Source organism: Rhinoraja longicauda, chromosome 8 (genome assembly GCF_053455715.1).
Source record: "Rhinoraja longicauda isolate Sanriku21f chromosome 8, sRhiLon1.1, whole genome shotgun sequence".
NCBI lineage: Eukaryota > Metazoa > Chordata > Chondrichthyes > Rajiformes > Arhynchobatidae > Rhinoraja > Rhinoraja longicauda.
The window spans coordinates 65263905-65840620 of record NC_135960.1 but is presented as its reverse complement, the minus strand read 5'-3'; the positions used below and the strand labels follow the sequence as shown (position 1 = coordinate 65840620).

General features: G+C 41.4%; 9 protein-coding genes across 19 annotated transcripts; 7 read left to right on the top strand and 2 right to left on the bottom strand.

Moving 5' to 3' along the window:
- The first annotated feature begins 41145 nt into the window (after positions 1–41145).
- Positions 41146–108261, top strand: LOC144596329 (protein boule-like). Its single transcript, XM_078404576.1, has 11 exons — positions 41146–41163; positions 50962–51114; positions 51217–51308; positions 60077–60131; positions 69814–69889; positions 73420–73547; positions 79134–79214; positions 94329–94376; positions 101074–101202; positions 101962–102060; positions 108103–108261. The coding sequence occupies exons 1-11, from the start codon at positions 41146–41148 to the stop codon at positions 108259–108261; spliced, it is 1038 nt and encodes a 345-aa protein (XP_078260702.1).
- A 16648-nt stretch (positions 108262–124909) lies between these two features.
- Positions 124910–167986, top strand: rftn2 (raftlin family member 2). Its single transcript, XM_078404156.1, has 9 exons — positions 124910–125051; positions 136713–136896; positions 141317–141428; positions 146003–146357; positions 147741–147944; positions 162355–162476; positions 163431–163534; positions 164712–164796; positions 167726–167986. The coding sequence occupies exons 1-9, from the start codon at positions 124910–124912 to the stop codon at positions 167984–167986; spliced, it is 1569 nt and encodes a 522-aa protein (XP_078260282.1).
- On the top strand, positions 156267–204583 carry hspd1 (heat shock 60 protein 1). 2 transcript variants are annotated; one of them, XM_078404153.1, is made up of 12 exons: positions 156267–156270; positions 181091–181279; positions 187587–187839; positions 193499–193581; positions 195413–195508; positions 197143–197236; positions 198020–198188; positions 199117–199216; positions 199405–199650; positions 202189–202363; positions 203278–203456; positions 203977–204583. In XM_078404153.1, exons 2-12 carry the CDS (start codon positions 181094–181096, stop codon positions 204130–204132), a joined length of 1737 nt encoding a protein of 578 aa, XP_078260279.1. In that variant the 5' UTR covers positions 156267–156270; positions 181091–181093; the 3' UTR covers positions 204133–204583. The 2 variants fall into 2 exon arrangements, with proteins under 2 accessions (XP_078260279.1, XP_078260278.1); XM_078404152.1 differs by lacking the exon at positions 156267–156270 and adding an exon at positions 180475–180590.
- Positions 177476–180278, bottom strand: hspe1 (heat shock 10 protein 1). Its single transcript, XM_078404155.1, has 5 exons — positions 180150–180278; positions 179813–179951; positions 178751–178915; positions 177755–177844; positions 177476–177653 (listed from the first exon to the last, which is right to left on the bottom strand). Exons 2-5 carry the CDS (start codon positions 179813–179815, stop codon positions 177603–177605), a joined length of 309 nt encoding a protein of 102 aa, XP_078260281.1. The 5' UTR covers positions 179816–179951; positions 180150–180278; the 3' UTR covers positions 177476–177602.
- coq10b (coenzyme Q10B) lies at positions 204313–220721 on the bottom strand. Its single transcript, XM_078404154.1, has 5 exons — positions 220563–220721; positions 212038–212184; positions 211758–211950; positions 208857–208958; positions 204313–206073 (listed from the first exon to the last, which is right to left on the bottom strand). The coding sequence occupies exons 1-5, from the start codon at positions 220658–220660 to the stop codon at positions 205906–205908; spliced, it is 708 nt and encodes a 235-aa protein (XP_078260280.1). The 5' UTR covers positions 220661–220721; the 3' UTR covers positions 204313–205905.
- A 648-nt stretch (positions 220722–221369) lies between these two features.
- On the top strand, positions 221370–273038 carry sf3b1 (splicing factor 3b, subunit 1). 2 transcript variants are annotated; one of them, XM_078404150.1, is made up of 26 exons: positions 221370–221495; positions 240649–240814; positions 243676–243851; positions 244766–244867; positions 245319–245433; positions 248247–248326; positions 249037–249201; positions 253690–253999; positions 254186–254401; positions 258649–258770; positions 260222–260419; positions 261564–261665; positions 261760–261939; positions 263346–263432; positions 263581–263851; positions 263998–264143; positions 265129–265275; positions 266017–266142; positions 267007–267228; positions 267485–267667; positions 267780–267891; positions 267989–268109; positions 268417–268548; positions 268870–269142; positions 270662–270878; positions 271510–273038. In XM_078404150.1, exons 2-26 carry the CDS (start codon positions 240787–240789, stop codon positions 271666–271668), a joined length of 3990 nt encoding a protein of 1329 aa, XP_078260276.1. In that variant the 5' UTR covers positions 221370–221495; positions 240649–240786; the 3' UTR covers positions 271669–273038. The 2 variants fall into 2 exon arrangements, with proteins under 2 accessions (XP_078260276.1, XP_078260277.1); XM_078404151.1 differs by lacking the exons at positions 221370–221495; positions 240649–240814; positions 243676–243851; positions 244766–244867; positions 245319–245433 and adding an exon at positions 245474–247878.
- A 27227-nt stretch (positions 273039–300265) lies between these two features.
- LOC144596051 (serine/threonine-protein phosphatase 6 regulatory ankyrin repeat subunit C-like) lies at positions 300266–443514 on the top strand. 8 transcript variants are annotated; one of them, XR_013547562.1, is made up of 29 exons: positions 300266–300490; positions 338794–338877; positions 341594–341672; positions 343349–343419; positions 351164–351364; positions 356489–356576; positions 362481–362623; positions 366078–366290; positions 367005–367083; positions 372672–372786; positions 373633–373715; positions 374419–374536; positions 375368–375436; positions 375851–375991; positions 376463–376546; positions 381424–381535; positions 397829–397900; positions 398012–398213; positions 401955–402042; positions 405988–406105; positions 410188–410404; positions 410505–410592; positions 417619–417702; positions 418748–418893; positions 425324–425406; positions 426975–427057; positions 430996–431087; positions 440328–440586; positions 440963–443514. XR_013547562.1 is itself a non-coding variant. In XM_078404144.1 (29 exons), exons 1-29 carry the CDS (start codon positions 300431–300433, stop codon positions 435095–435097), a joined length of 3225 nt encoding a protein of 1074 aa, XP_078260270.1. In that variant the 5' UTR covers positions 300266–300430; the 3' UTR covers positions 435098–435734. The 8 variants fall into 8 exon arrangements, 7 of the variants coding, with proteins under 7 accessions (XP_078260270.1, XP_078260271.1, XP_078260273.1 ...); XM_078404144.1 differs by lacking the exons at positions 440328–440586; positions 440963–443514 and adding exons at positions 431337–431510; positions 435060–435734; XM_078404145.1 differs by lacking the exons at positions 440328–440586; positions 440963–443514 and adding exons at positions 431337–431510; positions 432309–435734.
- Positions 443515–444370: 856 nt separating this feature from the next.
- pgap1 (post-GPI attachment to proteins inositol deacylase 1) lies at positions 444371–558137 on the top strand. Of its 2 annotated transcripts, XM_078404139.1 has the most exons (28): positions 444371–444529; positions 448645–448798; positions 452742–452917; positions 457109–457280; positions 461780–461940; positions 465413–465465; positions 466573–466639; positions 468518–468623; positions 468702–468760; positions 468845–468940; positions 469219–469268; positions 474440–474505; positions 477177–477228; positions 479364–479444; positions 484289–484364; positions 484463–484536; positions 484630–484681; positions 488420–488486; positions 494327–494435; positions 503443–503481; positions 526236–526329; positions 529862–529952; positions 530048–530245; positions 534606–534738; positions 539963–540013; positions 549037–549290; positions 549472–549576; positions 553408–558137. In XM_078404139.1, the coding sequence occupies exons 1-28, from the start codon at positions 444371–444373 to the stop codon at positions 553544–553546; spliced, it is 2934 nt and encodes a 977-aa protein (XP_078260265.1). In that variant the 3' UTR covers positions 553547–558137. The 2 variants fall into 2 exon arrangements, with proteins under 2 accessions (XP_078260265.1, XP_078260266.1); XM_078404140.1 differs by lacking the exon at positions 474440–474505.
- Positions 558138–573792: 15655 nt separating this feature from the next.
- Positions 573793–576418, top strand: c16h2orf66 (chromosome 16 C2orf66 homolog). Its single transcript, XM_078404141.1, has 3 exons — positions 573793–573839; positions 573929–574058; positions 576063–576418. Exons 2-3 carry the CDS (start codon positions 573936–573938, stop codon positions 576249–576251), a joined length of 312 nt encoding a protein of 103 aa, XP_078260267.1. The 5' UTR covers positions 573793–573839; positions 573929–573935; the 3' UTR covers positions 576252–576418.
- The last annotated feature ends 298 nt before the right edge of the window (positions 576419–576716 follow it).

Here is a 576716-nt window from a genome sequence, read left to right as displayed (position 1 = left end):
GAATGCATCCACTTGTGCAGGCATATTCCACCCACTGTCGGTTGCAAGGGTTCGGAAGTCAATGGCATAGTCTATCACTGGGCGAGTGTTCTGTTTTAGCTGCAGTAAGACTCGGGAAGCTTCCTTAGCAGAGGAAGTGTGATCAAAAATACTGCTAAATGTTCTTTGGAAGAGGTCTAGATCCTGGCAGACTGTGGAGCCCCGAGACCACTCCGCAGTGGCCCATGCTGCGGCTCGTCCTATCAAATGGGACACAATAAATGCTACCCTGGCCTGGTCTGAGGGGAAGTGTGCAGGGTTATGCTTGAAGTGGAGATCACATTGTACAAGGAATGATCTACAATTCACCGAGTCTCCAGAGAACTTATCTGGTGAAGCCAGGCGTAGAATCAGCGTGGGGTTCACAGGTGTGGCCGGAACAGCAGGCGGATGGCCGGCTGAAGGTTCAACGTGAGCCAGTGGAGAAGCTGCCGAGGTTGGGTCGAGACGAGCCAGAACCTGATGGAGTTGTACAGCGAGGTGGTTAATCTGGGTCGTCACTGATGACTGGAACTCGCCTTGTCTATCGTTCAGCTCGCGCACCCCGTGACTGACTGAGCGCAGCTGCTCCTCCTGGTGCTGGATCTTAGTGCCCTGGTTGGCAAGGGCTGATTTCCAAATCTTAGAGTCGGCTGAGTCCATATTATGGCCAGTTCGTTCTGTTATGCTCTGGGGCACACAGGAACTGGACTCAAACGCACGACTCACACATAAGAGTCAATTTGGAGAAAATAAAGGCGTTCTTTAATTTTCACATTAAAGAACACTGCGATTCGAACCAAAAACTCTAAACTTACTCAGCTACAAAAACATTAGTTACAAAAATTACTTACTAGCTATACTACGACTGAGAGCACATGAATCACAATACGAACTGGCACAGGACAAAGGGAGGCGTGGACTATATATACATGAGGTAAGGGCACACAGGTGGAAACAATCAAGGCGGGGCTAACAATTACAATGGCAGGAAGTCAAAGGACCTGAAATGAGAATCTAAACACAGAACATGACACAAGACTAACAGATCTGACGGGACATTACAACATCTTATGTATGAATAGTCATTTTATTACATCTTATATCTTCCTGCTGTACATCCGACATTGGATGTACAGCAGGAAGACATAAGATGTAATAAAATGACTAGTCTATAAAAATTCGCAGTCAAATTTTCCCATTAAGCACATTTCACCCAGAAATGACCACTAGTCGAATCTAATCTGAATGTTGACAGATGAAACCGCTGTTGGAGCCTTGAGCAAAACACAAAATGCTGGAGCATCTTAGCGGGTCAAGCAGCATCCATGGAGGGAATGGAGTCTTAAGAAGGGTCCTGATCTGAAATGCTGTGTGCCAATTTCCTCTATATATACTCCCTGACCCACTGTGTAACTCCATCACTTTGTGTTTTGCTAATCAAATGTTAATATAAAAACTCTATGATTATAAATTTTCTAAATAAATAATGATAGCAAATCATGTATTTGTCCATGCAACATATATACAGCAACTGCTCATTGCCTTCAAATGGCAACAGATAACTTCATAGTTTATGTATTTAGCAACCAGGTGGTTGCATCAGAATATATGTGGAGATCCCCAAACTTTTTTTGTATAGGTGAACAAACTTATTCTGCATTAATGTTCATAAATTAAAATTGAAAACAAATTACATTGCAAGCAAATCTCAATGAATATTACTTTTTGAAACTAACACAATATGTAACATGATATCAGATCATAGTTTCAGATTTCTGAGATGTATGTTGTCCTTAGAAATGATGTAGATGTATACCAGTAATGTCCAGGATAGAGGCAAGCTACAGGTTCTATTGTATGCACAGTTTATGATTCAACAGTTCTTAATGCTTCCCTTAATTTGCTTTTTTTTTTTTTTTTTTTTGGAAAAGCATATGTACAAATAGAAATAAAAGACACATTTGTTACAAAGTTCTTACATAGCTTCAATTTTTAAAATTTTAAAGAGAGAAAATAAAAAATAAAGAAGAAAGGAAAAAACTATAAACTATTGGGAAGAGAGAATAAAAGGATTAAAAAAAAGATATAACTATAAAAATTAAAGGGAGTAGATCCGGGAGACAATAACCACAGTTGTACATCCAACCCTTAACTCAAGTTTCAACTTTTAATTTAAAATTTTTATTTTAGTCCTGTGCCAAACCCATTTACTTTTCTAAAAATTCAATAAATGGAGACCATATTTTAAAAAATAACTCAGGTTTGTCAATTAAGGCAAATCTTATTTTTTCCAAATGCAGGTCTCTGTCATTTCCGTAGTCCACATTTTAATTGTGGGGGTTATTGTTTTTTTCCAAAATTTAAGTATTAATTTTTTCACAGTTATTAGACTGTAATCAAGAAAATGTACCTGACTTGTTGTAAAGTTTGTAGTATGTTCTGATAATCCTAATATAATTAATTTTGGATCCGTATCCAATTGCTTGTTGATAACTTTAGAAACTATTTTAAAAATCTCCAACCAGAAGTTTTGCATTTTTATACAAGTTACGAAAATATGAGTTAAATTAGCTTCTTGAAATTGACATTTATCACAAATAGGAGAGATACTATTTAATTTGCTTTATAAAGAACCATATCCTGCTTCCCCTAACTGTACCATCAAAGTGTTATGAATCCAGAAAATAACAAAATAAAAATATGCTAAGGAAAAGTCAGAAAGCCCTTCTACATTTGGCAACGTGCCAGTGGCCCCTGCTTAAAATATATGCAAGCAGTTTAGAAAGGATTGTATTAAATTTGGCTGTGATTTGTCTTATTTCCATCCATTTAAGTTGTGAATTGCAACAAAGGATGGGTATTATCAACTTTCTGGAACTCCTTTCATAAGTCATTACTTCCAGGAAAAGGAAAATGCTCATCTACAACAAGATATTATCATTAGATTTGCTTCCAAGTGGAGGCTGTTGATCTCTAAAACTTGCTAAGTGGTGTAATTCAAACAGATTTTAATAAAAACAACTGACATGGCCAACACATTTGAACCATTTCAATGGTTACTTTTAAATACTAGTTAGTTATGAACAATTTTACTACAAAAACATTTTTACACCAGAGAAATACAAAATTTCCATTTCCCATTATCGATCACTTTTTATTTGGGTCAGAACATAAGAAATAGGAGTTGGCCATTTAGCTTCTAGCCCTGGTTCCCATCATAAGGTCATGGTTGATCCGTAGACCTCAGCTTCAGTTTCCTGCAGTCACCCATTACATTTGATTAATATCTAAAACTATATTGATCTCTGCCTTGAACATACTCAGTGTCTGAGCCTCCTTTAGTAGAAAATTTCAAACATTTGTTATCCTCTGAGTGAAGAATTGTATTTTCATCTCAGTCCTGAGTTGCCAACCCCTTACTTGTGAGTGTATCCTGAGTAATCCAAGCTAGGGCTAACACCATCCCCACATCTACCCTGTCAAGCTCCACATGCTTTGCACATTTCAATAAGAATACCACTTGTTCTTCTCAATTCAAGAGAGTGCGAGGCCAGTCTGCTTAACCTTTGCTCCTCGGACAAAAGCTCCCCTCCCAGGAATCAATCTAGTAAACCATCATCACATCTATCACAAAAAAACATTAAAAACCCACCCACCTGCACTTTATTATCTGGCATGCTCTGGTAAGTAGCACCTCTAGGTCTCTCAACCAAGCATGAAGCCAACATTAGAAATAAGATCAGCAGTAGGCCATCCTGCCTCATGCTCCTGCTTCACCATTCATCAATATCCTGCCTGATTTCTTACCTTAGCAACATTTCCCTGCTGTGTTCCCATATGTTTTTATCTTTAAGATCCAGCAATCTACAAATCTGTTTTGAATAAGTTCCCACAGCCCACTAGATGTGCAACTTCACGGATTTGCTATCTTTTCAGTGAAAAATCTTTGCTGCTCTCATTGACATAGTGAGTGGGTTAGATAGAACAATGAAATTCTTATTTGCAGCAGCACAACATAATATGTGAACATAGTACCCTGTAGACAATATAATAAATGAGAAAAGAAAGTTCAGTGTGTGTATATATATATATTAAAAAACAAACAATAATAGTGCAATAATAACAATAATAGTCTGTAGTTCAGAGCTCATTGGAGATTGTAGTGTTTAATAGCCTGATGGATACAGGGAAGAAGCTGTTCCTGAACCTGGACATTATAGTTTTCAGGCTCCCGGACCTTCTTCCCGATGGCAGAGATGAAATGAGTGTGCGGCCAGGGTGGTGTGGGTCTCTGATGATGCTGGCTGCCTCTTTGAGGCAGCCACTCCTGTAAATCCCTTCAATGGTGGGAACGTCAGAACCCATGGTGGACTGGGCAGTGTTCACAACTCTTTGCAGTCTTCTTCGCTCCCGGACATTCAAGTTGCCGAACCAGGCCGTGATCTAACCAGTCAATACGCTCACTAGTGTACACCTGCCGAAGCTCAAGAGAATCCTTCCTGACAGACCGAATCTCCGCAATCTTCTTGGGAAGTAGAGGTGTTGATGGGCTATCTTTATAAATTGCATTAGTGTGCTGGGTCTAGGAAAGATCTTCAGAAATAGGGACAACCAGGAACTTAAAGCTTTTGACTTTCTCCACCATCTCTCGTTGTGGGCGGCACGGTAGCGCAGCGGTAGAGTTGCTGCTTTACAGCGAATGCAGCGCCGGAGACTCAGGTTCGATCCTGACTACGGGTGCTGCACTGTAAGGAGTTTGTACGTTCTCCCCGTGACCTGCGTGGGTTTTCTCCGAGATCTTCGGTTTCCTCCCACACTCCAAAGACGTACAGGTATGTAGGTTAATTGGCTGGGTAAATGTAAAAATTGTCCCTAGTGGGTGTAGGTTAGTGTTAATGTACAGGGATCGCTGGGCGGCACGGACTTGGTGGGCCGAAAAAAGGCCTGTTTCCGGCTGTATATATATGATATGATATGATGATGATACAGACTGGTTTGTGGGTCCTCATCCTTCCCCTTCCAAAGTCTACAATCAGTTCCTTGGTCTTACTTACATTGAGAGCCAAGTTGTTGTGCTGGCACCATTTGGTTTGTCGATCGATCTCACTTCTATACTCTGACTCATCATCATCTGTAATTCATCCAACAATGGTGTCATCGGCGAACTTGAAGATGGAGTTCATACTGTGTCCGGCTACATAGTCATGTGTGAGTAGAGTCGGGGGCTGAGCATACAGCCTTGAGCACCCGTGCTGACCGTTATTGAAGAAGAAGTGTTTTTGCCAATTCACACAGACTGATCAAGAGTCAAGAGAGAGAGTCAAAAGTGTTTTATTGTCATATGTCCCAGATAGAACAATGAAATTGTTACTTGCTGCAGTGCAGCAGAATATGTAAACATAGTACTGTAAGCAATATAATAAACGAGAGAGGAAAACAAAAGTTCAGTGTAAATATACACATACTCACAAGTACACACACACACACATATATATATAAGAAAATAACTGCAGATGCTGGTACAAATCGATTTATTCACAAAATGCTGGAGTAACTCAGTGGGTCAGGCAGCATCTCGGGAGAGAAGGAATGGGTGACGTTTCGGGTCGAGACCCTTCTTCAGACTGATGATATGTGTGTGTATGTGTATATATATAATTTATATATATATAAACACATATACACATACACGCACACACACACACAAAAAACAAACAATAGTAGCGGAGGAACAGGGAAGGGGAGAGGGTGTGACTGAGTGAGCCCTGGACCCAAAACCTCTCCTGTATTGGTGTAGCACCCTCAATTCCTCCCCCCCCCCACTCAATCCCCCTTATCCCCCCTCCTCCCCCCACTGACTCACTCCATCCCCCCTACCCCACCCCACTTGCCCCTCCCCAGCCCTGCCTCCACCCCATTCTCCCCACCCCTATTCCCCCCTTCCCCTCCCCTCACTCCCATTCGCCCCCACCTCCCTCCCCCACCCCCTACTCTCCCCTCCACCCCACCCCTCTCCTGCCCCCCACTGTCCCCCACCCCCACTCTCTTCCTCCACCCCACAGTCCCCCTTCCCCCCCACTCACCCCGACCCCCCACCCCCTCTCTCCCTCCTCCCCCCACCCCCACTCTCTCCTCCCCACTCCCACCCTCCCCTCCACCCACTCGGCCACCACGCCCACTCCCCTCCGTGGAGCCGTTGGTGGCGAAAGCTACTTACCAGTGCCCGTGGGTTCAACGCTGACTGCCAACGTGCGAGTCTCCCCCGGGGCCGGGTTGGGAGCTATGGTGTACCGTTTTGGCTGTGCAAAGCACTAAAGTTATGGTGCACACATACACACAGAGAGTTATAGACAGACAGACAGACAGACAGACAGACAGACAGACAGACAGACAGACAGACAGACAGACAGACAGACAGACAGACAGACAGACAGACAGACAGACAGACACAGACACAGACAGACAGACAGGCAGACAGACAGACAGACAGACAGACAGACAGACAGACAGACAGACAGACAGACAGACAGACAGACAGACAGACAGACAGACAGACAGACAGACAGACAGACAGACAGACAGACAGATAATAATAATAGTCTACTGTAGTTCAGAGCTTATTTGAGGTTGTAGTCTTTAATAGCCTGATGGTTGTAGGGAAGAAGCTGTTCCATAACCTGGATGTTACAGTTTTCACGCTCCTGTACCTTCTTCCCGATGGCAGGGGTGAAATGAGTGTGTGGCCAGGATGATGATGGCTGCCTTTTTGAGGCAGTGACTCTAATAAATCCCTTCGATGGTGGGGAGGTCAGAGCCAGTCATTGAAACATAGAAAATAGGTGCAGGAGGCCATTTGGCCCCTTGAGCCAGCACCACCATTCATTGTGATCATGGCTGATCATCCACAATCAGTAACTCGTGCCTGCCTTCTCCCCATGTCCCATGATTCCGCTAGCCCCTGGAGCTCTATCTAACTCTCTTTTAAATTCATTCAGTGAATGGCGTCCACTGCCTTCTGTGGCACATTCGTGTGCCCTGAAAGCAAAGCAGTGGCTAAAGAGGTGTTCTAGCACTTTGTGTCTTTTTTTGTGTTTTCGGTGGTGCTGAGCTGCAGAACTCACTCACCTCTTTCTGGGAGATGGACTAGGCACAATTTTTTGCAGTCTTTTCCACTCCTGGGCATTTAAGTTGCCGAACCAGGCCATGATGCAACCAGTCAATGTGCTCTCTACTGTACACCTGTAGAAGTTCAAGAGAATCCTCTCTGACATACCGAATCTCCGTAATCTCAGAAAGTAGAGGCATTGATGATTTTTAGATTTAGATTTAGAGATACAGCGCAGAAACAGGCCATTCGGCCCACCGGGTCCGCGCCGCCCAGCGAACCCCGCACACTAACACTATCCTACACCCACTAGGGACAATTTTTACATTTGCCCAGCCAATTAACCTACATACCTGTGCGTCTTTGGAGTGTGGGAGGAAACCGAAGATCTCGGAGAAAACCCACGCAGGTCACGGGGAGAACGTGCAAACTCCGTACAGACGGCGCCCGTAGTCAGGATCGAACCTGAGTCTCCGGCGCTGCATTCGCTGTAAGGCAGCAACTCTACCGCTGCGCCACCGTGCCGGCCTATGTGCTTTATTTATAATTGCATCAGGGCGCTGGGTCCAGGAAAGATCTTCGGAAATATGCACACCCAAGAATTTGAAGTTTTTGACTCTCTCCACCATCATCCTGTTGATATAAACAGGATTGTGGGTCCTCCTTCCTCTTCCAAAGTCCACAATCAGCTCATTGGTCTTACTGATATTGAGAGCCAGGTTGTTGTGCCGGCACCATTTGGTCAATCGGTCGCTCTCACTTCTATACTCTGACTCATCACCATCTGTAATTCGTCCAACAACGGTGGTGTCGTCGGCGAACTTGAAGATGGAGTTCGCACTGTGTCCAGCTACACAGTCATGAGTATAGAGTGGGTAGAGCAGGGGGCTGAGCACGCAGCCTTGAGGTGCTCCAATGCTGATTGCCAATGAGGAAGTATTTCTGCCGATTCGAAAAGACTGTGGTCTGTGGATGAGGAAGTCGAGGATCCGATTGCAGAGGGATGCGCAGAGACCCAGTTCTGTAAGCTTGGTAACCAGCTTTTTATTTTGTTTGTTTTTTTTGTTTTATTAATCAAAAATATTTATTCAAAGATTAAAATAATATTTACAATACAATAAAACAAAACAGAACCCACCACCATAATACAAGACGGCACGGTGGCGCAGCGGTAGAGTTGCTGCTTTACAGCGAATGCAGCGCCGGAGACTCAGGTTCGATCCTGACTATGGGTGCTGCACTGTAAGGAGTTTGTACGTTCTCCCCGTGACCTGCGTGGGTTTTCTCCGAGATCTTCGGTTTCCTCCCACACTCCAAAGACGTACAGGTATGTAGGTTAATTGGCTGGGTAAATGTAAAAATTGTCCCTAGTGGGTGTAGGATAGTGTTAATGTGCGGGGATCACTGGGCGGCACGGACTTGGAGGGCCGAAAAGGCCTGTTTCCGGCTGTATATATATGATATGATATGATAAGACAAACAATAAACTACTATACAACTATCTTACAAGACCTTGTCGAGGATGCATTCCACCCCCGCGGTACCCAGCGGTCCCGGAAATCCCCCAGAGTACCCGTGGACAGTGCGTAGTCGCTCTCTAACACCACCCGGGCACAGATGTAACCCCGGAAAAGGGGCAGGCAGCTGCCTCGGGCAGAGCCCTCTTCCGCCTGGCGCCGTGACTCACGAATGGCCAGCTTGGCCAGGCCCAGGAGCAACCCAACCAGGACATCTTCGGCCCTACCCTCTCCCCTACGCACAGGGTGTCCAAGAAGAGGATGGTGGGTGAGAAATGCAGCCAGAAGGCAAGGAGCAGTCCCTTTAGATAATGGAACAGAGGCTGCAACCTTGCACACTCCATGTGCACGTGGTACACAGACTCACTCCATATACACGTGGTACACAGACTCACACACTCCATATACACGTGGTACACAGACTCTTCCAGCCCACAAAACTGGCAGGCGGCATCACCGCAGACGTTGGTTCCACTGGTCGATAGTCGTTGAGGTACGTCACCTTACTCTTCTTGGGCACCCGTATTATTGATGCCCTCTTAAAGCAGGTGGGAACCTCAGACCTCATTAATGAGAGGTCGAAAATATCTGCAAAAGCTCCAGCCAGTTGGGCTGCACAGGTTTTGAGAACACGACCATACCATCAAGTCCAGACACTTTCCGAGGATTCACCCCCCTGAAGGATCTTCTGACGTCGGCCTCTGTGACTGTGACTGTAATACCATCAGGGCGTATGGGGGCTCGGGAAGGCACATCAGTGTTCTCCCTATAAAAGCCTGCGTAGAACGCATTGAGCTCGTCAGGGAGTGATGCTTGGCTGTCGCTTGAACTGCCTCATGATTTCGCCTTGGAGGAGGTGATGGCATTCAAGCCCTGCCACAGTTGCCGAACATCCGCCCCATTCTCCAGCTTGGAGCAAAAGTCCCTTTTGGCCTTTTTGATGACCTTATCAAGGTCATATCTGGACTTTTGTATATTTCTGCATTGCCAGACTTGAATGCCCGGGATCTGGTCCTCAGAAGAATGCAGATCACCTGGTTTATCCAAGGCTTCTGGTTAGGAAACACTCGGATGGTTTTTGTAGGGACACAGTCCTCCACACATTTCCTTATGAAGTCTCTAACGACGGTGGGGTACTGATTCAGGTCCGTTGCCGAGTCTTTGAACATTGCCCAGTCTACTGACTCCAAGCAGTCCCGGAGTCACTCCTCTGCCTCCCCTGGCCAGCTCTGTGCAGTCCTCACCGCTAGGAGTGCGCTCTTCAATTGCTGCCTGTGTGCAGGGGGAAAAGGCACAGCTGAATGGTCGGGTTTCCCGAAGTGAGGCGAGGGATGGAGCGATAGTAATCTCTGATGGTCATTCAGCAAGAGGTCAAGGGTGTTTAATTCTCTGGTGCTGCAGGAGACATGTTGGTGGTAGTTTGGGAGTGATTTCTTTAGGCTGGCGTTATTGAGGTCCCCGGCTATAATGGTAAAGGCTTCGGGGTACGCTGGCTGGTGTTTGTTGACCACAGTGTGCGGCTCCCCAGGTGCTAGACGGACGTCTGCCTGGGGTGGGATGTAGACTTGTAGACTGCAGTCAGGATGATGGAGCTGAATTCCCTTCGGGAGGTAGAAGGGGCGGCACTTCACTGCCAGATGTTCCAGGTCTGGAGAGCAGGAGTTAGACCGAACTGTCACCACAAAAGGTTGACCATGAGACAGACGCCCCCGCCTCTTCCTTTCCTTGATGGAGAAACCTTCAGGCTGGATGTCTGAGTCTGGGGAGGAGCCATGCCTCTGTGAAACAGAGCACACAGTATTCCCTCAGCCCCCTTTGATAAAGCAGCCTTGATACTTCAGTCCTCCACTTTATTTTCCAGTGGCTGAACATTGGCTAGTAAAATGGTTTGGAGTGAGGGTCGTGGTCCCCTGTGCTTCAGTCTGATGTAGTCCTGCCCGTCGGCCACATTTCTGGACACACTGGAGGCCTCCCCGGTGTTTCCAGGTACTGTACTCACTGTTCCTGCAATCCTCCACGAGGTCGGGGATTCACTTGCGATCGGGAATTCCCTCAAAGTTGGCTGCTCCATGCCGTTGGTAGATCGCAATAGTGCAAATGCATTTAAATGCATGCGCAGCTTGTTAGTTACAGCATTGATTTGTGCTGTTTCTTTTACACAGGTAAGCTCAAAACTACAATATTTGATTATTTTCTGCGGAGCCGTTGGCAACATGTCGCCACAGACAGGCGGCATCTTCGGCAAAATTGTGTTATAAACAATTCAAAATAGTGTTCCCTAATTCATCATATAATATTCAATTCCCGTTATGGAAACGTGTTAAACTTTAACAGTGCAGCACAGGTATAGGACCTTCGGCACACAATGTCTGCGAAACATGATGCCAAGATCATTGCCTGCACATAATCCATATCCCACCATTCCCTGCATATCCATGTGCCAATCCAAAACTCTCTTAAATGCCAGTAATGTCTATGCACCACTACCTCAGGAGTGCATTTTCAGCATTCACCATACTCTGGGTAAAAAAAAATTGCACGTACACTTCCTTTAAACTTGGCCCTTTCATCTTAAAGCTATGCCCTCTACTTTGAAGATAGACACAAAAAGCTGGAGTAACTTTGGAATGGGTGATGTTTCGGGTCGAAACCCTTCTTCAGATTGGTTAGGAATAAGGGAAATGATATGGATGGTGATGTGGAGAGATACTGTAGATAACAATGAATTAAAGATATTCAAAAAAGTAATGATGATAAAGGAAACAGGCCATTATTAGGCGTTTGTAGGGTGAAATCGAGAAGCTAGCGTGATTTGGGTGGGGGAGGGATAGAGAGAGAAGGAATGTCGGGGCTACCTGAAGTGAGATTCTTTGTTTTGCATATCGAAGGTGTGAAAAGAGTCGCCACATCGAGGGCCCCAAAGTAGTCAAAGTTACAAAGGATTTCATTTCGTCCCGCAGGGTTCCAGTTTGCTCTCGCGGCCCCCCACAGCCGGTCCATCTGTGTTCACGGCGGTGCGTACAGCACCCACATGGCCCATCTGACCTCCACCAACCTCTGCCAGTCTGTCCTCGACTGCCTGACCCCATCCTCCTCCTCGACCGCCTGTCCCCGTCCACCATCTCCCGTCCTCCTCGAACGCCGGTCCCCGTCCTTGACCGCCGCCCCCGTCCCCGACTGCCAACCCCCGTCCTCTTCCTCGACTGCCGGCCCCAGTCCTCAACCGCTGGCCCCCATCCTCCTTGACCTCCGGCCCACGTCTTTGACCTCCGGCCCCCGTCCTCGACCGCCGGCTCACGTTTTCCTCCTCGACTGCCGGCCCCCATCCACAACCGTCGGCCCCCGTCTTTGACTGCCGGCCCAACCAACATCTACAGATGTGCCATAGAAAGCACTTTATCAGGATTCATCGTTCCACTCCGTCTCCTCCAGCACCCGCTTTAACCGACGGCGTCATCGCCGCCGCGCTGCCCCGCCGGGAGGTGCAGTCCCCGCTCCCGCCCGGCCCCAGCGCCACGGATCATCACCGGACTACAACCCCCAGCGGGCAGCGCAGCACACACACACACACACACACATATACTCACACACATCTTTTGCAGGGGAGGCGGATGTGGGGGATCTGACTGATGCCCGAGTTAAGGGGGGATGGGGTAGGTGAGTAGGTGCAGGGGGGGGGGGGAGGTGGGTAAAGGTGGGGTTGAGGGGGTGGAGTGGGTGAGTGAGGGGGGGAGGGGAAGGGGAGGGGATGAGGGTGGATAAGGGGGGTTGAGGGGGGATGGAGTGGGGAGGGGAGGGTGCTACACCAATGCAGGAGAGCTTTGGGGGAGTTTTAAGGGGATTGAGTGGGTGAGGGGAGGAGGGGGGGAAAAGAGGGTTGAGGGGGGGATGGAGTGGGTGAGTGAGGGGAGGGTGCTAGACACATGCAAAAAACGTGATTTTCATTGAGAGTTACTTTTTTTTAAAAAAAATAACGCCTTTTATTTTCAAGAAAAAACACGATTTTCCCAAGTCACAATGGGAACCCAACGAGGTTTGGGCTCAACGTGTGACTCTTTACTAGTAATAAACTGAACTAAACTTATTTTCATCAATTTCTAAAGTGTTCTAGATCACCTATCCACAGGCACATTGTTATTTCTGGCAAATTTGGTTCTTTCCTAATGCTAACTCTGCCACTGATGAAACTACTTTCCTGAAAGGAGTTTTTTTGCAATGTAAGCATTATATCTTAAAGTGTTATCTGTTATCTATCAACCATCAAACTTTGCAACATATTTTTTTCCAGATTTTCTACAGTTGCCAAATGGCTCAAGATGGCAAACTCAAGGAAGTGCAATAAGGTACAAATTAATTCCAACATGACATTAAAAAAATGCTCTCTCTATTTCCATGACCTGCAACAGACACTGATTAATCTGCAAATTCAATTAAATAAAACATGTCTAGTGTGGCACTTTTGGATGACAGGGCGTTTATATTTCCTTCCTTTTTTGATGGTACTGTGGGCAGCGGGAGAGTTGCTGCCTTACGGAGCTTGCAGCGCCAGAGACTTGGGTTCGATCCCGACTACGGGTGCACTGTACAGAGTTTGTTTGTTCTCCCCGTGACCTGCGTGGGTTTTCTCCGAGATCTTCGGTTTCCTCACACACACACCTAAGACGTACAGGTATGCAAGTAAATTGGCTTGGTAAATGTAAAACAAAATTGTGCCTACTGTGTGCAGGATAATAATAAACTATACTAAACTCATTTTCATCAATTTCTCAATTCTCCTAAGGTGTTCTAAAACACCTATCCACAGGCACAATGTTATTTCTGGCAAATTTGTTTCTTTCCAAATAGGTATGTAGGTAAATTGGCTTGGTAAATGTTTAAAAAAATGTCCCTGGTGATCACTGGTCGGCGCAGACCTGGTGGGCCGAAGGGCCTGTTTCCATGTTGTATCTCGAAACTAAACTAAACTCAACTAAAAAGGTAGAGAGGCCAAGCCTGTATACAATATTGGGATGACATCTCACCAACCCTATATAATTGCAGTAACTTGCTCCTTGATCAAAGTAAACCTGCTCAAAGTGAACAGTCAATTAAATTCAGATAGCTTACGACCAAACCCCTGCCAGAGATGTTTGGTACGGCAAGAAAATTAGAAGTAAACACGCGGAAGTCCTCCTCCTCGACCGTTGGTGCCTTTCCTTGATCTCTGGCCCCATTCCTCTATCTCCCGTCCTTCTCATCCGTCGGCCCCGTCCTCGACCGCTGGCCCCTGTTCTCCTCCTCGTCCGATGGCCCTCGTCCTTGATCTCCAGCCCCCATCCTTGACCGCCAGACCCCGTCCTCGACTGCCGGCCCCCGTCCTTAACAGCCGGCCTCCGTCCTCCTCCTCGACCACCAGCCCCCGTCCTCGACTCCCGGCCCCCATCCTTGACCGCCAGCCCCTGTCCTTGACCACCGGCTCAACCAACTTTTACAGATGCGTCATAGAAAGTACTTTATCCGGATGCATCACAGCATGTTTTGGGAACAACGCCATCCAAGACCACAAAATATTACAGAGAGTTGCGGACATAGCCCAGACCATTACACAAACCAGCCTCTTTTCCATTGACTCTATCAACATTTCATGCTGCTTCAGCTGAACGGTCCTCTCATGAGATAGAATGTGGTCCTGACCTCCCATCTACGTCATTGGAGACCTTTGAACTATCTTTAATCGGACTTTATCTTGTACTAAATGTTGTACCCTGTATCCTTTATCTGTGCACTGTGGACAGCTTGATTGTAATCAAGTATAGTCTTTTCTTTGATTGGATGGCACGCAAACAAAAACTGCTCATGGTACCTTGGTACACATGACAATAATAAATTAAACTAAACTTATTTTCATCAATTTCCTAATTCTCCTGAGGTGTTCTAAAACACCTATCCACAGGCACATTGTTATTTCTGGCAAATTTGTTTCTTTCCTTATGCTAACTCTGCCACTGATTAAACTATTTTCCTTGAAGGAGTTTTTTTGCAATGTATGCATTATTTCTTAAAGTGTTATCTGTTATCTGTCAACCATCAAACTTAGCGGTGTATTTTTTGCCAGATTTTCTGCAGTTGCCAAATGTTTCAGGTATGTAGATAAATTGGCTTGCTAAATGTTTTTTAAAAATTGTCCCGAGTGCGTGTAGGATAGCCTTAACGTGAGCTGATCACCTGTCGGAGTGGACCCGGTGGGCCAAAGGGCCTGTTTCCATGTTGTACCTCGAAACTAAACTCAACTAAAAAGGTAGAGAGGCCAAGCCTGTATACAATATTGGGATGACATCTCACCAACCCTATATAATTGCAGTAACTTACTCCTTGTTCAAAGTACACCTGCTAAAAGTGAACAGTCAAATAAATTCAGATAGCTTACGACCAAACCCCTGCCAGAGAGGTTTGGTAAGGCAAGAAAATTAGAAGTAAACACGTGGAAGTCCTCCTCCTCGACCGTCGGCGCCCATCCTTGATCTCCGGCCCCAATCCTCCATCTCCCGTCCTTCTCATCCACCAGCGTCCGTCCTCGACCTGTCCTCCTCCTGCGTGGGTTTTCTCTGAGATCTTCGGTTCCCTCCCACACACCAAAGATACAGGTAAGTAGCTAAATTGGCTTGGTAAATATGAAAAAAAAAGTGTCCCTAGTGTGTGTAGAATAGTGTCAATGTGCAGTGATCACTGGTCGGCGCAGGCCTGGTGGGCCAAAGGACCTGTTTTCGTGTTGTATCTCGAAACTAAACTAAACTAAAATGGTTGCGAGGCCAAGCCTGTACACAAAGTTCGGATAACATCTCACCAACCCAATATAATTGCAGTAACTCTGCTCCTTGTTCAAAGTAAACCTGCTAAAAGTGAACAGTCAATTAAATTTGGATAGCTTACGACCAAACCCCTGCCAGAGAAGTTTGGAAAGGCAAGAAAATTAAAAGTAAACACTTTTAAGAGAAACAACCATGAAATTATACTACAAAATAATAAGCTAGATTCACCAACTCGTCACTCCCAGAGGTACGGGAGGGCAGGATCTGTCAGGGAATTGTACAGCACAGAAACAGGCCCTTCAAATTCATGCCGACTATCAAATATCTATCTATAGTAATCCTATTTACCAGCACATGGTCTGTAGCCTTCAATGCCTTGGATATCAAGTGCTTGTCCAAATAGTTACTAAATGTTCTAATATTACCTGCCTTTGACACCCTCTCAATCAATGTGTTCCAGACTGTAACCACCTCTTGGGTAAAACAAAATCCCTTAAATGGCCTTTACCCTTCTTACTCTTCACATTGAATGTTTGTTCTTTGGTGTTAGATGTCATCTGGTATGATGAAAAGTTTCACACTATCCACCCTGTCTCGGCTCTTCATAATTTTGTTTACCTCTGAAAATTAGAGAAATTGGGCATGCGCATTCTTAACAATATCATCCATTTAAAGCCATTTCTATCCAAAAATTTGAAAAGAACATCAGCCCTTAAGGCACATTCACCATCGAAGCCAGATACCTGCAGAATACATGATGGTTTCCATGGAGGAGAAAGGGAGAGAGGGAAAATGAGAGAAAGGATAAAAGACTTATGAAAGAAACTTTACATTCTTAAGGTTGAGAAAATGCTAACTAAGAATGATTTTTGGTATATTCACAAAATGCTGGAGTAACTCAGCAGGTCAGGCAGCATCTCGGGAGAGAAGGAATGGGTGACGTTTCGGGTCGAGACCCTTCTTCTGATTTTTGGTATGATGGGGTAGTGGTTGGGGTAAGAGACATCATAGGAAGAACCTGACAGGAGATGGCACTTACTGTCTCTTCCAGATATGGGAATTGCCACCCCTTTGAGGAATGCAAAAGTAAATTCATATTCTCACCTGACATACCAAAGTGCTTGCACATTCCTTCAATAAGTAACTCAGACATCCTTTGATTGATGTGATTAGTGCAGTTAGTTCTGCAATGGAAAATCTGTTAAATATTGTGTTATCTGGAGTGTCTCAGCTGAACATTGACGACCTATTTTAGAGTTAAAATGAATGGTGTGGAGACCATTATTTTGTTTCGACAATGATGTTGGAAACAATGATTTTGCAGGCTATTTATGAAAAGCATTTCTACAAGTGAGAACATTGCTACCATACAGTCAATTCTTCCCTCTTTTGCCCTGCTGAGAGATAAGACTGGTGGTATTCTATTCATAAGTGATAGGAGCAGCATTATGCCTTTCGGCCCATCAAGTCTACTCCTCCATTCAATCATGGCTGATCTAACTCTCCCTCTCAACCCCATTCTACTGCCTTCTCCCCATAACCCATGATACCCGGACTAATCAGGAATCTATCTCTGCCTTAAATAATATCCATTGACTTGGTCTCCACAGCCTTCTGTCAGGACTTGCCCTGATAAAGTTAATTGACCTGCTGTTTCATTTGATCTTTCTGTTCTTCAGACTGCATTTCAAATCACTCAGTTTCTAGATCTGCACATTGCTCTTCCACTGGACCCTGATGAAACTGCGACTGGAATATTGTGTAAAGGTCAGGTCTCCTTGTCTAAGGAAGAATATACTTACAAAAAAAAGGAATACAATTAAATTTACCAGACTGTTTCATAGAATGCCAGGGTTTTGCCCAATGAGGAGACTGCAGCTGGACTATCTTGAGGTTAGAAGAATGAAATGTATATATTTTTAATAGGCTTCACAAAGTAATTGTGAGAACATTAATTTATTAAAATCGTTGAAAACATTAGCGATGCAGTAGTGCTGGTTTCCGACGGGCACAGTGACGTATGCACCACACATCCCTGTCCTCCATAGGAGAACATGTGAGAACAATGTTTCCTCAAACATGTCTTCCTCATCCTGTGTAGTGTCTCAGGTCTGAGTGGTGCAGTGCCTTGAATGGCACACTGATAAACCCCACTCTTCATAAACCGCCAAAACCTTGACCACCAGCAAAGCTCTATCCTCGAAACACAGCTGTCAAAGGTTTAAAGAGCTCTAAATATCTCTGACTTACATAAAATTCTAAAGAGTTAAATGGTGCAGTTACAAATAATTATTTTAAATATAAAAATACCTCCCAAAACTTTAAACAAAACCAAAACAATTTACAAAAGGAACCTACCTTTCTATTCTTTCTTATCTGCAACTCTATAATCTCCATTGAAAGCAACGAAAAACACAAATCCTGTACCTGTTCTAACAAGATCCGAGAGAGAACTTTACAGCATAAATGGTTGGAAATCTCAGCGCATGGCTGAACTCAATGGAGAGTCCAGTGGAGTCTCTTCTTGCCAGATATACCATTTAATTTTGCTAAGTCCATACTTCTGTGTTGACAATGAGTGCACATATACCAAACTTGCTCTCATTTACATGATATATTGGAGGCAATAAACTCTACTTAATTTATGAGCTACAGTGGCACCTTCTGGTAAATTGCTGTATTTACAGGTAAAGATATCAATCTCAGACATCCATTGCTGCAAAAAAGAAAAGTAAATTTCAATTATACCAGACCAAGTTGGGCCCAAATCTCTCCTGTGGGCCTCTGCTGGGGAAAACCTCCCCCAACTGACGATCCTGCAGGCCCGGCAACCCTCTCCAGCTGACGAAGCCTGTTGCCGGACGGGGAGTGTCTCCCGGGGCCGTGGGCAGGCAAGGGGGGACAGGGAAGGGGAGAGGGTGCCACTCACCTCGGCCCCATGCCGCCAGCGCTGCAGCCAGAGCGAAGCGTGGACCCAAAGCCTCTCCTACATTGGTCTAGCACCCTCCCCTCCCCCAAACCCTCTCCCCTCCCCCCCACTCCTCCCTCCCCTCCCCCTAACCCCCACTCCCCCTCGCCCCTCCCCCCCACTCCCCCTCCACTCCCTCTACCCCCCCACTCTCCCCTCCCCTCCTCCCCTCGGGCCCAGCAACCCTACCAATCCATGCACCCGTTAGCGAGCGGGGAGCGTCCCCCGGGGCCGTGACGGGGGCAACAACCCTACCGATCCGTGGACCCGTTGGCGGCGAAAGCCACTTACCTGTCCCCCGAGCGTGTAGCGCTGATCGGCGGCAAGCGGTGGGCAACGACGGCAACGGCGAATTGCAATGGCGACCATCTTATTGAACCCTCCACGCTTGCCACGTGGAACCCAGACCAATCGGGCGTCGAACTGGATTGAAAGCCTTTTTCTTTTAAATGGGCGGCGCTACCCCCACGTGGGACCACGACCAATCAGGCGTCGAGCGCTATTGAAGGACTTTTTTTTGAAAGAATGAAATAAACAAAACTTTTTTTTCCTCTTTGAGCTAAATTGTTTTTTAAATGAGAAAATTCTACCCCTCCCCCTCATTGGCCGCCACTACCGTCACTCTGGCGCGTCCTGCCCCCTCCGTCATTGGTCGTGCCCCCCCCCCCCTCCCATCGTGACGTCACACGTTGAACCTTGCCAAGCTTCAGTTTAATAAGGACATTTTTTTACTTTAAAATCTCTCGAACTTTACAAATATAAGATCAATTTGAATGAAACTTGGATGAAAGGGTCCCCAGTGCAAAGGTGAGTAAGGTGGTCCTAAAATTGTCACGCTACGAGTGACTTTTAAGTACAAATACGGTTATATCACAGACGGCCAAAATAACAAACTAACAAACGTCAGCAATAACATCCCTCACAGGAACCGAGAGTTTTAGTAATGTTGAGAGTTTTAGTAATGTTGTTTTAGTAAAATTGTTGCGCTATCGTGTACCGCTTTGGCTGTAGTTCAGGAACAAACAAACAAACGAGAGTTCTGGTATATAGATATAGATAGATAGATATTAGATATATCGCCAAATGCTTTTAATTTATATATCACTTGCTTCAACAAATTGCTTTAATATTCAGAACCATATCCAGAAATCACTGATGTAAATTTATAACTCTGCATTCAGGCATTAAAAATAATTGATAATTTATTCTCAATTTATGACTTTAATCCAGATTAGAAAAAAGAACATCACTAATGAGATACATTAAACCGGCACTCTGCAAAGTCATTGTTATTACTAATTATCAATACTTACATTTGAACACGTTCATTCACCAATTGCAATAAAAATTCTTTTGCATTAATCAAAAAATAGCAAGAAAGTGCAAATTTTATTAATAATTTAACCAATTAGTTACTTTGTAACACTATTTTATTCAAAACACACAAAAATGAATCTTAACTGTTCGTATGCTATTTGCATGCATATGAATATACTGTCTATTTGAAATTCTTGCTTAGAATTCTGATAAACGTTTTAGACAATGTTTATCGTATAAATAAATTCCAGATTTCAGAAATATTAAGAATAAAATGAACCTAATGAACTTGGATGGAAACAACCAAACAAATAGCTTAAAAGTAAAAAAACAACAAAAAATTATCAACATTCAAATCACAGTAGCCACAAAGTCCAATATTCATTAAAGAATCAAAGTAAAAAAATAATCTGTCTTGATCCTCTGATGGCTCAGCAGGTAAAAGCAATCTCACAGTGTTTTGAAGACGGATACATTTATGGATTTTTCTGAATAAGGAAATGTAGTCTTGGTCTTTGTTTCTGAACAATATTAAACAATCTAGTGAAAGTGTCCATTTAAATTGAGGGTAAGACAAGAATGTTTCGCTCTTTCATTCACACACAGTTGACATTTGCAGGTCCTCCCTCAGCTAGTGAGCACCTGACTTAGGCACAGTCAGTACATAAAAGTGGGGCACACCATTTTAAAAATTGGTCTGTGAGATTATGGCCTGGTGCTCATCTGTGGGACCATTGTCCAAGGGTGGGTGCTTGGAGATCAGCAGCATGGATTTGCCAGCTATTGCAGGATCGGTGGGAACACGCTTCGCAGCCGCTTTCCCAACTTGAGAATTGCTCGCATCGCGAAGAGTTTACAGGAATGGAAGGAACCTACTGAAACCTGAAAGGCACCTGTATTATTTTAATTCATTCACAGAGAACTGACATTTGTGCGAATTAACAACGAGGGAGAATATGACAACTGTGGAAGTTCCACTATCAGAAGAATAGAAGAAGAGAAAGCTTGCAAGTTTTTTTGATTATAATTAGTGATTCTAGATATGGGTATCAGTAGCAACTTTCAGCAAATTGTTATCTTTTTTGTCTGTCATTTTTTAACTGTCATTGCTCTCATTTACTCACCAACTTTTTTCATTGTTCTCCTAAATATACTGACTCTTTGCTGTTGCATTGTTTACAAACAGTGGCCATCAAAAATGAAATCTAAACTTTCTGATGTATTTTCAACTATTCCTGTGCAATTTAATGGCAGTTGAAAGTGAGAAATGTGGCATAAAGCTCATTACTTTGGGGATTTTCAGTTGGGACATTTGAATTAGATTATGTTAGGTTTATTATTGTCACGCGTGCCAAAGGTAAAATGAAAAGCTTTGTTTTTCAATCTATCCCATCATATCCGATAAATACCCCGACGTGGCAACTACAACAGCCTGACCGCGGGAGAAGACGGCAGGGGAAGAGAAAAAGACATTCTGGCCTTCCATCACAGTGAGGAGGGACTGGAGGAGACTCACTGTGATGGATGTTTCTTTTGTTTGGTGTTAGTTTATGATTGTATGTGTTTTTATTGATTATTCTTATTGGTCTTATTGTTGAACTGCGGGTAATGTTTAATTTCACTACACATTTATGTGTATGTGACAAATAAATGACAATTGACTATTGACTATTGAATATTACACATAAATATAGTCAACACAAACTAAAGTACAATAGGTAGCGCAAAGGGGAAGATACCGATACCAGCAAATAGTTCTCAACATTGCAGCGTATCAGTTCCATAAACAAAGTCCAATGTCCACAACAGGGTAGAGGTGAATCGGACTGTACTCTGGCTTATGGAAGGACTATTCAGAAGTCTTTTAACAGGGTCCCGAGTCTGGACTCAGTGGGTCAGATAGCATCTATGGAGTGGACAGATGAGGTTTTGGGTTGGGATCCTTCAGAAAGATGGAGTAGAGGGAAGAAGGGTGGAAAAGGGAGGAGCAGTGTGGCAAAGCAAATAAAGTGATAGGTGGATACAGGTGAGAGGAGTGATTGTTGAATGGGTGAAGTAAATGGTAAACGGTGGAGTTCAAATGATTAACAACCGGGAGCTCCAACAGCCCTTTAGTATTTAAGCCAACTTCAACTTGGTTATTAAACTTCAAAACCATTGTCTAATTGTCCTAGTATAGAATGGTTGGTGGCAAAATGTGATCCCCCACTGATCTTTCATGATTCACAGCAGATCAGTAAACCTAATGTCGGGTGTCAGTAAACTATTCATCCAAGAGGTCATTATAGGTTAAATACTCCTAATTTAATTTTCCAATGATGCCTACACATACATAAATACAGCAGAATGTGTGGCTAGTAATTGGGACTGGTGAAATTATTTATGCTTTTTGCTTCTCTACTCCAAGAATAATTGAAATATCCAACCACCAGTTCAACTGCAGTCGATTATCTCAGCCTCTCAGTGAGATCTTACTGGTTTATATTGTCTCAGTGACCCACTGCATTGGCCATCAAATGAAATGCAAAAACTCGACATGATTTAATTTGAAAAGATCTAATATGCAGAAATGCCTCTTCTGGACCACTGGATCTTAACAGCTTAAAAAAAGATATATCTAAGTTGGGCCACTTACCTATGAGCTGAGCTGTGTAATAATATTAAGAGTCATGGATGTCTAGGTCTTGGTGAGCTTTTTATTTTTCATCCCCATGAGCCAGACAAATGCATCAATGGTGGGCCGCAAACAATCAACATAATTACACTGATGCTGGTAGACTTGAGATTTTTGGAGCCTTAATGTCAACATATGCATTTTCAACAGAAGCTACAAAACAATCAGATGCATGAACAAAGAACTATTTACACTTCACTCACTCAAAGGTGTTGAGGTTTACCATTTATTGGAGTCTTGATGTCACCTTCGCAAAGCATTCTCAACTCAAGTCTACAAATAAATGCAAATAAATTTATGACTTTGGGGGCTTAATGCATATTGCGAAAACATCAAGAATCTAAGAAGAGCCATAATTATATAAAATCTATTCTAAGTAGTAGAAAGTAAAAATGACTTTTTCAGTGACTTTCAGAAACAACTGAGAGATGAACAAGAATATTAATAGGTGAATGTGCCATTTTGTGCAAGCATTTACTGTCATTGATGGGCCTGTTTGCTAACCTGGAAGTTTCACTGAAACAAATAAATAACTATTTTGCAATTACAGTGTATTTTATCTTATCACAAAAAATGTCTTAAAATACTTAAAATAAATGATATTGTGCTATTGTTGATATTTGGCCATAGTACACAGGAAATATTCAGGAAAATCAGAAATATTCAGAAAAACAAATTGCTAAAATCCATTTAAAATAACTGTGATAACAATCTGGTCAACCAGAATACAAATGGTCATGAGCAAAGTTCAGCTTTTTAATAGCATAAATTGGAACAGTGAGTTGTATTTTGATAATATATTAGACAATAATGTGCACACACAGCAGTCTTGAAGGATTGGATATGTGTTAAAGGTCCATTTTCATAAAGTCAAGTCCTGTTCCTTCAAGGCAGTTAGCTTTTAATGTGCTGAATGGCCTTTTTAAACTGACTCTAAGTCAGTTAAGCCAGATATCAGCTGGTGTGATTAAAACACTTGTGCTAAGCAACCAGACATAACGCTTAATTACACATAGGCCAACATTACCAGATAAAATATCAGATGAATGCATATAACTTTGAAAAAGCTAGCTTATAATTTTATAGAAGTTTTATTTATACTTAGAGGAATAAACTTTAAATATTAAAGCAAAATGGTATTTTTTCAACATAGTAGGTAAATAGCCTAAGGGATTTATTAACAGCATAATCCGACTAAATTTGACATTGATTTGTAGATTACATGGGGTGATTAAAAGCTTAGTCAAAGATGGATTTTACAGGAGTTTTTAAAGAAGCCCGAAGAGATGAAAAAGCAGAGAGTTTAGTGAGATCTGGATATGACATTCAGGAGTTAATGTCTGGACAACTGAAAGCTTGGCCAGCAGTGAAGGGACAAAGACTGTGAGAAATCAATGAGCCCAATGAAAGGAAGCACAGTTTTAGAACACAATAAATGGAAATAGGAAAAGATCATAAGGCCTTTCAATCTTTTTCCACCATTAAAAAGATTAAGGCTAATTCTTTATCTTGTGCATTTTCATACACAACCACATCCCTGACTTCTCCTAGTCTCCAAAAATGTAGCAAGCCAGCAGTAATTGTATCCAAAGTCTGCATAGTCACAACCTTCTGAACTTGGGAATGTCAAAGTGATTTAATCCTCTGAGTAAAGATGTCCTCTCTCCTATGCCTCTGACCCCTGTACTGAGATCATATTTCAGCCCGAAGAAACTGCTACCCAGCTTCTACTAGCCCAATCCTTACATAATTTCATATATTTCAATGTGATCACCTCATTCTTCGAAGCCCTAATAGGTTTAGACCAGTCTTATTTCGCCACTTCTTAAAGGTTAAGTCTCTCCTCCCAGGAAACAATCGAGCAAATCTATCTGCACAACTTCTAAGGCATCTATTTCCTTTTGTGGGTGTGCAAAACACCATACAGAAGGCTCACCAAATCCCTGAACATTGAGGGAATGTTTTTTTTGTACTCCACCACTCTGCAAGGGCATTAAGCAGGACCTCACTGCCTGTCAAGCCACTGTTGACATTTTGGCACCAAACATCAAAAGTGTGAAAGGCCAGTAAGATCAAGCAGCTAGATACTATCCACAGAATCTGAAGAAAAGTTCACTTGATTGACACCCTGTTCATCAATTTACTCTCTTTCATTATCAGCTGCTCATGGTAGTAAAATCATTATATATTATCTGCTATCAAGATACGTTGCAATAATTTATCATATATCCTTCAAAAGATTCTCCCAAATGTGCCTTTTTAATATTTAGAAAGGCATGGATAACAGGTACATGGGAATAATACAATTTGCAAATTTCCCTCAAGCCATTCATCTTCCTGGCCTGAAATTCATTTGTTGCTACAAAGTAATATAAGCCAGGACTCCTTATTTACAGCGCAGCTATAACCTCCCAGTCGCCCGTACCTAGCCACGCCCTGAGTTTGTCCACCTCACCTGTTCAAGCCTCTCATACTAAACTAAATATAATTCAATCCACCAGCCCTTCCTCGCTCCCTGCCGTGCCCTGCCTATTCTGTTCACTGAACTTTCTTTCATCACTTTCATACCGACTTCCAGTCTCTCATCTGCCTCAGTCCAGCATTTTACCCCACCCCCTGCCAAACCACCTGAGTAACACTCGCAAACCTGCTTGGCAGGATATTAGTTCCCCTCTAATTTAGTTGCAACCTGCCCCTCTTGTACAGGTCACCTCTGCCCCAGAAGGGATCCTAATCATCCAAAAATCTGAATCCTTGCCATCTGCACCAGCCCCTCATCCAGGCATTAATCTGTCCTATCTTCCTGTTCCTACCTTCACTGGCAGGTACCATGAGGAGTAATCCAGAGATCACTACCCTGGAAGTCCTGCTTTTTGACCTTTTGCCTAATTCCCAACATCCACTTTGCAGAACCTCAACACTCCTACCCAAATCATATGTGCCAACATGCACACGACTTCTGCCTGTTCACCCTCCCCCTTGAGAATATCGTGCCGCCGCTCCTAGACTTGGACGTTGGCACCAGGAAGGCAACACGCCATCTGAGAGTCTCAATTGCTGTTGCAGAGTCTGCTGTCTGCCCCTCGAACTGACAAATCTCCTACCACCATGGATGATATTACCCTTCCCTGCTCCGTCTCAGAACCAGGTTTGATGCCTTACATCTGACTGTTACTGCTGCTCACCCATAATGGGTCAACCCCCACCCCACCCCAATAGTATCCGAAAGGGTATACCTATTTTGAAAGGGAATGGCCTCAGGGATCACCTGTTATCTCTGCCTAGTCTATTTCCTCGTGGTCACCCATATGTACCTGTACCTTAGGCGTGACCACCTCTCTATAATTCCTATCTACGAAGCTCTCATTTCCCCAGACAACCCTGAGGTCATCCAGCCGCAACTCCAGTTTCCTAACTCAGTCTGATAGGCACAAAATGCTGGAGTAACTCAGCGGGTCAGGCAGCATCTCTGGAGAAAATAGATAGGTGGCGCTTTGGGTCAGGACCCTTCCTTAGACTGATAGTGGAGGGGGAACTATGCGCGGACCCGTTGGGTTCCCATAGTGACTTCAAACACGGAGGTAGCCAATCAGGACACGCTGGACCCCATTAGGGGGGAGGTAAGCCAATCGAATTTATTAAAGTTTAAAAAGTGATTTTTTAAAGTTAAAAAAGTTAATAACTTTAAAAATATAACAACCATTTGAACCGCAGGCCAATGGTGAATAAGGTGGGCCTAAAATTATTGCGCTATCGTGTACCGTTATGGCTGTATATCGGGTACGCACAAGCACACAAGATAAGAGTTTTGGTAATATATATATAGATGAGGTGCTCAAAGATGGGTTGAGTGAATCTTTTCCAACCTGCATGAACTCAATGGGCCAAATGGCTTTTCATCCATGATGTAAATTTTCCATGATTCTCATAATTTATTTAAGTTTGTTAGGATAGTAGGTATTGGATAAACATAGTTATATAAAGACATTTCTTAGAATATAAAATGCTTCCACAGAGAAAGACTGAGCCAAAGACCTTGCATATTTTAACAAAATAGGGTACAAATATTTGAAACTGTAAAAGATACAAAAAAGAGGGCAATAAAGTGGGATATATTATTAAATTATTCTTAGAAAATCTGGCACTGAGATCAGATCTTTGTTCTGAGCCATAAACTTAGGTTGACACAACACATTGTTTGAGTGATAAAAGTTAAAACAAATGTCACATCTTATCTGCTGGGGAATGTTTGAACAGGTAGCTAGCTTTGCGTTCCAGGTGTGGACCACCCACTGCCAGGGGAGAGCTAGCAGACGAAACTTCATCTTTCACCAGGTTAAGGGGATCTTACTCAAAATCTTCATTGCACATATATCTTCATTGCACATATATCAAATAATTTTATCCAGAAGTGCAACAGAAGCACAATTTACCTCTTGCAAAATCCACAGGGACTCGCCAATTTGCTAGTGTAACTTCAGCGTAAACTCGAGAAGCGTGGCATAATTGGGATTTTTGCAGATCTTTAACAAAACTGAAATTATTTAAAACTTACATCAGCCAAATTCCTGGTGAGAAGTTTACTTCTGAAGAAGTACAGCAGCCCATCACTGATAAGTCATTTGCGGATAAAAAAAGCAACCTCAAAAACGAAGAGAGTACAATGTTTCACAATGCAACAACAAACTAAGGCCAGGACTTTCCTCGAAAAGAAACATCCATCTTTGGATGGTATTGCAGTAGGCTCTCAAAAAAAATGCCGACGCTCTCAGTCAAAACTCTATCCTATGAAATACCAATGATGATATTTTTCTCTTGGATCGTGATATTCTGTTTCATCACCCAGTTCATTCATCAACCCTCTAATTGCTGGCCTACACTGGCTCCAGGTTAAAGATTGCCTCCATTTTTTAATTCTCATGGTTTTCAAATTTTCTCCGTAATCTGCCCCACTTACCTCTTTTTTCCATTTCAAAAAGAAACTTTATTCATTAAAAAAAGTGTATGGCTTTCTTCACACAGTGCCATGCAATAAATACATTTAGTGTTATCATTTAGCTACTTCCCTACCTATCTAATTTGCTCCAAACCTATAAACTGCAATGGCTGCACTCCTCCAATTCAAATCTAAATAATTGCCTCAAAGAATGTAGTGGAAGGAATCTCAATACTTAGAAGGACAGAGAAGAGATTCTATAACTGTGAACAAGACTCGAGGATTGTATGTTGCCTCCCTGGTGCCATGGTCATAGATGTATCTGAACGGTTACAGAATATTCTAAAGGGGGAGGGTGAGCAACCAGAGGTCAATGTACCAACAACATGGATAAAAAAAAGAGGATGTCTTGCAGAGTAAATATAGGGAGATAGGCAGAAGGTTAAAAAGCAGGACCTCACAGGCTATTATCCCTGGATTATACCTAGTGGCATGTATTAGTGAGGGTAGGAATAAGAAGATAGGTCAGATTGAATGTGCGGCTGAGGAGTTGGTGCAGGAGGTTCTTGTTTCTTGGACTATTAGAATCCCTTCTGGGAAAGAAGTAATAGTACATGAGGGACATATTGCACCTGAACAAAAGGAGGACCAATATCCTGGTGGGGAGATTTGCTATTGCTATTTGGAGGGTTTAAACGAGACTAGTCTGTCAGGGAGGTGGGACCAAAACCAGTAGTGTGGCAGATGGGCACGTTGAGGCAAATAAAAATGGTAAAGTAAACAAGTTCAATGGGCAAGCAGGGGCAAGATTGGGAGCAAGGAAGGTATGAAAGACTGAACAGCATTTATTTTGATGCAAAAAGCCTGCATCAAAAAGTCGGCCCGTTGCGGACGTTGCGGACATTTCACCGTCCGGCGCAGCCTGGAACATGGCAACGACAACAGCCTGACCGCAGGAGAAGACGGCAGGGGAAGAGAAAAGACATTCTGGCCTTCCATCACAGTGAGGAGGGGACTGGAGGAGACTCACTGTGATGGATGTTTCTTTTTGGGGGGTTTTGTGTTGGTTGGGGTTGTGTAATTTGCTTATTTTATTGCTCTTATTGTTGGACTGTGGGTGACGAAATTTCGTCCAAAAAACTTGTTTTTTGGATGACAAATAAAGATATCTTGAATCTTGAATCTTGAATCTTGACAGGTAAGGCAAATGGACTCAGGGCATGTATTGATATATGGGACTAGAATATTAAAGGCTTAACTGAAACACAGTCGAGAGAAGGACAGGACTGTCAGCTCAGTGTTCAATGGATATTTATTGTTACATATGCAAGTAAGCATTACACAGTGAAATTCATTTTGCAGATAATGCCAGGGCCGCCATGTTTGGCACCATTTCATCAAGTTCACAGACCTAGCCTGGCCAAGGGTAGCCATGTGGTCCTCTGCCGCTGCTCCAATGCTGTAGAAGTGCCCCAGGCTGGCGCAGGGCCTCCAGCGGCCTGCTCCACTGTCGAGGCAGAACACTCCCTCCCGCAGTCAGTCTGCTTACCGGCCCTCCATCCAACTCTTTGGCGGGTGAGCCAGGCCTCCAGGTGTGTTCCCGGACCGCGGTGCGGGTCCTCGATCTGTTGCGGGTGCGCTGGGCCTGCCCGGGCTAGTTCCAGTCTGCGACTTGGGTCCTCCGTCCATGGTGGGCAAATCCTTCATCTGCGGCGGGCAAGTATCGGTACATGGCCGGCTCCTCGGGCCTACCGGGCAGATCCTCAGCCATGGGGCTGTGCCACCTCGGGATACTCCCGCTGCACACGTGGCTCCTCTGTTCCAGAAAGATAAGCTACGTGCCTGATAGAGATAGAAGTAAGAGAGATGGGGAAGTTCATTGCTGATAGGGGAGAATGTCAAGAAGACCAGAGACTGGGAGGAGGGAGCCAGTGTCAATGACGGAATAGAAGCGAGGCCAGTAGGAGAGGAAAGGAAATCGAGGTCTGGCCCACCACACCATCATGGTCGGCCACGGGAGGCACTCTCAGGGAACAAAGGTGGATGGGCGAGGAGAGGGATGTGGAGCATCCAACGAAGAACTGGTGCATGGACTTTGAAAATGGTGCCAAAGCACGGTGCCTCTTGCATGCGGGCTCAGTAGACTATTTATTTGAACTTGCTAATCGAGGTTTGGGGTTATGGCAATACTCTACTGGACTATTTGTAAAAAAAAGAATTTCACTGTGTTACCACTTCGCTCATGTGAGAATAAAAGCACTATTGAGGAACCGCTGGATGTCATAAACCATTTTAAGTTGGATAAATTCCTGGGTTCTGTATCCTAGGACATTGTGGGAAGATGGGGAAGAAATTGCAAGGGTCCTAGCAGAGATATTTGTATACGTTTAGGCATGGGGGAAGTACCGGAAGAATGGGGGCAAGCTAATGTTGTACTTTTATTTAAGAAAGGCAGCAAGGACAAACTAGGGAACTAGCAGGGGGTGAGCATAACATCAGCGGTAGGGAAGTTACTTGAGTGGGTGCTGAGAGACAGCTCTTTGGAAAAAAGTCAAGAACTAATCAGGGATTGTGAGTGGGTTTCACAATATGCTGGAGTAACAGCGGGTCAGGCAGCATCTCAGGAGAGAAGGAATGGGTGACGTTTCGGGTCAAGACCCTTCTTCAGACTCAACATTGCTTTGTACATGTGAAACTGTGTCTCACAAATTTGATTATGAAGAGGATTGATGAGGGCATGACAAAGGGTGTTGTTTACATGGACTTTATCAAGGCCTCTGATAAGGTCCTACATGATGAACTAGTCTGGACAGTTGGATCACATGGTATCCAAGGTAGGCTAACCAATTGGATACAAAATTGACCTGGTAAAAAGAGTCAGAGGGTGCAAATGGAGGGTGGCATGGTGGCACAGTGGTAGAGTTGCCACTGCCTTACAGCGCCAGAGACCCAAGTTCAATCCTGACTACGGGTGGTGTCTGTAAGGAATTTGTACGTTCTCCCCGTGACCTGCATAGGTTTTCTCCGGGTGAGCCAGCATCTGCAGTTCCTTCCTACCAAAGTCTGTAGTTTCTTTTTTGCTCTGGTTTATTTTCACCCACATGTTTAGACCGTAATGATGTATCCTTATTGTTTTGATGTGTTTATGCTTTATTCTTAATTGTTAACTGTATGTTTGTGTTGTCATTTATGAGCAGAGCACCAAGGCACATTCCTTGTATATGCATACTTGGCCAATAAACGTATTCATTCACTCATTCAATGATATTTGTCATCTGTATCAATGATTGTTGTTGTTACCGTTTAAGTTTGTGGATGACATCAAAATTGATGGTGTGGTGGACAGTGAAGAGGATTATCTAAGATTACAACAGGCTCTTAATGAACTAGTAAATTGTGCCAAGGAATGGCAGGTGAATTCAACTCTGACAAGTGTAAGATGCACCAGGGCAGGATTTACACACTAAATGGCAAGGCCCTGTAGAAGAGAGAGATCTGGGGGTACAGATACATAGTTCCCTATAAGTGGCAACACAAGTTGACAGAAAGGTTGAAGAAGGCATTTGACACAATGCTTTCATCTGTCCAGGCATTGGGTACAGAGGTTGGAACATTATGTTGCAACTGTACAAGTCACTGGCAAGACCATACTTGGGAGTATTGCGCACAGTTCTGATCACCCAGCTATAAGAAGAATGTATTTAGCTAGAAAGGATACAGAAAAGAATCATGAGGATGCTACCAGGATTACCAACGTTTATCTGAATCGGGATTACTGACCTAAGATTAGAATAGAGGTATGTAAAACTATTTTTTGCTTATTTTGATTTTAACATCTGAGTTATTCCTTTATGTTTGATACATACTAATTCACCTGCTAATTTTCTTCTTTCAAAATTCTTCTTAACATTCATAAGTTTCTAAATATCATGAACAATCAGAAACCCATAAAAAAATACAGGTGCAGGAGACACGGCTGCCCCACTCAAAAGCTGTCAGAATGCGACCAGGGCAGTCACCAGGTAACTTTACGATGAGGCACTTTCAAGTGTTAATGGTCAGCTTTATTGTCCCTTCACATCCAGCCCATATTTGTGTAGGCCATGAACAGTCAGTCTCGGCAGTAGGCCACACCGTACAGATGAGCTCACTGTCTTTGTAACATAGCTGAATTTAAACCAAACTGATCTCCCGGTTGCTGGACACTTTAATTCTCCTTCCCATTCCTACACAGACCTTTCTTTCCGTGGTCTTCTCCATTGTCAGAGTGAGGCTAAACGCAAATTGGAGGAACAGCATCTCATATTTCGCTTGAGCAGCTTACAGCCCAGTGGTATGAATATTGATTTCTCTCACTTCAGGTAGCCCCGGCATTCCCTCTCTCTCTATCCCTCCCCCACCCAAGTCGCACTAGCTTCTCATTTTCACTCAAAAAACAGCTTACAATGGCCTATTTCCATTGACATCGTTACTTTTTGCATATCTTTCATTCAATGTTCTTTATCTCTCCAAATCACTGTCTATATCTCTCGTTTCCCTTATCCCTAACCAGTCTGAAGGGTCTCGACCCGAAACATCACCCATTCCTTCTCTCCATATATGCTGCCTGTCCCGATGAGTTACTTCAGCTTTTTGTGTCTATCTTCTGCAAAATGCTTATTTTATTTTATTTTAGAGATACAGTGAGGAAACAGGCCCTTCGGCCCACTGAGTCCATGCCGACCAGCGATCCCCGCACAGTAACTCTTTCCTACGCACACTAGGGACAATTTTACAATTTTACCAAGCCAATTAACCTACAAACCTGTACATCATTGGAGTCTGGGAGGAAACCGGAGCTCCCGAAGAAAACCCATGCAGGTCATGCGGAGAACGTACAAACTCCGTACAGACAGCATCCGTATTCCGGATCGAACTCGGGTCTTTGGCTTTGTTAGGCAGCAACTCTACCGCTGCGCCACCATGCCCATGTGTTGTTGTATAAACAAACAAACAAGTAGCATGCAGAAGCATAAGTAACTAGGAAAGTTCTCTTTTACTGCAAGAAGACAGGTAAACAAAATTATGGAGATGTAGAAATATTTTACACGACTCTGGGGAGATCACATCTGAAGTGCTACAAGTTTTAATTTCCATACATACTGTGCTTGCTGTGGAGCCAGTGCTGAGAAGGTTCGCTGGGTTGATTCCTGGCAGGGTTACTGTATGAAGATGAGTTATTGGGTTGGGCTTTATATTATATACTCACTGAATTTTAGAAAAAATGAAAGATGATTTTACTGAAATATGTAAGATTTGGAGGGGACGACAGTTGGTTGGAATTCTCTCCTGCAGAAAACTGTGGAGGAAAATCATTGAATATATTCATGGCAGAGATTTACAGACATTTAAACAACAAGGGAGTCAGGGATATTTGGACTGAGAGGGGGGTGATGTTGAGGACAAGATTAGATCAGCCATAATCTTTTTGCAATTAATACAATATGGAGGATGCATTAAGCATAGACTTAAGCATTGAGCACAGGCTCATTTACTCATGCTCCTGTTTTTATGTTCGAATCATGTAATTGTTGGAAGCCCGTATGACCATGAACATATCCCCAGTACTTTAATTAAGGGGTTATATTTCTTGAATGGCCTAACGTTGATTGCTAACAACTAATTAATTTATGCATGTAATGCATAGTTCCCATGAAGTCAATAATCCTGAACAGGTGTTCAAACCCAGACAAAAAACGTGACAAAGTATTTGATATGGGGACCGCCTTTGCTGGCGATACATATTTTTGGCATCAAAGAACACAGAAAACTGTAAATCATTTACACAACCTCCATAATTTGATCATAAATTGATGCAACCTACCTAGCACCTAATTGTCTTGTGTTGAATAGGTTGAAGAGGTATAAGGTGTCTGGCTGGAATATGTACCATTACACAGTTGATAATCACCAATCACTTGTATCAAATATGTTATTCTCTATCTAAGCCAGTCATGATCCATTTCTTTTTTTCAGACACTTCTTATATCCTCTCTGGAAGAGGACAGCTTTAAATATTAATCTCCCAACAACATAATGGATGGAACTTTGGATCAATTTTCATAGCTCTTTAATTTTAAAGTACTGCAACAAAAATCAAAGAACTGAATCAAAGAGCAACAGACAATAGACAATAGGTGCAGGAGTAGGCCATTCGGCCCTTCGAGCCAGCACCGCCATTCAATGTGATCATGGCTGATCATTCTCAATCAGTACCCCGTTCCTGCTTTCTCCCCATACCCACTGACTCCGCTATCCTTAAGAGCTCTATCTAGCTCTCTCTTGAATGTATTCAGAGAATTGGCCTCCACTGCCCTCTGAGGCAGAGAATTCCACAGATTCACAACTCTCTGACTAAAAAAGTTTTTCCTTATCTCTGTTCTAAATGGCCTACCCCTTATTCTTAAACTGTGGCCCCTGGTTCTGGACTCCCCCAACATTGGGAACATGTTTCCTGCCTCTAACATGTCCAACCCCTTAATAATCTTATACGTTTCGATAAGATCCCCTCTCATCCTTCTAAATTCCAGTGTATACAAACCTAGTCGCTCCAGTCTTTCAACATAGGACAGTCCCGCCATTCCGGGAATTAACCTAGTAAACCTACGCTGCACGCCCTCAATAGCAAGAATATCCTTCCTCAAATTTGGAGACCAAAACTGCACACAGTACTCCAGGTGCGGTCTCACTAGGGCCCTGTACAACTGCAGAAGGACCTCTTTGCTCCTATGCTCAACTTCTCTTGTTATGAATGCCAACATTCCATTGGCTTTCTTCACTGCCTGCTGTACCTGCATGCTTCCTGCAGACTAATGTTCATAGACTACAGCTTGGCATTCAACATGATTATTCCCTCCAAACTGGTTACCAAGCTCACAGAACTAAGTCTCTGCACATCCCTCTGCAACTGGTTCCTTGACTTCCTCATCAACAGAAACACAATCAGTGCAAATTGGAAGCAACACTTCCTCTTCGATAACCATCAGCACAGGAGCACCCCAAGGCTATGTGCTCAGCCCCCCTGCTCTACTTACTCTATAGTATACAAATTTCCAACTCCATCTTCAAATTCGCCGAAGACAGCCCCGTTGTTGGATGAATTACGTCCGAATGATGATAATAATGATGATAAGTCAGATAAGTCAGAGTATAGGAGGGAGATCGATTGGCTAACCGAATGATGCTAGAACAAGCTTGCTCTCAATGTCTGTAAAACCAATGAACTGGTTGTTGACTTAGAAGAGGAAGGCAGAGGACCACAAACCTGTCTTTATCAACGGAACGGTGATGGGAAGAGTCAAATTCCTGAGCATACATACCACTGAAGATCTGTCCTGGACACAGCACATTGAATCATAAATAAAGCTTTAAAACGCCACTATTTCCTTAGAAGATTGAGGATATTTGGTATGTTGACTTAATACTCTCCAAATCGCAGAAGGTTCGACCAGCTCCGACCCGGGTCCGATCGCCCGGCGCGGGGAAGGTGAGATTCCCCCCCAATGCAGGAGCTTGATCGCCCCGACACGAAGGGTCCGATCGCTTTTGCGGGAGAACAAAGAAGGGCCCCCGACCGAAGGAGAACAAAGAAGGGAAGTAGATTGAACTTTTTTTCGCCTTCCATCACAGTGAGGAATGTGGAGGAATCACTGTGGTGGATGTTCATGTTAAAATGTATTTTGTGTGTTCTGTTGCTTTTTATTGATATGACTGTATGGCAAATGAAATTCCTTGTATGTTGCAAAACATACTTGGCTAATAAAGTATGATTATGATTATTATGATTATGATTAAACTCCTATAGTACTGTAGAGAGCATATTGACTGGTTGCATCTCACCTGGTTTAGCAATTCGAATGCCCAGGAACGAAGAAGATTGCAAAAAATGGTGAACACTGCCCAGTCCACCACGGGTATTGACCTTCCCACTGTCAAAGGGATCTACAGGAGTCATTGCCTCAAAAAGGTGGCCAGCATCATCAGAGACCCACACCACCCTGGCCACACTCTCATTTCACTCCTACCATCGGGAAGAAGATACAGGAGCCTGAAAACTGTAAGGTTTTCCAACAACCATCAGGCTACGACCACCAAACATGCTCCAAACTATATAGACTTGGGGGACATTGTCTTTGTCTTTGCCCTATTATTTTTTTACATGTACCGAACATCTATTTTGATGTTTATTATGGTATTTAATTTACAGAGTACTATGTTTACATATATGTTGTGCTGCTGCAAGTAGGAATTTCATTGTTCCACTTTATGACATGACAATAAAACACTCTTTGCGTTGTGAGAATCAAAAGGATTGGGTGTTAACTTGGAATACTGGAGTTTGGCAACTGTATGAATTGTAATGTGAATTGCTAAAAGGGGTACTTCCCAATCTTATCTCCAGCATGACAGCTGCAGAAACTAGGTAAAATATTATTTCTAGCATTTTCCTGGGTCACTGCAACTTTTTGGCTGTAGGTAAGCCAGAAAAGTGGGGAAAAACTCAGTGGAAATTCAAGCCCTGGCAAAGTACGTTTGGACCAATTGCAATCAGACACTAGGCTGGCTACAAATTATCTGTACTAAGATTGTCTCGTCGCCAGCACTCTTTCAATTGAGTCAGAAGGTTGTGGATTTAAGTCGCAACCTGAACATAAAATGACATGAACATAAAATCTCAGCTGAAATGTGAATGCACCATCAATGAACAATGTACTGTTAAGTTGGGCCTTCCACCTCTGGGAAATGCATAAATACATTTATATGCCTGTTTGCCACCATTGAATTATCCATTATGCCCTCGAACTATAAATATTTCTTATCAGCATACTTACCATGTACATTTTCTTTTCATATATTCCCCAGATTTCTTATTCTATATGGTGCCAAGCTGCTTATAAGATAATTCTCCCTCTATATATTTGGGATCTGTGGGAGACACAAAGTACACCCATATTAGGAGGTTGCACTCTTGAATCAGAAGATCTAAATCAGCAATGACTAAGTACTTTCCAAATTATTAGGATGTCTCCATAAAGTGGTAAAGTAGGAGAGGATGTGTACCTATGAAATAGATGGCATAGGCTTGTAGCCTACTGGTAGACATATTTTTTTTTCTTTTACAAAATGCTGCAGTCCTGAAAGATGTTGCAGACAGTAATAATTCACCATTTTCATGGACTTTCAGCTACCTTGTCCAATTTGATGAGGATAATTAAAATGTTTCTGCCAGTGAACTGTTGTGTTCAAGTAAGAGTTGCTATTGATTACGAAAGCTACTTCCCTCCAGTGTGCATGCAGGTTATTAAACGTTATCTATAACAATAAGATAACTACCACATTTTTTGAGAATCCTAAGGCCCGGGATTCTCCATACCATTTTTCTCCTTCTGCCATCACTTTCTGCCTTCATATGTAATACAGTGCCCTCCATAATGTTTGGGACAAAGACCCATCATTTATGTATTTGCCTCTGTACTCCACAATTTGAGATTTGTACTAGAAAAAAGTCACATGTGGTTAAAGTGCACATTGTCAGATTTTATTAAAGGCCATTTTTATACATTTTGGTTTCACCATGTAGAAATTACAGCTGTGTTTATACATAGATCTCCCATTTCAGGGCACCAAAATATTTGGGACACATGGCTTCACAGACGTTTGTAATTGCTCAGATGTTTAATTGCCACCTTAATGCAGGTATAAGAGAGCTCTCAGCACCTAGTCTTTCCATCACCTTTGGAAACTTTTAGTGCTGTTTATCAACATGAGGACCAAAGTTGTGCCAATGAAAGTATAAGAAGCCATTATGAGACTGAGAAACAAGAATAAAACTGTTAGACACATCAGCCAAACTTTAGGCTTACCAAAATCAACTGTTTGGAACATCATTAAGAAGAAAGAGCGCACTGGTGAGCTTACTAATCGCAAAGGGACTGGCAGGCCAAGGAAGACCTCCACAGCTGATGACAGAAGAATTCTCTCTATAATAAAGAAAAATCCCCAAACACCTGTCCGACAGATCAGAAACACTCTTCAGGAGTCAGGTATGGATTTGTCAATGACCACTGTCTGCAGAAGACTTCATGAACAGAAATAGAGAGGCTACACTGCAAGATGCAAACCACTGGTTAGCCACAAAAATAGGATGGCCAGGTTACAGTTTGCCAAGAAGTACTTAAAAGAGCAACCACAGTTCTGGAAAAAGGTCTTGTGGACAGATGAGATGAAGATTAACTTATATCAGAGTGATGGCAAGAGCAATGTATGGAGGAGAGAAGGAACTGCCCAAGATTCAAAGCAAACCACCTCATCTGTGAAACACGGTGGTGGGGGTGTTATGGCCTGGGCATGTATGGCTGTTGAAGGTACTGGCTACTTATCTTCATTGATGATACAACTGCTGATGGTAGTAGCATAATGAATGCTGAAGTGTATAGACACATCCTATTTGCTCAAGTTCAAACAAATGCCTCAAAACTCATTGGCCAGCGGTTCATTCTAGTGCAAGACAATGATCCCAAACATTCTGCTAAAGCAACAAAGGAGTTTTTCAAAGCTAAAAAATGGTCAATTCATAAGTGGCCAAGTCAATCACCCGATCTGAATCCAATTGAGCATGCATTTTATATGATGAAGAGAAAACTGAAGGGAACTAGCCCCCAAAACAAGCATAAACTAAAGATGGCTGCAATACAGGCCTGGCAGAGCAACACCAGAGAAGACACCCAGGTGATGTCCATGAATCGCAGACTTCAAGCAGTCATTGCATGCAAAGGATATGCAACAAAATACTAAACAAGACTACTTTCATGTTCAATAGATTTGCTTCGGACATTTCTAGCACCTCTGAACCAGTTCGATGTAGGGTCAGTTGATGCAAGTTGTGATCTTTCATTTATCTATCACAGAGAAAGGTAGTACTAAAATGGCAAAATAATTAAGATTTACAGCAATGCCACAAATACACAGAAGAAGGTGGAAGTCTTCTATGCAACGTATATATTTATCAACCTGGAAGAATATATAATTTAATTACATCTAGCTCATGGATTAACTTTGCCACTATATGAATTAATGAACAGTAACAAACTATGTGAACTACCTGTGAAAAGATGGCTGGATCCAATTCGTCTCTGGTCTATTGTGGCACAATCAAAATTAATTCAAATTTTACTGAGAGTGTGTAAAGATTGGCTACCCTTTATATACATCGCCTAATTTTGGGTAAAATTTACCAGCTGGACACACTATATAAAAAGCACAGGACATTCTATCACAGGACATTCTATCGTTCAAGTAAAAATAATAGCAAAATTCCTGTTCCTTCAGCGAATAATCAACATTCACCTACTTAGATGAAGATTATTGTGGGAAATAACAATTCCCTAAAAATAAATCGAAACTTCAACGGGATTAAAATAAATTGGAGGAGTGATAACCATGCATCAGAATCAATGATTTGCACCCTAAATCAAGTGAGGGGAAAGAAGGGTTTTAAATAGAAACTATAAAGTATATGGCTTAAATGTTTGAAAAAGAATACACCAATGGGAAAAACATAGTAATTTCCCATGTGTCCACCATACAGAAAGTACCATGGCACTACAATTTTGCAGATTGTAAGAGAATGTAAATTCATGATGTCTTGAGCTGTCAGTTACCCACCCTATCCATGCAAGTGTTGAATGTAGAGGATTTCTAATTGTCTTTTGCCTTTCCTTCCTAGATCCCGCACTTTCTGCTCACAAAATGGATTTGAAGTTAAATCGGTTCTGCACATCAATAGGTCAACATTTTGTTTGCAGCAAGCTAAAGAATTTTTTGTTATGTGCTATATGTTGGTCTTCAAAGCAAAGCTGAATGTCTTTCCCTTTTTCCTATTTCCATCTGGTGGGTTCAAAGATGTGTTTAAAAACACATTTCTATAAGATTTTAGTAAAAAGGAACTTGTTTTCAATTTGTTTGTTACTTAAAGCATAGAATAATTTGAGATTGAACAGATAAAATATCCCTGAACAGTAATAAAATATCATTGATTTTTAAGATCGCTTGATCTTTAACAACTGCATTGCCACTGTAGATATCTGCATGCTGGAGAAAACAATGGCACAAGCTGGTAGAGTTGCAGCCTCACAGCTCCAGCGATTCTGTTCAATACTGACTTCTGGTGCTGTCCATATAGAGTTTGCACATGGTCACTGCAACTGCAAGGGGTTTCCTCCCAGATGCCCTAGCTTTTTCCTCATCCCAAAGATGTGTGGGTTGATAGGTTGATTTGCCACTATGCAATGCATCCAGTGTGAAGGTGAATGGTAGAATTGGGGGGGGGGGGGGGGGGGAGGGTTGAAGAAGGCGATCAGTTGATGGGGATATGAGGAGAATAAAGGTGGGAATAGGGTAACATCAGTATAAATGGGTAGTTTAATGATCAGTGTAGAATCAGTGGGTGTATCCGAGCTGTGTGAATGCCAGACAAATAAAGGTAGGGGAGAGGAATTTGTTAAGAGCCAGCAGGAAAGTTTTCTGAAGCAATATGCTGATAGCCTTATAAGAGGCCGCAACTGACTTTGTGTGTGGTGTAGTTCCTTGAGCATTATTGGAGCTGTAATCTAAATGGATAAAATCACAAAAAATTGGCATAATTCTGGAAATTGCATGTTATCATTTGAATGATTTGTACCATCTTCACTTTTTTCCAAAGTACTTTAATTTTTAAGGCAAACGGTAGAAAACAGCACAATATAAAGGTCTACGTCTCTATTTTCAACTGATTTTTTAATTTCAAAGTGATCATGAAAACATACAATCATGATCATGTGAAAACGCTGGATTCTCTGTTTTTTACTCGTCAATGAGGTCAGTCAAAATTGCATTTTGCATTTAAAAACAAACAATTTAATTGTGTACTGCATGGGCCAGTCGGATGCATGTTACATATGAATAATTAATAAATAAAGAAGATGCATTATGTAAGTGTTTGTTTTTCCAAACAGTTTGATGCCTCCAAGTGAGACGTCGTTTCAATTTCCCACTGAAGGGTTGTGTGACAACTGATACTTAAAGAGGAATGCTGGGCTCGGGAACTCAGAGCCCTCCAATATGAGAGCAAAAGTTTAATGACGCGCTCCCCCTCGCAGGGGCAAACTGCACCACCCTCCGCTGACGAGCCCTCGAAGCAAACTGTGGCAATGAACTTCTGGGTAGGTGGCTGCTTTCTTTCTTCAACACAATCGTTGTGACAAACGCCTAATCCAACACGAGACCGCGTATTGAATTCACGGCCGGCCTCGTCATTCGCCCTGACTCTGAACTAGCTGAGAGATGATTGACAACAGCAACAGTCGCACGGAGCCTTCAGGGAAACAGTTTCTGAAATGAAAAATTGCAGAACGCAGAAACTTTTTTTTTTTGCTGGCAATGGGGAAACAAATAGTACTAGTTGGATGCAAAGTTTCCTATTGTTAAAGCTTGTTTTTTTTTTAATGGGAGGGGTTGGGGGTGCAGGCGCTGGCACTGCATGTTGGTTCACATTTATAAGGGATTTGATTGGTCTCGTGAGTTGGAGCTGGTCGGGGGTTTCTGCCGCCCCTGGTCGCTGGCTCGACGTGGTACAACCCGGCAATTTAAGGTGCTGCCAATTGCCCACTAACCCAACTACGCAGACAACCGGCTGGAGTTTTTTTTTTTTGCGCTTGAATAAAATTGGTACCACCCCCCTAACACCTAACAGAGAGAGAGAGAGAAAAAAAAAAACCCGCCTGAGGCTGACCCGACTGAGCAGATGGACAGCGAAGGAGCGGTGAGTACTTGGGTCTGGGGAGGGCGGCAGGGATAAGGAGGGATGGCTCCAACCTGTTTTCCACGCACTTTGCGAGCGATTGCAGGCGTCGATCTCGGCTGTGCACTCATCACCAGTGCGTGTCCGCAGGATCTGATGTGCAAATTATTTATCACTTTGGGGGGAAAAGGCGAGATGCTGGGCGAGGTTGACAAGGCGGCGTGCGGGCGGGCGGGCGGCCACGCTGCGGCTTCAGCTCGACGCCGAGACCGAGCGCGGCCTTTGGGACCTCCATCGCCCCGAGTGTTTTCTTTTAATGATAACGATACGATGTTTATGTTTCTCTTTGTGCGGAGGGAGGGGACTTGAGTGACCTCCGATCCTAGTGTTTTCATTGAACATTTTGCACTTGAAAGCGGGTCGGCGACGCCGGCCGTCGATTAAAGTCCAGGGGAGGAACGATATTCAGCCACAGTTGAATTGAATAAATTCACCCGACTAATTTTGTAGATTTGAACAAAGTGATCATTCGAGGGACGTCGATGTAGATATAATTCAGTCCTCGGCTTTTTGATTTGCCCATGTTGGTTGAACGTGAGGGTGGTGGTGTTATTTGTGGTATAATTTGATAACTTACGTTGCTGGCGAGATATATACGGTGGGGTATAGACTTAAACGGTCGAAATGAAGGCATCGGAGGCGGCTGTGTTGCGAGAGTTATGTTTAGTCGGCGGTGCGGGCTTGGCCCCGGGGAGGGGGGGGGGGGGAAGAGGCTGAGGCGGCGGGCGTCGCCTCCCTGCAGCTTCCCGCCAAAAGCCGTTGCGCTGGCGCACTGGTTCCAGTTCTCGCCAGTTTGCTCGGGCACCAAGCGCCAGCGGCGACTCACTGTAAAATTGCCCGCCCCTTCCCCCGACTCCGACTCTTCTCGCTCGTCTGGCGCCGGGAGGCAAAAACAGGCGGACAGAATAACGGGCGGCGGGGACGGGGGCGGGCGGGGAGGGGGTGGGGGAGCGGAAGAGAAGGAAAACAAAATCAAACAGGTGTGCCTGAAATGGCGGGGCGGGTTGCAGGGTGTCTACTCTAGCTTTATCGTCTGCTGTTGTAAAACGGGTGTGAAGATGGGATTGGGGGGGGGGGCGCGAAATAAATTAGAACGTGGAAGGGGTTTAAGGGAAGGAACGGACGGACGGGCGGCGTCTTTAATATTTTTGTGAATTGAACACTTTCTGGGCGTCAAGGGTGCGGCTCCTCCGGGCGTCGTGTTGCTGCGGTTTGTGGGGTGGGGTGGGGGGGGGGGGGAGAGGAGCCGCGAGCGCCCAGTAACGGCCCGCGGGCGCGTGCCCGGCCCGGCTCCAGGTGGTTTGAAAGTCAATTAAAACCCCAACCCCGCCGCGATAGCTGGAAGTGCAAAGGTGGCAGTGGGATTTTGCACGCTGAGCAATGATTTTCCTGTTGTGTGATCGTCGTTAATTTATTTAATCACTGTTTTTTGTTGCTTTTTCAGTTTTGGGGCGGGCGGGGGTAGTGTTAAGTATAAATAAGTACCGAACAAGCTTTAGCTTCCCTCCAACTACTAGGATTTCCTCCAACTACCGCGTTTTCCAACTACTAGGATTTCTTGGAGAATGTTTTTAAGTGTGTTATGAAACTGAAAATCATGGATTCACTTTGGAAATGAACCATGCATGGTTGTTGACAGTATAGATAAGAAAGAGCATGCTGGAAAGGTTCGTCGAAATTAGGCAGGCAGAAGATGGAAAATAACGATGCTGTAAAACAACAATCCCAAATCTTCATTCGAAAAGTTGAAGAGCAGAATTGAAAATAAACTTTAAACTTCAAGCCATTCCCATACTAGATAACCTCACTGACTCTCCATTGCCCCTTTTTTGTTCATCTTGTCAACCAAGGTTTCCTAATCTTCAAGAAGGGTCTTGACCCGAAACATCACCCATTCCTTCTCTCCAGAGATGCTGCCCGACCCGCTGAGTTAATCCTGCATTTTGTGTCTACCTTTCCTAATCTTCGCGCTTATGAGAAACATACTGGCCTCTCAATGTGTTCCACAATTCTAAAATATTCCCTTTTGCAGGTTGCCTATTGTATTCAATTTTTGAGAGTTCCTGCCTTTACCCAATTTCAGACTGTTATCAGAGGATCATAGTTTTTTCCATAAATATTTTGAAACTAATAAAAGTATGTTCAGTGGCCCCAAACTGCATCCACACGAGCACATCAACCACTTTTCCACATCAACCTAGCCTCATTTCCTAAGAGCAGGTTGAGTGTAGCCCCTCCTTAAGTAGGGCTATCAGCATATTGCTTCAAAACTTTGAAGAACAGGCATAACAAATTCTGCTCCATCTAATTCCCCAAGGCAGTCCCAGTCAATATCACCTGCTATTATAATCCTATATCCTACACCTATCTGTGATCTCATACCATAATTGCTGCTCTAATTCCCGATGACTATTTGGGATCCTTTACTCCCACTTATTTTTAAATACGCTCATACAGCCTTGATGGAAGTCGTCACCCCCCCGCCCCCCTCAGAATATCCTTTCTTTTGTTATGTGGCCAGTGTAGTTAGAAGTAACAAGTTAGGAAACTGAAAAGTGTAATTTGCAGTAAGGGTGGATTTCACTGTTAGTAAACATCAGATTCGTTCAGAGGTGTAGGAAAATAACTGCAGATGCTGGTACAAATCGAAGGTACAAAAAGAATAATCAGTCTGAAGAAGGGTCTCGACCCGAAACGTCACCCATTCCTTTTCTCCTGAGATGCTGCCCGATCTGCTGAGTTACTCCAGCATTTTGTGATACCTTAGATTGGTTCAGAAAATGAGAAGCAACAAATTCAACAGTTGAGCTAAACTCAATAAAGGGTGAAGAAATTCTCATTCCTGTAAAAGGTTTCTTATTTTCATAGTGATTTTTGTTATAAATGTTTAATAGAAATGCAAAGTTGTAAATTGTTCACTGATGTAACTAAACAAAAAAACATTGAGAAGATGTAGCGGTAGCGGCACGGTAGCGCAGCGGTAGAGTTGCTGCTTTACAGCGAATGCACCGCCGGAGACACAGGTTCGATCCTGACTACGGGTGCTGCACTGTAAGGAGTTTGTACGTTCGACCTGCGTAGGTTTTCTCTGAGATCTTCGGTTTCCTCCCACACTCCAAAGACGTACAGGTATGTAGGTTAATTGGCTGGGTAAATGTAAAAAATTGTCCCTAGTGGGTGTAGGATAGTGTTAATGTACGGGGATCGCTGGGCGGCACGGACTTGGAGGGCCGAAAAGGCCTGTTTCCGGCTGTAGATACATGATATGATAAGTGCAAAGATTCTATAATCAAAGTTTCAAAGAACAGTTTTCTGTTCATTGGCATGGTTATGCAGACTTATGACAATGTCCAATCTTGGAACTGAACCTTGTAATCTTCGTTGCGCACAGACCGTTCCCTCTGTAACTCCCTAGTCCACTCGTCCCTTCCTACCCAAACCACCCCATCCCCGCCGCAGGAGACGCAACACCTGTCCCTTTACCTCCCCCTCAACTCCATCCAAGGACCCAAACAGTCTTTCCAGGTGAGACAGAGGTTCACCTGCACCTCCTCCAACCTCGTCTATTGTAACCACTGCTCTAGATGTCAGCTTCTTTACATCGGCGAAACCAAAAGCAGGCTCGGCGATCGTTTCGCTCAACACCTTCCCTCGGTCTGCCTTAACCAACCTGATCTCAAAAATAGCTGAGCACTTCAACTCTCCCTCCCACTCCCAGTCTGACCTTTCTGTCATGGGCCTCCTCCAGTGCTATAGTGAGGCCCACTGGAAATTGGAGGAATAGTACCTCGTATTTCGCTTGGGCAGCTTGCAGCCCAGTGGTATGAACATTGACTTCTCCAACTTTAGGTAGTTCCTCTGTCCCTCTCTTCCCCTCCCCCTTCTCAGTTCCCCCTCTATCTTCCTGTCTCCACCTATATCCTTCCTTTGTCCCGCTCCCCTGATGTCAGTCTGAAGAAGGGTCTCGACCCGAAACGTCACCAATTCATTCTCCTGAGATGCTGCCTGACCTGCTGAGTTACTCCAGCACTTCGTGATACCTTGTAATAGGACTAGCTGGTGAAAGGTTTGAGAACTTCAAGAGTTCATTGACCCCAGTCTGCCATACTTGTGTTTAGTGAGATAGTTGATTCTGTCGTGATAAATATCCTAGGAAGTGTCTGGAGCATGTATTCTATCCAAGTTTATGAGATTTTCCTGATGTTGATACATGCTCATGGATCCTTGCACAGCAGGATCTCTGGGTGTGGCTTAGAGTGACTGGCTACTGGGCAAAATTGCAAAAGATCGCAATCTTTATTTCATTCAGTTGTATTGTCAGACCTGGTAATTGTGAATGACAATTTCAAGTCGTTTCCAGCTGAACATTGCCTGACTTCCCAGCTGATGAATGTACAGGTAGCTCAGCCATAACACATGTTACTATAATGCTAATTGAATAAAATGTGTGTTAATTAGGGAACACAATTTGAGAACCGGGAGGAGGTGGCTGATCTGGCGCTCTGGTGTCAGGACAGCAGCCTCCTCTTGAATGTCACAAAAATTAAGGAACTGATTGGGGACTTTAGAAGGGCTCAACATCTGAGAACGTACATGCCACTGGAGATAAATGGGATTACTGTGGATAGGGTGAGCAGCTTTAAATACCTGGGAGTCCACATCACAGAGGATCTGACATGGACAACACACATTACCGCACTGGTGAGTAAGGCAAGGCAGTGCCTTTACCACCTCAGAAAGCTGAGGAAATTCAGAGTCTCTCTGAGGATCCTCAGTGCTTCTACTCTGGGGCTGTAGAAAGCATCTTGTCCGGTAACATCTCAATCTGGTTAGGGAACAGCTCTGCCCAGGACAGGAAGGCTCTGCGGAGAGTAGTGCGTTCGGCTGAACGCATTATGGGAACTACGCTTGCCCCCCTGCAGGACCTATACATCAGGAGGTGCAGATCCAGAGCCAGCAACATTATGGGGGACCCCTACCACCCTAGCAACGGACCGTTCCAGCTGCTACGGTCAGGCAAACGCCTCCGCTGTCACGCTGTGAAAACAGAGGATGAGACGGAGTTTCTTCCCACAGGCCATCAGGACTGTTAACTCTTGTATCATCAGGGACTAATTTACTGTATTAATTAATTTTTTTGTGTTGTGTCTTTAAAAAAAATAAATATTCTGTTTTGTAGTTTTAGCGCAATCCGCAGGCATTGCCACTTTCATTTCACTGCACATCTTGTATGTGTATGTGACAAATAAAGTTGACTTGACTTGTATTAAGCCGGGCGAATTGCTTATAACATGATATCGATTGGGAATTAGAGGCCAATTTAGGGAGGGGGGAAAAGGTCCAGGAGAAATATACTGTTTCCATGTATTGTAAGAAAATAACTGCAGATGCTGGTACAAATCGAAGGTATTTATTTCACAAAATGCTAGAGTAACTCAGCAGGTCAGGCAGCATCTCAGGAGGGAAGGAATGGGTGACGTTTCAGGTCGAGACCCTTCTTCAGACTGATGTTAGGTGGGCGGGACAAAGGAAGGATATAGGTGGAGACAGGAAGATAGAGGGAGAACTGGGAAGGGGGAGGGGAAGAGAGGGACAGAGGAACTCTCTGTTGGAGAAGTCAATGTTCATACCGCTGGGCTGCATGCTGCCCAAACGAAATATGAGGTGCTGTTCCTCCAATTTCCGGTGGGCCTCACTATAGCACTGGAGGAGGCCCATGACAGAAAGGTCAGACTGGGAGTGGGAGGGGGAGTTGAAGTGCTCAGCCACCGGGAGATCAGGTTGGTTGAGGCAGGCTGAGCGAAGGTGTTGAGCGAAACGATCGCCGAGCCTGCGTTTGGTTTCGCCAATGTAAATAAGTTGACATCAAGAGCAGCGGATACAATAGATGAGGTTGGAGGAGGTACATGTTTCTATGTAATGTCCCGGCAGTAATCAGACTCCATTGTCCTTTAAGAATGCAGGCTACTAGTTTTGCCACATTTCATTATTGAAATTGACAAGTAATCGTTTCTATTGATTGACACTTGTGCAATAATACACAGCCTTCAGTATTTTTAGTTTGCAGTGACAAAAATTGTTGCTTTTAGGGGGAAAAGGCTTTATTTTTAAAAATCCTGTGGGGAAAAAAACTAACTTTGTTATTGCGATTCTGAAACTCTAGCCCGGAACATCTTTTCCCCATTCACAAAATTTTGTGTAATGCAAGATTTCTTATGATCGCAACAATCGTGTTATGTCAGAGCTAGCCATATGGTTTGTACATTCACACAAGTGTTTGGGAGATTGACAGTATGGATTTTTGAACTGCTGCATGTCCACAGGCATTTTCTGCATGTGGGAACTCAGTTTGCGGCCACGTTTTGACCTGCAAACTGTTTGAGCTACGAACAGTATACAGAGAAAAAAACTGCTGGAATTGGGGATCATATAATAAACGTTAGAAGACTTTTGGCGGAGGAGAGCCATCGTTGAAATAATAATAATCCTGAGCAGATCTTATCTTTTCATTTCCTTTCAGAAATGAAGAAATATTGAAAAGTAGTCCCAGAATGTAGAATCAAAATATTTAATTTATTTTATTTTTTAAGAAGATAAATATTAGAAAGGGATAGATACAAAATGCCGGAATAACAGCAGGATGGCAGCATCTCTGGAGAGAAGGAACGAGTGACGTTTCGGGTCGAGACCCTTCTTCAGACACTGAAGGGTTTCGACCCAAAATGTCACTCATTCCTTCTCTCCAGATATGCTGCCCTCCAGCATTTTGTGTCTATCTTTGGTGTAAACCAGTATGTGCAGTTCCTTCCTGCACAATGTAGGGATATAAGTGTGTGATGTGAACAATAAAATTGTTGAGAGAAGTATAATGCAAGATTCAAAAACCGAAAAGGAAATTTGCTGTTCAGCAGGATATGGACGACTATATGGTGAAAAACAAGTCAATTGAAGAAAAGCACATTTCAATGCAATGAAAGCATCAATATGCAATATAAGTAGGCAAAAATCTAATTGAATAATGTGAACCTTTAAATTAGAGGCCTTTTAGTAGATTTGTTTGGACTGCAATATTGAAATTTATAGGTGACGCATTTGTGGGGAGTGGATTGGAGAGGTACTGAGGATTTTGGTAACAGATTTCTTGGAGGTACAAAAAGGCGATTAGAATGAGCAGACATGAAATTTGATGCTGAGAAATATAAAGTAATGCATTTTCATAGAAAGAATGAGAAATTGGTTGTCGACTGAAAAAGTGATTGCAAGAAGATCTGAGAAAAACATTTATAATAAGGATAGACTCAGTAGACGGAGAGAAGCTGTGAAGTGGTGATGTAGAATCAAGATGATTGGCAAAGAAACTAAAAATGACATTTTTATAAAACATGGTTAGGATTTGGTCTCGAATGCACAGCTTGGACTGAAATACGAGGCTGATTCAATTGTTGCATGCAAGAAGAAACTTGCTAAGTATTTGAAAGGATGTATTGGCAGATCGGAAACAAAGCAGGTGTGTTGAACTAGCTGAACTACTCATACATGGGGCATTATAAACAGCACAAAAAGTAAGGACATTTGTGTTTGGTAGATTATTTCTTTGTTGTAACAATGCTTCTTGGCAATAAATCTTATACTGTTGGAAAGCCTGTTTATTTCCCTTTTAAATGGTGCCACATTTGTAAGGAACATGCATTTGTGGGATGAGCAGCAGAGCTGAGTATATGGGTTGCGCCCATGAAAAATTTGCCAAATCTTCTCTGCCAATGCCAAACAGCTTATTCTGCTGTTGCTATTGACTCTTGTTTTGAGCTTCTGGTACCCCCAGGTGCTGACTATCAGGTGCCTGATTGGCACCTGATTGGCAGCATCTGTGAGCATGGGCCCTGCTACAGTGGTCAGTAGGTGTCTGCTCCAAGAATCGGCATGCCACGTTTGACTGATCTGGATAGGGCCCGAGCGATAGGGCAACTTCAAGCTGGTGTTCCGCAAAACCAATTTGCGGCATTATTTGGAGTGAGCCCTAGTACCATCTCCAAAGTGAAGGCCAAGTTCCATATAACGGGGGATGTCAGAGACAGGCCGCGAAGTGGGCGTCCCAAGAAGACGACACCCGAAGAAGACCGTTTCCTCACCCTGTCAGCACTTAGGAACCGTAGGCTGTCTTCTACAGATTTGCAGTCAAGGTTTGCAGGACGATATGGCCGATGGCTCTCTGCCCAGACAATTCGGCACAGAATGCACGCAGCCGATCTATGGTCTCATAGGGCTGCCAGGAGGCCTGCCATGACTGCCCTTCACCGTCAGGCCCGTTTGCGCTGGTGTCGGCAACACGTGCACTGGAACCTGAACATGTGGAGGAACGTTATGTTCAGCGATGAGTCCAGATTCTGCCTACGGCAGTTGGATCATAGGGTCAAAGTGTGGAGAAGACGCGGAGAACGCTATGCTGATTGCTGCACCGATAGAGTAACATCTTTTGGTGGAGGCAGTGTGATGGTGTGGGGCGGCATCTTCCTCACTGGAAGAACGAGGCTTGTCATCATTGGAGGCAATCTCAATGCAGAGAGATATCGAAATGAGATTCTGCAACCAGTGGCAATCTCATATCTCCACAGTCTGGGACCGAACTCTATCCTCCAAGATGACAATGCTCGCCCCCACAGAGCAGGGTTTCTCAGAGACTACCTCCAGAATTTGGGAGTGGAGAGGATGGAATGGCCTGCCAGCAGTCCTGACCTCAACCCGATTGAACACTTGTGGGATCAGCTTGGGCGTGCTGTTCGTGCCAGAGTGACCAACACAACCACGTTGGCTGACTTGCGACAAATGCTGGTTGAAGAATGGGATGCCATCCCACAACAGTGTGTGACCAGGCTGGTGACCAGCATGAGGAATAGGTGCCAGGCTGTTGTGGCTGTGTATGGTTCTTCCACACGCTACTGAGGTTCCTGTTTGTTAAATGAATAAATTGTTAAATTGCCAATATGTCTTGTTTCTTCAGACTTCAATCATCCAATCCACCAAACAACACTGAACAAGAGTCAATGGCAGAATAAGCTGTTTGGCATTGGCAGAGTAGATTTGGCAGATTTTTCATGGGCGCAACCCACATACTCAGCTCTGCTGCTCATCCCACAAATGCATGTTCCTTACAAATGTGGCACCATTTAAAAGGGAAATAAACAGGCTTTCCAACGGTATAAGATTTATTGCCAAGAAGCATTGTTACAACAAAGAAATAATCCACCAAACACAAATTTCCTTACTTTTTGTGCTATGTTTAGATGAGACAAGCTGAGTAAGAATTCTGGGACTGAACAATTGCATGCTTAGATCTGTATAACATTTCTAATTACAATTTAGTTACATTAATAATGTAAACCTGGAGAGGTACAAGTGTTTTTCTAGAACAGTGGTTTCAAAGACAGCAATGCTAATAATACAATATCAGTTACCAGGCCAATAAAGGAAAATTAATGCAGGCAATGGACTACCCTGCTGATTTGCAGAATTGCATTAAGTATTAAATCCTTGTAGTAGTTGGAAAGTAGTAGGATTTTATAACGGTTAAAAAATGTTTGGAGTTTGATGGAAATAACGGTGTTATCCATCTTCCAAATATCCAACCCTCTTCCAAATATTCACTTTTGAAACAATGGGGTTATGAATACGGTTTTGCAAGATTGATTCCATGAATTGGTTAATTAGAGCATATTTTAAATTCGTGGTGAGCTGATTTTTAAAAAAACTTCTCTTTTACAGCAGCAAAGTACTAATCTGCCACAAATGGATTCGTCATCTCCGTCTCCAAATCCAGTTTCACCAGTGCCACTGAATAATAGCAATCCAACCAGTGCCCCAAGATTTGGAACAGTCATTCCTAATCGGATCTTTGTAGGAGGAATCGATTTTAAAGTTAGTTTTGAATGTGCTTGTTGCCTTAATTTATTTTCATCAAGTAGAAGATTTCAAATTCAAGACCATTTGTGGTTCAGGATACTTTACTTTATTTTTCAGACAAATGAAAATGATCTAAGAAAGTTTTTTGCACAATATGGAACTGTTAAGGAAGTCAAAATAGTAAATGACAGAGCTGGAGTTTCTAAAGGGTGAGTATAAAACAACATTGAATAAGACTTTGTATTTATTTCAAACTGGTTTAGGTAAGCAGTTGGTGCTTTGTGTGCCTGGGAGATCAGAAATGGACATGACAATAAACAAAATGATTTGGGTTTCTCAACAGTTTTGACCTTATTTTTTGTTATATCTACAATTGAGGGAAAGAAAAAAATCTAATGTAAACTGAATGTGAATGGAATGAGCTGCCGACCCATTCCGGCTCGCACCAGTTCCACGACCGTTTAGAACCCTGGCTTCTGACGCCACTCCCGACTTACAAGGTGCATCACCAAGCCCTTCTTGACCCACTGAAAGGATGCAAACTGCTGGAGTAATTCAGCAGGTCAGGATGTCTGGAGAACATAAGTGACATCGGGACACTTCCTCAGACTCATTCAGCCGGTTGTGTTACTCCGGCGCTTTGCGTTTCAGTGTGCCCCCTCGGTCCCTATGGGACTTCCTTCCGCTTGCCTGCTGTCGCTTCCAGGGTGGAATATATCAGCGACTCCGAGGAAGAAGGAAGAGGCGGCGGCAGAAGGGGGAAGAGTTGGTGTGGGGAGCCCCGGCTTCTGAACTTGGCCACAGTGTCCTTAAATATGGACGGATGCTGACTCAAAACATTAGCGAAGGATTTTGTCTGTTTCCCTGACCAGTGCTCCTTGACATTTTGTATTAGATCCTCCCACCTCAATTTCTGCTTGTGAACAGGAAGTAGAATCCCAGGCAAGTGGTTAGTTTTTTTTCAAAGTGTGATCAGGGGATTATGTGATTGGTGTGATTGATGTAGCAGTGGCCGAGGGTGTTTGGTTCTCTGGTTGAACATGAGATTTGCTGATAGTACTTTGGTAGTACAGTCTTGGAAGCTGGTCTGATTGAAGTCCCCAGCTACTATGGAGAAAGCCTTGGAATACTTTGTTTCAAGGCTGTTTTTGTAACATTGTGTAGTTCCTCGTGTAAACTTTGCTTCAGCATGGGGTGGGATGTTGGCTACTGTCAGGACAGCTTGTGAATTCCTAAGGTAGATAGCAGGGACGGTGCTCACCATAAGATATTCCAGGTCTGGGAAGCAACAGCTTGTCATGTATCTGAGCACCACAAGTCGTTATTAGGAAGTAGGCCCCTAACCTTGCCCGAAGGAATTGTATGGTCCATGCAACTGTACCTGCACTCCTAGATCCCTCTGCTCTACCACTCTCCCCATAGCCCTGCCATTTACTGGGTAGGTCCTGCCCTGGTTTGACTTCCCAAAATGTAACACCTCGCACTTCTCTGTATTAAATTCTATTAGCCATTCCTCAGCCCACCTGCCTATCCGATCAAGATCTTGCTGGAATTTTGATAATCATCTTCGGTATCTCTTTATTAATTGGCTGCACAATTGAATGGACTCCTTTCTGAATTATAAAAATCTTGCGATATATCTTGCGAAGTAACATTGATGAATAGTTGTAAAAAGAGTTCTGTATCATTGATCCAGAGATAATTAAAATCTCAAAAGTGGTAGCCAGAAATGTTAAATTCAAGTATTTGGAATTAAACCTGATCTCAGTAATACTGACAATGTATCTACCGATAGTCATTAAAAACCGAACAATTTTACTAATGTGCTATCCTTACCTGAACTGCCTTGGGTCATTTGGGATGGCTAATGAGCTCTGCTATTCCCAGTGATATCTCGGAATGAATAAATACAATGTGAAGAGGATCCATGCAGAGAAGTAAACTACCTGGCATTGTCATAATTTTGAAGTTGGAAATTGACATCTGCAGCAGTCTTGCTCAAGGAGTCTGCAATTAAAGCCCAGTCTTCCGAAGTAACAGCCTGGGTACATTCTTTGACTGCCAATGGATTGGCAGCAACCTGCTGCTTATCCTGAGGCGCTTGTGATGCTTCTTCTGAGTTTGCTGTGTGAACATAGTGCATTTTACTCACTGCAATGTGCAAGTAGACTGGCCCAATAATGTATATAGTGTAGAGGTTCACGTGTTGTATAAGCACTCCGTTTAATATTTAATCGATACAGCTCAACAATTAGTACAAGAGGGCAAGTTGTGTTAACGCATTGACTGTGAGGTGAAGACTAGCTCTGTCATCCGCTGCACACTGCCAGCAGACCACCCAGGTTGGCGTTGATTGGTCGGCCCAGATCACGCCAGGTCCATGCGAGTGCTCGAGCTCGACGGTTCAAGACCAGAGTGGCTCAGCCTGCCACATGACCCCCCCCCCCCAAGAACCGGAGTATTAGAGGCGGTTAGGCTGTCGAGTGAGGCAGCCTGATCTTGTGTACGTGTCTCCTGTGTTCAGGGTTGCAGCAGGTTGAGTTGAGGGCGGGTTTGGTTGGGATGGTGGATGCCCTCTGCGGCGGGGTTGTCACCTGCACCAGTTGGTCAATGTCCAAGTGTGCCGGCTTAAGACTGTCCACGGAGACAGTCTAGTGTCTGCCGCCCGTGTCGATGATGAATATTGTGTCGTTTTGCTGTACTCTGAAGGGTCCCTCGTAAGGCTTTTGCAGTGGTGTACGGTGGGAATCTCGGTGAAGGAAGACATACTGGTGGTCGTGTGGGAGACTGTGTTGGGACTGGAGAGAGCATACCCACCTTCTCACGGAGGTGTGTCAGCAAGGTCGTGGGCAGTTCTTGATGTCCACGCGCTGCCGGGATGAAGTTCCCTGGGACCGTAAGCGGGGTACCATACACCAGCTCGGCCGAGGAATTTGCCAGGTCCTCCTTCCGGTCGGTGTGGATGTGGTCGAAACGCCGGTGTGTCAGAGTGAAGTTCTACAACGGCGCCTTGATGTGTCGCTGAATCTTGGCGGTTTGACAGGGGATGCACGCTCTGGCCCAGTTGCCGACCTGTTTGCGCAACCCCTGCTACATGAATTTGGCTGCCATCAGGTGCCTTTGTTGTCCGGATGAAAGGGTGAGCTAGGTCATGAACCATGTTGAAAATCTTGCGGCGCCAGGCAGCGGGGATGATGGGTCTTGGCTGTCCAGTAGACACGTTGCAGAGGAGTGTGGTGTCATCAGGCCCAAATCGCTCCAACCGCAGGTCTGAGATGGCGGTGCGGTAGGCAAGCATCTTTTCATCCTCTCGCTGGGCGGCTGCCATGGCCTTGTAGTCGACACCTTGGGCCGTGGCGGTGCGGGACAACACATCTGTGACCTGATTGCTCTTGCCTGCAGTGTGCACAAGTCGTGTATTCTGAGATGTAGGTCTGGTGGCGCTGCTGTCGGGCTGACCAAGGCTCGTACACTTTGGCGAAGGCAAACACGAGTGGCTTGTGGTCGGTGAAAGCTGTGAAATCCCTGCCCTCGGAAGTAGTGGACATGCCGGCTGGCCAGGTAGAGAGCGAGGAGCTCCTGGTCGAAAGTGCTGTATTTCTGCTCCGGTAGGGGGGGTCTAGGTTCGTATACACTGGAATTTAGAAGGATGAGAGGGGATCTTATCGAAACGTATAAAATTATTAAGGGGTTGGACACGTTAGAGGCAGGAAACATGTTCCCAATGTTGGGGGAGTCCAGAACCAGGGGCCACAGTTTAAGAATAAGGGGTAGGCCATTTAGAACGGAGATGAGGTAAAACTTTTTCAGTCAGAGAGTTGTAAATCTGTGGAATTCTCTGCCTCAGAAGGCAGTGGAGACCAATTCTCTGAATGCATTCAAGAGAGAACTAGATAGAGCTCTTAAGGATAGTGGAGTCAGGGGGTATGGGGAGAAGGCAGGAACGGGGTACTGATTGAGAATGATCAGCCATGATCACATTGAATGGTGGTGCTGGCTCGAAGGGCCGAATGGCCTTCTCCTGCACCTATTTTCTATTGTCTATTGTCTCGGGTGACGACTGAAAAAGGTGAGGGGCTGCCAGCTACCATTGATCAGTTGTTCCAGCACTCCGCCCATGGCTGTGCCAGATGCGTCGACCATGAGAGCTGTTGGTGCGTTGGCCTGTAGTTGTACCAGCATCATTGCCTTTGTCAGGGCCTCCTTGGAATTATTGAACGCGGTTGCGGCTGCGTTATCACAAATGAGCTCTTTCGGCTTGTTGGCCTGCGCCTTGAACAGCAGTTGCATGATCCTGGCACCTGCTGGCACGAAACGGTGGTAGAAGTTGACCATGCCAACTAACTCTTGGAGTCCCTTCACGGTAGAGGGTTTGGCAACTTGCGAATAGCCTCAACCTTGGTCGGGAACAGGACCGTTCCATGCTGGTTAATGTGGCCGAGGAAGTTGGTGGAAGTGAGGTCAAACTGGCACTTGGAAAGGTTGATGGCCAGGCCATGCTCGTTAAGCCTCTGGCAGTGCTGCCAGCTGGCGTCGAGGATGTCGTCGAGGTAGATGAATACTAAGTCCAGTCTGCGAGCCGTTGGAATGCTTGGGCGGCGTTCTTGAGGCCGAAAGGCTTGCGCTGGAACTCAGAGCCCCAACCGGGTGATGAGGGCCGTCTTGGGGATGTCGTCTGGGTGGACCGGAATCTGATGGCAGTCGCACCAGGTGATACAAGGAAAATACCTTGGCACTGTCCAGGTTTGCCATGAAGTCTTGGATGTGAGGGACAGGGTACCGGTCGGCTGTTGTGACCTCGTTGAGACGGCGGTTGTCCCCAAGCTGCCCAAGCGAAATATGAGGTGTTTTAACCCAACACCTTCGCTCAGTCCACCTTAACCGCAGGCTCGGCGATCTTTTCGCTTAACACCTTCGCTCAGTCCGCCTTAACCAACCTGATCTCCCGGTGGCTGAGCACTTCAACTCCCCCTCCCACTCCCAGTCTGACCTTTCTGTCATGGGCCTCCTCCAGTGCCATAGTGAGGCCCAACGGAAATTGGAGGAGCAGCATCTCATATTTCGCTTGGGCAGCTTGCAGCCCAGCAGTATGAACATTGACTTCTCCAACTTTAGATAGTTCTTCTGTCCATCTCTTCCCCTCCCCTTCCCAGTTCTCCCTCTATCTTCCTGTCTCCACCTATATCCTTCCTTTGTACCGTCCGCCTGACATCAGTCTGAAGAAGGGTCTCGACCCGAAATGTCACCATTCTTTCTCTCCTGAGATGCTGCCTGACCTGCTGAGTTACTCCAACATTTTGTGAAATAAATACCTTCGATTTGTACCAGCATCTGCAGTTATTTTCTTACACTATAAACAGTATGCTATAAACACCATAATAAATAACAAAAGAGTTCTGTACATATACATTAAAAACAAACAAACACTAATTGCCAGAACAAAAATAATGCCCACAAAATCTATGCAGTTTGGAGCTTATTTGGAGGTTGTGATGTTTAATAGCCTGATGGAGGGAAGAAGCTGTGCCTGAGCCTAGACGTTACTGTTTTCAGGCTCCTTTACCTTCTTCCCAATGGCAGGAATGAAATGAGAGAGTTGCCACAGTGGGTCCCTGATGCTGGCTGCCTATTTGAGGCAGTGACTCCTATAGATCCCTTTGGTGGGGAGCTTAGTACCCGTGATGGACTGTATTCACCACCTTTTGCATTGTTGTTCTTCCGTCAGCATTTGAGTTGCTGAACCAGGCCATGATGCAACCTGTCATATATGCTCTCTACTGCACACCTGTAGAAGTTCAAGAGAGTACTTGTTGGCATACTGAATCTTCTAAAGAAATAGTAGCATTGATGGGCTTTCTTAAGATTACATCATTGTGCTGGGTCCAGGATAGATCTTCAGAGATATGCATGCCCAAGAATTTGAAGTTTTTGTCTCGACAGATGAAGATGGGTTTATGAGATCTTCAATCTTCCTCTTCCAAAGTCAACAATCAGTTCCTTGGTTTTACTGACATCGAGAGCAAAGTTTTACTGCCACCCTTTGGTCAGTCCATCAATCTCCCTCCTATACTCTGACTCATTGTCATCTGTAATTTGTCCAACAACGGTGGTGTTGGACTCATTCACTGTACCACTGTGTATAGTATAATTACTTTATTGTCACATATACTTGGATACAGGGAAATGGTTGGCATACAATCCAGTAAAATCATACTGTACCTAAGCACAATCAACATAAGTAAATCAACGATTATAATGTTTAAAAAAAAATAGATTTCTTCTGAGGCAGTCCACAAAGAGTCACCGTATTTTCAGGGCCATCAAGTATTAAGATCTTAAAAATATCTACTCTTATCTTGGCCTCAAATGCCCGTTGTTCTGGTGTAGGCACTAGATCAGTGATGGAGGAATCGACTGGCCTAGTGATGCCTTTGGTACTTTCTATCGTGTTCCGTGAAGTAGCTGCATGCCACATACAATCTGCTCACTTGTCTGCCTTCTGTGGAGCCTCCAACAACATTTGAGCTACACAGTCCTCCAGCTGCTGTGGGCCTCCAACAGCCTACTTCACCAACACCTCGGCCTGCGATCACCTCTGAGGGCTTGTAAAGCCTCGCAATACCACAACCACAGTGGTGTAGCTAGTTGAGTTGCTGTCTCACAGTGCCAAAATCTTCGTTTATATCCTCAAACCTGTGACCATCTGTGGACTTGGAAATCCTCAGTATATCACATTGACGGTGGCGTAACTGGTAGAGTTGCTTCCTCACAACACTGGAATCTTAGGTTCAGTCCTCACAGCAGTGGTTGCAGGGTTGGACTTGTAAATTCTCAATATTCCGCAATCACAGTGGCTTAGCTGGTAGAGTTGCAGTGTTAGAGCACCAGAAGCTTGGGTTAAATCCTCAACCCAGAGGATGTCACTGGAGTTTGCATGTTCCCCCTGTGACCACATGTGGAGTCTAGTCTGTCTTGCTCCCAGGTTAGTAGGTTAATTGGCCACAGTAATTTGTGAGTGTGTAGGTGAGTGGTGGATTCTGGAGAATTATTTTTTTTCGTATAGTGTCTCCGTCCACACTGCGACCTAACATTGAGGAGCTGGCGGCCTCTGCTGGAGACTGCTTTCGGGAGCTCCAACCGCGGGAGCCTGCAGACTTTAACATCATGGAGCTCGCAGTCCCTTGTTAGAGACCGACTTCGGGAGCTCCGACCACAAGAGCTTTGATCGCCCCGACACGGGAGCTTCGATCGTTGGCTGTGGGAGCTTCGATTGCCCCGACTGCGGATGGTTCGACTGCCCCGACTGCGGGAGAATAAAGAGGGAAGAAGATGGACTTTATTGCCTTCCATCAAAGTGAGGAATGTGGGGAATCCGCTGTGGTGCATGTTTACGTTAACTTTTATGTAGTGTCTTGTTGCTTTTTAAAAATATATATACTTTTTATTATGGCTGTCTGGTAAATCCAATATCACTGTGCCTTAATTGGTATACGTGACAATAAAAGACCTTCAACCCTTGAACCTTGATGTTCAATGGTTCAATGGTCCTTTATTGTCACGTGTACCAAGGTACAGTGAAATTTGATTTACCTTAGTCATACCAAAAAAGCAACAAGATAGAAATATACATAATGATTAAACATAAACAACCACCACAGCGGCGTGTGAGAATCCCTAGGACACGCGGAGACCCGCAGCCATCAGTTCAATGTTCAGGCCACACACGCGCTCCTTCACTGTGATGTGACCAGAGTTGTACCGACTGCTGTCACTCTCTCTACAGTCCCTGTCCACCCAAACAGTCAGAAAGCTGTCCACACTCGCACCAGACTCCAGGATGTTTTCATGGTGCGATGTCCCCGCAAACACCCAGATCACTGCACTCGTGGCAATCCCTCCACGAGTCCCCACCAGCGCAGGCAGCACGTCCATCTTGTTTTTTGGCAACCTCACATTCCTCACTGATGGAAGGCAAATAACTTTTACCTTCATCCTTTTCTCCCGCGGTCGGGGCGATCGAGGCTCCCGCGATTGGGACGGTCGAAGCTCCTGCGGTTGGAGTTCCCAAAGTCGATCCATAACAAAGGAACTGCCATCTCCACGATGTTAGGCCGCCGTGCGGATGGGGATACAATACGGAAAAAATTGCATCTCTGTCGAGGGAAGAGATTAAAGTTCATGAGAATGTTGGATGAGTGTGGTTGATCAACGTGGACTCAGTGGACCAAAGGGATGGTTTCCTTACTGTATTTTTCTGTGACTCTAATTCAATTTCTAACCACAAACATACTTGCATAGTTATCTTGGGCTTGAGAGAAGGGGATAAATCCATACTTTATGGAATAGTTGCCCACCGTGGGAATTCATTTTTCCTTTTTCCTGTGAAAATGGAATTAACAAAATGTGCTACTTAGTATTCCAATGTAAATTAGAGAATATATTAATGTAGATTAATTAGCAATTAAAATGAATGGAAAATTCCATGTCGTGTTTTTACACTGCTGTGTTTTTTATCCATCTTGAACAAGTGACACTGTTGCAGTAAGTAGGAATATGAAAGATGGCATGACCACTGATTTCTGTTACAGTATGCTTAAATATGTCCCAAGTGATTGACTTTGTTTTGTGACAGAATAGTGTTCAAACATGTTGCACAGGAAATGAAGACTATGGGTGTGTTAGCCCTTCAAGGAACAATGGGGTGAAGAATCGTAGAGCTGAGATAAGAAGTTTTAAAATCGTATCACCTTGTATGTCGTTTGATTATTTTTCTGCTGAAGCAATTGTTCAGCCTACAAATTGTATTTTTTGTAATCAGCCATACTTTTCAACTTGTATAGCTATAAAAGGACAAAACTAAACTTAAAATATTGAAATGTTTTAAATTATCAGACACCAAAAAATAATCATTTTTATTATATTTCCTTAAATTTGTCAAGTACATTTAAATTAATGTGTTGCCTATACTTTTCTTTAGGTATGGCTTTATTACCTTTGAAACCCAAGAAGATGCTCAAAAAATTTTACAAGAGGTAGGAGCCAATAATTTTTATTTTATTAATGGTGACATCACTTCACTTCTCCACCGACTCTAGCTCCGTGTTAAAAACAATTGGCCAAAGAAGAGAGAATTTGGCGCACATCGCTTATTAAAACAAAACAAGCTAGGTACAAAACTGATGAATAACTTCCTTATTGCTCAATTTTTTTGATATTCTGCATTGTTCATCCAGTTTCTCTCACACCTAATCGAGTTGCACTGTGGCCAGCTTTACTGTGCTTACCTACTTTTGAGATCATCAAAATAAGTAACAACCAAATTAATAGCAGGATCAATAAAGACACAAAGTGCTAGAATAACTCAGCAAGTCAGTTAGCATCTCTGGAGAGCATGGATAGGTGATGTTTTGGGTCAAGACCCTTCTTCAGACTGCACAGTCCAATAGCTGGATATTTGAATGAATAATGTATTGTAAGGTATATCATCCTAAAATGTCAAGGAATTGTAGTGTTTAGATGTGATGTAGTTTTTTGTGGTGTACTATGTAGGGGGGGGGGGGACTGTAAAATTGTCTCTTCCGAACAGAGACGCGACCTTTTTTCTGGGTCGTGTCTTTGTTCCCGCTGCAGCCTACCATCGGCCAAACACCTGGAGCTGGCGGCCTCCAGCTGGGACCACCTGGGCTCTGGTTCTGCGGAGCTGGCTGTCTTCGAAGGCTGTGGTGGCGCTGCGAGTGCGACTCGCCTTTGGAGGCTCCGAAGGCTTCTTCGGCGCGGGCCGCATGGACGTCGAAAGCTCACAGGCCCCTGGGTGGGGGCCGACATCGGGAGCTCCGGCAGCAGCAGTGTCTTCGCCCGCCCTGAATCGCGGGGCTTGGGTCGGCCCGCCTTGGACCTTTCACCGTCTGGCGCGGCCTGAACCCACAGTCCAGCGATAGAGCAATAAAAATAAACAATTTCACACACAATCACAGCCAACACACAAAAAAAAAGAAGAAACATCCATCACAGTGAGTCTCCTCCAGTCACCTCCTCACTGTGATGGAAGGCCAGAATGTCTTTTCTCTTCCCCTGCCGTCTTCTCCCACGGTCAGGCTGTTGAAGTTCCCACATTCCAGGCCGCGCCGGACGGTGAAAGGTCTGCAGCGGGCCGACCCAAGCCCTGCAGTTCGGGGCGGGCGAAGACGCTGTCGCAGCACCTGACATTGAAGCCCCCGCCGGGCGGAGAAAATCCCGTGGCCTTTCATTTCACTGCACATCTTGTATGTGTATGTGACAAATAAACTTGACTTGAGAAGGTTATGCCATAAAGTTCAAGAGTTTCTTAATGTTTATCCAAAGTATTCTCTAAAATTGTGAAATTATGAGAAGGGCATGGTGGACAGTAAGTTCAGTTTGGGGAAGACTAATATGCTAGAGCAGTTTGAGACCAAAAAGGACGTGGTGTTTGGGCTCTTTGAAGACTGAAACCCCAGGGCCTGTTGGAATCTATCCGGGTTATTAAATTGGAAAAAAAGGTTGCATGGTCCTTGTATCTTGGTATCTTCTCTAGCCACAGACGAGATGCAGGAAGACTGGAGAGCAAATAATATTGTTCCTTTGTCCAAGAAAGGAAGCAGAGATAATCCAGGAAATTGTAGGCCAGTGAGCCTCATGCCAGTGGTTCTGAAGATATTGGAGAGGATTCTTTGGGATATGATTTATTCTCATTTGGAGAAGAATGAGCTAATTAGGGACAGTCAACATAGCTTTGTCTGGCAGGCCATATTTTATGACAATCTTGATGTGAGTTCTTTGAGGAGGTGAAGTTGGTGATTGATGAGGGAGGATCCGCATGGATTTTATTAAGGCATTTCAGAAAGTCCTTCATGCTGGAAGGAGTCAGAAGATTAAGATGCATGGAATCCACACCCACTTGTGTTTTGGGTTCAGACTAGCTTGCTCATAGAAGACAGGGTTGTGATGGCTGAAGGTCTATCAGTGGAACTCCTCGGATCTGTGCTGGGACCTTTGTTGTTAGTGATATTTGTTGTAGGTTAATTGGCTGGGTAAATGTAAAAATTGGCCCTAGTGGGTGTAGGATAGTGTTGGTGTAGGATAGTGTTAATGTACGGGGATCGCTGGGCGGTGCGGACTTGGTGGGCCGAAAAGGCCTGTTTCCGCGCTGTATATATACGATATGATATGATATGATATATAAATGACTTGGACCTAAATATTCATTGATTGGTTGTTAAGTTTCCAGACATCACCAAAATTGGAGGAGCTGCAGACAGTGAGGAAGATTGTCAAAGTATACAGCAGGATTATATGTCACCTACTGAAATGGGCGGAAAAATAGTTGCACTTTGGGAGGTTGAATGGAAGGGGAAGTAAGCACTTAATGATACACCCTTAACAACATTGATGTGCAGAGGGATCTTGGGGTCAAAGCCCATAGCTCCCTGAATGTGGCAACCCAAGTAGATAGCGAGGTAAAGAAGGCATCATCAGTTAGTTTCATAGTTAAGTGGTATTATTTGAAGTATTGGGTGCGGTTCTGGTCACTTCAATACAGGAAGGAAATGGAAGCTTTGGAGAGGATGTAGAAGTTTACCATTGCTGCCTGGATTGGTGGGTACAAGATGTTGGACAAACATTGATTGTCACAGGGGAGAGCTGAAGTATATAAAATTATGGGAGGCATTAATAGGGTAGACAGCCAGACCCTCTTTCCAAGAATGGTAATGTAAAGGACTAGAGGGCACAGCTTTAAGGTGAGAAGGGTGAATTTTAAATGAGGGCAATTTGTTTTTACTAGAATAGTGGATGCATGGAACATTCTGCCGGGGGAGGCAAATACGGTAGAAGCATTTAAGATGCTTTTAGATTAAGCATGTGAGGCTTTTAGGCACATGGGATATGGATCACATGCAGGCAGAGATTAGTTTAACTTGGCATCGTTGGGCATGGATATTTTGGGCTGAAGGGCCTGTTCCTGTGCTGAACTATTCTACATTCTATTTGCTAAGATCATTCTAGTCATAAATAATCAGGATTATTGCCTCAAATTTTCAGTTCTGCGCAGTCTTGTTACCATTTAAGGGGATATGGTAACAAGACTTTTATTGAGCAGTTCCTAAGATTTTGATAGTTTGAACAACGATTGTGATATTTAGACTTTAATATTGTTTGCTTAAAATGGCATTTAAAAGATTTTACAAGAAGCTGAGTACCATGATGTTAATGGTAGATAATGGAAGAATAGATAGCACACGCTCCAATGTTACATCCATCACATGCTACAGGACCTCATTCTTTCTCCAAGTAGCTATTAATGCCACTGGCAGTTTCTAATTTGTGCAAAAGAAATTCTTAACGAGAAGGAAATTGGGGGGGTTGGGGGAGCCTTTCGTGCTTTCATGGATATTCCAATGCATTTTGAAGTTGAAATGTGGTTAGTTACAGTGGAGGAATCGTCTGATCTGTTTGGATAGCATGCAAAACAAAGCTTTTCAACGCTTCTCGTATTCATGACAATAATAAGCCAAACAATCACTACACACAGCAAAGTTCTGGAAACAACGTGGCACAGAGCAGATAATTTGTTTAGGTGGCGTGAAAACTTGTGTAAGAGGCCAAACAGCTTATAGCAATCCTAAAATATAAGCTACTTGGTGACCTGCACCATCCTAAATTTTTATAGTATTGCACAGAGCATTTTTCAAGGATAGCACATTATAATTGGCTTCAGGAACTTGCACTGCACCTCGCGGCTCGTATCACATTTTGAGTAAAAATAACTTGTCAGGCATTGACAATGGTGACAATGTCCAATAGTAATCAGCGCAAAGAGCCTGAATAAGCTTGACCTTTCTCTGGGGGGAAACATTTATTTCGTACTGGAAAGAAATAATATAAATTCTATGAAATATGTTTAATGCCTGCTACCTAGCTTTTCAGCACCCAAATGCCCACCATTTATTTCCACCTCTGAAAGGAGAATAGTGTCTCTCAGAAATTCATGTTAATATTTCATGTGTCAGGTCAAAAAATTTGGATGATGAAAGGGAAGAGTTAAATGCACAGATGTTACCACAGTTGTATGGGAAGAGTCATAGAGTCATACTACGGCTTCTTTTATATCCTGCAGCTCCGCTCTTGCCCCCCCCCTCCCCCCATTCGTGACAAGGATAGAGTCCCCCTTGTCCTCACCTTCCACCCAATCAGGCAGCGTATACAACAAATTATCCTCCAACATTTCCGTCACATCCAATGGGATCCCACTGCTGGCCACATCTCCTCCCCTCCTCTCCACATCTCCTCCCCTTTCCGCAGAGACCGTTCCCTCCGTAACTCCCTGGTCCACTCGTCCCTTCCTACCCAAACCACCCCTTCCCCAGGCACTTTCCCCTGCAACCACAGGAGATGCAACACCTGTCCCTTTACCTCCCCCTCGACTCCATCCAAGGACCCAAACAGTCTTTCCAGGTGAGGCAGAGGTTTATCTGCACCTCCTCCAACCTCATCTATTGTATCCACTGTTCCAGATGTCAACTTCTCTACATCAGCGAGACCAAACACAGGCTCGGCGATCGTTTCGCTCAGTCCGCCTTATCCAACCTGATCTCCCGGTGGCTGAGCACTTCAACTCCCCCTCCCACTCCCATTCTGACCTTTCTGTCATGGGCCTCCTCCAGTGACATAGTGAGGCCCACCGCAAATTGGAGGAACAGCACCTCATATTTCACTTGGGCAGCTTACAGCCCAGCGGTATGAACATTGACTTCTGTAACTTTAGATAGCTCCTCTGTCCCTCTCTTCCCCTCCCATTCCCAGTTCTCCCACTGTCTTCCTGTCTCCACCTATATCCTTTCTTTGTTCCGCCCCCCTGACATCAGTCTGAAGAAGGGTCTCGACCCGAAACGTCACCTATTCTCTCCTGAGATGCTGCCTGACCCGCTGAGTTATTCCAGCATTTTGTGATACCATAGTCATACAATGTGGAAACAGGCCGTCCGCCCCAACTTGCCCACACTGATCAACATGTCCCATCTATACTAGTCCCACTAGCCTGCATTTGGTCAATATCCCTGTCCCATCTATGTACCTGGCTAATTGCTTGTTAAACGTCACGATAGGCCCTGCCTCAACTACCTGCTCCAGCTGTTTGTTCTATACACCCACCACCCTTTGTGTGACAAGGTTACCACTCACATTCCTCTAAAATCTTTCTCCCTTCACCTTAAACCTATGCCCTCTGATTCTCGATTTCCCCCACCCTGGGCATCCATCTGATCTATTCCTCTCATGATTTTATACACTTCCATAAGATCACCCATCAATCTCCTGTGCTCCAGGGAATAGAGTCCCAGCCTGCTCAACATCTCTATAGCTCAGACCCTTGAGTCCTGGCAACATCCTTGTAAATCTTCTCCATACCATTTCCAACTTAACTTATTTCCTACAACTCCAAAGACGTACAGGTATGTAGGTTAATTGGCTGGGTAAATGTAAAAATTGTCCCTAGTGGGTGTAGGATAGTGTTAATGTACGGGGATCACTGGGCGGCACGGACTTGGAGGGCCGAAAAGGCCTGTTTCCGGCTGTAGATATATGATATGATATGATATGGTGCCCAGAACTGAACACAATACTCTCAATGGGGCCTGCAACATGACCTCTCAGCTTCTATAGACTAGTTTTGAGAAAAAGAGTGCTTGGTAATTACGGAATAGAGTATTGAAGAAATGGTCTCTTCAGAATGCCAAATGGGGATGATTGCATTGGAATCATAGTGGAAATTATAGTGATGGTGGAGGCTGTTGGAGTGGAATCCGTGCACAAGGAGCACCATGTCCAGGGTGAGAGCGAAATTGCAGGATATAGGAAACGTGATTGAGAGTCTGACAACTAAGGTGGAAGGAAAACCTTGGTTAAGGAGAAAGTCACCTTGGATCTTGGTAAGGGAAATCTCATCAAAGCAGATCCAACAGAGATGAAGAAACAAGAATAATGTAATCAATTCCTTAAAGTAGCAGTTAAGAGAATTATCTGTGTCGGTGGTATTAGAAGCCAACCTCTCCCCTGAGATGGAGATAGTTATCAAGTAAGGACAACAAATTGGCTCCATGGAAGGAAGCAGAGGGTGATGGTGGAAAGTTGCTTCTCAGACTGGAGGCTTGTGGTGTGCCTCAGGGTTCGGTGCTGGGCCCATTGCTGTTTGTCATCTACATCAATGATTTGGATGAGAACATACAGGGCAAGATTAGCAAGTTTGCTGATGATACAAAACTGGGTGGTTTTGCAAATAGTGAAGATGTGAAAGATTGCAGTAGGACCTGGATCGATTGGCCAGGAATGGTGGTTGGAATTTAATACAGAGAAGTGTGAGGTGTTGCATTTTGGGACTTCTAAAGGGCAGGACCTACACAGTGAATAGTAGGCCTCTGGGGAGTGTTGTAGAGCAGAGGGATCCTTGAAGGTTGAGTCGCAGGTAGATAAGGTGGTCAAAATGGCTTTTGGCACATTGTCCTTCATCAATCAGAGTATAGAAGTTGGGAGGTAATGTTGCACTTGTATAAGACGTTGGTGAGACCGCATTTAGAATACTGTGTTCAGTTCTGGGCACATGTTATAGTAAAGATATTGTCAAGCTTGAAAGGGTCATGTGAAGATTTATGAGGATGGTGCCAGGGCTAGACGTGAGCTATAGGGCGAGGTTAAGTAGGCTGGGTCTCTATTGCTTGGAGCGCAGGAGGATGAGGGGTGATGTACAAAATTATGAGAGGAATAGATCAGGTAGATGCACAGTCTCTTTCCCAGAGTAGGGGAATCTAGGACCAGAGGACATAGGTTCACGGTGAAGTGGAAAAGATTTAATAGGAACTTGAGGGGTAACTTAAATTTCCTGGAATTCAAAGTATATTGCAAGTAATGAAAGTTGATGGAACAAAACCAATGTTTCTTACTCAAAGTGATGCCCCCCCCCCCCCCTTAATTTTCTCCCTTTCCCACTGGATCTAAATTTCACTATTGCCCGTGTGGCTCAGAATAAAGGACCATTGTACAGACAACATTAGAGCCTGGATGTGCATCAAGTATCCCACGGCATTCAACACACTTTTGAATGCCACTTGAAGATTTTTTTTCGGCACACTGCTTGGGAGACTTCAAAATGTCACGCAGACTCTTGTGGCACAGGCAAAATATACAGAAATAAAAGTCTTTTCTGTAGGCTTCTTTCATAGTGATAGACAGCAGGAGCTTTGTGCCCTGCTGAATTTTCCAGCAACAGCTAGGTTTTCATTGGCCCACCCACCACCTGCTTACAGATCAGGCATTTGTTTTCCTCAGGTTTGTGTTCTCCACTTGTGTAGCAAGCAGTACCTTTGTTACCAGCTCTTGAAATTTAATGAATATATCAGCAAAATCCCCCACTATCTTGGGGGTAATCATCAACTAGTAATCCAACTAGACTTGCCACATTAATTTCATGGGTATAAGAGCAAGTCAGATGCTGAGCATCCTGTGGCAAGTGACCCGCCTCCAAATACTCCACGGTCTTCCTATTATTTGCAAATAAAGAGTGCAATGGAATATTCTCCAGTTGGGTGCATGAGTACAGTGCTGAAAACTCTTAGGAAGCTTGACACTATCTGGGGAAAAGCAGCTCATTTAATAGCACCACACCAACAATCTTAAATGTAAATTCCCTCCACCAGCACATCGTGTTGCAATGTGTATCATCTGCAGTTACTCACCCAGGCTACATGAATATGCAGAGAATGGATGGATGTGGATCAGATGCAGGCAGAGGAGATTAGTTTAACTTGAAATGATTGGCAAAGACATTGTGGGCCAGAGGGCTTGTTTTTGTGTTGCACTGTTCTATGTATTCTTTATGTACCACCCAAACCTGCATACCATCCCATTAAGAAGAATGGGTGGCAGCCTCATGGGAACACCACCATCCACATACACACCATCCTTGCGTGAATGTATATCACAAGCCCTTCATCGCCATTGGGTTTAACTTCTGGAACATTCTCCAAAACAATATTGGAAGCAGCTTCACCAAAAGATTACAGCAGTACAAGAAGGAGACTCCATTACCATCACAAAAGCATTTAGGAATGATTAATAAATGCATCCTTTGCCAGCAACACTTGAGAGTCTAAAAATGAATGTCAGAAAAAGGGAAGAGAAAACACGTGTGTGGAAGGAGATAAGGGCTAAGTATCCATATAAACACTTTGTCCTTTGCTCTCACGTTCAAAATTTCAGAACCAGAATTCAGTGTGTTAGTGTGACTATAAACTGTTCATTACTGACGGCGAGCTGATTTTTGGACAATGATTGGTAGTTTAGCAAATAGACAATAGACAATAGGTGCAGGAGGAGGCCATTCGGCCCTTCGAGCCAGCACCACCATTCAATGTGATCATGGCTGATCATTCTCAATCAGTACCCCGTTCCTGCCTTCTCCCCATATCCCCTGACTCCGCTATCATTAAGAGCTCGATCTAGCTCTCTCTTGAATGCATTCAGAGAATTGGCCTCAACTGCCTTCTGAGGCAGAGAATTCCACAGATTCACAACTCTCTGACTGAAAAAGTTTTTCCTCATCTCAGTTCTAAATGGCCTACCCCTTATTCAAACTAGATCTGTATAAAATGCTGTTCCCTCTGCAACTCCCTTGTTAACACATCACTTCCCACCCAATCTTCCCCTGGTACCACCTCCTCAACTCCGTCTAAAGATCCCAACAGTACTTTCAGGTGAGACAAAGGTTCATTTGCATCACCTCCAACCTCATCTACTGTATCCGCTGTTCCTGGTGCAGACTCCCATATATCAGCGAGACCAAGCACAGACTCGCCGATCGTTTCGCCGAACACCTGCTCTTAGTTTGCATGGGCCTACCTGATCTCCCGGTTGCCAAACACTTTAGCTCCCCCTCACATTCCCATATTGACCTTTTGGTCTTGGACTTCCTCAACTGTCTGAGTAAGGACCAACGCAAAACACAAGTTTTCACACCTTGCCCTTCCATATCTCTAGACTTCCTCGCCCCTGACTCTTAAGTCTGAAGAAGAGTCTCGACCAAAACATCACCTATTCCTTCTCTCCAGGGATGCTGCCTGTCCCGCTGAGTTACTCCAGCATTTTGTGTCTGCATTTAACATTCTTTATTTCAGGAAAGTTTTCAACAGGTTTTTTTCATGACATAACAGGGGGTGAGCAAAGTTCCAGGTATTACCTGAAGATTAAATCAACCTGAGCTCATTAGCCATTGTCTTATCTTGTCCATTCTCCTCCAGAAAGTTTTGATACTGATTATCCTGATCCGAAATTCTTGTTTGGAAATGGTGTTGATTTTACGCAAGTTCCTGTTCATTGCCTTCAGAGACTTAACAGTGCAATCTTCATACGATTCAAGAAGCATTGAAAGTTAGACTACCATAATTTTTTTATTTACTTTGTTCAAATTGAATCATCCCCAGTTACTGTTTTCCCCTTAAGATTCTTAGGACTGTAAAAAGTCTGTAATTTAGAATGAATATAGTATCTTAACAAAATTTGAAGAGCACTACTTTGAATCTTAAGTTATGCTCAAGCTTTTGTGCTGGGTGAAGGTAAATTTTACTTCCCGAATTTAATTTAAATTATGATTTTTCTGTTGCTATTTCTTAAATTTAACACAGGTTACATTTTGTACATTTATCTTTTCAGGCAGAAAAGTTGAATTATAAGGATAAAAAACTGAATATTGGTCCTGCAATAAGAAAGCAGCAAGTGGGGATACCACGTATGTATGCGATGGATAGCTGTTAATTCAGGGAAAAAATATATAGTTGATTGTGTTTAATGACAGCAATAATAAATAGCATTAAACCAAAGTGTTCCATGGTAACGTTTTAATAAAACATTTGGGAACAATGCAGAGCTTTGAATGAAGCTCCTTGGCTTCATTGTTACTCTTTTGTACTTTGAGATAAATTTCACATGAGGACCACAAATCAGCGCATTGCCTGAATAGCTTCAGAGAATAATAATATGGTAAGCACATTACGTTCAATGGGGAGATTCTAAGTGAGCAGTGAAATTTACCCATTTTGACAAGCGTATGGCAGGACATGACAAATGCTTGAATTTGTATTCATTTAACTTTGTAAATTGTTTTTTCATTACTTAATAGCAAATGTTAATGTGTCCTGCCTGTCCAAGTTTTGTCCCATTTTATAAGCATGGAAAAGGTGTTTCTTTGGAATGATGTAACACGTCATCATAGTTCAGAGATTTAAAAATCACAGAAAAACAAAGTACCAAATATAAAACATTAAAATGAAGTCTTCTCAGAAGTTATTTATAATATCAGAATTGACTTGAATAGAAATTGAAAATATTGATAAAGTTCAATGGACCCAACACCTGAAAAAGGAGTCAAGAGTTCAATTTTATTCAATATTATTTACCTGAAATTTTGACTATTCTCTGCTGTCTTTCTGTTCTTCATGTGTCTTTTTTTTAAAATGTTGCTTCAAACACTGTTGCTTTATTTCTCTTAATTTATTTCAGATCAAAATATAATTGCCATAGGTTTAATGCCTTAACAATCTCAATAAGTGAATTTAATGCCATAACATAGAAAATAGGTGCAGGAGGCCATTTGGCCCTTCGATCATTGTGATCATGGCTGATCATCCACAATCAGTAACCCGTGCCTGCCTTCTCCCCATATCCCTTGATTCCACTAGCCCCTAGAGCTCTATCTAACTCTCTCTTAAATCCATCCAGTGATTTGGCCTCCACTGCCCTCTGTGGCAGAGAATTCCACAAATTCACAACTCTGAGTGAAAAAGTCCCTTCTCAGTTTTAAATGGCCTCCCCTTTATTCTAAGACTGTGGCCCCTGGTTCTGGACTCCCCCAACATTGAGAAGATTTTTCCTTCATCTAGCTTTTCAATCTTTCCTCATATGACAGTCCCGCCATCCCAGGGATCAATCTCGTGAACCTACGCTGCACTGCCTCAATTACAAGGATGACCTTCCTCAAATTAGGAGACCAAAACTGTACACAATACTTCAGATGAGGTCTCACCAGGGCCCTATACAACTGCAGAAGAACCTCTTTACTCCTATACTGAAATCCTCTCTTTATGAAGGCCAACATGCCATTAGCTTTCTTCACTGCCTGCTGTACCTGCATGCTTACATTCAGTGACTGGTGTACAAGGACACCCAGGTCTCGCTGCACTTCCCCCTTGCCTAACCTGACACCATTGAGATAATAATCTGCCTCCTTGTTTTTGCCGCCAAAGTGGATAACCTCACATTTATCTACATTATACTGCATCTGCCATGCATCTACCCACTCACTCAACCTGTCCAGGTCACCCTGCAACATCCAAACATCCTCTTTGCAGATCACACTGCTGCCAAGGTTTGTGTCATCTGCAAACTTGCTGGTGTTACTTCTAATTCCTTCATCCAAATCATTAATATATATGGTAAATAAACATAGCACAAAAAGTAAGGAAATTTGTGTTTGATAGATTATTTCTTTGTTGTAACAATGCTTCTTGGCAATAAATCTTATACCGTTGGAAAGCCTGTTTATTTCCCTTTTAAATGGTGCCACATTTGTAAGGAACATGCATTTGTGGGATGAGCAGCAGAGCTGAGTATATGGGTTGCGCCCATGAAAAATTTGCCAAATCTTCTCTGCCAATGCCAAATAGCTTATTCTGCTGTTGCTATTGACTCTTGTTTTGAGCTTCTGGTACCCCCAGGTGCTGACAAGAATGGGATGCCATCCCACAACAGTGTGTGACCAGGCTGGTGACCAGCATGAGGAGGAGGTGCCAGGCTGTTATGGCTGTGTATGGTTCTTCCACACGCTACTGTGGCTCCTGTTCATTAAATGAATAAATTGTAAAATTGCCAATATGTCTTGTTTCTTCATACTTCAATCATCCAATCCACCAAACAACACCGAACAAGAGTCAATGGCAGAATAAGCTGTTTGGCATTGGCAGAGAAGATTTGGCAAATTTTTCATGGGCGCAACCCATATACTCAGCTCTGCTGCTCATCCCACAAATGCATGTTCCTTACAAATGTGGCACCATTTAAAAGGGAAATAAACAAGCTTTCCAACGGTATAAGATTTATTGCCAAGAAGCATTTTTACAACAAAGAAATAATCTACCAAACACAAATTTCCTTACTTTTTGTGCTATGTTTAGTTGCGGCCCCAACACCGAGCCTTGCGGCACTCCACTCGCCACTTCCTGCCATTCTGAAAAGGACCCGTTTACTCCTCCTCTTTGCTTCCTGTCTGCCAGCCAATTCTCGATTCATGTCAACACTCTACCCCCAATACCAGGTGCGGTGCGGCGGCCGATGATGGTGCCAACGAACGAACACATGACATAATACATCAAAAGTACCTCAATAATAAAGTTTCTCTTGCAACGCTTCCACCTCCATGAATGCAGAATTGTGTTGATGCTGCTACCATCTTTAATGAGTATTTGAGTAATTGAGTAAATGTGAGGTGTTGTACTTTTGGAAGTCGAAAGACAGGGAAAGTACACAGCAAAATGCTTTAACAACATTGACATACAGAGGGATCTTGGGGTCCAAGTCCATACCTCTCTAAAAGTGGCAATACAAGTAGATAGAGTGATAAAGGAAGTGTATGGTATGTTTGCCTTCATCGGATGGAGCATTGAGTATAAGAGTCAGGAAGTCATATTGCAGCATTATAAGACTTTATTAAGAGTATCTTGTGCAATTTTGGTTGTTCCATTACAGGAAGAAAGTGGAGGATGCAGAAGAGGGTTTACCACAATGCTGCCTGGATAAGAGGGTATTAGCTATAATGCAAAATTGGATTAACTTGGATTTATTTTCTCTGGAATGACAGTTGAGGGGAGACGTAACAAGTATATAAAATCATGAGGCAAAGATAGAAAAGACAGGAGATATGCGGGGCAAGTTTTTTACGGAGTGTGGTGGGTGCCTGAAACACACTGCCAGGAGGATTAGTGGAGGCAGATTCGAAAGTGGCAATTAAAAGGCTTTTAGATAGGCACATAAATATGCTGAGAATGAAGGGGTAGAAGATTTGTTTAACTTGGGATTATGTTCAGCATTGACATTGTGGGGCGAAAGGCTTGTTCCTGTGCTGTACTGTTCTATGTTCTTTGAAATCTCTCAGCTGATATTAGCCATAGCGTAATTTTCAGTAGATGACTACATATAAAGTTTGATGTATATATTTTCAGTAAATTCACAATATTTGTAACTGAATCCATTTCTTCTGTTGAATAGGAACAAGCTTAATGCCAGCAGCTGGGACAATGTACTTAACCACTTCAACAGGATACCCATACACATACCACAATGGAGTAGCTTATTTCCACAGCCCAGAAATTGCCTCTGTTCCACAACCTTGGCCTGTGAGTAAATACATGGATGTAATTTTTAATTTTCCAGGAACTAGCAGTGAGAAACTGCTTAAAGAGGGCGATCGATTAAAACAGAAAAATCAAGTAATATCAAAGCAAACAGCAAGAATTTCTACAGACATAAAAAAGGAGGGTCGCTCATGTGAGACCACGAGAGGGTGAGACTAGGGAATTATTAACAGGAAACAAGGACACGATAGCTGCATGAAATCAATACTTTACATTAGTTTTTATGTTGGAATACACTCCAAGTATCCCAGAGAATTGAAAAACTAACAGGACCAAAGTCACCAGGACTGATAGCCTGCACCCGGGAGATTTCAGGGAAGTAGATATCAAGATAATAGACAATAGACAATAGACAATAGGTGCAGGAGTAGGCCATTCAGCCCTTCGAGCCAGCACCGCCATTCAATGCGATCATGGCTGATCACTATCAATCAGTACCCCGTTCCTGCCTTCTCCCCATACCCCCTCACTCCGCTATCCTTAAGAGCTCTATCCAGCTCTCTCTTGAAAGCATCCAACGAACTGGCCTCCACTGCCTTCTGAGGCAGAGAATTCCACACCTTCACCACTCTCTGACTGAAAAAGTTCTTCCTCATCTCCGTTCTAAATGGCCTACCCCTTATTCTTAAACTGTGGCCTCTTGTTCTGGACTCCCCCAACATTGGGAACATGTTTCCTGCCTCTAATGTGTCCAATCCCCTAATTATCTTATATGTTTCAATAAGATCCCCCCTCATCCTTCTAAATTCCAGTGTATACAAGCCTAATTGCTCCAGCCTTTTAACATACGACAGTCCCGCCATTCCGGGAATTAACCTAGTGAACCTACGCTGCACGCCCTCAATAGCAAGAATATCCTTCCTCAAATTTGGAGACCAAAACTGCACACAGTACTCCAGGTGCGGTCTCACCAGGGCCCGGTACAACTGTAGAAGGACCTCTTTGCTCCTATACTCAACTCCTCTTGTTATGAAGGCCAACATTCCATTTGCTTTCTTCACTGCCTGCTGTACCTGCATGCTTCCTTAATGCAACTATTGGTTGAATTTTTCCAAAACTTGCCTCAGTTGCAAGAAGGTGCCAGCAGATTTGAAAATCACAGATGTGACTCCCTTGTTCAAGGTAGGAAGAAAAACAAAAATTGGGTAACTATAGGTCTGTGATTTTAACATTTGTTGTCAGGGAGGTAGTTGTGTCTATAATCTATATCTATCTATAGATATATATATATATATTTATTCTATACTAAAACGCAGATCTTATATATATATATATATATATATCTCTCTGAGGGATATGTGGACCTGCAGCCAAAACGGTAAACCATAGCGCCACAATTTTTGCGCCACCTTAATCACCACTCTCCTGGCGACTGTTAAAGACAAGTTTTATTTAAATTGATCCTATATTTTAAAAGTTAGAGAGATTTTAAAGTGTAAAACTTTCATTTCTTCAAAGTGCTGTGCGTATGACGTCACCATTGGGCACGCACGGCCTCTCTCTTCACTCGCATAAACAAGATGGACGCCATTAGTGGAGCCGTCCGCCCGCAATCAGGGGCTCCCCTCTCCTCTCCCTTCGCTTCTCTCCTCCCTCCGCTCGCTTCTCTCCTCTCTCCCCTCACTCTCCCACACCCGGGGGACACTCCGAGCAGGAGGGAGATGGTCGGACTGATGGTCCACTCATCCTTGCCTTCCGCCCTTTCAACCCACGGCGTCCTCGAGTCCCCGCTATCGCCCGGGCCCAGCGCCCTGCACCGTCACACCACACAACTCGCAGCGGGCAGCTTATTCTCCTCCTCCTTCAGCGGCTGCTGCCACCGACGGCCCCGTTACGACTTCCCAAAGATGGGCGGCCGCTCTCCTCCTCCTCACGCTCCACCATCTTGTGCGCGCCACCAGCCTCGAGTAGTTCCAGTCCCTGCCGCGCTATCCGCCTCCCACCTCTGCTGGGTCTCACCGCGATGTCCGCCTCCAGTAGTCCCCGGGCCGCCGCCGTCCTCGAGTACTCCTATCTCGGCCAGGCCACAGCCGCCGGAGCTCCCTCCTCCTCCCTCCACGCATGGATAGTGGTAAGTGGCTTTCGCTTCCAATGGGCCCGCGGAGGGGAGTGGGCGTGGGGGCCGAGTGGGTGGAGGGGAGGCTGGGGGTCGGAGGGAAGAGGAGAGAGTGGGGAAGGAGGGGTGGGGGAAGGAGAGAGTGGGAGTGAGTGGGAAAGGAGGGCGAGTGGGGGTGGGGGAGAGTGAGGGGGAGGGGTGGGGGCAGGAGAGAGTGGGGGCTGGGGAGGGTGGGGTTGAGTGGGGCTGGGGTGGGGAGGAGGGAAAGTGGGGATAGGGGAGGGTGGGGGGAAGAGGGAGCTCGGCCAGGCCACAGCCGACGCACTGCCCGCCTCGAGTAGTCCCAGCTTGGCCGGGCCGCTGATGCTCTGCCGGCCTCGAGTAGTCTGGCGCTCCCTCCTCCTCCCTGCACGCTCGGTAAGTGGCTCTCACTGCCAATGGCTCCACGGAGGGGTGGGCGTGGGGCCAAGTGGGTGGAGGGAAGGAAGGGGGTAGGAGAGAGTGGGGAGGTGGGGGAGGAGAGAGGGGGGTAGTGGTGAAGGGGGGTGGGGGAGAGTGAGAGTGGGGCTTGGGGAGGAGAGAATGGGAGGATGGGGGAGGAGAGTGGGGAAAGGGGGGGTGGGGGAGAGAGAGTGGGGATGGGAGGGTGGGAAGGAGAAAGTGGGGGTGGGAGAGAGTGGGACTGGGGAGGGTGGGGAGGAGGGAAGAGTGGGGGTGGGGAGGAGGAGGGGTGGGGGAAGGGAGACAGCGGGGGTGGGGGGAAGAGAGAGTGGGGGTGGGGGGAAGGGGGTCAGGGGAGAGTGGGGGTGGGGAAGAGGGGGGAGAGAGTGGGGGTGGGGGGAAAGGGGGCAGTAAGAGTGGGTGGGGAGGAGAGAGTGCGGAAGGAGGGGAGGAGAATGGGGCTGGGGAAGAGGGAATAGTGGGGTGCTGAATGGGGGAGGGGGGAATAGGGGTGGGGAGGGGGGAATGGTGCTGAAGGCAGGGCTGGGGGGTGGGGGCACGGGAGGGGCAAGTGGGGGTGCGTAGGGGGGATGGAGTGGGTAAGTGGGGGGAGATGGGGGGGGTGATAAGGGGGATTGAGTGGGGGGGTTGAGAGTGCTACACCAATACAGGAGAGGCTTTGGGTCCAGGGCTCACTCAGTCACACCCTCTCCTCTTCCCTGACCCCCCCCCCCTCTACGAGGAATGGGCCCAACGGGTCCACTTGGTCTAGTAAATTACTAAAACTGTGTCGCAGTGACTTGTTTGTTTGGCTGATGTTTGCAGGTTAGTCGTTTGTTTGGCTGTTAACCGTGATTGTGCCCCTGCCATGCATAGCATCCGACGTACGCAACAATTTTAGGCCCTCCTTACTCACCTTTGCACTGGGGACCCTTTCATCCAAGTTTCATTCAAATTGGTCATACATTTTTAAAAATAGAGAGATCTTAAATTTTAAAAATTCACTTCATAAACTGAAGCTTGGCAAGGTTCAGCGTGTGACGTCACAATGAGAGGGGAGGGGGCGAGACCTGCCAGAGTGACGGTAGTGGCGGCAAATGAGGGAAAGGGTAAAACTTTCTCATTAAAAAAAGGTTTATCTCAAAGAGGAAAAGCTTAGTTTATACTCATTCTTTCAACAACAAAAAGTCCTTCAATAGCACTTGCGTGGGGGGAGCGTCGCACATTAAAAAAAATAACGACCTTCCATCCAGCTCGATGCACGATTGGTCCGACTCCCATGTGGTGAGCGCAATTGAAAAAATAAACATTCCATTTGTTTCATAGAGTAGACTTTAAAAACAGCCGTTTAAAAAAGTTAAGACCGGGGGGGAAAAACGTTCCCATTTTTAAAAGAACGTTAAGAAAACCCGTTTGTTTCACGGAGTAGACTTTTTAAAAAGCCGTTAAAAGTTGGGGAGGGTGAGTGGGAGAGGGTGGGCGGAAGGGGGAATGGAGTGGGTGAGGCGGAAGGGGGTGGAGTGGGGGGGAGGGGGGATGGAGTGGGTGAGGCAGAAGGGGGTGGGGGGATGGAGTGGGAAAGGCGGGGGGGTGGAGTTGGTGAGGCGGGGGGATGGAGTGGGTGAGGCGGGGGGGATGGAGTGGGAAAGGAGGGAGGGGGAATGGAGTGGGTGAGTGGGAGGGAGGATGGGGGATGGAGTAGGGAGGGAGGGGGGATGGAATGTGTGAGTGGGGGGGAGGAAGGTGGATTGAGTGGGGGAGGGAGGGGGGATGGAGTGGGGGGGAGGGAGTGGGTGAGGGGGGATTGAGTGGGGGGAGGGAGGGGATGGAGTGGGGGGAGCAAGGGGGGGATGGGGGTTCAGGGGAGGGGAGGGGAGGGTGCTACACCACTGCAGGAGAGTTTTGGGCCCAACGGATGGCTGCCGAATTCGCGTGGTTGGGGGTGGGTTGCCATTTTGTGTTCAGCTCCGACCGTGCGCTCGACGTCCGATTGGTCCGGGTCCGACATGGGGGGGGGGGGGGGTCGCTGGCACTCCCCGCTCTGATTGGTTGCTGGCGCATCCTGATTTGCTCCTGCCGCTCACTCCCACGTGGGGTTCATTGATTGGCTACGACCTGCCGCACGACACCCGATTGGTCCGGCTCCCACGTTGGGGACGCTCCCCGCTCTGATTGGTTGCCAGCAAGTCCTGATTTACTCCTGCTGTTTAACCCCACGTCAAGTCCATTGATTGGCTCCAACCTCCAACTCGACGCCCGATTGGTCCGGGTCTCCACGTCGGGTCGAATGATTGGCTCCGACCTCCCGCTCGACGCCCGATTGGTCTGGGTCCTACATGGGGGAACGTTTTCTTCCCGCTCAAAGCAACTGTCTTCGCAGTCGAGCTGACGCTGCTGCTGAATGAGGGCACAGTCTCGAGGATCTCCAAGAGAGGATTTTAACCATAAAAAGCAAAAACATTCCAGATGAGATTTATTTTATTTTAAAGGAAAAAAATCCATTCATTTTAAAGAACAAACGCGATTTTGCCATGTCATGATGGGAACCCAAAGAGGAATGGGCCCAACGGGTCCACTTGGTCTAGTATATTACTAAAACTCTCATCTTGAAAAGCATTTGACAAAATGTCATGTGCAAGATAACAACTTATCGTATTGGGAAAAATATGTTAACAGGTTGAAGATTGCTTATCATGCAGTAAAGATTCAGAATACACTGGTCTTTTTCAAGGTGGAAGGATGTTACTTGTGGAGTCCTCCAAAGATTACATCGTGGCCCTCAATTATTTATATTAAAGAACCGGAAAAGGTAGCAAACTGCGAGGTATTCAGTTTTGCCGATGACACAAAAATACGTGAAAGGGCGTTTTCGATATATGATACGATAGAACTTTATCTACCAGCAGTCATAAAAACACAAAATACATGAAACAATGTTTCAATTAGACATTTGGATTGCTGTAATTTGCTCAGTATGGGGAGGTAAACACATCTTTTGGAGGGATTCAGATTATATGAAATCTGCAAAACATGTTATTTGTGACATCTTTAAAAAATCTGTTTTCCAACAGCCTCGCTCTATTTCTAGCTCACCTGTAATGGTGGCTCATCAAGCTCAGCCAATTTACCAGCAGCCAGCATACCATTATCAGGTAGGAACCTATGTTAACAAATGGTACTCTGTCTACATAGTCAAGCTATAAATGAAAATGTTAATGTTTAAAAAAATCAGATTTTATATATTCTTGCTCCCAGTAAGATGCTCTGGAAGGAATATCTGTCAAATGCAAAGATCAGATAGTACAATCTAATGCATTTCTATTTCCTAATTTTAATGATAAATAATCCTATGTGTCCTATCTTAAAATATCATGATTATGAATTTCAGTTCTGTAACACCCATTGTTTGGGCACCCTGCAGTATTTTGAGAAACATCGTTGCACGTGTGACATTTCCACTTGTCAGATATATGCTAACACTGATTTGATGCCAGTGCTGCCAACTTGAAGCATAATCATTCAGCTAATATCGTGCACTTGTACAAAGATCCATTGTTTAACAGCTCCCAATTTCTCTTCTTATAGTATTTGAAAGGATCACTCCCAAATTTGCTGTGATATAAATTATATATTAAGTCCAAAAAAATTTGCTCGATCATGTAACAGTTCTGGAAGTCAACTTTGACTGATTTTATGGACATGAGTGATGGTGAATGTTTACTTCAGGCTTCAACAGCTGCTGTTAAAGCTAAATTTGGGTGTCATGATGATAATTCCAATTGGAGTGCATCACATTTTTAGATTTTTTAAATTTTTTTTATATGAGCATCACTGAGAAAGTACCTGTTGCCCATCCCTATCACCACCATCTTGAACAGAAGGTACTCCAAACACTGCTGACTGGTTGGGAATTCTAAGATAGACACAAAATGCTGGAGTAACTCAGCGGGACAGGCAGCACCTCTGGAGGGATGGAATGGGTGATGTTTGGGGTCGAGACCCTTCTTTAAGAATTATAGCAAAGGAACAACATAATGAAATTTAAACTAATTTCATCTACCTGCACTCCATTCCCTGCATTTTCATGTGCCTATCTGAAAGCTTCTTAAATGCCGCTATCTCATCTGCCTCCATCATCACCGCTAGCAGCACGTTCCAGGTACCCATCAAAAAACATGCCCCGAACATCGCCGTTAAATTTTGCCCCATTACTTTAAACCTACGCCCTTTCAGTCTTTTGATATTTCATTTCCGCTGTCTCCTAAGGAAGTAGAGGTGTTAGTGTACTTTTTTTATTTGTAAATAAAAGCTTCAATTCGGTTGGTTCGGGGCAGGTTGTTGGTAATATTTATGCCAAGGAATGTGAAGCTCAACCATTTTTACTTCGAGTTGGGGCACATACTGAATCACGCTTCCTGAAATCAATAATTAGCTCTTTCATCTTGCTGACGTTGAGGGAGAGGTTGTTATCCAAACATCATGTTACTCTCCGACCTTCACAGTGTGGAAACAGGCCCAAACTGTTCGCACAGACCATCAAGTCCTATCTACACTAGTCCTACCTGCCTGCGTTTGGGCTATATCCCTCTAAACCTATCATATCCATGACCCGTCTAAATGTTTCTTCAGCATTGTGATAGTACCTGCCTCAACTACTTCCTCCGGCAGCGCGTTCATATGTCCACCACCCTTTGTGTAACAAAAGGTACCCTCTAATTTAGAGATACAGTGCAGAAACAGGCCCTTCAGCCCACCGAGACCATGTCGACCATGTGATCCCTGCACACTAACACTATCACTGGGGACAATTTTACCAAGCCAATTAACCTATAAACCTCTGTTTTTGGAGTGTGGGTGGAAACTGGACATTCTGGAGAAAACCCATGCAGGTCACAGGGACAACTCCATACAGACAGCACCCGTAATCAGGATCAAATGGGGGTATCTGGCAATGTAATGCAACAACTCTACTGCTGCGCCACCATGCCGCCCTTGGGTTCCCATGAAATCAGTCCCCACTCATCTTAAATTTATGTCCTAGACAATAGGTGCAGGAGTAGGCCATTCAGCCCTTCGAGCCAGCACCGCCATTCAATGCGATCATGGCTGATCACTCTCAATCAGTACCCCGTTCCTGTCTTCTCCCCATACCCCCTCACTCCGCTATCCTTAAGAGCTCTATCCAGCTCTCTCTTGAAAGCATCCAACGAACTGGCCTCCACTGCCTTCTGAGGCAGAGAATTCCACACCTTCACCACTCTCTGACTGAAAAAGTTCTTCCTCATCTCCGTTCTAAATGGCCTACCCCTTATTCTTAAACTGTGGCCCCTTGTTCTGGACTCCCCCAACATTGGGAACATGTTTCCTGCCTCTAATGTGTCCAATCCCCTAATTATCTTATATGTTTCAATAAGATCCCCCCTCATCCTTCTAAATTCCAGTGTATACAAGCCCAATCGCTCCAGCCTTTCAACATACGACAGTCCCGCCATTCCGGGAATTAACCTAGTGAACCTACGCTGCACGCCCTCCATAGCAAGAATATCCTTCCTCAAATTTGGAGACCAAAACTGCACACAGTACTCCAGGTGCGGTCTCACCAGGGCCCGGTACAACGGTAGAAGGACCTCTTTGCTCCTATACTCAACTCCTCTTGTTACTCCTCTGGTTCTCGATTCCAAGAGATTCTGCCTGTTTACCTGATGTAATCGTCTCACGATTTTGTATGCTTCAAGATCATCCCTCATCCTCGAATGTGGGTGTATAGCAAGTACAGGTGCTCCTCAGCTTACGATGGGGTTCTGTTCCGAGAAACCCATCGCAAACCGAAAATATTGTAAGTTGAAATGCATTTAATACACCTGATCACGTGGCCGGAAGTGAGCTGCAGCTCGCTAAGGGTCGCTGCCGTTTGCATCATCGCAAAGTTGAAATATCGCAAGTCGAAGCATCCTAAGCCGGCGAGCACCTTTATAGTTTGTGACTAAATATCCATCTTTGTGGGGCACCAGTGTTGAGAATTATTGTGGAGGATGAGTACTGACCTATTCTCACTAATTGTGGTCTATGGGTCAGAAAGTCAAGGATACAGTGGCAGAGGGGGTGCTGACTCTTACGTCCATGAATCGCAATGGGATTGTGGAGTTGAAGGTGGCTATTCTCAATAAATAGATGTCCATAAGACATAGGAACAGAATTAGACCATTCGGCCCATCAAGCCTACTCTGCCATTCAGTCATGGATGATTTATTTTGCCTGTTTCTCCTGCCTTCTCCCAGTACCCCTTGATACCCTAACTAACACAAACCTATCAATCTCTGCCTTAGAAACACCTAGTATCTTGGCCTCCACAGCCGTCTGTAGCAATGAATTCCACAGATTCACCACCCTCTGGCTAAATAAATTCCTCGTATCCGTTCTGAAAGTATGTTCTTTTATTCTGAGGCTGTGCCCTCTGGGCCCCCATTACTGGAAACATCCTTTCCACATTCACTCTGTCTAGGTCTTTCATTATCCAATAGGTTTCAATGAGATCCCCACTCATCCTTCCAAACTCCAACAAGTAAAGCCCCAAATACTCCTCAAAAGTTAACTCAAAATCATTCCTGGGATCATTTTTCTAACCCTCTTCTGGACCCCCTCCCACTGCAGCACATCCTTCCTCAAAACATGGGACTCAAAACTGCTCACACTATTCCAAATCATCCATGAGCAAATGTGGCTCGACCAGCTCGACCAGCGGTTTATAAATCCTCAGCATTACATGCTTGTATTCTAGTCTCCTTGAAATGAATGCTAGCATTGCATGTGCCTTCCTGACCACCCATTCAACTTGCATATTATCCTTTTGGAAATCCTGCACCAGCACTCCCAAATCCATTTGCACCTCTGATTTCTGAATTTTCTCATTAATTAGAAAGTAGTCTCTGCCTTTATTCCTTCTACCAAAGTGCATGACCATACACTTTGCTAGCTGTATTCCATTTGCCACTTTACCCATTTTCCCAACCAGTCCAAGTTAATCTGCAAATTCTTTGCTTCCTCAACACTACCTGCCCCTCCACCTATCTTCCTATCATCTGTAAACCTGGTCACAAAGCCATCAACTCTATCATCCAGGTATTTATTTCACAAAATGCTGGAGTAACTCAGCAGGTCAGGCAGCATCTCAGGAGAGAAGGAATGGGTGACGTTTCGGGTCGAGACCCTTCTTCAGACTGATGTAAGGGGGGCGGGACAAAGGAGGGATATAGGTGGAGACAGGAAGATAGAGGGAGAACTGGGAAGGGGGAGGGGAAGAGAGGGACAGAGGAACTATCTAAAGTTGGAGAAGTCAATGTTCATACCGCTGGGCTGCAAGCTGCCCAAGCGAAATATGAGGTGCTGTTCCTCCAATTTCCGGTGGGCCTCACTATGGCACTGGAGGAGGCCCATGACAGAAAGGTCAGAGTGGGAGGGGGAGTTGAAGTACTCAGCCATCTGGAGATCAGGTTGGTTAAGGCGGACTGAGCGAAGGTGTTGAGCGAAACGATCGCCGAGCCTGCGGTTAAGGCGGACTGAGCGAAGGTGTTGGGTTAAAGTACCTCATATTTCGCATGGGCAAAAAAGGCGGACTGAGCGAAGGTGCTGGGTTATAGCACCTCATATTTCGCTCTCCCCTTAACAAAGTTATACTGACTTCGGTCTATTTTATCATATGTTTCCAAGTACCCCGAAACCTCATCCTCAATAATGGACTAAAATTTTACCAACCACGTCAGACTAACTGGCCTATAATTTTCTTTTACCTGGCTCCCTTAAACAGTGGAGTTACTTTTGTGATTTTCCAGTCATCAGTAACCATTCCCGACTCGTGATTCTTGAAAGATCACGACTAATGCCTCCACAATCTCAACAGCTACCGCATTCAGGGTGTAACTCATCTGGTCCAGGTTATGTATCCTCATTAAGACCTTTCAGCTTCCCAAACACGTTCTCCTTAGTAATGTCCTTGTTGTCTAGGTGTTCCATAGATGAGCTATGGGCTAGGGTGTCTTCTATGGACCTGTTGCAACAACAGGCAAACTGCAGAGGATCAAGGCTGTCTGGGAGGCTGGAGTTAATGTGTACCATCACTAGTCTCTTGAAGCACTTCAGGTTGATGTCAGAGCCACAGGATGGTAGTCATTAGAGCATACTACCATGCTTCTCTTTGGCATCAGGATGATAGTGGTCTTGAAGCTGTTGGGGACCTCAGAATGGAGTAGTGAGAGGTTAAAGCTACCTGTGAATACTCTTGCAAGCTAGTTTATGCAGACCTTGAGCCGGTTACTTTTTCGTGGATTCACTCTTAGGAAGGCCAATCTTAAATCTGCTACAGTGACCATTTGTTCAGCCAAATCCGAAGCTGACAGGATGGATGACATTTCATTCAAAGCAAAGATAGCATTGAGCCCATCGGGGAGGGACACGTCAAACTGCCTGACTTCACTCTACAGCCCATTAAAACATTGCAAGCCTTTTCACACAAAAGGGTGGTGGGTGTATGGAGCAAATTGCCAGAGGAGGTAGTTGAGGCTGGAACTATCCCTACGTTTAAGAAGCAGTTAGACAGGTACATGGATAGGACAGGTTTGGAGGGAAATGGACCAAACGCAGGCAAGTGAGACTAGTGTAGCTGGGACATATAGTCCGGTGTGGGCAAGTTGGGCCGAAGGGCCTGTTTCCACACTGTATGCTGATACACGGGGAGATAGTGCGAGCAGGGGATGGGTTGGGAGGTCTGTCGCTATATCCAACATCTGTTATAAGGGGGTCGTTAGAACGAAGGTTTAATGTATTTTTCTGTGAATTAGTTAGGAGAGAAGATTGAGAGCATAGTTGATTCTTTTCAATGAAGGGACAGGACCGGAAAGAGCGTTCGCCACTCACAATGCCCTCTGTGGCCACTCATGGAATTTCAACTGGGCTCATAATTTTGTCCGGATTATAGGGGTGAGCGGATCATCAGTTGCTGGAAAATCGGTGTTCAACCTGTATAATGGGTAGCACCAGGGAATGCATTATTACCCGTTGCGTATTACTGCACTGAATAATAGCACATGAATGAATGAATCCCATCTCCAAATATTTAAAAGATTTGCTACATTAAATAAATGATTTTATTGATAAATGACACCTCACCTAAAGTACTCACACCATTGCCTAAGAAACATTTTTAGTGATGCTTTCCATTCTGCAAATTTGAACAGTGGTATATGAATCACTTTGATATACTTTGGGTGGCACAGCTGGTAGAACCACTGCATCACAGTGCCAGACACCCTGGTTGAATCCAGGCATCAGGTGCTGTCTGTTTGGAGTTTACACGTTCTATCTGTGGCTCTATGGTGTTCCCCCAGGTGCTCCGGTTTCCTTCCACATCCCAAAGACGTGTGTTTTTTTAGGTCAAGTGGTCTGTAAATTGCCCTTGGCTTAGAGTGCATGGAATGAATGCAAAAAAGGGGTTAACATAGAACTTGTGAGAACAGGTGATTGATGGTCGTCAGGGACTCAGTGGGCCAAAGGACTGGCTGTATACTATTCCAGCCTGAATACTAAAGGAAACTTTGGAGAGATCATGATACTTCTGTTAACATTGCAGCATTGTGAAGAAATTCCTTAACTCTTCTTATGGTGACTAATTGAATCTTTTAGTTTCCAGCTATCCCTTATTTATAAGACCTTATTCCTGAAATTTGTTTGTGGATAACAGCATGTATTTATGATTGTGGGAATTGACCGGCACTGCACTGTCTCCCCCATGTTTGCCATGTGTTGTGCTGACCCCTTTGAATGCCGTACAACAAAATCTTAAGAGATGTACATAATTGGGATGTGATCCTGCTGGATATCTCACTGTTATCATTTTAGCACTTGTTTCTAGTAACAAACCATCCTAATGCTCATTCAAACTAGATTTTGACCAAATTTGCTTTTTTTTGTGGAAGACTCAGCATTTGTCAGCATTACTCTTCGCCACATTTGGACACAAAGAGTGGGTGCAATTCCATTTCTCGGCACCTGTCTCTACATCTCAGAACATTATATTCCAGTGTCAAATCCAAAAATAGTTGCGTATCAAAATGGCAGGGTGTGAACCTATTGCAGTTTGCAGCAGATAACCTGCTTTACTTTGTTAGAATTAACATTTCAGGTCAAAAATCTTTCAAACGAAAGAACAACTTTTATTGAGTTGCAGAGGGCACAAAGGTGGAGAGGAGAAAGAATTAGAACCCATCTGAACCCATCATTAGAACCCATCTGTCACTAAGGTTTAAAAGGTATTAGGACATTTTCCAGTAATATCACATGGTTCTACACTAGCTAGAAGCTTCACTAGATAGCACCACTAGGGATATTGGTGTGGTGAGCTCCAAATAGACTGTTTATTCTGCAATCCCATGTGTTACAAAATGACTATTGTACCTCAAACCTCTCAACTCTTTACTATGCAAAATAGCTGTATGGTTTTATCTTGATTTTTTATTTTGTAACAAAATCATCATTATTTGTGCTAAGGTACTGCAATTTGATATCTCACCAATGCAGTTTACCCAGATCAGAAAATCTATTGTCATTAAGTCAGTGATTCCGTCAAACAACAACTTTACAGCAAAGCTCTCAGTGAGAATGTTGTAGAAAGGAACTGGAGATGCTGGTTTAAACGTAAGATAGACACAAAATGTTGGAATAACTCAGGGGGACAGGCAGCATCTCTGGATAGGAATAGGTGACGTTTCAGGTTGAGACTTCTTCAGAGTCTTTGCAGGAAGCAGGATGGGAAGAAGTGTAGTTTAGATAGTTGTGGGAGTCGGTAGGTTTAGAATAGACCAGTCAAAGCACGATACAACAAAAATAAGGAACATATCATTGGGAGAGAACTAAAAATAGGAAAAATTCAAAGAAAACATTTTTTTAAAACCTAATTAGCCATATGGAAAAATGAAATTGAATATGTAAATGTTTACATTGTTAGCATATTTAGGTTTAGTTGCATTCAGTAACTTTAAAATGGTAGCTCAGTTTAATTAAAAAATAACATGCCAATCCTGCAAATTATTGAAAATATGGGGAACCAACAGCAGAGTAATGCATAGGAAAGAACTGCAGAGTCTGAAGATGGGTCTTGACCCGAAACATCACCCATTCCTTCTATCCAGAGATGCTGCCTGTCCCTCTGAGTTACTCCAGCATTTTGTCTGTCTCTCTTAGTGAGAATGTCTATGCCACATTTTAATTGTACTGTTGAAACAATTGTAATACTTATTATACAGTGAAATTTCAGTTACTACATGAAACAGTAATTAGAGCCTTCATCATGCTGTGCCAAAGGATTGCTTGTTGTATGATAGCTTGGTGAATGATAGATGGCCATGGTGATAAAGCTTCAATGCAAAAGCACTTGGATCATTTCATTGGAAGGAACATTTTTTAAGACTGAAGACTAAAAGTCTTCCCATACAGTGAGTCCAGCGCACCATGGAATTCTACAATGAAGAGGACTGCCACACTCCATTTGGAGTTTCACCTGAGTGTCGTAGCCATTCATGCTAGCAAAAATAAACTTTGAATGGTGAGTCAAATGGTCCAGCCATTTAGTTGCACTCCTACGCCTAATGCTTTTGTAAGTCAAGACCAACTGTTTTGTGGTCAAAGTACATAAGTAATCATGACTTTCATTGTTATTCAGAGAATTGCTGGCATTGCCTTGCTGTACAATCACTAAGTATTAAAGGTAGCCTTGAATAAAATATACCATGTTTAGCTTTTTCAATTGGTGCAATCATCTAAAGCCACCATGAATTTTAGAGGCATGGATAAATCAAGAATCAACATGATAAGAAAGTGAAGTGTTAGTTCTAGTCCTCCTGAAGCCAAGATTAGATAGCACACTTTTTGCTGAAGAAGCGTCAGATGAGATCTTTGATATGGCAGACTACAGAAATAGGCTGCTGGGAACAAACATCCAAAGATTGGTAAAGTAGAAAGTCCACATGCAGTGTCAAGTAGTATGAAGGAAACCAGCTACACCTTGGAAAAGAGCTTTCAGCATTCTTTTCCAGTGTAGAACACAATCTCCATATGCACACATTGTCAGTCCTGTCATACAGTAACATCTGATGATTAAGACCAAAGCTGCTAGAAGTCCGAATGCTGCATACCCCTTGTGGTTTTGCAAGTCACCGTTAAAAGGGCTTCCATGTCTTTATACCCATTGATTGGTCTGCACTGTGGGATTGAAGTTGGCAGTATCTTTTCTGTGCATGTGTTTCAGCCACCAGTGTATTATGGAGCAACACCAGGAATGACAAAACGACAGAGAAATATAAAAGGGTAATTAATTTCATTTGCACTGAAATAAGTGAATTAGAAAATTGGATTTTAATGTGCTTTTTAATGTAGTTGGAAAGAGGTCAATGTGACACTGGTAAGGCAGATTTTCTCGGATTGTTAGGAAATGGGGATGTGTGGCTAGGATTACAAATTTTGCCAATGGATAATGTGGCTGGAGTTCAGTGTCCATGAGTAATTGCCAAAATAAAATTCAGGCAGAAGGAAGTTGATTGTGCTGTCACTTCATTTCCTTTCCCATTATTTTGCTCGTCTTCATGCACCAGTTCCACAGATTCTAATCTGGTACGGTTGCTTGATTGTGCAGATTATATTGATTATACCTCGTGAAATGCTACAGTTTGGGAATTGTGGGGAGGAAAACTTGTCATTGACTTAATGAAGTATCTTGGGCAGCAGAAAATGGTTTTGGAATGGAATACTTTATTGTCACATGTGACAAGGCACAGTGAAATTCTTTGCTGGTATACCCAAGTTATACAAGTAGCAGCCACCTGTGGCACTGACAAAGTCAGCTGTACCCCCTGCCCTCGGTTCCCCCCCTTTCCCACCCCCATAGCGGTTCCCCCACGCCGGGTCCTCCATTGTTCTCACCCCTCCCTCTCCATTGTTCTTCCCCCTCCCACACGGTACCCCCACGCCGGGTCCATTGTTCTCCCCCCACCCACGGTGGTTCCCCCACACTCTCCTCGAACGCGAGTTGACCTGCGAGGCTTCACCACCGCCAAGGTTTCACTGCCGCCACTAAAGCGGAACATACTGCAAGAATTCCTCTGAGAAGTGTTCCAAGCCAAACCATCTTCAGCCACGTAAATGTAGTATTGAAAAGGGGATTTTTGCTAGTGAGTATACAATATTCCATTCCAAGTTCAGCTCCTTGTCTATTGAGCAGTCCATGTCTATATGCAATAAGATGTAAACAATGTTCAGGCATGAATTTGTCAGCGACAAGTAAGATTGTATCTAATTGCCAAACCTCAACAGCTTTCATTCAATGGCTTTACCATTTGTGAATTCTCTGAAAGTAACAGCACAAGTAGATAGTGGTAAAGGCTTTGGAGTGGGTGCAGAAAAGGATTACCAGATGCTTTCTGGATTTAGAGGGAGTTATAAGAAAAGGTTGGAGTTATAAGGTTAAACTTGGGATTGTTTTCTTCAGAGCTTTGAAGGCTGAGATTTATGAAATTATGAGCGACATAGAACGGGTAAACAGTCTTTTTTCCCAGAGTGAAAAGACCAAATGCTAGAGAGCATATCTAGAGGGGGAAAGTTAAAAGAGATGTTTGTGACCAAGTTTTTTTATGGAGTTGCAGGTGCCTGGAATGCACTGCCAGGTATGATCGTGGTGCAAACAGATACGACAGTAAATAGCATTTAAGAGATTTCGATGGACACCTGAATATGCAGGGAATGGGGGGGTTGGTTTATGGGAGAAGTCATTTGGCATCATATTCAGCACAGACATCATGGGCTAAAGGGCCTTTTCTGTTGCTGTAATGTTCTATGTTCTACAAATCTGCCATCATCAACATCTTGAGGGGTTACCATCGACTGGAAATTTAACTGGAACAGTTGCATAATGCTGCAAGAGCAGGTTAGAGACTGGATACAAGAACCAGCTCGCATGCTACCCTGCTGATAAATCTGCACCATTTGCAAGTCTGGAATGTGCTAAAAATATTCAATATGTAACTCCCAACAAAACGTGAAACTCATCACTAAATTAGTCATATCACCAGTGACCTAACCTAGTCCCTTCACATTGCTGCCAGGAGAAAGTGCATCAGTGTATTTACTTCCTTGGACATCTGAGGAGATTTGGCATGTCTAGAAGGATTCTCTCAAACTACTGATGCACTATTGAAAGTACTCCAACAGAATGCATCTAGCCTGGAATGGCAATTTCTCTGTTCTTGACCGCCTGAACCTGCCAAGATTGGTAGTCACAACCAGTCCATTACAAGCTTGTTTCTTTCCATCCAGTCCATATTCATGGTGCGTTGCATCAAGAAGCCTGGAAGGTTTGTCAAGGATGCAGTCACTGGCCATTTCCATTTCTCTGTTTTACCTAATGGGAGAAGATTGAAGCTTGAAACCTGAGATATCTTGACTTAAGAACAGCTTCTGCCCCGCTGCTATTTGATTCCTTAACCAATTACGTCTTCCTGGAGGTACTGCCACGCCCTTTACTAATCACTCTATCTCATTTCATTATTCCATTATTGCACTTTAGTATTTTTATTTGCAATACTTCAGATTGCAAAACATCCTTTGCACCATGCTACTCTTGTTGAGTTGAACATTACTGTGAATACTGTTTACTTCATGTGAATTTCATTGCACCCTGGTGTATATGACTGTAAATTAATCTAAATCTAAAGCACTCCTATCTACTACTTTCAACATTTGCATCTTCCAGTGATGCACAGTGGTTGTAATCTACATCATTTACAAAATAAGGAACAGCTTGTCACCCGTGTCTTCTAAACCTCAACCCTGGAACCACACGGCAAAAGGAAAGCCACAAAAAGCTGGAGTAACTCAGCGGGATAGGCAGCATCTCTGGAGAGAAGGAATGGGTGACGTTTCGGGTCAAGGCCCTTCTTCTGACTCGACCCAAAATGTCACCCATTCCTTCTCTCCAGAGATGATGCCTGTCCCGCTGAGTTACTCCAGCTTTGTGTCTATCTCCAGTTTAAACCAGCATCTGCAGTTCCTTCCGACACAAAAAGAAAGCCACATTCTTCTTAGAAATATATTGCCATTCCTTCATCATTGCCAGTGTCTAATTCTGAATTCCTGGTCCAATAACACTGCAATAGCAGCTTCACAAGATTTACAGCAATTCAAGTAGATGGTAATCAGAGGTGAATAATGTTAGCTTTGTCAGAGATGCCCACATTGTGAATTTTTTTTTTTAAAGAAGTACCACAGGCATTAATACCCAAACACATTCTGCAGCATTGTCACCTCCAGAATAATAAAGCACACACTTGCATATTGTGCTCATCAGTTGCTCATTGAAAAAGTCAAATTCCTCAGTCACTTTCAGGAACTGAATATTCATACAGCAATGAATATGCAGTCAGTGGTTCTGTGTGCCAAGAGAAAGCTTACGGCTTGTGTACAACTTTGTGCTCATTCCTTGTTAATCTTGTAGGTCTCTGATATGAAAGAATGAGATGAGTTTTTCATCAGATGGCATTTTCCAATCATCCTCCTTGTTTAGCAATTTAATGCAAATTTATTTCAGCAGCAGCCTACAAAGCAAAAACTACACAAGCCATGGTCACATTAACAATCAGGATCAATGCTGACCATGTCCAGGAGTTATAGAAATTGGCAGATTTTGGTGATAAATCTCTTTTGTAAAGAAAATGCCATATCATAGATCGTTTAAGTTGAAGATGGAGAATTATTCCCTGAAATCCTTCAGAACATTCAGGCATAAAAAATCCCTTAACACAGCTCCAAATGCACAGTAGATGGACACAAAATGCTAGAGTAACTCAGCAGGACGGGTAGCATCTCTGGAGAGAAGGAATGGGTGACGTTTCAGGTCGAGACCCTTCAGACTGAAAGTCACGGGAAAGGGACACGAGATATAAACGATAATGTGGAGAGATATAGAATAAATGAATGAAAGATATGCTAAAAAGTAATAATGATAAAGGAAACAGGCAATTGTTAGCTGCAAGAAGGAACTGCAGATGCTGGTTTAAACCAAAGATAGACAAAAAAGCTGGAGTAACTCAGCGAGACAGGCATCATCTCTGGAGAGAAGGAATGGGTGATGTTTTGGGTCGAGACCCTTCTTCAGACTGGTTAGGGATTAGCCTCACTCTGAAAATGGAGGAGACTGGGGTCCCTGGACAGGGTCAACACCTTCTCCCTCACAACACTTGTCGCTATACCTCCTCCCTCGACTCTGTCCAGGGATCCCAACAGTCCTTTCATGTGAGGCAGAGGTTCACTTGCACCTCCTCCAACCTCGTCTACTGTATCCGTTGTTCAAGATGTGGACTCTTGTACGTCGGCGAGACCAAACACAGACTGTCAGCCCGCATGAACCAACCTGATCTCCAGTTTGCTGGACACTTTAATTGTCCTTCCCATTCCTTCACAGACCTTTCTGTCCTAAGTCTCCTCCATTGTCAGTGAGGCTAAACACAAATTGGAGGAACAGCATCTCATATTTCGCTTGGGCAGCTTTCAGTCCAGTGGTATGAGTTTTGATTTCTCTCATGTCAGGTAGCCCCGGCATTCCCTCTCTCTCTATCCCTCCCCCACCCAATTCGCACGAGCTTCTCATTTTCACCCTGCAAACAGTTAAGAATGGCCTGTTTCCTTTATCATTGTTACTTTTTTGCATATCTTTCATTCATTGGTCTTTATCTCGCCACATCAGTCTATATCTTTCGTCTCCCTTATCCCTAACCAGTCTGAAGAAGGGTCTCGCCCTGAAACGTCACCCATTCCTTCTCTCCAGAGATGCTGCCTGTCCCGCTGAGATACTCCAGCTTTTTGTGTCTATCATTTTTAGCTGTAGTTAGGTGAGAATGAAAGATGGTGCGACTTGGGTGGGGGTGGGATTGAGAGAGGGAAGGCAGGGTACTTGAAGTTAGAGAAATCATAATCATATCCCTCGATTGTATGCTGCCCAAACGAAATATGAGATGCTGTTCTTTCAATTTGTGTTTAGCCTCATTCTGACAGTGGAGGGGGCCTTGGACGGAAAGGTCAGTGGGAATGGGAAGGGGAATTAAAGTGTTAAATAACCAGGGAGATCAGGTAGGTCCAGGTGGGCTGAGCAAAGGTGTTCAGCGTCACGACCGCCCTACCGACGTTTGATCTCGCCGATGTATAAGAATCCACACCTTGAACAATGGATACAGTAGATGAAGTTGGAGGAGGTGCAAGTGAACCTCTGCCTAACCTGTCCGGGTCCCTGGACAGATTCGAGGGAGGAGGTATAGGGACAGGTGTTGCATCTCCTGCGGTTTTATAAGGTACCAGGGGAGGGGGTGGTTTGGGTGGGAAGAGATAAGTTAACCAGAGAGTTTTGGAGGGAACGGTCTCTGCAGAAGGCGGAAAGGGGTGGAGATGGGAAGATGTGACTAGTGGGATGCTGTTGGAGGTGGCAAAAATATCGGAGGATTATGTTTTGTATGCAACAGCTGATGGGGTAAAAGGTAAGGACTAGGGATTGGGGAGTAAGTGAGGAGCTGCGGGGTGCAGAGTAGATGCGTGTGAGGGCTTCATCTGTGATGGAAGAGGAGAACCCCCGTTCCCGAAAGAATGAGGACATTTCAGATTTCCGGGTATGGAACTCCTAATCCTGGGTGCAGGGTGTACATGGAGGAATTTGGGAGTAGGGGAAAAGAGTGCAGGAAGCAGAGTGGGGAGGAGTGTAGTCTAGATAGTTGTGGGAATCAGTGGGTTTGTGATAGACGTCAGCCAATAGACTATCTCCTGTGATGGAGACGGTGAGATCAAGAAGGGGGATGGAGGAAGCTGGAAATTTGCTTAACCATTGCACCAGGTATTTTACCAGATATCGGGCAATTCAACTTCTGACTTTTTGCCGGGATTTCTGTTTTCCCATTATGGAAATGCTAGCATTATGGATGTTTCACTTTGAGAAGTGCCCTGTAAAGATCACACCAGTTTGTCTAAATAAGTTATGAGAATTTGTAAAAATCATAAGGGGGAATGTCAGTTTCAATATGTTGCACAGAAAAACTGACGATATAGTCCAGTGAATCTTGCCATTAAAATTCTCTTTTTATGACATTCACTAACAGCAATGTTACTGTAATACCAATAAAATAAAGTGGATCTTTTCAGGCCAATATTGTAAATTAGTAAGTATTTGATTACTCTTTTGTTTGCAGGCACCTGCTCATTGTCTTGCAGGGCAGTGGCAGTGGGGATTACCACAGGTAAAGGCTTTCATTTGTTTCAATTTCCAAACATGGTCGTTCACCAATGGTGACATTGATGTTTTGATTCTGCTCTGCTGTTTGGTGAAGTAAATCAATTGAATATTTGTTGCAAGTCTTTAGATAAAGGTGTTTGATAAAGTTGTTCTCAACAGGTCAGACAGCTATTGTGGAGTCAAAAACACAACTGACAAAAGTTCATTGAACTGAAAACACACTGTGTGCATCTCTCCCTTGAAGTTTCCTGACATGCTATTTCCTGTTTTCAGCATCTGCAGAATTTTGCTTTTGCATGTAATTTTTATTTCATGACTTTATAAACCAATTCTGCAACTATTTAGCTGCTTATTAAAATTAATCAAACTATTAATAGTTCTAACAAAAACATTGAAAACTATTTAGTCTTTGTAAAATCATTTTCAATTTTTTTAAATCGACAGCTATGTGTAAAAATGCCTGTTTCATAAGGATTCATAAGGAATAGGAGTAAAATTTGGCCATTCGGCCCATCAAGTCTACTCCGCCATTCAATCATGGCTGATCTATTTCTCCTTCCTAACCCCATTCTCCTGCCTTCTCCCACAGCTTTCCCACTAGTGGAAACATCCTCTCCCCATCCACTCTATCCAAGCCTTTCACTCTTCCGTATGTTTCAATGAGGTCCGTCTTCCTCCCCCCCCCATTCTTCTAAACTTAAGTGAGTACAGGCCCAGTGCCGACAAACGCTTATCATAACTAACCTCATTCCTGGGATCATTCTTGTAAACCACCTCTGGACCCTCTTGAGAGCCTGCAGATACTTCCTCAGATATGGTGCACAAAATTGCTCTAAAGCCACCTTTTTCAGAACTCTAGGGCGCAGTCCAACCAGGCCCAGGTGACTTATCCACCTTCAGCCTTTTCAGCTTCCCAAGCACCTTCTCCCTGGGAAGAGCCACTCCACTAACTTCCACCCCCTGACTCTCCTGAATTTCAAGCACATTGCTGGTGTCTCCCACTGTGAAGACTGATGCAAAAAAAGTCATTCTACTCCTCTGCCAATTCTTTATTCCCCATTATCACTTCTCCTGCATCATTCTCCAGTGCTCCCACGTCCACTCTTGCCCCTCTCTTGCTCATTATATAACTGAAGAAATTCTTGCTATCGTCTTATATTATTGGTTAGCTTACCTTCGTATTTCATCTTTTCTCCCTGTATTTTTAGTTATCCTCTGGTGTTCTTTAAAAGCTTCCCAATCCTTTGGCTTCCCACAAATCTTTGCGATGTTATATGCCTTCTCCTTTAGTTTTATACTGTCCTTGATTTCCCTTATCAGCCTCGGTCGCCTCTTTCTCCCCTTAGAATCTCTTTTTCTCTTTGTAATGAAAAGATCTTGCATCTTCTAGATTATTCCCAGAAATTCCTGCCATTGCTGTTCCACCGTCATCCCTGCTTGGTCCCTTTCCAGTCAACTTTGGCCAGCTCCTCCCTCATGCCTTTGTAGTCCCCTTTCTCCAGCTGCAAGACCGACACATCCGATTTCACCTTCACCCTCTCAAATTACAGATTAAAGATTAAAGGAACTCCTAATGGTTCCTTTACCTTGAGTTCCCTTTATCAAATCCGGTTCATTAGACAGAAACATAGAAAATAGGTGCAGGAGGAGGCCATTCGGCCCTTCGACCATTTATTGTGATCATGACTGATCATCCACACTCAGTAACCCGTGCCTGCCTTCTCCCCATACCCCTTGATTCCGCTAGCCCCAAGAGCTCTATCTAACTCTCTTTTAAATTCATTCAGTGAATTGGCCTTCACTGCTTTCTGTGGCAGAGAATTCCACAAATTCACAACTCTCTGGGTGAAAATAAAAATTCTCATCGCAGTTTTAAATGGCCTCCCCTTTATTCTTAGACTGTAGCCCTTGGTTCTGGACTCCCACAACATTGGAAACATTTTTCCTGCAACTAACTTGTCCAGTCCTTTTATAATTTTATATGTTTATTCTGTAAGATCTGCTCTCATCCTTCTAAATTCCAATGAATACGTCCAGTCTTTCCAATCTTTTCTTATATGACAGTCCTGCCATCCCGGGGATTAACCTTGTGAACCTACGCTGCACTCCCTCAATAGCAAGGATGTCCTTCCTCAGATTAGGAGACCAAAACTGCATATAATATTCCAGATGTGGACTCACCAGGGCCATGTACAACTGCAGAAGGTCCTCTTTACTCCTATACTCAAATCCTCTCGTTATGAAGGCCAACATGCCATTAGCTTCACTGCTTGCTGTACATGCACACTTACTTTCAGTGACTTGTGTACAAGGACACCAAGGTCTCATTGCACTTCCCCTTTACCTAATCTGACACCTTTAAGATAATAATCTGCCTCCTTATTTTTGCTGCCAAAGTGGATAACCTAACATTTATCCACTGTACTGCCTCTGCCCACTTACTCAACCTGTCCAAGTCACCCTGCAACGTCCTAGTATCCTCTTCGCAGTTCACACTGCCGCCCAGCTTTGTGTCATCTTCAAATTTGCTAGTGTTACTTTTAATTCCATCTTCTACATCATTAATATACATTGTAAATATTTGCGGTCCCAGCACCGAGCTTTGTGGCACTCCACTCGCCACTGCCTGCCATTCTGACAGGGACCTGTTTATTCCTACTCTTCATTTCCTGTCTGCCACCCAATTTTCTATCCATGTCAATACCAATTGGAGGAACAGCACCTCATATTTCGCCTGGGCAGCTTGCAGCCCAGCGATATGAACATTGACTTCTCCAACTTTAGATAGTTCCTCTGTCCCTCTCTTCCCCTCCCCCTTCCCAGATCTCCCACTGTCTTCCTGTCTCCACCTATATCCTTCCTTTGTCCAGCCCCCCTGACATCAGTCTGAAGAAGGGTCTCGACCCGAAACGTCACCCATTCCTTCTCTCCCAAGATGCTGCCTGACCTGCTGAGTTACTCCAGCATTTTGTGAATAAATGCCTTCAATTTGTACCAGCATCTGCAGTTATTTTCTTACCCTACGCCCAATATCATGTGCTCTAATTTTGCACACTAATCTCTGGTGTGGGACCTTATCAAAGGCTTTCTGAAAGTCCAGATACACTACATCCACTGGCTCTCCTTCATCCATTTTACTTGTCACATGCTCAAACAATTCCAGAAGATTAGTCAAGCAGTATTTCGCTTCATAAATCCATGCTGACTTGGACCAATCATTTTACTGCTATCCAAATGCGCCGTTATTCCTTCTTTAATAATTGACTCCAGCATCTTCCCCACCACCGATGTCAGGCTAATTGGTCTATAATTCCCCGTTTTCTCTCTCGCTCCTTTCTTGAAAAGTGGGATCATATTAGCTACCCTCCAATCCACGGGAACTGATCCTGAATCCATAGAACATTGGAAAATGATCACCAATGCGTCCACGCTTTCTAGAGCCTCCTCGTTGAGTACCCTGGGATGCAGACCATCAGGCCTTGGGGATTTATCAACCCTCAGTCTCATCAGTCTACCCAATACTATTTCTCGCCTAATGCAAATTTATTTGGAGTTACTCCAGCACTTTGTGAATAAAGCAAATTTATTTCAGTTCCTCTGTCTCCCCAGATCCTCTGTCCTCTAGTACATCTTGGAGATTGTGTCTTAGTGAAGACAGAACCAAAGTACCTGTTCAACTCTTTTGCCATTTCCTTGTTCCCCACAATAATTTCACCTGTTTCTGCTTTCAAGGGACCCACATTTGTCTTTACTAATCTTTTTCTCTTAACATATCTAAAGAAGCTTTTACTGTCCTTTATATTCTTGGTGAGCTTACCTTCGTACTTCATCTTTTCACCCCGTATTGCCTTTTTGTTACCTTCTGATGTCCTTTGAAAGTTTCCCAATCCTCTGGCTTCCCGCTACTCTTTGCTATGTTATGTACCTTTCCTTTTAGTTTTATACCGTCCCTAACTTCCCTTGTCAGCCACGGTTGCCTCTTATCTCCCTTTAGAATCTTTCTTCCTCTTTGGAATGAAATGATCCTGCCTCTTCTGGATTATGCCCAGAAATTCCTGCCATTGCTGGTCCACCGTCATTCCTGATAGGACCTTTTTCCAGTCGACCTTGGCCACCTCCTCTCTCATACCTTCATAGTCCCCTTTGTTCAACTGCAACACTGACACTTCTGATTTTACCTTCTCTCTCTCAAATTGCAGATTAAAACATCATATTATGGTCACTGCCTCCTAGCAGTTCCTTTACCTTGAGTTCCCTTGTTAAATCTGGTTCATTACACAACACTAAATCCAGAATTGGGTAGGCTTCTGGCTCTGGTAGGCTTCAATACAAGCTGCTCTTAAGAATCCATCTCGGAAGCACTCTACAAACTCCCTTTCTTGGGGTCCAGAACCAACCTGATTTTCCCAGTCTACTTTCATATTGAAATCCCCCATAACCACAGCGACATTACCTTTGTTACATGCCAATTTTAATTCCTGCTGCAACTTGCACCCCATATCCAGGCTACTGTTTGGGGACCAGTAGATAACTCCCATTAGTGTCTTCTTACCGTTACAATTCTACAATTCTATCCACAGCGACTCTACATTGTTAGTCCCTATGTCACCCCTAGCAAGAGACTGAATTTCATCCCTCGCCAACAGAGCAACCCCACCTCCTCTGCCCACCTGCCTGTCCTTTCTATTGGACGTATAACCCTGAATATTCAGTTCTCAGCCCAGAGCCTCCTGCAGCCATGTCTCCCCCACAATGTCATATCTACCAATCTCTAACTGATCCTCAAGCTCATCCACTTTACTTCTTTTCTTCACGCATTCATATATAATACTTTTAATCCATTACTCGCCTCACCTTTCACATCGATTCCTATTTCACTTGGCCATACTCTTCTGTCCCTTCGTGAGCTTTCTGTCCTGTTAATTCTTGTGTCTTTCTTAACTTTTCCTTTTCTCTCTTTCCCTTTGACTCCATCCTTGTATTTCCAATTTGTCTCTCCCACCCCCCCCCCCCCATTTCGTTTAAACCCATCTGTGTAGCAGTAGCAAACCTGCCTGCCAGAATGTTGGTTCCCCCACCTGTTGAGGTGCAACCCTTCCCTTTTGTACAATTCACCCTAACCCCAAAACAGATCCCAGTGTTCTAAGAGTCTAAATCCCTGCCCCCTGCTCCAGCTCCTCAGCCACACATTCAGATCCCCTATCTCCCTGTTCCTGCCCTCACCAGCTCAAGGAACTGGAAGTAAACCGGAGATAACCACACTGGAGGTCCAGCTTTTCGGCCTTCTTCTGAGCTCTCTAAAGTCACGTTCCAGAATCTCTTTCCTCTTCTTCCCAATGTCATTTGTGCCAACATGCACTACCACTTCCGGCTTCCCCCTTGAGGATGCCCTGCAATCAGTCCGTGATGTCCTGGACCCTGGCACCAGGGAGGCAACACACCATTCTTGAATCCTGCCTGTGGCGCAGAAACTCCTGTCTGTACCTCGCACTATGGAGTCCCCTACTACCAGGGCTCTCCACCTGACGTCTGTCTCTTTGGCTTTGCTTCAGCGCTACGTTTTGTCTCGTAGACCTGTCCGCCCTTCAGACTGGCAGTTTCTTCTGTCCCGACAGCTTCCAAGAGGGTGTACCTGTTTTCAAGAGGTACAACCCTTGGGGTCTCCTGTACTCCCAAGTTTCCTAGCCTTCCTCATCATCACCCACCTTCTCTCTTCCGGTAACTTTGGTGTAATGATCTCGCTGAAGATCCTGTCAAGGAAACACTCGTTTTCCCGGATGATCCTGAGGTCATCCAGTTGCCTCTCCAGTTCCCTAACATGGTCATTCAGGAATTGAACCTCGACGCACTTTCCACAGTTGTAGCACTAGCAGTGTCCCTGACCTCCCACATCCTGCATGCATCACACTAAATCAGCTTGCCTGTCATTTCTTCACTACGTCTCACCCACTCCAACTTTTGGCGTTGTCTCCTCGTTGAAGACTCTCAAGCCAAAGACTTGCACTTTTCTCACAAGGCACTCGAGTAAAAGACTCGCACTTTTTTCACAAGGCACTTCCCTCGACAAGGCCGCTCCCCAGCAGGCCATGCCCCTAGAGCAAACCTTGCTTATATTAGCTGATAAATTGACTAATTCATTAATTAGCTAACTTACAGATTTGCTAATTAAATTCTTCAGCCAATCCCCGCACTCATTGTTCACCTGCCGCTCCTCTGCCAACCTTGACATTACACTAAATCCAAAATTGCCTTTTCCCTGTTAGGCTCCACTACAAGCTGCTCTAAGAATCCATCTCGGGCTCTAAGAATCCATCTTTGCATATTTTCTTTTTATAATGGATAATATTTGGTTGAAAAAAAGCTTATTTATTTGAGATAATATTTATTTCAGGCAATAAGGAATTTACATTAGCTTTCCTGGCTTCAAGTCACCAGTGAAAGTGAAGTATCCCTCAAGACTGACTAAATTTCTGTTCAGAAGTGATTTACTGAGTTTTGATGAAACATTACACCAGGCATTGATGAGTTTTACATGCTGATGATATAATAGGAGCCTAATTCTGTTTTACTGCATTGCCTCATTCAGCAACATTTTCTAAAATTTGTTCAAATGAACTGGTATTTAAACTGAAGCAAATCTGATGCTAGTTACATCAAATACTTTGTGTGCTGCTTACAGTGCTATTTTTTTATTTTATTAGTCACCAGCCTCCACAGCTTCTGTGTTATATTTACAACCATCTGAGATAATATATCAACCAGTGGAAATGCCTCAAGATGGGGGATGTGCACCACCTCCACTTCCAGTGATGGAAGCTTCAATGCCAGAGGTAAAAATACTAAATTAGTTAAGCCAAAGGAAAAACATTTATGTTTCATGCCAATTTTGTACTGTACACACTATAACTTTTCATATTTATTATGATCTGTTCATGAACAACTATATTGATTGAAAGTAAATGTGATTTCTTGTTGCTTGTCTCATGCTTTTTCCGGGCTACCATTTGCTTTGTCTCTCATATTTTCATCTTTTATCAGCAAGGCAATGGCACATATAATTACACTGTCCCAACATTGTGATGGGGAGTTAAAAATAATACCAATAGATGTTTCGGTGCATATTGCAAAATTTATGAAAATTAGAATTGAGATAGATTACCTTGAGATTGAGAAAAATATCAAAAATATCTTTCTTTCTGTTGTCTCTCAGTCTGTCTTATATTCATTATTGCACTGTTCCAAATATCTGACAACTTCAGAAATATTAATTGACTTGGGACAGGGGTTGTGTACAGGACAATAATACGAGCTATGACACTGCGTTACAATTCATATGTAAAGAAAATATGAATTTGCTTGTCTCCTGTTCATTAATTTTTCAAACTCGTATTGTTGCTTTGCTGCTCATATTTTATCTGTAAAGCTATGGCATACACAATTGCACTTACAACGTTACCTTCAGCTTGATTTATTAAATACAGAAGTAATTTTTGCAGAGCTACTTTTTTGGTATTATAGACATCTGTGATTCTTAGATTAAAACGTAGTAGTAACTATCTGGATAACTAACTGGGTTTTTTTCCCTCTAGGCCTACGCAGATCACAGTGTTCAAGCACCATACCATCAGGTGTATACTCAAAGTCCCATGGCAGTCGCAGCCCCCGTCATGCAGCAGGAACAGGTGAAGGTAGGAAACATTACCGCTTGTGTAGGAAGGAACTGCAGTTCCTGGTTTAAACCAAAGATAGACTCAAAAAGTGGAAGTAACAGCAGGTCAAACAGCATCTCTGGAGAAAAGGAATCGGTGACGTTTCGGGTCAAGACCTGTCTTCAGACTGAGAGTCGGGAAAGGGAAATGAGAGAGATAGATGGTGATGTAGGAGATATAGAACAAATGAATGAAAGATATGCAGGAAAGTAACAATGATAAAGGTTAGCTATGTGCCAGGCGAAAACGAGTACAGGCGACTTTGAAGCTGGTACGACTTGGGTGGGGAGGGATGGAGAGAGGGTTATTTGAAATTAGAGAAATCAATATCATATCACTGGGTTGTAAGCTACTCAAGCGAAATATGAGATGCTGTTCCTCCAATTTGCATTTGGCCTCAATCTGACAATGGAGGAGGCCCAGGACAGAAAATTCAGCATGGGAAAGGGAAATAGTGTTTGACAACCAGGAGATCAGGTTGAGCTTAAACAAAGGTGTTGAGCGACACGATCACCCAGTCTACTTTTGGTCTCACCGATGTACAAGAGTCCCCACCTTGAACAAAGGATACAGTAGATGAGGTTGGTGGAGGTGCAAGTGAACCTCTGCCTAACCTGAAAAGACTGTCAGGGTCCCTGGACAGAGTGGATGGAGGAGATAGAGGGACAAGTATTGCATCTCCTGCGAAGATACCGGGTGAGGGAGTGGTTTGGGTGGGAAGGATGAGTTAACCAGGGAGTTGTGGAGGGAACGGTTTCTACAGAAGGCGGAAAGGGGTGGAGGTGGGAAGATGTGACTAGTGGTGGGATCCCGTTGGAGGTGGCGAAATGTGTTGTATGCGTTGGCTGATGTGAAAGGTAAGGACTATAGTGACTCTGTCCCTGTTGCGACCAGGGGTTGGGGGAGCAAGTGCGGAGCTGCAGGGGACCAATGAGACATGTGAGGGCCTCATCTATGATGGAAGTGGGGAGCCCCCGTCCCCTAAAGAATGAGGACATCTCTAATGTCCTGGTATGGAACTCCTCATCCTGGGCGCAGATGCGGCGTACACGGAGGAATTGGGAGTAGGGGATGAGAGTCTGCAGGAAGCAGGGTGGGAAAAAGTGTAGTCTAAATAGTTGTGGGAGTCGGTAGGTTTAGAATAGACCAGTCAAAGCATGATACACAAAAATAAGGAGCATATCATTGGAAGAGAACTAAAAATAGGAAAATTTCAAAGAAAACATTTTTTTTTTAATCTGTTAATTAGCCACATGGAAAAATGAAATTGAATATATAAATTTTTACATTGTTAGTGTATTTGGGTTTAGTGCATTCAGTAACTTTAAAAGGGTAGTTCAGTTTAATGAAAAATTAACGTGCTAATCCGACAAATTATTGAAAATAGGGAAGCCAACACCAAAGTAATGTATAGGAAAGAACTGCAGAGTCTGAAGAAGGGTCTCGACCCAAAACATCACCCATTCTTTCCTTCCTGAAATGCTGCCTGTCCCCAGATGCTGAGTTACTCCAGCATTTTGTGCCTACAGCAGAGTAATGTAAATTGATGCGCCTTCAGGAAATTTGCAACATTTCGCATTTCTCCCCTTTAGTTGAACTTATTTATTAGCCATTAACCAATCCGTTATATTTTACACAGAGTGGTGGATGCCAGAAAAATGCTGCCAGTGGTGGAGCTTGTGGCAGATATGATAGTGGCATTCAGAAACATAGAAAAATAGGTGCAGAAGTAGGCCGTTCGAGCCAGCACCGCCATTCAATATGATCATGGCTAATCATCTAAAATCAGTACCCCGTTCCTGCTTTCTCCACGTATCCCTTGATTCCTTTAGCAATAATGTCCTTCCTTAAATTAGGAGACCAAAATTGCACACAATACTGCAGTTGCGGTCTCACCAGGGCCCTGTACAACTACAGTAGGACCTCCTTATTCCTAAACTCAAATCCTCTCGCAGTGAAGGCCAACATGCCATTGGCTTTCTTCACTGCCTGCTGTACCTGCATGCTTACTTTCAGTGACTGATGTACAAGCACGCCCTTGTCTCGTTGCGGCACCCCTTTTCCTAATCTGACACCATTCAGAAAATAATCTGCCTTCCTGTTCTAGCCACCAAAGTGGATAACCTCACATTTATCCACATTATACTGCATCTGCCCACTCACCCAACCTATCCAAGTCACCCTGCAGCCTCATAGCATCCTCATCGCAGCTCACACTGCCACCCAGCTTTGTGTCATCCGCAAACTTGGAGATGTCACATTTAATTCCCTTATCTAGATCGTTAATAGGTATTGTAAATAACCGGGGTTAACTTGCGGCACCCCTCTAGTCGCTGTCTGCCCGTTAATTCCTACTCTTTGCTTCCTGTCTGCTAACCAGTTCTCTATCCATGTCAATACCTTACCCCCAATACCATGTGCTCTAATTTTGCACACTAATCTCTTGTGTGGGACCTTGTCAAAGGCTTTTTGAAAGTCCAGATACACCACATCCACTGGCTCTCCCTTATCCATTCTACTTGTTATATCCTCAAAAAATTCCAGATGATTAGTCAAGCAACGTTTGGATAGGCACATCGATATGGAGGGATGTGGATCATATACATGCAACGGAAATTAGTTTAACTTGGAATCATATTCGGCATGGCCTTTGTGGGCCGAAGAGTCTGTTCCTATGCTGTACTGTTCCATGTTAAAGCAAAACCTTAGATATGAAAATGAGGTTGGAACCACAATTGTGTACATTTTAGAACATTAAAAAGGTTGAAGTGAGAAAAATAAAAACTTCACATTTCAGATAGCCTTGTACTTTTTGTTGATTAAAAAGCTAATGATGGAACTCAAGGTCAAGTTGAGTAGATCGCCGAGTGAATGCCAGTTGTAAGAGAAAATACAAATGAGGCTATGATTCAAAAGGGGTTATTTTGGCTACATTACTTTTGATTCTATGTCAAACAATTTAAAAAGTTATTAAAGAGTAAATACATATAGAAAAAAATATAGAAAGCTCCAATCATGCAGGATGGATAGTAAAGTATTACAAAGAGATTAGGGGCTGCAAGCATTGCCTAATGGTTGATTAATTAATCCGAATAGCACTATAGTGTTCGGCCTTATGAATGATTTCTCTAACAATAGGCATCGCAAAAATTGGTAAATTGAGAATGTGGGATGAGAATGTCACATCCTCATTTTGGTGTTGGAAACAAAATCGTTAAAGGGTTTCCAAAAGGAATTTGATAACTTGATACAGAAAGAGGCCAAAAGGAATGAGGAAGTGAAAGAGCATTAATTTGATCTGCTGGTAATGGTATTCAAAGGACTAGTTTGCTTCTTGGGCTGCATGATTCTAAATTGATGTTTTTTTGTCTCTTTTAATAAAATAAATGTTTTGTGCGTCTCTCTGGTATTCCAATTGGAGGTCCTCCCAGGTTGAGACAGGATTCCATTCCTGTGAATAGTTTGTAACCCAAAGAGCTGGCAAGTCATAAATCTAGCTCAGGCCAATAGTTATATATAAATAAAAATATAGATCAACTAAGGCCCAGATATTGCAGTGAACCAAATTCTCACAAGGCAGAAAATGACTGCAACCCCACAGCGGCCAGCCATTCTGTCGTTCCGGTCTCCCAAATACTCAATCATATGGGCTGTACATAATTTGGGCATTTTGAAACCCATAGTGGGCAATGCTAATAGCTTCATCTTACAACAAATTTTTCTTTACCAAACCACAGCATAGCACTTTAGAAACAAAAAGGAAATGTATTCATATTCTAGGTTTAAGTTTATTATTTTACATGGTCCAATGTACAGTGGAAAGCTTTGTTTTGCATGCTACCCAAACCGATCAGATATGGTGGTCTGCAGCACAGAGGTTCCGCAGGGAACAGTGCTAGCACCATTCTTGTTCACCCTGTACACTGCGGACTTCAGGCACAGCTCTGCAAACTCCTATCTACAGAAGTTCTCTGACGACTCTGCCATCGTCAGCCTCATAGGTGACGATGACAGGGCGTACAGAGAACTGCTCAAGGAGTTTGTGGACTGGTGCCAGTGGAACTGCCTCTGGATCAACGCGGGGAAAACCAGGGAGATGGTGGTAGATTTTCGCAGGCGCAGCCAGGTCCCCCCGACACCGGTGAACATCCAGGGAATGGAAATCGGGAGGGTGGACTCTTATAAGTGCATGGGTGTTTACCTCAATAATAAATTGGACTGGACTGAAAACACCGATGCACTATACAAAAAGGGCCAGAGCAGACTTTATCTGCTGAGGAGACTCAGGTCCTTTGGAGTGCAGAGGGCACTCCTAAGGATCTTCTACAACACGGTGGTTGCATCAGCCATTTTCTATGGAGTGGTCTGCTGGAGCAGCAGCATCTCAGCGGCAGAAGGGAAGAGACTTGACAAACTGGTCAGGAAGGCCAGCTCTGTCCTGGGTTGCCACCTTGACTCAGTGCAGGTGGTGGGAGAGAAGAGGATAATAGCAAAACTACCATCGCTGCTGGACAACGACTCCCACCCCATGCAGGACACTGTCACTGCACTGAGTAACTCCTTCAGTGGCAGACTCCTTCACCCCAAGTGAGTGAAGGAGAGATATAGGAGGTCCTTCCTTCCCGCTGCTGTGAGACTGCACAACCAGCACTGCTCCCAGCAGACGAGTCAACAATAACAGTTAAGGAATACACAATAAACTGATGACAATTTATCCTTGTCTTTACTTTTATTTATAATGAATGATCTCTTGCTATGCACTTTGCTGCTGTAACACAAAGACGTACAGGTATGTAGGTTAATTGACTGGGTAAATGTAAAAGATTGTCCCTAGTGGGTGTAGGATAGTGTTAATGTGCGGGGATCGCTGGGCGGCGCGGACTTGGTGGGCCGAAAAGGCCTGTTTCCGCGCTGTATATATATGATATGATATGATAACACTATGAATTTCCCCAGTGTGGGACAAATAAAGGAATATATTATTATTATTATTATTATATTATGACATACATAGATACAATCAGTTTTGGAGCAATGGGGACAATACAGAATGCAGAATATAATTCTCTGCATTGTAGCACATCAGTTCTTCAGCCAAAACTCAATATCCTCAATGAGGCAGAGGTGAAGCAAACAGTATCCTAGCTTATGGAAGGACCGTTCAGAAGCCTGATAACGGATGGAAAGAAGCTGTTCCCGAGTCTGAGTATGGCACTTTCAAGCTTCTGTACCTTTTGCCAGACGGAGCAGCGATAAGAAGGAATGACCAGGTTGTGACAAGTCTTTGATTGCATTACTATTTTTCCGAAGCAGTGCTGTGTAGATAAAGTCGATGGTGGGAAGTCTTGTCTGTGTGATAGACTCGGTTTTGGAAAAAACAATGCTGTTAGAAATGGATTACAACAAAATAAATTATTATGTGTTTTTTACGTAAATGTAGGTTTGATTGTCAGATGGATTTACAGAACTCTTAAGTGACTTTATCATGTACAAGGGATATGAAAAATCAAATTCTGTGGAAATAAGTTTACCTATTTGAAATAAGATAAAACAATTCTGAAACTGCTTGGAGGAATTCAGCAGTGTCACAACCCAAAATGTCAACTATACCATTGCTCCTCAGATGTTGCTTAACCGGCTAAGTTCCTCAATCTTATTTTTGCTCCAGCTATTAACATCTACAGTTCCTTGTGTCTCTAAAACTGAAAATTATTGGATCAAGCAGCATCCATAAGATAGAAACATTCAAAGTTTTACATTGGCGACCTATCATCGGAATTTCATTTCAAAATCTGCGATAATTAGATTTTAGAGGAAATATTACAATTAGTGATGCATTTTTTAATAAATTATTTGAAGGTATTTTTGACAATAGTAATTATTCGTCTTACGATATTCTGTGAACTTTGCTGTGACATGGTTGTTGTATTAGTTTAGACCACCACTGGTGCTGCATGTATCATTTTCACTGAAGGTAATAAGCATGATTGTCAATGAACTTTTCGTATGTTTTTTCTCCAGGAATCTAGGTTGCATCCTGTCAGACGGAATTTTTCTCAGCCTCCACCAGTTGGAATTAAACCCCGTTACACACGCAGTCCACATTACCATATGAGAAAGGAGTATAGGGCAGAAGATTCTATTCTTACTCCACCTTCTTCAACTGAATCTGTTAAGTAAACAAATTTGTAAAACCATTGTTAAATGAAAATACATACATATGAAAGAAGGCATATACAAGTCTTAATTCTCAAAAATGCACATAACAAGTGATTCTTAAAGATCTAAAAATGTAATTGGTTAAATGGTGTAGGTTTAAATACACTATACTGTAAATCAGAAGAAAGTTATTGTTATCGAACATGCCACAGTTAATATGTCTAAATATGTCTGCATTTTATACTTCAAACTGAAGAGATCTTGCAGTGTAAGTTAAACCAGAATATTTTTAAGAATCATGGCAACAATGTGAATTCTTAGAAGTTGCAAATAATCCAGACCAGGCATAATATGTGGCTGTTGGGTACAGTACAGTAGTTATGCTGATTTTGAGAAACAGCAGGAGGTAAAAAGAAGAGATTTATTTAATAGGAAGAAGAAAATAAGCCACAGTTTTGAGCTTGAATGAGGCACCTCTAATTTTAAAAGAATTTTAATGTTTACAAGTTTTTACACGCTCCTTTGTATTATTTGCCTTTTCCATCAACCTGTTTGGGATTTTTTTTAACCATTTGTGTTATGTGTCTTATTTATAGCAAATTTCATTTATATTATTTATGTGAAAAAGTTTAAATTATAATATGTTAATTTACAATAGATTATTTTACCCTTTCTTACAAAGTACCTTAGAATTTACTTAATGTGTAAGTCTTGAGTAAAAGCTGTGAGTTTTGGACCACTTTTGCACACAGTATCTTTTTATTGTGTTGCCTTTATACATATCCTTCTAAAATGTCAAATTTTTACATAGATAAACAATTAATGTAGTATAATGTTGAGGTATTGCTGTTTTATTGTAGTTTGGGTTGTTTATTGTAGCTTAGGTATAGTTAAATAATTATTAGAGTTCTAGATGTAAGGTAAATTGGTGCATCCTAAATAATCAACTGGCATTGTAACATTTCAGTGCCTTAATATTTCATCGCAAGAGGAGGCATCTGTGAGTGCATGTGTTCTATTCAAAATAGTTCTTCAATTCCATTTGACAATGTAAGCATTCATGTCAAGATGTTTTGTTAAAAATTGGCGATATTCAATCTTTTCGATGTAATAATTAGAATACTCTGAGACCATGGAGTTGATTGTAACTGTTCCTGCAAGACAGGAAATGGCAGCAATTAGTAGATCATCTGATTTACACACCAACCAAATTTCCTTTCTAGTAAAAGTCAAATGGAATGCAAAATAGGCTATGGTGTTATTAGGTAGCTAATGTTACTGGGTTTTCCATTTTTTCCCACCCATCCCCAAAATGATATTTTTTTGACACAAATCTTTGAACGACATTCTGCATGGCTGCTGCGAAACAGAGTCCCAAACATTTTGTTGTGTTTCCTAGGTTAAATTCATTATTGGTCTAGTATTCCACAGAACCAAATGCTGGTGAGTTCATTTTAGGAAGGTATCACAGTGGTGGGAGATTTTGAAATCATATTTGTAGCTTTTGAATTACTCTTGGGTGTATTTGCAATTTGAAGCATAAAACTCAACACACATTATAAATATTAGTATTGCAGATCAATCTATATAATACTGAGTAGTTGGTTTCTTTATGTAGAAGAATCTTTCTTTGTTCTAATTATTTTTGTTCCTTGCAATGCTGTAAAAATTGTTTTATAACAATTGAAACCGATGCCTTTGAAACAAACTTAGATCTGCCATTGCGATCTCGCAACTTGAAGACTGAAACTTATACAAATGTAATTATCCACTGATTCCTAGACATATAACATTCCTGCAATTATTGTTGAACTTTGCACATATTTCCGGCCGAAGACCCCCAACCCCTGCTCCTGCAAAACATGCTGAACCTAAATCTTGGCATTTCAGTGCACACTAATCATCTATATTTATTGGAGTCTAACTTTCATCAACTGGAGCATTCCAGCCTACTATCCACAAAGCAAAAAGAAAGAACAATATTGACAAAAACGTCTGCAAGGAACTCTTAGGTTTAATCAGTTTGTCAGCTGATCTCAGCAGAGATATAGTCACAACTGGATTGTAACTAGGCATAGTAAAACATCAAACCATGGCTCCCTCAGTTCATTTCTACTGAGCAAATGGTAAAACATTTATAATGATTGTTTAAATGAGATACTAGATAGCATCTGTATCCCAATGCTGCCTTCTGGAAAGGGAGTAAAAAATGAGAACTCGGGGGTGGTGGAAGGCATTTCAAAATAATATATACCGTATAAGATCATATCATACCTTGGATGTACTTCCTTTTTGTTATTCTATATATATTTATAGATTCATTTAGCTATTGCAACCATTTTGCAAATATTTTTTGCATTATAACTATCAAAAGGTACAATTTGTAACCTCTGTGATGATTGAGCGGAAAAAAATCTAGGTTTAAATCCATAAATTATAGTCATAACTCATATCAACCATAGTTGTCTATGTAAGTGCTGTGAAACAAGTAATCCCAAATTTCAGCTGACAAGATGAAAATGACATAATATTATATCATGTCCATCAGTTAAACTTTGTAAAACACCTATTCTGTGGTCAACTGGATGATCTTTCATTATGCCCCTGTTCAACTATGTGTAGTTGTTAAACCACATTCTTTCAGGGATAATAACATGTTGTATTCTTTAAGTAGCGCTACTAAATTATCCATAAAAACTAAACTTGTTTCTGTTGATATTTGAAATAGTGTTATTCAGACTAACAAAGGCAATGCAAAAAACACTGAGAATATTGGAGCTTTTTTTTTCTTCTGTGAACTTGAGCCAGCATCTATATGATCTTTTGTGCACTAAAATTTATGCTCTATATGTCTGTGTGACAATGAATAGAATATTAAAATAATCCAGTGGTTTGTTATTACATCCTTGAGAGTAATGAAAGATAATTATGATAAATAAGCATATAATTAGGTTGTATAGAAATCAACCAATTTACTATAAAATAAATTGTGGAGATTTGTTAGACAACAAACCAATTCTTATTTTGTAGATGAAGGCCTTATTGCCATAGTTTATTCTCTCCACTCTGTTCTCTGAATAGGCACCTCATGAAGTACTTTGTTATACAAAAAGAGGGTAATCCACTCAAATGTAACTTTATTCATATAACTATTAGCTTACCAACATTTGGGATTTCATCAGATTTTTAAAAACTTTATTCTCCAATTTTAACTGTTTCTGATAATTTTGTGGAAGTTAGAAAACAGAAGAACTTTGAAGGCTATTTTGACTGGTATCACTTGGGATTTTGCATAATGTAGCTTCTCAACTAATCTTTTTCACGTATCTGTTGCAAAGTAAGCATTTAAGTTGTCCTGTCAATGGTGTTTAGTCTCCCTCTCTTGTGATACATATTTGAGGGTATTACTACATCTTTCAGGTTTCAGGACCCACAAGTGTACGGGTAGAATTTATGTGCCAGTGCAAATGATCTTGCTACCTCATGTAAAAGTTATGGACTGAAGTTTTGCATCAGTGCAACATATACATTTTGTTTTTACAATAGGTGTGTGTACAACCATGAATGTTGGAATAAAAAATATAAGTAAGTTTAATGTTAATTTGAACCCATTTATAACTCTCCCCTTAATTGTGACATTAATTTGTTTTGTTGGGGGTAATTTTCAGCATTATTGCTCCAGCAGTAATTGTAACAGTAGGCCTTTACCTATCATAGAAAACACTCCATTTTCACACCTTTAGTTAATAAAATATGAAAATTAGGTAATCTGGTCAATTGAATTGAAAATTAGTCCTATTGCCTCTCAATTTATTTCTTAATCTAGACTGAATTTTGATTGTATTTATTTATCTTTAAGGTACCACTGTTCACTGGTGTCCAATATTGGCAGCAATCAGAATATCATTTATGTGCATAGTTGCAAAAATATTCTACAAGCAATATATTGCATGTCAATGCAATTAATCTATGATCCATATTCTGTCATTAGCAATGATAATTGTGTCATGCTTGCAGCAATTTATGCCTTCTAGAATTCTGAAGTATTATTTGACTATTTAATAACTTTATAGTAGCTCTGTGTACACTTTGTTCTCTATCTCAAAGCTGAAAATTTATACATGATGGTCATATGACCCAAGATTACCAAATGTCCACTGCATATCAAATGTCATGTGCATGGAGCAGCCTACTTTTTCATTGTGCAGTCAGTAGAGTCTCATGTTTTAATTTAAATCAAAGCATTCAGTAGTTAAAATACACCTGGATTTGGATTTGAAGGAATGCTCAAACATAAAAGATTAAGTAACTACAGCAGTTTAAAAAAAAATACAAATATCCTTATTAAGGTAAAATAATCCCTTTCATAGTTCCCCTTCCACTGAACTGAAATACAGCATTTTCCACGTTGAAATTACAAAGAATCCATTACATTCTCAAACTGTCATGGTTTTTTAACACAGATCTGGTTTACTCGTGTCGGAATTTCTAGAACAATAACCAATACAGTACTATTAACTATGTTTAAAAGTAATTAGCTGGCAGCAAAAGGCTTTAGGTCTCTCTGAAAATGTGAACGGTAAATATATACCATTTTTACTTCCAAACCCACTATGGCCTGTTGGATAAACTTCCTCTCATGATCTCTCAATTTTTAAGCCGATTTCCTCTGTGGTCTCCATCCTGAAGATGACAATAAAATATAAAGAGTGACAGACGTGTTAACTGTTCAGTTAACCAGGTTCAATATATTATTAATAGTCTATATAAAATTAATGTGGAGATGTCTGAATATTCTGATTCAAAGGGTGGGCACAAATTTATGGAAAGCTGCCTTAACTGTAAAAATTGATCTGTATTACAATTAGCAAGGTTTTAAAGCAACATCCTTTCAAAAGACAATGGTTTTAGTTAAATTTCCAGTAATAATTGATTAAAAGTACCTTCTGAAACAGAACCTGATGGTCAAGCAGACTGCTTATAGGCATACAACTTGGAACTTAATGTTACTGCTTTTGTTACTTTTTTTAGAAGTCAATAACCAAGTTTTATCAGGTAGCATACAGTAAATCTAGTGTTGAGTAATTATTGGTGGTATATTATTGCTCAAAATGCAATATCAAAACTTCCCCAATCAAAACTATTAAGTAATAGGACACACAATTACAGGTTTGCCTGTTGTAATTAAAGCACATTAAGCACATGTAAAATGTAACTTCTGAAGATGTACCATTGTTATTCATAATTTGCTACAAATGTTTCAACTGAAAGTAACTATGTAATTGTGAACAAACTAAACTCAGTTCAGTGCATCACATCTAACATTTCTCTGTTCATTGTTTCCTGATTACATTCTTATCCATGTAAAGCTCTTTTACAAAAAGTAAATTTCACATGGATTGTGTAGAAATGAGGTGTCAAATTTTACATGCAGGTTTTTTTTTTAGGTTTTAGTTGTAATATTTAATTTGAAACAACTACAAGGAAAATGTTTATTATCACAAACTTTCCTTATTGTTCTGTTGTATACAACTTCTACTATACTCATGTAAAAATAAGAAATTATGTCCAAAAGACTGTTTTGTGAATTATTTAAGTCCAATGCCTACGTAGAGCAGCTATGTTTGAGCTTTTTTTGTGAAGCTGAAGTAGCATGGTCTAATTGTTCTAACATAACCATATTTTTGATAAAATTCCTAATAAGGACTAAAGTGTTTTTTAATGTGATGCAGATTTGAGTTTCGTTTGGTACCAAGCTATATAGCTAAAATGTAGCTGTGTATCAGTTAAATATTAAAGTAGGGCAATAACTTGTTAAAAATAGTAAAAGAAAAAATTACCAAATTTGACCAGTAATATTGTTAAAATATAGCAAAATCTAAGGCTTACAAATTAGGCATAACCAGCAACTCAAAAATGATTGTAATATCTTAAGATTGTCTTGTTTATGTAAGCCCTATTGTAAATAAACAGTTCATTATTATGGTTCAATGTTTCTGAGTATAACTAAGCAGTGTGCATTGTTACAATCATCCTTGGATTTAATCATTTGTGATTTGATTTCCTCAATTTATATTTAGATGAGTATCAGATGTAGTTTAATTCCAAGATCAGTGGTCGGCCTAGATTTGGTGGGTTGAAGGGCTTGTTTTCATGCAGTTTTTCCAAGGTAAACTAAACTAGCCTATAATAAGTTTTGGGAACAGAAGCCAAGATGAAAATAAACATCAAATACTGAAGAATTCTCCGTGCAGGCAAAGGTGAAGTGATCCAAGTTTGCAAAGAAATAAATAATCAATGGTTTAAAAATTAAATAGGAAAGACAAAAGAAAGCATGGGAACTGAGGCGAAGGTAGCACAGAAATCAATGGATCGAAAAGGAGCACAGCAAAATATCACCTGATGAGCAAGGAATGGGAGGGACTAGGGGCCCATGAATTGGAGCTCACTGAGGAAACTCAGACCCTTATGAGTCAGAAGGGAACATAGGATGCGCAGCCCTAGCGAATCACATGCTGAAACATCAGGATTCATGAATAGGTAAATAAAGTTTTATTATATCATGGATTTGGGAATTTCACTTACAATGAGACAATTTGGACTACGTAACTTGAATTAAGGTAGGAAAAGTGCTGAAAATGGTGATCAAGAAGCTAAGAAACGTATTAAGTGCCCTGAAGTATGCAAAGGAGGAGATTAGAAGAAACATTTGCACACAAATTTATCAGAATTTGAATCCACAATTAAGATTTTTGCATTCAAAGTACACCAAAGCATTACTCAAAAGTATATAAAGAAATTGGAGGAAACAAATGGGATTCATATAGAAAGTTCATTTCTAAAGAGCTCTGAAACAATCTAAATGGAAAAGATGGTTTGTAGACAGCTTAATGGATACACAGCTGATCGAAATGTATAAACCACCAAGGTTTTTCATTGACTCAAAACTTGTGCTGCACTGGGCCAAAGTAATCCTCTTGTATAATTTGGTTCATTATTTGACCATGGCATTGTCCAATACGTTTTTGGTATTATATGGATCTGAATTGAAAACATTGACTTAAAATACTTTACACTTTCCTAGAATTTGCTCAATATGCATGCATACATCTTAGGGTTTCATATAAATTCCCTTATTGATAGAAGGAGTACATAGAGATATTGTAGAGTGTTACGCAACAAGAAGCAGCAACTAAGGGTATTATGAAAGATACTCAAAACAATGGGGAAACAATCTTTCTGTGGAACTGTACATACAGGTAGTTTTGCTATAACAAGATAGTTGTGATCCTAAGAAACAGAAATTCACATTATAAAGACAATTGTGTCAATGGAGGAAAGGGGGTTCAGAACTATAAAGTTTCAGACTGGCAATAACAGAACAGTACAGCGCAGACAGGCCCTTCAGCTCATTGAGTCTGCCTGCACGTGATCCACATTCTTCCATCCTTGCCTGTCAAAAGCCTCTATTGTATTGATTTTTAAAAAACATGTCCTGTGCTTCTCTTAAAAACTTTCCTGCTGTGACCTTAAAGCTATGGCCTCTAGCTTTTGACAATTCTACCCCAGAGGAGAAAAGGTTCAGGCTATCTACCATATCTACTATGCCTTTCAAAATTTTGTATCCAATCTCCCCACAGCCTCCCAACATTACAGAGGAAACATTAAGTTTGTCCAACTCTCCCTATTACTCGTATCCCTTAATTCAGCCAGCATCCTGGTAATCCACTCCAAAGCCTCCATATCCTCCAATAGAGTGACCAGAACTGCATATAATACTCCACATGCAGCCTAACCAAACTTATAAAGTTGTTACATGACTTCCTGACACTTATACTCAATGCCCCAGTAGGTTTTTTTTCTGCAGGATTTTCAAAAAATGGGTGGTTGAGGGTCCATGTTGACTTGGGTTGAAGATTATTTAAAATAATCTAAACTCGCTAAAAATATTGTGGCTTATTACTGACAACTGAAAGGCAAGGACAGAAAAACAGGCTTACAATAACCATAGTAACTGAAATACACACTGATTTTGATGCAACTAACATTATACCTCCACAAAATACAGTATTGCCATCAGATAATGGTAAACCAAGACCAAACGTAGCAGCCAACCAGGAAATTAAAATCCATGTCCCTTTCTCAAGTTCTGCTAAATTTAATCCCTCCGCAGTGAAGCCAGATTTAAGAATTACCTGACAGTGCCACATCCCAACAATGTTGCAATGCCAAATAATTCCAGGATCTCCTTTCTAGTAATGCTAAAGCCCAGTTTTCAATACAGTTAACTGCCACTGCTCTTGTTATACTTCTAAATATTCAAATTGAAGTATGTTGGATACCATTAACAAAAGATGCATATTCAATATGGGCATTTAGGGTTTTCACGGTCATAGAATTTATATCATAGCCCCACTTGATACAAATGAAATTTGTCTCTTGTCACTGACCTGCAAGCCCAACATCTGGACGTAGATATCTTCGGAGGGATATTTCAGCATTGTGACTTTACTGAGATTTCAACACTGCCATTTAGATAAACGCTGTGAAGACGAGGCCTGTGTGTTGGATAGCCAGGAGAGGATTTAATTACTTTACAGCTTGTTTATTGAAAGGAGCTTGAATTTAAAGCAAAGATAGACACAAAAAGCTGGAGTAACAGACAGTTGCTGAATGTAAGGAGGTGTCATATCAAATAGTTAAATCAATGTAATTTTGAAAGTGTAACTGGGTACTTACTGTATGTCTGAAATAAAAAACAAAAATGTAAGGATTCAGCAGCATCAATGGAAAGATTAACAGGTGGATGAATTCCCATCAGAACGATTAGGATGCATTTTGTATGAGCTGGCCGAACAAGTCAGAATGGGTTAAAATAACCATTGGATGATGCTTTGAATGGAGAAGCCATGCTAGCAATTTTCAGCAATGGAACTGGAATTTTAAAAACGTGCTGAAAGGAATTATTTTCTGGCTATTAGAACTGTTCAGACCTAATTTAATCAGATTTTACTTTTTTGCATATTTCCCTGTATAGGTTATTCTCTGAGAATTCCATGTTATCAAAAGGTGAAAGGTTGCTAAGATGGTAACCACACCATAAATTCCATATGCATATATATGTCACTTGTAGGTCATGTGGAAGCTATATCTGCGAGTTAACTGGTACAGTGGTTTCGTGATTAATTCCTGGAGAGCATCCAGAGCTCTAGACTATTTGTCCAGAGACAAAAAATTAAATCACAACCATGAACTGCCAGCCCTATAAATTTAGTTCACAAATGTTCTTCAGGGAAGGAAATCTGGCATTCCTACCTGGTCTGAACTACAGTGCCCTCCATAATGTTTGGGACAAAGACGCATCATCATTTATTTATTTGCCTCTGTACTCCACAATTTGAGATTTGTAATATGAAAAAATCATATGTGGTTAAAGTGCACATTGTCAGATTTTAATAAAGGCAATTTTTATACATTTTGGTTTCATGTAGAAATTACAGCAGTGTTTATACATTTCAGGGCAGCAATGTCATGTAAATGAAAGTACTCATGTTTAATATTTTGTTGCATATCCTTTGCATGCAATGACTGCTGGAAGTCTGCGATTCATGGACATCAGTTGCTGGGTGTCATCTCTGGTAATGCTCTGCCAGGCTTGTATTGCAGCCATCTTTAGCTTATGCTTGTTTTGGGGGCTAGTCCCCTTCAGTTTTCTCTTTAGCCTATAAAAGGCATGCTCAATTGGGTTCAGATCGGGTGATTGACTTGGCCATTCAAGAATTGACCCTTTTTTAGTTTTGAAAAACTCCATTGTTGCTTTAGCAGTATGTTTGGGATCATTATCTTGCTGTAGAATGAACCGCCGGCCAATGGGTTTTGAGGCAGTTGTTTGAATTTGAGAGGTAGGATGTGTCTATACGCTTCAAAATTCATTATGCTACTATCATCAGCAGTTGTATCATCAATGAAGATAAGTGAGCCAGTACCTTCAGCAGCCATACATGCCCACCCACCACTGTCACAGATGAGGTGGTATGCTTTGGATCTTATGCAGTTCCTTCTCTCCTCCATACTTTGCTCTTGCCATCACTGATATAAGTTAATCTTCATCTCATCTGTCCACAAGACCTTTTTCTGGAACTGCGGTTACTCTTTTAAGTACTTGGCAAACTAACTCTGCCATCCTATTTTTGTAGCTAACCAGTGATTTGCATCTTGCCTCTGTATTTCTGTTCATGAAGTCTTCTGCAGACAGTGGCCATTGACAAATCACACCTGACTCCTGAATAGTGTTTCTGATCTGTCAGGTGTTTGGGGATTTTTCTTTATTATAGAGAGAATTCTTCTGTCATCAGCTGTGGAGGTCTTCCTTGGCCTGCCAGTCCCTTTGCGATTAGTAAGCTCACCAGTGTTCTCTTCTTAATGACGTTCCAAACAGTTGATTTTGGTAAGGCTAAGGTTTGGCTGATGTCTGTAACAGTTTTATTCTTGTTTCTCAGACTCATAATGGCTTATTTGACCTTCATTGGCACAACTTTGGTCCTCATGTTGAGAAACAGCAATAAAAGTTTCCAAATGTGATGGAAAGACTGGGTGCTGAGAGCTCTCTTATACCTGCATTAAGGAGGTAATTATACACACCTGAGCAATTACAAACGCCTGTGAAGCCATGTGTCCCAAACATTACAGTGCCCTGAAATGGGGGACTATGTATAAACACTGCTGTAATTTCTACATGGTGAAACCAAAATGTATAAAAATGGCCTTTATTAAAATCTGACAATGTGCACTTTAATCACGTGATTTTTTTTCTATTACAAATCTCAAATTGTGGAGTACAGAGGCAAGTAAATAAATGATGGGTCTTTGTCCCAAACATTATGGAGGGCACTGCACATATGAATGCAGGTCTGCAAATGTAGTTGGTTCTTTATTGCCTTCTCTTCCTTAAACCAGGGACAAATTAGGGATGAATAATAGATTCTGGCTTTGCCATGACATTCATAAGCCTGGGAATGAGTAAATAAAGTTTAGCTTGGAGCCATAGTTTAAAATTTTGAACAAGACCTTACAAGAGTGAAGTCAACAACTGTTCAAGCACAAAGAGTGGTACAAGATTATAAATTCTTCAGAAATGGTTCTGAAGAAAATGAAAAGTTAACACTAACCAATCTCAGGTTTTAAATTATTAAGGGATTAGAGGGTCCAATGGGAGTATGGTCATAGATTTGGCATGATTTCATTAAGTGATGAAACAGGCATGAAGCAGAGGCTAAACAAAAATATTTCCTTACTCTCACATACCTGTTTTTTTTTATTTATCTCATTGGCACCTCTGCCCTGGGAGAAAGACTGACCATCCGCCTTCTCTGTGGCTCTCATGATTTTTGATCTTCTATAAGGTCACCCTTCAATCTCCTTTGCTCCAGGAAAAAGAGTCCCAGCCTACCCTTTATTCTTATAATGCAAGCCCTCCAGTCCTGATAACATCTTTGTAAACTTTTTCTGCACTCTGGCTCAATTACATCCAAGAGTATGATCAGAATTGTACACAACATTCCAGGTGCAGTCTCACCAACATCTTGTACAGCTGTAACATGACATCTTAGCTTTTGTGCTCAGCGCCATGTCTGATGAAGCAAGCATAGGAAGGTAATCTTCATTACCTTGTCTCTGTATGCCATCGCCTTCAGGGAATTATATAATTGTACTTCTTGCTCTCGTACAACATTCCCCAGGGCCCTTTTATTCACTGCATGCCCTGTCATGGTTTTAGAGTCTCAACAGATTTATTTTCCTAAAGGGTGATATTGAACCAAATTATTTTTTTAAGACAAGCAAGCAGTTTCAAGCCGACTTTACTCATTCTAACTATTTAAATTCCAGATTTATCCAATTAACTGAATTTAAAATGTGTAGTTGTTGTAGTTGGCATTGAACTCATGATTGAGAATCCTTTGTGTAAGCCTCTGGATGCCTAAATAAAGAGTTATTACCAGCGTGTTACCATAACTACTCCACTATTGCACCTCTCACATTCTCTGCAGCTAATTTCTTGCTCTTGCTCACCCAGATAAACCCCAAATTATTTACATTGTCAAATAATGTTGTAAAGCCATTAATTTGTTTAATTTAGAGATACAGCATGGAAACGGGCCCTTCAACCCACTGAGTTCACAAAGACCCTCAATACCTATTCACACTGGTTCTATGTTATCCCACTTTCTCGCCCACTTGCTACACACTGGGGGCAATTTACAGAGGCCAATTAACCCACACGTTTTTGGGATGTAGGAGGAAATCGGAGCACCCGGAGGAAATCCATGCAGGGAGAACATATATACTCCACACAGACACCACCCAAGGCCAGGATTGAACCCAGGTCTCTGGCGCTGTGAGGTAGCAGCTCTACCCGCTGCACCACTGCGACAGTAAATCATTATCTCAAATCTTAGTTATTTCTTCATTCCAACTTTTCCTAATTCTGCACATCAACGAGGATTCTGCTATTCATTTGCAAAGTCGGTACTAAGGTACCAGGTCACTCATGTATTGGCAGTTCACTTTTTATCAGTAAGATTTTGGCTTCCATTTTTGTTTCTGAAAACAGGACTTAGAAGCCTATGTCACGGTAACCAGTTTTGTTCACTCTTTTATAAATGGGAATAATAAAATAGCAGAATATGTACATGTATTTATTCTCTGTTACTGTCTTCACAAAGGAGGACACAAATAACCTCTCAAACATGCCAGCGAGCAAAGATTTTTAGAAAGAGGGAGAAACTGAGGGAAGTCAGTTTTAGTAAAGTAATAAGGCTATGGCAGTTAACGGGGCTAAATACTGACAATCTATGTCCCAGAGTACCAAAGACGGTAGCACTGAAAACTGGATGCATTGCTGGTCATGTTACAAAATTATTTAGACTCTGGCACTGTTCCTACACACTGGAGAATAATGTAATCCTACTATTTAAAAGAGGAGGAAGAAGAAAAAAAAACAGAATTGCAGACCAACCTAATGTAAGTATCAGGAAAAATGTTAAAATCAAACATAAAAATGCAACAACAGAATAATTGGAGACTATTGATGGTATTGGACAAGGTCAGTCCGCATGGCTTTGTGAAGGGGAAATCCTTGGAATACCCATTGAAGTTTGTGAAGTAAAATGAGTAATGTGCATGCAATGTTTTTGACCTTGCAGAAAGGTTAGTTTGCAAAATTAAATACATGGGATTGAAGTAATACACTGGAATGGTTTAAGTATTGATTGACAGAAAGCAGAGGGTAGAAATAAACAAGTATTTTATCGGTGGAACACAATGAATAGTGAGATGCTGCAGAGATTCGTGATTGAGACCCAGCTATTCAGTAATATATCTGATTTGGATGGCAGTGCTTAGTATAAAATTTCGAAGTTTGCAGCTGACTGAGTTTGAGAAGAATACAAGGGGGCTCAAATGTGAGTTGAACAAGAAGGGTGAATAGGAAAATGTATGGCAAATATAGATTGTAAATAAATATGAGGTGGTCCACTTTGATTCTAAAGATAAAAAATACATTATCTGTCTTCTTAGATTAGGAATACAGAATGTTCAATGAGACTTGGATGTGATTGGACATTGAAAACAAGAGTTCAGTTACAGCAAGCGGTTAGGAAGGCTAATGATATGTCTTATTAGAATTGCAAGAAGATTTGAATACAGAACCAAAGATCCCTTTCTACAGGTGTACAATGCCTTGGTGAGACCCCTTTTGGAATTTTGTGTACAGTTTCGGTCCCTGTATCTGAAGGATGTTTTTTTCTATGGAAGGAGCATAACAACAATATTCTGCATCAGCCTGAAGAAGGGTCTCGACCCGAAACATCACCCATTCCTTCTCTCCCGAGATGCTGCCTGACCCACTGAGTTACTCCAGTATTTTGTGTCTACCTTCGATTTAAACCAGCATCTGCAGTTCTTTTTTCGTAGAACAATATACTGGACTGGTACTAAGATGATAGAATTTATGCAAGACATTAGGTCTATATTCACTGGAGTTTAGAAGAATGAGAGGGGATTTCATGGAAACCAACAAATTCTAACACGAGTGAACAGAGATAATGCTCTCAAAGGCTGGAGTATCTAAAACCAGGGACCTCATCCTCAGGATGTGGATATACCATTTAGAGAGGATGAAGATAAATTTCTTCAACTAGAGCATGATGAACCTATGGTATTCTGCACCACAGAAGGCAGTGCAGGCTGGATCAATGACCATATTCAAAAAGAGAATAGATAGATTTCTTAATGCCAAAAGGATATGGGAAAATGCAGGAACGGCACCTTGGTGGATGTTCAGCCATAAATGTGTTGAATAAATAGCTTGCTCCCCTTATTTTCCATGTATCTAAAATAACTTACCATGTTCTGTCTCTTTCTGGAAGTGTGTACAACATATTCATGAATTTGAAAAGCTAAAAGTATACATACAGCCAAACTGTCAACACCTTTTTTGTGTTCTAGTCAAGTAAGCAGAACTGTTTTGAGGGCAGTGTTGCTTTATTAATGGTTCTTTATTATCACATGTTCCGAGGGACAGTGAAATTCATTTTTTGCATACAGTTCAGTAAATTATTACCATACGTAAAATATAATCCCAGATTAAGTGCAAAGTGTATAGAAATAGCCCACTGAGACAATATACAAGAATCAACAGTTTTTGGCGCCATTTTCGAAGTCCAAGCTAGCCATCATGCTCCTTTGCAGCCAAACTCTTCCAACGAATGAGATGGCAAAGTCCAAACAAGATCACATAGAAATGATGGAAAGAGTGCCTATTTTGCACAATATTTCTGTGAGTTTGGTACACATCGAAAATATGGATTGGTAAATGAAAAGCATGGTCAACTTGGAAAATACATAATATTTCATAAAGTACATACCATTCTTCCAAATTTTAGAGTTTCCTTTTCATTTTTAGGATCTGATAACTACTCACTATCCCAATTAGCTTCAAATTCACCCTTGAGGTAACCTGGCAACTTCATTACTCCATCTCATAAAATTAGGTCCACCAGAAGGTTTGTGTGCTTCTCCCAAATACCTACAGTATATCTAGATAGTTTTGGATGCATGTGTGCAGTTCTGCTATACCTTTCACTGTTATAGTGAAACACCAGTTTAATAGGAGGCAGCAACCTTTTAACTGCCTTAGGACATTTGTACATGTCATGCTGCTGGCAGAATACCATAATCTCAATTGTCTTGTGTAAGGAAAGTATTAAAATGTAACAAGCAAGATTGGTACCAGCAACTCTCTGCTACCAGCACAGGTTGATCAAATCAGGACACTAGTTTTTAACTAAGGCAAATCTCGACTATTACTGCAATCCATCTACGGTCAGCAGCACTTGTGCATAAGTAAGGGCGGCATAGTGGCGCAGCGGTCGAGTTGCTGCCTTACAGGTTGTTGGCTAATTGCCTTGGTATAAATGTAAATTGTCTCTAGTGTGTGTAGGATAGTGTTAATGTGCGAGGATCACTGGTCAGTGCGGACTCGGTGGGCCGAAGGGCCTGTTTCCACACTGTAACTAAACTAAGTATACATTTGATTAATTCTGGAAAAAAACAGTTTAAAAATAAAATTCAAGCTACATTTAATTATTGTAACATGATGCAAGTATATTAATACTGCAGCAAATATTTATATAAACCGTGTTTTGAATTCCAGATGTATTTGTACAATTACAGCAGTCTGAAGGGAATGATTTTGTTTATGATGATTCAGAAATTGCATCAGCATATCTCCCTTCTCTGATCAATTTGAATATCTGAAAGTAAAAATGTTTAATTTTCTCAAATACTTTAGTCATCTTAAAATGCTTTCAGATCTTTATTCAGTCTATTCAAGTCAATTTTAGTTGTTCCTATAAAACTAGGACAAAAGTGTTAAAATGTTTTCACATTTTAATGCAGTATGATCAATTTTGTGGCAATTGCATTTGGCAAATTAGTTTCCTGAAACAAATTCTTGATTTATTGTGATTTCCAATGTATCCAGGAACTATACTTTAATCTGAAAGGGAATGGCTTCAGCGAAATCTGAAGCTCTCAGTGCGTTAACCATTCCTCTCAGATGCCAGAAACAGTTTCCTCTCAGGGATTTTACTTCCTTTCTGGAAATGATTTTAGTCTACAACCATTTTGGAGCTTTCTACTTCAGACAGAGTTTCCATTTGCCTGGTTCCAGAGCGCCTCTTCTCATCGCAGGTAATGCCATCCAAGTTTTATTCGTGCCTTTTGTTTACTTGTTAATTACCCAGTTTAAGTCTGTGGGGGAGGACAAGGCTTGTGTCTACTATTAAACTATTAAGGGCCTTAGTGCAGACTGACGTGGCATGAAAGGCTGTGATAAATTAAGCTGTATGTGTGCAGTATTAATGGATGTAACTACATGAATGCAGGGACTATGCCTAAAATATTTTTAAAAATCAAATTAGTGGGCAGGAGTTAATACTATATGTGGAGAAACAGCTGAGTTTTTGTGAGTTCAGGGGCCCTGTTTCACTTTTAACTGACTTCAGGATTTATGGAGGCCAGAGGCATAACAGAAATTATAACTGCTCTTTGTTAAAATCACAGTCACTGGACTCACGAGCAGTTCTTGAATCTGTTTGCAGATCCTGCCATGGGTTGTGGGCTACGAAAGCTGGAAGAGCCTGATGATAGCAGTCCTGGCAAAATATTTTCTACTCTGAAGAGACCGCAAGTGGAAACAAAGACTGATATTTCATATGAATACCTTTTGCTGGATTTTACTTTGGACATCAGTGAGTCCTTTTGCTTTATTGCCGTTTCTGTCGGAACCTTCCTTAATGTTGCTTGGTTTTATGGCTTTTAACATTGATTTGATCAAGAATCAGATAGTTGTTTGAGCAGTTGCTTATTCACATTTCAGTCAATTCTCTTCGGTTTAATCAAGTATATAATTGTTATTTGACATTAACATCTGTCAGCGCCAAACACATGTTGACAGCAATCGGAGTTTAAGTCTGCTTTTGTTAAACAAAGCCACTTCAGAAATGCACCCAAAGTTAAACACAGAATTCAGTTTCACAAAATAAATCGCAAGGATCCTAAATGTTATTGTAGGGTGCTCAGTTTCTATTTCATTTAGAATGCAACCAGCAGACTTCTCCCATAGGTGCTGGTTTGTGCAGTTAGCACCCTGGCTTGAACTGTGTCCATAGGCAAATAAACAACTCCAGATGGTAGCATTTTGGAAACAGAATATCCAGTCAGTGTTCAGTTGAGGTTTGAATACAGATCGCAATCTAAAGCAGTCATGTTATAATTCATTTGAAGATTTCCAGTTACTCAGCACATTGTCAATCAGATGTTGTTTGCTAATTTGTTCAAAATAATGTTATCATATTTGATGAAAGTTAGATGACTGAAGAAGGTAGAATGAATTTTTTTACTGTATTTGTTTACCATTTTGGATATTTCCTTCTGCTCTACTTCCCCCACCACCGTTTCCCGCCGACCCACCCTCACCACCAGCTTTTTATAGATAAACTAAAGCAGTGTCAATGATATTTTAACCTTTGCAAGCATTAGCACTGAACTTATTCCGTATTACACCCTGGTATAAAAGCACTTTGTAGTAAAAATGACTGCTTCACAACCATCACTGCTTATGCTTTGTCCATTTGAAGAACATAAACTAATTGCAGCAATGCCATTGAAACTTGAATTGACACTAGAACCAGTGAATTGAAGGAAAATGGGGAAATCAAATTTGAAAACTTAGATGCAAAGAGAAGAACATTTTAAAGGAGCTTATTTTCTACATTTACTTCCTGCAAACTTACATTTTTTTTTGTTGGGATCATGCAGAAACGTGGAAGAAGTAACCATTCGGCCATCATGCATTCAAGGAACTATATGGCCTGTGATTTCTAATGTTTTTTAAAAGTTGAGAGAGGGATTGAATCTACAGTTTTGTTTCTTCTACATGTCAGAATCTGAAATTGTGTCAAAAATGGATTGAGACGAGCGAGGCTGCTTCAGAAGATAATCACTTTAAAAATAACTGTGTGATGTCAACATCACAAATTAATGAAATCCTCGCATTTGTCTGGGACATTGACAAAAAGGCATGTTTGCTTGCTGCCATAGAAAATATTTTTGACTTGCTTTTTTAAAAAAATACTCTGGACAAGAAGATTTATTGAGGAAAACTAAAAATGCCAGAAAAATACAGTAGTTTCCACAGAATCCGGAATGTAAATCTGGGAACTGAGTGAAATATAGATTCTTTAATAGCGCTGAACAAAGTAAGATGTTGGCTGAAAAGGTAAAAATAAAAAATAAAAAATTGTTCTCTTTCACAAAGAGGAGCTAATTGACTAGATGTTTTAAATCATTTAACCTCCAAAATCATGGGTTAAAAGGGAAATCAGGAATGGCGCTTACTGCTCCATCCCTCCTCTAGGTGCAGTTATAAATGTTCTTTCCTCCATCACTTCAGAGATCCTCATGTTGCAAGCTTCCCAGCTCAACCAATTTGTGAAAGAATGGGTCGACTGGGCTTGTATTCGCTGGAATTTAGAAAGATGAGAGGGGATCTTATAGAAACATATAAAATTCTTAGAGGATTGATGCAGGAAAAATGTTCCTGGTTTTGGGGGGGGGGGGGGGGGGGGGTCCAGAACCAGGGGTCACAGATTAAGAATAAGGGGTAGGCCATTTAGGACTGAGATGAGAAAAAAAAGTTTCACCCAGAGACTTGTGAATCTGGAATTCTCAGCCACATAAGGCAGTGGAACCAATTCACTGGATGTTTTCAAGAGAGATTTAGATTTAGGGGATCAAGGGATATGGGGAAAAAGCTAGAACGGGTTACTGATCTTTGATGATCAGCCATGATCATATTGAATGGCGGTGCTGGCTCGAAGCACCGATTTTCTATGTCTATGTTTCTATGAATGACACTCAGACGAGTGTGCCTCATTTTGGGCTCCGTCACTCACTTTAAAAGTTGATCATGTTGTGGCAAAAAGATCTCGATTAATATTAAGGCATTTTCATCCCTTTAACTGTGCCTTATGCTCTTTTTGATGCTGCAGTGGCTGACCACTATAGCATAATCGACATTTATTTCCTCTACAGTGGCAGTTTCCCTTTGTTGACACAGTTGCCTCCGGGTGCCTACTCAGTGCTCAAAATGACCTAAGGCCGAGGATAAAAGGACTGCATTGATAGAGGGCCAAATGTAAGACTCGCTATGAACAAAATGATAGATTTTCTAACGACGTGGAATGAACCAAGTACTGTTCGATGATGGATATAAAGTTTACTTTTGGGAGCCAACTAGATTTTTAAAAGTAACTTTATGAAACATTGAAGAGTCAAAGATGCATTTAACAAAATAATTAAAGATAAAGTTGCAAGTGCAGGAAAGTCATGGTAAAACAAAACTATTCAGAAGGTCTGTCAGTATCAAACTAGAAATAAAAGACCAAAATTGTTCTTTTCCACCAAAGGGATTATGCCCAAAAATCACATTTCCTTTTCCTCCCAATTTTTGTAAGAACCCAACAGACTATCAACTCTGTGTAGGAAGGAACTGCAGATGCTGGTTTAAACCAAAGATAGACACAAAAAGCTGGAATAACTCAGCGGGTCAGATAGCATCTCTGGAGAAAAGGATTAGGTGACATTTTGGGTTGAGATCCTTCTCGACCCAAAACGTCATTTATTCATGAATGAATAATTGAATGAATGAATAAATGAATGAATACTTCATTGTCACAGTGAAATTCTTTGCTTGCATACCCAAGGTATGCAATAGTCGCCACATAAAGGGCGCCGACAAAGTTACAACGTATCCCGCGCCAGGCCCAACTTTGTTCTCCCCCCCCCCCCCCCTCCTCTCCCCCCACTGAGTTTTCCCAGCATTTTGTGTTTATCTTCAGACTATGAACCCTCGCATCTTCCAAACAAATCAGTGAGGGAGCTACGTTGTGAAATTGCTCAAATCATTATGTGGAGAACTGCAAGAGAAAAACTTAAAATAATGCAAGAACTCAAAGATGACAATGAACTTTCGAAATTCAGGGACGGAACAGTGCTTTGAGCAAAGTTATTCGACAAGGTTACACCTTGAATAGCAAAATCTTGGATGCTATGCCAGTAAATTGCAGTCTCAGACAGTTGAGGCAGCTGGGTTGTGGACAGTGACAGGAAGAAATAAATGGGCAGAAGTTGCATTTTAGTTTGAGTTGAGTTTATTGTCAAATGTGCCGAGGTACAGTGAAAAGCTGTTGTCGCTTGCAAACCAGTCAGCGGAAGACAATAAATGATTACAATCGAGCCATCCGCAGTGTACAGATAAATGGTGAAGGGAATATTGTGAAAAAGTGCAAGATACAATCAGTAAAGTCCAATCAAAGATAGTCTGAGGGTTTCCAATGATAGTAGTTCAGGACTACTCTCTAGTTGTTGGTTGGATGGTTCAGTTGCCTGACAACAGCAGGGAAGAAACTGAGGGAGTGGCCAGGGTGTGATTCGTACTTGATAATGCTGGTGGCCTTGCCGAGGCAGCGTGAGGTTTAAATGGAGTCAATGGAAGGGAGTGTGGTTTGTGTGATGTTCTGGGCTGCGTCCACAATTCTCTGCAATTTCTTGCGGTCTTGAAAGGAGCTGTTCCTAAGCATTATGCTGTGATGCTTCCCGATAAAATGCTTTCTATGGTGCATCTAGAAATCAGTGAAAGGTGTTGGGAACATGCCGAACCTTCTAAGGAAGTAGAGTTGTTGGTGGTGCTTTCTTGGCCATTGCTTCAATATGGGTGGACCAGGAGATGTTGTTGGTGATATTTACTCCTGGGAATTTAAAGCTTTCAACCATCTCTACTTCGGCACCGTCAATGCAATCTAGGGTATGTGCACTGCTTTGCTTCCTGAAGTCCATCACTATCTCCTTTGTCTTGCTGACATTGCGAGAAAGGTTGTTGTCTCGACACCAGGTCACGAGGTTCTCAATCTTCCTGTGCTGCGTCTCATCATTATTTGATAACGGCCCACAACAGTTGTGTCGTGTGCGAATTTGTAAATTGAATTAGATTTGTACATGGCTGCACAGTCATGGGTGCACAAGGAGTAAAGAAGGGGGCTGAGAACGCATCTTTGCAGAGCAGCAGTGTTGAGGATTATCGCAGAGGATGATTTGTCCCCTATCCTCGCTGACTGGGGTCTGTTGGTCAGGAAGTTGAGGATCGAATTACAGAGATGACTCCTTAAGTCCCGCGAGTTTGGTGATGAGCTTGGATGGGATAATGGGGTTAAAAGCTGTGCTTTAGTTTATGAATAGGAGTCTGACAAAGGTGTCTCTCTTATCCAGGTGTTCCAGGGATGAGTGTAGGGCCAGGGAGATGGCATCGTCCGTGGACCTGTTGTGGTGGTAGGCGAACTGCAGCGGGTCAAGGTTGCTGATGGCAGACGATTTAATGTGTTCCATAACGAGCCTCCCAAAGCAATTCATGATGATGGATGTCAAGGCCACTGGACCATAGTCATTAAGGCATGGGATCTTGCTTTTCTTCATCACCGTGATGAGGGTAGTCTTCTTGAAACAGGTGGGTACATCTGAACGGAGTAGGGTGAGATTATGGATGCCCGTGAATACTCCCGCTAGCTGATCCGCATAGCTACCAAGGATGCCGCCAGGAACTCCATCTGGGCCAGTTGCTTTCTGTGGGTTCACCCTCAGGAAAGCCGTTCTAACCTCTGCAACAGTGATCCTGGGAAGAGGCGCACTTTAGTCTGAAGTCCCTTTGGCCTTCTGCTTGCAGCGAGCGTAGAAAGCATTCGGTTCATCAGGTCGGGCCGCAATGCCACCAGTGATGTTGCCTGACCTCATTTTGCAGCCAATTATCTTATTCAGACCTTGCTGCATGTATCCGAGTGTTTATACTGGGACTCAAGTTTGTCCCGCTACTGTCTGTTTGAATGCTTGATAGCTTTGCGGAGATCATAACAAGTCTTCTTGTACCACTCGGGATCGCTTGACTTGAAGGCAGTGGACTTGGCCTTCACTAGGGCGGCACGGTGGCGCAGCGGTAGAGTTGCTGCCTTACAGCGAATGCAGCGCCGGAGACTCAGGTTCGATCCTGACTACGGGCGCCGTCTGTACGGAGTTTGTACGTTCTCCCCGTGACCTGCGTGGGTTTTCTCCGAGATCTTCGGTTTCCTCCCACACTCCAAAGATGTAGGTTAATTGGCTGGGCAAATGTAAAAATTGTCCCCAGTGGGTGGAGGATAGTGTTAGTGTGCGGGGATCGCTGGGCGGCGCGGACCCGGTGGGCCGAAGGGCCTGTTTCTGCGCTGTAGCTCTAAATCTAAATCTAAACCTGTGAATGTACCTCACGGTTCATCCATGGATTCCAGTTGGGCAACACGCGGATTGTCTTTGTCGGCACACAGTGTTCCATGCACTTGCTGATGAAGTCAGTCACAGCTGTGGCGTACTCATTCAGGCTAGCTGCAGAATCTCTGAATATGGACCAGCCCACTGAATCGAAGCAGTTGAAAAGCAGTTGTCATCCATGTCCGCTGACCAGCATTCAACAGCGCGCTGCATCGGATCCTCCTGCTTCAGTTTGTGTTTGTAGGCAGGGAGTAGAAGTACAGCTAGATGATCAAATTTCTCTAAATGTGGCTAGAGTGACAGAGTGGTAGGTGTTTCTTATTGATGTGTAGCAGTGGTCAAGGGTGTTCTGGCCTCTGTTGGGACAAGAAACATGCAGGTAGTACGCCCCTGAGGTTGGCTTGATTGAGGTTTCTGGCTGTAACGACCAGAGCCTCAGAGTGGTGTAAGAAAATAACTGCAGATGCTGGTACAAATCGAAGGTATTTATTCACAAAATGCTGGAGTAACTCAGCAGGTCAGGCTGAAGAAGGGTCTCGACCCGAAACGTCACCCATTCCTTCTCTCCTGAGATGCTGCCTGACCTGCTGAGTTACCCCAGCATTTTGTGAATAAGAGCCTCAGAGTGTTTTGTCTTGTGGCTGTTGATAGTTGAATACAGTTTGTTCAGAGCAAGCTTGACATCCGCATGGGAGCTATGGGGGGGATGTAGACTGCTGTCAGGACAGCTGAGGTGAATTCCCTCGGCAGGTAGTGGGGCGGCACTTTACAGTCAGATATTCCAGGTCCGGGGAGCAAGAACTCGCCAGGACTGCCACGCCTGAGCATCACAAGGTATTGGTTAGAATGCAGACACCGCCGCCTCTAACCTTGACCGAAGGCACTACAGTCCATCCGGTGAAGGGTGAAGTCCTCGGGCTGAATGACACAGTCAGGTATGACAGGTGTGAGCCATGTCTCTGTGAAACAACACAGAGCAGTCTCTCACTTCTTTGATGTAAGTCATTCTAGCTTTAGGCTGATCCAGCTTGTTTTCCATATTTTGTACACAAGTATGGGGAAATGGTCAGGAAAGTGCGGATGGAAGTTGGGGTGGTCAATCAATGTATAAGTGTGTCCGGTAGTGAGACATGGAAGAGGTATGGCTCAAGTTGTGCTGAAAATGTGTTGTAAATCATGAATAATCATTAACATATCCATAAACTCAGGGATGAAAATTCTGACTTAGGAGGGAGTATGTTAGCATTGTTGGAAGATAGACGATGGGAAAGCATGGGAAATAAGCTAAGGTCAAAGACAACGTGGGTCAGGGACTACGCACCACAACTGAGGAAAGCCACAGATGAGGTAAAAGCTGCAATAAAGAAAGTGATCAGAGCTAATAAACAGGAAATGGAGAAGCCGGAGAAAAGGCCGAGACCATGAAAGTTGTTCTAGAATCCAGCACTGGAAGTTGTGGGGTGGAACAACTGTCAAACAATGACGCTGCACTAACCTCGGTCGAAATCCGAGGGTAGCCATTCTTAATAGTGTTGGTCAGGATTTAGGCAATTGTCAAATGTGCCTGAAAGTTGAGAAAAAATTGTGAGGAGGTGATGCTTATTGTCTATATCTTGAGGTGCAACAGCTCATACAGCAGAACTACAGGGTTAAACTCTCTAGTCCGATATTCTGTGACATGGCAACTCTGAATCTATAATACAGGTCGATTCTAATTCATTCTAACTAAGATCTAAAATTAACTAAACTCTATACTGATCTGTAGCTAATTAACCTGCATGCAACTTCTGCAATCTCAGCTAACTGCAGTCTCAGTGACAGCGTTTCCATTACGGATTACAAACAGTTCTCAGAACCCTTGCGTAATCCGGGGAGTGTCTATCCTTAAAAAGAAACATTCTCCTGCTCAGAAAGATAACTGGGGGGAAATTTATGTGGTTGGGACTTTCTGTGTTCTGGCACCAGTCAGATTCCAAAAGTGCAGGACTTGAGAGTTTTAACCTACATGTATTAATCAGAGATGAATACATACATAGAGCCAAGATTTAATAAGAACTTGAAGGGCAGTTTTTTCACTCAGAGGGTGGTGAGTATATGGAACAAGCTGCCAGAGAAGTACTATAACAGCATTTAAAAGACACTTGGACAGGTACATGGATAAGAAAGGTTTAAGGGATATGGGCCAAACACTGCAAATGGGCTAGATTAGATAGGACATCTTGGTCAACATGGATGGGTTGAGCCTAAGGGCCTGTTTCTATGCTGTGTGACTCGATGACTAATACATAAAGGACAAAATACATCTGAAAAAGTCAGAAAGGGGGAGCACAGTGGTAAAACTGTGACTTTTCAGTTATGAAATTCCTGATTTATTTTGATTGCAATACATTGAGAATGTGATTGAAAGAAACAGCAGAGAAACAGGGCCTTCAGCCCAGCGAGTCCGTGCCAACCATCGATCACCCATTCACACTAGTTCTACGTTAACTCACTTTCACATCCACTCCCTGCACACGAGGGACAATTTGCAGAGGCCAATTAACTTGCAAACGCACTCATTTTTGGGAAGATGGAGGAAACCGGAGCACCAGGAGTAAAACCACGCAGTCACAGAGAGAACATGTAAACTCCATACAGATAGCATCTGTCAGCATCATTCAAGATCGAACCCGGGCCTCTGGCGCCATGAGGGGACAGTTCTACCAGCTGGCTCAAAGGGCCAAATGGCCTCCTCCTGCACCTATTTTCTATTTTCTCTGCTCTTCTGTTGCCGCCACAGTTCATCTTTTGTTGGAAATTTAAATTTATAACGGACTTTGAATCGCAGTTGGCTTTGATTAGTATGATGGGTTTTCTGAAGTAGTGTGGATGTGGACCATCTAGCTTATCACAGGATAGGATTTCCATTCATATTGAAATTCTCTCCCATTGATTTATGACACCGCCGTGTCCTCCTTGTATTTAGACTCCTTAATCAGTCTGAAGAAGGGTCTCGACCCGAAACGTCGCCCGTTCCTTCTCTCCTGAGATGCTGCCTGACCTGCTGAGTTACTCCAGCATTTTGTGAATAAATACCTTCGATTTGTACCAGCATCTGCAGTTATTTTCTTATACTACCTTAATGTAAATGAATCGTTAACTTTTCACTGGCCCTTGATTTCTAGGCCGCTGGCTGACATGGGGGGAGGAAATGTAGCTGAGTCCTCAGAAAATATCTGAACTCATGAACACAATTTTCAGCGCACTAGTGATTTATTCACAGAATTCATCAAGTTGTGGACCTCACCATGCTCAATAATCCCTTTGATCATTTTAATGACCATTGGTCCCACTTGGTCCAACAAGCCATTTCTTTTCCTGGATCACAAAGGACCATTGTCAGTCATTTTGTTTTTATTTTCATCTCTAGTATCACTTATATCTGTTTTTAAAGAGTTAACATTCCTCATGATTTTAAATGTCCAAAATGTTTGAGTTGATCTTGGCATCTCTTGTCAGTTTATTGACAAGCATCATTATTAATTTACTCAATTTCTTTAATTAGCATTTCTGCTATTTCAGAAAGGTGAGATAGAAATTTTAAAAATCATAACCTTGTATCTATATAGACTGTAATTAAGGGAAAGATCTCTGAATTGCTTGAAAATTTTGAGCTAAGCATGCCTAATGAACCTGATTATTATTATTTTTTTACAGTGAATGTCTCCTGGTGTTATTTATTTAAACTTACAAAGCTATTTTGAAGACCCTCATAAGAAACAGCAATGAAGCTCACAAAAGTGAAAGTAAACTGTTGATGTGATTAATAAATTGGTTGTAAGGATAGCCACACAGAGCAGGGAATCAAACTCTGCAAGTATTAGTCAGGATGTAGTCCTGATTTTCCACCCTCCATCATTATGGATTTTGCATTTTCTTCTCTGTAACCATGACACTATAATGCTGTATGATAACACTATATCATACACTCTGGTATTTTTCTCTTCAAACTACCTGTTGTACGTGTGGATGGGTTGATTGTACTCATTTGTAGTATGATTTGATCTGATTGGATAGCATGCAAACATACGCTGCACCTCAGTACACGTTATAATAATTTTTAAAATAGCATTAGTCCGTGAGGAAAACATACCTCGAAAAAGATGGTCTCCCAGAATTTCCCAGCATTGCCCCAAAGACATGTCCATTAAGTAAAAATATAGGCCTCAGCTCTCTGGCTATGACTTGTTTCATTTTGCCAGGTTCACAGTGTTTGTAGTGTTTGCCACTGGACTCCAGCTTTGTACAACGAATGTCAAAATTTGCATTGCACACCGTTTTCATTAGCATAAGAAAAAAGAGCAAGAATCATCCACAAAGCTCCTTGGACCTGCTCCACAATTCCAGGACAATGACTGATCCAATCTTGGCCTTAGCCCCACTTTCTTGCTTGCATCCATACCTCTGGGCTCCTCCACAGTTTGCAATTGAATTTCTAGGCCATCATTGGCTCTTTGTGATGAATATAGTGTGAATACCTAATAGCACTGTGGTAGTTAAAGCCTTCTAGAGAAATTCCCAACTAAAATCTACTTGTTTAGTTCCTGCAGCCAAAGCTTTAGCTTTATCCATTGCTTCCTAGATCTTTTTAATATCGGATTTATTATTTTGTACATGTATCTGCTCTGTTGCAGCCGAGAGTCACAATGGCTTCCTTGGTTTGCAAATTTGCTGATTTGCTTTACTGACAGGATATTTTCTGGCCTTGAATTTCTAATATGTCCAAATGGGCAGGCGAAGTGGTCATAGCAATACATCAGCATTGATTCCAGATTTGCGTCCAATTGCCTCGACCAACAAGTTACAAAAAAACAGATATTGCAATAATAATGATTAAGGTTTGAATGTTCTTACAAAGTTGTCACTTCTGAGGCTCAGAATCAGGCAACAGGTTGGTAGCAGCCTTTCAAATTCCTAAACTATAATCAACCCTAAATTTTGACAAAGATTAACTCTTTGTTTAAACTTTTATCTACAGGGGACAAAGTTCCATGAGATTACTGAGAGATCCTCACCCACAAACAGTTTGTGGATTTACAACATTGGCATTCTGTGGAGACTCTAAAGGAAATTCACTTTTTATGGGTAGTTGCACCATCCAAAATGCATTCCATTAAAGCCATCACTGAACTTGCCTTTTGAACTCTTCTTCACAGCCTCCTTTCTCTGCCACTTAAAACTTGTTTTATTTGTACTTTTACCCAATTCTGATGAAAAGTCATTGACCTGAAAAGTTAACTTTGTTTCCCTATCCACAAGTGCAGCCTAACTGTTGTTCAGCCAAGCTTGCTGAAGCTTGTAAATTATTGCTTCCAAGGTAGATCAATTATATAGTTTGAAATCCTGATGCCCATTTGTGCATACCCTAAAAACCCTGAGAAATGCCTCCAATGTAATTAAAGTATTATTCAAACACTTTCTCTGCAGAAAATAAAAACAATCTATTCAATAGACACCTGTGTCCTGGCATAATAATGATGCCTCCTTTCTCCAAGCATGTCATAAGGTTTGCTTGGCCAACCTCTCTACTTATATATCTTCCATCTATTCAACTAGAACATTTACCACTGAAATACTAAACTTAGGTGGGTTTGAATCTGAAGAACTGTCACGTGCCGAAATGTGGCCGGTCTATTTCTTTCCACAGATGCTGCCTGACCCGCTGAGGTCTTCCGGCCATTTGGTTTTTGCTCTAAACCTTTGTGCTTTTCAGTGTCCGATAATTCTGGACTCCTAGTGATGACATCAAGGCCCATTAGTATCGACGGATTAATATCTGACATGAAAACACAGAAAGATTACATCCATTAACTTACAAAAGTGTTCTTAATTTCACTGCAATGCTTTACATTCAATGTGCTCTATAACAATGACTTTGTAATTACATAATAGTGACATTGTGGAAGGTTGCATCTACAATTTGCTATTTAGAAATCCTCATATTTTATATTATAGGAATCAGGGCATAAAATCATCTTTAAAGAGAGCTCATTCTTTGTCTTTTATTCATTACATTCTAGGTTCAACAAATCCAGACGTTATCTGGATCTCTTCTCCCTTGGATCTTAATTCTAAGCTGGAAGCGTACTACAGGAAGGGATATGTTGTTGCCACCATTCACCCTACAATTCTTTCTGTGGGGCGAAGGAAACGATCACCCTTAAGTTACATCTATAGAGTTATATTAACTAAAATAAAGTCAAGGTAAGTTAAACTCATATACTTTTTTTTTTGTTTAAACTTCAATTCATGAGCTCAAAAGTTCTAATTCAGAAAAAAAAAAATGTTTTTTTGAAAACTGTTAGTTTGAAAATTCTAAACTGCTTCAGACTACAGTTGCCTTTGAGGGTTGTAGTAATTGTTATAAAGGTTTAAAGCTGTTAGTATTTTAATTTAACCAAAGATCAGCCAAGATCAAAATTAATTTTGGAGCAGACCTTTGGCAGTGCAGGCTGATTGACCTACTCCCACTCGTGATTCATTGTTTGGTTGTTAGTTTTGTTGCTTTGTTTGGAAAGAAAATCCAGTTTTGAGTCCAGGAAGTTGAAATCAGAATATGATCAACAAGAATATAATTTAAGATAGACACAACAAGCTGGAGTAACTCAGCGGGTCAGGCAGCATCTCTGGAGAAAAGGAATAGGTGACGTTTCGGGTCGAGACCTTTCTTCAGACTGAGTCAGTCCCTCAGTTCGACCTAGTCCGACATGCCTGACCCGCTGAGTTACTCCAGATTTTTGTGTCTATCTTCGGTTTAAACCAGCATCTACAGTTCCTTCCTACACAAGAATATAAATTATATCTGCAAATGGTTCCAGGTTAAAATTTGATGATGAGGAGGCAATTGTATGTGAAGTTGTGGTTTAAAGAGCGAAGTAACAAGCAAAAACCTGATTATCTGCTAAATGGCACAAAAAAGGCTGACACATCATGTGGGGGATCCATCAGGCTGAATTATAACTGAGGGACAGGAGGCCAACCATGAGAATTAAAATGCTTCCATTCTCAGGGCACCTTTCTTTGCCTTTGCAGGATACGCAACAACTATATTTTTACATCTTCCCTTTCCACCTCCAGGCCCTCAAATACTCCCTGCAGGTGAAGCAGCATTTGTAGTTCTTCCGAAATGTGGACTCCTCTCCATTGGAGAAACTAAATGCCGGTTGGGAGACCATTTTGCAAAACACTTCCATTCAGTGCATAAGGCTCACCCTGACTTTGCAGCTCCCTATCACTTGAATGATCCATCCCACTCTGATCTTTGGACAGTTACACTTCCAATGAAATACAATGGAAGATCAAAGAGCAACATCTCAGCCCATTCAATTGATTCAATTGCCTTCCAGTTTGTATCAGAACTAGTCATTTCTGGTGAATAGTCATTAACCTACAAAGTTGATTATTTTATTGCCCACTTCTCAGATGCTTCCTGGACTACTAGATATTTCCTGCAATTTTCTTCTATTTCAGATTTCCAGCATCTGCACTGTTTTATAACTCACAGTTCATACATTGTTTTCTTTTCATTTTCACCCTATCCTCATTTAACTCCTAATTTCATCACCTCTGGACAGTTCAGCCATGATTAAGAGGCCTTCACCACTTCCTTCATCACACACCAACATAACTTAGGTCGTTTATTCTCTTTTGGTTTCCAATTTATCACAGGCACTCCTTCAGCTCCTCCTCTTGCAACTTCAGAGAGTTTGAGTTTCTACCTTTTCTAATCTGGTTATTTATGTTTTTCTTTCAGAAAAAAAAAATCTAATGTCCAAAGCAAGAAAAGATTATTGAATTTAAATGTTTTAACACTGCTATCTGACAATGAAAATCAGTTGCTCTGCCGAGAAACGCAGCTTAACCCACTGAGCTTTCCAGCATTTTATTGATATTTCTGATTGATAGCTACAATATTTTTGTTTTGTGTTTCTGTGCACGGGAACTGCATAAGATTTAGAAAATTAATATGTCCAAAAGTTCTGTTTTCCCAATTGTGGGATGTATTTCCTTTAACTGGCATTTAACTTGTCACTTTGACATTTATGCATTGCTATTCCCATTTGTGCCATTTATTTTCTCTTGCTTTTCCATTGTTTACTTACAGATACTGCTTTACCCGGTCTCTAAATTAGGTGGCACTGTTGTCCATTTACCTTTCAAACCTTACAGCGTGTAACTTTGTAGGCATTGTACCAGGGCTTACCATATTTCCAAATAAATGTTTTAATGTTTTAGAGCAATGACTCGCCTACAGATTTAAATTTAACCATCTTTGCATGTTTCTCCACTCATCCTCAGTTTTGCCTGTACTGTAATTAGGTTTGGGGCTTTCTGGTTGTGTTTTCTAACCTGGCTCAATTCATTATCATTCTGCAATTCCCATTCCAACCTGGTCTCTAAGCTAAGTGAAATTTGTTTGAGGAACTCGGTGGGTCAGGCAGCATCTGGGGCGGCACGGTAGCGCAGCGGTAGAGTTGCTGCTTTACAGCGAATGCAGCGCCGGAGACTCAGGTTCGATCCTGACTACGGGTGCTGCACTGTAAGGAGTTTGTACGTTCTCCCCGTGACCTGCGTGGGTTTTCTCCGAGATCTTCGGTTTCCTCCCACACTCCAAAGACGTACAGGTATGTAGGTTAATTGGCTGGGTAAATGTAAAAATTGTCCCTAGTGGGTGTAGGATAGTGTTAATGTGCGGGGATCGCTGGGCGGCACGGACTTGGAGGGCCGGAAAGGCCTGTTTCCGGCTGTATATATATGATATGATATGATATGACTTGGACAGATGATACAATACAATACAATACAATACAATACAATACAATATATCTTTATTGTCATTGTACCCAGGGATACAATGAGATTGGGAATGCGCCTCCCATACGATGCAATAATTTAATTAATTTAACCAACAACAACCCAACGAAACAATTGTAACAGTTTTAAGACAAAATAAAGTGCAAGTAGATCTGTGCCGGTTCACTGTGCGATGTGACCATCCGGCTCAGCAGGACCGGTTCATAGCAGCTACGGCCCTGGGGATGAAACTGTTCCTGAGACTGGAGGTGCGGGCGTAGAAGGCCTTGTATCGTCTGCCCGATGGAAGGAGTTCGAACAGACTGTTGCAGGGGTGTGAAGAGTCTTTGTGGATGCTGGTGGCTTTTCTGAGGCATCGTGTGTTGTAGATGCCCATCAAGTCTGGTAGCTGTGTTCCGATGGTCCTCTGAGCTCTATGGACTACCCGCTGAAGAGCTTTCTTTTCTGCCTCTGTGCAGCTGAGGTACCACACAGGGATGCCACAGGGAAACCATGTTTCTGGTTGAGACCCTTCTTCAGACTAAAGGTCCTGACCCGGAATGTCATTTGTCCATTTCCATCCACATTCAGGTGCTGCCTGACTTTTTGAGTTCCTTTAGCAGTTTGTTTTTTTTGTTCAAGATTCCTGAACCTTGAACCTCGTGTGCCTCCTTCTTGAAGTTGCTTGTTATGTTATTTTCTGTTCATAGAAACCAGCTTAATCAGGGATGTGGAAATAGGCATGTGATTGGGTAGTAAAGGGATGAAATAGGAACCAATCATGGAGGCTGCAGAAGAAAATTGGGATAATCGGAGGGGTAGGGGTGCTGACGTGAAAAGCATGTTGGCATTCTGCACGAAGGCTTTGCCCCGAAAGATGGGGAACCATATTTAGAGACAGGTGTACAAAGAGTACGTCAAAAATCATTATCAACTTAAGAGCAATTTTGTCCAATAGATCTAATGGTTTACAACACTGAGCCTAACTTTAATATTTAATGTCCTACTAATCATTGGCAAACAGATTATGCAAATGTTTAATTAAAAACATCTTATTGTACAACATAAATCTCGGCATTGTGGCGCGTCGAAAGAGGCCCGAAATAAAGGCGAGGAGCCGGGTATTTCGGGACGTTCGGTTTTATTACACAATTATCAGACCGGTCAAGTCTGCTGGAATGACTTTGCGCCCAAAACCTCGTCCTTATATCCGTAGCAAAGGACCACCCCCCTGGACCGGTCCATTCCCGTGCCGAGGGGTCGGTAGTGGTATGGCCCGACCCTTGGGAGCCGCCACAGGACCCCCCCCCCCCCAGAACCGGAGGCACGAAACGCACTGGTGGTCGCACAACCCAACCGGACCGCGTACGAAAATCGGTCGACAGAGGGGCCGGCGAAGGCACAGTTGGAGGGACAGGTGGTGGGACAGGTGGTGAGACAGGTGGTGGGACCCGCAAAGGGGGGCGACCTCGTGGCCGAGGCTGGGCAACCCGCACCGGAGGAGCTTAGATAATGCTGTCTCAGCTTGCATCCGGTGACCTCTGCTGAACAAAAAATGGGGCATTTGCTTTGATTTTTTTAATATATATGGAAAATGTAAACTTACCTGATGCAAAACCTGAAAAAATGGTATTTTTCCTTCAATCTCATCATATATTAACCTTTTCCAAACTAAATCTTACTCACCATATCTGAATATTTTTGGTAATATCAAATCTAATGTGAACAAAAATGTAATTGATTAGGTCCTGAAAAAATTCTTATTGCTCTCATGATTAGGAAAATTGTTTATGGCTCTGATATAGTTTCTGTTTATTTTTCTTCAATACAGTGTAAAGAAGTCAGAGCACCGAGAACAAAAGCACAGCAAGCTAGTTGTTGAAGAATGGTCTGTCAGTAATCAAATGCTTTCCAGTGATGTTTTGAAAGGGCTGTTGGACAAGGTACTCTCTCATAACGCTTGCCTTTCAGAGCAGCCTGTTGAGCCACTGACAGAATCAGGAATGGGTTCATGGAAGTCATGAATTGAGTCATGGGCGGCACGGTAGCGCAGCGGTAGAGTTGCTGCTTTACAGCGAATGCAGCGCCGGAGACTCAGGTTCGATCCTGACTACGGGTGCTGCACTGTAAGGAGTTTGTACGTTCTCCCCGTGACCTGCGTGGGTTTTCTCCGAGATCATCGGTTTCCTCCCACACTCCAGAGACGTACAGGTATGTAGGTTAATTGACTGGGTAAATGTAAAAAATTGTCCCTAGTGGGTGTAGGATAGTGTTAATGTGCGGGGATCGCTGGGCGGCGCGGACTTGGTGGGCCGAAAAGGCCTGTTTCCGCGCTGTATATATATGATATGATATGATATATGATATATGAATTGAGCACTGTGTTAGTGAATTAGGTCCTTGAGGAGCACCTGAGTATATACTCAGCATATGCATTAATGATCAGTTTTCCATCTGAATAATGGGCCTGAAATTTGGCTTGTTTTGAGTGATTTTGTAGTTTCACCCTTGGGACTTGCAGTGTTATAGTCCCCCTGTATAATATCTACTGGATACATGTAAGATGCATTATTCACATTCGTGACCAGACTTGAGATACAGTGCAGAAACAGGTCCATTGGTCCGAGTTACCCAATATCAGTTACCCTAAAATTAGTGTTAAATTTGCATCACCTCTTCGGAATTACAACTCTAGGAAAATATATTTCTTGTGTTTGAAATACATTTGTTTATTTGTTATATAAAAGTGTAAAAATAAATCAATCCATTTGAAAACCTACAACTTCTATTAAACATTTATTGTAATAATTAGGCACTATGTAATGTTTTAGAATTTAATTGCTTCAACTAAAGTTTATTAACATATAAATAAACCTAAACAAAAAAAAAGGTTAATTTTCATCAGATCTTAGTAATGACAATGAACTTACTTTGCTCATAAACTATAAAACCTATGTAACAGATTCCCTGATATATTCAGATGGCAAAAGTGGTTTAGTTTAGGCTCAGACCTTCAGAAGAACATTTTCTTCCACAAGGCTATCAGACACTGAACCAGTCGTCTCCTTCACACCCCCTTCCTGGAGGTGCTGCCACGTAGTCTGACAAATAATTCTATCTCATTTGGTCATTTTGCGGTTGTACTTTAATATTTTTTGTTTTTTTTGCACTACAATCCTGCACCATTCTGCTGTTTTGCACTGCTCATTGTATTTATCATCCTGTTTACTCTGAGCTTCATCGGCCACAAAATCATGAGTGTACAAGGAGTGGAGCTACGGACTTAGCACACAACCCTGAGGAGCACCAATGTTGCGGGTCAGGATGGAGGAGATGTTATGACCAATTCAAACTGACTGAACCGGCAGGTCAGGACGCAAGTTGCAGATGGAGGCCCCCAGGTCAAGGTTCAGAAGTTGAAGAATGAGCTTAAAACACAAATTGCTGGAATAACTCAGTGGGTTAGGCAGTATTTACGGAGGACATGGATTGGCAACATTCTAGGTCAGGAGCCTTTCTCAGACCTGAAAGTCCGGTGTCTGAAGAAGGGTCCCTACCCGAAACGTCACTTATTCACGTCCTCCACAGATGCTGCCTGACCCGCTGAATTGTTCCAGCACTTTGTCTTCTAAGATTCCAGCATCTGCAGTTCCTTGTGTCTCTTGAGGGATGGGCATGTTTGTTATTATGGTGTTGAAGGCTGCACTGTAGTTAGTGAAAAGCATCCTGACATAGGTGTTTGTCTTATCAAGATGATTCAGATCTGAATGTAGTGCAAGAGAGCTTCATTCTCCATAGACTTATTTTTCCTGTATGCAAATTGCAAGGGGTCCAGATTGTACAGAAGACTGGTTTAGTTGTGGGCCATTTCCATTCTTTCAAAGTGTTTTATTATAGTCGATGTTAGACCTACTGGGCAGCAGTTATTGCGACAGGTCAAGTTTTTCTTACGGACTGGAAAAATTGAGGTTTCATTGAAGCAGATAGGTACAGCAGACTATTAAAGTTGGAGGTTCAAGATGATTGGCATATTGGGCTGGCTCAACGGTCGAGTTGCTGCCTTCCAGCGCCAGAGACCCAGGTTTGATCCTGACTACGGGTGCTGATTTTACGGAGTTTGTACGTTCTCCCTGTGACCACGTGGATTTTCTCTGGGTGCTCCGGTTTCCACCCACACTCCAAAGGTCTGTAGGTTAATTGGCTTTTGTAAATATTGTTCCTAGTGTGTAGGTTAGGGTGTGGGTGATCACTAGTCGACACAGACTCGGACCAATGGGCCTGTTTCTGCACTGTATCTCAAGTTTAAAGACACATGATTACAGAACCCATCCAGGGGCTCCATCCAGGCTAGCACTTTCCAAGAGTATATCCTCATGTAAGTGGATCTGACTGCTGCCACTGAAATGTGTGGGACAGTATCAGCAGGAGGTGGGGGGGACGTGCCTGGGTAGAACTTTTTTTGCCTGTTCAAATGGGCATTGAACTCCTCTGGTAAAGGTGTGTAAATTGCCAGCGATCGACCGATTTTGGCTTGTAACCCGTGATGATATTCACGCCCTGCCACAGTCACCTGGCATCTGCTTGGTTGAATTGATCCTCTAGCATGTTTTGGAATTTTGTCTTGTCATCCCTGATAGCCTTGTGGAGATAATACACAGTCTTCTTGTACAGTGCAGGCTCATCCTTCTTGAAAGCTTTGGATCTGGACTTTAGCAGAGAGTGAATTTACTCATTCATCCAAGGTTTTTGTATTCAGATAGTGCACAGGAGCACTAATGAACTCAGTAAGCACCAGTTATCGCAGATTCCTGAAATGGGCACTCTTCCTTGGCAAGAAATGTCCAACAGAGTAGAAAAATGCTTCATGGTGTTACCAAATTCTCATTGAGTGAGAATGTTATAGTCTTCCTATTCATGGGAATCCCTGACCGGCGACCACTCAAAACAGAGATGGAGCATCCCGGAAGACACAAATAACCCCCAGGTCTCTCTCAGAATACATGGAAGCCCAGAAGAATGGCAGAAGGAGCATGGAACCTCGCAGTCACCTCAGGCAACCATTCCAAGCACCTCATACCCAATCTTTGGCAGTTCCAGATCCTATGCTGATATATACGATATTTACGATATACATTAATGACTTAGATGAAGGGATTAAAAGTACCATTAGCAAATTTGCAGATGATACTAAGCTGGGGGGTAGTGTGAATTGTGAGGAAGATGCAATAAGGCTGCAGGGTGACTTGGACAGGTTGTGTGAGTGGGCGGATACATGGCAGATGCAGTTTAATGTAGATAAGTGTGAGGTTATTCACTTTGGAAGTAAGAATAGAAAGGCAGATTATTATCTGAATGGTGTCAAGTTAGGAAGAGGGGATGTTCAACGAGATCTGGGTGTCCTAGTGCATCAGTCAATGAAAGGAAGCATGCAGGTACAGCAGGCAGTGAAGAAAGCCAATGGAATGTTGGCCTTCGTAACAAGAGGAGTTGAGCATAGGAGCAAAGAGGTCCTTCTACAGTTGTACCGGGCCCTGGTGAGACCGCACCTGGAGTACTGTGTGCAGTTTTGGTCTCCAAATTTGAGGAAGGATATTCTTGCTATTGAGGGCGTGCAGCGTAGGTTCACTAGGTTGATTCCCGGAATGGCGGGACTGTCGTATGTTGAAAGGCTGGAGCAATTAGGCTTGTATACACTGGAATTTAGAAGGATGAGGGGGGATCTTATTGAAACATATAAGATAATTAGGGGATTGGACACATTAGAGGCAGGAAACATGTTCCCAATGTTGGGGGAGTCCAGAACAAGTGGCCACAGTTTAAGAATAAGGGGTAGGCCATTTAGAACGGAGATGAGGAAGAACTTTTTCAGTCAGAGAGTGGTGAAGGTGTGGAATTCTCTGCCTCAGAAGGCAGTGGAGGCCAGTTCGTTGGATGCTTTCAAGAGAGAGCTGGATAGAGCTCTTAAGGATAGCAGAGTGAGGGGGTATGGGGAGAAGGCAGGAACGGGGTACTGATTGAGAGTGATCAGCCATGATCGCATTGAATGGCGGTGCTGGCTCGAAGGGCTGAATGGCCTACTCCTGCACCTATTGTCTATTGTCTATTGTCTATATCAGCCACCTCAGAAGCACAGGACTGGATACCCCCTAAGATATCCTCAACTTCGAGAGAAATAGTGGAGAAGGCTTCCAGCACACCCTACAGATTGCACTGATGTTTCCAGGATGCATTAGATGAGATATTTTTCAACCTCCTTGTTTTTAGATTTTTTTGGAACTTTAAGAAGCAACGGAAGGAACTTAGTCCTCATTCCGGAGATCTGCTTTGCATAATGGCACAGAGCATTGATCTCCACAGCTGAGGTGCAGTATGACAATTCACCCCCCCCCCCCCCCCTTTACAGATCTGTGTTTGGGAATAAACTTTATGTCCTTTGTCCTTTCCATAGAACCACAACTTGCTCGACAGGCCTCTTAAGATATTGCTGATTAACCCAAATATAACTCTTATCTTCTAGGTTAACGATTCAGCTAAGAAAGGAATGAAGTTCATTGGCTTTTTAAACCAGTTCCATGCGCAATCAAAGGCCTGCAATGGCACAAATTTATCAACAGAGCCAGATGTGAATTTGGCTCAGGTCGCCACCTTTCAATTGACAGATCAAAGCAAGCATAATCCTGACAATAACTCTGTTAAAGAACATGAGGGAACTTTGAACATGAAGCCTCTGGAATCTACATTAGAAGGAGAACATTGGTGCAATAAAACCACCAATGTATCAGAGAATGGTCCATCTCCAGAAGAAGATATTTTGCATGGAAGAGGAACGGGAATTGGAAAAGAAAGCTTTGCTTCTGCTCATCGAAAGGAAGGTTTGTGTGATGGTTATATATTTTTAAAATTACTTCTTTCATAAGTATGGTTTAAAATCTTGTTTATTTAGAGTTTATACAATGAAACAGATTGGTGTACTATAAAAGCCATATATTTTATCTAACCTTCATTATAGTACAACATCTGGTAATGTGCACATACTTAAACAATATGGGGTGTAACATGAAAAATTATGTCACAGTTCTGTATGTTGTAAATGAAAAGAATGCACTGTTGGTTTCTGAATCACCACTTCCAATCCTATAATAAAAGTCATTTTATTTAAACCATGTAATAGGAACTGACATGATTGCTTTTCCATCTGTTTTACATCACCACGCACTGACAGGATTGTTCAGGCCACCTGCTTTTCAAAGGTTTCAAAGGTCTTTTATTGTCACGTGTACCAATTAAGGTACAGTGATATTCGATGTACCATACAGCCATACTAAAAAAAAAAGCAACAAGGCACACAACTACATAAAAGTTAACAGAAACATCTACTACAGCGGATTCCCCACATTCCTCACTGTGAGGGAAGGCAATAAAGTCTAATCTACTTCCCTCTTTATTCTCCCGGTCTGGGCAGTCAAACTATCCGCAGTCGGGGCAATCAAAGCTCCAGCAGCCGGCGATTGAAGCCCCCGCGTCAGGACAATCGAAGCTCCCGCAGCCGGCGATTGAAGCCCCCGCGTCAGGGCAATCGAAGCTCCAGCGGTCGGGGCAGTCGAAGCCCCCGCAGTCGGGGCGATCGAAGCTCCTGCGGCTTGGAACTCCTGAAGTCGATCTCTAACCAGGGACCGCGAGCTCCACAATGTTAAGTCCGCAGACTCCCGCGAGTTGGACCTCTGAGGTCGATCCCTGGCAAAGGGATCACCAGCTCCACGATGGTAAGTCCTGCAGGCTCCCAAAGTCGATCTCCAGCAGAGGCAGCCAGCTCCTCAATGTTAGGCCGCAGTGCAGACGGAGATGCGGTACAGAAAAAAAATCGCATCTCCGTCGAGGTGAGAGATTTTTTAAAAAAGTTTCCCCCAACCCCCCCACCCGCTGCACAATAAAACAAGCTAAAGAATACTAAAACGTACATTTAACACATACTATAAAGCACCAAAGAAGGAAGGGACCGACAGACTGTTGGCGAGGCAGCCATTGCTGGTGGTCATAATCTGATGTGGCCGGCTTGGCTGACTGTTTCATACCCCAGTTCTCAGCCTCAGCAGAGTGATTCAACTAGATATACTTTCCAAAGAGAAGTAAAATCAATTGCCTGGATAACTAATCAAGCCATCATAGGTCAGAATTTCATTGTTCTTCTGAAATGTCTGTTGCAGGTCATCAAGAAAGGGATACATGAATGTTTTTTTTTTGTACTTTCAATTTAGATTTGAAATTGTTTGCTGTTTTCAACGTGACTGATGAAGATTTCAGTAAGCGCTCCTACCATGAAGGCAATTTATCTCTCAGAGTAACAAGGAAAGGCCAAACCGTCTGCACCCTGGAAGCAGATTGGCTGGAAATTACAACAGCTTACTATAAAAGAGGAATGTCCTTGATTGATTCATTCGTAGACTGGGAAACAATGAAGGGTAAATACATATTTTTGTCAAAATTCAACAAGGTACTAAACAGCAGCTTCTCCAAGTACAGCAAAATATATATTAGAAAGAATACATTTAATTCTTTCAGGAAAAATGTTTAAAGGTTATTATATTAGAAAACTGATTTGAAAATATCTTGTCATTAGATAATGTACATATAGTGGTCGTAAATGATTTAATGTATAATAGCCCTCATCAGATAAATTAAAGATTTATACCTGGTTGGAGACTGAGAGCATGCATAGGATCAAGTACATGGTGCAAATGAATGTGATCTCTTGCATTAAAAGAACTCGACAGGATATTAGAAAGTAGTAATTCAGTAAAGCACAAGAGAATGCCACAGAGCAGAATATCAAGATCATGGAACAATAACCAGTGGATCATCCATACAAAGATATCTGAAACTGAAGAGTTCCAAATGTGTGTGTGGAACACTCAGAAGGAATTGGAGGCAATAATCCCGATGGATCATCAATTCTGGTAAGCTCCTTGAAATGCATCTTTAAATATGAAACTATTTGTTAAAGCACAATATACAAAAAATAAATAAATCTCGACAAAAAAGTAATAGATTTTTTTAATTGATTTAAAAATACGTTTAAAATGTATGTTGTAATGTTTTTGTGTTGGGAGGGTAATTTGGGAAATTGTACATTTAAGACTGTTGAGCTTTACACACATAGGTTTCCTTCATTTTGTCAGTGTTTCTGTTCATCATCTATGTCTCAGCGTCAGTTTATTTTGTTTGAGTGTTGCACAGCTGTCGAATTGAGTTAGCTGGATACCACAAAGTCCTTGCACCTAAATATTCCTCCCATGTTAACAGCTGGCATTATCTCATTCAGAATGTGCTTAAAACATGTTCATGCCACATTACCACAATCTTCATCAGCACAATGGTCCCTTTTGTGGCATTGAGCAGAGGAATTTCTAAAATATAATTTCCTAAAAATTAAATGAAGTGTTTAAACACTAAATTATCATTTTGGCAACTGTAAATAACCTAACTATGGAATAAAGTGATTAAACGCTATTTAGGGATATATAGAACAGTATTTCTATTTAGGGGTATATAGCACAAGAATAGGCCCTTCAGCCCACAATGTAAGTGCTGAACACAATGCCAAGACCAACTCTTATCTGCCTGCATATCGCTCCATTCCCTTCATATCCATCTGCCTATCCAAATGTCTCTTAAATGCCTTGTATCTGCCTCCCCCACAACCCCCTGGCAGTGCATTCCAGCTAATCACCACCCTCCGTGTAAAAAAAACCTGCCCCACACATCTCCTTTAAACTTTGTCCCCCTTGCCTTAAAGCTATGCTCTATAATTGATATTTCCATCCCTGGGGAAAAGGTGCAGACTGTCTACCCTATCTATGCCTCTCAAAATTGTATATGTTTCTATCAGGTCTCCCCGCAACCTCCTGCATTCCAGAGAAAACAAACCAAGTCTGTCCAACCTCTCCTGCAGCTAATACCCCATTCTTCATTCTGGTAAACCTTCTCTTTACATTCAACCACCCAAAGTGTATCATCTCACAATCGCTCAGATTAAAATCTATCTGCCATTTCTCTGCCTATTTCTGTAGCTGATCTATATCCTGCTGATAGCATTCCTCACTGTCCGTGACTCTAGCAATCTTGGTGCCGTCTGCAAACTTTCATTCCAGAAATTCCACTGTGCACATCTCAGTGTCATTTAAAGTTGCAGATCCAATTTGTGCCTGATTTGTGGCATAACAGGGGGACTCAGAACAAGATGTCCCAAAAGTGACACTGTTGGGCACTTCAACGCAACTAAGTTTTCTCAGTGATGTGTACATTGGGGCCCCATTGAGGCAATTGCCTTGTTTACCTTATTCTTCATCACTATTCTCATGTCATTAGAAACCCATCGCCAGCCCCCACTTTAACAACCACTGGCTTCCTTTCAAATCTCTGGTCTCCTCCCATCACCACAATCCTCTGATCGCCCAAAATCCACAATTCTCTAAAGTGCAAATTAACTCCATTTCACCCTTCCCACCAACTACCCAGCCTCTGCCTTGTTTTCCACCACCCCCCATTCTCAGTCCTGATCTTGTTTGCTGACATCCGCATAGAACATAACATACAGCTTAGAAACAGACCCTTCAGCACACGATGTTTGTGCAGATGCTAACTTAAACTAACCCCTTCTCCATATTCCTCTGCTCCCTGCATATTCGTTTGTCTCACCCAGCCACCTACCAAATTGCCCAAATTCAAGATTCAAGATATCTTTATTTGTCATCCAAAAAAACAAGTTTTTTGGACGAAATTTAGTCACCCACAGTCCAACAATAAAAGCAATAAAACAAGCAAATTACACAACCCCATCCAACACACAAAAAAAAGAAACATCCATCACAGTGAGTTTCCTCCAGTCCCCTCCTCACTGTGATGGAAGGCCAGAATGTCTTTTCCCTTCCCCTGCTGTCTTCTCCCGCGGTCAGGCTGGTGTCGTTGCCACGTTCTAGGCCGCGCCGGACGGTGAAAGGTCCGCAGCGGGCCGACCCAAGCCCCGCAATCCGGGGCGGGCGAACACACTGTCGCTGCCGCTGTTGCTGCACGTCGGGGCGGTCGTGGTCAAGTCTATGACCACTATTATTCTTACCCCGGTCTCCTATCCCCATCCTAGCCTTTACCAAAGCCTAAGGGATTGTTTATATGTTTGAAGCCTGGAACACTCTGGGCCCTCAGATTATGTTGAAGTGTGCAGCACCAAGACAAGCGACCAGATTTGGCTATGACCATCTGTTGGACCATCAGGGCACAGAAGAATTTCTAAGTCAATATTTTTAAATTGGCCCCAAATACCTACTCTGCTTCATTATAAGGTATCCCCCCCTGTACTAAAATCATAGTGCAATGCATCAATTTTACATCTGATACATAAAATAATTCTACCGTAATAATTAGTCATGATACTTTAAATAATTCTAATCACTTCTCTATTTAGCTGAGTAGTGAACTAGAAAGTAAGTGGACAGGTTGGTTGTAAATTTGCAGATTGCACCAAGGTTACTTGGGTCACATACTGTGAGGAAGGTCATCAAAGTAGACTGCAGAGTGTGTGTATTTAGATATAGATATATAAATTCATCTTCATTGCCTCTTCAAAAAACTCACTCAAGTTAGTAAGACATGACCTGCCATGTACAAAGCCATGTTTATTGTCCCTAATCTCTAAATCTAAAAAAAAATCTAAATCTAATTGACCAATTTTCTTCCATATGGGAGATAATCCTATCCCGAAGAAACCTCTCCAATATTAAAGTCTCTTTCAATAAATCACATGCTCAGATAACTGGCTTGTATCCCAGTGCGTGCAATTTACACTCTATTGAATAATTTTTTTGTCATCTGAAAGCAATTTCTTAGGGAATGATCTACACAATGATCCCCATTATTAACAAAAGTTTTTTTTCATACTCTTGAAAAAAAATGCCAAATGAAAGCTTTTTTAAAAATGGATTCATTGGAATAGTCTACTGCTTTCATGGAAGTTGAACAGTGATCAAACCGTTAGCATTCATTGCAATGAAACGGATAGCAATTTTCGAAGTACCTACTTACAGAATAAAGTCAGAAATCCAATGTGCTTTCAGCGAGTCACTGCTTGTCCTCGGAACACCATGTTTTGTAATCTGTAGCCTGCAGATTGCTGGAAACTTTAGGTATTTACCTAACTTGAAAGATTAACATCCAGCATAATTTACACTGCCATATCAACTCTGAATGAGCTTTACCTCATTGTGCATTTGCAATTTAGGGAACTACTACTCCATGTACTGAATTTCCAGAATTGCATGATTTAGCCAGAAGTATGTTAAAATCTTTCTTAACTCTGGGAAACATTGACTTACATACGTGGAACACTGCAAAAGGTAGCAAGTGTGATTGGTTTTCTGATAAATTGATTTAAAAACAATCTTCCCCTTTTTCATTTTTTATCTTATTGCTGTTTCTTAAATCATATCTTAAACAAATGCTTTGCAAAATGTTAAAATATGAGTTAAAATGTACTTTTTAATATCCTGATTCATTGTTGACGAGAATCTTTTCATTTGCTTGGCTATTTATACTGATACTACATGGGCCTCCTCCAGTGCCATAGTGAGGCCCACCGGAAATTGGAGGAACAGCACCTCATATTTTGCCTGGGCAGCTTGCAGCCCAGTGGTATGAACATTGGCTTCTCCAACTTTAGATAGTTCCTCTGTCCCTCTCTTCCCCTCCCCCTTCCCAGATCTCCCTCCATCTTCCTGTCTCCACCAGTATCCTTCCTTTGTCCCGCCCCCCTGACATCAGTCTGAAGAAGGGTCTCGACCCGAAATGTCGCCCATTTCTTCTCTCCTGAGATGCTGCCTGACCTGCTGAGTTACTCCAGCATTTTGTGAATAAATACCTTTGATTTGTACCAGCATCTGCAGTTATTTTCTTATACTACATTATTGGGAAGCCAGTATTCCCTTTTATCTTGGCTAATCATTCTAACCAACATCAAAAAAGGAGACATTTTTTGCCACAGAAACGACTAAATCTTTTTAGGCAAATTTGTAAGCATCAACATATCATAACTGTCTGAAAAATCCAGTGTAATAAATAACTTTATATAAAGGTGTTGAACACAAGTTGGGCACAGGGTGAGAGCAACAACATATTCTTAAGGGCTTCCCAGGTCCCACTGTTTTCGTGAGACATGATAGATATCAGATTATGTGAAAAGAGACACAAAGTGCTGGAGTAACTCAGCGGACCAGGCAGCATCTCTGAATAACATAGACACGTGACTTTCAGGTCAGAACCCTTCTTCAGACTGATTGTAAGTGAGGGAGGACAAAGCTTGGCGAGTGATAGGTGGATATAGATGAAGGGGTGTTTTGATAGGCGAAGGGTTGGATAAAAGCCGGAGATGAAAAGACAAACGATGTGAGATAAGGATAGAAGAGGGGTGAATTTTGAAGCCGGATGAAGGAATATAGATGGAAGGGAAGAAATGGGTGCAAGTCCACGTGGAGCAGGTCAGAGAAGCTGAAAAGGAAAAAAACGGGTTAGTAACCTAAAATTGGAAAATGTGAAATTTTGAATTCTTGAACATTGAACTCTAAATTGCAGCTTTTGGTCAAGTCAAGTCGAATTTTGGTATCATATGCACAAGTACGATGAGGTACAGAGACAATAAAATTCTTTTTTGCAGCAGCACAACAGGTTTATAAGCACAATACTCAATTGATAACTTAATAAACAAACAAAAAAAGTTGAATAAATTAAAAGACAATAAATAAAGAATAAAATATAAACTCAGACAACTAAACAAGAAGTAAATTGTACAGGCCAGTGAGAAAAAAGTTTCAAAATAAGAACAAGACATTAGTGCAAAGACAAAGGTTCAAAGGTGCTTTTATTGTCATATGTACAAAAGCACAGTGAAATTATTTTCTTACATCCATGAAAGTATTGCCATACCTAAGCACATCCCTGATTAGCAAAGTGTACAGAAATAGTCCACGTAGCCCAGGTTATGCCGCCATTTTCAAATTATAATCTGCGCTCTAGGTCTAATAAGCGTCGCTCGGTCCAGGCAAGCCTTAGGCTGCTGCAGGCCATCAGCCATTGCCTTCCTACATTTTAATTGACCAGTCAACTGACGTCCCTCCCCTCACCCGTCCAACTTCGTGCCCTGGGGGGACCTCTCGCAGCCAATCCTGAGTACGCAGTAGGCCAGTTCCCTCTCCTTGCCCTTTGGGTCCATCATCATTGTCCTCCAGAGGACAAGCAGGGGCTAGCTCGGCACCTTCCCCTACCTTCCCCTTGCAGGCAGCAGTCTACTGGGTCCTGTGTTTGGACGTAGGGGGTGAGCAGGGGCCGGCTCAGCAGTTCCTCCCTCTTGCGGGCGATGGTGCACCAAGGACGAGCAGGGGTCAGCTCGGCAGCTTCTTACCCCTGCGGGCTGCGGTGGTCTGGGAGCTTTCACTACCAGGCGGACTGGGAACCACCTGCTGCACGGTGGAATTCTCTGCCTCAGAGTGGAATTCTCTGCCTCAGAAGGCAGTGGAGGCCAATTCTCTGAATACATTCAAGAGAGAGCTAGATAGAGCTCTTAAGGATAGCAGAGCAGGGGGTATGGGGAGAAGGCAGGAACGGGGTACTGATTGAGAATGATCAGCCATGATCACATTGAATGGCGGTGCTGGCTCGAAGGGCTGACTGGCCTCCTCCTGCACCTATTGTCTATTGTCTATAAATTAGAAAACAAGTCCATATTAACATGTCCACAAGTTCAAGAGGTCCGTGATGTTCCACTGCTGAGGTAGGATTAGGGTTGTGTAGGTCAGTTCAAGAACCTGATGGTTGTAGGAAAGTACCTGATGGTGTGGAACATTAGGCTTCCGTACCTCCTGCCTGATGGTAGCAGCAAGAAGAGAGCAAACTCTGCAATATTGGTATCCTTGATGATAGATGCCACCTTCTAGAGGCAGCACCTTAAATAAATGATTTTGATGGTGGGGCAGTGGGGCAGTGCCCGTGACGCATGGTGCTGAATCCACCACTCTCTATCGTATCCACACACTTACTCCCACGTACAGTTAACACCAGGAGAATATCCTTAAGCATGGTGACATTAAATCATATATGCTCTATTGAATTTTCTAATTAAGGAAATTTATAGATTGAAGCAGAAAATCTGCTGTTAGTTTAGGTTAGGTTCCCTCAACCAAATAATTTCTGAAGGATCAGAAATGTATTTGCTACTCTGCATCCTTTTACACCCTGCCTGTAACTTCACCAGATTAAGAGGTATAAAAGACTGATGGATTATACATTGATTGGTCGGCTCTTTGCATCATCATTTGAATGTAATTATAATTTTATTTACAACTAGACCAAGTGAACCCGTTGTGCCCCAAACTCTCCTGCATTGGTACAGCTCCCCCTCCCTCCCCTTCCCCCCTTCCTCCCCCTTCTCCCCCTTCCCCTCTCCCCCCTCCCTCCCCCTCCCCCTCCCTCCTCCCCTCCCCCCACCATCTCTCCTCCCCTTCCCCCACCCCCACCCCCCCTCCTCTCCCTCCCCTCCCTCCTCCCCTCCTCTATCCACCCCCTCCCCCCTTCCCCCTCCCCCACTCCACCCCCCTCAATCCCCCTTATCCTCCCTCCTTCCCTGCCTCCCTAGGAGATAGATTTAAACTTTAAAATGTGAATAACTTTAAAAATATAACACCGATTTCAATGAAACGTCTTCCATAAGCACCAAAGGGACGACGGTGAGTAAGGTGGGCCTAAAATTGTCGCGCTATCGTGCACCGTTTTGGCTGTAGTTCGGGAACAAACAAACAAATAAACGAGAGTTTTAGTATATAGATGTATCTCCATGCCGATGACATTTGGCCTTCTCTGGGTGGATGAATCTAAAGCACTAGGAACTGCCCCCCTCTTGCAATCCAGGACCTGTGGGGCAGGGATCAATGGTCGAAGGTGTGATGTGCTAACACAGTGAAATTATTTTTCTTATAAACAGTCCAGTAGAGTATTGCCCTACCCCCAATCCTTGGTTAGCAAGTGTACAGAAATAGTCTACTGAGGCCACATGCAAGAAACGCCGTGTTTTGGCACCATTTTCAAAGTCCACGCTCTAGTTTTATGAGTGGTGCCTGTTCCAGGCATGTCCCAGATTGTGCGGGCCTCCAGATTGGGGTCACCTTTGGGAAAGGCCACATCATGGGCACAGTTGTTTAGAAACTTTTGTTGGAAACTATCTTTTATTCTAAACTTGTCCTTGCAATCTACGTTCACAGTGGAATTGTTCAATCCTTGTGTTGTATTTATAGGACAGATCAAGTTAAACCTTTTTCCTATGTAGGAAACAAGCCTCCAGCCAAATAGATCATCTTCCAACTGTAATTATGAGTTATTGAAGCTCTGATTCTACGTTATTTGTTTATTGCAGTCCACTGCTTTAATGATGGGCTTTGTTTAAATATAGATCTCTGAAGCATGCAGCTTGTTAAATTATTGAAACAACTTATTAATCAAACAGATTGGTCATTGGTCCTAGTGCAAGATCTCAACCCAAAATATCAATCAGCCCTTTACTTCCACAGATGCTGCTTGACCCACAAACCAGCAGTTTTTAACTCCAGATTCCAGCATCTGCAGTCTCTTGTGTCTCCAAGTTGTACTTTTTATCTCATTTTATTTCATATGATCAGTTCTGCTGCTGTATGAAATCTGATTGGCTTCGACATTTTTCCTCTCTCTTATTATGGATTGATTCCTGGAGAATTATGGACAAAAGGTTCTTCCAAGAGCAATGGAAGAGCATGAAATGAAAAACATCAAGCCCTGTTACTGCAAATAAATTGTAGCATGCTAGTAAATGACTCTTATTTTACATTATTGGACTTTCAGCCAATTGTCACCTTCTGCCATCTCCAGATAGCATTTTGAAATAAATCAATATGTTTTTCATGCGGCCCCTTTAGTGTTTGTTCAGACATCCCTGTCTTCCCCAACAGCTCCCCCTGCTAAGACTTCTAAATACACTATGAATGTGTTGTTCCCTAATAATCCAGGAATATATCCTTGGAACATTGTCGTAACTTGATCTGTAACTTCTGCTGACAGAAATATGTCTTTTTATATATTTGTCTATTTTATTAAAGAGAAGACAGTACGTTCAACCAATGCACAAATTTGGTTAACACCAAAGAAGATCAACCATTATATCAGTGAACAAAGTGCAATATAAATGTCAACACAAGAGTAGGTAGACTTATAGATAATTTACAGACAGATGGCTATTGTGCCTCGGCAAATCAATGAAACAGGTATAAAATTCAATTATTCTTCATAGAATTGCAAATGTTTCCCTTTGAAGTTTAATTCCCATTCCCTTTTTAAAGTAAGTGTTGAATCTAATTCCACCATACCTCCAGGTAATGTCACAGATAGACAATAGGTGCAGGAGTAGGCCATTCGGCCCTTTGAGCCAGCACCGCCATTCAATGTGATCATGGCTGAACCTATGTAATATACAGTTGGTCTTAAAATAATTTACAATTTCCCACACCATTATGTCTCCAGTAAAGAGTTAAACCGCTCTTAGAGTTCTGAATGTGGTGCTGGCCACCGTATCAAAGAGAAGATTTCATAGTTCTTGGTGGGGGAGGGGCAAGGGGTTGCAGGGGAGATTTTCCAGTATATTATCAAGGCTGTTAATTATGATGAAAGATTGGCTATGTTAGGTTTATTTTCTTTGGAAAAAAAAGAATGGTGAGTGGAGATTAAATCCATAGTATAAAATGATGAGAAGCCTGGACAGGATGAACCGAAAGGACCTATTTCTCTTCACGGAAAAGAGACATCATCTCAGGGTAATTGATAAAAGTACAAAAGAGGAGTTGAAAGAAAAAATGTTCTCCCAATGAGTACGTGGAGGTCTTGAACTCGCTGCTTGAAAGAGTGATGGAAGCAGAGACTCTCTACATTTATGAATTAACTGGAGGAATATCTGAAAGTCCAAGACATTCAGGATACCAGACGGAGAATGAAAAGTGGAATTTCTTAATAAATTCATTTTTGGGGGGCCAAGGGAGCCAAATAGCAGCTAAACACACTCTTGTTATTTTTAAATTCCATGTCTTGCAGGTCGGTCAACATAACATCAAACTAAATCCAACCTGACAATGCCCTCAAATATTAACGCTTTTTCCTTTTTCACAGATGCTGTCTGGCCTGCTGAATGTTTCCAATAATTTCTGATGTTAAACCAAATCCAGTGATTTGAAGAATTTCTCAGTTCTAGAGCTTCAGTAAAGATGAATAAAATGAAGAAAGCTCAATGCCATTTCCAAATGTGAAAGACCAACCAACATTCAAGGTCATAAATTAGCTTAAGAAATCTCAAATTTGAAAGACAGCTTGCTGGTCCGACAAATATTCATAATATGAAAAGACATTGTTTGGATTAGCCAGTCTCACCTTCACATGCAGAGCGAGCAGTCAAAGAGATCAAAGAGACAGAAATGCTTTTTGACACTCGTGAAACAATGGTCACCAATGAAAATGGCATTATATCCTTTTGTCACTAAAACCGGCAAAACTAGTTGAGCTTGTTGGGCCTTTTTTTAGTTTGCCAGTTCTCTGTTCATCTCAGAAATGTTAGAACATAACATATAGGGGTAGAGTTAGGCTATTAGGCCCTTTGTGCCTGCACCACCATTAATCTTCAAACTCTGTGCCTTTTCCAGCACTATCCAAATAATCTTTATCTCTTGATCTCTTTTGAATCAACATGATAACTAACCCTCCACACCATTAACCATCCACACCATGCAGAGCACAGAATTCCAAAGTGTCACACAGATTGATAAAGATTATAAAGAAATGTCTCCTCACAATCCTAAAAGGCCTATCCTTATTCTAAGATTGTAATACCTGCTTCCAGACTTACAAATTCTCCTGTCTCCGGTTTGTCAAGCACTTAGACTTTTATAAGTTTCAATTAGTTCTCTTATTTGCCTGCACACTGGAGAATATAGGCCAAGTCTACTCAATCTCCCCTCATATGTCAAACCTTATTTTCTCTGGAACCAGTCTAGTGAACCTTTACTTCATCTTTTTTATTGGTGAGTAAACATAAACTGTCTGCAATGCCCAGATACAATCTCACCAAAGCTCCGTATAATTTACTCTTATATTCAAATCCTCCTGTTATAGAGACTAGGGTTCCATTTGCTTTCCTATTTACTTGCAGTATTGAAATGTTGGTTTCAGATGTTTCTACCTTTTGGCCCTTGGTCCCTTTGGTCTCAATCTCTCATCATGTAAGGTACACCTTGCTTTTCTCTTTTGTATAGTAAAGTATTATTTCCATACTTTCAGATTTTCCGCATTATATTCAGGTCTACAATGTTCTTGTACACCTTTTCATCTTGTTGATGTTCCCTTGAACCTCTTTACATCCTTCTTTCTCCTCACAATTCTACCTCATTTTGTATCATCAGCAAACATGGAAATATATCAGTGATTCCCTCAGCCGCATCATTGATACAGATCATCGTAGCTGGGACCCAAGCACCGATCTCTGCGGCACTCCAATGGTCATGGTCTCCACAACTGCGAAAGATCCACGTATTCCCACTATTTTCTTCCTATCTGATAACCAAATCTCAATCCATGCCAGTATGGTATCCCCAAATCCATATGTTCTAATGTTACTGACCAGTGTCCACTGTGTGGCGTTGTTGAAAGCCTTCTGAAAATCTAAATACTGGTCCCCATTACCTTACAAATGCCCGATTTATGTGCAGCCCATTAATACAAACGAGTGTTTGGGAGACCAGTGGTGAGGATTTGCTGGCCTCTGTGGGACTGCAGGCATCTTCTCCCATGCGGGTATGTGATTTGAGGTCGCATTTCTGGCGTGAATTATTCAGGTTTATGAGCAGTTCAGAGGAATGGAACCTTGGGAAGAACCTGTACACTGGTTCCGTCTTATTTATTTTACTAGTTATGTCCTCAAATAGTTCCAACACCCTGCCACCACTGGCAATAGACTTTTACAGGTCAGTTCTTTCATGTTTTCATTCTCCTGCCTTTCTTAAACATTGGGCTCATAGTTATTGCCCTGCAATCCACAGTAATAATTCCAATATGTATGGAATTTTGGTGTAAGAGAACTATCTCTCCAACCAACTATTCAAAAACTCTGGAAAGTAGTTATATATATATATATATTTTTTTTTTTAGAGATACAGCGCGGAAACAGGCCCTTCGGCCCACCGAGTCCGCGCCGCCCAGCGATCCCTGCACATTAACACTATCCTACACACACTAGGGACAGTTTTTACATTTTACCCAGCCAATTAACCTACATACCTGTACGTCTTTGGAGTGTAGGAGGAAACCGAAGATCTCGGAGAAAACCCACGCAGGTCACGCGGAGAACGTACAAACTCCGTACAGACGGCGCCCGTAGTCAGGATTGAACCTGAGTCTCCGGCGCTGCATTCGCTGTAAGGCAGCAACTCTACCGTTGCGCCACCATGCCGCCCCAACTTTTAAGTCTCTTATTTTTTATCATTACTACTTATTTCCATCGTACCATATTGTCACAGGACCCCTAAATCTCCGGGGGTTATTTCTGGAATTTTTTGGTTCCTTTTTCTCTGAAAAGAGACACAAGGTAATTATTTATTCGTCTGCTTTTTCCTTATAATTACTTTTATAATCTCTGGCTCACATTTACCCTCACCAGTTTTTTTCCTTTTTTTACATGCTTCATTTTTTTAATAAGATCTCCTTGGAATCATCCATCACTCATCCTTGTGAGTTTGTTTAAATATTTGCAACTACAACTAATCTGCCCAGCTACGTCACGATGATGTTCTGGAGATCTCTGATCATGTTGACTTTTCCCAGAGGGTTTCAACAAAAATGAATTAAAGCAAATTGTTATATATTAAAATAATTTATTTACTACTCTAATTAAAAATGACAAATAAAAAGTTTCCATTTTCACTTCTGTGTCAAACTTGTTTTATTTACTCATACATAAAAGAGCAAGTGATGAATTAAGAATATATTGATAGTGACAGGTAATGAGCTTGGTATGGTTCATTTTTACCATTGAGTCTATGCTCTGATTTTCTATTCTTGCATCTTCTGGTTAGTGGGCCATAATATAAACTTTTGATTTGCACTTGTCATGTAGAGGTCCTGATCAAAATAGTTATGTCTTGTGGAGTTTCATGTGTTATATATTCATTATTATTTCTCTACAAAGTAGAATATGTGACAGTTGTCACTATTAAAACATTTAATTGTTACTGCAGTTCCATTCCGATCAATGATAATTTAAATTCCAACATTTTTTCATTGTCACAGGTTAACACACAACAATTTATTGTAACAAATGTGTGACTATCAGAAGAATGTTGTAAATCTTATTTCAAAGGTTCACAGTGTGTTTTGCTGGTAATAAAGCTACTGTTTGGAGATTTGAAATAATAGAGGAAAAACAATTGTATTTGCTTCATATTTCCTTTCCTTTCCCTTTCCTAATCCCAGTTTTATTTCCATCTCTTTAATTTGGTTTTTACACATACTTTGTTAGCTCAGACTTTGCTGTGCTGATGGAGGAGCTGTTAGTGCTCAGACCTCAAACTCCAACCAAAATTAAGATGAAGGAATGAGATTCCCCACACATTAAAAAGTTTTCTGTCTCAAAGAGGCTGCTTCAAAGGGATTCTAATGTAATTAGAATTTAATAATCCAGAAATTGCAGTCAGTGAATACATTTTCATCCATTGGATACTGTTGCCATGTTTGCTGATGGAACTGGCACAGATCTGCACTAGGAGCTAAATACCACTATCATCGGTCCTTTTTCAGTCAAATGTGACTTTCATGTAAAGGTGGGCCATAATTATTGCTGAATACATTTTCTAGTCTTGGAAAAAATAATTAGAAACATGGAGACACTTTCACTGAAGAAAATGAATGGTTGGAGTTTTTAAAAAGATAGACTACATAATTTCTTGTGTTTTTTCACTTGGCTTTCTTCCTTAATTCCATATGTATATTCCTATCTTTTTCAATTTTGGCACAGTATCTTAAATGTAATTTTAATTTCTTGTTTATTTAACTCATGTTTTGCCATCTATCAGGACTTTTTTAACTGATTGATTAAACAGCTCACCTGCTACTTGTTCTGTTCATAGACTCCACTGTTTCTATGTACAAGGCACTGATTTCAAAACATCATAAGGAAAAGGGATGTCAGTCTTTGTTGCTTTGCTGGGATCCCAAGATCTGGGTTATTATAACTGACACTTCTTAGTTCAGATTTTGCTCGGCTCTGTAAAGGTTTATCAATTTGACCTGTAAAGGAGCTGCACAATTGCTCATTCTCTTCAAACGGGTTCCAGAAAATCCTGTAGAAGATGTGCAGATGCTGGTTCAAATCGAAGGTAGACACAAGATGCTGGAGTAACTCAGCAGGACACGCAGCATCTCTGGAGAGAAGGAATGGGTGACGTTTCGGGTCGAAACCCTTCTTCAGACTGATCTGAAGACGGGTCTCGACCCGAAACGTCACCCATTCCTTCTCTCCAGAGATGCTGCCTGTTACGCTGAGTTACTCCAGCATCTTGTGTCTAACATCCTGCAGAAGGTGTTGCATGAAGTGTTTGTTCAATCACAGTAAGCGGCACAGATCTGCACTCAGAGCTAAATACCACTATCATCGGTCCTTTTTCAGTCAAATGTGACAAAAACATTGAAAGTATGTGGGCAAATGCAAGTGAAATAAATCTAAACACAGTTACCTTTGACCACATTGCTTGATATATACATTTTCCATTCCAGGGGACTATTTATCCAAGGCTGTGGATGGAATGTTTATATATGAAGAACATCATTTGGACACGGTTAAGTCAAACAAGATGCCACATGATGCGATAGTTGTTGAACAGTGGACTGTCATTGAGGTAAGCTACGTTCCAATTTGTTTAGAGCTTGCATTAGGAGTGACTTACTACCCGTAGTTCAGTATAAAAACCAGGGGCATATTCTTAATTAACAGATGGATTAGAGAGGAGATTTAAAAAATATTTTTACTCAAAAGCCGTTAGAGATCTGAAGCAATGGTAGGAGCAGAAACCTTCATCACATTTTTAAAGTGCTTGTGTGCTGTACACAATAATGCATTAGGTGCTAAAAGGTGAGATTAGGCTAGGTAAGATTTTTTTCTATTTGCACACAACATTGTTTGCGAAATAATCTCCTGTGTTGTAAATTGTACATGATTTAACCAGAATATTTCGCAGGAGATGATCAGGGAGAGGAGGATTGTCGCTAAGAGATGAAAGGTAAAGTAAGTGATATTCCCTGGGAGACTCCATCTAACAAAGTGCTTAGAGGATCAGGTCGTCTCCCAGTATTCCATTGAGTGGGGAAATGATGTCGACTTACCAGCACTGAAAATTGCTGCCATGTTTGCTTTTATAATGACTTCGCAATTTTTCCAGTTGAGAAAAAAATGTAATGAATTTGTTGGTATTCAAAATTATGAGGGCTTTTGATGGTGCGAATAAGAAATGTTTCATTGCAGAGCAGAAATCTTTAGCAACAGTAAGATAATTGAAAGAAGAAAATTGAGAAATTATTTTTATATGCAGCAAATTGAAATATCTGTTGCCTGAAACCCTGATGGTAAATGAATCAGTAGTACAATATAAAAGAGAATTGGATGATCCTTAAAGAATTACCGTGTCTATAAAACATGAGCAGCAAAACAGACTCTTTCAATGAGTGGACTTGTTCAAAGAGCCAGTAACATGTAAAGGACTAAATGGCTTTCGCCAGTAAATTAAAATTCCTTAATATTATTTGCAATTTGAATTACATGAATAATTGAATTTGTTAATCTTTTTTTTTTTCAGGGTTGTGAAGTAAAGACTGATTATGGTCCTTTGCTACATACACTGGCAGAATTTGGATGGCTGGTTACTTGTGTGCTAGCCACACCAATCTTTCGCCATGACAGGTACATATATTGATTGAAAATTGTTTGACTATCTTGCTGAAGTACTTTTTACAAATCACGTGAGAAATATTTAAGATAAAGAACACCAATATTTTGAAAGAGAACATCTTTTGACTTTAAATATTACATGACAATTCCGGGTAAGAAGTACACTGTCGCATTCCCAAGTAAATATAGTAAGCATAAATAAATGAGTGGAAATAACATATTCTCCTAGGGAAGTATAATTCAAGATTCAAGATAGCTTTATTTGTCATCCAATATTGGACGAAATTCAGTCTTAAGTAATGATTGGGAATACATACTTAAGATAAGTTGTAGAAGAATCAGAGGGGAATTGAAGTATTATCTCAAAAAGTGATGAAGATCTAGAACTCACTGTCTGAAAGTTCAGTGGAGCACAACCCTCGTTTTGAAAGCACCAGGTGGACATTGGATGTGTGGTAACAGATGGATTGAATCTAAATAGCTCTTTTAACAATTACGCAAACATGAGGGGTCTTCTTCAGTACTATAAATTCTTATGATTCACTTGTAGAAGGCCCAAGCAACAAACAGGTTATTTTCAAGCAATAACAGTTATTATTTCAAGAACAGATTAGACAGAATGCATGTCGATTATGTTAAAAAGAACATAATAATAAATAGCATGTTAAAAAAGATGATTTTTAAAAGTGACGTTTATTCGTCCATTACATCTTTTGTCTTATGATTATGGAATTATGTTAGTTCTCCAATACGGAGAAGTGATTGCCTTTATCATTTTCTTGTTGTCTTCTCATCACCTGCATGGGTCAGGAAAATGAACAAGGAGGCTGTTTTATTTTAGTCTTTCTGTGCCTTCCACATTGAACCTATAAAGCAGCCGTGAAGTCTCGGTATGATGGAACACTTCATCTGGAGAGATTAGCAATTGCAGTGCAAGCTAACGCCCCCCTGACATCAGTCTGAAGAAGGGTCTCGACCCGAAACGTCGCCCATTCCTTCTCTCCTGAGATGCTGCCTGACCTGCTGAGTTACTCCAGCATTTTGTGAATAAAGAGAGAATAGAGGTTTACTTGTTCCTTTTCTCTTTCAAATGGGTAATGCTTTGAAAGACCCTTTGTGCCTAATACTAGATTCATTGTTATAATCGTTCCAGATCTTATATACAATGTCATTTATTTCATGTTTACAGTGAAGGAAATTTAGCAACAAAACAAGTAATATTCTTACAGAGATCTGCCATAGCAAGCCATGATCTGTGTCTGGAAACAGCGGAGGTAGGTTAAGTCAAAGGACACCCTAATATTTTGTTTACTATTGCTATTTATTGTGATTATTTTTTTAACACTCATGCGAATTGTATTTTCCAAAGCAAGATAGAAAGTAGAAAATCTTCATGTTAATTCCAATATTTGCAATGTCCAAGAAATAAATAAGAATTTGTATGTTACATCCACATTGGAGTTCAATGGGTGAAGGAATTGGAGGTTTTTAATTAATTCACAGGATATGAATGTGGTTGGCAAATGCAACTTTTCTTAGCCAACCAAAATTGCTTTGACACTGAATGGCCACCTTGAAGGCATTTCAGAGTACAGTTAAGAGACAGCAACATTATTGTGTAACTGGAGTCATTTACAAGAGAAGAATGACACATTTTCCGTCCCTAGTGGACATTGATGAACCGGATGGGTTTTTACTTGTACGCAGGGATCCATTACAACTTTGTTTAATTAATACATTTAAATTCCTCTGCTGCTTAGTGAGATGTGAACCTTGGATCATTAGTCAGAATATTTAGATTGGAACAGTCCGTAAATTAGAGAGTTCTCTGTTATGGAGCTGTTCGGGATAAACCATGACAAAGGCCCCTTGCATCATTTTCCAGACTCTCATTGCAAATCCACACTCTGCAAAGAGGTGGGCAACTGTCTCCTCTCCAGACCAGCCATCCTGAGAGCAGCATGCTAAGTAAGATTCTAACGGTGCAGGAAGGATCTGACTGGGTGGGCCCCTCTCACTTTGTCAGCCAAGCCAGGTCTTGGTGCTTGTTGGTGAGTTCTGGCGATGAGGCATTTCGCCAGACAAGCTGCTCTGGGCAGTCTGGTTGGGGAATCACGCCACAGGATCCATCAAGTCCTGCAGTGCCTGCAGGATGTTCCATGCAGACCACTGCCCGATAGATTGTGGCTGAAGGTCTGGTTGCGAAAGAACCTTTCCTCAAAGGATAGATGGTACGGTAATGTCCAGCTGACCAGCATTGCCAGGATATCCTTTGCAACATCGGGTACAGGTAGAACCTCAGCTGGTAATGACACTTAATGTCCAGGTGCTTTGGCTCTATTTGCAGCCTGATGCAGCCACACACGAGGATGGCCTGAACAGTCATGTCACAGTGGCTGTTTGAAAATTGTTACTGATGTAAAGCAGTTCTTGATGCCCGAAGGAGCCCTCTTCCTCTGCATCAGAGAGAGGTGGTCTGTTAGTGGAGTTGATATCTCCAACTAAAAATAGATAGCTGTCACTCTATGGATCCTTCATCCATACCATGGCTCTGTTCGCTTAGATGTAGCTCCTTCACAATTCCTTAAAATATGTTAAGAATCTTCAAAAGGGAACATCTTATTCATTACCATATCGCACATTAACCTGGAATGGAGCTCAGCGTAAATAAAGGTTTTGAATTACGGAGAAAACCTACAATCACTAATGTTGAGTGTTTGTGGGTAATACCACACATCTCCTTTAATGTACTGTACCTTTGTTTTTGACTTGTGAAGTAACTGGGAAAGTTAACAGATTGGCAGCCACTATGTCCCTGGGACATCAGTATGGTAACATACCTTCTGTGTCTCCTTAAAGACTATTCAAGAAAAGTGATGGTCTCCTTCTAGCTTCTAGTCTGAAATATGACGGTTAAATAATCTTCCCAGGGCCTCCATTAGGGCTAAGGTCTGGACATCCTACTTCCAGCTCTCCACTTCTGTATCCTCCTTCAAGATTCTCTATAATTACCTTCCTTGTTGATCAAATGTTTAGTTGTCCATCAATCAGATTTTATTTGACAAAATTTCTGTGATGTACCTTGGTATATTTTACAATGTGAAAAGTGGCCAATACAAATTGTTGATAAGGTATTCCCAGTTCATAGACTTAAATCTAATGAATTCACACCAGCAGCATTATTCCAAAACAGTCCTGTTTTTTGCAGATCTTCTACCATAAAATTAACTATGGTATCATACCTGCCCTACATTTTTTCGGCCACTTGAATCTCTCTCTGCTGTTCATTTGAAGGCCAGAAAGTATGCCTGCATATCACCACCATACTCATCTTTTGCGATACCAAGATAGATCTGATAAGCTGTGGTTTGGTTCCTAGGATTAGTAGCCAAGTGATCATGGAAGCAAACGCAAAGCATTTTAAAACAAGTGGTGCTTCTTTCCTTGTCTTAAAAGTGCAGACCAATATCAATTCCTCCATCTTCACTTCTGCTGCTCTCTACCCTGCAGATCCGAGTTATCACAGTTCAAAATCCTTATTGATCCAGATCACCTGGAAGCATCATTGTTTTGTTTTGGTTGTTCTGATATTATTTTACTGTTTTTTTAATTTCAGAAAATATAGAATTTTCAAAAGACCATAGTGTACATTTTAATTTTCTCTCACTGTGTAATTATATTCTAATTACCTATGTCATGTATTTTTATATTCATTTTTTAAATTCTCTATTAAATGGTTTTATTGATCAGTGCTTCTTAAACTATTTCAGTGTCATTCACCCTTGAGTCTTTATCACAAAATGTCATTCACTCGACTAAATTTTCTTATGTTTTTTGGTAATTTTCACCTTATTCTCCCTTATGTAAAATTTTATATATTAAGTCATTCACCCCTCTAGTATCATTCACCCCAAAATAATTTCATTCACCCTTGGGTGAACCATTCACCAGTTCAAGAAGCACTGTTATAGATGACAGCCGAGCACATTTACTTTCAATAAACTCAAGTAAAGTGATAGTAACTGAAGTTAATAAAATGACATTAACAATGAACTAGATTAACGAGAAGAGGAATAAATTAACAGTGAATGAGGAAAAGTGATTTAAGTGCTTATGTTGAAAATTACCTTTAAATGGGCTCAATAAAACAAAAATGTGCCCTTTCCATTTCTACAAGCCAATTTATTAAGAGTTACTTTACAGAAAAAATCTACTCAGCAGCCAAAAACCAATGAAAAAAACAGAACTTGGAATCGAAACGTGGGTGTGAACACCGGTAAAAATAAGCCTTCAGAATCTGCTGAACATTGCTGTGCTACCCCTGAGAAACCCTTCTGGGTCAAAGAAACATCCAATCAACATGAATGCTTTTCAGGGATGCCCAGCAGCGAGAGTGTTCTCAAAGACCTGGTTGACGGGCAGCTCGATCAAGAGGAAGAAACGCCCCAAGTTACCTGCATATGATACACACTATTCTGCTATTATTTACAAAAGGTAACCGTATAAAGTTAAATAGAATTTCTAAATCGTATTTTGATAAGATCTGATGGCTTTGGCTGAAACAAGAAGAATCCTGTTTTCAACAGAAAACTATGTTGGAAAATATATCTTTTTTTCAAATCTTTTTTTACTTTTCTATAATTTTACAGCAAACATGTTGACAAATAGTTCAGTCTGTCAGAATCTAAGCTCAGATCCAGGTTTTCAACAAATCAATTACAATTTATCTTGAGAAAGAACTTCAACTCATGGTTTAAACTGCTTTCTACTTATTTAGTAAAACCTTTCACAGGATAGGGAATATTTACATATCCACAAATATTTATATTTTATTTTACAATTTTCAAGTGATATTTTTGTTATTTGTTCAAGTTATAATATGCGTGCAGATAGGTCATCTCTTCCTTTCATTTCTGTTTGTACAATTCTTTAATTTTTTTATATTCCTTTCTTTCAAGAATATGTTCATACAAAATTATATTATCACTGATTTATTGAAATTAATCTGGAGCACTGTTCATCAAAAAAAACAATGGCAGATACTTTGAGTAATGTACAAGTCGTTATGAATTGTACAAAAAAAATGTAGCTCTGTCCCATTGATATTAGCTAAATCTACTGATGGAATTATTAACTTTGAACGCATTGAGAGGTATTTTATAGGAATCAGTCTGGCACTGGTGTCAATCCAATATTCCATCGGTTAACTTATTCATTTCTATTGTTCATTAGGAGAATAACTGAAACTATTGTCGTTGCCATGTATAAAGAATCTTTGTAACATTGTGTATACTGAGTACGATATCAGTTTCAGCACTCAGCTGAATCATGTACTTAATGTGGATCACAGTGATTTTTTCCATTTATTGCTCTGCACAATTACCAGTTATATATTATAACATTGAAGAATATGTGCACAATAGTAATCGATCATTTAGGACAATGATTTTGAAGTCATTATAAACATGACTGCATGCTTTGTCACACTTACATTATTCATATGATGCTGACATTCATATGATGCTGAAGTATTTGTAGTCATACTTGTATTATTTGTACAATGCTGAAGTGGAATGCATCCATGGTTCCAGCAGTGAATTAAAACTCTTTCTTTAACTTAAAAATTAAAACTTTTCGATTGGATGAAAAATTGGGCATGCAGTTACATTTGGATGGCTGCAATTTGCACCTTTAGTATCTATTTGGCAAATTTCCTTTTGTCCAGACACACAAAGGTGAAAAGAAACAAAGAAAAAGTTATAAAATCTCCCGTTTGAAATGATACAATCCTTACAATAACATTTTTTGTGGAATAAAACCAATGTCTACATTTTTGGTGTCTAAATGTTAATTATCTCTGAATTCTGTAAACTTTTAAACTATATTACTGTTCAGAAGCGAGGTTTGATGGGTGCTTATTAACGTTTATCATTTTGTTAGTGTGAAAGGTTAGAATGGGAGAGAGTAAATGGAGCTGAGGTTCTTAGATTTTTTGCAGACACAAAAGATTGCGGATGCTGGAATCTGGAGCAAAAAAACCCAGATTGCTGGAGCAACAGCAGATCAGACAATATTGGTGGAGAGAAATGGACAGTGAACAAGCAAGGGTCTTGACTCAAAATGTGGACTGTCCATTTCTGTCCATTTCTTTCAGAAGTCTTTTTTGCTTCTTTGATTTTGTGTTGTTTAATGTTATAGAGGGAAACAATTTATTAATATCCAACCATGTAATATGCATTACGGGTATTTGTGAATGTGCTAAAGCTGGAATTAGCATTGGGAATCTAATCGGATGATTAGATATAAGTCTTGCAATTAAATTGCAACCTGCCATAATCTTTGACACGTTCATAGTGGTTTTAATGAAATTAAAATTACACACTTTACAGAATGTCGAAAGTTTGATATCATCACTGCAGAGTGACAATCTCATCAACTGATAGACAGAAGTGTTTAGTAAAAAAAATCATCTTGCAGTAAAGCATATTATAATGCTGATATGGCCATAGTTATTAGAATAATGTATTATGATCTTGTATTTTTAAATAATAATATGCTGCACAGTATGTTGTTAACTTTAAAGGCACATTACTTGTCTTATTTTGTGTTTTTAAACAAAATTCCTGTTTTTTCATGTTATGTTAGTTTTACAGTGTTATTTTCATGTTATGTTTTTTTACACAATATTTTTGAGTTACATGTTCAAAGTTGCAAAAAGCTATATTAAAGTCCAAATAAAATGTTGACTTTTAAAAACAGGAATCTTTAATAACTTGAACAGAAATTATAAAACAAACAAATTAGAAATCCAGACACAAGCGACTGCAGATGCTGAAATATAATAAAACAAATTGGTGGAGGAACTCAACAGGTCAGGCATCATCTGAGGAAGTAAATGGACAGATGACATTTTGGGTTGGGACCATCTTTCAGACAGATTGGATAGTGGGAACATAGCTGGGAGAGAGAGGTGGGGGAAGGGTGAAGCAAGAGCTAGTGAATGCAGGTAAGGAGTAGTGGAATGGCAGATGAGTCCGGTAAAGGGGTGAAGGGGTGAAGGGTAGAGATAGCAACTAAGGCTGGAGGTGGAGAAGACGAATGGGTGCAAATGGTGGAATCTTCGAAGGAAGCAAGGTGGAGAGTGAAATGTAAACTAGAGAGAGGAATGGTAGGTAAACCAAAATTGGCGGGGAGGGTTGAAAAATAGGGGGTCCAGAATAGAGAGCAGTGGGAGGTGACCAGGTGGAGAGGGTGAGGGGGGAGTGGAACTGGGTGACAGGAGCGGGGCTGTGGAAATAAATTTGTGTGCATGTGGGTGAGGACAGAAAGCTGGGTGATGAAAAGGATGGAGGGATTTACCTGAAATTGTAGAGCTCAATGTTCATGCTTATTGAGTTGTAGGCTACCCAAGCAGAATATGAGGTGCTGCTTCTTCAGTTTGCGTGTGGCCCTTACTCTGGCAATGGAGAAGTCCAAGGACAGAAAGGTCTGCCTGGGAATAGGTAGTGGGACTTTTAAGTGGCTCGCAACAAGGAGCTCCAGCTGGCACTAACAGACTGAGCATAAGCGTTTAGTGCAGCAGTCACCTAGTCTACACTTGGTCTCATTGATATAGAGGAGGCCTCATTGAGAGCAATACAAGAAACAAGATTAGAAGAGATGCACCTAAACCACTGTCTTACCTGGAACGGCTTTTAGGATCCCTGAATGGAGGTGGGAGAAGAGGGGTAGAAATACTTGTTGATCTCTGCAGTGACAAGGGAGAGTTGCTGGGAGGGACAGGGATGAGTGAAGGTGATAAGCAAACAGTCACTGAGAGTGGACTCTGCGGAAAGCAGGAAGATGTCCGGGGCAAGGGGATGTAACTGATGGTGGGATCGCATTGAAGCTGACGGAGATAATGTGTTGGATGTGGAAGTAGGTGGGGTGAAAGGTGAGGACCAGGGCAACTCTGTCCCTGTTCCGTCTGGGGAGATGAATAGCGAGACTAGAGGTGCAAAACACAATGGGCATGCAGGTGACGACTCCATCCACATGTGCAGAGGGTGGAAACATAGTCTCTGACCCTCCCCCTCCCCTCCCCCCACCCCTTCCCCCCACTCCTCCTCCCTCAACCCCCCTTATCCTCCCTCCTTCCCCCACAGCAAGGAGAATGGACAATGGGGATGGGGGGAACAAAGGACAATGGGGACCCGGCTGTGGGAATGGGGGAACTGTTGGGGGGGATGACAAAAGAGGGAGCCGGCGTGCTTTGTAACTTTGTCAGGGCTGTAAGTGGTTACTATTTGTATACATTGCATATGCAAGCAAAGAATCTCACTGTCCCTTGCCACGTGACAATAAAGTATTCCTATTCCTATGCGGTCAAGTCGCGAGAAGATAGAATAGTCGCAGAGCCATTTGTTTGGGAGAGAAGGACTTGCCACCCTTTGGCCCAGTCATTGAATAAAGCACGTGGGAATGAGCAGTCTTGATAATGAATAGGATATAGACTCAGCTCTGTGTTGAACAATATTCCAACATTGTGAATGGTTTGGTTTCGCCTGCTGAATAGGCTGTGCATAAGTGGGAAGCTGTTACTGTTTGTGGAGGGCTACAGATCAATTGGGCCTGCTGATGGTGAAAGGAAGGCAGTTAAGTAATCCAGTCCTGAGGTCAACCAGGCAGCTTGAGAGCATGGAGAAAGCTGAGTAACAGAATAAAATCTTTAAAACCCTTTAAACTATTCAATTAAATATATCCAGAAAACTGTTAGAAATTGAATAATCGTTTATCTGTGTAAATTACGTATGTGTCCTTCAGATCTGGAATGAAAAACATTCCATAAACTGTAAAGCAGCTCAAGGATTTAAATACAAAGTGTTATCACTGAGGTCAGGACAAACATATCTTTCCTCTGTCATTCTTTATGCATCTGACATTTTAAGGCCATAATTGAAATTAATGCTGGTGATTTTATTTACCCCTTCCTATCTAACCCCTTCATAATCTTTGCTGTGAAAATAAAAACATACCCTTCTCAAATATTTAGGATGCCAGGAATAATAAGCATGTAATTAGCAGTTTAGATTCTGAAGCTGAGTTACATGATTTTTAATTCTGAAGATAGACAAAAAAAAGCTGGAGTAACTCAGCGGAACAGGCAATAGCTCTGGATAGACCCTTTTTCAGACTCTGCCTGATTTGCGTAAGTTAGCCATGGGAATATTTATTTCAACAGCAAATAAATGGAATAAATCTTTCCATATTTGGTCAAATTTTTAAAATTTTACAAAGTTTTTATTGTATACTAGACCAAGTGGAACCGTTGGGCCCAAACCTCTCCTGCATTGGTGCAGCACCCTCTGCTCACACCCCCTCCATCTCTTCCCCTCCCCCCAACTCCATCCCCCTTAACCCCACTTATCCTCCCTCCACCCCCCTCCCTCCCTAGGAGATAGATTTAAACTTTAAAATGGGAATAACTTAAAAAATATAACACCGATTTCAATGAAACTTCTTCCATTAGCACCAAACTTTTACAAAGTTTTTATTATATACTAGACCAAGTGGTGAGTGAGGTGGGCCTAAATTTATAGCGCTATCGTGTATCATTTTGGCTGTAGTTTAGGAACAAACAAACAAACGAGAGTTTTAGTATATAGATGTCTTTTCTTATTACTGTACATTTTTGCAGTTTTTTAAGAAAGCAGTAAATAAACTTGCATATGAATTTTTTAAGTGATACTTACCGTTGAAAGAATAAACTGATATGCTATCAAATCAATAAATGACCTGTGTAATCAGTGCACATGTGCTCCTACTTCTATGTTTACACATTCTCTTTACATGGTGCTCTCCCAAGAATGCTGGCACCAAAGTGGTGGAGGAAACAAACATCCAAGCTGGCAATCATCAGCCACAGAAGCATTTCTTTTAAGGTAATTAAACAAAGAATCAAACAAGTGAACATGTACGACTCAGTTCTATTGTCAGCCGATGAGAGTAGCATATAACTCCTCCGGGTTTACTTTAAAAAAAATGTTGTCTATGCAAAAATGTGCAAGTGTTCAATTCATCTGATTTATCGAATCCTATATCACAGTTTGGAAGGGTGAGATCAACAGTGGATTTGCAGTCTTTGGATTGATAATCCTTTTGTATCATTTTCTTGTGCAGTTTACATTTTGCATTGCATTCTCAACTCAACCTTCCAATCCAATTTGAACTAAATATGGGGAATTTTAGTGTTAAGAACTGGGAAATAGTTTGCGATTTCCCCCCAATCTTTTGCAAAATGCAGATTTTCAGCATACAACTGGTTATACCTTTGCCTCCTTATCAATAGTGAAGTTTAATAATTTTGTGTTGGATGAAGTGAAGATGCAGCTGGGATTGAAGGCTATTGAAATTGTAACGTTTCACATTAATTGCCAAAATGCAGCATGCACAGAAAATTACACTCACATTTCAGTGTCAAGGCAATGCAAAAGACACCTGATGTTAAAAGATACTGCAGAATCATTGTCCTGTTAAAACTGTGAATGGAGTCAATAAAGCGTTGCAATGTTTATCTAGAAATAACATTTTTTCCCTTCCGTCTCGGATAAAAATGTTTGAATTGACCGACGCTGTTAATTAACTACAGAGAAATTGCAGAGGGAACTTGGAAGGCAATTGGATCGTTGGTATTTACTTCAAGTAGATGAATTGCAAAACAAAGGAAGCCTTGCTACGAATATAACACTCCTTGACTACTGCGTGTAATTTTGATGGGACCTATGTTAATGAAGGTTCACTGGTGTGCTCTTGTGAGTTGAGTTTTTAGTTTTTTGTCACGTGTACCGAGGTACAGTGAAAAGCTTCTGTTGCATGCTAACCAGTCCACTGGCAGTGAGTTATGAGGAAAGGCTGTGCAGATTGGACTTATTGGAGTTCAGAAGAATGAGAGGGGTTTTTTATTAAAACATAAAATAATTTATTAAAAGATAATTTATGTTTTAATAAGGGTGTGAGGACAAATTTAGAAGCAAGTGTGGGCAGTCATGGTGGCGCAGCGGTAGAGTTGCTGCCTTACAGTGAATGCAGCGCCAGAGACCCGGGTTCGATCCTGAGTACGGGCGCTGTCTGTGCGGAGTTTGTACGTTCTCCCTGTGACCTGTGTGGGTTTTCTCTGAGATCTTCGGTTTCCTCCCACACTCCAAAGACGTACAGGTTTGTAGGTTAAATGGCTTGGTAAATGTAAAAATTGTCCCTAGTGGGTATAGGATAGTGTTAATGTCTGGGGATCGCTGGTCGGTGCGGACCCAGTGGGCCAAAGGGCCTGTTTTTGCGCGGTATCTCTAAACTAAACTAAACTAAACAAAAGAAGGTATTTCTCTTTTGGACAAATCCAGAATTAGGAGACATATTTTCAGATAAGGGGTCACACATTTAGGCTGGAAATTAATCTCTTTGGCCCAAATGCTTCTATATTTTGCCTATTCAGTGTCTGTCCAAAAGCCTCTTAAAAATAGTGATTGTTTGTGATTCCAATACCCCCCCCGGCAGTGAGTTCCAGATATCAATTACATTGTGCATAATCTTTCTCCTCAGATCCCCTTTAAAAGTCCTTCCTAGTGGCGCCATCTACAATAGTGGCATTTGATCGGCTCATGGAAGTGCAGGGAATAGAGGGATATGGATCATGTACAGGCAGATGAGATCAGTTTAACGAGGCATCATGTTTTCGGCACAGACATTGTGGGCCAAAGGCACTTTCCTGTTCTATATTCTATGGTAATAGGGATGATAGAGTGTCAAAATGTATGAATCGTATCTGGAAACAGAACTTCGACAGAAAGCTTGCTTGGCAGAGGCAAGTGAGTTAAGATGCAGATTGTAACCGCTGTTATTGTGTTGTTTCTTACTTGGACAAGGCATAAGAATATCTTTAGACACAAGTAACTTAGCGGGTCATAAGAATGAGTATCTTTGCCTACTTCCATTAAGGACTGAACAACCAAAGGATGAGTGTTTTAAAGGTGACAGGAAGGTGGAACAAGAGACTGGCACAAATGAAAGACAGATTCAATAGGAATCAAGCTAGGTGCCGATGTAGTGCAAGGGTACACAATTCAAAAGACCGCACAGGAGTAAGGGGAGATGCAAGATATTTCCTGATAGGAGTCAAGATGGTATTTTAAGCATGCCAAATACTGTGTTTTCCTAGTAACCACATACATTATTTCCGATATCCCGACAAAGTGTGGGTTGGCAAGTTAATTGGCCACTGTAAATAACCCATAGCATATAAATGAGCGGTGGAATTTACAAGCAATTTAAAATGTTTGGGGGGGATGGGATTAATGCAGGATTAGAATAGGCCATTTAATGGATGACGCTAACTTTGTTAGTCAACAGGCCTGCTTTTTGCTGTACGACTCTTACAGCCGATTTAAGGTATGACAGGCATGGAGTAGTTCATTTGCTGTGCAATGCAGTTGAACATTCATCAGCCATGACAGTGCTGGCTCGAAGGACCAAATGGTCTACTTGTGCACCTATTTTCTATGCTTCTATTGTGCGTTCAATGAACATTCTCACTTCTGACTGTATGACAGTGGTCATTGACAAAGCAGCTGAAAATATTTGGGAGAGGACACTGCTCTCAGAAACTCCTGTGGTGTTAACCTGGGGCGGGATTGATCACACTCCACCATCACACACATCGTCCTTTTGTATAAGGTAGACACAAAATGCTGGAGTAACTTAGCGGGTCAGGCAGCATCTCGGGAGAGAAGGAACGGGTGACGTTTCAGGTCGAGACCCTTCTTCAGACTGAAGGGTCTCGACCCGAAACGTCACCCATTCCTTCTCTCCTGCGATGCTGCCTGACCCGTTGAGTTACTCCAGCATTTTGTGTCTACCATCCAATTTCAGACACTGCAGTATTTCCCATGGATGTCCAGTGACTTGTTTTATAAAGCATGGCATGATGCAACACTCATTCAAATGTCAGTTTCTGTCTCAGGCATTCAGGTCCTCACTTCCTATTGAGACAGCTGCACAAACCAACCTGATCGGGTTATGGATGAGTAGATTTGTGAACTGGCATTTAGCCAGATTACATTTGACTTGCTTTTTTGTGGAAATAACATGACTGAGCAATTATTCAATCAGCTATATGTCAAATTTGTGACTGTTCTGGAACAGCTAGTTCTGGAGCATGACTTCAATATTCCAGCTGAGACATTATCTCATCCATAACATTTCCTGGCCGTACATGGAATGAATTAGCTCAGGCTGATTTCCGCAAGAGTGGGGATCTCAAGCGGAAATGAAGATGAATCCGTAAAAGACATTGGGACACTTACTTATGTGGATAGGAAAGATTTAGAGGGTTATGGGTCAAACATGGTCAAATGTGACTAGGATTTTGGATGACTTCGATGAATTGGGCCAAAGGGCAACTGCTGTATGTGGTTATTTACGGGACAGATCTGGCTGAAAATGGTGCAGATACTTAGGCCTCATCTTTTTTAAGTCATGGGCAGGGAACAGGAACAGTTGCCTCCTGCTAGTTTCTTCAAAAAAGGTCCACTATCATTTACAACCAGATATGATATGACTGTGGAGCTTTTATCACATTATAATTAGCTACTTGCTGATTCAGAATTAAAATATATTGATGTTTTACAATTAACCCCTTTGTGATAAAAATCCACCTTACTACATGCAAAGAGGAATAAAGTGAACTGTATTTAAACGTACATTTCACTGGCACCCGTACAAATTATATTTAGTCTCCACAGTTATTAAGCAACTGGGCTGGTCGACGTATCCAGGTGGCAAGGGCACACCTCGCACTTTTATTTTTAAACTACTGCGTTTGTGAAAATCTTAAAATATTAACAATAAATACTTCAAGTTAGGATTCATTCATTCACTTTTTCAGATGTAATTGCAACTCCACAAAATAGGATACACAAACTATGGGTTTGATGTTTTTTTATTGGATTGTACCAAAGCTCAAAAAAAAAACAGTATTTACAGACTGCAACAGAAAGACAGATACTTCACGGGATGGTCAGTCCATAAAACTGACAGCAGCATCCAACGTCTACTCTGTGTACTTTCCAAGAATATCTCCATCCCTGAACAAGTAATAATCCTGTGGGAGAGAAAAAGGAAAAAGATGCAGATTATTGGGGGAAAAAAGGGGGACGGACGGACGGGACTACTTACATTCAAAATATGGATGATGGTACTAACCTTTTCATCTAAAACAACTTTTGTTCCTCCATATTCTGGCAGTAGAACTGTGTCACCAACTTTTACATTAACTGGATGGATATCACCAGTCTGGAAAATAAATGCAAATTAATCTCTGAACACTGTTACTCCATTTTGTAACAACCATCCTCAGTTACTGAGAAGCCCATATTCTAAAGAAGGAACTGCAGATGCTGGTTCAAACCGAAGATAGATACAAAAGACTGGAGTAACTCAGCGGGTCAGACAGGAATAGGTAACCCTTCTTCAGAAGGGTCTCGACCCAAAACATCACCTATTCCTTTTCTCCAGAGATGCTGTCTGACCCGCTGAGTTACACTCCAGCTTTTTGTGTCTATCTTCAGCCCATATTTTAAATAATTTTATAGATAATTTTCCTCATTGAACACATAGGACGTGTTCTTTTGAATGTGTTTCAACACAAGAGTAAAAAGAGCACCAAAAACAAATAGGGGCTCCAGATTTTTAAAAAAAATAAATACTACTACATTAACACTTGTGTTGAGAGACTTTGCATACATACTTTGCATCTTCCATTCGAGTTACCTTATGAACATTGACTTCTCCAACTTCAGATTGTTCCTCTTTCCCTACCCCCTTCCCAGTTCTCCCAGTCTTCCTGACTCCTACTACATCCTAACTTTGTCCTGCCTCCTCCCCTGGCATCAGTCTTTAGGGTCTTGACCTGAAACGTCCCCCATTCCTTCTCTCCTGAGATGCTGCCTGACCCACTGAGTTACTCCAGCATTTGTGTCTACCTTCCTCAGTATTGTAATATGTCCGATTTTTACCAAATCTCGAGTTGTGGAGAATAGCAAAGTCCTTTCTCTAACTATCAGAAAACTTCGCCTGGCTTTACAACTCAGTTTAAAGTTTAAAACTGTGGGACTTCCTGCCACATTGATTTGGGGAAGGCAATGTTCATATAAGAGAAGAATGTGGTTAAATGCGATTGGACACTACTTCGAAACAAACCTTCACTCGGCTGCCAGGTCCAATTGCTATGACTGTTGCTTGCAGCACTTTTCCCTGAGATTTCTCAGGAAGCATGATGCCACCTTTTGTCACTGTTTCTGCTGCAACTCTTTCCACCAGAACACGATCGAAGAGAGGAAGAAACTTTCTGAATGCTTGACCTGCCTGCCGAAATATTTTTTAAAAAACACATTTAGTAACTTATTAACCAAAAGATTACAGATCACATTTTCTTCTAAGTTATTCTATCATTGCTTGACATGAATTTATTGGTATTGATTTATAAATAATGGCCAACATCATTTTGAAAACCTGTAATTACAAAATGAGTTAAGACAAACTCACCATATTTGTAGTTTATTTTACCTTGTAACGCAGTTAAACACTTTCTGTTTATAACAATAAAAATAGATGGTATTCAAGATACATTTTCCCATTACACGTACTGGTTCAATAGTAACACGTTTCGACGAAAATCGTCTTAAGTGTTATGAAGGGAAAATTACAAAAGGTATTTTACAGAGAAATTTCAGAATAAAATAGTAAACATTTTAATACTACTTTGCCTTGAACCAATCGCCCCTCCCCACATAGTAAATGTGGCTCATTTGACCTTGCGGACATTCCCAATCTTACACAAGGTCGTTTACATAAATGCACGTAACAATATTAGTTGTTCATTTCCATTCAAGTATCAATGCGGGATACAGAATAGCAAATATGTAGCAACTTCAATCGACAACGGATATGTTACAATCTGGTTTCTGATACCAACGCAGAGATCAGGAGGAAAAAAAAAAACTACCGGTTCATTTATGATCTTAAGCACGATTATGGCGGTGAATGGCTTCAAGCAAATTACTGGGGAATTTCATTTTTGTTTTTAAAATTCTACAAAAAGCACAAAAGGTATTGTCTGCATCACGCAAGCAAAAAAAAATCCTTGCAGCTTCCCCCACGTTCTGGCGTACAACGCTTTTTTTAATCACCAGAGCAGAGTTAATTGCCTCGCAATGCGACACATGCATGGAGAAAACATGAAAGTGTCTTTTTTCCGCTTACCATTCCTGCTCAGTGTTGGAGAAAGTGCTGGCAAGGAGACTGCTTGCTGCTTGCGGCTTGCTCGCTGCTCGCTCTCTGCAGCGGCGACGATGGCAGCCCTTCCACGTGAGGAGATGACCTTCGAACCCGGCGGCGCGACCTAGAACGTCAGGGGAACGTTACAGCGGGTTCCAGAACCTCGCCTCCCCATTCACAAAAACCAGCGCGACGCGTACGGCGGCCGCCGCGCCCCAACCCGCGCAACCCCCGGCGCGGCGCGACCCGACCCCGTGTACGGTGTACGGCGGCCGCCGCGCCCCAACCCGCGCAACGGCCCAGAAAACCAATCCACACTCACACACCAGCTTCAACGGCGCGCACTTTGACCTCGCCCGCGCGAAGCGTCTGGAACTTTCTGGAACCCGCACCCCTGAGCGAGCATACGGGATAAAACACAGGGCTCTACACGGGCTTTAACCCTCTCTGGGCGGGGTTTGTTCTGGTGTTTTCCTGCTGCTGAACCTCAGAGATCCTTTCATTGCTGCAACTCAACTGGAAGTTGTCGGCGGGACGCCAGGTTGCTGGGCGGCCATGTTATAGGGAGGTGGTTGTGGACTATGCAGGGTCCGGGGTGCGAGGTGCGGGGCCGGCTGTGCGACCACGTGTTCACCGCAGCGGCAAAGGGATCTGGGATCGTGCAGCCTGCGTGCAGTTGCTCACCGCTCTTGTCGCAGGGCGTTTGCTGTTTCGCTCTCTACCCTCGCTTACACACGCACGCACGCACACACGAGGAGAATTAGTAAGTACGGCAGGTGTGCAACGGGTTCGCTAAATTAATTATTGCTTTGGAAATAGTTTGCAAAAATAAGTGCAAATACGCAGCAAAATGAGCCAATGAATGAATCAATCGGCGATTGCAATTATGTTGCGTTTTAATGGGACCTGCAGTCGGACAATTGCAGTTTGTAAATGTTAATGTTCTTTAAGTGGGTTGTTTGTGAACAGTTTTTGCATTTCTTTGTGTGTTTTTGGGGCTCTTTGGTATTTGACCTTGTGATGTGCGACATGTGCGGAGCCTGTGGCCCGGGGTTGCGGCGCATCTCTGCCTCGCCCTCCCTCCCTCCCTCCCTCCCCACTACTCGCCAGGTTATGTAATTGGTGGTATAAGGTCTGAAGAAGGGTCTCGACCCGAAACGTCACCCATCTCTTCTCTCCTGAGATGCTGCCTGACCCGCTGAGTTACTCCAGCATTTTGTGATTAAGTAATTGGTGAATCATTGCTGTCTTGTCCTCCTGCAGACGATGCTCCGTTTAGCGACCGCTTTGCGCCAAGTGCGACCTGCTTCACGGCTACTGACGCCCCGGCTCAGCCTCAGCCTCAGCCGAGCCTACGCCAAGGATGTGAAGTTCGGCTCCGAAGCCCGGGCTCTCATGCTGAAAGGTGTCGACCTTCTCGCCGATGCTGTCGCCGTGACCATGGGGCCAAAGGTAGTTAAAGTTCAGGCTTGTTATCATTGGTAATGTTCGACCAGTTTAATCACAAGTAAACTAAGACTACACGTTTGATGATTGAACTAAGTTTGTAGTTGCCCATCACATCCATGTCCACCTTTTTTGCCCATCTACACGTCTCCTGAACATGGAGACATGGTGACTGTACATGATTTCACCATCTCTTCTGGCAGCAAGTTCCAGATATGCAGGAGGGCTGGTGCAGCCAATGTTTCAGACATAGATTTGCTCAGGTAAATTGTTACAGCTTAAGGATAAGGGGGAAGTCTTTTAGGACCGAGATGAGAAAACATTTCTTCACGCAGAGAGTGGTGAGTCTGTGGAATTCTCTGCCACAGAAGGTAGTTGAGGCCAGTTCATTGGCTATATTTAAGAGGGAGTTAGATGTGGCCCTTGTGGCTAAAGGGATCAGGGGGGTATGGAGAGCAGGCATGTACAGGTTACTGAGCTGGATGATCAGCCATGATCATATTGAATGGCAGGCTCGAATGGCCTACTCCTGCACCTATTTTCTATGTTAATGGAACTGCTGAAGGGAACTTGGAGCCGTGTGATTGTGGCAGCAAAACACGATCTCAAAAGGGGGGTAAATGGAGGGTAATGGCAGTGAAGGTTGAGTAATTGGTGGTACAAGGTCTGAAGAAGGGTCTCGACAAGAAACGTCACCCATTCCTTCTCTCCTGAGATGCTGCCTGACCCGCTGAGTTACTCCAGCATTTTGTGATTAAGTAATTGGCGAATCATTTGAATCTGCAACATTGTCTCTTTCTGCAGTTCAGTCAGCATGTGCTCACATTCACAAGTGGGCTCTGAACTCTGTTGGCCAGGGGTCCAATGTTCAGTTGTAATATAACAACTGAAGCAGTGTGCTTTTTTTTTTTTACTACTACTTGAAGTAGTGAGTTATTTTTTTAACCTGAGGGTGAAACTTTGTTCAATTTTCTAAATCAAGATTACTGGGATATTCCTGTGAATAGCTTCTCTGTCATATAGCACGTGAACAAAGCCATCAAGTGAAAATCACTACTTCAGCTTCCTCCACTTCTGAAGCAGTTTTCTGCCTCAGTTTTGAGCTCACGGTTTTTATTGTGGGTAAAAATGCCAAGATTTGGGAGTCTCGTGGCTAATTCGTGAGAAGGGGGATTGAAAACTTGACAAATGGTGGATGAATCAATATCAGTGGTTTTCTCCTTGCTGTTAAGACTTATGCAGACTTGAATAATGCCACTTTAGAATCAAATCCAGCATGGAGTTTTCCTTGCATAGATGACAAACATCTGTCTACAAATTTTTAAAAAAGAGGTATAAATAGGGTAGATACTAAGAATACATTTCCCATGGTTATAGATATCAAAAACAAGAGCATGGTGATTTGAGGAGAAAGTATCATTTTACATAGAATGGTTATATCTACATCTTGCTGCCAGGGAGATGGTAGAATCAGTTACAGTCACTGTAGATGGGCAATATGGATGTTTTTGGCCAAAGGGCTTGTTTCAGTGCTTTACAAACTTGCGCCATATTAACCTCTGAATCATTGATATCTTCAAGACCCTAAAACTCTTTGAGATTCTCCTCTGAATATTGATCAGTGTCTTCTGATGCCGATTCCTTGGCTTGTAAAAGATGGCAGCACTTTAGTATTGGTTTAGTTGGCACTAATCTCTTTTTTAATTTGCACGAATCTTCCTAGTTAAGTATCCAGCACAGTCATTGGTCACTTGCTGCTTTATCATTAACTGTAGTGTTATTCAGTACAGTCAGATTTTTAGTGGAAGTTCATTGGAGATTTTTAATTCACCACGTTTAATACACTGCTTGGATGGATTCAGTTATGGGCAATGGTTTGGGGTGAGAAGCTTTTCAGGTTTTTAAGAGCACCAAAACTCTTCCTGACATTAATCCTGTCCAGTATGTTTGACAATAAAATTATATTGTGGAAAACTGATTCGTGAGCTTGAATTGAATGCAAACCGAGGATAATATAATCATAATTACCTTTGGAGAGAAATGTCATATTTCCAAAGAAATATCAAGGACAATTAATTTGTCATTTTTTTCTCTAATTCCCAAGTGACTAGCAGAAATCTCAACTTCAGGTAAGTGACCCCATGAATGGTCAATCGGGCTACATTGCTATCTTGACTCAGTAATTTTTATTAAGTGGCTGTCTAAGCTCTGCCAAACCTTGCAAACGACTTCAAACGATGCTGTTCAAGGTCCATTTCAGCGTAAATGTAATTTCTCTTTGGCCTTCGTGCTGTTCCAGTAGTGCTCCAGCAACAGAATCTGACCGTGAAATTCCTTCGTCAGTGGCACAGTTAGTGGAGTCGCTGCCTCGCAGCATCAGTGACCTGGGCTAAATCATGACCTTGGCTGTTGTCTGTTGAGTTTGCACTTTCTCTATGCTGCTGCGTGGGTTGCCTCCGGGTGCTCCCGTTTCCTCTTGCATCTAAAAGGTGTGTGGATTGGTAGGTTAATTGGCCAATAATTTGCCCCCTGGTGTGGGTGAGGAGCAGAATATGAGGAGAGTTGATGGTGGAGGCAGAATAAAAATGTGAATTGGTGGTGCAGGTTCAGTGAGCCGAAGGACCTGTTTCCATGCTGTATCTCTTACTGACTAGTGATCTAGATTGTGTCTGTCTGTTTCCAAGGGCAAATTGTGTTGAGTGGGAAAACATTGTTATATTCCAAGGCAGATAAACATAAGTAAGATGAGTGTTATTTACAGAAGCTGTGCATCACTAATATCTATATCACATTTTTGGAACATTCTGAAGATCTTTTTCAGTACACCATTTGGCTCTTTATCTATTTATACAGCAGGCTCTGAAAGTTTCACATAAACCAGATTGCCAGGTTATTATCACCTGAATGCAACCAATGTTCATTTGAGCAGTTCAGCCCTTTTGTTTTGTCTAAGAGCTTTTCTGTCTGCGTTTTACAAAGAAAATGGCCTGTGAAAATTGATGTTAGTCTTTTAAAGTTGGAGCTGAGAGCATTTGCAACAGGAAGCAAAGACAAGGCAAAAAAAATCAAACCAGAAATTGTGGTTCTGTCTTTGTGGAAGAGACCCAAATAACCATTCGGAAATGCTCAGGATCCAAGAACCGAATCAAATGGAGGAAAATAGTATGCCTACTTTTAAAATAAAAAAGACATTCGAGAAATGAACAGTCTGATAACTTTCCATCGCCTGATAATTTGTTTGAACTTGTGGGATTCTGGACAAGAAACCTGTTTGGGCCAAGTCACTGAATATGTTGAAGACATAGATAGTTTTCCAGGCATATTAAAGGATGTAGAAAGAGCAGAAAATGGTCTTGCAATAGTGGGGAGAGAGTAAAATGTTGGAGTAACTCAGTGGGTCAGTGAACATCTCTGGAGGACATTAATAGGTGGAGTTTCCAGTTGAGATTCTTCGACAGACTGATTTTGGGGGGGGGGGGGGGTGGGGGTGAGGAAAACTGGGAGAGAGGAGGGGCAGGACATAATGTGTAAGAAACAACTGCAGATCGACCCAAAATGAAGGGTCTTGACCCGAAATGTCACCCGTTCCTTCTCTCCAGAGATGCTGCCTGTCTCATAGAAACATAGAAAGAAACAGAAAATAGGTGCAGGAAGAAGCCATTCGGCCATCCGAGCCAGCACCACCATTCATTGTGATCATGGCTGATCGTCCACAATCAATAACCCGTGCCTGTCTTCTCCCCATATCCCTTGATTCCACTACCCCCTAGAGCTCTATCTAACTTAAATCCATCCAGTGATTTGGCCCCCACTGCCCTCTGTGGCAGAGAGTTCCCCAAATTCACAACTCTGGGTGAAAAAGTTCCTTATCACCTCAGTTTTAAATGGCCTCCCCTTTATTCTGAGACTGTGGCCCCTGGTTCTGGACTCGCCCAACATTTGGAGCATTTTTCCTGCATCTAGCTTGTCCAGTCCTTTTATAATTTTATATGTTTCTATAAGATCCCCCCTCATCCTTCTAAACTCCAGTGAATACAAGCCTAGTCTTTTCAATCTTTCCTCATATGACAGTCCCGCCAACCCAGGGATCAATCTCGTGAACCTACGCTGCACTGCCTCAATTACAAGGATGTCCTTCCTCAAATTAGGAGACCAAAACTGTACACAATACTCCAGATGTGGTCTTACCAGGGCCCTATACAACTGCAGAAGAGTCCCGCTGAGCTATTCCAGCATGTTGTGGAGGACAGAGACTGGCAAGTAATATAAGTGAAGGAGGGGGGGTGGTTGATAGGCAGATGATTGGGAACACGCCAGTGATGAAAAGACCGAGTGTGATATAAAAGGATTGAAGTGTTGTGAATTGTGAACCTAGAGGAATGAATGTAGGTTTTGGGGGGGGGGGGGGGGGCATAAGTGTGAGTCCAGATAAGGCACAGAGGAAGGGGGTTGGTAATTGCCCCAAAATTGGAGAATACAATGAATGTACCTTTGGGTTTTAAAGTACCCGAGCGGAATATGAGGTACTGGTCCTCCAGTTTGCTTGTGGCCTCACTCTGGCAATGGAGGTTAGGCCCAGGACAAAGGGAACATCATGGAGTTAAAATGGTTCGCAACCAGGAGATCCAGTTGGCCTTGGCATACTGAGCGCAGGTGTTTGGCGAAGCAGATGCCAAGTCCACCCTTGGTCTTGCCACATTGGGAGATGGTTCCAAGGACCACTTGGAACAAACACCATTTGACATAAAGAGGCAAAGCTGGAGCCCCTGCAATAGTGGGTCAGCGATGATTGAATGGCGGACAGGTCCAAAGAACAGAATGATCCGTTCTTGTGTCTTTCCGGTACATTTTCAGTCCCTTCTGTTGGAAAATGGTCAAAGAACTCCAAACTGCCAAACAGTTTTCAGTGAAAATGTTCTGTTCCCAACTGAGAGGAACATTCATTCAGGTTCAGTCAGCTATTCAGGTTATTTTTCTAGAGTGAATACATGTTCTTTTGTTCCTTGGATAGCAACCATTAGCAATTTATGACCTGATGGTTGAGATTGCTGTCTCAAATTGACTAGTGTATCATATCATATCATATATCTACAGCCGGAAACAGGCCTTTTCGGCCCTCCAAGTCCGTGCCGCCCAGTGATCCCCGTACATTAACACTATCCTACACCCACTAGGGACAATTTTTACATTTACCCAGCCAATTAACCTACATACCTGTACGTCTTTGGAGTGTGGGGGGAAACCGAAGATCTCGGAGAAAACCCACGCAGGTCACGGGGAGAACGTACAAACTCCTTACAGTGCAGCACCCGTAGTCAGGATCGAACCTGTGTCTCCGGCGCTGCATTCGCTGTAAAGCAGCAACTCTACTGCTGCGCTACCGTACGGATGAGCATTTTGCAAGAGGAGGGGTTATGGAAATGTCAGCAACTGCGCTGCCCTGCAGCAAAGGTTGGCACAGTTGAGGAGACATTTCTTTAGTCTGTGGGTGCTGAATCTGTGGAATTCTGCCACACAAGGCTGTGGAGCCCAAGTCAGTTGATATTTTTATGGCAGAGATAGATAGATTCTTGGTTCGTATGGGTGTCAAGAGATTTTGGGGGGAAGGCAGGAGCATGGGGTTGGGAGGGAGCGTTAGATCAACCATGATTGAGTGGCAGTGCAGACATGGGGCCGAATGGCCTGATTCTACTATCACTTATGACCTTGTGGTGACACCACTGCTTTAGCCCCAGGATCCAGGGTTCAAAGCTGACCTTCGGTGCTGCTGTCTGTGCAGACAGAGTGGGGTTTCCTCCAGGTCCTCTACATTACAAAACTCTACAGGTTGGTGAGTCATTGAAAAATTCAATCACCATGGGTAAAAGGGGTTGGAGGGGAGAATTGGTGGAAATATGGGGAAAATAAAATGGATGCTTAATGATTTCAATGCAGTATAGCTTCAATTCTGTGAAACGTCGGTGCCTTCTGGTAAGTGCATAATCAACCATGATTAGTTTTAGAGATACAGTGCGGAAACAGGCCCACTGGGTCCACGCCGACCAGCGATCCCCGCACACTAACACTATCCTACACCCACTGGGGACTATTTTTACATTTACCAAGCCAATTAACCTACAAGCCTGTACGTCTTTGGAGTGTGGGAGGAAACCGAAGATCTCGGAGAAAACCCACGCAGGTCACGGCGAGAACGTACAAACTCCGTACAGATAGCACCCGTAGTCGGGATTGAACCCGAGTCTCCGGCGCTGCATTCGCTGTAAGGCAGCAACTCTACCGCTGCCACCCTTAATTGTTTGTTCATTTTATCTAGGGTCGAACAGTCATTCTAGAACAGAGTTGGGGAAGTCCTAAAGTAACAAAAGATGGCGTGACAGTGGCTAAAGCAATCGAATTAAAAGACAGGTTCCAAAATATTGGTGCCAGGCTTGTACAAGACGTTGCCAACAACACAAACGAAGAAGCAGGTGATGGGACAACCACCGCAACAGTCCTTGCAAGAACGATCGCGAAGGAAGGGTTTGAAAAAATCAGCAAAGGAGCTAACCCAGTGGAGATTAGACGAGGTTGGTTGAGATGACTTTGCTTTGATTGCCAAATGCTTTACAATCTTTCAACAACATTTTTTCCAGCCTAGGAACTCTATGCAAAATTAGATCAGCAAATAAAATATTGCATGTTTTCCACAAATGAGTCTCTAATATATTAAAATATGGCAAACATTGTCCCACAAACTAAAGTGAAACAAATGAAAAAAATAATGTTTTTATGGCCTTCAATAGGTGCGAAATTGCACCTCAAACTTATGGAAATCTTTGCACCAAAAGTACCCAATAAATCTTTTTTGGTGACATTTGCTCGCATTATATTTAAATTAAAAATCACCTTTCAATGGGATTTTTAAATATTGCTCTCATTTTAAATAATTGCTACTTCTGTTTTCCACCTTTTATTATAAGGTAAACGGCTACATTTTGAAATAAATTTGTTACAAATTAGAATATTAGCTGTATAGGAAAATAACTGCGGATGCTGGTTCAAATCGAAGGTAGACACAAAATGCTGGAGTAACTCGGTCTGAAGAAGGGTCTCGACCCGAAAGATCAGTCTGAAGAAGGGTCTTAGACAATAGACAATAGGTGCAGGAGTAGGCCATTCAGCCCTTCGAGCCAGCACCGCCATTCAATGCGATCATGGCTGATCACTCTCAATCAGTACCCCGTTCCTGCCTTCTCCCCATACCCCCTCACTCCGCTATCCTTAAGAGCTCTATCCAGCTCTCTCTTGAAAGCATCCAACGAACTGGCCTCCACTGCCTTCTGAGGCAGAGAATTCCACACCTTCACCACCCTCTGACTGAAAAAGTTCTTCCTCATCTCCGTTCTAAATGGCCTACCCCTTATTCTCAAACTGTGGCCCCTTGTTCTGGACTCCCCCAACATTGGGAACATGTTATCTGCCTCTAATGTGTCCAATCCCCTAATTATCTTATATGTTTCAATAAGATCCCCCCTCATCACATCACCCATTCCTTCTCCAGAGATGCTGCCTGACCTGCTGAGTTACTCCAGCATTTTGTGTCAACCTTGTATGAGCTGTAACTATGTAAGAAAAGCAATCCAAGATTGCTCAAAACAAAATGCTTACTTAAAATCATTAATAGTAAAAAGGAACTTAGAAACCAAAGTAAACTTGTAAGAACAAAGTAGGTAATTGGGAAGGAGAAAGTTCTAAAATTGCTAACTCTTTAGTGAACTTGGTTCTCCCCTCCTCCCAGCTCCTTGCCTTTCACCCCAACAGCTTCTGCAATCAACACATCATTCTCACAAATCTAAAAAAGAAACTGCAGGTGCGAACAATCTGAAATAGAGGGTGAAGATGTGGGAAACATTCAACGGGTCAGGCAGCATCTTTGGAACGGGACATTTAACTATCACGAGCCAAAAATCATTAATTGCTGTCCTTTCGCTGGCAATTCTCCTTGCCTTTTTTCCTCCGTCTGGAAGTCTTCTCTCTTCCTCCCTTGCTGTTGGCTTCAAAGCATGCATTTGCTGATGACTTCCTTTGGCAAATGCACAGGAAATATATTGATGTGAACTAAAACACATTGCCTGCCTGAATTTGTGTAACTCAATAGACAATAGGTGCAAGAGGAGGCCATACGGCCCTTCGAGCCATTCAATGTGATCATGGCTGATCATTCACAATCGGTGCCCCGTTCCTGCCTTCTCCCCATACCCCCTGACTCTGCTAACATTAAGAGCTCTATCTAACTCTCTTGAAAGCATCCAGAGAATTGGCCTCCACTGCCCTCTGAGGCAGCGAATTCTACAGATTTATAACTCTTGAGTGAAAACATTTTTCCTCATCTCCGTTCTAAATGGCCTACCCCTTTCTCTTAAACTGTGGCCTCTGGTTCTGGACTCCCCCAACATTGGGAACATGTTTCCTGTCTCTAGCGGGTCCAATTCCTTAATAATCTTATGTTTCAATAAGATCCCCTCTCATCCTTCTAAATTCCAGTGTATACAAGCCTAGTCGCTCCAGTCTTTCAACATATGACAGTCCCGCCATTCCGGGAATTAGCCTAGTGAACCTATGCTACACTGCCTCAATAGCAAGAATATCCTTCCTCAAATTTGGAGACCAAAACTGCACAGTACTCCAGGTGCGGTCTCACTAGGGCCCTGTACAACTGCAGAAGGACCTCTTTGCTCCTATACTCAACTCCTCTTGTCATAAAGGCCAACATGCCATTAGCTTTCTTCACTGCCTGCTGTACCTGCATGCTAACTTTAAGTGATTGATGAACAAGGACACCCAGATCTCTTTGTACTTCCCCATTTCCTAACTTGACTGGTAAGCATGGAAGCATAATGGCATGGGCGAGTTGGGCCGAAGGGCCACTTTCCTTGCTGTCTGACTTATTGGCTTTACAGATAGTCTGGTGTTTCTTAAAAATTACGCGATAAATTACCAGTTGAGGAATAACATTTAAATTAAGAGCCATGCTGGTTAATACACAAGGACACCAAGTGCTGGAGAAACTCAGCAGGTCAGGCAGCATCTCTGGGGAACTTATACATGTGTAACGTTTCAGGTCAGGTCCCTTCAGTCCTGACCCAAAAAATCACCTGTCCATGTTCTCCAGAGATGCTGCCCGACTCGTTGAGTTACTCCAGCGTTTTGTGAATTTTTAAATGAACTCAGTAAAGGCACTGATCTTGTGAGGAAGATGGCCATTCATTTGTGTTTTGTGATGACACCCAGGTAATAAGTACAGTTAAATTATTACGACTTAATATTTTAAAGTTTTGTCTGATATCAACCAAAATAATAACTGTTACACCTGCCCATTTGTGCTCCATGCGGTTAAGGTGAATGTAAAGTGAGATTAAATCCGAGCAGTGATTATTGCAGGAAGATTTTGCATTGTGGACATTGAGCAAAGGCAAGATCCCATTGAATTGGAAAGTGAAAAGACGACAGATGCTGGAAATATGCAGCAGATCAGGCAGCATAAATGGAAATGGTTCACATTTCTAAGATCATACGTGATAGGAGCAGAATTAGGTCATGCGGCCCATCATGTCTACTCCGCCATTCAATTATGGCTGATCTATCTCTCCCTCCTAACCCCATTCTCCTGCCTTCTCCCCATAATCTCTGACACCCGTACTAATCAAAAATCTATCTATCTCTGCCTTAAATAGATCCACCAAATAGATCCATCTTCAAAACTGGGAACGTGAAAAGATTAGTTAGATTTGTCTGCAGAGGCCGTGGGAGGGAATGGATTGGACAACAGGGGTAACTGATGGTGTGGTCAGCATTGCCCGGGTGGTTGCTATGAAAATCAGGATCCTCCGATTCCCTCGTGGTTTTTATCCGGTTGACTTTTATTGAATTTGGTTGAATTTTAGTGATCTTTGCTGGCGTGTTCATGATAAATAAATCTTTTAAAAAAGAGAGTCTGAAGGATCGGAACCGGAAAAGTCACCCATTCCTTATCTCCAGAGATGCTGTCTGTCCCGCTGAGTTACTCCAGTTTTTTGTGTCTATCGTATCTTTTAAACCCTGTTTCCCACTTCCCATTAATATTCTAGAACCAGTTAAAATGTAAACCCCTTGAATTAGTGCCAAAATTCTGAGCCAAAATTTGTTTTCCTTGCAACTCCATCCTTCGACACTAGGTGTCAGTGTTGTGCCTCTTCGGTATACACGCCATTCTTGAATTTTCTTTTGGCCTGGTTATCAAAATTGAAACATGATTTAGACTCAGTCAGCAGACACTGTACAGCTTCGCCATGAGAATTCCACGATTGACTCATCGGTCATTTGATTTCATCTTTTACTTGGTTTATCGCTGTTGGCAGCCCTTCCCTGCACAAACTCCTTCTTGTGGTTGGATCCCTTATAAATTGATTTGCTTTCTTCAGAGAGTGCTTGCAGTGTTTTTTCACCAAGCTGTCTTCCATTGAATTCCATTTGTCCAGTTTCCAGATTCTCTCGTATTTGGAGATCTGTGGCTGCATTTCCTCTGTCTGAAACCCTCTCGCTAGATATCTCTGAACGTTTGGGTTTATAGTTAACTCCCCTTGAATAGCAAGGAATACATATCACTACGTTCTGGGTGCCTCCGTGAAGTGTTCTTCCTCCTGTTCCCATTCCTCCTGTTGCCTGTGCCATTCCAATTCGGGATGCACATCAATTACCCGTTAAATCCTGACCTCCCATTTTCCCTGTGATCACGTGGGCTTCCACTGGACACTGATGCCAGTGTTAACGAGGACATGTGAGAGAGGAGCCCCGTGACAATATCAATGGAGGAATGCAGTTGGTGGGGTTGCTGTGAACACTGGAATTAACTCAATGAGCCAAGTAACCTCCTTTGTTAAAAGACAATGTGAAAATCCCTTAAATGTGCCCAGATCTTGTACCAAGTTCAGATAGTTGTCAGAGTCTGGGGCACTTGAAGATTTTTGTGAAATAGAAGGATGGTGATAAAACACAGGAAGGAGATGTAATTGTTCGGGTAACGCAATCATTTTTATTGCAAAATAGACATTTATGAACAATTTTCCAAATTTTAGAATTTGTAATTTGGAAAGTGCTTTGATAAATATTTGATTCTGTGGGCATGATGGAATTGATCCAAGGTTTTTTGTTCACCATTTATTTTGGTGCATTCAGTTGTCCCTCTTAAAGTCTTTTGTGTAAAGTGGGTAGAACACGTGCTGAGTTTTATTGCAAAATCTTGCATCAGTCAAGTTTTTGAACGTGCCAATTACTGTGCTACATTTGGAATGGGAATTGCAGCAATTGGCTGGAGCTGTGACAGTAAAATATATCCAGACATAGCACCATCTAGTGCTGGAAGGGAATACTACAAAGATTTCTACTGTGACTTTGCACCAAAAATACCCATTGATTTTCTTGGTGATCTTTGCTAGCAATATATTTAAATTAAAAATCACCTTTCCATTGGATCTTGGGCACTTTCCCCTGCAACCGCAGGAGATGCAACATTATATGCAACACCAACATTAGATGCAACACCTGTCCCTTTACCTCCCCCCTCTACTCCATCCAAGGACCCAAACAGTCTTTCCAGGTGAGACAGAGGTTCACCTGCACCTCCTCCAATCTCATCTATTGTATCCGCTGCTCTAGATGTCAACTTCTTTACATCTGCGAAACCAAACGCAGGCGCGGCGATCGTTTCGTTCAACACCTTCGCTCAGTCCGCCTTAACCAACCTGATCTCCCGGTGGCTGAGCACTTCAACTCCCACTCCCAGTCTGACCTTTCTGTCATGGGCCTCCTCCAGTGCCATAGTGAGGCCCACCGGAAATTGGAGGAACAGCACCTCATATTTCGTTTGGACAGCTTGCAGCCCAGCGGTATGAACATTGACTTCTCCAACTTTAGATAGTTCCTCTGTCCCTCTCTTCCCCTCCCCCTTCCCAGTTCTCCCTCTATCTTCCTGTCTCCACCTATATCCTTCCTTTGTCCCGCCCCCCTGACATCAGTCTGAAGAAGGGTCTCGACCCGAAACGTCACCCATTCCTTCTCTCCTGAGATGCTGCCTGACCTGCTGAGTTATTCCAGCATTTTGTGAATAAATACCTTCGATTTGTACCAGCATCTGCACTTATTTTCCTACAGTATGGTGTAGATATTTTAGTGACTACAAAAATACAATGATTTGTGCTCCTCTTACAGGTGTAATGCTGGCTGTAGATACCGTAATTAATGAGCTGAAAAAAATGTCCAAGCCAGTTACAACTCCAGAAGAAATTGCTCAGGTATGTTTTGAGTGAGAAATACATAGTGCCTCTCAGAATTGTTTGGGAATTAAGGTTCTTTTTTTTTGTACCCTGAATGTTAAATTAGCTTTTTTAAGTTGCTGCTTCAAATATTACTACATAAATAGCACTCGCCATTCCTAACATTGATGTAAGATATGGCACAGGCATTCAGCTGAACGGTGGGGCATTGATAGGACTTTGAAGGGGCTTTACAGGGTAAATGTTTGCAGGCTGCTTCTGTCAACAAAAGCTCTGAAATTATGGGTGAGATAAGACACTTGTTATTTGCAACTAAGATGAAATTTTCCATGGTTGAGAAATCTAACACTCTTCACCCAGTGGGCTTGTGTAGTTTGATATTGAATATATTCCAAATTGAGATTAAACTTTGAGGAATTGAGTGGATGGGTATAGAGTGGGATACCAATCAAGAACCTATCTCTGCCTTGATGTCCATTGACATGGCCTCCTCATCTCCTTTTAAAGGAACGTCCTTTAATTCTGAGACTATGACCACAAGTCTTAGACTCTCCCACTAGTGCATAGACTTAATTACATAACTATAATAACTTGCATGTAAACATTTGTGTGATTCAATGCATGCATGTATTTTGCTTCACACATAGAATTTTCATGTCAGTTACTTTAGCATTGTAATCAAGTCTACATCGGAAACAATGACCCATCTTTGGTAAGTGAACACGGTAAAATTACATGTGGCCCCATTTTGTCTGTTGTATCAAAATATCTTTGCTTTAGTTTTCCCTGCATACGTTTGGAGAGACTGACTTCAAATATTTGCTGTATTCATGGGACTTTTTAAGTAAACTTATGAGGTCATCACAAGCTACCCATTTCTGATGGAAGAAAATACAATAAATGTGAACACAAGCCTAATAGTGTATGTTGGAATTGGGAATGGGGGTAACCTCCCATATCCCTATATTATCTTTTCACCTCCTTTGTTATCAAGTGGCTTTCTATCTCTGCCTTAAAACAATTCAAAAACTCTTCTTCCACGGGCCTTTGAAGAGAATTCAGTCAACTCTCAGCCCACAAGGAAATCTTATCTCGTCTGTCTTAAATGGGTGACCACTTATTCTTAAACAATAGTCCCTTGTTCTAGTCTCTTCCCACATCAGCCTCCTCCAGCTGTCTCACTGGTTGTCATGTTTTACACAAGTTCGATCTCACTCTTTTAAACTGCGGTTTGCAAGACTTTTGCTCAAGCCAATCTGCCCATTGCTAGGCCTGATGAAAAGTTATTGACTTGAATGCGGATTACCTTGGACGTTGCTCGATTTTGCCAAATATTTTGAGTGTTTTCTGTTTTTATATCTGATATGAAGCTTACTAGGAAAAAAAGTGAAATGCACTCCGAAGCTTTGGTTTTAAACTTCCCCTACAGTTAAAGCATTCACAATCTTATAAAATGCCTTCCTGTCTAATTCCCAATTCACCATCTTCACCACTGGCATTCTGTGTACCAAGTTCAAAAGCCTCTCATTGTCTCCAGTATTGACCTGCGATTCCTTTGGCACTGGTGCTGTTCAATAACGGAACTTTAGGACCCTGTTTGGCTCCATAAATGGGGCCACTGGCAAAGTTGCAGTGTTGGCTCCCAAGCAATTTTAGACCAGTAATTTTAAAGTGTGGATCCTTTCTATCTCCATTGTAGTTAAAACACGTTTGTTTACAGTAGTAATGCAGCTTAATTTGACTTGTTAGTACATCTGTTATACATGAAATCCTGAGCGACTAAAATATTAGAAATTGTGTCTGTAAACATCTTAAAACTCAACACGGTCACCTTGACTCTCTTTCTTAGGTGGCTACGATTTCCGCCAATGGAGATAAGGATATAGGCGACCTTATCTCTGATGCAATGAAAAAGGTTGGCCGCAAGGGTGTCATCACCGTCAAGGCAAGTTCCTGAGAGTTCTATTAGTTTTTAAATCGTTATGGAAAAGGGAAACCGATTTACAAGTTAAATTTGAAATTGAGCCACAGTGAATTTTGGTGGTGTTAGATAGGAACTTGCAAAGATTATTTGAAGTGGGTCGTTTGCGGGCAAAAGGGGGACCGGTGAATGGGAGGGTTTAGATAGTGAGAGTATCTGTGCGTGTTCATGTGACAGGGAAGGGCAGGGCAGGGCAGCCAGGAGTCGCAAACTAGGTGACAGAAGATATTGAGGATCCGGCCAAAGAAATGGAGGAGTGGGTCAGATAGAAGCAGCTGGAATCCCTGGAGGGGTGCAGGAGTTATACTGAGGAAATGAGGCATGAGCTAGTTTTGGCAGAGAAGATTAAGAAGAATCCGAAGAGATTTTATGTGTGTTGTGGAGAAAAGAAGAACTCGGGAGAATAGTGACCCTCGAAGACCAAAGTGGGCGTTTTTGTGTGGAGTCGTAGGAGATGAGCAAGGTCATCAAGAATAGTTCTCCCAGGTTTTTACCATGGATATGATTACATAGGAACTGGGGGGTGGGGTAAATGGGGACTTTTTGTTGCGATCGTCCGCATTGCCGTCGGGGTGGTGCTGAATGTTTTAAAATGTAAGAAGGTAGATGAATTTCACTATCCTGATCAGATCTATACAAGAACACTGGGAAAGCTAGAGGAGAAATTGTAGGAACAAGGAACTGCTGATGCTGGTTTACAAAGAAAAGACACTAGTGTTCTAGAGTAACTAAGCGGGTCTGGCAGAATCTCTGGAAAACTTGGATCGGTAACGTTTTGGGCCAGGACACTTACAGGATTTTTAGCTGAGATATATGCATCACAGGTGATCACTGAGGGTGGCTAATGTGGCTTTATTTAAGAAGGACTGCAAAGAAAAGCCTGGTAACTTTAGACCAGTAAGCTTAATAAGATAAGCAACTTGAGGGGGTTTCTGAGGGATGCATTTGGAAAGACGGGAGATTGTCTCTCAAATTAACTGCGTCGTTTGAAGTAACCAAGAGCTGATGAGGGCAGTGCTGTAAATATAGTCTATATGGACTTAAACAAGACCTTTGATAATATTTCACATGGTCGGCTGCTCTGGAAAGTTAGATTGCATGAGTTCCAGGGAGAGCTAGCTAATTGAATACATTATCAATTGATGGTTGGATGATCATGATGGAAGGTTGTCTTTCGGACTTGTAGGGGACTGTCACCTGTGGGTGTCTCAGGTCATGAATGGCAGAGATCTGGTGTAGCAAATCCTTTTCCTTGGGTTGTAGAATCAAAAATTAGAGAGCAGAGGTTTAAAATGAGAGGGAAAAGATTTAGTGGAACTCATCACACAGGGTGGTATGTTTATGGAATGAACTGCCAGAAGTGGCCGAGGCATGTAAAATAACAAAGTTTATAAAGAACATTTTGACAGATATATAAATAGGAATGGTTTGGAGGAATGTGATTGAATGCAGGCAAATGGGACAAGTTTGGAAAGACATTTACGAGTTGGGCCAAGGTGCTGTTTGACTCTTAAGTGTACAGTTGAAATATTTAAACATTGCGGGGACAATTCTCTTGAAGAATATTTAACAGTTTTGTTACATGTTCTGTAAAACAGGATGGCAAAACACTTCACGATGAGCTTGAATTAATTGAAGGGATGAAATTTGACCGAGGCTATATCTCTCCTTACTTCATCAACACGGCTAAAGGTATATGTTTCAGGCCTGTTATTGGCTTCTGCTTTATTCTTAGAGTTTGCTGCAAAAGTACCCAGGAAAAGAAGCTGCACAGAAACTCAATAACATTGATTGTTGAGTGGCATAATGCGCACGTTTTTCATGCCATGCCACTATTCATTCGTAATCCCTTGAGATAAATCCTCGTGCTCTATATATAAAACATTGAGAGCCATTATGTGAACTGCAGTGGCACTACATGAGGATAACTGGGAATGAATAATGCTAGTTTTGTTGGTAACACCCATATCTTCAGAATGAATATGTAGGAAGGAACTGCAGATGCTGGTTTACACCGAAGACAGACACAAAATGGTGGAGTAACTCAGTGGGACAGGCAGCATCCCTGGACTTCTCTCCAGAGGTGCTGCCTGTCCCTCCGAGTTACTCCAGCATATTGTGTCTTATCTTCAGAATGAATGTCCTTTGTGTGAGCTTAGTGAGTCTCTGTAGAGGGTTGAACCATGAAGCCTTCACCTTATCCAAACTGCATGTCTCACCACTGTTTTAAATGCGATACAATTGTCTTCTCAATCTTGCCAACTAGGGATAAGTCCTTGTGTCACCATTTTGCCACTGTTCGTATCAACATTTGGATTGGTTTGATCCCTTGATCACATTTGATTCTTTTGATAACATGAGGGAACTATCTTGCTGATGTTTGTACTTGATATTAGAATTTGAACACACCACTGTTTCCCAGCTGCCGAATTGATCAAATTTTGAGAACATAAATATATGTTTTCAATTTAACAGGCCAGAAATGTGAATTCCAAGATGCATACCTTCTACTTAGCGAAAAGAAGATCTCAAATGTGCAGTCCATTGTGCCAGCCTTGGAGATTGCAAATACACACCGTAAACCACTGGTTATCATTGCTGAAGATATTGATGGAGAAGCACTCAGCACATTGGTGCTGAATAGGTCAGTTTACGAGCCTTAACTTAAGCTGCGATTTGCACAACTGCGCATTTTGATTATTTTTTTTGTTGGTACTTTGAGGGCGAGACCATTTAAAAAAAAAAAAAAAGCCATGCTTGGATTTAAGCACTGAACTGGGCCGAAGCTTGGGGTTGCTGAAGCCAGGTGGGACGGTTGGTCCTGGGACAAAGACCAACCCTTCCAGATGGATGGTGGGGTCCAGACTTCCTCGGATACCCCAGCTCCCATATTGGGAACTCTGCCCACAGAACCTGTGCTGGGTTGACCTGCCGTTAATACTGTAGTCTAGTGGAAGTGAATAGGAAGGAACAGTCAACTTATTTGATATAATCCTGTTTGTTCATATAATTTGGGATTTTAAAGGCATTCTGGAAATATTTTCAATGTTTGTGTCGGGTCTTCATAAACAATTGGAGCGACAGCTTTGAAGGTCAGTGGTGTGGGGTGGAATCCCTGCAGTTGTCAAAGCCCCTGTGGGGGTGTAGTTGGCCACTTGTACTCAGTGGACTACTCTTACTTTATATATTGCAGGCTGACTGCCTGCCTTCCAGAGAATAATTGTGCGCAGGGCCACGTTGAATTAAAAAGAACTCCCATTAATTCATAAATCGCCAATGTGAGCAAAGTAATTGTGGATTAATAGAATATCATTTTATTTATTTTTTTTACAATCAAAGTTGATGCTTAAGCAGAATAATGGTTAATCTTGGATAAATTGGGCATGATGTGTTTTTGTGGCGAAGCTAGCACAAAGCTAGCTTCTCCACAAAAGAGAAGCTTAGCTTTGTTTTCTTAGTTTTCTGCTTCTGAGAGAAATTGTTGTGGTTAATCTATGAGTTTTAATTTAATTGTGATTAATACCAGTTAATTGAATCCATGAAACTTAAGTTTTCTCGCTTTTAATCTTCAGGCTGAAGGTTGGCTTGCAAGTTGTTGCTGTTAAAGCACCTGGATTTGGTGACAACAGGAAGAACCAACTAAAGGACATGGCCATTGCCACCGGTGGTACAGTAAGTAGTCCCACCATTTGTTTCTGCAAAAATAACTGCACTTGTATAGGGGCCACTGCTTTTAACTATATTCACAGTTAATCCTAAAATTCCTTTGAATTTGCAAAACTATTTTTGTGCACCTCGGGAGCATTTGTGAATGGGTAGGTTTTAGTATAGCCAGATTTTTCAAATTGTGGTCTTTGTAGGTATTTGGGGATGAGGCAATTGGTCTGAACGTGGAAGACGTGCAGGCTCACGACTTTGGTAAAGTTGGTGAGGTGGTCGTGACCAAAGATGACACCATGCTCCTGAAAGGAAAGGGTGACAAGGCTGCAATCGAAAAGCGCATTGACGAAATTACAGAAACATTGGACGTTACCACAAGTGACTACGAGAAGGAAAAGCTCAATGAAAGGTTGGCTAAGCTATCGGATGGTGTGGCAGTGTTGAAGGTAAAATATTTAATTATAATTAATATCTATTAAATTTAATTTATTAGCCAATTATGTAAACACACATGGAATTTGATTTGCCAACCGTCATACAAAAAAGCAACAAGATACATAACCACATAAAAATTAAAGGTAGACTTAAACAGCCACCACAACGGCGTGTGAGAATCCTCAGGGCACACAGCATAAGCAGAGACCCACAGCCATCAGTTCAATGTCCGGGCCACACACACGCTCCCTCACCGTGATGTGACCAGAGTTGCACCGACCGCTGCCACTCTCTAGTCACTGTCCACCCAGGCAGTCAGAAAGCCGTCCACACTCGCACTAGACTCTCCGACATGAAGCCGTGTCCCCGCAAAACACCGAGATCACTGCACTCCCTCCGAGTCCTCACCAGGGGGGGCAGCATGTCCATCTTGTTTCTTCGGCGGCCTGGCATTCCCCACTGTTATGGAAGGCAAATAACTTGTACCTCCTTTTCTCCCGCGGTCGGGGCAATCGAAACTTCCGCAGTCGGGGTGGTCGAAGCTCCTGCAGTTAACAAAGGGGGCCGCCACTTCCACGATGTTATGGCCGCAGTGCGGACGGAGATACGATGAAAAAGTCGCATCTCTGTCGAGGAAAGAGTTAAAAAAAGGTTTCCCCCCCCAACCCCACATAATTTAAAAAAAAAACTAAAAGTACACTTAAAAACATACAAATAAACACACACCAAAACAGCCAAAGAAGAAAAAGTTGAGACCGGCTGTTGGTGAGGCTGCCATTATGGCGCCACCCGGTGGAAAATCTATTTAGTGCACTCTGGTGGATGAATATATATTCATACAATTGTCATGTGATGACAATTGATGCCCATTACTGTGGGATTAATGGTTGAAAGGGATAGAGGTTTCAGTCCCCTCAGCCAGGACTTGTGGCTGAATAGGGGTTTACCATAAATCTCAATCCAAAATTCCAAATACATTTCCCAAACCTTGGTTCTAGGTTACAAATTCAAACAGTGTTGGGCAGTTCCTAAATAACTTGTATTGACCACTTTTGAGTTCTAATAATTGGCATAAACTGCAGCTTTCTGCAGAGTGCTTATTTTAGAGATGCAGTATGGAAACAGACCCTTCAGCTCACCAGGTCTGCACTGACCATCAATCACCCATTCTCACCAGTTCTATGTCATCTTACTTTCTTATCCACTCCCGACACATGAGAGGGGATTTACAGTAGCCGATGAACCTACAGAACTGCACATCTTTGTGATGTGGGAGGAAACCAGAGCATCTAGAGGAAACCCACACGATCACGGGGTTCATACTCCATACAGACAGCACCCAGGGCCAGAATCTAACCTGGGACTCTTGAGGCAGCAGCTCTACCAGCTTTTTGAAGCTATATTTCCAGTTAATTGTCCAATGTGATTTATATTTTTAAACTTTCTACCACATAGCACTTTGTTTTGACAATGCCATTCCTACTGAATCATCAGTTAGTTCCATGCATGCCATTCTTACTGAGTCATCAATTGGTTTCATGTATGCTTTGGAAATAATGTAAAACTGGCCAGTATATGTTGCTAAACAAAGAGATTGTGGGTTCCTTGTAGTTGATGTTCTGCAGGTGCGGCAAACAGTCATGAAGTTCAGTAGCTTCGCCTACATTGCAAACAAGTTGGTATTCAAGAATATCTTGTTACCATTATGTAGTGTCTTGAAGCCATTGACTACTAAAGTAAATATTCCCATTAATACACCAACCCATTTGTTCAAGATAGACACAAAATGCTGGAGTAACAGCGGGACAGGCAGCATCTCTGGAGAAAAGGAATGGGTGACGTTTCAAGTTGAGACCATTCTTCAGACTTTTCATTTATCTTTTTAGATATTACTTAGTAGTAAAATAAAATATCCAATTAACCAGATTTGTTTAAGTTGAAGATAAGAACAAGATTTCCAAATAATGGGATTGTGAACTGTCGTGGTCTTTCACTCAAGGGGAGAAATCTAATTTGGGGTTTGGTATTATTGAATTAAGGGTGGCAGAGTGGTGCAGCTGGTACAGTTGCTGCCTCACAGCTCCAGAGACCCAGGTTTGATCCTGACCTCGAGTGCTCTCTGTGAGGTTTGAGTCTTCTCTCGGTGGCTGCGTGGGTTTCCTACCACATCACCCAAAAAATTGGGTTTGTAGGTTTATTGACCCTTGTAAAATTGGCCCAAAATGTGGATGCAAAAGTGGATCAATTAACCTATAAGCCCACACGTCCATGAGATGTGGGAGGAACCTGGAGAAAGCCACTTGGTCACGAGGTCCAGGTCGTACCCGGGTGTCTCGTGCTGTGAGGCAGCAGCTTTGCTAGCTGTGCCACTGTTCAGACTTGCACGATAGAAAATTCAATTTATTTGAGTAATTCAAAGTTGATATTTTGATTTGGAACAAAGGAAAAGGGGCTTATGACATCAGGAAAATGATTTTCACTCAATCATGATCTATTCAAGCTAGAGTAGTGTAATTTTATACCTTAACCCATTTAACGTTGTGATTTAGATTGGTGGTACCAGTGATGTGGAGGTGAATGAGAAGAAAGACCGAGTAACTGATGCACTCAATGCCACTCGAGCTGCTGTGGAAGAAGGGATTGTTCTTGGCGGTGGATGTGCTTTGCTGCGGTGTATTCCAGCATTGGATGCTCTCACGGCAATCAATGAAGATCAAAAAATTGGTGAGTGATGTAATTCACTATCGAAACCATCAGGAATATTCCAAGTCATAGCCATAAAGCATGAAAACTGCCCTTTTGGCCTAACAGATTCATGCCCAATGTAATCTTGTCGCATTTGGGCCCATATCCCTCCAAAGCTTTCCTATCCATATACCTATCCAAATGTCTTTTAAATGGTATTGTAACTACCTCACCTGGCAGCTTGTTCCATATATCCACTGCCCTCTGGGTGAAAGAAATTAACCCTGGCCTCCATTAAATCTTTTCCATCTCACCTCAAACCTACTTGAATACTCAATGTTTTGGGGGAAATACTGTGCATTTACCCAACGTATCCCCCTCGTCAGTTTGCACACCATTGTCTGTACGATCATCTCTCTGCCCTCTAAGGAAGTCTTGGGCTTTCCAACCTCTCCCTGCATCTCAGGCCCTCAAGTCCTGTTTGTTGCAGGTTGTATTAAAACCACTGAAGCTGTGGCCCAAGATTTTGTGAGATGCACCTTATGAATTGAGCTCAACACTTGATTTGGTCAAACTGACGATCAACTGGACGCCTCCATAGCTCTGAAAACATTCAATAGAAATTTAGGTGGTGCACATTTGTTTGCACTAGCTGTTAAAAATAGATGTGTATCGACTGATATATTTATCTTTCTATGGGAGGCACACAAGTGATTAGCTGTCACTGAAAAATGTACAGGTCTGCCCTTTAAGCTGTGTTGGATCATTTTTGCTTCAAGCAAGCTCATGCTTGGAACGAATGGTTTGCATTTAACACTTCCCAATAAACTGTTTCAAATGCAGGCCAGTTTTTATGCATGTTGCAATACTGGAATTTGTCATCTTTTTGTGATCTATCGCCTTGCAGGAATCATGAAAAAGTAATGAGGGTTTTTTAAACATTGTTTCAACAGGAATTGAAATTATTGCAAAGGCTCTGAAAATACCTGCCATTACAATTGTCAAAAATGCTGGAGTTGAAGGGAGCTTGATTGTAGAGAAAATCCTGCAGAGTCCACCAGACATTGGCTATGATGTAATGGCTGGGGAATTTGTTAAGATGGTGGAGAAAGGAATTATTGATCCCACTAAGGTATGGCTGGATCATGGCATATATTGTTTAACTATGATTTTTGCACTCGGCTCCCACATTTTATTATGCCCTGGTTAAAAGTGCTAACATGGTCAATGAAACTCCATTGTCACATGTACCTAGGTCCAGTGAAATGCATTCCTTTGCATACAACCCAATTTAAACTCACACAGCTGACCTCACCTAGGCAGTGCACGTTGCCACTGGAACTGACAAAGTTACAAAAATCACCAAATAGTCCTATCTGCTGCAGGTTGCCCCTCCTCCCCAGCTGGGTCCCCTCTTTGCTCTTGGTAACCCCCCCGGCCATGTCCCCTCTTTCACTTCTGAGCTGGTTGCATCCGTCAGTACATTTGTAGATCCACATTATTTTGGATGCTACTGAATTTCCCATTTCCCCCCTCAAATTTTCCATGAGTCTGAGCTGCATTGAGCTCTGTTTTTACCAGAAGGGAAGTAACTCGTCTTGTTTAAATGGTCTGGGGTAGAGACTGATCCCTGTAATTATTTTTACTTGCAGGTTGTAAGGACTGCCTTGATGGATGCAGCTGGAGTTGCCTCCCTCCTCGCCACAGCCGAAGGTGTAGTTACAGAGCTTCCAAAAGATGAGAAGGCACAAGGAATGGGGGGTATGGGTGGCATGCCTGGTGGTGGTATGGGAGGTGATATGTTTTAATTCCCTTGCTGCAAGGTTTACTCTGACCTGAGGTGACTGCTTGTATGGTCTCGGTGGAATGGCTGCTCCGATGGAAGACTACAAGAGAGACATGACTGTGAACCAAGCTTTACAGAAACTCATCATTTAAATATATGTAATTAAGTTGATCTCAGTTGGACTGTGCTGGATCTCAAATAACTTGTTTCCTGCCCTCATTGTCAGTGCTAAGAATTGTAATTTATTTTGTATTCTGAATAAAATCAACATTTGTACATTCCTAAAAGTACTGAATGTGAAGATGTTACTTATTGATTTTATTGTAACAGTATTGTGCTGACATTTTTTTTAAAGGCACAGGTAACAAATGATCAAGGGAGGTTTTCTGTGAAAAACAAGACTGATCTATCTACCATCCAGTACAGTACAAAAATCATGTAACATTGCCTTAAAATAAAAGCAGATCATTACCTTTATGTTTTGTGACTTCACTCACGGGGAATTAACTACACCTGTCAATTTGATTCCCCAACTCTTATTGGATTAATTTGCATGATTCTAAAGACTACAGTAACAAATACTTTACAGGGCGGCACGGTAGCGCAGCGGTAGAGTTGCTGCTTTACAGCGAATGCAGCGCCGGAGACTCGGGTTCGATCCTGACTACGGGTGCTGCACTGTAAGGAGTTTGTACGTTCTCCCCGTGACCTGCGTGGGTTTTCTCCGAGATATTCGGTTTCCTCCCACACTCCAAAGACGTACAGGTTTGTAGGTTAATTGGCTGGGTAAATGTAAAAATTGTCCCTAGTGGGTGTAGGATAGTGTAAATGTACGGGGATCGCTGGGCGGCACGGACTTGGAGGGCCGAAAAGGCCTGTTTCCGCTGTATATATATGATGATGATGATATGATGAGAACAGATAATCATGCATGGTTTCAATGTGACCTGAACAAGTTTCAATGAGTTTACTATTTGAAGAGTATATATGCCCTCCCTACACCATGATGAGAATCATTAGTGAAAGAACTTTCTCAGTCTCTTCAAAGTTGAATTGAGGCTGATAATTTAATTCAACCAATTATGAATCTCACTGTAGGAGTGCAAAAGGCTCTTTTTATACCTGTATATTATCACAGGCTCTTAGCTCTTTCTTACAGAGCAAAGCAAATTCTCAGCTGACTACACCAGAATTGATAGGAATATGAAAACCTCTTATACTTAAAAGGCCTTTTAATTTAAACAATGACTTTATTTGATGCCTTATGATTTGACAAATCATTGATTATCATTTTCCAACTATTGAAATTCTGATGGCTCCATCTCAGCTGAGAAGGATTAAGATAAATAAAGGTACTTTTTTTTTAAAATCCTTATGAAAATATTTCCACTTGTTTGCCTTTAGAGTGTATATTTAGACAAATAGGAGTTAGTGTCTAACACTAAAATCACTACTCACATTACCCAAATGGGCAAACACACAAGACATGATTGCCTACTCCATCTGCACAAATTATTGCAGTCAGTCCAGCTTAACAATGCACATGTGGAAAAATTACATTTAGTTACAACTGAATAATTTGCACTTTATATACATGTATACTTGCATGTTTTGCATGTAACACTGTCAAAAAGCCTTTCCAATAAAGTTACAGTGCTATGTTATAAAATCAAGTGTTACAAGTAGGTAATGAAAGTCACTCCCACATTTGCAGAAGTGAAAATGTGCCACACTAATAAATAAATCTATACAACTTTCAAGAAGGGGACCTACAACGGTTCCTTCCAGCTTTTATTTACGTGTGATGCACCTCATGAAGCATAAGTTCTCGTGGGATGTTGGTTTCTGGACCATACAATGTTTTTGCTCTTCTTTCAAATGCTGCTACCATCTGTTTAACAACCTCATCAAAAAACACAGTGGCAAGCTGAGAGTGCAGCAAAGAACGGAATTCAAAAGCAATCTGTGGGTAGTAAAAGTACAGAATAAAATTAAAATCTTAACTATATACTAAAACTCGTTATCTTGTTTGTGACAACTTCAGCCAAAATGGTACACGATAGCGTGACAACTTTAGGCCCACCTTACTCACCCTTGTCACTTTAGTGATAATGCAAGTAGTTTTATTGAAATCGGTGTTATATTTTTTTAAGTTATTCACATTTTTAAGTTTGGGGGGGGGGGGGGGGGATGGTGCTGCACAGATGCAGGAGAGGTTTGGGCCCAACGGGTTCACTTGGTCTAGTACCAATTAAAAATAAATTACATTTGAAAGTTACCAAGGGAGTGTGTCCAGACCTCAGGGTACTATAGTTTTTACAGATATTTTTAAAAGGTGATTTACTGCTGTTGGAAAAGCTGCAGCCAGCGTGTGCTCAGTGAATGCTGAACTCACAGCTTCATTACAAACCTACATCGCCTCCTACTTCTATATCTTGAGCAAATTGTGCCTCAATGACAGTATACAGCATTAATCTGAAAATATAGGTTGCTTCTCAGAGTTGGAAGATAATTTCAATTACAGATAATCATCTTCAACTAATTTGACCAGTGAGGAGCAGGATGGAAAGTGCGGCTGATTTCACCGATTGCTCGGACAATATTGGAAATACCTGGAAAATGTGCAGCTGGCATATTATCCTGGGGATTAACCCACAGGTCATAGAATCAACAACCTAAGGTTTAAACAATTTAAGGTTCTAGAATCTGAATATACTAAGAGAACCAAAAAACCCTCCTTAAAATTAATTCTGTCCCATACTGAATGTTGTACTTATGTTGATTTGATCCCAGGGACACAATACATCTTTCAGCATTCTGGCTTTTTGAATTTGGTCCTACAGTAATGATAGACACAAAATGCCGGAGTAACTCAGCAGGATAGGCAGCATATAGTCATAGAGTGATACAGTGTGGAAACAGGCCCTTTGGCCCAACTCTCCCACACCGCCAACAATGTCCCAGCTACACTAGTCCCACTTGCCTGCGCTTGGTCCATATCCCTCCAAACCTGTTCTATCCATGTACCTGTCTAACTGTTTCTTAAACGATGGGATAGTCCCTGCCTCAACTACCTCCTCTGGCAGCTTGTTCCATACACCTACCACCCTATGTGTGAAAAGATTACCCTTTGGATTCCTATTAAATCTTTTCCCCTTCACCTTGAACCCCTGTCCTCTGGTCCTCGATTCCCCTTCTCTGGGCAAGAGACTCTGCATCTACCCGATCTATCCCTCTCATGATTTTGTATATCTCAATAAGATCACCCCTCATCCTCCACTCCATGGAATAGAGACCCTGCCTGCTCAACCTCTCCCTATAGCTCACACCTGAGTGAAGGTTAGATCGAGTCTAAATTGGGATAATACATAAAATGGTATTATGTATAATACCACTTTATACATAATAGTATATAAGGCCAAATGCCAAATAGTGTATATGGCCAAATGCTTTCAAATAACATAGGTAGACTGATGGTTGAAAATCGTTCACAGCCATTTTCCTCTGAAACAACCTGCCAATGAATGTTTAATGATTTCAAACTCAATGGGCTGAGTAACAATTAAAAATGATGCCAGTGCATGCATTTAGCCTTGAGTCACATCAGTCTTCTTCGAATTAAAGAAAAGTTTTTTGGGGGTTCAAAATTGAGTCATAACCTTCTGAAATCTATTTGGGTGGGTTTTTAATTCTTCTTATAGATTAATTCATAAAAAGTTTATGAATTAAATTATAAGTAATGTTCTTTGTAGGTGGATTTGGAAAATAAAGTGATTATGTAGCATTGGATAAATGCGATCAAATAACATTCGTAGACAAAGATTTTCATGGCGCAACAGCTTTCTCAGAGCCATTTTCCTCTGGAACAGCCTTTAGTTTAGTGTCACGTGTACTGAGATACAGTGAAAAGCTTTTGTTGCATGCTATCAAGTCAGCAGAAAGACCTGCCTAAGAATGTTTGCAATCGCAAACTCAATGGTCTGAATAGCCTGCTAGCTTGAAATTTAACCTGGTTGGCACAATTAACAATGGTTCCAGTACATACATCTAGCCTTGAGTCACATCAGTCTTCTCGGGCAGAAATCAGATCACTCACATTAAAGAGGAAAGGAGCATGTGTAGGAAGGAACTGCAGATCCTGGTTTACACTGAAGATAGACACAAAATGCTGGAGTAACTCAGCAGGACAGGCAGCATCTCTGAATAGAAGGAACAGGTGATGTTTCGGGTTGAGACCCTTCTTCAGACTGAAGGGTCTCGACCGGAAACGTCACCCGTTCCTTCCATCCAGAGATGCTGTCGGTCCCGCAGAGTTACTCCAGCATTTTGTGTCTATCTAAAGGAGAAAGGATATTTGAGGTGATTAAAAATTTATCGTCATAAACTACTGAAATGTATTTCTTTTCCTTAAAGTCTAAAGTAATTTTCCATTTTGCCCTACACTCAACTGCTAATGCGATTGCTTGATTATGACTAAAATTGGATCTTACCGATTGGTGTGATGGGTTTTTTCCTGTTCTTATTACAGGTAAAGTCATTACATTCTCTTTGATTGTCCAGTCAAGCAAATATTCAAAGGAATGAATATCAAAGAACATATTCTGATGGGACATCTAAGAAACAATCACACTGGGTTGAGTTCAGCAGCTATAGTGCTCGAAATTTAGATGGAAACCAACAACTGCTTTACTTGGTAAAAATTAACAACAATCTCCAGTTAAAGGCAGCAATTGTCGTGTGGCCTACCGAAAAATCCACAGTGCAGGTCCTTGGATATCCGGGAACTCCAGGGCTGAATCGCCAATTTGTCTCCAAATGATTAAATAGTCTCCCATCTGTACAAGAGGCCTATAATAAATGTTTCAACAAGAATGTTAATTGTATTATGAAAACATTGAACACTACAATTCACTTTATTTGTTTAAACAAGTTATGCAATTAAGTTCTACTATTTTGTGGGTTAGTACTTCTAGCCTGCATTATCACCATTCAATGCAATACCATTGCATACAGCAGCTGCAGTTTCCATATTCTTTTCCATTTATATGGATCCCAACTGCAAGCTAAAATCTGCAAAATGTATTTTTTGTTCATAAAAATGGGATACGGAATATTCAGCAATAAAAAAAAATCATGACCCTGTTGAATGTGACCTGATAACTAAAAAGCAGTGGAAGGAAATACGTGACAGGTCAAAATGACAGGACAGAGTTCCAGAGGATAAAGTTTCAGCTGTATATAAAGTACGAACAGATCTGATGTCTGCCTGCAAAGGAGATTAAATAAGCAAGTCCACGCAATAGATCTCGAGCTCCATTTGGCAGCTATTTTATAAGTGGGTTTGGCAGAAACCTAGAAGCAGGTCACAAGCCATTGCTGTTGGCAGATAACAGGCGACGGGAACTACAAATCCAAATCAAAACTTGTAAACGTTTACCGTTTCCAGCTATAGCGCACAAGATATCCACAAGTACTTGCCAATTTGAAAAGAGACATATGAGCCGTCATGGTCTCAACTTCCACTGCTTCGCCGATGATATCCAGCTCCTCATCTCCACCAAGTCAATCTCCACCACCATACACTCTACACTGACAAACTGCATCACTGAAATAAAATCTTGGTTTCAATCAAATTTCCTCAAACTCAACTGCAACAAATCTGAAATCATCATCATTGGTCCAAAAACACTCAGCAAATCCACCCAAAACTTCATCCTCAATATTGATGGTCTCCCAGTATCCACCTCCCCTCACATCCAGAATCTTGGAATCATCTTTGATCAAACCCTCTCCTTCGACAAACACATCAAACACATCACAAAGACAGCCTTCTTCCACCTCGAAAACATTGCCCGTCTCCGTCCATCCCTCTCCTCCATAGCTGCAGAAACCCTCATCCACGCCTTCATCACCTCCCGTCTGGACTACTGCAACAGCCTCCTCTATGGCTCACCCTCAAAAATCATCAGTAAACCTCAATACATTCAAAACTCCGCTGCCCGTCTACTCACCCACTCCCCGATCCGTGACCATATCACCCCCGTCCTTTACAAACTCCACTGGCTCCCCATCCCCCAGAGAATCCAGTACAAAATCCTCCTCTTGACCTACAAAGCCCTCCACAACCTGTCCCCATCCTACCTGACTGACCTCCTCCACAGGCACACTCCCACCTGCACCCTCCGCTCTGCTGCTGCCAATCTCCTGTCCCCGTCCCCCCATCCGGACCAAACTCAGATCCTGGGGGGACAGGGCTTTCTCCAACGCTGCTCCCACCCTATGGAACTCACTACCCCAAACCGTCAGAGACTCCTCCTCACTCACCACATTCAAAACATCACTGAAGTCTCACCTGTTCAGCACTGCCTTCAACCACTGACCGTCACCTCACCTTCTGTCTCCTTTTTCTGTTCGTTTACTTATTTATCTATTTATTCACTTCTCTATGTTCTAGTAATCCCTGTAAAGCGTCTTTGAGTGTTTGAAAAGCGCTATATAAATGTAATGCATTATTATTATTATTATGAGAAAAATTACAATGCAAATAAATGACATTCCCAGAATGACTCAGATGGTAATGGGAAAAGCAGGACTAGCCGTTTGTTAGTTATACAGGCCACAATCTAGCATTACAGAGATCTGTGTTTTTCTTTTCTAGGTCCCGTTCAGTGGATTTTGTTAAGACCAAGGATGGTGTGGGAGGTACCAGAAAGATACTTTTCTTGAATAGTTATCAAACCCTTGCTGTGAAAGATAAAATAAATGGACATTTTCTAAAGTTTACAAGGGAATGGACAAAACGCATCCTTTCCAAAATGACGAGGGAAGTGCATACACCAAAATTAGAATGAAAGAGTTATGCCCAATGTGAATTTTAAGGAAGGAAGAAAATGCATTTCAAACAGGAATATCTGACTGCTGAATTCAACTCTCTCCACTATATTTTAGTCTATTGAAATTGAAAGTTTTTAAAACAATTGAAGTATTGTTTTTGCAAATTGGGTAATGAGACTTCAAAATATATCACAGTGAAAAATAAACTGACTAACAACATATAATAATCATTTTTTAATTCCTTTTACAAATTGGATAAAATGAACTAAAAATACTGGATCACACAGAAATATTTTTTTTGCCTGTTATAATTCAGTTTTTGTTTTATACATTATAAAACTGATAGTTATAAGATGCCATGAGCTTTATCCAATGGACAGCAAAGTGATATAAACCCGGAAAGTTCTGAATGGGATCACTCATCTGTGCTAAGTGAGTTGAACACTGAAAGACGATACAATTAGCTCCATTATCCTTAGGAAATGGTTGTGGGGAAAAGGATAACTCAGCCACATCCCAATCCACCTCAAACAGCACCATATAAAATTTCAAGTATTTTGTTAGTCAGTGTTGCTTTTCACTGCGATATCTTTGGAAGTCTCATTACCAAGGTGCACAAGAATACTGGCCACCTTGGCCAGCTAGTCATAGCTGAACAGTATCCATTTCAACAAGTGATCAATATCTTTGGGAGAAACAGGAAAAAGGAGAAAATCGAGAGGCAAAACACATTTGCAGATAAAAATCCAGCCACAAAATGCCAATGATATTAACTACAAAAATATACCACCGGATTATAAAATGGAAATTTACCTTAACTAAATGTGGTCGTACCAGGGTCACAACTGATGTATACCGTTCAACTATTGGTGGAAATCCGACTTCTAGTTGAGCTTTGGCATATCCTGAACGTTTAGATATCACATCCGATTTCTTGCACCACGGCACAAAATGTTTGTAGTCAGCAATACCGGAGACAACGTTGTACATTTCCAACATGGAAAACCTAAATATACGTAGAAATTCAATTAAGGCTTAATGTCAAACCTACTAAATGCAAACAAAAAATGTAGATAAAATGAAAGTGACCAACCCTATTACTCGTCTCTCAGAATACTCTTTCTTCTTGTTTATTAGAGAGCCAGCAATGTTGAAGAAATTCCGTTGTTGTGCAAGGCAATGTCTTGGTGTCTTGAGCGTAGGAACTCTGTTCATTAGAATCCCACAAGAAGCCAGATACCTATTATTAGAATTTTAGTTATTAAACATGAAAATATGTATTCCAGCATTTAAACAAGTTCACTGCTACATATCAATTTATCTTATTTCATTCTAGCTTCCATTAAAGCTCAAAAATCTCGCACATTTGCCATTTCACCTAGGATGACATACAAATAGATCTCATCCTACATACAAACTTATGAATTAAGACTAAAAGACCACCATCTGGATACTCAGGCCTGGTCTGATATTCAGTGGCATCATGGCTGATTAGATTGTAACTTTGTAACTGCATTCCTGATTAACTCAAACCACCTTTTCTGTAACTTGTTCATAAATATACTTCCAAGGTGAATAGTAGAAACAGCACTCTAGCATTTTGCATCCTTCTAAGGTGGATAGTTGCGGCTTGCTGCTCAACCACCTTTTGAATCCCATTTGGGCATGAAATAACCTGACAGTACCATGCTAACAATACGGAAACACAATAGCTTGCCAACATCATATCAACTGAATAACCTTGTTCCCCACCCGGGGCTTTCCTTGTGTTCATTCCAACCCTCCCACTGTCTGCAACTTAACACTCTTGCTTAATTACTTGTTCAGTTCTGAAGAACCAGTTAGAGATGCTTGAATTTGCTTCTCCTTCCATCGATGCTGCCCGTCTTGCTGAGTATTTCCAACATTTTTTTTAAACTTCAGATTTAAGTTATCTGCAGTTTGTCTGATTTTCAGTTACTGCTCATAGGCAGTCTACACAAAATTATAACATGAATACATGGTATCATGTATGTACGCATGCGCGTGTAGAAATGGTCAACATTTTAGGCTGAAACGCTGCATGAGGACATTCAACAATTTCTCCCTCCTCCTCAAGCAAATGCTGCCTGATCCTCCAGCAGATTTTTTTGTTGCTCCAGGATCTAGCATCTGCATTCTCTTGTGTCTCCAGCTAAGTATTGAATATAATCCCAAATACAATGCCTTTTAATGAATGCTCCAAAATTTTCTGGATAAAATATTAAACGTCAAGTTAATTCTTCAAATCACTATTGCATCAGACTGTAATTAAGTCAGACCGAAATTAAGTCATGGAAAATGAAAATGTTAAACTAAAGCAATGTCAATTTCATGTGTTTGCCAAGTAAAGTTTGTATCAAGGTTAAAGTCATCATTTAAATCACTACTGAGTTACTAACTAGTCACGTTGCACAAATAAAATAAATGCAGCAATCTTTGACGTCTATGGTACTTTGTAACATAGCAATAGAACCCAGGACAAACAAAAGGAGCTAGTTTGCTCCTGAACTGCACAGAAATGTGAAATCACTTCAGTGCCGCAAAACATCAATATATTTTTTGCAAATTGACATTGGTCTGAGATTCCAACGAGTCAAGAAGATGTTTATGGAGATCATCTGAAGACATTATGAAAGCGAAAGGTTTCCCACCTCCTGCCTCAACCACTTCATCTCTTGTTGTCATCAAGAATCCTCAGAAATGTACACAAGATCTTTGCACTTCTCACAGATGACATTGCACTATTATAAACATCAAAAGGAATCTTTGATGATTCTGCACGAATGAAGAGCTACAGTGCATAACATTAGTTATGAAATACCTGCAGAAATACTGTGTGCAGTTGTGGTCACCATAACAAATATAGAACGCGATTGCACTGGAGAGGGCACAGGAAAGATTCACTGGGACGTTGCTTGGGATGCTTCAGCTATGAAGATATACTGGAAAGACTAATTTTTGTTTTACTTTGGAACGGGGAAAGCCGAGGGGATCCAAATGAGGTGAACAAAACTATGAGAGGTGTAGATGGGGTAGATAATAAGAATTTTTTTCTCATGGCAGAGAAATCTGTAACCAGAGGGCACGGGTTTAAGGAGGAGAAGATTTAGAGAGTAGAAGCAGCCCTTTCACAATATTTAAGTAGTTCTTCAATAACAACAAAGCAGAATAGAAGACCACCGGTCAGTGCTGGAAATTGGAACTGGTGTAGACATTGAAGGCTGGCATGATATCGTGAGCCAACATCCATGCTACATGCCTCTTCAAGGTCAGATTCCACGTGTATGTTCATGACATCCAACCTGGATTTATTACTCCTGGCCCGTCTGTTGTCTCCTGATATCTATTCCTGAAGCAGCAGACATTCCTCCTAATAGGAAAGACCAATACTATTGTTTCCACACTGCCATGAGCTTTGCTCCTTGAACACCTCCAAAGCCAATATCTCAGCTGGAACAAAATATCACAATACCAAGCTATATGGTTGGGAAGATCATCTACTTCAATATGTTTTGGGCTTCCATCTTTTTTGCTTCAGTCCAGCTGTACTGAAACTCCCCTCCATGCTGTGAAATCTCTCCCGATTAAAATAATTCAACAGCTGCCATTTCCACATCATTCAAAGCTGTCACCTGTATTTTAACTTGCAAGCCAACATGGTAATAGTTGATGTCTGGCCAACTTACTTGAATTCTTTAAAGAGATAACAAGAGGCTCAATAAGGTTGACGCATGCAATAGAGTCTGCATGGATTTTAGCAAGATGTTTGACATGGTCCTGCAATATGTGCTGATTAAAAAAGTATAATCCCACGGAATCCAAGGGATATGGGAACCAGTTGGGTTGCTACCCGTGTGGTTCCAAGAGGCTCAGTAATAGGTCCCTTCCTTTTTTTTCGTAAATCATCAAAATGTATTACTGATGACACAATAACATTTGCAGATGGCACAAAACTTGTGCTGGCAGGAAGGAAGAAAGCTTTTGACGTCATAAAATGATTTGGTATAAGAAAACCTTAAATGGACTTTCTTAAACCTTAAAGGGCCTTAGAGTGCATGTCCACAGATCCTTAAAGACAGCATGGCTGGATAATAAGTAGTTTAATTGAATGCTTTATTTTAAGTAGCCAAGCGACAGAATAGAAGTATGTTTGTGCTAATTGGACCATAGCCAGAGTACTGCATATAGCTCTGATCATCACATTACAGAAACAATTTGGTGTTCTGTAGAGGGTGTAGAGCAGTTGAGACAGATGTTAGCAAGATTGGAAATTGTAGCCAAGACTGGATAATCTAGGGCCATTTTCTATGGAACAGAGGAGCCCAAAGGAAAACCACTGCAATATTACTGTAGGAAAGAACCAGGGGTCAAAAATCATGCGACATACATCTAAGTTTATTGATAGTTCTTCACAGAAGAGAGACACAACAAGTCCTTCGGCCATAATCTGTGCCAACCATCCATTTACACCGACTCATTTTGTGTATTCCCAACATTCTCTCCCCTGATTCTATCACTCACTTGCACGTTAGAGGAGATTTATTGTGACCAATTAACCAACCAACCTATACATCTTTAGGATGCGGGAGGAAACTGAAGCACCTATTCGGTCACAGGGAGAATGTGCACACTTCACACAGAAAGCACTCAACATCAGGATTGAACCCGGGTCTCTGGCATTGTGAGGAGGCAGCTCTACTAGTTGCGCAACTGTGGCATCCTACTTCACCTTCTTTCTAATCCTGATGTCTGAAAAAAGTGATAGAGAGAGAAAGCCCAGACAAGTTAAACTGTACTTCAGTAAAACACAAAGTGCTGTAGAAATTCAGCAGGTCAGGCAGCATCTGTGGAGGGAATTAACATTCCACATTTCAGGTCGGGTCCCTTCTGCAGACTGAAACATGAAGATTCTCGAGCATCACCTCCCAAAGGAGGTAATTCAGCAGGTAGGACTAAGACTAGTTGCATGGGAACACCATCAGTAAAAACAAGTCTATCAAGTTGTAGAACAACCTGGCTTACAAATGTTCATTCCTTTTCTTTAAATTCATCAGGTTTAAATCCTCAGACATATAAAGAAGATCATGGGTATACTTTCACCAAACAATGCAAAAACATTCCTATTTTCATGCTTATAACAAAGGGAGGTTCAAAGAGGTCGTAACTCAGGACGCTGAACCAAAACAAAAAAATAGCCTGCTATCGTATCCATGGGCGGAGAAAGAAATAGCTTTCAATAATCACAATCTTTGAGTCAAGTATGATGCCACTTCACTTTTAATCTGAGTTCTTGAAACCACTCTTAAGTCACTTCAACACTAGAATTCAGTCCTTATTATAATCGTAATAAGTGTTTGATTAGGATTGAGGCTGCAGTGTATTCTGGAGTGGAGTGATCCTGGCAGAACATAAATTGGGCACTGGTGAGGTTATCAACAAGTGCCAATTGTCAACAATATGTTCCATTATTTTGTTGATAATTGATAGGAAATTAATATAACATATAACAATATAACATATAACAACTACAGCATGGAAACAGGCCTGTCCGGCCCTACCAGTCCACGCCGACCATTCTCCCTGACCTAGTCTCATCTACCTGCACTCAGACCATAACCCTCCAATCCCCTCCTATCCATATACCTATCCAATTTTCTCTTAAATAATAAAATCGAGCCAGCCTCCACCACTTCCACCGGAAGCCCATTCCATACAGCCACAACCCTCTGAGTAAAGAAGTTCCCCCTCATGTTACCCCTAAACCTTTGTCCCTCAATTCTGAAGCTATGTCCCCTTGTTGGAATCTTCCCCACTCTCAAAGGGAAAAGCCTACCCACGTCACCTCTGTCCGTCTCTCTCATAATTTAAAAAACCTCTATCAAGTCCCCCCTCAACCTTCTACGCTCCATATAACAGCTGTTGGCAGTCAGGTTTGTTCTGCTTTATCTTTGGATAAATCTAACCTGGGTAATTTTCTACTTTTCCAACTAGTGGCTGGTTCTGGAGTGCAAGTTATCAATATTTCAGCAAGAATATTTCATCTGAAGGAGGATCCCATCCAGCAACATCATCTGCCCATTCCCTGCATAGATGCTGCCTGACCCGCTGAGTTCATCCAGCAGCTTGTTCTTTTTGCTCAAGATTCCAGCATCTGCAGCCCTCTTGTGTCTCCACAGCAAGAACATTGCTGGGTGCCTTTAAACATTTTTGTATCAAGTGTGTTCAACTGTTGCTTATTATCAAGTGGCATAAACTGAACTGGTTATAAACTGGCATCTTTCACTGTGGGCCATTGGGAATGCACGCATCAGTTAGTAGTAGTGCAGCCAAACACTTTGAGATTGTCATGGAAGACCCCAAGCTTCAGCGCACAAATATAGAAATACTCTTGCATTTTTGATTTGGTAGAACATCATGATGACAATAGAGGGAATATTCCTGGCAGGTCACCTAGTGACACTATCTTGGTGGAATTGAGAAATACGGAGGGTCACTTTGATGGGATTGCATCATTGGATCCTAATGATCGTGAGAATTAAAGGAGGAAGATCACACACCGCTACAAGAATAATGGGGTTGCAATAGTGGGAGGTTTTAATTTTCAATTTTAAAAATCAACTGGGGCTGCCATAGTGCCAAGGGCTTGATTGGGGTGGATTTTGTTAAATGTGTTCAGAAAAAAATTCTCAATCAATACAGGGTGATGTTCCTACTAGAGAAATAGCAAAATGCAATATTCTCCTGGGAAATGTGACAGGGCAGTTTCACTGAAATGTTATTGTGGATCAAAGTGATTAAAATTCTCATGGGTTAAAGATAATTGTGGAAAAGGACAAGACTGGTTCAAATGTTGAAGTGCTAAATTGGGTCAAGGGCAATATTGGTGGTGTTCAGATAGGAACTCCCAAAAGTTGATTGGGGGATTTATTCACAAAATGCTGGAGTAACTCAGCAGGTCGGGCAGCATCTCGGGAGAGAAGGAATGGGTGACGTTTCGGGTCGAGACCCTTCTTCAGTTGATTGGGGGAGGTTGCTTGCAGGTAAAGTGAGAGGCTTTTAAACTCAAGACAGCGAGAATTCTGGGCCAGAATGTTCCGGTTGGAATGAAGGGGGATGTTTGTAGGTTGGTTAACTAAAATTGGAAAATTCATACCATTGGGTTGTAAGCAGAATGTGTAGGAAAATAACTGCTGATGCTGGTACAAATCAAAGGTACCCAAAAAGCTGGAGTAACTCAGCAGGTCAAGCAGCATCTCTGGAGAGAAGAAAGCAGAATGTGTTGTGCTGTTCCTCCAATTTACCTCACTCTAGCAATGGAGGAAGCCCAGGACAGCGAGGTCCATATGGGAAAGGGAGTGGGAATTAAAACAATTAGCAACTGGGAGATCCAGTAGGCGTTGGGAGACCGCACACAAGTGTTTGATAAAACGACTAGATGGCTCAACTCCTTGTCTCACACTTTTTGTCTTTTCATCTTTGGCCTTTGTCCAACCATCTGCGTATCAACACCCCCCCTCCCCTCCCCTCATCTGTATCCACCTATCATTTGCCAGGCTTTGTCCCATCTCCATCTTTCTCCCCCCAATTACCTTCAGCCTGAAGAAGGGCCCCGACACAATAAGTCACGTATCCATGTTCTTCAGCGATACTGCCTGACCTGCTAAGTTACTCCAGCACTTTGTCTTTTTTGGGTCGTAGACGACCGTTGCTTTTCAACTGCCATAGGAATTTGTGCTGGGTCCATGGTTGTTCATTATTTGTATTGATTATTTAGATGCAAGATTAAGTGGCATGGTTGGTAATTTGCAGATCACATTAAATGTGATGGCATAATAGACAGTGAAAATAGTTACCCAAGGTTTAAATAGGATTGTGATCAACTGGGCCAACGAACGGCAGATGGAGTTTAATTCTGATAAATGCAAGGGTTGCATTTTAACAAGCAAACCATGGCAGAATTTGCACAATAAATGTTAGGATCCTGGGAGGCGTTCTAGTACAGATCTGGGGGTGCATGATACAAAGAAGACAGGGTGGTAAAGGAAATGTTTGGAGGGGAGAAGTTAGGTTCTTGTGTTACAACTCTGGATATTGGTACAGCCACATTTGGAGTACTGTGCAGTTCTGATCACCTTGCTCTTTGAAGGTTGTCATTAAACTGGAAAGGATTGGAGGAAACCTATGGTGGATATCGTCAAGATTTGAGGAGAGGCAGGTTCTTTTTCCACACAGTGTAGGAGACTATGTGGTGACTTTAGAGATTTGTAAAATCATGAGGGGCATAAATAATGTGAACAAGATAAATAACCATAAGATAGGAGAGGCTAAAACTAGAGTTAGGTTGAAGGGCCTGTTTCCATGTTATCTGGCTCTGACTCCACACTGACTGGCTGCATCGAGATCATGAATAATTCTCAATTTCTTGAAGGGTAGATATTAGCAAATGCAGGATTCTGTTCTAGACCAATTTTTACTGGCTCTTCCAACTATTTTACATTTTCTATGGGTACTGTCTCCCTAGTCAAAAATATGCCTGCATGTTCATTCACAATAAGTAAAGAATATCTAGAAAGTGTTCTGTTGTCATATGTCCAAGATAGAACAATGAAATATTTACTGGATTGGTTACCTTTGTACTCTAGGAACCATAATTAACCATAACTTATTAGTGCTGAATAGCTAAAATCAAATTTAACTGAAGAAATTCAATTACTAGTGCACCCAAAAGGAAAAACTACTTTTCTCCACCATGCCCTTCCAACAAAACTCAATTGGTCAATTTAAACAGTTGCTGAGGTTGTAGCTTGCCTCCCCAAGCATACTCCAGGGAAGCACAATAAATTTTGATTGCCCGTCTCCAATTTACAGCTTGAGACACTGTTGCTCTTTACAAACTCAGTGACATAAAGAGATAGGAATAATTTAATGAAAATAACAATGCCCAAAAGTGAATCATGTTTACATTTTACTTAGAACTGATCCAGATGAGAGCCAAAGTACAATTATATCACGAAAACATTTAAATAAATTGTATGTGGCAATGCAGCTTTTCGACATCCTTCATCGTTTGGTCTATCATGACATTAATAAATTGTCGATCCCTCCTTGACAAGTGATAAATTTTAAAATTATTCGTTCTTTAAAATCCTCCACCCCACAACTTACAATGTAATCACTTATGCAAAACAAAAAGGTGTCTTTATAGCATTATTTGAATCATGCTTGAAATGAACTGAAGTACAACTTGCTGTGTGTTACGTTAGGTAATCTTTGGCCGGAATGTCTCAGGATGATCAGAGTGACAGCGATGCTGAACCCGTGAGCAACCAGGGAGTCGCCACAGGCTGATTGCAGTCACACGAAACTATTGCTGGAGTTTAAACGCCGCGCTGTCCCTCCCTGATCCCCAGCTGCAGTCGCAGGGCCGCGCTCCCACCCGCCGCCGCCGCGCTCACTCACTCAGGGAAAGAAAGGAAAGCCTTTGGCGTCGAGTAGAAAGGCAGCGACCCCCAAACTTTCCAAGGTCGGCGGCTCGGAAGCCGGCGGGGGGGGGACTGGGGTGGATTGTCAACGGTTAACGGGGAAAAAACAGGCTACCTTACGGTGTGCTTGGCCTGCCGCTCCCGGGCTAGCGTGAGCGGGAACTGCAGCGCATCGCAAAGCGCTTTCCTGAAAGGCCGACCGCTCCTCGCCATTGCGCCTTCGCTTTCCTTCCCTTCGCCGAGAAAGGCCACACGTCTACGTCAGTCGCCGCTCTGGCCCCGCCCCCCGCTCACGTCAGCCGCGGCTCTGTCCTGGCCCCGCCCCTGGTTTACGTCTGCCGCCGCTCTGGCCCCGCCCCCTCACATCAGCCACGGCTCTGTCCTGGCCCCGCCCCTGTTTTACGTCACCCGCCGCTCTGGCCCCGCCCCCCGCTTACGTCAGCCGCAGCTGTCCTGGCCCCGCCCCGGATTTACGTCCGCCGCCGCTCTGGCCCCGCCCCCGCCCACATCAGCCACGGCTCTGTCCTGGCCCCGCCCCTCTTCTACATCAGCCGCCGCTCTGCCCCCGCCACCCGCCCAGCTGATTGGCCGCGCCCGTTCGCCTACGTCAGCCACGGCTCTAACCCCGCCCCTCCCGCGGACGTCCACTACGGCTCTGGTCGCGCCCCCCGTCCACGTCATCCGCTGCTGTCCCGGCCCTTCCCTCCTCCCAGCTGAATGGCCGCGCCCTCCCGACTACGTCAGCCACGGCTCTCGTCCCGCCCGATTATCTGATTGCCCGAACTAGCCCTCTTACGCCAACCACGGTCCCTCCCTCCTCCATGCTGATTGGCCGCACCCAGCCGCCCGCTGACGGCAGCCCACTGATTGGCCGCGACGCCGCGTTCTCCCGCGCGTGGGCGGTGGCTGGTCGCTCGGCAACGCCTGACGTCGTGGCAGTGACGTCACAGAGCGCCCGGTGGAAGGTTGTGTAACGGTTCGTGACGGGATTCGGCGGTGATGCTGGCGGTCGGATTACCCCGAGGCCACCGAGCCCTGGACACACATGGTAACTGCTTTTAAAAATACCCTGCAAATGCCATCCTCCTTTACCTTCACAAACCCCTGCCGTGAAGGTAAACCTTTCAGTTGTACGTCATACAAAATCAGTTGCTCAAATTGTCACATGCCCTTTCCAAAGAGTCGACAAACTTTTTTTTAAAATTTACTTAATGACCTTGAAGTTTGCAACATTTTAAGCAAAACGCTAGTCGGAGCGAATAATGGTCAAAGTTGCAAGTGTTACGGCAACTGCACATTTTTTATTAGATATGTTTTCAATTACGCTTTTGATGAGGATGTTTTATTGTATATACTGGAATTCCACAATTGGCAACACTGGAAATGTAAAGTAGGAACTCTGTACATACTTTTTTGGATATTGGTTGTGCTGTTAGGATCTCCTGGTTTAGAGACACCTGTAGTGTGATTCAATAGACAATAGACAATAGGTGCAGGAGGAGTAGGCCATTCGGCCCTTCGAGCCAGCACCACCATTCAATGTGATCATGGCTGATCATTCTCAATCAGTACCCCGTTCCTGCCTTCTCCCCATACCCCCTGACTCCGCTATTAAGAGCTATATCGAGCTCTCTCTTGAATGCACTCAGAGACTTGGCCTTCTGAGGTAGAGAATTTCACAGATTTACAACTCTCTGACTGAAAACGTTTTTCCTCATCTCCGTTCTAAATGGCCTACCCCTTATTCTTAAACTGTGGATCCTGGTTCTGGACTCCCCCAACATTGGGAACATGTTTCCTGCCTCTAACCTGTCCAACCCCTTAATAATCTTATATGTTTCGATAAGATCCCCTCTCGTCCTTCTAAATTCCAGTGTATACAAGCCTAGTTGCTCCAGTCTTTCAACATACGACAGAGTCCCGCCATTCCGGGAATTAACCTAGAAAGCCTACCCTCAATAGCAAAAATATCCTTCCTCAAGTTTGGAGACTAAAACTGCACACATTACTCCAGGTGCAGTCTCACTAGGGCCCTGTACAACTGCAGAAGGACCTCTTTGCTCCTATACTCAACTCCTCTTGGTATGAGATGCCAAATAAGCCAACAGTTTTCCTTTATTTTTGTCGCTGTGATCAATTGTCTGTCCATTTGCTTGTCCAAAAGTAAATCGATTTCTTGGATGCAAAACTACATAATGGATGTGCTCCATCTTCAGATCAGTCCTAATCGCACCTGATTTGACTATGCTGACGCATTATAGTATTAACATCCTTAAAAATAGATTTCGAGGTTGTTGGAATTACGTACATGGATAACTTTCCCATCGTTTTAGGCTTATAACTAAAAAATAATCAAGAAAGTTGAGAGATTTGAAATAATAACTGAACTCTTCCAGATCTCTAATCCATATTTTTTACCTCAAAAATATAGAATGTTCCATTTTAGATAACTTAATTTTAGCTGCCAATGGTTTCATCGACGCCTACTTTGTTTTCCCTCTTGTTTCCTATTTAGATAACTAACATCATCACACACAGACACATTAAACATAATTTGCCCTCTAACCATTAATTATGATATCATTATCTCAATGTATTTTGTAAATAATGGATCCATCCATATACATTACATGATTATGAACTATAACCCCAAGACAGCGAGTTAGAAGTTGTGTGGGAAAGAAAACTGCAGATGCTGGTTTAAATCGAAGGTAGACACAAAATGCTGGAGTAACTCAGTGGATCAGGCTGCATCTCTGGAGAGAATGAATATCTGTGGAGGGAAATAGACAGACAATGTTTCAGATCAGAACCCATTTTCAGACTGATCACTTGAAGTACAACCTGTCTCTTTCTATCCACAGATGCTACCTGATGCTCAAATTAAAACAATCACATGAACATTTTAGGGAATTCCTCCTTCACAGTATTATTGCCAATTTGACTTTATTGATGGATCCATTAATAGTACAACATACATCAGTACAGCACTAGAACAGGTCCTTCAGCCCTTAATGTCTGTGCTGAACATGATGCCAAGACTGCTTCTTATCTGCCTGCACATAATTCACAAACCTATCCAAAAGTCTCTGAAATACCACTATCGTATCTTCCCAACCAGCACATTCCAGGCACACTCCACCCTCTAAGTAAAACAACTTCCCTGCACATCTGCTTTAAATTTTGCCACTCTCACCTTAAAGCTATGTCCTCTAGTATTTGATTTTTCCATCCTGGGAAAAAGTTTCTGATGGTCTACCCTATCTTTGTCTCTCATAATTTTATACACTTCTATCAGGTCTCCAGCAATCCAGAGAAAACAAACCAAATCTTTCCAAACACTCGTTAATGCCCCTAATCCAGGCACCATTCCGGTAAACCTCCTCTGCACCCTTTTCAAAGCCTCCAAATGTCAATGCTGCTCAGTACTGCAACGTGCTTTCACTTGTGGTATGGGTGTCCATCTGTTTGAGAGAGAGGGGAGGAGCGATAGATAAGCACGTGAGACGTTGCCAAAAACTACTCTGTGCGGAGATAGGCCAATTACGCTGAATTCCTGAAATGTTCATGTAATTGTTTTATTTAGAGCATCTCAGCAGGTCAGGTCGCATCTATGGATGGAAATAGGCAGGCTGTATTTCAAGTCGAGGCCCTTCTTCATCAGTCTGAAAATGGATTCTGACCTGAAACATTGACTATTTCGGTGAGCAGCGCATTATCATGAGGGCCAGTGGAAGCTCCTCTGGCCTCTTTAGTACAGTGTCCTCGCACAATTTGGTCCATTTATTTTTCAGGACTCTATTCTGACATTCGGCCGCTTCATTCAATTTTGGGTGGAGCGGACAAGTGAAGTGATGTTTATACTGCAAAGATTTCATTAATTGCAGTACCACCTTGCCTGTGAAATGTGGGCTGTTGTCAATGTGGGCCATCAAGGGCTGCTGTTATTTATCTTCTCATGAACTCAAAACCTCGGGATGAATTCTCATAATAGAAGTTTAGCAATAGTTGCAGCATCATCTCTGCGAGTTGGATAGGCTTCTATCCAGCGAGAAAACAAACACAATAATAAGTTCATAATTATAACTGATCCATTTAGGTAATTCTATAAAGTCCATTTGGAGATGCACACAAATTGAGTTTAGTTTGGTTTAGAGATACAGCGAGGAAACAGGCCCTTCGGCCCACCGAGTCCACGCTGACCAGCAATCCCCACACACTAACATTATCCTACACACACTACGGACAATTTACAATTGTACCAAGCCAATGAACCTACAAAACTGTACGTCTTTGGAGTCTTTTGAGCACTGACCCTTCCGTAAACACAACATCAGAGGTCATGTTGTAGCGCCCGTGAGAATTTGGTCGGGCTTTCTATGCAGCCCTGGGGCAATCGGGTCCAGCTATATTGTCGTCCTTTGTCAGTGAAGGTAAATGGGTATTGGCTGCCAAAGTGGATGGGCACGGAAAAAAGATGCACTGCCCAGATTTATAGTGTAATGAGTGGAGTTTGGAAGTATACAAGTAGGTATAGTCCCTGGATTAGGCATTACAGAGTAAGTTGGAATCACACAGTTGTTTACAGCGCAAATGTCTTGAACGAATCTCCAAGCAATTTTATGCGGCTTTTTAACCGGTAAGACAGGGACTGATGGTCAGGACAATTAACCCTAGGTCACTAAATTCCTTAATTACCGAGGCTTTGCCTCAGGGCTAAATGGAAATTGGGATTTTCATGGCAGAGCTTTAGATGTGTTCACTGTGACTTTAAGTTATGGCTGAGTGTATGCAACTAATAGAATACTTACCCCAGAAGTGTGTGGGTACCTGAGCCATCCGATCTTCCTGTAATGTCATTTGAAGCAAGGGTTCTGCTCGAACGCGGTGTTCAAAAACAGTCATATTCAGCAGATTGATTTCTCTAACTTCAGGTAGCCCCGGCATTCCCTCTCTCTCTATCCCTCCCCCACCCAAGTCGCACTAGCTTCTCGTTTTCACCCAAAAAACAGCTAACAATGGCCTGTTTCCTTTGTCATCGTTACTTTTTTGCATATCTTTCATTCATTGTTCTTTATCTCTCTACATCATCATCTATATCTCTCGTTTCCCTTATCCCTAACCAGTCTGAAGAAGGGTTTTGACCCGAAACGTCACCCACTCCTTCTCTCCAGAGATGCTGCTTGTCCCGCTGAGTTACTCCAGCTTTTTGTGTCTATCTTCGGTTTAAACCAGCATCTGCAGTTCCTTCAATGTGAGTTTCTAATTGGAAGGCATTCACATCAACAGCAGCTATCTTTGAGGGCCGTATGCCTTAATAGTTTTACACATTTTGTTTTTCCGATTCTATTGACCATCCTAGAGGACTCATCAAGAAAATGTTTAAAGTAATATCATTTTCCTTAACAGTTTGTCTACCATTTTGTTTTGGCACAAATGGGATCATTTGCTCTCCACGCTTGACACTTGTGTTCTCCAGTGTAATTAAGAACATCTGCAAAGATGATTACATTATGATTACATTTAATGATTACATTAAAACAATTTTTTCGAAAAAACACCAAAATCTCAAAAATTCCAAAATCTCACGTGAAACTTTTTAAGCTTCTGGAAAAGAAAAACATTCTTGTTCACAAAACTTTTAAGATTTCTCCCTGTAATGGCAGTTTCTTTACCATCTCAAAGTCCCACTTCGATAGCCATCAACACGGTCATCCCCACCAAGCTCATCACCAAACTCCACCAGCTAGGCCTCAGCTCGTCATTATGTGACTGGATCCTGGACTTCCTGCTGGAACGACCGCAGGCAGTGAGAATGGGCCCGCACCTGTCCTCCACTATCACCCTGAGTACCGGCACACCACAGGGCTGTGTTCTGAGCCCCATGCTCTACTCCCTCTTCACACACGACTGTGTTCTTGCATTCGACACCAACACCATTGTCAAGTTTGCAGACGACACAACGGTGATCGGGCTTATCACCAATGGGGATGAAACAAACTATAGAGCGGAGGTGCAGAACCTGGCGGACTGGTGCTCGGATAACAACCTGTCCCTAAATACCACCAAGACCAAGGAGCTGATCATCAACTTCCGTAGGTCACATAACGGGGAATATGCCCCTATCTCTATCAACGGGGACAGTGTGGAGAGAGTGTCCAGCTTCAAGTTTCTGGGCACTCACATTTCGGAGGACCTAACATGGTCCAATAACACTGCTGCGCTGGTCAAGAAGGCACAACAAAGACTGTTCTACTTAAGAACACTGAAAAAGTCTGGTCTACCCCAACAGCTGCTGACGACCTTCTACCGCTGCACCATAGAGAGCATCCTAACGCATGGCATCCCTGTGTGGTACCTCAGCTGCACGGAGGCAGAAAGGAAAGCTCTACAGCGGGTAGTCCATAGAGCTCAGAGAGCCATCGGAACACAGCTACCAGACTTGGAGGGCATCTACAACACACGATGCCTCAGAAAAGCCACCAGCATCCACAAAGACTCTTCACACCCCTGCAACAGTCTGTTCGAACTCCTTCCATCGGGCAGACGATACAAGGCCTTCTACGCCCGCACCTCCAGACTCAGGAACAGCTTCATCCCCAGGGCCATAGCTGCTATGAACCGGTCCTGCTGAGCCGGATGGCCACAACGCATAGATCAACTTGCACTTTACCCTGTCTAAAAAACTGTTACAATTGTTTCGTTTCGTTGGGTTGCTGTTAATTACTTAAATTATTGCATCGTATGGGAGGCGCATTCCCAATCTCGTTGTACCCCTGGGTACAATGACAATAAAGATATATTGTATTGTATTGTATTGTATTACTGCTCGGGGATGAAATGTAGGTATAGCTTACGCACACGTCGCATCCTGATATGACAAAACGAATCTTCCAAACTTCTTTTCTTCATTAATTGTTTTTTATTAGAATAGCACAAATCAAAGAGTAATTCATCACTTCCCATACATTATCAACTGTTTCTTCAAACAATATCTTACAAATCTTGTAGTTATTACCATATGGTTCTTACAAATATAGCTGGTGCGAGCGCATGATAAAGAACTATGCTCACCATCCTCCGAGTCTAAACTGACCCACAACCTCCTCCCATGTAGACACTCCCTATTACGTACTAAGTCACACCCATAAGCATGCAGGAAAGACATAAACTAGAAATATTAAAACATAGCCATAACACAATGACAATATCTGAATTAAGCATAAATGGCTCCTACATTCCGGCCCCTAATTGTTCTGCATATGTGACGAAGCAATTACTAATAGATATCAAAGGACCTATAAAAGCTTAATATTCATCAAAAAACAAAACAATATGCATTATATATACATTGGCGCACAAATTTCTTTTGCAATTCTTCAATCTCACATTGTTGAGACTTTGTAGTAATAACTTGATCTAGTTCTGCTATTCTGGATTTAGCTGCTTGCAGCTGTGCATTCAGATCAGTAACTAATTGTGTCTTTTCATTTTCTGCATGTTCCGTTTCATTTCTAACATTTTGTAAACTATTAGTCAGCTTTTCTACCTCTGCTCTCAGCGATGACAATTGGCCTTCCTTTTCTTCATTCTGTTGAACAGACATCTTCAAATTTGACTCGAGCTCTTTCATTTTGTTGTTGTGCTGCACAAATTTTATTTCTGTTCTTTTCTTCCATTCTGCTAACTTGTTTTTATATTGATCTCCCTGTCCAAGAGCGGACTTGGTGGGCCAAAGGGGCCTGTTTCCGCGCTGTATCTCTAAATCTAAAATCTAAAAAATCTATTTGGTCCAGCAGCTTTTGTTGTTCCAATTGATGTTGTTCGTTGAGCAAGGATATAGCTTCTTTATCTACAACGATATCATGGTGCTCAAGTTGCAACTTTAAACTCCTTATATCTTCCTCGCAACTTAAGATGTTTGATTCTTTTTGCTTCAGCTGTTGAGTTCTGTTTTACAATGTTCAATGTGTACCTGCTTCTCTTTCAAAAGCTGTTTGCTGAGTTTGCTATCTTGTTGAAGTGTGTCACGCTCTGCACTAATGATTTGTAATTCTGCTTGTAAGGCCTTAATATCCTGCTCTTTATTTTGCAGTTGTAGTGTGATATGCTGCACTGAATCCTTTAATAAGACATTTTGGTTTATCAACTCATGAACATGAATTTCTAAATCACGAATTTCACAGATCCCTTTCATAAATGCCTTTTTTATCTTCTCAAATTGAGTTTGGTAAACTTTAAGTCGCTCGCTAAGGTTGTTGATTTTATCAAAACAGAAAGAAGTAAATTTATTCACAAAATGCTGGAGTAACTCAGCAGGTCGGGCAGCATCTCGGGAGAGAAGGAATGGGTAATGAGAAGTAAATTTATTGATTCGCAACTCTATTTTTCCATCTGCTTCATTAAAACAATTAAGTTCACAAATCCTCTCCTGGCTTTGTCCATGTGTGTTTTTCAACTCACAGTGTTTTCTAACTCTGTTCTTGCCAGTAAAGTTTGACTAGCAATCTCTTCAAGTGTTTCTAATCTAGTTTTCAGGATTATTTCACTTTCCAACAAAGCACTAACCTGGCAAGATGCTTCTTGGAGCTGTTGCATTCCTTCTGCTCTTGAAGCAACTTCTCCTGTAAGCTCTTCTACTTTGCTAGATAGTTTGACCTTATCATTATTTGAAGCTTCCAGGTAAAGTTTCAATTTTGTGACTTCCTGTTCCTTTTCTTGAATCTCGTTCTCATGTTTTTCTTTTAGTTCTTCCATCTGCTGGGCTAATCTATTCATCAAACTTTGATTCAGTTCTGCAACCTCTATTTTGTGCATCTCATTAAGACTTTCCAGTTGTTTCTGACTAGATTCCAACTGAACTACTGTTTCATAATCATGCCTTTTCTCTATTCCTTTTTGAATATATTCATCATCTTCCTTGGACTTCGATCGAGACAATTCAATGCTTTCCTTTGTTTTGGATCGAGAGCCATCAACGCTTTTCTTGTATTTTGACAAGGAGCTTTCAGATTCTTTTCTCTTTACTATTTTCTTCTCCCTTGATTTATCTTCTTGCAAACCTTCCTTGGATCTTGACCGTGAATTTTCAAAGTTCTTCTGTTTATCTTTATTTCGAGCATCCTCCTGTACAGTTTCCTTTGAATTTGACCGAGAGCTTCCAGATTCATTTTGATTCTCTCTAACTTTTTCATGATTTCTTGTGTCATCATGCAATTTCTCTCTGGATTTAGTTCGACCATGTTCAGATTCATTTTTCTTTTCTCTGCTTTTAGCATCTTCATTATGCTTTCCTTAAATTTGGAGCAAGGGTTTTCAGAATCATTTTTTTTCTGTTTCCATTTTTCACTGGATTTCACATCATCTTGTGAGTTTTCTTTGAACTTTGGCTGCATGCATTCAGATTCATTTCTTTTTTCTTTGTTTTTCTCATGACCCTTTGTATCTTCCTGTGTATTCTCCTTAGACTTTGGCCAGGAGCTTTCAGCGGTATATATTTTTTCTTTCCCGAACATTTCTTCTGATTCCTTGCCGGCTCTTTCATTGAAGTCGTGATTATATTGCTTAGTCAACAACTCCTCTAGATATTTACGATAGATATCCGATTAACGGCAGCAGCGGTATAATTATTCCTTTTCCTTTATTATTCTTTCTCAAGGAGACATAGATAACCCATCTGAGTATGGTTCTCACGGCAAATGGTCCATCGTCTTGACTGGTAATAACCTCTCTAGGTTCTAATGCCTCCAAAACATTTGTTCCGATAAGTAGGTTGATACCAGAATTTTTTGGGGGTAATTTGACCTCCTTCAAGTAAGGCCATTTTTCCAAGTCTTTCTGCTTATGTATATTTGGATGAGAGACGGGCACAGTCTCTTGTGTAAACACATCAGATACTTGTATAAAATTGGCTTCCTCCAGACTAGATATTTCCATATTTGCAATATGATAACTATCGTGGTATTTCGGACCATTTATGGTGTTCAAGAGAAGTTTAACCTTTTCTCCTGTAATGTCCAGCCTCCTCATCAAGCTTTCTGTGCAAAAGGTAGCTGATCTTCCACTGTCCAAAAATGCATATGTTTTCAGCACTGTATTCCCCTCGTTGCTCCTTACCTGTACCGGTAAGATGGGAAAAACACGGGTTTCTACCCCGGCCCCAATATGCGCATTTAGCTGATGAAGTAGAACAACATCACTCGTAGCTGTCTTCTCCTTTTGTTCCACTTGCTCCGGCTTCTCGTCCGTATTCCTCTGTTCAATGTGAAACAATTCAGGATGATCTTGCTTACATATATTACAAATTATCTTATTCCTGCAGTCTTTGACCATGTGTCCTTTCTTCAGACATCCATAGCAGATTCCTTTCTCCTTCAAGAAGTCAATCTTGAAGTCTTTATAATCCCTTTTCTGGAATTTTCGACACCATCTTATAGTGTGGCCAACTTCATTACATAAAAAACAAAACCCTTGTGGTTTAACGGTAGATACCTCTTCTTTCACTCCGCCCTTGTTTTCTACGGGTATTACGGTGGCAGCAAAACTGCTTTCCCTGGCTTCTGATCTTCCCTTTGCTTTAGTAAAGATAGAGCCTTTGACAGTTGCTGATTTGGGTCTTGAATATTCCCATAGCGTAGGTCTGACATTAACCGTACTTCTCTTTCCATAAACTTCACTCGGTCTGGAAGCATTGCCCCCTGGTTTCGACCTCCCGTATCAGGCCTGCTTTGTCTCTCCATCTTTCTCTAAGCCTATAGGGCAGTTTTAGCATGATAGCCTTCATATTACGAACAACGTTCATCTCTTCCATGTGGCTGCTATTTCTCATGGAATTACAACAACCACTAAGAAACATCGCAAACTCACGCAACGCCTTCACATCTTCCGCCTTAATAACTGGCCAAGCAAAGGCCTTTCTCGTGTATGCATTGGCAATCTTCTGTTTGTCTCCAAAATGCCCATCAAGCAATCTTCTTGCCTTTCGATAGCCCTCATCCGCAGGCAAATATCGGCAACTCTTAACAAGCTGCTTCACGTATCCACTCGTGTATTGCTCCAGAAATCGTAGGCGATCTCTGTGACTCGTAGTTTTCATTTCCACTCCTTCTTCGAACACCACTATGAAAGTCTCATATTGTAAGGGATCACCATCATAATTAGGAATTTCCATTGGGGGTAAGGTAGCAGAAAGATTTTGTTGAACCATGAGCTCGCTGAGTCTCGTTTGGTTCCTTACTAATTCATAAAATTCATTTTGAGATCCCTGGCTTGGTTCAGGACAATCCTGGTAAACTGTCATGAGCCCCATAGTCATTTGGTTGTCTCTGTCTGGGTGAAGATAGCTGACGAGCAGGCCTCTGAAAAGAGTACTGGGTTGGCTCATCTCGAGCCATAACAGGCATTCCAAAGGTAGGTTGCTTCGGTCTAGCACCCGGTTGTTTTGGGGAAGTTTTGTCAACCATCCACTTACACAGTGCCAGTTCGGCATCACGAGACCAGGCCGGCCCTGGCTGTGGGTTGGCTTCAACTGTTGTTTCCAGTTTAGTAGCTCCTTCTTGGATCAAGGAACTCCTCTTCTGAGAAACTCTCAAGCTGCCTTTTGATCTTCGGCCTCCCAGTACGTCCCTCCTTGCCTCTGCATCTGCCAGCTTCGTGGCTATTTCCAGCCATTCCTTCTCTTTCTTCAGCTGTTCTGCTCGTTCCTCATCCTGTTCTTCTCGTTTCTTAGCCTCTCTCTTCAGCTGTCTTTCCTGTTCCTTAAGCTGGTATTTCTTCTCTAAGGCGGCAGCTTCTAGTGAGAGAGCAGCCATCTCAGCTTCAGCTTCAATTTGAGCAGAGACTCTCATAGCTGAACTGGCTACAGAACTGGACTTGCGTCTAGATCTTCGCGTTGAAACATTTGAGACACTATCCTGAGGTGTAATCTCTTCTTCCACCTCAACGCCTCATTGCATCGCACCTTCCACTGTAGAGTGCGATGTTTGAGCCATGGTTTCAGACATCCATTTTTCCACGTCAGCCACGAAACCATCAAACATCTTTTCCCTCTCTTGGAACCACTGAGTGTGCCATTCAAGTTGCTCTTTTGGTAGTTGCAAACACAATATCGAATGTTGTTTTTCTCCAACCTCTTGGCGAAGGTTAAGTAGGTGATCCATATTAGATTGCACAGTGTTCGCATTCCCATCTGATTCCCATCAGTTCCTTCTGATATTCAATCGATTTGATGACCTTCCTCCACAGCTTGTCTCTCTCCTTCTGGCATCTTTCCAGATAGGCCATCTGTCCGTTCTCCGTAAGTTGAATGTCTCTTTTTTCATATCTTCTTGATGGAAGATCCATGATAATTGGTGCTTATCGCTATGTTCCAGAAACACCAGAAGAATTCAAAACAAAATTAGCATTTTTTTCAAAACTCATCATTAATTTCAAGGCTGAAAGTCTTCGGCCAGCACCTATGGTAAGCAATCGCTGGCTGAGCACTTTATCTTGCGGAAGTTCATAACATCATTAATTCTCAAGGTCGTGCTCTGCGACTTGGGTTTCCTTATCTCATCGTAGCAAAAACAAGCTTCTTGTATCAAATGTTACTTCTGCAGAGAAGTTAAGTTTTTTAAACTTCTTAACTTCAAATTACGACTAAACAGTCGACTACTCACGGTACCCGGTCAATGAAGTCTTCAATCTTCAATCTTCTGACGATCCAGGTGTAGACTGTGTCAATTTGTCTTCGACCGGCAGGTTCTTTGTTCCAGGATTTCAGCTCCAATCTCTGGCGCAGAGATTCAGCTTCTTCTTCAATTCCACTGTAGAATTGGATTTTGCTTGTAGAACAAGTCTTTCTTAAATTCTTTTTACTTTAGTCCATTCAGAGCAGCTCTTTACTCTAATTCCTTCAGAGCAAGATCTTTACTCTAATTCCTTCAGAGCAAGTTCTTTACTCTAATGTAATGGCAGTTTCTTTACCATCTCAAAGTCCCACTTCGATAGCCATTACTGCTCGGGGATGAAATGTAGGTATAGCTTACGCACACGTCGCACCCTGATATGACAAAACAAATCTTCCAAACTTCTTTTCTTCATTAATTGGTTTTTATTAGAATAGCACAAATCAAAGAGTAATTCATCACTTCCCATACATTATCAACTGTTTCTTCTTCAAACAATATCTTAGAATTCTTATAGTTATTACCATATGGTTACAAATATAGCTGGTGCGAGCGCATGATAAATAACTATGCTCACCATCCTCCGAGTCTAAACTGACCCACAACCTCTGTCGCCACGCTAGCCTCCTTCCACCTAGACACTCCCCATTACGTATTAAGTCACACCCATAAGCATGCAAGCAAGACATAAACTAGAAATATTAAAACATAGCCATAACACAATTACAATAACTGAATTAAGCATAAATGGCTCCAACAAGCCCCAATTGTTCCAATCACTTAAAATATCAATTTCAAATTCCCAACTTAAATATTCCCCAATCATCATTTTCTCACACATCTAATGCCTTAACCTGGATTCCACATGACCAGTGCAGCATCCTGGTCTCTCAAATCATTTTCAAAAGAAACAATAAAAAACAGACAGGACACGACAAAACTCTGTGCTTTTAATTATCTTTCCTTAGAACCTTCACTAATAACTGGAAAACCGTAGAATAAACAATTAATTTCCACAGTGAAAACTTCCACGCAATCCAAAGAATAAAGGAAAATAAAAGATTGATGTGTGGCTCCACTGCCACACAACTCACACGAGTTCTTTAAAAGAGACGCTGCCTATTAAAACAGAGGAGCAGAATTTTTGAAATACATCCTATTCCGTTTGGAGCATAAGATTCATTCAACATTCTCTCAATACAGATTTAACAAACACGTAATTCTCTCATGCAAAGCGAAATGATGTCAAGTGCCACACCTTTCAGTTTAGTTTCGAGATACAGTGTGGAAAAAGGCCCTTCGGCCCACCGATTCCACATCAACCAGCGATCACTGGTTCTATTCTACCACTAGGGACAATTTACAGAAGTTAATCAGTCTACAAACCTGCATATTTTTGGAATGTGGGAGGAAATCAGAGCACACAGAGGAAACCCAAGTGGTCACAGGGAGAATTGATTGGAAAGAGACCCCAGCAGGAATGACAGTGGAACAGCAATGGCAGCAATTTCTGGGAATAATTTGTAAGATGCAGGATCTTTTCATCCCGAAGAGGCAGAAAAATTCTAAGGGGAGAATGAGGCGACCATGCTTGACAAGGGAAGTCAAAGACAGCATAAAACTAAAAGAGAAGGCATATAACATTGCAAGCTAGCGGATAGGGAAACTTTAAAAAAACAACAGAAGGTAACTAAAATGGCAATACGGGGAGAAAAAATGAAACGTGAAAGTAAGCTAGCCAATATTATAAAAGAGGATAGCAAAAGTTTCTTCAGATATAGAAAGAGGCAAGAGTGGATGTTGGACCGCTTGAAAATGATGCAAGGGAAGTGATAATGGGGAATAATGAAATGGCCGACGAATTGAATAAAATATTTGCATTAGTCTTCACTGTGGAAGACAGCAGCAATGTGCCTGAAATTCAAGAGAGTTCAGAGGGTGGAGATTAGTGGGGAAGCTGAAAGGGCTGAAGCTGGATGTCACCCGGACCGAATGGACTACACCCCAGGGTTCTGAAAGAGGTGGCTTTAGAGATTAAGTAGGCATGAGTAGTGATCTTTAAAGAATAACTAGATTCAGGAGTGGTGTCAGACGATTGGAAATTTGCATATATTACTCTGCTATTCAAGAAGGGAGCGAAGCAGAAGAGTGGAAACTATAGGCAGGGTATCCTGACCTCAGTGGTTGGGATGATTTTAGAGTCCATTATAAAAGACGAGGTATCTGAGTACTTAGAAGCACATGATAAAACAGGCCTAAGTCTGCATGGTTTTGTGAAAGGGAGATTTTGCCTGATGAATCTGTTGGAATTCTTTAAGGAAGTAAATAGCTGGATAGACAAAAGAGAGTCAATGGATGTTGTTTACCTGTATTTTCAGAAAGCCTTTGATTAGGTGCCACACATGAGGCTGCTAAAGAAGATAAGAGCCCATGGTATCAGAGGGAAGATACTAGCAGGATACTACGCAAAGATTGGCAATAAAGGGGGCTTTTTCTGGTTGGCTGCCAATGACTAGCGGTGTTCTGCAGAGGTCAGTGCTGGGGCCGCTACTCCATGTTGTATATCAATGATTTGGATGAGGGAATTGAAGACTTTGTGGCCAAGTTTGCAGATGATAGTCTGAAGAAGGGTCTCAACCCGAAACGTCACCCATTCCTTCTCTCCTGAGATGCTGCCTGACCTGCTGAGTTACTCCAGCATTTTGTGAATAAATACCTTCGATTTCTACCAGCATCTGCAGTTATTTTCTTATGCAGATGATAGGGAGATTGGTGGCATGACTGGTAGTGAAGAGAAAGCAGGGACTCTGCAGAGGATGTGGACAAGGTGGGAGAATGGGCAAAGAAGTGGCAGATGGAATACAGCCTAGCAAAGTGTGGAGTCAAGCATTTTGGTAGTAGGAATATAAGGGAAGACCATTTTCTAAATAGGGAAATAATTCAGAAATTCGAGGTGCAAAGGGACTTGGGAGTGCTGGTACAGGATTCCCAAAAAGTTAATTTGCAAGTTGAATCGGTAGTAAGGAAGGCAAATGCAATGCTAGCTATGAGGTGCTGTTCCTCCAATTTGCGTGGGGCCTCACTCCGCCAATGGAGGTGGCCCAGGACAGAAAGGTCATGAGAATGAGAAGGGGAGTTGAAATGGTTGGCAATGGGGAGATCCCTAGGCCTAGGCGAGCTGAGTGTAAGTGTTCAAAGAAACGGTTGCCGAGTCTACAATACCCAGAAGGTATTGAATCATTGGAATTCTTCATCCCAGCTGGTTGTGGATGTGGTCATTGAATTTATGCAAGGTGGATAGACACAAAATGCTGGAGTAACTCAGCGGGACAGGCAACATCTCTGGAGAGAAGGAATGGGTGACGTTTCAGGCCAACACCCTTCTTTTGGGTCATGACCCTTACTTTACCCATTCCTTCTTTCCAGAGATGTTGCCTGACCCGCTGAGTTACTCCAGCATTTTGTGTCTATCTTTGGTGTAAACCAGCATCTGCAGTTCCTTCCTACACATTTGCAAGGTGAAGTTTGGCACACATTTAAATTGCAAGGGAACCAAAACGTATCGGAAGAGTGGGTGAAAGTGATATTGAGGTCAAGATTGAATCAGCCATGATCTTACTGAATGGCTGAGCAGGCTTGAGGGGTTAACAGGCCTTCTCCTGGTCCTTTTTTTATGGATGAAAAAGACTGTCCAACCAATATTATTTGATCCATTCAAAACTTACATTGCTCCATTCTATTTTGTCTTAAAGCATCATTTTTATTCTGTTTCCAATATGCTATTCCTTTCTGGCATAACTCCATGAAGAAATCATGAATCCTGGACACAGTAGTCTCTTCCTGCAAAGCTCCAATCTGTTAAAGCAGAAACTCTCCCTTGCTTCCTTCTAATTTTAAATAATTATTTTAATCCTGCAATGTTGTGCAGTTATTCTGGATTGTTTGATGCTTCTTTGCTAGTAATCCATCAGTCCATGGGGTAATCTAGCCCACATTTTGAGCCCCAATTAAATTTCATCCAGCATAAATACTTCACTCTTCTGTGCCAATGCCTATATTTCTGAGCGTTTCTAGCCCACATTCCAAATGTTGATCATTGTATAGCTTTTGCAACTCGTAAAGTTGTCTTACCAGATTTAACTAATGCCTACGCTTTCTGCCTCATGAATTGAAATGTTATTTCAGATGTAACCATTCAATGTTACATTATATACTGTACCTTTGTAAGACTCTCTTTCATATTTCCCGTGAATAATCTTATTTGGAAGTAGGCTGCTTTGCTCAACCATCCAGCTTTCATTTTTTCCCTCTTACAAACTCTGGCTCTAATTCCATGTTTTAATGAAAGCTCATCAAATTGAAACTTTAATGCTATTTCCCCCTCCATTTTTGCTGCTCGAACCTGTTTTCAGTAATATCGCCATTTTCATTTGTATCTAATTTCTTGTGGCCGTGCTGTTGGCATATCCATTCATCTTCCTTTCTTTCCAGCATCTTTCTAACGCTTAACATGAGAGATTCATTTCTACAAGAGCTCACGTGTTTGTGATTTACCGAACAGAATCGGATAATGTACTCAAAAGTACATTTTGATGGGAAGACTGTCAACTTTAATCATTACTTCCTTTGACTCGTTTTCAGAAGTTATGGTTAGACGGGGATTTTGTTGTTATTTGTTCTGAGCTGTAACGCTATTGCAATACCATTATTTTGAAATAGAAGAACAGTGAGGGAAAACGCTCAGAAATATATGCATTGGCACAGAAGAGTGAAGTATTTATGCTGGATGAAATTTAATTGGGGCTCAAAATTCTTTGTTGAAAAGTATTTGAGCTGGGAAAGAAAATTTTGAAGAGGACAGAAAATGTAAAAGGGAAGGTCTGGGTAAGGGTGGAAGGAAGGATCACGTAATTGCAAAATGGGTGATGGTGCAAGTCACAGATAAAGTGATAAGTAAAGAAATGAAAGATGGGTCCAGTAAAAGGGGATGTTTGTTGGCAGAAGGGGAGGGAAGCATAGCGAATGTAGCAAAGTCACACTGCAAGTGTGGCAAAAAAATGATGTGTTTGTTGCAGAAGTGTCGGACACATGAATGTCATCTGCCTTTCCCGGGGGCCAGGTGAATGTAATTGGGGCCTGCAGGCTGGTGATGTTGGCCTGTGACAGGAGCCCCTATTGTGGAGCCCTCGTTGGTTTGTCTCTGGTGACTTCAGATATCTGCTCTGATGGCTCATATCATATCATATCATATCATCATATCTATACAGCCGGAAACAGGCCTATTCGGCCCTCCAAGTCCGTGCCGCCCAGTAATCCCCGTACATTAACACTATCCTACACCCACTAGGGACAATTTTTACATTTACCCAGCCAATTAACCTACATACCTGTACGTCTTTGGAGTGTGGGAGGAAACCGAAGATCTCGGAGAAAACCCACGCAGGTCACGGGGAGAACGTACAAACTCCTTACAGTGCAGCACCCGTAGTCAGGATCGAACCTGAGTCTCCGGCGCTGCATTCGCTGTAAAGCAGCAACTCTACCGCTGCGCTACCGTGCCGCCCTATATATATCTATGAACACAATTTATAGCAAGATTTATTTTCATTCTACTTTTCACGTGCCTGCAATAAATTTCATGTACCATTCAAATGCATACAGGCTGTCCCCGGTTTACGGAATGGATGTGTTTTACAGATGCCCATGTTTAGATTTTGCCCTTAAGTCACAAAATGCACAAAATCACTTGATACGATGACAATGGTTATCATAAGGAGGTGGGGCAGGATAAAGCGCGGCAAGTTTTAGGTGGATACAGTTGAGGTGGGTTTTTGAGGGGCAGATGGCCAGAGATGAAAAGAGAAATGGTATCCTTGTCCTCGCCATTAACAACTTCTCTTTTGACTCCTCTCACAGTCTTCAACTTAAAGCTGTAGCCATGGGCACTTGCATGGGCCCCAGCTATGCCTGCCTTTTTGTTGGTTATGTTGAACAGTCCTTTTTCCCCCTGCTCCCAGAAGGAACAAGGATATAGGTCGCCTGGTGCCTACCTTTCACCCAAATCTACCTCCGCATCCAGCACATCATTCTCTGACATCTCCACCACCTTCAACATGATCCCACCACCAGACACATCCTCCCATCCCCACCACTTTATGCCTTCTGCAGAGATCGCTCCCTCCGCAACTTCTTGGTTCACTCATCCCTTTCCACCCAAACCAACCCCACCCTAGGTTCTTTCCTCTGCAACCACAGGAGATGTCACACCTGTCTCTGTACCTTCTCCCTCATATCCATCCGTGGACTCCAGCAATCCTTCCTGGTAAGACAGTGGTTCATGACCACCGTCTCTAACCTTATCTAGTAGTGTCTAGTGATCCCAACGGGGCCTCCTATGTTCAACCATCTGCCAATCACTCCCCCCCCCTCAGCTGCATCAATCTATTACCTGCCAGGCTTTGTCCTGCCCCTCCTTTCTTCCAGATTTCTTCTCTCTCTATCACCGCCCCCAGCAACTCCCCCCAATCAGTCTGATGAGGATCCTGACCCGAAACGTCACATATTCATGTTCTCAGAGATGCTGTCTGAACTGCTGAGTTACTCCTGCACTTTGTGTCTTTTATTGGATAGTTACTTATTGTTTACCCCTGCTGCATCATTATAATTTTACAGAATCAAGATGGCCCACACACGGGCTGGTTTTGATGGGCTTGACATATTTGTCGCGTTATATGGTTGCATTAGTATAAATAGAAACGAGGGCATATCAATTTTCAAAGTAACTCTATTAGGTGAACTCCTAACACTGACAGCTTGTATTCTGAAGATACAATGGTGTCGGAAGACTGTCAAGAGATAACATTAAGGTGTTTTTTTCAGGGCTAGTTCTTTTTTGAATATAATACAATATGGGTGCTCATTAGTAGGTTCGGTTTACAAAGTCAGGCGATTGTAACTTGGGGAAGGCCTGTAATCTTTTTCTGTAATGCACCTGGAAAATTCATAACAAAATAATACAACCATCTACCAAATAAAGCAATGAGGTGGAAACAAAGAACTTTAAATGTTGGTTTACAAAAAAGACACAAAGTGCTGGAGTAACTCAGCGGGTCAGGCAGCATCTCTGGAGAACATGGACAGGCGAAGTTTCGGGTCGAGACCATTCTTCAGACTGAAGAGGAAGAAGGGTCTCGACCCGAAACATCACCCATTCCTTCTATCCAGAGATGCTGCCTGTCCCGCTGAGTTACTCCAGCATTTTGTGTCTATTGCAGTGGACAACCAGCATCTGCAATTCCTTCCAACACACATTACCTTTGCATGTTCTACTACAACACTTTATGTCTTTTAGAGTGATGAAGCACCCATTTACATAATATATTTTGACTATTTATTTTGCTGACAGAAAAGTTGAGGGATTTATTAATCAATTAATTTGCCCCTTTTTATTGTTTATTTTGTTAAACAGAAAAGTTGAGTAAGTTAAGAAATTAATTTGCATCATATTTTTTTAAACTTTATTTTGCTAAACAGAAAAGTTGAGGGATTTGATCAATTGAAGGTGGAGCCCGAAGACAGACAAAAGAGCACAGGAGCTCCTGTCCATCAGCCCAGGCCCCGCCCGCCGGGACGACGCCATCCGCTCGCTCCCTCTCTCGGTCTTGGGACAAAATGGCGAAGATCGCGAAAACACACGAAGGTAAATGGCGGCGATTCCTTAGCGCTGGCGAGAGCGGCGCGGCTCAGACCCGAGCGAGAGTCTGCAAGGATTCTGTCTGTCGGTGTTTTTGTTTTTTTTGGCGGTTCTGCGCGCCGTGGGGAAGGGGGAGACGAGGCCGCCGCTTGTGCGTGTGGCTGAAAGCAGTCGGCAAATGGCGTCCGGCTGCAGGGGAGAGGAGAGGCCTACTCTGCTCTGCTCTACTCTGACCGCTGCCACACACTCACACTCACACACTCGCACAGCTAGCGATTTCTTAACGTCGAGAAACTCGATATTCGCAAGAGAAAAACAAATTCCGCTCCCAAAACATTGTGCATTGCGAGTGGTTGCGTGCCAAGTGTCCTCGACCAGGTGCGGGTTGTGGCCTTGTCAACAACAAATCCATTTTAGACACCTTCGCCATCACAACCTCTCTCTGCAGAGACAGAGTTGCGGGGTTGATGCTGCCAAGGTGGTGAGATTTCAACACCGAGCCCCACGCTTCTATAAAATTGATACTCGGCAGACGTGCCAATTTTGTTGAGATAACGTAAATCTTTATATTCAAAGTCTAGTTGCTTACATTTTCTGAAAATTAACTTATTTTTGTTTATTCAGAGATTATCAACCTACTAAAGCCGCCCCCCCCCCCTATTTTTAACATTTTACATAGGCTGTATTTATGTTATGTTGCGAGTGGATGCCGTGCCCTGTTAATTATTCATAGCGCAAAGAGGAAGTTAATCACATACCAACTATTTGCAAATGGATGGATTCTTTGTGTTGGAATGAAATGTATCAACAATTTATCAGTTTTTGGACCTAAATTAATATTTAAGTTTTATGGATACTTTGATTTGAAAATGATGTATCGAGGAGAATCATAGTTGTTTGAAGTATATCTTATTTATTATTTATAAGAATATTTTAATTGTTCCCTAAATATGCTGTTACATTCTCCCACTCTTGCCTTGAATTGGTGATGGGAGATTGGAAATCAGTTTTTCTAGGTTGATAATTATAGAATTTGTAGTTTACTATTTTGACTTGCAGGCAATGTTGCCATAATAAATCTTAAATTTTTGGTTTTGATTAGCATAATTAAATAACCCAGTTAAACAGCCAGAATAATATATAATTCACGCCTGTTGCTTTAACAATGTAAATACTTCTTCCCCTTTTGAGGTTTTTTACTTTAGTATTTAAATTAGCTGCATTTTTTGTTGAACACTGTCCATTAGAGTCCAGTCTTTCAAATTGCCGTGTACACGCAAAACCGTTCTGTACAAAATAAAGATTTGTGCGGTTCTTTTGAGACATTTTCAGAAGAAAAAAGAGCCACCATGAGCAGCAAGAGCTAATTCCCTACAACAACCAAGCTTCAGTAAATTTGCCCTTTTATAAACAAATGAAATCAATTATGATGAATGGCCCTAATGTGTAAATTTCCTACCATCATAGTTTATCCTCTTCATTCTATCACAGTATTTTTTGCTGACAAATAGAATTTGCGAAACAATGTTGTCACTGATCATTTTAAATAATGCATCTGATTTGTGGTAAGAGATATTGTATTACTTGAGAAAGCCTCATCTTTTCTCATGTGTTTTTTTGCATGGTGAAGCACTTTGCTCATTTATCAATTTTATGCACTTACTTGACTCCAGTTCTACGGATCAATTTTCTCCCAGATCTGAGCCTCAAAACAATATTAAAAAATTGAGTTTTAAATACCTCTGCTCTGACCTTCCCCCTTCCCAGGAAATGCATTATAGTTTCTTCAGTCTCTCCACAAAACAAAAGTCCTTCATTCCTTGGAATCATTCTGGTAAATCTATCTGCATACTCTCTAAAGCCTTCACATCTTTCTTACAGTGAGGCACCAAGAATTGGACACGCAACTCCCATCTGTGGCCAAACTGATGTTTTATAAATGTTGTTCAAGATTCCCTCAAGGATATTATGATACTCCATGCCTCTCCTGTATGCTGTTTAACTACTTTCTTTACTATTTTGCCACTTCCAATGAGCTCTGCATTTATACCCGAGATCTCTTGACAGATGCAGTAAAATCAGCACTTAAGCGCTAAGCCTATGTGAAAATGCTTATAAATAATATATCCCTTTATTTGTCCCACACCGGGGAAATCTACAGTGTTACAGCAGCAAAGTGGAGAGCAAGAGATAAATAAAAGATACTTAAATTGTCACCAGTTTTCTGTGTGTTCTTAGCTGTTATTGTTGACTCGTCTGCTGGGAACAGTGCTGGTTGTGCAGTCTCACAGCAGCGGGAAGGAAGGACCTCCTATATCTCTCCTTCACGCACTTGGGGTGAAGGAGTCTGTCACTGAAGGAGCTACTCAGTACAGTGACAGTGTCTTGCATGGGGTGGGAGTCGTTGTCCTGCAGCAATGTTAGTTTTGCCATCATCCTCCTCTCTCCCACCTGCCCTGAGTCGAGGGGGCAACCCAGGACAGAGCTGGCCTTCCTGACCAGCTTGTCGAGTCTCTTCCCTTACGCCGCTGAGATGCTGCTGCTCCAGCAGACCACTCCATATGGTTTCCCGTAGAAAACACTTGGGGAAAATTCCACAACACAATCTTATTCCAATTAAATCAGGATTGCAATTGGCCAAATATTCTTATTCCTTGGTTATCTGTGTACAATAAGTTTAATTGACATGACATATAAAGTTTACAAAGCGACCAGTGTACTTTTACATTGACATGTAGTTTTAATTTCTTGCATGGTATGTGGACATAATGTGTTTCCATGGATAAATTCAAATGCATCATTGCACCTCAAAGAAAAATGACATTTTGTTTTAACTACTTTTGAAAATATTTTTCTTATTTCCAAAGATATTGAGGCACAGATCCGAGAAATTCAGAGCAAGAAGGCAGCTCTTGCCGTAGAAGGTGATGCTGATGGAGTCGGTCTTGATTCCACGGGATACTATGATCAGGAGATCTATGGAGGAAGTGACAGCAGATTTGCAGGATATATGACATCAATTCCTGCAAATGAGCAAGAAGAGGTAATAACTTGGCCATGAATTGTTTGTATAAGTTGTAACTTATTCAATGATCATTGTTCAATTGCACTTTGTTCCAAGGCGATATTTCAGCTTGCATTACTCCAAATACTGTAAAGATGGAACAGCTGATTGCACTGCTGTGTTACCGTGGAATGATGTACTTTTTTTCTCTTTGGGCCTTCTTTCAAGTCTATTCGGAAACACTGCATGGAATAATATTTGGTAGAACCTGGTAATAAGCCATTTGCTAAATGCTGTGAACTATCATTTAAGTAATTATTTTAATCAAGAAGTGCAAAATAGTAAGCTATCAACCTTGGCTGAATTATAAATAACAGTTAATTATAAAGTCTATGTGAATTTTTGTAAGATCAAACAAAAATAAAGTTAGCTCTTTCCAAAGTTAGCTCTTTGGAGAGAAGGAATGGGTGATGTTTCGGGTCAACACCCTTCAGATTAGAGTCAGGGGAAAGGGAAATGAGAGATATAGACTGATGTACAGAGATATAGAACAAATGAATGAAAGATATGTAAAAAAGTAACGATGATAAAGGAAACGGGCCATTGTTAGCTGTTTGCTAGATGAGAACGAGAAGCTGGTGCGACTTGGATGGGGCAGGAATGGAGAGAGGGGGAATACAGCGGTACGTGAAGTTGGAGAAATCAACCAGCATCTGCAGTTCCTTTCTACACATTTTCTTTCCAATGTTCAGTTTTCACTACATTTCAGGTATTAATGTTCGATTTTGGTTGGTATTTTTGTCCGTTGGCAGAATCTTTGATCAAAATATCTCTTGGATGCAATGGGCAGATTTTAACATAGGCTATTTCAAATTTGGAGAAGATTGAACATTTGATGAAATAAGTGAAGCAACTTTCATTTAAATGAAAACATTGTGTATCTATTTTGCTAGGATGATGATGACTATTCGTCTCCAAGTTTACTTGGCCAGAAAAAGCCGGGATATCATGCACCAGTGGCACTCCTGAATGATATACCGCAGTCAAATGAGCAGGTATCATTGCTTTCCTTTCAATTTTTGATGCGTTTATTGAACTCTTGTTGCCTGAGTGGGTTTTCTGGTTATTTAAATTTTCTGCAATTTTATGTGTAACCCTATTCTTCATAATCCTTCTTAAGGGATGGGCAATAAATACTGATCTTGCTACAATGTCCCCTGGTCCTCAGAATAAACAAAAAGCAGTCTTGTCTTTTGGTAGATAACCCTCCAATGCTGATGTGATAACTTTAATTAAGGCAAGATTGCTCAGAGTTCCTTAGAAATATTGGGTAATTGGGTGGATTTGGATAAATCTTAATCCCTGCATTGGGATTTTTATTGACAATTTGTGATATATTATGGGTCATAATCAAATTGGTAATATCTACTTATTTAATGTTTAAAATTATACAGGGCAAGTTGAAACTTTTTTTCAATTCACAGCTTTTGTTTATTTTATTTGTAGTATGATCCATTTGCTGAACACCGGCCGCAGCGAATTGCGGAACGAGAGGATGAATACAAAACGCGTAGGAGACAGATGATTATTTCCCCTGAACGGCATGATCCATTTGCAGATGGTAATTTTTTTCAGATTGTGCTGCTCTCTTCGTGAGGTTGTATAATAGTTGTGCCCCTGAACTTTATTTGTGATGCTTATTTCACAGCTTGCTTTATTGAAAATAGCAGGTTGCTTCAAATCTTGCTTACCAGTTTGTACAAGTACACGTTGATATGCAATATATGAAGATTTATTTTCTCCTGTTGTGACAGGCTGTTGAAACAGAACAACTTGAGTGTTAATTTTTTTTAATAAGCTCAGGGAATGTATGTCTATTGCCTTGTGTGTTAAATTAGTGAGTTTTTTTTTGTTTCAAACATGACCTGTTGGCTGAATTTGTGTTCTTCAATGAAATTATAGACCTCATGGGGATTATTGCTTAGTTTCTTCATGGAAAGATGCAATATTTGTAATACAAATCTCAAAAAGGAATAATAATTTCAGCACTGGTCTTGTGCGTAAGGATTTAGTACATGTATGAATATGAGCTGAAAGATTAAATTACTGGCCTTCCAAATATATTCAGAGTTTGCTGATGGCCCAACAAATAATGCCATCTCCCACGGATCATCTTGAGTCAAAATATTAAATATGGTGATTATATTCCCCCTTCATATGTCCAACTAACGCTGAGGAGTTGACTTTTAATATGTTTGTATCCAATGTAATTGCGAATTTGTTAACAATTTCTAAACAATTTTCAAATTTCAATTTACTTGCAAAGTATAATGCAGCAATTCATTCTGAATAGTTACTACAAATCCAGCAATCTATTTGATGGTATATTAAATTTGAGATTAATTTATTGCCTTAAAACTCCTTTAAGTGTATCCAATTTGATTAAAAGTGCAATTCCAGCACAGTCTTCTGCAATGAATTTCTATGTAGTCCATGCATTAAAAACACTTAAGTCAGCATGCCTAGAAACTTATTAATGTAAGAAAAACATTAAATGTTGTATTTTTCCGACATTTTCAATTTAATACACCATTGTATAAATTAAGTCATTCGTGAATTGGTTTGCACATTTACGAATTACAAAGGCATGTGTGTGTTAAATAGAACAGATCACATTAAAATAAACTGAAACTATAAACAATATTAACACCCCTTCAGATCCACTTCATTTATCAAACACTGCTTTCATTTATTTTAAATAATACTTGTTTCTAGCAAAATATTACAATGACTGAGGTTGCCTGATTGAACTATATCAACTTATTGCTTCCTTGTGATGTCTTAATGAAAATAACAGCATATGTTTTACCCCACTGTTCTGGAACCTTTGCTAGGTGGATTTCTAAATATTCACAGTTTGCAAGGGTCAGAATTTAGACTCATTTTTATATCTCTCAGGAACAAAAAGATGATAACATGACCTGTTATTTCTTCCAATGATGCCACAAAAAACTCACCCATCATTATATTACATTAGATTAAGCTTAATTATAGCATTGTTCAACTTCATATGTCTAGCACAGTTGCATCTTCATATCCACTATTTAAATCCACATTAACAAGTTCCCACCAAAATGAGGATAAACTGTTTGTGCCTGTAGAACAATTCTTCTGCAAAGATCTGTGTTTCAATTAGAAGTTTGGAAAAAAGATGGCAAGTGGGAGAAATCTGGTCGTTTCAGCTCTATAATGAAAATGTATTCCTCCATGTTCATTATTTTTATTACAAATCTGTAAATTGGCTTATCATCCTCTGAATTAATTTGGAATGGCCTTTTAGAAATAATTTTGAGGATAGCAAGTTAAATATTAGTGACAAAGTTGATACTGGGAGGCATAGAGGGCCAACTTTTTTTTCAGGTGATTGAGGAAGATAGGAAGTTTTAGTATATTTAATGTGCTTTCAGTTTAATTAGTGATTCAGCTTTAATTGAGAGAGGTATTGGACCTAGAGAATGTATGTTATCAGGGATAGAATCTGACATTTTTGTAACTGTAATTGCTCTAAATATGTTTGCCGGAATTCAACGGGCCCATACTAACTGTCCTTAATTTCTTTCCTACAGCAGTACTGCTATGACAGTCCTGTCTGCATTCTTAAGGGTGCAGTGCAACAGATCGTGTGTAGGTTATGCTGAAAAACTAAACCAAAAGGAAGTCCAATGAGAGTGGCAGTGTGACACTGCCAGTGTAGCATGTTTTTAGACAAACCCAAACAGCATAATCCCAAATAAAAGTATCCTGTTGAAGTAACTTTTTATGCTTAAATAGTTGCATTTACATTTATTTTTTTAATATAGTTAATATTTAGCAGGTAAAACTTGTTTTCTCCTAAAAAGTTTGCTAGAACACATATTGAGTGAGATTTTAAAAACTAACACAAGGTGTGATGTTTTGAATTTTAAAACCATTTCCAAAGTGTTACTAATGGTAAAGAGATAATTTTCTAGGCTTCTGTTCTGCTGCTTGAAGTCAGAACTGCTGATGGACACACGGGCCCGCCAGTGTACGTATTCCGGAGCGTCAACAAGGGAAAAAAACAACAATAATGAACACTTGATGTGTTTTGATGTCTTGCGTATGATTTGCTTATTACTGCAGTTAGGCTTTATATTTTTAGAATGTTGTAATTATTGCTGTTTGTATTCAAGCAGGTTAAATTGACCACCAGGTTGCTTCTCTGTAAGTTTCTGTGATTTAAATGAATATGAAAATTGATAAGTGAACAATTTTAAATTTAAAGAAAAAAAGCGGAACCAAAATAGTTAAAACTATTAATGCAAAAATATCATAGATAGCTAAAATAAAGTTGAACTTTCTTTTATATCTGCACTAATCGTTTTTTGGTCTATTCTCACTATTTTTGTCCCTCAGGTGGAAAGACACCAGACCCTAAATTGCATGTCAGAACTTACATGGATGTTATGCGAGAACAGCATTTAACAAAGGAAGAGGTAATGGCAGATCTTTAAGCATTTTCATATTTCTATTTTTTGGTGATGGCCATTTGTTGCCCATTCCTAGCCCATTCCTAATTGCTCTCCAGATATTGGCGGTACTGAACCAGCGTGAATTGTTGCAGGCCTTCTGGACAAAGCTTATTGGATAAATTCTAGGATTTCAGCCTAATGACAGTGACCAAGCATGGATTGTTTAAAGTTGGCTTGTTACTTGGTGGAAAATCTGAATTTGGAGTTATTCCCATGTACTTTATGATGGTCTTTATGCTTATTAGAAGTTGCAGGTTTGGGAATTGCTGTCGGGGTGATCTAGACATGTAACTGCAGCACATTTTGTAGCTGTGGTACTCTGTTGATGGAGGAAATAAATACCTAAGATGGGTGAATTGGATGCCAATCAAGCAAGGCACTTCATCTTGGATACTGTCAAGCTGGATTGTTTGAGTTGCATTCACTCTGGCAAATGGTGACTTATCCTCCCTGCCCCTAACAACGCTTGGGGTAGAAAGGTTTTAGTTTGTGAGGAGGCAAGTCCGTCTGCATGGATAGCCGGTCTTTAATATGTTGTGCAGTCACTTTATTTACGTGACTGTTTTTATTTGATACTGACACCACCCACACCCACCCAGAATATTTGTGTGAAATGGTAGCAGCATGTTTGTAATGTTGAAATATGTTTAATCGGACCATTTTTTGTTCGCCAGAGGGAAATAAGACAGCAGCTAGCTGAGAAAGCTAAAGCTGGTGATCTAAAGGCAGTCAATGGATCAGCCCAACAACCTGCCAAGCGCAAGCGTCGTTGGGATCAAACAGCAGATCAAACTCCAAACACTACACCCAAGAAAGTATCCAGCTGGGATCAAGCAGAGGTAAGAGAGAAGACTCCTTTTTACCTGCCATACTGCCTTTTCTTGGCTGAATGATTACACCAAAATGGTAGTTCCTCAATCTTAGAGAGTTTTCATCAGTGAAGTATGGAATGATACCCTACTAAACATTTGAATGTTAAGAGAAATCTGAATCGTTTTTTTTTTGAAGTAGTTGAACCAGGAATTCCAACTAGCTTTTTTCTAGGTTCAGTCACATACCACCTAGAATATGTCAGGACAAATGGCTTCTTCTGAGTTTCCATGTCCTAGAGCACCACCGCACAACAGATTCATATGGAAGAATAGGAAGATAGGGGAAATGAATGTGTGGCTGAGGAGTTGGTGCGGGGGAAAGGGATTCAGATTTCTGGATCATTGGGATCTCTTTCGGGGCAGGGGAGACCTGTATAAAAGGGATGGGTTGCACCTAAACTGGAAGGGGACCAACATCTGAGCGGAAAGGTTTGCTAATGCTACACGGGAGGGGTTAAACTAGATTGGTGGGGGGGGGGGGGGGGGGGGGTGGGATCTCGTGCAGGACAGAGGCACGTGAGAGGCTAGAAGTTGGTATGGAGGGGGGGGGGGGGGGTGGTGGGAAAGGTTAGTGGACAGAATAGGAAGGTGAAAGGAGGAGAGCGAGGAAGGAAGGTTGGTTTAAACTGCACGTATTTTAATGCAAGGGGCGTGATGGGTAAGGCAGATGAGTTTAGGGCATGGTTAGGTAAGAGTGACTGGGACGTTGTAGCCATGACTGAAACATGGTTAAGGGACGGGCAGGATAGGAGCTTTAGGAGAGACAGCGGTGGGGGAAAAAGAGGAGGGGGGGGGGGGGTTGTATTGTTGGTTAAGGAGGATGTCACGGCTGTTTTCAGAGGTGACATTACGATGGTTCGTCTAGTGAGGCTATATGGGTGGAGCTGAAGAACAAGAAAGGGATGGTCACCTTGTTGGGGGTGTACTACAGACCCCCGAATAATCAACGGGAATTAGAAGGACGAATGTGCTGGGAGATTGCAGACTGCTGCAGGTCAAATAAGGTTGTTGTCGTAGGGGATTTTAACTTCCCCAATATTGACTGGGAAAAGAATAGCATGAAGGGTTTAGATGGGGTGCAATTCCTCAAAAGTGTCCAGGAAAGTTTTCTTAAACAGAATGTGGAGGCCCCCACACGTGAGAGAGCAACGCTGGATCTTGTGTTGGGAAATTGGGAAGGGCAAGTTAATGAAGTGAGCGTGGAGGAGCCTTTTGGGACCAGTGGGCCACAGTTCGATTAGGTTTAAGATAGGGGCGGAGAGGGTCCCCGTGTTAAAATGCTCAACTGGAGTAAGGCCAACTTTGAGAGTATGAGAGAAGGTCTTGCTCATGTTGACTGGAGCAGGTTATTTGAGGGGAAAGGAACATCGGTCAAGTGGGATGTTTTTAAAAGTGTACTGAAGAAAGCTCAGGATGTGTATGTCCCCGTTAGAGTGAAGGACAAAGCAGGCAAATGTAAAGAAGCTTGGCTGAAGAGGGAAATTGAGACGTTCGTCAAAAACAAGAAGGATGCATGGAACAGGTATAAGCAGCTGGGATCAAATGCATCCATGGAGGAGTTTTGGGAACTAAGGAGTAAACTAAAAAAGGAAATCAGAAGGGCAAAAAGGAGCCAGGAGATAACTCTGGCGGGTAGCATTAAGGACAATCCCAAAAGTTTTTATAAATACATATGGGGGAAACGGGTAATTAAAGACAGAGTGGGACCTCTCAGGAATCAAAGCAGTCCTCTGTGGAGCCACAGGAGATGGGCAAGGTCCTAAACGAGTATTTCTCCTCCGTGTTTACCGAGGAGAAAGACAGTAGGACGGAGGAAATTGGAGCAGTCACTTGAAGTGTCTTGAGAGCAGTCAGAGTTGCCGTTGAAGAAATATTGAAGGTACTGTCGTATTTGAAGGTAGACAAATCTCCAGGGCCTGATCAGATATATCCGAGGACATTGCGGGAAACTAGAATGGAAATTGTGGGAGCCCTGTTTGAAATTTACAAGTCGTCCTTAAATACAGGAGAGGTCCCGGAAGACTGGAGGATGGTAAAAGTTGTGCCTCTTTTCAAGAAGGGCTGTGGGGGAAATGCTGGGAACTATAGGCCAGTGAGCTTAACATCAGTAGTTGGTAAGTTACTGGAGAGTATTCTGAGGGATAGGTTATACAGGCATTTGGATGGGCAAGGGCTGATTAGGGACAGTCAGCATGGTTTTGTACGTGGAAGGTCGTGTCTCACAAATCTGTTTTTTTGAAGACGTGAGCAAAAAGGTTGAGGGCAGAGCTGTTGATGTTGTGCATGTGGACTTCAGCAAGGTGTTCAACAAGGTTCCGCATGGTAGGCTGCTCTGGAAGGTTAGATCGCATGGGATCCAAGGAGAGAAGGCTGAATGGATAGCAAATTGGCTCCATGGAAGGAAGCAGAGGGTGATGGTGAAAGGTTGCTTCTCAGACTGGAGACCTGTGACTAGTGGTGTGCCTCAGGGTTCGGTGTTGGGGCCCGTTACTGTCTGTCATCTACATCAATGATTTGGATGAGAACATACAGGGCAAGATTAGCAAGTTTGCTGATGATACAAAAATGTTGTCGTTTCACAGATAGTAAAGATGGTTGTGAAAGATTGCAGTAGGGTCTGGATCGATTGGCCAGGTGGGCAGAGGAATGGCTGATGGAATTTAATATAGAAAAGTGTGAGGTGTTGCATTTTGGGATGTCGAACAAGGGCACAGTAAATGGTAGGCCTCTGGGTAGTGTTGTAGAGCAGAGGGATCCAGGAGTACAGGTACATGGTTCCTTGAAGGTGGAGTTACAGGTAGATAAGGGGTCAAAAGGGCTTTTGGCACTTTGGCCTTCATCAGTCAGAGTATTGAGTGTAGAAGTTGGGGGGTCGTGTTGCAGTTGTACAAGATGTTGGTGAGACTGCATTTAGAATATTGTGTTCAGTTCTGGGCACCATGTTATAGGAAAGATATTGTCAAGCTTGAAAGGGTTCAGAAAAGATTTACAAGGATGTTGCCAGGACTAGAGGGTGTGAGCTATGGGAAGAGGTTGAGTAGGCTTGGCCTCTATTCCATGGAGCGATGAGGAGGATGAGGGGAGATCCTATAGAGGTGTATGAGAGGAATAGATAAAATAGATAGATGCACAGTCTTTTACCCAGAGTAAGGGAATCGAGGACCAGATGACATAGGTTCAAGGTGAAGGGGAAAAGATTTAATAGGAATCCGAGGGGTAACTTTTTCACACAGAGGGTGGTGGGTGTATGGAACAAGCTGCCAGAGGAGGTTGGGACTATCCCATCTTTTAAGAAACTGTTAGACAGGTACATGGATAGGACAGGTTTGGAGGGATATGGACCAAGCACAGGCAAGTGGGACGAGTGTAGCAGGGACATTGTTGGTGAGTTGGGCCGAAGGGCCTGTTTCCACACTGTATCACTCTGACTCTATGACTCTAAGTATTGCTGGAATATTAAAAAATGAAACCCTACCATAACTTATTGTAGTCAAAGCAAAACTGATCAGACCCCAAGTACCTTTTTATTTTCTGACCAAACCTGAAAACATTTGTATTGTACTTGCACACTAACCCAGTAAAACATGACATTCATGCACAGGAAGACACTCTAACTCCGAGTCTTTCGACCAGTTCCCATCTTCTTAATAAATATCAGAAATATTTATGTTAATCTCATTGAACTTGATTGTTCTCAAATTGATTGTCTTTACCCTTGGTTTTGCATCCATTTGCTCAGTTCCTAAGCTTTGGAATTGTCTCCTTTATATATCTTCCCTCTGTGCCCCACTCACTCTTGTTTCCAGGTAGCATCTTATTAATATCTAAAGCCTATCTCTCTTGTCAAGCTCTTGCTCTTCTGCCCTAATCTCTTCCATTGTCCTTTACATTGTTCTCGAAGATAGACACAAAAAGCTGGAGTAACTCAGCTGGTCAGGCTGCATCTCTGGAGAAAAGGAAAGGGTGATGATTTGGGTCACAACCCTTCTTCAGAAACGTCACCTAGTCCTTTTCTCCAGAGATGTTGCCTGACCCGCTGACTTTCTCCAGCTTTTTGTGTCTATCTTTAGTTTAAACCAGCATCTGCAGTTCCTTCCGACATATTGCATTGTTCTCTGACATACAGGAAACAATAGCCTGAAGTTCAATGGCATAATGGGAAAATATTTTAATGTGAATTATGAGACTCCATTTCTTGAAAACTTGCATTTTTCTTTAACAAATTATGTTACATTTTGAGACTTCTTTGATTTTTTCCTATCGTTCAGATATCAGCAGAATCTAGGTTTGGACTCCTTTTTCCTTTTGAAAATTATCAAACAAATGTTAAACAGTAGTTGAGTATCCAATCTTAAACTAAAACACTATAATGTGGATTCTATTTTTGCAAGTCACATTATTGCACATTTGGCAATGGTGAATATGCATTAATAAATGTAACTGGTCTTTTGATAGACTCCTGGACACACACCTGGACATACCCCTGGACACACACCTGGACACACACCAGGGCATACTCCTGGTCACACACCTGGCAACACTCCTTCTCAGAGCCGCTGGGATGAAACCCCCGGTCGATCAAAGGGCAGTGAGACTCCTGGTGCAACCCCAAGCTCAAGAATGTGGGAACCTACTCCCAGTCACACACCCGCAGGGGCTGCTACACCTGGACGGGATACACCTGGTCATGCCACACCAGGTCATGGAGGCGCAACTTCCAGTGTGCGCAAGAACAGATGGGATGAAACTCCAAAAACAGATAGAGGTAAAATAAAGCCTTTCTGTAAGAATATTGCATCCTGCTGTGGTGATTCTTGTTAAAATAGAAAGGACAGTATTTTGGATTCTGTGGTTAATTTGAAGGCTTAAAAGACCTGTTTAATTTAAAAAAATTTGTAACTCATAAATCCAGAATTTAAAGTGATAACCGTTGTTCACTTTTTTATTTTAGAAACACCTGGACATGGCAGTGGATGGGCTGAGACACCACGTACAGATCGTGGAGGTGACTCCATAGGTGAAACTCCAACCCCAGGTGCAAGCAAAAGAAAATCTCGTTGGGACGAAACACCAGCTAGTCAGATGGGTGGTAGTACTCCATTGCTTACACCTAGTGGAATCACACCAAAAGGCACACCAGCAATGGCTATGGCAACGCCAACACCAGGTAAATGATTTGTATTATAATCACAAATACTCTCTATTTAGTTTATATCAGGTGAATCAGTTTACAATGCTGTATTTTGAGTTTGATCATGTTTGAATGTAGTTTAATATCCAGTAATAGACTATTAATACTTTACCAAATGATTATTTTCATTCTGAGCATGGAAAATGGAGAGGAAGAAGGCAACATTGAAGTCTGTGGTGTCCCCATTCTTGACAATACACTTTCTTTCCAAAGACAAGATAGTTTAGTTGCTGGAGATCCTTGTCCTGAAAAATTAACAGTGTTTATCTGTTCAGAGATACTGTTTGATCTGTTCTTTTCTGAGTTGGGAGCCCCTCCCGATCTTGTACAACATAACAAGGTCACTTCTCAATAAAATTGTGTTCGGTTTTATTTTTGTGTTCAGTTTTGCTCACCCTGCTCTGGGAAAGATGTTAGCTTGAGCAAGTGCAGAGAGAATTGACATTGAACACAGAGCAGTGCAGCAAAGGAACAGGCCCTAAGGCCCACAATGTTTGTGCCAAACATGATGTCCAGTTAAACTGATCTCATCTGACTGTACATGATCCATATTCCTCTCTTCCCTGCACGTCCAGGTACTTATTCAGAAACCTCTAGAATCCCACTATAGTCTCTGCCTCCACCACCACCCCTGGCAATGCGTTCCAGATCCCCACTGCACGCTGTGTAAAAAAAAACATGCCGCACATCTCCATTGCACTTTCCCCTTCGCCTTATAGCTATGCCCTCTAGTTTGGGCCATTTCCACCCTGATGGGGAAAGGTTCTGACTGTCTATGCCTCTCATAATTTTATATACAGTAAACCCTAAATATAACAAACCATTTTTTGGGGAGGGGGGAGGGGTGGTGTCCATTATTGCTGATTGTTTACTACAACCGAGTAAGGGATTGTTCCATCACTCCATGAAACGGCGAGTTGTTTTCAAATCCACAGTTCCTTTTAACAGCCAAAAATGTATTTTTGTTACTGTGAGCTAAAAATACTAAATGCTATTTGTTACATTGTTTAATAGAATTAAGCGTGGATCAGAACGGTTGTTTGTCATTTTCAGTAGCCTCCACAGTGTGACTAGCAGCCTGAGTTCTTAAAGAGACAGTCCGCTATAACTGAAATATGGTATAAAGAGGTCTGTAATAACAGGTTGCTGTATTTCTCTAAAGCCTCCCCTCAACATCTGACATTCCACAGAAAACATTCCAAATCTCCCCCTGTAGCTGAAACTGTCAATCTAAAATAAATCCTCTCCAAAGTCTCCACATCTTTCCTGTAATGGGGTGACCAGAACTGCACGGAATACTCCAAATGTGGCCTATCCAAAGTCCTAGGGAGCTGCATCGTGACTTCCTTACTCTTGTATTCAATATCCCTAGCAATGAAGGCAGGCATACCATTCTCCTTCCTTACCACCCTATCTCCTTCAGTGAGCTATGAACTGGACTCCAAGATTCCTTTGCATGTCAATGCTGTTGATGGTCTTACGATGAACTGTATACTTTTCCTTGCATTCAACCTCCCAAAGTATAGCAACTCACACTTGCTTGGATTAAGCTCCATCTGCAATTTCTCTGCCCACTTCTGCAGCAGATCTATATCCCGCTGTATATTCTGACAGTCTTTCTTATTGTCTGCAACTCCTCCAATTTTTGGTGTCGTCAGCAAACTTATTCACTAACCCATCTACATTTACAAATGGAAGGTATCACAAAATGCTGGAGTAACTCAGCAGGTCAGGCAACATCTAGGAGAGAGCTGGGCCCATCCCCGAACTCTACCTCCGCTATATCGACGACTGCATTGGTGCTACTCTTGTACCCATGCAGAACTCGCTGACTTCATATACTTCACATCCAATTTCCATCCTGCCCTTAAATATACGTGGACTATCTCCGACATCTCCCTCCCGTTTCTGGACCTCACTATCTCCATCACAGGACTAGTGACTGACATCTACTATAAACCCACTGACTCGCACAGCTATCTGGACCACACTTCTTCCCACCCTGTCTCCTGCAAAAAGACTATCCCCCTACTCCCAATTCCTCTGTCTACGTTGCATCTGCGCCCGGGATGAGGTGTTTCACACTAGGGCATCAGCGATGTCCTCATTCTTCAGGAAATGGGGCTTCCCCTCTTCCATTATAGATGAGGCTCTCACTAGGGTCTCTTCTACATCCCGCAGCTCCACTCTTGCTCCCCCTCCCCCCATTCGTAACAAGGACAGAATCCCCTTCGTTCTCACCTTCCACCCCATCAGCCAGCGTATCCTACAAATCATCCTCCAACATTTCCGTCGCCTACAACGGGATCCCATTACTGTCCACATCTTCCCATCCCCTCCCCTTTCTGTGCTCTCTACAGCCCCAGATTAGAAGCAATGAAGGATCCTCAGAGTCCCCCTCAACTCCATCCAAGGACCCAAACAGTCTTTCCAGGTGAGACAGAGGTTCACCTACACCTTCTCCAACCTCGTCTATTGTATCCGCTGCTCAAGATGTCAACTTGTTTACATCGGCGAAACCAAGCGCAGGCTCGGCGATCGTTTCGCTCAACACCTTCACTCTGTCCGCCTTAACCAACCTGATCTCCCGGTGGCTGAGCACTTCAACTCCCCCTCCCACTCCCAGTCTGACCTTTCTGTCATGGGCCTCCTCCAGTGCCATAGTGAGGCCCACCGGAAATTGGACGAACAGTACCTCATATTTCGCTTGGGCAGTGTACAGCCAAGCGGTTTGAACATTGACTTCTATAACTTTAAATAGCTCCTCTGTCCCTCTCTTCCCCATCCCAGTTTTCCCACTAAATTCCTGTTCCACCTATATCCTTTCTTTGTCCCGCCCCCCCTGACATCAGTCTGAAGAAGGGTCTCGACCCGAAACGTTACCCATTCCCTCCCCCTAGATGCTGCCTGACCTGCTGAGTTACTCCAGCATTTTGTGATACCTTTGATTTGTACCAGTTATTTTCCTACATTTACAAATGGGTCATTTATATGCAGGTGCTCCCCGACTAACGATGCTTCGACGTATGATATTTTGACTTTACAATGGTGCAAATGCTAGGCAACGGCAGCGACCCATTGTTAGCTTCCGGCCACATGATCAGGTGTATTTAAATACATTTCGACGTGCACTATTTTCAGTTTCTGATGGGTTTATCGGAACGTGACCCTGTTGTTAGTTGAGGAGCACCTGTATATCAAAAACATCAGATCCCTGTGGATCTGCATAGGTCACAGGCCTCCAGCCAGAATATCTACCTTTCACCACAACCCTCTGTCTTCTATGAGTAAGCCATTTTAAGACAGTTCTAGACGACCAAGTCATAGTGAATCCTGTATATTTTAATCTAATAATTTCTGAGGATGTTGTTTGGATTTCGGCAGCTGAGCTACAGGGAGATGTTGGGCAAGCTGTTTCTTGGAATGCAAGAGGCTAAAGGGTGATATACGTGTATAAAATCATGAGGGGAATAGGTAGGCTGGATGCACACAGTCTTTTACCCAAAGTAGGGGATCCAAGAACCAGAGAACATAAATTTAAGGTTTTAGTTTGGAGATGTAGCATGGAAACAGGCCCACTGAGTCCACGCCAACCATTGATCACCCATACATTAGTTCTATGTCCTACACACTAGGGGCAATTTACGGAAGTCAATTAACCTACAAATCTGCACGTCTTTGGAATTTGGGAGGAAACCGGAGCATCTGGAGAAAAATCACGCAGTCCACAGGGAGAATGTGTAAACTCCACACAGCACCGGTAGTCAGTATCAAACCCAGGTGTCTGGAGCTGTGAGGCAGCGGCTGTACTACTGTGCTACCGTGCTGTCCTGAGAGGAGCAAGATTTAATCGTAACCAGAGGAGCAACCTTTTCACTCGAGGTGCTGGGTATATGGAATGAGCTGCCAGAGAAGGTAGCTGAGGCTTTTACCTTGAAAGCTTTTAAAAGACACTTGGACAGGTACATGGTTAGGAAATGTTTAAAGGCAGGTGGGTCAAATACAGGCAAATCGGATTAGATTTGATTAGATGGGCATCTTGGTCGGCATGGAGTTGGACCAAAGAGCCTGTTTCCATGCTGTATGACTTTTACTCTAAGAGTTTATTGGGAATATAAATAAATCGAGAAATTGTGAAAGGATAGAATTCTACAAGGAGTTGATATATTTTTTTGAAATGGTTAAAAATTGTTTAAAGGAACAATATTTAAATCAATTTGTAGGTCACTTGATGAGCATGACACCTGAACAACTGCAGGCTTGGCGTTGGGAACGTGAAATTGATGAAAGGAATCGTCCACTTACAGATGAAGAACTAGATGCAATGTTCCCTGAAGGCTATAAGGTAATGTAGTCTAAACGTTGTGCAATTTTGCATTTTTAAAAAGTGTATGTACTTAACAAAGAACATTGGGCTTGTTTGGAGATAATATTGCTGACGTTACTTTTATTATTTCCATGAGACATAGGAACTGAGTTAGGCCATTTGACCCATCAAGTCTACACTGCCATCCCATCATGATTGATCGATTTTTTTCCTCAACCCCATTCTCCTGTCTCAGTTTAGTTTTAGTTTAGAGATACAGTGTGGCAACCGGCCCTTCGGCCCACCAAGTCTACGCTGACCAGCGATCATCCTTGCTCGTTCTATCCTACACACTGGGGACAATTTACAGAAGCCAATTAACCTACAAACCTGCACGTCTTTGGAATGTGGGAGGATATCGGAGCACCCGAAGAAAACCAATGCGGTCTCAGGGAGAACGTGCAAACTCCGTACAGACAGCACCCATTGTCAGGATCAAACCCGGGTCTCTGGCGCTGTAAAGCAGCAACTCTACCGCTGAGCCGCCGCCTTTCCATAACCTTTGACTCTTCCTAATCAAGAACCTATCAACCTCTGTTTTAAAAATACCTAATGTCTTGGAGTCCACAACTGACTGTGGCAATGAATTTCATAGATTGACCACCCTCTGGCTAAAGAAATTCCTCCTCATCTCTATTCTAATGGTAACTCCAACACATCCTTCCTCAGAAATGGGGCCCAAAACTGCTTCCAATATTCCAAATGTGGCTTGACCAGTACCTTATGAAGCCTCAGCATTACATCCTTGCTTTTATATTCTAGTCCCCTCAAAATGAATACATTTCATTTTCTTCCTTACTGCTGACATTTCTGTGAAAAAAACCCCATATTGCTCTGAAAGTTAACCGGCAGTTTAGTAGAGAACAGTCGGTTATCAGCTGTTTGTAGCTGAGCAAGATTTGGACCTCTGCATCATGTTCTGCTATCTGCTCTGTGGCTGAACTTGCCATTCAGCACAGCAGTGGAACAGCAAGATATAATACGATAGAACTTTATTTATCCCAGGAGGGCAATTGATCTGACAACAATCATAAAAACACAAAATACATAAAACACATGAAACTAGATGCTGGAGAACATGTCTGGATTATCTTCAGCTTTATAGCAAAGAGGACTGGTGAAGAATTGGAAAAGTCATTCAGGTGGTTGATTTACTTTACCTACTTTTAATGTTAATTATTTGTTACTATTTCAAAATTTTAAAGTTTGAAGATCAGATATTTTAAAACTAAAGGCAAACGTTGTAATGAAGAAGGGTCTCGACCCAAAACATCATCCATTCCTTCTATCCAGAGGTGCTGCTTGTCCCATTGAGTTATGCCAGCATTTGTGTATTATTGGTAATGGAACATTACTTGTCTTGTTTTGTCTGGATTGTAAGTATCATATGTGGATAATAATGTTAATAGCTTGCTTTGTAATGCTTTCAGGTCCTTCCACCTCCAGCTGGTTATGTCCCAATTCGAACACCTGCTCGTAAACTGACTGCAACGCCAACACCACTTGGAGGCCTAACTGGTTTCCACATGCAGTCTGAAGATCGTTCAGCAAAGAACATGAATGATCAGCCCTCTGGTAATCTTCCATTCCTGAAGCCAGATGACATCCAGTACTTTGATAAATTGTTGGTAAGTATAGTTGAGAATGTTGTAATTCCCAGTAAAATATAGTAATTTACATTGAAGGTAGATAAGGCTGTGAGGCAGAGGTACAGATCGTTGACAAATAAATTACATTAACAGTGTTCAGGCTGCATCAATAGTAAAGTAATTTACTTCCAAATATATTTGTCATTGTCTCTATATGAACATTTAAAATTCTTAATGATAAAATTCCATACTGGAATAGTAACTTATAAATTGGTATGATCTCATGACAGTTTTGTATTATTTGTCATATGCAGGACACCAGTGCAGTTAATCTTGGTAAAATATTGGTCACTGGTTTGGAAAGAAGGTAAAATGTATTGGGGGTTGTGAAAGTACAGCCAGGGAAGTTTTTAATGGGACTTTTGGGGGAAAACTGGAACAAAGTGGAAAGAGCTTAAAACATTGGAAGCTTTGGCTGCTATTATGGCAGGTAAACGAAGGAAGGGTTTTACATAGCAGGAGATTGGAGAAAACTGAAGAAACTTGAAAACTGGGAATGGGCTCTACGATTTCCTTAGAAGTTAGAAACTGGTTTGGTAATGACCTAATATGGAATGTTCAAATCTGAATAAATGATCAGAAAGCAAACTTTAGAGAAACCTAAAATTATATGGTGAGGTTTTAGTAATCAAATCTTGGAACTAGTGGCAGAAAGAAGTGGATAGTAACCGATTGAATGATTAAGGTAGAGAGACAAGTCATCTGGGTAATAGATTCATTCTTTCACTCTGTGCCCCCAGCACCATTATGTTGTGCTTTGACTGAAATGGGTGATGATGGATTTGAACCCCATGAACAACACACACCTTCACCCCCCTTCACAGTTGCTTGACTAGCCCACAACGAGGAACTGCTGAAGCGTGAAAGCATAGCTGGTCACTTCTATCTCCATATTTATTTGCACAAAGCATCTTTTTTTAATGATAGGGATATTTACCCAGCTGTGATTTTTTTTTAAAATAAAAAAATCTAACCAAATAATGTAATTTTTGCATCCAGTACAGATGTGCTTTTGTTTTGGTTAAATGTTTTCTTTCAAAAATGACATGAGAATACCATGCAAGCAACTGTTTTATGAAGGTTGGGTACCTAATGGGGTTGTTTTCTTATTGGTACTCACTAGGTTGAAGTTGATGAATCAACCCTGAGTCCAGAAGAGCAAAAAGAAAGAAAGATAATGAAGTTGCTTTTGAAGATAAAGAATGGCACTCCTCCAATGAGAAAGGTAGGCTTAATTTTTTTTCCTGAGTTGTAACTAGTCATGTAATTCTGGAAATAATGTGTTTTTAATTATTTTTTTTACTCACTCCGTCTACAAGGCTGCTTTACGTCAAATAACTGATAAAGCCAGAGAATTTGGAGCTGGTCCCCTGTTCAATCAAATTCTCCCACTGCTGATGTCCCCGACGCTTGAAGATCAAGAGCGCCACTTGCTGGTTAAAGTTATTGACCGAATCCTCTACAAGTTAGACGATTTAGTCCGCCCATACGTCCACAAGGTATGTTTGAGTTGTGGGGTGAATTTTTGACATATGCAGTTTAAGGTAAACTTAAGTTATCTTTTTAGAAAACATTTGTCCTGCGTAACAGTGGTAAGGCTCGATTTTGTTTGCCCCATCCTAATTACACAGGTCGTGTTTGTACCACCATGATAAAATATAACCAAGCTCTGTGGTGCTCTGCAATGTTCTTTTAAAAAAAATCTTGGATTGTTACCCAGCAGCAAAGATACTAGAGGAACAAGATGAACCACTCCGTTGAAATCGCCTATACTGAAGTGTAGTACGCAAAGGAGCGGAACGGCCGCCATTTTAGTAGGCAAAACCCGCCGTTCGCTATCCCTCTTGCAGTGTAATCAGTGTTTTGGGGGACAGTATGTGTGATGATACCATTAAAATGCAGAATATATCTCATCTATCAACTCACAGATTTTTGTTATTTTTCTTTTTAAATGTTTCTGCAAGTTTCTGCCTACTAAAATGGCGCCGTGGCATACTACGGTTTTTATGGTCGAGTGGTCAATCTTGCTCCTCCAGTATCTTTGCCCAGCAGAGAGAACAAGTTTTGATGTCAAGATTGACTGATGAAGTTATTTTTTTGTGAAGTCATTTCTTATTCTTAGAGATAGAAATTGCAAGGCTGCTGGGTCCTATTAATGCTAACAATGTATCCCGTGGGGTTGAGTCATGTTGTACTACTGCTGGACATTGAACCATAGCACACCCACAAAGTTGGATATCAGATATTTAGCCTGATCGTTGCACATTGGTTGTACGAGCCCGACTATTCCACCCCGCATTTTCCGTGCTTTTTTAATGACAGGAAACCTTTGAAGTGAGCCATACGTCAGAGCCACAATTGTCTTGTTCTGATCGTCACAGTGGTGGGTTAGTGTTGGTTAACTTTGTCTGTCTTGGCTTCCTGGATGTTAATGGTGGGTAACTTGATAATGGATTAACTAGTGTTTCAAAAACAAATTATTCAGTTTATCAACTTTGTGCAGTGGGAGAAACAAAATCAAAGTTGCATGACATTTTTAGTGCATTCATTTTCTGGGATGTGAGACATGCTGACAGTATTTATTGTCTATTCCCAATTGCCCTTGAGATGTCATCTTCAAACGCTGTGATCTTTCTGGTAAAGGTACTTGCGCAGTGCTGATAGTAATTCCAGAATTTAAGATCCAACAACAATGAAAGACTGGCAAGATAATTCCAAGTCAGAACAATGTGATTTGGAAGCAAAATGCAGCTTATGCCTTCCCCATGTGGCTGAAGCCCTTGCCCATGGTGTTGGAGTCTTTGGATTTGGGAGCTACTGTCCGTGTGGCTTGTCTGTTTTGATAGTGAGGGATATGTATTTATACGTTGCTTTATTAACCAAAACGTTGACTTTTTTTTAACAGATTCTTGTGGTTATTGAGCCATTGCTGATTGATGAAGACTATTATGCAAGAGTGGAAGGCAGAGAAATCATCTCTAACTTAGCAAAGGTCTGAATACAGTCCCTTAAAAAAATTATTGAACCCAAAATAAAATGTAATGCAGAAAACTGATCTTCCTGTCCATAAGACAGGGGGGAAACAAGACACTCAAATGACTATATTGGACTGACATTTTGTTTGTGTTCTGCTTTGTTAGGCTGCAGGTCTTGCCACAATGATTTCTACTATGCGTCCTGATATTGATAACATGGATGAATATGTAAGAAACACAACAGCGAGAGCCTTTGCCGTTGTTGCTTCTGCTCTGGGTATTCCATCACTGTTGCCCTTTCTTAAAGCTGTGTGTAAGAGCAAGAAATCATGGCAAGCTAGGCACACAGGAATCAAAATTGTGCAGCAGATTGCCATCCTTATGGGTTGTGCCATCTTGCCTCATTTGAGGAGCTTGGTTGAGATTATTGAACACGGTACGTATTGATGACATAAATGGGTTCTTAACATAATCTGTAACAAAGATATTTTTATAATTTTAAGTGGTGATTTTAGTTTATATATCTGAAGTTGAATGAATGCATAATTCGTTCATATGAAATGTATATTTTTTCCCCCACAGGTCTGGTTGATGAGCAGCAGAAGGTACGAACCATCAGTGCTCTGGCTATTGCTGCCTTGGCTGAAGCTGCAACTCCATATGGTATTGAGTCATTTGACTCTGTTCTGAAACCATTGTGGAAAGGTATTCGACAGCACAGAGGCAAAGTAAGAATGACTTCATGAACATAATTTTGTACATCTTTGTGATTTTGACAATTGTTAGTGAGCAAATAAACATTCAGTGCAATTACATAACCTATCACAACAAATATGAAGGAACTTAAAACAGTCAATCTGGTTCATGTTTTTAGAATCTGATTTTCTTTTACATTGTGTTAAAAATACAGAGAAGAGATGTTGCACATATAAATGTGCTCAGCCCGCCTTTTTGTTCCAGGCGTCCACTGGTAATATCCCCAACTATTTCACCGCCACATCGACACCTGCTTTGGGGCTGCCTCCTGCACCTGTGCAGAACTCATGGGATCCAGTAACCACCACTAACTTCCACCCTGCCCTCATTCTCCTGGGCTATCTCTGACACCTCTCTCCCCTTTGTCTCCATCACATGAGACAGTCTATCAACTGATATCTACCGCAAACCTGCCGACTACACTTCCTTCCACTTGCCCTTTGCAGAGACATTATCCCCCATTCTCAATTCTGCCGCCTCCTTCGCATCTGGGCTTACACCGTCTCTAGCCAACAGTGGGCCTATCAGGAAATCTCCTTGTCTGTTGATGTTTTTATTTTCTCCCTCCCCTCTTACTCACAACTGCAATCGGTCGGAAGAAGAGTCCCAACACCAAATGTCACTGATCCATATTCTCCAGAGATGCTGCCTGATACACTAAATTATTCCAGCATTTTGTGTTTATCTTTGGTGTAAACCAGCATCTGTAGTTCCTTTTTATTACATTTCACTATGATTAGTTGATTCAGCCATTCAGATATATTGGCCATCATATATTTCTCCCTTGAAATGTATAATCATTTGTCCTTCACTTTGTGTTTTCTCCTTCGGTGGTGTGCAACTTGGTAGAGAATTCTAGTTTCAACCAACGTTTGCCATTTTTAAAAATCAGGATATGTTTGTTTAAATACTTGCCTATTAGTTTCCAACACTTAATATTAACCTGGTGTGTTCTAGGGTTTGGCTGCCTTTTTGAAGGCTATTGGTTACCTGATTCCCCTTATGGATGCTGAATATGCTAACTACTATACACGAGAAGTGATGTTGATCCTTATCCGAGAGTTTCAGTCTCCTGATGAAGAAATGAAAAAAATTGTACTCAAGGTAAGTTTGTAAGCATTGTGTGGTGATATTTTATTCAATGTTCTTAATAACTTGAGGTGACTAAACATTGGGTCTTGTTAACTTTTTACATCTCGATGTTATCTTTTCGTCATGTCTAACATTCTAAATCGAATTGATGCATATCATGAATGAGAAACATTTTCAGGACTGTGGGACTGGAGAAGGGTCATGGGTTTAATTGGATAGATCTTTCAAAGATCGGGTGCATATGTGAATGGCCTTAGCGTGTTGTATGATTCATTTGATGTTTTAAGTGTTTTTTAAAGAAGCGATTTGGAACAACTTGTTGTCGTGAACATATTTGAGTTGGGCAAAATCTGTTTTATCAATACTATAGTTTTGTGCTTTGAGTTCATAGACATGAAGATGTCGATCAACTTCTGGCATTAATGTTCTTTGAACTTGCATGGTTAGAAAACTAAAAGATGATACATTGCCACTGCTTTTAAAATATTTTGGTTTAAGCATTCTTGAGTCCCGAGTGCAACATTTTTCCTAATATGCTTTGTTATTATGGTGCTGACATGGCTGCTTATTTAGTAAATGAGTGTTACTGTTATAAGTAGTCTGTAAACTAAGAACACATTGTTTCATGCAAGATCTAACCTCTGATTATTCCTTTAATTAAGAAATAAGTTTAAGTCTCCCTAATTTTCCATTAATTAAAAACCCATTTAACCACTCGCTCAAGCTCCTGGTAATTATATCCATTGCTTGTAGGTGGTGAAACAATGTTGTGGAACGGATGGTGTGGAAGCCAACTACATCAAAACTGAAATCCTTCCTCCATTCTTCAAGCACTTTTGGCAACATCGAATGGCTTTGGACAGGAGAAACTACAGACAGGTAAAACAGTTTTGTGCAGGTATTCAATGGACATTAGGATAACATATGCCTGACTTATTAAAAATAAGCCCATTGACGAATAAAAAGCAGAATTAATATTGCAGTTAACTACATGGACTCCAGGGAATAAAGGTATCATATGTAACATGGGGGGAAAAGTATTCTCAAAAGACACAGAAAATTAATTAATTTAAGTTAACGAGGTATGTAAAAACGAGTAGATTATATTCAGGCACATAAACGCGGGATGGGGTCAATACCTGTTAGGGATGGACATTGATATCAAACAGGTAAAAATATTAAATCGCTACTTTTGGCCAATTCAAGCATATTAGATGCTTATTGTTATAGATTCAAGCATATTGGCTTTGGAGGAGATAATTAAGATTTTGGAAGGTATATTTATTACAAGGTCACATTGGATGCATTGGCATTTTATTTAATTGTAAGTTGGCATGCTTTTTTTCAGGAAAATTGCATTTTCTAAGTTGCATTTGGCACTATTTAAAGGTAGACAGTCACAGTTGTCTTTGTTTTCTGGAGGGAAAAAATGTGGGCAGGTTTGCAGTCATTTGATTTCCTGGAAAGATTACAGTAGGCATTAAAATTCAATGTAACTGGACAGCACATTGTCACTTTTCTAATTTTCGTTTGAAGACAAAGTTTGACCAAGTGATGCTGTTCTCAGTCCAGACTGAGAAGACTGATTTGTAACTTTTTAGTTTAGGCAGTTTTTTAATATACTTTTGAAATGATCTTCCAGGAATCAACTGCTACCACCACTTGTTGAAGATTTCAGTTGAGGTAACAGAAGTAAAGCTTTAGATACATGTGATTACATTTTTATATTTCTATTCTTGACAGCTCGTAGATACCACCGTGGAGCTTGCAAATAAGGTCGGAGCAGCAGAAATTATCTCCAGGATTGTTGATGACTTAAAAGATGAAGCTGAGCAATACAGAAAAATGGTGATGGAAACCATTGAAAAGATCATGGGTAACTTGGGAGCTGCAGATATTGACCACAAATTAGAAGAACAGCTCATTGATGGCATATTGTATGCATTCCAGGAACAGACAACTGAGGTGTGTTTTATGTGTACATTCAACTGCCTTCAAATTTTAAGTAATGTTACTGAAAACAATGTATTTCAAGCAACAATGCAAATCCTTGAGCTGTTTACTTTCTGCTGCACCTTGAGTTCTTCAATTGTATTTTGTTTTTTCCTACTGTTAAAACGGGATAAATGCACAGCATGACTTTTAATCTGTTCAACCATTGTACATACTCCTTTGTGCTTTGTTACCTTTCATACATTAATTCATTGATTTTTCTCCATAGGATTCTGTAATGTTGAATGGTTTTGGTACAGTGGTAAATGCATTGGGTAAGCGTGTAAAGCCCTATTTGCCACAGATTTGTGGAACAGTATTGTGGCGCCTGAACAATAAATCTGCCAAAGTGCGACAGCAGGCTGCAGATCTAATCTCTCGGATTGCAGTTGTCATGAAGACCTGTCAGGAGGTATGGATAACTTTTCAGAGCATATTAGATATTCTTAGCTACGATTAATTTAGTTTTCAATGTATTCTGTCTAACTCATGTGATCTAATATATACAAACCTTTTATTTGTAGGAAAAACTGATGGGCCACTTGGGTGTGGTTCTATATGAATACCTGGGTGAAGAGTATCCTGAAGTTTTGGGTAGTATTTTGGGAGCGCTAAAAGCCATTGTAAATGTTATAGGTATGGCTATCATTTAATTTCAGAATGTTTATTTTCAATTAATCTGAAGAAATATTTGTAAAGAACTTCATAAACGGTTCTGCATTTTAATATACAGGTATGCATAAAATGACTCCACCCATTAAGGACTTGCTTCCACGACTTACTCCAATTCTGAAGAACAGGCATGAAAAGGTTCAGGAGAACTGCATTGACCTGGTTGGACGAATTGCAGATAGGTAATTAGCTGAGTAACCGTCTGACTAAATAAACATGTTATTTTCTTTAGTCTTCTTGAGAAATTAGCAACCAACGTTTTTGGTATTTGATCAAATGTGACTTGTAGAAAATGAGAATGTAATTTCGATACTGTAACCGGAGGGAATTCAAATCCAGAAAATGAGTAAATTCCTGTTTGCTGTGATTTGAAAAGTTGGTACTTGGAAATGGAGTGAAAACTAATTTAAGATTGCTTGTTTTAATGCTGATCAACAATTATATGGGGATGTTTTACTTCCTGTTTCTGAATGTCTATCTTTTATTCAGAGGCGCAGAGTATGTATCAGCTCGTGAATGGATGAGGATCTGCTTTGAATTGTTAGAACTTTTGAAGGCGCACAAAAAAGCCATCAGAAGAGCAACAGTAAACACTTTTGGCTACATTGCAAAGGCTATTGGGTACGTTTTGTGAGAGTTGATTATGGCAACAATAGACTCGGTTGTTAATGCTTAGTTTTGGTTTATTGTATTTGTGGCAAATTTCATTTATTGTTGATTTACTTGTAACTGTAAAAGATGTAAAGTGGAATGATGTACCTAGAAAAAATCTCAGATTCCTTATTAAATTCAAGTAAAATCAAAAGTTCATTTGCTAGTTTTCCCATTATGTTAAATTGCATTAAAAATGTTTTCTTTATTACACTTAAAATATCTAATGATGTTTACAATATAAAAGTCACATTTCAGATGGGAATTTTCATTTGTTTTCTTTCCTTTCAGTCCACATGATGTACTGGCCACGCTGTTGAATAACTTGAAGGTGCAAGAACGTCAGAACAGGGTCTGTACCACAGTAGCCATTGCTATTGTGGCAGAAACATGTTCCCCATTCACGGTGCTTCCTGCGTTGATGAATGAGTATAGAGTTCCTGAGCTGAATGTGCAAAATGGTGTGCTTAAATCTCTTTCATTCTTATTTGAGTATATAGGAGAAATGGGAAAAGATTATATTTACGCAGTTACACCATTGCTTGAAGATGCTTTAATGGACAGGTGAGTTTAATTTTAAATTGTGACAACTGGTATCTTAACATTTTACTTTCCATGTTAGTTGTGGAATACATTTCAAAATTAAGTAATAGAAACCTCTATTTGTTTACTTGTATTTTGAGTAGTAAACATAATTCTCAAAGTGTTGGGTTAGATGTGGTCATATGCCTTTAACCTCTAACATTTAGATTACGGGCACAACTGCCTCAGCCTGAAAAGAGAGCTTTTTCTGTTCTCTTTTCCCCCTACATTGTGATTTCCCCTTTCTCTACCCAACCCTTTGTTATTTTCAGGCTTCTCAGCATCTACTTCCTTGGCCACATCCCAACTTCTGAACATGCAGTTACCCATTGCAGCAAATCCATAATTTACAGTACTCATTTTTCACCAGCATGTTCATGCTAAAATATCCAGTATTTGATCCGTATCGTTGCCATAGCTCTAAATTATTGTTGAGAGTAGCATTGTCCATCAACGTCACGTCTGCAACACTGCTTCATTATGTGATTAATTACTTTCTCGATTAATTACTGCCTTGTTATTCTTGAAATCTTTGAATGGACTTTGTCATTGGTGCCCATATCCCAATACATTTTATTCATAACATCCTTTTCTGCTTAGCATTTTTACTACTTCTAGTATTGATGGTACATTGGCAGTGCTTTAGATTTTAGAGGTACAGCAAGGAAACAGGTCCTTCGGCTCACCGAGTCCGCGCCGACCAGCAATCACACTGTACTCCAACTTATTCCTATACACCTGAGACAATTTACAGAAGCCAATTAACCTAGAAACCGGAACAATTTTGGAGTGTGGGAGGAAACTGGAGCACCTAGAGAATGGCCACGCGGTCACAGGGAGAACATAAACGCAGAGAGAACGGACAGACTGTACCTGTAGGCAGGATCGAAGCCTAGTCTCTGGTGCTGCAATGCACCAACTCTACCGCTGCGCCACTGTGCCACTTTCTGCTCCCATTTTTGCTTGTTTCACTTATTGGGCAGTAAGAGTTAATCAATGGGGACCCCCTTCTGTTCCTTGTTCATATATAATTTAGGTGACATCATCTACAAGCAAGAGGTGAATTTAATGATAATCAGTTTCACTTCTACATGACTGTCTTGTTTCGTAATAGTCTGGCAGCACTCATAATCTTCTTGACAAAATTGTGTCTGAGACAAATATTAGAGCTTCACTTTAGTAAAATGCTGATCTCTGTTTGCTCCTTCCTCTTCAAGCTCAACTTGCACATTACCCGAGTTGCTTAACCCTTGTAGCCATTTATAGTCTGGTGCAGGCTGCTTTTCCATTTCGAAGACAACTGGGGGGTTTTAAATGGTGGTTGTCAATCTAAATAACAAAAGTAATGATGGGAAAACCTTACAGTTCTTCATTTACTGTATCTGCAGTTTGCTTTCAAAGAATTTTGATTTTTAAATGTTCATTTTAACAAATGTTTTGTTGTTCAGTGACACAAAACTTGCAATAACAGGTTAATGTGTTTTTGTCTTCTCTACTTTAGAGACCTGGTTCATAGACAGACAGCTAGTGCAGTTGTGCAGCACATGTCCCTGGGAGTATATGGATTTGGCTGTGAAGATGCTCTAAATCACTTGCTAAATTATGTATGGCCAAATGTTTTTGAGACATCACCACATGTTATCCAGGCAGTAATGGGGGCATTGGAGGGTCTAAGGGTCGCATTAGGACCTTGCAGAATGCTACAATATTGTTTACAGGTAAGTTCAAATCACTTCCCTGTGATATACTTGGATTATATTTGTTCTGAGTACAAAATTGTCAGTCTACCACTTTCACAAGATATGTAATAACTTTTGCAAGTATCTTTATCCTAACACACTTCTGGAAATGTCCTTGCATGTCACCTCTGATATTATCAAAAAGGTGCATGAGTGACTACGGCACAAGCTTTTTACCCCCTTGACTTTCTCACAGTAATACATTTTATCCTTGGTGCAAACGAATGTCCTACTACTTTTAAGAAATTGCAGTCCCACAAACTAATACTGGTGAAGATTTACAAAGCATATTAGAGTAATTGCTTTCCTGGTTTTCAACATGACACAATGCTTTCCCAGGGTATAAGACAAATGTTATGGAATTGAAGGTTAATAAACTACACACTTAGATTCAATCATCCACTTTGCCAATCTGATTTAATTCATCTGTACTGCATGTTGCACTTTGAAAGCACAATAATTTAAATATTTCAATCCTTTCATTGAGTTTTTCACTAGTATTATTCCTGAAATAATTTTGGCTTTAAACAATTTTTTTGTGGTTTCTCATTGAAATACTCATTGACCCGTTAGCAACTTAGTAAAGTTTTACCTTTCTTCTTTTTGAAAGGGCTTGTTCCATCCAGCCAGAAAAGTACGTGATGTGTACTGGAAGATCTACAACTCGATATACATTGGTTCACAGGATGCTCTTATTGCACATTACCCAAGGATCTTTAATGATGACAAAAATACACATGTCCGCTATGAACTGGACTACATCTTGTAAAGCAAGTTATTCTTTGCATTGTCTTTGTTGCCTGCTATTTTGCTGCATTGTAATTGCCCTTGGTTACCCAATCTTATGCTGTGTTACAGATGTGACGTGATGACGGTCTCAAATAAAAACATTGATCATCTAATAAAAACATTGATCATCTTGTTGGAATGGATTGTAAAAGTAGTAAGTGAATAGGGCTAGTAGTACAATTTTATTTTTAATGGGACTTAAAAGCTGTACATTTTGTCCCATTACTTGTTGTTAAATAGCTAAATCTTATCGTGACCAGCAAGATGAATGACCATTCAATTCGCAGTTCATTTGAATTTGTCTTTATTGAGATTTAGATTTAATTCCTTGTGTTGACAGGTTGTTTCTTAAAAAAATAAACATAAAAAGTCTAAGTCCAGTTTATATTTCTCACGTTATTTTTGAGGTGCTTTAAGAAACTTTTAAGATAACTGGTTTTCAGAAAAAGGAACACATTACCTTCTTTAATTTGTAGGACAATTAAATTCCCCCAATTACCTTATGTGACTGAATGTACTTTTTCTACTTTTGCTAAATATAGTGATCCACTTTGCATGATCTTTTCTATTGTTTGTGACAAACATCTTCAGGGATAACTTTGGGGATTATTACTTGTTCCAGGACTGACTTGGTGCTGAATAAGCACAGGCAAAGATCCCTGGACTGAAGTGAGAAATTTATCATTAAATTGACAAGCAAAATTAATTCATTAGCTTCTGAGATCCATGGCACCACAAATTGTAAAATGCTCATATATCCCTATGGAACAATGCATCCTAGTCTACCTTTTATTGGAAGAATCATGTCACTGTTAATGAAAAGGAGAGAACATACCATGATCGCTCATCCATGGAGCTAAAATATGGGACAACATGTAGAACTAACAATAGAAAACTCGCCACAATATCAAAGGCTCTCTTTTGGGCCAGATATTGTGGGATCAATTATCTTTACTGGGTTTTACTCAATTAAGTTAACAGTGACTTTAAGAATTGCGTAATTCCTCCAAATATGTGGAGGTGGGTTTATGACATTGTTTTGCTGCCATTAAATCTCTTTAACATATGTTGTAAATACGCTCCATTCTCTCTTGTAATATTTATAAAACCTTTAAAGCTAAAGCTACTGCAGTATGAATTTTGGGATTAATGTTATGATCAGCTTTATCTCCCACTCTGACATTTTGACTCAAATTAATTTTGGAAACTTGTGAATCCAGACAACATAATAAACACGTCACTCGTTGGTTATGTGGTCAGCTTCACATGATTTCGTATTCCACAACTGGTAGGCTTGTACTTTGGTTTAAATAATTCACTGCAGGCATACTTGGTGTTGTAATAAATATGTCTCTCTTTAAGATGCTTCCTGGTGCTTTTTTAAAAATTAGATTAAGTATTGTAGAGTTCTTTATTAAAATGTGGAAACAATTTTTTTGAAAATATATAAATGCAGATTTTATCAGCATTTATGCACTTGTGCTTATGTTACAATTACTCTTCAGTTTTAGATGAGTATGCTATCAAATTATTTTTTGTTCTATCTATTACATTTCCCAACGTATGAAGTCCCTTAAGAATTATCCTGCTAGTTTTTATTTGAATAATACGGTGTGTTTGAGCATTGGTGTCCATACACTTTCAATTGAAGTAAGACGTTTGACTGACTTTGCCCATTGTGTTGAGATGGCAATGAATGATGCTGTTTGACCATCACCACCCTGGATGTTTATTGTGGTCGAGGTTGATTTCTAGTTTTGATTGAGATGGGTGAGTGATGCTGCTCTTGGTGCAGCTCCTTCAATATTTGGTGTCGGGTTAGGATGCAAATTAACGTTGAGATTTTACAGTTAAATCTTCATATTTTATTACAGTTCATGCTACATCTCTAAACCAAGATAACTCATTTGTTTAATATTGCTGAGAAAAAGTAATATTGTCAGTGGTATCCCCCAGGGTGTTGTTCGATGAGGTACTTGACGATGATAATATCATTGAATGTCAGGGATAGGTAAATAGACTTATGGGCTGTCATTTCGAAGGTGTGAGTGTTACTTGGCACTTAATAACATTCCTGAGTACACTTAAGTGTAGCTGCACATATGCATGGGCTGCTTTATCTGTAGAATTGAGTATTACACAATTGTTAATTATCCTCCTCACTTCTGACCTCAAGATGAAAATAAGATTGATTAAGCATCTGAAGATAGCTGGGCTTGGAACCACTGCCATCTTCCTTTGTGTGAACCATGATATAAACCGTTTGTTTTTAAGTTGAATCCCATTGACTCTGGCTTTCATGGCTCCTTGATGTCATACTTGAAATGTCTTACTATTAGGGTAGTTATTCTCACATTATCTATCCACTTACTCATGGGGCCATAGTTAGACCCAGATAGTGATGAAATTAGGATATTGGTCTTAACTAAACCAAAATTGGCATTGCTGTACAGGTTATTGGTGAGTATATTGCTTGATAGCACTAGAAAACCTTTCATATATAAGGTGATTTATAGTATATTACATGGACAGTAAGTGGCTAAATTGGATTTATCCTTTTTTGTCAACGACATAACTGGGCAATGTGAAAAACAAAATTGGACCAACATAATGAGAGACGATTGTAATATGTTTGGCCATGACATTACAGATTATGGTGATGTACATTGCTGTTGCTTCTGCTGGTTTACAATATCGCACGGATGACCAGTTTTGAGCTGCCAAATTTGTTCTGAGTCTCTTGTACCATAATTGAATTGCTGGCAATGTAACTGAGGATGTGTTCAGTCTGAGTAAAGAACTTGGCCTCCACAAGGACTGTACTGTTGGGATTTGCAAAGATATTATCATGGGCAATGGCAGATTGGTGAGGATGGCATTCAGTACCTGTCACAAAATTTAATGCTTTACTTTTCTTAATTATCTAGACACCATTAAAATATCACATCTCCCCTCAACCTCTTCTGTTACAAGAGAATCTAGTTTCTCCACTCTAATAAAGATTGATCATCCCTTGAAACATCATCATAAATATATTGTGCCCCTTACCAAAGGCTTTTGCATCTTTCTAGGCGTTTCTGGTAGCCAGAAACATACACAAAATTCCTGAGAACAATGCGCTGCCAGATCTCTCGCCCTCAGCCATGTTTTAATAATAGCTATAATATCCCAGTCCCATGTTCCTATCCATGCCCGAGTTCACCTGCCTTACATGTCGGGACTCTTGCTCATAATAAATGCAATTATTCACCCACTCCTTACAATGGTCCTGCCTGTCCTATGGACTGAACTTGCTTTTAAACTTCTGTATTTGTTTCAATCTTCTTTGCCTCACTACTGCCTTGATGACTGCACCTTCCTCGGTACTTCGAGCAAATTTCCCCAACAGGATATCGATCCCCATCCAATTTGGGTGTAACCCATCTTTCTTGTACAGATCACCCTCTCCCTGCACCATTCATGCATTCATCTGCACTATCTTTATTCTTACTCTCACTAGTAACACTAAAGTAATGCAGAGATTTCTGCCCCTTGAGGTGCTGTTTTAAAAAAATCTCCTGCCTAGCTTTATATTTACTCTGCAGGACCTCATTGCTTTTTCTACTTATGTCTACCATATGCACAATGATATCTGGCTACACCTTCCCCCTTGAAAATGTTCTGTATCTGCAGAGACATCCATGTCTCGCACCCAGAAAGCACCATACCATCCATGTATCTCATTTGGGGTAACAGATATTCCTGTCTGTCCCTGTAACTATAGTCTTTATCAGTGTTGATCTCCGTCTCCACCCGTTCCTGCTGTGAATCGGCGGCGGTCATGGTGCTACAGACGTTTCCCCCAGATTTCCCCAGCGGGAATCACAGGGGAAGGTTCTCTACCAACCCGAGAAGTTACCTGTCCATTGCCTGCTCAGATGTTGCCTGGCCCACTATTTTTTTCCAATGTGGGGAAAGGGCCACACTATCTGTGCACACACTGCATTTCCTGGTGTCAACCAACTATTTACTGACTGCACCTTGGGTGTGACCACCTCACTGAATCTCCAATCTACGCTGCTCTCGGTGTCATGGATACTCCTGAATGAGTCCAACTACAGCTCCAGCTGCCCGATGTGGTTGACCTGCAGCTGGACACGCATTCCACAGATGCTGTATATTTTGAATGACATGAACAAATTGACACAGTGCAGCAAAATCATGACAACAGGAAGTCAAGTGCTGAAGGACCCAACCTGAAACCATGGATGAACCATGAAACCCCCTTATGAAGACCAAGTCTGAGACGTTCAAGTCCTGTGACTGACTTTTACAGGAAATCTAATTACAGACTTTGCAAAGCCAGGGACAAGAGACGTGCCTATGTCTACAAAGCAAAGAACAACACTGTTACTCCTGGTGGTAAACACTCCTAATGGTAAAGCAAATAAAACCCGTGTCATTTGGGGTAAAGTGACACGTTCACATGGTAACAGTGGCATGGTCTGTGCCAAGTTCAAAAGTAATCTTTCTGCAAAGGCTACAATTTGTGTGATGCTGTACCCATCAAGAATTTAAAGCCAAGATGTACATAAATTGAAAATAAATAGTAAATTGGTCTAAAAAGAAGAGACATTCAAGATCTAGATAGTCTCAGACTGACCACACAGCTGCCCATTGATTGTGGCAAGGCCTGCGTGCTACAAAGGGGTGCAAAGTAATGTCAGGCAGAATCACTGGCAACATCACAGCCCTTGCAAATAAACGTAATGCACTCTATGCTTGTTTTGAACAGAAGGTCAAATGGAATGAGATCACTTGTTCCAATAGCTTTGGGTGCACTGTACCCACGGTTACCATCGCAGATGTCAGATTGGCTTTCCTGAGAGTGAACGTATGAAAAGTCACTGGGCCAGATGGAATCCCTGACTGTCCTCTGAACCTTTAGAGGCATCTTTAACCTCTCCCTATTTGGCCTGCTTTAAGATCACTCTCAATCCCAGTACCAAAGTAAAACAAGGCAGTGTGCCTTAATGACTACGTCCAGTAGCTTTGACAACCACCTTATGAGTGCTATAGGAGGGTGGTCATGGTGCATATCAACTCCAGCCTTCCAGATATCCTTAATCCACTGCAATTCACCTACAACTGCAACTTGTCCACTGCAGGCACTGTCTCCTTTACTGGTCCTACACTCATCCCAAGAACACCTGGGTAACATGGACACATCTGGACAACATTGGTGAGAATCCTATTTATTGACCATAGGTCTGCCTTCTGCCCTACCATTCCAACAATCATCCACAAACTCCTGGATCTAAGTCAGCTTCCCTGCACTGCAAATGGATCCTTGGCTTCCTGACTCATAGATTCGTCAGTTTGGAAAGGTGACAAAACGTCCTCCACAATAATCTGCAACGCCGGCGCTCTACAGGGCAGCGATCTCAGACTCTCACAATATTCCCTTTGCAACCAAATTCTGTTCTAGCACCATTTACAAGTTTGACACTTGGTGACACCACCATACTGTGCTAGATCTCAAACAATAGAGTACAGGAAGGAGATGGAGAGCTTAGTAGCATAGTGTTAAGATAATAACCCATATTGCAATCATAGCAAAACAAAGGTGATCATCAATTTCAGGAAGCAGGGTGGAGTACATGCACCAGTCTGCATTAATGGTACTGATGTGGAGATGGTCAATTGCATCTAGTTCCTGTGTGTAAATAATACCAGCAACATTGATGCTATGATCATGAAAACACACCAAGGCCTGCAGCGAAAACGTTCTATCCAGATGCATCACAGATTGGTATGGCAACTGCTCTGCCCAAGACCCCAAGAAATTGCAAAGTTGTGGATGCAGCATAGTTCATGCCTCACTACACCCCCCCCCCCCCCCCCCCCCGAACTTTATTAAAATTTCACGCTACCTTGGGGAAAGAGGCCCACATAACCAAGGACAACTCACATCCTGGTGATTCTTTTTCCCTATGCCACCAAGACGAAGATACAAAACCCACACCACCAGATACAAGCACAGCTTCTTCCCCATTGTTATCAGACTCTTGAACAAACTTCTTGTATGCTTAGGATGAATTCCTGATCTCCCAATCTACCTCGTTGCAGCCCCTGCACTTTTTCCAATCTGTACTTTTGTAGCTGTAACACTATTTAGCAGTATTTTTTTTTCATTTGCCCCACCTCATGTACTCATGAATGATATGATTTGGCCTGATAACATCCAAAACAATTTTCACTGTATCTTGGTACCTGTGATAATAATAAACCAATACTAGGTTTTGCACACACGAAGAGCATGTAGGTTTTCAATAAGATAATAAATAGTTGTAACATTTGAGATATTTAATAAGGTATTAAACAGTTTTCTACAGAACTAAATCATTGAATGGAATCATATGGAAGAAGCCTTTTTAATCCAGGATGCCTGTGGCAGCATGCTTAATCTCTTTAGGTCAGCTACTGAAGAACTTGCCAATTTTCAAAAACCCACTGTGTAAACAAATGTTTCCACCGGTCATACAGCCAAAACAAATGCGCAGAAGTTGCAAATTCTCAGCAGGTCAGCCTGCACTTGTGGAGAGAAAAAACTGTTAATGTTTCAAGCTCTGATGAAAGGTCTGATATTAATTCTGTATCATTTTCCACAGATACGACCTGACAGTACAGCATTTGCTGTTATTTTCATGTCACCTCGGGTTCATTTACCAATCACCTAAAGCTCGTGTCATCTGGTTGCAGCCTTTGTACTAACAAAATATTTTAATTCTTCTTTACACTGTCAAAAAAACTCATAATTGTGAACACCTGTCAAATTTCATGGTAACCTCTGTTCAATGGAGGTTTTAATGTATTATCAAAATCTTCATGCCTGGCTTCATTCCAGTAAATCTCTGTGCCACTTGATATCCAAACGTTTGGTGCCCAGACTCAGTCTTGCAGGAGTTATAACTTTCTCGCTCTCATACACTCCAGCATTAATAAAGCCAACGATCCCATATGCTTATTTTTAAATAGACCTGAAATTGTTCTGTCAGATTTAAAGATTGTTGTATGCTATTCTAAAACACTCCATTCCTCCACCCTCTTTTTCATGATGCCTATCTTCAATCTGCTTTCCAAAATGCATTAGTTCAGATTAGCCTGTAATGTTTCATCTATTTTAGGTCTGTTCATTTCATCACACAAGCACATTACAATTGTCGTTATTGTTTACTACATTTATGATTTCTGTGTAATCTAGATGTTTTCTCTGAATACCTAAATCTGGATCATTAATATATGTCAAAAGATCAATGATCTCAATCTTATGCTCTGGGGAATACCTGTGCATTCTTTCCTCCTTCACAATTGCTCTCCATATTTCCCAATAATCAATTTGGATCTAATGAGCCCACATTCCTTTTAGTAATCATATGACTAAAAATGTCTGAGGGGCAACTTGTACATGTCATATACATGTTGAAAATCTGTACTGATCAGTTCCTGATTCTAAAGCCTTTCCAACGCATGCCAAGAAGACAGGAGAGCTTTTTAATTGATTTATTTCATAGGATGTGGATTTAGCTGGCAATGCTGGTATTTACAGTCCATCCCATTCCCCTGTCCTTCAACTGAAGAGGCATTTGAGAATCCACCACATTGGTCGATGATGGAATATCTTCCATCTGCCTTTATGAGTACATTTCCAACATTATTCAAGAAGCTCAACAGCATTTGGAACAAAACAGCTCACTTGATTTACAGTCCATCTACCACACACTGTAGCTGCAGTGTGCATTACCTGCAAAATACACTGCAGTTACTTATCTAGACTGCTCCAATATTGACAGTGTCTGTTGTCACAGATGCTGCAGTTCTGTATAAATGTAATGGGGAGAGTACCGAATATAATTAGACTATGACAATTAAACATAATTAAGTTGCCATTTAAAGTCTTGAATTTTAGACGTAAAAAGTAGGTTTGTGTGTGCCACCTTTATGAAAGAAACTGCCTATTGAGCCTGTTATAGAAATATAGAAACATAGAAAATAGGTGCAGGAGTAGGCCATTCGGCCCTTCGAGCCTGCACCGCCATTCAATATGATCATGGCTGATCATCCAGCTCAGTAACCTGTACCTGCCTTCTCTCCATACCCCCTGATCCCTTTAGCCACAAGGGCCACATCTAACTCCCTCTTAAATATAGCCAATGAACTGGCCTCAACTACCTTCTGTGGCAGAGAATTCCACAGACTCACCACTCTGTGTGAAGAAATGTTTTCTCATCTCGGTCCTAAAAGACTTCCCCCTTATCCTTAAGCTGTGATATGCAATTATGTTGTAATTGCAAACTCCCAGCAATAGTAATGCTACTACTGGTCTGCTGGCACAGTAGACAGGTTGGAAGTGTGGAAGGCCTTGGAAAGAGAGGGAAATTACTGGACAACAAATTTAATGAGCAGAATAATTGTAAATAATGATGTGAAAATATGTAACATTATTAAAATGAAAGGTCAAGTATTATACAGATATCTCTCACCTCGCCTGCTCCTCGGATAAGATTCCTCTGAATTCAAGTGGTAAGGTAACTGTGTAGTATGTTGTGATCTAGCAGAGAGAATTACAGATATAAAATAAATGAGAACTGTTTCTCTTTTACCAATGCGGACAGAAGAATTTCTCTGGGTGTGGATGACTGAACCATCACAACTGACAGGCTGTTTCTGGCAGAATGTTTTTTAAAAAAAGTTAATCTTTAATTCCCCGGGGCTGAGTTAATACTGCACGGCAGCCCATGGAATGGCCTGTCCCTCAGTACAAGCTTGTCAGCTGTCATCGGCTTTGTGCAAGCTTGGCGCTGCTTTTGCTACAGATATTAATGTTTTCGGGGGTGACTGTGGGTAAGGTTTTCTGCAATTGAGCTGGAGTTTGAGAGTTGGACATTGACCACTCAACACAGGCCTTTGACAATCCAATATTAAAGACAGGGAGTGAGACGGCAGCCTTTCATATCCGCACACCCTGTCAGTTTGCTGGGCCATGGAGCAGGGTCCTCCAGAACATCTCTGACAAATCACATGTTTAATTGTGAGAGAACAGCAATATGAAACATTCCTGCACCACGACCAAGATCCTCCATCTCCTACTGATGGAGAAGCTATGAGAATAGCTGCAGACAATCAGTCTGAAGAAGGGTCTCGACCCGAAACGTCACTCATTCCTTCTCTCCCGAGATGCTGCCTGACCTGCTGAGTTACTCCAGCATTTTGTAAGTATCCAGACTTGTTTGGAGAGCATTGGCTTAGGTTTAGGCTTATTATTGCCATGTGTACTGAGGTACAGTGAAAAGCTTTGTTTTGCATGCTATCCAATCAGATCAGATAATAGTATACATAAATACAAGAGCAAAGGGGAAGAGACGGAGTGCAGGATATGGTAGCATTAGAATATTGGACTAGCTTATGGAAGGACAGCTCAGAAGTCTGACAATAGAGGGGGAAAAGTGGCTTTAGAGTCCCGTGGTGCGTGCTTTCAAGCTTCTGTTCCTTTTACCCAACAAGAAAGAGCAGGGAGAAGAAGGAATTATCAGGGTGGGACAAGTCTGATTATGTTGGCTGCTTTTCTGAGGCAGTGTGGTGTAGATTAAGTCAACGGTGGGAAGTCTGGTCTGTGTAATGGATTGGGCTACATCTACATTTCTGCAATTTTGGACAGTCTTGGGCAGAGCTGTTCGCAAACCAAGCTGAGGACATTTGTAAAGATAATTTGAGACATGCCTAATTTGATCAAGGGTGGTGCATCCTGAGAAGTCTGATCTTGAGGACCGTGGCAACATTCTCCTTTACGGTGATGGTGGAAGGTCTTGTTACAATTACACTCTGCAGGACTTCCTGAGGCACAAGTAAAAGTCAGGAACCTAGGATGAAGGAGACTATTCTTATTCCCAAGTTCCAACCCATCATTGGGAGGAAGCAATAAAACATGGCAGGCAAAATGGAATGCATAAGAATTACAAAAAGTAATTTAAATTCCCTGGAAACCATGGACCATTGAGATTTTTCTGTCACATTTGTCTGGGACATTCCATCATATCAATCACATTCTGCATTTTAAAGGCACTAGAGCAAGGGTTCCCAACCTGGGGTAAAATTACCCCCAGGGGGTAAATTTCACCTACCATTATTGTAATTTGAACTTGAAATAATAATGTTAAAAACAGTATTTTGAAATTTCCCCTTTGTCGATTGCTTTATTATGGTAGAAGTGTAAACTCAAATTACTGAACAAAACAGGATGGGGGTAAATTTACTTTCGAAAAGTTGCCAGGAGTAAACGGGACGAAAAAGGTTGGGAACTCCTGCACTAGAGCTTCAGTAGTTCTGGCTTATGAGGGGAATATGAAATGCCCCATATTTCAACTGCTACTCCACTTGAAAACTGTATCTTGCCGATAGGAACTATGTCCTTCTTACTAAGTTTCTGAAACTTCGCGCAGCAGAGTGTAACTGAACGTGCCTAAAGACAAATGCTATCGAGGCCGTACACATCAGCAATGTTCATTACTGCTTTGACCTTTGGGAAGACCACAAATCATGTGTCCATTCATCCTGATGCTTTCTGCTGCAGAAAAGGCAGACAAAGTCAGTTCTGACACAAGAGTATCAATGTGAAGGATATTTTCTCCACAGATGCTGCTTTACCTGCTGAGTATTTCCAGCATATCATCTGAAAGCTAGAAAGTCCAGGCCTGCGAGTGGCTCTACTCAGTGGAGGTCTTGGTCCTTGAGCATCATTGAATTACAAATCAGCTTTCAGATACTTTACTCCACAATGCTTGAGGTAAGAGCGTGGTTGCCTCAACATTCTTGGACGATATTATCAGTGAATGAACACGAGGCCTTCTGGTCTTCATCCCTCACAGTCCCTTAGCCAGTTTGCAATATCAGCTGCAACAGTGTGCATCTCCAATCTGTGCAGCACAACAATTTGGATCACTAAGGAAGCATGTTCTTGAAAATTACCAGTTCATCACACCGAGATCAACTTTAACTTGCAGTGGCCTTCTGAATCACAACCTAGGCTGTTGAAAAGTAGCACTGTGCAGAGACGGCAAGTGCCTGTGCTATCGAATAGATAACATGGGTGCAGCAAATGGAGCTTGGTGGTAACATCTTATTGAATCAACAAAGCAAAGCACCAAGATATGCTCTTTGGGAAATAGATTGGTCATTGCAAACTTTATTGCCAAAGGATGATTTCAAGGGCCGACAGTCAGGTGAGAGAAAATTGGTTACTAGGAAATGGGGGGTGGGGGGTGGAATGGAATGGAATGGAATGGAACTGGTGGGATTGCACCAAGAACCAAGATGGGCTAAATGGCCGCCTTCTATGTTGTGAAGAAAAAACAAGCTAATGTGAGGCTTTCAGTTGCCAGTGCTCCAAATCACCCATTTCACAAAGGATAACTTTCACAAAGGATTCTCTAGAAGAACTGGGCCACATCTTGCGAGGTACGAGACTCTCAGAGATTATCTGCATTTGTAGAAGGTGCTCATAGAAGCACTGAAATTCCATAACTTGGCTGCTTAAAAGCACAGAGTTGCACAATCCAATTTCTAGGCATTTGTGTTTGGAGACCCGAGGGCAAATTGGGTTGACTTCAAGATACTTAATCTTTCCATGTAAGTCAAAAGTCTCAAGATTACCAGCAAATGGATGTAATTTACATATTTGAGAGATATGGGGGCGGGGGGTGGTGAAGGCCATTGCTGAGACTATTTTGCTACACCTATACCTTGTAGCTCCAAGCGTGTTTGTTTAAAAAATGCATCCCGCTTTACATCACATCTGCATGAACTACTGAAAAATCGCATTATGAACATCTCAAAACCTGCGGTACGATTTAATAATACATTTTATAGAGCAGTGTTTTGAGGGCATAATTTACATACTCAAAGTGCCTAGCCCCGACGTGATGTGATTGGTGCTGAAATCTATGAAATGAACCTTTCAAATTTAGCAGGTTACTCTGGCTGTGTAGGCTGTCCATTATTAAATTAGCAGGTTTCATGTTTCGCTAGAAATTCGACTTCCTGTGGTTGCAGCAACAAGCGTCATGGGTTTTCTAATTGGATATATATAGAATAAATGTTTTATGAATTTCTCTATGTTGTTTTAGCTACACTAAAAGTACTGCCAAACATTCGAGGCATCCGATACGATTCCAACAGGTGGCTGTGTTTCATGTAGCCTGCAGAGCTCATTTGTCATCTGAATCTGCCATTTGGTTTTCTGAAACTTGCACTTCCTCCATCTTGTGAATGCAGACACAAAAGGAAATGAGCTCCAGATTTGAAAGCAACTCTTAGATTTCACTAAGGCACCCTGCCGAGTAACCTAGCAGAAAAACCATCACTGGAAAAAAGTGCACAGGCTGCGGCATATTAAATATGTAACTCTCCAGATGAAAATAATCACAAGGGCATTTTCTTTAATACACGATTTTATTAAAGCTGTGCAGCCAAAAAATGTGCTGAAAGCTAGAATTAAATGTTAAAGTAATTACTGGCGCTGTGTCTTACTGCATTGTTAAAAATATGTTATTTTCTGTAATTATTTCAATCTATTTATTTGAAAGTCTAATTCAATAACTGTTGAGATGCAATTTCTAGAATAAGCAAATAGTTTGCTGTCCAATTCTGGAAAAGCCATTAAAGTGCCACTAACAGCAGAGAATGGGTATGTAAACATTGTCCATTAAACATTAATTCTACATATTGCATTAATCTTGCATGTTCATGTCTACAGCAACATCGTTTTGTAAGGGAGATATGTGCACTGAGAAGAGAAAGAAAATAAAGTCCATACGGTCCATTGTAACTATCCAAAATATTAAAATTACTTTTGTTTTATTTTTAAAGGACAGAAAGAAAATGGGTTATGACATGATGGGATTTCATTGATGGGATTAGAAAATTATAGTCAGAATAATTGTTATTATGTGTGGATTCTGTGCTGAATTCCATTTATCAGTCAATCGTTCGCTTTGTGTCTTATTTCTACAAAATGTATTAATTTTCAGTGTATTAATGTTTAAGTGGCAGTGTGATGTTTGTTACTGGTAAGAAGTTATCAAATCAAAAGATGTGAGAGAACAAATTGTGATCAATTGTAAAGAAAAAGTTAATTTTCATAAAAAGGCTAACTGAGGACAAGTGAATTAATGCAGAGATTAAATGTAGAGAAGTTCAAATCCAAAAAACTAAATTAGTTCTAGTAAACCACATAATGATTATCAGAAACTTCTTAGTAACAAGGTCTCCTGATACTAGTTTGCCTCGACAATCTTCTCCAGCTGTGAGGACCTTTTCTTTCTTTAGTTATCATTATCTCCATATTCTGATCATCACAGCTCTGTTTGGCAGATGCACAGAGCAAACAGCTGTGGAAACATCCCATCCTGTAACCCATTGGGTTTTTGGGCTCCCCATATGTCCAATCATTTTAAATGGCTGCCAACCAAGCTTGTTCTTAAGCTAATGTGTCAGCTAATATACTCAACAGGCGTATGAGAAATTAATTATTCAATATGGTCCAAACTCCAAGCCAATGGGTTTCTCTCTCATTCTATGTTAGGCTCTGTTAATGTTGTTGCCACTTATTCTGCTTTTTCAACTTGGTGCCTAAGAAGTATTGATGCCTTCCTGCATGGAGTTGGTGTGGGTGTCAGCATGGAAACAGCAAAACAAGTTTAAATTTTCTTGTGGATTTGGAACTCTTAGTCCTCAAGCTCCAGAGGGAAATCTCCAGCCTCCTTTTTCCCAGTTTTTTCCTGCAATAGAAATTGTTTCTGAAAACCATATCTCACCAGTTATCTCTTTGCCAGGGTTTTTTTTCCCCTGTGAATCTTTGCTGGCCTCCTTCTGCTACCCAAAGCTCTTGTCTCATTAGTTGGGCAGTCAATGATATTCACCAGACCCAAGGAAGAAATCAAATGTGGGCCCAAAGTCAAAGTTTCTCCAGGTTCCCCCAATGCACCCTACCCATTTACCCATCCCAATTTAAAAATGAGTTCATGCTTCATCAATCACTTGATTTCCTTATTTCTGTTTTTTTTTTTAAGGCAAAGCCCACAAACGCATTCGCATGGCTTTAATCTGAAATTCAATTATCCAGTTGCATCTCAGTTGCATTAATCTCACATTTTGGCAATCTTAAAAATTCAATTTATGATTCAGTATGGGTAATTGTGACCATTTGTTTATAATGCGAGCTATATTCTATTCTCTTGTGGCTTACCTCAAGAGACAGTTGCTCGACACAAGTGAATACATCAGGAATGTCAAGAGCCTAGACTGCTTAATTGTCACTTATACCGACAACAGAGCAATGAAATTCTTACTTGCTGTAGCTTAACAGGTCAGTAAGCACAATAACACACAGATAATATATACAAATAAAATATATAATAAATTAATAAATGTAATACTAGCTAGTCATAATACTGAAAACCTATGGTGGTTGTGCAACCAAAGAAAACGTTCACAGAAGATCATAATTGCTGAGGTTGGTGTTCCACAGTGTTCAAAAGACTGATGGTTGCAAGGAAGAACCAATTCTTAAACCTGGTGGTTATGGTTTTCAGCTCTTGTACCACCTTTCCGATGGACGTAGTAACGAAATGAGTGTAGCTATGTTACTGAGGGTCCTTCAAGATATTGGCTGCTTTTTGAGGCAGAGGGAAATCTCCAGCCTATTGATCCTATGAACAGTGGGGAGATCAGTACCTATGATGGACCGGGAAGTACTTACTACTCTCCTTCGTTCATAGGCATTTGAGTTGAACCAGGCTTTGATGTAACCAGTCAATATGCTCTCCATGATGAAATAATTAAAATTTTCCTGGTGCATTTTTTTCCACTGGAATGATTAGAGCATGCTATAGCTTCTGGTAAGAAGGAACTGCAGATGCTGGTTTACACCGACGATAGACACTAAAGGCTGTAGTAACTCAGCGGGACAGGCAGCATCTCTGGATGGAAGCAATGGGTGACATTTCGGGTCGAGACCCTTCTTCAGACTCAACCTGACCTGAAACGTTACCCATTCCTTCTCTCCGGAGATGCTGCCTGTCCCACTCAATTTTGGGTCGAGACCCTTCTTCAGACTAGTTTATTTTCTGATGTATGTTTGGAAGTGTGCCTATCTAAATGACTACAGGTTAAGACAGTAAACACCTCTGATGCCAAAAATAATATTATTTTACCCACTGTTCACAATTGATCACGATATAGAAAAGTGACTAATTCATAGTTAATACTGCTTTAGTAGGAAGGATTTTGGTTACAGCGGATGGACCTACCGACAGCTGCCGGTGTCCCCAGCCACTTTCAGGCTGCCACTGCTTACTGCGGTCCACACCGCTTCTTCAGCTGTCTCCAGGCCATGCCTCCTACCACCAACGCCACCATGAACCTTATCTGCACTCCAGCCATCCATGGGGCACGACCATTAACTCGGCCCATCCTCCCCCCTCCCCCGGCTGCCAGCAGGCTGATGCCATCAACTCACCTGGATTCCAGGCCTAGTTCCAGAGCGAGAGTCTGAACAACATCATCTATTCATGTTCGCCAGAGATGCTGCCTGATCTGCTGAATTACTCCAACACTTTGTGTCCTTTTGTGTATTAACCAGCAACTGGAATGGTTTGTTTCTACTACTTATATAATAATAATAATACCTTACTCGGTTTTAGTGGACGATCAGCAATTACGGACACCATTCCATTAGCAGAATCGCACATCACTAATTCTGCTGCCACACATCTCCAGCAACCCAAGCTTTGGTGCTGTTTGCATGGAGCTTGCATGTATTGTCTGTAAACCAAATAAGTATTGGTAAGTTAATTGGTTATTGTAACTCACTTGCTTCGGAAGTGGGCAGCAGGAGAGTGGAGGCAGTTGATGGGCATTTGAGAGGGAACAGGTGATGAGAAGGAGGAATGTCGAACATAATGAATTTAGTCAAACTAATTCAACACTCAAACTACACCAGCAATCATTAACTTGGTTAACATAACACTTTGACAAAGAGGCTAGTTGTTGGTAGTGCATTGAGGGAGGGGGGGGGGGAGATGGGATTTCAGAGTTCAGGACGTGGCACCTGTAGTCACATCTGTCACTTGCGGAGCAAGGAACGTTGGTGTGCGTGTGGGCAGAATTGGTGGAATGTAAATTTCCAGGGACTAGCCAATGATGGCAATGTTATAGAGGAGGAAATTATCTGTTTTGGTGATGACAACAATATTGGGACTGACGAGTTTTGATGGCAATCTTCAGATCTAAATCTATTGCAGATGCCTAACAGTGTTAAAATGCTGGATGGTTTTGAGGTGTATCTTGATTATCAATCCCTTTGTCAAACAATTTTGCTTTGTAACTTTGAAAGAAGAAAGCTCACTCTTAACTGAATATATACATTTTCCATTGCGAAGTATCACATGCCAATCCTTCTAAAATATCATGTCATACAATGATCAATACCTCTGGAAACTAGGTGATTTTTAAACCATTTATTGGACAATACCATGCCTTCATTATAAAAGTACCTATACTTGGCACTTTCAATTATTTTAAAAAACTTCAGTGTTGGGGACCTAGACGCCATCTGACCTTCATTAATCCTAAGCAGCAATCGATAGCAATTCAAGTTTTTAATGTGGGAGCCATCTGTTTTCCAGCTAGCGTGCTTTTAACTTGGGCTGGAACTGGTTGCTCTCTTTCCCTGGAATCACTCATGAAGTTTGCCACAGTTATCTTTCTGGTATGTAAGCTGTTGAAAGTCTTTTATGCATATTGACAAGTAGGAAGCCATTTTGTGCTGAATAGCAAAAGAAATATACAGATTGTGTTTAATACCTTACTCGGTATTATACAGATTGTGTTCTGATGCAGTGTAAAATAGGAGTTTGATGTGGGTATGCATTGCGCAAGAAAAGGTAAGTCCTGCAAATTTTTTTATCAATCCTTGAATATGTCTGAAAAATTCCATCTGCCATTTAATGAATCTGAGATCACTGTTCAATCTATGAATGCACATTTTTGGTAAAAAATAAGTTTTAACAGTCACCAAAAAACTCATATTTGCAAATGAGGTGTTTGCTATTCTCCTTAATATAAAAATAGGAACAATGTTTTGTTCTCTCATCAGAACTGGAAAGTACCCTCTGATCTCTGTTGGTCTTCCCAGGCAGCATCATTGATTGTGATAGTTTGTAATGTGCTGACATCTTTGTCCAACTTGTCCTTGTCCAACTGAACTTGTCCTGAAGGCTTATGGTCATCCACTTCAAATCACTCATGGAGTTTGACAAAAGCTAAGTTAGTGTTCCCAACACCAACTCAAGGTTCTACATTTCATCGAAGATAGACACAAAAAGCTGGAGTACCTCAGCGGGACAGGCAGCGTCTTTGGAGAGAAGGAATTGGTGACGTTTTGGGATGAGACCCTTCTTTAGACTGGTTTGGGACATTTCATCCTTCTACTTGACACTTTGCAGTTCCTAGGTTTATTATTGACCAGCAGAATTTTTCCAGAATGGGGATATTTAGATGAATGGGAGAGTTAATGTGACTTTCACTGCAAGGGGTAAGGAACAGTTTGGTTCTTGAGATGGCAATATGTTTTTGGCACAATGTTGGGAGGTAATTTTCTTCCTGAATCTTGACTTACCCTTGCATCAGGCACTAGATTGACTAAAACCTGTTCCAGTTTGGTAATTTTCAGTCTCCAACTTTATTGTCCAACCATTTATTGTCACTGGGTCTCATAGAAAGTTTTATTTCTTGAATTTCTCTTTTCATTACTTTTCATTTCCTTGAACTATTTTTGCCTATTTCAGTTAACTATCATTAGTTCTTAATTGTTTATTAATTATTTAATGCAGCTCATCCTTTTTTAATCCCTTTGCTCTCATCTGTGTCTTTGTTTGCTCCAAAACATGCAACTACCAGTGCTTTTCTGCCAGCCAGCCCCTTCCACCAACTGTAGACATGTCCTCATCCAGACCTCTCCTGCCTTTCTGCTAAACGGGCTCCAGACCTGTGCACCCATCAACCTATTGTCCATGAATCATTTGTTCCTTTTCCAGCAATGCCTCAATTTTAAAATTCTCATCTTTGCATTTATATATTTTTTTCATAGCCACATCCCTCCTCTCTACTGTAACTAATAAGATTCTGATATATTTTTCAGTCCTCCATTTCAGGCCTTCTGCGAATCCTATTTATCACACCACCACATGAACCTGCGCCTTTGGCGGTGCATCTTACATGCTTTGGAATGTATCGCTAAATCTCCTATGCCTTCTTTCTCTCTTTCTCACTTTTAAGATAATCTCTTGTCAATTACTCCAGTGACCAAACTGTTCCAAAAGCCTTTTGTTTGGGAAAGGATCGAATTTTAACTGATGATAGCTTTGTAAAAAGCTTTGGAATGTTGCCATATCAATGATGCTATCTAAATCATTGTTGTTGTGTAAAACATTTGCCCCTTTCTTTTAATATTCCTTTAAGCTATTACTTTGATTCATTGCCTTTTCAGTGTTGACATGTTCCTAAATTAATGGATGCTTTTTATTTTTGCTTCAGAATTGAGTGTCTCTATAAAACTGAATAAACAGAACCAACCTTTCTTCTTCATCCCAAAGGAACATTGTATGGACATGAACAGTTAACTTGGGTGAAAAAATCAGGTTCTCTGCCAGTGACTTTGATGGCATATTGCCGTTAAAAAGTGCGCAAGGTGTGTGCATTGCAAACTCAGTCAGTGATTTCTCGTGATCTATATATGATAATATTTGATCATCAACAAACGTCAAGTCAAGTCAAGTCAATTTTATTTGTATAGCACATTTAAAAACAACCCACGTTGACCAAAGTGCTGTACATCTGATTAGGTTCCAATGGGAAAAAAAAAGAAACATACAGTAGCACGCAAACAGTTCACAGCGCCTCCTCAATGAGCCTCAAACGCTAGGGAGTAGAAATAGGTTTTGAGCCTGGACTTAAAGGAGTCGATGGAGGGGGCAGTTCTGATGGGGAGAGGGATGCTGTTCCACAGTCTAGGAGCTGCAACCGCAAAAGCGCGGTCACCCCTGAGCTTAAGCCTAGACCGCGGGATAGTGAGTAGCCCCAAGTCGGCCGACCTGAAGGACCTGGAGTTAGAGAGGGGGGTTAGAAGATTTTTGATGTGGGGGGGGAGTGTCCATTTAGGGCTTTATACGTGAATAGGAGGAGCTTGAAGTTGATTCTGTACCGTACAGGGAGCCAGTGGAGAGAGGCCAGAATCGGGGTGATGTGGTCCCTTTTACGGGTACCCGTCAGGAGTCTCGCTGTGGCGTTTTGGACCAGTTGCAGGCGGGACAGGGAAGATTGGCTGATCCCAGTGTATAGGGAGTTGCAGTAGTCTAGGCGGGAGGAAATGAAAGCGTGAATAATTTTTTCTGTGTCATCGAATTGGAGGAAAGGTTTGATTTTAGCTATGGTTCGAAGTTGGAAGAAGCTGGCTTTTACCACAGCGTTGACTTGCTTATCAAATTTTAATGCAGAGTCAAATATCATGCCGAGGTTTTTGACATGCGGTTTGATTAGGCAGGATAGACTTCCAAGACTGCCTGTTATCAATTTGATGGAGTCGGGGGGGCCGAATAGGATGACCTCAGACTTGCTCTCATTTAATTGGAGGAAGTTCTGTGCCATCCAACATTTTATGTCCTCAAAGCAGTGTGAGAGGCTGTTTAAATTTGACTGGTTGTTGGGTTTCAGGGGGAGGTAAAGCTGAGTGTCATCGGCATAGCAGTGGAAAGAAATGCCGTGCCTTTGAATGATTTGGCCAAGGGGGAGCATGTATAGAGAGAAGAGAATGGGGCCTAGGATGGAGCCTTGTGGAACTCCGCAGGAGAGGCTAGCTGGAGCAGAGGAATAACTGCCTATGTTGATGGCGAAACTCCTATCTTTGAGGTACGAAGCGAACCAGCTCAGGGCAGTGCCATCAATGCCAACCGCGTACCGGAGACGGTCAATAAGGATGGTGTGGTCCACTGTATCGAACGCTGCGCTGAGGTCGAGAAGGAGCAGGATTGCACAGTCGCCGGTGTCGATGGCGAGAAGCAGGTCATTGTGTACCTTCAACAAGGCAGACTCTGTGCTGTGGTGGGCTCTGAAACCTGACTGGAAACTTTCCAGGATGGTGTTTTGGTGCAGGTAGGGCACTAATTGGTTTAACAACGTACCCTTGTTTATATCAGCTGGGTGTAATTTCAAAGAGAACATAAAACTATACCCAATGAAAGGCCATCATGTTGAAAAGTGAAACTGAGTAGTACACTTTGAACACTAGAGGGAGCAAACTAGCTGGCATAAGTACTGTAATGTGCATGCGCTGTATAAAGACTGTACAGTAAACCATTGTTTTAATGGAGCTCTTTATAACGGGTTTCAGTTATGGTGGACGGGCTTCGGCTTGCACTGCCCGCACCATCTGGTTGACTTGGCTGTTGCTGCGGTTCATATTGCACCCCCAACTGGATGTGCTCGGTCAACGTGGGGCACTCACCCCTCTCACCAGCTGTCGCTTCTTCCTGTTGGCATTCGCTTTGTCCATTCAGCTTCTCCACCCTTCCACCGCCACCTCCTCTTCCTTCTCGCTTGGAGTCGCCGACATACTCCACCTTAGAAGATGTCGGCAACTACGGAAGGAAGAGGAGGAGGTGGCAGTGGAGGAGGGAGTAGTGGAGTGGACAAAGCAACGGGAGGAGGTGGAAGGCGGTGGTAGAGGAGGGAGTGGCAGAGTGGACACAACAACGGGAGGAGGTTGGGGAGGCCTGGTGGACAAAGCGATGGGAGGAGGAGGCGGCGGTGGGAGTGGGGAGTGGACAAAGCAATGGTCGACAGGAAGAAGCAGCAGCTGTTGAGAGGGGAGGGAGGCTCAGGGTCCTGTTGGTGGCCCAAAGAAAGCATTGCTGGCCAGGGGCTCCAACATGAGCTGCAACAACAGCCATGTCACCCGACTGTGTGGTGGGTGAAGAAGGGCTCGCTGGTGCACGCCAGCAGCATTGGTGCCTAGCTTTAAGGTGAAGCGACACAAAGTGCTGGAGTAATGCAGCAGACTGAATCATTCTATAGAAGGGTCCTGATCTGAAATGTCACCTATCCATGTTCTACAGAGATGCTGCCTGAACTGCTGAGTTACTCCAGCATTTTGTGTCCGTTTGCGTATTAACCAGCATCTGCAGTTCTTTGTTTCTACCACATACAATGATAATCCCTTGCTCAGTTATTGCGGACATTCGGAATAATGGACACTACTACCCCCCCCACCCCCATGGTCCGTTATAACGATGGTTTACTGTATTCCAATATTCATTACACCCCTGACACTGAATTAGGAACTTTGCATCTCTATATTTCTGATGATATTTTATGACACTCACTTGAGATTGCCTCTTGAAGAGATGAGATAACTTAGAATGCAATGCTAGCTAGGGTATAAAACTTGGTGGGATGCTCAATTCTCCTGGTATTGGTTTGTGAATCAGGCTGGGCACTTTTCACAGAAATAATTCAGAGGTAGGATAAATATCTTACAAACTTGCCAGAATAAAAGTTAATATGGAAGATCACAATCTGTTAAGACTGTCAAATGATCTCAATAATGGTTTCCAATACAAAAGCAAAATACATTGGACATTGGAAATCTGAATACAACCAGAAAGTGCTGGTAATATCGAGAGGTGTAGTTACTGAGTGTTAATATCATCTGTTTTTTTAATTTATGAAGGCCTCTAAAGCCTATTGTTGTTTTGCTTTTCCTGGTGTCAGGCTCGATGCCACATATGCGAGGTAAATAGCAATGTGTTATTGCCAAAAAAATGTGCATCGTCTGTGTATTAATTAGCCATGAACTCCCTGTGCTTTGTCTATGATGGGATAGTACAAAATTTCAATAAATTATGTATTCTGTGTGTTCATTTGCAAATATCATGAGAAGCATTATGATTTTAAATTAAATCTCAACTATGAAAGAACATGTGTTCGATTAGAATATTTATTGCATATTTATTGCAATATATTCATGGCTTTTGAAAAAGGTTTAAAGTGTTTTGTGACATATATATATATATATATATATATATATATAAACATAGCACAAAAAGTAAGGAAATTTGTGTTTGGTAGATTATTTCTTTGTTGTAACAATGCTTCTTGGCAATAAATCTTATACCGTTGGAAAGCTTGTTTATTTCCCTTTTAAATGGTGCCACATTTGTAAGAAACATGCATTTGTGGGATGAGCAGCAGAGCTGAGTATATGGGTTGCACCCATGAAAAATTTGCCAAATCTTCTCTGCCAATGCCAAACAGCTTATTCTGCTGTTGCTATTGACTCTTGTTTTGAGCTTCTGGTACCCCCAGGTGCTGACAATCAGGTGCCTGATTGGCACCTGATTGGCAGTATCTGTGAGCATGGGCCCTGCTACAGTGGTCAGTAGGTGTCTGCTCCAAGAATCGGCATGCCACGTTTGACTGATCTGGATAGGGCCCGTGCGTTAGGGCAACTTCAAGCTGGTGTTCCGCAAAACCAAGTTGCGGCATTATTTGGAGTGAGCCCTAGTACCATCTCCAAAGTGAAGGCCAAGTTCCATATAACGGGGGATGTCAGAGACAGGCCGCGAAGTGGGCGTCCCAAGAAGACGACACCCGAAGAAGACCGTTTCCTCACCCTGTCAGCACTTAGGAACCGTAGGCTGTCTTCTACAGATTTGCAGTCAAGGTTTGCAGGACGATATGGCCGACGGCTCTCTGCCCAGACAATTCGGAACAGACTGCACGCAGCCGATCTCCGGTCTCATAGGGCTGCCAGGAGGCCTGCCATGACTGCCCTTCACCGTCAGGCCCGTTTGCGCTGGTGTCGGCAACACGTGCACTGGAACCTGAACATGTGGAGGAACGTTATGTTCAGCGATGAGTCCAGATTCTGCCTACGGCAGTTGGATCATAGGGTCAAAGTGTGGAGAAGACGCGGAGAACGCTATGCTGATTGCTGCACCGATAGAGTAACATCTTTTGGTGGAGGCAGTGTGATGGTGTGGGGCGGCATCTCCCTCACTGGAAAAACGAGGCTTGTCATCATTGGAGGCAATCTCAATGCAGAGAGATATCGAGATGAGATTCTGCAACCAGTGGCAATCCCATATCTCCACAGTCTGGGACCGAACTCTATCCTCCAAGATGACAATGCTCGCCCCCACAGAGCAGGGTTTCTCAGAGACTACCTCCAGAATTTGGGAGTGGAGAGGATGGAATGGCCTGCCAGCAGTCCTGACCTCAACCCCATTGAACACTTGTGGGATCAGCTTGGGCGTGCTGTTCGTGCCAGAGTGACCAACACAACCACGTTGGCCGACTTGCGACAAATGCTGGTTGAAGAATGGGATGCCATCCCACAACAGTGTGTGACCAGGCTGATGACCAGCATGAGGAGGAGGTGCCAGGCTGTTGTGGCTGTGTATGGTTCTTCCACACGCTACTGAGGCTCCTGTTTAATAAATGAATAAATTGTTAAATTGCCAATATGTCTTGTTTCTTCAGACTTCAATCATCCAATCCACCAAACAACACCGAACAAGAGTCAATGGCAGAATAAGCTGTTTGGCATTGGCAGAGAAGATTTGGCAGATTTTTCATGGGCGCAACCCACATACTCAGCTCTGCTGCTCATCCCACAAATGCATGTTCCTTACAAATGTGGCACCATTTAAAAGGGAAATAAACAGGCTTTCCAACGGTATAAGATTTATTGCCAAGAAGCATTGTTACAACAAATAAATAATCTACTAAACACAAATTTCCTTACTTTTTGTGCTATGTTTTTTATATATAAACACACACACAAACACACAATTATATATATATATGGGAATATATATTGGAAATATATATATATATATATGAATAGAAACACACATATATACATATATATAGGAAAACATGATCATGTTTTCATCGTCATTGGACATTTAATGTTCTGAGTTGCTTGCCAGCAAGAAAATAGTCTGAAGTTAGGTTTTGTTTTGGGCTCAAAGCCAGCTTAGCATCTGCCTAAACTGCAAATGTTTTGCACCTGTGTAAATTTGCAGTTTCAATTAAGTCCAACCAACATTTTGTTCTGTAACATACTTCTGAGGTCACCATTGAATGACCTTATTGTTCTTGTGTTCATGAAAAATATTTGCTGATTGCTCTCCAATAATGTAGTTAATTATTTTACTGTTAATTCTTATGATATTTTCAGCTATTGGGTATCATATTAATATTGGAAATAACAGTTGGATATCGTTTTACGCCTTGCACTAAATTTTGTACTCGTTATCCTTTATCTGTGCGGTGTGCATTTGTGATTGTAATCATATAGTCTTTTCTTTGACTAGACAGCACGCAAACAAAATAATTTCACTGTACCTCGGTACGCGTGACAATAATAAGCGAAACTAAACTTTCTAAATTACAAATTTGTAAGATTCACCAATGAAGAAAAAATAAACTTTTTTTTCCATTTCATATCCTAATTCCTCCCCGCCTGTTTGGATGTTTAAAGGGTACAGCTGTTGTCCATTGAGCTGTGATACTAGAGATACATAATTCAACTATGACCCTGAACATAATTAGAAATAATGCAGTAACTCACAAATTACACCACCTTCTCTGCAGTACTTCCATGCCCTTGTGGCCGCATATTTTGGGCTAGAACATTTTTTTAATGGTCAGGAGCATTTTAAAGTAAGCCAGTGAAGTAGTCATACAAAATTGCATTGCATTAAAGAAAATATCTGCTGTACATTGTACATGGTAGTACGAGGTGAGAGTTCAGAAGTGTGGCGAGACCAGAATATCTTCAACTGTTCCTCAGATACCAGAATAGTTAATAGGGCATTTGTCTGGGGAGATTATGAATGGTTTAACGTAACAGCAACATTTCCCAAGATAAACCGACCGAAATGAGGAAAACTGTTTGCACCGGCAAAAGTGACTGTAATCAGACCACATTCGTTCGGATAAATATCAGAAGAACCAGAGGAGAGCTGAGGATCTTTGTTAAACCAGCGGCTAGATCCAGTATTCCTTTGTTAAAAAGATGCTGGAAACAGCTTCAACGATAATTTTTCGAAAGAACTAAAAGGATCAGTTTGAAGAAGAGCCCTGACCCGAAATGACGTCTGTCCATTTCTCTCCACAGATTGTATATGACCAGCTGGGTTCCACCAGCAGTTGTTTTTTTTTGCTCGACTCCTACATCTGATATTAGATACAAAGTACACAACAATACAACGGATTTCTTCCATCGCTGCGTCATTTCATTTTTATTTCGGAGATCCTTTTTAATTTCTTTGTTTGCATCTTAGAAGGTGCATCAGGGACGGATGCATTTTTCAGTAATACTTCGAGAGGCGAAACAGAAGGGGCATTTAAATAAACAAACGGACCGCAGCAGCCCACCGGCAATGAATGCGAATGATTCTCTGACTGAACAGATTTGTCGACAGACATTCGGTTGCAAAGAACCTCACAGCGAAAGAAAAAAGAGGGGACGAAGCTGGATAGGAGGGTGGGGGGTTGCAAATGTAAAAGGCGAGCGCAGCAGCGGGAGCCGATGCGTCCTGTGCAACAGAGCTGCCGCTCCGGGCGGTCGCAGTGAGAGCGCCTGAATGATTCAAATCAGAAATATTGATTTCTCTAACTTCAAGTATTCCTTGCTTTCCCTCTCTCTCCGTCCCTCTTCACTCTAGTTCTCCGACTAGTTTCACTGTCCTCCTGATTATTTTTACTCATTGTCACCTTCCTCTCAGCCAACAATTAACCATTCTACATTTCCTTGAACATCTGCTTTGACTGTTGTTTTTGCACCTTCCCTTTCCATATCTCTAGATTTCCCCCTCCCCTGACTCTCAGTCTGAAGAAGTCTCGACTCGAAATACCACCCATTCCTTCGCCCCAGAGGTGCTACCTGACCCGCTGAGTCACCCCAGCTTTTTGTGTCTATCTATAGTTGTAAATACTGACCTTTCTGTCCAGGGCCTCCTCCATTGTCAGAATGAGGCCACATGCAAATTGGAGGAACAGTGTGAGAGAGGGGTAAAAAAGGGATAATTGATTTAGACTAAGGACCCTGAGAAATAGCTGACCCGACCGTGCTCGGCTAGGAAAAAAAGGGACCCTGAGAAATAACTGACCCGACCGTGCTCGGCTAAAAAAAAAAAAAACCGCAAGAACAAATGGTGACAGTCCAAGGACAAGTGTTAGAAGATAATCAGAGAACTGGGAGGAAGGGCAAAATAATCAGAGAACTAGGGGAGAGGAAGGGCATGAACTACTCTGTACTGTGCTTGCCTAATGAGATAAATGAATATTACAAAAACGCCCAGCATGACAAGATGTCATTTAAATGCGCATGCGATGTATGATGTGGGAGGCAACAGGGGCGGTGACGGTAGATTGTGCACCTCAGTGCTCCGATTGGAAGGAGCCCGAAGGGGAGGAATTAAAGGTGTGACAATTGTAAATTGAAGTGAATAAAAAGAAGGGATTTTCCCGACCTCGGTGTGTCTCGAGAGGGGAGGCACCCGACTCTGCAGACTTGCAAATAAAATATACTTGTTTCTCTAGATTGTCTCGAGCATCGTGATTGTGAGCACTCACATTTGCATCTCACAAACAGCACCTCATATTTTGCTTGGGCAGCGGTAAGAATATTGATTTCTCTAACTTCAAGTAACCCTCTCTCTCTGTTCCTCTCCTACCCTGGTCATCCTACCAGTTACCCTGTCATCCTGCTGAGTTTCACTGTTTGTATCCACTCGTTATCACCTTCCCCACAGCCAACAATGGACCATTGTGGGCTCCACCTTTCCTTGATCATCGTTGCTGGCTTTGATCTTTCTTTTTGCATATCTTTCATTCATTTGTTCCATGTAAATGTTCATATCTCTCAGTTGCCTTTTCCGACTCTCAGACTAAAGAAGGGTCTCGACCCGAAACGTCACCCATTCCTTCTCTCCCGAGATGCTGTCTGTCCCTTTGAGTTACTCCAGCATTTTGTGTTTACCAGCATCTGCATGCTCCAGATGTGGACTTCTATATATCAGCAAGTGTAGGCTTGGCGATCGTTTCACTGAACACCTCCACTCAGTCCACCTAGGCCTACGTGATCTCCTAGTTGCTAAACACTTTAACACACCCTCCCATTCTGACCTTTCTATCCTGGCCTCCTCCACTGCCAGTATGAGGCCAAATACAAATTGGAGCACCTCTTATTTCGCTTGGGCAGCTTCCAACCCAGCAGCATGAGAATTGATTTCTCTAACTTCAAGTAACACATGCATCCCCTTTCTCTCTCTGTCCTTCCCCCATCCTGGTCATCGTACTAGTTTCACTGTCATCCTGCTGAGTTTCACTGTTGTATTACTCGTTATCACCTTCCCCACAGCCAAGATAGGCAGGTGTCACCCATTGCTTCCCTCCAGAGATGCTGCCTGACCTGCTGAGTTACTCCAGCATTTTGTGCCTAAATCCGATTGTAAACCAGAATCTGCTGGCAGTTCCTTCCAACACATCGACCCGAAATGTCACCCATTGCTTCTCTCCAGAGATACTGCCTGACCCGCTGAGTTACTCCAGCATTTTGTGTGTAAATCCGAATGTAAACCAGAATCTGCTGGCAGTTCCTTCCTGCACATCATCCTTCATCCATTTGTTCTGTTCATATCAATCAGTTCCCCCTCCTCTCTTGACTCTCAGACTGAAGAAGGGTCTCGACCCGAAATGTCACCCATCTCTTCTCTCCAGAGATGCTGCCTGTCCCGCTGAGTTACTCCAGCATTTTGTGTGTAAATCCGAATGTAAACCAGAATCTGCTGGCAGTTCCTTCCTGCACATCATCCTTCATCCATTTGTTCTGTTCATATCAATCAGTTCCCCCTCCTCTCTTGACTCTCAGACTGAAGAAGGGTCTCGACCCGAAATGTCACCCATCTCTTCTCTCCAGAGATGCTGCCTGTCCCGCTGAGTTACTCCAGCATTTTGTGCCTAAATCCAATTGTAAACCAGAATCTGCTGGCACTTCCTTCCAACACATTGACCCGAAATGTCACCCATCGCTTCTCTCCAGAGATGCTGCCTGACCCGCTGAGTTACTCCAGCATTTTGTGTGTAAATCCGAATGTAAACCAGAATCTGCTGGCAGTTCCTTCCTGCACATCATCCTTCATCCATTTGTTCTGTTCATATCAATCAGTTTCCCCCTTCCTCTCTTGACTCTCAGACTGAAGAAGGTTCTGGACCCCCATTGCTTGTCTCCAGAGACGCTGCCTGTGGCGCCGAGTTGGTGCAGCGTTGGCCGTGTGGGGTTAAGCGGCAACTGCCGGCACTTTGATCGCAATCAGATCCGGCCGGTGGAGCGACTTCCGCTCGCGCTGGGCAGGGGGAGGAGCGCGGGCGGCGGGTGCGCGCGGAGCGGCCGTTGCTTTCATCTCGAGATTTCTTTCTCCAAGCCGCTTGTTTTGCACCGTCGTGGCCGCGGCGGGCGGGCGGGCGGGCGGAGAGAGAGAAGGAAGGCGAAGGAGAAGCAGAAGTGGCTGCAGGGGTCGGAGCCTGGCGGCCGTCATCAACCAGGGCAGGGGTGTCTGTCTGTGTGTCTGTGTGTGTGCATGAATGCATGCATGCCAGCCAGCTGCGGGGCCATGGGTCTTCTCAAGCTGACGGAGCAGGTAAGAAGCCAGCAGGAGAACACAGTGGGTGGGGATGGGGGTGGGGGGGAGAGATGGAGATTGAGATGGAGGAGGAGGGGAAATGGAGATCTGACAACAGAGACGGTGTGGGCGATGGAGCCCTGCAAGCGCCCAGCCGATCGGCCGGGCCGGGTCCCAGAGGAGGAAGACCCCTCGTCGTCGTCCCCCCACCCCGGGCCGAGACTCTTGAGGGGCAAGGAGCTGCAAACATCGCCCTCGCTGCCCGGCGGGACGCGGATGCACAGTCGCATCAGTTCCCTTTCTTTGCATTTTAAATGAACGCTGTGCCCGGCTCCCCCTCAAGCAGGATATGAACCCACTCCCTTCCCCATCACCTCTCCCCGTTGATTTGCTTCTCTGTGATCTGCCGGGATTATATGAATGCTAAAAATCCTACGCGTGTATTATGTAAAATTAAGTACTGGGTTGAATCGACGTTGTGCTGCGAGGCAGCCCAATTTGCAGGAGTTCAATCAATCGCAAAGATAGTGTCACCAAGTTGAAAGCTTCAGTCAGCTGTCAGTTCCGATCAGGGTGCGGGGCTGTGGAGATAAGAGTTGATTGCTGCCCCTTAGTTCCTCCTTCTGCATTTTGTAAAGGTGATCTACAAAATTTTGAAAAACGGTAATTTGTATGTCAACGTGAGAGTAACTTGTATCGGAGTGTGAGTTGGTAACATTGAAACAGTGAAGATTCACCCTCCTCCCACCGCCTATACTAAAATGTCAGTTAAGAATTGGGTAAAACCTCTGCAGTCATCGACTTTATTTCACTTCCTCTTTTGAACTGTACCGAAAAGTAAGATACTCGTTTTTTCAACCCTGACAAGCGGAAGGAACCGCAGTGGAGCAATTAATTGTATAACTTAAAACTTGTGATTATATGTATTAATTTTTTTTGTTTTAGTTCACAAAATGTTAAGCTTTTGACAATTAGATGCAGATGGTGTGGAAAAGATTCACATTGATGTTGCCAGGACTGAAGAGATTGAGTTGTAAAGAGAGACTGGATAGGCTGGAACTCCTTGGCGTAAAGGAGATGGAATCATAAGGGGCGTGTATAAAGTGGATGATCGCCGTCTTTATTTTCATTCGAGGGCATTTGTTTAAGGTGAGAGGGGAAAGATTTAAAGGGGATCTGGGAGACACGCTTTTCCACATAAACCGTGGTGGATATATGGAGCGAGCTGCCAGAGAAGGTGGAGACTCGGGTAGCATTACATTGCTTGAGAAAATATAGAACAGTTCAGTGGATAGGAAAGGTTTTGAGGGATGTGGGCCAAAACAGAGGCATATGAGGATTAGCATAGGTGGGCATCTTGGTAAGCAAGGGCCTATTGGGTGAAGGGCCTGTTTCTATGAATATGTTAGAGAAAAGTAAACACTTGAATTTCTCCTTGTTCAATAAAAGTTAAACAATTTGGACTTTGTGACGATTGTAGATTGCAACTGGAGACTTCAATGATTTCAAGAACAGTTATTTGCTATTTATTTTTGGCAGTATAGATGACACGAATCACTGAAAGTAAATACAGCATTTTGGTATTAAAAAGAATAAATCTATTTTAAAATTTGAAGTAATTGGTTCGAGGCAGTGTCTTCAAATGAGGGTTGTGACCATTTTATTAGAATTCTATACATTGTGTGACCTAAAATTTTACTGCTTTATGTTGCCATCATACATTACTACAAAATTTCCTCTCAATAAATGGAGTCAAAATCAGCAATATCTTAGAAAATATCCCTGATGCTTGAAAACCCACATTGACCCATCCCAGCTCATTTCCAGCGACTTCACTTACCTTTTCCATCGCTCTGGGTCAAATCATCCTCGAAACCTCACTGGCTGTGAGTGGTGGATCGTGAGGCTCAGCACAACTGTCCTGATTGCCTTTGGATATTTTAACAACTTTTAGATGTCTTTGATGTGGTTTTGAAGAATTGGAAATTATTGAAATAAATGTATTGTTCAAAGGTAATTAGAAAATTATTGGTGAGTAAGAAGACAAAAAACACTTGCCTGCATATCACATAAGCAATAGAAGCAGGAGTTGGGCAGTCCTTCCACATTTCGTGGGAACACGGTTTCCATTGAACTTTGACCCCGGTACCGCTTTGTTGTATTAACCACAATCTCATTAATATCAAAAGCTATTTCTGTCTTGAATCTATTCAGTGATTGACCCCTGACTGTCCTGTTGGGTAGAGAATTTTAAACATTCACCAGTCTGCTTGAAGATTTTTTTCTCTCGTTTCTATCCTGCATAGCTGACTTACAACCGTGAAAAGGTAACCATGATTCACAACACACCAGCAAGGTGAAAGATCTACTCATCCAACCCCTGTAAGAATCTTGTATGTTACATTGAGATCAACTTCAATTATTCTAAACTACAGAGAGTTTGTGTAGTCCCTTTGAACAATCATTTCATCCCAGGAATGAGTTTGATACTCCTTCCTGCTGGTTTCTGAGAAGCCTAATGTGGATTCTTCTACACACTGCAGGTGGCTGGTGGGGTAGACAGATCGTAGTTTGTGAGGTAGTGCACCATTTATAGCAGCTTCTCTGTGCTCCCAATGCATGTCCTTGCAGTACCATCCAGAGTGTTCCTTCTGCACTTTGGACTAGAGATTCACTGGAGTTGGTGGGGATGTTGCACTTCAAGACAGCTTTGAGTAGATACTTGATTATTTTCTTTGTTCATCTGGGAATATTTGCCCATGCCAAAGCTGTCCAACTTGGGAGTTTGGTGTCGGAATGTGAATGACGTGTCCTGCTCAATGCAGTGAACATTGATGTGGAAGAGGATGTGATGTTGGTTCATTTCTAGTGAATTTGGAAGATTGTGCAGACACAGCATTATTTTTTGCCATGGCCTTGAGATGCCTGCAGTTGGTATTCTCAGAAGTCCTATCATTTGAGAGTCAAATCTTATTGCAATAAAAGTCAATGTATTGTGGTTATGTTCTACTATAGTGGATGGATTTGTGTTTTTCCACATTGTGTTTAGGTTGTGAAGTCCCTGCCCAAATATTTAGTCAGTTTCTATACCTTTTTCAATGAAAATTGCAGAGTCAAGCATTTTCTCTTCCTCCCCTTGCAAAGACAGTCATTTGAGATTGAGTTTGGCTTGCTTTCACTCCAGTTCTCTGGGTTCTGAGGTGACAGATGTTGATAATGGGGAATGGAAAACTGTCCACACAAGGTTTGAGAATGGCTGACTGGAAAGGCAAATTAAGTGGTGTACATCATTTCTTCCTGTTCACAAAGCACAAACACAATTTTGGTGCCATTTTGAATGGTTATTCCTCAGTTGTTGGGCAGGGATTTCCAAGATATGGAAGGAATTTTGCACTTTGTTTTGAGGTGTCTTTGAATATTTTCTCCTGTTGGCTGGGTAATCTCTGCTACTGTCAGTTTTGATCATGTTTGATCATGTTTTGATCATGTTTGGAGGTAAGGGGCTGGAAGAAAAATGCATTTGTTCTTCTGCTCAACATTTTAAGAGCAGTTAAGTGGAAGGTCTGGTGCACCAAAATTTGATCTCTAACCTATTTCTGACTTATGGTAATGATGAGGCATGCACTACAGTTGGTTATTCTCTACAAAACAAGCTAAAAATTGGTTTGTTATATTGCTCAACATTCTTAACGTAGTGACCACAGCTTGTATTTTAATTTCATATAGAGTATTTTTAGTGGCAACAGAACTTTTAATTGAAAAAAGTTTTGAGCTTTGCGACATATAGAGTATTTTTAGTGGCAACAGAACTTTTAATTGAAAAAAGTTTTGAGCTTTGCGACATATACTGTGCAATGTTTCCCATGTATATATAGGCGCAGAATGGAATTTTGTGAATTGCTGTGCCTTGTTGCATGAATAATCGTTCAAAACATGGTATCCCTCTGGAATAATGCCAGTGTCTCTCGTTCCATATCAATACAAGCACTGAGTCTTAATAGGATAATTACAATATCTACAGTGATTTGGATAATATTGCTTTGCCTCTTTTCCCCTTTTCTTCACAACCCAAAACAGTTTTAAAGAGATGATTAATCTTTCTATGGATCTGAATAAGTCTGTACTTGAAAGCCCACAATGTGTTCGTGGACATCTGTCAGTTAGGTGTATGGAAAGTACAAGTTCTCCATCAAAACCTTGGTAATTATGATCATATTGGTGGGTGCTACCTTTTGCAGTGCAGATTTTCAGCAGAGATGGGAACCTGAGCAGAGCTGTGATATCAAAGTTCACAGCTCTGTTTAGTAATGTGTGCCTTTATGCCTGTTGCATTTATGGATTTTCAAATTTAAAACTGGTTGAGATTTTGGAAGGGAATATTGTGAATAGAATCGTTTCCACAAATGAAGATTTTTTTTTTCATTGTGACTGTCGATTTTTCATTTCAGGGTAAAAACATAACTATTTGATTTTGGTTTGCATTTTTCATTGTGTTCATGGAGGTGACACAGTTTGAACATTTCAAGAGTATTTAATTGTCATATGTACTGAAAACAGAACAATGAAATTCTTACTTGCAACAGCATAACATGTCTGTAAACATGGTTCTTATCGATAACATTTTGAGTTTATTTTAGAAAAAAATCAACTTTAGTTCCTGAAGCTTTGGCAGGATCAAACTAAATATTTTGGGTGAAATGTTTGGTGGATTATTAAAATGTGTACAAATTAGGAATTTGGTATTTTGGTTAAATTGCTGAAATGGACAATTAAAGCTGTATTGTCTTAAAAATGATTGCTTCTGTTGTTTTTAATGGATGCATAGCATTAAATGGCATTCCTTATATAATAAAAACAGAAAATGTTGAAAGAATGCAGCTTGGCCAGTGTAAACCTACACCTGTCTCACTCCACATGTCTAGTGCATTAATTTGCATTTTGGTTGCCAAAGGCATACAGGTTTGTAGATTAATTGGCTTTGTATAAAAAAAGGTAAAGATTGTCCCTACTGTTGGATAGTGTTAATGTTCGGCGATCGCTGGTCGCTGCGGTGGGCCGAAGGGCCTGTTTCTGCGCTGTATCTCTAAACTAAGCTAAACCAATTGGGCAGCACCGTGGTGCAGCTGGCAGAGCTGCTGTCCTCACAGACCTGCATTCGATCCTGACCTCAGGTTCTGTCTGTGTGGAGTTTGCACATTCTCCCTGTGACCACCTAGGGTTTCTCTGGGTGCTCTGGTTTCCTCCCACTTCCCAAAGATGTGCGAGTTTGTAGGTTAGTTGGCTTTGCTAAAATTGCCCTTCGTGTGTAGGGAGTGGATGAGAAAGTGGGCTACATAGAACTATGGTGAATGGGTGATTGATGGTCGGTATGGACTCGGTGGGTTTGTTTCCATGCAATATCGCTAATCTAAACCAATAACTGATATATTTTGCATTTCTGGAGAATTGTTTCTGCAATGAAGATATTTTGAAAATGTGAAAAAGTTTACTGTGACAAATGAGATATTGCAAGCTGCAAAGACGGAGGAACTTCCTGTTGTTGAATATTGTGGTTAATTGGTGATTTTGACAGAAACGGATGCCTTATTCAGTCCCTTTAGAACCATAAGAAAGTGCTTTGTTTTAAAATTCTCATTTATTGGACCTATAATCTGATGGTTTAATATACTTGTCCCTGAAAATAGTATTTTGTCATGTGAGCAAACATTTTTTTTTAATTTAAAAAAAAAAAATTTTATTTTTGAAAAGCATATGTACAAATCGAAATAAGAAAAAACACATTTGTTACAAAGTTCTTACATAGCTTCAATTTTAAAATTTTTGAAGAGAGAAAGTAAAAATAAAAATATAAAACTATAAACATTTTGTTTGCTGAAGATTTGCTTATATTTTTGCTATTATCAAACTTTTCTAGACTGCAACCACTGCATATGTTGGCTCATTAGCACTTTGGCGGCTAATACAAAAATGGTGAATTCTTGGCAGAAAATGTTTGTTGATCTTAGGCAGATTGATAACATGTACGGTGATTGCATATTGCATAATGTAGGAATTTATCTGTTTTTTTGCCTACAGAATGTTCATTGGATATTATGCTTTCATTTGCACTCTGGCTTCAAATATTTTTTCCTACCAGTAAATTTGAGACTGCAACCATTCAACTGCATTTTTTTCATCAGCACCAAGACCAAAGCTATCCATCGCACTTCTTCTGAACAGCATCGGAGTGTTTAGAATATATCTTTCAAGTTGACAATATGAAGCCACTGACTTTATCCTGTAATACACCTTAAGCCACATTTGGTTAATTTGCCAAAATCAACTATTTCCACATTTCATAACATTTCTTATTACATATATGTAGGACATTGCAAGTTGGTCTCAACTGTTTTGGAAAGTCATTGATGGGTTCCTTAATTGTTGCAGTCATGATTACTTTGACCTTGCTGAATGCACTTTATGCTGAGGAGTAAGAACATTATTGATCACTTATTTCCATATCTCTCTGCTCTCTGTCCCAGACAGAAAAATAGAGCATCTAGCTGTCACACGTTAATGTTTCCTTCCTAATTTTTCATAAAGTATCTGGAAAAAAAGAAGTTTGCACAATACATACAAATTAAGAGCAGGAGTAGGCCACTTGACCCCTCAAACCTGTGCCCCATTTAATAAAATCATGGCTTTTCTGACATTAAACTCGGCTGCATATTTCCAATCACCCACAGCAAAAACCTACATACCTCTCTCTTAGTGATATTCACTCTTTATTTCCCTTTGAGGAAATAAATTCCAAATGCAGTATGGGGAAGAATTATCATTGGCTGAAATCCTAAATTGTAGGGGATTTTATGATTTTTATGATAATAGACAATAGGTGCAGGAGTAGGCCATTCAGCCCTTCGAGCCAGCACCGCCATTCAATGCGATCATGGCTGATCACTCTCAATCAGTACCCCGTTCCTGCCTTCTCCCCATACCCCCTCACTCCGCTATCCTTAAGAGCTCTATCCAGCTCTCTTGAAAGCATCCAACGAACTGGCCTCCACTGCCTTCTGAGGCAGAGAATTCCACACCTTCACCACTCTCTGACTGAAAAAGTTCTTCCTCATCTCCGTTCTAAATGGCCTACCCCTTATTTGTAAACTGTGGCCCCTTGTTCTGGAATGATGTATAATTACAAATGGTAGTTTTTGTGTATATGAAGTTGATCATAACTATTGCTGTATATTCTCTTACTTTGAGTTGTACCATTTTAATATTTGTTATCAATTCTAATCTCACCAATTACTTGGTTAATTTATTTGCAAAAGGATTTGGAAAAAAACCTCATAAAATACTTGAATTCACTGTAAGACTTGGTCATGGGGAACTGTGATTGTTAATTATTAAAAGTGGTGGAGTGTGAGTCATCTCTCAAATATGTTAAGGGCTTGTATAAGTAAGCCCAATAGTGTATTATAGCAGGTTAGAATTTGCAGTGGTAACATGACAGATTCTTGGTGAATTGTCAGTCAGACACAAAATGCTGGAGTAACTCAGCATCTCTGGAGACAAGGAATGGGTGACGTTTTGGGTTAAGACCCTTCTTCAGATTGATGTCAGGGGCGAGGGCGGGACAGTGATAGAATGTAGAGAGAGATATTAAGACTGGTGGGAGAACTGGGAAGGGGGAGGGGATGTAGAGAGAGGGAAAGCAAGAGCTATTTGAAGCCAGCTTCTGCAGTTCTTTCCTACACAGAATTGTCAGTCACTTGGGAGGGATCACTTGGATTGGCAGGGGGTGTGAGATCTGTGGGAGTGGGAGAGCGTTTTGTGACCAGCTATCACTGTTCTGTTAGCTTTAAAATAGTTATGGGTAAAGACAGAGCAGGCCCACAAGTTAAAATTCGGAATTTGGGCAAGGCCGACTTTGTTGGTATTAGACAAGAATTAGCTCAAGTTGCTTGGAGAAAGTTGGCTGCAGGCAAAGGAACATTCAGTAAGTGGGATGCTTTTAAAAGTATGATGGCAGGAGTTCAGGCCATGCATGTTCCTGTTGGAGTGAAAGGCAAGGCAGGTGGGAGTAAGAAAACTTGGATAACGAGAGAATCATAATTTAAAGTGAGGTTTCAAGACAATGGCGATCTGACCTGCATGAGGCCCAGAAATGAATGTGGAAATTACAGTTTTGAGGAAGATGGGGATAAATGGTAATGCATTTTCTCCAGATGCAATTCTGAGCAGTCATAAGGCTTCAATGTTACTTCTGTTTCTTTTCCACTGTTGATATCTGCTTTGAGTACTTCCAGCATGCTTTGTTTCTACTTCAGATTTCCATCATTCACAGCACTTGGGTTTTGAAATAATAATTATATGCCTTATGGAAAAAGAATGGCCCTGAATAATCTTCAGTGGATGTAAATGCATGTCAAATTATTCTGTGCAGCAGACTCATACCAGTTTTGTGTGAGGTTTCAAGAAACCGTGCACATGTAAATCTTACCCATGTGAACACAATATGATGCCTTTCCTCCCTGATGTCTACCACTGTGGAATGTGGAGATCAAGAAGAAAGTGCTGTGGGATTGAACATGATGAAGATTGCATATTATTGCAAGACCAGAAGTGTGTATAGGATCACCGAACAGTGGTGAGGCTTAGTGGTGGGAGAGATGGGGGAAGATTATAAGGGTATGAGAACAGTGGAAGCTATTTGGTTAGGGGTTAGGCCTAGTAGGCAGATCTTGTACTTTGAGTCAAGACCTGGTTCAGCACTTCTGGGCCTCTATATTTAGAGTAGAATTTCATGAAAATAATCTCAAAAAGACCTTAATTGACTGCTTCATGTACAGCCCTCTCTAATTCGGTATGTGACTCGTTTGACCCGACTTGAAAATGTGGAACTGTTTTGAAGCAGTCAAGTTTTTAAAATAATTATGTTGCATTATACCTAAAACTCTGCCATCTGTGATTTAAATATCCAAGCCTCCTTCCTGTTTCTTGTCCAACTGTTCCAGACTTAATTTACAACAGTCTATTTTTGAAGGCTTTAGTCAGTGGAATTCCAGACCATCCCCTTGCAGTTATGCATGAGGACCTTGCAAATTAGCCCTTTCTATAAAATCAAGAATTACTGATGTTTGTGTGAAGTCACTGTTGCTGTCTATTGCACGTTCCCACAGACAGAAATGTGATGATGACTAATTTTTAATTATATTGGTACAGTATTGGTTTATTGTTTTACTGTGTACTGAGGTAAAGTGGAAAGCTTTTGTTTGCGTACTTTCAAATCATATCAAACCATACCACACACAAGTACAATCAAGCCATACTCGAGTACAACAGGAAATTCAAAGATAAAAATACCAGAGTGCAGAATATAGTTTTAAATCATGAGGGGCCGTGCGCGGCTGAAGCTCGCGGTTCTTGCTCGGCCGAAGTAAGACCCGGTGTCTATCACAACCTGCAAGGGGAAGCTGCCAAGCCAGCCCCTGTTCGTACGACCTGGTTGGATCGTGGTCTGGAAGGGGGAGCTCGCTGACTGGCCCCTGCTTATCCTCCGAAGACCAGAGACTCAGAAGAGGGAGCCAGTGACGACGATGGATGGGGAGCAAATACTGTAGGAGAGGAGAGGAACCGGGGTCTGGCTTACCGTGCCCTCGTGGTCAGTTGTGGGAAGTGCTCCCGGGGAACACAGGTGGACGGACGAGGAGAGGGACCTCGTTTCCTGGGAAGGTGTTGGCTAGAGGCTCGCAGCAGCCTGGGGCTTGCCTGGACGAGATGCCACTCATAAGAACTTGAATGTGGACTGGACTTTGGAACATGGCGCACTCTTGCATGCGAGCTCAGTGGACTATTTCTGTACACTTGCTAATCAGGGATGTGCTTAGGTATGGTAAACTCTATTGGACTGTTTGTAAGAAAAGAATTTCACTGTGCTTTTGCACTTCGCACATGTGACAATAAAAGCACCATTGTACCATTACACCCGGGAGTGAACCGCGTGGTTCATCTCTGGTTTCCGATTGGGGAACACACGTATTTTCATCTTTGGCATACATTTCTCTACATACTTGCCTAACATGTCTGTGACGGATGTTGCATACTCATTTCGGTTGGTCATAGAGTTATTTAATATGGACCAGTCCACCAAATTAAAACAATTGTGAAACATCTCAACTGTTTTCTCAGATCAGTACTGTTCGACCTTCTGTACCGGATCCTCCTGTTTCAGTTTCTACTTGTAAGCAGGGAGTAGAAGCTCAACCAGGTGACCAGCCACAGTTTAAGAATAAGGGGTAAGCCATTTAGAACAGAGATGAGGAAAACCTTTTCAGTCAGAGAGTTGTAAATCTGTGGAACTCTCAGCCTCAGAAGGCAGTGGAGGCCAATTCTCTGAATGCATTCAAGAGAGAGCTAGATAGAGCTCTCAAGGATAGCGCAGTCAGGGGGTACGAGGAGAAGGCGGGAACAGGGTACTGATTGAGAATGATCAGCCATGATCACATTGAATGGTGGTGCTGGCTCGAAGGGCCGAAAGGCCTACTCCTGCACCTATTGTCTATTGTCTATCGACCAGATTTTCCAAAGTTGGGTTGGAGTTGGAGTGATAAGCATTTTTGATGGTTGTGTAGGAGTGGCCAGGGGTTTTTGGGCCTCTGGAACAGGAGTGCTGCAGATAGTATTTTTGGTAATGCACTCTTGAGGTTGGCCTGATTGAAGTCCCCAGCTATTACGATCAAGGCCTCTGTGTTCCTTCTTTCAAGGCTATTGGTAACAGTGTGCTGTTCATTCAGTGTAAGTTTAGCGTCAGCATGGGGTGGGATGTAGACTGCTGTCCGGATAGCCCAAGTGATTTCCTGCGGCAGGTAGAAGGGATGGCATGTCTGTGAGATATTCCCGGTCCAGGGAGCAGGAGCTACCCAGGACCACCACATCTGAGCACCATGAGGAGTTAATTCGGAAGCAGATCCCCTCCACCCAAAATCTTTCCTGAGATGCCGTACAGTCCATCCAGTGAAGTCAGACGCCCGTGGGTTGTATGGTACAGTCAGTTGAAGCAGCGGTGAGCCGTGTCTCTGTGTAACAGAGCGCACAGCAGTCTCTCCGTTCCCTAGGGTAGGTGTCAGCTTTTAAGTTCTTCCAGCTTGTTTTTAATAGTTTTTAATAGTTCGGACGTTTGCCAGTATAGTTGGGGTGGGGGGAAGAGGACTTGAAACTACATTGTTTCAGTCTTAACTGCAGTCCAACATGTCTTCTTCATTATCTAGGTCAGTGGGTACATCTGCTCGGACACAGAAATTGGTGTGTGGAGTTGCCATTAGGCGAGGTAGGTATGCGTAGCAGGTGGAGTCCGCGAGTCAGATCTCAACGTTGCAGAAGGTTGGGCTCTTGGCTTGGTCAGGCCCCGATGTTGGGTCTTTGCATTGGGCAATCTCAAAGGTCAGGCTCTTGGCCTGATTGAGCCCCAATGTCAAGTTGCCATGTTGGGTGCTCCGAGGTTGGGGTCAACTCTTGTTGATTATGTTGGATGGAGGCTGCAGGGCTCGCTGGATGGATCCCTTTGGGTCAAGGAATTGGTCGGGGCGGTCATTTGATTCTGGACGTTATAAGATTGCCAGACCTGAAAGAAGATTGAAAATTATTCATTGTGTCTTAATTTTGTCAAGTCACCATGGACCCATTTGGGTCATCTATCTATATACTAAAACTCTCATTTGTTTGTTTGTTTGTTCTTGAACTACAGCCAAAACGGTACACGATAGCACAACAATTTTGGGCCCACCTTATTCACCGTCGTCCCTTTGGTGCTAATGGAAGAAGTTTCATTGAAATTGGTGTTATATTTTTTAAGTTATTCACATTTTAAAGTATCTCCTAAGGAGGGGGGATAAGGGAGATTGAGGGGAAGGGGGCGGGAGGGAGAGGAGGGAGGGGGGGGAGGGGAGGGGGACGAGGGGGGGAGGAATGGGTGCTGCACCAATGCAGGAGAGGTTTGGGCCCAACGGGTCCACTTGGTCTAGTATTTCACTAAAACTCTCATCCTGTATATTTGTGGATATATTTGTTCCCGAAATACAGCCAAAGCGATACACTGTAGCGCAACAATTTTAGGCCCACCTTACTCACCATTGGCATGCGGTACAAGTGGTTGTTATATTTTAAAAGTGATTCACTTTTTAAACTTAAAAAATCACTTTTTAAACTTTAATAAACCCCTTTTCCACTTGCCCTGCCCTGCGCAGTAATACCTCCGTGTTCAACGTCACAATGGGAACGCAACAGGCCTGCACCTGCGCAGTTGGGGCCCGTTGATCTAATACTTGCATAAGATTGCTGCCGGAACCGTGCTTGCGCTCAAAACGCGCTGGTTATCCGCCGGGGCTTCTTCCTGCTCAAAGCAACAGCTGTCGCCGTCGAGCTGCCACTGCAGGAGAGGTTTGCACCCAACGGGTCCACGGGTCGCTCTGGACGCCACGATGGCCACCTGGGGCCGGGGTGTGTGGCTCCCTCTCCCCTGTCCTTTCCCCCTTCGCCCGCCCCCCAGCCCCAGGGGAGACTCCCCGGCCGGCAACGGGCCCATGGGTCGTCAGTTGGGAGAGGGTTGTTGGGCCCGCAGTAGAGGTTTGGACGGAGGTTTGCCGGGCCCGTAGGAGAGGTTTGCACCCAACGGGGGTTGCCGGGCCCGCAGGAGAGGTTTGGACCCAATGGGTCCACGCCAGTCTAGTTAACTATAAAGTTAAGTGTTAAGCACATGCAACTTTTCATTCTTTCCAAGTATCTTGAATTATCGTGGTCTTACTACTATCTCATTCCAGGTAACAAGCATAGCTGTATTCAAGGTACATTCTGTTTACAACATGAATTCACTCATCCTGGAAATTCAACAAACAGATACTGTTTTTACTGGCAGAGATATAAAAGCCATCCAGCTGTAAAATCCGTTTAGTTTTGAAGAAAGGATAATGCAATGCTCCTTCACACCATCCAGACATGCTTTAAAAAATTCTGGAACGAGTTGTGAACAGCTCTGATTCAATACTTAAAGGCACAATATTTGCCACCTTCCAGTCTTCCAGCACTTCACCTGTATTTAATGATGACTCGTAAATCTCAGCCAGGGGACCTGAAATTTCCTCCTAAGCCTCCTACAGTGTCCTCTGATTTATATGATTAAGCCTTCAGCACCTCCTCGACTGTAATACTAACTGTACCCTTCAATACCCTTCCATTGACTAACCCAAGTTCCCCAGTCCTCATGTGTTTCGCTATGGTAAAAACAGAGGAGAAATACTCATTGACGACCTTGCCCATTTCCTATGGCTCCACACAGAGTTAATCACTTTGATTCAAGAGGGGTTCCATTCTCTCTCTGGTTACCCATTTCCCCTTTATGTACGTATAAAATCTCTTTCAAGTAGATAGGGTGGTCAAAAAGGCTTTTGGCACATTAGCCTTTATCAGTCAGGACATTGAGTATAGAAGTTTGGAGGTCATGTCGTAATTGTATAAGACGTTGGTGAGGCCGCATTTAGAGTATTGTGTTTAGTTTTGGGCACCGTTATAGGAAATATGTTGTCAAGCTGGAAAGGGTGCAGAGAAGATTTACGAGGATGTTACCATGACTCAAGGGCCTGAGCTATAGGGAGAGGTTCAGCAGGCTAGGACTCTGTTCCTTGGAGTGCAGGAGGATGAGGGGTGATCTTATGGAGGTGTACAAAATCATGAGAGGAATAGATTGGGGAGAGGCACAGAATCTCTTGTCCAGAGTAAGGGAATTGAGAACCAGAGGACATAGGTTTAAAGTGAGGGGGGAAAGATTTAATAGGAATTTGTGGGGTAATATCAAGTGTGCAAGATGTGCTGTGTTCGTACAACATTTCTACTTTCCTATTGAACAGGCCTGTTTACAGATGCTTATTACAGCAAAAGAAAAGCTTGAACTTTGTCCCCTTTTCCACATGTTTGTCAGTGATGCCAGTTCAAGATAGTTAAATTTGCTCATCTTTGCATAGAATCAGTCACAAATAAAGCAAATAATGACCGCAGAGAAACATGGAGGACACTCATAAATGTTGCCTTCTCATTGTTTAAGAAGATGAAATCCTTTTCAGTAATTTAGCGTGTGAAAAAATGCTGGAATTACTTTAAGTAGGCAGTACATATGGCAATATGTGAGTTAGCTGTCCTTATTTTGGTGACTTTTACATTACTCGATGCAAGTACAGATAAATTTCAGGGTTCATGCAATTCTAAAATTGGTTATGTTGTTGGCTTCTTGTTTTTACGTTGGACTCTTCATTGAATCCAATAATGGACCAGATTTTTGCTGAGGTCCAGCATTGAATCTGGGGAATCTTTCCCATTCTGCATTTCTTTAGACCCGTGAGCCATTTATTTAAATGGTATTGTGGATTTATAGGAAAATAAGTTAAGAAGGTGCACTTTGAAAAGAAATGTGTTTCATTCAAAACTTTAAGAATTTTTAGGTAATTTTTTTCATTAATGTTCACAATTTTAAAAAGATTTTTAGTATGTAGATCTGGAATGTCAGAGCATGTCGAATGCTTACACAGGAGTTTCCAGGGTGTCCACATCACTCCATAACCTTTTTCAAGACCTTGCTATTGTTCAAGTGCATCGATGGTGAGCTCCAGGCTTCTGGATCCAGAGAATGAAGTTTGGAGGAATTGAGAATGCAGGTGTGGGGGAGGCAGAAGTCTCCATGCTGAAACAATACTGTTTATGAAACATCTGATAGTAAGGAGAAAATATTTATCGAGCTAAGACGTTTAAAATCAATGAAAAATAAGCAGGGATCAGCCATTTTAGCACTCTAATAACGGGCCATTTGAATACTGTTCAACAGTGCAGAGTTAATAAATGCCTTTTTGCCTTTTGGAACCCTTGTAATCCATAGGCAAGTAGATGCTCCTTAAGGCCCTAAAATGATACTGCACAAAAGGACATCTTTCTGCTCAATATTGTTTGAATGTTTGTTTATAGGACTATCCAGTTTTCCAGTCTCCTTCCCTTCCCATTAGCTCTGTATATTTCCCTGTTGATGGGTTTATTCAATCCAAGTTCAATCAAATTTGCTCCACACTTCTTTCAGGGAATGTATTTTAGATTGCAAATATTTGCTCTCCCTAATAGCTTTGCTTATATCTGGTTCTTTTACAATTTATATTTAATCTGTATCAAACGTAGACAGAGATATAGTATAAAAACAGACCTACTGACCCACTGAGTCTGTGCCAACCATAAAACACCCTTTTGCACTAATTCCATTTTATTCTGCCTCTCACCTACACATTAGGAGTAATTTACAGTGGTCCATTAACCTACCAACCTACATGTTTTTGGGATGTTGGAGGAAATCCACCTGAACCCAGGAGAACATGTAAACTCCATACAGACAGAGGTCAGGATTGAACCCGGCTCTCTGGCGCAATGAGAAAGCAGCTTAACTGGCTGACCTTTCTGATAGTAGCATAGTTTCTTTTAACTTGTTTTATTTGTGTACTCTTAAATTTTTCAATGCCCGTTTAATCTCACCTTGACCTCTACTTTGTGGACTTCTCCAATCTTTCAACATCCTTCCATCTTGGGGTGCATTTTGAAGTCATGTCAGTTGCAAATAACACGAGTAGAAAAAGCCATGAAGTCCAGCAACCCCAGAGGCTGGTTGCAATCCAGAGATACGGCCTGAGAAGATGGTGGAGGCAAATACTGTCACGGCATTTAAAAAGTATTTGGATAAGTATTTGAATTGCCAAGACGTAAAAGGCTCTGGATGAAATAATGGTAAATGGAATTGGCATGGATAGGTAATTGATGGTTGGTGTAGATATGGTGGGTAGAAGGACCTGTTTCTGTGTTGTAAGACTCTTTGATGCAAAGATTTTTACTTCCTCTCCAAGGCACTGCTGTCCTTTCTAGAGTATTTCTAGAATCAAATACATTATTCCAGAATCAGAACTGATGAAGAATCATGGTCTGAAGAAGGGTCTCGACCCGAAACGTCGCCCATTCCCTCTCTCCTGAGATGCTGCCTGACCTGCTGAGTTACTCCAGCATTTTGTGAATAAATAGAATCATGGTATGATACGTCGACTATCCCTTTGCTCTCACAGATGCTGCTTGAGCTGCTGACTTTCTCCAGCAGTTTGTTTTTTACTCAGCTATTCCAGTTCATGTCTAACCAATGTCTCTAAAAGGCTAAACACTCTTGCTTTTGAATTTTGTATCTGTGATAATAAAGCCAGGCACCCTCATAATTATTTATTTAATCAGTTTCTTTCTGGCGAGAGTAACATCAGTAGATTTTTAAATTGTGCCATGTATGTCCAAGCCAAGGTCTTTAAAGTAAATTGGGGAAAAATAACAATCATGTTAACTTTAGCTCTGGAGAGCATTATTGTATGGATTTCTCGTATGTCTGAAAAACAACATTCAATTGTGGCCTTTGGACATTTTTTTTTACCCCAAGTGCCTTTAAAATAATGGTGTTAATTTGGCTGATAATTCTATTTTGTGTAATTTCATCAAAATTATTTTGGAATTCTATACGTATAATCTTATTCAGACAATTATCACCAATTCTCTTGGTTACTTCATTAAATAAGTTAGTTAATCCGACTAGACTGACATGATTGTTTTACTATTCCATGCTGACTTGTATGTGTAAGCTCAATCTTTTCCGAATGGCGATTAATCTTTTGCAAGTTTATTGCCTCAAAAGCTTTTTACTACTGATATTAACCTGACTGGTTTGTAGTTGCCAGGTTTATCACTCCTTATTTTTTTGTTGATGTAAATGTAACTGCAACTTTCATCCTGCAGTAATACATTTAGGTTGACATTTCTAATTTTGAGCTGCCAACCTCATTCAATTTCGAGACTATTGCAAAGATGGACACAAAATGCTGGAGTAACTGTGCGAGACGGGCAGCATCTTTGGAGAGAAGGAATGGGTGATGTTTCGGATCGAGACCCTTCTTCAGGCTCAACCCGTTCCAAAACGTCACCCATTCCTTCTCTCCAGAGATGCTGCCTGTCCTGAGTTACTCCAGCATTTTGTGTCTTATCTTCGATATAAATCAGCATCTGAGTTCCTCCCTACACATCTATTCTATTGCATCTGTTTTCATGATTTATTTAACTCTATTTTCACTTTTCACCTGTATTTTGTGTTTAGCTCAATTATAAACATTTATATAATGCTCTTTTTGACCCCTTCTGATTCTTTTATCTTGGTGTAATCTTCCTTAGAACCAACTGTCCCAAATCTGGTATCCATAAATTTTAAAGCTGTGCTTCGGATTTTGATTCAGATCACTTGTTTAATTAATACTTGGGGAGCACCACTTGCGATTTCCTGTCAATATTTTAACTGTGCTACTCTGTTTCGTGCCAATTTGTTGACCTCCTTGTCCCATGAATAAACAAATTCTGATCTTAATCACTGGCCGTTGTGGGCATTAATGAAGGACATTTGAAATTCAGAGTGCGTTATATCCATTGCAATATTTCTTTCAATGTTGAAATTTTGCATAAACATTCCAGTCTTCCCTATTAATTTCATTTAGTTAATTGAACTCTAAATTTGTATTTATTTTCTTTTTTAATATCAGCTGTGTGCCAGTGTTGTAATGCCGTCCCTATTTTTATGTTGTACCAGTGCCTCTGGTATATTTTCCTTAGCGTGAGTATGGTCTTCACCATATTAATTAATGTGGTGTCCATACTTTCCTTCTTATGGTAATGATGAATTACATTTGTGCAAATTCTTAAAATTACTACCAGGGTACTAGCAGAGATGTGAGTATCTCTTGAAAGCTGATGTATATGATGTATAATTTTGGAATGTCGTTGTTTTAATAACTTATGCATTATTATCCTATTCTGTGGGAAAGCATCTATTTTTTACAATCTACAGTGCCCTCCATAATGTTTGGGACAAAGACCCATCATTTATTTATTTGCCTCTATATTCCACAATTTGAGATTCATAACAGAATAAAATCACGTGGTTAAAGTGCACATTGTCAGATTTTAAGAAGGGCCGTTTTTATACATTTTGGTTTCACCATGTAGAAATTACAGCAGTGTTTAAAGAGCAACCACCGTTCTGGAAAAAGGTCTTGTTGGCAGATGAGACGAAGATTAACTTATATCAGAATGATGGCAGGAGCAAAGTATGGAGGAGAGAGGGAACTGCCCAAGATCCAAAGTATACCACCTCATCTGTGAAACACGATGATGGTTGTGTTATGGCCTGGGCAGTTATGGCTGCTGAAGGTACTGGCTCACTTATCTTCATTGATGATACAACTGCTAATGGTGGTAGCATAATGAATTCTGAAGTGTATAGACACTATTGGCTCAAGTTCAAACAAATGCCTCAAAACTCATTGGCCGGCAGTTCATTCTACAGCAAGACAATGATCCCAAACATACTGCTGAAGCAACAAAGGAGTTTTTCAAAGCTAAAGAATGGTCAATTCTTGAGTGGCCAAGTCAATCACCCGATCTGAACTCAATTGAGCAAGCCTTTTATATGCTGGAGAGAAAACTGACAGGGACTATCCCCCAAAACAAGCATAAGCTAAAGATGGCTGCAATACAGGCCTGGCAGAGCATCAACAGAGAAGACACCCAGCAACTGGTGATGTCCATGAATCACAGACTTCAAGTAGTTATTGCATGCAAAGGATATGCAACAAAATACTAAACATGACTACTTTCTTTTACATGACAGTGCTGTCTCCCAAACATAATGGTGCCCTGAAATGGCAGAACTATGTATAAACACTGCTGTAATTTCTACATGGTGAAACCAAAATGTGTAAAAATGGCATTTATTAAAATCTGACAATGTGCACTTTAATCACATGTGATTTTTTTTCTATTACAAATCTCAAATTGTGGAGTACAGAGGCAAATAAATAAATGATGGGTCTTTGTCCCAAGCATTATGGAGGGCACTGTATCTCTCAAGGCTCTCTTGAAAATGGACAGCATAATACAGGCATGTGAATTTTCCACATTTCCGCGTTTTTAAAAACCATTTTCTGTGCTTTTTGCATGATTTCCGTGTTTTTCACTTTGCCAAATAAACGGAGAAATCGGAGCCAAAAAAAGAAGGAAAGAAAAAAAAAGATGTATAGACTTAGTCACTCGGGGTTCTGCGAGAAATTCCCCGTGCCCTGGAAGTCTCTCCGAAAATGTGGCACCAAGGCTGGGCAAGGCAGTCAATCTCAACCTCATCTGGACTTCCACGGCCTATCGGTGGGTTGAAATTGCAACCTGCGGCCGGGCCTCTGGAACTCCAGACCAACTGAAGCCAGCAAAACTATCTCCATAGCCGACTTCCTTGGCCGGCTGGATAAACCAGCAAAGCTCTGGAACCAAGAGTGCCAGAAAATCAGTGGTGGAACTGTAATGAGTAAATATTAAATTTAAGTGCAAAATTTTATATAACTAAATTAATTAAGACGGGGTTAAAATATAAAACACAGCAGAAAAGCTAATTACCACCTTTTTGGGCTGATTATCAATTAACATGCAAATTTACTTCAAAATGTTATTAGTGTACAGTGACATATTCACATTATTTTGTAATGTCTGTTTTTACTTTGAAATGCGCTAAAAGGGGCTTGAAACTGGTAATTTTGTGTGTAAATTTTCAAACATGTTCCAATTTTTTGATCCCCGCTGTACGCCTCGTGCAAACGCTCGTCCCTTTTCCTCTTTTTTTTTTGGCCTCACATGCCTGATAATAAATTTGAAAGTTCAGCTTCAGATACAGGGAAATTTTACTTCCAAGATGCTAAGAAAGCATACAAACACTATTTGGCTGATGTACTTTTGTGTACAGCAGCTCTGGGATTAAAATTAGTATGTTATGAATCCTTTTTTTGATTTGTATTGTAATCGATGATGTATGATCTTTTCTAGCTGTCCTCTCTATGCTCATGAAATGTTATGACATAACTGATTGGAATAGTAGCTAAATAGGATGGTAATAAAACGATCATTCTTCAGCCCTTGTAGTACAAAAAAAAAAATTTGAAGCAAAAACTCTTGTCAAAACTTTGGATCTGAATCTTTTGCAGTTGAGGTGAAGGGCTTGAATGGAAATGTCAACTGTCCCATTTCCCTCCCAAATGCTGTGGACCCACTAAATTTCTCCAGTGGCTTTCCTTTTTGTGCCAGAGTCCAGCATCTGCAGCATACTTTGCCTTTTCTTTTGTTTTTTTAAATATATTAATTGAGGGTATGACACTGCAAACTTTTTTTGTGCATCCCCAATCTCCCCAGAATTACTATGACCGATACAAGTTGCAATCTGGAGAACATGTGGGTTTGGAGTGAGAGCTAATCCAGACCAGGTAAAATGTTATATTGCATGCTTTTTCTGAAGGACATCAGTGAACCACATAAGCTTTCATGGCAATTAGTTGTGTTGTGGCAATGTTAGTGATAATCGTTTTTTTGAATTCCAGATAAATTACTTGAATTTAAGTCTGACTATTACTGTGGTGTAATTCAAACTTGTCTCTTGGAATCAATGGTAATTTAACAACGGTGCTGCACTTCTATGAGATTGTGTACATTGCACAATGAAATATTTTTACAATTTCAGTTAATTAAGCTGACTATAGAAAGTATTGCAACAAAGCATTTAAGGGTGTGTTACAGGTAATCAAATGATCCTATTGCTTGCAACTTCCTCAATTATTATATGCAATCTTGAAGTGTCATATTAAGATGAGGTTTGAACCATGCGTTTCACTGCTGTTGACCTTTGCTGGTTTACAAATTCCTGTTTATCTGCTAATTAAAGACTCCCTACTCCAGTTTTAGTGTTAGATAGACACAAAAAGCTGTGTCTGACAAAGGGTCTCGACCCGTAACGTCACCCCATTCCTTCGCTCCAGAGATGCTGAGTTACTCCAGTTTTTTTGTGTCGAACTTCAGTTTAAACTGCAGTCCCTCCAGTTTTTTGTGCCTAACTTTGGTTTAATCTGCAGTTCCTTCCTACCAGTTTTCATGTGATTGGTAGTACTCAGTAGATGGGACAGCATCTGTGAAAAGAGAAAGTGTTGATGTTTCTAGTTAAAGGCCCTTCAACAGAATTTGGAGAAAAGACAAATAGGTTTCAAGTTGCAGAGAGGGTGATGCAGGGAAAACTTGTTCTGAAATGTATCTCTCAGTACTTGGGAGCAACTCTATTTGTACCTGCAAAAAGAGTCCTGGCATCTATACCAAGCAGAATATATGAAATAAACTATTAACAAAACCTTTTACTTTTGATAGATTAATGAGGAAGGAGAGAGAAAATATGCAGATTGTAAAGTGTGGCTGAATAAACTACGGAAGACCTGGCCATTTTAGATATGGAGGAGGAGCATTACCTGAAATTGTTAAATTGGATATTTGGACTGAAAACCTATAACATGCTGTTATTCAAGCTCACATTTGGCCTCATGGGAATAGTGCAGGAGGCCTTAAACAGGAATGGGGTTACATGTAACGGGGGTAGAAAAGCAAACAGTGCTTGCTGAAATGAACACTTTGTAGACCATCTCAATCATGACTTTATCCTTGATGTGAGTGCCTTGACTCCCCCCCCCCCCCACAACGGCATATTCAGGCTATCCTCGTTACCATTTCTGATTTATTGAGCAACTTTTTCAATCATCAAAATGCTTGCACCAACATGATGGTCAGAATGGGGTTTTTTTTCAGTGTTTTATCATGGTTTGGTCATGACGCATATCAAGTTTGACCTTAGCAAGGACCTGGACCCACTATATTCGACCTGCAGCCACAATAGATCAACCGTCAGCACAGGAGCACCTTAAGCATATAGCACAGTCCCCTCCATTCAGATAATAATCAGCCTTCCTGTTCTTGCCACCAAAGTGGATAACCTCACATTTACCCACATTATACTGCATCTGCCCACTCACCCAACCTATCCAAGTCACCCTCACAGCACCCTCATCGCAGCTCACACAGCTTTGTGTCATCTGCAAACTTGGAGATGTCACATTTAATTCCCTCGTCTAAATTGTTAATATATATTGTAAATAACTGGGGTCCCAGCACCGAGCCTTGCGGCACCCTACTAATCACTGCCTGCCATTCTGAAAAGGGCCCGTTAATTCCTACTCTTTGCTTCCTGTCCACCAACCAGTTCTCGATCCACGTCAATACCCTACCCCCAATACCATACAGGTAGTTTGGCAATTTTGAAAGCCCCATATCGTATTGGCTTTTAAGCTGAGAGGATTTGAATACAAGAGTAAGGAGGTCCAACAGCAGTTGTGCGGGGTTTGGTACGACTGCACCGTGAGTACTGTGTACAGTTTTTGTCTCCGTTTCTGACCTGTATTCCCTATAATTTAGGAAAATGGGAGGAATTTTAATTTAAGTTTACAAAATTCTTACAGGGCTTGACGGACTGAAGATAGGGGATGTTTTTTCTGGGCTGCATAATCTAGAATCGGGCATATCCAAATAAGGGGTATGCTGTTTAAAGTCCAAGACAAGGAAAAAATCTTTCTTTGGATGACAGTGAATCTTTTGAATTCTCTGCTCTGAATTTTCTGGTCTGTGGAAGCTTGGTAATTAAATTGATTGATAACTGAGGTCAAGAGATTTCTGGATGTTAAGGAAATCATGGGAAAAGAACAAAGGACAGAGCAGCCACAAAGGATCCTGCAGGAACATGGCCTTGAGGGATAAAAGCAGCAAATCTTAATGAGTCATAGAGTCATGAGCCTTTAGGATGGATATATGTCGTGTTCTATAGTAATAAGCCGATCTTTGTATTAATGGCAGGATTTCTGTTGTGTTGGTGGACTTAATGTTTAGTTATCCGTATATAATGAACCAGGAGGTTTATGTTGCATATGAAGGACTGTTCCTATTTCTGTCTCTTCAAACCGTTGAAATTAACTGCAGACATCTGAGGCATTGAACTTGCAATATCAATTGATGTGGTTATCTTTAATTGGTCTAAGGATAATGTAAACATAATTCAAAATGAGATCATTTCTAATTTTTGATGCATAATCAGAGAAGTGATGAAGATTTTTTCTTTTATTGAAACTAAAAAAAAAATTCTAATTGGGGAGAAACACAATTTTGTGCTGAGTGTAGAAATTTTTTGAAATATTCTACTGAATTAATTTTGGATTAATTTGGGCTTTATTTTTGGGATAAAATAGAAATGTTATTCCTGCATTGACATGAAATTTCAATTTAATTTCTATTACAAATTCATACTTTTGTGTATATGCATAACTGAAAACAGTTATGTGGTATATAATGGCTGATAATTTGTGTAAACTGTGTTTCTTTGAAATTGAGGCAGAAACAAATAATTTGAATTTGTTTGAGAATAGTGCCTAAACCATGGTAGATGCCGTAAAATAGACATAAGCTAATGCATTATTTTCTGAAATTAGTTTTCTATTAAGTGGTCTGTTTGCTGTATGGTTACAGTTCAGTCCAACATACATCAGCGTTGCAAATAAATCTTGTTCAAACAAATTAATAATCTCATATTTATTGGTTTAGCTTTGCTTTCACAGACTGTCAAGAGATTTTTATGGCTAACCTTGGTTCTATTCCTATCATCAATCCATTTCATTAAAAAGTTTTGGTGACATTTCCTGTAAAGTGTTAACTATGCAATAACCTGCAATTTGCGAGGAAGAAGATGAAATTGGATGAGGGAAGAGCTGGCTAAAGTTGATTGGAAAATGACCCTAGCAGGAATGATGGTGGAACAGCAATGACAGGAATTTTTGGGAAAAATTTGGAAGGGGCAGGTTCTTTTCATTCCAAGGAGGAAGAAAGATTCTAACATGTAAATGAGACAGCCTTCGTTGACAAGGGAAGTCAAATACAGCGTAAAACTAAAAGAGAAGGCATATAATATTGCAAATATTAGTGGGAAGCTGGAGGGTTGGAAAGCTTTAAAAAAAACACCAGAAGGTAACTAAAAAGGCACATCGGGGAGAAAAGATAAAATACGAAAGTAAGCTGGCCAATAATATAAAAGAGGATAGCAAAAGTTTCTTCAGATATATAAAGAGTAAGAAGGAGGCAAGAGTGGATGTTGGACCGCTGAAAAATGATGCTAGAGAAGTAATAATGAGAAATAAGGAAATGGCGGGGGAATTGAATGTTTTTCACACAATCTTCACAGTGGAAGACATCAACAACATACCGGAAATTCAAGAGAGTCAGGGGATGGAAGTTAGTGGAGTGGCTATCACTAAGGAGAAAGGGCTTGGGAAGCCGAACGGTCTGAAGGTGGATGCCATCTGGACCAGATGGACTGCCACCCACGGTTCTGAAAAAAGTGCCTTTAGAGATTGTGGAGGATCTTTCAAGAATCAGTGGAGTCAAGGGTGGTTCCAGACGACTGGAAAATTACAAATATTACTCCACTGTTCAAGAAGAGAGTGAAGCAGAAAAGTGGAAACTATAGGCTGGTTAGTCTGACCTCAGTGGTTGGTAAGATTTTAGAGTCCACTATAAAAGATGATGTAGCTGAGTACTAAGAGGCACACAATAAAAATAGACCACAGTCAGCATGGTATTGTGAAAGGGTGATCCTGCCTGACGAACCTGTTGGAATTCTTTGAGGAAGTAAATAGCAGGATAGACAAAGGAGAGTCAGTGGATGTGGTTTACCTGGATTTTCAGAAGGCCTTTGACAAGGTGCTGCACGTGAGGCTGCTAAAGAAGATGAGAGCCTATGGTATCAGAGGGGAGATACTAGCATGGATAGCAGGTTGGCTGGCAGCAGAAGGCATAAAGCTGTAAAGTGAGCTTTTTCTGGTAGGCTGCCAGTGACTAGCGGTGTTTCGCAGGGGTCGGTGCTGGGGCTGCTACTCTTCATGAGTTTATCAATGATTTGGATGAGAGAATTGAAGGCTTTGTGGCCAAGTGTGCAGATAATACAAAGAAGGATGGAATATAGCGTAGCAGAGCGTGGAATCATGCATTTGGGTAGTAGGAATAAAGGTGTCGACTATTTTCTAAATGGGAGAGGATTAAAAAAATCGAGGTGCAAAGGAACTTGGGAATGCTGGTTCAGAATTCCCAAAAAATTAATTTGCAAGTCAAATCGGAAGTAAGGAAGGCAAATGCAATGTTAGCATTTATTTCACGAGAGCTCGAATACAAAAACAAGAATGTCATGTGTAAAGTACTGGTCAGACCACATTTGGAGTATTATGAGCTGTTTTGGGCCCCATATCTGAGAAAGGATATTCTGGTATTGGAGAGGGTCCAGAGGAGGTTTATGAGAATGATCCCTGCAATGATTGGGTTAACATACGATGAGCATTTGAAGGCACTAGGCCTGTACTCGCTGGAGTTTAGAAAGATGATGGGGGACTTCATTGAAACTTATTGAACAGTGAAAAGCCCAGATAGATTGAATGTGGAGAGGATGTTTCCACTAGCGGAGAGTCTAGGACCAGAGACCTTAGCCACACCATAAAAGGATACACCATTTGGAAAAGAGATGAGTAATTTCTTTAGTGAGAGGGTGGTGAATCTGTGGAATTCATTGCCACAGACGGCTGAGGAGACGTCAATGGATATTGTTAAGGTGGAGTTTGACATATTCTTGATTAGTAAGGGTGTCGGGTTCACACACAGAGGACATAGGTGGAAGTGTGTTATTTTGGATGGAGGTCTGTGACCAGTGGAGTTCCACATAGATCGGTGCCAGCAGTTATGGGGAGAAGGGAGGAGAATGAGGTTGAGGGGGAAAAATAGTTCAGCCATGATTGAACGGCGGAGTAGACTTGATGGGCTGAATGGTCTAATTCTGCTCCTAGAACTTATGTCACTTTTGCCTACAATGTCGTGAAGATGCAGCTTCATATATCCAGAAACAGATGATGCATGAAATGCTGAGAACATAACGTCACAATTTGACTGGAACATTGCAAGTCATGTCTTATCTTTTTTCATTTCTCATACATGTTTTGGATTTTCTCGTGTAATCAGATTGTTGCGGTTCGTTTGTTAGTCTGCTTTTCGTCATAGGTTGAGAGATTGAATATTATATCCTGTGTTGCACAAAAAGTTCCAATAGTTTATTATTGTCATGTATACAGAGGTACAGTGAAAAGCTTAATCTGCATGCTATCCAGTCCAATCACACAATACACAAGTACAATAGATCTTTTGCTGGAACAGCATGCAGAGAGTCTCCACGTTCCGGCATTATCTTGTAACTTCTAAGTCTCTAAAAAGTCCGGTCCATATCCTTCCAATCCCTGCATAGTCATGTGCATATCTGTCTCCAACATCATCACTGGCAGTGTGTTCTAAGCATTCACCACCCTCTGTGTAAACAAACTTGCCTTGCACATCTCCTTTAAACTTTGCCCCTCTCACCTTAAAGCTATACCCTTCCAGTCTTTGATATTTCCACCCTGGTAAAAGGGTTCTGACTGTTTGCTCTATCTATGCCTCTCATAATTTTATATACTTTTATCGTCTCCTGTTAACCTCTGCCATTCCAGAGAAAACAATTCAAGTTCAATTGAAAAACAATTCAATGGGCGACCAGAACTGCACACAATACTCCAATTGTAGCCTAACCAAAATCCTATGAAGCTGCAATGACTTCCTTATTCTTGTACTCAATGCCCTGACTGATGAAGGCAAGCAGATCATATGCCTTTTTTTACTACTCTACTAGTTATTAACAGTTTGAGGGAGCTGTGGACTTGGGACCTAAATTCCTCTTGTGCATCAATGCTATTAAAGGTCTTGCCATTCACTGTATGCTTTCCTCTTGCATTCGACCTCCCAAAGTACACCTTACATGGGCTCAGTTGGAACTTCATCTGCCTTTTTTTTTAACCCATTTCTGTAGCCGATCTTTATCATAAAATCACAAACACAAAGGAACCATCTGTGTGGAATTCCACTGGTCACAGACCTCCATCCAAAATAACATACTTCCACCTCTGTCCTCTGTGAGTAAACTAGTTCTGAATCCAAATGATCAAGTCATCGTGAATACCATGACTCTTAATCTTCTGGATCAGCCTACCCAGAGGGACTTTATCAAATCTCAAAAAAACTTAAAGTTCGTAAGACATGACCTGTCATGGACAAAGCCACATTGACTGTCCCTAATTAGCTCATTTTTCAAATAACAGTAAATCCTATCCTAAAGAATCCTCTCCTAAAGCTTTCCCATCATTGACAGGAGGCATACTGGCCTATAATTCCTTGAATTATCTCTTTTTCTCTTGTATAAATTAACTACATTGGCTACTCCAGTCCTCCGGGACCTCTCCTATGGCTAGAGAGCAGACGGTCAAACAGGAAGGCTCTGCGGAGAGTAGTGCGTTCGGCTGAACGCACTATGGGAACTACACTAGCCCCCCCCTGCAGGACCTATACATCAGGAGGTGCAGATCCAGAGCCAGCAACATTATGGAGGACCCCTACCACCCCAGCAATGGACTGTTCCAGCTGCTACGGTCAGGCAAACGCCTCCGCTGTCACGCTGTGAAAACAGAGAGGATGAGACAGAGTTTCCTCCAACAGGCCATCAGGACTGTTAACTCTCATATCACCAGGGACTAATTTAATTTACTGTATTAATTTATTTTAAAAAAAATAAAAAAATTCTATTCTGTTTTGTAGTTTTAGCACAATCCGCAGGTGTTACCACTTTCATTTAATAATAATAATAATAATACATTTTATTTATATAGCGCTTTTCATATACTCAAAGACGCTTTACAGAGATTTTGAGAACATAGGGAAATTAATAAATAGATAAATAAGTAAATAAATAAATGAACAGAGAAAGGAGACAGTAGGTGAGGTGACCTTCAGTGGTTGAAGGCAGTACTGAACAGGTGAGACTTCAGCGATGTTTTGAATGTGGTGAGTGTGGGGGAGTCTCTAACGGTTTGGGGTAGTGAGTTCCATAGGGTGGGAGCAGCGATGGAGAAAGCCCTGTCCCCCCAGGATCTGAGTTTAGTCCGGACGTGGGGGGATAGGAGATTGGCAGCGGCAGAGCGGAGGGTGCAGGTGGGAGTGTGCCTGTGGAGGAGGTCGGTCAGGTAGGATGGGGCCAGGTTATGGAGGGCTTTGTAGGTTATGAGGAGGATTTTGTACTGGATTCTCTGGGGGATGGGGAGCCAGTGGAGTTTATAAAGGACGGGGGTGATATGGTCACGGATCGAGGTGTGTGTGAGTAGACGGGCAGCAGAGTTTTGAATGTATTGAAGTTTATTGATGATTTTTGAGGGTGCGCCATAGAGGAGGCTGTTGCAGTAGTCCAGACGGGAGGTGATGAAGGCGTGGATGAGGGTTTCTGCAGCTGTGGAGGAGAGGGATGGACGGAGACGGGCAATGTTTTTGAGGTGGAAGAAGGCTGTCTTTGTGATGTGTTTGATGTGTTTGTCGAAGGAGAGGGTTTGATCAAGGATGATTCCAAGATTCCGGATGTGAGGTGAGGTGGATACTGGGAGACCATCAATGTTGAGGATGAAGTTTTGGGTGGATTTGGTGAGCATTTTTGGACCAATGATGATGATTTCAGATTTGTTGCAATTGAGTTTGAGGAAGTTTGATTGAAGCCAAGATTTTATTTCAGTAATGCAGTTTGTCACTGCACATCTTGTATATGCATGTGACAAATAAAGTTGACTTGACTTGACTTGACTTCAACACTCCTGAAATTTCCTCTCTTTCCTCTCTCAATAGTCTTGGATGGATCCCCTCGAGCCCTGAGAATTTATTCATTTTAAAGCTCTTGAAGAGCCCTAGCACCACTACCTTCTTGATCTCAAATTCCCCGAGTATATTAGTATTCCCTACACTGATGTCGCTATCCTCCATGTTTTTTTCCTTGCTGAATTCAGATACAAGGCACTTGTTTAGTACCTCTCCTACATCCTGTGACTCCAAGCTTAAATTCCCTCCTTAATCCTCGAGTGGTCTTACCTTCTCCTGGTTAATGTGCATATAAAAAAAATCGTGGGATTTTCTTTAACTCACCGATGACATTTTATGGTTCATTTCAGCCCTTCTAATTGCCCGCCTGAGTCCATTCCTGCTTGCTTTAAGCACATTCATCATCGGCCTTGCCTGATTTAATCTCTCTAAACCTTACATATGTTTCCTTTTCTTTTTTGACAAAATTTACATTCTCTTAGTCATCTAAGGTTCCCTTACATTGTCATCCTTATCCCTTCTCCTTTTCTGCAACATACCAATTCTGCACTCTGATCAGCTGCCTTTAAATTACTTCCACGATGCAGATGTGTTGTTCAATAACAACTCCCAATTTTCTCTCCCAAGCTCCTGTCTAATAATACTGTATTCTACTTTACTACCACTTTTCCCCAAGGTCCAGACTTACCCTGTTCATAATTATGTTAAAACTTATGGAATTGTGATCTCTGTCCCCAAAATGCTCTTCTATTGAAACACCTGTCCAGGCTTGTTTCCCAAATCAAAGTCCAGAATGGTCTCTCCTTGAGTCGGACTATCTACATTCTGTTTTCAGGAAAACCTCTTGGATATACCAAACAAATTCTGCCTCCTTGAAACCCGTAATCTGTCTACATATCTCTTCTATCGCCTACTGCTGGGTGTGTGTGTGGTATATTCCCATTAGAATGATTGCACCTTTCTTATTTTTGAGCTCTAGTCGTATCACTTCAGTGGAAGAACCGTCTAGCATGTCCTTCCTGAGTGCCGACGTGACACTCCCCCTGATTAGTAAAGTAACTCCTCCACCTTTTTTACCTCCCTTTCGATCACGTGTGAAACATTGAAATCCTGGAACATTTCCCTCTCGCAGACGTCTCCATAATGGCCACAATATTCCAAGCACTGATCCAGATATTGTTAACAATATCTATGTTCTTAGTACAGATGATCATATAAATCACGATATCCTTTTGAGGCTTTTATTAGCAAAGCACCAAGACGGTTTTTGGGCATTCTTAGCAACTTGGAAAATTCCCAGTAACTGTCGTCTGTAATCTCTTGACCAAATTAAGTATGGGAAAACATCCAATAGTCTGTGCCACTTTGTAGCATTTGTTCTTTGTTTAAATACAATGAAGGCTGTGTTTTTATATATTTCAAACATACATGACACTATTTCCGCATCTTGGAATACACAAGTTTTGCATGAATGTAGTAATCACGTGCAGTATTGTAATTGAGTCAAATAATATTTACATCAGAGAAGAGGTCATTTGGCCCACGATGTTCATGTCAGCTGCAAGAGTGCTTCATTAGTTTCACTCACTGATCTTTTTTCATAGCCTTGTAAATTTTTTCACTGCCTAATGTATATCCAGTTCTTTCTTAAAGGCCACAATGGGTCTTGGTTCTAGTGCAGCTGCAGGCAATATATTTCAGATTCCAGCCACTTGCTTAAAAATAGTCTTATGTCGCACTTAATTCTTTTCTGCTCTATTCTATACTTGTGACCTCTCGTACCTTTGATCTCTCTACCTACAGGATCAGCCTCCTACTATCCACTCTGCCCAGAGCATCATTGTGTATACTTCTATCAAATGTTCTATCAGCCACCTTCTAAGCAAACACTCAGCCTTTTAAATCTATCCTTTCAACTTCAGTCCCTCATCCTAAAAAAACATTCTCTGAATCTTCTCTGATGTCTTCACATCTGCCTTTTTAATGTGTCAACTAGAATTAAAAACTCTGCTCCATGACAGAATGGCCCTGCAGAGAGTAGTGCGTTCGGCAGAACGCACCATGGGAACTACACTCGTCCCCCTGCAGGACCTATACATCAGGAGGTGCAGATCCAGAGCAAGCAAGATCATGAGGGACCCCTGCCACCCCAGTAACGGACTGTTCCAGATGCTATGATCAGGCAAACGCCTCCGCTGTCACACTGTGAAAACAGAGAGGATGAGACGGAGTTTCTTCCCACAGGCCATCAGGACTGTCAACTTTTATAACCCCAGAGACTAAATTTTTTGTCTACACTATAGTAACTTATTAACTTTATTTATATGCTGTAACTGTAATTCTTTTTTGTGCACAATCCGCAGGCATTGCCACTTTCATTTCACTGCACATCGTGTATGTGTATGTGACAAATAAAATTGACTTTGACTTTGACTTCGATTTAAGGCCGCTGTATTATTCAGGTTCAGCAGAAGCTGTCTGTTTTTATTCTCTCGCCTCTATTGTTAAACCCACTACAATTCCCTTCGTACTCCTGCTTTCGCCATCTTCTCCTGCATCAACAGTCTGGAAGCACTCACTGGATTTGTGTGTCTTTCCTTTGCCTCTGATGGGATTGTATTTCGGCTGCATCTCAACAGTCAAGAGTGTTTTATTGTCATATGTCCCGAAACTGAACAATGAAATTCTTTCTTGCAGCAGCACAACAAGTTTATAAACACGGTACTCAATAGATAATACAATAACCAAACGGGAAAAATTTAAATAAGTAAAAAAAACAATATGGTGCAAAAATAAAACAATGCCCAAAGTTCCTCGTGCAACCCAGTCAGTTCGTAGTTCAGAGTTTAGTTGAAGTTCATAGTGTTTATTCGCCTGATGGTTGTTGGGAAGAAGCTTTTTCTGAAACCGGACTATGCCTTTTTTCTTCTTCCCAATGGCAGGAGTGAAATGAGAGCATGGCCAGGGCGGTGTTGATCCTTGATGATATTGGCTGCCTTTTTGAGACAGCACTTCTTATAGATCCCGTTGATTATGAGGTGGTCAATACCTCTGATGGACCGGGCAGTGTTCACATTTTGTAATCTCCTTCGTTCCTCAACTATTTCCTCAAGACTTCCACTCTACATGAGCTATATCAGCATTCATTCCAATGAAATTGGCCTTCCTCCCATCAATTATTTTAACGTTGTAATTTACATACAGTGTTAACCAGTAGGCTGCTCTGGAAGGTTGGATTGCATGCGATCCAGGGAGAGCAAACCAACTGGAGAGAGAATTGGCTTCATGGAAGGAAGCTGAGGGGAATTGTTTGTTGGATGGGAGACCTGTGACTGGTGGCGTATCTCAGGGATCGATGCTGGGCCCATTGCTGATTCTGGTTTATATCAACGATTTGGATGAGAATATAGAAAGACATGATTGTATAACACTAAATGTGGCATGGCAGATAGCAAAGATGGTTATCAAAAATTACGGCAGGATCTTGAACAACTGGGTAAGCGTGCTGAGGAATGGTTAATAGAGTTTAATGCAGATAAGTGTGAGGTGTTGCATTTTGGGAAGTCAAACCAGGGCAAGAGTTTCACAGTGAATGGCATGGCCCTGGAGAGTGTTATAGAGCAGTGGGATGTGGGAGTGCACGTACAGAGATCCCTGAAATTGGTATCACAAGTAGATAGGGTGGTCAAGAAGACTTTGGGTACATTGGCCTTCATCAATCAGGGTATTGAGTGTAGAAGTTGGGATGTTATATTTTAGTTGTACAAGACTTTGTTGAAGCCGCATTTGGAGTCTTGTGTTTAGTTTTGGTCAGACTGCCATAGGAAATGTTGTTGTGCTGGAAGGGGTGCAGACAAGATTCACAAGGATGTTACTGGTACTTAAGGGATGGAGCATTAGGGAGAAGTTGGGCAGGCTAGCACTTTATTCCTTGGAGGCTGTGGGGTGATCTTTTTGAGGTGAAAAAATATCATGAGGGGACTAGATGGGGTAGATGTGCAGAGTCTTTTACCCAGAGTTGGGGAATCAAGAACCAGAGGATAGAGGTTTAAGGTGAGATGGGAAAGATTTACAAGGCACCTGAGGGGCAGCTTTTTTTCACACACAGGATGGTGGGTATTTGGAACAAACTGCCAGTGGAGGTAGTTGAGGCAGGTACTGTAATAGCATTTTTAAAACATTTGGAGTTTGCATGGATTGGTTAGATTATGGAGGAATATGGGCCAAACGCAGGAAGGTTGGACCAGTGTAAATGGGGCATCTTGGTTGGCAAGGGCAAGTTGCACTGAAGGGCCTGTTTCCATGGTGCATGACTGTAAAGTATTTTCTATTCTCAATCTCTCTCCTCAGTATAGAATCGTCAATAATCTTGCTCTTGCATTTATTCTGTTTTTATGCCCAGTGTGGTATGCATTTTCTCTGCAAAAGTAAAAAGCAGAAGTGTACTAGTGAATTTGTAATTAAAATTAAATGTAAGATTTATTTTTGATTGGGGATGCAGTTTTAAGGATGCTAATGGCTGAAATGTATATGGAATAATATTTACACTATTGGTTTATAATGTTCAAATCTATAATCTGTACCCGAGGTCTGAGAATTAAACTTTGGAAGGTTCAAAAAATATATTGAAGGAAAAGTAAGTGGGATAGGTGTAATTATTATGAACAACATGAATGATGTGTCCCTTTCTTCTACTCTGCCAACAACAAATAATAAGATGCATCTGACAGAGATAAAAGATTATAAAGAAGTAATTACATTCAGGATATAGTCCATAGATTACTGTATTGTAGAAGTGCACTGGAAAAAGAAATGTGTATGCAAATTAAGGCATTAAGAACATGCCCAAATTGCGGGAAGAGCTTCAATAAAATAATTGCACCTTACATGTAGCTAAAATGAATAAAATTATGTAAAAGTAATATTATTTTAATAATAGTGGTAAATTTTACAAGTCACTAGACTATTTGATTTTAGAGTGGGGACAACAGCTTGCATGGGGCAGCATAGTGGCTGAGCTAACAGAGTTGCTGCTTCACAACGGCAGAGACCCGGGTTCGATTCTGACCACATGTGCTGTTTGTGTGGAGTTTTCTATGTGCGGGTTTGTAGGTTAATTGGCCATTGTAAACTGCCCCGAGTGTGCAGAGGGTGGATGCAACAGTGGGATAACATAGAACTAGTGTGAGTGGGATGACATTGTCACTCACCTTAGCAAATATACAAAATCTGAAGAGTCTTGATACATTAGACACATTCTGTTGCGTGGAAGGATTAAGAACCAGGCTCCATTCAAAGCGGATACCTTCAGTGAATGGTCTAATCATTACTCAAATGAAGGACTGGATCGCTGTCCAAAGTGTAGTAACTAATAGACCTTTGGTCTTGATCCCTGTTCAACTAGTATCATACCAACAGCATATAATCCTCCCAACATTTTTGCCACCTCCAATGGGATCCCACAACTGGCCACATCTTCCCATCTCCACCCCTTTCTGCTTTCCGCAGAGATCGTTCCCTCTGCAACTCCCTGGTCAACTCGTCCCTTCCCATCCAAACTACCCCCACCCTAGGTACTTCCCCCTGCAACCGTAGGAGATGCAACACATGTCCCTTTACCTCCCCCCTTGACTCCATCCAAGGACCCCGACAGTCTTTTCGGGCGAGGCAGAGGTTCACTTGCACCTCCTCCAACCTCATCTACTGTATCCGCTGTTCCAGGTATTAACTCCTGTATATCAGTGAGACAAGCGCAGGCTCGGTGATCATTTCGCTGAACACCTCCGCTCAGTCCGCCTTAACCAACCTGATCGCCGGGTTGCTCAGCAATTCAAATCCCCCTCCCATTCCCAATCTGACCTTTCTGTCCTGGGCCTACTCCATTGTCAGAGTGAGGAACAGCACCTCATATTTCGCTTGGGTAGCTTACACCCCAGCGGTATGAACATTGACTTCTCTAACTTCAAGTAGCCCTTGCTTTCCCTCTCACTCCATCCCCTCCCCCTTCCCAGTTCTCTCACCAGTCTTACTGTCTCCGACTACATTCTATCTCTGTCTCGCCCACTCAACTGACATCAGTCTGAAGAAGGGTCTCGACTCGAAACATCACCCATTCCTTCTCTCCATAGATGCTGCCTGTCCCACTGATTTACTACAGCATTTTATGTCTACTGTCAGAAAAGTAAAACCCTGGCATGCCTTAAAATCTGTGAAGTGAGTGGAGCTGCACACATGACTACTATCCACCTCTACTCAACATGAGAATGCATACATGATGTTCCTGTGTAGATACTTGTGCGAGTCATTTTTCCACAACTGTGTATCTAGACACTGTTCCGACGCTGTCATTAAATTCACTGACTATACTACTGTTGGTCAGAAGTATAGGAATCAGAAGTATAGGAGAGGGATTGAAAATCTGATTGAAAGGCGCCAGAGCAATTTTTTCTCTCTCAAATCAGCAAGACTAAGGCGCTGATTGTTGAGTTCAGAAGGGAAAAACTAAGGGTCTACTAACCTGTGTTCAGTGATTGGTTGGCTGTGGAGAGGGTCAACAATTTGAAGTTTCTAGCTTGCAGATCTCTGAAGATCTGTCCTGAGCCCAGTCCATCAATGCCTCTAACTCCTTCGAAGATTGAGGACATTTGGTATGTCGACAAATATTCTCTTGAACTTCTAAAGGCGTACTGACTGCTGCATCACAGCATGGTTCGGCAACATGTACGCTCATGAATGAAAGAGATTACAAAGAGTAGTGGACGCTGCCCAGTCTATCACAGGGAGTGACCTCTCCACCATCAAAGAGATTTATAAGGAGTGCTGCCTCGTAACGGCGGCCATTATCATCAAAGACCCACAGCACTCAGAGCTCTCATTGCACTCCTATCATTGGGAAAAAGGTATAAGGGAAATCTGAAAACCATGACTTCTTCCCAACAACCATTAGGCTCTTGAACACTGCACAACAATGAGGAGGAAGAACTATGAACTGTCTTTGGTTACACTAAGGTTTTTGTGTATTTTATCACCAGTATAGGGGTTATTAATTTATTGAATTTTAATGGTTAAATTTTATCTAGGCACATTGTGTTTACAGGCATGTTATGCTGCTGCAGGCAAGAATTTCATTGTTCTGTTGTTGGTGTATATGACAATTAAACACTCTTTACTCTTGATTCATGAACCTAACACAGCCCCTTCAAATTAAAGCGATGTTCAACAAAGCACATCAGTGTGATTGCTTAGATGTCAGAAGATTCTGGCAAATTCTCAAGGATTCTCTTAAACCTCTTTTGATGTGCTACAGAAAGTATTCTTACAGGCTGCATTTCAGGCAGGTATGGTAACTGCACTGTCTAGACCTGCAATATGCGGTGAATACAGCCCAATCCATCATGCGCTCGTCACTTCTTTCCATTCAGCCCATCTTTATGGAGCATTGCATCATTGTACCATCGACTGTAGCACCAAAAGCAACAGTCTAAGTGATGGTAAATGAGGTTAGTGTAGGTGACTGTAATTTGATGACTGTAATAAACATGGAGTCATAAAGTCACACAGCATAGAAACAAGCCCTTCGGCCCAACTAGTCAGGCTGACCAAGATGCCCCTTGTCCCAGTGGGTGGTATGGCCCTTGTAGCCAACACCCCACAAACCCTGCGAACTATATCTACTATGCCCGCCACGTTTTCCAGCCTCTGATGGTTGCACACCCCTAAGCTGGATCTGGATGCTCACCGCTGCCACTACCACTGCTGGCATCCTCTTCTCATTCCTCGCCCCACCCATCTCCACATACTTCAAGGCAAATTATTTCATTTTCTGCATTATTGAGACTATTGGTATTCCATTGGTATTTTGTTCAAGCATCAATAATGAACTAAATAAAATGATGTAACTTTATCGATTTTTCAATTAATAGATCTAGGAATTGTTCTTCATACCATTTGGCATCATTATATTTTGCATCGCAGCAGTAAAGAATCCATTGTATGTTGTGCCTACAGGGCTTGACACATATAATTTTTGGCATTGGCCATTGAGATTGTTGTAGAAAAATGTTTTAAGAGCATCAGTATTTTTTGTAAAGGATTTAATTCTGCATGCCAGCAGTTTTTCATTTTCTTCATTTCCTGCACTTCATGTTTGATTGTGAAGTTACAAGTAAAGAGGTAGTTTCACAATGAAACTTGAATTACAGGAAATGAAGCAAATGGCAATAAATAGGAAGTGTGGTAGTTTTAAAAAATAATCCTTATTTTCTACCTTAAAAGCAACATTAAAAGTGGAGGAGTTTGTAATTATTACAATTAGTACTTAACCAAATATTTTAATACCGTTAGTTGTGATGCTTTCCCTCACAGAATTTAAACATTTGTGTGGTGTGATGTCCTTCTTAGATGAAAACATCAAACTCGTACATTTAGTCATTTAAAGATGTAAGAATGAGTGGTGGAAACAGACCATAGGAATCTCAGGGCAAACATTTCACTCTACTCTCTCCTTTTTTGACAACTTGTCTCCTTTTCATGCCTAACATTTGTCACTTACTCCACCCATCTGCCAACTAATCCCCCCTCACCCGTATCCACCAATCACTTGCCAGGCTTTGTCCTGCCCCCACCTCTCTTTTCCAGCTTTGTCCCCCTACTCCAATTAGTCTGAAAAGGGGACCCGATCCGAAACGTTGCTTGACCCACTGAATTTCTGCTGTACTTTGTGTGCTTTGTTCAAGATTCCAGCATCTGCAGTTTCTTGTGGCTTGTGTCATTGGAGGGTTAGTAATGCCCCTGCAGACTGAATGCAGGTGCAGGGCAAACGTTTCACCAATCAGTGTTTTTGGTTTCTCAATTATAGAGACAACCACTGTGTGACCTGCAGTAGAATGGATTGACAAAAGTGCAAGTAAATTGCTGCTTCACCTGGATAATGTCTTTTGGTTCCTGGTTTGTGGCAAAGGTTGATGTTGCAACTGCTGTAATTTCATGGTGAGAAAATGTGTAGGTTAGGGAGTAGCTGGTGGGAATGAAGGAATGGATCAGTTAGTCCCTTTGCATGGTCTCTTTGAAATGCTGCAACGGGAGAAGAATGTGTTTCTGATGTTGCAATATTGTTGGAACAGGAAGAAATTGTGAGGAATAATCTGTGGAAGTTGAGGTACCTTGCTGTAGACCTTGCTCTGTGTGGTGAGAGCAGAGGTGTGGGAAATATCGGAATGTTTCCCGCAACTTCTGATTGTTGAAAATATTTGTCTACCTCAATATTGTTGGAAAGAAGGAAAAATAGATTGTATCCACGATGTGGGTGCTGGAATTCTGAAATACAACCAGGAAATGTGTATAGGCATTTAGTTAATTTTTTTCTTTGGAGAACTCAAGACGTTAAAGTATTTAAAAAGTATTTTTAATGCAAAAGACTGACATTGAATGGCTTTCTCATAGTTTGTAACATATCTCTTAAAATTAGAATGCAGTGCCTATTTAATTTAGATTGAAAAATTCTGAATTTTTCACTTACATTCGTTTGTTTGAATCTTTGTGCATATATTATAAATAACATTAAAAAGTACTGACTACAAACCTTTTCTTTCTAGCCTCCGTTGGTCTATGCAATATTTAGCGGGGATTCTGAAGAAGTACGGGTGTTAATTTATAAAACAGAAGATGTCAATGTTTTGGTAGGTCTATTCATCTTTTTGGCTGAAATTATGTTCCTTGAACAGATGCTATTCTTTTCTTGAAAAATGAAATAATGTTATGTTGAATCTTTTTAATGATTACTGGGCAAGTTAATTTCACTGAATAATATTGCATCTGATGTCAGGATCAGACTGCTTTTTACTCATGCTATTTGGCTAATTTACATTATTTATTCCAAGATTACGTGGCTATATATTTGATAAAATATAGGTGGTCTGATTGCTCTCAACTTTTTGGGAGGTTGTTAAAACCTAATTTGCATCAATATGTGTAGATGATCTTGCAGCAAGTGGACCAAATGAAATAACCTATTTATTCGTATATGGGACACTAGTGTGCACAAACTACTGTGCACACAATTCATTTGCATGTAATGCTGTACCTAATGGAAACTATGTTCCTAAGGGCAATAAAGTCAGTGTTCTATGTCCTTGAATTTATTTGTTCAATGCATGTGAAGGGTTGTTTCAAGATTCTGTTCCATTAATACACCCTGTTATTGCCTTTTTCACCCTCGTTTACCTTGCATTTTGGTTCTATTTGACTAATAAGTATTATTTAATTGCTGAACTCAGCATTGGAGGTATTTGGAGCAGCCAAACAATCCTGTTGCCATCTAGCATTCACAACATTCCTTCTAGCAAATGCCATTGTAGAATGAGTTGGAGTGTGATCCCTGGTTGACAGATTTCTCACGTCCCTGAGGCAAGTGACGGCTTTTAAGATTTGCTAAATTGGAAAATCTCTTGGGACCTTCTTGGTCTCTGCAGTTGAACTCCAGTTAATTTGATTTAGTTAATACCTTTCTCACCTGAGCTAGGGTACTGTGTGTTCACCCCTCAGTGCCTACGATTTGTAGATCTAATACTAATTTTGTGCCTTACTGAGCTGCATGGAATATATCTTTTTTAATCATTTGTTGGGCTTGCTGTGCCAAAATAATTGTTACCCTTGCCTTTTTAAAAAATAATAATTTATTAGCATTAAGGTGTCATCATGGAGTGGTGAAGTACAATATAAATGCAAAAATATTTCTTGTTCAGTGACTATAATTCATTGGGCAATTGATGAAAACCTGGTTTTATTTGTACATTTGTGCACTTGGAACAAAGATTCGGTAATTTATTGAAATATTTCTAGAATCTATGAAAAGACCAGAAAATCTGGAAGATTTTGTTTTGAAAAGAGAACAGGATTTTCCTAAGATTCTGGGTAAAACATTACCAGGTCAACTCCACCAGAAAACAATTATCTGCTTTGTTGCAAGTGACTTTCTCAAAAAGTACTTCCAGTTTATCCAGCCTGTTCTCAGATTTTGGGAAAAAGGAAACCAACAAAAAGAAAGAATCTATAAGTCTGGTCCATGATATTTGGGGGAATATTCAACGTGCAAATTCCAATGTGCTTTGTTTCCTCAAGCTGTTAAACTTGGTCTCATGATTTGGAATAAGAAGTACAACGAAATCTCGTTCTCTGGTTAGTAAAATAAGTAATTTTTGCACTGCACGATGATGTAGCAAGTCGAGCTGTTATCTCACAATGGCTGAGTCAAAGTTCAATCCTTATCATGGATGCTGACTATATGGAGTTTGGGTCTTATCCCTGTGACCATGTGGGTTTCCTCCAGATGTCCTGTGACATAGCAAAGACCTGTGGGTTTGTTATTAAATCATCTGCTGTAAATTGTCCCTAGAATGCAGATGAAAGGTTGGATGGGGGGAGGAATTGATGAGTATATGGGAAGAACAATAAAATGTGATTAATGTAGGATTGCGTAAATGGGTAGGAAGGAACTGTAGATGCTGGTTTACACTGAGTTACTCCAGCATTTTGTGTCCATCTTCAGTGGGACAGGCAGCATCTCTGGATAGAAGGAATGGGTGATGTTTTGGGTTGAGGCCCTTCATTAGACTGAGAGTCAGGGGATAGGGAACTGAGAGATATGAAAATTCACATAGAACAATTGAATGAAAGATATGCAAAAAGACAGATCAAAGCCAGCAACAATGATCAAGGAAAGGTGGAGCCCACAATGGTCTATTATTGGCTGCGGGGAAGGTGATAATGAGTGGCTACAAACAGTGAAACTCAGCAGGACGACAGTGAAACTAGTAGGATGACTAGGGAGGGGAAGGAACTGCCGATGCTGGTTTACTCCGAAGGTAGACACAAAATGCTGGAGTAACTCAGCGGGACAGGCATCATCTCTGGAATGGGTGACATTTTGGGTCGAGACCCTTCTTCAGACTGAAAGCCAGGAGAGAGGGAGACATAGAGAGATATGGAAGGGTAAGGTGTGAAAATGAGAGATCATAGGGGACGAAGATCAAGAAAAATGTAGAATGGATCATTGTTAGCTGTGGGGAAGGTGACAATGAGGCACACAATCAGTAATATTTAATCAGGAAGACAGTGAAACTAGTCGGAGAACTAGGATGGGGAGGGATGGAGAGAGAGGGAAAGCGAAGGTTTCTTAAAAGTTAGAGATGTCAATATTGCATGGTATTGCAAAGGGTCCCAGACCTGAAATCTTAATTTTCCCATTCCATAGACATGAGCTAATCTGCTATTTACAGTATTTCTGTCCATTTTCTCAATACGTTTTATCACCAACCCCAACTTCATGATTTACTAATAACATTTAGAAGAGTGCCCTGTTTTGTTACTGGGGTTAATTCTATTTTTTTTCTAAAGGATTCGGAGAAACGGACACCACTACATGCGGCTGCATATTATGGTGATGCTGAAATTATTGAGCTCCTCATACTGTCAGGTAATTTCACTAAAAAATACTGCTTAATTTGTACTGTTTCAACTGAACACCAAGTAGTAATATTAACAATAGTTTTTAAATGGTTTGGCCTGTAATAAATCAAACTTTGTATAGATTCAAAAATGGTGCTCATTAAAAAATCAAGGAATTATTATTGGAAATGTTCTGCATTTATGCATATTTTTTCAGTTTCTTTGCTTCCCACCACCAATGGGGAAAACCTAAAGATTTTGTAGGAAAAAGGCTATTGGCATATCTTCTCTTACTACTGGATTTGGATGAGAATATACAAAGCAAGATTAGTAAGTTAGCAGATGATGCTGAAATGGGTGGTATTGTAAATAGTGAAGGTTTTCACAAATTACACCAGGACCGTGATCAGCTAGGCGAGTGGGCTGAGGAATGATTAGTGAGGTTTAATGCAGATTAATGCAGATTAATGTAGATTTAATGCAGATTAAAAGTTTAATGCGAGGTGTTGCATTTTGGGAAGTCAAACCAGGGCAGGACCTTCACAGTGAATGGCAAGGCCTTGGGGAGTGTTGTAGAGCAGAGTGATGCAGGAGCACAGGTACAGAGTTCCCTGAAAGTGGCGTCACAGGTAGATAGCTTGGTCAAGAAAAGCTTTGGTACAATGGCCTTCATCAATAGGGGAACTATGACAGTTGGGATGTTATGTTTCAGTTGTACAAGATGTCGTTGAGGCCAAATTTGGAGTTGTGGTCACCCTGCTTATCGGAAGAATGTTGTTAAGCAGGAAAGAGCTGTAGGGCGAGATTGGGCAGATAAGACTTTATTCATTAAAATACAGGAGCCTCAGGGATGATCTTATAGAGGTGCATAAAATCATGAAGGGAATAGATAGGGTAAATGCACAGAGTCTTTTTTACCCTGAGTAGATGAATCATGAACCAGAGGACATAGGTTTAAGGTGAGAAAGGAAAAATGTAAGGGGAAGACTCTAAGGGGCAACCTTTTCCAAGGAGGGGGTGTGTACATGGAATAAACTTGCAGAGGAAGTAGTTGAGGCAGGTACTTTCACAATATTTAAATGACATTTGGATAGGTACATGGATCAGACAAGTTTAGGACTGATAATCTGATTGAATGGAGCCAGGACAACAATCTGTGTGTATCTGTGTGTCCTGTGCTTTTTGTTGTCTACTGCCGGACCCTGACGTGAGAGGACGCTGGCGCTATTTGTTCGCCGCTTCTCCGTCAGGATAGTTTGTCTGTTTGTTTTTATGTTATGACTGTTTTTGTAAAGCGCTTTGAGCACCTGGTAAAGCGCTATAGAAAATAAATGCTTATTATTATTATTATTATTATTAACATTAGCAAGACCAAGGAGCTGATTGTTCATTTCAGGAAGGGAAAGTCAAGGATCCATGAAGTGACTTCGTCGACAGGACAATGGTCAAAACTCCTGTGCCAGTCTAAAGACAGCAGGTTACAGTTTTGAGCTGATATGCAATGATCATGAATTTTCTGTTGATGCAACATATCCATATCTAGAAACATTAAAATATGTTACAACCTTGTAGTTTTAAAGGGGAGAAATGATGGAACCCTACACCTAGTGCACATGGGGGGGGGGGGGGGGGGGGAAGATCAGTGCTTCTGTTTATTATCGGTACACAAGATAATGTTATTGCATTTATCATTATACTTTACAGGAGCTCGTGTTAATGCGAAGGATAACATGTGGTTAACTCCACTGCATCGTGCCATCGCTTCACGAAAAGACGTAAGTTTTACAACGTTGAAACAATTTGTGTGGAAAAGCTTGCCCCTTGGATCCCTTAAAATGTTCCCCTCTTATCCTAACAAGTCCTTGACTTGTACCTATTTTTTCCCCCTCCCCCCCATCCCCCACTCCACCCACAATCCTTCCCCTGGCTCACAATTCGCAACTCTTCAATCCTTTTGCCTTACTTCTTCGGTTATAATATCTGGCCTTTATTCCAACCATCTGCCTATCAAAAAACTATCACCTGCCATGCTTTATCATCATATCATCATATATCTACAGCCGGAAACAGGCCTTTTCGGCCCTCCAAGTCCGTGCCGCCCAGTGATCCCCGTACATTAACACTATCCTACACCCACTAGGGACAATTTTTACATTTACCCAGCCAATTAACCTACATACCTGTACGTCTTTGGAGTGTGGGAGGAAACCGAAGATCTCGGAGAAAACCCACGCAGGTCACGGGGAGAACGTACAAACTCCTTACAGTGCAGCACCCGTAGTCAGGATCGAACCTGAGTTGAGTGTCCTGCCTCTCCCCTCTCTCAGCTTTCCTCCCCCACCCTCTCCCCCTTCATCTACCTGAAGAAGGGTCCCGACCTCAAACGTCACCTATCCATGTTCAATAAAGATGCTGCCTTACCCGCTGAATTATTCCAGCAGTTTGTGTCCTTTTTTTCTAAACATATGCCCTCTAGTTGTAAAAAGACTGACTATCTCTACCTACCTCGACTCCATCCTATCCCCCCTGGTCAAATCCCTCCCCACCTACGTCCAAGACACCTCACACGCTCTCCATCTCCTGGATAACTTCCGGTTCCCAGGCCCCCACTCCCTCATTTTCACCATGGATGTCCAGTCACTCTACACTTCCATCCCCCACAAGGATGGTCTCGAAGCCCTCCGTTTCTTCCTCGACCGTAGAACCAGCCAATCCCCATCGACCAACACTCTCCTCCGCCTAGCAGAGCTGGTTCTTACCCTCAACAACTTCTCCTTTGACTCCTCCCACTTCCTCCAAACCAGAGGCGTAGCTATGGGCACTCGCATGGGCCCTAGCTACGCCTGCCTCTTTGTCGGGTACGTCGAACAATCCCTGTTCCAGACGTACACTGGCCCCATCCCCGAACTCTACCTCCGCTACATCGACGACTGCATTGGTGCTACCTCTTGCACCCATGCAGAACTCACTGACTTTATACACTTCACCTCCAATTTCCATCCTGCCCTTAAATATACCTGGACTATCTCTGACATCTCCCTCCCGTTTCTGGACCTCACCATCTCCATCACAGGAGAAAAATTAGTGACGGACATTTATTACAAGCCCACCGACTCGCACAGCTATCTGGACTACACTTCTTCCCACCCGGTCCCCTGCAAAAAGTCTATCCCCTACTCCCAATTCCTCCGTCTACGCCGCATCTGTGCCCGGGATGAGGTGTTTCAGACTAGGGCTTCCGAGATGTCCTCGTTTTTCAGAAAACGGGGCTTCCCCTCCTCCATTATAGATGAGGCTCTCACTAGGGTCTCTTCTACATCCCGCAGCTCCGCTCTTGCTCCCCATCCCCCCACTCGCAACAAGGACAGGATCCCCCTCGTTCTCACCTTCCACCCCACCAGCCAGCGGATCCAACATATCATCCACCAACATTTCCGTCACCTACAACAGGACCCCACCACTGGCCATATCTTCCCATCCCCTCCCCTCTCTGCATTCCGCAGAGACCGTTCCCTCCGCAACTCCCTGGTCCACTCGTCCCTTCCTACCCAAACCACCCTAACCCCGGGCACTTTCCCTTGCAACCGCACGAGATGCAACACCTGTCCCTTTACCTCCCCCCTCAACTCCATCAAAGGACCCAAACATTCTTTCCAGGTGAGACAGAGGTTCACCTGCACCTCCTCCAACCTCATCTATTGCATCCGCTGCTCTAGATGTCAACTCATCTATATCGGCGAAACCAAGCGCAGGCTCGGCGATCGCTTCGCTGAACACCTGCGCTCGGTCCGCATTAACGCCACTGATCTCCCGGTGGCCCAGCACTTCAACTCCCCCTCCCATTCCCAGTCTGACCTCTCTGTCATGGGCCTCCTCCAGTGCCATAGTGAGGCCCGCCGGAAATTGGAGGAGCAGCACCTCATATTTCGCCTGGGCAGTTTGCGGCCCGGTGGTATGAACGTTGACTTCTCCAACTTCAGATAGCTCCTCTGTCCCTCCCTTCCCCTCCTCCTTCCCAGATCTCCCTCTATCTTCCTGTCTCCACCTATATCCTTCCTTTGTCCCACCCCCGACATCAGTCTGAAGAAGGGTCTCGACCCGAAACGTCACCCATTCCTTCTCTCCCGAGATGCTGCCTGACCTGCTGAGTTACTCCAGCATTTTGTGAATAAATCGATTTGTACCAGCATCTGCAGTTATTTTCTTATACTGACTATCTACACTATCTATACCTTTCATAATTTTAGAAATCTCTATAAGATCACCCCCTCAGCCCCCTTCACACCAGGGCAAACAATCCCAGCCTATACAATCTGTCTTCATAATAAAAGCTCTCCAGTCCAGGCAACATTTTTGTGACCCTTTCCCGTACCTTCTCCAGCCTAATCACATTCTTCCTATAGCGTGGCAACCAGAACTGTGCACAATTCTCCAAATATGGTCATACTAACAATTTGTACAGCTTAACATGACGTCTCAACTCCTATACTCAGTGTGTAACCTCTAAGGCTAGCGTACCATATGCCACCTTCACCACTCTCTCCCTGTGTCATTACTTTCAGAAAACTATGTACTTGTACCCTTACGTGTCTCTGTTTTACAACTCTCCAAGGGACCCTCCAATTCATTGTACATTTTTTGGCCTGGTTTATTTCCCAGAATGCACCCTTACACATGTTCGAGTTAAATTTCAGCAGCTATTCCTTGCTCACTCTCCCACAATGCCTGAAATTGAATTGGATGCTGTTGTTACCTTTAGATAACCTTCTTCATTTTCTACGGTATCAGCAATTTTGCCATCATCAGCAAACTACTAATCTTCTTTCGTGTCCGTCGTCCATGTTTCAAATGTTCCATCACTGTCATCGTCCGTCCTGAAAAGGGCGCAAGCTTCCGGCGACAATCAGTGGGAGCCATCACTTGTACAATAGATGATGGTGATAGCAGAATTAGCTCAGGACACTTCCAGTTTCCAGCCCCGCAACATGGACGCTTCTGCTATGGGGCCAGCAAACTACTAATCATGCCAAAGGAATACATTTCATTACTTTAAATGAATTTGGTAATTTGATTGAGGCACCACTATTTAAACTGCACTAGAGTGAATGCTTTTCTAATTGTACAGGAACTGTTGTATAAAATAATGACCTATTGTGAAAATTGGGAGAGTGAAATACAGCCCAATACTGTGGATTTTGGAAACTAGTTGGATAGGATCAAAGTTGTTCTGGACTATGAAAGTTTTAAAGTATCTTGACATTTTGGATAAAACATTTAAATATTTTTAAAGTTAATTAAAAACAAGCAAAATTCAATCTAATCAATTAAAAACATTCAACTCGAGTTGAATACAACTCCAATGGGAGCGGCAGTGTTGGGGGAAGAGAGGCTGTGTAGAGGTGAAGTGCTGTGGGGAGGTCAAGTGCGAGTCTTAGGCTCAGGATTCTTCGGCAAGGAGGCTATCAGAGGCTGATAGGAGGATAAGGTTCAAATGCTCTTTCGTGTGAGTCTTGTTATTTTATTATTGGTTTAGTTGCAGTGGCGATGGCAGGTAAGTTGGTACAGTGCTCCTGCTACAGGATGTGGGAAATCAGGGAAACTGCTGGTAACCCTGATGACTACATCTGTGGGAATTGTGTCCAGGTGCAGCTCCTTATAGACCATGTTAAGGAACTGGAGCAGCAGCCTGATTACCTCAGGACCATCTGGGAAAATTAGAGCTTCTTGGACAGGAAATATAGCGAGGTCATCACACCGAAGGTCCAGGAAGAGAGAAGGTGGGTGACCACGAGTAAGGGAATTAGACATGGAGTTCAGGTGACCCCAGTGGCCGCCCCATTTCAAAACAGGTACACCTTCTTGGGTGCAGTCAAGGGGGAAGATACATCAAGGTTGAGCAGTAGTAGCAGGCAGGACCGTGACACCAACCCTGGCACTGAGGCTCAGCAAGAAAGGGCGGAGCCATAGCAGTATTCGACTCTCCAGTTAGAGGTGTAGACAGGCGATTCTGCGGCAGCAGTTGGGACTCCAGGAGAGGGAGCAACCGGAAGTCGTTGTGCAGGTTGCACAAATGACATGCAATATGAGTTTTGTAGTTGGGTAAAAGGCTAAAAAGCTGGACCACGGTAGTGATCTCTGGATTGCTATGTGCTATGTGCTAGTGAGGGTAGGAACAGGAAGATAGGAGTGATGAATGTGTGGCTGAGGAGTTGGTGCAGAGGGTAAGGGATTTGTTTATCTAGACCATTGTGATCTCTTCTGTGGCAGATGCGACCCGAACAAGAGGGATGGGTTGCACCTTAACCTTGGAGGAGTACCAATATCTTGGCAGGCAGATTTACCAGTGCTACACGGGTGGTTTAAACTAGATTGGCAGGGGGGTGGGAACTCATACAGGACCGAGGCAGGTGAGAGGTTAGAAGTTGGTATGGAGAGTGATGAGAGAAAGTTAGAATAGGCAGGAGAAACACTGGGAGTGAGGAAGGAATGTTGATTTAAATTGCGCTTATTTCCATGCAAGAGGCCTGATGGGCAAGGCAGATGGACCTATAGCCTGGATAGGTACATGTGACTGGGATGTTGTAGCCATTACAGAAACCTGCTTATCATATCATATCATATATCATATATTATACAGCCGGAAACAGGCCTTTTCGGCCCACCAAGTCCGTGCCGCCCAGTGATCCCCGTACATTAACACTATCCTACACCCACTAGGGACAATTTTTACATTTACCCAGCCAATTAACCTACATACCTGTACGTCTTTGGAGTGTGGGAGGAAACCGAAGATCTCGGAGAAAACCCACGCAGGTCACGGGGAGAACGTACAAACTCCTTACAGTGCAGCACCCGTAGTCAGGATCGAACCTGAGTCTCCGGCGCTGCATTCGCTGTAAAGCAGCAACTCTACCGCTGCGCTACCGTGCTTAAAAGATGTTCCAGGCTACAGGTGCTTTAGGAGAGATAGCGATGGGGATAAAAGAGGAGGGGGTGTTGCTTTAGTTTTTTAAGGAGGATGTCGGAGGTGACTTTACGGCAGTTCGTTTAGTGAGGGTAAATGGGTGGAGCTGAGGAAAAAGAAAGGGACGATCACCTTGTTGGGAGTGTACTACACTGTACAGGTCCCCTCTGCCCCAGAAAAGATCACAATGAGCTTTAAATCTGAATCCCTGCCCTTTGCACCAACTCCTTAGCCCCCAAATAGTCAACGGGATTTTGAAGAGTAAATATGCCAGGAGATTGCAGCTGTAGTTCTAATACGATTGTTAGGGGAGGGAATTTCACTTTTCCAAATATTGACTGGGAATGTCATGTGAAAGATTAGATGGAGTGGAATTTGTCAAATGTGTTCAGGAAAGATTCCCCTAGCAATGTGAAGACAGCCACGCTTGATCTAGTCTTTGAAAATTGGGATTGTTTGTGGATGAGCCTTTAGCACCAGTAACCACTATTTTATTAGGTTTAAGATAGTTATGGATGGAGACAGGATGGGCCCACTAGTTAAAATTCTAAATTGGGGCAAAGCCAACTTTGAAGGTATAAGACCGGAACTCGCCACAGGAAATGGGCAAGGTCCTCTATGAATATTTCTCCTCTGTTTTTACTGTGGAGAAAGACATGAAGATTATGGAACTTGGGGTAGTCAATGGAAGTGTCTTGAGAGCAAGTATCTTGTATTACGGTCGAAGAGGTACTGAAGGTCCTGACATGTATGAAAGTAGAGAAATCTCCCAGAACTGATTAAATATATCCACGAGCACTGTGGGTAGTTAGGGAGGATATTGTAGGTGCTCTGGCTTTGATTTATGAGTTGTCACGGGTGAGGTGCCGGAAGACTGCAGAATGGCAAATGTTGTGCCTCTATTCAAGAATAGCTTCAGGGAAAAACCTGGGAATTATAGGCCCATGAGCCTAACAACTGTAATCAGAAAGTTACTAGAGAGTATTCTGAGGGATAAGGTATGCATCTAGATGGATAAGGCCTGATGAGGGATAGTCAGCATGGTTTTGTAATTGGGAGGTTGTGCCTCATGAATTTGAGTTTTATGAAGATGTGACCAAAAAGATTAATGAAGGCAGAGCTGTAGATGTATATATGGATTTCAGCAAGGCATTCAACAAGGTTCCACTTGGTATGCTGCTCTGGAAGGTTAGATCACATGGGATCCAAGGAGAGATAACTGAATGGATAGAAAATTTAGCTTCATGGAATGAAGTAGAAGGTGATGGTGGAAGGTTGTTTTTCAGACTGGAGGTCTATGATTTGTGGTGTTCCGCAAGGTTCGGTGCTGGGCCCATTGCTGTTTGTCATCTATATCAATAATTTGGGTGAGAACATGCATGGCATGATTGGGAAATTTGTGGATGACACAAAAGTGAGTGATATTGTAAATATTGAAAATGGTTGTCAAAAATTGCAACAGGATTGGTTCGGCAGGTGGGGTGAGGAATGGTTGATGAATTTAATACAGAGAAATGTGAAGTGTTGCAATTTGGGAAGTCTAACACGGGCAGGACCAACCCAATGCATGGTAGGGCTCTGAGGAGTGTTGTAGAACAAAGAGATCTGGATGTGCATATACATAGTTGTTTGAAAGTAGCGTCACGGATAGATAGGGTGGTCAAAAAGGTTTTCGGCACATTGGGCTTCAGTTGTTGACGAAACATCAGTATTGAGTATTAAAGTTGAGAGGTCATGCTGCAGTTAGATCAGACGTTAGTGAAGCCACATTTAGAGTTCTGTGTTCAGTTTTGGTCACCATGTTATAGGAAAGATGTTGCCAAGCCTCAAAGTGTAGAGAGAAGACCAGGATGTTGCCAGGACTCAATGTCCTGAGCTATAGGGAGAGGTTGAGCAGGCTCAGACTTTATTCCTTCGAGTGCAGGAGGATGAGAGGTAATCTTTTGGAGGTGTACTAAATCATAAGATGAATAGATTGGGTAATCACAAAGAGTCTTTTGCCCAGAGTAGCAGAATCGAGAACCATAGGACTTAAGGTTTAAGGTACATTGATATATAAGTTTAGAGGGATATGGACCAAATGCAGGCATGTCGGATTAATGTAGATGGCACATGTTGGTCAGTGTGGGCAAGTTGGGCCGAAGGATCTGTTTCCACGCCGTATGACTCTGTGACTCAAGTGAAATTAAAAAAGATTTACCTTTTTCTTTCCTCCTAATCTGCAGATTTGGAATGAAATTCATAGGGTTTCGAATGCTGTGTCTGGTCTGATTAGAACAAGATCTGAAAGGGAATTCCCTAGCATAACAACAGGAAGTTGTATCAAGGCTTGTCCTCTCAGTTAAATTCCTTGGGAAAACTAGCAATGAATTTTGCTAATCTTGCAAATATTTTGGCCCTCCAAACATGGGTGGCAGGTATTCAGTGGGCTGAAGGGACTGTTTCTGTGCTCTATGTCTGTATGTCTGTAAGAGATACAAAGTCGGATATGTTCAAATATTACATTGTAATGTTTTGATCACTGTTGAATCGAAGAAATTCAATTTATTTTTCAGGAAGCAGTTCGAATTCTGATCAAGCACTCCGCGGACGTCAATGCTCGTGACAAAAATTGGCAAACCCCCTTGCATGTGGCTGCTGCCAAAAAGGCAATTAAGTGTGCAGAAGCAATCATTCCTTTGCTTAGTAGTGTCAATGTATCTGATAGAGGAGGCAGGACAGCCTTGCATCATGCTGCACTCAATGGACATATAGAGGTATGTTGAACATCCTGCATGTGTGCAAGACAAATATGGGGACGTGCTGGAAATGGAGATGCTTAATTTCTAATTGGTTTCAAGCTTAATTTCTAATTGGTTTCAAGTATCTAAAATACTGCCTTCATTATAATCCTTAAAGGTATGTTACATTGACAGAAAAATGTAGTTTGAAGAGGTTGATGCTGTCATAAATCAGTTTATCTTGTTACACATTTAAATCTGTTGTGTCATTCTAAGTTTCACCATATCTAATGGGAATGAAATCCATTTCTCTATTATTGTTATCATATCATATCATATCATATATATACAGCCGGAAACAGGCCTTTTCGGCCCACCAAGTCCGTGCCGCCCAGCGATCCCCGTACATTAACACTATCCTACACCCACTAGGGACAATTTTTACATTTACCCAGCCAATTAACCTACATACCTGTACGTCTTTGGAGTGTGGGAGGAAACCGAAGATCTCGGAGAAAACCCACGCAGGTCACGGGGAGAACGTACAAACTCCTTACAGTGCAGCACCCGTAGTCAGGATCGAACCTGAGTCTCCGGCGCTGCATTCGCTGTAAAGCAGCAACTCTACCGCTGCGCTACCGTGTTCTGTAGCCTTTGCTAATTTTATGGAAATGTGTGCATCTTTTGCATTAAACTAGGCCTTTGCAAATTTTAGAACCACATGGCGTGATGAATTGTGGATGCAAAAATATAATCCACCATTTCTGCATGAAAGAATTTGCATTTTAATATTTATTTGTCTGTACTGGATACATCACGTTGATCTTGATTTTTATCTGATTCTAATTCAAAAAGAGGCGAAAGTTTATATTACTATTTTAAACTTTTCCGTTTCCGTCACTGATATTTGAATTGTATTCCTCTGTCATTCAAATATATCTTAACTTATTTCCTTTCATCAAATATGTCTTTGTTACATATTGGACAATAGACATTTTGTGTTTTGTTATGATTCATAACACAATTTTCTAGTTTTTTTCCATTTGATAAATCAGCAATTGCAGAAGCGTATAATTCTCCAAGATTGGCATCCAATTAAAATTGAGTTAACATTTTCCACGGAATAATGCTATATAATATCAATGCTTTCCAAAATGAACTCCAAGTACAATACAATACAATATATCTTTATTGTCATACAACGAGATTGGGAATGCGCCTCCCATACGATGCAATAATTTAATTAGCTAGTCATTATTAATTTAAACAACCCAACGAAACAAATTGTAACAGTTTTAAAACAGAATAAAGTGCAAGTAGATCTGTGCCGGATCACTGTGCGTTGTGACCATCCGGCTCAGCAGGACCGGTGCATATCAGCTATGGCCCTGGGGATGAAGTTGTTCCTGAGTCTGGAGGTGCGGGCGTAGAAGGCCTTGTATCGTCTGCCCAATGGAAGGAGTTCGAACAGACTGTTGCAGGGGTGTGAAGTGTCTTTGTGGATGCTGGTGGCTTTTCTGAGGCATCGTGTGTTGTAGATGCCCTCCAAGGCTGGTAGCTGTGTTCCGATGGTCCTCTGAGCTCTATGGACTACCCGCTTAACTCATTAGTTTATCTTGTAGATGAAGGATATGACTGACAAATCATTCATACGTAAATGGAAAATCTTATTTGCTTACTGTTATAAAACATTCCAAGGTATTTCAGATTACCTTAAACAAACAAAAATTAGCACTGCGAAAGATTTAAAGGAACAAAATGTAGTCTTAAAATGTGAAAGCTCTACTTTTATAGTTATAAAAAAAAAAAATGTGATTGGCAAGGGAGAAAATATCCAGTTAAAAATAAAGGCTGGCAGAATTGCATAGTGGAAGTCCAGTACGTTTTGTTTTAAAAAACTATAAAATACAAATAAGGCAGAAAAAAGGAATATAAAAGCTTTCTTCAAAGGGCCAGCTAGTTAACAGCAGAAACATTTGTGGGTGTGAGGAAAAGAGAATTTAAAAAAATGTGTACAGGTTTTACAAGAAGATGCAAGTGATTAAGAGAAAGATTAAGAACATATGCACCGGATATAAACTGGAACTTTTTTTTAAGCTACAGACACAATAACAATAATAAATATGCAATAATTTATCAGTTTTTCTAAGTAAACTGGACTATGAAAGTGCAAAATCAAAAGCATGTAGCGCAGCCATGGTAGTGCAGTCTAGTGGTTGGGTGCTGAGATCGGGTTGTGGTTAAGATTGTGCAGCGTGGTTCAAGAATCTGATGTTTGATGGGAAGCTATTCAGAAACCTGGATTCCTCTATCAGGACTCCTGAATCATCTCCAGACAAGAGCAGCTAGAAAAGGGCGTGACCAACGTGTGTTGTCTTTGATGATATTTGCTGTTGTCCTGAGGCTGCCCTTCCTGTAAATCCTGTAAATCCCTTTGATAGTTAGGAGGTTGGTACACCTAGATGGACCAAGCAACTTTCGCCACTTTCAGCTGCCTCCTTCATTCCTATGTGTTTGAACCAGTGAGTATTCGGCGACATGCCGAATCTCTTCAAACATCTGAAGACGTAGAGGGGTTGATAAACTTTCTTTGTGATTGCATCAATATGCTGGACCCAGGTCAGACTATGAGAGATGTGCACCCCTAGGAACTTTAAGATTTTGACTTTCTCACCGCGTTTCCGCCACCAAAGGCAACTGCATGGTCCCTTGGCTTTCCCTTCCTGAAGTCAACAATTGGCTCATTGGTCTTGCTAATATTGAGAGCAAGATTATTGTTCTGGCACCACTCTGCCAGATTATTAATCTCCCCCTTGAACTGGTTACCCATTATTCATCCAACAATGGTGGTATGCGAGGGAGGCTGTAAAAGATCACGAGGAAGTAGCTGACTTGTTGAATGAATAATTTATCTTTTTCAAAGTGGGGAGGACAAAATGTTTAGATTTGTTTTTTAGATTTAGAGATACAGCGCGAAAGCAGGCCCTTCGGCCCACCGGGTCCGCGCCGCCCAGCGATCCCCGCATATTAACACTATCCTACACACACTAGGGCCAATTTTTTACATTTGCCCAGCCAATTAACCTACATACCTGTACGTCTTTGGAGTGTGGGAGGAAACCGAAGATCTCGGGGAAAACCCGCGCAGGTCACGGGGAGAACGTACAAACTCCATACAGACGGCACCCGTAGTCAGGATCGAACCTGAGTCTCCGACACTGCATTTGCTGTAAGGCAGCAACTCTACCGCTAGTGATACATGGGACCCATTTTTTAAGAAATTGGAATGTGGCACTGATGGATTTAATATGAAGAAAAACAGTAATAGGGAGAATAATAGGATTCAAGAGAGGTTTTGGAAATTCACTTATGAATACATTTTTGTCTTTTGGAAGTGAGTTTCAGATGTATTATTTTGTAAAGTTCCTTAGGTTCAGAAATTCTATTTGTATATCAATAAATAAAGAATTAAGAGTTTGTATGTCCAAATTTTCAAATGGCATCAATTTAATAGAAACTTTGTGACAGAGTTTCTGAAGCACTGCCAGTAATTTAGCAGCCTGCAATTAAAGGATTTTCAGAAAATCAACACAGTGGGTTAGATACTGACTAAACGTGTGTGTGGATCTTTTGAACTGCATTGCCTCAATTCCTGCTGTGGCCCTGCTGCAGAACTGAGCTCCCAATAGAATTTAGCATCCCAGTGTTTTCAGATAGCCTACTACCATCAATCCAGGGGGAAATCTTGGCAGCATCCTTTTCCTGTTTTAGTAAATTCTGTCTCAGTGAGTGCCTCCACATTTAAATATTTCCAGTTCCAGTACTACTTAGTCCAAGTGGTGAATTTTTGATACTGAGTCTATGCAGCAGGAAAATAGTACAAAATGGCGGTGGTGAATTATTTTTACACGAAAGACAAAGTGGACAGATTTAAAAATTGGCCATAGATTTGCTTTTAACCATTTTATGCTGATTTCCCAAACTCATACTAATCCAAACCCTACTGGACATAATGACCAAGGAATTGCCAGATCAAACTCCTTCAATCCTAAATGAATCGCTAGATAGGGATCGTCTGTTAGATCTGTCTGGTTCTAATTTTCACCGCCAAGAGCAATGTATAACACCAGCTGCACCATATGAGGAAATCAACCTGTTTTCCAAAGATGGAATCTATGATCTCCCTAATCCATACGTGGGTATCAGCTTTACTACCCTGGTTCTTTTTGATCCTAAGGGGATTCCACAGGAACTCCTCATATGAATTCCACCAGACTATTTTTAACTATTAATTAATTCCATCTGCAATATGCTGGTTGTGATTTGAAATATTGGCAGCTGACACATCTGTGGTGAGCCTGCCATTCTAAAAGCAGGAACAGAGACTCTGTTCATTTGAAACACCGAAGCAGAATGAGGCAACACCGAGAACCTCCACCACCAGTTCAATCAAGAGGAGGTTGTTGCAGGAAGCATTTTCCTATTCTGTTGTAAAGGAACTATTAACATTTATTTCCAACCTTTGTTAATCTCAGTATGTATCAAAACATTTTTTAAACTAATGAATTGCTTTTGAAGTGCAGTCACTGTCGGATATTTTCTGAGAAAGATAAAAGTATTGCATTATTTATGAGTAATGGCCTTGATTAGATTTGGAAATTAGTATTCAAGGCTACAAATGCAACACTTAAATAGTACAGCATAATTTCTAACAGTTTCCATGTTGTCAGTTGTCATATATGATGCCACTACCAAAATAATAAAAACCTATTTCGCAATTGAAATTCTCTCGTGTTTAAATATTGAAAATGTTGTCTTTGCTTGATATTTTGCGTGTTATTTTCAATGCCACTGCCTTATGCACCTTATTTCAAAGGGGAAATTTTAACCATCCTTGTCCGATGACTTCCATGGAGCACATACCAGATGTTTACAGTATTATTTATGGCTCTTTTCTTTACCGTTTAGTGAATATTTTTTGCATTTCCAGAGAGTTATTATTTTCAGCATTTTCTTTTTGCTCTGGAAATTGATATTTTACATCACTTTACTGCAAAAACAATATTTTCAGGATATCGCTTATATTGATGGTCAAGATTTGAGATGCAATGATTTTGTATTTTTAACTTTTATATGTTTTTCCTTCCCATATTTCCCAAGATGGTAAACCTCTTATTAGCGAAAGGGGCCAATATTAATGCTTTTGATAAGAAGGACAGAAGGGCCTTGCATTGGGCAGCTTATGAGGGTAAGGAATGTATTGCTTAAAATATGCATTTGAATATTAGATTGTCTTTCGGATAATGAATGTGTATTTAAGGAATTAATGCATCACTTAAATTTTAGATTAAAAAAATGCCTTTTTATGAGATATTTACACGTTGACTTTAATTTTCTTTGGGTGTAATTTTTCTCTGAATTATTTTTATTGTTTGATTACTTTCATTGAAATTGGTGAGAGAGAAGATTAGGATCCTGACAAATCGCATAACTAGAGCTGTTGACAGGGCTTTGAACTAACTAGTGGGGGTGGGGGCGGTATTAACAGATTGGAAAAGTATAAATGATGTTAAAGAGAAGGAGAGTGCAGGAGAGGTTATCGAAGTCTCCAGAGTAAGAAATAGGACAGGAAGTTTAGAGAGGGATACAAGTCTAACTTCAGGCAACATAGGGACCATTTTGAGAAGAGGGGTGGTGAATACAGGTATTATCTAAATGCAGTATATGAAACAAGTTGGATGAGCTTATAGCGCAGTTAGAAATTGGCAGGTACGATGTTGTGGGCATCACAGAATCTCGGATGAAAGAGGATCAAAGCTGGGAGTTGAATATCCACGGATGCACATCTTATTAAAAAGAAAGACAGGTGAGAAGAAGTGGTGGGGTGGGCTCTGATGGTAAGGAATGACATCCAATCTTTATCAAGGAATGACATCGGATTAGAAAATGTAGAATCCGTGTGAGTAGAGCTAAGAAACGGCAAGGGTAAAAAAATCCTAATGGGAGTTATATACAGGTCTCCAAATAGTAGTCAGGATGTAGGGGACAAAGTACGTCAAGAAATAGAAAAGGAATGTAAGAAAGACAATGTTTTCGTGGTCAAGGGTGATTTCAGTATGCAAGTAGACTGGGGAAAATCAGATTGCTACTGCCTCCCAAGAGAAGGAATTTGTAGAAAGCCTACGGGATGGCTTCTTAGAGCAGCTCGTGGTCAAGCCCACTAACAAAAGGCAATTCTGGATTTGATGTTGTGCAAGGAACAAGACTTGACTAGGGAGCTTAAAGGGCCTGTCCCATTTAGGCGATTTCTTTGGCGACTGCTGGCGACTGTCAAAGTCGTAGCAGATCGCCAAAATCTTCTTTTACCCGACGACAATGACCACGACAATGCCGAGTCAGGTCGAGATTATACCGTCTTCTGAAACATCGCGAAAATTCCCACGCTATCAATGCTTCTCCGGCGTCCTAATTTTCGCTGAAATCACTGACAAGTCAGTAAGTACTTGAGAGTTTTGAAATAAAACATCTTGCCCAGGTTACTTGAAAACCAAGCTTCACTGTAACAAGGAATAAACTGGATTTTCTTCCAGTTTACTAATAGCTGTATTTAAAAAATATATTTAAAAAGTGGTTCAGTGGATTTTTGTGAAACGTGTGTGGGCATTCTTTGAAAATGTAAGGGAGATGCATATCTGGTTTCTGGGTTGCACATCTGGGTTTGGAGCCCACTTTAAATGTAATGGCTGAGGCTAAAAACATCGCGAAAATTCCCACGCTTACCTGACTGTCAAACTGTCGCCTCCAATCTACCTGTCAAATGCCCTGACGGTAAATAAATTGGTTAAACACAAGCATTTCATGGTATTTTGAAATGACTTTACTTATTTTAATATTATGTGCTTCTAAATGCATCTAAGTGAACCTATCAAACCTGGGGACAGCATGCGACAGCGCTCGCAATAAGCTACGATACCTGGCGACAAGCCAGCTGTTGCCGAGAAATTTCAAACCGGATGATTTCTCAGTGACGCGCTGAGATCCACTACGATTTTTGGAAGACTCCTGACGATCATGCCCGCGACACCCTGGCGAACTGTCGGCGACAGCCTAGTCGCCGGCAGTCGCCTTAAAATCGCCTAAGTGGGACAGCCCCTAAATGCGAAGGAACCCCCTAGGAGGCAATGATCATGCTATGATAGAATTCAGCCTGCCTCAAGTGTTTATGTATCAAGATGCTCTGAACCAGCTCAACAAAATTTTGTTCAACAGATCTCCTGACCGACTCGTCTTTAGTTGGGAAAAAAAAGTGTTGAAATGTGTCCACGTCTTGTATCATCCTGATGTGGAGGTATAATATATTTGATAAGCTGAAAGGGAAGTGAAGTGAAAATAAAACGGCCAAAAAGAAAGCATCAAAATAGAATGGCAGTTGAGAGAATCCAAAATTCTTGTATAAACATGGAGTGTGAGGCCGAATAGGGACAAAAAGTGATCAGTGCATTGAGCGAAAGTCTCCACAGGAATACTCCATGTATGCTCGAGTTCAGTCTTTACAATTGGAGGTGATGCTGCCAAAATTCTGGTGGAAAGAGAAATTGATAAGTATGATGTATTAAACAAATTTGGCTCTGTCAAACTAAACAAGTCACTCACTCCAGATTGGATGGTGCTGAGGTTGCAGAAGAGCTTGTTGTAATCTTCCAGTTCTTCCAGGTTTTGGCGGTTGTACTTGAGGACTGGAGAATGGCAAATGTTCAAAATATTGTACAAGAACATGCCAAGGAATTACAAGCTAGATCATTTAACTTTGATTGTGGGTAAGCTTTTAGAGACATCAACACTGATGAGTATTTGAAAGTTGAATTGATGAAAGAGGATCCAGCAAGGATTTGTTTAATTGCATTTAAATAACCTGAGTGAAAATTTTGATAACAGCAGATATTAATAAAGGGAATACAGTAAATATCATCGAGATGGATTTTCAGAAGGCATTGGTTGAAGTCCCAAAGCTGAATAGTAAAATTAAGGTCTTTAGCATTAAAAAAAAGCTCTGCATCATGGACAAGAAATTAGCTGGAAGGCAGAGGATAATGATATAAGTCGTAGATAGACACAAAAAGCTGGAGTAACTCAGTGGGACAGGCAGCATCTTTGGGGAGAAGGGATGGATGGGTGACGTTTCGGGTCGAGACCCTTCTTCAGTCTTTGTGTCTATCTTCGGTTTAAACCAGCATCTGCAGCTCCTTCTTACAACATGATATGTCGTGTTTCAAACTGGAGGATAATAGAGAATGGCATTCACCAGGAGTTAGTGCTTGGGCCTCGTCGCTTTTTGACAACTTACAAAGGACTTGGATTTGGAAATTTTACTCTACGCAGCTAAAATTTGTAGATGACACAAAACATGGTAACTGTGAGGAGAATCGTCATAGACTGAAAGAAGACAGCTAAAACTACATGAAGGAAATGGTGGTCGCTATAATTTAATATATGCAGACACTCCCCAACTTGCATAATTGGTGACATCAGTAAATTCACAGTTCAGTTGATGATGGCGCCGACTGACGGACGAGGATGGACCACGAGGGAGTGAAGATGCCACTGGCGAGAGGAGGAACAATGGAGGACCCGGCGTGGGGGGACCGCCGTGAGGGAGCAGGAAGATCAATGGAGGACCTGGCACGGATACTGTAACTTTGTAAGCGTCCTTAATGTGGTGACTATTTGCATACGTTGGGTATGCAAGCAAAGAATTTCAATGTGACCTGTCACATGTGACAATAAAGTATTCATTCATTCATTCATTCATAATTTACCATAGCTGGTCCCATTTCTTGAATGGCCTGTATTATTGCAATGGGAAGATGGCAGGCTTCCAGTCCACTTCATAGATACAAAACGTCGCCCGGGCTTGCTGCTCTTTCAGTTTAAGCCACTGTTGGTGCGGTACTGGGAAGGCGAGCGAGAATGAGGGGGACGGTGGAAAGCTGTGTCATTGACATTTTTCACGGTGCACCAGTGAGCCCACTTCATCAGCTGCCACACTGTCCAGTTAACAAAGCTGTTGTTCCAGTTCACATTGTAGCCCCTGGCCGATAGAGCTTTCTTCGGACTGCTGCCACCAACAGGATGAGCTCAGTTACCTTGGGGCTCCCTCCCCCTCACCAGCTGCCGCTTCTTCCTGTCGGCCATTGCTTTGTCCGCTCCAACTCCACTGCTGCCGCCTCCTCCTTCCATCCAATCCGTCACTTCTATGTTAGAAAATGTTGGTGACTTCGAGGGAGAAGGAGGGGGGGGGGGGGAGCAGTGGAGTGAACAAAGGGACGGGAGAAAGAGAAGGAGGCAGTGGAGGGGGGAGGGGGGGAGCGAATAAAGCTATGGCTACCAGGAAGAAGCGGCAACTGGTGAGAGGAGAGGGCGCCCCACAGTGACCAAGATCATTTAGTTGGTAGTGGCGGCCTGAAGAAAGTGCTGTTAGCCTGGGTCTACAACATGAGCCGCGTCAACCGGACTGTGTGGCAGCTGGTGAAGAAGGGCTCGCTGGTGCAGACCTGAGCCACCAGCACAGATGTTTAAGGTGAAACAACACAAAGTGCTGGAGTAATTCAGCAGGTCGGGCAGCACCTCTGGAGAACATGGAAAAGTGACATTTTGGGTTGGGGACCAAAGGTCCCGACCCGAAACATAACCTATCCATGATCTCCAGAGGTGCTGTCTGACCTGCTGATTTACTCCAGCACTTTGTGTCATTTTGTGTATTAACCAGCATCTGCAGTTTTTTGTTTCTACCTAGTTTTACGGTGATTCTGACCTTTTAGTTTAGTTTAGAGATACAGCATGGAAACAGGCCCTTTGGCCCACTGAGTCTGCACCGACCAGCAATCACTCGTACATTAGTTCTATTCTACACACCAAGGACGATTTTACAGATGCTAATTAACCTACGAACCTGCATACTTTTGGAATGTGGGAGGAAACTGGAGCACCCGGAGAAAACCCACGCGATTACAGGTAGCACTCGTCATCAGGCTTGAGCCCAGGTCTCCAGCGATGTAACACAGCAACTCTACAACTCGACTGCTATGCCACTGTGCGCCCCTTGTGTAAATTCTGACTCACGTAAAGGTTTACAGAACGTAACCCTTAGTAAGTTGCGGAGTGACTGTAATGTGAAATGATTACATTTTGGTAGAAAAATTAGGAAAGACTATCGACTAAATGACGCAGTTCAAAAGGATGTGCAGGAACTTGGTCTGGATGTATTTTTTGCATGTTCCAAGAATGATTAGTAATGCATATGGGATCTTGAGATTTGGTGTAGAGTACAAAACCTATAGGGATATTATTATGTTGAACCTGTATGAAGCATCCAGTAGCTCACAGCTAGAGGATTGTGGCAGAATTATGGTGATGTACTTGAGGTCATGGAAATTGTACAGAAGAGTTACAAGGGAGACTATTATCAGCTCCAAGGATGGACAAGAGAAGCTGGGTTGTTCTCTTTTGTAGCAAGGAAAGTTAAGGGGAGGTTTGCTGGCAGTGTACAAAATCATGACATATTTAAATGTGGTAAATGGACTGTTCTGTAACAAGAAGACAGATTTTTAAAAATTGGTACAAAAGCTGCAAAGAGGTAAGAAAAAAGTTTTTTTGTTCATAATTGTTAGGATTTGGAATTCATTACCTTTAGGGATAAAATCAATAAATGCCTCAAAGGACTTGAGGGAATAATTTGCAGCCATATGGACAGAGCAGGGGAATAGGACTGATGGAATAGTTGTATTAAGAATCAGTACAAACTTAATGAACTGCAACAATCCTATGGTCGTCACTCCCTCACCATTGCCATGCCAATATTATGAATGCATCTTCAGCATTTCCAGGGACAACCAGAGAATGACAGTAAGTGCCCACATGCTGAGAATAAATAAACTAAAACAAAAATAAGACATTTCTGGTCAAGAGTATTCAGTTATCTACTTGTTCTTAATTTTATTCATATTCTATTAATGTCAGAAATGTAAAATTAGGTTTCTAAATCTAGAAATAGATGTTAAGGATACATTGAATGTTGTTGAACATTCATTACATAAAACAACATTAAAATGTTATGTATTTCTATTCATGTGTAATGTGAAATTTTGTATTATAGGTCATGTTGAAGTTTTTTCCTTGTTGTTGAATCATGGAGCTGAAGTTACTTGCAAGGACAAGAAAGGCTACACACCATTGCATGCAGCTGCATCTAATGGACAGATTAATGTGGTAAAACTTCTGATCAATCTTGCTGTGGAGGTAAGTGTTGTTTGCTTGGAAGACGAATAGAGCGAAAGTGTGTATATTTTTTCTTGAAGTACTCAAATAGATAAGAGGCCAACAGGTGCATAGCAACAACATTAGGGGATTGGACACATTAGAGGCAGATAACATGTTCCCAATGTTGGGGGAGTCCAGAACAAGGGGCCACAGTTTGAGAATAAGGGGTAGGCCATTTAGAACGGAGATGAGGAAGAACTTTTTCAGTCAGAGGGTGGTGAAGGTGTGGAATTCTCTGCCTCAGAAGGCAGTGGAGGCCAGTTCGTTGGATGCTTTCAAGAGAGAGCTGGATAGAGCTCTTAAGGATAGCGGAGTGAGGGGGTATGGGGAGAAGGCAGGAACGGGGTACTGATTGAGAGTGATCAGCCATGATCGCATTGAATGGCGGTGCTGGCTCGAAGGGCTGAATGGCCTACTCCTGCACCTATTGTCTATTGTCTATTGTCAACCAACCACCAACCACAACATTCATTTATATAATGGTCTTAATGCAGAAGAACATCTCATTGCAGTTCACTAAAATGTTATTCAAACAAAATAATTATTCCAATCTCTATGTTAAGGCAGATGATCAAAAGCTTGGTCAAATAGCTTTCAAGAGAATCTTAAAACCGCAAAGGGAAATTGGGAAGAAGAGGCTTGGGAAAGAAATTCCAGCTGTTAGGGCCTTAGCATCTGAAGCATGAACACATGAACCAGTAGTTTCAAGTTTAAATCAGAATTAGAGGAGTGCAAATATCTTGGAGGATTTTGGGGGTGGAGAAGATGATACAAGTAGGGAAGATTAACATCATGGAGGTATTAAATGGTAACTGATATAAGGGTTACCTTGTTACAAATTAGGATATCGACAGGAGAATTTAGGAAGATCTCAATTTTTGGTAACTAGAATGAAGGCAACTAATCAGGAATGTATTGGAATAGTCAAGTCCAGAATTAATGTTTCAGTAGCAGCTGAGCTGAGATGGCCGACAATACAGAAGTGGCAAGGATAGGAGTTCTAAAAAGTTTTAAATTAAGTATTACAATAGAACATAATGAAGAACTATTCCTGAGTGAAAAGTGTTTTGTGGAAAACTAAATTTTAATTGTGGCTGTTTGGGTATTGGGAAGTTTAGTTCCTCCAGAATTTTCAAATCACTGTCCAAAAATTTGAGATACAGAATAAAATTAAATCACATGGAATTACTATAGGCAAAAAAGGAAATAAACACAATTTCTGTTTTCCAAATAATTTTCCAGTTTTTGCTTTCTAAGATGCTCTTCATTTAAAATGTGAGATTGCAAGTCCTGATTCATGTGGGATATGCAGTGACTCCATAATGTTTGGGACAAAGACCCATCATTAAGGAGTTTGTACGTTCTCCCCGTGACCTGCGTGGGTTTTCTCCGAGATCTTTGGTTTCCTCCCACACTCCAAAGACGTACAGGTATGTAGGTTAATTTGACTGGGTAAATGTAAAAATTGTCCCTAGTGTGTGTAGGATAGTGTTAATGTGCAGGGATCGCTGGGCGGTGCGGACTGGGTGGGCCGAAAAGGCCTGTTTCCACGCTGTATCTGAAATGTAAAAAATAATAAATAAATAAATAAAACTTTATTTATTTCCCTCTGTACTCCACAATTTGAGATTTGTAATTGAAAAAAATCACATGTGGTTCAAGTGCACATTGTCAGATTTTAATAAAGGCCATTTTTTAAACATTTTGGTTTCACCATGTAGAAAGCAGTGTTTATACACAGTGTCGTCGTCCCCCCCCCCCCCCCCAATTTCAGGGCACCATAATGTTTGGGACACAGCAATGTCATGTAAATGAAAGTAGTCATGTTTAGTATTTTGTTGCATCTCCTTTGCATGCTATGACTGCTTGAAGTCTGCGATTCATGGACATCACCAGTTGCTGGGTGTCTTCTCTGGTGATGCTCTGCCATCTTTAGCTTATCTTGTTTTGGTGGCTAGTCCCCTTCAGTTTTTTCTTCAGCATATAAAAGGCATGCCCAATTAGGTTCAGATCGGGTGATTGAATTGGCCACTCAAGAATTTACCATTTTTTAGCTTTGAAAAACTCCTTTGTTGCTTTAGCAGTATGTTTGGGATCATTGTCTTGAATGAACTGCCGGTCAATGAATTTTAAGGCATTTGTTTGAACTTGAGCAGGTAGAATGTGTCTATACACTTCAGAATTCATTATGCTACTACCATCAGCAGTTATATCATCAATGAAGATAAGTGAGCCAGTACCTTCCGCAGCCAAACGTGCCCAGGCCATAACACCCCCACTATCGTGTTTCACAGATGAGGTGGTATACTTTGGATCTTGGGCAGTTCCTTCTCTTGCCATCACTGTGATATATGTTAATCTTTGTCTCATCTGCCCACGAGACCTTTTTCCAGAACTGTGGTTGCTCTTTTAAAGTACTTCTAGGCAAACTGTAACTTGGCCATCCTATTTTTGCGGCGAACCAATGGCTTCCATCTTGCAATGTAGCCTCTGTATTTCTGTTCATGAAGTCTTCTGCAGACAGTGGTCATTGACAAATCCACACCTGACTCCTGAAGAATGTTTCTGATCTGTCGACAGGTGTTTGTGGATTTTTCTTTATTTTAGAGATAATTCTTCTGTCATCAGCTGTGGAGGTCTTCCTTGGCCTGTCAGTCCCTTTGCGATCAGTAAGCTCACCAGTGCTCTCTTTCTTCTTAATGATGTTCCAAACAGTTGATTTTGGTACGCCTAAGGTTTGGCTGATGTCTCTTAACAGTTTTATTCTTGTTTCTCAGTCTCATGATGGCTTCTTTGACTTTCATTGGCACATCTTTGGTCCTCATGTTGATAAACAGCAATAAAAATTTCCAAAGGTGATGGAAAGACTGGAGGAAAGACTAGATGCTGAGAGCTCTCTTCTACCTGCATTAAGGAGGCATTTAAACACACCTGAGCAATTACAAACGCCTGTGAAGCCATGTGTCCCAAACATTCTGGTGCTCTGAAATGGGAGGACTATGTATAAACACTGCTGTACTTTCTACATGGTGAAACCAAAATGTATAAAAATAGCTTTATTACAATCTGACTATGTGCACTTTAACCACAAGTGATTTTTTTTCTATTACAAATCTTGAATTGTGGAGTAGAGGCAAATAAATAAATGATGGGTCTTTGTCCCAAACATTATGGAGGGCACAGTATAATAAGCAGCTAAAGTGGGGAATAGGTATAAATGGTTTACTTTTGGACTGTGTCATTTATTCACTCTGCTTTGTTGATACAAACCTGTTCATGTTTTAATATCTTAGTTTTATTTTCTGTATAATGTTAATATCAGTTTGACTTTCAAAAATTAAGCATGAAGGCTTGTATTATCAGCAGTTTCAAACATTTAATGCTAAATGAGTTTGTTTTCTGCATTAGAATTGCACAAACTTTATTTCTTCAGATTGATGAACCGAATGCCTATGGCAATACGGCACTCCATATTGCATGTTACAATGGACAAGAGGTGGTTGTCAATGAGCTTATTGATTATGGTGCTAATGTGAACCAGCCCAACAACAAGGGATTTACTCCTCTGCACTTTGCTGCTGCCTCCACTCATGGTGCTTCATGTCTTGAACTATTAGTAAATAATGGAGTCGATGTCAATGTCCAGGTACAACTTTTCCTTCATTTTTTTAATTGTAAAAAATAAACTTTATGAACGGTAAATGACTTAATCCACATTTTCCTTTAATTGCAGCATTTGCGTCTTTAAAAAAATAAGTACATCCTTTCATCTATTTGCATTAGTAGTATTAGAGGTCTTCCAGTTGCTGTGGGCTGATCAACAGACTGTGGGTCAATATGGAAGCTATTTGGCTTCATTCTTCACCCCTAAACATCAGGATTGGAGAATTGTAGAATGTTTGCAGCCTAAAAAGAGGATATTTGGCCCATCTTGTCTGAGGCAGCTGTCTACTTGAACCATTTGCTAGTTCCAACACTTTGTCTCTTCCTCATGGCCTTGAAAGATTTTCCTTGTCGCATATTTCCCTAATTCCATCTTGAAGGCTAGCACAGAAACTGCTTCCACACATTTGCAGGCAGTGCTATTTGGACTGTGAAAAAGCTAACATCTTGTCGGACAAATAATGATCCGCCAACCTGAATTTGTAGCTCCTAAATAAGAAGCAAATGTTGTGGCTAAGCAAGGTCACGTAAGGAATTGTGGTTAGTTCCCCAGCTTCAGCTGCACACTTTCTGTTTTGCATAATACTTCCATTAAATAAAAGTAAAAAGATGTGACTGTTTTGTGAAGGTATAGGGTTTGATTTATGTAATCTAAGATAATAGTCAAGTGATTATCATATTTTAAAAACATTTTTAGAGTAAAGATGGCAAGAATCCACTGCACATGACTGCTATCCATGGCCGATTTACACGATCACAAACGCTCATTCAAAATGGTAAGTTGAAATAATTATTTGACAGAATTTATTTAAAGATTTTAAAATATTTTTTTGCATCACTATTTTCCCAAGGCTGCAATTCAGATTTGAATATGGAAACTATGTACTCCGCTCTTACTAAAATCCAATTTGAATATGGAAACTGTTCATACTTTCAATTGTTGAAAATGGGGGAATAAATGGTGCTTTAATTTACAAACACAATGGAACTGTAATTGGGTGGAGACCTTAAAACAGAAAGATGGGAATCTTTTATCTACTATACACAGTCAACAGTGCAAAGAAATAAAAGCAAACTGTTGGAAGAACTCAAGCAGTATCTTCCAAGCAGTATCTTCCCACCGTACCCTCAGTCCTGATGCAGGTTATTGACATGAAGCATTGACCATCTCTTTGCCTCCACAGATGCTGAGCTCTTCCTGCAATTTTTTTTTTGTTGCTTCTGGCATCTGCAGTTCCTCGTGTCTTCAGTGCAATTAAATCCAGTTGTCAGGATATGTACAGCTTTAATTATGCTGAATGAGTAATATTACTCAGGACATATCTGTCTGCTTGATTGGCACTCCATTTACAAACTAAGTATCCCCTGCTGCAGTGTGTACCGTTTACAGTCTGTATTGCAGCAACCTGCTAGGGCTGCTTCCATACTTGTGGCCCTTGACATCCAGAGGAACATGAACAAAGTGCAAATCACTGACAATTCTGACTTTGAAATAGATCTTGGTTCTTTTGTTAGATTCCTGGTCTAAACCTTTGAGTTCTATCTTTAACTGCATTATGAGAGTACTTTCATCAGAAATGTGACAATGTTTTAATATTTCTGCTTACCATCATCTAGTCCATAGCCTTCTATGCATAAGTGATAGAAGTGCTCACCTGGACACTTCTTAAATGCTGCCTGTGATTTGGCTTCAACCACACCTTTAGGCAAAGCATTCCAGGTACTTATCATTCTCTGGATGATAATTATCCCCTTGTAAATCCCCCCCCCCCCCTACCTTAAACCTATGACCTCTCGTTTTATCAATATCTGAAATGGGAAAAGGTTACCTGCATTTTTCCCCTACCAAAATCCCTCATAATTTTATATACCTCAATCGTGTCCCCTCTTAACTTAACTTAACTACAACTCAAAAAGATCCTGGTGAATCTCCTCTATACCATCTCTCGTGTTATCATATCCTTCCTGTACCGGTGGTGATTGGAACTGCATGCAGAACTCTAGCTGAAGTCTAACCAAGGCTGGGACATAGCCTCCCTTCTTCTATATTCAATTGCATGACTAATGAAGGCCAGTATCTCATAGGCCTTCATAACCACATTTATCTGTGTTGCCATCTTCAACAATCTGTTGACTTGTACTGAAAGGTCCCTGTGTTCCTCAATAATACCCATGACCCTCCCATTCATGGTGTATTTCTGGCCTCATCAGTATTCCCAAAATGCATCACCATACTTGACTGAATTAAACTCCATTGGCCATTTTTCTGCTCACACATTGATCCATCTCTGCAGCTGAAGAATATCTTCCACACTATCAACAACTGCTCCAATCTTCGTTGCATCTGCAAACACGAATTATGCCTCTCATATCCATATCCAGGTCTTTCATGTTCATTACAAGCAACAAGGATCACCAGTGCACATCTCCTATTTAGACTGTAGAGATACAGCGTGGACACAGGCCCTTCAGCCCACTAAGTCCATGCTGACCAGCAATCAACCAGTACACTAGCAGTATCCTACACACTAGGAACAAATTACAATTTTACTGAAGCCAATTAACCTACAAACCAATACGTCTTCGGAGTATGAGAGGAAACTGGAGCACTCGGAGAAAACCCACGGGGCCACAGGGAGAAAGGACAAGCTCTGTACAGACAGCACCCATAGTCAGGATTGAACCCGGGTCACTGGCTCTGTGAGGTAGTAATTCTACTGCTGCGCCACTGTGCTGCCCTAAATTTTGAAGCCAGTTTTGGATCCATTTTACCGACTTGCCTTCGATACTATGGGACCTAAAGTTTTGAACCAGTCTCCCATGTGGTATCTTGTCTAAGGCCTTAATAAAGTCCAATTAAATTGTATCTACTGCCTTGTCCTCATCAATACATTTTATTACCTTTTCAAAGAATTCAATTAAATTGTCAGACAGCGATGTGACTTTGACAAAACGTTGGTTGTCTCTGATGAGTCTCTGCTTTTCTAAGTGATCATTTATACTCTTCTTAGGGATTTTTTTCCAGTATCATCCCTACCTGTGATGTTACACTTACAGATCTATAGTTACCAGACTTTTACCTGCTGCCTTTCTTGAAAAGAGATACTTTGTGTGCAGTCCTCTAGTCATCTGGTACCTAGCTTGTTTAGCAAAGATTTAAAAATCTCAGGCAGAGTCCCAGCAATCTCTTTCCATACCTCTTGTAGTGGCCTGGGATAAATCTGGTGATGGTGATTTATCTACTTCAAACCGCTATGACAAAGAGCATCTCGTTTTTATTTATGGATTTTTCTCGACTTTCATCTGACCCTTCAATATTTTCTCCAACAAAGTTTATTTCCTTTGTGAGTACCAACAAAAAGTATTCATTGAGGACCACATCTATACCTTCTGACTCCACCCACAGATTACCCATGCTGTTCCTAATGGACCAGACTTTTTTCTGGTATTTATTCACAAAATGCTGGAGTAACTCAGCAGGTCAGGCAGCATCTCAGGAGAGAAGGAATGGGTGACGTTTAGGGTCGTGACCCTTCTTCTCAACCCGAAATGTCACCCATTCCTTCTCTCCTGAGATGCTGCCTGACCTGCTGAGTTGCTCCAGTATTTTGTGAATAAATACCTTCGATTTGTACCAGCATCTGCAGTTATTTTCCTAGGCTTTTTTCTGGTTATTCTTTGCTCTTAATATACTTGTAGAATGCCTTCTGATTAACCTTAACCCCATCGTCTAGTGATATTTCACAATCCCTCTTAGCCTTTTTCAATTTCCTTTTCTCTGACCACTTTGAAATATGTAGAATTATGGCCATTATCCTTTCCCTTGTCCAGTAAATCTCCTCGACATGCTTCTAAGATTCCGCTCCCTCTGAGGCTTTAATGCTAAGACAGTTCCAGTTAATATTTGGGAAGTTGAAAGTTCCCGGTATAATGACTTCATTTTTATTGCATCTCTCTGATATGTATCTGTCCCTCTTTATCCTGTTGATGGATGTTTCCAAAGTGTTCACCTTCACAAAGGATCTTCTTGACATTGGTGTTTCCGGTCGTGATCCTTCACCTACACTGTTGGGAGATTTGCCACATACAGGTGCTCCTCAGCTTATGATGGGGTTCCGTTCCGAGAACCCCATCGCAAACCGAAAATATTGTAAGTCAAAATGCATTTAATACACCTGATCACGTGGCTAGAAGTAAGGTGCGGCTCGCTACGGGTCACTGCCATTTGTACCATCGCAAAGTCAAAATATCGCAAATCGAAGCATCGTAAGTCGGGGAGCACCTGTACAAGCAGCAAGTGAAAATACTCTTTTATTTCTAATTTCTGCTCGTATAGCTTCATTTGAGAAGCCTTGTAAGGTATCCTCCCGCTCTACTAAAGTAATGAAATGCCTCCTCCCTTTTACTCCTACCTCAGTCTTTTCTGAAAATTCTATACCAAGGGATATTGTGGTGCCAATTTGTCTTTCAACCACGTCTCAGTGATTATTGGGAATGTTATTCTTCAAGGTTCCAAAGCTCATTTTCAAAAGCACATGGTGATTTATAAGTTTTAATATTTTGGATTATAATAAATTCATATTAATAAATGTATCTCCCTGTGACATACATGACCATGTTGTGGTTTCAGTTGAGTAGTATGTAGATGTTCCTATTCAGTTCATGGCAATTCCATAAAAAGTTTTCAAATTCTAAGCACTTTAAACAAGATGTAAGCTTATTTCCATTGTAGCTTCATTGCGGTTTTAGAAATAAACTTTTAAGTCCTGCTGTTTACAATTAAATGCTTGGAGTTTTGCATAGAACTACTAACACCTCCTTGTGTTCATGAAAAGAAATCCCAAATTTGCTGGGAATTCTCCACAATTCTTTACTTGGCTCTGGCTTTGAACATTGAACTAGTTTTCCAATTTCCACCCTCCCACCTTTGATATAGTATGCAACATGCAAGAGCTGATTATATTGCAGAATCTTCTTGGTAAGCGATAGGGTGGTTTCAGTCAGGAAGTAACATTGATGGATCTGGAGAAGTTAGGTTTGTACTTTACACAGAGGTCAACAGTGAGTGTGGGCAGCTCACCATTAGCTGGAAATTCTAGGCCAGTAACTTGTAGTTCATTGTGATAAACGGCGCTGCACATCAGTGCAACATCTACAGTCTGTATTGTGGCAATATGCCAGGGTATCTTCGATATAATAACCCAAACCCATGAACTGTAACATTAGACGATGAATGCCAGTAGGAAAATGTGAATGCCATCTCTTAAAGTTTTATATTAAATTCAAAGGCTTGGAATGCTTCATGAATTATTGATATTATGATGGGACCTTCAAGATTCCTCTTGGACCAGGGGATAATGAGAAAATTGGGTGCTATGCACCCAATTATTATTATTTTCTCTTCCTGTAGTTTAACGTGGTGTTTTTAAAGAAATGCTAAATTAGAATGTATTTGAATGAAACATTCATCACCAATATTATCTTTTGACTTTGTTTTAATGCGAGTCAATTGCAATGACATGATATTAATTGCCGTTTGTTTTCGAAGGTCTGCTTAATAATCGTCATAAATTCATCACTTTCAAGTTAGGATCATGACTTGAACGTGAAGTACAAGTTGAATTGTTTATCAATTATGCTGCATAGGAGTTGGTGAATGGAGTTTTTTTGGGGAATAGAAAAGAGAGGTATAATATTTGTTGCTCAGAACAGCTTTAGAATAATGAGACCAGAGGCTTGAAAATAAAAAACCTGTTTAGCTGAATGACTGTGGTTGTCATAGTAATGTCCAAAAAATTGAAACTAGAAATAAAAAAGGCTAAATCCCCAAAAAAACAGAATTTAGAGGAAGAAAGGCCACAGACTTGAAATGTTGATTGTTTTTCTTTTACAAATGCTGTCTGACTAGTAAGTTTTTCCCACATTTTTAGTTTCAATTCTAAAAGGCGAGTAGAAGAATGGAGGAAAGATTAGGTTCGGCAGCTAAAAAGATTGAAGGAAGAAGCTTAAACCCTTTGAGAATTGAACAAATTGTGAATCTAGGTTATGCTGAATGTAGGTGTGCCAGATTTTTATTATGCAGTCATTCATTGAGATTTGAGTTATTTTCGCAAGGTCGGCATTTATTAGCATTGTCGTGGGATATAATGCAAGAATTTGTTTAAAAAGATGCCTACTAGAAAAGAAAAATCTTGAAGGAATTTGAAAAAAAGAATAAACTCTAAGTTGATGCACTGGAGGAAAAAACAATGAAAAATGTTCATACTTGTTTAATCTTCCTCAAGACATGGTGTAAAAATATTTTTAAAATTGAATCTGTAATTAAGCCATCTTTTAAAATGGCATATAATGATTTTTTTTTAAGGTAGCGAAATCGACTGTGTTGATAAAGATAGCAATACACCATTGCACGTGGCGGCCAGATATGGACATGAACTTCTTATTAATACCTTGATAACCAGTGGAGCTGAAATAGCACAGTAAGTTTCCAAAGGAGGAGCATGTTTTGCACAAGTCTGATTATATTTCATTTCTTTCAAAAGGCAATTTCTTCAAAGAAACTGAAAGCTATTGTTTCTTTAGTATTTGTTAGCTTGCCATATAGATTTGCTGTAAACTCAATTTAAAAGATTGGCACTGTTTTCTGTGTTCACAGCATTACCAAATATTCTAAATTTGTTTGATATTTCAAATTTATTGTCTGATTATTTTGTACCATCTGATTTGTTCACTAAGGTGAGTTCACTGGATTTGCATTGTAGGTAGTTGCTGAAGGAGACTCGCTTGCCCTTTGCCATTAAATAATCCATTTTAGTTTGCTCCCTTTACGATCACCACCTCCCAGCCAGTCTTTTTTTCTGTTTCATTCTGATGACAGATCATTGACCTAAAACATTAGCAGTTTCTCTGCGGACGCTGCATGATTTGCATTTTCTGTTTTTATTTCAGATATCTTTCATTTGCTGTATTTTGCTTTGATATACCGATAAAATATTTTCCTCAGCAATCTTCCACGTTCAGTAAGATGATTGGGTGGCTAAATATTGGATAATTTTGTCACTCACAAAATGTGGTTTTAGTGAAACTGAAAGACAGTTTTGAATAGTTTCTATTATGAATGAATATTGAAAGTATAAATTTATTTTTATCTTAAATATAATGATTTTGAACATTTAATTTTTTGCTTCAGAAAATGTTATTGCTCAATTATATAGATTTCTTTGAAAATTGCAAAATTATCTTGTGAATTTAACAAATGTATTTGTGTAGTAATATATATTTCTGAGTCAAAAACTTGTCATAATATGTTATGATTTTTTTTTTAGACGTGGCATTCATGGTATGTTTCCTTTGCACTTGGCTGCATTAAATGCACATGCGAATTGCTGCAGGAAGTTACTGTCCTCAGGCAAGTAGATTAAAAATAATATTGAATCACTTAGTTCCCTATACACTTGTAGTTTGTGCCTTTTGGCCAATTGCTCAATAACTTCCTGTGCTCTTCTGTTCTCTCCTACTCATAAAAAAAAAAAAAAAAGCAATTTAGCACAGCATAAGGCTTTCCTGAGTGGTTATATTTCAACAGCTGCAGTATCCTGAATTGTTTAGATATCAATGGGTTGACTTGTTTTTCTTGGCATAGGTTGACTTATTGTTGATAATTGAAAGTTTCCTCACAATTCTGTAAAACACCATTTGAATGAAACCTTGTTAATTTAAAACTTTATATTTTCAAACAACTATTTATTAATCTGTTAATCTTGTTGTAAAAATGATTATGTTTACAGCTGTTCCATCCAATTGTATTCAGAAAACTCAAATATAGCTCAAATTTTTGTTTTTACAATTTTTTTACTTCTTACAGGATAAAATGATGTTTTCTTGCTTCAAAAATATTTGTATTTGCATCTTTGTAAATGGAATTGAGTAGAAATTAATAGTACTAACCAAATTTTCTACTTTACTCTTCTATTTCTCATAATAACTCATTATTTTTTAAGAACATATTAGCCTATTGAATAGTTTCTAAATAAAGCACTTCTTGGCAATTTGTGAAATGATTCTTATATTAACTAATTTCCATCTCTACAATAATTTTTGCGGTCAATTAGGACAAAAATATAGCATAGTGTCATCATTTTGTAATGAGCACGTGGTGTCTGCAGGCTTTGAAGTAGACACACCTGATAATTTTGGAAGGACTTGTCTTCATGCTGCAGCTGCAGGAGGGTGAGTTCATTTTATTAGCAAGCTTTAGTTGTTCAAGTATTATGTATTCAAAATTTGAAAGTTATGCCTGTGGCAAAGTGACAGCATTCATCACCAGTTCCAAAGATCAAGTAATTTCTCTGGTGTGGTCTTCGCTACCATTGGGATTTCTGGCAGATGTCAGCTTTAGGAGCTTCCCGAAATCCACTGTCTTCAGGCTTGCTGAGAAGCGACTCATACTTCAGACTTCTTATAGCCAACAAAATAGAAAGGGAAAAACATAATTAGTTTATATTCTACACACTTTTTACGGAACATGGGTATATGACTTAAGGTTTGTTTTGGAATATAAACACATTTATTTCTTTAACAAGATTCAGAGTAACTTGAAATGTATTTAGGATTTTAGGATTGAAGTATAATTCAAAGATTTAAATACTTTGGGTCCAGAAGATTGCTTCAACAGTAATTCTGGCTCATAGTTGCATAAATTTCCCTTGCATATCACAAAACCAAACAATAACATTTTTGGTATATTTTGCAGTAGGATTAAATTCTAAATCCCTATATATCTTGTTAATTCATAGGATTTTCCTAGATTATAGTGACAAACATTTCAAATAGTGTGGCCAGTGGAGAACTGCTGAAGCACCAACAGTATTTTGGGGTTTTTCAACTTAATGCATTGGTGAAAACCCCAAAGTTGCATCCATTCACAGCATCATTACAGTCATCACACCAAAAATGTGTTTATTTTGTATTTTAACCTGTCTATTTGACTTCTTAGAGAGGACGTTGTAATTGCTGATATATTGTTTCACTTTAACATGCAATATATTTTTCATCACACAGAAATGTTGATTGTATAAAACTGTTACTGAATAGTGGAGCAAACTTCAACAGCAAGGACAAATGTGGGAGGTGCGTAACCTGATCTTAATTTATAGAATAAATCCTATGGGTTGCACACAGCAACCAACATTATTGTTCTTCATGACAATAATTTAAATGTGCTTGAAGGTAGACACAAATGTACTTGTTTTCTTATCAATTTAGTAGCCTTATATTATAAATTGGCTTTTTTAAATATCAAGAATCTATTGCATACTGCTTTATTGATAGTTTGTCAGCAGGAATTCAGTGATAAATAAGTGTGGAAATAGAAATTAAATATTTGATGTTTCTGAAACTTTTAAGCAGATACAATTTACAATCAGTTTCAATTCATAATGAACGAATGATACTTTATTAAACTAATAAACTAATATGCTTTCTGATTAGGATGTGATAAGAATTGGATTTTAAAAATATTATTAATATAATGTTATTTTACAGGACTCCACTGCACTATGCAGCTGCGAATTGTAATTACCAATCTATCATGATGTTAGTATCAAAGGGGGCTAATATTAATGAAACGGATGAACGAGGTTGCACTGCTTTGCACTATGCAGCGGCATCTGATGAGGACAGAAAGTAAGGGCATTTATTTTTGTGTAATATGGAGTTATGAGCTACATCCTCATTCAACAGCTAATCATTGGCTAAACATTTTTCCTATTATGTATTCCATGATGGTGTACTGTATGTTTTAAATTACTTTAATATCTTTAATATTGTTCGTTCATTTTTAGCTAGAAATGCCCTCGTGATATTCAGTACCCAAGTAGCTTCAAGTATTTTTAAATTCACAAAATTAGTTGGAATTTAATTTGCTAAAATTGGATTCCGATATATTGTCTGGTTATTTGATTGGTTTGTATTAATGAATAATTGTAGTGGAGGGGGAAGGTATGCTAATTTAAAAATATCTCAGAAATCCTTTCAAATGTTTTTCTATTGATGGGCAATATCACATGACCTACAGCCTAACTGTAGCTTTCATTTTGAAATCATTTACTAATAAAACATGCTAAATCTCACTAATGTTTTGATTCTATCACCAAGAAAAAGAAATATCTTGGAAAATTCAGATGAAAATGCTGAAGAACTTGATGATACCAATGAAATAAAAGAGAAAGAGGCTTCATTGTAAGTTGAAAATTTCCTGAAAGAATAGTTGTGGGGCTGGTTGTTCCAAAATTTTGGGAGGAGAGGCATCTGCCACAGGATATTTTGCTTGTTTGTGTGTGTATATATTCAGTCACTCAAGTCTTTGTACATAAGTTATTTATTAGCAGATCACTAGCAGTACAGATGCTGGCTACTGTTACCCCCAGCTCCCACGATAGTCTGGAGACTAGCAGCCCAGTACTAGGGTAATGTAGTACAAAACACGATCTGGACTATGGACCGGATGTGCAACAGTAAAACCAGACATGGATCTACATCCTCCTTCTTAAGCATAAGCCCCCAAACTAGATAAGAGCATATAAAGCCACTACAATACAAAAAACTACAGCTCACCGACATCTTAATATAAAGGATGACTATTAATCATAGTCCATAATAAATATCTAGCCGCAGTCTTGGTACTTAGGATTGGGCTTACAGACCCGTGCTGCGCGAGTACGATTCAGGCCCTCCACTGTACCCATTGTCGGTGGCAGCACCGCAGGTGGTGGTTCAAACAGCACTGGTCTTGCCACAGCCTTTTGCACAGGAGACTGCACCGGTGACATCACGGGTGACTTTATAGGCAATTTTATTGGTGATTTCACCACCGGCACCAGCGGCTCCTTCGTTGGTGTAAAGACCAGCTTGCGGTCTGCTGACACCTGGTCTCCATCGGTCCATAACATGCCACCTGTGACCTCCGTGTAGCCATGCAAATGCTGCTGAGATGGCACCGGCTCATTCACCGGTAGAATGTGTTTTCTGTTCCACCGGTAGGTTCCTCCTTCCGATTGGACAAAATAGGACCGTGGCTCCTGGCAGGCCCCACTAACTATGCCCAGACGATCATGACCCTTCTGGGTCTGACCCTCCGACAGAGGCTGGAGAGGGTGGCTAGACCTGTCGTAGTATGCCTTCTGGATCTGTCGATTATGTTGCAGCTGTAGTAGTTGCCTTGCAACGGGAGGGGTGGTACGAGTTTGTCTGGACATCAGACGTTGGGCTGGCGAACCCAGCACCGGATCACGTGAAACATTACGGAGTTTGATGAGGTCCAGGAATACATCGGACCCGGCTCTTCTGCATCTCTCCATGACCTGTTTGACACTACGGACAGCCCTCTCGGCTAGCGCATTCAACTGCGGATACTCCAGGGCTGCTGGTGATGTGTTTAAAATCCCATCGCATAGCAAAGTTCTTGAAACACTGACTGTTAAATTGACCGGCATTATCCAATCTGAGGTTGTGAGGAGACCCATGAACCGAGAAATGTCTTGCAAGTTTTTGAATTATCGCCGCTGACGAAATTGTGCGGAGCAAATCGATCTCGAACCACCCGGAATAGGAATCCACCAGGACCAGATATTGATTGCCACGCCACTCGACAATGTCAGTGACCACAGAGGACCAGGGTAAATCAGGAACCAGGTGCAGCAAAAACAGTTCCCTTTGTTGATGTGGGGCCAAACTGTTTCATACTGCACATGATTGCGCCCTCTGGTGCACGTAGTCAGACATAGCAGGCCAGAAAAACATACCTTTCGCTCGCTGAACCGTTGCCTCAGTGCCGGGGTGGCCCCGATGTATTGCGTCAAGTACTGCTGCCGTAGTGAAGCAGGGGTCACCACTTTGTGGCCTTTCATAAAAACAACCTTTTTTTTAAAACAGCCATGGGCGAAAATAATGCCATAGGAAATCGCAGCACAGCAGTAGAGCTGCTGCCTTACAGCGCAAGGGACTCGGGTTCGATCCTGACTAAGGGTACTGGCTTTACAGAATTTGTACGCTCTTTCTGTGACCGCATGGGTTTTCTCCGGGTGCTTCTGTTTCCTCCCACATTCCAAAGATGTGCAGGTTTGTAGGTTAATTGCCTTCTGTAAAATTGTCCCTAATGTGTAGGATAGAACTAGTGTATGGGTGATCACTGGTTGGCATGGACTCGTTGGGCCGTAGGGCCTGTTCTCCGACGCTGTATCTCTCAAACTAAAACTCAGTGGTTCAGGCAGCAAGTGTGGAGGCAGAGGGGTGGTTGACATTTTGGGTTGAGACCCTGCATTAGGTCTGAGTGTGTAGAGGGATGATAGACAATATAAAGAGGTAAGAGGGTGAGGTGTGGCGGGTGCTGGCAATTACGAGGTGGAACCATGTGAGAATCGAGATGATGAGTTGATGGAACCAGAAGGGGGAGTGGAGAGGATGAATTGGGAGATGAACTGGTAGATAATTAATAGAGACAGATAAGAAGTGCAAAATAAAAGGAGCACATGGTACCAGGTGGGTGAGGTGGAGATAGAGATCGGCTGGGAGGTGATAAGTGGAAACACAAGAAGTTGCAGATGCTGGAATCTGATAAGTAAGGCAGGTAATCATGGAAAAAGGACAAAGTGCTGGAGTAACTCAGCAGGTCAGGCAGCATCTCTGGAGAACAGTTCTCCAGAATGCTGCCTGACCCACTGAGATACTCCAGCACTTTGTATTTTTTTTGTATCTGCAGTTCCTTGGTTCTAATAAGGTAATAATGGAACCAGATAAGGGAGGAGGATGAGCAGATGAAATCAGCTAGGGGAGAGTAAAGGAAACCTAGTTACGTGTAAGTAATGGGCAGATGGAACCAGGTGGTGGATAGGGGTGGAATTGGGTCTTGGAATATGGGTGCAGGGGTTTGGAGAAAGGTTGGGGGTGAAACCTTGGTGGATTATAAGCCATTAAAACTGAGAGCACTTTTCTCTCATGGAAATCGGCATGCATTTCCAACATAGGCCAGTTTCAACAATATTAAAAACTAATCTTAGCCACCATTAATATTGGGAGGGAAGAACAATGTTCAATGCACGCTTGAAGCATGTTCAATGCACGCTTAGGTCTATCGAACATTCATCTCTATTATGGCAATTTTAAAATTTCCATGTTAATACCCAATAAATGACTCGCAATCGTGTTTATCTACTTTGTCCTTTACCTTTTGCACTCTTTTAATGCTTGACAGCCAATGTTGCAATACACCGATAGCACACATATAGTGATTAGAACGTACAATGAACAAACACGTATAAGTACTAATGTGACTGAAGAAGCTTGCTGGAACATGTCATTAAGTAGATGAAAGGTCACAGGGATGTCAAGTTATTAGACAATAGACAATAGACAATAGGTGCAGGAGTAGGCCATTCAGCCCTTCGAGCCAGCACCGCCATTCAATGCGATCATGGCTGATCACTCTCAATGTACCCCGTTCCTGCCTTCTCCCCACACCCCCTCACTCCGCTATCCTTAAGAGCTCTATCCAGCTCTCTCTTGAAAGCATCCAACGAACTGGCCTCCACTGCCTTCTGAGGCAGAGAATTCCACACCTTCACCACTCTCTGACTGAAAAAGTTCTTCCTCATCTCCGTTCTAAATGGCCTACCCCTTATTCTTAAACTGTGGCCCCTTGTTCTGGAGTCCCCCAACATTGGGAACATGTTTCCTGCCTCTAATGTGTCCAATCCCCTAATTATCTTATATGTTTCAATAAGATCCCCCCTCATCCTTCTAGATTCCAGTGTATACAAGCCTAATTGCTCCAGCCTTTCAACATACGACAGTCCCGCCATTCCTGGAATTAACCTAGTGAACCTACGCTGCACGCCCTCAATAGCAAGAATATCCTTCCTCAAATTTGTAGACCAAAACTGCACACAGTACTCCAGGTGCGGTCCAGATGCTCCTGGACGGGTGTGGGAGACCGAACCAGTAATGATGCTTCGACACGATGCATAATCTTTAGCAATGCAAGTGAGCAATAATGTATACTGAAACTGTTCTTAGTTGGAAGTGTGAAGGATGACATATAGCAGGGATCGCCTGCAGATATAATACAAGGACACTGAATTATTCTTGACAGCCTGCTCCAGGGGCAAACTTTGCTAAGTAGAGATTTGCGTATGATGTACTACATTTTTTTATGGCATCTTAACAATTATGATTTATCTTTTCTATTGCTTTGTGATCTGAGCACCCATATTTTTACACAAAATGAAGATTATGAGTAAAATTGTATTGTTGGGCTCATGTTACCTATTAATGTTGATTCTGTTTGTAAAAGAGCAACATTGCCGTGCATATACAACGAATTGGCATAGGTATGACATTCATTTTATAGAATAATTGATTTATGGTAGTATATAAAAGTTTATTGTTTCCTTTTCCCTCTCCCCGCTCGCTCGCCCCCTCTCTCTTCTCACTCACTCTTGCTTTCTACTTGCTCCCAGCTTCTCGGTTTTCAGTGCACAACTGTAAGAACGGGTCAATTCAAGACTTGGATTATACCCGTGGCTTAATGCTGATGCCGGGGAATACAGATGCTGGAATCTGGAGCAACGATACCTCTGCTGGAGGAAAAACCAAACTGCTGAAGGAATTTAGTAGGTCAGGCCGCATCGAGGAAGGGAAATGGACCATTGATGTTTTGTGCCTGGACCCTTCATGTCTACTCAGTTGACCCGCTATATTCCTCCAGCAGATTGATACTGATAGATGGGTGATTTTTAAAAATGGGGTTCAGTTTTTGCCACAGAGGTTGACTTTTTTTTAAAGAAAATATCTGCACTGTTGCAGGCTGGACGCAATGGAAAATTGAGAACTTCATGTACTTTTCAAACCACTGCTAGCACAAATAATATTGTTTTTATACTCTTATTTCATAAATGAAGGTTACTCTGTTACATAAGTTGAATGTGTATGCCATGTGGATGTGGTATTTAGACTTACCATGACTATTTTTGTGCTGTGTGGTCGGGACACAGGAGGTGAGGGAAGAAAAACTGAAAATTGCAATGCAAATTAATTGCTGTCTTTTGTCAATTATATTACAGTTGTTTACAGTATTTGCTTCACAATGATGCTAATCCAACAATTCGAGACAAGCAGGGTTATAATGCTGTCCATTATGCTGCTGCATATGGCCATAAACAATGCCTGGAGCTGGTAAGAAATTTTATTTTTATTTGATGTTGCTTCTTCAATTAGAGTAAAATAGAAAAATAAATGAAAGGTCACTAAATTAAATTACAATATCATTAATCTGTCACAATGCCACAAAGTATGCCACTTCTATAAATTACACCCTTGCTATTGTGCGATTTCCTCGATTCAGATTTTCAGATGTATTGCACTGTTTCTTTTAAAGCAGCTTAATTATCTTTCAAATTGCTGCAAAACTATCATCTAACTTCAAGTGAAACAATAGCAATTTGGAATTATAATTTGACTCACAAAGAAATGTGGCGAAATGGTCTAAAATTAACTTTTTTTTTACTGAGGAATTTGTCACTCATTCATGTTGTGAAAATTTTGTTGCCAAATGTAAATTTGCTGCTTTTAATTTTGACGAGTTCCCATTGCATGTGCAATAGTTATGACAATAAACCTTTAATCATTCATCTTCATGAGCGATTCATGTGTAATGAACTGGATTTGATAAGGGAATTCAAGGGAAAGGAACCATTAGGAGGTAGTGACCATAATATGATGTTCTAATCTGCAATTTGAGAGGGAGAAGGTAAAATCAGAAGTGTCAGTATTGCAGTTGAACAAAGGGGACTATATATATATATATATATTCCTTTATTCGTCCCACACCGGGGACATTTACAATTTATGGAGGCATGAGGGAAGAGATGGCCAAAGCTGACTGGAAAGAGACCCTAGCAGGGATGATGGTGGAACAACCATGGCAGGAATTTCTGCGTAAATAATCCAGAAGATGCAGGATCATTACAAAGAGGAAGAAAGATTCTAAGGGGAGTAAGAGGCGACCGTGGCTGACAAGGGAAGTCAAGGACAGAAAAAATTAAAAGAGAAAACATATAACGAAGCCAGAGGATTGGGAAACTTTTATAGAACAACAGAAGGTAACTGAAAAAGCAATACGGGGAGAAAAGATGAAGTATGAAGGTAAGCTAGCCAAGAATATAAAGGAGGATAGTAAAAGCTTCTTTCGGTATGTGAAGAGGAAAAGATTAGTTAAGACAAATGTGGGTCCCTTGAAGACGGAAACAGGTGAATTTATTATGGGGAACAAGGAAATGGCAGACGAGTTGAACAGGTACTTTGGTTGTGTCTTCCATAGTGAAGACAGAACCAATCTCCCAGATGTGCTAGGGGACAGAGAATCTGGGGTGATGGAGGAACTGAAGGAAATTCACGTTAGTCAGGAAATGGTGTTGGGTAGACTGATGGGACTGAAGGCTGATAAATCCCCAGGGCCTGATGGTCTGCATCCCAGGGTACTCAAGGAGATGGCTCTAGAAATTGTGGACGCATTGGTGATCATTTTCCAATGTTCTATAGATTCTGGATCAGTTCCTGTGGATTGGGGGATAGCTAATGTTTTCCCACTTTTTAAGAAAAGAGGGAGAGAGAAAGCAGGGAATTATAGACCAGTTAGCCTGACATCGGTGGTGGGGAAGATGCTGGAGTAAATTACCAAAGATGTAATAGCGGCGCATTTGGATAGTAGTAACAGGATCGTTCCGAGTCAGCATGGATTTATGAAGAGGAAATCATGCTTGACTAATCTTCTGGAATTTTTTGAGTTTGTAACAAGTAAAATGGTTAAGGGAGAGCTGGTGGATGTAGTGTATCTGGACTTTCAGAATGCCTTTGATAAGGTCCCACACAGGAGATTAGTGGGCAGAATTAGAGCACATGGTATAGAGGGTAGGGTATTGACATGGATAAAAAATGGGTTGGCAGACAGGAAACAGAGTAGGAATTAACGGGTCCCTTTCAGAATGGCAGGCAGTGACTAGTGGGGTACCACAAGGCTCGGTGTTGGGACCGTAGCTATTTACGATATATATTAATGATTTAGATGAAGGAATTAAAAGTAACATTAGCACATTTGCAGATGACACAAAGCTGGGTGGCAGTGTGAACTATGAAGAGGATGCTATGAGGATGCAAGGGGGGCTTGGGTGAGTGGGCAGATGCATGGCAGATGCAGTATTATGTGGATAAACGTGAGGTTGTCCACTTTGGTGGCAAAAACAAGCAGGCAGATTATTATCTGAATGGTGTCAGATTAGGAAAAGCGGACGTACAACGAGACCTGGGTGTCCTCGTACATCAGTCACTGAAAGTAAGCATGCAGGTGCAACAGGCAGTGAAGAAAGCTAATGGCACGTTGGCCTTCATAACGAGAGGATTGAGTATTGGAGCAAAGAGGTCCTTCTGCAGTTGTACAGGGCCCTGGTGAGATCACCTAATTTGAGGAAGGACATTCTTGCTATTGAGCGAGTGCAGTGTCAGTTCACAAGGTTAATTCCCAGGAAGGCGGGACTGTCATATGAAGAAAGAATGGAATGAATGGGATTGTATTCACTGGAATTTAGGATGAAAGGGGATTTTATAGAAACCTAAACTTATTAATTGATTGGACAAGCTAGATGCAGGAAACATCTTCCCAATGTTGGAGGAGTCCAGAACCAGGGGCCACAGTTTAAAAATAAGGGATAGGCCATTTAGAACTGAGATGAGGAAAAACTTTTTAACCCAGAGAGTTGTGAATTTGTGGAATTCTCTCTCAGAAGGCAGTGGAGGCCGATTCACTGGATGCATTCAAAAGAGAGTTAGATAGAGCTTCTAGAGGAATCAAGGGATATGAGGAGAAGGCAGGAACGGGGTACTGATTGTGGATGATCAGCCATGATCACATTGAATAACAGTGCTGGCTCGAAGGGCCGAATAGCCTACTCCTGCACCTATTTTCTGTTTCTTTGTGTCTGTTTTGTAAACATTATATGAAATGTTACTTTTAAACTATAACATTCTGCAATTACTTTTGATTCATCTTCCTGTTGCCTGTGCGGCAACATGCCAAAGCTAGAAACAGCACTTCAATTTGTGCTGTTGTTGTCTCTTGAGTTACACAACTTCAATTTGTATTAATGAGGATATCTAATAAACTAAAATATTTTTGTGGACTGTTGCTATCTCTATAGTGTTCACAAGGATCACCAAAATTAGACAAAGTAAACTTGTCCAAAAGTTTGAAGAACGTTTTTATGTTTAGGCTTCAATTAAGTCTTCAGGTCCGAACTATTTTTATGGACCCTCAGGAATTTGCAGTTTAATAATAATAATAATAATGTATTTTATTTATATAGCGCTTTTCATATACTCAAAGACGCTTTACAGAGATTTAGAGAACATAGGGAAATGAATAAATAGATAAATAAGTAAATAAATAAACGAACAGAGAAAGGAGACAGAAGGTGAGGTGACCTTCAGTGGTTGAAGGCAGTACTGAACAGGTGAGACTTCAGCGATGTTTTGAATGTGGTGAGTGTGGAGGAGTCTCTGACGGTTTGGGGTAGTGAGTTCCATAGGGTGGGAGCAGCGATGGAGAAAGCCCTGTCTCCCCAGGATCTTAGTTTGGTCCGGATGTGGGGGGATAGGAGATTGGCAGCAGCAGAGCGGAGGGTGCAGGTGGGAGTGTGCCTGTGGAGGAGGTCGGTCAGGTAGGATGGGGCCAGGTTATGGAGGGCTTTGTAGGTTATGAGGAGGATTTTGTACTGGATTCTCTGGGGGATGGGGAGCCAGTGGAGTTTATAAAGGACGGGAGTGATATGGTCACGGATCGGGGTGTGGGTGAGTAGACGGGCAGCGGAGTTTTGAATGTATTGAAGTTTACTGATGATTTTTGAGGGTGCGCCATAGAGAAGGCTGTTGCAGTAGTCCAGACGGGAGGTGATGAAGGCGTGGATGAGGGTTTCTGCAGCTGTGGAGGAGAGGGATGGACGGAGACGGGCAATGTTTTTGAGGTGGAAGAAGGCTGTCTTTGTGATGTGTTTGATGTGTTTGTCGAAGGAGAGGGTTTGATCAAAGATGATTCCAAGATTCCGGATGTGAGGTGAGGTGGACACTGGGAGACCATCAATGTTGAGGATGAAGTTTTGGGTGGATTTGGTGAGCGTTTTTGGACCAATGATGATGATTTCAGATTTGTTGCAATTGAGTTTGAGGAAATTTGATTGAAGCCAAGATTTTATTTCAGTGATGCAGTTTGTCAGTGTAGAGTGTGTGGTGGGGGAGATTGACTTGGTGGAGATGAGGAGCTGGATATCATCGGCAAAGCAGTGGAAGTTGAGACCATGACGGCGGATTAATTGACCAAGGGGGAACAGGTAGAGGATGAAGAGGAGGGGGCCAAGGACTGAGCCTTGGGGGACACCTTGGGGGAGGGGAGCGGTGGGGGATTTACAGTTGTTAATGGAGATGAACTGGTGTCTGTCAGAGAGGTAAGATTTGAACCAGGATAGGGCTGTGCCGGTGATGTTAAGGGAGGTTTCAAGTCGGGTGAGGAGAATGGAGTGATTTATGGTGTCAAAGGCGGCGCTGAGGTCAAGTAGGATGAGGATGTTGAGGTTGCCAGCGTCGGAGGAGAGGAGAATGTCGTTTGTGATTTTGAGGAGCGCAGTTTCAGTACAGTGGTTTGAGCGGAATCCGGATTGGAAAGTTTCATACAGGTTATTGGTAGAGAGGTGGTATTTGAGTTGGGAAGCTACAGCACGTTCCAAAACTTTGGACAGAAAGGGTAGGTTGGAGATTGGTCTGAAGTTGTTTGGGGTGTCAGGGTTTAGACCAGGTTTTTTCAGAATGGGGGTGACAGCAGCGATTTTGAGGGATGGCGGGACGATGCCAGTGGACAGGGAGGAGTTTATTGTTGCAGTGATAAGTGGAGAGAGAGCAGGAAGGCAGGCCTTGACAAAGCTGGAGGGGATGGGGTCCAGAGAGCAGGTGGCAGTTTTTATTCCTGTGAAAAGGTCAGAGAGGTCGGTGGTGGAGATTGGGGAGAACTGAGGCAGGGGCTGACAGGATAAGGGGGGGCAGGTGGTTTGAGGGGGAGCAGGTGCGTTGGTGGTTAAGGTGCTGTAGATGTTGTCTATTTTGCTTTGGAAGAATGAAAGGAAAGTGGTGCATTTATCAACTGTGAATGATTGGGAGATGGTGTCCAGGGGGCTGAGGAGTTTGTTTATTGTAGAGAAGAGTGTTTTTGGGTTTCCGGAGCCAGAGTGAATTATTTGAGAGTAGTAGGTGGAGTGGGCGCGGGAGAGGGCATCTTTGTAGTGCTGCATGTGATCTTTGTAGGCTTGGGAGTGAATTGTGAGACCTGTTTTGTTGCGGAGTCTTTCAAGTTGGCGGGCATGAGTTTTCATCACGCGGAGTTCAGGGGTAAACCAGGGAACAGAGTGGGTGAAGGAAACTGTTTTGGTTTTTATAGGTGCAAGCTGGTCGAGGCAGGAGGACAGAGTGCGGTTGTAGTAGTCAGTGAGGTCAGAGGGGCTGTGGAGGTCAACGAAGGGAGAGGCGGACATTATTTCAGAGAGGGAGGATGAGAGCGAGGTAGGTGAAACAGAGTTCAGCTTACGGAAGTTGATTTTGCGTTTTTGCTTTGGAGCTGGGGTGGGAATGTTGACAGACATGGTGATGGCTAAATGATCGGAGAGGGTGGGGTCGGAGCCAGAGAGGTGATGTAGATTTAGTCCAGTGGAGCAGACAAGGTCCAGAATGTGCCCACGGTTATGGGTGGGAAAATTGACGTGTTGAGTGAGGTTAAAGCAGTTGAGTATTTCAGTGAAGTCAGCGGTTATTGTGGAGTCAGTGGAGTCCATATGGATGTTGAAATCACCGAGGAGGAGGATTGAGGGGGAGAGAGAACAGAACTGGGTCAGAAAGTCAGAGAAGTCAGAAAGGAATGATGGGTGTGGTTTGGGAGGGCGGTAGACAACTGCCATGACTAATTTTGTGTGGCCAGAGAGTTTGAAAGCCAGGTGTTCAAATGAAGGAGCAGATGAGATGGAGATGAGGTTGATCTTGAAGTCCTGTCGGTGAATTACGGCAATCCCACCACCTCGGCCTTCCGAGCGTGGTTTATTGATGTAGGAGTATCCGTTGGGTGTAGTGAGGTTGAGTGGGAGGTAATCCAGAGGTTGTTGCCAGGTTTCTGTCAGACAGAGGAAGTCCAGTTTATTTTCCAGGATGAAGTCATTCAGAATGTGGCTTTTATTGTTGAGGGACCGGATGTTGAGCAGAGTGATAAACTACATATCTGAAAACTCAATCAACAAAGCAGATTTCAGAAGTTTGTCTATTGAAAACTTCTTGCAATGGGAAAACGTTAATTCTTTTCTTTTTTGGGCTTTGGGGTATACCTCATTTTGATCAGTGACCTAAATTTCTGTGCAGTTGAAATTAAATGAAATTAAATTTTATGAAATTAAAATAAGTTATTTATAGTCGTAGAACTATATACCACGGATACAGGCCCTTTAGCCTAAGTTACTCATGCTGACCAGGTTACATAACTGAGGTAGTCCCATTTGCCTTAGTTGGACTGATATTCCTCCAAACCTATCCAATGCATGCAGTCTTAAAATGTATTTTAAATGTCGTAATTGTACCCGCCTCAAGCACTTCCTCTGTCAGCTGTCCATTTATATACCACCCTCAAGGAATAAGTTGCTTCGAAATCTTTCCCCTCACACCTTAAACTGGTGCCCAGGGTAGGGGAGTCTAAAACTCCCCCACCCTGGGGAAATGATTATGGCCATTCACTTTATCTATGCCCCTCATGATTTTATAAACCTTTATAAGGTCAGCCGTCAGCCCCCCATGCTCCAGAGGAAAAATTCCTATCCCAAACAGCCTCTCCCTTGTATCTCAAACTCTCCGGTTCCAGTAGCAACTTCGTAAATCTTTTTTGTGCCCTTTCCAGATTCATTATATTTTTCCTATCGATGGGCAACTAGGGCTGCACACATTACTCCAATGCGGACTTATCAATATCTTGCACAGCTGTAATGTGACAACTTAACTCCTGTGTCAGTATCCTAACCAATGAAGGCAAGTGTGCCAAATGCCGAATTTGACATCTTACCACTGGTTCACCACTTTCATGGAATGATTTGCCTGCCCCCATTGGTATCTCTATTCTACAACACTTCCCATTCCATTTACTGTGAATTTGACATTCTGTGATTGATAAACCTTCGACAAGGTTCCGCATAGTAGGCTGCTCTGGAAGGTTAGATCACATGGGATCCAAGGAGAGATAGCTGAATGGATAGCAAATAGGCTCCATGGAAGGAAGCAGAGGGTGACTTCTTGGACTGTTGCTTCTTGGACTGGAAGGTTGCTTCTTGGACTGGAGGCCTGTGACCGGTGGTGTGCCTCAGGGTTCGGTGTTGGGCCCGTTACTGTCTGTCATCTACATCAATGATTTGGATGAGAACATACAGGGCAAGATTAGCAAGTTTGCTGATGATACAAAAGTTAGTGTTTTTGCAGATAGTGAAGATGGTTGTGAAAGATTGCAACAGGATCTGGATCGATTGGCCAGGCGGGCAGAGGAATGGCTGATGGAATTTAATACAGAAAAGTGTGAGGTGTTGCATTTTGGGACGTCGAACAAGGGCAGGACCTACACAGTAGATGGTAGGCCTCTGGGTAGTGTTGTAGAGCAGAGGGATCCAGGAGTACAGGTACATGGTTCCTTGAAGGTCGAGTCGCAGGTAGATAAGGTAGTCAAAAAGGCTTTTGCCACTTTGGCCTTCATCAGTCAGAGTATTGAATATAGAAGTTGGGAGGTCATGTTGCAGTTGTATAAGACGTTAGTGAGACTGCATTTAGAATATTGTGTTCAGCTCTGGGCACCATGTTATAGGAAAGATATTGTTAAGCTTGAAAGCGTTCAGAAATGATTTACAAGGATGTTGCCAGGACTAGAGGGTGTGAACTATGGGGAGAGGTTGATTAGGCTGGGTCTCTATTCCATGGAGCACAGGAGGATGAGGGGAGATCTTATAGAGGTATACAAAATCATGAGAGGAATAGATCGGGTAGATACACAGAGTTTTTTGCCCAGAGTAGGGGAATCGAGTACATGGGGACATAGGTTCATGGTGAAGAGGAAAAGATTTAATAGGAATCCGAGGGGTAACTTTTTCACACAAAGGCTGGTGGGTGTATGGAACAAGCTGCCAAAGGAGGTAGTTGAGGTAGTTGAGGCTGGGACTATCCCATCGTTTAAGAAACAGTTAGACAGGAACATGGATAGAACTGGTTTGGAGGGATATGGACTAAGTGCAGGCAAGTGTAGCTGGGACATTGTTGGCGGTGTGGGCGAGTTGGGTCGAAGGGCCTGTTTCCACGCTGTATCACTCTACGATTCTATCTTAATTTAACATCCTGTGAATGATCATCAAAAAACCTCAAAGACAAACTTCGATTTTATGTACACGTAATCTGTGTGAGAAAGTAGAAAAATGTGACCTCATCTATATTTTTAGTTTGTTTATTTATTTGCAAACAAAGGCACAAATTGGTCATTTCAGTTGGTTGAAGTAAAATTCCTGTATTGTGTAACATTCTTCAATTATAATATAAATATTCGTCTGAAAAATTATTGTGAATTGTGGAAAAATATTGAATGTGGATATTGTCCCTAAGGTTTTATTATTTCATATAACCAGTATAAAATCAACAAACTGTAAACAAAAGTTATGTCTAATATAAGCTGAATCTGCAATCTTTACCACTGGTTTGAAAATCAGTTAAAAAATAAAAGTAGACTTGAAAGTGGAGTGATTGAATTAATGAGGTTGGCAGGTTTCGCTCATTGCATCTGTTAGTTACATTCAAGATGCCTTATCAAATGCAATTTGATTCTTTTTGTGCAAAGGCGTGAATGAGGGATGTTTTAAAAAGTTAAAAAATATTAAATCTCATCAGTGTCCATTGTTAACCTCGTAAATAAATCAACAGTGATTTTCAATTTCAGTGATTTGAAATCTAGTTCCGTTTCAGAAATTTGCTATTCCAAAAAGATTTTTTTGTGATTAACCGAATTCCAGCAATATTAATGGAACTGCATTAAGTATTTATAGCAAAGAATCGTTTTCTTTCTGAGAAGAAACCATCATATTCTATTTTGCAATCAGACTACTACGCTCGTTAATGAAAAATCTTATTACACTCTTGGATGAATATATGTTTGAGAGAAAACCTAAACCAGGACTTCACTTGTTTTCAGCAAATCAATGAAATTTGCACACTGGATAAATCTGAAAGCGAAACCTTATGACACACATTATATATTGTTATAAGGCTTTGATGGGATTGTTACAGATGAACCAAACAAAGTTAAATCTTAAAGCTGAACTATTCAGGGATGAAAACTCAAAGCACATTTTTCACAATATTATGGTCACCTAGAAACCAACGTGATGTGCGTTTGGGGTGTCAATTGAATTCTTCAAAAATCTTATGACAATAAATAGCTTGTTAGTCTTTTTTAAAAGGGTAGCAGTAAATCATTAAAGACATTTTCTTGTATTTAGATAGGAGTTTGGTGAGATTAAAAAAACTGCAGGAGGAACCCAGTGGGTCAGGCAGTATTTGTTAAAGGAATTAGACAGGCAGTGTTGGTCCATTTCCCAACATGGATGCTATCTGACTTGCTGAGTTCCTCCAGCAGTTTTACTTTTTTGTTCACAATTCCAGCAACTGCAATCTCTTTTGAGGTGAGATCACATCAGGAATGCTAGGCATAATTTTTGGTTCTTTATCTGATTGTGGTGAATGTTTAAGAAGGAACTGCAGATGCACCAACAATCGACACAAACCGCTGGAATAACTCATTGGTTTAGGCAGCATTTCTAGAGAAAAGGACCAAGTGACGTATTGGGTCGAGACCCTTTATCAGACTGATGAAGGGTCTGTCTGATGAAGTGTCTCTACCCGAAACGTCACCTATTCCTTTTCTCCAGAGAAGTTGCCTCACTCGCTGAGTTACCTCAGCATTTTGTGTCTTTCTTTTGTGATGAATGTTTGTTGGATTGATTCCTGGAGTGTGAGAACATCCTCGGAGCTTCCTAGGAGAAGAGATTGCTTACTTTCTGCATAGTTTAGAAAAATGAAAGGTGGTCTTAAAAAGTCTTGAAGGGATTGACATGGTTGATTTCAGGAGGCTGTTTTACTTGATTGGAATATTAAGAATCTGTGTTCACAGACTGGATGAGCAGTTGGCTATTTAGGATTTGGATGAAAGGGTGTGAGAATTGTTCTGGTAGAATTCTGATTCGGGGTAGCACAGTGGCGTAGCAGTACAACTGCTGCCTTACAGCGCCAGAGACCTGGGTTCGATCCTGACTTCGGGTGATCGTGTGGGTTTTCTTCGAGTTTCCTTTCACACTCCAATGACATACAGGTTTATAGGTTAATTGGCTTAAGTAAAATTGTAAATTGCCCCTAGTGTGTAGCACAGTGTTAGGGTAAGGGGTGATCACTGGTCGGCACAGACTCAGTGGATCGAACAGCCTGTTTCCGTGCTGTATCGCTAAAATAAACCAAAAGTAATGCTGCATTCCCTTACCCATCTCTTAGAACAATATGCCACTTCAGCAGGTTCTGTTTTAATAAATGATTTCTGGTGAGAGAACATTAGTTCACTTTCTCACAATGGGGACCTGGTGTGATGAGACTGCCATGAAGGAGGGGGAAGGGAGGTAAGAACAAAAGGGGACCTGGCGCGGGGGTGGGAGGAATTTGTAACTTTGTAAGCGCCCTTGATGGGCGACTATTTGCACACCTTGGGTATGCAAGCAAAGGATTTCAATGTGACTTGTCACATGTGACAAAGTATTCAATTCTTCCGGTACGTTGGAGACATGGGACTGCAGATGCTGGAATCTTTACCAAAAATCAAACTGCTGGAGGAACTCAACGGATCAGGCAACATCTGTGGAGGGAAGTGGAGAGATTATGTTTTGGGTTAGGACCCTTCAGTCTAATACTGCCTGACCTGCTGAGTTTTTCCATCAATTTGTTGTATTTTCTTCTCTTGTATCTTGCGCATAACTATGACCTCAGGGTTTTGGTGACAATAATTTAAATCTGTCGTCAATAGGAGAAAAACGCTTTGTTAGAATCATATTATAGTCTCATCTGCCATCAAACAATGTGAAATTTATTCAGGCATCTTCTTTAAACTCTAGGCAAGTTAATTTTTAGCATGGACGGAACTTATGATATTTAAAGCAAAACATAGATTTTTATGTCTCAATGTGACTTTAAAAGGCAGACCAAATTATATCTGGGGTAGACACAAAATGCTAGAGTAACTCAGCGGGACAGGCAGCATCTCTGGATAGAAGGAATGGGTGATGTTCCGGGTCAAGACCCTTCTTCAGAAAAAAATCAAAATAAAGAACTAAAAGTAAGATTGAAAATGCTCAAGAGCAAGGGTTCCCAACCTGGGGTAAATTTACTGTTTTTAACATTATTATTTTAAGTTCAAATAACAATAATAGAACTTGTTTACCTGGGGGTAAATTTCACCTACCATTATTGTTATTTGAACTTAAAATAATAATGTTAACAAACAGTATTTTAAAATTTCCCCTTTGTCGACTGCTTTATTATGGTAGAAGTGCAAACTCAAATTACTGAACAAAACAGGGTGGGGGTAAATTTACTTTTGAAAAGTTGCCAGGTGTAAACGGGACAAAAATGCAGACTGATTATGTTTTTATTGAAAGCATTTTACAAATCAAGATAACTTTAAAAAATATTTCGTAAATACAATTTAATGTAATGAGAAAAATGTTAATGCAGAAACTAATGGGACTCAGTCATAATTATATAGCACAGAAACAGGCCCTTTGACCCAACTTATCCTTGACAACAAAGATGCCTTCATGCGCTAGTCCCATTTGCCTGTAATTGGCCTATATCTCTTTAAATCTTTCCTATCCATGTACCTCTCCAAATGTATTTTAATTGTAATAGTATCTATTTTGATCACTTCCTCTGACAACTCATATTCTCCCCACTCTCTGCATGTAAAACGTGCACCTCAGGTCCCCTGTAAATCTTGCCCCTCTCACCTTAAATATATGCCCCTAGTTTAGACCCTCCCACCATTGGAAAAATACTGTATCAATCCACCTTATCTATGCCCTCATGATTTTGTAAATATCTGTCACCCCTCAGCTTCCTTCATTACAGGGAAAACAGTCCCAGTCTGTCCAGTTTCTTCTTATAACTCAAGCCCTCCAGTCCTTGTAACATCGTCCTAAGTCATTTCCTGCACCTTATCTAGCTTAATCGCATCCTTCCCACAGTATGGTGACCAGAACTACACACAATATTCAAGGTGCAGTCTCAACAATGATGCTCTAACTCTTCTATTTGATGCCCTGTCTCTTGAAGCCAAGCATGCCAGATGTCTTCTTCACCACCTTATCTACCTATGCTGCTACATTCAGGGAACTATGTACTTATATTCCTTGGTCTCACCTTTTTACAACACCCCTCCCCCACCCCTACCCCCCACCAGGCCCTGTCATTCACTATGTATGTCCTGCTCTGGTTTATGTTCCCCAGTTGACTTGAGATGGCCTAGTCTGTATAATGTAACAGTTCCACCTAAATTGGTGAAAAGAAATGGGTAAAGAAACTCTCTGATTTTCCAAAGCGTTTGTTTTTTTAAATATCCTTCCATTATTTAAATGGTTCTGATGCAGGATTATGATCCTATGTAGATCAGTGTATTTGGGGCTGATTTTTCTATGTTGAGGGACAAATACCAGCCTGTATGCAGAAGATAGTGCCCCTACACTGCTTACTTTCATTATTTTGCAATGAATCTTCTATGTATGTTCAAGATGATTACAGGACATCAGTTTAACACATCATCTGAAAAACATTTCTGACAGTTTATTTTGTCATCTAATGCATTGATTTTCTTTTTGGAGTTGGATTTGCACCCTAAACATTTTGACATGTGCAAGAGTGCTACCAACTAACTGACCCATTTTGGATCAAATGGATGGTGAAAAATGACAGATGGATTGGCATCTAAACAAGCATAACATTTTTGACTTTGGATCAGAGAAAGTGAAGTCATGACATGCTCCTATGATTGGGCAAAATAAGTTAAATCGCTAAAAGCTTGGCTGGACTACATTCCACTGAAATGTTAAATGTTGGTTTCTTGTGATTAGAATATTAGTGATGATTTAATCAAACTGTTTCACTTAAATTGGGTAAATTCAGAAGAAGGAATTTGAAAATTCCAAGACAAGACAAAGAGCCAACAGATTGCTTTGGCCCATGACAATAGCATATGAATAGAATTGTGGTAGAGATTAGCTATGATACAATTTATAAAACATTAATACGCACAGTGCTGACTGGACTGTTGTGTTTTTTTACTGCAGTCAAATACTGTGAATGTAATTAAAGTAAATATAATTTACCAATGATAAAATCAGCCTGGAAGTATATATATAAAAAACCTGTTACTGCCAAATCTGTTACTGTTCACACTGAAGGAAGAAAAACATTTCCATATTACCATTTTAATTTCTTTTAAGTATGTTGCCATTACCTTGATGTTCACTTTTTTAAATTAGATTGCCAGCAAAACCTCCTTGGAGTTTGTAAGTAATTATTAAATGGCTGCATGATGCATTTATTGGGATGAATTTCAGTTTTTCATGAAACTAGTTTTGATACAGTTTTCATTTAGATATTCTGTACATTGCATGTCATTATTCTTTTGCTGCACTGAGCTATGACATAATTTAATCAATCATTTCTGAGTGTGAGTCCATTTTGCCTGGATTTCCTTGGATAACAGTGCAGGTACAATGTTCATCTCAAAGTTACAATAACAAAATGGGCTTTCATTGTTCCACAAATTAGTGCTTCAGTTGTGACTAATTCTGACACCAAAAAAGATAAACAACCACGCTATAGTGTGAATTCAGCAGTGCATCAATTCCAAGAAAGAGGCATCGAGAAATAAGTTGTGTAGGAGATGGCTAGCTCATGCTTGCTAAGCGTATCAGTCTGCTTAAAAGGAGGCTATGTTATGTTCCAGATGAGCAAATTAAAATTAAAAAACGTTTGAATATACTTCTTAAAGTTTTGAATTTAAATGTTATTTTTATAAAGAGAAAAATCTCTGGTCAAGTCTGGTCATGATGTCTAAATGTACAGCTGCCTTTCCCCAAACTAATTCCCAATAGAAATAGCCTATTACAGGTAATTTTACTTTGGCCATTGTTGGATTTACAATGTGTGTCATTTCCATTGATCTTTATCTGATTGTAGCACTTACATTTTTTTTTTTTAAACCAAAAGCATTGATAATCTCTCATAATTACTTTTTTTTTGCTGAAGTGTGTTTATTTTTTCATTTGTTTTAATTCAATATCCATAGTTTAAGTATCTTATTGTTTGGTTAAAGCATGCAACCAAATGTGTTCTCTTAAGGAGGTGGCTCTAGAAATAGTGGAAGCATTGGAGATCATTTTTCAATGTTCTATAGATTCAGGATCAGTTCCTGTGGATTGGAGGATAGCAAATGTTATCCCACTTTTTAAGAAAGGAGGGAGAGAGAAAACGGGTAATTATAGACCAGTTAGTCTGACATCAGTGGTGGGGAAGATGCTGGAGTCAATTATAAAAGACGAAATTGCTGAGCATTTGGATAGCAGTAACGGGATCATTCCGAGTCAGCATGGATTTACGAAGGGGAAATCATGCTTGACAAATCTACTGGAATTTTTTGAGGATGTAACCAGGAAAATTGAGAAGGGAGAGTCAGTGGATGTGGTGTACCTCGACTTTCAGAAAGCCTTCGACAAGGTCCCACATAGGAGATTAGTGGGCAAAATTAGGGCACATGGTATTGGGGGTAGGGTACTGACATGGATAGAAAATTGGTTGACAGACCGAAAGCAAAGAGTGGGGATAAATGGGTCCCTTTCGGAATGGCAGGCAGTGACCAGTGGGGTACCGCAAGGTTCAGTGCTGGGACCCCAGCTATTTACGATATACATTAATGACTTAGACGAAGGGATTAAAAGTACCATTAGCAAATTTGCAGATGATACTAAGCTGTGGGGTAGTGTGAATTGTGAGGAAGATGCAATAAGGCTGCAGGGTGACTTGGACAGGTTGTGTGAGTGGGCGGATACACGGCAGATGCAGTTTAATGTAGATAAGTGTGAGGTTATTCACTTTGGAAGTAAGAATAGAAAGGCAGATTATTATCTGAATGGTGTCAAGTTAGGAGGAGGGGGAGTTCAACGAGATCTGGGTGTCCTAGTGCATCAGTCAATGAAAGGAAGCATGCAGGTACAGCAGGCAGTGAAGAAAGCCAATGGAATGTTGGCCTTCGTAACAAGAGGAGTTGAGTATAGGAGCAAAGAGGTCCTTCTACAGTTGTACCGGGCCCTGGTGAGACCGCACCTGGAGTACTGTGTGCAGTTTTGGTCTCCAAATTTGAGGAAGGATATTCTTGCTATGGAGAGCGTGCAGCGTAGGTTCACTAGGTTAATTCCTGGAATGGCGGGACTGTCGTATGTTGAAAGGCTGGAGCGATTGGGCTTGTATACACTGGAATTTAGAAGGATGAGGGGGGATCTTATTGAAACATATAAGATAATTAGGGGATTGGACACATTAGAGGCAGGAAACATGTTCCCAATGTTGGGGGAGTCCAGAACAAGGGGCCACAGTTTAAGAATAAGGGGTAGGCCATTTAGAACGGAGATGAGGAAGAACTTTTTCAGTCAGAGAGTGGTGAAGGTGTGGAATTCTCTGCCTCAGAAGGCAGTGGAGGCCAGTTCGTTGGATGCTTTCAAGAGAGAGCTGGATAGAGCTCTTAAGGATAGCGGAGTGAGGGGGTATGGGGAGAAGGCAGGAACGGGGTACTGATTGAGAGTGATCAGCCATGATCGCATTGAATGGCGGTGCTGGCTCGAAGGGCTGAATGGCCTACTCCTGCACCTATTGTCTATTGTCTATTGTCTTTCTGGATAATATGACAGTAATAAAGTAATGTATATTTGAGTGATTTCATGTGGTTGCATCACAGCTTGCTTGTTTTGGGTTGCTTAATGAGAACTCTCATATTTTCATTATTTTGCATGCATTTATGAAAAGGTTTTAAATTTATTTTGGCGAATTTCCTCTTCGTGTAATATAGCGAGTTGTATATAAGTACAACAAGCCAGCAGCATGAATATACAAACTTAATTCTACACTTTATAAAAGATTGGAATTTTTGACGACTATTTTAAGTTCATTACAGTCCAATAACCAGCAGAGCTTTTGTACAACACTTTTATTGTATTTAGCATAGTAAAAAAATTTTTTGGATTGTAATATTTATTCTACAAAAGATAATTTGTCTTTTTTTAGCTTATGGAAGCCACTCGGCACAATTTTGATGATCCTGATTCCACAGCTCCAAAGAGCCCATTGCATTTGGCTGTAAGTTAATTAATTTGATTTTAATAAACACTGTAATAAAAAAATCTATATAATTTTACACTGAATTGAAATTATTTACTCAATTTTATTTGTTTCTGACTTTTTTTTTAGGCCTATAATGGTCATTATCAGGCACTCGAGGTGCTTATTCACTCTATTGAGGATCTTGATGTGAAAGACATAAATGGACGTACAGCTTTAGATTTATCATCCTTTAGAGGTCACAATGAATGTGTTGAAGCCCTCATTAACCAGGGTGCATCCATCCTAGTAAAAGATGGTGTGGCGAAAAGAACCCCACTTCACGCAGCAGGTACCAATATATTTATTTTTGTTAATATGTGAAGGTGAACTTAAAAGATAATCAGTTATTTTGTTGAAGTTCACATTTTAAAATCTGATGTAATTATCCTATTTAGTTAGAGGAAGAAAATTGTAAAATGTAGTATAATTTGTGAATTTTGACAGATTCTGGAGCATTTCAGGAACTGAGAAACGTTTTAGAACCTTTTCCTTGGATTACAAACATCAAATCCATAACTGGATGAAAAATACAAAATCTACATTTTTCGTGTTCTGTACTGGCTCTCTGTTTGGCAGTTGCGACATGCATAAATATGACAATTTCTTAAACACCAAACATTATTCTTTTGAATCTAGGTGATAACCAAAGGGCATTTGTATGTGCTGAAACTCCTTTTGGACTTGGATATCTTCCTTAAGATTTGAATTTAATCTATTAATTTGATTGGATTGAACCACAGGGTTCCAGAAGTGAAACAGTGGTCTACTCAACTATTCACCCAATCCAATCATTATTAATGTTATCTGCAAATTACCCTTGTTTGCTTGAAGGAATGCAGCCAAACATTTTCCAACATCTATTGTCATTGACAGTTTTTGATAGACCAGAAGGCAAAAACAGCTGGGTGATTTGAGAAATTTCACTCTCTGTTGCTTTCCTTGCTGATTCTATTTGAATCTAATGATGCAGTTTAGATCAGTGCTTTCTCCACGTGTCAAATCTTGATGCAGGATGCAGCTTAGATCAGTGCTTTCTAATTGTTGCAAAATAACTTCAATTCTTACTTCTACTTTGGGGTTACTGTTTTATGTTTTCAACTGTGACATTATTTGAGAGATTACAAAGGGTGGTGGTGATAAGAGGTGAAGGAGCAGTGCTGATGATATTTGTGAACATTGTTCATTGGATGCATCATGACGTTTGTACCCATTTCTGGAGTATTCTGGGCATATTACTGTAAATGTTATGACAAAGATTTAATTTTGTACCCAATCTTCAAACTTTGGATTTGAGAAACGTGAGTTGCAACTAAATGCCTGATATATTAAGGAATTTTACACAACAATGAATTTTTTTAAATCTTGTCATCTCTCGGCCAAATACCAATCCAACTCTATTTACAAATTTGCAGACAACACCACTGTAGTGGGCCAGATATGAAATATTGACAAGACAGAGTACAGGAAGGAGATTGGGAACCTTGTAACTTGGTGCCAGGACACCAACTTCTCCCTCAGTGTCAGCAAGACAAAGGATATTGTAATCGACTTAAGAAAGTGAATCAGCACACACCCCAGTATATATCGAGGGTGCCGAAGTAGAGATGGTTTAAAGCTTCAAGTTCTGAGGAATAATTATCACCAACAATTTATCTTGGACCAGCCACATTGAAGCAATGCCCAAGAAAGCACACCATGTCTCTACTTCCTTAGAAGGCTTAGGAAGTTTGGCATGTTCCCAACAATCCCCACCAACTTCTATAGATATTCGTGGAAAGCATTTTATCATAATCATAATCAAACTTTATTAGCCAAGTATGTTTTGCAACATGCGAGGAATTTGTTTTGCCATACAGTCATGCCAATAAAAAGCAACAAAAAAACAAAATACATTTTAACATAAACATCCACCACAATGACTCCTCCGCTGTGATGGAAGGCGAATAAAAAGTTCAATCTCTTCCCTTCTTTGTTTTCCCGCGGTCTGGAGCCTCGAGCCTTCCGTTGACGGGACGATCTTGGCTCCCGTAGCCGGCGGTTGGGCCCTCCGCATTGGGGCGATCAAGCTCCTGCACCGGGGGGGGGGGGGGATCTCAGCTCCCCCACGCCGGGCGATCAGACCCCGGGTCGGGGCTAGTTGAATTTCTTGCGACTTTGGAGCTTCCCGACATCAGTCTCTACCAGAGACTGCGAGCTCCTCGATGTTGAAATCCGCAGACCGCAGTTGGAGCGTTGATCCCAGGTAAGGGATCGCAGGCTCCAATGGTAAGTCCAAGGCCCCGCGGTGGGGCGCAAAGTCAGTCTCAAGCAAGACCTCCAGCTCCATGATGTTAGGGCGCAGAGCGATCGGAGATACGATCCGGAAAAAAATCGCATCTCCGGCAAGGTAAGAGATTCAGAAAAAAGCTTCCCCTGACATCCCCCCCCCCCCCCCCATCCCGCACATAAAACAAACCAGAGAACATTAACACATACTTTTTAAAACACATTAAAAATAACAAAAAAGACGAAAAGGCAGACAGACCGTTGGCGAGACTGCCATCGCTGACGGCGCCATCAAGATGCATCGCAGTACAGTTTGGGAATAGCTCCATCCAAGACTGCAAGAAATTGCCGAAAGTTGTGGACGTAGCCCAGACCATCACGCAAACAAACCTTTTCATTGACTCTATCTGCACTTCATGCTGCCTTGGCAAGACCACGAGCATAATCAAGGACCAGTCTCACCTTGGTCACTTCCTCTTCCTCCCTCTCCCATTCGGCAAGAGGTACAGAAGTTTGAAAGCTCATATCTCCAGATTCAGGAATAGTTTCTTCCCAGCAGTTATCAGACAATTGAACTGTTCCCACTCCAGCTAGAGTGGTTCTGACCTTCCATCTACCTCATTGGAGACCTTCACACTATCTTTAATCAGATTTTATCGGACTTTATCTTGCACTAAATGTTGTACCTTTTATCCTGTATCTGTAGAGTGTGGATGGCTTGATTGGAATCATGTATAGTATATTTGCTGACTAGATAGTACACAAAAAAGGATTTTCACCGTACCTTGATACATGTCACAATTATAAACTAAACTTGAATACAGTGACTTCTGTGAGACATTTTTATGTCGGGCATTCCTTCGAGAAACATTAAGGTTTAGTTTAGTTTAGAGATACAGCACAGAAACAGGCCCTTTGGCCCACCAAGTCTACGCCGACCAACGATCCCTGCACATTAACACAATCCTACATATATTCGGGACAATTTTACATTAATACCAAGCCAATTAATCTTCAAACCTGTACATCTTTGGATTGTGGGAGGAAACTGAAGATCTCGGAGAAAACCCATGCAGGTCACGGGGGGAACGTATAAACTCCGTACAGACAGCACCTGTAGTCAGGATCGAACCCGGGTCTCTGGCGCTGTAGGGCAGTAGTAGCTCAACCGCTACACCACCGTGCCTTTCTGTGTTGTTACTTTAGTTATTTTTATTAAATTAAAGCTATGGACAATGTTAATAGTGTTTTATATGCCATATATGGATCACAACAGAGTCAACCAATTTATCTCCCGATCTTAATTCCATCTTAAATTAAAGAATGCTCCAGCATTGCAATCAGCTTCATGGCTGCCATTTAAAGTTAAACAGGATAGTAATAGTAATAGATAGCGGAGTCAAAGGATATGGGGAGAAGGCAGGAACGGGTTACTGATTGTGGATGATCAGCCATGATCACAGTGATCATGCTGGCTCAAAGGGCCGAATGGCCTACTCCTGCACCTATTGTCTATTGTCTAAATCAATTCTTCTTCCCACCAATGTGATGAATAATCACTCCTTTTGCAACTCTAAGGGAGGAAACCTTGCAGAGAATACTTATAACACCCAGTCGAATGTGAAGTAAACAAGATATATAGAACCATGGCATTGTTTTTTTACCTATTGTCATAAACATACTTCATCTTTGGTTTACATGTATATTATCTTTGATATGATGAAATGATGTGGAGCAGTACATGTGAATCTCTTTTCTGTTGTAGTTTCTAATGGTCACACAACATGTCTACGCATGTTGATTGAGGGTGTAGAAGGTTTGGAAGCAGTTGATGTGACAGATGGCAAAGGACAGTAAGTAGACAATGATTTTATTTCATAGCATTTTTCTCCATCAGTTTTTAGAGCTTTTTCTGGTTATTGAACTAAGTGGATTTCCTCTTCTGTTTCTCTCCACTAACTCATGATTGCCTATTGAAACTGTAACTTCTTTGGAGAGGAATTAAGTTCATACTTGTTCCCCAGTATCCTGCAATTTCTTTTCGTTCACTGATTTCCTTTTGAAAACTATTGATTCTGTACACATCACACTATAAGGCGTACATATGATTGAGAGTTTTATTTTCTTGTGTTACGACTAGTTCTTTTGCCAATTAAATTTAATCTGTTCACTCTGCTTATCAATCACTCAGCCCAATTTTTGTTTCCTTTCAATTTGAGCCTTTCACATTTTTAAACACTAAAATCAAATCAGTGTTGGCTTTATGTTTTCTGATTTAACCACATCTTATACAGTCAGCCATCACCACCATATCCTTCATCACTGGAATCTTTACAATAAAATATTTTGATTCCTCTTACAAATCTTCACATCCTTCCTAATGGTGAATTTTATCTTAATTCCTAAAGTTGTACACCGCCCCCTTCCCCCTCCCCCCTCAACGGCTGCAATTCCATCAAATCGATTATTAAAAGTTACCAACAGAAATCCTGATTCAAATCTGCCAGTTTTTATTTGGATATTAGAGGGAGCAGAAACTAGTAATCAATTGACTTGCAGAATGTATTTAGTAATTTAAATGATATATTGAACAGCATACCGGACTTTAGTTTTCATTTCAAATAGACAATAGACAATAGACAATAGGTGCAGGAGTAGGCCATTCAGCCCTTCGAGCCAGCACCGCCATTCAATGCGATCATGGCTGATCACTATCAATCAGTACCCCGTTCCTGCCTTCTCCCCATACCCCCTCACTCCGCTATCCTTAAGAGCTCTATCCAGCTCTCTCTTGAAAGCATCCAACGAACTGGCCTCCACTGCCTTCTGAGGCAGAGAATTCCACACCTTCACCACCCTCTGACTGAAAAAGTTCTTCCTCATCTCCGTTCTAAATGGCCTACCCCTTATTCTCAAACTGTGGCCCCTTGTTCTGGACTCCCCCAACATTGGGAACATGTTATCTGCCTCTAATGTGTCCAATCCCCTAATTATCTTATATGTTTCAATAAGATCCCCCCTCATCCTTCTAAATTCCAGTGTATACAAGCCCAATCGCTCCAGCCTTTCAACATACGACAGTCCCGCCATTCCGGGAATTAATCTAGTGAACCTACGCTGCACGCCCTCCATAGCAAGAATATCCTTCCTCAAATTTGGAGACCAAAACTGCACACAGTACTCCAGGTGCGGTCTCACCAGGGCCCGGTACAACTGTAGAAGGACCTCTTTGCTCCTATACTCAACTCCTCTTGTTACGAAGGCCAACATTCCATTGGCTTTCTTCACTGCCTGCTGAACCTGCATGCTTCCTTTCATTGACTGATGCACTAGGACACCCAGATCTCGTTGAACTCCCCCTCCTCCTAACTTGACACCATTCAGATAATAATCTGCCTTTCTATTCTTACTTCCAAAGTGAAGAACCTCACACTTATCTACATTAAACTGCATCTGCCATGTATCCGCCCACTCACACAACCTGTCCAGGTCACCCTGCAGCCTTATTGCATCTTCCTCACAATTCACACTACCCCCCAACTTAGTATCATCTGCAAATTTGCTAATGGTACTTTTAATCCCTTCGTCTAAGTCATTAATGTATATCGTAAATAGCTGGGGTCCCAGCACCGAACCTTGCGGTACCCCACTGGTCACTGCCTGCCATTCCGAAAGGGACCCATTTATCCCCACTCTTTGCTTTCTGTCTGTTAACCAATTTTCTATCCATGTCAGTACCCTACCCCCAATACCATGTGCCCTAATTTTGCCCACTAATCTCCTATGTGGGACCTTGTCGAAGGCTTTCTGAAAGTCGAGGTACACCACATCCACTGACTCTCCCTTGTCAATTTTCCTAGTTACATCCTCAAAAAATTCCAGTAGATTTGTCAAGCATGATTTCCCCTTCGTAAATCCATGCTGACTCGGAACGATCCCGTTACTGCTATCCAAATGCTCAGCAATTTCGTCTTTTATAATTGACTCCAGCATTTTCCCCACCACTGATGTCAGACTAACTGGTCTATAATTACCCGTTTTCTCTCTCCCTCCTTTCTTAAAAAGTGGGATAACATTTGCTATTCTCCAATCCACAGGAACTGATCCTGAATCTATAGAACATTGAAAAATGATCTCCAATGCTTCCACTATTTCTAGAGCCACCTCCTTAAGTACTCTGGGATGCAGACCATCAGGCCCTGGGGATTTATCAGCCTTCAGTCCCATCAGTCTACCCAAAACCATTTCCTGCCTAATGTGGATTTCCTTCAGTTCCTCCATCACCCTAGGTTCTCCAGCCCCTAGAACATTTGGGAGATTGTGTGTATCTTCCTCAGTGAAGACAGATCCAAAGTAACGGTTTAACTCGTCTGCCATTTCTTTGTTCCCCATAATAAATTCCCCTGCTTCTGTCTTCAAGGGACCCACATTTGCCTTGACTATTTTTTTCCTCTTCACGTACCTAAAAAAACTTTTGCTATCCTCCTTTATATTATTGGCTAGTTTACCCTCGTACCTCATCTTTTCTCCTCGTATTGCCTTTTTAGTTAACTTTTGTTGCTCTTTAAAAGAGTCCCAATCCTCTGTCTTCCCACTCTTCTTTGCTATGTTATACTTCCTCTCCTTAATTTTTATGCTGTCCCTGACTTCCCTTGTCAGCCACAGGTGTCTCTTACTCCCCTTAGAGTCTTTCCACCTCTTTGGAATAAATTGATCCTGCAACCTCTGCATTATTCCCAGGAATACCTGCCATTGCTGTTCTACCGTCTTCCCTGCTAGGGCCTCCTTCCAATCAATTTTGGCCAGCTCCCGCCTCATGCCTCTGTAATCCCCTTTGCTATACTGCAATACCGACAGAACCTGATCGAGTATTCTAATCCACTGGAAAGCTAGTGGCAAAATAGGGACGAGAAATCTTTCCTTTTGCAACTCAGGAGAATAGGATGATTTATTTTTTTTCTGAATTGAATTTCAAAAATTAACTCTATTCCCAGTAAATATATGTATAAAAGCAGTACAGACATCTTAATATGTTCTGATTACATCTATACATTCAATATTACTAGTGTTACACCCTGTAGTGTCAGCACCTCTAAACTTTGCACCATTGTTGCTCATGTGGACCTTGGAGATGTTCTTTCCCTTGTTTGAGTGGTTTCCCCATCTGACTCAGTCTCTCAATGTCTAGCACTGGAAGGACCCTAGGCTGTGGTTGTCTCCACAGAACCTTCCTGTTTGCTTTAAGCCTCAGATTGTCCCTCAGCACATAATACTGCAGTGTGGAATAGACCCGTCATTCCCTTCTGGCCATCTCGTTGGAGTGAGAGACCCAACATGTTGCAGACCCATCAAAGAGTGTCTTTCATCAAATTAATGGTTTTCCAGCAGTATTTGCCATCTTAGCAATTCCTCAATCTGCAAAGATCTGAGCAACAATTGTGTCCCCATTCATTCAAATTCATTGTAGCCATTCCAAGGGCAGCTGCAATGGGAGTAAGTCTGACGTTTAGGAAAGATCTGACTGGGAAGGCCCCAGATTGTAACTGGCATTTCCACAATTTCTATCATCCTTTCTTTCCTTCAGAATCTTAGGGCACATCCTATCTGCACTCCATTGTATCCACTTTTAAGTAACGCCAGCCTTTGTTTAATTTTATATTATTCATTTACTGGTGAACCTTATCAATTTAATACTTTGATTGCTAACTCTCTGCATGTATGTCCTGATTTCAAATACGCTAAGTCGGCAGTTGTACGATTACAGGCTAATTATTTTCTTTGACAATATTTTTCTTCAGAACACCAATGATGCTTGCGGTTGCTAATGGACACATTGATGCTGTGATTCTGTTACTCGAAAAAGGTGCAAATATAAATGCAGCTGACAAGCAAGGATGCACAGCCTTGCATCGTGGGGTGAGCCACCCATTTAAAACATATAAGCAGACGATTGGTTTTGAAATAACACGTTTGAAGCCGTATCAAATTTAAAGTCGCAGGATATGAACAGCTAAATAAAGTTTCAAGATTAAATTTTTAAAATGCTGTAAGTCTAAAATAAAAACTGAAAATGCTGGTTATACACAGTATGTTAGGCTGCATCTGTGGGATGAGAAACTGGAAGAATCTTCTGACAAAGGGTCTTTGACCTAAAAGAATTTGTAGCCACAATTTCTTGCCACAGATATGACCAGATCTGCTGAGTATTTCCAGCATTTTCTGTTTTCACTTCACAATTAAATTTCCTTCTTTTTTCTTCTTTTGATAATTTTAATAATAGACTATTACCGTTATTTTAAATACTTTGTAATATTCTCAAAATTGCTGGCAACTTACTTAATTCCTAAACTGAAAATTGGATTTTTAACTAGGTTCAGTATAGAGTCACAAAGCACAGAAACAAACCCTTTGGCTCAACTCGTCCATACCAACCAAGATGACCCATCTAAGCTAATCCCATTTACCTGTGATTGGGCCGTATCTTTCTAAACGTTTTTCTATCCATGTACCTGTCCAAATGTCTTTTAGGTATTGTTATTGTACCTGTTGCAATTACTTCCCCTGGCAGCTTGTTCTAAATATCCAGTATCATTAAAGTCAAGCTCTTGAGTCCTGGCAACATCCTTGTAATTCTTATCTGCACCCTTAACAGGTTAACGGCATCTTTCCTATAGGAGGATAACTCAAACTTGAACATAATATTTAAGTGCGACTTGGCCAACTTCCCAACATAATGTTTCAACTTCAATACTCAATTTCCTGACTGTTGAAGGCAAGCATAGTGCAAGCCTTCTTCACCACCCTATCTACCTGTGACGCCACTTCCAGGGAACTCTGTGCTTATATTCCAAGATTCTACCACTCAACAGAATTATCCAAGGACCTATCGTTCACTGTAAAGGTCTGCCCTGGTTTGACTTTCCAAAATTCAAGACCTCGCACCTATCTGAATTAGACTCCTTTACTATTCTTCGGTCTACTTTCACAGCTGAGCAAGATGTACCTCCTGATAACTATCCTCACTTTCTACAATGCCTCCTGTTTTAGTGTCATCTGTGAAGTTACTAATCATGGCTTGTACATTCTTCTCCAAATTGTTGATATAAACCACAAACTGCAATGGACCAAACACTAATTCCTGATGCATATCACTAGTCACAGGCCTCCAGACCTGAAAAACAACCTTCCACAAAAACCCTCTGCTTCCTGTTATCAAAACCAATTCTGTATCTAGTTAGCTAGCTCTTCCTGAATTCACACAGAACGTTGCTCATCTTTCAGAGCCTCATCATAGGTCTTGTTAAAGTCCATGTCGAGAATGTCTCGGGCCCTGTCCTCATTAGCCTTGGTTGCTTCTTCAGGAATTAAATACGATTCATGAGATATGATCTCCCATGCACTAAACCATGCTGACTACGTGTCATAAAACCCTCTCTTTCCAAATGCATGTATATCTTATCCTTCACCACACTCTCCAGTAACTTTCTAATTGCAGATATTTGTTCCTAGGTTTTGCTTTGCAGCCATTTTTAAATGGAGGCAGAACATTAACCACTCCTTGTCTTCCGGCTCCTCACTTGTGTCTAACAACGACTCAGATATCTCAGTCAGGACCCATGCAATTGTAATTTGTCTTTAAATGTAAATTAATTTTAGATCTTTAGATAAATTCAATATGACTCTTTTTTAAGAAGGCCGATGATCTGAACATGAAACAGAATGCTGGAGGGTCTCAGTGGGTCAAAAAGCATCTATGGAGGAAAAAGTTGTAAGTTGACTTTTGGGTCAAGATCCTGCATTCGGACTGAAAGGGAAGAGGAAAGATTGCCAGCATATAGTAGTGAGAGAGAGGGGTGAGTCGGTGGCTGGCAGGAGAACCATTGAACCTGATGAGAGAGGGGAGAATATTGGGCAGAGAGAAATGGAACGGGAGGGGTTGGATTGGTGAACAAATAGAGACAAAATCTCAGTGGACAGGCAAATGTGCATGGGAGGAAAATGCCAGGGCTGTGGGTTTCTTGAAAATAGCCAATTCAATGTTCATGCCTCGTCCATGCAGGGAGAAACCAAGAGTTAATTAAGCAACTATTTCGTGAGATGTCTGTGCTATAGACAATAGACAATAGACAATAGGTGCAGGAGTAGGCCATTCAGCCCTTCGAGCCAGCACCGCCATTCAATGCGATCATGGCTGATCACTCTCAATCAGTACCCCGTTCCTGCCTTCTCCCCATACCCCCTCACTCCGCTATCCTTAAGAGCTCTATCCAGCTCTCTCTTGAAAGCATCCAACGAACTGGCCTCCACTGCCTTCTGAGGCAGAGAATTCCACACCTTCACCACTCTCTGACTGAAAAAGTTCTTCCTCATCTCCGTTCTAAATGGCCTACCCCTTATTCTTAAACTGTGGCCCCTTGTTCTGGACTCCCCCAACATTGGGAACATGTTTCCTGCCTCTAATGTGTCCAATCCCCTAATTATCTTATATGTTTCAATAAGATCCCCCCTCATCCTTCTAAATTCCAGTGTATACAAGCCCAATCGCTCCAGCCTTTCAACATACGACAGTCCCGCCATTCCGGGAATTAACCTAGTGAACCTACGCTGCACGCCCTCCATAGCAAGAATATCCTTCCTCAAATTTGGAGACCAAAACTGCACACAGTACTCCAGGTGCGGTCTCACCAGGGCCCGGTACAACTGTAGAAGGACCTCTTTGCTCCTATACACAACTCCTCTTGTTATGAAGGCCAACATTCCATTGGCTTTCTTCACTGCCTGCTGTACCTGCATGCTTCCTTTCATTGACTGATGCACTAGGACACCCAGATCTCGTTGAACTCCCCCTCCTCCTAACTTGACACCATTCAGATAATAATCTGCCTTTCTATTCTTACTTCCAAAGTGAATAACCTCACACTTTATCTACATTAAACTGCATCTGCCATGTATCCGCCCACTCACACAACCTGTCCAAGTCACCCTGCAGCCTTATTGCATCTTCCTCGCAATTCACACTACCCCCCAGCTTAGTATCATCTGCAAATTTGCTAATGGTACTTTTAATCCATTCGTCTAAGTCATTAATGTATATCGTAAATAGCTGGGGTCTCAGCACCGAACCTTGCGGTACCCCACTGGTCACTGCCTGCCATTCCGAAAGGGACCCATTTATCCCCACTCTTTGCTTTCTGTCTGTCAACCAATTTTCTATCCATGTCAGTACCCTACCCCCAATACCATGTGCCCTAATTTTGCCCACTAATCTCCTATGTGGGACCTTGTCGAAGGCTTTCTGAAAGTCGAGGTACACCACATCCACTGACTCTCCCCTGTCAATTTTCCTAGTTACATCCTCAAAAAATTCCAGTAGATTTGTCAAGCATGATTTCCTCTTCGTAAATCCATGCTGACTCGGAATGATCCTGTTACCGCTATCCAAATGCTCAGCAATTTCGTCTTTTATAATTGACTCCAGCATCTTCCCCAAAAGCCATCTTGAGCTTCTAGCTTCATGTCACATCCACAACAGCATATTTGTTCTCAGCCTTCTATGTTGCTATAGCAAGGTCAAAAGCAAATTGGAAGAACAACATTTCATATCCCGCTTTCGTAGCTTTACAACCCAGTGCTTTGAACATCGACTTTTCTAATTTTGGGTAACCTTCACCCCTGGTGTTCTCCTCACTTATGCACTCACCTGTCTGCCTCGGTTTCTTCTTCGTGTTCCATATCCCCTTCATCTGGTTCCACTTATCACCTACCAACCTATTTCCTACCCCTCCCTCATAAATACCACACACTGGCAACTATTCCTAATCCCCTTCGATCTTAATGCAGGGACTTTACCTGAAACAGCCATACACCTTTTGCCTCCACAGATGCTGCTTGATTGTCAGTTCTTCAAGTAGCCTGTTTTATGGTTCTTTTGTTGGCTTGGTCTTGGGTAAATTGTAATGAAAGTAAATTACTAAAATATTGATTGTCATTTTTTTTAGGTTGTTACCGGTCATGAAGAATGCGTAGAAACACTGCTGGAGCATGATGCCTCTATTCTATGTCGTGATTCCAGAGGGAGGACACCATTACATTTTGCAGCAGCTTGTGGTCATGCAACTTTGTGCAACTTATTGCATGCAGCACTTTCTATAAATACGCTATCAAAGTTAACAGATAACCACGATTATACGCCTTTGCACTGGGCCTGTTACAATGGTACTTTGAATGTTAACATCAAATCAAAATTATTTTGTGAAGAGAATTGCTGTTTCTTCATCATACAGATTTTATCATGTCAAAAAATTTGTTTTGTTAGGTCATGAAAGTTGTTTGGAAGTTCTACTGGAACAAAAAGAACTTAGAAAATTTTATGGTACTCCTTTTACTCCTCTGCATTGTGCTATGTAAGTCAATTCTGAACTTATCTTTCTAAATATGAATATTAATGTTGAGTTCTGCCTGGGAAGAGAGAATTAGATTTAATTGGATAAAAATATATCAAACTAGTTCGCAAGCAATAATCCATGACGTCCTCATTGTGAAATTTCTATCCAGAACTATTAATGTTAGTCTTCATTTTCATACTTACTTTCATTTCATAGAACAGGACAATTTAATTGATTGTAAGGAGTTGACAACTGATGTAGAATTTATTATTCTGAAAGTCAATAATGAGATTTGAAATAATTTACTTAAAAAGTGTTGTAATTAATCCAGAAGTTATGTCTCATTGTTAAGCGCAGCAAAAAATAAATGATTTGAGTAATGATTTGATAAATGATTTGAGTAAAGTAAAGTATCTGTTCAGCGTTGGAACCAAAAGAGCAACCATATTACGAATAATTTTGTTTGTCACCATCCAGCTTGAATGATTAAGACGGAGATTGAAAAATTAAATATTTGAGTACACATTTTTTACAATGTAAATGGTGCTTCTTTGGTAAAATCCATGGAGAATTTGGACAATATAACTTGATAATTGGAGGAGATTTAAATTGTACATTAGATCCTTATTTGGATAGATCTTCAACTCAAAGGAAAACAAAATCCAAGTCGTGTGAATTATTAAACTCTTATATAAATAATGCAAATATAAAAGATGTTTGGAGGATTGATAATCCTTCAGGCCGAGAGTATTCATTTTATTCACCTGTGCATAAAACTTATTCAAGAATTGATTATTTCTTGGTGGACTCCAAACTTATTCCTTATACGTATAATTCAAAATATCATAATATTATTATATCCGATCATGCCCCTTTAACATTTAGGGTAAAACTCCATGGAGTAACGGGGAAACAGACTAATTGGAGATTTAATCCGCAAATCTTAAATGAAAAAGCATGTTATGACTATCTTAAATCGCAATTTGAGATTTTTTTTAACGCAAATGACCTTCCTGAAACACCTGCGTCCCTGCTTTGGGAAACATTTAAAGCGTTTGTGAGAGGATGTATTATTGCTTTTCAAGCGTCTCAAAACAAGAAGAACCGAGTTGAACAGAATGACCTGGAAAGTCAGATAAGACAGTTAGACATAACAAATGCCATCGCTCCCTCTATTGAAATACATAATAAAATTGCAGTGCTCAAATATAAGTTAAATTATATCCTTTCAGCTCATATTTTAAGGCTTTTTCAATATACTAGCAAAAACATTTTGAATTTGGAGATAAACCACAGAAATTGCTAGCACGTCAACTCCGTAAATTAGAAGATGATTCTACAATTCATAAAATTAGATCAGAAAATGGAGATTTGCTTAAACTACCTAAGGATATTAATCAGAGATTTTTGCAATTTTATCAGTCATTATATTCATCAAAAATAACAGATACTTCTGCGCAGATGCAAAAGTTTTTGCAGGAATGTAACCTTCCTGGTTTGAATGTGAGTGATAGAAATTTACTGGGCGCAGAAATAACTATGAAAGACGTTGAAGAGACTATTAAATCCATGAAAAATGGGAAGACTCCTGGCCCTGATGGCTTAAATAATGAATTTTATAAAAAATTCAGTGGTTTGATCTCTCCACGTTTGCAAACTGTATATAGTCACGCCTTTAAACAACAGAGATTGCCACAAACTCTGACTGAATCAACAATAATCCTCATTCCTAAAAAAGATAAGGATTCTGAAGACCCTGGTTCGTATAGGGCGATAGCTCTTTTAAATACTGATCAGAAGATATTAGCGAAAATCTTAGCTCAGAGATTAAGTCTAGTTATAGACAAATTGATACACCCCGATCAATCAGGCTTTATAGCCAAACGATATTCATTTTTCAACTTGAGACGCTTGTTTAATAGAATTTATTCAAATAGACTATTAAATGAAGATTTAGCAATCATCTCGCTAGATGCTGAAAAAGCATTTGATCAAGTAGAATGGCCCTATCTTTTCTCAGTGATGGAAAAATTTCAACTAGGTGAAAATTTTTGTGCATGGGTGAAACTTTTATATACATCCCCAACAGCTAGAATATTAACTAATCAAATGCTGTCATCTAAATTTCATTTAGCTAGGGGTTGTAGACAAGGATGTCCACTATCACCACTTTTATTTGCCCTTATTATAGAACCACTTGCTGAGAGTATTAGATCAAATTCAGATATTTATGGCTACAACACTAAACATACAACCAATAAAATTTCTTTATATGCGGATGATGTATTAATATATATTACAAAGCCAGAAATTAGTATTCCGAATTTATTAAATCTCATAACTCAATTTGGTTCATTTTCAGGTTATAGAATTAACTGGTATAAAAGTGAAATTATGCCAATAATGGAGCATAATCCGGCCATACTTCAACAATTTCCTTTTAAAATTGCCTATGAAAAGTTTAAATATCTTGGAATTTACGTGACTAGGAAATATACTTCTTTATTTAAATCAAATTTTCCTCCTTTACTTGCTAAATTACACAGAAATATCCAATTTTGGAAAACACTTCCTATATCATTAGTTGGTCGTAGTAATGCTATAAAGATGATCTTTCTTCCACAGCTACTATACTTATTTCAAGCAATTCCGATCTACCTTCCAAAAAAGATTTTTAAAAAAATTGATTCAATTGTTACTAATTTTATTTGGGACTACAAGACTCATAGAATAAATAAAAGACACTTATGTAAGTCTAAAATTAATGGAGGAATTGCTTTACCTAACTTTTTATTTTATTATTGGGCGGTTAATATTAAAAATATAACCTGCTGGTTGGATGATTCTGATCAACAACCGGATTGGTTAAAGATGGAGAAAGAGGATTGTTTACCATTCGATATTGGTGCGATCCTCTTAGCTCCAATAAATTTAAATAAAAAAACATATGGAGGTAATCCCATTATACATAGTGTTATCCGTACCTGGAAACAATTAAAGTTTACGTTAAAATTGAGTAAATTATCTGTTTTCCTTCCTATTGCGAATAATCCTTCTTTTAAACCGTCTGTCTTAGATAGAGGCTTTGCTCAATGGAAAAGTTATGGAATCAAAAGGGTGGGAGATCTTTATCATAAGGGAACTTTTCTTTCGTTTCAGGAGTTACAGAAGAAGTACGGATTACATGTTAATAATTATTTTAGATATTTACAACTTAGAGATTATGTAAAATCACACATGCAAGAATATAAGTTTAGAGGTCCAGAAACACTTGATGTATGCCTGAATCGACATTATAACTCAAATAAATTAATATCTTTTATTTACAATATTCTCCTTGACATTGACATTCCGTCATCAGAATCTTATAGACGAGCATGGGAGGACGAATTGAATCAATTTATAATGCAAGATATATGGGATGAAAGTTTACAACATATACATCAATGTTCATTGAATACTAGACATTCCTTAATACAATTTAAAATAATACATAGATTACATTATTCGAAGACGAAATTAAATAGGATTTTTCCTAGTATCTCTCCTATGTGTGATAAATGTCAATTTCAAGAAGCTAATTTAACTCATATTTTCGTAACTTGTATAAAAATGCAAAACTTCTGGTTGGAGATTTTTAAAATAGTTTCTAAAGTTATTAATAAAAAATTAGATATGGACCCAAAATTAATTATATTAGGATTATCAGAACATACTACAAATTTTACAGTAAGTCAGGTACATTTTCTTGATTACAGTCTAATAACTGCGAAAAAACTAATACTTAAATTTTGGAAAAAACCAATAACCCCCACAATTAAAATGTGGACTATGGAAATGACAGAGACCCTGCATTTGGAAAAAATAAGGTTTGCCTTAATCGACAAACCTGAGTTATTTTTAAAAATATGGTCTCCATTTATTGAATTTTTAGAAAAGTAAATGGGTTTGGCACAGGACTAAAATAAAAAAAATAAAAATTTAAATAAAAAGTTGAAACTTGAGTTGGGGGTTGGATGTACAGCTGTGGTTTTTGTCTCCCGGATCTACTCCCGTTAATTTTTATTGTTAGATCCTTTTTTTTTTTTTAACCCTCTTACTCTCTCTTCCCAAGTTTATAGTTTTATATTTTTATTTTTACTTTCTCTCTTCAAAAATTTAAAAATTGAAGCTATGTAAGAACTTTGTAACAAATGTGTTTTTTAAAAATTTCGATTTGTACATATGCTTTTTAAAAAATAAAAAAAAATAAAAAAAAAAATCCATGGAGATTAACACAATCTTCTATCTGCCTATTTGGAAGTCTGTGCAGTCTGTTATCTAGCTCACTGGGTGCTGATTCGTGTACTCCCTTTAACACGCCGGAGTTCCACAGTTCCTGCTCAATGGGGCTCTCCATTCTCCATCTTGAAAATTACTGGGTTCATGGGAAAAAATATGATTCTGGAGTATAACGTCTTAAAAACAAAAAGTGTTGGAAGTTTGTTATTGGTACAATAACATCCGATAATCCGCTTTCCTGGCACCACTTTTTCCCAAAAGGTAGCAGAGAAACAACGTTTTATTGCATTTAGAATTGAGTTATTTTATGTTGCTGTGTGTTCATAATCCTTCAAAAGGAAAGTCTAAAATAGGCATGTTTTTCACATTTTGGTATACATTTTCCAGCTGGTAGTTTGATGTTACTCCCAATCTGTAAATTTAAGATTGTTATATTGTTCATACTCTTACGTTCACACTATTTCAACAGCTTGTGTTGATCTGTAACGTTTAAGCCTTTGAAAGTTTGAAAACTAGCGGTAAAATCTATAATAAAGAATCAGAGGCGAAATAACATCCAGTTTTACAGTTCATTAATTTTAATCTACAAAATTCAGGTGCCAGCAGGTATCTTGAATAAAATTTGACTGGCCAATTTCATGACAAAGCATCTTTTGTCTACTGTCTGATGGCATACGAGACATTCATTTTATATCTCCTGAAAAGCAGTACTTTGTGTAAAAATAAAAATATAAGCTCGCATAGCAGAAACAGAACCAGATCTTGTCCAGTACAAGAACATGGAGGTTGTTGCGGATAAGGGAGCTGCACACTCTGGTAACTGAAGGCTGGGGTGGAGCTAGCACACCCTTGTGGGGGAGGAGGAGATGCACAAGGAAGCTATACATTGTGGTTTAGCTACACACCCCATTGGTGCAGAGAAAGTTAAAACAGTCAAATTGTTGCAGTTCAGGTTTTTCTGTCTCTGCTTACAAAATTGGACTCAGTAGCACCTTCCCATGGGCATTTAAGATCTAAAATGGCATAGCATGTAGACACTTGTAGTGTGAATTGCAACATCTGCCAGATTGTGAAGATGTGAGAAGGTACACATTAAACACCATCCAAAAGTATGCAGAGGGTAGAAAAGAATAAAATCAACAAGCTTACACTGCAAGTTTCATGTCGATCCTATGCTCGTTCTTAAACATGCATGTTTGCATTTGCTCAGGAAGAACCACATGTACTCTTTGCCCTAGCCCACTTCTTATAGATTAATTTATGGTTGATTTCTTGCTCTTGCCACAATGAGAATTAACAGAGAATCAGGAGAGGCAGAAATGGGAGGAGGAGAAGGCTTTTTGCAATAAAATTCTGGCTATTTGGGATGTTTGAGAGCAATTACTTCCTTCAGTTCCAGCAAGATAGATTGTGAGACATGACCATACTTGGCTAAGGACATTCTCACTACAATTCTTCACCTCTTGCAGCTAGAACTACAACCTCTGAGTGGGTCAAGGACCAGATTTTTGTGACTTTTAACTTGATCATGGAAGTCCAAATTTTAAGGGTCTAATTTCTTCATGGCAACTATATGAGAGAATTGCAGTATCCTGTAGTTTGCTGTCACAAAAGGAGGGTAATTGCCAAATTTCTTCTTTGCTCCCTTGTCAGAGGCTATCAAGTGTGAGGAGTGCAAGCTTACCTATGGTACAGGGTCTCATAGATTGCCTATGTTGTTTTGTGGGTTCTCCATATTGTGGAACTATAATGGAACCAAATAGGAGTGCACTCCCTCAACTCAGGCAACGACATGTGCAGTTCAGTGATCTGTTGACGATCTACAGATCAGACAGTTCACGGCTTGCTGTGCTCCCTGTGGTTGAGCTGTGGTAAACTAAAGCTTTACACTGAACCTTAGATGGCTGACTTTGATGATTTCACTTAGACAACTTACACACAATGGGAGCAGTGATGCTGAATGAAATGTAGAGTAGGTCATTGGCGTGTTGAAACAATGGGTTTGCTTGAACCTTCTATGTGCAACAACAAGGTAATTCATATTGAAGTCATTGCCACTATGCAGCTGCATTTCTTTCTTATCCCTGGTTAGTTAATTTATTAAACTAACATGAACTTATTCCAAACATGTTTTTATAGGAGAGAACATGTCTAACTTTCTACATATGCGTTGCTACCGGACAAAACTTAAGAAGAAATTTTAAACATACATTCTCTCCTACAAAACATGGGCATACATTAAGTTATTGAAGCTATGTTTAAGTTTCATGTCAGAAAGACTTTGTGATACTTGAAATAACTTGCCGTGTACGTTAGAGATATAAATATTATGGTTCACATGAAATGCCACGAAGGAACACTAACAACAGGTTTTGAAGTAGAACATGTAATAGCATAAAACATCCCAAAGCACTTCATGAGTATTATCAAACAAAATGTGACACCAAACTAAAGTACTAGAGACTTCCCAAATTATTGATCAAATAGAAATGTTTAAACGAACAGTGTATGAAAAAAGGTAGCGATGTGGATGGGTTTAGAGAAGGAATTTTAGGACAGAGTTGCAAACAGTATTGTATTGCAGCTCAAGAAGAGTGAAGATTGAATGACTAAATGGTATTTAATAATCTTAGACTACTTGTATGCATAGATTATCGATATCAATATTGGCATGGAAGTATTTTAGGGTTGGATAACAAGTTAGTTGCTGGTCAAAAATATTTCTGCTATAGCAATAACTTTGCACATTTCCATTTCTTACAGAATAAATGACCATGAAAATTGTGCAGAAATGTTAATAGAAGCTTTAGGTACCACTGTTATTGATTCCAGAGATGCCAAAGGAAGGTATGAAGAACAAATGGGATGATTAGTTGCACATTCTGAATTTTATTTTGTGGAAAAAATCTGTATTCAACAACATTTTCCCCAGTGATAAGTTGAACCTAAATTTCTGCGTGAGATATTAATAGCGAACTAAAGTATACTTTGAGGCTGAAATATGTTATTAAGATATGACATTGCTCAAATTGGAATCTCAATTGTGCAACCTTATACAATTTCTTGAAATGGTCAGAGTGGGAGTTTGAGATTAAAATTTATTTGGGAGTTACTGTTACTTGGATATGAGAAGAGCACTATTTAACTTTGTGTATTGTGTTGAAATTAGGGGTATTGAATGTATTTGCAAAGTTACTTTGAAATTTGACACCAAGCCAATGCTTCTCAGCAATGTTCATATAGGTCAAACCTCCTGAAGAGTACATAATCATTTGAATTGGGAGAACTGAATGATATGGTGCAATTGGCACTATTATCATACATCTAGACCTCAGTTCAAATGCAGTCCAAACTAGTGGCCCAAAATTTTTTTTTGAGAAATTAACTTGTCACATTTTCACTCTCTTGTGCATTGAACTGTAATGCAAAACTAGAGGAAAATGATTATCTCAGAATGCCTCAAGGATGGCTTATAATAGAAATGGGAGGAGAAAGTGCTGCAGAAAGGATTACCTCTGAGGTAAGGTAGTGAGAGGGCATGGCATCTTGTTGGGTAATCAGGATGTTTCCACTATATATAGCTGTGAAGCTTGTGAACTGAGCTATTTGTGCTGATCCTGTTCACTTCAGAGTGCAAGAATTCTATTCTCTAGTACCACCTTTTTCCACATTTAACAGGGAAAATATGGTAGAATGATAAAAGACTGAGTAGATAAGTCTCAAAGGTTTTCAATCACACATCCATGCAGGGATTAAATCAATAACTGGTTAGTATGCGTGTTTCGACAAAACCAGTTTCTTTAAATTCAGTTGCGATCGTACAAGCAATTATTTTGTCTTTGGTACTTTCTGATTAAATTACAGAAGACCTCGTAATTGTTTATTATTTCAGAACACCACTTCATGCAGCTGCTTTTACAGACCATGTGGAGTGTTTGCAATTGCTCTTAAGTCATAATGCACAAGTGAATCCTGTCGATAATTCTGGAAAATCCCCATTAATGATGGCAGCTGAAAATGGACAATGTGGAGCTGTTGGTATGTAATTTTGATTTTTTCCCCCTCTACTTTGCAAAATATTTTAAAACTGAAAATTAGGTTGTTTTGTACGTCTGTAAATTTTGTACAAATCAGATGTCCCTTTTAAAAAAAAAAGATGTTTGGATTGGATTGTTTCATCCTGATACAGTTTTCTGTTCAGGGTGTTTTTAACTTCTACATATACAACTGGAGCATGGGAGCATAATGTGTATTTGAGATCAAAGGCTGGCTCATGTAACCTTGCTGCTGCACATTTGGACTTGCCGCTGAGCCCAATGATGGTTCTGAAATGTAGTGAGCTGAGAGACACTTTGCTTTTGTTCTTTTGGTTTTAAAAGTGGTCATTTGTTAAAAATTTGGAAGGAATTGTGTCCTTTAAAAAGGTAAGTTTATCTAAGTATTTCATAGTACGTTTATGCTTTAATTAATTAACAATAATATTGTAGCTGAATTTATTTTTAATTTAACCTATTTTAATCCATTTTACATGATCGTTAGAGACATTAGAGACATTCAAAACTGTGAAACAAACATTTGACATGAGTGAGTAGTCAGCCAGCAATGATTGGTTCGAGACTCAGGTTCTATTGCCACAGCCACAGTTCTCACACAGTGAAGCTGCCCGCACAATCCATCCCCTGGTTGCAACAGCAGGTATGTGTGGCTGGGAGATGAGTGTGTGAGCAGTGGAACCGATTGAGCATAATCTAGCCCAACTACATTAAAAATCCAGGAACTTCAAATTTACACTCAACCACGGGGAATGAACTCTGTTTTCAATGTCAGTTATTCTTTTTAAGCGGTAAACTCGCCCTCTTTCTCCATATATGAGAGCACATTTGCGATGAAAATTTATAATGTTTATTTTTAAAGGAACATTTGTTTTTACTTTGCATTGTATTGTAGTATCCTGTGTATTGCTATGTTGTCATTGTCAAAATGCTGTACTCTGTTATTGATCGTAGTCCTATAATGATTAATATGTCCATAAGTGATAGGAGCAGAATTAGGCCATTCGGCCCATCAGCTAATGTTATCCCACTTTTCAAGAAAGGAGCGAGAGAGAGAGAAAATGGGGAATTACAGACCAGTTAGCCTGACATCAATGGTGGGGAAGATGCTGGAGTCAATTATTAAAGAGGTAATAAAGGTGCATTTGGATAGCAGTAAAAGGATAAGTCCAAGTCAACATGGATTTATGAAAGGGAAATCATGCTTGACTAATCTTCTGGAATTTTTTGAGGATGTGACAAGTAAAATGGATGAAGGGGAACCAGTGGATGTAGTGTATCTAGACTTTCAGAAAGCCTTTAATAAGGTCCCACACGGGAGATTAGTGAGCAAAATTAGAGCACATGGTATTGGGGGTAGGGTGTTGACATGGATAGAAAATTGGTTGGCAGACAGGAAGCAACGAGTAGGAGTAAATGGGTCCTTTTCAGAATGGCAGGCAGTGGTGAGTGGAGTGCCGCAAGGCTCGGTGTTGGGGCCGCAACTGTTTACCATATATATTGATGATTTGCAAGAGGGAATTAGAAGCAAAAATAGCAAGTTTGCAGATGACACAAAGCTGGGTGGCAGTGTGAACTGTGAAGAGGATGTTAGGAGGTTACAGGGTGACCTGGACAGGTTGAGTGAGTGGGCAGATGCGTGGCAGATGCAGTATAATATAGATAAATGTGAGGTTATCCACTTTGGCGGTAAAAACAAAGAGGCAGATTATTATCTCAATGGTGTTAGGTAAGGGGAAAGTTCAGCGAGACCTGGGTGTCCTTGAAGACCAGTCACTGAAAGTTGGCATGCAGGTACAGCAGGCAGTGAAGAAAGCTAATGGCATGTTGGCCTTCATAACGTGAGGATTTCAGTATAGGAGTAAAGAGGTTCTTCTGCAGTTGTATAGGGCCCTGGTAAGACCACATCCTAGTAGTGGAAACATCCTCTCGTCATCCACTCTATCCAGGCCTTTCACTATTCGGTAAGTTTCAATGAGGTACCCCCTCATCCTTCTAAACTCCAGGGAAGAGAGGCCCAGTGCCATCAAATGGTCATCGTGTGATAACTCACATTCTTGGGAATCATTCTTGTTAACCTCCTCTGGACCCTCTCCAGCACCAGCACATCGTTCCTCAAATATGGGGCCCAAAATTGCTCACAATACTCCAAATGCAGTCTGACCAGCATCTTATAGAGTCTCAGCATTCCATCCCTGATTTTGTATTCTAGTCCACTCAAAATGAATATTGTGTTTGCCTTCCTTACCATCGGTTCGACTTGCAAATGAACTTTTTGGGAATCCTGCACCGGCACTCCCAAGATCCTTTGCACCTTTGATTTCTGAATACTCTCCCCATTTAGAAAATAGTCCTTTATTCCCAATACCAAAACGCATGCCTCCACACTTTGCTACGCTGTATTTCATCTGCCACTTCTCTGCCCACTCTCCCAACCTGTCCAAGTCCTTCTGCAGAGTCCCTGCTTTCTATGCACTACCTGCCCCTCCACCTATCTTTGTATCATCTGCAAACTTGGCCACAAAGCCTTCAATCCCCTCATCCAAATCATTAATATACAACATGAAGAGTAGCGGCCCCAGCACCGACCCCTGCGGAACTCTGCTAGTCATTGGCAGCCATCCGGAAAAAGCCCCCTTTAATGCAACCCTGTGCCTTCTGCCATCCAGCCAACCTGCTATCCATGCTACTATCTGCCCTTTGATACCATGGGCTCTCATCTTCTTTAGCAGCCTCACGTGCGGCACCTTTTCAGAGGCTTTCTGAAAATCTAGGTAAACAACATCCACTGACTCTCCTTTGTCTGCCCTGCTATTTACTGCCTCAATGAATTCCAACAGATTTGTCAGGCAAGATCTCCCCTTCACAAAACCATACTGACTTCGGCCTGTTTTATCATAAACCTCTAAGTACTCTGGAACCTCATCCTTTATAATGAATTCTAAAATCTTACCAAGCACTGAAATCAGGCTAACCTACCTATAGTTTCCACTCTTCAGCTTTGCTTCCAACTTGTACAGTGGGGTAATATTTGCAATTTTTCAATCGTCTGTAACCACTCCAGACTATAGTGATTCTTGAAGAATCACTACTAATGCCTCCACAATCTCTAAAGCCACCTCTTTCAGGACCCTGGGGTTCAGTCCATCTGCCCTGGTGACTTATCCACCTTCAGCCCTTTCCATTTCCCAAGCAACTTCTCCTCAGTAATAGCCACTCCACTAACTTCCACCCCCTACCTTTTTTGAATTTCAGGCACATTGCTGATGTCTTCCACTGTGAAGACTGATGCAAAAAAGTTATTCAATTCCTCTGCCATTTCCCTATTCCCCATTATCACTTCTCCAGCATCATTTTCCAGCAGTTCAATGTCCACTCTTGCTTCTTTCTTACTCTTTATATATCTGAAGAAACTCTTGCTATCCTCTTTTATATTATTGGCTAGCTTACCTTCGTATTTCATCTTTTCTCCTCTAATTGCCTTTTTAGTTTCCTTCTGTTTTTTTTTTAAAGCTTTCCAATCCTCTAGCTTCGCACTAATCTTTGCAATGTTATATGCCTTTTCTATTAGTTTTATGCTGTCTTTGACTTCCCTTGTCAACCATGGTTGTTCCATTCTCCCCCGAGAATCTTTCTTCCTCTTTGGAATGAAACGATCCTGCATCTTCCGAATTATTCCCAGAAATTCCTGCCAATGCTATTCCACCATCATTCCCGCTAAGGTCCCTTCCCAATCAATCCTCCGACATGCCTCTGAAGTCCCCTTTGTTCAGTTATAATATTGATAATAATAATAAATAATACAATAATACCAATAATGGTTGAATATTCCCGATTCTACGGATATAAGATTGGTTTAAGTTGATTAAAGCCATTTAGATGCAAAAGTGAACAGTTGGACCAAAGCAGTCAATCTGGTGCTATTAAAAGTATAAGCAATAAAGTATTCCTAAATTAAGGAATCAAATTACACTATGATTTAACCCATATGTGTGACCTTTAAGCTCAAAATCAGTCAGGTTGTGGAAATAAGTAAAGAATAGAAAATAGTAACATTGAATGATAATATCCAATACTATAGATAATGCAAGCTGAGGGAAAATTAATCGGGACAATTGGTAAATTTCTAATAATACAGTCATAATTTTTTTAAGTAGTGAGTCTGGCAACATTTGAGGCGTAAAACCTAGTTAATATTTTGGGGTGATGATATCTTCAGTTTATCATGATCGTGATCTGCATCCTGATTATTTGTATTTGAGACTTCAATAGTTCAATGGTCCTTGTAAGAAAATAACTGCAGATGCTGGTACAAATCGAAGGTATTTATTCACAAAGTGCTGGAGTAACTCAGCAGGTCAGGCAGCATCTCAGGAGAGAAGGAATGGGCGACGTTTCGGGTCGAGACCCTTCTTCAGACTGATGTCAGGGGGGCGGGACAAAGGAAGGATATAGGTGGAGACAGGAAGATAGAGGGAGATCTGGGAAGGGGGAGGGGAAGAGAGGGACAGAGGAACTATCTAAAGTTGGGGAAGTCGATGTTCATACCACTGGGCTGCAAGCTGCCCAGGCGAAATATGAGGTGCTGTTCCTCCAATTTCCGGTGGGCCTCACTATGGCACTGGAGGAGGCCCATGACAGAAAGGTCAGCCTGGGAAAGGTCAGCCTGGAGTTGAAGTGCTCAGCCACCGGGAGATCAAGTTGGTTAAGGCGGACTGAGCGAAGGTGTTGGGCAAAGCGATCGCCGAGCCTGCGTTTGGTTTTGCCAATGTGCAGAAGTTCACATCTAGAGCAGCAGATGCAATAGATGAGGTTGGTGCAGGTGAACCTCTGTCTCACCTGGAAAGACTGTTTGGGTCCTTGGATGGAGTTGAGGGGGGAGGTAAAGGGACAGGTGTTGCATCTCCTGCGGTTGCAGGGGAAAGTGCCCGGGGATGGGGTGGTTTGGGTAGGAAGGGACGAGTGGACCAGGGAGTTACGGAGGGAATGATCTTTGTACCTCGATACAGTGAAATTTTGCAAACATTTCAGTAAAATCTTATCATACATAAGCACAATTATACCCACGTATGAGAGTGCAACAATGGCAGTGTAAGAGTGGTAGATTACACTCAAGCAGTACACAAAGAGTCGCGACATTTTGGGCACCATCTTGAATCCTTCAGGTTTCAAAGTTCTTAAAGGAGACATATCTTGGCCTTTAAAGGCTCGTTGTTCTGACCGCAGCACTAGGCTGGAGGTTGGCTTAGCCTGGCAATGCTGTTGATGTCCTCCACTGCTGCTATGCCGCTGCAGGTCATGCCCAATCCCTGCGCTCATCCGCCATCTGTGGGGCCTCCAGCGGTGCCTGATCACGTGCAGGACCTCCAGCAGCCCACTCTGGCGTCACCTTGTTTTTTGAATGCGACGTCCTCTCATGTCTTGCAGCCACCACTCCGCCTCCGTGTGCCAGGGCACCTCCCACAGCCAACCTCAACCCCAGAGCATCTCAAAAGGAGTGCCTGAGGAATGTATTGAGGAGGGAGAACCTCCTCACCGGCACCAATTCTCAGTCTGCCTTTGCAAAGTTGCTATGAAATGTTTATTATTCATATTAGCCTTAAATGTGTAATTTTCATCTATTTAGTGTGTCTATTTCAAAAGAGAACAGTTACAATTAAATGACTATTTTAAAAAGTGATTCCAGTTGCAGAGTACTTTAAAGTTTATAATGCTGTACTGTCATTAATCATGGAAAAAGGAGCACAACGAAAAAATATCATTAGACAAGTGGCTTGCATACGCATTTGGTTAATCACATTTTATAATTCTCAATTTCTTTTAAATTTTCAGACTCCACCATGAAATGAAAATTGTATTGTGACTAAGCAGTGGAAAGATTCCTATATTCATAGAATTCTGTTTATCATTAGCCATGCTTGTGTTATATATTTAATGTCAGTGTCAAGCATTCATTGAACCTGCTGGGGAATCAAACAGGAACAGAACTAAACAATTGTTTTGTATAGGGGAACAAGACAAAATCATAATCATTTGAACAAGACTCATTACAAATGTTGTTTCCAGCCAAGTGATCAAGCAATTCTAATTTAATTAAAATAACATTGAAAATACCAATCATCATGAAAATACAAATATACTATGTAAAAGTGCTGAAAAATGCCCATTAGATAGTCATATTGCGAAGCCTATAAAGAATTAATGAACATCTGTCAAACAGAAAACAGCTAATCTTTGCATCATTATTTAAAAATATAACTTTGTTGGGGACATTTGTAGAACTATAAATACCATGCTGGCCGTAATCCAGCCAATAAAATAATTAACTCCACATTTTGTTAGTTTTAGCAACCACTTGTAATGAATATTCAGATTATTTTTTCCTGTTTCAATAACCATTTTTTTTTTCATTTCAGAGATCTTGGTAAACAGTGCAAAAGCTGATTTAACTTTAAAAGACAACAACAACAATACAGCTCTTCACTTGGCATGTAGCAAAGTAAGAAAAAGAGAGTGCATTTGGTACCTTTTATGACTTTTATTGCAGATATTTTTTTCAGTATGTTAAATCTTCAGAGGTGACCACATCTGAAGAAATTATAAAAATGAATTATTTTGCTGGTGTAGTTCAACTGTTTGTATTATCCTTCATATAAAAACAGGAAATGCTAATGGCATTCGAAGATCAAACTGCACCTCTAGTAAATGGTAACCATTTTAGGTTGAAGACTGAGTATTTCTAGCTATTTTCTGTTTTTACTTGACTTCCAACATCAGCAGTTTAAAAAAAAAAATCCTTTTATATTTTCTCCTTTCTTTACATCTTTCAAACCTATTCATTTATAGACACTTAACCAGTAAATACTGTAGATTCTCATTGATATAGTGTCCTATCTGTATGAAGTTGCAAAAATAAAAACGTTATTAACTGCAAGCTAAGTTTATTGAGCACGAGGATGCAAGGTTACAGTCCAAGCCGGAGATCCCTCGCTCGATCGCTCGCCCCTTCTGCAGAGTCCCATTGTCTAATATAAGAGTGTGTGATGCTCCATGAACCGAGAAGTGTCTCTTGAGTTTTAAAATGACGGCTGCTGAAGTAGCATCACGAAGCAGGTCGATCTCAAACCAGCCGGAATATGAGTCCACTGGCACCAAGTATTGCTGGCCGTGCCATTCAAAAATGTCTGTTGCTACCGTCGACCATGGCAGGTCTGGAACTGGATGCAGCAGGCAATGGTTCCTTATGCTGGATCCATATACATTTAGAAATGAAATTAATTTTCATTGCTTTCCTTCAACTCCTGCAGTTGACTATAACACCAGAGAACAGAGAAAAAATGTTAATAGATTCTGAAAATATTTTGTGGCATTTCTTTACTTTGCCACTATGGGGCAATGTAGCTTCCTATCAAACATTGAAATTTCTTGCACTTCCAAAATGTGCTAATTAATGTTGTGGTATGTTTTTAACGATGATGGTATCCAGTCGTTTCTTACCATCCTATTAATCCTACGTGAAAATTTAAGCTAATTATTAGGAGTCAGTCTGGTCAAAGCTATGCTAATTCTAAACAATTTGGTCATTGAGTTTGAGACCCCAGTGCCCCAAAGATGCTACAATGTTTGTTGAATTAAGTATTAAATGCTCCATCTACATGGAAAACAAAAAACAAAAATGTTTAGGACTGCAGAAAATAAGATTTTATTTGGAGGACAGTGGATGTGACATGATGGGGAGTTCTTAATACCATTTGATTCAATTGAATAAAACATCAAACTATTAGAAATGACCATTCAATTAAGTGTTAACTTTGATGATCTACAAAGAAAACAAAAATCAAACATTTTGAGGGCTGCAACAAGTAAGAATATTTGGAGGACAGGGGATGTGATGTGTCAAAGGTCTTAAAACCTTTTGATTCAACTGAATAAAGTCACATTTCTGAAAGCAGAAATCTGATGTATTTAGAAACTGAAGTTATATTGGTGTTCAATAAGTAATGCTAATTAATACATAATAATAGAATACCAACATAATTTAATACTATGAATTGTTCATTTTGGTAGGGTCATGAAAAATGTGCCTTGTTCATCCTTGAGAAAATAGATGGTACAAGCCTTATTAACGCAACAAATAATGCACTGCAAACGTAAGTAGTAATTGTTGGTCATGAAATGTAATCTTTTTAAATGGTTCAAAATTATTTTATTTATAAAATTGTATTTGGGGAAGAAAAGGAAGATTTTCAGATTGCAGAAAAAAATCAAAACAACATGAATAATCAGTTCATTTGGGCAGAATAAATTCTTGCGAGTGGACCTGAAGATCTGAAAAATTCAATGCCTATCGTTCTTCACCGGGACTTCTTGCTTCACCTCCACAATATTGCCCAACTCCATCCCTGTCTGTAAAACACAAAGCGCTGGTGTAACTCCACAGGTCAGGCAATATGGTCAGGCAGCATCTCTGGAGAGAGACACAAAGTGCTGGAGTAACTCAGCAGGTCAGGAGAGTTTCTCTGGAGAAAAAGGATGGGTGATGTTTTGGGTCGGAACCCTTCTTCAGATTGAATGTAGGGAGGGGAATTGGAGATAGGAAAAGGCCAGAATAAATCGGGGCCAACAATAGATGACCAATGAAGGGTGGAACCCATAATAGGCCATTGTTGGCTGGGGAAGAGGTGATAACGTAAGGGATACAGGAGTGTGAACAGTGGAACTGGTAGGATGACTTGGGTGGTGGAGAGGGGGAATAGAGGGAATGCAGTGGTTACTTGAAATTAGAGAAATCAATGTTCATGCCACTGGGTTGTAAGCTCTGGAGGGAATGGATTGGCAACATTTCTGGTTGGATATCTTCAGATTGATTACAGTAGAGAAGGAGGGAGCTGGAAAAGAGGTGGGGGTAGGAAAAAGCCAGTGGGTACTAGTTACTAGGCATTTGATTGGCAAATGGGTGAACAAAGACTAGTGATGAAAAGGAGACAAAAGGGTGTGGGATAAGGAGAGAAGTGAAATGCTTACCACTGCATCTAAAGCAGAAAAAACATGACCGACTTTTAGCAGCAAACATTACAATGAAAGTTTCCTGTGTGTCAAGGAGCCACAGTGCTGAAAGTGCAGATTGAATTTCTTGCACAACAGGATTTAAACAATAATTCTGCTTTGTGCATAAAAATATGAAAATTAAATAATAGTCTTCAAAGCATAGATCAAAGCCAATTTGCTCACATATAATTTGTACCAATATTAGCTGGTTTTCCCAAGCAAATGCCTAAATGACCGAGCTGAGACTGGTCCTTGATTTTGCTGGTGGCCTTGCCGAGGCAGCGTGAAGTGCAGATATGGAGTCAATGAAGGGAGGCTGGTTTGTGTGATGGTCTGGGCTACGACCACAACTCACTGCAATTTCATGCAGTTTTGGATTGAGCTGCTGGATGGATGAATGTGATGCATCCTGATAAGATGCTTTATATGGCGCATCTTTAGAAGTTGATGAGGGTGTTGGGGACATGCCGAACCTCCTAAGCCTTCTAAGGACGTAGATGCGTTGGTGTGCTTTTTGGCCATTGTTTTAATGCTGCTGGTCCAGGACAAATAGATGGTGATATTTATTCCAAGGAACTTGCAGCTTTTGGCCATCTCTATTTTGGCGCGATCAACGTGCACTGGGCGGGTGTACTGCTTGGAAATTTAATTTGGAAGTTGGAAGTTTAATTTACAACATTTGAATTCAATTTCAAAGAATGTAGAAATAAAAGTAATTGTTGAATCTTGACAAAAACCCAACTGATTCACCAGTGCCCTTTAGTCTTTTGCTTCATCACCCACCACATGTTCTGGGCCATTCAAAGAATCTGGATCAGTCAGTTGCAAATAGGCATTGACTTGAATGCAATGAAGGCACAACATGCGTAGTCAAGACTCCTCAGCTTTTCTCACCAATATATGGAGACCGCAAAAAGGAATGTTAAAAAGGTTCAGTTTTTGGTTTGGTTTTTAATTCAGTTTCCAAAGTCTGCAATAATTTGCCTTAAGATATGCAGATCAGTTCCGAAGTTGAAAGAGCTACTGCATTAACTTAATTAGTAACGGTCTGATAAGTTCTTACTCATAAAATAGACCCATCACTTTTTGTGCCAACTCCGACAAAACAATTATTCCACATCAGAACAGAGTTACCAGAGGTCGGACATAGTGATGCACAGTCAAGGAAAATTAATTTGTGAGTCCTCAACAATGACACTGGAACAGTGAGACAAATAAACTGATTATTGCTTTCTGTCTGCCGAACTCCCCAGCTGATGAACTAGTATAACATTAACCATAGTCTGAGAAAGCATCATGTCTGGCAAGGGCACAAAATATACTCTTGCACAATCTCAATGACAATCACCCGAGTACCACCAGAAAGGATTTGGCGACCTATGAAAAATAATTGCCAATCTGAATTTGTGAAGTGGATTTAAAATCTAACTGGGGTAATACAGCAGTGTAATCTAATAGTAGAAATCTGCCTTCCAGCCCCAGCCACTCAGGTTCTGCCCTGACTCCCTATCTGTGCGGAGTTTGCACATTGTCATATTCAGAAAATACAATCCAATGGTTGGTACCATAAGAGATTGCAATTGCCGAATACCAAGAATCCCAACCCCAGGATATACCACAGGAGTGTCTCCGAGCCGTGTGCAATGTCTAGCCAACTTCCTTCATTAATTACCTCTCATTAATTAGGTTTGAATTGGAAATTACACCATCCCGTAGTGAGATAGATCTCAAACAGTGATGAGACAGTACTGGAAGGGGATAGAGAGTTTAGAACATGGTGTCAGATACATGTGTATTAATTACACTTAACCTTTTGTGTGGTACCTTATTGAAACCGTATGGAAGTCCAAATATATCAGAAACATTGGTTTACCTTAATCTATTCTGTTTCTGACAATGTAACAAATTCGTCAATGTAAGATCCCTTCCATAAATACTTATTGAATCTGTCGAATCATATTATTATTCTCCTCGTGTCCTGCTGCCATTTTCTTTATTACAGATTTGATCAGCTTCCTGCCAATTGATACCAAACTAAGTGGATTGTAATATTTAATTTGCTTTTGCCTCTGTTTCTTAAATTGCAGGGTTACATTTGCTAATTTCCAGTCTATAGGAAGTGTTCTAGAATCTGGAATGTTTGAAGATAGCAACTAGTGTATCCAAAACCTCTGGAGCCATTTCATCATCAATTTGGATCATTGGATCAGGTCATCGGTCCCTAGGTGTTAATCAGTTTTCAGTCCCAATTAATTTCATTAACTGGAGCTGTACTACACCCTTCAGACAAGTGAAAAGCCCACCGATTGATGTGAGAAATGTTTGCAGGGAAGAATGGGCGTGGCGGCGAGTGACAGGTGGCATCGATTTCCCATTCACTAATGCAGAGTGAGAATGAGAAGCCGGGGAGGAGAGCACAGTGCCAGCACGTCCAACACTTCAACGACGCACTCCTGATCCCAGGGCTCCTTCCCCCTTGAAAAGTTTCACCAATTTACCAAATTAATTTCATCAATACTATATTTTTTCTCACTGATAAGTTCTTTAACTTCCAAGATGAACAGCAGAAGATTGCTTGCCATGGCCTGTAAGTCCTCTGAGCCCCTTATTTGGCCTCTTGGACAATGAGGTGACTGTATACATTTTTTGAGGGTCCTTAATAGAACAGAATTGAAAGATCTTATGTTCCTAAGAATAATTGGTAGAAGGAATAGAGGGGAAATGGGTCATCTTTTATCACCAAAAGGATTTTTGGTCTGGTACTGTTTCCCTGAAAGTATGAGAGATGCATAAATACTCATCAATCTTTTATTTAAAGTCCTGAAAAGGTCCTGATTAAGTTAGCAGAGCAGATTTTTAGTATCCCTATTTAGGAATGATTTGAAATTCATGAACAATCTTTCGGTCTCCCCAAACTTGGGAGGTGCTACTCTTATCAAGAGGTTTATTTGCCAGACTAATGGATGTGCTACTAGCATGGTAGTACTCCTTAGCGACTTACTTTTCTTTATGATTAACTATTTTGAATGTATTCTTTCAGACCGCTTCATATAGCTGCAAAGAATGGACTTAAAAAGGTGGTGCATGATTTACTAAGCAAAGGGGCAAGTGTTCTTGCTGTGGATGAAAATGGTAAGTATGTTTAGCTTCTACTAATTGCGCTGCTCTTGATTAATTTACTCTCTACCAAAAGTAACATGCACCAGCACCTTGACACTTCTAAAATTTTTAACTGAATCCCCTCATAATTTTGGCATGGATTAAACAAAGTAAATAGATTTATTAAAAGTGAAGTTTGAGTTTGCTGTGTTACCTCCCTTCCTTTTGATTTTGATCAAGACTTCATATACTAACCATTCCCTTGTCTGCTTTTGTGCCCAGGTCATACCCCAGCCCTGGCTTGTGCTCCTAACAAAGATGTGGCTGACTGTCTGGCACTCATTTTGGCTACCATGATGCCTTTTTCTCCTCCCAGCACAATGACGTCCTTCAGCATCAGTCTAATAAAAAATGACAGTTTGAACACACCTCTATCCTATGATTCCCCTAATACGGGTAGCAATATTAATTCTTTTAATAAGGAGTTGTATAACAATGTGGGGAAAATGGATAGGTGTCAGGAAGATGATGATGAAAATGATTCCGACTCTGAGACTTTCTGAATGGTTTTAGCAACCTTACATGGAAAAAAGCCTAACACTTGGCTTGTTACTCAGTTGAACAATTACAGATTGTGCAATCAATCACTGCATACTTTTTTTAAAAAAGCACTTAATAATAAAAAGGCACTTTTCTTACAGGTTTTAGGAAATGGAATCTTAAAGTATTGATTCAGAAAGTGGATTATTGAATAGGGCAAGTGATTTGCTATTGCTCAAATCTGCCAGATATTTGGCATTGCCTCTGAGACAGTTTATGCAAAGTAGTGATTCTTGGGCACCAAAAAATGCTGCATGCAATAACTCTAGAAATTCATGGGGATCTGTCACAGGTTGCCGTATGTTCATTGCCAGATCACTTGCCCGATGAATAGGATTTAATTTTTTTTTCCAAATCAGCACAAACATGCATTTGCACTTCAGTAAAAACTTGCGGTTATAGAGTTGTTAGGGATTAACTATACACCTGAGCCGTTAACTACTGATAAACAGTGAATGAACTTTTTCCAGACTGCAGTGTAAAGTATTCATAAATTCCAATAGGACTTGATGACATCTTTTTACTTCAAATATACCAGCAAGTTTAGACTAGTGTTCAAATAGCAGATTGTGGTATTTTGTACATTTTTATATAGCCTCAAAGGCTGCCTTTAAAGAATGCACAGCAATTTTGTTGAAATCTACCCACCTGTAGGATGAAGAGAAAGTAACTGCCATAAAGAACAGTTGTGATAACGTCTGCTTCATCTGCCAAAGCTGATGTATTAAATGGAGCCATTCTCTCACCTGTGACAGGACCGCAGCAGGTTAAATGACAATTTTTAAAATGTCCGGCAAGCCATGCCAAATGGACCAAATCTGCCACTGATTGCAACTGTTGCTGTCTTTGTTCTCTAAGATTACAGACTTTTAAAAAACTCATCTACTTCAACAGCTACATTGAAGTAGCCCGTTTTAGTAAAAATGCAGTATTGAAATGCAAATAAAATATATTTCACTAAGGTCAATTCACAAGTTGTTGGAATAGAAATAAGCAAGATAAACTTTTAGAATTATTTGCAAATATTCACGTGATCTATTATTGCTTTGCAGTGACTGTGCATTCAAAGCAATCTCACTATTTCAACTAAACGCACTGAAAAGATTTCAAGAAACCTTAATCTTGCAATGGTCATTCAGTTATAACCGTTACAAGCAGTTAAATTCCAGAATAGAGACCTCTGATATGAAATTGCTTTTAAGCAATAAATATCTTAACACATTAAAGCACTGAAAATGAAGGAAAAATGCCAAACCCAATGGGTTTATGTTAAGAAAATGCTGTTTGTTAACCAATTTTAATAAAAGTTGAAAGCTGCAAAATAATTTTCAAACTACAGTGCCCTCCATAATGTTTGGGACAAAGACCCATCATTTATTTATTTGCCTCTGGACTCCACAATTTGAGATTTGTTTTTAAAAAATCACACGTGGTTGAAGTACACATTGTCAGATTTTAATAAAGTCAATTTTTAAACATTTTGGTTTCACCATGTAGAAATTACAGCAGTGTTTATACATAGTCCCCCCATTTTAGGGCACCATAATGTTTGGGACACAGCAATGTCATGTAAATGAAAGTAGTCATATTTAGTAATTTGTTGCATATTCTTTGCATGCAATGACTGCTTGAAGCCTGCAATTCATGGACATCACCAGTTGCTGGGTGTCTTCTCTGTTGATGCTCTGTTAGGCCTGTATTGCAGCCATCTTTAGCTTATGCTTGTTTTGGGGGCCAGTCCCCTTCAGTTTTCACTTCAGCATATAAAAGGCATGCTCAATTGGGTTCAGATCGGGTAATTGACTTGGCTACTCAAAAATTGACCATTTTGTAGCTTTGAAAAACGTCCTTATTGCTTTAGCAGTATGTTTGGGATCATTGTCTTGCTGTAGAATGAGTTTTGAGGCATTTGAGTTTTGAGGCCAATGAGTTTTGAGGCATTTGTTTGAACTTGACCAGATAGGATGTATCTATACACTTCAGAATTCATTATGCATCTACCATCAGCAGTTGCATCATCACTGAAGATAAGTGACCCAGTACCTTCAGCAGCCATAGATGCCCAAGCCATAACACCCCCACCACCGTGTTTCACAGCTGAGGTGGTGTGCTTTGGATCTTGGGCAGTTCCTTCTCTTGCCATCACTGTGATATAAGTTAATCTTCATCTCATCTGTCCACAAGACCTTTTTCCAGAACTGTGGTTGCTCTTTTGAGTACTTCTTGGCAAATTGTAACCTGGCCATCCTATTTTTGCGGCTAACCAGTGGTTTGCATCTTGCAGTGTAGCCTCTCTATTTCTGTTCATGAAGTCTTCTGCAGACAGTGGTCATTGACAAATCCACACCTGAAGAATGTTTCTGACCTGTCGGACAGGTGTTTGGGAATTTTTCTTTATTATAGAGAGAATTATTCTGTCATCAGCTGTGGAGGTCTTCCTTGGCCTGCCAGTCCCTTTGCAATTAGTGAGCTCACCAGTGCTCTCTTTCTTCTTAATGACGTTCCAAACAGTTGATTTTGGTAAGTCTAAGGTTTGGCTGATGTCTCTAACAGTTTTATTCTTATTTCTCTGTATCATAATGGCTTCTTTGACTTTCATTGGCACAACTTTGGTCCTCATGTTGATAAACAGCAATAAAAGTTTCCAAAGGTGATGGAAAGACTAGGTGCTGAGAGCTCTCTTATACCTGCATGAAGGAGACAATTAGACACACCTGAGCAATTACAAACGCCTGTGAAGCCATGTGTCCCAAACATTATGGTGCCCTGAAATGGGGGGACTATGTATAAACACAGCTGTAATTTCGACATGGTGAAACCAAAATGTCTAAAAATACCCTTTAATAAAATCTGACAATGTGAACGTTATTTTTGTCTATTACAAATCTCAAATGGTGGAGTACAGAGGCAAATAAATAAATGATGGGTCTTTGACCCAAACATTATGGAGGGCACTGTATATGGTTGCTTTTTCCCCCACTGAAATGAAATTGGGCTTTTCTTTGTACTGTTCTTTTGTTTGTCTTATTTACTAAATCATTGGAATGCAAAATTAGAACATTTGTAATGTAAATTTGAGCAATTATTAATGTACTTTAAAACTTTTCATAGTTTTTAATATAAGCCTAGAAACAAGAACGGTAAAGTAAATACTGGAACTTAGATATCCGTAGTTTTGTGATTGGCAATCCTTGTAGCAAATGTTTCATTTTATTTTTCTTAAGTTCAAATACTATTTTGGTTTTGTTGCATTATAAAATAGTTAGTGCCTTTCTGCCCATGTGTATTTTCCAGATGGTTTCCAAACATCTTAACGTCTTGTAGAATTTTGCTAATTGAGTAATATCCAAGCAATAATGTTAATTTAGATTCAAAATTAACAATGAATGTAAATTTTTTTTAAAGGTCCAAAAGCATCTGAAAGAAGAATGGTTTGTTCATAAAACCATCAAATGGACTTTTTTTTGCAGTGTTGTACAAGTTTTAAAAGTGAAGTCTTGATTCAAAGACATAGTTCATCACAAATTGGTATTTGGAAAAGGGCATTTATAATTTAGACAATCTGACGGTGCGTATTTTAAAACCATAGAAAAAAATACTTGTGGAAGCTTATAACATCTATAAGATGTTTAATTTTATAAGATGTTTTTAAAAAAAAGCCTATAACATCTATTTGGTAATCTTGTCTACTTTTATGCTTTAGCATGTGCAATATGTCTTGTTACAGTACAGTATGGTATCATGATACAGTGACAGTGTTATGTTTTATGCGGTGAATATGATACAATTTAGTGAAAATGAAAATGTTTGTTGGAAGCAGTAGTCTATTAAAATTTTATGTATTTGGTCATATTTCTACAGTTAAGTATGAGGTATAAAGCTTAAGACATTTTTGGCATCAAGACTGTCAAAGTATAAGAAGGAAACCCAAAACGATCTAAATCCAGCCTGGACCTTAAGCACACTTTACTATTTGACTTTTGTGAACTACTGAATGCTTGTGATGTATAGAAATACCGAACTGCAAACTACTTTTTAAAAAAAAGCATTCAGTTGCTGTATATTTTAATGAAAATAAAGGGTACAGATGCTGATGCAGCTGTTCGATTTCTATTGTTTTTCTTTGAATACTTCCTGGCAACTCCTTAACTATAGCTTAAAATGTTTAGGAGTTGGTGGGTGCATTGTTGGTGGTTGTGGGGAACTGATTGGTGATCACTCTTGTGCTGCTGTATTTTGTTTGAAAGGGCTAATGTTGGTTAAAAAGGTAGATTTTCCAAAGTTGTGTATTTCAGGCTAATGTGGAATCAATCTATGGCTTAAAAAAGATTCCAGTCCTGTCAGCTCATTCCATGGTAAGAAAGAAGGAGAGAAAGGCAGGATGGGACAGAAGGAAAAATGGACCGATGTTCTGGAGTTTGAAGCTTTATAGTTTTTTTGGCCCTGACAGATTAGGAGTGTGCCTCCAGGGGCCTCGCACATGATCTGGCCACTCACTACTCTCAAAAATAGCAGTCACCTTCCTGGCTGCCTTACAATTGAACTGCATAGTACACCTGCGGTTTGCTGCAGATTTGCTTGGTGTCTAAGAATTATGGGTGCTTGAATAGGTGGCCAACCAGATCACGTCATCAGTCAAAATATATATTTTTAAATTACTACTGAGTTCACCATGCTCTGTTTGTTGACCTTTTGTGGTTCCTTTAAGCTTTGTTTAAATTGGCATTGTTCACCTGTGAGCTTCACTGTTAGTAAATTGTCTATAATCTTCAGATAATATCCAGTGTCAGATAATATTCGCACATTGGAGTCATTGCAGTTAGTGTTGAAACAAAGGATTCAGAAGTCAGCAACTATTACCTCTGCTTTAATAAACATTGAATATAACAGTACAGGTTGAATACCGATTTTTCAGCAACTGATGGTCTCCCGCCACCCTATGATCCGGAAATTTTTTTTGAAGGCTCAATTGAAATTCCCTGAGTGGCCACTAGATGGCATTGCAAATGGCGTGCACTCTTTGGGGCCATGTCCCTTCGTTGTGAAAGAGTTGTCTACATCTGATCCCTCTGTTTTGTGTGATTCTTTGCATATATTTACTCCTTGCTATGGCTTCTAAGCAAGGTCCAAGTGACAGTCAAGGTGTCGAGCGTAAGCACAAGTCTATATCGATAGTGGAGAAGGTAGAACTGTTGAGGCAGCTCGTCAATGGTGTTTCCGTGCGGAGACTGTGATGCCTATGGTGTTGGTTCATCAATTGTTTACGATATAGAGAAACGAAGAGACAAAATAATGAGATTATTTCCACACAGTGAATCCATGATCAAATGATCAATAGAAAGACTATGAAAGATGGTAAGAGTACGGAGCATGATTGAGTGATGATGGAATTGATTCGACAACGTCGGAGTGAGGGAGTGGACATGTCAGTTCGTTTCTGAATAATAATAATATAATAATAATAATATTCATTTATTGTCGTTGCAACGAGTACAACGAAATTAAAAAAGTAGCAATCCTGACGGTGCGTAAAAACATATATGCAATAAATGCAAAACAAATAAATACAAATATATTAAATACAAAAGTTTTAACAGTGTGACCTAGTGCAGAAAGTAGTGTTCAGTTCTCGTATGGCCCTGGGGTAAAAACTGTTCTTAAGTCTGTTTGTTCGGGATTTGATCGACCTGAAACTTCGACCAGAGGGCAGAAGAACAAACAGACGGTGGCCGGGGTGGGATGGATCTTTTATTATTTTGCCTGGGCTAAGTTGCCTGGGCTAAGTTGTTCCATAAGGATCTTAAATTAGAACATGAGTGTGACTATACTGGAGGATGGCTTCAAAGGTTTAAGAAACGTCATGGAATTGCCTTGCGCTAGGTGTGTGTGTGTGTGTGTGGACGAGTTTGCTAGGCTTGTAGCTGACGAGCACCTCAGTCCCGAGCAAGTGTACAATGCAGAAGAAACTGCACTCTATTGGCGATTCACATCGCGATGGCCATTAACAGCAGAGGATGAAGAAGGGCCCACATGATTCAAACAATCTAAGGATAGAGTTACCATTCTAGGGTACTCAAACGCAGCAGGCATACACAACTGTAAGTCACTGGTGATAGGAAAACGTAAATGCTCTAAAACCTTGAAAGGCATTAAAATTAACCCCGTAATATACTGTACAAATAAAAAAGGCCGAATGACCACCCAGATCACCTTAGAATGGTTTGAAAGGTTGTTGCACTTGAATCCCAAGCACATTGCACATCTGTAGGACTACCAGAAGATTGCAAAATTCTTCATATTGACAACTGTTCAGCTCACCCCAGAACTGAACTCCTGTGCAAGAAAAATGTTCATACGGTGTACTTACCACCAAACTGCACACTTCTTATCCAACCCCAAGACCAAGCAATACTATGCTCTATGAAGGCAAGGTATCGCTCACTTCATTAAACGATGAAGCGGTAAATGCTGGCAAGCCTGTAGAAACATTCATTAAAGAGTTTAACATGACGGCGTGTTTTGGTTCGTTGCTAGTGACTAGAAGAAGGTACAAGCATCACCAATAAAGAAATGCTGGCATAAATTGTGCCTGCCTTGATATTTGATGATTCACCTGATGAAAATGTCGACGATGACTTCACAGGGTTTAATGTGTCCAAAGAGAAAGAAATTGAGTTGCTTAAGTATGCAACTAAAATGGTATAGCACCTGCTACCAAGAGTATGCAAGTTAGCTTGACGAAGAAACCTGGCCGAGTGGATGAATGTCGACAAAGAGAGTCCTGTTGTTCATCACTATGATGACTCTGTGATTATGGATCTTGTTCTGAATCCTGATAAGAGCAATGACAGTGATGAAGACGACAGTGATGAAGACATAGAAACATGGAAACATAGAAAATAGGTGCAAGAAGGAGTAGGCCATTCGGCCCTTCGAACCTGCACCGCCATTCAATATGATCATGGCTGATCATCCAGCTCAGTAGCCTGTACCTGCCTTCTCTCCATACCCCCTGATCCCTTTAGCAAAAAGGGCCACATCTAACTCCCTCTTAAATATAGCCAATGAAATGGCCTCAACTACCTTCTGTGGCAGAGAATTCCACAGACTCACCACTCTGTGTGAAGAAATGTTTTCTCATCTCGGTCCTAAAAGACTTCCCCCTTATCCTTAAGCTGTGACCCCTGACAAGACAAGACAGATGTAGCTGAAAGACCAACTATGGACAAGTTGATTGATTTGACAGGTGAATTAATCAATGGGCTAGAGTGACATACCTTCATGACGAGCAACAGCTGATGATTCTTCATTTGCTGTATGAAAAATTACACAGAAAGATCAAAGCACATAAAACAACTTTGCTTGGATGAAATGTTTAAAAATATAGCCAAACAAAATATGTGTCAGATAAGCCTTCAACTTCAATAAGCCTTCAACTTCTGATTAGCCCCAATAAAATTCTAAAAGTTGCCACTCTGCAATGTTTTCTGTTCAAATATACCTGTTTCATTTATACCTGTGCTAACATTTCTCATCATTCATATTCAGTTTACATTTTATATTTGTTTTATTTAAGTTTCTGGCACTCCATTGTTTTTTAGAGACACTGGAGGAGTGTCATTAGTGGACCAGGGGTGTATTGTCGTTTCATTATCACGTGACCTTTGTTGGTCCAGAAAAACAGATCATCTAGAAAGGCTCTGAAATCAAGGGTGCCAGAAAATCGGTGTTCAATCTGTATTACATCACTTGACAATAAATTAATATGGACTGTTAATATGGTCAGAGAGAAGGAGAGAGAGGCAGGGTGGGACAGAGGGAAATCTAATTGAAATCTAATTCAGAATTCTAATCTTTGTTTTCTGAAGAAAAATTAAGAGAGAACATTTAAAATGTTAGATTATTTTTCTTGGCAGTGACAGTATTTATTGCCCTTCCTCAAGTTGCAGCAAACTGCCACTGTGAAGTGCTCTACTCCATCTGGGGAAGGGAGTTTCACCAGCACTGATGTACAGTAATAATAGTATTTTTTAGTGAGAATAGTGTACAACGTGGAGGGAGAGTTGTAGCTGTGGTTTTGCAATATATATATATATGCTGGGGGGTTTTTTAATTGCCAGAGTTTATTTATTTGGGAGCTGCTATTGAAGAAGCCTTAGCTTTTTCTTACTGTGTATTTTGTGAATTATAACACACAGCAACCATGATGCCAGTGGAAGAGTGTCAGTAAATGGGATATCAACCTTAATCCAGCAGGGTTTGAAGTTGCTTGAGCTACACTACCCAGGCAGTTAGAGATTATTTCTGTCATATTACTAACATGTCAAAAATGGTGGCAAAGCTTCAGGGAAACAGGAGGTGAAGTCTTTGCTGCAGGAAACACAATCTTTGACAAGCTTTTGTAATCATAGAATATGATTGGTCCAGTTAATCTCCAGGTTACTAGTAACCCCTGACTGCAAATGTTACTTGCCTTTCATTAGACTCTGTTAAATATTGTTCGGTTGTTGCTACATGTAGGCATGGACTACTTCATTATCTGAGGAACAAATCATCAGCAAACATTGAACATGATGGTGGCAAGGTCACGGAAGGAAGATTCTGAAGGCTATTGGGTCTGAAAAGATGAAACGTTATTGACTGCAAACATTAATTCTGTTTTTCTCTCCACAGTTACTGGACAGTCCTGGCTGTGTGCTGCATCAGTTCTCTGAGGGAAAGAAGTGTCACCCAGATTCAGTGGGAAAACTGGAGAGACTGAAAACAATATAACCTGCAGCAGCCAAGTGCTGTATGCAAAGGGCTGCATTAAACCATTAGTGCCACCTGAAGGCAAAATTGACAGAAGTTTATCAGGGAGGTGTCAGGAGCAGCATTCCCTGCAGTACAGACTAGGTTGGAAGAAATATCATGATCTTATAATACTGTCAAGGTGAATCCTCAGAACACAAGACTTAGTCATTATTAACACTTTATCACCTTCTCATTCTCTAACATTGAAGTCTACTTTCCGGTCCTTCCCTTAAGGATTCATGAGAATTTATCTTGGGTTCTCTGTTGCCACTTCTTCTGTAGCTTTGTTTTCTACAATAAAACTACTTTAAGCGAATTTTGGGAATCATGACCAGATGCATTGTCCCTCCCAAATTTCCAATCTTTAGAATAATTGCCTTTGCCCAACTTTAACTTGAATTTAAATGTTGTTAAACTCAAAAATATGTTTTATGTTAATCTACAAATGACAAAGACATGTCCACAACAAAACATTTTATGGATGAGTGTCCTTTTTAATATTGCTATCTTTCTAGGTTTGATTAATTGGAAGACAGAGCATGGAACAGGCATTTCAGTCCATAGAGTACATGCCAACCATCGATCACCTGTTCACACTAGTTCTATGTTATTCCCACTTTTGCGTCCACTCCATGCACACTCGGGGCAATTTACAGAGGTCAATTAATCTACAAACCTGCACGACCTTGGGATGTGGGAGGAAATCAGAGCATCTGAAGGAAACCCATGCAGTTGCAGGGAGAATGCAAACTCCACAGTCAGCATCAGAGATCAAGATCAAATTCGGACCTCCGACACTGAGGCAGCTCTACCAGCTGTGCCATTGATTCTGCGACCACCTCATCGTATCTTGTACAGGGTCTTACACAATCAGATGTAATTTCACATTCATGTATTTCTACACTTTATAAATATATTTCATTTGGTTTTGTTGCATATTCCTGTGCAAGATTTCTAGGACCAACAGCAAGTTGCTAGAATTGTATATCACTTTTGGTGCTCCAGACCTCAACAGTTTCCTTTAGGGGTTTCATTAGTTGAGTCAGTGGAAAGATCACAATTAGTTGCATTTTTATTGGGACTATTACTATTTTATCTTCAACTGTGAAATTCCAGTCTCCGTTTTGTCAATTTAGCTTTGGTGTGATGTTGCAATCTGGGCCCCTCATTGGACACCCACAAAATCTGGATGTTCACTACTTTGTCTTGATATTTTAAACTATAGTGCCCTTTCAAGAAAACTGTGAGGAGGTTTTTGTAATAAAAACACAAAAAAAACCTGATGCTGGAAATACTAAATAAAAACAAATAATAATAATAATAATAATACATTTTATTTATATAGCGCTTTTCATATACTCAAAGACGCTTTACAGAGATTTTGAGAACATAGGGAAATTAATAAATAGATAAATAAGTAAATAAATAAATGAACAGAGAAAGGAGACAGTAGGTGAGGTGACCTTCAGTGGTTGAAGGCAGTGGAATGTGGAAAGATAATTCAGCTAGGATCTGTAGAATTTAAAAAAAAAGAGTGTTATGTTTCAGGCAGAAGAATCTTTAACAGAGTGTGAGAAGCTAGAATGAAGTTGCAGAGATAGTGTAGAGGGTTGAATAGGACAGGGAATATCTTTGCTAGGATGATGCCAGGATTGCATTGGGGTTATATTATGGAGGTTTTCCTATTCTATTTGTTAACCTTTGCAAGAGAGAATTAATAAAACCTAAATGGCATCCCCTTATTTTTAATATGATCCCAAAATTCTCTTTCTACAGATGCAGGGTGACTTGCTGAGTGTTTCCAGCATTTCCTATTTTTATTCTGAATTCCTTGGAGAAACAAATGCCTGGCATCTTGTAAATATCTCTGAGTCCCCTAGGAATATTATATACTCCAATGAAGTAGCTTCTCATTCTTCTAAATGCTGGATGGAGGAATCAAATATTTTTATTCTGAATTCCTTGGGGAAACAAATGCCTGGCATCTTGTAAATATCTCTGAGTCCCCTAGGCACATTATATACTCCAATGAAGTAGCTTCTCATTCTTCTAAATGCTAGATGGAGGAATCAAATATTCAATGTCTCCTTACGTGACGGACCTATCATCCTTGCAGCCAGAATGGTGAATCATCACTAAGTCCTCTCTATGGCAAGCATATATGTTTTTTAGGTAGGGAGATGTTGCATAGAATTCTCCAGATGTGGCTTCACCAATGCCCTATACAATTGAAGTAAGATGTCTTATTAAAGACTTATACCCAAATCCTCTCAAAATAAAGCCCATCATAACATTAGATGTCCTAATTAATTGGTTCACCTGCATGTTCGCTTTCAGTGTTATATGCGAAGACATCTAGGTCTATTTAAACATCAATATTATCTGCCTCCCTTTATAAAAAAAACACTCTCAGTACAGAAAAGTAATTTAACTTCACATTTTTCTGTCATGTTGGCACCCATTCACTTATCTATATACCTTTAACGTCTGTATCTTCATCAATCCACATTCTCATTCAGTTTCATATTATTAGTAAATTTTCTCTTTCTGACCCGCTGAGCTTTTCCCCGCGGCATTTCTGTTAAATTTGAGTTAACCCAAACCTGTACATTTAAACCCGGGATTTTAAGACCTCGCTGATTATCACTACATTTTGTTGTGATTTCTGGGAGCCCCTAACGGAGGTTGCATAGCAACCTGCCTCTCGGCCCGGACGGCCGCCATTGGTGGATCGGCAGCACGTGGCCGCTGGCTGGGTGAGGTCACCCGTTGTCTCTTTTTGGGAGTGAGGAAGTTGGCAACCCTACTAATACGGGACCAACCAATTTAGCCCAAAATACGGGATGTCCCGGTTAATACGGGACAGTTGGCAACCCTATCCTTTACCCTCTGCTGTTTACCAATCACTCACCAGGCCATCATTCCCTCCACTCAGTCCCCTGCTTCCATTTCCCACCACTGTTAACTCTCATATCACCAGGGACTAATTTAATTTACTGTATTAATTTATTTTTGTATTAATTTTTTTTTCTATTCTGTTTTGTAGTTTAGCACAATCCGCAGGCGTTGCCACTTTCATTTCACTGCACATCTTGTATATGTATGACAAATAAACTTGACTTGACTTGACACAGATGTTGCCTGACCCACTGTGTTCTTCCAACAATGTGTATATATAGACACACACACACACACCCACTGAACTTTTTTCTCGCGTTTATTATATTGTTTACAGTGTACTGTGTTTACATATTCTGTTGTGCTACAGCAAGTAAGAATTGAATTGTTCTATTTGGGACATATATTACAATAAAACACTCTTGACTCTTGACATAAACACAAAATGCTTGACTAACTCAGCGGGACAGGCAGCATCCTCGGAGAGAAGAAATGGGTGACATTACGGGTCGGAATGAGTCTGGAGAAGGGTCTCGATTGGAACGTCACTCATTCCTTCTCTCCAGGGATGCTGCCTGTCCCGTTGAGTTAATCCAGCATTTTGTGTCCATCGTCGGTGTAAACCAGCATCTGCAGTTCCTTCCTACACAGTGTTCTTCCAACAACAGTTTGTTTTTGCTCCAGATTCCAGAATCTTTAGTCTCTTGTATCCCCATAATGGAAGCTTCGTCTTGTCACAATGAATCACTTGCGACAAGAAGCCACAATTGGTTCCCTTGTTTGAATCAGCTGGTGGTCTTATCAAGATGGCAATCGACGGCCTGACGTCAATGACCACATAGCGTCGAACACGCATTCTTGTGACGTTACCGATGTAATAACAAAGCCCCGCCCCCATCATTGATTGGACCAACCGGCGATCGCGTTCCTCGGTGGACAGCATTGCTGACCAATCGGATGCGGTGGGTTCGGCCCTGCCCCCCCCTGGTGGGCGTGGGCGGGTGGGGCCCACTGTGTGCTTGGTGATGGCTGGCGGCGGCGGCGGCGGCCGCAGCAGCTGGTTGTCTGGCATCGTGCAGGGAATCCTCTTGGCTTCTGTGGGATTCGGAGTATGGGATGTGTTGTTCGTGTACGAAGAAAACAAGTGCAGCATGACCTACATGTTCGAGTACCCAGAATATCTTGTAAGTTGCTCCGGCAGCCGGTTTAACGTGCTTGGAGACAAGAGGACTCTGCAGAATAAAGCTGCAAGGAGTTGTCAGCTCTGACTGTGTGCAACAGGCCACTCACTGGGGGTCTTGTCTCCACAATTTAGCTCAGCTCAAAATGTTTTGGTCAAAGCACAATTAATTTTCTAATATTTCAAGGCCCCAGTTTCCAGCACATTTTCAGTTTCAATGGTATTTGGACTGAACATAAAATTTCATCCCAATAACACCTTGTACAGGTCTTTTTAATTGTATTTTGCATTATTTGAGGATGATCCCCTGTTACTTCATCTTTCTAGCTAAGAATTTAAAATTGTCATGTAAGGGGAGGGCATATGCTTCTTTGTTGTCTCATCACACCAATTTAAATGCATTTTAAGAGAGCTGCCTTAGGTGGTTCCTTGTGCCTTCTTTTATTCGTGTGGGACTGTCCTGGTGCCACACTCAAATCGGATCCTCCCAGCCATGCACTTGTTTGCCAAATTTATATCCTTTCGATATCGTGACCAAAATCCCCGAACTTTGAATAATCTAACGTGACTTAATCCTGTTACAAAGATGAAGCCAGGCTTCTCTGTTTTTGTCCATAACAAATGTATCTCACCTCCAGTTTAAGTTTGGTGAACATCTTTTGTCATCAACATGATCTTAACATCCTTTCTAAAATGTAATCAAAACTGATTTTTTCCTCCTCTGGTCTAACAAATATTTATATAGATTTAATTCTCCCTTTTGTAAATGTATTCGAATTTTTTATAGAACCAGAGCCAATGAATTTTGTTTTAAATCTCGTCAACCTACCTCCACTTTAAAAAAAAATGTGTTGGAAACTGGTTAGCACATATCAGATTATAGAAGTGAATATTTTGAATCTGCTTAAGACATTATTAGATCCGATTTGGAAAATTATACTTTACAAAGTGATTCGTGAAGTAAAAGATGTTGAAGGCATTAAAAGCTATAGTGCATATACACAAAGCTGGAGATACATGAAGGTGGGTTTGAAATGTTATATACAAGCATTGTGGCTGGGAAGAATAATGGAAATGTCAAAATATTTAAACAACTTGAGATGCGAAAACTGATTTGCCATTAGGTGGCAAATTGATGATGAGACCAAATTTGAGGCAGGCAACAAGTCGAGATGGTTTTTAACTAGGTCAGTCAATCTTTGAGGAAGTAGAATAATTACTTGGAAGAGAAGAGAAACAAAGTAGGAAGGAGGTTAGCATTTCAGATCTGCCGCCTATAGTCATCATGGGCACAAATATCCTGTGCCTTAGGCTATTCACGTCCCATTTTTTAATGTAGCAAAACTTCCCAAGGTGCTTTACAGTAGTGTAATCAGACACAATTTAATACTGAGTCACATAAGGTCCGAAAGAGGTTACAGAGGGGATTACATTCAGGAGGTGATTGTAAACAAGAGTTGAGAATTATAAAACTGATATTGCTTCATCAAGAATCAATATATAACTGCACAGAAAAGTAACTGATGTGTGTATATTTGTGTTTCATCCATTTCATTTATTTACATTTCTATAACCCAATTCATATAGGGGATTTTTTGAAAAAAATGTTATTTTAAAAATAATGGAATTAGTAGGAATGCATGTTGTTTAATTGACTAAAACTAGATTCCATCAAGAAACAATTGCAAGCTATTGTAGAGCAGATGAAATTCACTTGGTTAGTTGTGATATTGAGAATTTACTGTACCGCTGTGTTTGAAGTCCATCTTCATTACATTTCATACTCCTAGCACATGCAGAGAAAATGATAATCAATAATTTCCTTGATGTTGTATATTTGAAGAAGCTTATTCTACACTGTTATTTAATAAATAAGTTACCTCCATTAACTGTAAGGATTGCACATCTTCAAAAAAATGTAATGACTTTTTACAATTGTATTCCTGTGAATGGTATTTCCAGTTTTTTATATCTGAGAATGAGATGGTAGCACTTTTACATTGTATCACTTTGCTCTGAGCTACCTCAGATGTTTATTGTAGACAGTTGTAAGCACAAGGTTTCCTTTTAACTACGTTATTGTTCTGAAAGTTCAACCAATATTTCCAAGAATATGAGTCAGTTTTTTTGTTGTTTGAAAGTTAGTTTAGTTTAGTGTAGTTTAGAAATACAGCATGGAATCAGGCCCCATGGTTTATCTGAAGAGGGTTGTAGGCCGTCCGGGGGAGTCCAAGATGAGCGGGAAGAAGGGTCTCGTCCCGAAACGTCATCCATTCCTTCTCTCCAAAGATGCTGCCTGTCCCGCTGAGTCACTCCAGCATTTTATGTCTATCTTCGGTGGAAACAGGCCCTTCGGCCCACTGAGTCTGCACCGAACAACGATGACCCGTTCACTTGTTCTATCCTACACACTAACGAAAATTTCCAGAAGCCAATTAACCTACAAACCTGCATGTTTTTGGAATGTGGGAGGAAACCAGAGCATCTGGAGAAAATCCACACGGTCACAGCTAGAACGTACAAACTCTGTACAGATTAAACCCAAGGTCTGCATCGAAGGTGGCTCTCTGGCGCTGTACGGTAGCAACTGTACTGCTGCGCCACTGTGCTGCCTGCCATAGTACTTGTGCGTAGTTGACGATCCCTGGATCAAATTAAAATTCCGTGAGGATGCATATTTTCCTTGGCACTATTCATATATACGTTGTCCCTGTTAAGAACAGGTTCTGTTTTTGATTGATTGATTAAAAGATATAGCATGAAAGCAGGCCCTTTGGCCCATTGAGTCCACGCCAACCATCGATCACCAGTTCACACTAGTTCTCTATTATCCCACTTTTGCATCCACACACTACACACCAGGGGCAATTTACAGAGGCAAATTAACCTCCACATGTCTTTGGGATGTAGGGGAAACCATTACACCCAGACAGATTGCGTTGATTTTATCCATAGGTTGGAAGATACACAAAATCACTTGACATGGTAACCACATCTCCACAGTATTGTAATGAATGGTGATAATGAGGGCCAATTAACGTGAACATTTATTTTCCTGTTGACCCCTGCATTATTACAATGGTACAGAATCAGGATGTCCCTCATTCAACTGAACATAGACACAAAATGCTGGAGTAACTCAGCAGGGCAGGCAGCATCTCTGGAGAGAAGGAATGGGTGACGTTTCGGGTCGAGACCCTTCTTCAGACTAGTCAGGGGAAAGGGAAGCGAGAGATAGAGACAGTGATGTCGAGAGATATAGATCAAATGAATGAAATATATGCAAAATAGTAATGATGATAAAGGAAACAGGCTGTTAGCTGTTTGCTCGGTGTGAACAGGAACCTGGTGTGACTTGCGTCAGTTCCTGCCTACGCCGGCCCATCCCACACAACTTCCTCGGCCCTGCCTGCCACCACTACCACCACCTGTGTTGCTGTATTGAGAACTTGGAGCTTTGTAGCTTAGGACAGGGACGGATTTGCTTTAATGTTTCAGGTAAAAAAAGACACCTCTGTCTGTGCAGTTCTTACTCAGCCCAAATGTAATTGTTGAGTCTTTACACATGAAATGCCATATCACACTCCGTTAGAGTGGACAATCGGCAATATCAGACATCATTCTCCCTGCTATGGCCTGTTATAACGAGGGTTATGGGAGATTGTTCATGCCCATTGGTTGGATGTTCATAGCCAGGGAGGACCTGTACTTTAGTAGTGATGATTGTTGTAGTTCTCCACTAGATATTGCCTTCAGCATGTGACCTCTGTGGCCAGGATTGATTCATCCCTATTTCCTGTCATCAGATTACTAACTTATAAACTTAATATACTTTTAACATTTCTCATTTTTGACTTAAACTTTTGTCACCTTGCAATTTTCCATTCATGCAGAGAGCATTTCATTTCCACTTTCTGATATCTGTATTTTGCATGTGCCACAACCTTTATAATAGTTGATCCATAATCTTTGGTATTTGCTCTTGTATGTAACGCATATACTTGGGTGGATGATGCAAAATTGTGTGTGCCTAATTTTGAAATGATTGTACATCAATGAAGCATAGATGTTAGTAGAAAGTATAACCCCAACTCTGTCTTATCTATTATGTGTGAACAGAAAATAAAGCTTCCAAAGAAACTTTCCAGTCACTACCCAAGTTACGGCCTCTATCGTTACAAGGAGAGAGATTCAGCTGAAACACGTAATGGACTAAAAGCCACAGGAATCCCTGTACTGTTTCTACCTGGAAATGCTGGGAGTTACAAACAAGGTACATTTGTGAAGCAACATTTGGTAACTAGTTTTTATTCTCCATACTTGCACGTAATTCTGCTCATAGAAATTTGGGACTGATGTCATTCTGGAGAAAGTCTAAAAAAGATTTAATAGAATTTAATAGATTTAATAGAATGATTTCTGGATCCATGTTCCTGGATACATGGATAGGATAGGTTTGGAGGGATGTGGAGCAAACTAGTGAGGCTGGGACATGTTGGCCGGTGTGGGCAAGTTGGGCGGAAGGGCCTGTTTCCAAACTGTATCACTCCATGACTCTATGAGTCTACTAGACCAAGTGGACCTGTTGGGCCCAAACCTCTCCTGCATTGGTGCAGCACCCTCTACCCCCTCTCCCTCTCTCCCCCTCTCCTCCCCCTCCCCCTCCCCTCTCCTTCCCCAGGAAATATATTTAAACTTTAAAATGTGAATAACATTTTAAATATAACACGGATTTCAATGAAACTTCTTCCATTAGCACTAAAGGGATGACGGTGAGTAAGGTGCGCCTAAAATTGTCACGCTATCGTGTACCGTTTTGGCTGTAGTTCAGGAACAAACAAACAAACAAACAAACGAAAGTTTAAGTATATAGATTCCGCAAATAAGTAATTTCAGATTTATGGTTAATCAGAGGTTGCTGAGCTTGTTCTGTTTGTAGCAAACATTAAGGAGATAATTAATAGAGTTAATCGTGGCGGATTAAGTTCAAGTTTAGTAAATTATATCAGAGTAAAAGATTCCAAATGCTGCCTGACCTGCTGAGTTACTCCAGCAATTTGTGAACCAAATGAACTAATGATCACAGTATGGTACAACTTAGCAGTCAGTTTGGGAGTGAGAAGCTTCAATTTAAAGCAACCGCGTTAGACCTTGTATTATGAAAATAGTTAAACAATGAGGTGGGAGTGTGGACTGTGTAACTAGCTTAGCAGGTAAGAGAATACATTTGCAGTGGAAAACATTAAAGAAGATCATTCCTATGGTGTGGAGCAAAAGTACAAACCAATGAGGGCAGAGGATTCTTGGAGGCTGAATGAGGAAACGTAAAAAAACAAAAGTTCGTGGTGAACCCTAGAATTGGGATAAATTTCGAATCCAACAAAGAGTGCCACAGGGATAGGTGTTGGGATTGCAACTATTTACAGTGAAGATTCATGATTTACTGACGACCAAGTTTAAGAACAGCTTCTTCCCAGCAATCATTAGGCTCTTGAACACTACACAACAGTAACCTCTTCTATGGACTGTGGCTTTGGTTGCGAAACAGATTTTGTTCTTTGCACTATTATGGCTACCTAGTATTATGGTTATTAACTATATTCTTGATTATTATATTTATCTGTGTGTTATTGTGGGCCTGTTAAGCTACAGAGGGTGAGAATTTCATTGTTCCATTGGCAGACAATTAAACACTCGAACTCTTAAATCAGTAAATAATGAATATGCTGTAGGATGTACAAAAATGGTGGGGGATAAGTGGTAAACTAAGTTGGAAAGGTCCCTTCTCTACTGATTGGAGTTTAGAAGAATCCAAGGTAATATTATTGGGACAGCAAAAGTTATTCGGAGGATTGAAAAGATAAATGGTAGGAGGCTGTTTATGTTAACGGCAAGTCAATGACCAGAACGTATAGCCTCAGAATTAGGAAGCTTCCATCTATGACTGAGATAATCTCAAAGGGTGTGATTATTTGGAACTCCTTGTCCCAGAAAGTCATTGCGACCTGCATCTTGCATGCATTCAAAGCTGAGATCTTTAATCAATGAGGATTATGGGGAGACAATGGGAAAGTGGACTTGTGGTGAATTGGATCAGTCGTAACGTTATTGAATAGAAACATGGAAAATAGGTGCAGGAGTAGGCCATTTGGCCCTTCGAGCCAGCACCGCCATACAATATGATCATGGCTGATCATCCAAAATCAGTGCCCCGTTCCCGCTTTCTCCCCACATCCCTTGATTCCGTTAGCCCTATGAACAATATCCAACTCTCTCTTGAAAACATCCACTGCCTTCTGTGGCAGAGAATTCCACAGATTCACAACTCTCTGGGTGAAAATGGTTTTCCTCATCCCAGTCCTAAATGGCCTCCCCTTATTCTTAAAGTGCGACCCCTGGTTCTGAACTCCCCCAACATGGGGAACATTTTCCCTGCATCTAGCCTGTCCAATCCCTTAAGAATTTTATATGTTTCTATAAGATCCCCTCTCATCATTCTAAATTTCAGTGAATATAAGCCCAGTCGATCCATTCTCTCATCACATGTCAGTCCCGCCATTCCAGTGCAGCAGGCTCAAGGTGCCGAATGGCTGACTTACATCCGACTAATATTTCTAACAGCCTTATCGTAAATGGAGAGATTTTGTTCCCATTTAAGGCACAATTCAAGGATTATTAATACAGATTTAATGTTTTGTAGAAGAGATACAAGGGATATATGAAGAAAGGCCATTTTAACACTTGCGATAATTCTTGCAAATCTGGGCTAGGAATGATGATGGTAAACAGTCATTTGATGCCTTCACGGTAGTTGAATAGCCACATGAGATAATGGACAGGAGAGACAGTCAGAACCTTTACCCCAGGGTGGAAATGTCAAAGACTCAAGGGCATAGCTTTAAGTAAGAGGGGCAAAGTTTAAAGCAGGTGTGTGGGGCAAGTGACTGGAGCACACTGTCAGGAGTGGCGGTGGACGCAGATACAATAGTGGCATGGGTAGACACAGGGATATGCAAGGAATGGAGAGACATAGATCATGTGCAGGCATATGAGATTGGTTTACCTTGGCATCATGTTTTGCACATACATTGTGGGCAGAAGATCTTGTTCCTGTGGTACTGATCCATCTTGTTTGAATTAAATTTCCATGAGGATGCATACATTTTACTATTCATTGGCACTATTCATATATGGATTGTCCCTGTTAAGAGATGTAGTGCTGAGGCTCTATAAGGCGCAGGTCGGGCCGCATTTGGAGTACTGTGAGCAGATTTGGGCCCCATATCTGAGGAAGGATGTGCTGGCTCTGGGGAGGGTCCAGAGGAGGTTTATAAGAATGACTCCAGGAATGAGTGGGTTAGCATATGATGAGTGTTTGACAGCCTGTACTCGCTGGAGTTTAGAAGGTTGAGAGGGGACCTCAATGAAACTTACAGAATAATGAAAGACATATATCTAGTAGTAGATGTGGAAAGGATGTTTCCACTGGTGGGAGAGTCTTGGACCTGAGGTCATAGCTTCAGAATTAAAGGGCACTCTTTTAGAAAGGAGGTGAGGAGGAACTTCTTTAGTTAGAGGTAGTTAATCTGTGGAACTCATTGGCACAGACGGCTGTGGAGGTCAAATCAGTGGATATTTTTAAGGCAGAGATAGACACGTTTTTGATTAGAACGGATGTCAAGGGTTATGGGGAGAAGGCAGGACAATGGGATTAGGTGGCAGAGATCAGCCATGATTGAATGGCGGAGTAGACTCGATATGGGCCGAATGGCCTAATTCTACTCCTAGAACGTGTGAAGAACAGGTTCTGTTTTTGAATGGTTGATTAAAAGATATCACATGAAATCAGGCCCTTCAGCTCATTGATTCCATCGATCACCAGTTCATACTAGTTCTCTGTTATTCCACTTTTGCATCCACACACCCCCACACGCTCAGGGCATTTACAGAGGTAAATTAATCTCCGCATGTTGCTCTTATTTGTATGGCTATAGGCAAGAGCAGAGGAATGTGACTGACAGGATTATTTGACAAGGAGCTGGCATACATTTTATGGACAAAATGTTTCCTTTCTGTGCCCTAACAATTCTATGGTTCTGTATCACAAAATTATATTTCACAGTATAGCCAAAGCAGGCTAAACATTCCATTTCGTTAATACACATACATCACTTGAATTCTTACTAATCATTTTTCCTTTTGGTCTTGTTTTACAGTTCGTTCCTTGGGCTCTGTTGCATTGAGGAAAGCTGAGAATATACAATACAAGTTCCACTTTGATTTTTACAGCATTGATTTTAATGAGGAGCTTGTGGCGCTGTACGGTGGAAGCCTTGGAAAGCAAACAAAGTTTGTGCATGCATGTATAAAGGTCATTCTTAAAAGTTACAAGGTAAGAGTGCAACAAGATGTTTGCTTTCCAAATATTTCAATGAGTGCATCAGTATTTCTCACTGCAACTTATTTCAATCTTGTTTCTTACTGCTCGTCGTGTTGATTATTGAATCGCTTGGCACAGATGTAGGCTGCAGGACCAAAGATAGACACAAGATGCTGGAGTAAATCTGTGGGACAGGCAGCATCTCTGGAGAGAAGGAATGGGTGACGTTTCGGGTCGAGATCTTTCTTCAGTTACTCCAGCATTTTGTGTCTACCTTCAGTGGATACAAGCCCAGTGTGTTCAACCTTTCCTCATTAATTAAAATAATCATTAATTTCTTGTTTTCCTCTGCATAGTTACAACAGTGAAGAATCAGAATGTCCCAAACCCAATGTCCTTAAAAGTACCATTGGGTGTGACATTGTGAACAAGTGTTTTTGAATACTTGTTCCTATTTGCATTAACTGACTGCTCCTGTTCTAGTTCATACAATTGTCCTGGCTCCAGTCCCTAATCAAAAATTTTGTGGGTCATGTTGTCTGTTCTATGGACCATACATATTTGCTGACGCTGGCTCATTCAAGTAATGCCACCCTTTGCTGACTCTATAACAGCATTTGTCTCACTAAGTGTATCTATCCCCACAACAGTGCCCTCACGTTTTTTTTGGATGTATCCAGAAAGCCACTGGAAGGTGTACTCCACTGTCTCAAGAACTTCAGGTGTACTCTGTTCGCAGTGTTTATTTTGAAGACCGATTCCTGTTTTCGCATTAACTGTCTGCTAGCCCCGATCCCACAACTTCCAGAGAGATATACAATGCCGAACAATCTCTGACGGGATGAAAAGGATACTTTCACTCTTCCTGATAATTAATGGAGGAATTTTAGTTTGGTTTAAAGATATATTGCGGAAATGGGCCTTTCGGCCCACTGAGTCCGCGCTGACCAGTGATCCCCGTACACTAGCACTATCTCACACACTCAGGACAATTTACATTTGTTTTTAACGGAAACCAATTAGCTTACAAACCTGTATGTCTTTTGAAGTGTGGGAGGAAACCGGGGCATGCAGGGAAAACCCACTTATTTTCTGCTCGTCAGTCCAGGATGTAGGATGCTGATTCCTCAGAGGGTAGTGTTGATGAAGTAAAGCCAGCTGTCTTTGTCACTGATTGACCATCGGTCTTTCTTTATATTAGTGGCCCCATTATCTCTTGCTTGTTGGATTTCTTCCATGGCCAGTGAGGCGGCACAATGGCGCAGCTGGCAGAGTTGCTGCCTTACAGCGCCAGAGACCGGAGTTCTATCCTGACTAAGGGTGCTGGTCTGTATGGAATTTCTACGTTCTCCCTGTGACCGTGTTGGTTTTCTCCGGATGCTCTGGTTTCTGCCCACACTCCTAAAGCCCCTGTCCCATATAGGCGATTTTTTAGGCGACTATAGGCGACTAGGCTGTCACCACACGGTTGCCGGAGTGTCGCCTGTATGGTCGTGAGTCGTCTCCAAAGAGTCGGAGCGTTTTTCTGATCGCTGCTAGATTTTGAAAAGTTTAAAAATTTTTGGCGACTGTTGGTTTGACGCCAGTGATTGTAGCTTGACGTCTCCTGACGTCGGTGCTGTCATAGGTTGTCGCCAGCTGACGTAGGTTGTCGCCAAGTTGTCGCCAGCTGACGTAGGTTGTCGCCGTGCTGGCTTTTGTGAATTCCATTGGCGACTACCTACGTCAACCGACGACAGGTACCGGCGTCAAAACCGGAGGCTGAATTGTAGGTTAGTAGGAACGAACTGCAGATGCTGGTTTAAATCGAAGGTAGACACTCAGACACTTGGAGTAACTCAGCGGGACAGGCAGCATCTCTGGAGAGAAGGAATGGGTAATGTTTCGGGTCCTGTCCAGAAACCTACAAACCTGTATGTCTTTGGAGTGTGCGAGGAAACCGAAGATCTCGTAGAAAACCCACACGGTCACAGAGAGAACGTACAAACTCCGTACAGACAGCACCCGTAGTCGGGATCGAACCCGGGTCTCCGGCGTTGCAAGAGCTTTAAGGCAGCAACTCTACCGCTGCGCCACCATGGCCTCCCTGCTTCTACTGTTTTTAACTGTTTCTACGTAGAATGAATTTCTTTGAGCTGACTGAACAAACTGTGGCAACTATAACAATTACTGTCTTGAATTCTTTTGATATTAGGTGCTGAATTAAAAGTAGTTGATTTTGTAGTTTTCCTTGTGCATGGCTGACTTTATTCACATTTCTAATCACAAAAAATGGACTTTGTTATTCTTGCGACATCAATTTTGTTTGTTGAACTTGGGAGAATTGGCTTTACAGTTATTTTTCTTTTGAGTTAAGCAGTGACATGATTTGCAGTGCAGTTAATTATTAGATCGTTTGGCAGAAGAGGGATTTTTCAGTCTGTAATATGCATGCATGGCATCAGAATACGGCAGGGGGAAAAATAAGAAGAGACCAGTAGAAACATTCAATGTGTTAAGAAGCATCAGTGGGCAAAGAAACAGTTGACATTCCAGGTTGAGAACCTTTCATCAGGGCTGTCAGGGAGAAGACAAATGTGTTTCAGTCGCAGGGAAGGAGCTAGGAAGAAAACACTGGGAATGTCTGTGATGGGGTGCAGACCCAAGTTGTCATGGAAACAACAACTTTTTAAGTCATTTGGAGATTCAAGAGAAAAATGCAATAAATTGAAATAGAATGGTTCAACTGCATCTGTGGGGAGAAAAGTTGTGCCTGAAATTGTTGAAATGAATATTGTCCGAGGGCTCCAATGTTCCCAGATGGAAGACAAGGTGCTGTTCCACGAGCTTTCTTTGGGTCTCATAGGAGGTCGAAGGCTGAGGGGCCAGAGCGAGATTGGGACGGACAATTTGAGTTACAGCAGACTGGAAGCTCAGCATTGCCCTTGCAGACTGACGGGGAGTGAATGGAGGCTTGAACCCCTCAACCTCTCCATTGATACAGCTGTATTTTTCTATTTCAATTTGTTTCATTTTTCTCTTTTTTTTCTCTCTGCTGATTTTTAAAGTCATTGTCGCCTTGATAACCTTGATCTGCACCTTTATCACAGGCATCCCCAGTGTTCTCTCCACCCTCCCCATCTCTGCAACTGAAACCTGTTTGTCCAGCCCTGATGAAGCATCCTTGACTTGAAACATTGACATTGTTTCTCTGCTTACAGATACTGCTGGACCTGCTGAATGCTTCAAACATTCACTCTTTATATTTCTTGGATTACTGGCACCTGAAATTTGTTTTCCGCTCCAATTCATCTGCAGTATAAAAAGGTTTCAGATGTTGTCATTGTTTACCAGTCCTAGAAAATTCCATTCATTCAATAGGTCCAGAAACTAGTTTTGAAATATAAGTCAACTTTTTAATTTGCAGTAACAGCACACCTAAATGTGCTTTCCTGCTCCCTACAATCTTAAGCTCAGGGGTGACCGCGCTTTTGCGGTTGCAGCTCCTGGACTGTGGAACAGCATCCCTCTCCCCATCAGAACTGCCCCCTCCATCGACTCCTTTAAGTCCAGGCTCAAAACCTATTTCTACTCCCTAGCGTTTGAGGCCCATTGAGGAGGCGCTGTGAACTGTTTTGTATGTGCTGTTATGTTTGTGTGCTACTGTATGTTTCATTTTTTCCTTAGTACCTAAACAGATGTACAGCACTTTGGTCAACGTGGGTTGTTTTTAAATGTGCTATACAAATAAAATTGACTTGACTTGACTTGACTACAATCAAACTTTCTTTCCTGGTGCAGTTGATTATGCTGTGCATCTAACACGTACTTCCTCTTCTAGTTTGTTTTAGTTAAAGTTCAAGTTATTGTTTGTGGATTGAATTTAAAACATTAAATTGCAAGAAACCTTTGAGTATTTTTCATTTTTTCTTTGTTATTGAGAGTGGAAGTAAAATAACATTTATTTCCTTTCATACAAATCTCATCAATGACTCGATTGCTGGTGATGTTCATACACCATTATGTACTTTGCAAGGCATGTACGATTTATGGTTGCATTTACTCACTTTGAAAAGTATGGTTCACTTAAAAATTGTAAATTACTACGCGCAATTGCACCTCAGTGTGGGTAGACAACATTATGGCTTCTCCTTAGATTTTTTTCCAAAAGGACATTGACCCCAAATGTCTCTGAATTTAATTTTGATCTATTTCTATCCACAGGGTCAAAAAGGCGCACCCAGCAATGTCGCAATTGTGGGCCATTCAATGGGTGGCATTGTCGCGAGAGCTCTATTCACATTACCCAACTTTAAACCTACACTGATCAGTCTTATTATAACTCAAGCTACACCTCATGTTGCACCAGTCCTGTTACTGGACACCTACCTCATAGGTAAGTCTGGAAACCTGAAGTGATTGCAGAGTTTATTTATACCTTTCATTCAGAATGTAGTTATTGGCCCAAATGGAGGTTTCTCAAAACATTCTTGGACAAGAAACAGTTCATTGATTCAGCTTTTCTTGTTTCCATTTGTTCACAACATGATGTATAATTGGCTGGGTAAATGTAAAAATTGTCCCTAGTGGGTGTAGGATGGTGTTAATGTACGGGGATCGCTGGGCGGCACGGACTTGGTGGGCCGAAAAGGCCTGTTTCCGGCTGTATATATATGATATGATATGATAAGAAGATAACTGCAGATGCTGGTACAAATCGAAGGTATTTATTCACAAAATGCTGGAGTAACTCAGCAGGTCAGGCAGCATCTCGGGAGAGAAGGAATGGGTGACGTTTCGGGTCGAGACCCTTCTTCAAACTTTGTTGTATTGAAATTATATAATGAACAGACGTTAAAATTGCATTTTTAATGTATTTTGTTGTTGTATAATTCATTGCTAAGCTGTTCACACTTGCTGCATCAAATGTGAGATGAATTTGAATTTGGGTAGGGGTGAACAAACATCCTACTGATGCTTGGCATGTGGGATATGGGAAAATTACTACAAATGCTCCAATTTATTTGCTGCCAGCAACGAGTAGCTTCTAGTCTGAAGAAGGGTCTCAACCCGAAATGTCACCCACTCCTCTCCACGGATTCTGCCTGTCCCGCTGAGTTACACCAGCTTTTTGTGTCTATCTACGAGTAGCGTCTGATTAGGTTGTTTCCCAGTACCTGCTCAAAGTTTGGCCTGCCACTATAATGGAATGTACTGATCAACCGACAACCAGGGAAACCCAATCCTTTTCAGTCTAAGAAATGCTGTAACTGATAAACCCAGGAGACAGTATCAGATCTGATGTTAACATAGTTTTGCTGTGTTGTTCAGGGAACAGCATATTGTCGGTTAAAGAGGAGGTCATAAGTTTCTTTGTGTATGCACACTGCAAAACATTGTTCTATGTTTAAGAGCCAACTTTTTTCATATAAAAGAGAATGAATGGAGAGGGAAAAGGGGGCCGCATGGGAGCAGGAGGATGCGCCGCTGGGGGAAAAAAAGAGTACCCGGCGTGTAGGGACCACCGTGAGGGGGGAAACAAAAGGAGGCCCTTGGATATACAAAACAAAGAATTTCACTGTGACAAACAATGAAAGAACAAAAATCGTAAGGACAAAAATAAGCCACAGCAAATAGAGATGCTGCCTCGGTTCCAGTGGCTTGGGTTCAATGCTGATCACCACTGCTGTCTGTGTGGAGTTTGTATGTACACAAGAACACAAGAAAATAGGAGCAGGAGTAGGCCAACCGGCCCCTCGAGCCCGCTCCGCCATTCAATACGATCATGGCTGATCCTACCCCAACCCCCTTCCCACTATCGCCCTTCTTCCCACCCAAAAGAACTGTGTGATCTCCCGGGAGAGGTGAAAAACCGGATAAAGACCCAGGCCAATTTGGGGTAACAATCCGGGAAATTCCTCTCCGACCCCAAGCTATACGATCGAAACTTGTCCAGGAGATTACTCAGGTCTTACTATACTAACAATAGCTCATGTCCACATCCCTGCCCGCTCCCCGTAACCCCTAATTCCCTTGTCTATTATAAAACAATCTATTTCTGTTTTAAATTTATTTAACGTTCCTGCATCCACAGCTCCCTGAAGCAGTGAATTCCACAGACTAACCACCCTGAGAAGCAAGGATTTTCTCTGGGTTCTCCAATTTCTTCCCAAATCACAGAGACTTTGGATTGTTAGATTAATTGGCGACCTGAATTTCCCCTCGAGTGTAGGTTTGTGGTGGAATCCGGAGGATGTTGATGAAAATGTGAGGAGAATAAAATGGGAATTCTGAGGGATTCATGTAAATCGATATTTGATGGTCAGTTTGGATTTGTTCAGCTGAAGCCTGTTGCCCTGCTGTGTGATTCTGACTCGTTGACTTTAAAAAGGTAGAGCTGGAGGAACCTAGCAAGTTATTTGAAATACACGAGTGCAGATGAATGGTGAGATCAAAATGGACAATTTAGTGGAAGTAATTTTGGATTTTAATTCTGTAAGTAAATACATGAAAGCTTAGACCACGTGCACAAAATATATCTCATCATTTGTAGATAGTTTTTAATTGTATTTACATAGTATAGGAAAACTCAATGTTGAAAAACAGAAGAGACATTTAATAATAGTGCAGAGGTAATTGTTTAGCAGTAATAATGTGTAGCTTTGTATTCAGTCTATTCTGATAATCTTTATTTTCTGGAACGTGTTTAAATGGGAAAATATAGTCACTGCAAAACAAATCAGCCTTTTGAGACTGATATCTATATGTTATATTCAATTGTTCTCCCAGAAGGATTTGTCTTTGAAGTATTTTGCAGAGCCAGTTGTGTTTATTTTGTGAACTTGATCCAATAAAACTTTTTTAATTTTTTAATCTTTGTTTAATATTAAATTAAGTTGTGATTACCATTTAAGATATTAATGATATTGAGCTGTAGAATGAAGAAAGCAATAACATTAGGTGGAGATTATGTTACTGAATATTAAGGAGATAATTAAGGGGATGGTTGTGTAGATTTGGACAATGTCAAGAGGAGATGAGTTTGGAAGGGATTTTGAATCATTGTGCTTTCTTTTCTTCAAGAAAAAGGAAGTGATCATTTGGCCCATCTGGGACATGACAACTCTCCGCGTTGTCATCTCATTAATTGTGTTCCCTCTTTTTGCCCAAAGTGGATTCTTCACACAAGTTCACGTTATAGGGGTAGAATTAGGCCATTCGGCCCATCAAGTCTACTTCGCCATTTAATCATAGCTGATCTCTGCTTCCTAATCCCATTTTCCTGTGTTCTCCCCATAACCCTTGACACCCGATCTAATCAGGAATTTGTCTCTGTCTGCCTTAAAAATATCCACTGACGGTCTCCACAGCCCTCTGTGGCAATGAGTTCCACTGATTAACTACCCTCTGACCAAAGAGGTTCCTCCTCACCTTTCTAAAAGAGTGCCCTTTAATTCTGTCTAGTCCTAGACAGTCCTCGACAGCGGAAACATCCTTTCCACATCCACTCTATGCCTTTCATTATTCTGTTTCAATGAGGTCCCCCCTTAACCTTCTAAACTCCAGCGAGTACAGGCCCAGTGCTGTATAAGCGCTCATCATATGCTAACCCACTCATTCCTGGAATCATTCTCATAAACCTCCTCTGGACCCTCTCCAGAGCCAGCACATCCTTCCTCGGATATGGGGCCCAAATTTGCTCACAGTACTCCACATGCAGCCTGACCGGTGCCTTAAAGAGCCTAAGCATTATATCCTTCCTGCCATCAACTGACACTAAAAGGTAGTTTACGATTGGCAATTGGCCCGCAGATATTGCTTTGGGATGTGGGGAAAACCAAACCTCCTGGGGAAACCCACACAATCACTGAGAGAGCACGCAAACTTTAGAGAGACTTCACCCGTTTAGGATTTAACCTGGAACTCATCAGAAAAATATTCTGTTGATATTAGGGCTTTTCACATCTACAGGATGGTCTGGGTTGCTCCCAGCCAATAAATTGCATTTGATGCATTGTTCATTGAGGGCACTCTCTGCCTGAATTTTTACTTTATTGGTTTAAATCCCATTTTTAAAAATGTAAGCTGACACGTCAGTGCAGTGGTAATGGACTGCTGTAATTATGATGTTATCTTTTGATAAAGTGTGAAACCCAGGGGATGTTCTCCCAACATCTTGTTCTCTTGGTCAATGTTTGACATTTAACTAAACGAGTGAGTTAAAGTGTGCAAATTAACTGCTGCATTTATGTGTCCATAATTCAACAATACTTAATTGTTTGAAATGCCACCTGGGATGCCCTTTGTAAATATTTTGTTTCCTCATGATTGCATGATATTTGAATTATAAGCTGATTAAATTTGGCTATCAATATTGTTTTAATGTTAATTGCATTTCTTTATCTCTATTTTAATTTATTATTTATAAAGTGTAGAATCAATATCAGAATTTGTAATTATGTAATCTTATTTATGTAATCATGTAATTTAGTCAGAAAAGTGCTAAATTATTGAGCCATGGATATTACATGTCACTGAACACAACTTCCTTTTTCAGAGATACTGTTTCTCTAAAACTCTTTACATCTATTCCCATACTCAAAAACAACATGTAGAGTCAAGAGTTGTGAATCTGTGGAATTCTTTGCCTCAGAGGGCAGTGGAGGCCAATTCTCTGAATACATTCAAGAGAGAGCTAGATAGAGCTCTTAAGGATAGCGGAGTCAGGGGTATGGGGAGAAGGCAGGAACGGGGTACTGATTGAGAATGATCAGCCATGATCACATTGAATGGCGGTGCTGGCTCGAAGGGCCTACTCCTGCACCTATTGTCTATTGTCTAAGAGTGTTAAATGGTCATAATTACACCAAAATCGTTCTTTCTATTTTCTTATAGACTTTTACACCACTGTGAATGATCACTGGATTCTCAATGAAGAAAAGTTGAGAAACATTACCATCCTCTCAATGGGAGGTGGCTTCCGAGATTATCAAGTCCGCTCTGGTCTGACCATTGTACCAAGCCTAAGCCTTTACAACAATACTCTAAATGTTGTGGTAATGTAAAGATTCTTTCTTCAAATGTCTGCTCGTAGCTGTAGTATTAACGTGACTAACATTTTCGCTGAGAGGTTGTTTGTTCAGGTGCTCCAGTGCACGAGGACAATGCCGCTTTGATGCCTTGTGTGAATGATACAGAACCTTAATTGGAATACAGTTTTCTTGCTTTTATTTGGCATTGGTGGGCGCTGCAGTTATTTGAGGGTGTACTTTCCTCCTTTTTTGACGTACCTTACCTCAAGTATCTGATAGTTTCATGAAAATAATATATTATTGTTTTGTCACGAAATGTCACCTATACATATTCTCCAGGGATGCTGTCTGATCTGCTGGGTTACTCCAGCATTTTGTGTCCTTTTGCGCATTAACCAGCATCTGAAGTTCTTTATTTCTTTAAATATTATGAGAAATTTGTTTATTCTTTTCAGGCGATAATTTTCATCAATGACGCTTGTCAGTTTAAAAAGAAAAGATATTTATAATTGCTGAAATATTTTAAAACTCTCAGTCGGTATTGCAAGAGTGATTACTGAAGGAGAATGTACTTAGGAGAATTAAATTACTTCTCTTTTTCAAGCACCACCCCTTTCAAAGAATGCCGTTTTGCTAAATATATGCGGTCCAAAGGAATAGGAGTAGAATTAGGCCATTCGGCCCATAAAGTCTACTCCGCCATTCAATCACGGCTGATCTATCTCTCCCTCCGAACCCCAATCTCCTGCCTTCTCCTCGTAACCTCTGACACCCGCACTAATCAAAAATCTATCTATTGTAAGGGGTTTCTGCGCCGAGCTTTCGCCCGACCTAAGGTCCCCGTGCCTTGCTCTGATCCCTTGACCAGGCCGTGCACACTGGTTCCCCGTGAGTGGTTCGACCCACTCACCCCTTACGGTTCTAGACACTGGGCTTAGGTGCAGGAGCTCTTATAGTGCAGAAAAAAAATTCAACCAGACCAGATTTTAAAACCAGGGTTTAAATGAAAAAGGCTTTTATTCAGCACTTGGGACTATTGTCCATGAATACTTATTATACAGTTCTATAAGACATATCTACAATACACATACCGAATACATGAATATCTTTTATTTATTAATCACAAAACGCACAGTTCACAAGACATATACCCGAATACCCTTTTCGCTGAAAACTTAAAAGCACACAGTTCCACGAGACATATATCCGAATACCTTCTTCGCTGAATTCTTGAAACACAACACAGTTCCACAAAACATATACACGAATACCCTTTTACTTATGAATTCTTAAACACAGTTCTGCAAGACACATACACGACTGTCAGATGGGGAACGCACGACGCATCGCAACCTTGACCAAACCCTATTTTAATACACACCCAACGTTTATTCACAACCACCCTCCTCTCTACACTAAACTATGTCCAGGATATGTAGGATTTGAAGTGCATGCTCACCATGGGGTTATTACTGGGGTTACTGGCTGTTCGTTTTGCAGTATTTCTTTTCGAGTTGCGTGCCTGTTCCTCTCTCTTGCATCCGTTCTTCTTTCCGACTTTCTTCTTGACTTCAGTTGACTTCGAACCCGGTTTTCTCTGCGCTTCTTGCCTCCTGTCCGTCTTAACTTTTTCACCCAAAGTAGTGGCCAGTTATACTGTTTCTGACCCGTCCTATCTCCCGCCAGATCTTGGAATCTTTTTGTTCAAAAGATATGTATGAGGTTTTATCTTCTGATCTGCCTTATGTTCCGGGATACCGGGGATGGCCAGACGGTGTAAATTGGGATTTCATTGTGAGGTGATGGGTGTTAACTGGTTTCCCATCACCTACCAGGTAGTTTTCTATGGGCTATTGTGCCCCCTCACTGAGATGAACTGTTTAGGTCGGCTTGGGGCATTGTAAGTATGCTGATGTCAGCGCCCCAGTGTCTGGACTCCGACCTGGTTTCGTGGGTTTCTGCATGGCCAATACCCATCCTTTGTTCTGGCCATGGCTTTGCAGAAACCTAGAGACTGGGATGTAAGGTTTTTACCTTTTGTGGCTGGTCACGAGGTCCTGCAGCCATTTTAGGACCCACAGATTGTGACATCCTTTGTTAATCTGACCGCAGCCTTTCTCCGCTATCAGCCCCAGTCTCTTGTTTAAACTGTCCAAACTGCAGCTCTTTGGTATTGCGTTGCTTTTCAAATGAGGGAAAACTTCTCAAATCTTACACTATCTCTGCCTTAAAAATATCCACTGACTTAGCCTCCACAGCCTTCTGTGGCAAAGAATTCCACAGATTCACCACCCTCTGACTAAAGAAATTTCTCCTCATCTCCTTCCTAAAAGAACATCCTTTAATTCTGAGGCTATGACCTCCAGTTCCTGACTCTCCCACCAGTGGAAACATCCTCTCCACATCCAATCTATCCAAGCCTTTCACTATTCTGTATGTTTCAATGAGGTCCCCCCCTCATTCTGCTAAACTCCAGCGAGTACAGGCCCACTGCCGACAATCGTTCATCATAGGTTAACCTACTCATTCCTGGGATCATTCTTGTAAACCTCCTCTGGACCCTCTCCAGAGTCAGCACATCCTTCCTCAGATACAGTGCCCAAAATTGCTCATAATTCAAAACCTTTCTTATTGGGAAATTGAAGGAAGACCATGCTAGTGGTCAATTTATTACTTTTCAATTTAGTCTTGTGATCAGTAGATAAAAGGAACTGCAGATGCTGGTTTACCAAAATAAGAAGCAAGTACTGGAGTAAGTCAATGGGCCAGGTAGCATCTCTTGGGAGCATGGATAGGTGATAGAAGAGTCTGAAGAAGGGTCCCAACTCGAAGCATCACCAATTCATGTTCTCCAGAGATGCCACTTGACCCGCTACATGACTCCAGCACTTATGTCAATTCTTGTGATTATAGCTGAATTAAATGAATTGCAGGATGAATAAGATTTATGCTTTGTTGAGAAACAAATGGTTTACTGTTAATTTTGCACGTAGGTAACCAAGCTGCTCTTTGTACATTGAACATGTTCTTCACGGTCAAATGATTATAATGTGGTGCAATTCTGTTTTATTACCTCTGAAAAGACAATATATTAAGATTAACCTACGAGTTAATAAACAATTAATTAACTAAATTAATTAACAAGAGGGCGGCCACGGTGGCGCAGCGGTAGAGTTGCTGCCTTTCAGCGCTAGCAGCGCCGGAGACCCGGGTTCCCTCCCAACTATGGGTGCTGTCTGTATGGAGTTTGTACATTCTCCCCGTGACCACGCGGGATTTTTCCGAGATCTTCAGTTTCCTCCCACACTCCAAAGATGTACAGGTTTGTAGGTCAATTGGCTTGGTGTATGTGTAAATTGTCCCTAGTGCGTGTAGGATATTGTTAGTGTGCTGGGATCACTGGTGAATGCAGAGTAACATAATGAAATGATGCAGCTCTAGAAATACGATTGATAAAACCTTTAAAGGACTAAATGTGACCATTTTTATTTCATAGACGTCGGCGGTCCCAAGAGCATGGCTCTCAACTGATCATCTCTGTATCGTCTGGTAAGTATAAGGAAAGATGAGCTGAGAGGACAGTATATGCATAAAGAAAATGTTCATGAGCACTGCGCCCAACCACTGTTTTATCGCCAACCACCCTAAACATTTATGCAGAAGGCTTTTTTTTTTAAAGAAGAGCAATGGCAAATTATTTTCCATATTACTAAGATAATCAGGTCTACATTGACAAGCCTTCATAATATTACAATTCTTGATGGTCCAATTATGTTTGATAACAAAATATTTTTTTAATGTTTCTGGATTTGTTTATCAAATTTTATTTATTTTCTCGTGATCTTCAGCAGAAAACGAACAATGATAATCATGTGTTTCTCTCACTTCAGGTAGCCCCGGGCATTCCCTCTCTCTCTCTATCCCTCCCCTACCCGGGTTGCACTAGCTTCTCATTTTCACCCTACAAACAGCCTGTTTCCTTTATGATCATTACTTTTTTGCGTATCTTTCATTCATTGTTCTTTATCTCCACATCACCATCTATATCTCTTGTTTCCCTTCTCCCTAACCAGTCTGAAGAAGGGTCTCGACCCGAAATGTCACCCATTCCTTCTCTCCAGAGATGCTGCCTGTCCCGCTGAGTTACTCCAGCCTTTTGTGTCTATCTTCAATCATCTGTGAATGTTTGAATCCATTTACAGTAATTAATTTTGCTCTGCTTTTTGTATCTACATAGAACGTAGAACAGTACAATACAGGAACAGGCCCTATGGCCCACGATGTTTGTGCCAAACATGATGTCAGGTTAAACTGATCTCATCTGCCAGCACATGATCCATATCCCTCTAGTTCCTGCACATCCAGTTTGCTAGCAAAAAGCCTCTTAAATGCCACTATGGTATCTGCCTCCACCACCATACCTGGCAATGTATTCCAGGCCCCCACCACCCTCTGAGAAAAGGACTTGCCCCACATATCTTCATTAAACTTTCCCCCTCTCACCTGAGAGCTATGCCCTCTAGTGGTGGACGTCTCCACCCATCCTTTAGTTCAAAATACATTGAGCTGGATGGGTATTTTTCTTTGCAAACTTTGTTCTTCAGTTATGATAGGGAAGCTAACTATAGTTCCAATCATTATTGTTTGTACTTTCAGGTGCAAAGAGCTGGTACTTGCCACTGTTAGAGTCTTTTTTGATCTTGTTGATCATAATACTAATCAGGTGTGTAACAAAGTTTTACTTGCTATCGATATTTGTTATGTATATTGTATCAATAACTCCAAAACTTTGCACAATTAACCATAGTGAGATGTAAGGGCCAACCCGACTGTGCAATCAATTCCAGAATTAATCCATAGGGTGAACATTACACCATCTCAAGATACAATCAAGGCAATTGATCATTACATATTTTCTTAAAAGGCAAAGTCAGCCCTAGTCTTATCTTTGATATGAGTATTTTGCAGTTATTTACATCCTTCTCTGCATTTTGTTTTACTTTCTGTCTTAATGTGTGGATCTGCCTGAACTGGAGTTGCCGCCTCTACATGGGGAATTCAGCATGGATGAATAACAGCCGTGGATACATGTTCCTCCAGTATGGAGTTGAGCGACAGTTTTTGATCGCTCTTTTTCAGGGATGAATGTTGGATGTGACATCTGGATAACTCCGCATTTCTAATATTGTCACGCTTGACCTTTATTTGAACTTCCTGGTTAATGGATCCTATGGCAGACAAAGCATCAACGTCCTGTCCTCTCCAGCAGTGGTTCAGTGGTTAGAATTGTGGAATAATATGGAATGAAAGTAATATTGTGCAATTTAGTCATAAATCTTAGAGCCGAGATTGTCACTTCTGATTCCCAATGCTGCTAAATAGAATATAAAAGCACCTAGTTTGCAGTATCAAAGTTTTCATCAAGCATAATTAATATATTTGGAAATTTCATGACAATGAAAAGTTTGAAACTCTTGCTATGTGGAAAAATGGCAGAATTAGCTAAGACTTGCAATTTCTTTTTTTTTGGTTTAGTTTAGAGATAGTCTGCGGAAACAGTCCCTTCGGCCCACCGAGTCCTTGCCGATCACCAATCCTCCCCGCACACTAACGCTAGTTCTACACACACTAGGGACAATTTACAATTATACCAAGTCAATTAACCTACAAACCTGTACGTCTTTGGAGTGTGGAAGGAAACCGGAGCACCCGGAGAAAACCCACACAGGTCACGAGGAGAACGTAAAAACTCCGTATAGACAACATCCGTAGTTAGGATCGAACCTGGTCTCTGGCGCTGTAAGACAGCAACTCTACCACTGTGCCATCGTGCTGCCCTTTTGTAAAAATAATTTTTGCTCTTTCAGATTCGCTCTGAGTATTAGGAATTGTAAACTGCCTGGTGTGTAAAAGATTTTACACACCAGGCAGCCGTCCACTCACTCTGCAACAACCCAGACTTAATCATCAAACCCGCTGACAAGGGAGGTGCTGTGGTAGTCTGGCGTGCTGACCTCTACCGGACCGAGGCCAGACGACAACTCTCAGATACCTCTTCCTACTTATCCCTGGACCATAACCCCACCGACAAACACCAGACCTTTATCATCAGCACCATCACGGACCTCACCATTTCCGGCGATCTACCCTCCAATGTCTCCAAACTTATAGTTCCCCAGCCCCACACGGCCCGATTCTACCTCCTACCCAAAATCCATAAACAGAACTGTCCCGGCAGACCCATTGTCTCTGCCTGCTCATGTCCCACCGAACTTATTTCCACCTACCTCGACTCCATCCTATCCCCCCTGGTTAACTACTTTAAGACTTACATGTTGCCAACTGAGTAATTTTTGATTGTCCAAAATAAAAAATGTCACTAAATCTAAAGTGAATCTAAAGTGATGTGAATAATGCACACTGTTTACCAGCTTTTAATACCTTTGCTTCTGTTGGATGTTAATTGAACTATTGTTGTGTGACTTGTATAGTTATAAAGTTATGCTGAATATTTTAGACTTGTGTAGTCACGAACTGCTAATGGATTGTTGATTTTGCTGTTTAAAATGGCTGTGACAATGAAGGTTTTTTTTTTTTTAAGATAACAATGGATCTAAAGAAGAGAATGACAGTCCTTCACCATCATTTTGTCACCTATTCAGAAAAAGATTCTGAAGATAATCCAGAGTCTTCGGTCTCATTCCCAGGTTTGATGTGATGTGTTGTTTAAAATTAATGATATGTCCAAATATATAAAATGCATTTCATGAGTGAATTTATTTTAGGTTCAGCTGCAACGTGGAGTGAAATTAAAACATACAAATGGACTTACAACTCTCCGCAGGTACTAGATATTGCATTTTAAAACTAGTTAAACGTGTTCTGTCAAATAAACAGTTTTGAAATAATGTGCCAAAATATGCTTCAGTTTTCAGCTCAGTTACCCAAAGCTTCATATTTTATTTTACCACTTCCATGTGAGGAGGAACGTTACAGTAACTTATATTGCCGAACCACCGATCTGGTAAGTTTGTATTCTTTTTGATCAAAATATTGAAATATTTTTCTCATTCAGTCCTCGACCATTAACTTAAAATTTAAGAAACATTTTCTCTTAAGAAAAGGCATGCTGCACATCTTGAATGGTGAAAACTCAGCAGCACTGGGCATTCTTTATAAAGCATTATTAAAAGTCCTTTATATTGAAAACATCAGTTTTCAATTCACCTACAAGTACAACATTGTTTCACAGCCATTTGAAATACGATGATCTCAAATGCATTTTGTTATTTGATTTGATAGGAATCAAGTAACTGGATCTATGGCTGTACCTTGATTAACCAATCAGTTTGGTAAGTACACTTTCCTCTTTATACTGCGTTTATTCAAACAGCAATCTTAAGATGTCAACTATTTATTAGTTTGACAAAAAAATAAGCTTGGGTCCCATTTTCTATGGCTTCCCATTGAAACAAGTTGCTGCTTATATCATGGGAATGTAAAAAATACAACAGGAAAAAATGATACCAGGCAATGTCATCCATTTGTTGGGTGATGAGCTGCTCAAAAATAAATGTAATGGTATGTCAATCTTGTGAGAGATTATCTTATTGCAACTGTATCGAAAAATCAGGATTTGGAAACTGCAAAGCGCGATAAAGATTTTTGAGGAGCCCACTGAGGTAATATTTTTTTCAGCTACAAGCCTATGCTCAATAAAACTAAAAACCTATTTGCAATAGTAAGCGAGGGTAGTTAATTCTGGATTGATTCTGGCGCCATGTGCCAGTGAGGGTAAGAACAGGAAGATAGGATAGGAGTTGGTGAAGGGGGCAGGAATTTATATTTTTGGGGATCTCTTCTGGGGGAGAGGTGACCTGTACAATAGGGATGGGTTGGACCTGAGCTGGAACGAATACCCTGGTGGGTTGGTTTTCTAATGGTGCTCGAGACGATTTAAACGAGTTGGCAGGGGGCAGGATCCGATGCAGCAGCATAGCTATCTGTTTGGCAGGATGGGCAGGAGCACTGTAAGGAGCAAGGTGGACTGTTGCATTAAGTTGCATTTATTTCAATGTGAGTGGTTTGACGGCTAAGGCCGCTGAATCAGGGCACGTGACTGGGATGTTCCAGCCATTACGGAAGTGGACTGAGGGAGGGTCAGGACTGGCAGCATTACATTCCAGGGTACGAGTGTTATGGGCGAGATGGAGGCGAGGGTAAAGAAAGGAGTTATAGACAATGGACAATAGACAATAGGTGCAGGAGGAGGCCATTCGGCCCTTCGAGCCAGCACTGCCATTCAATGTGATTATGGCTGATCATTCTCAATCAGTACCCCGTTCCTGCCTTCTCCCCATACCCCTTGACTCCGCTATCCTTAAGAGCTCTATCTAGCTCTCTCTTTAATGCATTTAGAGAATTGGCCTCCACTGCCTTCTGAGGCAGAGAATTCCACAGATTCAGAACTCTCTGACTGAAAAAGTTTTTCCTCATCTCAGTTCTAAATGGCCTACCCCTTATTCTTAAACTGTGGCCCCTGGTTCTGGACTCACCGGACATTGGGAACATGTTTCCTGCCTCTAACGTGTCCAACCCCTTAATAATCTTAGACGTTTCGATAAGATCTCCTCTCATCCTTCTAAATTCCAGTGTATACAAGCCTAGTCGCTCCAGTCTTTCAACATATGACAGTCCCGCCATTCCGGGAATTAACCTAGTAAACCTATGCTGCACGCCCTCAATAGCAAGAATTGCTTTCTTGATAGTGGAGACCATTGCAGCGTGAGCCCGAGATGACATTACTGATGGCTCGTCCAGTGTTTGTGTATGGGTGGAGCTGAGAAATTAAAATGGGATGATCACGTTGATGGGAGTGTATTTAATTGAATAAAGTGAAGTGACCTATTGAACACTCTTTCAATCAGTTGAATGACCACCACGGTGGCAGGAATCAGTAGTTTCAGGAACAAGTCTGTGTGGTTTGATCTGTGATGCGTGTTCAGTTAGTCAGAGCTGTTTATTCTCTGCAGAACACAGAAACTTCTGTAGGAACAATCTTATTCTAATATTAAATGGCCGATAAGCAAGAATCCCACAAATACTCGGTAATTTTAGAAAATGTAGCATTGCCATAATTAGTTCCTTCCTCCATGACCTTATTCTTCCTTTTTCTGTTGGGCTCAGAAGAAGGAATGATGCATAAACCAATCCACGCCACGATAGAGGTTAAATGGGACATTGTTAGAGTTTGGTGCAAGTACCAAATTAGATTTTCTGTGCACTCTGGAGAAAACAGATTTACTCATAATTTTCGGGAAAAATTATTTTCCTCCTTTCATTTCCCCTCGCAATGAAATAATTATTTATTTCCAGTGATAGTGTGTAACCAACATGGTCCCTTCAACATGGTCATCTCAAGTCAAGTTAAGTCAAGTCAAGTCTTGAACAATACAGGCGCTAGTTTAACATGAGACTGATCTAATCCCAGGCCTTGTTATGCAATCTTGCACCAAAATATTCAATGCATTTGATGCATATTTTGTTTCTGTTACGAGTCTGAACCAAATGCGCATGCGATTCATTTGACCCTTGTCTGCACAAGTCTAAACAGTGTAATGAAAATCCTCCAGAGGGCAGTATGTAATGGTGTCTACCTTTGGTGTCTACCTTTGCAAGACATCAGTTGTACTGAGCAAATGATCCCATCATTGATTTTCATGGGCTGTGACATCGATTTTGTCTGATTTATTTAAAGGGTCCATTTTTATAATAAAAGTAATTGAGTGACAATCTTCAAACGACTGGTTCTTCTGCAAGCAATGGACTAAAATATGACTGGCCTGTAGTTTAGGGATTAGGATGCCAGCATGTCCTTGCCACAGATTTTTATATTGCCATTTGTGTTCTTTTGGACTGACTGATCTCTACCTGATTTACAAAGTGCTCCATTCTCTGCTGAAGATTGTGAGAAGGAATTGTGTGTTATTTCAGGTGCCGAAGAGCTGTACAAGTAATGTAGATTGAATATTATACATTTAAATACACTTAAATAATTTAAGGGCTAGTGAATTGCTTTGAACTCTGAGATGACACCTCATTATAAGTTATCATTTCTATTTGACACCAGCTTTCCTTTTGTGGGGCAAACCAGTAAAACCTGTCTAAATGTCCTGGCTTGCTCATGTTATTAACCATCTATTAACCTTCAATCGGTGCCAAATACATTCAATGTACACGATGCACTTAAAACCTGCAAAGTAGTAGTGTTAATTTCTGTAATGGTAGCCCCACCCAGAGACAGTTGTATTTGTCAAGGCGTTTGATTCTCATGGTCTGTTTCATGTTGCAGTGTAAACACTGTCATAGTGAGAATGGCTTTGTGCACATAAAATAGGGGGATGATTGTTCTATAGGTTGAAAGATCCACAAATATAACTGTAATTAATAGAAAGGGGAAAGATTCTGGCATTAATTTAATGGCTTTCATGACTTCAGGATATCCCCAAACAAGTTTATTACTATTTAAAAGTGGAATCACGCCTGTGTTATAGAAATATAGCAGTTAATTAGCTCACTACCTGTAATGGAGTCATAGAGCCGTATAGCATGGAACTGGCCCTTTGACCAATTCATCCATGCCAACAAAGTTGCCTTACTGAGCTAGTCCTATCTACCTGCACCTGGCCCATATCCCTCCAAACCTTTCCTGCGCAGATACCTTACAACGCCTTCACCACCCAGTCCATCTATGTCATCATCTTAATGGACGAACACCACTAAGTCTCTGTTTCAAAACATTCTCCAAGGCCCTACCATTTACTGTGTAAGTTGTGGCCTGGTTTGTCCTACCAAAATGCAATATCTCACATTTATCTGAATTAAATTCTGTCTACCATTCCTGGGCCCATTGGCCTAGTTGATGAAGATCCTGTTGTAATCATCGATACCCTACTTCACTGTTCACGATGCTATCAATTTTGCTATCATCCACAAACTTAATAACCATGCCCTCTAGCTTCATATACAAATTGTTACTGTAAATAACAAACAATGGTGGGGACACAATACTAATCTATGCAGTATACCACTTATTATAGGCCTTGAGTCTGAAAAACAACCCTCTACCACCACCCTCTAATTTCAACTTTTAAGCCAATTTTGTATCACATTTGCTCACTCACCCGAGCTTGCACGTGATTAAACCTTCTATAATGCTCTCAACATCACGGATGCTTCTGAATGAGTCCAGCTGCAGTTCCAGCCACACAATGCACTTAAGGTTGCACTTCCAACAGGTGTAGTCACCAGGGACACTGGAAATTTCTCTGATCTCCCACATTCTTCAGGAGGCATATATGATTGACCAGACTGCCTTCTTGATTACATAATGCTAAGGAGGAAAGTTAAAAAGATCTATCTTATCCAAACTAAACAGAAAATCCAATTAGCAAAACACCAAGTGATGGAGGGACTCAGTGGGTTAGGCAGCACCTGTGGGGGAATGGATAGGTGCCATTTTGGGTCGGTGCACAACTTCAGGAAAAATCCAGTGACCTGAGTTCGATCCTGACCTTGGGTGGTGTTGGTGTGGAGTTTGTAAATTCTCTGTGTGACCGTTTTGGATTCCCCTGAATGCTGTCTTTTTTCCTTCCACACCCTAAGGGGCCCTTGATAGGTGCTGGCAGGAGAATCGAGGAAGAGTTGATGGGAATATGAGAAAGAATAGATTACAGAGATGTAGATGAAGGAATAGAATGATGGGAATTCCCTGAGAGCTGGCCATGACTTGATGCGTCAACTGGTCTCCAAAATCATTTGTAAAATATACAAACAAAATTGCTTTGAAGGATTAATGTTGGCCAGGACAATGAGAGGAATACTCCTGCTATTCTTAAAATATCTCCATGGTTTTTTTTTCCATCAAATGTTTTGCAAAGAACGGCGTCTTCAACTGGCTACTTTTTATATTATGTGCTCCAGTCAGTAGAACGGTAGCGATTTGAAAGCAGAGTTTTGTCTTGCAAAAAGTTACTACAAACTTAAGCTTAGCACTGTGGGCAATTTAGATATGTTATCGTGGTGGGAACATCTGAAGAACAGAAGTTTGTGGATAATTTCTGCATCTTCAGCTACAGAAGTGGATGTGATGACAGAACTTGACAAAGAAGATAAAGCCAAGAAGAAAAATAGTAGCAACGTCACATTGTTGTGGAGAAAACCAGAACACTAACATTACCTGTTACAGTTAGTTATGGTGAATGAAACCTGGCTGCATCAAAATTTGTTGCATTCTATTGATGTTTAAAATCTTATTTTCACATTTTTCATGAGGATCATGGGGCCAATATTTTGTTTGGCAAACACACGGTGAAACTAAGAAGGGATATATTTATATTGTATGACCTTTTGATGCAGTTATTGTAGGATTTATGATTCCTCCTTGACTATTGGCACCTGTCAGAGCCAGCATTCAGCGTAATCCATGTTATTTTCTGACATGTTCTTTTTTTTTTTATGATAGTGCTGGGAAATCGAACCCTTTTCCTTTTTATGCTATCAGTGATCGTTTGAAATACTTCACTGTTAGGTACGGCATGGGATGGTTGCAATGGAGAGCAAATCTCTACATTGTTTTATGTAGCTGAATCATATTGCCCGAAAGAGAGTCTTACTTGCAACAGTGCATGTACCAATTCCGTGTGCACTCCTTTTTTTCTCCATCCCTTCTCTCCTTCCCACATAAGTTTTCCCACTTGACCTATGAGACGTTTGCAATAATGCACCTTTGAACGATTTCTAAGCATGTATTCTTTTTTTTTTTACTACCCTTATGCATTTGTAGATGTGATAATGCTTCCCCATTTCAATGATTGTAATTTGAATTCAACTTTTCAGAAATCTATATGTTGGCAAAAACTGTGGAAATATTTGTTAAACGTGGATTAAGTACATTTTGTGGATACTAATTTGCTACTGCCAAATTTTGAGACACCTGAAATTTATGTATACCTCGACTGTAAGGATAACTCTGTTTGCAAATTGGTACAACGTTTGGGTAATCAAGATGTTTTACTATATGTTGGGATTATTCCAGATTAAAGAGATTTTGACAAAAATAAGATACCTGCACATCTTGTGCCAGTTTCTAATTGTCAATGCAAACAATTGTACTCAGTATTTGGGCCATGGATAATTAGGCTCTCTTAGAAACATAGAAGCATAGAAAATAGGTGCAGGATTAGGCCATTCAATATGATCATGGCTGATCATCCAAAATCAGTACCCCGTTCCTGCTTTTTCCCCATATCCTTTGATTTCTTTAGCCCTGAGAGCTAAATCTAACTCTCCTTTGAAAACATCCAGTGAATTCCACAGATTCACAACTCTCTGGGTGGAAAACGTCTCTCATCAACATTGACCCTTACTTCTTGCTTTGACCATGCCGACTGGGTCAATTATCAAGTAGCAGAAGTGATTCCTGATGGCTGATTTTACGCATCCTATTATCTGACTAAAAATGGCAATGCCTTCAGCCCAACAACAAATCACTTGCCGAAAATGCATGTTGTTTAATGCAGACATCCGGTTATCCTTGGTTCTAGTCACTAAAAAATGATCCTTTAAAGTTGAGGTGGAGCAATTTATTTGTTCAGTTCTGTATTGTGAAATCTCAACAATTAGTGACGAAATTAAAAGTTTTAAAATATTAATTGGGCTCTCTTAGATTTAAATTTAAATGTTACTTGGGACTGACATTCATAATTGCGTTTCCACAAAGTTAGTGCAGTCAAGAATATGCAAGTTGAGGGACATATCTGTACTCTGCATTGCTGAAGTTGGGACTCAGTGAAGTCTGTGATGGGCCTTAGAATTCCACTGTTGTCCCCAGCAGTTGCAATGTGGCTTATGAACAAGTCACTTCTAATGTTAAATGAAAGTATGTCCAACAGAAATATGTTTCAAATGTAAGGGCAGAGATTCAATTAGTATGTACTTGATTAGTAAGGGTATCGGGGGTTATGAGGAGAAAGCAGAAGAATGGGGTTGAGAGGGAAAGATCGACCAGCCATGATTAAATGGCGGAGTAGATCTGATTAGCTGAATGGCCTAATTCTGCTCCTATAATTTATAAACTTAAATATAAATGTGTTTCAAATTCAAAGACTGAGTTTAGAGTACAGAATTTAAGAAAGCAAATTTTACCTTCTCATAATTGAATATTAACATTGGGGAAAGGTTGTTAAGAAATAGAATACATTCAAAGGATTAAAACTAAACTATCCAGGCCTATAATGTAACGTGACTTGGAATCTATTTTAATTGAATTAATCAAAATTACGGATGCCAAATAATATGGCATATTTATAAAAGATATTATAAAAGATATTGGAATAAGTATTGTAATAAATAAATGTGTTTAATTATTTCTCTATATTAATAATGCTATTTTGCTTCCATGCTCATGGATGAACAGATGGATGTTGTTGAGATGTTTTGCATCCACTGAGAAGTGATGTGTGCAGAATAGTGTTCGTGAAGAATGCAGATGTTGCATACATTTGTAACTTCATTGTTTATACAAATGGCAGTTAGTTTTGCTCAGCATTCACCTGTGAAAATCTTCATCAGGGTTTATATCAGTAAATGAATGTGCCCTGCCTGGAATATTTCTTTTAATGGATATAAATTGTGGGAAATATACTTTTTTTTTTGCCCTTTGTCAAAAAAGAAAGTTTCCTGCATGGTCTAATGTATAAAGTTCAAGGCAGGTTTGTTAATTTCTGTGAAATTTGTAAAATTAGCATTCAACAAAGTGATTATCTTAACAGTGTGATTTATTGTAGTTTGCAAATGGATATAGGACATGCACTTCATTTCAACTCCATCCAATACAGAAAAAGGAATGATATTAACGTAAAGCACAAGTGTTATTGATTTCAGAAAAAAAGTATTGCCACTTTAACGAGTCCAAATAAAATTCAGACTAATTATATGTATATTCTTATGTATCACACCATGTTTCTTTTCATGTTTAACATTTAATCCTGAAGGGGACACAATGAATAATATCATGTGCATGGTCAGTGACTTGCAGTGGCTCCCTTCATCTTTGCATATCTTTCTTTTACTTTACTTTTTAACCACTTTGCTTGGGAATGTTGCATGACCTCTCTGACCTACTGAGATGAATGTCAGTGTCATTTCCATTCCTCCTCAAATCAAATTCACTCGAATTTACCATTAAATCTCCTGTGCAGCCAAGAAGGCATTGATCTGACTGGTGAGGCAGAATTGCTGAAAATGTACAAGGTAAGCGTGAATTTTATTTTTGAAGCATGTACATTATTACACTGCGTGAGTACTACTGCAGCTGATGAATATCAATAAACAATAGGTGCAGGAGGAGGCCATTCGGCCCTTCGAGCCAGCACCGCCATTCAATGTGATCATGGCTGATCATTCTCAATCAGTACCCCGTTCCTGCCTTCTCCCCATACCCCCTGACTCCGTTATCCTTAAGAGCTCTATCTAGCTCTCTCTTGAATGCATTCAGAGAATTGGCCTCCACTGCCTTCTGAGGCAGAGAATTCCACAGATTCACAACTCTCTGACTGAAAAAGATTTTCCTCATCTCAGTTCTAAATGGCCTACCCCTTATTTTTAAACTGTGGCCCCTTGTTCTGGACTCCCCCAACATTGGGAACATGTTTCCTGCCTCTAACGTGTCCAACCCCTTAATAATCTTATACGTTTCGATAAGATCCCCTCTCATCCTTCTAAATTCCAGTGTATACAAGCCTAGTCGCTCCAGTCTTTCAATTGTTCTTCTGTCCACATTTAAATATGGTACTCTGCATGTTGATTTTGGTTTGGGATTTATCTTTCGATAACGATGCAGACTGTAATCATTTATAATGTCACCTGTTCCCAAATCCCTGGAGTTTTTACCATGCCTCTTTTTTTAAATTTTGTGGAATGAAGTTCATCTTGAAGGATTAGGTAAAGCTATTGTAATCTTTTTTGCAACATTTTGAGCATTCAGAGTAATTAATACATGCAGAGAATGAAAGGTATTGCTGTTCCGATGGACCCGAGTGTCCTTGTGCTCGAATCTCTGCAAGTTAATATGCATGTTCAGCAAGCAATTAGGAAAGCAAACAGTACATTGGCTATATATGGAGCCTTGGTGAGACCGAATCTGGAAATTGTGTGAAATCTGGTCTCACTTCTTAAGGAAGGTTATACCAGCAAGTGAGTAAATGTAGTGAAGCTTCACCAGATTGATTTGGGAGTGGCAGGATTGTTCTATTAGGAGAGATTAAACGGATGAGACTTACATACTCAGAATTAAAGGACGTTCTTTTCGGAAGGAGATGAGGATAAATTTATTTAGTCAGAGGGTGGTGAATCTGTGGAATTCTTTGCCACAGAAGGCTGTGGAGGCCATCAGTGGATATTTTTAAGGCAGAGATAGATAGATTTTTGATTGGTACAGGTGTCAGAGGTTATGGGGAAAAGGCAGGAGAATGGGGTTAGGAGGGAGAGATAGATCAGCCATGATTGAACGGCAGAGTAGACTTGATGGGGTGAATGGTCTAATTTTACTCCTATCACTTATAACCTTATGATACTCTTGAGTTTAAAGACTGCAAGGTGATGTCATCGAAACATCTCAGACAAAGAAGGACCTGATGTGATGGATGTTGATTTGATTTCCCCTTAACTGGGTGTTAAAACCAGGAGTCTAAAACTGACTTGTGGACTATTCAGGACATAAATGAGAAGAAGTTTCTTCACCCAGTGAAAATGATTATTTGGAATTCATAACATAACTGGACCATGAGGCTTGGAGATATAGATTTCCAGATTATACAGGAATTGAGGAATATGGAATTAGTATTAGGAAAGTGGCACTGAGGAAAAAATCATTTTGAATCGCACAGCAGTCATGAAATGCTTCTGTAATCTGTATGTATTCTTAACTAACCAGTGAAGTAAGCTACAGGAGTTTTCATATCGTTTAGGTTCCAATGAAAGAACAATGTTAAATGCTTTTTCGATTGTCTGGTAATTTTCCATTTCATACTTTGACCAATTTTAAGATTTAAAGTTCTCCACATAGGTATTTTTGTTTCTTTTTAGACCATAGAACAGAAAAGAACAGGGGCAGGCTCTTTGCCACGATGTCTACTTCTACTAATTTTATTAAGTGCTGATTCCTTTTGCTGAAAGGCAAAGTTACTTGTATTTTTCTATCAATATTTCAAACATTGATGTGCAGTATTTGACTCAATCATCTGGCAGGTCCATCAGGCTTGGCATTCTGGAGAATGTGCAGTACCTTCTGTTAGGATTATCACAATTTATTTTTCTGAATTTCTTGGTTGCACGAGGGCACGTACCAGTTCTATCCTGTGTATCATAATCTGTTGTTTGTTCTTCAGATTGTGAACTTCAATGTGGAAAAGTACCGTTCATTCTCCCATTTTGTCATTCATGTGTCTAAGGCTAGTGTTAATAAACAGGTAAGTAAAAACAAAATTAATTCGATTATTTTTATGGTATTAAAAATATTCAGATTAAGAAGATTTTAGCCTTTGTAAGGATGACATAAAAAAAATTCTCCTTTGTTATAAGTAAAATAAACAAAATTTAAATGTAAAAGAAATGCCAGAACAACTCGGCCAATTGTTGAGTTCTCCTAACACTTCTGTTCTTTCTCTCACATTCCAACATAAGCAGTTTTATTTGTTTTCCAAATGTTAGATGCAGACCCAATGATTTAAAACTGTTCATAGACAATAGCTTGTTAGTGATAGTGTTGGAAGTGGAGTGTACAATAGACAGCCTAGTTGCACATTGTTTTTATATGCAGCCTTGTATAAAAGCAAGAGCAAGCTATCTACAGTGCATTCAGAAAGCATCCAGACCCCTTCACTTTTTCCACATTTTGTTACTTTACAGCCTTATTTTAAAATGGATTAAATTCGGGTTTTTTTAATCATCAATCTACACACAACACCCCATAATAAAAAAGCAAAAACAGGTGTTTAGAGATTTTTGCAAAGTAATTAAAAAGAAATAACTGAAATATTACATTTACATAAGTATTCAGACCCTTTACTCAGTACTTTGTTGAGGCACCATTGGCAGCGATTACAACCTCAAGTCTTCTTGGGTATGACGCTCATCTACAAGCTTGGCACACCTGTGTTTGGGTAATTTCTCCCATTCTTCTCTGCAGATCCTCTCAAGCTCTGTCAGGTTAAATGGGGAGTGTCGATGCACAGCTATTTTCAGGCCCCTCCAGAGATGTTTGATCGGGTTCAAGACTTGAGTGGCTCTGGCTGGGCCACTCAAGGACATTCACAGACTTGTCACGAAGCCGCTCCTGTGTTGTCTTAGCTGTGTGCTTAGGGTCATTGTCCTGTTGGAAGGTGAACCTCTGCCCAAGTCTGAGGTCCAGAACGCTCTGGAGCAGGTTTTCATGAAGGATCTCTCTGTACTTTGCTCCATTCATCTTTTCCTCGATACTGACTAGTCTCCCAGTTCCTGCTGCTGAAAAAACATCCCACAGCATGATGCCGCCACTACCATGCTTCACCGTAGGTATGGTATTGGCCAGGTGATGAGCGGTGCCTGATTTCCTCCAAATGTGATGATTGACATTCAGGCCAAAGAGTTCAATCTTGGCTTCATCAGACCAGAGAATCTTGTTCCTCATGGTCTGAGAGGTTCTTTAGGTGCCTTTTGGCAAACTCCAAGTTGGCTGTCATGTGCCTTTTACTGAGGACTGGCTTCTTTCTGACCACTCTACCATAAAAGGCCTGACTGGTGGAGTGCTGCAGATACAGTTTTCCTTCTGGAAGGTTCTCCCATCTTCACAGAGGAACTCTGGAGCTCTGTCAGAGTGACCATCGGGTTCTTGGTCACCTCCCTGACCAAGGCCCTTCTCCCCCGATTGCTCAGTTTGGCCGGGTGGCCAGCTCCATGAAGAGTCCTGGCGGTTCCAAAGTTCTTCCATTTAAGAATGACGGTGGCCACTGTGCTCTTTGGGACCTGCAATGCTGCAGAAATTGTTTTATACCCTTCCCCAGATCTGTGTCTCGACACAATCCTGTCTCGGAGGTCTACGGACAATTCCTTTATCTTCATGGCTTGGATTTTGCTCTGACATGCACTGTCTTCTGTGGGACCTTATATAGAGAGGTGTGTGCCTTTCCAAATCATGTCCAATCAATTTAATTTACCACTGGTGGACTCCAATCAAGTTGTAGAAACATCTCAAGGATAATCAATGGAAACAGGATGAACCGAAGCTCAATAGCTTCGGTTCATCCCGTCATAGCAAAGGGTCTGAATACTTATGTAAATGTAATATTTCAGTTATTTCTTTATAATTTTTTGCAAAAACTTCTAAACACCTGTTTTCCCTTCTTCATTCTGGAGTATTGTGTGTTGATTGATGATAAAAAAATGAATTTAATCCATTTAAAAATAAGGCTGTAACGTAACAAAATGTGGTAAAAGGTGACAGGGTCTGAATACTTTCTGAATGCACTGTATAGCCATGGAGTGAACACTATGTTAATTAACCCGCCTTTTGCTCGGTGGGATAACTGATTATGGAATAATTACTTCCAACTAACTTGAAACTAAGTTCCTGAAAGATCTTAGGAACCCTGTGTAATATATTATTTCTTTTTGTAAGAAGATAACATTTGTTGAGCATATCATGAACTAAAAAAAATGTGAATCTTTATCTTGTAAACTTGTTATGATGCACAATGTTGCGATATTTTTAGATAAGGAGTAATATTGAACATTACGGTTTGGTTGATCTGAAAGGACATGAAAGGCTGTGTAAAATGTACTTTCCAGAGTTGGCAGGTCAGAAGCTCCAGAGCAAAAGCAATAAACATGTGGTAATTCAGCAGCAGATTTGACAGACACTTCATGATTTATTTGTGCTGCTCAGCTTGTAAGGAACAATATTCCTTCCAAAAATTCACAGATTCAATAAGGTGCAAAATTTTTATATAACATTTTATTCTTGTGTCGAATAAAGACAGCTGAACATTGGTTTGAACAAATGTAATTTTTTTTGTAAGGTGGCAGCTGACAACTCCATGTTGATTCAATACTGTGCCTCCATAATATAAAACTCTCACTGGTGTCTTTCTATTTGCTGAGGACAACAGCTGCCTGTAATTTCATTTGAAAATTTCAGATTGTTTAACTTTATTTTGATTTGGAAAATTTGTTTCAAAAATGGATGTGCAAAACACAGCAGTTCAGTAAATCCTGTAATTGTTTTGAAGAAAAGTGGGCTTGTACTGTATTCAGGAACAGCTTTTTTTCCATGTGCACATAGAGTGGTACAGTGTGGAAACAGGCCCTTCGGCTCAACTTGCCCACACCGGCCAACATGTCCCAGCTAAACTAGTCCCACCTGCTTTCCAAACCTGTCCTATCCATATTCCTGTCTGACTGTTTCTTAAACATTGGAATAGTCCCAGCCTCAACTACCTCCTCTGGCAGCTTGTTCCATACACCCACCACCCTTTGTGTGAAAACGTTACCCCTCATATTCCTATTAAATCTTTTCCCCTTCACCTTAAACCTATGTCCTTTGGTCCTCGATTCACCTACTCTGGGCAAGAGACTGTGCATCTACCCGATCTATTCCTCTCATTATTTTATACACTTCTACAAGATCACCCCTCATCCTCCTGAGCTCCAGAATAGAGTCCCAACCTACTCAACCTCTCCCTATAGCTCAGACCCTGTAGTCCTGGCAGCATCCTCGTAAATCTTCTCTGTATCCTTTCCAGCTTGACAACATCTTTCCTATAACATGGTGTGTCAAGAGAGCAGTGTCTAGAAAGTGGTCCAGGTTTAAAAAAAATATTCTGCAATTTTTAATGCGTGGAGTATTAAACATTTTTTGCAGGTGTTGGAAGTATTTATGCCCATTTTCTCTTAAATCTCACCCTCGCATGCATATCATCCCTGGTGTCATTTGCACATATGCTGATGACACCAATATGAATGTTTTGAGTTTGACCTCCCAAAATAAATTGAATCAAAAGATGAGGGATTACAAGCTTCGGCTTTCGTTCACAGTCAAGAGAAGAACAAACTGTGGAGTAAGTTTAGAACAATGCACGTTTAAAGAATTCCTTCTTGAGTCATTGATATTATTTCTAACGGGTCTCCCATATTCATTTTCACATGCTGCCCGTTTGTAAAAAGAGACCACTGAGAAAGATAATGTTATCTGGGTACCTCACTGCAGAATGCTTGCAGTGGCCCATTTGTGCAGGAGACCCTATCAAACCTTCCCATTCGTTTGAGAATCCAGTTTGTCCTTTCAACTCTTTCCCCTGCCCTCTCAGTTTGTATGCCACTCCTCTATTCTACCCTCTTACTGTTTTCTCTGCTTGTTCTTGATCTGCATGTCAGCAGGTGACATGGTAACAGTAAGGCACAGTGGCACGGCGGTAGAGTTGCTGCCTCACAGCGCCAGAGACCCGGGTTTGGTCCTGACTGAAGTTGCACAGAGTTTACACATTCTCTCTTTGACCATGTAGGTTTTCCCCAGGGGGTTCCAGTTTTCTCCCACACTCAAAACATGCGCAGGTTTCTAGGTTCACTGGCTTCGGTAAAATTGTAAATTGTCCCGAGTGTGTAAGATAGTGCTCGTGTGCGGGGTGATCACTGGTTGGCACGGGCTCATTGGGCTGAAGGGCCTGTTTCCATACTATCTCTAAAGTCTAAAGTGAGCTCTGCAAACAGCTGCTCTTGGTGGAACCACGGGTCAAAAGACTTAAATAAAATCATCATCATGTTTGTTTAAGAAAAAGGATATTCTAATTCAGAAGTTTGTTTTTTCTAATGATGATCTTTCAATTTGGATCACATGAAAATGCTGCCTTCATTTGGTGAATGAAAAGTGCAAAATCCCCCTTCTAGTTTGACATTAAATTCATTTTTTTAAAGTTTTCTTTATTACTTCTTTATACAGTATATAAAGGATAAAAGCCTTGTTCTTCAATTTAAAACTAGATACGTGAAAAATTAAAGTATTAAATTCAAAGGAAATAGTACATTTTGTTAACCTGGGCTAACAAAGGTAACTTGCTCCTAAAGAAGAGAATCAAAGATTAAGTATCATTTACAGTTGTAATTTTAGCTGTAGTCTTCAAACTTCTGTTGGCGACACGGCACAGATATATTCATCCATTGAGAATAAGTGGAGAATATTTCAGTTTTTTATGCAGAAAAGGTTTGGGTGTGAAAAAATGGAATTTCTAAATATTAGTAATGCTTATATGTTTTGTGACTTTCTTTTGCCGATTTTGCACAGATCAGAATGGAATGTGAATACCTGACAACAAAATCTAGAACGATGTCTACCCCAATTACAAATGTCCTGTCATTCGGTACATGGTTATCTTTCTTTATTACATTTATTACCGGGAATTTAATTGACCATATTCATAAGCTGCTGTGAATAACTGAATTCATTGTTTTCACATAGGTGCCTCCGTTCACAGAGTTTTAATCAACTCTACAGGTGTGATACATTATGTCCAGCTTCAGGACTTCAGTAAGGTACTGTGGAGTGAGAATTGTACAGCACAAAATTCCAAGAGGCATTCAGTAATTTTTACAAAACATCATATTTATCTATCTCTCCCATTTTAGATATATCAGGCTTTTGAAATCCATGTTGAAAGTCAATGCCAGTCTTTGCATGGTAAGTTTTCATTCTAAAGTAAGTTGTAACTTTATTTCTCAATGTAAATCATGAGGTTGCACCTCAACAGCCAAACTTTATTCCTTAAATGTGGTTGGGGCAGATCTATCCAATCTTGTTTTCTCCTTTGTGGTAGCTCTCATTCAATTGTAATACTTGGAAAATTGTCCATTTTGCAAGATCAATATCAATAGTCAATAGTCAATAGTCGTTTATTTGTCACATACACATAAATGTGTAGTGAAATGAAACATTACCCGCAGTTAAACAATAAGACCAATAAGAATAATCAATAAAAATGCAATAACACATACAATCACAACTAACACCAAACAAAAAGAAACATCCATCACAGTGAGTCTCCTCCAGTCCCTCCTCACTGTGATGGAAGGCCAAAAATGTCTTTTTCTCTTCCCTGCCGTCTTGTCCCACGGTCAGGCTGTTGGAGTTGCCACGTCGGGGCGGTCGGGGCTCCCGACCACGGGCCGACCCAAGCCCCGCGATTCGGGGCGGGCGAACACGTTGCCTCTGCCGCTGCCGGAACTCCCGATGTCGGCCCCCATCCAGGGGTCTGCGGGCTTCCGACGTCCACGCGGCCCGCGCCGGAGCCTCCGGAGACGAGTCGCAGCCGTTCCCGCAGCATCCGCAGGCAGCCAGCGCCGCAGGTGGTGAGTCTGGGCCGCGGGCTCTGCAAACCAGAGCCCCAGGTGGTCCCAGGTGCATGGCCGGTGGTAGGCCGCAACGGGAACGGAGACACGACACAGAAACAAAGGTCACGTCTCCGTTCGGGAGAGAGAATTTTACAGTTCCCGTTCCCCCCCCCCCCCCCCCCCAAAACATAACATACAAACACTACACCATATTAAAACTACAATTCATACAAAAACAACAAAAACACAAAAGACAGACGGACTGCAGGCAAGCCGCAGCTGCGACGGCAGCGCTGGCTCCTCCGATGGTCCTGTTTTTCATGGCAGGTGATGCAGCAGATGAGTTACATGGAAAAAGGATGTCTATTAATAAATGAGGAAGTTCTTACATATTACTGTAAACATATCTGAGATCTGGTGATCTTCACACTGGGCCATCATTAATTTGTTTTCATGGCTAGTTATGTGAAATACATGGAAGAATTCAGGAAAATATGGATGGTCAGTGGAATGCGGAATTGGTGCCAAAAACACTCGGAGGGAAATATACTTCAGGATTATAAATGACCAAGCACGAATGCTTTAAATGGTAAAATTCTTCACAGTAGAAAACCAGACATTCCAGATACTAAAGGGCCTGTCCCACTTAGGCGATTTTAAGGCGACTGACGGCGACTAGGCTGTCGCCAACAGTTCGCCGGGGTGTCGCGGGCACGATCGTGAGGAGTCTTCCAAGGATCGTAGTGGATCTCGGCGCGTCGCCGAGAAATCAAACGGTTTGAAATCTCTCGGCGACAGCTGGCTTGTCGCCAGGCATCGTTGCTTATTGCGGGCGCTGTCGCATGCTGTCCCCAGGTTTGATAGGTTCTCTTAAGATGCATTTAGAAGTACGTAATATTAAAATAAGTAAAGTCATTGCAAAATATCATAGAATGCCTGTGTTTAACCAATTTATTTACCGTCAGGACATTTGACAGGTAGATTGGAGGCGACAGTTTGACGGTCAAGTAAGCGTGGGAATTTTCGCGATGTTTTTGGCCTCAGCCATTACATGTAAAGTGGGCTCCAAACTCAGATATGCAACCCAGAAACCAGAAATACATCTCCCTTACATTTTCAAAGAATGCCCACACACTTTACACAAAAATTCACTTAACCACTTAAAAAAAAAATTTTTTTTAATACAGCTATTAGTAAACTGGAAGTAAATCCAGTTTATTCCTTGTTACAGTGAAGCTTGGTTTTTAAGTAACCCATACAAGGTGTTATAGTTCAAAATATTCTTTTTTTCCCCTAATCAGATGTGCAGCACTTTGGTCAACGTGGGTTGTTTTTAAATGTGCTATACAAATAAAATTGACTTGACTTGACTTGAAAACTCTCAAGTACTTACCGACTTGTCAGTGACTTCAGCGAAAACCAGGACGCCGGAGAAGCATTGACAGCGTGGGAATTTTCGCGATGTTTCAGAAGACGCTGTAATCTCGACCTGACTCGGCATTGTCGTGGTCATTGTCGTCGGGTAAAAGAAAAGTTCGGCGATCTGCTACGACTTTGACAGTCGCCAGCAGTCACCAAAAAGATCGCCTAAATGGGAAAGGCCCTTTAAAAAAACAAAACAAAAGCTATGTAGTTAAAAAGCTGAATTAGATTTTGATACTTTTTTGTACATTAGGGCACTGAATATGAATATAGGAGGAGGTCATGTTGAAAATGTACAAGAATTTGGTCTGGCTACATTCTTCAGGGTTTACAGGGAAAAATAATTCAAGACCGAAAGATATCTCCCCCAGTAACAAACATCCATTTATTTGGTGTGCAGTTTTGATTTTTTTCCCCCATATTATTCGTTGCTGAAAATGTCATCAATTATATGCATAAGCGGCCTATAGTGCAAGTATGGTCTGCTGAAATTATGCCAGGAATGAGAAGCAATTGTTTGGAGGAAAGATCTGATTAATTGACAATTTTAGCTGGAAATATCTACCAAGGGGTGCCCAGGAGCGCAGTGTAAACTTGTATAAAAATCCCCCAGTATTGTTTAAAATGATTGAGCTTTTCAATCGGAAGCTTTGAATATTTGACAATCGTGGGAGTCATTAAAGTTTGGGAGGTGCCAGCTGCCAAAGTGTTTGAAGTGGAGCGTGATCTCACCCATGTAACCAGACTGGGACGTGGATGGCAAGAATTTAGTCTTCTCTGTGTGCTCTGCATTCTCAGCAATTCAGAAAATCCACCAGGTGCCCTTAGCAGCTCTTTAAAAAGTGCTCGATGAAATTGTAGTTTGTGCCAGCAAGAAGCATGATTCCACCAGTGCTGTTACATGGTGACAGGCATTTGCTTAACTCTCTCATGGGGCCTCTTCATCAGCTTGAAGAACTCTTGTCATTGAAGGTGGTCAGGAAGGAAAAGTCACCAACTTGATAATTCTATAGATGCTGGGGGGTTTTTGGTGAAAGATGCAAGTTTCCTGTATTATTCTTGGTGTGCCTCCTATTCCAAATGCTACTGTGGGATGTCTTCGTGTCTACTCTTTCCTGGAAGAGGAGTGCTTTTTGACAAAAGCATGGCGAGCTTTGTAGCAATTTTTAGGCCGTGAAGAAAATCGCAAGGCAAGATGGGTCTGAAACTGAGAAGAGAGACCGGACCTCTCACAACAGATCCATGATGGTACATGGAAGTTCTGAACTTAAAACTCGGGTGTTTGAATGTTCATTTTATCTCCTCAGACCTGCCAAGTAAACAATGGCTATGAAATAGGCAATAGACAATAGGTGCAGGAGTAGGCCATTCGGCCCTTCGAGCCAGCACCGCCATTCAATGTGATCATGGCTGATCATTCTCAATACTGGCAAATACTGGCAAAAGTTCCCTTTTATAAAGTTTTAAAGTTAGTAACATGAATAGACTATTAGGTTTCACTGGAAATATTTGACTTTTTTTTCATGCTGGTTAATTTTCCCTGGTTTAATGTGTAGTTATTTCATCATAAAGTATTTTCAAATTGTTTTTTGTTACAATGTGATCTAGATTGCTGAAAACTGTTGCCTACTGCTTTTTGTTTCAAGAAATTCTTTCTAATTGACAGGGAAGGGAGCAGATGTATACAGGTTTCATGTACCATGGTCCCATGAAGATTCCGTTGTGACAACAAGGCCAGTATTACTTATAAACTGAACTTTTAAATCATTTTAAAGCATTATCTTGTTCTGCTTAAGAACACGGGCATCATGATTAGCATGTTTGTGGATACACTATTATTCCAGATATGGGTGGAGAAATGGCAGGTGTAGTTTAATGTGGGTTAGTGTGTGGTGTTGCAATTTGGAAGGTCAAATGTAAAAGGAAGGTAAAGAGTCCTGAACAGCACTAATGTACAGAAGGATCAAATAAATCCATAGTTCTCGGAGCATAATGTGAGAAGTTCATTTAACACTTCAATCATCTCCTGTGTCTCCATGCATAAATGACCTCATTGATCTTTAAAGGACCCTATTCCCTCATAGGTTACTCTGTTGCCATTAATATACTTTGGATTCGCCTTTATTTTTATTGCCAAAGTTATCTCATGCCCTCCTTTTGTCCAAAGATAGACACAAAATGCTGGAGTACCTCAGCAGGACAGGCAGCATCTCTGGATCGACAGAATGGTTGACTTTTCGGGTCGAGGCCCTTCTTCAGACTCTGCTTCCTCTTTTTGTCCACCTGTTTGGCCTCTTAAATGTACTCCTATCCCCCTGTACTCCTCAAGGAATTCACTAGATCCCAGCTGCCCACACTTGACATAAGACAATATCTCTTGTCGTCCAGGATCCCCAACTCCAACCTCGCTTTTCAGAACAGGACCATGCTGGCAAGTACTCTCGCTACCTCGCCTTTAACATCATCTCACAGCACATGTCCCTTTGCCTGCAACCAGCCTCCCTAATAAACCTTTGAAAGTTCCTGCCTGATGCCATCAAAATTAGCCTTTCCCCAGTTCAGGACTTGATAGAAACATGGAGACATAGACAAATAGGTGCAGGAGTAGGCCATTCGACCCTTCGAGTCAGCACCGCCATCCAATATGATCATGGCTGATCATCTAAAATCAGTACCCTGTTCCTGCTTTTTCCCCACATCCCTTGATGCCTTTAGCCCAAAGAGCTAAATCTAACTCTCTCTTGAAAACATCCAGTGAATTGGCCTCCACTGCCTTCTGTGGCAAAGAATTCCACAGATTCACAACTCTCTGGGTGAAGAAGTTTTTCCTCATCTCAGTCCTAAATGGCCTACCCCTTCTTAAACTGTGACCCCTGGTTCTGGACTCCCCCAACATCGGTAACATTTTTCCTGCATAATGTGAGAGTCCAATCCTTTAAGAATTTTATATGTTACTATAAGATCCCCTCTCATCCTTTTAAATTTCAGTGAATACAAGCCCCGTCGGCCCATTTTTTCAGCATTTGTGCCCGTACCTATGTACTGATGTACTGATCACTGATGTACTGATCACTGATGTACTGATTTTGATGTACTGATCAGCAACAATCCCTGAGGAGAATCTCAGACTGACTGCAAGGAAGGAAAAACAGCTAATTTGAAATCTAGATTTGCAGGAGGCAGAGAAAGATTAAAGGTGAAGGTCTTGTTTGGGAGACACCAACATGCTAATAGGTTCTCTTACCTAAATTCTGATTTCTGCCTGGCTGATTTTTAATGTCTACTGCAGATTCAAAAATACAAATATAATGTGTAAATATAGCAATTACATTTGATCTTTTGTTTTGAAATTGAGAACACTGTTCAATATATTGGCTAAAAGGACACAACATCCTGTCAAAGAGTATCAAAATTTTCACGATAACCTCATTTTATAAGCAGTTTTACAGAATTTCTCGACGTATCTGAGTTTTTTTCTACTCTAACGGAGAGGAGTTATCTTTAAACAATGATAATGACTGAAGCAGCAGGAATTGGCATTTACTGACCTCTTCAACTTGCAAGTTAAAAAGTACGGCTGAATCATATGGAACTAATTAGGACTGAAAGAGTGGGAAGTGCGAGCAGCTGGCCTGCCAATAATTTCTCAAGTACTTTTCTTTCCGTGTGAGAAGGACGGGTGAAACAATGGTGCTTTCAGCTGAAATGTTTTACTCCTGTCAGTGAATTGAAAGATGCCTTTTATGATTGGGTATCTAGCGTGACTGAGAATCAATACCGACTTTCATCTGAAGCACTTCAAAAGTTACTCTTTCATGTATATAACAAGCTATGCCTTAGCATTTTTAAAGGAGCTTAATAATTCTTTCTGAGAGGGTGGGAGGTACTTGAAATGGAGAATTCAAGTTGGGTTGTTATCTACCCAAGAAAAAGATGAGGTGCTGTTCCTCCAGTTTGCATGTAGCCTCACATAGAAACATAGAAAATAGGTGCAGGAGTAGGCCATTTGGCCCTTCGAGCCAGCACTGCGATTCAACATGATCATGGCTGATCACCCAAAATCAGTACCTGTTCCTGCTTTTTCCCCATATCCCTTGATTCCATTAGGTCTTAGAGCTAAATCTAACTCTCTTGAAAACATCCATTGACTTGTCCTCCACTGCCTTTGGTGGCAGAGAATTCCACAGATTTACAACTCTCTGGGTGAAAAGGTTTTTCCTCATCTCAGTCCTAAATGGCCAACCCCTTATTCTTAAACCGTGACCCCTGGTTCTGGACTCCCCCAACATCTGGAACATTTTTCCTGCATCCAGCCTGTCCAATCCTTTAAGAATTTTATATGTTTCTCTCAGATCCCTCATTCTTTAAATTCTAGTGAATACAAGCCCAGTCAATCCATTCTTTCATCATATATCATTCCCGCCATCCCGGGTATTAGTCTGGTGAGTAACCTGGAAATTTATCCAAGGCTTCTGGTTAGGAAACACTCGGATGGTTTTTGTAGGAACACAGTCCTCCACACATTTCCTTATGAAGTCTCTAACGACAGTGGGATACTCATTCAGGTCCGTTGCCAAGTCTTTGAACATTGCCCAGTCTACTGACTCCAAGCAGTCCCAGAGTTGCTCCTCTGCCTCCCCTGGCCAGCTCTGTGCAGTCCTCACCGCTGGGGGTGGGCTCTAAAGTTGCTGCCTGTATGCAGGGAGAAAAGGCACAGCTGCATGGTCGGATTTCCTGAAGTGAGGCGAGGGATGGAGCGATAGTAATCTCTGATGGTCGTTTAGCTGAGGTCAAGGGTGTTTAATTCTTTGGTGCTGCAGGAGACATGTTGGTGGTAGTTTGGGAGTGATTTCTTTAGGCTGGCGTTATTGAGGTCCCCGGCTATGATGGTAAAGGCTTCGGGGTACGCCGGCTGGTGTTTGTTGACCACAGCGTGCGGCTCCCCAGGTGCTAGACGGACATCTAGACGAGAGGGATGGGATGGATGGTCAGGATGATGGAGCTGAATTCCCCCGGGAGGTAGAAGGGGCGGCACTTCACTGCCAGATGTTCCAGGTCTGGAGAGCAGGAGTTAGACCGAACCGTCACATCAAAGCACCACAAAAGGTTGACCATGAAGCAGACGCCCCCTCCTCTCCCTTTCCTTGATGCCTGCGTTCAGTCTATACGATTAATGGAGAACAGGCTGGATGTCTGAGTCTGTGGAGGAGCCATGTCTCTGTGAAACAGAGCACACAGTATTCCCTCCGCTCCCTTTGATAATGCGGCCTTGACCTTAAGTCCTCCACTTTATTTTCCGGTGGCTGAACATTGGCTAGTGGGATGGAAGGCAGAGGGAGTTGTGGTCCCCTGTGCTTCTGTCTGACTTGTAGCCCTGCGCGCCAACCACGTTTCCGGACACAATGGTGGCCTCCCCGGTGTTTCTAGGACCAGTACTCGCTGTTCCTGCGACCCTCCACCAGGCCGGGGATTCCCCTGCAATCGGGAATTCCCCTACAGGCGGCAGCTAGTTGCTGACGGGAGATCGCATTAGCAGCTTGTCAGTTACAGTGCTAGTTTCTGCTGTTTTTTTTTACACGGGTAAGCTGAAAACGACTATATTTGATGATTTTCTGCTGTGCTGCTGGCAACATGTCGCCACAGACAGGCGCCGTTTTCCTTACCTGCACTCCTTGGTCTTTCTGTTTCACAGTACTGTCCAGAGCCCTATCATTCACCACACAAGCCTTGCCCGGGTTTATCCTATCAACATGCAACTGAATTAAACTCTATGTGTCATTCATCAGCCACTGGCCTGGTTTGTCAAGATCCCATTGTAATCAAAGATAACATTCCTCATCAGACCACCATAGAACATGGAGCAGCACAACACAGGAATAGATCCTTTGACCCATAACGCCTATGTCTATTTACACGAATCTCTTCTGTCTGCATGTGTTCCATGTCTCTCCATTCCCTGCACATTCATGTGTTTATCTCAAAGCCTCTTGCACACCACTATCTTATCTGCTTCCAACACCACCCCTGGCAGGGCATTCCAGGCACAAACCACTCTCTCTGTGTTTGAAACAACCTCGCTCCGCACGTCTCCTTTAAATATCTGACATAGCCATGTCCTCTAGTATTTGACATTTCTGCCCTGGTAGAAATGTTATGACTGTCTACCTTTCCTATGCCTCTCATAATTTTGTAAATTCTTCTCTGGTCCCTTAACTTCTAGTGCTCCAGGGAAAATAATCCAAGTTTGTTCAACCTCTCCTTATAGCTAATGCTCTCTAATCCAGGCAGTATTCTGATCAACTTTTTCTGCACCCTCTCCAAAACCTGCGCATCCTTTCTGTAATGGGGCATATAGAGCTACACAAAATACCCCAATTGTGGCCTAACCAAATTCCTTTTCTAGTTGCAATGTCGTTAACTTTGTGACGCTTATGACCAATGAAGGCAAACATGCCATATGCCTTCATTACCAGTCCATCTACTTATGTTGCCACTTTCAGAGAACTATGGATTTATTTATTCACAAAATGCTGGAGTAACTCAGCAGGTCAGGCAGCATCTCGGGAGAGAAGGAATGGGTGACGTTTCGGGTCGAGACCCTTCTTTTGATCCTTCTGTACATTAGTGCTGTTAAGGGCTCTTTACATTTGACCTCCCAAAGTGCAACCCCACACACTTACCCACATTAAACTCCACCTGCCATTTCTCCGCCCATATCTGCAGTTCTAGTGCATCCGCAAACATGCTAATCATACCACCCACGTTCACATCCATATCTTTAATATAAACAACGGACAATAGTGGTCCCAGCACCAATCCTTGTGGTCAACCACTTGCTTGAGTGCTCGAGTGTGAAAACAAACCTTTACCACCATCCTCCATTTCCCCTCTTCATGCCAATTTAGCATCCCTTTGACAAGCTTACCCTGGATCTCATGTGACCTAACGTTCCAGACCAGCCGACCATGAGGTACCTTGTCAAATACCTTGTTAAGGTCGATATAAACATCATCGATTGTACTGGCCTCATCAATCTTCAAGGTCACTTCTTCAAAAGTTTCAATTAAATCTGTGAGACGCAATTTTCCACATAAAGCTATGCTTGGAGTGCAACTAGGAAATTATTAGTGAAACTTGGCCAACAAGATCAGATATATATTCTTTTCCCATATCCCCAACCAGTCTGAAGAAGGGTCTTGACCCGAAACATTGCCCATTCCTTCTCTCCAGAGATACTGCCTGTCCCGCTGAGTTACTCCAGCATTTTGTGTCTACGATTTAAACCAGCATCTGCAGTTCGTTCCTACACAAGATCAGATATATACTTGTGTGGCATGCTGAACACCATGACTTACAGCAAGAATTGTCCTGCAAGTTCCAATCTTTCAAATTATGTGATTAACTGTTTCAGAAATGAGAATGGTGTCTAACGTGACAAAACACGTATAAACGATTATTTAAACTTGACCAAATATGGCATCTTATCTCATTATTTTTTAAAGCTTGCACCAGTGTTATCTGTTCATGTCAGTTTTCCATAACAAGGTGTAATAAAAGACTCTTTTAATTTCAGTGCACCATCTTCCACTGTGATCTACGCCAAACTGCACAGAGCGAGGCCTGAGAATGATACCTCTGTACCAGAGTTACAACTTCACACAACCAGAAATTGCCAATATGAGGTAGGTTGCTGATTTGATTTTCTCTCCTGCATTTCCTTTTCCACTAAAATTTGCTCTTGAAAATCTTGCTCTTGGATAATACATTACATTATAATAATTTTAACATTACAAATCAACAGCACTGTCAGGATGTACAGTGTGCTGCATGCTTCTGCATGAAAGGAGGCATTCCGGAAGTGTGATTTTAAGTGTAAATTTGTTTCCGTGGCACACTGCATTACTCGTAGAGTGATGCATGCTCACTAATCTGCTTTTGCATTTACTTTTGTACACATAAGCTGTAGACTTCATTCTGTTTCACGGGAAACTTGAATCACTGTGTGCATTACAATCGCATGGACAGTTTGCCTCTGAGTGCATCCTGTCATCTGTAGTTACTGGCGCAAATCCTGTTGACTATAGACAATAGACAATAGGTGCAGGAGGAGGCCATTTGGCCCTTCGAGCCAGCACCGCCGTTCAATGTGATCATGGCTGATCATTCTCAATCAGTACCCCGTTCCTGCCTTCTCCCCATACCCCCTGACTCCGCTATCCTTAAGAGCTCTATCCAGCTCTCTCTTGAATGCATTCAGAGAATTGGCCTCCACTGCCTTCTGAGGCAGAGAATTCCACAGATTCACAACTCTGACTGAGAAGGTTTTTCCTCATCTCAGTTCTAAATGGCCTACCCCTTATTCTTAAACTGTGGCCCCTTGTTCTGGACTCCCCCAACATTGGGAACATGTTTCCTGCCTCTAATGTGTCCAACCCCTTAATAATCTTATACGTTTCGATAAGATCTCCTCTCATCCTTCTGACCAGCCCAGGCTAACAGCTGACCAGCCTGGTCGCCTGGGGTGTGTGGGAGCTCGGATACCAGCGATACCAGCACATCTTCCTCCCGCATTACCGCTGTGTTCTTCATTGAGCTCGGGTTTATACCAGGATAGCTGGGGTACAAACAGTGACCCCATTTATTTTAATGCTCAATTTATTTGTTGGTGCTTCAAGGTGTTGTCATTTAAAATAAAAATCATCTAATTCAAAAGAACTATTTGATTCGCTGTAAGTTCTCAATGTTAAGCCATCCAAGAGAATTCAAGAGCCATCCAAGTCTGAAGAAGGATCTCAACCCGAAACGTCACGCATTCCTTCTCTCCAGAGATGCTACCTTTCCCGCTGAGTTACTCCAACATTTCGTGTCTTTCTTCGGTGTGAACAAGCATCTGCAGTTCCTTCCTACACAAGAGAATTAGTTGTCCCGCAGTCTCTGGGCTGAGTCACAGGGACATCTTGGATGCAGAGGATCAGTTTGCCTGGATCTCCATGCAAGGATTTGTACCTCTCGGCTGGTTGGCACCATGGGAGCCAAGTCCAGAAAACGGTCTGGGTCCCACACAATTTGGCGAATGGGTCTGAATGTCTTATCACACTGCAAGAAAGCACTCTGGTAATTGCAAATTCCTTCCTTCCATATTAGTACTTAACTGTGTAAATTAATCCATATTACACCCATTTGGATTAAAGAAGACCTGATTCTCTGCAAGTGATCTGGAAGCACATTCTGTGCTGCAACCATGGACCACTTTGGCAAAAATATGTGTGTACCTTCGCAGAAAATGAATGAGGATCTCAAGAGGTTTAGTGGAATATTTTAGGAAGGGAGTTGTTCATAAGACACCTAACTTGAGCTTGCCTAATTTGCTGAACATTCTGTATAGAAGATTACACAACTGATTCTTGAAGTTTGTAATGCCCGAGAAAGAGACATCTTTTCCCAATGAGCCTGACCCACTGAGTTACCCCAGCACTTTGTGTTTTGCTCACAATTTGCTCACGCAGGAAACATGTTCCCAATGTTGGGGGAGTCCAGAACCAGGGGCCACAGTTTAAGAATAAAGGGTAGGCCATTTAGAACTGAGATGAGGAAAACCTTTTTCAGTCAGAGAGTTGTGAATCTGTGCAATTCTCTGCCTCAGAAGGCAGTGGAGGCCAATTCTCTGAATGCGTTCAAGGGAGAGCTCTTAAGGATAGCGGAGTCAGGGGGTATGGGGAGAAGGCAGGAACGGGGTACTGATTGAGAATGATCAGCCATAATCACATTGAATGGCGGTGCTGGCTCGAAGGGCCGAATGGCCTCCTCCTGCACCTATTGTCTATTGTCTATAATTCCAGCATCTGCAGTTTTTTGTGTCTTCACACTGACTTCTCTCTGTAGTTCCTCTTGGAATCAGGCAGGATTGTGGAGAAAAATAGGTCTCAACCTATTAATATGGCCAACCTTTGAGTTCTTGCATGGACTCAGTTGATGTCACTATTTCCACTGAGAAGGATGCGTGCTGCCCATACCCATTGCAGTGATAGAGAGAGCTCAGGGAATGGTGGCAAGAGTACAAAGTCAGTGGATTTTGGGAAAAGGGTAAAATTGGAAACAGTAAACCAGTCCAAGTCGTGTTGGAAAGAAAACTGCAGATGCTGGTTTAAATCGAAGGTCGACCCAAGTAATGTTGGTTGTTTGCTCTTAACTTCATTCTTATGGTTAGGTTTACTGATAAGGTGAATATTTGCAAAGGATGATCCCGTAGCTTTTAGTCTCAATTCTCCACTAAAACAAAATGGGCTGCAGTTCTTGAAGTTAACTTGAAAGGGAATAGGTATACCCAATTATTTTCATATTCTAATTTGAGATGAACCATTAATTGAGAAGTAAATTTGCTTCCAATATAGTCCCCACTTTTCCAGTGATATTTCCAGATCAGCCTTGCATACACAACTTAAGAGTTATCGACTCCATGTGGTGTTCAGCACAAAAATGAGTGTGTCAATTTGACCTTTTTGCCCAACTACATAATCCAACATGTTCACATTTGCACTGTATCCTTCTGTGCCTTGCCGATTCAGATGCTTATGTCAAGATTGCACCTGATTCCACCACCATCTCTGGCAACACATTCTGTACATATTTCATATTTTTTTCATATTTCATATACAGCGCGGAAACAGGCCTTTTCGGCCCACCATGTCCGCACCGCCCAGTGATCCCCGCACATTAACACTATCCTACACACACTAAGGACAATTTTTACATTTACCCAGTCAATTAACCTACATACCTGTACGTCAACCACCGTGAAAAAAAAATCCCCTTAAAACCCCTTGATACCCTTTAAAACTCCTTTCATACACCTAAATCTATGCCCTCTTGTTTTTTTTATAAACCCACCATGGGGAAAAAGGATCTGACTATCTACCCTATTTATTTTATATACTTAATCAGGTCACCACTCAGTCTCCTTCGCTCCATGGAAAACAAGCCCAGCCTATCCAGTCTCTCCCCATGAATAAAGCCCTTCAATCCAGGTAACGTCTTAACTAAATATACTCTGCACTCTCCCCAGCATAACCACATCCTTGCTGCAATGTGACAACCAGAACTGTACACATTACTCCAACTGCAGTCTAACCAGTACTTTATAAAATTGCAACATCACTTCCCAGTGTTTTTATTCTAAGCCTAACCTGTGAAGCAAGCATATCATTAGCCGTCTTTATCAACTGTGCTGCGACCTCCAGAGAAATATGGATTTGAACCCCAAGGATCCTTTGTTCATCAACATTCCATGGCACCGTACATATCAAGATTCAAGATTCAAGATAGCTTTATTTGTCATCCAAATTGGACGAAATTCAGTCACTCACAGTCCAACAATAAAAGCATTAAAATAGGCAGATTACACAATAAAGCATTAAAATAGGCAAATTACACAACCCCAAAAACACACAAAAAAAGAAACATCCATCAAAGAAACATCCATCACAGTGAGTCTCCTCCAGTCCTCTCCTCACTGTGATGGAAGGCCACAATGTATTTTCCCTTCCCCTGCCGTCTTCTCCCGCGGTCAGGTTGTTGCGGTTGCAGGCCGCGCCGGACGGTCCGCAGCGGGCCGACCCAAGCCCCGCGATCCGGGGCGGGCGAACACGCTGCCGCTGTTGCTGCACGTCGGGGCGGTCGTGGCTCCCGACATTGAAGCCCCCGCCCAGCAGAGAAAAATCCCGCGGCCTATTTTAGGCCGCGCCGGACGGTGAAATGTCCGCGACCCAAGCCCCGCGATCCCTACCCCTGCAGATGACCTACCCCTATTTGACTTCCAAAAATGTATCATCTCACATTTGCCAAGTTTAAATTTCATCTACCAATTCTCTGCCTAACTCTCCATCTGATCTATATCCTTAGACAATCTTCCTTGTAACCAACTTTCATATCATCTGCAACTTTACTAATCATACCTCCTCCTTTCATATCTGAGTTTAGTTTCGAGATACAGTGGCCCTTTGGCCCACCGAGCCTGCACCGACCAGCGATCCCCGCACACTAATACTATCCTACGCGCACGAGGGACAATTTACAATTTGACCAAGCCAATTAACCTACAAACCTGTACGTCTTTGGAGTGTGGGAGGAAACCGGAGCACCCAGAGAAAACATATGCAGGTCACGGGGAGAACGTACAAATTCCATACAGAGAGCACCCTCTGGAGAGAGCACTAGGATCTCTGGCACTGTAAGGCAGCAACTCTATCGCTGTGCCACCGTGCCATTGATTTGTTGAAAAATATCACAATCGACAAGGATCCCACCACAATTACAGAGGCCCCATCCAGAAAAGTATCCTTCCATCACCATCATCTGCCTCTCATCGCCAAGCCAATTTGGGATCCAATTATGTAAGAACTGCAGATGCTGGTTTAAACCGAAGATAAACACAAAAAGCTGGAGTAACTCAGTGGGATAGGCAGCATCTCTGGAGAGAAGCTGCTTGTCCCGCTGAGTTACTCCAGCTCTTTGTGCCTATCTTTGGGATCTAATTAACTTGCTTGCCTTGATTTCATTAAACCTTAACCTTCGAAATCAGCATACCATGCACAATCTTTTCAAATGCCTTATCAAGTGCATTTGGACAGCGTTCACTGCCGTTCCTTCAGCAACCTTCTTCGTCAGCTCTTCAAAAACTCTATTAAATTAGTGAGACAGGAGATCTCTGGGGAGACATGGCAATTATCCCTGATCAGTCCGTCTTTCCAAACGGACATATATCCTATCTTTTCGAATTTTCTTAAATAATTTCTATACCATTTGCATAAGATCCATCGGCCTGTAGTTTCCTGCTTTATTCCTTCTGCATTTTGTGAATAAAGTAACAGGATTAGCTATCCACAGACAGAGAAACAACAATAATACAATGTTCATTTTGATGTACAGAGGGATCTTGGTGTTCAAGTCCATAGTTCCTTGATTGTGGCATTCATGCAGATAATATGGTGAAAAAGGCATTTAGCCCACCTGCTTGCAGATTTGTTTTCATCCATTAAATTCATTTTGCAGGAGAGATGCTAATGATTGTACTGCACTTAGTTATTCAATAAATTACCAAAGATTGTGTTTTTCACTAAACACTGCATCTTTCTATTCATATAAAGCAAACATGAATTGGAAGAGAAAGTTTATTTTAGATCATTTAATTTTCCTGCAATTAGCTGATGCCTTAATGAGTGCTATTAAAACGAACTTATAATTGGCGATCTTGGATTTTTACAGATGGTAAAATCTTCAGTGTACAAAATTGTACACTCTTTGGCTAAATGTTAGTGAAAAATGAAGCAAGCAGTGCTTCTATTCATCAGCAATATTATTATGCAAAGTTGTTCACATTTTCTTAATTATAATCTTTTGAACAGCAAAAATCGTTAATGTTGTTTGTAATGGACTAAATTATTGTACTGAGAACCACAACATAATTGGTGTTAATGCAATACAACACTACAGGCTAAATGTAAAGAAAGGGGTCAGAAATACCAGAAAGCCCTTTTATAAATGCAGCAGGATTAAATGGCCTAAGAAACATTTAAATAGAAGATAGACACAAAAAGCTGGAGTAACTCAGCGGGACAGGTAGCCTCTCTGGAGAGAAGGGATGGGTGACGTTTCGGGTTGAGACCCTTCTTCAGACTCTTCACACATTTAAAGAGGGCTATTCTACTGTGCTGCTACTAATAAAAGAAACATAAAACATTAATAGTTCTAATCTGCAGCAATTTTCATTAAATATAATAACAAATTTATAGATTTTCTATTGATGGGACAAATCGTTTGTTGAGATCCACCGTGGGTCTGCTCATGAACTGGTTCTTCGTGGAGGTTGTACCTCAGCCTTCCATTCAGTAGGCCCTGGGGCCTTTAGTGCTGCCTGCGGAACACCTCATCCAGCTCAGTGAGATAGGTCCTAAGGTCATAAGTGATAGAAGTAGAATTAGGCCATTCGGTCCATCAAGTCTGTCCCGCCATTCAATCAAGGCTGATCTATCTCTCCCTCCTAACCCCATTCTCCTGTCTTTTCCCCATAACCTCTGACACTTGTACTAATCAAGAATCTATTTATCTCTGCCTTACAAATATCCACTGACTTGGCCTCCACAGCCTTCTGAGGTAAAGAATTCCACAGATTCACCACCCTCTGACGAAAGAAATTTCTCCTCATCTCCTTCCTCAAAGAACGTCCTTTAATTCTGAGGCTATGACCTCCAGTCCTAGACTCTCCCACAAGTTGTGAACTTCAGCACTATCCTCAATTTCCAAGCTAGGATATCCACTCGCTGCTCCCATGCTGTTAACCTGGCCAAAGCACAGTGATCCCATTGCAATCAAGGGGAAAATCTGCTGGCTAGTAAAAGATAAGCAATGGGTTTTATTTGCAAAGATATGTAAAATTAGTTTGAATGTTTTAGTTGTTTTGTTAAAATATGTGTTTTACTCGTATGTTCATAAGTTACAGAAGCAGAATTAGCCTATTCGGCCCATCAAGTCTACTCCGGCATTCAATCATGGCTGATCTATCTTTCCCTCTCAACCCCATTCTCCTGCCTTCTCCCCATAACCCCTGACACCCGTACTAATCAAGAATTTGTCAATCTCCGCCTTAAAAATATCCATTGTCTTGGCTGCCACAGCCACCTGTTGCATTGAATTCCACAGACTCACCACCCTGTGGCTAAAGAAATTCCTCTTTGTCTCCTTTTTGAAGGTACCTCCTTTTATTCTGAAGCTACGGCCTGTGGAACTAGATTCTCCCATTTGTGGAAACATCCTACTCACAAGTTTTTAGTGAAAAATATTAACTTTTTAAAACATGTATATATTGGAGCCACTTGAAGTAGGCCACTTGAACCTGCTTGAGCAGGTCAGTAATCTCTGCTCGCCCTTCCTGACCACCTCTGTTTACGTTCACCATCTTAGTTATCAAGAATTTTTCTAACATTGCATTAAAAATATTCTGCTACCACCAGGCTCTGAACGAGAGAGCTCCAATGATTCATAACCCATCGAGAGAGATAATTTCTCTTTTTTAAATGGGTAGCCCATTATTTTAAAGATAGACTCCTCTTCTGTATTTACATGTATCTTGTAAAGACCCTTCAAATTTTAAGTTTTAATCAAATCTCCTCCGATTCATCTGAACTCCAGCAGATATAAGCTTCATCTGTCCCATGTTTTCTCATAGTCATTCCAGATATCAGTCCAGTCAGCCTTCTCTGAATTGCATTTAATTCATTTATATCTTTACGTAAATAAGGAGAGCATTATTGTAGACAGTAGTCCAAATGTAGTCTCATCAATCCCCTATATAACTGATGCATAAACCTCTCTTAATTCTGTATCCCTATCCAGGCAATAAATGATAACATTCCAATAGTTTACTAACTGTACCTGATCACCAGCCTTTTACAGAAGAAGGGTCTCGAAGTCTGAAGAAGGGTCTCGAGCCGAAACGTCACCCATTCCTTCTCTCTAGAGATCTTGCCTGACCCGCTGAGTTACTCCAGCATTTTGTGTCTACCTTCGATTTAAACCACCATCGGTAGTTTTTTTTCTCCTACATACCAGCCTTTTACAAATCGTGATCCCACTGTTTCTCAGAGGTCTGTAATCTCTTCACATTTACATTAAATGCATTCAGTACTTATCCTGCCAAAATGAACAATTTCACATTTCCCACATTATGCTCCATTTTTTAGATCCCAGCCCACTCACAACGTATCTAAATTTGTTTGTTGTATCCTTATGTCTTCTTCAAAGATCTTGGAGTACTGTGCACAGTTCTGTTCCTCTTATTTAAAGAAAGAACCTGCTAGTATAGGAGCAAACGAAAGATACTGGGTTAATTCCTATCTTGAATGATAAAGGAAGTAGGATCTGTACTCTTCAGAGCTTCAAAGAATAAGGGGTGACGTTATTAAAATGTAAAATACTGAGAGATTGTGACACGGTAAATGCTGAGACGTTTCCACAAGTGGAACAAGGGGACATATTTGTCATGGGTGATCATTTAAAGGTGAGGCATGTGGGGATTTCTTTTCAGAATGTCGTGATGCTCTAGAAAACAATGCACAGAGAGCTGTGAATGTAATACCATTGAGCATATGTAAAGAATGATATTTTGAATATTTTGAAAATTTGTAAAATTGAGGTCGATGAGAACAAGCACAGAAGATGGAGTGATAAACCATGATCATATTGAATGGTTGGCAAGGCCTGAAGGGTCAACTGGACGACTCTCTTTCCTATTTTCTTGTGTTCTGAGTGACTATCAGACCCATCCAATCTATCAGTAAAAGTATTTCACGATAAAGACCAAAAACTCTCTTTAAGTGTATTATTCCTCTTAGGAAATGATCTTTTTTAAATTATGCTTTATCACTTTATAGATCTAGCTCTTGATAGTACATGTGCCAGAATAAATTGTTTCAAAATAAATGGTGAATTAAAGCTGACTCCTATTAAATGTTTGTAGAGCAACACACAAAGCATTTAAGTGGCAATATTTAAATAGTTAAATTCCTTAAGAATTTTCATTGAAATTAATTTTGTGTGCTCACATTTTCAAATTAAGTACAATATGACAATCCTTTAGGTATTTTTCATCTAATTTGTTTGGGATTCTTACATCTGTCTCTCAAATGCTTGTTTTAGATAACTATCAGGACATCTTTCTTTCAAGTACTTGGGCAGGTAAGTGATTATGCTTTATGGCTCATTTTTAGTCCATTTTATTTTGAGGTTGTGAATACTTATTGCATGTAGATTCAATTCAAATGTTAATTATCAGACGGTATTGTGCTGAAATGACTTGGTAATGAGGGCAGTATTCCTGGGGTTAAAAGCACCAGTTTAAACAGAGCATTGCTGAAGTTAGACTCCATCCATTTCCTCTGTTTTGTGTCAAAGTACCAATGAAGCAGAATTTTCAGCAGAGGTTTTCAGATGGTTGAATTTGAAATTGAATATAAATGACAGAGCACATTTATTTCCAGTCATATTTGTAGTTGGTAAAACTCCCCTCCAAAATACGTTTACAAGTTCAATTTCTTGTGTAGTTGAGGTGGTGTAGTTACATAAATTTACCAGGAATTGAGGTGGGTGTGGTTTCTTGCATCACCGAGCATTCTTTTTTTTCCATGTTTCTTTAAAAAAATAAGGTATTTTCTGCCTCCAAACTTCATGTAGAATATAAATTTTATTTTATTTAATGATGAAAGTTGAATTCAAAACTGCTGCTATTTTTGGTGACAGAGCAGGGAAGGAATTTAATTCTGGCATCCAGAGTTACCACAAAGAGATGCTTTTCTGTCACCCAACAAAAATCTCCTGGAACCATACCTCTCTGCACCACCAGGAATAAAATAATATTTTTCACAATTAACTGGGCAGCATCCTGCAGTTCCACACACTGGCACGTTTCCGTGAACCTCTTTACATTGCTTTGTACAATAGTGCTGACATTTCAGATTCTTCAATGACTAAGATGCTCGGACGACTGTCACCCAAAGGATTTAATCTTTAAACGTTCATGTAGATGTTCTGGATGGAAATCGTGTCTTCTGTCTTGCACATCCTTAATTAAAAGTTACAATAGACAATAGACAATAGGTGCAGTAGTAGGCCATTCAGCCCTTCGAGCCAGCACCGCCATTCAATGCGATCATGGCTGATCACTCTCAATCAGTACCCCGTTCCTGCCTTCTCCCCATACCCCCTCACTCCGCTATCCTTAAGAGCTCTATCCAGCTCTCTCTTGAAAGCATCCAATGAACTGGCCTCCACTGCCTTCTGAGGCAGAGAATTCCACACCTTCACCACTCTCTGACTGAAAAAGTTCTTCCTCATCTCCGTTCTAAATGGCCTACCCCTTATTCTTAAACTGTGGCCCCTGGTTCTGGACTCCCCCAACATTGGGAACATGTTTCCTGCCTCTAATGTGTTCAATCCCCTAATTATCTTATATGTTTCAATAAGATCCCCCCTCATCCTTCTAAATTCCAGTGTATACAAGCCTAATCGCTCCAGCCTTTCAACATCACAAGCAAGAAATTGCTCTGCTGCTCTTACTGTGTACAGCAAAATTATGCTGCACCTTGTCGAGGTTATGCTGCAGATGTGTCGCACCCGTTACCGCTTGTTCGATGCAGGACAACCTAGGAAGGATATGGCAACCTTGGAGGGGCATGGGTTCGGGATTGCTTCAGTTAAAAGGCAATCCAAAATTACTCAAAGTAGATTTGTAGACTCTCACTTAATCTCATCAACCCACCTAGTTCTCTTTAACCTCCTACACGTGCTCTTTATGTCATACATAGAAAGATAGAAAATACGTGCAGAAGTAGGCCAATCTGCCTTTTGAGCCAGCACCACCATTCAATATGATCATGGCTGATCATCCAAAATTAGTACCCCATTCCTGCTTTTTTCCCACATCCCTTGATTCTGTTCGCCCTAAGAGCTATATCTAACTCTCTCTTGAAAACATCCAGTGAATTATCCTCCACTGCCTTCCGTGGCAGAGAATTGCACAGATTCACAACTCTCTGGGTGAACAAGTTTTTCCTCATCTCAGTCCTAAATGGCACACCCCTTATTCTTAAACTGTGACCCCTGGTTTTGGACTCCCCCAACATAGGGAACATTTTTCCTGCATCTCGCCTGTCCAATCCCTTAAGAATTTAATATGTTTCTATAAGATCCCCTCTCATCCTTCTAAATTCCAGTGAATACAATGCAATAGACAGAGCGCGAGTGTTTGGCAAAACTGTCGAGTAGTCCACACATGGGCAGTTTGGGTAGCTTACAGCCCAATGGTATGAACATTGAATGCTCCAATTTTAATTAACACCAGCCCCCCCTTCCCCATCTCTCTTTCCTGTGCCACCCCTGTCTCCCTCAACCCCCCCCCCCCCACACCTTGTGCGCACCTAGTGCTCTCACTATCTCACCCCACTTCTCCCTGCCCCTGTCCCCGTCCACCTATATCCCTTTCCTCCCTCTCCCCTGGCTTTACATCTCATTTCTCTTTTCTCCCTGTCTGACACCCTTTTGACTTCTTTTCATCTTGAGCCTTTGTCACCAATTCCACCCAGCTGATAATTAAACCCCTCACACTTGCATCCACCTATCACTTGCCAGGCTTTGTCCTGTGCCACCTCTCTTTTTCAGCTTTCTTCTTCCCACTTGGATCATTCGGAAGAAGGGTCCCAACCTTTCCTCCACAGGTGTTGCCTGATCCACTGAGTTCCTCCAGCAATTTGTGCTTTGTTCAGGATTCCGGCATCTGCAGTTCCTTGTGTTCCCATCATTTTGTCAATCGTTACCTCTCGAACAAAAATGAATATAGTGGATGTTAGACAGGGAAATATGGCAGAACAATGTTCTGTTTATGGGAAATTGTCTGTGTAGTAATATTGAGCAGACTTCAATGTGAAGCAAATGGTGCCATCCTGAAGATGTAAAAGATGTTCTTTAAATGCATCACGCAAGTGCTTTTACTTTTCGAAGCTATATTTTATTTTCAGCAGATGGTTATTTTGTTGCTAAACTATAAACGTTGATGGCATTTACTTTGGTCTGTGCACATAAAAGATTTGCAAATGAGCGTTAAGGTACCATCAACAACTGTTTGTAAACTGAGTCATAATTATTACTTAAACCTGGGTGTCGTGGTACACCAGTCATTGAAAGTAGGCATGCAGGTGCAGCAGGCAGTGAAGAAAGCGAATGGTATGTTGGCATTCATAGGGAGGGGATTTGAGTATAGGAGCAGGGAGGTTCTGCTGCAGTTGTACAGGGCATTGGTGAGACCACACCTGGAGTATTGCGTACAGTTTTGGTCTCCTAATCTGAGGAAAGACATTCTTGCCTTAGAGGGAGTACAGAGAAGGTTCACCAGATTGATTCCTGGGATGGCAGGACTTTCATATGAAGAAAGACTGGATAGACTCGGCTTGTACTCGCTGGAATTTAGAAGATTGAGGGGGGATCTTATAGAAACTTACAAAATTCTTAAGGGGTTGGACAGGCTAGATGCAGGAAGATTGTTCCCGATGTTGGGGAAGTCCAGAACAAGGGGTCACAGTTTAAGGATAAGGGGGAAGTCTTTTAGGACCGAGATGAGAACGTTTTTTTCACACACAGAGTGGTGAATCTGTGGAATACTCTGCCATAGAAGGTAGTTGAGGCCAGTTCATTTGCTATATTTAAGAGGGAGTTAGATGTGGCCCTTGTGGCTAAAGGGATCAGGGGGTATGGAGAGAAGGCAGGTACAGGATACTGAGTTGGATGATCAGCCATGATCATATTGAATGGCGGTGCAGGCTCGAAGGGCCGAATTGCCTACTCCTGCACCTATTTTCTATGTTTCTATGTTTCTAAAGTCAAAATCATAACTTGGTAAAAAAAACAGTGTTTACATTTATACTGCAGTTGTCAGTATCAGACCAGTCACTGTTTATAGTTCCATCCAAGTGTTATCTCCCTGTTTGCTTTGCTTATCTCCTATCTGACTGGCATTCCAGTTATGCAGCCTGAGTGGAGATCACTACGTGTTCAAGCAAATCTGAACAGTTCTTGCCCCAACAATTTAAATGATCGTAGACCTTCCAGGAGAAGAATTTCAAACTTTCAAACCTTAAAATTATTATTTTCCTCTGGGATTTCGGCAGTATTATTGTTTTAAATTAGTGAGTGTGAGTTGAATGAACATCATGACTGATCTCCACAGCCCTTCGGGTGGAGGTCAAAAGGTGCATCAGTCTCCGAATGAAGATTTTTTTTTTGCCCTGATTTCAATCCTATCCCTCATTCACAACCTGCACCTCAGGGTCCTAGACTCCCCAACCAGAGAAGTTACCTTCCCGGCTTCTAGCCTGTAAGAATTCTCTATATTTAATGAGATTGCCTCCGATTTTTCTAAACGCTGGAGGATATAGGCTTAATGTGATCAATCTCTTCTCATATGGTGAACGTAAGTAATGTTCCTGAAACATGACCAGTGAATCTTTGCTGTACTCCCAATTTACCAAAACTGTGAAAAATTATCCAGGTGAGATCTCACCTCCTCTGTCCTCCTCCTTTTACATTCAAATCCTTCTGAAATAGAGGTTGATAAAGCATCTGTGTAGGAAGGAACTGCAGATGCCGGTTTAAACTGAAGATAGATACAAAGAGCTGGAGTAACTCAGCGGGACAGGCAGCATCTCTGGAGAGAAGGAATGGATGATGTTTCGGAAACGTCACCCACTCCTTCTCTCCAGAGATGCATTCCTTCTCTCCAGAGATGCTACCTGTCCCGCTGAGTTACTCCAGCTTTTTGTTGAAAAAAGATCTTCCTTTATTGTTGAAAAAAGATCACTTGCTGCAATCGCATTCAATGACTTTTATACAAGCACCCAATCTCACCATCTAATGGACACTTCATCCCATGCACAAAACCATGCTGATCAGTCCTTGCCTGTCCAAATGCTGGTAGATCCTGTTCCTTAGAATCCCCTCCAATAACTTACCCACTACAGAATTCATGCTCACCAGCCTGGAGTTGTTTGGCTTGTCCTTGCAGCTCTTCTTAAATAATGGGCAACATTAACCACTCTCCAGTTTTCAGGATCTTTGCCTGTGGCTAAAATGGATGCAAATGTCTCTGCAAGGACCTCTGAAATGTCTTCCCTACTTTCCTACCAGATCCGAGGATGCACTTATTCAGGCCCTGTGGACATATCCAATTTAATGCACTTTAAATCTACCTATACCTACTCTATGGTATTTCATGTATAATCTTAAAACAGCACAGCACCAATTTGTTATTCATGGTCTTTTCCATAGTAAAAATGATTGGGAAATATTTATTTAATTTCTCCCCCATTTCAGGTGGCTCTTCTTAGAGATGCTGATCTTTAAGGGAATCTATTGTTTCCCTAGCCACACTTTTACTCTTAATACACCTGTGGAATTGCTCAGAATTTTCCAGTACCTTGCTTGTCAGATCTATTTCATGTCTTCTTTTAATCCGTCTGATTGTCATCTTCCGCATACTCCTGCACTTATTATACTCATGATGTTCTCATTATACTCATTATATACCCATTCCTTCTCTCCTGAGATGCTGCCTGACCTGCTGATTTACTCCAGCATTTTGTGAAATAAATACTCATGATGGGATTCACTCGATCACGACCGTCTTCATTTGACGTATGCCTCCTTTTTCCTGACCAGAGCTTCAACATCTCCCATCAACCAACATATTGCCCCTCTACTCTTGTCATCTCACTTTTGAAAGCCTCCCACTTGCCAGCCATCCCCTTTCTAGTAAATGCTCACATCTAGTCGACCTCTGCAAGTTCCCGCTTAATGCCTCCCTCATCAACTTTGCCCCAATTTAGTTCCTTAATTGTGGGCCCCATCCTGCACACCGGTAACCACGACATAATTCTCCATAATTAGTTTAAAACCAATGGAATTATGGTCACTGGTGCCAAAGTGCTTCCCCACTGACACTTCTCTTACTTGCCTGACCTCATTCCCCAAGAAGAGATCTCGTGTTGCACCCTCACGAGTTGGGCCCGCTATATATTGATTAAGAAAAGTTTATTGGGCATTTTTAACAGATTCCATCCCATCCAAACCCTTTACACAATGAGAGACCCAATCAATATTAGGGAAGTTGAAATCTCCCACTTATACTACCCTTGTATTTTTACAGCAATCTGCAATCTCCCCGCACATCTGCTCCTCGAATTCCTGCTGACTATTGGCAGGGCCTAAAATGAAGTCCCATCAAAGTATATCATTCACGTCAAAAGTAATGTTTCTCAGTTCTACCCACATTGCTTAGCACGCGACTAAAAGCTTTTCACTGTACCTCGGTACATGTGACAATAAACTAAACTGAACTGAACATACAGCCTCATTGGATAATTCCCCAAGAATATCCTCTCTAAGTTTTGTCGTTTTTTCCCCCCTCATCAAAAAGGCAACCCACCTCCCCCTCCTCTCCTATCTACATCTCTTTTACACTTGTAGAACTTGTATCTATTATATATAATACAGCTATATTTTTGCAGCATGAATTGTCTCGTGTTAATTATTGTTATGTTAAACTCTCATCTTGTATGTATGTACCTACGTATGTTCCCGAAATACAGCCAAAACGGTACACGATAGCGCAACAATTTTAGGGGCATCTTACCATTCGCCTGTGGTGTGCATTATCAAGTTTCGTTCAAATTGTTGCGCTCTCGTGTACCGTTTTGGCTGTATTTCGGACACATTCCCCATAAAATAAGCATCGCCATTTTCATCCAATGCTTCCGTGTTCATCTTGTGTCACAACGGGAATCCAACGGGTATCCTTGCGTGCACAGTTGGGGGTAGGTTGACGGCCTCGGCGGTGGCGCGCCGGGAGAACCTGCGCCCGTTCCCGCGTGCCCCGCGCCTGACCCTCCCGTGGTGCAGCCCCCCGGTCAAATAAGATGGCCACCGGCAGGACGAACATGGGGCAGCGCCTTGCAGCTGCTCTCCTGCTGCTGGCCGTCGCAATGGCCACCCGGGGCCGAGGTGAGTGGCTCCCTCTCCTGACCCCGGGGGAGACTCCCCGGCCGCCACAGCCTCGGGTATACCCTGGGATCTTGCTAGACCAATGCAGGAGAGGCTTGGACCCAAAGGGTCCATGGGTCGTCTGGTTAGTTATAAAAGTCTGGTTTCATCAACCAGGCAAATTAATTGTTCCATTTGTATCATTAAGACTTTCCATTTAATTCCAACCTAGTTTGGAGCTATGATGATGTAGAAGACAAGGACAGTTAAATATCTTGTGTAAACGAGGCCATTATCAGCAACCTTTTAAATAAGCAAGTTAAAACATGTCTTTGTAACATCTCACCTCCAAAGATTAAGTAGCACATGCCACATGCAGCAATACCTGGACGACATTCATCCATGTGGCAAGTATCGTTAGTGCTGCCAAAGTGCCAGGCCATGACCACTTCAGCGAGAATGAATTTAATCACCTGAGCTTTATCTTCAATGGCATTTCTATCTCCAAGTCCCCCATCATTAGTACTCTGGCGGAGGTCACCATTGACCAGACACTCCACTGGACTAGCCACATAAATACCATGGCTATATGGCCAGGTCAGAGGCAGGTAATCTCATGGAAGGACTGGTTTCGTGGACATTATTCCACTCACCACCTGCCAGACACAGGACCGGAATGTGAGGGAAAACACTCCACTTTCCTGAAGATAGACATAAAAAGCTGGAGTAACTCAGCAGGACAGGCAGCATCTCCGGAGAGAAGGAATGGGTGACGTTTCGGGTCGAGACCCTTCTTCGGACGTATTGAGACTTATTGACGATGCAAGTGCACCTCCTAAAGCCTCAGGACAAGGGGGTAGAGGTGCACCTGAGTACCACCATCAGCAGGTTCCCTTCCTGTCATGACTTGGCATCAGATCGCTGAGTCTAACTCCTGGAACTCCCGATCCAACAGCATAGCGGCAGTATCATCGCTTAAAGGGCTGCAGCAGTTCACGAGCACTTTCTCAACAGTGAATGCTGGATCCCAAAAATAAATATTAACTAAATAATTAATTAATCATTAAATTTAAAAGACCTTTGAATTGCATTACTGTGGATTTTGAATGGAAATCAGCTTTCAAATCTTTAATTTTCATTCAAATACTGTTATATTTATGTGTTTCTTCAACAGCCAAGAGCTCATTACGAGTTTTGGCAAAATTCTAAACAGCAGCAAATACTGTTTAAAAAAACCCTGTATAAAACATTTAGAGAACATTTGGACATATACATGGATAGGAAGGGTTTAGAGGGACATGGACTAATCACAGGCAGGTAGGGCTGATGTAGATGGGGCATCTTGGTTAGCTTAGGCAAGTTGGGCCAAAGGGCATGTTTCCATGCTGTATGAATCTCAATGACCGACTTGGGCTGACAAATTCAAGCTGTAATAAATAATGGGATCTGGGAATACAGTTATGTTCTGGCATGGTGACAAGCAATTGATTTTGGGAGCTGGAACTAAAAGTTGGTTTATTTTTATTCAAGGCTGAATTCTAGTTTATCGTTCCGTAGGTTAATCGACTTGGTACACTTTTACATCATTGAAATGTTTTATGTTTGCTCTTTAAGAGTTCTGAACATATTAGCTGCTTTTTTTGCACTTTGGCACCATGTCAACACATTAATATCATTCTTGCGCACTTGCACGCTTAACTGTAACTTAGTACATTTAAATTTGATCACTTTTCTTAAAAAAAGAGTCTGAATTCTGGATCTTAGCTCTGAATAATTTTTGAAGAGGATAGAATATTTGGCACAAGTTATTTCAACAGCGATGAACTAGTTCCTGTTTAAATTGTGGGAGGGTGTAAGAGACTAGCAGTGGCTTTTCCAGATTGGCTGGTTTTCTGTGGTAAACCTATTACGTTAGGCTAATGATTTAAAAAGGTAATTGTCAACATTAGTGCACACTGTAACCAAGAAGATTACAGCCGTTCATTTGGGCACATGTGAGTTAGCAACTGAGACATTGAAATGTGGAAAGTCTTGCTATCCTAGCAAATGAATGATTGAACATTTTGAAGAAAATGGCTTTGGCTGCAGAGGTACACATCTTCTCTGAAGAAAATATAAAGAAGCACGCAGCAAAGTTTCAAGAACAGGACTACAAACACAACCAGCTTATTAGAGAAAACATGATATCACGGGAAGAATGCTGCAAATATCTTACACCCTTGAAGTTGCTGGAAATAGAGAAGTGGAGACTGGCTGTTATGGCAGCATATGAAGTGGAGCTAGTAAGAACAAAAGATTCAAAATACAAACTGGCAAGAGATCTGATTCCAAAAGAGGCCTCAGCGTTCCATATCTACCCTTTGCACGTATGGTCAGGTGAAAGGAATCTCAGCATTGCATTTCGAGAGGTCAAAAGTGCCGGTTTAAGTAAAGATAACATTAAGCAATTTAAAGCTTCTTTAAGTGCGCCGAGGTTACCACGGCAGCTACACAAAGTTCCATTTTCGTTCCTGAGGAAGAGATATGCTGTTTCGTCTGTTACCCAGACCGCTTTAGAAAAGCGTTTTTACGAAATTGGCAGGTGAAAATCTTCCCTTAAGTCTTTGTGGACTCCACCAGATATTTATGAACCGTTGTCTGAATTACTCAGACAGAAGAATACTTCAGACTGTTTTTCCAAAGACCCAGTCACTGGGTTTCCAGCAGTTCCTGAATACAAGTCTATACTTTGAATGCCGCGATCTAAATAATTTGAAAGTCAGCTTCCAAGATGTGTTGATGAAGAAATGATATTGAACAATACAGGATGACATAAGCTGGAGTTTATTTTCAAGTATTTATGGCATTTATGGCATACTGCGTATGAATTTGAAGAAAGTAATGTATTCATGTAAGATTATTTTACTTCTCCAACAACCAGACACATTCCGGTTTTGAATATTGCTGGGTGTTGAAATAATATCAAGGCAGACAAACCTCTTCAGCGGAATCCTGCTAATGCTTTTTCTGTGTTTTCCTGTCTTTTGTTTTACTATTGTTTTTACCAACGAAGTTTCAATATTGTACTTTTTAAATGTTTTATCCATGGGGCAGCGCAGTGGTAGAGTTGCTGCCTTACAGCGCCAGAGACCCTGGTTCGATCCTGACTGTGGGTGCAGTCTGTACAGAGTTTGTACACTCTCCCCGTGACCGTGTGGGTTTCCCCCAGATGCTTCAGTTTCTTCCCACATTGCAAAGGTGTCTGGGCTTGTTGATTAATGGGCTTCGATAAATTGTAAATTGTTCCTAGTGTGTCGGATAGTGTTAGTATATGGGGATCGCTGGTCAGCGCGGACTCAGTGGGCTGAAGGGCCTAGTTCCGCGCTGTATCTCTACCCTAAACTAAACTAAATTAAACTCTGTGAATTTAGCAACCTAGCAGAAAACAAAAGCAAAACTGCAGCACAAGTATCCTCATTCAGTGGCCTGTCAGTGATTCAGTGAATCACTGTATCTCCAAAAGGAGCAATGGCATAAAATGATGCTGCATGAAACTTAGCATTTATTGATTGGAACTCTGGGCTTTGACTGTAGATCACAACTGCATTTGACCATTTTTAATTTGATTATTGAAGAATTTTCCGTCTTCCATGATGTTTCCAATTTCAAAAATAATCTTGTCTAGTCTCCTCTGCTTATAGTTAGTATATGTAGGAGCAAGGTAGGAGCAACACTGACCTGATGGTCAGTGTTGAGGGGTGTCACCAACTTATTGTTAGGAATGGAGCACCACCACACAAAAATAGTTCAAAAATTTCTCCTCAGATGCCAAAGAGTTGTTTGTTAATAGTTATAGATATTGGGTGGTGAAATACCACCAAGGTGATCTTATTACAAGAAGATAACTGCAGATGCTGGTACAAATCGAAGGTATTTATTCACAAAATGCTGGAGTAACTCAGCAGGTCAGGCAGCATCTCGGGAGAGAAGGAATGGGTGACGTTTCGGGTCGAGACCCTTCTTCAGACTGATGTCAGGGGGGCGGGACAAAGGAAGGATATAGGTGGAGACAGGAAGATAGAGGGAGATCTGGGAAGGGGGAGGGGACGGGAGGGACAGAGGAACTATCTAAAGTTGGAGAAGTCGATGTTCATACCCCTGGGCTGCAAACTGCCCAGGTGAAATATGAGGTGCTGTTACACATGTTTGTTGCTTAGTATTACTGCCTACTTTCATTCCTGTGCTGTTGAATGCTATCAGTCAGGCCCAAATCCAATCCAACCAACCAGAGATGAGCTTCAGTAAACAAAACCAAAAGCAGAGGAGCAGAATTAGGCCATTTGGCCCATCAATTCTTTTCCACATTTGATCATCAATGATCCAGTTTCCCCTTTCAACCCCATTCCCATGCCTTCTGTTGAAAGGATTCCTTTGGTTTCCTGCTGAAATTTAATTGGAGTAATGCTAATTTTAAATGGTATCTGCCTCCAGGGTAACATTTAAGAGGCAATAATGCAACCATGGTTTGCTCTCCAAAGGTGGAGAGGCGTGCACATTTGCTTTCTTTCACTGCTTTTCAGTAAATTACACGTTAGATGTTATGTTAGATCTCTGCTTGTATGATTTATTAATACTGATGCTTGAAATGTCCATTTATTGTAGAGTTGTAAACGCGAGGTAAAGCCCTAAGTCGTCATAAGATTTGATAACATCGACTTCCATTCATAGGGTCTCAAAGTAAGCATCTACGATCTGGAAATAGTTTCAAGGATCAGCAAGTTTATCTCTTGTGTCAGAAGATTGAGTCATAGGCAGAGTTGGGGGGAAAAAAACTAATCCTGGATATGATTTAAGGTGAACTTATAAAAGTATGTTGTTTACTAAAGTTAATATGGAGCAATATTTGAAACAATCGTTGAAGACAGGATCGTATATCAAAGGAACAGACACAAATCATAGAAAACATATCCATGGTCCTTGTGTGGAAGCACATAAAGCAGAGTGAATTATTTTTTGTGCTGGTCTTCACAAGGTGGTGGAGCCAAAACTGGTCATTCAGTGGAAGGTTTAGTTTAGAGATACAGCACGGAAACAGGCCCTTCGGCCCAACGGGTCCGGTACCGACCAGCGATTCCCGCACACTTACGCTATCCTACACACACTAGGAGCAAATTACAATTATACCAATCCAATTAACCTACAAACCTGTACGTCTTTGGAGTGTGGGAGGAAACCGGAGATCTCGGAGAAAACCCACGCGGTCACAGGGAGAACATACAAACTCCGTACAGACAGCACCCGTAGTCAGGATTGAACCCAGGTCTCTGGCACTGTAAAGCAGCAACTCTACCGCTGCGCCACCATGCCACACACGGAAGGTGAATACAAAGATATTATGTCTTGTGCCAGCTGGAATTTAGAAGAATGATTGGATAATTGAAATATAGAGGATTCTGAGATGTTCTTGATGGGGTGGATGTTGTTGGAGAATTTAGGATGCGAGGCCCATCTGCAAAAGCAAGAGATTGCCCATTTCAGACAGAAAGGAGAGAATTGTATTCCCTCTGGATTGAGGGTCTGAAACTATTCTTGAAGGGCTATGGAAAAAGGATCTTTGAATTCTTTTAAGGCAAAGGTGGATGGATGCTTGAAAAGAAAAAGGTGGGTAGATTCTTGATAAGGCAAAGTCAGGATGAAACATTACTGTGAGTAGATGGGAACACAGAGTTGTGGCAATCATTGGATCAGCCATCAGTTTATTAAATGATGGCACAGGCTGGCTGGGCCAAGTGGCTACTCTTAATTTATATGTAGATGTATGGAAAGAAGAACCATCTGTAATGTCTTATGTCATACTGTTCTCAATAATCAATTATTTAATAACAGGGATTTTGTTAAGTTAAAAATGTTATATAAACAGAAGTTGTTGATAAATTGTTTTAGCTTCACATTGGTATTTCTGCTGAATTAATAACATCTCTGACACGCAGACCATTTCACTTCTTTAAAATTCTTCAGTCAAAACTGAAATGAGTAACATTTCTTGGCATTCACAGCTACTTCTCTTCCTCTGTAAGCCTGTTAAAATGCTTCATAAAAGTTCACTCCATACCCAGGGCCGTCTTTACAGCATTATGGGCCCCGGGCAAAGCAGTGCACTGGGGCCCCTACGACAACTACTCACAGGAATAAAAATGTAAATGGTCGATAAAATGGGGCCCCTATGCTCGTGGGGCCCCGGGCAAGTGCCCATCAGGCCCATGCATTAAGACGGCCCTGTCCATACCTAGATGAGGGAGGCTTTTCAACATTGTTTTTTAAAGTTCATTTTGTGCAAAAATCTGTTGATCCATGAAAGGAAAAACTTGTGGAGTAATATCCTAATTACATTTCATGCCTATGAGTGATTCTGCATCTATTAAGTCACACAATGTACTCCGTTGCAGCATCTAACTTTGCCGTTGCTAAGAACATCAGAAGAAATCATAACTCAAGAGCTTGACATCTCCGTTTTTCTGGCTTCCAATCACCGGTCTCTCTTGCACATACCTCCCCATGCGAGGGACTCGATATGTGTGATAACGTTTGACAGATACTCAACTGAAAGGTCAATATGTTCTTACGGCGATAGACTCCATTGTAAATACCCAAGACATCTTGGATGGCTTAATATATAAGATTGCAACGATGTTGGCAGACTGTAAAAACAACATTAGAAGCCCTTGTCAGAGCACCATGCTCTTAGCAAAACACAAAGGAACAAATAGAAGTTGGAGAAACAAGGAATTGCAGATGCTGCTTTACAAAACCAAAAAAAACCCAAAGTGCTGGGGTAACTCGATGGGTCTGGAGAACATGGATAGGTGATGTTTAGGGTCGGGACCCTTCTTCCAACTGAATGTGGTGGTGGGGGGTGGTGGTGGTGGGGGGGGGGGAAGCTGGAAGAGAGAAGTGGCAGGACAAAGCCTGGTGAGTGATAGGTGGATATAGGTGTGGGGGTTGATAAGCATTCAGACCATCAGTCTGAAGAAGGGTCTCGACCTGAAATGTCACCCATTCCTTCTCTCCTGAGATGCTGCTTGACCTGCTGAGTTACTCTAGCATTTTGTGAATAAATCGATTTGTACCAGCATCTGCAGTTATTTTGTTGTACATATTGATAAGCATTTGGTTGGACAAAGATCAGAATTGAAAAGGCAAGACGTGATAGAAGAGTTGAGAATTGTGAAGTCAGAGAATGGAATGTAGGTGGAAGGAGGAGGGGAGGGGAGAAATGGTGCAAGTCTATGCGGGATATACACCGATCAGCCAAAACATTATGACCACTGACAGGCGAAGTGAATAACATTGATTATCCTGGCACCTGTCAAGGGGTGGGATATATTAGGCAGCAAGTGAACAGTCAGTTCTTGAAGTTGATGTGTTGGATGCAGGAGAAATGGGCAGGAGTAAAGACCTGAGCGACTTTGACAAGGTCCAAATTGTTATGGCCAGACGACTGGGTCACAGCATCTCTGTAACGGCAAGGCTTGTGGGGTCCTCCTGTTCAGCAGTGGTGAGTACCTACCGATAGTGGTCCGAGGAGGGACAAACCGGCGACAGGGTGTTGGACGCCCAAGGCTCATCGATGCGCGAGGGCAACAAAGGCTATCTGAGATCTCCTGTGGCACAAGTCACAGAAAATTTTAATTGTGGTCACGGGAGGAATGTGCCACAATACACAGTGCATCACACCCTGCTGCGTATGGGGCTGCACACGGAGAACCAACAGCATATTAGGCAGGTGGTCATAATGTTTTGGGTCATCAGGTCATAATGTTTTAGCTGATAGGTATAAGTAAGAGTGGTGGTAAAATGGGGAGATAGATAAAATTGGATAATTCAATGTTCATACTGTAAGGTTGTAAGCTACCCGATAGAGGACAATTAATAACAACGATTGTATAATTACCACTAACCTCAATAATGACACACTGTAAAGACTAATGGTGCTCTCAGACATGGATTTTTTTTTAGGCACAATTCTCCAGATGATCTTAGTTATTCTAACATTAGTGATATCATCCAGCAGCTTAAATAGCCGAACATACTGAAAAGTTGTCGCAGATAGCAAATCATGAAGTAAAAAACACTATTTTTAATATGCAAGGGAAAAAAATAGAAGCTGAATGATCATAAACAAAGAAGTAGGTTTAAGTTTGTTGTCAACCAGAGAATTATTTTAAACTTGCTCTTTACATATATGTATACTCTCAACACATAAGCTTAGATTTTTTGGACCTTGGTACATACAGCCAGGTAATGTCTTGGTATACTATTCAAAAATGTTTCTGCTCAGTCACTGAGATCAGCATTTTCAGTGGCCTTCACAGTGCAAATTGTGAATGATGTGTCTTGGTTAGATCACAACTTCTACATTAATTGCAGCTTCAACTGCTGTGCCATTAATAATTTCTTTGGGATTCATGTGTTTAATTCCATGCATTGATGTCAGAACTGCTCGAAGAATGCTGAAGTTTTCACCATCATTAAAATTATAATTCTAGACCCTTGTATGCCACATAATAAAGTCGGCATTCAATAATGAAAGTTCATTGAGTGCACTTACATCTCAATATGGAAGAATGCATATGTATAAAGGGATGTAGTAAGCCATGTTCCACATGAGTCATTTTGTTTGTAGTGAAGGTTGAATGCTGCCTCTTGGACTTTCAAGGTTTTTCTTTATTTACTCTTCAATTTACCATTCAGTTTGGGGATGCAATGTTAATTATTTGGGTTTATTTGATTGAGCACAAACATTAGACCGTTTGGAAATATTGACCAAGTTGAAATTTGTGTTTTTAAAGCATTGTAGTGTTGTGAAGCTACAGATGATTGAAATCCAGAGGGTTATTGTCAAAATGTATCAGATCACCACTCAGAATTTTCTGTTCTTTGATTATTGGAACTATCTTCATATTTAAATTATAATTGTTGATTAAACTCTCTGCAAATTTTCTAGTGAAGGGATCAGTTTGTATTAGATCATCTGTTTACTTATGGTTAAGACATTCTCATATATTGAATATACACACATAACGTACATTGTATTCAAAGAAAGAATTAGTTACATTTTAGTCATATTTAACAATAACTTTTATTTTGTTAAACTAACATTTGTTTTGGACATTAATTTTAAAATTCCACTTTATTGCTTTAATTTGTGAGAGACATCTTTAGTTTTGAGATATAGCATGGAAACAGGGCCTCGGCCTACCGAATCCATGCCGACCATGGATTACCAGTTCTCACTAGTTCCATATTATACCATTCCCGACAAACTAGGGGGCAATTTACAGAGGGTACTTAACCTACAAATCTGCATGTCTTTGGGATGTGGGTGGAAGCCTGAGCAGCCAATTAAAAAAATATATATATATATACTGCAGGCACTGGAAATCCGAAATAAAAACAGAAATGCTGGAAAAACAGCAGATCAGGCAGCATCCGTGGAAAGAGAACCCGGCAACTTTTCAAGTTTGAGAACCTTTATCAAGGCAGAGAAAACAATTTAATCTAGATAGCAGAAAATGTGGGAGAGTGCAGTGGGTAGAACAAATAGAATTTCTCTGAAAGACTTAATAAATTGACTCTTTCTCCTATCATATATATACTGTTGAGCCTGCTGAGTTTTTCTAGCATTTTTTTTTGGCTAGAAAAGGTGAACAGAGGCAGGCGTGAAGGAATGTAACAGAAGGCATATAATAGAGATGGAGGCAAGGCAGATTAAATAATCAAAAGGACAAAGGTACAAATGCTACCCTGTTAATCCTCTATTTCCTTTTTCCTCATTCTTGTCAATGTTATTCCCCATTTCAACACTCTTGTTGCTGTTGCCTTCAATTTTATTGTTGCCCTTCCCCCGCCCAACACTTAAAAGATAGAATTAACAACTTCAAAAGGAGAGAAGGAAATGGGTGACGTTTCGGGTCGACACCCTTCAGACTCGACCCAAGACGTCACCCAGAGATGCTGCCTGTCCCCCAGAGTTACTCCAGCTTTTTGTGTCTATCTTCGGTAGTATTGTGTACAGTTTTGGTCGCCTAATTTGAGGAAGGACATCCTTGTAATTGAGGCAGTGCAGTGTAGGTTCACGAGATTGATCCCTGGGATGGTGGGACTGTCATATGAGGAAAGATTGAAAAGACTAGGCTTGTATTCACTGGAGTTTAGAAGGATGAGAGGGGGTCTTATAGAAACATAAAAAATTATAAAAGGACTGGACAAGCTAGATGCAGGAAAAATGTTCCCAATGTTGGGGGAGTCCAGAACCAGGGGCCACAGTCTTAGAATAAAGGGGAGGCCATTTAAAACTGAGGTGAGAAGGACCTTTTTCACCCAGAGTTGTGAATTTGTGGAATTCTCTGCCACAGAGGGCAGTGGAGGCCAAATCACTGGATGAATTTGAGAGAGTTAGATAGAGCTCTGGGGGTTAGTGGAATCGAGGGATATGGGGAGAAGTTGGGCACAGGTTACTGAGTGTGGATGATCCGCCATGATCACAATGAATGGCAGTGCTGGCTTGAAGGGCCGAATGGCCTCCTCCTGCCACTATTTTCTATGTTTCTATGTTTAAAACCAGCATCTGCAGTTCCTTCCTACATACATCAACTACTTCAACCTTGTTACACCCATGATCCCTCCGAACTACATAACAGTTTCAAGAGCACAAGGAATATGAGTAGCACAAAAGGCTTGTTCTACCTTTCAATAAAATTTGTGACCAGTAAGACCTTTGGGCTGAACTTCATCTTCCTGCTTATTTATTTGCCAAATAAATCAGTTTGAGCTGGTCCCTTATCTTAAGGCTATGCCCCTTTTCCCACAACTCCCTGTGAACTTTCTCTGTACTGCTTACAATGCAAATATTTTCTTATACAAGGAGACGCGTGTTGTTCACTATATCCTGTGTAGCCTTGGTGATGCCCTGTTTAGTCAAAGCCAGAATACCTTAATTTTGTACTTCATTTCTATTTTAATTACGTGCTTTTATTGCTCTAAATCCACTGTAGGCACACTAGTCGCACACTTTCGAACTCATTTCTGAAAGTAGCCCAGGGTAAAAAAAGTACAGAAAGTTACTTAATGCTTAGGGTTCAGTAAGCTTATTTCTGCTTCATCAATTTCTGATAACATTGTTTTCAGCTAATTGGGTGGCTGCTTAACAAAAAAGGCGGATTTAATGAAATCTAACCAGATATAGGAACAACAAACATTGCCTGTGCACATAGTTTCCCACACTACGAGCACAAGTAGGACAAAAGGATTCTTGAGGCTGCTTCACCATTCATCTCGCAGAAAAATACCGTCAGCGTTGTACTTCATGGGTACAAACTATAAGGTACACTGGGCAAGAGGACATTATACAATTATTGAACTTGGACAAAATCTGTAAGGTATTCTAGTGAAGGAAACAATATACTATTTATAAAACCTAACCATAATGTAGTTATGGAGATATTTAACATGGAATGAGGCCCCTTCTGCCCAACTCATCCATGCCAACCAAGATGCCCCATCTAAGTTAGACCCATGTGCCTGCGTTAGGTGCAATCCCTCTAAATCTTTTATGTACATACTAGACCAAGTGGACCCGTTGGGCCCAAACCACTCCTGCATTGGTGCAGCACCCTCTCCTCCCCCCCACCCCTCCCTTCCCCTCCCCCTTCCCCTCCCCCTTCCCCCCTTCCACTCCACCTCCCCCCTTCCCTCCCCCTCCCCCCACTCCATCCCTCAACCCTCCCTTATCCCACTCCCTCCCTCCCCCCCCCCCACCCTCCCTAGGAGAAAGATTTAAACTTTAAAATGTGAATAACTTTAAAAATATAACACCGATTTCAATGAAACTTCTTCCATTAGCATCAAAGGGACGACGGTGAATAAGTTGGACCTAAAATTGTTGCGCTATCGCGCACTGTTTTGCTGTAGTTCAGGAACAAACAAACAAACAAACAAACGAGAGTTTTACTACATAGATATCTTTTAAATGTTGCTATTGTACCTGCCTCAAATACTTTCCCTTGCAGCTCATTCAATATTCTACCTGTAGGGAAATAGATAGTCTATTCATACGCATTTAAAAATAGTACTGCTGTTGCAAGAGAACTAGGCATTGCAAACCTAGTAATTAAAATATTTTTATTTCAAAAACAACAAATAAAAGATGATGTCAGTCAGCATATGGTTCATTTGGAAAGGATAATCTTGAGCAGCTTGAAACCTGGGACTTGTGTTTATCCATAAGCTGTAGTATTGAATGAGAGGGTAGGTGGATAAATGGTTTCAGAGAATGTTATCCAAGTTCTTATTATGTCACAGTGACATCTGGCAGAACACCCACTAGTACAATGCTTTCATCACCACAGGTCCAATGAAATACTCTTTGCTTGGGTTTCAACAAAGAGGCAGAGTGCATTAATCATTCCCAACTTTACAAAATCTGAGCCTGAAGTGTGGGGGGGTGGGTTGGGGGTGGCGGGGGGGGGGAGAGGCTGGAGGTGGTGCGGGAGAGGCTGGAGGTGGTGCGGGAGGCTGGTTCTTCTGATGGCCATGGGATCTTTCCACGGTGTATCTGTAGGAATTGGTAAGTCATTGGGGACATGCCAAATTTCCTGTCTTGGACAATAGACAATAGGTGCAGGAGGAGGCCATTTGGCCCTTCGAGCCGGCACCACCATTCAATGTGATCATGGCTGATCATTCTCAAATCAGTACCCCGTTCCTGCCTTCTCCCCATACCCCCTGACTCCGCTATCCTTAAGAGCTCTATCTAGCTCTCTCTTGAATGCATTCAGAGAATTGGCCTCCACTGAGGCAGAGAATTCCACAGATTTACAACTCTCTGACTGAAAAAGTTTTTCCTCATCTCCATTCTAAATGGCCTACCCCTTATTCTTAAACTGTGGCCCCTGTTTCTGGACTCCCCCAACATTGGGAACATGTTTCCTGCCTCTAACGTGTCCAACCCCTTAATAATCTTATATGCTTCGATAAGATCCCCTCTCATCCTTCTAAATTCCAGTGTATACAAGCCTAGTCACTCCAGTCTTTCAACATATGACAGTCCCGCCATTCTGGGAATTAACCTAATAAACCTACGCTGCACGCCCTCAATAGCAAGAATATCCGTCCTCAAATTTGGAGACCAAAACTGCACACAGTACTCCAGGTGCGGTCTCACTAGGGCCCTGTACAACTGCAGAAGGACCTCTTTGCTCCTATACTCAACTCCTCTTGTTATGAAGGCCAACATTCCATTGGCTTTCTTCAATGCCTGCTGTACCTGCATGCTTCCTTTCAGTGACTGATGCACGAGGACACCCAGATCTCGTTGTACGTCCCCTTTTCCTAACTTGACACCATTCAGATAATACTCTGCCTTCCTATTCTTACCACCAAAGTGGATAACCTCACACTTATCCACATTAAACTGCATCTGCCACGCATCCGCCCATTCACACAACCTGTCCAAGTTACCCTGCAACCTCATAGCATCTTCCTCACAGTTCACACTACCACCCAGCTTTGCATCATCTGCAAATTTGCTAATGGTACTTTTAATCCCTTCATCCAAGTCATTAATGTATATTGTAAATAGCTGTGGTCCCAGCACCGAGCCTTGCGGTACCCCACTAGTCACTGCCTGCCATTCTGAAAGGGACCCATTTATCCCCACTCTTTGCTTTCTGTCTGCCAACCAATTTTCTATCCATGTCAGTACCCTACCCCCAATACCATGTGCTCTAATTTTGCCCACTAATCTCCCATGTGGGACCTTGTCGAAGGCTTTCTGAAAGTCCAGGTACACTACATCCACCGGTTCTCCCCTGTCAATTTTCCTAGTTACATCCTCAAAAAATTCCAGAAGCTTAGTCAAGCATGATTTCCCCTTCGTAAATCCATGCTGACTCGGAACAATCCTGTTACTGCCATCCAAATGCTCTGCAATTTTGTCTTTTATAATTGACTCCAGCATCTTCCCCACCACTGATGTCAGACTAACTGGTCTATAATTTCCCATTTTCTCTCTCCCTCCTTTCTTAAAAAATGGGATAACATTAGCTACCCTCCAATCCACAGGAACTGATCCTGAATCTATAGAACATTGGAAAATGACTACCAATGCGTCCACAATTTCTAGAGCCACCTCCTTAAGTACCCTGGGATGCAAACCATCAGGCCTTGGGGATTTATCAGCCTTCAGTCCCATCAGTCCACCCAACACCATTTCCTGCCTCATGCGGATTTCCTTCAGTTCCTCCGTCACCCAAGGATCTCTGGCCACTAGAACATCTGGGAGATTGTTTGTATCTTCCTTAGTGAAGACAGATCCAAAGTACCGGTTCAACTCGTCTGCCATTTCCTTGTTCCCCAAAATAAATTCCTCTGTTTCTGTCTTCAAGGGACCCACATTTGGCTTGACTATTTTTTTTCTCTTCACATACCTAAAAAAGCTTTTGCTATCCTCCTTTATATTATTGGCTAGCTTACCCTCGTACCTCATCTTTTTTCCCCGTATTGCCTTTTTAATTATCTTCTGTTGCTCTTTAAAAGAGTCCCAAACCTCTGGCTTCCCGCTCTTCTTTGCTATGTTATACTTCTCTTTTATTTTTATGCTGTCCTGTCCTTCTGGTGTGCTTCCTTGGCCCTGACATCAACCTGGTTGGGCCAGGACCAATTTATTGGTGATTTGACACAGGTTCGATCCTGACTACGGGTGCTGCACTGTAAGGAGTTTGTACGTTCTCCCCGTGACCTGCGTGGGTTTTCTCCGAGATCTTCGGTTTCCTCCCACACTCCAAAGACGTACAGGTATGTAGGTTAATTGGCTGGGTAAATGTAAAAATTGTCCCTAGTGGGTGTAGGATAGTGTTAATGTACGGGGATCACTGGGCGGCACGGACTTGGAGGGCCGAAAATGCCTGTTTCCGGCTGTAGATATATGATATGATATGATATGCAGAGGGACGTCGAACTTTCATCCATCTCCACTTCAGCATCATTGATGCTGACAGGGATGTGTGCACTGTCCCACTTCCTGAAGCCGATGACTTGCATACTGACCAATAATTACCCCTCATACAATATTCTCAGATCATTTGTTGTTGAAAGCCTATTGTGTATGAATTGCCAACTGATTATTTTCCACCTTGACAGTGCAACAGAGACAAAAATTTACAGCGTAATAGTATGCGGGTTATAACTTTGGTTTGGAGTGTAATTAGGTCACATAAATGTTTGTTGTTTTCATTCCTTCATTTGTGGTTTTGCCATCTTTTCCTGTTTCCAGCCCTGACATTTGCTGCTGCTTTTGAGGGTACACTTTCGATGAGCTGAAAAATTCAAGATAGTGGCATAAATGAACTCGCACAGTCCAATTTAACTTTGTGCTTCATTTTGTCCCACATTTTGTCATTGACGACTAGTATTCATTGTTGACCAGCTCAGGACAGATAGGTTTCAAATAAAAACAAAGCTTGAGTGTTCTCCTACTTATTTGTCAATAAACATCCGTATTTTTTAATTTAATCATATTTAATCAATTGTTTCTGACCATTGGCAATAGGCCCTAATTTTAGTTAACCAACAACTTTTTTTTCTTGCCTTTTGGACATCTGATGTACTTTCACCAAGGTTTGTATGAAGTATTTTGATAAATGTATTTTCCAATTTGGCACACATTTTGGAATAGGAAGACTAGTGATGGTGTAAATCATTTTATTACATTATTGAAAAAAAAATCTGATTTTTCTGGAAATACATTTTATTGAAGCAAAAATTCTCAGGAATGTGTCCAGTACAATGAACACTGTTCTTGTGTTAAAACTATATTAAATGCAACATATTGACCAACTTACTATGATTTATTCCTTTTTGTTTTGTTCCAGCTGATCAGATTCCATGGTGTTTACTTGCCCACATATGTTGTTGCAAACATATTATTAGTATTTGGAAGGCAATTAATCCATCTTTATAATGAAGGTAACAAACAAATGACTTCAGTGCTTTTTAACCAGTTTATGTGTAAACAAAATAGCCAAATGTCACTGGATGGCAAACAGCGCGGCAGTTATGCAGCAACACAGGGAACCAACAACTTATTCAAAGCCCCCTTTCTTTTTAATTTTGTCACATTGACTTTGCAGAATCCAGCCACTCTATCTTGAAATGTTTTTTACCTGTTCGTCAGGGTAAACAGCTCTGCTGACAACAACCATTAGTTCCTGGCAACCCATTCTAATCATTGAAAAGTTAACAGGACAGTTTGTGCAACTGCTACATTTAGAGTAGTTTCAGGGAACTCCGTATTCAGATATTATAATAACAAGGAACTGCAGATGCTCGTTTATACCAGGATAGACACAAAATACTAGAGCAACTCAGCGGATCACAATTCACAACTTCCCTGAGCTTAATAATTCACAACTCTTTATCCTCTCTGGCTCACACCTGTCTTTCTGTTCAACAATCTGCCTGTCAAATAACCCCCTCGCCTTTGTTCTCCTATTATCAGCCATGCTCTGTCCTCCCCCTCCTCTCTTCCAGCTTTCTTTCCCACCCTCCTACAATCAGTCTGAAAAAGAGTTCCAACCTGAAACATCGCCTATCCATGTTCTCCAGAGATGCTGCTTGACCTGCTGAGTTACTCGAGCACAAGGTGTCTATCTTTACGTTTTCAGATAGTTTTCCTTCATTGCATGAGAAAATATGGATAATTTGGTCCATAGAAGAGATATTATTACCGTTCTCTGTTATTGCTCACGAGAAAGCAGTGGATAGCCTTTGAAATAGAAGTGAAAATATTTGAATGAAACTAAAGGGCCTGTCCCACTTAGGCGATTTGAAGGCGACTAGGCTGTCGCCGACAGTTTGCCGGGGTGTCGCGGGCATGATCGTGAGGAGTCTTCCAAAGATCGCAGTGGATCGTAGTGGATCTCGGCACGTCGCTGAGAAATCAAACGGTTTGAAATCTCTCGGCGACAGCTGGCTTGTCGCCAGGCATCGTAGCTTATTGCGGGCGCTGTCGCATGCTGTCCCCAGGTTTGATAGGTTCTCTTAAGATGCATTTAGAAGACATAATATTAAAATAAGTAAAGTCATTTCAAAATACCATAAAATGCTTGTGTTTAACCAATTTATTTACCGTCAGGACATTTGACAGGTAGATTGGAGGCGACAGTTTGACGGTCAAGTAAGCGTGGGAATTTTCGCGATGTTTTTGGCCACAGCCATTACATTTAAAGTGGGCTCCCAACCCAGATATGCAACCCAGAAACCAGATATGCATCTCCCTTACATTTTCATAGAATGCCCACACACTTTTCACAAAAAGCCACTGAACCACTTTAAAAAATCTTTTTTTTAATACAGCTATTAGTAAATTGGAAGTAAATCCAGTTTATTCCTTGTTACAGTGAAGCTTGGTTTTTAAGTAACCCAAGGTGTTATAGTTCAAAACTCTCAAGTACTTACCGACTTGTCAGTGATTTCAGCGAAAACCAGGACGCCGGAGAAGCATTGACAGCGTGGGAATTTTCGCGATGTTTCAGAAGACGCTGAATCTCGACCTGACTCGGCATTGTCGTGGTCATTGTCATCGGGTAAAAGAAAAGTTTGGCGATCTGCTACGACTTTGACAGTCGCCGGCAGTCGCCAAAAAGATCGCCTAAATGGGACAGGCCCTTAAGTTTTCCAGTTGTAGGAACTCTGTCGTGTAGTCTATGTACTGCAAGGTGTATGCTTCATTTACAAACTGTTCTACACTAGCTGGAGACTTCTACACAAGTACTGATTTTATTAGGTGGCATTTCGTGTCGAGACAGTTCTTCTGAAGAAGAGTCTCGACCCTAAATGTCACCTATTCCTTTTCTGCAGAGATGCTGTCTGACCTGCTGAGTTACTTCAGCTTTTTGTGTCCATCTTTGGTTTAAACCAGCATCTGCAGTTCCTTCCTACAGATTTTATTAGTTGGATCTGGTCTGGGTTGCTTTAGTTATTGCTCAACTGATTATTTCTGTATGGCCATAAAAGGCAGGATACTTTGTTCACGATGGAAAATGTATAGGAGTGTAGTCTAACTAAAGAGTGCCTTCTAGTGGGCAATCACAGAGGTCATTACTAATATCCCAGGATTAATCTAGGAAACAACATTGAGTGTCAATATCAAAGCAAAGATAAAGTAAAGATCATGTAACAGTATAGTGTAACAGTGTAAAGATCATGTAACAGTTGAACTTTGCAGTATTGATTTCTCTTTGTGTCCATTAATCCAAAATGAATGCCTCATTGTCTGGTGTGTAATGGTTTTTATTCATGGGACTTAATCATTGCAGGCAGCACCAGCATATATTGCCAATCCTTGATGCCCTTTAACAGGTAGCCATTTCCAGGACTACTTGAGAGTTAGCCACATTATTGCAGGTTTAGAGTAACACATAAACCAGACAAGCAAGGAAGAAATATCCTTCTATCCAGATTGATTTTTAGGATAATCCAATAGATTCAGAGTAATTGTCAATGATGAGAATTTCACCGAGCATTAGTCGGCACTGGGCCTGTATTCGCTGGAGTTTAGAGGAATGTGGGGGGGCCTCATTGAAACATACAGAATAGTGAAAGGTTTGGATAGAGTGGATGTGGAGAGGATTTTTCCACTAGTGGGAGAGTCTAGGACAAGAGGTCATAGCCTCAGAATTAAAGGACGTTCTTTTAGGAAGATGAGGAGAAATTTATTTTGTCAGAGGGTGGTGAATCTGTGGAGTTCTTTGCCACAGAAGGGTGGGGAGGCCAAGTCAGTGGATATTTTTAAGGCAGAGATAGGTAGATATGGGGAAAAAGCAGGAGAATGGGGTTAGGAGATATACAAGTGTAAGAAAATAACTGCATATGCTGGTACAAATCAAAGGTACTTATTCACAAAATGCTGGAGTAACTCAGCAGGTCAGGCAGCATCTCAGGAGAGAAGGAATGGGTGACGTTTCGGGTCGAGACCCTTCTTCAGACTGATGTTCGGGGGGCGGGGAAATGGGTGACCTTTCGGGTCGAGACCCTTCTTCAGACTGATGTCAGGGGGGCGGGGAATGGCTGTCTCCTTTGTCCCGCCCCCCTGACATCAGTCTGAAGAAGGGTCTCGACCCGAAACGTCACCCATTCCTTCTCTCCTGAGATGCTGTCTGACCTGCTGAGTTACTCCAGCGTTTTGTGAATAAATCCCTGGGTTTAGGAGATGGATCAGCCATGATTGAATAGCAGAGTAGACTTGATGGGTCGAATGGCCTAATTCTACCCCTTTTCCTTATGACCTTACTGTTTTGAAGCCCCCTCTGCTGCCTTGGGGTATGTTTAAATTTGTGCCTGCAGATAATGAATCTGTGTTTCTGGATTCTTGGATCAGTAACCTCTAAATTGTGGTGCTGTGTATGAAAGATTATGCCTCATACAAAATACCTAAATTGGACTTGCATCAGTCAGAAGAATTAAAAACCCCTTTCATGTGATTCTGTTCTGCTTATAGGTCACTGTTTGGACTTCACCATTGCCTTACATACAGCAGCAAAACCGTACAAAGTTATTCCATTTGTCAATCTTGCTGCATTTTTTTTAAGGTATGCATCTTGATTTTAAAACAAAATAAATTTGTTCTGCCTCTTGCTTTGCTCAGTATTCCTGACATCGTTCACTATATTTTTTTGTTTTGCAGATATGAATGGTTTCAGGATGTATGGTCTCTTCTTATGTTACCTGAAAATGACATCCTTATTTTAAATAAACAAGGAATCTCCTCCTCGGCAATTTCGATTCTCCTTTTCTTATTTGGCACAGCGATTGTCTACTGGAGTGGAATCTTTTTTAGCTTATTACTTAAACAACTTTCTTTCTTGTGGTCACTGTTTCACAGGTAAGATTACCGTCAATTCAGTGTTGTATTTATTTGAACCATCAGCCATTACTGCCATAGGGCTAAGGGCTCTGGTGGGCTGGCATTTGTTAAGTATGTTCAGGAAAGTTTCCTCAAGCAATGTGTAGATGGAGCTACTAGGGAGAGGGCAATGCCTGACTGACTCTTGGGCGGTACGGTGGCGCAGCAGTAGAGTTGCTGCCTTACAGCGCCAGAGACCCGGGTTCGATCCTGTGTGCTTGTCTGTACGGAGTTTGAATGCTTTCTCCGTGACCATGTGGGTTTTCTCCGGGTGCTCTGGTTGCCTCCCACACTCCAAAGACATACAATGTATGTGGGTTAATTGGCTTGGTGTATGTGTAAATTGTCCCTGGTGCGTGTGGGATAGTGTTAATGTGCGGGGATCGCTGGTCAGTGCAGACTTGGTGAGCCGAAAGACTTGTTTCCGCGCTGTATCTCTAAACTAAACTTAAAAAAAGGTACAGGCGGCTTGAATCAGGTGTGTCCCTGGAGGAGTGTGGGAGTATAAAAAATGAGATGGGGAGACAGGAATGGGGCATGGGATAACTTTGTCAGAGAAGTGAAATCTAAGTACATTAGGGGAAGTAAGTATTTAGGGAGAGAATAGGCCCCCTCAAAGACCAAAATGGATATCTATGTGTGATGCCACAGAAGTTGGGCAAGGTTCTCAATGAATATTTGACCTCGTTTTTACTAGACATGAAAACGAGGGAACTTCGGAAATTTAATTGGGATAATCTGCATTACAGCAGAGGAGGTGCTAGATGTCCTAACATGTATGAAGGCGGATAAATCTCAGGAGCCTGATCAGTAATATGTTAGGACATTGGGAAGCACGAGAAGAGATAGCAGGAGCCCTGGCTGAGATACATGCACCATCGTTAGACATGGGTAAGGTGCTGCCAGCTACAGTGTAGCTAATATTGTGCCTCTATTTAAGAAGGACTGCAAAGAAACACCTGGGAACTATTGAATACTAAACAAAACATCTGTGGCAGGTTAGTTACTGGAGGAGATTCCAAGAGATAAATAAACATATATTTGGAAAGATATGGGTTGGTTAGGGATAGTCAGCATGTTTTTGTATGTAGGCGATGGTGTCTCAGGAACTTGATTGACGTTTCTGACGAAGTAACCAGGAACATGGCGGCCGAGCTTTTAAGGTTCCGCTTGGTAGGCTGTTCTGGAAGGTTAGATCGCACCGATCGAAGGAGAACTAATTGGATACACAATTGCCTTGATTTGGCAGGAAGTGATGGTGGAAGGTTGCTTTTCAGACTGGAGACCCATGACTACTGGCACTTTCTGTTTTGCTCAAGATTCCAGCATCTACCTTCCCTCTGATTTTGCATTTCACTCCCCCTCTTCCTTCCTTATCTGAATCCACATCCGCACCCTTTTGTTTCCATTACACCTCCAGCCTTTGTTATATCGCCACCTATCTGCCAATCACCCCGCCTCACCTGAATTCACCTATCACTTGCCAGTTTTTGCGCCACCCCTTCCTCGAACCTTTACTAACTTTTGCCTGCCGACTCCATCGGTGTGAGCTGCTCCATCCTTCTGAACAACTGCTGAGTTCCTCCAGCACTTTGCTTTTGAACTTGCAGGACTTTAATCCCACCATGCAAATCTCAATATATATTGCACTGATTTTGAGGCAGTTTTGTGCTAATAAAGTAGTCCAGTTTCAGAGCTTGTATTTTGCAGATGAGTGGTTAAATTGAGACCTGATTTGCCATTTGAGGTGCACTTGAAAAATCTCAGAAGCAAAGAATCTTTGCTTGTGTTTACATGTATCGTTTGAGAATATCTAAAATTAAATGATCTATCTGTCAACAAACTAATTCCCAAGTTGCCTATGCAACATCAGTGACTACAGTTCCAAAGTACTAAATTGGCTGCAAATTGAGGTGGCTGCAATGAAATTATTAAAGGGGTTTTGTAAAAGACAAGGTTCTTTCATTCCAGCCATTACCACACCAAGCTTAGCATAAAATTGAACCTTTCCACTGAGATATTAATTAATTTTCCCCAGTGCTATAATTAACAATGAACTGTTTAAGAGTTTTATGAATGCATCCTTCTTATTTGCAAATGCAATTACAACTCTTGGATGCTTGCCATTTCCATTCATGTTGTGACATTAAAATGACAGGTAACTGCTCTGCTCCTGCACAGTAACCCAGGAAATCTGCAACATATTTTGTTGAATTTATTTTCAAATGACAGAGTTAGGTTGTAGCTATTGGGCTTTGGTGCTCCCTCTCTTTTTCTGTGCCACTTTCCAATCAATGTTTCTATATTTTGTGGGTTTCTATATTTTACTTGCCCAATGTCATGTCTCACACGCCAGCTCCTTGGGTGATCTAAAATATGGTCTTAAGTAGATGAGAGGCATGCAGACGAACAACAGGCACAAGTAATGTACGAATAGCAGGAGGCCCGTAAATTATCAAGAAGACAGTTCCAAAATAAAGGAATGAGAAAGAGTCAGTGGAAGCATGAAAGGCAATAAGATAAAATGTAAGACAAAAAAAAAAACAGTAAACAAAAAGCTAGGGGCAGCATGATGGCGCAGCGGTAGAGTTGCTGCCTTACAATCCGGGTTCGATCCTGACGGCAGGTGCTGTCTGTGCAAAGTTTGTGCGTTCTTTCCGTGACCGCGTGGGTTTTCTCCGAGATCTCCGGTTTCCTCCCACACTCCAAAGACGTACAGGTTTGTAGGTTAATTGGCTTGGTATAAATGTAAATTGTCCCCAGTGTGTGTAGGATAGTGTTAGTGTACGGGTGATCGCTGGTCGGCGCGGACTCGGTGGGCCGAAGGGCCTGTTTCCGCGCTGCATCTCTAAACTAAACTAAAACTAAGCTGAACAAACGGGAGACAATTATGGAATGCAAAAGTTTATATTTTGTAATAATGTGTTGTGAGGTCAGGTGGGTCAAAACTCTGAGTGTGGTTTAAACCTTTGCTGAATTAGTTGATCGCATGTTTGCTGCAATAATGAAAGAATCAAATGGCATAAGGTTATTGCCATCAGTTTGATGACCCTGTGTCATGCTTGCCTTTTCCCCACCAATGTGTAAACAAAAGGATTTGAATTCTTCCTTTGCTCAGAACAGACATTTGTTTTCCTTTCTGAATAATGCTGTCATTTTTTAGGACTGACACGTATATTTGTCAGGGTAAGTACTTTGCCAGTGTTTGGTGGATTGTGATGAAGTGAAGATTTCCTGTCACATTTCCGCCAGCTGCAGCAATTGACCCTCATGTTAAACACCAGGGCTTCTCAATTAACCCAAGGGTCACACAATAGGAAGACAGGGTTCAGACTATAGACTCTTCAAAAACAGGTCTTCATCTTTATTGTAAACTTGTGCCGAAGTGTACCTTTCCCTGATAGTGCTTAACAGTTAGAATTTTTGAAATATCATTTGGTTTGCTGATATTTAGGCTACTTTTGGCACGGGTCTCTAATGTGACACTAAAATTTATGATTCTGTAGAAACTGTGAGCTGGCCCAAAATCAAAGATTTGCTGGTTTAATTTAGTCATTATTTGAATAATTCTGAAAATTTCCACTGTTGCAGATTTTATTTATTTACATTAGTTTAGATTTAGATTTAGATTTAGAGATACAGCGCAGAAACAGGCCCTTCGGCCCACCGAGTCCGCGCCACCCAGCGATCCCCGCACATTAACACTATCCTACACACACTAGGGACAATTTTTACATTTACGTCTTTGGAGTGTGGGAGGAAACCGAAGATCTCGGAGAAAACCCACGCAGGTCACGGGGAGAACGTACAAACTCCGTACAGACGGCGCCCGTAGTCAGGATTGAACCTGAGTCTCCGGCGCTGCATTCGCTGTAAGGCAGCAACTCTACCGCTGCGCCACCGTGCCGCCAGTTATACTGATCTGGCTATTATTGGACTGACCAATAATAGCCAGAGAGATTCGTGTTGAAATGAATTGAATTTATTACACAGAGTGGTGAATGCCTGGAACACATTGACAGGGGTGGTGGTGAAAGCAGATATGATCGCAACATTTGAGATGATTTTAGATAGGTACATGGATACGTGGAGAATGGTGGGATATGGATCACGTACAGGTGGGCAAGATTGGTTTAACCTGGCATCATGTTCGGCGCGGATATTGTGGGCCAAATGGCCTGTGTTGGTGCTGTACTCCGCTATGTTCTATTAAAAGGGACCTGCTCATGAAACAACTAAAATGTAAATATTGTAGGAAGATGAAATCAGAATTTTATATTAAGTTCTTGATGTGAATTTGTCACTGCTCCAGTGTAATTCGTTGTTCCCATTCTTACAGGCCATCAATTGTTAAAAGAACTGAGCTAATAAGTCTTCAGAGTTCTTGTATTGTAATTTTCCTCATCTTTATAATCTGGACAACCTGTGGTGCTGTCGCGCTCATGTTTGGTTACTTCCTCTATCTTTCAAAGGTAATATTTACTTATTCATTAGTCATCATATTAAATCATTCGCTGATGATCCATAAGGTAACGTTAAGGTAACTTTGTAATGAAACCAGACCAGTTAAATTACCATCGCATTTGATCAATGAAAAGTGTTTACTTTTGAACCAAGTGAAGAAAACAAAAGTAATTATATTCTTGGACAAACATTTTTTAATTGCATGACTTTACTTGCTGGAAAAAAAACACTTAATTTTTGTATAAGATCAGAGAAGCTGCAGAAAGTGGACGTCTGAAACAAAACCTGAAAATACTGGATACATTCAGTAAGCCAGACAGTATCTGTGGAAAGTGAAGCACTTACTGCTTCAGTTCAGCTCCAACCAGATTCCATCAACAGCTAGAAATTCCCCACATCTCCTTTCAGCATTTTGAAATAGCACTTCCTCTGTGACACCTTGGTGCACTCTTCCATCACTTCCTGTAATATGGCATTCTTCCATGCTGCCGCAGGAGTTGGAAACATTGAAACATTGAAAATAGGTGCAGGAGTAGGCCATTCGGCCCTTCGAGCCAGCACCCCCATTCCATATGATCATGGCTGATCATCCAAAATCAGTACCTCTGTTCCTGCTATCCCTTGATTCCGCTAGCCCGAAGAGCTAAATCTAACTCTCTTGAAAACATCCAGTGAATTGGCCTCCACTGCCTTCTGTGGCAGAGAATTCCACAGATTCACAACTCTCTGCTGAAAAAGATTTTCCTCATCTCGGTCCTAAATGGCCTAGATGCGGGAAGATTGTTCCCGATGTTGGGGGAGTCCAGAACCAGGGGTCACAGCTTAAGGATAAGGGGGAAGTCTTTTAGGACCGAGATGAGAAAACATTTCTTCACACAGAGAGTGGTGAGTCTGTGGAATTCTCTGCCACAGAAGGTAGTTGAGGCCAGTTCATTGGCTATATTTAAGAGGGAGTTAGATGTGGCCCTTTTTGCTAAAGGGATCAGGGGGTATGGAGAGAAAGCAGGTACAGGCTACTGAGCTGGATGATCAGCCATGATCATATTGAATGGCGGTGCAGGCTCGAAGGGCCGAATGGCCTACTCCTGCACCTATTTTCTATGTTTCTATGTTTCTATGTTTCTACCCCTATTCTTAAACTGTAATCCCTGGTTCTGGACTCCCCCTAAATCGGGACCATTTTTCCTGCACTTAGCCTGTCCAATCCCTTAAGAATTTTATATGTTTCTTTTCCTTTCACCTCTTTCATGTTTCTTTTCCTTTCACCACATTTTCTTTCACCTCTTCCATTGCCATCATGCAGGGGCCTAAACACTCTTTGCAGGTGAAGTGGCGATTCATTGTAAAATGCTCGCGTTAATGTGCATCACACAATATTCTCGTCGCAGCCAAACTAAACCCCGATGTGTGCTTGCTTAGCAGAGCACCTGTGCTCAGTCTGCAGGAGTAACCCAGAGTTTTTGGTGGCCTGCCAGTATAAGAATATGAGAATCCGCCGCTTTTCGGACTTTGGATAGGTGGCATTTGGATTATTGAGTGCAGTTCTGGATGTGGAGGCTTTGGAAAGGGTGCAGAAGAGGTTTACCAGAATGCTACCTGGATTAACTACCTGGCGGCACGGTGGCGCAATGGTAGAGTTGCTGCCTTACAGCGAATGCAGCGCCGGAGACTCAGGTTCGATCCTGACTACGGGTGCTGTACTGTAAGGAGTTTGTACGTTCTCCCCGTGACCTGCGTGGGTTTTCTCCAAGATCTTCGGTTTCCTCCCACACTCCAAAGACGTACAGGTATGTAGGTTAATTGACTGGGTAAATGTAAAAATTGTCCCTAGTGTGTGTAAGATAGTGTTAATGTGCGGGGATCGCTGGGCGGCGCGGACTTGGTGGGCCGAAAAGGCCTGTTTCCGCGCTGTATCTGAAATATAAATTAAAACAATTAATGAAGTATTACCTGTAAGGAGAGGTTGGACAAACCTAGCTTGTTTTCTCTGCTGGGGGAGACCCAATAGAAGTATACAAAATTCTAAGTGCATAGATAGGGTAGACAGTTAAAACCTTTTTCCCCAGGGTGAAGATGTCAAAGTCAAGAGGGCATGGCTTTATGGTGAGGGGGACAGATGTTTAAAGCAGATGTGCAAGGCATTTTTTATGTTACACAGAGAGTGATGGGTGCCATAAACGCCCTGCTGGAGGTGGTGGTGGAGGAGGCAGATATGATTTTTAAGAGGACTTTTACGAGGCTTTTAGATAGGCACGAGGTTATGCAGGGAAAGAAGGGATATGGATCTCATGCAGGCAGAGGACATTAATTTAACTTGGTGCCATGTTCAGCACAACACTGTGGTCTGCTGGGTATGTCCCTGTGCTTTAGTGTTCTGTGTGCAATGCCCATGCTTTGATTGGCCTTGTTGAAGTTATTCTCAAGTTTGGATTCTTTTCTCTGGGACGCCAGTGGTTGCGGGGATCCTGACAGAAATACATAAAATTATGAGAGGCATAGGTAGGGGTAGACAGTCAGAACTTTTTTCCCAGGATGGAAAAATTAAATACTGGAGGGCACAGCTTTATGGTGAGAGGGACAAAGTTTAAAGGAGATGTGCAGGTCAACTTTTTTACACAGAGGGTGGTGAATGCCAAGAACATGCTGTCAGGGTTGGTGGTTGAGAAAGATACAATTGTGTATGTATTAGGTTTTAGGATAGGCATATGGACATGAAGGGAATGGAGGGGTATGGATTATACACACGTAAATATGAGATGGACTTGGCATCATGTTCGGCATAGACATTGTGGGCCAAGGTGTTATTGTGCTGTACTGTTCTATCTTCTATTTTTACATTATAAAAGTGTGAACATATCAACCCTCCAAATTTAATCAAAAATAATCATTCTGATTTACTTTTCCGTTGCAGTTAATTATTTTGCACGCAACACAAAACTAGACATGATTAAGCGTTACCAAGGCACCAGCCAGATAGGTGACGGGTTCCATTGAGTTATATTCCATTATTTTGCTTCAGCATTCTGTTATCTGTTTTGATTGCTCTTCCACAATGGTCCGATATGTTGAGCAAGAATCAAACATCTTGGATTCTCAGCTTTATTTTTAACAATTTCATCATCATTTGTCACAGAGTTGTCTGGCACGCAAACAGGATCCTTCTGTCCACCATGTCCCTGCTACCAACTTCTGCCCTGCTGCACTAATCCCATGTGGCTACATTAGGTTCTGATCCTTCTAGGCCATGGCTATTTATGTGCATGTCAAAAAGTCTGCTAATTGTAGCAATTGTATCTGATTCCACCTCCTCTGGTGGTGAGTTTCAGATATCGACCATTCTGTGTCAAAAATCTTCCCCCTTAAATCACCTTTAAAACTTCTTCCTCTCAACTTATACCAGTCGCCTCTTGTTTTTGATACCACTGCCCCGGGGGAAAGATTCTGACTGTCTACCCTACTCCTGTCTCTTATAATGTTATATACATTTATCAGGTCAGCTCCAGTCTCCTTTGCTCCAAGGAAAACAAACCTAGACATCAATCAATAAACAAATTGCACAAGAAACTCAGCAAGTCAAGCAGCATCTGTGGAGGCAAAGGGATCGTCAGTGTTGTGAGGCAATATCTTATGTCAGGACTGAGTGTGTAGCAGAGAGATGGCTAGTACAAAGAGATGAGAGGGAGGGGTGAGGCAGGTGCTGGCAGGTAATAGATGGAACCAAGTGAGGAGTGAGATGATGAAGTTGGGAGACAGCAATTGATAGGAGATATGTAGATACTGCAGCTGAAGGATAACAGATAGGTCACACAAGAGTGGCGAACAGAACTGGATACAATGATATAAATAATGTTTGGATTAGCCTACCATGCAGGATGCTGTCCAATTCCTCACTGACGTCCATGCAGCCAATATCTGCTGCTCTCCTTTTATCAGTCTTCCTAATTACTTCCTCTTAAAAACTCAAATCAAAGTAGTGAGACAGAATTTCACCTGCATAAAGCCATGTGGACTATTACCAGCTCTTGTCTTTCCACATGGACAACTGCAAATACTTTTATAAATTGAAGATAGACACAAACTGCTGGAGTAACTCAGCGGGACAGGCAACATCTCTGGAGAGAAGGAATGGGTGACGTTTCAGGCTTTTTTTGTGGGTTTTTTATTTATTTATTTTCCTTTGATGTTTTATTTGAAATTAATTACCCTTTGTCTTGTTTTGCTCATTTTGGTTATTTCAGGTTCTGTCTTCAAACTTGATTTCCCTTGTTTGCTATTTTTAATGTTATAATAATGCTTAAATGTTCTTCTTACAGCTCTATATTTCCCTCTTTCTTTTGATGGTGTTTTACTTCACGCCTCCTGGGATTTTTATTTCTTGATCTCCTCAGGTCCCTTTCTAAGTTATCTGATCTCTACTGCTTTAAGGAACATAAAGCATTTTAGGACAATGAGAGATGGAATTCTGAAAATAAAATGTTCCTGCAGATACCCTTTCTTTAGATAGACACAAAATGCTGGAGTAACTCAGCGGGAAAGGCAGCATCTCTGGAGAGAAGGAATGGGTAACGTTTCAGGTCGAGACCCTTCTTCAGGCCCTGCCCGACCCGAAGTGTCACCCATTCCTTCTCTCATGTCCCGCTGAGTTACTCCAGCATTTTGCGTCTATCTTCGGTTTAAACCAGCATCTGCAGTTCCTTCTTACCCATTTCGTATACCCTTTTTAAAATTTGCTTTTATATCCAGCGATGGTGTTGCTGGGAGTGGTTATGCAAATAGTTCTGTCACGAAACACCCATCCCAATCAAATATGAGAGAACGGGTTGATTTCATTCCTCCCAGTTATAAAATCATATAAAGTAAAGATGTTTTTCTGGACGCAAATGTTAATCCTACTTCTATTAGTCCATTGCCATGCAGGTTGTGACTCTTCAAGTGCTAATCCAGGTACTTGTAAATGTGATAACCCCACGTTTGTTTACTGCCCTTGGGCCAGCACTTATACGGAGATCAGTATGAATATTATGGTCATTGCATTCCAAAAATAATTAATTTGGTAAATATTGTATAGTCTTTGAAATACTGCTGAAATAACAGATTCAACCATTGTCTTTGATGTCAATTGAAACAGCTGAAACATTTTCTAACTGAAAGGATTGTATCAAACATTTGTAGATAATAAGAACTGCATTAAGAGAATATTTAGTCAATATGCTTGTTGTGTTTTCTCCCTAGGTCCTAAGCCTTCAAGCCTCAGTGCAAGTGATGAAATGCATTCTCAATTTGGTATGGCTGATTTTATTTTAGTACCTGTTCTAATGAGTAGCATGTAGACACTGCTGTATTGTGGGATGGTTCCACGTCTCCTTGGACTAAAAGGAATATCTGGTCACTTGTTCCTCCTCTCACTGTACTATTGATGAGGGGTTGCATAATGTTTATTCTGTGTAAGGTTACCTCATTTACAGAAATTTTAATGAAACATTCATTGACCCAGTATGTTAAAGTCTGCAATCAGGTGCAATAAATTGATGCCCTTTTTGTAGAATTCTAGTTTGTTTACTAATGCGTGTTATCAATAGGAAGAACGTGTTCAGCAGACAAGCTTGCTTTATGTAAGAATTGTGAAATTGTTTGAAATTGGCAAGAGCTATCCGATTGCCACCATAGGATGTTCATATTCTGCCTACAAACAATTAAGACTAATGGGGAAGGAATACTGCAATTAAAATTCATATTTACACAGTATTAAATGTTAGCAAATGATGGATTTTGTCAAGGCTTTATAATTCCTTTTCACCTTTATGTTGGAATGACAAGTTGCCTTGGGCTGTTGCTTGGACCTCCGCCTACAAGATTTTGAATTTCCTTACTTCATGTTCTGGTTCTGTCATAATTTTACTTGGCCTTTCCACTCTTGATGCTCTACTTTTTCTGGATACACCAGCGGAGATGAAGCACTCAAAAGTTATGAAAGAATTTTCCTCTCTTTATTGTATAGCGTTTATTGTATATATGTGCGTTAACATATAGAGCACTGCTGTCTTATAACCGTTTCAAGCCACTCCACGGTGGAAAGAAACCGGTTTTGAGGTTATTGGGAGATTTTATAATAACAATTACTAAAAACTTTTAACTTAAATTTGCAAGAATCGGCATTTCCATATGAAATTGCAAAATCATTGTGTTCACCATCCTCACTGCGAAGCAGAGTATTATTCTATTTGGGGCACCTCTGGTTTGTCAGCTACACCCCATGAAGAACACATTGGGAGTATTGTGTTCCATTTTGGGCACCCTGTGTAACTAAATATAAGCAGGCTTCAAGGATTTGGATCAATGAATGGAGAAAGAACCTTTTGAGAGTAAAACAGCTGTATTTATTCAAACAGAATACAAGAAAATTGTTGATAAAGCAACCAGTCTAATGCCCTTTCACACATCCGAGACTCCTGTCTGTGATGGTTGGCCTTGTGAACCCAAAAGCGCTGACATCACAGTCCAGGCATCCTATCTGCCTCCCTGAAGGTGGTCTTTCTCTCTCTCCTGAAGGTGAAGTTCCCTCTCTTACGGTCGGTGCATACACTTATATAATAATTTCTATCTCTGAGAGCAACAGGTGACTATGTATCAAACAAGCTATCCTCCTTTATGCCATGAGAGCATGAGCTATTTGTCCTGTCAGACGCTGAGCTAGTCCTGGATGTCTCTGGGAAGACAAAAGCTTATTTTAGTGACCTTGTGATTTATCTATCATTTTTCAGGCAGACCAAAGTTTCATCGAGCTGATGATCGTCCAGCAGTGCTTGATTTTTGTGTCGTTCTGTATCCCTGGGAACAGCCTAAAGATCAGAGAGTGATTTATTAGTTGCTTGTGCTGAACATCGACAAGGACCCTTACTTCCGATTCTAGCCCTTCTTTGCAAATGATCTGTCCACACAGACATGGCAGCATCTGTGGAGAGGAGAAAAAAGAGTGGGAGTCCGCAGGTTTGTGTCTAGACTGCGATGGAGAGAAAGGGAAGAGTCAGTGATGTGGGAGAGACTATGACCAGAGGCCATAGAATAAAAGGACACACCTTTAGAATGGAGATGAGGAGGAATTTCTTTAGTCAGAGGGTGGTGAATCTGCAGACTTCATTACCACAGAAAGCTGGGAGGACAAGTCAATGGATATTTGATTAGTCAGGGGTTATGGGGAGAAGGCAAGAGAATGCGGTTGTGAGGGAAAGATGGATCAACCATGATTGAATGGTGGAATAGATTTGATGGGCCAAATAGCCTAATTCTGCTCCTATAATGTATGAACATGAACACGGGCGATGGATTTATCACCAATGCAGCCATTCCGAGGGCAGTGATATTGGGAGTGAGACTTCGACCACGCGAGAGGGATCTGAGGGGTGAGCTCGTCTGACCTTCTGCACTATTGCTGACTGCACTGGTCCCAGGGGTGGAGCACTGATCTCCAGAACTGGGAAGGGTTTGGTGCACTTCACACCAAGAACAGTCCCTTCATTTCAATGATTGAAAATGAAAACTGTTCCAAAAGCTTTCCATTCATTTATAGAACATAAAATATGTTTAAGTAAGTCAAATTTTTAATTTAATTTTTTATGTTATTTAACAACTTTTGGACTTTAAAAAAAAATGTATTTGACAGCCATGGGTTGTCAAAGGGTTGTGACAGAGCCACAAGGTCTGCTGCCTGAAGTCTATTCAACCCCTATGGACCACAGCCTCATGAGATGACTGTGGCAGTGAGACCAGCAGAGCATTTAGACTTGAGGTAGTGCAAAAGGCATGGCTGCAGGATTAATGTGCTGAATATAATCAGGATTATCCAGCTCACTATAATTCTTTTTCCCAATGGTCTTTATTGGCAATTCCGAATGTTGCCGTTGATTTGAAGGTATGTTGAACAGGAGATTTGTTCTCCCGGCTCGAAGCTGAAAGTATCTGGATCAGGACTGAGTGAAATAGTTTGCTTAATACCCTTAAGCTGGTGATGGGAACCTTGTCTTTCAATGTGGATAGACACAAAATGCTGGAGTAATTCAGTGGGTCAGGCAGCATCTCTGGGGAGAAGGAATGGGTGACATTTCGGGTCGAGACACTTCTTCATTGTCTTTCAATATGGCTGACAGGGCTTTAACTCAATATCCAATTTGAGTCGTCTTTGACTGAACCCAGTTGTTTTAGCAAATATGAACATTGCATGAGAAGTGCTTCTAGAAACTATGGCCAAGTAACTTCATATTTTCATTCATGTTAGAAATAGATATTACACATACATTTTTAAATGTGAAAGCTATGGTCAGCACTTTTCACTCATCCATAAAATGGCAAAAGTCAAATTTATTGATATATGGCCAGATTTTGCAGATCATGTCAAAGGAACAATGTCTATCCTTGATCTTTTTAACAGCCATCAATACATTTTAACGTGCTTTTGAGCAGAAGCTTGTTCTAAATTAATATCTGGTTGAAGTCAAAATCTACTCAAGGTTTATGGCATCTGTGAGAAGGGAAATCAACAGAAGCTATTCAACAACTGAGGTTAAAAAGTTCTTCGATGGGATAAATTTAAAGCAGAAAGAATAAATCTGTAAAACTGATTTTTTTCGCCGAAGGATGTGACTACAATTGTAAAAGTTGGATTTTTATGACACATTATTTATTTATTATATAATTGATGCTGTTAAAATCTCACCTCTTCTTGCATGCACAAGTTGTAATTTTTAGACCCTTTAATATTTAACAAGTAACCTGTTACAGCCTACACTGCATTGCAATTATCTTGTGGCCAAGTCTATTATGAAAATTCGAGTGAAGGACCAGGCTATGTCTGAAGGCAGTTGTACATTAACAATGTCTGTGAAAAATTGAGATGGCTTTTGCTCAATCTATTCACTTAATAACAGTGAGCCTTCGGCCTCTTTGCTATTCATAATCCAAAATCTGATTTGTTATATTTATTGAAGAGCCAGGGTGTGACTCTGAATTGACAAGATAATTTCAAGCCTTTTTGAGCCTGACCTGACACTGGAAGGAAACCAAACAAAGCTTTCTTTGAATTTTCTATTGAATTTTGGCATCATCAACAATTTTTTGATGTCCACCCTTAAATGCTCTTGAAAAGCAATGATGAGATACTGCCGTGAATGGCTGCTACCTTATTGTTAATGTACTTCGTTTAGTCAAGGCTTTTCACCCACTGATTGTGTAGGAAAGGAAATACAGATTCACTTAAAGTAGATGTATATCTTTGAGGAGATTACGAAACCATTCCAAATCTTCTACCTTTGTCCTTCTAGGTGGTGATGGCAACAGGGATCTAAGCATGGTATTGAAGAACTTTTGACATGTTGTTGTAACCACTGCCATCTTATAGATGGTACTTGCATCTTATACTGCATCTTGTACTGCATCTTATAGATGGTACTTGTATAAAATACCCAGCCTCTGACATGTTATTGTAACCACTGTTGTTACGTGGCTGTCTTAGTTTCCAGTTGGCCATAACTCTGGGGATGTTCATTCACAAAATGCTGGAGTAACTCAGCAGGTCAGGCAGCATCTCGGGAGAGAAGGAATGGGTGACGTTTCGGGTCGAGACCCCGATGGGGTTTTGAAAATGGCAATGCTGTTGAATATCCTGAGAGGTGAATAGATTCTTTAGGAGATTATCATTGTCTGGTATTTGAAGATTACCTGCCATTTGCCAACCTAAGTATTGCCAAGATTTTGCTGCATACGATAGGGAAGATTTTGGGGGATATTGGCCAATTTACAGACAAATGGGACTAGCTTAGATGGGGCCTCTTGGTTGGCATAGACAAGTTGGGCCGAAGGGCCTGTTTCTGTACTGTGTGACTCTATGCCTCAACATGATGAGCTGAACATTGTGAACTACGGTGAATCCCTATTTTTGACAACGTGAAGGGAAGCAGCGGAAGGTCAAGGACACTGGTCTGAGCATCTCCTCCATGGTTGACCTCTGGCATTATTGGCCGTCAATAACCACAAATATTCTCCATTGTACCTGGTATGCTTCGAGCAATCTTGAGGACCCAATTAAATGTTATTGGGGCGTGATGTCAAATACAGCGATTGCTGTTTTGATGTCAAGCAGCCACTCTTACCTCTGCTGTGGAATTCCACTGCTTTTGGAATAACCTGTGGTGAAATTGGAACTGAGAACCCAATCTGACATAATTAGTGAGTTAGGCTATCTATCATTTGCTGTTGACTGTGAGTAAAGTAGCGTAAAGTAGCATTTAAGCTCATTGAATTAGTTTGCCTTTTGTGAAGAAGATGAATCTTAGCAATCTTTCAACATTGGACAGATAGTAGTTTTATTGCAATACCAAAATATCTCGACTGGGGCTGCTGGGGTTGAAACGTTCAGACCTGAAATGTTAATTGTTTCTCTTCTATTCCAAAGACATGCAGATATGTCGGTAAATTGGCTTGGTATAATTGTAAATTGTCCCCAGTCTGTGTAGGATAGTGTTGATGTGCGGGGATCGCTGGTCGTTGGGCCGAAGGGCCTGTTTCCGCACTGTATCTTTGTTGCGTGGCTTGCTGAGTCTTTCCAACATTTTAAGCTATTATTCTACATGTCCAGTACCTGTAGCTTTTTGGTTTATTGTTGACCAGGTTCTCCAGCTGCACCTGGTCCCAAAACATATCTTAAGCACTAAAAACGTAGCATTTCAAGTGCAGGGTTAAATGGCATTTCCAAAATACTCCATGGATAACTGTTGGGTATTTAGCCAAATTTAGTTTGAAATTATCAGAAAGTTGGAATTTCTAGTCCAGGGTATTTTCCTAAAACAAGATTGGAATCAGGTTTGAGTTTAAGTTGGGTTTATTATTATCATGTGTACTGAGGTGCAGCGAAAAGCTTTGTTTTGCATGCTATCCAATAAAATCTGATCTTACTATATAGAAATACAATCTAGCCAAACTCAAGCACAAAAGGTAGAATGAAGGGAATGGCACTGTATGCAGAATCTGGTTTGGGTTTATTATTATCGTGTGTACTAAAGCTTTGCTATCAGATACAGCGATAGCCTGTGAAAAGCTTTGTTTTGTCTGCTATCCAAACAGTTCAGGTATACCATCCATAAATACAATCAAGTGAAACACAGGTACAGTAGATAGAGCAAAGGGGAAGATACAGAGTGCAGAATATAGGTCTCATCATCATAGCACAACAGTTCCAGAGAAAAGACCAATATTCACAATGAGGTAGAGGTGAGTCGGACTATAGCTTAGCTTATGGAAGGACCATTCAGAAGCCGGATAACGGAGGGGAAGAGCTGTTCCTGAGTTGGTGGTGTGAGCTTTCAAGCTTCTATATCTCCTGCACGTTGGGAGGGGTAGGAGGAATGACCAGGATGGGAAAGGTCTTTCCCAAGGCAGCATGAAGCATGGATGGAGTGGTGGTGAGACTGGTCAGCATTGTGGATTGGACTACATGCACAATTCCCTCTTCATAAGTTTGTAAGTGATAGGAGTAAAATTAGGCCATTCAGCTCATTAAGTCTACTCTGCCATTCAATCATGGCTGATCTCGCCCTCTCAACCCCATTTTCCTGTCTTCTCCCCATAACCCCTGACATCTGTACTAATCAAGAATATATCTATCTCTGTCTTAAAAATATCCATTGACTTGACTTGAGTCAAGAATATATATCTAATTCTGTAGGATTTTGAAAAGTAGATGCAATATAGATTCACTTTATGGGTTAATTTAGTTTAGCAATCTTTGGAAGCAGCTTGCGTTAAGTATAAGGAAAAGGTATAATTGATTAAAATTAAGTGTACAATATTTCAGCTGTGTTCTGGACTACTTTGAATCAAAATATATGTTCATATTAAAGAAGAATTTATGGGAGCTTGTCACATAAGGAAAAGTTGGCAATAGTTAATGGGGGCGTTTTAAAAATATATAATAATAACAGGAGCAGATGTATGGCAGTTTGTCCCAATGATTGCTAAGATAATGTAGATGCAATATGGATTCATTTCAAGGTTCATTCATCTTGGTACTCCTTTGGAAGGAGACTTTTGGAGGAATCATCCATTGTTCCTCGAAACACATAATTTCTTAAGAGTATATTTTTCTGCCTTCATCGTCCCAATTCCATACTAATTAAAAGACAGCTTCTGGTAAAGGGTATTAACCCAAAATAGACAATAGACAATAGGTGCAGGAGTAGGCCATTCGGCCCTTCGAGCCAGCACCGCCATTCAATGTGATCATGGCTGATCATTCTCAATCAGTACCCCGTTCCTGCCTTCTCCCCATACCCCCTGACTCCGCTATCCTTAAGAGCTCTATCTAGTTCTCTCTTGAATGCATTCAGAGAATTGGCCTCCACTGCCTTCTGAGGCAGAGAATTCCACAGATTCACAACTCTCTGACTGAAAAAGTTTTTCCTCATCTCTGTTCTAAATGGCCTACCCCTTATTCTTAAACTCTGGCCCCTTGTTCTGGACTTCCCCCAACATTGGGAACATGTTTCCTGCCTCTAACGTGTAAAACCCCTTAATAATCTTATACGTTTCGATAAGATCCCCTCTCATCCTTCTAAATTCCAGTGTATACAAGCCCAGTCGCTCCAGTCTTTCAACATATGACAGTCCCGCCTTTCCTGGAATTAACCTAGTAAACCTACGCTGCACGCCCTCGATAGCAAGAATATCCTTCCTCAAATTTGGAGACCAAAACTGCACACAGTACTCCAGGTGCGGTCTCACTAGGGCCCTGTACAACTGCAGAAGGACCTCTTTGCTCCTATACTCAACTCCTCTTGTTATGAAGGCCAACATTCCATTGGCTTTCTTCACTGCCTGCTGTACCTGCATGCTTCCTTTCAGTGACTGATGCACTTGGACACTCAGATCTCGTTGTACGTCCCCTTTTCCTAACTTGACACCATTCAGATAATACTCTGCCTTCCTATTCTTACCACCAAAGTGGATAATCTCACACATCCATATTGAACTGCATCTGCCATGCATCCGCCCACTCACACAACCTGTCTGTTACCCTGCAACCTCATAGTATCTTCCTCACAGTTCACACTACCACCCAGCTTTGTATCATCTGCAAATTTGCTAATGGTACTTTTAATCCCTTCATCCAAGTCATTAATGTATATTGTAAATAGCTGCGGTCCCAGCACCGTGCCTTGCGGTACCCCCACTAGTTACTGCCTGCCATTCTGAAAGGGACCCACGTGAATTTTCCGCGTTTCCGTGGATTTCCGCGTTTTTAAAATCCATTTTCCGCGCTTTTTGCATGGTTTCTGCGTTTTTCACTTTGCCAAATAAACGGAGAAATCAGATCGAAAAAAAGAAAGAAAAAAAAGTAAACGATGTATAGACTTGTAATGAACACTAGGTTCCGCTAGAGGTCACTAGGGGTTCCGCGAGAAATCCCCCCCGCGCGCCTTGGAAGTCTCCCCGGAAATGTGGCACCCAGGCTGGGCAAGGCAGCCAATCTCGATCTCATCGGGACTTCCATGGCCAATCTGTCCATGAGGTCGCTGGAGGTTCCACGAGAAATGCCCCGCGCCGTGGAAGTCTTCCCAAAAACGTGGCATCTAGGCTGGGCTAGGCAGCCAATCTCTACCTCATCGGGACTTCCACGGCCGATCGGTTAGTTGAATTTGCCACCTGCGGCCGGGGCTCTGGAACTCCAGCCCAGCTGGAGCCAGCAAATCTATCCCCATAGCCGACTTCCTTGGCCTGCTGGATAAACTAGCAAAGCTCTGGAACCAAGAGTGCCAGAAAAGCAGTGGTGGAACTGTAATGAGTAAATATTAAATTTAAGTGCAAGATTATATAACTAAATTAATTAAGTCAGAGTTAAAATATAAAACACAGCAGAAAGGCCAATGACCACCTTTTTGGGCTGATTATCAATTAATGTGCGAATTTACTTCAAAATGTTTTTAGTGTACAGTGACATCTTCACATTATTTTGTAATGTCTTTTTTACTTTGAAATGCACTAAAAGAGGCTTGAAACTGGTAATTTTGTGTGTAAGTTTTTGACCCCCGTTATACGCCTCGCTCGTGCAAGCACTCTGATCTTTTCCTCTTTTTTTTAACCTCACTCACATGCCTGAGTTAAGGATTAAGTTAATTTTTACTGAAATTACGGCAAGCCTTTATCAACAGCTGGTCAATGGTTCCCTCGTTTGTGTTCAACGTTTTTATAAGATTCCCTTGAGTAATATTTCTTACCTTGTTTTAAACATTTTGGTCACAAACAGATTTTCTGTTTTGCAGGCCCCTCGAGAGGAAACTGTGGAAAACGTTCCAACGTCTTCCAATGTCAAGGAAGAGGAAGGCACATCTGAAATGGCTAACGATTTCCCAGAAGAACCAGATCAGCCGAACCTAGATTGTCCAAAATTGCTCTCAGTTTCAGATGTTGATGATGCAGTGGACACTCTTAGGATTTATATTACAATCCTGCATTTACTGAACTGGATGATGCTATTTAGTGCACCATCATTTATTTATTGGTTGAAAAATCTCAGGTAAGAGCTGTTTTTTCCAGCAATTTGGGTGACTGCAAGAAAAACTGCACAGATAAGATGGGAAAGAAAATCTAATTCATCAGTTGATGATTCAGTATTGCAGTGAATTTTGCAAATTGTTATTATTTTCCTCCTGATCTCAAATATTATTTCAGAGTAATATTTTTGTTTCATTAATCAGGTATGCCAGAAGACTCAATCCTGACCCTTATGATATTGTTGCAACCATCCTTGTATTAACGATGGGGATTCTCATTAATTCACATTCAACGTTTGTTAAGAAAAGGTATTTTTATTATTTTTCTATTCCAATAACTTGTTAGCAAAGTGCACCGTGCGTTTTACGCTGGACTTACACTTGTTCCTGATACTGTACTTACTAAATATATCTTGAAGAAGGATAACAATTCCTCTACAAAATCTTTTGCAGCTCTTCTAAAACAGGAACTTTAAAAATTTGTAGGTAAGAACTGCAGATGCTGGTTTAAATCGAAGGTCGGGACCCTTCTTCACACCCGAAACGTCACCCATTCCTTCTCTCCAGAGATACTGCCTGTCCCGCTGAGTTACTCCAGCATTTTGTGTCTACCTTCAACCTTTAAAATTTGACAGCTTAGACATTGATGTGCAATTGTAAAGAATGCAGCCCGACAAAAGCATGTGGTAGCTATAGAGCACTGAAAGGGGAGAAGCCCAAGAAATATAGAGTGTGTCGGGGGTAGAGTGGTACATGGAAAATTAATAGGACAAAGGGGGGGGGGCACAAAATATCACTGGCAGATAAGATTAAATAAAATCTTAGGTCATTTTATATCTGTTATATCTGTGCTTGAAACCAGAAGTTGTTTTAAATGCATACTTTTCATCTGGATTCAACCGGGAGAAAGACATTGTAGTTGGAGGTTTCATTCAAGAGCACATTAAGATTAAAAAGAAGGTATCAGATGTCTTAGCAGGCATTAAGTTGGATAAATACCCAGGATCTCATGAGATGTGTCCAGGCCGCAGTGCGGGGCAGAGGAGGAGCTTGCTGTAGGCCTGTGATTTAGTGCTTGCATCCACACTGCGTACTATAGCTCCCTTTATGTTTTGGCCAACTTCGTCACAGCATAGACAGATATGGAACACTACTCATTCTTCCGATTAGACAACACACCCATTAATCTCACTCTGTATCCTGCCACTCAGCTAATTTGCACACATGAATTAGGAGCAAAAGTAGGCCTTTTGACCATTAAGGCTGCTCCACCATTTCATAAGATCATGGCTGATCTGGTTTCATCCTGAGCTATGCATTCTTCTCTATCTGTGGTGGCCTTTCATCCCCTTAACAGTTATTTGTCTACCTCTGCCATTACAAGTATCCAAAGACTATTCTGACTGCCTTATGAGGCCAAGAATTCCAGAGCCTCATCCCCAACAGAAAATAATTGCCTCCTGTCTGTCTCAAATGAGCAACCCTTGTTTGTAAACAGTGAGCACGAGTTCTAAGTTCTTCCATGAGAGGAAATATCCTCCTTGTACCCATCCTGTCAAGACCATTCAGCATCTTCCATGCTTCAGTCAAGTCTAAACTCCAGCAGATGTGACCATCGCCGATCCCATCTTTCATAAGCCAACCTGCCCAATTATTTAAACCTTCTGCCTACTTTTGTTTTAAGTTCCCTTATCAATATAGGATAATATTCTATTCGCTCACCTAATTACTTGCAGCATTTGTAAATTTGAATCATGCACTAAAACACCCAGATCTCTTTACATCTTAGAGCGCTACAATGTCATCACTGAGGTAATAAATTGTTTTCTCATCTCTCATACCAAAATGGACAATATCACATTTTACCACCTCACCAATGACGTTTTGCCAGATCATTGGCTGGTCACAACCTATCAATATCCCTCCAACATCCTTTCCTATCTATATTTGTGTTCTCAGCTTATTGAGTAATCATACATTTGGCGATTTTATCCAAGTAATTTGTGTAAATTGTAATAATTTGAGGTCCAATGCCGATCCCTGTGGCACACTATTTTATATCTTGTGACTAGAAAATACCTCTTTTTGCCAACTCTTGTTTCCTGTTGGCCAGTGAACTTTCTATCCACATCAATAGGTTATCTTCTACACCATGAGCCTTTCCACAATACACTTTGATGAGGCACCTTATTAAACGCCATCTAGAAATCTTTGAACAAGAACTGGTTCCCCTTTATTCAAAACCGATGTTATTTGTTGGACTAACTCCAGTGAATTAGTCAGATATGATTTCCCTTTCACAAAGCCATGTTGACATTGCCTGATTACTCCGATTTTTTCAAAATTCCCTGCTATTCCTTTCTAATGTTTCCCAGATAATGAATTAATTGGCCAGTAGTTTACCGTTTCTACCTCTCTCCAATTTGACTAAAGGATATATATTTGCCACTTTCCATCTTGTGGAACCTTTCCAGCATTGTGGAGCCTTCCCCAAATGTGGTGAATTTTGGAAAACGAACAGCCTTCATTCACAAAACCTTCAGCTTTAGTTACAATGTCTTGTAAAATTATTGCTTGAAATCCATGCAAATTATATCTGTAGGAATTCCTCTGAGCATTACTTTACTCCCAGTCTCATCTGACATGACCCAGACCTTTACTTGTCTATGCTCACGCTCTGTGATCAACTGAAAATTTAAGGTGTTCAGTAACTCTACCCTTACTTTGAAAACTCAGGTATTAGACAATAGACAATAGGTGCAGGAGGAGGCCATTCGGCCCTTCAAGCCAGCACCGCCATTCCATGTGATCATGGCTGATCATTCTCAATCAGTACCCCGTTCCTGCCTTCTCCCCATACCCCCTGACTCCGCTATCCTTAAGAGCTCTATCTAGTTCTCTCTTGAATGCATTCAGAGAATTGGCCTCCACTGCCTTCTGAGGCAGAGAATTCCACAGATTCACAACTCTCTGACTGAAAAAGTTTTTCCTCATCTCAGTTCTAAATGGCCTACCCCTTATTCTTAAACTGTGGCCCCTTGTTCTGGACTCCCCCAACATTGGGAACATGTTTCCTGCCTCTAAAGTGTCCAACCCCTTAATAATCTATTGATGGCTAAGGTATGTAAATACTTTAGATATCTTGGTTAAGGTATTTCACATTAATAGATATTGATATTGATCTAACACTTAAACTTTGAGCTGAAGCGTTTCTTTAACTACCCGAGTGACATACATATTTTCAAGGGAGAATTAAAACAAATAATGGTGGGAAATCTGGATTCTTCCTGACTGTTTCTCCTGGCAATCTGTGGAGGCTTATTGGTTGTGTTCAGTCAAAACGAGATGGATATCTTTCGTGACGTTCGGGGAATGAAGGGTAAATGGGTTTATGGATGAAAAGCAGCTCTAATGTTAATGGATGGCAGAATATGCTCAATGGGCTTGATGGCTTACACCTCCTGTTTCTAGTATCTTGTGGTTGTGGAAATTTATTAACCCATGGATGTTCTAACTCTTTAATGCCTCTATTTTCGTCATTGCTGGCAATTGTTTTTATGTTAATATGCTGAATCCGTTTTCTTTTTGAGTTCTTGTCGGAATGCCCAGTCGGTTGTTGGTTTCCTGTAGAGTAATTTCTGAATGTAACAATTCAAGTTTTGTCTGCCCTTTTATTACTTTCCCTTACAATTTCATCTCTATCTGTTTTCAAGGGATCCATCCTCTTTTCCAAATATTTGCACTTGAACAATTGCGTGTTAATATTGATTTGCCTTGCTAAGTTATTTTTGTACCTGTGTCTTTTTGCTGCTTCTGTTTATACCTTAACCTCCTATTCCCAGATCATTCCAGCTGGAGCTATTCAGTTAGGAAAATTGGGATTCCTTGAATTTGAACTTGTGTGGAACATTGTTATAAATATTGCACATTGCATGCCTGTCAACATGGACACAGGCACTTTGCTATCTCCCAGCCCTTGCGTAGCACTACGAAGTATTCTAATGCATATTTTCTGTCTTTATTGTGACCTGCCATTAAACTTTGAGTTTTCTTTATCGCGGTAAGACATTATAAAATGTAAACACGTTTCAAGGTTTAATTCTCTGAGAAACTAATGATGGCTTTTATTTTTCAAATTAGTAAGCTACTGAAATATACAGCAAGAATACAGCTCTTCTTGGTCATTGCCATGACAGCCTTTGGATTAGTACACTTGTACAGGATTCCTTACTTTATTACCTTTTCACTGGCTTTATATGCACTTTGTTGTCTGATATAAATGACTTTGCAACATAATGAATTACAGTTGAATCATTGTACATGCAACACTTCACAACATGAATGTTTTGTATTTTTTTAAGTAATGGTGCTACATAATTGTGTTTAGTCCTTATTGGCATGCCTCTTCTGAATTGTTCCATCATGTAACTTGTTTTAAAAAACACCCTTGTATTTGGACAATCTAGTTTGGTGATATTTTACTGCTGTTTCTAAGAATGATAATGCAAAGTATTGTATCTTTGAGCTATCCAAGGAAGTTGACTGTTAGATTGCTGTCAGTGCTCATTACTAATTGCCCTGTGTGTGGTGATAGATGTTACTTAAAGCTTTTATATATTACACCTTAACGCATATTTGGTCATTCCCAAAGAACATGTTATGGGTGCCTGTTGAAGGAAAAATTGAGTATAAGAGAGCTTTTTAAAAATGTCTATGAAATTTTGGGTTCTGTCTTCAATTTGCCTGAGTAAAGAGAAATTATGTAGGTAAAATGACGTGGACATTTGAAAAGGAAAGGTCTGTAATGATATTGAAGGCAGGCATGATTAAATGACAAAATAGTTAATTGGAAAGGGACCAGTAGGGAAACAAAAGAATGGTGCAGAGGAGTTTTAAATGAAAAGAGCAAGGTCATTGTTGACTGAAAATATGATCCGATATTGACAAAATCAACTTGGTGTCAGAAAGATTAGTTTAAAAAGTTTGTGCTGCTCCTTAAGCTTTTGTTGAACTTCATTTGCACTGTGTAGGAGGCCAAAGACAGAATGGAGATGAGGCAAAAATCTAAAAGTTAAGAGTTATTCTATTGAACACCAGATCTGAACTCTGTCTCTCCTCGGACTTGGGGTGTAGTTTCTTTAGTTTAGTTTAGAGATACCGTGCGGAACCGGGCCCTTCGGCCACCGAGTCTGCACCAACCAGCGATCCCTGCACACTTACACTGTTCTATACACACTAGGGACAATTTACAATTGTACCAAGCCTATTAACCTACAAACCTGTACGTTTTTGGAGTGTGGGAGGAAACCGGAGCTCCCGGAGAAACCCCACGCAGGTCACGGGGAGAACGTACAAACTCCACACAGGCAAGTAACCCATAGTCAGGATCGAACCCAGGTCTCTGGCACTGCAAAGCAGCATCTCGACCGCTGTGCCACCGAGACGAAATTGTTATTTTGCTTGAAAGGGTTTAGTATCCTGTGGACAGTGGGAAGGGAAGAAATAAATTATTGCATAAGAAAATATCTTGGGAATATGAAAGTATCATCCGGGCAATTAAAGGAAGACCAAGGTTTTGCAAAGGCAGCTCTAAAAACAACAGCTCATTATTTCAATTGGCCTAAATCAATGCTGAGTTCAGTAATCTCAGATCACTACTGTTATACTACTGCTACACCCATTATGGCTGTTGATAATGATTCTGATAGTGTCGTTTACAGCTCTGCACGTATGCCTTAAAATTATGCCTTTTTCCCCCCCCCCCTTTTTCTGAGGCTTTTGAATCATTCTATGAATTTTGATAGAACAACACTGGGCATGAGCCACTTTAGAGCCTTTAATGTGATTTTGAAGTAAATTGCACAGAAGTTAATTAATTCCCCATAGTAATACCCAAAAGGAAATTTAGACCTCATTGTTCTGGGAGCAATCATCCTTTGGCAACATGATATCACAAAATATATTTGTTTCGGATAATTGAAAGCAAAGTCCCATATGTGCATTTATTTTTCCCCTCTTGATCCACATCCCAAAGTTACATATTGATCTGATTCACCTGTTTACTCTTCATATTCTTGATCCATCTGATTCCATGAGGATTCCATCCAGTCTACCTAGTCTTACAATTCTCTGAGATCCCAGATGAAAGCCTTAATTGTCATCCTTCCCTTGGGTGAATCTTATCACTGTCCCTATTGCTTTAACCCTCCCACTTCTTCCACACATATTAGCCGCGGGACAGGCTGAGATCATTCTGACTCACCAACAACTACCGCACAGGAAGCTCAAACATTACCGGCACCTTCACCCCCTCTTACAAAGTGCACACCCATCCACTTGCACTACTGAAGTTTGCAGCAGGGTACACACCCCCCAAAATAATCCTTGGTGACCCACTGCAAGGGTGGTGCACCCGCTTTGATGTACTCAAGTTTCTAGCCTACATGTTCTTAATTTTTCCACATTTACCTTGCACCTTGATCCCAACTGGCTTTAATCACTCTTGCTTTCCAGGAGTATTTCCAGTTTTGGTATGTAACGGAAATGTGACAAGAGGACACCAGTTATGAGAATATACAATATGAAGAAGGGTCTCGACCCGAAACGTCACCCATTCCTTCTCTCCTGAGATGCTGCCTGACCTGCTGAGTTACTCCAGCATTTTGTGAATAAATGAGAATATACAATCTCATTCTACAACCAAAATCCCTCAAGTCATTTTTAGCTAGGCCTATCAATGGTGCATTATTATCCAACAACTGTTGGTCTGTAACTACAGGGAATTCTGAAAAGTAGATTATCCTTACTGAAGGAGATTTGCGAGATAGAATCAGGTGTCTCCCAACACTCAAATGGGAAGCGATAAAACAGGGTATTACAATCACACCACAGGACATAAGAATAAAGCTCCACTGAAATTCTTCTAATTTATTGTAGTTATTAAATATATTACTGCATCCACTAAAATAGTAAATAGGCATTTCAGAGAATTGCTTTTATTTTTTTGTGCTCTGCCATGCAGTTACATTATTTCAGGCATAGGTCATGGGAATATTACTTAAAGTGAGTTTAGATAGATTTTGACAATTATTGACAGTTCAAGAAAATGGGTAGATTCTCTTTTGTATCTAGTGCCACAGAAAACTTTACACAAAATGCAGGTCATCTATTTTCCCAGGACGTTTTGAAGCTTCAATTCCAGTTCTTCGGAAGCAAGCACATCAGGTAGATGTTGAGGATAAATATTTTCAAATTTATCCTCCCAGACAATCAAATTGTCGGTCGAGTAAAGGTCAAAAATTTACAAAGGTATACAATGATACTGTTGAATTTCTTTATCAAAGTAAAGATCTTTAGTTTAGATATTATCAAGCTCAACAAATCTTTAAAATTTTTGCCACGAATTGTTCATGTATTTGTTCAGAGTCGCATTTTGTGCGTCTTCAGATGTGGAGGATGCGCTGCAATGTTCTTCCAGGGTCCATCTTCTCAAGGTACAAATAAGTGGGGCATGCAGGGAACTATACTCCTCTTCTGTATTAGGTTAAATTATATATTCCTATTTCCAATTGATATTTAAAGTTGACATATTAGAAAATAATGAAGGCAATGATTTTATTCCTTGTAAGCCTATTAAATGAGCGAAAGCAAAGTTCAGAGTTTTACTATTCCACAAGCAAATGGCACTGTGGATGGTATCCTGACATTGCAAATATTATGGATATGGCAGCACAATGGTTAAATTGCTGAACTATTCTGAGAAGCCCAATGAATTTGAATCCCCGCACAGCACTCGGTGAACTTAAATTCAAATAATAGAACAAATCTGAAAGGAAAAGCTACTGTCAAAAAATGTAATCATGAAATGACTCAATTGACATGTTAGGTTTACAAACGCCATTTCAAGAAAGAAATCTCAGAGCCTGGCTCAAATGCCAATTTTAACTGCCCACTCAACTGGTGCAACACGCCACACATTTCAGGGGGCAATGAGGAAATAAATGCGACATTTGCCAACCCATGAATAAGAAAAAATGAAATTGTTGGTGTGTCAAATACAACAGATGTTTATCGGAAGTGATTCCTTGAATCTTGCATTAGATTCATGGTAGGTGGTGAGGAGACATTTGCTGAACTCGTGGTTTCTTAACAGAATCCAATTGTGCTTTATTTCCTGGCCTGATTGGGAACTCATCATGCTGAGAATCTCAGATTTGTAGACAAATCTAACGGTTCAAGTTTATCCTTGGTCTAAAATAGTGGCAAATAATCCTCTAAATCTTTTAAATATTTTAAATTTTAATCTGCTATTTTGTTGAAGGTGTTATTCTTATCAAGATTATTTGTTAGTACCTAAATAAGCTCATTTCTATTTGTAACGTACAGCCCAACTTTAGAAAATGACACCTCCATGGTGACGAAGGGTAAAGCCATTGCCATTTCTACCATTCTTGATTAGCGTCTATCTAAAGAGAACACTGTTATCATAGCCTGTCACTGACATGCGCAACAAAGTATCTAAACCAAGTGACCTAACATCTGTGGGTTTTAAACTCGATGCTATCACTGATGTGACTTGTTTCACTTCAAAACTGCGATCTTAAATAGAGTCTCAATGAGCTAACAATTTTGAAAGTATATTTGTGAAATTTGTGCGATGGAAATTCTTTTGTAATCTATTGATGCAAATTATGTTGCTTTTGAAACAAAATTGCATTCGTAATATTTGCCACATTTATACAATCTAATAATGCACAGTTTTTAATTGTTTTTTGTGCTGACAATCAGTTGTGATAGTAAAATATAATTAATCAAAAAGATGGTCATGTCATTTTTAAGAGTTCAATCGAATTAAAAGGTATTAAATTGTCTGATACTTTTTGCAGTACTTCATTTCTACTGGTAAAGTAGAAGATTGATTTGTTTCTCAATGTTCAGTGTTGACAATCGCACGTTCAAAGCTTCAGTACTGTAAAGTTGTTTTCATTTGTTAAATTGCTTTTCTGTTATGCTATGCTGTTATGCTGAGAGAGTGATAAGTAATATCATTGGAAACAAACACAATTGGTGTCCATTTTGCTGCCTCAAAATCTCCATGATTACACCAAGAAACTTTAGCTCAAAAGAGAATAACACCATCAACATAGAGATTTCATTTCTGAAAGTATTTCAGAGAACATCAATAGAAACTTAAAAGTTTCTATTGATGTTCTATGAAATACTTTCAGAAATGAAATCTCTATGTTATTCTCTGCAAATTGAGATGGAAATAATTACTTATTACTACTAACAAACATAAATAAATCTGACCAATGATACCTTACACTGTTAATGTCACAAAAGGGAAGCATTCCCATCAGCCCCATTCCCTGATTTGCCTGAATCCTTGCAACTCATTGCACACAAGCCCATCAATGCACCTTTGATTCCTTTTGCTATTAATCCACACAATGGGTGATTTGCAGCACCCTGCCAGCATGACTTTTGAATAAGGGAGACAACTGGAGACATGAGGGAAAACCCACATATTGGAGAGAGCATGTGTGAACTCTGCAAATAGTACCAAAACGCAACAATTAAATTCTTACTTGCAGCAGCACAACAGGTTTGTATACCCCATGGACTGCAGCAAAGCCCTTAGTGTTTGGTGCATTGCAGATGCTTCTCCATCAGTTTGACTAGTCTTGTGGTAGGGATTCCAAAGACCACAGAAACATAAAAGGTAGGAGCAGGAATGGGCTACACATCCCCTCGGGCCTACTATTTAGTAACATGATGGCTGATATGATTGTAACATCAATCCTGCCTTCCCACCTACCCTCTGTAACCCATCACCTGCTTGTCAAGTGTATGTCTACATCCTCCTTAAGAATATTCAGATTCTGCTACCGCTACACTTTGAGGAAGAGAGTTCCAAAGACTCCCAACAGTCAAATATATTTTATCTCATCTCTGCTTTAAAAGGGTGGCCCTTCATTTTTAAGCAATGACCCCGTAGTTCTAGATTCTCCCACAAGAGGACACATCTGCCATGTCCTCGCTCTCAACACCCTTCGCAAACTTCTATGTTCGATCAAGTAATCTCTCATTCTTTTAACCACCCGAGTGCCTGAGCTGCCCAATTTTTCTGCAAAAGCCATCCGAATTTAATGCATTAGTCTATTTTCTAGTTCTGTTTTGCACTAATGTCTTGTTTATGCTGTCGTTCTCCTTTTTACTCTGTGTAACTTATGTATGATTCATATTTTGTGTGATGTCTGAATCAATGTGCTGTGATGCTGCTTCAAACACGATTTTCATTGCACCTTTACCTCACCACACTTGAGCATATGACTCGACTTTTAACTATTTTCAGTGCACTTACATTCTTGAAAAACGAGATCAATTCACCATGCCTTTTTTAACTGAAGCCTGACGTTCTTTCTTTTATATTCCATTCCCCTTGGTAATAGACAATGACATTCAGTTAGGTTTTCTAATTGCCTGCACCATCGTAGCCTGTGAATCATGCAGTGAGATACTTGGATCCCATTCCAGCTCAGAGATTTGCATTCTTTCACCATTTCGATGTGCTTTTTCATTTTTCCTGCCAAGATGGTCAATTTTACATCTTCCCACAATATAATAATAATAATAATATTCATTTATTGTCATTGCAACGAGTACAACGAAATTAAAAAATAGCCAATCCTGACGGTGCGTACAAACATATATGCAATAAATGCAAAAACAAATAAATACAATTAAATACAATTATATTAAGTACAAGATTTTTTAACGGTGTTGCCTAGTGCAAAGGTAGTGTTCAGTTCTCGTATGGCCCTGGGGTAAAAACTGTTCTTAAGTCTGTTTGTTCTGGATTTGATCGACCTGAAACGTCGACCAGAGGGCAGATGAACAAACAGACGGTGGCCGGGGTGGGATGGATCTTTTATTATTTTGCCTGCTCTACTGAGGCAGCGTAGGCTGAACAGGTGCTCCAGGGAGGGCAGTGAGCAGCCGATGATCTTCTGGGCCGTCGTGATGACCCTCTGAAGGGCCTTCCTGTCCTTTTCTGAGCAGCTGGCATACCATGTGGTTATACAGTATGCCAGCACACTCTCGATGGAGCAGCGATAGAAGGACAACATGAGCTTCTCCTGCAGGTTGGTTTTCCTGAGGATCCTCAGGAAGTGGAGTCTCTGCTGTGCCTTCTTTACTGTGGTGATGGTGTTGGTAGACCAGGTAAGATCCTCTGCGATGTGCGTACCCAGGAACCTGAAAGCTGGTACCCTTTCCACACAGACCCCATTGATGTAGAGTGGGTCGTAATCTACACTGGTTTTTCTAAAGTCAATTATAAGTTCCTTTGTTTTGGAGGAGTTCAGGACCAGATTGTTCACTGAACACCATGCTGCCAGCCTTTGGATTTCATCCCTATAGGCTGTCTCATCTCCTTCTGAGATGAGTCCAACCACAGTCGTGTCATCCGCGAACTTGATGATGGTGTTGGTGGGATGGGTGGGGGCGCAGTCGTGAGTGTAGAGGGAGTAAAGGATGGGGCTCAACACACAGCCCTGTGGTGAGCCGGTGCTCAGTGTAATGGTGGAGGAGAGGTGAGGGCCTATTTTGACGGTCTGGGGGCGGTTGGTCAGGAAGTCCTTGATCCTTTGGCCACTCATTTAATCTGTCTATATCACTTTGTAGTCTCATTGTCATCTTTCATGATTTACTTTCCAACTTGCTATGGCCTGCCTATAAGTGAGATTAGAGTCTTGATGCAGAGATTATAAACTTGGGATATTGTCCATTATTTGGAGCATTCTGTGAAGGCAATGGCAATGGTGGTACTTCAGTGTTATGAGATGCTTGCTGATGAGTGAAGGAAGATGAAGGTCACTGCTATTTAGCAGACCATGAGTACAGACTTGAGATCTGGGTCTTCAAGTACTTTTTCAGATGGCCATAAACCATACTGGTGCACTAGAGGCAGTGGTAGGTTTCTAACATATGTAAAGAGACTTGCATTGACTATGTACTCATCCTGGACCTGGATGGGTGAGGAGAGTTCTGTCATGTAGCTGGACAGGTTGGTGTAGAAGCTTTGTCTGTCAGATGTTTAGTTGAAGGCCCAGCCTCTTGTTTGCCTTAGGGAAGGAATCATGATGATTTAGAGCCAGTCTCCAAATAAGCACAAGTGCAAGGATCATTTTGCTTACTGTAACTCTGTGGCTAATGTTGGAGTGATTTTGAGTCAACAGTGGAGATGAGGGTGGTTGAACAGTTTCCTGGTTCATGCTGTAGATTAGATTAATTCCAGTGGGGTCATTGGAGATGACATGAAGTTTTATGAAGACAAGGTGGACAAAATGTTTCAGCCTTGACTGACCCAGTCTGCATTGGGATTAGGTCTGTGAAGTTCACGTGCATGCCGTAGAGGAGCAAAGGGTGAAGAAGTTCAATACAACTACATACTCGAACAGACGCCAATCCTCAGTTTCTAAAGCCAGCTACGTTTGAGAAGGATCCACTGGAATCCCTCTTCACTGATGGAGCCAGAGGTTTGAAGTTGGTGCTACTCTTTGCAGTTTTCTTGGATTTGTCACCCATTGTGCCTCCCAATAGATGAAATCCACATTATAACTGGCAGGAGCTTTGTGGTGTCTGGAAAGAAACCATTCAGAAGGATCTTTCTCTGCTGTAAACACCAAGGAAACGTCTATAATTATTGCAATCAGACCCGCCCCCATTACAAAATGATGATATCTCCTTGATCAGTAAATGGCAGGGCCCAGGAGAGCATGGCAGTACTGAGAGATTCTTCAGATAGAAGTACATAGCTACATGAAAGTACTGACTCAAGTAGACATTGTAGCAAAGGAGGCATTTGGTATGTTTGCTTTTTGATCTTCAGCAGTTGGGTTAGCAGTTCAATTTGTTGCCAGAGTTGAAGAGATTTGAGCAGCGTGTTGCAGAATGGAGTCAAGTACGTTCATGTCAAAGACTCGGTTGAGGAGATTGTTAGTGTGCTTTGCAGCAGGCACTGACTGCCTCTCTGTGATAAAGTTCATGTAATTGCTAGCTCTTGCAAATGAGACATTAGGTATCAGTTTGATATATTTGTGAACAACCAACAGCAACATCTGAAATAAGTTGAGTTTTGCTTGATCTTTGAGTTGTACTTTGGAAGGATGCGGAGGTATGGAGGTTGTCGACAGTCGTTACTTTCACAGCTGCCAGTGGAGCACGTCCATCTGGTCTTTTTTAATGTTGCCAACATCTTCTGCTGAGCAATCCGGAGCTACAATTGCACTGATTTTTTTTTCATTGAAAGATGTAGCTTGGAAACAGGCCCTTTGACCTGTCTAGTCCATGCTGACCATCAATCGGCCTTTCACACAAGTTCTATGTTATCGCACTTTGTCATCCACTCCCTACACAATAGGGGTGATTTACAGAGGCCAATTAAACTACAAACTCTCACGTCTTTGGGATGTGGGAGGAGAACTTGGAACCAGGAGGAATCCCATGCGGCCACATGGAGAACGTGCAAAGTCCACAAAGATAGCACCTATGATCTGGAACAAACTCTAGTCTCTGGTGCCGTGAGGCAGTGGATCTATCAGCTGTGCCACTGTGCTGCCCTGAGGTTTAAGAAACCTGAGCCTCTGTGCAAAGACCCTATGTACATGGGAAGGGTCCCTACAAGTTATCCTGCATGGCGATTCCCTCTTCCATGTGCAAGTCCTGATAGCTGAGTAACAGACTGCTGCTGTCCAAGACTTCTGTAGTTATCTATCTCAATCCCTATGTATCACTGTTTGAAGACATGATGGTCCCAGAGTGAACTGCCAACTGGAATATACAAGTATAGTTCTAAAGTGTCAAGGCTTCCAGCATCATTGAGAAGGTTATCATCAATCTTATCAAAGTTTCACAAGGAAGGAAGCAACATCACTCCTGTCAATGACAGCGTTTCACAGACGGCAGCAGCTGTGAGACTCTGCTCTTTAAAGGCAGGTCCCAATGGTAACTTCTCAGACCCTTTTCATTACTGTGTGCTCTTCACATGATTTCACTGATAAATATCAGACAGTTTTGGAAACTTGTTTACTCCGCATTAAATTCACAAGCTTCTATTGGAACCATATTCAAAGAGCATTTAATGCATGCCAGAGGACAAAAGAAGGGTCTCGACCTGAAATGTCATCCATCCATGTACTCCGGGGATGCTGCCTGAACTACTCCAGCACTTTGCGACCTTTTGTGTATTAAGCAGCATCTGCATTTCTTTGTTTCTACATTTAATACGTTCATATTCCCAACCCACCTCTTCTAAATGGAATTTCAATTCTTCCTTCCCGCTGCTGTGAGACTGCACAACCAGCGCTATTCCCAGCAGACCAGTCAACAGACCAGTTAACCGTAACAGTAAAAAAACCACAGTAAATTATGACAATTATCCTTATCTTTATTTTTATTTATAATGAACGACTCTCTTATAATGAATGACACTTTGCTGCTGTAACACTGCAAATTTCCCCGGTGTGGGGCAAATAAAGAAATATATTAATATAATTATTAAGACTGACCATTTAGTGTTAAATCGGGAAATCAATGTGGTTGTGTTGGATTTCTAAGGCGAGGTACTGCCTATTTGTTGATATAGCCATATGCTTGTTTCAAGGCCTTCCCATTCAGTATGGTTAAAAAATCCCCTCAGTTTTGAAGTAGATTCAAAGAGAATGATTTCCTATTTCTAACTCGCCAAATAATGAACCTGCTCCTCGACACTGCCCAAGGGAACAAAATAACAAGGAACATCATTGATTTGCTGTTACCTGAACTATACCGTAACATCAGTTAATTGGAAATGTGCTTGAAAGATAGCATTTATTGGTATTGCCTGTTAAACCTGCGTTTGGTATGCTTGCCTTTATAAATCAGAGCATCGAGTATAGAAGTTGGGATGTAATGTTAAAATTGTACAGGGCATTGGTGAGGCCGAGTCTGGAGTATGGTGTGCAGTTCTGGTCGCCAAATTATAGGAAGGATGTCGACAAAATGGAGAGGGTACAGAGGAGATTTACTAGAATGTTGCCTGGGTTTCAGCACTTAGGCTACAGAGAGAGGTTGAACAGGTTGGGTCTTTATTCTTTGGAGCGTAGAAGGTTGAGGGGGGACTTGATAGAGGTTTTTTAAATTTTGAGAGGGACGGACAGAGTTGACGTGGGTAGGCTTTTCCCTTTGAGAGTGGGGAAGATTCCAACAAGGGGACATAGCTTCAGAATTGAGGGACAAAGGTTTAGGGGTAACATGAGGGGGAACTTCTTTACTCAGAGGGTGGTGGCTGTATGGAATGGGCTTCCGGTGGAAGTGGTGGAGGCTGGCTCGATTTTATTATTTAAGAGTAAATTGGATAGGTATATGGATAGGAGGGGATTAGAGGGTTATGGTCTGAGTGCAGGTAGATGAGACTAGGTCAGGGAGAATGGTCGGCGTGGACTGGTAGGGCCGGACAGGCCTGTTTCCATGCTGTAGTTGTTATATGTTATATTATTATATGTTATAAATAGCCATGCATTCCAAAGGTGAAGTAAAAACAATATTGTACTGAAAATTGGAATATATATTTAGATGTTATTATACTTACCAGTAGTGTTATCTGTAGTTTGATCGATATACAGAGAACAATAACTGAATAAAAATCAAAGAAACTCAAAAGATTAAACCAATTTCTATTGAATAGAGTAAAATTTGTATTCTGTGAATGACTCAGAGCCAGGATATATCAACAACTGGCTGACCCGGTGTACTGAAAATCACAAAGTACTTGCTTCCCTGATTTTGACCAGTTTCTTCAAGAAACAATTGTTGTTTCCCTTGTGAATGGCATGTAGGTATTGCTTGGCCTATAAAAGCTCCTTTCAGAACATAAAAAAGAACCATTAAGGCGAGACATGTTTATCTCATGCCAGTAGGTTATAACAAATACAATCCTTAGACTGTATCTTTTAATAGAAATGATGAAGTAAACGGGAGACAACTATTGCGAAACTATAGAGAAACCGACTTAGTAGATATATTTTATCTAATCTTTCCATTCTACAGTTTTCCACCATTAACCACTGCATGTTAACTTGATGTTGTACACCCATTTGTATATACTGGTGCACATCAGAACAAAAAAAAGTGGAACTGATATCTGACAAACTTTATTTTCTGTATAGAAAAAAACTTTTATCTTTCCGGATAATCAGGATGGGGGAGGGGGGAATGATGTCCATTATTGCTGATTGTCTGCTATAACCGAGTAAGGTATTATCATTGTATAAGTAGTAGAAATAAACAACTGCAGTTGCTGTTTGATACACAGAAAGGGCACAAAGTGCTAGAGTAACACAGCTGGTCAGACAGCATCTCTGGAGAATAAGGACAGGTGACGTTTCAGGTTGAGACCCCTCTTCAGACCTTCGGTCCCGAACTGGGCCAGGAATCCAGGTGAGTTGACGGCCCTGGCCTGCTAACGGCCGGGGAGAGGCGGAGTTAATGGTCGCTGCCCGCAGGACGGAGTGGAAGTAAGGGTCAGTGGTGCGATTGGCATGGGTAGCTGTCGGTAGATCTGTCCGCTATAACTAAAATGATTTCAATGAAGTGACTTTACTTGCAATCCCCCCCCCCCCCCCCCCCTCCCATTTTTCTATCATATCTTTCTTGTGGCATGTGTAATGAGGATGAATTTTCTTTGCAGCATAAACATTATCCTCTTTATCTCTCCTTTCTGTGGGCACACAATAATACTCATGTCAATCCTAGACAGCACAATAGGTGCAGGAGTAGGCCATTCGGCCCATCGAACCATTCAATGTAATCATGGCTGATCATTCACAATCAGTACCCTGTTCCTGCCCTCTCCCCATACCCCTTGACTCCACTATCATTAGGAGCTCTATCTAACTCTCTCTTGAAAGCATCCAAAGAATTGGCCTCCACTGCCTTCTGAGGCAGAGAATTCCACAGATTTATAACTGAGTGAAAAAGTTTTTCCTCATCTCCGTTCTAAATGACCTACCCCTTATTCTTAAACTGTGGCCCCTGGTTCTGGACTCCCCCAACATTGGGAACATGTTTCCTGCCTCTAACGTGTCCAATCCCTTAATAATATTATGTTTCAATAAAATCCCCTCTCATCCTTCTAAATTCCAGTGTATACAAGCCCAGTCGCTCCAGTCTTTCAACATATGACACAAACTTATCCAGAAATGCATGGCATAGAAAAGAAGCTATACAGCTGATCGCATGGATTATTTCATACCATTGTGGGTCAAACAAATAACTGATGTGCATTGTCATTTGCTACTTTAGTGCATAATTCAAAGATCCAGGATGTCTTAATCATTCTGGGAATGTGTCATTCTACTGACTGACAATTGTCCACTTGTTCAATAGACAATAGGTGCAGGAGGAGGCCATTTGGCCCTTCGAGCCATCACCGCCATTCAATGTAATCATGGCTGATCATTCTCAATCAGTACCCCGTTCAAAACAAAATGATGTCAAAGTAACAAATATATTTGAAACCATTCTGCTCAAAGATGGAATATTGCAAGCTGCCTTTTTAAGGGTTATCCAGAAATTCGTTGAATTAATGACATTTTAAAATTCTTAGTTAAGAGGAAAATTCCAAGATATGGTCAATACCGAAAGGGATTGGTAAAAAAGGCTCTTGACTTTTCTAAGAAGTTCCCTGTAATGAAATGCTCAAGTTGCATAGTTATCTTTCCTCAGAATGTCCATTCTGGATATCTCTATGAGCCATGTTGTTTAAACTTAGTAGTAGCTTGGATAAGGGATAGTAAATATGAAGGCTAGGATCAAACTGGTTATTATTGACAGACAAATTTCACCGAAGTTCTGAAAGGAAGATATTAACTGATTGTTGATTATGGATCAGAGCCACTGGATCAGTAACATGTTCTCTATATAGTGACTATCTTCACTCTCCACTCTCATTCCTCATGCATGGTATTAAGCCCAAACATTGGCACAGATGCTGCTCGATCTGCTGAGTTCCTCTAACAGTTTTCTTTTTTCAGGAGGTAACAAAGGTGACCAATCAGTCTGGATGAATTTTAGTAAGGCATTTGATAAAGTCCCCATAGTCGGCTAATCTAGAAGATAAATGTAGATCGGTTGGTGAGTCCATTTTCAGATGACACCCAACTGCTGGAGTTGAGGACTGTGAGGAAGGTTGCCAAAGTATACATGACATCTAAATGAGCTACAGAAATGAGCAGAGAAATGGCAGATGGAGTTTAATCCGAGCAAGTGTGAGGTCTTGCACCTTGGAAGGTCAAACGCAAGGGGGAAATGTATAGGTAATGGCATGACTCTTATTGGCACTGATGTTCAGAGAGATCTTGGGGTCCAAGACCGTAACTCCCTGAACTGAGTGGTAAAGAAGGCATATGGTATGCTTGCCTTCATTGGTCGAGGAATTGAGCACAAGAATCATAAGGTTATGGTGCAGCTTTATAGGGCATCGGTTGGCCACATTTAGAATATTGTATGTAATTCCTGGACACCCCAACACAGGATGGATGTGTACCAGAATGATGCCAGGATTAGAGGGTATTAGCTACAAGGTTGGACAGACTTACATTGCTTTCTCAGGAATTTCGAAGAGGCCTAATAAAAGTATATACAATTATGAGAGGCATAAATAGGGCAGGCATTCAGAACCTATTTTCAGGATGGAAATATCAAATACTCGAATATCTCGCTTTAAGGTCAGAGGCAAAGCTGAAATCCACTCGCTGGAGAGAAGGCAGGTACAGGTTACTGAGCTGGATGATCAGCCATGATCATATTGAATGGTGGTGCAGGCTCGAAGGGCCGAATGGCCTACTCCTGCACCTATTTTCTATGTTTCTAAGTTACACAAAGGGCGGTGGGTGCCTCGAATGCACTGCAGGGATGGTGGTGAAGGTAGACACGACCGATATTTTAGAGTTTTTTTGATAGGCACATGGAATTGTGATGAATGGAGGCATATGGATTATGTGCAGGCACATACGAGATAGTCCTGGCATCATGTTCAGGACAGATATTGTAGACAAAGGACCGAAACCTGTTCTACGTTCCATAAATATCCAAATCTAGGTACTGTTTGACTGAACAACCTGCAGGTGATGTCGTTGTCACGACTTTCCTCCTTACACAATCACCTAACATTGATGTTTTCTACTTATTGATCTGTTCACCCGCTGCTCCAATCCTTGATGATTTTGAACATTTCCATCAAATTATCTCGCAACCTCCACATTCTGGGGAAATACCATCTTCTCCAGTCTGCATCTAACTGGAGTCGTTCATTCCTTATCTAATTCTATTTGTTTTTTCGTGTCCTCTCGAAGCCCTTTCTTCCTTCTGAAGCTGTGATAGTAATAAAAATGGCTGCGATACTTCAGCGGAGGAATCACCAAAGAAGCTTAAGTCAAAGTTATTTGATTTTCCCATCCTGGTATCAATTAATACAGCTAAGAATCCCATCTATTTTATAACTGCCCTCTCAAATTATCCGGCCCGCTCACAGTTTGTACAACACGTTCCAGGTATTTCGGATCCAGCGCTTGTGAAGTTTGCATTGCTTTGTTAAAGCTAAACCATCAGCCAAATTATATATGGGTGTGGGAAGGAACTGCCGAAGAAACGTCACCCATTCCTTCTCTCCGGAGATACTGCCTGTCCCGCTGAGTCACGCCAGCATTTTGTCCCAAATTATATACTTTCACGCTTGCCTTAGTTGATGTTCAACTGCTTTGGGACTTTACAATTCATTAGCCCATGTCCTCCCGAAGTTTGTAAACCCGTCTTGTGTCATTTGCACCTTTTGAACTTGTAGCTCACGTGTCCAGGTGCAGGCCATGAAAGTGGATGAGGGGAACTGGCAATTATCTTCTGCTGCTTCGGCTAATATAAAATGTTTGGCATTATTCTCCAACTTCTTCCCTTCGCCAATGTTGTGTCCACGTCGCTCCTGGCCCATTGTCCCCAAGGCCGACAAATCTGTCCCACGGTGCAGGAAAGTCCACAATCGCAGACGCCAGTAGATATCAAGGTGTTATTTTGTTTCGAGCACGTTATTAATTGAAGGGAATTTTAAAAAGGAATGGTGGGAACGTCTCAGGTGATTCACAGCTCCGGCAAGATCTGTGAAGAGATTGAGAATTGGCGATTTCTTCATCCAGAGGATCCTGAGGATGTTCAGCTTTTGTTTAATATTTCTCGCAGGAATTTAGAAGACTGAGGGGGGATCCTATAGAAACATATAAAATTCTTAAGGGGTTGGAGAGGCTAGATGCGGGAAGATTGTTCCCGATGTTGGGGAAGTCCAGAACCAGGGGTCACAGCTTAAGGATAAGGGGGAAGTCCTTTAGGACCGAGATGAAAAAACATTTCTTCACACAGAGAGTGGTGAGTCTGTGGAATTCTCTGCCACAGAAGGTAGTTGAGGCCAGTTCATTGTCTATATTTAAGAGGGAGTTAGATGTGGCCCTTGTGGCTAAAGGGATCAGGGGGTATGGAGAGAAGGCAGGTACAGGGTACTTAGTTGGATGATCAGCCATGATCATATTGAATGGCGGTGCAGGCTCGAAGGGCCGAATGGCCTACTCCTGCACCTATTTTCTATGTTTCTATGTTTCCGGTATCCACACTCCTCCGGTTTTGTATTACTCGAGGCAGATGTGCGGGGGAGACGCCGCCGTTTCGTGTGCTGAGTCAAGTCAAGTCAAGTCAATTTTATTTGTATAGCACATTTAAAAACAACCCACGTTGACCAAAGTGCTGTACATCTGATTAGGTACAAAGGAAAAAAAATGAAACATACAGTAGCACGCAAACAGTTCACAGCGCCTCCTCAATGAGCCTCAGACGCTAGGGAGTAGAAATAGGTTTTGAGCCTGGACTTAAAGGAGTCGATGGAGGGGGCAGTTCTGATGGGGAGAGGGATGCTGTTCCACAGTCTAGGAGCTGCAACCGCAAAAGCACGGTCTGTGCTTTGGCTGGGGTCTCCCTGGCATGTTGGGCGATAGTGGGTACAGGCCTTGCGCCGCTGCTGAGAGCAGAGTTACCGCTGTTCTGCTCGCCTGTAATCATAAACTTTCTGCAAATTTGCAGCCCGCAGCTTGAACCGTGGGCTGGAGCAACGGGAAAGACCCGAGTAAACACAGCAAGCAGACCGTGGTTCTGGATTTGGCGCCTCGGACATTTTCATTGCCAGGATTCTGGAGTTCGGGCTACTAATTGTGTGCCGGTTCTTGCCACGTCGCGGTTCCAAACTGAGAACAGGGAACATATCAGATAATAACGGCACCTCGCCCGGAACGGACACGTCTTGCTGGCTCGGGAACCGGTCGGTTGCAGTGTTTATTTGTTGGAAACAGTTGTTTGGTGAAGCCGAGTGCTTTACTCGTTCATGCATTTTCTTCGAAGACCTTTTCTGCTGCAGTTTAGTTCATAAGCACAAGTTCATAAATTCTAGGAGCAGAATAAGGCCATTCGGCCCATCAAGTCTACTCCGCCATTGAATCATGGCTGATCTATCTCTCCCTCCTAACCCCATTCTCCTGCCTTCTCCCCATAACCTCTGACACCCTAAAAAACAAAGGTCTGTCAATCTCTGCCTTGAAAATATCCATTGGCTTGGCCTCCGAAATCCGGGAGTGTCGTTTCTCTATAACGACGCCGCTTTGTTTGGCTCGGAGCAGGCGCTGCCCCTGGTGCTGAAGAAATCAGAAAGTATCTGCAGAATGTCCCGGAGAAACCACCTTGTCAAGCACTCAAAGTTTCTGCATCCATTCACATATTACACATCAGGATAGACTATTTCCCCCCTTTTCTATATGACAGATATGTATTTTTTTCTGCCCAATTTCAGTTTCCAAATCATTTTGTAGGCAAAAACATCAAGTTAGCTTTATCGGCCAGGGCATGCTTTCCTTCTCAGAATGAGCGACCAGTAAACTCGTGGATATTAGAACAGCGTCTTCCCTTGGTGTTCCGCCACCGACATTGCCAAGGTTTTTGGCAAAATGACCGGCGGAATTAATGTTTGCAGCAGTCAAACTAGAAGGGTCTCAGTGGAGTCCGCGTGTTCCATGAGTGGTATTGGACAAATACAACGATGCAGAGGCGACGTTTAAAATTAATAGTCGCTGGAGGTTATCATTATCTGCCACATTTGGGAGAGGGAACATCGTCCAAAACAATATTGTCCCACCTAAACTCGAGTTCTCACATTGTAAAGTCGGAATGCGTTAACTTTTCTCCTGAGCTCCGAGTCGGGTAACCTGGCATTTGTAGCTTTCGTAATCCCTGGAGCCATTTCCATCTCTGGCCCTGACAATACAGAGCAACTCAGTCAGTGGAGATGAGAAGGAAAGGGAAAGCCCATGAGCTTAATGCTTGTACTGGAAAATAAATAAGCTTTTCACTGAGGAAACATAGCCTTGTAATGAAACGAGAGGATAAATGTCTCCTCTTGCTGTAACAGGTTCATTTACCTCCTTAATATTTCCAATACTCCTAGCGATTTGGGAAGGCTCTTGGTGCAGGTGAGATCATCCAAATGTAGTTATCTCCGTACCTCATGCCCACGATTAAGGACGTAACCTGTTAATTAGCTTTCATCAGAGTACATAGGAAATTTTAATTGGAAATTGACAATAGACATTAGGTGCAGGAGGAAGCCATTCGGCCCTTCGAGCCAGCACCGCCATTCAATGTGATCATGGCTGATCATCCACGATCAGTACCCCGTTCCTGCCTTCTCCCCATACCCCCTGACCCCGTTATCCTTAAGAGCTCTATCTAGCTCTCTCTTGAATGCATTCATTGGATCCTTTGTGAGCCCACGCAGAGTGCCCCGATGTTTAATTTTAACAGGGTCATCCTGAAACGATGTGCGGAGTAGTTTCTCGCCTGGTTACGAACATTCTTGACAAATGCCTGGGCGTGCCTCGGGTTCCCAGCTTTGCCTCGAAGCCACTCACAATTTTGTCCATTAGAATTGGAGATGACACTGAACTGGCGATGTGCAGTTGGGAAAACGTTTCTCTCGGGACCTACTCCGTGTCAATAATCCATATGCACGAAGAAAGTGTCTGCACGGATGATTTCCGGTCGAGGTCCAAGAAAAATCTGAACTAAGAAAGTCTGAGTCAGTAATTCAAGCCAAACTACAGAAATAAAGACAAGGAAATGCAGATGCTGGTTTAACCAAAGATAGACAAAAAGTGCTGGATTTATTCAGCGGGTCAGGCAGCATCTCTGGAGGACATGGAAATGCGACGGTTCGGGTCTTGGCCCTTCTTCAGCCACCTATCCATCCATCTTCTTCTTCTTTCGTGTCCATCATCTATGTTTCAAATGTTACATCACTGTCGCCGTCCGTCCTGAAAAGGGCGCAAGTTTCCGGCGACAATCAGTGGGAGCCATCACTTGTACAATAGATGATGGTGGTAACAGAATGAGCTCAGGACACTTCCAGTTTCCAGCCCAGCGACGTGGACGCTTCTGCTATGGGGCCCCACCTATCCATGTTCCCCAGGGATGCTACCAGACCCACGGAGTTACTCCAGCACTTTGTGTATTTCTCAGGTAAAGGCATGGGTGAGTCTCAGAAGATTGCTGACTTTTTGATGGCTGGTGGAAGTAGATAGTCCGATCTGATCGCTGTGTCTTAAGGAAGCCTAGGGAGATCTGCTCTCTGCACGTGTCAAACGGCAGGCAAAACACACCAGGGACCTGACGGATATCTGTTTGTATACCTTACATTCATTTGTTCCATATCTATCTATATCACCGTCTAAATCTCTCGTTTCCCTTTCCCCTGACGCTAGTCTGAAGAAGGGTCTCGACCCGAAACGTCACCCATTCCTTCTCTCCAGAGATGCTGCCTGTCCCGCTGAGTTACTCCAGCATTTTGTGTCTATCTTCACATCAGGGACGTGGTTGGCAACCCTCTACCAACTGGTCTTTCCCTCTACATTTTTCGAAGCACAAAGTTTAATTCCACGGCCTGGTTACATTTTGCTTTGGTGCAGTTGCGAGATTGGCTTGGACGACAAACTGAGGAACTGTCGAATATACTGAAGGGCGCTCCCCTTGTGAAGCCAACCCAACTTCCAAAGTTTCAACCCCCAGCCCCCCACCCCAGATTACAACAGCCCCACTTCGCCCGGGCACCTCGGAGTTACCACTCGTGATCCGAATAACTCATTTAGTCATGGATCTCCTGAGATTTCAAAATAGTGTAAAATCGTTATAGAAAAATAATTTTGCGATCGCCAAGAAGGAAGAACTTTGGGTCTTGGCCTCGCAGTTAATAGGTTGGAAACACAACTATTTTTAGCGCTAAAAGCGGATCAAAATTGAAATATCAATACCTTGGCACACACTGCTAACGTCACTGACACCCACACAACCCACCACAGATATAAAACAGAATTGACTGCAAGGCGAAAGCATTTCCAAACCGCACAACAGCGAGCGCCACTCACTCAAGTTTATTTTTGATGCCAACAGCGTGTGTGAGTATGGAGAAATTGTTGCCATTTTTGTTTGGTCACCAATTTTGTTTGATGTTTGTGTGAAATAATTCTCCTGGTTTTCTTTCCAGCAACACCATGCTGAAAGCGCAGGTTTTTACTTTCTGTCTCACCCTCTTCCTCGTGACTTTGGTCCATACAATCCCCCTGGAGTCTAAGGATGCTTGGAAATCTTTGGAAAACCCAAGGAACAGGGAGTTGGTAAGATAAGATATAAGAAAATAACTACAGATGCTGGTACAAATCGAAGGTATTTCGTCACAAAATGCTGGAGTAACTCAGCAGGTCAGGCAGCATCTCAGGAGAGAAGGAATGGGCGACGTTTCGGGTCTCCCGAGATGCTGCCTGACCTGCTGAGTTACTCCAGCATTTTGTGAAGAAATACCTGGGAGTTGGTAAGAGTTCAGTGTTAAGTTAGTTCTGTCAACACAAAACACTTGGAGCCAGATATCCCAAGACGAACATTTAAAAAAAAAAAGTTTCATTATAACATTTTGGGGGTATATTTACACATTGGCCGGGGAAAATACTTTTTCTTGAATTGTTTGTAAGGTAATTTTATTGTTCGCCAATGTAAAGATTTAGTTTGGAATATCTATGATCCTCTGTGTGGATTACAATGGATGTAACTTTTGTTATCTCGTTTGACACACACACACACACACACACACACACACACACACACACACACAGCCAAACCCGCGTTCAGTTTTATAGCTGCAAATAAATAGTTAGTTTGTACGATTTTGAAACGTCGCCTGATAAAGCGCCTGGCATAAAACGAGAAAACTAGATGCTAGGAGCTGCAGATTTATTGATTGATCCTCGGTCCCTGTGGTATAATTTACCAGTCCAGCCGCTGCTGCTGTTCGTCTTACGCGACGGCGGAACTAGAAAGTTTTAAGTCTGAGATCTTTTATTGATATTTATTATTTTGTCGAGATAGGCGGGTGAGCGGCAGGCTTGCTAAACATGCGAATATCACATAAATACAGTGTCCACGTAGCCTTGATTGTAAGGACGATGCTACTCGTCCTTTGCCTTCTGTGAACGTGTCACCAGTCTCCTTCACTAGTATAGGAGCAAAGAAGTCCTTCTGCAGTTGTACAGGGCCCTAGTGAGACCGCACCTGGAGTAATGTGTGCAGTTTTGGTCTCCAAATTTGAGGAAGGATATTCTTGCAATTGAGGGCGTGCAGCGTAGGTTTACTAGGTTAATTCCCGGAATGGCGGGACTGTCATATGTTGAAAGACTGGAGCGACTAGGCTTGTATACACTGGAATTTAGAAGGATGAAAGGAGATCTTATCGAAACGTATAAGATTATTAAGGGGTTGGACACGTTAGAGGCAGGAAACATGTTCCCAATGTTGGGGGAGTCCAGAACAAGGGGCCACAGTTTAAGAATAAGGGGTGGGCCATTTAGAACGGAGATGAGGAAAACCTTTTTCAGTCAGAGAGTTGTGAATCTGTGGAATTCTCTGCCTCAGAAGGCAGTGGAGGCCAATTCTCTGAATGCATTCAAGAGAGAGCTGGATAGAGCTCATAAGGATAGCGGAGTCAGGGGGTATGGGGAGAAGGCAGGAACGGGGTACTGATTGAGAATGATCAGCCATGATCACATTGAATGGTGGTGCTGGCTCGAAGGGCCGAATGGCCTCCTCCTGCACCTATTGTCTATTGTCTATTGTCTATTAACAACTGTGCCATACACGGGTCTGGGCTGCTGCAGGTGATCGTAACGTGGCAGGATTTCACCATCTCTTAATAAAACGAGAGGGTCTCAAGACTAGTTCTCACGGGATGTGGTTGAAGTCACCGCGTTTCATTCCATTTCACCCTGACAGTTTGCATTTTGATGCGTCCGATTTATCCGCATGCAACAATCCCACCGACCACTATTTCAATAGTCGTTTATTTGTCACCTACACATAAATGTGCAGTGAAATGAAAAAATACCCGCAGTTCAACAATAAGACCAATAAGAATAATCAATAAAAATGCAATAACACACAATCATAAACTCACACCAAACAAAAATAAACATCCATCACAGTGAGTCTCCTCTCCTCACTGTGTGATCTATGCAGACAGTGTAGGCACTTCATAGTGTGATCTATGTAGGCAGTGAATGTGGACACTCCATACTCGAGGGACATGTGTTAATTGTCTTTAAGCCGGACCTTTTTCTCTTCTTCTCCCACAGTTTTTCCGGACGCTTCAAGCTTATTTCTCTGGGCGAGGGCTTGACGTTGGGAAGTTCTCCACGTTTTTCAGAATGGACAACAAGCGACCACCTGCGGCGGCGGCCTCCCGTTACCCGAACCACATCACCTCTGCCTTTTCAGACTACGAAGGACAAAAAGATTCCTTTGCCGCTTTCTTGAAAGGATGACTCCAGCGAGACCGATGCTCTGAACAGTCGCCTGGAATCAATAACGACCAACTCCATGAAGGCGCCTTCCTTTAAGTGTTCACTTCACACAGTCCACTGTTTGTGTCGACTTTTTCTTTTGCTGATGCCCTTTCCACGGAATCGCCTCCCACGTTTTTCATGTAGCACCCACTGGGGTCTCAGTTTGCCAAAGGATGTTGCTAACTTTATGTTTAGATGGCATTTTGCTTTCACCTGAAACCTTTCATTCTCTTTCAACCAGTCGTCTGTGGTGCAAAGTTTGACCAACCTGGTGTTTCACGGCAATGAGGGCCAGGTTTGGAATTTGCCACCTGCCGTGAAATAAGCCAGGGTGAAATAAATGAATGTGATCAATCATATGTGATTATTTGTCGTTCTTCCTGCGCCGGCTGTTTTATCTTGAACAGAAACCAGGTGAAAAACGGTTGGTGGCAATTTTAATGA

Coding starts and splice junctions, on each gene's coding strand:
- LOC144596051 (XM_078404142.1), top strand. CDS start 300,431: ATGAATGCATGCATGCCAGCCAGCTGCGGGGCCATGGGTCTTCTCAAG. Junction 356,577..362,480: donor GCATTGGGCAGCTTATGAGG/GTAAGGAATGTA, acceptor TTTGTATTATAG/GTCATGTTGAAGTTTTTTCC. Junction 376,547..381,423: donor AAAGAGAAAGAGGCTTCATT/GTAAGTTGAAAA, acceptor ATTATATTACAG/TTGTTTACAGTATTTGCTTC.
- sf3b1 (XM_078404150.1), top strand. CDS start 240,787: ATGGCGAAGATCGCGAAAACACACGAAG. Junction 254,402..258,648: donor TATGGCAACGCCAACACCAG/GTAAATGATTTG, acceptor ATCAATTTGTAG/GTCACTTGATGAGCATGACA. Junction 263,852..263,997: donor GGTTGAGATTATTGAACACG/GTACGTATTGAT, acceptor TTTCCCCCACAG/GTCTGGTTGATGAGCAGCAG.
- hspd1 (XM_078404153.1), top strand. CDS start 181,094: ATGCTCCGTTTAGCGACCGCTTTGCGCCAAGTGCGACCTGCTTCACGG. Junction 195,509..197,142: donor AGGGTGTCATCACCGTCAAG/GCAAGTTCCTGA, acceptor TCTGTAAAACAG/GATGGCAAAACACTTCACGA. Junction 199,217..199,404: donor CCATTGCCACCGGTGGTACA/GTAAGTAGTCCC, acceptor TGGTCTTTGTAG/GTATTTGGGGATGAGGCAAT.
- LOC144596329 (XM_078404576.1), top strand. Junction 51,115..51,216: donor TAGGAGGAATCGATTTTAAA/GTTAGTTTTGAA, acceptor TTTATTTTTCAG/ACAAATGAAAATGATCTAAG. Junction 60,132..69,813: donor CTCAAAAAATTTTACAAGAG/GTAGGAGCCAAT, acceptor TTATCTTTTCAG/GCAGAAAAGTTGAATTATAA.
- coq10b (XM_078404154.1), bottom strand. CDS start 220,660: ATGGCGAGGAGCGGTCGGCCTTTCAGGAAAGCGCTTTGCGATGCGCTG. Junction 211,951..212,037: donor TCTGAGAGACGAGTAATAGG/GTTGGTCACTTT, acceptor ACGTATATTTAG/GTTTTCCATGTTGGAAATGT. Junction 206,074..208,856: donor CCTGCACTGTGGATTTTTCG/GTAGGCCACACG, acceptor TACTACCCACAG/ATTGCTTTTGAATTCCGTTC.
- rftn2 (XM_078404156.1), top strand. CDS start 124,910: ATGGGTTGTGGGCTACGAAAGCTGGAAGAGCCTGATGATAGCAGTCCT. Junction 125,052..136,712: donor GGATTTTACTTTGGACATCA/GTGAGTCCTTTT, acceptor ATTACATTCTAG/GTTCAACAAATCCAGACGTT. Junction 163,535..164,711: donor CCAATCTTTCGCCATGACAG/GTACATATATTG, acceptor TCATGTTTACAG/TGAAGGAAATTTAGCAACAA.
- hspe1 (XM_078404155.1), bottom strand. Junction 177,845..178,750: donor GACCTGGCAGCCGAGTGAAG/GTTTGTTTCGAA, acceptor TTTATTTTCCAG/ACTGGTGATATCCATCCAGT. Junction 177,654..177,754: donor AAGTTGTTTTAGATGAAAAG/GTTAGTACCATC, acceptor TCTCTCCCACAG/GATTATTACTTGTTCAGGGA.
- c16h2orf66 (XM_078404141.1), top strand. CDS start 573,936: ATGCTGAAAGCGCAGGTTTTTACTTTCTGTCTCACCCTCTTCCTCGTG. Junction 574,059..576,062: donor ACCCAAGGAACAGGGAGTTG/GTAAGATAAGAT, acceptor CTTCTCCCACAG/TTTTTCCGGACGCTTCAAGC.
- pgap1 (XM_078404139.1), top strand. CDS start 444,371: ATGGCTGGCGGCGGCGGCGGCGGCCGCAGCAGCTGGTTGTCTGGCATC. Junction 461,941..465,412: donor ACAATACTCTAAATGTTGTG/GTAATGTAAAGA, acceptor TTTATTTCATAG/ACGTCGGCGGTCCCAAGAGC. Junction 484,537..484,629: donor AGCTTCAGGACTTCAGTAAG/GTACTGTGGAGT, acceptor CTCCCATTTTAG/ATATATCAGGCTTTTGAAAT.